The sequence below is a fragment of the Vidua macroura genome, chromosome 6, assembly GCF_024509145.1.
Source record: "Vidua macroura isolate BioBank_ID:100142 chromosome 6, ASM2450914v1, whole genome shotgun sequence".
Lineage (NCBI taxonomy): Eukaryota > Metazoa > Chordata > Aves > Passeriformes > Viduidae > Vidua > Vidua macroura.
In genome coordinates, this window is record NC_071576.1 from 53,033,813 (window position 1) to 53,610,528 (window position 576,716).

The window sequence follows — 576,716 nt, forward strand, 5'->3', positions numbered from 1 at the left end:
CAGCTACAGAGCCAAGTTTACAAAAATACTTTGTGTTTTACTGGTCTAGCTGTTTGGAGTGAGGTCGAATTTGAATAAGTGTGATTCTGGAAGACGGGAAGGAGCAGGCTGATTAAGGCAGTCAGGACTAGGGAACAAAAGCTATCTGCATATAAAGAAAATGTTCAAATTTCAGTTTGTCCATTTTAATAACCCATTTGAAAGGTGTGTGCTTCTCCTATTAATTTCCTACAAATTCCAGTATTTGCTGTGGAGGACCATGATGTTGGGGTCAGCTCAGCTACATTGCTGAAGTAGAAAGCTTATAAAAAAATAATATAGTTAATGAAGAAATTCCACTAGCCACACTACAGAATGTTAGAAGTATGGATTACCTCTATTGCAGTTGCTAGAATTATCATAGCAATCCATTGTTGCAGGTAAACCCATATATAATCTGTGCATTTACAGCCCACAGCTGCACAGTACTTCCTTATCTTGCAAGGTCATATCACAACAATGTGGGGTGCAAGCTTTCATAATGAGAAGAGCCAAAAAGTTTGGGAACTTTTTTTCCCCTTTCTTGTGTTTTTCTATACCAACTTAAGGATCAGATGAGCTTCCCATAAGTTGGATATGAGGTAACTGTGACATAATATTTATTATAAAACAATGGCTATGCTGAGCAGTTGAAATTTCTTACCAGCATTTCTTGTTGCATTGATTTTTTTTCTGCTGGTACCTCGAAGGGTATCAGCTATTTCAACTGCTTTCATTTGGTTTGGTCATCTCATTAATAACTAGTTTCTTCAAATGCCAGTCAAAATCTGGAGAAAAACCAAGTTTCTCTGTGATGTGTTTCTTCACAGATAAATTTAAAATGCACAGTCTATTCTCTAAACTCCTGTAATGAAGGGACAATGTGAAAAGTCCAGAAGGTTATTTAGAAGCATGTTTCTGGAATTTCAGATATGCTTTGGATGCTAATTTCTCAGGGTGCAGCAACTCTTTTGAGAACTTAATATTCAACATAGCCAGCATAACAGTTTGTTTTATGATTCTTCATGGAGCACATCCGAAGGGAAAAAAAGGTCCAAATTCTTGACTGACTGAACACTTACCAGAAGCCCCTGGAAATTACATTAGAATTTTATTTTACATTTCACTTAGTCTAAGTTAATTGAACTCTGTTTCAAAGTAGGTGGGCAAGGAGAACTTATCCAGATTTCCATATGCTGCTCCAGAAAACAAATGCCAGCATTTGTGAGCTTAAGCAAGAAATTACCTATAGACAACTGATGGCACTGTCTACCTCAGATTTATTTTTATCATATGACCAGAACCATAACTTACACAGCCTCTTAAAAGCTACTAGAGTGATCTAAAACTGTTCTCTGAAAATGTTCGGTTGACAGAGTTCACTGCTATAGCTCCAGGTAACATACAGTATTTGAAGACATAGTGATAAGTGGTAAAAAAAATTGAATAGGACATTCTTGAAAAACAATAAAGTAATAAAGAATCACCCAAAAGTATTGTTTTTAGGTTATACCTATGTGTCACTTACACATCTATACTCTGCTTATGCTAGAGCTGTGGCTGTAAAAATCCCATTGATCTTCATGGTACAAATTCTAAATAGTTACAGGGTTTTTATACATACATAGATATAGATATATAAAAATAGATATATCATTTTTAATAGTGATTACATGCTTTCCCTTATAAAAATGTCTATTTCCCTTATAAAAATGTCTATGTCATAAAACCTAACCTTAATCAATTGAATTTCAGAGTAGCTAGCAAAAGAACTTTCTGGATGGTTAGCACTGATTTGTTTAATACATACTGGAAAAATGCAGACATTCCAAGGGTTGAAACCAAGGTAGTACCATGACGGTTCTGTTAGTTTAAATTAACGGCCAGACATCTCACAGTGTGATCTGTGGCAAAATAACCGATGGATTGATGCAGGACTCTATTTATAAAGACTTAAAGGACAGTAATATAATTAAAGCATTGCATCTCCTAAGAAAAGGATTTTTAGTCAGGCAGTAAAGCCCAGGAAAACCAAAAGGCTAAAAGTTAAGAGAGAGAATGCTGAGAATGTTATGTTATTCTGTTTATATTTTAAATGTTGAGGATAACTAAAAAGGAAGCAGTTTATAAAGAGTTCTATATTTTTTCATCACTAGGAAAGAGTAAAATCAAGACTGGATATATTTCTGAAAGAAAATGTCTTGCCCACATCCAAGCATGAAGCTGGAACTAGTGCATGAACATCAGCTAGTGTGAAATAGGTTAGAGTACACAGTTAAAATGGGCTTTTCTAGACTTAAAAGGCTGTAATCTGTGAAAGAGAAGCATTGCCATACCTAGCTGCAAACTCAGTAAATCAATTCCCTTTGTACTCTTTATATAGTAACCAACAGTTCTGGCTTCAGTCTCACATTAAATTATTTTTGTGACAATTCTTTTATGTTGGAGTAAGTTAAATGGTGAAAGTCTGTGTTTGAAGAGGATACTCAAAATGTATGTTTTAAAAAAAAAGTAGCCTTGTGGGTTTTGACTTTTTATGTTTGATTTGCAGTGGGAATCCAGCTTTTTATTATAGTTGGTACTAAACCAGTGATTTTCTTGTAAGCTGAGCTGAATTTCATTACATCAAAAATTGAAATTTCATATTTGAACTGCAAAGTTATTATTTTTAATGATGCAAGAAGTACAATGAACACAGGATGTCTTTCAGATCTTGGGTATTCTGTATGCTAGAGATGACATTTTGAAATTTTTTTAGCAAGCCCATTGGGTTTGATGTAGAGTCACTGGGGGACACCAAAACACAGAGCCCTATGAAGTAATTTCTGACACAGTGCTTTTCTTAGTTGAAACACACTTTAAAGCTAATACTTGGCTTCCTTGTGCTGTTGAAGTACCACTGCTGTTCAAGTGATGCTAAGATGTTTACTGTCAGAACAATAGTCAAAGGCAAAAAGCTGCCAGTGTCTCCAGTGTGTGCTTAGATGTTCTTTAGCCTTGGCAGTGCTGAGCAGCTCAGTGTCTTCCTCATCCCAAAGCCTCTCTGGGATCACAAAAAAGGCACTTCAGTACCCACCTCAGCCACAGAAAACGCTTGATGGAATCCACTGGAAAAGCTCTGCTGAAAGCATGCCTGGAAGGCACAGGGGTAAGAGGGTTCCTCCTGCATGTAGGAGACACAGTTTGATTCCCCTTTGACAAAGAGGATTGTAGCCCTTATCTCTATCCAAGCAAGAGAATGCCCTCCCTCTTGGTACACAGGATGTTCTGGTTTTCAGTTTCAGATGGCTCTTCATACCTGTTGCTGACTGGGAGTCTCTCTTTCTTTACTTATCGAGTCATACAAGGCAATTGCTCTTCCTGGATTTAAGAAAAAGAAAGAAAGCTCACATGAATGTATGTCCTTATGTCCTAAAGCTGTTTTATGTCCAGCATTCATTAACAGCAAGAACAGGGCTGCTGGGCATCCTTGCACAGCTGCTCAGGTATGCTGTGCATTACCACACTGAGCTCAAGCCCCTAATTTTGAAGTTCTCACTGTTTCTGTGCGTGGTGTAAGGAGGACTAAATACTTTATTCTTTGCTGTGGCTTCCAGTTACTGTAATGGCAATCCTAGCAGATGAACCCTGCTGTGAACCTGGTCCTGTAACCCGTGTGTGCTTTCATCTGATCATCTGTTGCAGGTTGGAGAAATTCACAGTGAACCATTTGGGAGTAAATATCATAAGATACACATTATAAACCCAGCAGACCATAGCAATTGCATATAAAACATTATAGCATATCATTAAAACATTTACAACTAATTAGTTTAAAGCAATAGAATACCATAATTATCATCCACTAAATAATTAGTATTAATTACTTAGAGGATTAATTAGTTTACTTCTGAAGCACTTTGATGATGGAAAGCAAAGAATAACTGCCACATACCATGACCTGTGTTCCCTTACAACTGAATATAACATATTGTATAAAATGTGTCTTTATGTTTATACAAAATTGTATTTCCTTAGGCCAGTATGTGGCAGCATTATTGACTGGATCTGACAGGATTTTGTTGCTATGAAACGCATTCAGACAAGTGGTCCTTTCTCCAATCTAAATGAGTGATTGCAGCTCTCCTACAGGGAGATCTAAGACTTGGAGGAGAATGCAATTAAGATTCATCATGCATAGGGAGGGAAATTCTTCCCTGTACATTGATCTGAAATATATTTTTATATGCATACTAGCATTAAGAATCTAATTAATACATACTGAAAGCAAAATTTGCCCCTGAAAAAATTAGCTGTAACTAGTTCAAAGGTGCTGTTCAGGAATCCCTGTTGTTCTTGTGCCTCAAAAAGCCCCACATTAAAGTTCCTGATTTTGTAAAGTACCAAATACCAAGATCTTCTAATGATCTTAGTGGGAGCAGTGGCTGTTTTTCAAACCTCTGAATCCAACATCCTTTGCATAGACTCTGAATTTATCTAGTACGAAACAGAAATCTCTGTGTGTGAGAGATCTATTAGCTCATCAGTGCTTCTTAACAGGTATGCAAGACTGTGCAGAACTAAAATAATAGTTTATTTATAGGGTTTTTTGTATTCCATAGAGACTTCTGAATGTTAGATATCTGTAAAGGTTTGTATGTTGGTCTCTAATCTAAATGCTGTAATTTTCTAAAAACTGAAAATAATCTGAATTGTCCCTTCCACAAATGGAAAAAAAAAATCTAGTAATTAAACCTCATTGTACATGATGGCAAATCTACTGCATGAATATGAATGGATGATTAATGGAGTTATAAATCTCAAAACCCAAGAAATTATAAGGAAAATCATGTGATAAATCCCTAACCTTACAGCAGTGGCAGACATTTATATCTAGATATTGCAACAGTCTTGATCAGTTCATTGTCAAGAGACAAAAGCCAACTGCACTATAGTCTTAGACACGAAGAGTCAGCAAATGACCTTCAGCTCCTTTAAATATTTTTAGAGCAATTATGTTAATACTTGTTCTTAAGCACCAAAAGCCTTTATGAGTTTCATTTATCCTTTCTAGAATTATGTCAAAGTGCACCAGAAGTATATTAACTACAGACAAGTGATGAGCTATTCATCAGGATCTTAAACCTTAGTGAAGAAGAGGTTTAATAAGCTGAATGTGATGTTGGTATTTTAATACCTACAATCCTTAAACATTTCTTTCAATTTCCTTCAGTTTTGGGGTGAAAGAGGTTAAAAGAAGAAGGGCTCTGTGTTGGCATAGAATGTTTCTGAGTTATATAGCAGTTCCAATTGTATTTATTTTTTCAAGTGAAAGCATACTACTCATTCAGTGGGAGTTCCAGTTTTACTGATAGACTTCCTATAACTCTGAGGAATTAATTAAAAAATGTTTGTAACCTTTTGAAATTCCACATGTTCTACCATCTATGAGGACTAAGCCATAAATGTATCCCTTGCTCATTCCTAGTTTCAAGAAAGATTGGTTATTTATTCTAGAAGTTTATGAAGACCATAGACTTAGATGGTGATAGATAGGGCCAGGAGTTGGACTCGATGATCCTGATGGCTCCCTTCCAACTCAGCACATTCTCTGATTCTATGATAACATAGTTATCAAAAAATACATACTGAATATCTGTCTAGAGAGTATGTGAGCAGTTACAGTCTAAGTTCAATATAGTTAAACCATCTACCACACACTTTTAAAATAATTAATACTTCTGGGTTGAAAGGGACTTTTAAGGCTGAGCTAGTTCCAACCCACCTGCAATGAGCAGGGGCATCTTCACCTAGATGCTCAAATTAGCTGAACTCTCATTTTGTTTGCAGTTTTCTCCTCAGCAGAAGCGTTTGCAGTGCCTTTGTTTGAACCAGATGTCAGAAGCAGAGCTGGTTGTGAAAAATAGGCAATTCTGCTACATTTTCCCAGATCGGCCCAGCTTGGCAATAGTTTCCTTCACCTTCTATCTAAAGAGACTCAGGTCTGGAAATCTTGGTCTCCCAGGTGAGGAGAAGTAGAAAAAAAAATTCCTACCAGCAACTTGTTCTGAGATCTTCCTCACTGGCCTATAACTCTGCAATCCTCGCAGTTAGACTTTGGGAATTCCCACTCTGACCAGAGGATTTGGTACTCTCTTGTTAATCTTTCTTCCTACCACCCCTCCCCTATTCTGATTTGAACCTGGAAGCTGCTAGGTTATTTTTAAAGAGCAGCAGGTCTCCACTTTAAATGGCAAAGACACCCTAGGTGGAGAGGTCACAGCTGAAAGTCCTTACACATCTATTATAGATTCTCACACGTGGCTTTTGGAGCATTTTCCATTTTCTTTCAAATGATAGACACCGGTCAAGTTCTGCCTCTATTCCAAAGGCAGCAGCATTTACAGAATTAGGCTTTCTATAATTAACATGTGGCAGCAGTTTCTATAGTGAGATCCAGAACTGAATAGGGCTGAAGATGAATACATGCCAACTTTTTCAGAAGAGCTGTTTCTGGCAAGGATTTATTTGCTGTAGTGGAAAAGAAAGTTGGACCAGGTTCTGCCTCTGGTGTGACAATCCCCTGAGTAAAATAAATATGTCTTCAAGACTCTCAGTTTGATGTTATCAACAAGACTTTAATTGGCTTTTATAACAGGTCGTAAAGAAGGAAACTACTTCTCATATTAGCAAGTTTCCTGCTATCTGAAGCAATACAGGTGTTTCAGGGAGGGTGATAACAAACCTGGTGGACAAAGATTTTTTGGAGACTGCCTGCAGCTTCTGCTGAGGAGGCAAAGATAGTGTACATCATATCTCTGAGTCACACAACTGCTGAATGTAAATCAGCATTACTACCTCATTCTTCAGCATGATGTCTTTAATTGTGAAGCTGGAAGATTAATTTACAGTCTGGAATACAGCCCAATTTTCAGGAAAAGCATTTGTATTAAATGAGCAATGCACCACTGAAAAAGTGAGTATGCGTAATCCATGAATCTTTTTTTGAGCCAAGAAAAAAAGCAAATGCTTTAGCCATGGATAGCAACGAATTTTATTCCTTAGCCTCCTGGATACATTGAGATCATGATGTTATTTAAGTGTTACATCATTGTATTTGATGTCAAGTTCATTGATATTAATTTTTGTTGACTCAACAAACAAAAAGGGCAGTGTTTTAAATATTAAGCTATGTTAAGAGCTGGACAGTATTATTTTATTTCTTGCCTTGAGCCTTGCAAGCATAGAAGTTTTCATCTTATTCACTTAAATGTTATTAAAATGTTTCTTTTCCTTTTGTGAATCCCCAACAGGACAAAGTCAAGATAGATCAACAATTACACATCTTTTCTTTTGAGAATTAGTTGCAGTAATCCTTCTGTCCAGTCCTGTTCATAACTACATCTCCTGAATACAGTTCTTACTGTGATAAAAAAACACATAAAAATAATAGCTGTGTCCACATATGCTAACCATGATGATGGAAATAGGAAATATAAGTAATAAAACCAAGGAAAATATTTTCCTTTTTTTCGTCCATTTTAGAAAGCAGAACAAATATCAGGAGTCACCTGAAAGGCTCTTTCATATCAGTGTTTCCTTAGTCAGCCAAGCCTATATTGTATGCTAAGGTTGTTGTTTCAGGAGATCTGGAATATAAACAAACAGCAGCTGAAGAGCAGTAGCTGTTCATGAGACGACCCTTCCAGTTATCTGCTGGATATCTAGATGGTAGTGTGGTGTGACATCATTTCCTTGGCACATTAGCATAGCAGTATTTTAACATATGTTCTTCACTTTTAGGCATTCCACAGATAGGAAAGTTCCCGACCACAGTTTGGAAGATATTTCTTAGTATTAGAATATCTTAGGAAGATATTTCAGAAATGCTTTCATTATTCTAAATAAATGGCACCAAACGAAGATGGCACTTGGGTTGCCACCTTCAGGTTGTCATTTAAATGGGTGGAGGATTTTAACAGTGAGGATAACATGATCCTAATGTGTGGTAGGCAGGACAACATCTGTCTTTTTTTCCCTGATGCTTTCCCAATGCTGTAAGCTCAGCGGTTTTGTGGTGTTGTTCATGATGTCCATGAAACTTACAGAAAAAGGGGTTCCAAAAAGTTTTAACTTCCAGCTTAAGCAAATATATGAATTGACTCGCTTCTTCAAGTTGACTCAGATTTTTCCACTTTTTGGGCACCAGAAAATGGGAAATGGGCTTTATAAGTATTTGCAAGGAGTCAGTAATAGATATTTGACACTGCTGAATAATTGTTCAAAGCCTTTTACTGTTACTTTTGCAATGGAGGTAAATCGTACAAGTCACACTGCATTGCTGCCTAGGGAATTCTAGGTTCATCTCAGAGAAAAACAACTTTTCAAACATTAATGTATGTTTGGATTTTGACATTAGACTGCTTATAAGAAGAAAAAAGCACAAAAAGAATTGGCAATCTGGATTACTTTCTATTTTGTGTTACATTTTTCTTGATTACTTTTTGCTTTAGACACTAAATACACAAATAATTTTCCCAATAGCATCTGTGTTTTCTCTTTCTTAGGCCCTTGAAGGCTGCTGCATCAGAGAAAGCTCAAGTTCTCTCAGCATTCCAATCTCAGAACATGAGGAAAGCAAATTGGTTTGAATTGCTATCTGGTGAGGCCCAGACCTGCACTTCCACTTAAGCATAGACATTCCTTGTGTTTCCATCCAACTAATACTGCTGCAGTCATATCAGACATATTAAATGACATCAGAAATAAGGAAAGTTTGGAAAAAAGGAATTCAAGAGACTTGTTCCCTGTTCAGTGATGTTCATACAGGAAAAAAAAATAGTTTGTAGCACACTGTATCAGTCAATATGCAGCACTGGCTTTTTCTGCAAAGACCACAGCATTAGACATGTCAGACTATGTACTGACACCTATCACTATTTCTCAAGTGCTTTCATTAGTTTTAGAATAATTAGCTGATACTGTAGCATTATAGTGACTCTTTTTGCACTCTGTTTTTTTGTACAAAGTTAATACTTATTTTCCTTTACAAGTTCAGGATTTTATAGATCAGTGGTCTGCTCTAATCAATCCTTACCACATTTTCTCACGTCTTTCTTTCAGTTACACCTCAGTCATATTTTGCACTCTACTTCCTCTCAGTTCCCCTTTGCTATTCAGTCCTCTTAGCTGTAAAAATTCCTCTTGTGCTAACATTCTTCAGTGTTTTCATGAATTGAGAAAGAACACTGGAATGTGACAAACTCTAAAACAATTTATTTTTAACTTGTTAAAAATACTGTTATTTGCTTCAGTTTTGCCTTCCATGTCTGCAGTCACCCTCTCTGAAATTTCTTCAATCACTACATAAACAAGGCCCATTTACTACGTTATCAAAAATCTGAAATCATACAGGCCCCATTTAATTATTTTCTGAATATTTCCCTAAATTTAGGTATCCTGAATAACAGCTAACATGAGCTTCATTGTATAAGCTTTTTTTGCAGCCTTCTGGCTTGCAGTGTATTCCTGATAAGTATTCCTGATAAGTGTTTTTTTAATCTCCTTCATCTATGCACATACTGTGTGTCTTGTCGTTTCCAGACTGTGGATGTTTGTTCTGTTTGACTTGCTCCAAAAAAGTGTTTTATGGGATTTTTAGTTTACTGGAATATGTAGGGATTAATAATTTTTATGATATAAAGATACTTTTCTGTGTGCCCTCAAAAAAATATATATTTTATCTGTAGTTGTCTGTTAGGTATATTCTTATGTAGCTATATATGAAACCACTAAAATGATGTTCTAGATTACCTTGTTGCTGCAACTGCAAAGAGAGCTACCTGACAAAGTTTAAGAGAATGGATCCTTCACTATTCTTAACCCTAAAATAATATTAATAATTTCTATAATAATGTGAGTGATGTCCCTATGAGTTGGGCCTATATGCCTTGCAAGTAATTCCAGCCAGTGACAATCCTACCAAATGAAATCATGAGGAGTCCTCATTCATATTCTTCTAGGAATGAGTCAGATGTCTGGCCTTTCCTCCAATTGCTTTTCCTAAACTTTCATAGAAAAAAGATAATGTATATACAGCAAGCCAAACAATTATCACCAGATAATCCTGTTTCTTCAAGGTTCCATATTTTTGTTTGAAATTTTCATTAGAAATGTATCAGATTTTTTCATGATTATGATTAAACTATCTCCAAGTTTTGGACATGGCCACTGTGTATTTTTAGTAGTACAACTATTCTACAGAATAAGATTTTATTACTTGGATATTAATAGAATTGTACTTAGAAACAAAAGAAACATTAGAGATAATATGTCTCCAATGCACAGAAGTGGGACTAACCTTTTCAAATTATTTTACTATTTACTGTAACAAAATAAATTATAATAGCCTTTGACAATTACAGTGGATTTCCTAAATTTCTAAGAATTCTGCTATCATTTGATATAAAAACCCTTTTGTTCCATTGCAAGATGTAAATGCAGTTTCCACAGGGTCACTGGGAGATACTATGGGCTGCCAGGGGAGGACAAGACCTGCTATAGCCAGCTAGGAAATTTTATTGTTCCCGTGCTGTAAGGGTAGCATAAACTCTGATACACAACAATGACTGCACAAAACTTTTGAGGAAAATAGTTAGCTAAAGCCCTGTATGCAAAGCAAAGCTGTGAAGTCTGTCTGCTGCCTGAGATTCACTTGTTTGAAACCAGCTTTACTTTTGCCCTTTCAGACTTGGTATAGTGTGTGGTACACATAGGTGTAGACTTAAATTAATCTGGGCTCTAAGGTGTCATCCTCACTGCTAGGGAAACTACCTCAAATCATCTATAAGATCAAAGTGTGTTTCCTAGCAGAGGTGGCTTAAAGCAAGTAGCAATGTCTCAAAAAATGCTCAGCCAGCACCCAAGGCCATTTTACAGTCTGCAGTTCAGGTGTGACTACCCTGATTTGGGTAGTAAAGCAGTTCATCTGCTGGACCTGAGCCAGAGCCAGAATGAAAACCCTCATCTCTTTCCCTAAACCAGACCAGACACAGCCTGGATGTATTCACCTGACACCAAATGGTGAATATGTTGTTTTAAAAAGCTGAGAAGGTATGAGGGGCACACACAAGCAAGATTTTTATCTTTGCACTCTGTAAATACTTCCAGCTTAAATGCATGTTCTTGAGTGTTTGCATACTCTCTGGATTTGCAATTTTACCTCGATAAAATCTATCACTTAGAACTGACAAACATTTGTTCTGCTTTGCATCATCCATAAACTCCATTGACATATTATAACTGTCCTCCACTGTAGCTGGTACAATTTTACATGCCATAAGTCAGCGTGGAACTTGTCTTGATGTCTGTCTACAGGCATAATATTTCCTACCTGATTGTCACCTACAGTACAATTGTTTAGTTCAGGGCCTCTCAAGATTTACATCTGTTAGGCACACAAACATGGATACTGTGTAGTGGAAGGTATATTAGCTGCATGATGTATATGAATCCTCTCCCCAAACCATTCAGAAAAGCACTGGTTTCTGACTATTATTATATTCTTATATATTATTCAGGTCATATGCTAATAAATAATGGTAAATAATTTCTGATTGTACCAATAAAATTAGAGTAATAGAAAGAATATGATTTCTAGTAGTGATTTGTTTTTTAAAAATATATTTATTTTGTGCTGATTAGTATATATCATCCAGAATATTTTTATTTCCATGATGTATCTCTGCCATTCTGTTGCTTACTTTTTGAATTTTAGCTAATCTGCCCCACATTTATCTGTTTTTTTCCAGTTCTACCAGCTTATATCTAGCAAATGAAAAAGTGGACCAAGGATAACTTGTGAAACTGTGAAAAAATCTCATATTTATATTTAAGGAAAATTAATTCCCGTGTCCCATTTGGAATCTTTGCAAAAAAACAAAAAAAGAAACTACAAGAAACCAAAACCCCTGCGTGTTTGACTGAAGTACTTTAGCTGTCAGGTGTGCATCTTGTAGGTCCATTCATAGTAATGTTAAATGGAAATCATCCTTTAATCATGTGAATGGCTAGATCCAGATTCTCTGTACTCTTTATCCATGAAGATCTCCACAAAGCTGACATGTTGGGAACACCTATGGGTGAATCACTGGGTCAACACACACTTTTCATGATGTTTTCTCTTGAGTGTTGCAAGCAGGTTATAGGAACACAGTTGTTTGCAGTTATGTTTTCTATTGCTGCAATTGTCAAAACCACCAATAAAAAAGTTTTAACATTGCCTGCCATTGAGTAGCACTACATGATATTTCAAAAAGCTTTCTGTAGAGCCTGCTTAGGATACAGAAACAATTCTTTTTTGTTTGACAGTTATGGATTTGTAACAAGACTACCACTTTTTTACAGTTTATGCAAGTAAGTTTTCTAAATTCATATTGAAAAGAGCAAGGGAATGTATTATGTGGGCAAACTAGACTTTATCTTATGGCTGTTGCTGGCGTGAAATATTTTCAGTAAATCACAGTCTTTGTGCTGTCCTTGGATCTTCTGCAGTCTCAGCTGCCACAGCTCTATAATGTACATTGATTTCTATTTGGTATTCAGAAAGAGAGAAAGCTGTTTAATCGTTTGGCTTCTGACTTGCTAAAAAAAACCTGTCTTCTTTAATAAGTTTATTTTAGATAAAACTACAGTCTCTGCCACAATTTGACATACTTTCTTAAGTTTTTTAAAGTAACAAATGATGCCGAAGATGAGACAACATCACTGTAATTTCTTCTTACCAAGTGGATGCCTTTGTGATTTGCAGAGTTTAACACTCAGAGAATGAAAGCTATTTAATCATTCTCCATATGAATTGTAAATAAAGTTTTACAATTGTCCCACATCGAGGGAAATGAAAGGGAAGAAAAGGACAGAGACTTCTTCTCATTGTAAGGAAACCATTTCTAATAGTGCCATGTCTATACCCAAATGAACATCTTTTATATCACTAACAGTTTTCCACCCATCACATCTCATTGATATTCTGCTTCATTAAAGTCTCATGATAGAAAAGTTATTAATATGCAGTGGCAGTTTTATATCAGATTGGGGAAAAAAAAACCTCAACCCGCGTCTAATAATATAATTACTGATGTTGTATGATGGGAAATCACTAATGTGATTAGAAGTGCCTGGCAGATTATAGAAAGAGATTTGATAAAGTCCACCTGGGTTTGGAGAAGTCAATTCATTCAAGTCTTGGCTACTGTGGGGAAAAGGGAATGGAGGAAGCAGCAGGGTTGGACTGCAATCAGAAGAGCATAAATCAGTGTCTTTTAATGGGTCTAAAGCTGGCTTGCTCTTTGTAATCAGACTGTTCTGTGCATTAAAGATGTTGCTCAAGTTTAGCACTTGGTTCCCGTGTGATTTGACACAGGCAGGCAGCCAGAACAACCACAAACCCATGGCTGAAATGCAAAGAGTAAATTTATTTCATTACCTTGCTAACTGAAGGATCCTGAAGCAACACCTGGGCAGGGAATGTTGCTGTGGGAATGGCAAGTGGGAATGTTGGCATCACCAAGCTCAGTCCAATCCTGACAGGCAGCAGGGCTGCTGTTTGCACCCATTTATCAGGGGCCCATGCTGTGATCTCCCCTGAGCTTTTTATGATCTCCAAGCTTTGGTTTCTTTTCCAAACCAACGAGCTCAAGTATGTCTGTGAAAGCACGTCCAGGTCTCTCCAAACACCTGTTATCTCTATGCTGAGATTCTACTTCTCAAAAGAGAGGATAAACAGCAGTCTTAATATATGGGGTTTGATATATAATTAAAGCTGCTGTTGTCTTTGAAAATCAAAAAACCTATCCAATGTAACTGGGTTTTTGAAAGCAAAATTTAGCCTTTCTCTTTATAGGGGTCTGTGAGCGCTTTTTCCTCTCCACCTTGCTGTAAGTATCCAGTACTGCATTGACATGACCTTGTAACTGTAGACTTTGGATTAGTTGTGGAATAGCTCCCAGTTTTGTAATTATTTGCATATAGAATACAGAAAGAAGAGTATTATACAAATAAATCGTCTACAGCAGTGTTTTAGTCATCTGTTTAAGAAATAACTTGCCTTTAATAGAACACTTTCCTCTGCAGAAAATGAATGTGCTACTCCACTTAAGCCCTGTTTGCACTTCTTATCTACAAAGAAGGTGTCATACATCTGATCAAAGAACCCTCCTTTGCTTCAGAATTTTGAAATCTAAAAAATATAATGTGTATTATGTTCCTTTATTTAAACATTTGCTTCACCTCATTGGTCTGGTTGCAATTGCGGAAGGTAAGCAAAAATCACTAGATTTTTTTTTAACCCAGTCTCATCGTTTACTATCACATAACTGTTGTTAAATTCCAAATTATCATTGAATCACGGAATGCTTTGGGTTCGAGGGGACCTTTAAGACCATCTAATTCCAAATTCCCTGCCATGGGGAGGGACACCTTCCACTAGATCAGGTTTCTCAGGGCCCATCCAACCTGGCCTTGAACACTTCCAGGCATGGAGCATCCACAGCTTTTCTGGGTAACCTGTGTCAGTGCCTCACAGTAAATAATTTCTTCCTAGTATCTGATATAGTTCAACACTCTTTTAGTTTGAAGCCAACCCCCTGTGTTCTATCACTCAATGCTGTTGTAAAAAGTCCCTCTCCAGCTTCTTAGAGCCCCTTTAGGTACTCAAAGGTGCTGTCAGGTCTCTGCGGATGAGGACATCTCTGCTTGTGTTTTCCTTCTGCTGATGCTGATTTCACTGTGACTTGATCTCCGGTAAGTGATTCTTTGCCCTTAGAGGTCAGAGAGTCTTTGAGCTTTAAAGTTATTCTGCTTTCTTCTCTAATGTTCCATTTTCATCTTACCTCTCTCAGCTTGGTGGCTAGAGAAGGAAATGCCCTTTCACAGTTGGAAAACAATTCACATGAGCAAGCAAGGGACCAAACTTGAAAGTGAAAAGAATAGTTTGCATTCAAATCCTGGAGGCCCCAAAGCTTATTTCCTCCCAAACCAGAAAAAGTTAAAAGGAATAGAGTCTTTAGGTAAACATCTGTTCTCCTGAGAAAGCGTGTTGACGAATGATTCCTAAAATGTGATTTTGCAAATATAATGCAGAAATACAACATGACTATGTAAAGCAATTGTTTTGCTAAGAATTGGTATTTATACCACTGTGAGAGATATGTAATAACTGTGGTTCATCTCCACACCTAGAGACAAACTTTATGCACTGCAGATTAGGGGACAAGGAAGAACAATGGTGGTTCAGACAAACTTTAAAAATTTCTTAATCCTTTGGATGTCTTCAGCCTGTGGGAACTATGTCAAATCCCCTGAGTACAGCATTTTGAACTGCATGACAGATTGTAAAGCCATGAAAAGGTTTTTTATCCATGCAATAAAACCTGAGGATTAATTCCTTTCCTGTTTCCTGCATGAGCATGTATTATGGAATTAATACCATCAGAGACAGATACCTGTTTCCTTTCATCCTGCTGCCAGGCAGCCCTTCAAAGAGCCTGGCTCTGTCTTCTTGAGGACCTCTTCACAGGTATTCAAAAGCTGCTGTTCAGTCCTCCAGAAGCTGGCTCTTCTCCAGGCTTCTCTAAGTCCTGAATGGCAGCGCTGCCCCTGCTGCCATTGACAGCCTCAGCTGTTCCCTCATTTGTAGTCATCTGCTGATTTTCTGAGCTCCATAAGCTCTTCCTCATCATTGGAGGAGGTGAGTGATCACTGATGAAGATAATAAACAGGAGAGGTCACAGTACAGTTCCTAAGGCACCCCTTTGACACACAGACCCCTGCCAGGTGGAGAATGACCATTAACTGCTACTCTCTGAACCCCACCATCCAACCAGATTTTTTACTCACCTGTTGAGACAGACTATACAGACCATAATGTTCTAACTGGGATACAAGTGTGTAGTGGGAGACAGTGTCAAAACTCTTCCTAAAGCCAAGGTAGGTGACATCCACATCCACATCTCTCCCCCACATCTGTCCACAGATCAAGATATTTTACCATAGAGGGTAGCCAGCTGTTTAGGCATGATTTACCAATGATAAATCCATGCTGACTTGTCCCTGATCGTGTCTTTCTCTTGATGAGCCCAGAACTGTACTTCAAAAGGCTTGCTCCATGACACCCTGCCAGTGTTCAACACCATCCAGTAAGAAATTCTTCATTACAAGCAAAAATGAGTCATATGCTTAAAAGATCTAGGCATCATGTAATGTGTTTTATAGCATTTTACAGAAAATATATCTTTTATCCTTTGCTTTTTTTGATACTTCAATAATGCAGGTGCTTCATCTATGATATTTTCTGGTCCAATAGCAGTAATGAAAGGTAGGTAATTGAAGCTGGTATAATATGCCACTTGTCACTATAAAAGCTTTACAATTTTCATGTCTGGGAATCTCATATATGGGCTCTCATACCAAACAAGCAGATGCCTTCCTGCTGGAGATAGGGTCAGAGTTTGCATTGCAATCCTGAGGGTGGATATGGGTGCCCTACTTAGTGCCATCTGGCTTCTGAATGGTATTTACCTAGGTTCTCTTTTTTATTGATATTTTCCAGACAGCAAATATAATTGAAAGTTCTGTGCCTGTGACTCCAAGATACTATGGGTGAATGTCAGTCTGATTCAGAAATTCTCTGTGCCTCGCTGCTTTACAATTTTTGAAGTACAAGAAAGTTCTGTGGTCTTTGGGGCATGTAATTTCATCCTCCACTTTTTTTTTAAATTAATTTCTGCCATTGGAAGGCAAAGCAGTTATTTTCTTATTGTCTTTCCCAATAAGTATTAAAACACTGTTTCTGCCATTAAGGCTGTGACCAAGAACCCCTAAAAGTCCAAATAATAAAATGTAATTTTCTTCCTTGTGATAAGTCAACAGAGGGTAAATCCAGATGGTAATTTAGCAAGTTCCAGGTATGCTGTAAGTTACAGTGGCCAGAATAGTTCCTTGATGCAAGTTTCATGGCAAGTTCCTTCACTGCAGCCTCGTCTTCCAAGTATGATCATTTTTTCCCATATGGGAGATAGAGAGCTCTAGCATATGGATTTCCTAGCGTTTTCCTTTGTCCAAAGGGCAGCCATGAGTCACCACAAGGCTCCATAAAGAATGCAGCCTTCAGTGCCTTCAGTGGCAGAGATTTAGTCTTTGGTATTTGCTTTTGCACTAATACTGATGGTGAATGAGTGGTCTAAAATGTACTTCTAAAGCAAGGCAGTCAGGGTCAATGCTTTTTTTACTAAACTGTATATAGATATTTGTGCCTTTTTCTATCTATATGCTGTCTAAAATGAGGTGAGGAAAGATGCTGGATGTGGGTACTTTGGCAGTTTTTCTTTGTGGAGATAAACACTTTATAGAGCTATTACTAACTCAGTTGCCTGTTTTTTTTCATGTAAGTTAAAAATAAAACCCGTGTTTCTCAGATTTACATGTTTTCTGTAGAATATAATCTACTGGTATGTCCTTCCAGGATACTTAAAATACACCACTTTTACCTCTTACAATGGCCTAAATTAATGTTTGCCATATATCCCTTACAGATATTAATTGGTTTTACTCCAAGGATGAATTTGGCTGCTCAGTACCGAAACAAGCCAGTTCTTCATCTGAATGGATATGCTTCCTTGAATGCTGGCCAATGCCTGATGGCTGAAAGGCAAATGAAACTTTCCCTGATAAAACAGTTCAGCGGTATCATAGGTTGACAGGGAAAAAATAATGTATTTTCCTATGCCCATTTGAGTTACTGATGATTTTTTCAGATGCAATATAGAAGCATAAATTGTCAAAGCAAAATACAAGCTGAGAATACTGATTCTATGTTAAGTCTTTTCTGAGAGGACTGGGAGGAATTGGAGGCACCAATCATGGAGTCAATTGTGAGAGGCAGCCACTTGGCCAGGCCCATATATATCAGTTGGACTTGGGGTAAAAAGACTTGAGAAGCCAAAGTACAGCCTTTGAAGACCTCTAGGACTTGCTGAGTATAATCTGCATAGGAAAGTAATTTTGTTTATGTGTGTCAAACTCAGGAAACCACTGTTGTACCCTCTCAAAACAAAACCACCTCCAAACTGTGGATGTGCTGCAATCCAGCTAGAAAGAGGTGAGATTGTGATTCTTGAATTCTAGCTCTAACCCCAGTCTCAACACTAACCACAGCTGTAGCTTGATACTGGCACTGGCCACTGTCGATGTCATTCCTCCTAACTCTGTAAGCATGTAGCAGCTAACCAAAGTTTTTCTTTTAAGATCTGCTCAGTTTTCCAAACCTTAATCCTGACCACGATTACAACTCAATGCAATTCTCTGAGGAAGAAGGAAAAGCCAGGCATTATTGTAATCCCTAAAAATTTATATTTTGAAGAACCCAAACATAAACTTAACTCTTGAGTGTTTATGTTTATATAATTCATTATACCCACAGGAAACAATAACATTAGGAATTGATTACTGCTGATATCACCCTCTTCATAGCTGTGTGGACTAAGTTGATTCCATTCATGTACAGAACTTCTGACATTTTACTTTTTAAAATTCTAATTGTTATCCCGACCTCAATTTTAACCTGAAATATCACCAGACTGTAATTTTTAGGTTAAAATAGAAAATAAGATATTGGAGCCTTTTGACTTCAGTAGTCTAACTCAGCTGAGTTTTCAGGATCCATCTGTAAATTAGTTTGACTTTCAGCTTCCACTGTCCATAACATATCCACTATTCATTATTTTAACTGCAGACAGGGAACCAATGTTTAGACAAAAATAGATGATTCAACACCTAGAGAAAAAAAAATTGAAATTTATTAACACCAGACCTCTTCCTAATTTATTGACTGTGCATAGGACAAAATGTTTATCTTTTCCAAACTCCTTCACACATCTTCCATATCACACTTTACCCTTCACCCTTACCAAACTGAAATTCCAATATTAAAATGGCCAGGAAAGTACAGGGGGAAAACAATTGAATCTATTAACATCATCCACTTTCCTTATTTTGTGGCACATGTAGATAAGCTAAGCATTATCTCAGCTACTGAGATAAACCAAACCCTGGCAAATTCTAACCCCAATAATATGCTGCTAGTATGCCTTTATGCAAGAGAAAACACAACTCAATTAATTTGCCAGTACATGGGAGTTTTGGTATAGAATAAAAGTATTACTTTATTGGTTTTGTGAGTTTTAATGTCTAGCTTCTGACTGGTTATATGATCATTACTGGATTGATTCCAAGCAAGGACCATCCTAAGACAAAAGAGATTCTATACTTGATTTTCTGGATCATATATGCCTGAGGATGGAACACCTTTGTTCTAGGGAGTGTAACTCCTTGCCATACTCCAGTGGCTTCCCTGAGGATATATTCACACTGACCAAACCACAGGATGAGCTCAGGACCATGCCTCAGGTATCTTCTTCATGTATAGAATTTTTCTGTTCAGAATTATGATGCAATCAAAGGCACATCACACATGTAGATAATAATATTTTTCTATAATATGGGACTAATGACTGTTTCTCATACAAAAATTATTCAAGAATACTCCTCTTTCCAGACCAGTGACAAAACTGGATTTTCAGCAAAACAAAAAACATGCGAGTTCTCAGGTGGGGAGCTACTGAGTACCTGAGTTCCCAACTGATTCCAGTCCTGCCTTCTGTCTAGTCCCAGCCTATGCTAACAACCTGCCCTTCCATTTCAGCAGGAATTCAAATAGGTGAGCTGAAATCACTGCCAGGCAACCATTGGACGCAGCACTGGATGGAGCTCATCAGCCCGCTATATATAGAAACAAGCTCTAGGAGAGTTATTTTGTTCCTGTGGTGTGTTAGTTCTGCCTAGGGCTGCTGATGTAAGGTGAATCAGTCTGTTTGAATAGTTTGCCTGTAAGCATCATGCAGTAATAGTCTCAAAGTGCATTGTTACCATACCCTTGCGTGCTTAAGGAAATTTCCGTGGTGTTTTGAGTGCTATGAACATGGAGGTGTATGGACGAAAGGATTTCTTCAGGCTCCCTGGTTTCCCAATATGTTTTTGGTGGCAACTGGTTTGCGGAAAGGACAAGAAACAAGTATGATGTTCTGTGGAAGAAGCCACGTAAGAAACGTTTATTAGTTCTGTTGGACTCTGAATATATTTCTGTTATTATTCTGTTTTACTTAGTAATTGGACAGATCACGTCTGAAAATTAAAAATGGGAGTTATAATTACTCTAGGTGAGGCTGTAGCACGTTTCTTCTACCCTTGGTATAGAGAGAAGTCAATACCATGCTATTTAATGGTGGCTGAAGAATGTTTGTACTCCTAAAATATTTGAGACTAGGAAGATACTAACAATAGTGATTTGATAAAGGACAGAAATCCTGCCCTTTATCTCTATCAGTGCTGACTTACATGTGTTTGTTATTTGCACCATACCACTGCGTGTGTAGCTCTTAAGACCCTCTTAGGCATCCAAATGCAGTCTGTATCTCAAACAGCCTAAAAATTCACTGATGGGATGAATTCTTTTGGAGAATATTTTTCTTGTATTTTTCTCTTATTAGGTTGCTATCTCAAGTGAACAAACTACTTGATTTATAACACCGTTGTTTAAGAAGTTCTCTTTCATAGCTGAAGATTCATGTCATTGCTACTTTGCAGCAAATTCAAAAAATTCTCTGGTTCAAACTGCAGTTTGACTATTTCTGCTGTGTTGAGCCTATTATCAGACCCTTAATGAGGCACAGAACAAATTTGGATGAAAATGACGAAATTTGGATGAAATGGCCCTCCATCAGGGCAGACTACAAAGATCCTCCTCTTTGAGGTATTGGCCCTTTTGATGCATAAAATGCATGAAAATTTGCTTGAAAAGTGCAAGTTGATTAGTAAAAGAAAATTCACAGTAATTGTAGTGAAATGAAAAAAGAAAACAAGGCAAAAGCATTGGAAAGAATATGTTTAATTGCATGTAATTACTTGATGTGTGTTTCAATCAGGGAAAAAAGGAGAAAGGAACATGCTAAATAGTGTTGGTGTGGCAATTATTCTGTGACGGTTTTCTCAAATGATTGAACTTTGTGTATTATTTTAAAAAAAGATACAGCAACAACAAAAAAAACCAAACAAACAAACAAAAAAAACAAAAACAAAAAAAAAAAAAACAAACAACAACCAGGAAAAACACACATACTTTTTTATGTCATAAGAACTTCTTTGCTGTATCAGTCAAAATGCCCTGCCAAGTCTTTCATCTCTTTGATTTTGCATATGTAGACAAAATGAACTTTCTTTCCTGGTAATGCTGTGTCAACATGTTATTTAGGATAAAAGTTTAATAATTTTAACTATCAGGGTGTAAGTAAAACATTGTGTGTGTTGTATGATAGCGTAAGCACTTCGAGATTGAGCTTCTCAGTTGAACAATTTTTTGACATATCAAGTTTGCTGACAAACAAATTTGAACAAGTTGCAATCTGGCTAAATAAAAATACAGCAGAAGGAGAAATAGAAGTCCAATAGAGCTGGGGCAAGGTTCCTAGCACTAATTAAAATGGTTTTGTCTCTAAACAAGTAATTAGACTATGCTAAATAACTAATAAATTTATTATCACCTCCCATCTGTGAGTTTTAATCTATATTCTGTATAGAATAGTCTCAGGGCAGTTTCAGGGCAGTCAGGGCCAGGCCTTGTCCCTCTATGGGAACAGGCTGACATTGTCCTCCTGCTCACAGAGCTTGAGGAGCACTGGGAGCATTCCAGCTTGGACAAGGGGAGCAGGGACAAGTGCTGAAGCTCTGCACGTCTGTCCTGGTTGTCCTGGGCAGCAGCGCTGCAGCACTGCAGCCTGCAGCTAGCACTTGAGACTCCAGAATATATTTCATTGCCGTAGCTGAAATAGTCTGATTTTAGGAAAAGGAAAAATATTACCTAAATTTTTTTCACTGGTGATATATGATATTTTTTTTTCAGTTGCTGTAATTTTTTTCTAGGGAAGCCTTATCTCATCTGAGTATGATACAGAGATCCAGTAGTTAAATCTGGTCTTGTGAAGCATGTGCTGTGCATGTGAGTTTTGAGAATGAACCTCTTTTTTTCCCTCCAGCCTATGAGCAGATTCAGATCTGGAAGAAAATTGAGAATAACAAAACTGCCACAGTGTCATGAAGTATCTTCTTCTTCTCTAAAAGGATGAAATATCTCAGAGTGATACAACTCAAAAAGAGTTGGTTGCTGTGCATGGGAGCTGTATGGACAAGTATGTCAATGTCATACATATTTCACATGGTACCTGTGTGGGTTTTTCCTGTAGCATGATGTGTGTAGCTCACACATACTTCAGAGTGCCACTGTGACCACCTGCTGCCGCAGGTCCCCTGTTTGGCTGTGGTTAAACAGCTGAGAGTGGGTCACAAGTGAGGGGCTGCAGCAGCATTCTGTAACCCTGAGGAAGAACACGCTCGCTGATGGATCCTGCACTGTCGGGCTGTGTTCCTTCCCTCCTGTGGCAGGGTAGGCTTCATGTGGGGCTTTCAGTGTAACAATTCCATGTAAAACCCATTCATCAGCCTTCAGCAATAACTACAAATTTGAAGTGGACACTAGCCAAGGTGATTTTTCACCCTCTAGTCCTGAAATTTTCATTAAAATTGGTCTATTTGCACTGTTATGGACAAAGGGTTGACTTCAGAAACTGAGCCAAATTCCTCAAACTATGCTAGTGAAATTGCCTTTTGCCTGAGGTAACAGGCTCAAGCTTCAAGATTCTATTAAAATAATACACATGTAAGAGTTAAATTTCAATTTTGCTAAATTACTGCATCTTCACAAGGCTGATTAGGAGCAGATCAAATCCGCTTCCTGCCACGGCATTCAAAATTATCACTGCAAAAAACACTACATGAAATTTGACAAATTTTTTCAGTGTGAAAGCTCAGGTTTTTCTTACCTTTGTTTAAACATGTGGAAGGAATAGTTGTTTTCCTTTTAATCAAGAGTCTTATTGATAATCCACCAAAAAGTGGGACATCAGCTCTGCTGGCTAAATAAATGAATGAGTCATTATCAGAGATTGATTGTTAACTTAGCTATCTAATGGTATACAGGAATTAAACTATGTTTTAAAATTTGCTAGATCATATTTTCTTCTTACATATCACTACTGTTAAAAACGATTATTTACATTTATCTTTTAATATATAACAGTGTCAAGATTACAAAGATTTAAGAGATCAGCCATTCCCACATTAGAACATCTTCTGATAATGCCTCATCTTCACTGTGGAGGCTTCCAATAAGGAAAGGACAAATGTGGGAGTCTGGGACTTTCCTTCTGAGAATTTGAAAATCATGAAAGAAAACCAGATAGGGACAAAGAAAACTGATACTATCCTTCTGAGAACAGAATTGAACTCATAAATGAACTTAGGACTGGTCCTCAGCATCTTTTAGTAATCTGTCAGTGCACCTATGACTGAGACTGGCAGTGATTGCTGTGCTGGGCAAGAAAATTAGAAGTGAATTCTAAATGGCAAATATTGAGGAACCAGTCCAAGACTTTTTAACATGTGAATACAGGATTAATTTCCCTTCTCTACCAGAATAGGTTATTTGACTACAATACTTATTAGAATTTTCCTAGGTACAGAAATATAACTTCATTTCAATGTGAAGGATTAGTCAAGGTCTAGCTGTGTTTTGCTTGGAAAAAAATTCTCCCTGCTATACCTGCACCAGAACAGTTTTTTTTTTTTTTTATTGGTGGAATTCTCTTCTGCAGATGTGGTGATTTTTGGGGGGCTGCTTTCGGTCCTAATCTGGATTATTTCTTCTGTTTTGGCGATAAGCTTTCACAGATAGGCAGGTAACTGGTAATATTCTCCCAGTCTAATAGGTTCCTAGAAAGTTGGAGTAGTAAGAAGAAATAGGCATAGCGAGCTTCAGTTCTGGAAAAAAAAAAAAAAAGAAAAAAAAAAAAGTGCTGCATCTTTGTAGCCTTTTTTATTTCACTGTGATGGAACACCACTCAGCTGCATAGGGAAATATTCTCTAGTTCAGACTGTAATTGAGTAGAATCTGACTTATTTGGGGCTGAACACAAAAGTGAGGATAAATCAAGGCATTAACAAGACCAAGAGAACAGACTACTTTCCAAATCCCAGAGTGCCAGTGCTGGAAAGTTTATTGCAATGGAATTTCCAGCCAGAATTTACTGGCTTTAGTTATTTTGGATACATTTCAGATCAGCAGTGTCTGCTTGGCATGCTGTCTACTCCTGTTGCAGCATTTAGTTTTATGACAGTGTTCTATGTAAGAAACAAGATGGCCTATATCAGGACACCTTGGCAGCTTTATTTTAGCTGTAGCATTTTCAAGAAGTTCCACAACTGTTACTCCTTATAACTGTGGGTCAATGTCTTTGCTTAAAATGGTTGAAAAGGATGTGCAAACTAAAGGCCTGTTTCCCACAGGCTGCAGGTGTCAGTTCAGCTGCTCGTCAGTCTTAGTATGTGTAGTGTTACAAACACCGAGCCCTGGGGAAGGAATACTATTAGCTGGAAGTTCAGCAATTATAGTTTACCATGAGACATGGAATGGTTTCTTTGTGGGGGTTATCTTAGCAAGGTGCTCACTAGGGGATCCATATGCTTCTACTCATGTGCTTCCAAGGATGACATTTGCTAGCAGGGCCAAAAAACCCACAGGGAAACTGCATGTGAGCACAATTTTGGAAAAGGCAGCATAACCCATTATAATTGCATTTCCTCCTGTCTGTAATCAGGAGAACTCATCTGATAGGGTGTTTTTTTCCCAATATTTTGGGAAAGTAGACTCTAAATCCTGCTTCCTCCGTATCTGCACTAGGGTTCATCCAGCACTGAGTACTTAGCACAGAGCTATGGTGAAACTTCTGATCTCTTGCCTTCCCACTTCCTCCCCATTTCCCTGATCCATGAAAGTGTTTAGCTATGACAGTACTTCTATTCACTTCATGTCCTAAGTAAGTGTTGGTTGCACAGTGGTAGTGCTGGAACTGTTGATGGTGCTTAGATGGTTATTAGATGACCTCTGACATTCATCAACTAACCGAGAAATTGGAGACCATGAATTTCCCATATGTCCTGAAATCACTTTCAGAAACTGCTGCACAGTCTTCCACACAATCCATTACTTAAAGTCAGAGATGAAAATTTAGGGAGTGGGGACTGACTTCCAGCTGAGGTAATTTTACAAGGCTACTGCTAGGGAAGAAGCAAGAGTTCAACCCCCTGACTGGATTGAAAGCAGCCTTACTGTGAGCAGCTACTGAACCTGGAGAGAACATCTAAGTGCTTGTTAGGCTGCTGAAAGGTGGATCTGACAGCTGCTCCTTGTGTGCATAAAAACATAGAAAGCACACAGTCCTGAGAAACGGATAGTTGAATATTAATTGGTTCTAAGTGACTTCTAGTGCCAAAAATGCTCAATATGGGATGATGCTGGGTATATAATTGGCAGGAGAGAATTAATTGGATATTGTGAATGAGGAAGGACTATGGTGTTCAATAATTATTTTAGCTTTTTTTTTTTTTTTTTTGGTTTTCTGATAATTTTTCTACTTTGGGTTAATTATGTGTTAGTGATAACACCTAAACATTTTTTCAAGTCCGAAACTAGTACTGTGGTTATCTGTTGCAAAAGTTCTGAGTCTCTTACCAGGTTAATTTTAACATATATCCTCACCCTTGTTCTTTTATCCCTAGGAGGAGCTGGTGGTTCTACTAAGAAAAATCAAAATCAATCTCATGCTATGTTCTTCATTTTATTGTATTTTTTTACCTGATATATGAAGTTTCTTTTTTGTTTCCTTTGGTCCTTCAGTGGCATAAGGGAGAAAAATTTTTAAAAATAAATAAATCTGGGCTGAGCCTTTAATGCCTGTCCTTCTTCTGTGGGACTCACTTGCTTTCATACATATTTTTACAATCTTTTCATGAAGAATAACTGAAGTCATAAAATGTGTCCCTTCTCCTAAGATTCTCATCACTGAGGAATTATATTAAAGTAATGAGGCAGAAATTAGCTGGAATTCTAGAGTTATAAAGGGGAAATTGCAAAAATGAGAAGGTGTTCTCTAAGCACAAGTATCTCAATACAGTGTTCATATAATAGCAATAAAATATGATCTAGTGATGATCAATCTGCAGAAGAAAATGTTTTTTGGATGTATTTCCCATTTCCTTACTGTGAGAGAGGAAATGGCAAGAAATTCATCGCTGTCATCACAAAATGATCCTTTCTGTTTATGATAGCTCTGCTTTGTATTACTAAAAATTAAAATCGGTTCACTGAAAAAGCCTGCTATGAGCTAGTCACAGCTCACTCATCTCTAAAATAGCACTATTATGTACCTGAATCTGTGAATGTGTGTGGGAATGTGTGTGGGAAGGTGAGGGGGAGGGTAAAGGAGTTCAGTGAGAATATCTGCATCATGGCTGCTCCATCTTCCTATTTTACCATGGAATAATATAAGAGAGTGTTCCTTGCTCTTTCCTTTTCCATGCAAATGACTCAGATAATCACAGAGATCTCAAACACAGCATCAAAGCATAGTCTTCATAACAACTGGCTCTGTGGATACTTAAAATGCGTGAGCTAGCTCTGTCTTTTTACAGAGGAAGCAGAGAGGAGATGTTTACCCAGCCATTCTTGCTCTTTTTCCTATTCTATTTCTGAAAAAAACGAGCTTGATGAATAGCTCAAAAATCAGCTACTAAAATTTCTGTTTTGCAAACTGAATGGTCATATTTCTACCTCCCTTGTGTTTGCCTTGCTGCATGTTGCATTGTTTTAATGCCCATTAAAATAGGTTTCAACATTAATACTTATTAATACTACATTTTATTATGTGAATGTTTTCTGGAAGTAAGTATGAACCTTCCATTATAAAAGAAAAACATAACTGTGATTTATCTGCCCAATTGCAGTTATCCAAGAAGGAAGGGTGTACATCTAAGCACCAGAACAAAATGGGAAATATCAAAGTTGAAGACAACTTCAAATATTGTCCTTGTGAGAACATCAGAATTACACTTTCCTGCATCTGTTACCATACATAAACTGTATATGTTCTGTGATTATAGCTCTGGTTCTCAGATGTGCACCTACCCCTATGGCAAGATGTGACTGTGGCTGTTGCTGTGCTGTCTGGTTTTCCTTGGTATTAGACACAGATGCTTGGGGAGGGAGAGATACTCAGTGAAGTTTACAGATATCTTGATCAGGATGATTAAAATATGGTGCCCCTGCATCTGCAGGGTACCTAAAGAATGAACTATATTATCAATTTTCACAACTACAAGGCAATTTCTTTTCTATTCTTGCATGTTATGAATCAGACAAGAGTCTCATTGTGATCTCATTAAACTAGAGCTATACATACTAAATAAAGAAGTTCAGTAATTTGCATATACATGGAGATGGAGAATTTAATAATTCTTGGGTTTTTAATTGACTGAAGAGCTGTTGGAATGAGAAATTAATAAGAGGAGTGAAAGGAGTTAAACTACCTATTTCTGTTCCTGCTTTTCCTGTAAAATATGTGGCTAAACTAGAATGTCTGAGTTAGAGTAAAGTTACAAATCTGTGTGCCCACCTAGTAAGTTTAACAAAAACTCTGCAGACCATTTCCAAAAAGCTTATAATGAGTTTTACTGGTAAAAGGATGAATGTGTTTGGAACAGAGCTGCATTTCTGAATCTATTCAAATACTCCACATTTTATTTTGTACTTCCAAATTATTTTGTTCAAATATGGTATTGCAGCATGAGTACTAGTTTCACAACTGTATTATTTTGAACTTATTTTGTTTCTTTTGCTCACATTGAATTCTGGTTTATATTGTACACACTCACCTGTGCCTGTACCCCAATAGAAAATACATGTACGTGTAGATAAGTATTTATATACAAATAGGCACAAAATATACTTATAGGCTTTGGAAAATATTGCAATTGCTTTAATCTGCATCAGTCTACATGAATCTTAATGTACAAAGGCAGTATGTGAATCTACAGCAGATGCAGATTCTTCCCCACTGCTAAAAACTTATGTTTGAAGTAAACATGCCTTAATCTTGCTTTGAACAGAATCTAACTGTGATTATTTATGGAAATGGATCACATCCTCGAGATAACTAATTTTTGCAGCTTCATGGGGAACCACGTTTTCAGACTTCACAATCCTAATGTTAGCTTGGTTTGTTTCTGTGTAAGGATGTCTGACTTCCTTCATTACACAGTAAAATAATAATAAATATATAGTAAAATACACAGGTTCATTACACAGTAAAATAAGTATTCTAGCAATAGTAATATTCTAGCAATCATCAGTGGACAGAAAATTCCCTTGGAAAGCAGCAAAACACTGCAGAGGGCACTTAAAAATAAATGCAGGCCTGAAGCAGCTTGTAGCAGTAGTGGTATTTGTATCTTTAAAAATACCAGTGGTAGTTGAAGGACATAAGCACACAGTCTGTAGGTAGAAATAGTACAGCTTTGTAAGATTTTATTTTATGTGAATAAGCATAATTGCAAAATACATTTGCCTAAGCATGTATAGATTATTTTAAGACTAAAATAATTTCTGAATGTAAAAAATAAAGTGACAGTTCTATTACATTGACTGACATTTCATTATTTGAATGCCTAATGTGCATTTTGCTTTTGGATAATTAGTTGTCAGTTTGCAAAAGCAATTACATTTTAAAGGTTACCAGTGCTTTTCCAAAGGATAACTTAGACTTTTTATCTGGTGGCTGAATTGGTGTTCAGATCTAAGTACAGACTTGCACAAAATGCATTTTTTCCAGAGGGATATGTATGGCACACAATGGTAACACATGGGCAGGATTCATGTGTCTCAAAAATAAAAAAATAAAATAAGGATTTATAATAAAGTTAGCACACCCTGCCATGCCAAGTAGTTCATCTGATTCACCCCATGCTACCTGAACATACTGTTTCTTGCATACCTGCAGAATTTCCCTCTGTTCTGTATGGACTGAATTGTTTTGCTTATGGTCTTGCACAGTAGTTTCTCTCATAAGGCTGGAATGGTTCCCCCCATTCCCACCAACCCTGCCAATTCCATAAATTATTCCTTTTTGCTGTGCTCTGTTCTTAGGGAAGGTTATTCTTTACCCTTCAGTACAGGTTTATACATTCAGCTGAAAGATGTAAGCATAAATGAGGGAACTAAAAGCTAGCAGTAGCTAACAATGTGCATTTTTGCTTTATAGGACACCTTGTAAGTATAGCTGCCATGGGGTATGTGAGCCAAATAAACACATAGCAGAGCTGGAGACCCAGTTATAAGTGTAGGAAACTTCCTGGGAATTTTTTGTTCATAATAGACTTGAAAAGGCATAAAGGTGAAACAGCACCACAAGTTTTGAGCAGAAGTGCTTTCCTGTTATATGCAGAAGTAACTACACCTTGATTTCTACCAGAGGAAGGCTTGGTGTGCTGCTGGAGGAGTGCTTAGGGTTCAGACATGCACAGCCACCAAGCATGGAAAAAGATGCCAAGGCAGACTGGCAGAACAGGCAAATGCAGCTTTCAATCCAGCCTCTGACCCAGGTGTGTGCAGGAACTCTCTTCCACATCAGGCAATTTTTTCCTGAGATTTCAGAAGTGATTCTGTACCACAGTGGGATAAACCTAAAGGTTTTTCAAAGCTTTCTTTGAGAAACAAGATGGAAAGAATATCCAGTGGTAAAGACATTCATTCACCTGTGATGTCAGGTCTCAAAGTGACATTCAAATTGGACTTGAATTTGGCTTTTTTGATACACTAATGTTTTGGGGTTTTTGTTCTGGAGATTTTCCATTTGCTGCAAATTGATATTCCCTGAGAGAGCCATGTGAGATTGATAACAGCACTTACAGAAGTCTGATACAAACATACAAATCTTGCAATCTTCCAGGTTTAGAAGATTTTGGGACTGTCCTAATAATTGTATGGATTTTAAAGTACTTCAAAAAGGCATTGGTTAAATATGAAGGGTACTTATCAAACTCTTTTTGCTTATCATCGAGGTGGAGTTGGAGCCAGTAGCTTTTAAACATCCTGTGGTGCCTCAGACCAGAAGAGGGAAGTTTGCCAACTTAAGGTTGTTTGGATGATGATGAATAAACTCCCTGGCAGTGCTGAGGCAGAGCTGATGATGGCTGTCACGTTACTAGGCAAAGAGCAGTGACATTCGTAGTGTCCAGATTTGTTTGGACTTCCTGTTTCTTCCTCACTGGAAAGGTGACAGCATTAACACTATGTACACATTTGGCTTAGTGTTGAAGGTGAATAGCTGTTGTGTTGCTCCTAGGTTGTGCTTAGAAACATGTTCCCTAAGGACCTGGTTATGCAGTTGAATCTTTCTGGGCAGATCTCTGAGCTTCCTGCAGAAGTGCCTGAAATCTTAAATGTAACTTCATGCTTAGATTTTGTTGCAGGCTTTTCCTCTCCTCCTGTTTCCATATGACATCTATATGGAAATATAGGAAAGCAGGCAAACATTCAAACTTTTCTTAATTCCTATTTATACTGCCTCTGCAAATGATTATCTTAGCTATATTCCCACTTTATAAATGGCTTATGTAGTTGGGTTAAACAGATTCACACACAACATTTGTTGGTCAATTACCTCTTAAATTATGTACATTTCTGTAATTAGAAAATGTAAGTTTGCTTATGCACATACAGCTTTTTTTTCTAAATCTGCACTTAATATACCTGGAATTATAAGTTTTATTTGTACACAGAAGCTAAATTGAAAAGAGTTTTCCTATTAAAAGGCTATGATTCTGTAATCAGCAAGACAGCTTTATTTCTGTCTATGTGAGGTATTCAGTGAATTATGGACTGAAGAGTCAATGGACACACAGTTAAGAGACAGGAAAATCTTGAAAGCCAAATGTGTTCACTCAGCCAACAAAGAAATCTCTATGTTTATTAAAAGAGCAAAGATGAATGTTATAATGTTAATATTATCCTAAGGCTCAGTTACTTGTCAATTTACTACAGTTCCAGTAAAATGTTGAACTGTCAGGAAAAGGGATTCTTACACGACACCATAAAATACCCACAACATGAAATCTCATTTTACAAAAATAATTGACCTTTGCCATGAAAACATTAACTAAAGATATAAATATTTTTGCATTCGTTTTCCCAACAAGACAAGGTGAAAATTAATCTGACAACAATGTGCATAATGTGTGTGTGATTGCTGTCACGGCCGTGATCTTCTCTTTGGAGATGTCCTTGAAAAATACACAAGGTGGAGTTGTGAGTTCTCAGGTTGCCCAGAAGCTGATGTTTCTCTGTTAACACTGATGTGTTCACACTGATTTTCATCAAATAGCTTAGTGTTGTATTCTTATTGAGAGCAGCACTGAAACAAATGAAAAAGTGATCTCTACTGTGAACAACATTTACAAATGTGCTTAACCACATTCACATTTGAATATTTTGCCCCAGATTAACATTCAGACGCAAATCATGGCCAATTGTGCTTTTACTTCTTAAACTTTTTTTTTTTTTCCATAATTTCCTTTTATAACTATAATTGAGTTGGAAACTTCAATATCTAAACCAGTTGTTAGAAGCACACTTTTATCAAGTATTTTAAGGGTATTTTAAGTGTCATGCAAGAAATCTTTTTCCTGACAATTCAACATTCTTACTGGAATTGTAGTAACTCATTGTGTGGTTTCATTATCCCACTATCCTTCCTCTCCAGTATATCAAGTTTTAGGGAGAGAAAAGAGAAAATTCAGTGAATTACTCTTAGCAGTCAATCTCTACTAAAGTGCAAATTAAAATCTATTTCATTGAAGTGCTGTAGGCAAGTGTTGTGTCTCTAAATCTTAACTTTTTAAGCCAGTTAATAGCCCTGCTAGAGGGGATGTGAGACAAGACCTAATGGTCTAACTCAAGCTGATTGGTGATGTCAAGACTGGAGGCAGCCTGGACTGTGGGGATCACTGGTGGGGTTTGCAGTCCTAAGTGACATGGGCCAGGCAAAGAATAAAGTCAGAACCTTGAATTTTAAGAAAGGAAACTTAAGAAAGGAAACTTCCAGCTGTCCAAGGAATTAGTCAGTAGGACTCCCTGAGGAGCTGCCCTCAGCATAATAATACAGGCTGGAGGGTGGAGGGATTCAGAGAGGCCCTGCTGAGAAAGACTTGGGGGTACTGGTGGATGACAAGCTGGACATGACATGGCAACATGTGCTCGCAGCACAGAATGCCAAGAGCATTTTGAGCTGTATAAAAGAAATGTGACCAGCAGATCCAGGGAGGTGATTCACCCTTTCTCTCCCACTCTTCCATCCGCTCCAAGCCGCACCTCAGATCATCCTGCTTCTGGGGTTTGGTGCCAAGTCTGGCCTTGTAGCCCCCAGCAAAAACATGGATCTGTTGGAGCAAGTCCAGAGCAGACCAGATTCTCTGAGGGCTGCAGCACCTGTGTAATGGCAACAGGCTGAAAGAGCTGAGTTTCTTCAGCCTGGAGAAGGGTCTGGGAGACTTTAGAGGTGCTTCTGGTACCTAAAGGGATCTTACAGGGAAGATGGGTCCAAACTGTTTAGCAAGACGTGTTGAAATGGGACAAGGGGTGTTGTGGTGCGCTTTCCATTTAATGGTTTGTTCTGTTTCCCCTATTCATTGTTGGTCTAACCTCAAATTGTATCTTCCCACATATCTGTCTAGTCCTAACCCTGCCCCTTGTTCTTGAATGTCCCCTGTTCCTCCTCCCACCAGCTGTCAATCCTACCTTATACCAAACCCTTGTTCTAGAAAGTTCTCTGCCCCTCCAAGTCCCATTGGATTGTTTAAACAGTTCCTCTCCCTTGTGTTTCTCATTGGCTGAAGTATTTTAAACCCCACCTGTTACTCCTCCCCATCCCTTTCCCTGTTGGTTAAAGAATTGTACCCTCCCCTGAGACCTGCCCTCTATATAAATCCCTGCACACCCGAGTTCTTTGTCCTCTCTCCCTGGACTTTCCATGGAATACAGCTTTCCTTGGAACCCATGCGGAAGACCTCCTCTGTCGCTACTGGACACGAAATGAGTACACAGAAGCTTAGTAAGTTCAAAAGAGAAAAAAGAGAGAGTTTTATTCAAACATCTGGTATTTATAGAGTTCCACAGGTGACCGTGGATTGGAGGATGGAATTGCCACCTCTCCAACCATACTGGTCAAACCAACAATCCATCAATTCTCTCCTCCCACAAAGAAGAATGCAAAACAATCATTATTTACATGAACAGTACGTGACAACTCCAGTAGAGATATGTAAACGTTATCAGAAGGCTAAAGAAGTTTTATGAGAACTTTAAAACTTTCAAAAGAACTACAGAAGAAAACTTAACACTTTTAAAAATCAGGGCAACACTGCTCCTCATCCTTGTCTCCACCATGTGCCTGATCACCAGCTTGTGCTGTAGACCATCTGCTCCAAGCTGCACCTCAGATCATCCTGCTTCTGGGGTTTGGTGCTGTGGGGAGCTAGTGGGATTCTGGCACTGTATCAAAGGGGTAATGGTTTTAAACTAGGAGGGTAGAGTTAGACTATCTACAAGGAAGAAATTTGCTCCAGTGAGATTTGTGAAGCACTGGTACAACTTGCCCAGAGAGCAATACCCCAACCCTGGAAACATTATAGGCCAAGTTGGACACAGCTCTAAGCAGCAAATGAGCTGAAGATGTCTCTGCTCACTGCAGAGGGGTTGCTCTAGATGATCCTTAAAGGTCCTTTCCAACTCCAAATATTCTGTGATTCTGTGAAATTACAATATCCTGACAGATATTTCATTAAAACTAATACCTGAGTCCCTTAAATTTTATTACATTTTTCCCTGGAGAAACGTGCTTAACTCACAAGGCGTTGTCAGTGTGTTTAATATGGATCTGAAATGCTTTTAAATAAGTGGAAAGTATTGGATTGACTTTATTTTTCTCCCTCCTTTGGATTTCCCACTGACTTCCTTGCTGTGGGAAGTTTTTCCTTCAAAGTAGGTGATCTGGTCATTCCACCAAGGAAGGCTATGTATTTCCCTTGTGGGATGGAAGACTGTAATGCTAAATCTGCCCTTCCATTTACTCCTACCCTCCTGACAGGGTCTCCCATACCCCTTTCTGCTGGAAGGCTATGTCATCTATTGACACCAAAAGTTATGAAACTTACTCTGATCTCTTGTTGAATTTTATATTTATTTTAGTTCTGTACCTATTTACATTTGTATTGATAGAAATATGTTTAAGTAAGTAAAGATATTATTTCTCAGCCTCAATTTTCATTGACTAATCAGATAATTTTTTTTAGCTTCTGCGCTAAAGTAGGTTTTCAATTGCCATCAACATCTAAAAAGGCCCTTGTACTTGTTTCAGTTCAGTTTATCTATTTGTAAAACAATACCCTTAAGTGTAATCTCATCATTGCTTGAGCTGTAATAATGTTTCCAAGTCTATTATAAAATATCTTTACTGTAGGAATACCAGTGATGTAAAATAGGTAGGACATGATTTTCTAAATGGACATTACATTATGTTCAGTCTTTATAACCACTTCTGCATTTCTTGGTAATTTTTTGTTATTTAACAGTCATTCTCCTCCTTTGTTATTTGATTGATGTGTTCTGAGCTTATAAAAATTTTGGAGTGTTTGCTCAGATCTTGCACACTGCGTGTTTGAACTTAATTTCTATTTCAGGGTTTTGCAGCATGAAATATTTATTTTCTTGAAGAGTGGAACTACCTATTAGCTGCTTATTGCCTGCATATTATTTTGGGACATTTGTACTTTTTGTTTCAAGGATTGGGAAGGAAAATTTAGTTTTAGAACGGTCTTCAGTTGCAGCCAGATATTCCTCTTTCAGTTCTACCCACTGTATTTCCTCATGTTTATTTTTAGGTCTAATCCATATCATGTCTAACCTTGTGTGACACCGTAAAATAATGATCTGGGGAACCATATGCTGAGTCTGACCTCAGCATAATGCAAGGACTTAAAAGAGATCTTGAAGGAAGAGATAATGAAGGCCGTTACAGGCTTGGTATAATTGCTGTGGGTGAAGGATATGCACCAGACAAGTTGTAATTAAAGAAACAGAGATAAAGAAAAAAAGGATAGAAAATGAACTAAGGATTTGCCAAGGATAGATTGTGTCTGAATAATCAAACTTTCAGTGTGCCAACTGATTTTCTAAGAAATGCAGTAGATTAAATCTATCTAGGCTTCAAAAGTTTTTATGAATCCTCTGTCTAGAAAATCAATAGTCATATTTGGAGTCTGCTGCCATGAAATCCCTACAGCAATAAGGTTAGTGTTGCAGTGTGCAGCTACACAAACGGAGCAAAAAGGCTTTGTGAATTTAAGATGTGCGGGGACTGCTGGGATCCTGGACGGTTTGGATGGGTGGCGATGAAGGATCTCTGAAGCCAGGTCTTTAGAACATGTGGTTTATTAGAAGGGGTGAAGGGCCCTGCTTGGAGTTGCTAGCCGCAGCTCATGGCAGGCCCAGGGAGAGCGGGGGGAGAGAGAGAGAGAGAGGGTCCCAGGTGAGCGTCCCAAGAGGAAGGTCCAAGAGAGCGTCCGGTCCCTTGGCCACACCTTATCAGGGGGCTTCAAGGTGTGCTGGGACAGGACTTGGGCCAATGGGGTTACAGATACCTGATACTTCAGGGGAGGGTTACAGGTATGGGATGAACCATACATTGGGGGGTGATACAGAACATTCCATTTGACCTTTGGATCTATCAGAAGGGGGGATTGCTTTCAGCTTGGCTGTATTATTGTTTTCGAGATGCTCAGTAATTAAGGTTTGGTATTTCAAACCTTGTTTTCATCTCAATACCTGTATTTTCTGACTCTTTTGCCAGGCCATCATATTTATAGGGCTTTGCTATTTCATCTTCCCCAACAGAGATGGGAATTTCTGTTTCCTAAACCTAAAGCTGGAGTTTCTATTCTGTATTTTTACGTGTATTCGTCCTTCCCCCTGGAGTTATTCCCATTGGATTTTACCTATAATGTATTCACACTGGGCATTGTTCTATTGGTTTCACCTTATCTCTTATTTTCCCCTATAAAACCTTTGTCTGGACCCCAGATCGGGGTCACTTGTATGTACGGTGATCGGGCAAATACAACCTACTTTGGACTGCACAACAAGTGTCCAATCTCTTGAGTCTCTTTATCCCGGTCTTGATCGCGCTCTCTGAACAGCTCTGTCCGTATCAAACGAACCCACAAAGGTGTTTGTTGCCTCTCTCTCTCCGGCTGCTCCCGGAAGCACCTGGCCAGGGCCCCGGGAAAGCGGAACGGGCGAAAACAAGGAAGTTGGAGAGAGAAAAGAACGAAAAGCAACAAGTGGCGCCCAACGTAGGGCTTTGATGCGGCAGCTGTTTTTAAAGAGTGACAGATAGCGCTCTGGTTTGAGGCTTTTCCAGACGCTGATTTCCACCGCTGTCACCGCGAGAGACACAGCCCCTGACGCCGCCACCATAGAGCCGTCAGTGCCAGAGTCCGCCAGGCAGAAAAAGCCTTTTAGACCACGGCGAGTCCGAGGGGGATTCCGCTCCCTCCGCTCAGTCCTGCAGCACTATCGCCGCTGAGAAACTCTTCTGGCTCCTGCCGGGTTCCGGGTTTCCAGTGGAGCGAAGACGCAGCTTCTGCACACCCCAGAAGACGACTTCAGATCGGGAACTGCTGTTGTTTTTTGTTTTCTAAGGGTTGACGGATCGGTAAGATTCTATACTAACGCGGGGGGGCCCCGGTTAGTGGATCTGGGTGGAGGTACCCCCGTTCCCGCGGAGGGAAAGGGCACGTGAGCGCGCTGCGTGCACGGTGCCGCCGTCGGGTTTTAGACTTTCTTAGGTTTTTTTTCTTTGTTTTTTCAGCAGCAGGCAGGTGAGGCTTGCTGGTGGGCAACATGGGTGGGGAGTTGTCCAAAGAGCAGAAAGAGATTTATTACCAAGTAAATATAACCCTGACAGAGTCAGGAGAAAGTTTTTCTAAAAGTTTTGTGAAAAAGTCTATAAAGTGGTTAATTTTAAAGTTTCCAAACGTCTCAGCTCAGGATGTGAAGCAGAAAGTTTTTTAGAAGGGGGTTGGCACAGTTTTAACAGAAGGCACCAAGAAGGGGGATCCTTCAGTGAAAAAGGGTTTCATAAGGATATTTTTGTTAGTTTATGACATTGTTAAAGAGGGTGCAGACAGTAGGGAAACGCGGGAAACTGAAAAGAGTCCCTCTGCTTTAGTTCCCCTGTCTCCCCGACCCCCACGGTCTGAAAATGCTAATCGCTCTGTTGAAAACTTCTGTTCCTAACACTTCTTCTGATTCTTTTCAGAGTTGTGTCTGTTCCCAAAATTGCTGTCCTCCTTCTAACCCCTTCCCTCACCCACCACAGGACAAACCGCGACAAGATGGCGGCGGCCGCGTGGCGGGGGTCTTTGTCTCATCACAAGATGGACAAAGAAGCGCGGCAGGAACTCCTCCTTCCCAGCTACCCCCCCCACACCAGTCCCTGACCCTCCTTCCCTTTGTCCTGACCCCTCCTCCTCCTCTCTTGTGGCAGACGAAACCCCTCCCAAGTGCTATTGCAGGCCTCCACCCACAGCACCGCCCCTCCAGGTGGTTCCTTCAGCTCCACCCCTCGAGGTTCCATCACCCGATCCTGCCCCGCTCCACACGGCATCACCCACCTCAGCCACACCCACACAAACCTCCACCCCCAAGCCTCCGGACCCTGCCCCCTCTCCTCCTGTTTCCCAAGGCCCGGCCTCTGGTTCCCATGGTGACGGGAAAGGCGGGGAAGCCGAAGCTGGGAAACAGAAAGCAGGCAGAGATTCAAACTCCTTGTTTCTCGCGCCAGTGTTGTACAACGCGAGAGGGCAAAACCCCAGATGGGAACCACTTTCATACGAAAGCATAAAGGAACTCTGCAAAACAAAACGTGAATTTGGACAAAAAAGCAAATTTTTTAAGAGCATGTTAAAAGCAGCTTTTAATTCTAACACCTTAGTTCCCACTGATTTAAGACGCTTGTTCAGTTGCTTGCTCCCTCCATCAGAATACAGAATGTGGGAAAGAACTTGGAAAAGGTTTGCAGGAGACCTTCTTCCAGGAATTTTGCAGAGTCCCGATTATGCAACAGATATAGAGGATGATGAGATCACCCTCGAACATCTTGTGGGTGAGGGAGATTGGAACCAAGACCAAAAACAAGCAGTAGGGATTCCAAAACCAGTGTTAGATCTCACAAAAGATGCAGCAGAACGGGCATTTCTTAGTATGCCCTCAAAAGAACCTATAATACCTTATATCGCTCTCAAGCAATCTGTTTCAGAGCCATTCATGGATTTTGTTGATCGAGTGAGAGACACGGTCGAGAAAAAGGTGGAAGGGCAAGTAGCACGAGATGAAATCATGTTTGAAATTGTCACCCCAAATGCAAATTATGCCTGTCAGCGAGTCATCATGGCTCTTCCAGCGTCACCTGCACCTACGCTGGATCGGCTCATCAAGGAGTGCACAAGAAAAGCCACACTGATGGCAGAGGACTTGGTGGAAAGTCCTCAGGAAAAAGTGGTTGCACCAACATCAGCAACCCCAGAAACTCCAACATCGAGTTCTCCTCCTCCCAAACGCAGGTGTTATTACTGCAATGAGGAAGGCCATTTCATCAGCCAGTGCCTCTTTCGGGGGACAGCGCCTCTTCAGGGGGGGAGAGGGGGGGAGAATTCTCCAACCAGCAAAAAAACTAATTGGGGAGCACAGATCCACCCCGCGTGATGATACAAATGGGGTGGGTCAGGGGGTTGTTGGAGACCCCACAGATGACGCAGTTGCGTCAAACAGGAAACGCTGCAAGGGAGGAAGAGAACCCTAATTCCTGTTTTTCCTTTATACTGGCAGAATTTTTATAGTTAGTTTACCCTGTTGTATGGTTTCATTTTTCTTTCAGACTAGCAGGATGTCAATTTCTACGTTCCTGCTCCTCATTTGGCTCCAGAAAAGCAGGAGAATGAGGACTGGTTCAAGGGCATGTTTAAGGGCTGGGATCTTTCTGGGTGGGTGTTGTCCCTTCTAAAGGACATTTGTTATTTTGTAGTTGCAATCTTTTTAGTTTTGCTATCATTTGGGATTTTTAAGCGGATCATTTTTAGCATTGCTTCCTCCAAGTTTGCAGCCTCCGCACCTGTTGTAGTTGCTGCTGCCACCACGGGAGGAGAATGGTGGGAAGATGGAAAACAGAACAACACTGCAGTTTGATAGCCGCAGTTTCTCCTTCCCCCAAAGCTCCGTTCATTTTATTAAACAAAAAAGAGGGAGATGTTGCAGTGTGCAGCTACGCAAACGGAGCTAAAAGGCTTTGTGAATTTGAGATGGGAGTTTCTGTTTCCTAAACCTAAAGCTGGAGTTTCTATTCTGTATTTTTACGTGTATTCATCCTTCCCCCTGGAGTTATTCCCATTGGATTTTACCTATAATGTATTCACACTGGGCATTGTTCTATTGGTTTCACCTTATCTCTTATTTTCCCCTATATAACCTGTAACTCAACCCCTGATCATTGTCACTTGTATGTGTGGCGTTCGAGCAAATACCACCTACTTTGGACTGCACAACAAGTGTCCAATCTCTTGAGTCTCTTTATCCCGGTCTTGATCGCGCTCTCTAAACAGCTCTGTCCGTATCAAACGAACCCACAAAGGTGTTTGTTGCCTCTCTCTCTCCGGCTGCTCCCGGAAGCGCCTGGCCAGGGCCCCGGGAAAGCGGAACAGGCGAAAACAAGGAAGTCGGAGAGAGAAAAGAACGAAAAGCAACAGGTTAGAGCTACTCTCTGCTCCTACCTGGCTTCAGAGTGGTGGAAGAAGAAAATTATTCCAATTTTTTGGCTCCTTCTTCCAGAGAGGAAGGTTATTTCACTTGTCGCTGCCACTTGGGGTGTATATAGCACCCAAAATCATTTACTTCTGCTTATGAGTGCACTTTCTCTGTACTGGGGAGCCTACTGTGAGCATTTTTGGGGTAATAAATATATCAGATAATTTGAAGAAGTAACTAAGTAGTTTCTTGTTGCAAGGCATACTCACAGCAGGATCTTTGTACTGGAAAACAACCCAACCAGCTGCTGCACACCCATGCACTCGTCACAGTCTTTTCTTATTTGTGTTAGTCCTCTTTGCTTCCCTCAACAGAAGAATTGTGTAGCCAATGTCCCAAGTCCACCTTCGCTGATGAATCTCATTTTAGAAGTTCATATTAGTGAATCATAATCAAAATTGACTGAGAAAGAACTGCAGGAAGCTATGTAGTCTTTACTCAGCTGCTCTTGGCACTGTAGTTCTCCTGTATGGTTTTTCAAAGCTTCTAGTAGTGGAATCCATCTCCTTCCCTATTAAATATTTAAATTTTTATCTATATTTATGGCTAGGAAAATTTTATTTTAACATGTCATCCAAGTGTGCTCATAGATTCTTGTTCATTAATTTTTGGCCTTGTCCAGATGAATATATATAACAGTTTATTCCTTTCCTCTTTGTGGCAACCTTTTAATAGTTGCAACTGTCTCCTCAATTGTCTGTAGTCTAGACTAGATTGAGAGGTTTTCCTGTTTTTCACTATGTGTATTTCATCTCTTCTAGAATTTTGATTATTTCTGGTACTCTTCCCATGGATTTTCTTAAATAATGTCACAAATTTAAGGTGAGATGTCCCATTCTTGACCCAGGACCTCAACTGTGACCTTATTTGGATTATGTAAAGTAGAAGAGTTACTTTGACTTTATTTATTTCTAATACTACTTTTTGTGCATGTCAGAAGAATTATGCATTTTTCAAGCACAATACTGAAAATAAGTAAATAAAATACAACTTGCTTATGATAGGACTTTTTCCCAAGCTTTCACAGAAATTTGCAAATACCATACTAGAAAAAATGGCTAACATGAAACTGTGTATCTCAAATCCTTCAGATTTACCATAGACCCCAAACCCTGCTGACAAATGCTATTTACAGAGTTCCAGCAATTTATTACTGAAATGTTATCCCTAACGTAAACATAGAGAGATATAATGTAGTGTCAGGCCTCACTAGACTAAAGTAAGATTATCTGGTTCAACAATTCCCTACCTGCCATTTCCTTGATCAGTGTTGCTATCAATAATTCTGTTTACTGGCATTAAAATGCAAAAAGGATTTCCACAAGAAATCATAGCAATATAGCATAACTTCCCACTAGCAAATACAATTAAGTAATTTTATGAAAATAAAATAAGCCAATACGGAAGGTGTGGTGGGTAAGTGAAATACGGAGCCTTACAGGTCCTAATTAAATATTTGTGCTGTGATACCTTCCTGTTCAGCAATACATGTTCCTGTTGTGATGGCTGAAGATGTCAAAGTTCTGTTCATGGACCATTTATAAATAGAAACAGAGGAAAAGGAATAAACTTAAGAAAAGTCAGTTTGATTTTTTGGGTGTGTGTGGTTTTTTTTGGTTTTTGTTTTTGGTTTTGTTTTGTTTTGTTTTTGAGAAATTGCATGAGAGGCTTTGAAAATCTTGTACTTTTTTCCAGAAGTCAAAAGCAATAATTTATCTAGGGGAAATTGTAATTTTTGTTTGTATTGTCAGGCGCCATACTGGCCTAAGTCCATTTCTCCCAATCCAAGTTATACTATAACAAATTCTGTATTTTACTAGCTACAAAATTATTGAAGCTTAGAATGTCTTCCTTCCTGTTTTATCCTTTCACAAATTCTCAACGAACTGTCAGGTGCATAGCAGCTTGTATGGCTCTCTGCTTCTTTTGTTGGCAATCCCCATCTTTGCTCTGAGAAGCAGTATTAGCTTTCCAAGAGAAGCCAGTACAAGCAGTTAAGTCAAGGACTGTCAAGTGCAGTGTGACAGATGAGTTTCTTCTCATGATTTTTCCCCTGGGAGCTGGAGTGAATAAAGTTTGAGCAAAAAGAAGGCAGACTGGAGTACCTGGGTCTGCAGCATGCAGACATCTCCCTCAAGAACTCATTTCTTAAGTTCTTGGGGCTTTAAAATTTTATTGTCCTTGCAGAAACAATGCTGCTAATGTGGAAGAACTTAGCAGAGTTGCTTCTAAATGGCATCTAGGTACACCAAAATGTCTGAGTCATTCTTGTGACCTTTCCAAAACGTTCCCCACCTGCAGATTTCCCATTTAAGCAGGCAGAACCCTTGACACAGAGGATTTTCCAGGACCATTTAACTCTGGTGCCTCTGCCCCACCATAATTCCCTGGAACATTAAGTGGCACTAGAGACACAAGTTCTTTACAGAGGAGAAAACAATAATTTTTAGCCTCATCCTCTGAGATTAACTGCAATACACAGAGACTATCTGACTTCCACGAGCTCACTATGTTACAAATGATCAGGGAATGATGTCAGGTAGTTCTTGGGCTGTTGAAATAATGAGACTACGTTAAATAACGCAGTACATCAAACCACACTTCAATAACTGAAATAAGAACGAGCCTTTTAAACAGTGCTTCAGTGTGAATCAGGCATATATATATATATATATATATAAAAATATAAAATATATCTATAATAAATATATATACTATATACTATATACTATATAATATATACTATATAATATATGTATATATTTTATATATATATGAAAAATTTCACATGAAGCTTCCTTAGCATATATTAATGACTAAAGCATCTCTGTCTCTTAGAAGCAGGCATTTATTTTTACTTCTTACTGATATTCTTTGTATACTTTTCTTACTTCAAGAGCATTGATTTAAAGGGTCTCCCTTGCCAGTTATGCACCTGTTCTCTTCAGGAAGGCTGTGTGAGAAATAGAGTTGCCTTCTTGCTAAAAATATCCATCCCAGGGGTGCACAGAGGTTGTGCCAACACTGCCCATGGAGCCTCTGCACTGCAAAACCAGGCTTGCACAGTACTTGTATCAGGTAGCTATGGCATCACTGAGTTCCATTTTGCAACTAGGCTTTTAGTCATCTTCCAACAAGGCCAAATACAATCTGTCTGAGAGGAAGCCTACTAAGTAAAATCTATTCTGTAATAAGGTTGTACCAGAATATGACAGGTGCAGTTTTACAAGGTACTGAGCCCACTCCTGCCATAGTCTGTGGCTTTATCTTCCCACTGTAATATACATTGAATATATAGATGTATTTATTAGCATTACACAGAAGAGCTGGGCTCCACTGAAATGCAGTTTCAAGCTCAGCTCACTTTTGATGAATGGGTTTTGTTTGTGAATAATTGTATTTATGATCCCAAGTCCTTAATAAACACTGCATCTTCATTCATGACATCTTAACCTTTCATGAGATTGCATCTTAATGTGATTCTTCAACTTTGTCCCTTATTTTGTTTTATTATGTCTGCAGGATTGTTTGTGTAATGGAAATTAAACAAAGGTGGTGAGCAAGTTTCAGATAGTCCTTTGCTACCCAGCCTACAAGTTTGGAGGTAGCTTGAAATACATGATATCTTATTATATTTTTAGTTCAGTTCTTCTGGCTGAGCTAAGGTAAATCCTTAAAATGAAAAAAAAAAAAAAAATGCAGAAAGTTACTACCAGACAAACAGAGCAATATAACCTTAGAAATTAGAATTTGTTTCTGAGTTCACTTTTTAGCAGTTACAAGAATTTCTCCTACAGAAAAAGCATTTATTCTGTGTTACTTTAATAACTTGCAAGACCCTCTGCAGGGATTTCATATACTCACTTTATATTTGAATTCTCAAAACTTGCTGTATAGTAATATGCTCATATTCTTCTCCCAAACTAGATTGAGTAAATAAAACTTAAGACTTATTTCTTCTATATATCTTCAGCAAAACATAATGCTGACAGTCTTGCTTGTTTTGTCTGTATTAATGCAATCTTCCTCCCTGGGTAATGCTGATGAATAAATCACTAAATGTGTAATACCTCTATTTACTCTGAATGGCAACGTTTCAGTCCAGACAGAAAATGACTATTCATGGTTTTTATTTGGTTTTTTTTCCCCCTTCTCCTACTGTCTGAAAATAAATTAATTGCATTGTGTGTATCCATTATAGAAATATGTAAAATTAAACCTCACAATAAAGTAGTGGTGTTTTTTTAGTCTTCATGTGAAGGTATTTAACTTCTAGTTAGCAAGTAAATTGCTTTTCTCGCTTTTGTTGCATGGTGCCAGAACTGTAATAATTTTGTGAAAACAAGGCCTTTAATTACCACACCTTTTTGATGACAGGTTATTAATGTCCAGAAAATTATTGAGAGATTTTATAAGAAATTCAATAGAATAGAAAGTTTGATCATCTCTAAAAAGTGAATGAAATTGATTCCAAATCTGATAGAACTGTCATAGGCAAAAAGTTATTAACTTGATTTTTATAGCCTTTGCTGGTCCTTACTGTACTAGTGACAAATGTATCTGGCTTACCAAGTACTATTCTACAGGAATACAAAGAGGGAAAGAAGGTTGGTTTGATACTGCTTCCAAGTCTATTGAATTTATAGCAGTTCAAGTGAATTCAGTGAGTGCTGAGCAACTCATTGTCTTGTAAATCTGTGCAGGTTTCTATTGAGTATGGCTGGTTTAATTCCTTACAATGAAGAACCATAATTGTTAATTTTAAAATAAGAATACTGAACAGTACATGATGCCAAATATTAAATTAATAACAATGCTAATGAATTTTCCTCTTCTTTTCTCTGGGTATGAGTTGGCCAGAGAGAGATATGGCAATGTAAGGTTTATGGTTGTACTCAATGATCTTCAAGGTCTTTTCCAACCTAGATGAGGAATCTATGATTCTATGGTTTCATTCTATGAAATTGCTGTTCACAATATTTTAATAATTCTTGAATTGTATGGAAATGGTCTTTTATGAATATTTGCTCCTCATTTTTAGTTTGTGTTCTAGGAATAAATTCTGATCACAGACTTGTATTAGATTTTGTAAACAACTAAGTTTGCAATGTTTAATTTCCGTGATCATAAACATCAGTTCTGTAATGCACTAAAATACCCCCCAAATTGCTGATTTTTTTGTAAGCAACAAGAAATACTATTCTTGCTTTTTCAGAAGGACCGTTATGGTTTAATAGTATCTGTAAGAAAGTTTAAGATCATTTTCTCTCTGTCTTTTGCTTGTCATTTAGTTTTCATTTATAGTAAAAAGACCAAAAAGGGAGAACAGTTGCAATTTGTAGTAAGTAAATTGTCCGTGTTAAAATTCTGGCCTGTGTTGAGTAAACTAATTTATCCTTACAATGTATCTATGCTTTTTTTCTTGCCATTGGTTCTAGTAAAACTTTTCATCCAGGAATTTTAGAGGATTTCTTTAAGGGAACTGGCAGGAAAGCAATGGCAGAACAAATGGCCATTATATTTGTAGAGTGTGTTGCTATACAAATGTAAAACAATACAAAACAAGGACATGTAACTCCACTAAGTGAAGATGCTGGAAGAACCTCATCTGAAAACATAGCAAAACCCCAAAACTTTCATTAAGCATGATATTTGTTGCCTGTGTTACCTGCCTCATGTTACTTCCTATCTTCTGGGAGCATATAGGGAGCATAAGTGAGCTGGCATTATTCAAAATCCCATGCCATTTCTGGACTGGGAAAAGAGCTAGATGAACTTGTGCTTACAGTGATAGGAACTTGCTCATAATGATGGTTGACCGTAAGCAGGTGGGGCTTCTTCGTGTTTTTTCTTAGCTTCAAAGCACTGATTCTTCCTTTGCTTTCAGGCTGTTTTTCAACAGAAGTCAGAATTATCAAAAGTTTCAGTCTGGTGAAAAGTTGTGAGACAAGTTGCTATGCCAGTGGTATATATACAGAGGAAATTAAGTTTTAGGGACCTGGGAACAGAACTGACTATTACAGGAGAGAAGAGTCTAATGGGTTGCAGAAAGGGACCCACTAGATACTTTGATAGACTGACTAGGATTCCTGCTACATGAAAAATTTACAAGCATTGTCTTCCAGGACTAGAGAAAAATTGGGCAAACTTTAATGAAATGCTGAAATAAGCCAAGGGTGATTGATATCCAGAGACTACAACTAAACCTTCTCCTTGCAAAAGCATCTCAGATTTCCCTTGAAAGGACAGAAGAGGGTGGCTAAGAACTGAAATCTGGATTATTTACTGCCAATGACTTCCCTAATTTATCTTCACTGTGAGTTTTATTCATGCCCCAATGTTCTAGGAGATTGGTAGACCTCCTAGAAAAGAGACTGCTGGTACCTGATGACTGAAGCAGTTAGAATGATGTTGAACTGATGAGTCCAGTAAAAATAAATTCTGACAAGATGGGTATAAATAAAAGCAAGTGCATTCTTGCAGTTCATTCACAAATTGCAGGTTATTTGCAGATAGTCATGCTTGTAAGACTGATGACTCCAGAATTACTGATAACAGTAAAGCCAATATTCTGAAACCAGCCATGTTGATTTTCTTTATTCCTCCTCACACTTGTAAGATAGTTTTGAACACCTGATAGGTTGGAGAGTCACTTTTAGCAGGGGAACATGGCAGAGAAGGAGAAGTATATTAAATACCTTTCACTGAAACTGAACCTGCTTGCAGGAATGTAATGAACACCTTAATGATGAATTCCTTTCATATAAACCAGGAAATCCCCCTCTCTCCAACTCATAACTTCCTAAGCAGTATGCAGAGATTCCTGTGCTTCTGTCATGCCTATGGATTTTGGGGTCAGGCCAGCACAGAGGCATCTCAGGGAATGCAGCAGAACTTCACACAGTATTTCTGTTGACATCTGCTGGAGAAGGACAAGCATTATCTACTCTAAGGTTTCTTTTAAAGACTTTTCTCACTGTGTATCTTGGTCAGGATCAGAAAAAGAAAAGGGATCTTTTAGAGTCACTTGTAGTGTAGTGTTCTGGAGTTGACCTCTGCCTTCCAACTGTCTGAATTTCCATTTCTGAATAACTTCTTACTGCTCTTCATTTTGCCATGCTGCTTCTGAAGTATTTGATCTGCTCCTGGAATTGAAATTGGGTGTCCTGGATCTCTGTGCCAAAATAACTTCATAATAGTATGTATTATTTCTTTTCCATTTAAAATGGGCTCCTTGGAATTTCATGCATTTATAAGGCTTTCTGACTTCTTTTTGACCACTTGGTAACATACAAGACTCAAAAGTGAGGTTAGCAGTGCATAGATAATATGGAGTAGGCAAATGATGACTGATGATGACTAAGCAAAACACTGGTTAGTGTAGCACAAAATGACTGAAAAGTGTAGGGAACAGAGAGGAAAGGTAAATAAGTTAGTGGTTTTATGTGAAGGGTAAATGATCTCTGAGAGTGCCATGGAAAGGCTTGTTGTGCTTCACTGGAATAATTCAATACAGCAAAATTTCACATACTGGTCCTTTATGAGCGTACGACAATACTTACGACAATAGCATTCATCTTACTGGAAAGAGCACTGACTGATCCAAGTAGGACTGTTCACATAAGCAAGATTTATCCACCAATTGTCTTCTTTCCTTGAATAGTAATATTGTACAGTCTTAAGCCTGAGTAAATGTCAGCTGATGATACTTTTGTGGCTCCTTTAGGTAAATATTTCATGCTGTATTCTAATACATTCTCTTTCTTTTCTTGGAGGTTGCAGATGGTTTTGTATTTTGCTTTTTTGCTGCTGATAGCTCCTGTGTTCTCTTTTTAAAATTATGTTCAAAGAAAATAGTAATTCATTAAGAAAATTACCTGTAGAAGCAGACTTTGATGGCAATAGCTGTAAAAAAGTTACATTCACAGGAAGAAACATTTTGCAAGCTGACGGACTATTTCAATAAAGCTCACATAGCCTCTCAGTGAGGGAAATGGATAGGGTTTGTTTTTTCCTGTCTTTGCAGTGCTGAAGCATTTAGACTACCTAATTTGGACCTTTATTAATTAAGAATAGCTTTATATCATTAATGATTATATGCATGTTTAAGTGCTGTTTTCTCTTATGAAACTATTGGCCACCTTTAATTGATACAGGGACAGCAGAGAGCACTTTGCTGACATTTGACTAATCCACACAGAGCTGTGCTGGTGTTCCAGGTAAACTACATCTTTAAGGCTATAGAATTTGTATTCAGACGTATTAGCACTTGGTGCTAATATGTTCCACTTAACAATTGATGCCCCAGTTTTGATCTCTGGCATCTATGTTATAGGGGTTTGGAAGGCAGGATTGCTCTTCTCTTTAATAATAGTCCATGGGATTTAGTACTAAAATAATTTTTTTTCTTCACTGAATTAGCAGCAATTAAGTGCAGATTTTTGATGATGGCAACCAGCTGACTCAAAAAGGTATTTGTTTGATTTGTAGCTAACTGTTGATTGGTCTGTGATCAAGTTTTGGTATTTTATCTCAGGCACAGAGATATTTTAAAGGAATACATAGTATAAATAGAATCATGAGTTTATTTGACAAATTTTTGTCAAATATTTTGCCACCAATTGCTTCGGTGTTGCTGGGCTAAGAAGTTGAGAGAGAAATGTACAAGTAACTCCACTAGCTTAGTCTTCCTCATGAAACTTTAAACTTTCTTAATTGTGACCAGTCTCTTGGGTTTTCTACTTCTTTCCCCTTGTTGAAGACTAATAGAAAAATCCAGACTTCTGTTCTTTCCATTTTTCCTCAAAGGTATCAGTGAAATTAAGTAGAACCACTGCCACAACTCTTTTTAATGGGTTGTGGACCTCATCCCATAGACTCACCTTCCTGAGTAATTCTATGCTATGCCATCATTGGTGTTTTACACTACCAGTTTCTTATTAACATCCAATTTAAGAGTTAGCCACACTTGGAAAACTTATCCTTTTCTCTGCAACGTAATTATACATAAAGTACTTAGTGCAGAAGAGAACTTTTTTTTTTTTCCATCTGGAGCAGAGGTGCTGAGAGTGCTAGAGTGTTGCTTGTAGGGCTTTATGCTTATAAAGCAAATCCAAAGTATTCTGGTTTAATTAAAAATAAGCAACCCAATGCTTAATTTAACATTGTGTTTTCAATTAAATTAATTGTTGTCTTTGGCTTCCAGATTTATGTCCTTACTAATCATGACTAAGCCAAATTTCATTAGCTGAACGCTAGTGTCTTCAATTAATTTTAGGCTTTTGTAGCTTTGCATAGTGGTATTTTAAAGCTACACTATTTGAAAAAAACCCAGGGAATTTAAATTTTAAGGTCCTCAGATTTGTGGACCCCCTTTCAAATGTGATGTAAACATTTGATCTAAAACAAGGACTTGTGTGTATGAAACGTGAAGTTACTAGCCACAAACAAAAGAAATTAATTTATGATGTTATTTAGTTCACTTATCAATTGTACAAGTTTTAATCTTCTGCAACCTGAGCAGTATCATTAACTGTTAGAGTAGTGATGGTTGCTGCTCACCATCCCTCTTGAGATAGGAAAAAGCTGTGCTCTTACTACCTCCTGTGCTTTCCCTTCCTGTTAAACTTTCCCCTTCTAGATAGTTACGGTAAAATGCAACAGAAACTGTGCTACTCTCTGTTGAATACCTTTGTTGCTGGTTTCCTGGGCTTTTGAACTGGCAAAGGCCAGCTGTGTCCTCTCAGAAGTTCAGTGGTTGGCAGACAGATGGGCCTTGATGCTGGAAGGCTCATTTGCCACACACCCCTTCTTGCCTGTTCCTAACATAGCTTGGAAACAAGGTCTGCAAACTCTGCTCTCCTATTACACCTCTACAAAAACAAAAAGCACAGAAAATTGAGTAGAACAAATTAATTTGTTATCTGGAACACAGGGCAAGTCTATACTAATATTTAGTTTAAACAGGAGGTCACCCTTGAGGTTTCCATGCCAGGTACTGCAGCAGTTTCCATTGCAGATATTGGCTTTGGCGCAAAGCCATCCACACTGTGACAGCCTGGCAAGGCCAGCCTGTGCAAACATAAAGCAATTGCTGCTCTCCTCCTGAGCCACTCTGTAGGACTGGAAGATGGAAGTGGGACATTGCAATCCTTCTGTACCAATCCTGTGTGAGAGATCTACAATGTAAGCATGATTCAGAGGAAAGAAGCTGTTTCAAAAATTGACCTGCTGTCTAATAATTAAATAGTTTTACAGCCTTGAGAGGCCAGTGCCTTAGGGTAAAACTTGGGGATTTATAGTATTACAGGAAGGCAGATAGGAGCTGAATAATGTTTCCTAATGAAGCTTAAAATCAACATAGTCAATGGTGATTCTTCCTTACCAGTATCAAATCTCATTATTAGCTCCTTCTTTCCATGTTGTCTAGTTTTGCCTCCATATCCAGACATATGGAAGATATAGTTGGCTATGGTTCTTCTGGAACAGAGTAGCATTAAAATAAAAAGGTAGATTTTACTCAAAAAACCCCTTCCCTGATTATTGTGTTCATCTAAACCATTTCAGTGAAAACTAATGGTGTGCAAATTCCACAGAAAGTATTTAGGAGATCAGAAGAATAATCAATAAATTTTAATTAAATTTAATTTGGTGGAGCTTTTGTCCATATGCTTTGAATGACCAGATCCATGATCATCAGTGTAATAACTGATGCTTATGACATAAAGGTCAGTGGATTTTGATTGCTGTAATTGTCCTTTCATTATTCAAGAATCTTAGAATCTTCCCTTCTCTTAAATTCTTTTCACTAATTTTAACCTGGACTGTCGCACTATGACACGAAATAACTCACGCACTCACTCTAGATCTAAAAGAAGAAAAAGAATAAAAGGAGGGAACTTTATTTCTGACCTTGCAATATACAGAATTATAAAAGTGACAGTGGATTGGAGGGTGAAATTGCTACCTCTCTAACCACACTGGTCAAACCAACAGTCCATCAATTCTCTCCTCCCACAAAGAAGAATATAAACAATTATTATTTACATGAACATTGTGTGAGAACTCCAGTAGAAATATGTAAACATCAGAATGCATAGAAAACTTTTAAAAGAACTTTAAAACTCTCAAAATAACAGGGCGACACTGGACTAATGCTGTAAGGTACTTAACTTCATTAATTAAAGATACAATCCAATCACAATGCTTAAGGATGATGCTGCCTATGACATTCCTTATTCTAAAGAACCAGACCAAGTTTTTTAACCAACTGCTCTCTAAATTCTGTGGCAAATTACTGGGTACTGAGCTGTAACAGAGTAGAAGACATAGACCTTACCTGCGTATCTGGACAGTAGCAATGCATAAAAAGCCATATCGCGAAGGGAGCTTGCTTGTTAGAAGTAAAACTGTTGCCTAAGTAGGGTAGATTATATTTTGCCCTATTATTTCTTTGTAATCCTCTTGAATTACATGTCACTCAACTCCTAAAATAATTTTCTTTATCTGAGTTCATACTTCTGCCTCCAAATTATTTCACTGGCTTCTTTTGGGTTAGTCCTACTTATGATGGTAGATTTACTGCCAGGTTCAATTCCTTATCCTTCTGTGTGAAGGCCCAGAACAGCTTGATCAGTTTTCACCTTGAACCTTTTTCATCCTTTATTCCTTTGCCATGTATACCTTATATCTGGAAGTGATTTGCTGTCTTATTGCACCAGTCTCTTGACATTCATCTTATTTAATCTCCTCAAGATTCAGTTCTGCCAACTGCCCCAAAATGGACCCAGGTGTAATCTTCTATTCAGGTTACTGACAGTAATGTGATCTCATTTCATGTTTTTACAGATCCAAGCACAATTAGGTTTCAGTCTTGACTGGTACCTTTGGACACCACAGAACACGTAACACACAGTAAGTGAGAGGATGGATATTTCTTCTTTTCTTCCTCAATAACTCTTCCACTTCTGTTACAGTGGGATCATAAACTAATGAGAAACACTAGATTACAAAATCCAAAATTGATTTTTTTCCAACTGAAAAGGGATGCTGGTTTTATCAAAGCTCCATAAATTACCTTTAAATCCCAGTACTCTTTATAAGAGAGCATGAGTGGCCCACTACACTGCCTATGTGTACAGCAGCATACAATACAAAATATCTATGACCTCACTCCACAGGGCTAAAAATGAATGTTGCATCACAGGATGTTATTAGAGAATGAATTGAAAATATTTTGCACTGTAGCATATCTTTACTTACCAAAGTAAATTTGTTGGCAAACAAGACTTCATGTTGCTGCAAAATATAATAGATCTTTTTGCAAAATTAAGAGCTTGACATCTCTTTTGTGTGTGTGTGTGCATTTGGTTTTTTGTTGGTTTTTTGGGGGGTCGTGGGGGTTTTTGGGTTTTGTGTGTGTGTGTTGATTTTGTTTGGGTTTTTTTGCGGGATGGAGTGGTGGTGTATGGTTTGGATTTTTTTGCTAAACCCTTTCAGTTCTCAAACTTTCTCAGAAAGTCCTTTAGTCTTTCTAAGGTTCTTAAAATTTCTTGTCTTTAGTTGCTTTTCTTTTTTTTTTTTTTTTTTTTAAAGTTCCATCTCCTTGCCATAATAGCCTTTTGGGATGATTGCTCTGCTTGCAGATATAAGCCATCTATTGTCTGTGGTCTGAGTTATTTACAAGGGGGACTACTGACTCCTTATCAGGGTTGAGTTTGCTAATAAAAGCTATATGAGAAAAGTAACTGCCATGCATCTTTCAATAGGTAAGCTGTTCTCTGTTGATTGATGCATCTCTATCAGTAACTTCTGAAACGCTGGAACTCTGTAAGGCTCTTCAAACAGCTCACAAATCAGCCTTGCAGTTTTTAATGCTTCCTCTTTTCCCCACAAATGAGAACATACCCATAATCTTTCTCTAAAATTTTTGTAAAGTCATATTTGCATGCAGGCTAGTATGAGATTGTTTTCAGTATAAGGTAAATTTACTCTTCTGTGAAGCTGTGTTGAGGAAATGGTGTAATTTAAAATTGTTGGAAGAATAGGCTTTCAGAAAGGAGTGAACGCTTAAAAACAGTATGTGCATATAACATAGACAAATTGATGCACACTGGTATGTGTAACGAGCTCTGTAGTTGTTCTTGGGCTGCCAAATCAGGATTTCATGATGCTTTGGAATATAATGCATGAAAGTCAGGAGTTGTGGGGTTTTTCCTACTGAAATTTTTGTGGGGTTTTTTTGTGTTTTTTGTTTGTTTGTTTGTTTGTTTGTTTGTTTTTAGGGGGGATGGATTGGTTTGTTTGTTTGTTTGTTTGTTTATGGCAGGCCATATAATCAGATGTCACGATAGGACACGAGAAAGCACGACACAAGCTGCTGCTGTTGTCTAGGTAAAAAGGCTCATTTATTTTTTCTGACTCCAGCATTTATAGTTTTCCAAAGGTGACAGTGATTGGAGGGTGAAAGCGCCACCTCTCCAACGACAAGGGACAAACTACCAGTCCATCAAATTTCTCTGCCTCTATGAAGGAATGCAAAAACAGTAAGTTATTTACATAAAGTGTGTGAGAAAGTTTGTTACAAGACTGTAAACTCAGAAGGCTTTAGAAAATCTTAAAAAATCAGGGCGACGATCAGTTAACCAAGTGATGTAATAAGTTTTAATATATCCTTAAAATAATGATCTCACCTGAGCTGGAGTTAGTGCTGCTAAGGGAAATTGCTGGTTATCATCGCTATGTGAAGAAACAGAAGCTGTTGGAAAGTACCTACCTCCTAAAAGCAAAAAGATAAAAATACCCATTAAGCTCATCAGAGTACCACTCAGAAGCTCTAGTTTAAGGGAGTTAGAAATTATGTCCTTGTGACATAGCAGAAAAAGAAGAGAGAGTGCCATTTTGGAGGGGATATAGGGAGGCACGAAAGATGTCATCTGCTCTATCAGCACTTGTCCACAGATGTTGTGGGGCTTAGAGATGCTGTTTATGGAAACATGCTGGTGTGAACCAGATTTCAGGTACCTGACAGATGTCTAGGGTTCTCTTGAAACCATGTGCATTTCCTAAAGAAGGAAGTCTGCCAAGGTATGAGGCCATTTCAGTTGACTGTTGGCATGTCTGATGTCAAGGGGTGATTTAAACAACAGAAATATGAGTGCCTACACTATTCATACAGGTTGTGGGGTTGAAGGGATGTCAGTTTGAGGTTTTTTGTTCTTGGTAGGGTGGTTTATATCTCTTCCAAAGTTTCCATTTATTTTCTGGAGATATAGAGACAGTGCTAAATAATAGTGTTTACTGCTATTAAAAGAGCACAGTAAGACATTTCTATACAATTTTGTGATTTCTGTATGTCAGGCATGAACCCTTTTGCATATTCTAAAAATGCGGTTATTTTGGAGGTTTTGTTCACCATTGCTTGAAAACATGGAAGTTGAAAGATCTGGAGACTGAAATTCTCTCTCTCTATGAAATCAGTAAGGTCATTGTCAGCAGTGCTCGTTTCGCTCATGTTCTTCTGCTAATACACCTTAATCTGTCTGGGGGGACCTGAGCTAATCACAGCTTTTCTGCCAGCACGGCTTTGGGTTGCTGCTATTGCTCTCCTGGTTTCCTGATTTGGACACTCTCTTGCTATAATAAAGTCATTAAAAAGACAATACTCATTAAGTTTCTTCATAAATATTTATTACTGTAGACCTAGAGATATCATTGTGAAGCTAATCCATGTCTTGGTTTGTGTTGCAAGGTGCGGGGGACAGGAGACATGTTGAGTTACTGGATTCAGCAGCTTTAGGGCTTCTCTGTTTTATACTGTCATTTCACACCTCAACCTGTTGAGAGCATGCAGAATCTTTATTTGCTCTGCTGCTGATTTGCCCTCATCCTGAAGGTGAAGGATTTAGATCTAGGAGGAGTTATCAAGAGGGCTGCTCATGTCATGTGATTTTTCACTGAAATATATGTTACCCTGTCATGGTTTAACACTGGCCAAATGCCAGGCACCCACGAAGGCCACTCACTTGCCCTCCCCTGCTACAGCTGGGCAGAGGAGAGCCAAATGAAAGAAGGGCTCATGAGTAGAGATAAGGAGCAGGAGAAAACACTCCAAGGGCAAAATAGGCTCATCTTAAGAGACACAGAGTGAATTTATTATTAACAAAACCAGAGCAGGATAATGAGAAGTAAAATGAGCCCTTAAAACCACCATTTTTTTCCCCCCAGCCCCTCCCTCCTTCCCACTGACAGAGCAGGGAGACAGGGCATGGGGGTTTTTTGGTCAATTCATCACCAAGATTTTCTTCCACTGCTCAGGGAGAGGAGTCCTTTCCCTGTGAGGCCGTGGGGTCCCTCCCACGGGAGACAGTTCTCAATGAACTTCTCCAGCGTGGTTCCACTCTCATGAGCAGCAGGCCTGCTGCACCTGCTGCAACCTGAATTCCCCCCACAGGTACACTCCCAAAACTGCTGTGACATGGGTCACTCTTCCACGGAGTGCAGTCCTCCAAGGACAGGCTGCTCCAGCCTGGAAGCAGGGCCCCTCTCTTCACCGGGTCTCCACTGGATCACAGCCTCCTCCAGGCATCCACCAGCTCTGGACTGGGTACCTCCCTTGGGCTGTGGGTGGATCTCTGCATCCCCCTGGATCCCCATGGGCTGCATGGGCACAGCTGCTTCACCATGGTCATCACCACAGTCTGCAGAGGAATCTTTGTTCTTCTTCTGTTGCATAGTTTTATATACGTTATCTTTCAGTATTGAAGTGAGACAGTACCATATTTAATAAGCCTAAACTTAGTCCCTGATATTTAAGGAATCATGTCGGGGCTGATTATTTCCATGTGCAGCATCAGTAGCAAGTTAACCTCACAAGGAATAGGATAAATCTGTGTATGCTAAAGTACCTGCTTGTGCCTTTGTTTTACTGCTGGGAATCAGGAATCAGGAATCTTTACTATTGGGTCTAACAGTGACTCTGGGTCCTAATAATTCAGCATTTCAGCTCTAGATCACCAATAGTAGTGCCCTTTCTAGACAGTGTGCTGGGACAGTTTCTACCCTGAGTCATCTTCATCTGCAGCTGGATGAAATATAGCTTAACTTCAAACAAGAGAGAGGCTGATTTACAGCAGGCAGAAGTGTCGCTATATATTTCATATATATTTGCAACACTGAGGTTTTCATAACTAAATGCCTGTCTTTTTCCAGGGGTTCTTGAATGTGCAGAGTCTACAAAAACTCAGATCATACAAATTGCAGTACCAGAGAAAATTGTTCCAGCTGCCTGCTCATTCATTCATTCATTCATTCATTCATTCATTCATTCATTCATCTTAGTCATACAAAACACACAAAGAAGACTGTTTAGGTGCCATAAGTATCCTTATTTTTCAAGGCTATATCCTGCCTGGTCTTTGACAGAGGTTTTTTGACAGTTGCTTGCACTGTCCATAATTTTTTTTTTTACAGAAACCAGTAATTCCTGGTTTCTCTTCTGGGCCTTTGTGGGAATGTGTGTGCTTCACTGCCCCTGGAAGAGTGGCCACCTCCCAGTGCATGTCAGTTTTTCTCCTTTAAGTCATTACAAGGATATCTCTTCAAGGAATTATGTGGACACCTGAAAAAAAAAAAAAAAAAAAGAGAGAATATTCTCTGGTACATGTTGTAGCTACAGTCTGCCTCAACTTTGTGCTACAGCTAGATTAGAAACTGAAAAAATGATAGGGAAAAAATGAGAGAAAAGAGGAACAAAAAGATAATTAATACAAGCCAGAACCAGTGCAGAAGTAAACCTAAAAGAAAAAAAAAAAAAAAAAAGAAAACAGTTTTGAGAAAAAGCAAAAGAAAAGGAGAAAATACCTGTAACAACAGATTTAGACCGGCAGGGAATCTGAATCATTTAATTAAAGAAACAAGCTGGTTTTATACAGTTCTTCAAGGCACAGTGTTTCCTTACATGGTAATTCTCACGACGTGACCTATCCCACATTGCCATGTCAGCCACACGTGCTCTAAATGTCCTTCCATGGGGTGATCACGCGCTGTTCACCTGTCTGTCAGCTCCTGGCAGGCTCCTCTCGTATATGGGTAAAGTTTTATAAAAGAAAGGCCTTGTAAAATCAGGCCTTGTTACTTTGGCTAAGCTAACAGCTAATCTGGTAAGTTCCCGTGAGAAAAGAGTTATAAGAATGAGAATCAGTTTGCATAAGAATCTATTCTTGTGAGAGGACGGCTCACTCTTCTGGAGTGGAAAATTCTACCCATGTGAAACATTCACTTTCCAGGAGAGAAAAATGTAAACATTTCTAGAAAGGGAAAAATTTGATGGACATGTGCACTAGCCATTACCAGCCAATGAACTGAGTTTCAACAAATTGCTGACCAATTAGATTTAAACACGGTGCCTTCTGATAATGATATAAATAATGATAATGAGCTATGTGAATAAAGATGCAGCTGTTCTGCATGAAGAAACAAGTGTCTTGTCCATCTCTATTGTGACATCCTCTCCCACAGGGCTCTGCTGCGTGACGCCTCCTCCCCCCAAGGTCATGCAGAGACAAGCTGCCATGTGCTGCCGTGTGCCACTACTTTGTGCTGCCATGTGCTTCTTGTGCTGCCATGTGTTGTTCTGTGCTGCCATGTGCTTCTGTAGGCATGTCCCACAGCCCGTGGCTCAACTCCATCCCATCTCTTCCCACAGATATGTGTCAGAAAGAAGGGACACGCAAGACTTGTATATCTGTCACTTTAGTAGCTGAATTTCCCATAAACTTCCACTGAGATCCGATTAGCTCTGCAGGGAGCAATATAAGTGGGAAAGCATTCGATGTAACTGAACTTGTGATAAATCCTCCTGCAGCCAAGCATTAGTCAGACATATACTGATCTAATAACAAGTCATGATTACAGTTTAATCCTGACTCGTACGTTCAGAATTATGGACAAAATTGATCATTTAGTGTTGACTTGTACAATTCCCCAAGGTAACAGTATGGGATTCTCTTTTACCAAAGGAATTATTCAATTTGAGGCTGAAGCCATATAACTGCACACTTTTGACACAGCTGGGATCATTAATATTGTCAGAGAGGTGTATGTGAACAACTTCTAAACCGGGTACTAGTCACATGCCATGTAGTAAATTCCTTAGCACCTTACTTAACATTCTAAAATCTAGGACACCAAGTTTTAAAACTTAGCTGGTTTTCTGATTTTCAGTTTGGAAGAATCCTTTTTGCCTCACCTTTCCAGATGTGATAGGCATTGCACAAAGGCTTCATTCCTCTGGTGCCTGAAAGTGGAAATGCAATAGAAGAACATCTCTGATGTTTTTCATGATGTTGGGTGTGATGAATTAGAGAAAGTAATAATTTATATGTGTGGTTGTTATTACACATTAAAATATATGCTGCTGGTCATTAGAGATAAGATTGTTTCTTTTCCTGTGGTATCTAGACTGCATCTCTGTGATTCATTGTGGTTAGGATCTGTCATTTTTCATGGGTCAGCAAAACAAAAAATTAGGGAGCCTGTTTTCTTGAAAATTGAGATTTAATTGCCCAGTTGTCTCTCACATCAAATATTTTTTTGAATCAAAATTAAGTTTTCTTATAAAGCTCTTGCTTTTCATTTCTTTTAGCCAAAAACTTAGCACCCTTTGAAAAATGTAGGATAAATTATTTCTTCTTGAGTGTCTTCGCATACATTTAAGCTTTAAGATTTAACTGAATTTATTTTGTACTGTAAACAAACACTATTGTTGAATACATCTGTGCATACCTGTTTGATTTGTACAAGGGCCACATGCAGTTTATATGCTAAGATCATAAAGACACTTAGCATTAAACTTATTAGTAGAAAGAAACCTGACACTGACATCTGTTTGGTGGAATTACAGAAGGTCATACTTGCTTAGTACCTGTGTAGGTAGTGATCTATCTTAAATGGTTTATAACTAGGATTACTACAGATACATATTTCTTTTTCCAAAGCTTAATGTGTTTTTTTTTGTCATCACCATGACTCTTAAGTAATTTTCGTCATGTATCAATATATGTAATGCCAAATCATATATTCCTAGTGAGTATCCAGCCTGGCCTTGAACACTTCCAGGGATGAGGCATCCACAACTTCTCTGGACAACCTGTTCTAGTGTCTCATCACCCTCAGAGTAATGAATTTCTTCCTAATTCCTAATATGTAAATTAAACCTACTGTCTTTTAGTCTGAATCCATTCCCCCTTGTCACTACCCTTATAAAGAGTCTCTCTTCATCTTTCTTGAAGGCTCCCTTCAAGTTCTAGAAGGCCACAATGAGGTCACCCCAAAGCCTCTTCTCCAGGCTGAACAAACCCAAAACCCAATTCTCTCAGCCTTTCCTTGTAGGAGAGGTGCTTCATCCTTCTGATCGTTGTGGTGGCCTCCTCTGGACTCACTCCAACAGGCCCTTGTTATTCCTGTGCTGGAACCCCAGAGCTGGCTGTAGCACTCAAGGTACGCTTGCAGTTCCTCAGAGAGTATGGGTTGTAATGAGGTGGATGTCTGACTTAATTTTTAAATGTATTGACTGGGGCAAAAAAAATCATGAAATCTATCTTCAGCTAATAATTCCCATTAGTTTCAGAAGAAAAAGCACCAACATGGAGAAGTGGTTAGGGGATTTGCTGATAGATGCAGTAGGTAGTTCTCTTTGCAGCTCTGTGTTGGGTCAAGAAAGAAATGCTAGCGAGTTTTTTGGGGAAAGAAACTAGAAATTATGAATCCAAGGGGTACAAGATGAGTGAGAAAGAGGAATCTGATTTGGTGTGGGCACTGAAAGTGCAGACAGAAAAACCTTGAACAGTCTGTCAGTTAGAGTTCAGCACTTGGTTATTGTTATATAAAGGCAATAAAAATATCTTACCAACTCATTCCTGCAAAAGTACAGACAGCCTGTAAATCTGATCAGTCTTGCAAGAACCTCTTGTATGATCCTAGAAAAGAGCTTATTAGAGCTTGGTGCACATTACTGGCCAGGTTGGGGGAGAGGAGGTCCAGCCACAGTGGTGCAGTAAGTATCTTGTAAAATAACCAAAGGAGACATGAGGGCCTGAGGTCACCCATCTGGATGACCCAGCTACCTGGAAGAGGGATATCTGGCTCATACAATCATGCCATCTTCATCCTGGATGTGCCACATCTCCATAACCCCAGGAGGTTGACTGATTTCTTTGCTCCTACTTGGCACCTGGGAGATAACTGGCATGCACACAATGAATGTGACCTGTGGGATCCAGACCAGTTGAGAAATCAGCTGAACTCCTTTTTCAGGTCACTCTGTCAGCAGAATGACACTGGCTTTAGAAAAGTAAATCTTAACTTAAAATTGTGTAACTGCAAATTGAATTGCACCCACTGCTGTGATGAGTGTAGGTGGTTTTTTTCCATACAGGCATAAAAATTGATATTTATCTCTAATGGTAAGTGTACAGGCTATCACAATATTTATTTTATTTCCAAGTGTGGTGGCTTTTCTCCTGTCACCTGAGGTAGTCCATTTTCTGCATAAACAGACTATCACTCCAGATTCTGTACTTTTGTGTTAGTCAGCAAAGTTTTTTTTAAGATGTGCATGACAACAATTGTGTTGCTACAAATGTGAGTACATAGACAGCATGAGGCAATTTTTTAAGGTATACATTTATCTTAAAATCTCTTTGGTGAATACAAACAAAGCAAAAGATCCTTGAGCCTCCCTCGTATTGAGGTGATCTGTATGTTGCATCCTTTGAGACATTTGTCACTGTCTGGTGAAATGACCCTGTATATCAAAGAAAATATTTATTTTCAGACATTTTTTCACTGCCATAGTTTTGAAAGATGGCAAAAAATTGAAGTGCTGAGAATCATAACATGTTAGTCTAACTGTTGAGCAAAATTATTTCATTTATTCTAGTGTGAAGTAACCAGGATTCTGATTTTGTGTGATGATTTACACTCAGCTGTAATGTGGCTTGTTACAAAATTGCTCTAATAAGAGTTGCAAATATCTATCAAGGAGAAGAGAGTAATTAGAAATAATTAAAAAAAAAAACCCTGTGTATATGTATGTAGATCCTAGAGTGCAAATAACCTGCACCTGGACAACCTCTCCTGAGTGTTCCACCAAGTTCAGGGGCCCAATTAAATGGTAGAAGATGCTATCATATTTCTGGGAAGCCAGCTGTTCTGTAGCATTACTCAAGGGAACCCATTTAGGGGTGAAGGTATTATAAACATTACTCCAGCAGTGGGCTTCTAGTGATAAAATTTTTCCTTTAGTAGCCAAGGGTAATCTTCCTTTCAAATGAAAACTCCTGATGTCAGACGTTTCTTTTAGCAACAAGATAAATTAAAATTATGTGGGTTTTGTCTGAACTTTATCCTTCTGATAAACCAGTGGTTTATCCTATAGTTTTTTGAGCAGCTTTTTAAGGAATGTTTTAATAGGATACAATTTTGTTATTTTCTTATGTATTTTAGGAATTTAGGAATCATTTTATGTAATCAAGGTTTTCTTTTTTTTCAGTGAATGAAGCAAATAGTAAAAGAGAATGGATATGCTCCTATTAATTTTCTGTTAATTTCCAGGAAAACAGCTATCATAGGAAGAGTTTGACTTGTCATCTGGAGCAAGTTGCCTTGCTATGTATTCCTATCTATAGATAAAGCATAAAGAAATGATAATAATTTAGATAAGGCATGTAACTTTTAGACAGCTAAAGCTTAGCCTGACTTCTAATTGTTGCTTTAAAAGAGTCATTCTTGTTGTTCAAAATCCTTGATTTCTTTCAATTGCGTGTGATAGAAATCTATTTAAATCAACCTCTTTTCATGTTCTTGTTTTAGCAGCTGAAGAGCTGCTATTTGTCAATCCCTTTCACTAGCAGTGTCAGTATAAATTCTTTTATGCCTGTATTGATGGTGTCAGATGGTAGCTGTCAGACTCATGGGTTTGGGGGTGCTAAAACTTCATGTGGGAACCATAGGAAGTGGGAGATTTTCAGGGAAGAGAAATTCACCAAGGGTTTCTATGTGTGTGCAGAGATGATATTTTGATCTGGAAATAGTGAACGTACTTGAAGTACAGTGCAATTTCCTTGTTTTAAAGTCCTTCCCTAGCATCATCTTTTGGCATTTGCATCCTGGGATACAGGATCTTTTTTATGTAACACTGGGGCACATTCATGTGTTTCAAGAAATCGGGCCTTTTCGAACATCAAAACAGCTCTAGACATGACTATTGGTCCAGTAAGGACAAAAATTGAAGGCCTGGAATTTTTACCTGAGAAAACTGATTCCCAGGAGATTTGGGGAGACCAATTCTTGACAGATTCATGGGGAAATAAATGTTTGCTCCTTTTGCATGGGCTGCTAGCCCCACAAGCCATCTGTTGATAAACTGCTTCTGAGGAATGCTCTTCATAATTCTCTCTCCTGCAACCTAGGTATATTCCTTTTCCAAAGGGCTGACCTCACTGGGGGCTTTGTGGAAAGCATAGGACAGTGTAGGAAATGCCTGGTAGGTAATAAGCTTGTTCCCCCTTTGCTTGGAATCGTAGATCAAAGGCTTCTGTAATTTTCACAGGCAGAAATACTTTGCTAGTACAGAGATCCATCTAATTAAATTAAGTAGGTGCTTCACAGTGTGCACATACTCCTACAGATGTCCCCCTGAATCCAGCATGCAGGCATGTTTAGAGGCTGGAATTATATATAGAGGAGCATTTGTCTTTCTTGTTTAGAGATGCTGAACACTTTAATGGACCTCTGTGTTTTTTAGACTCCTTTTTGAAACATTGTGGAAAAAACCCTAGTGCATATTGTTGAAATGACAGAATTTCAAAACTGTTTTTGTTCTATGTGCATGCACTTCACAAGGATAAAATAGAAACAAGTTTAACAAATATGACTTTATATATCAGCTATGAAAATTAATGTGTTTAAATGCTCTGGGTGACTTAATAGACAAATATAAGGAGTTCCTAAATGCATCAATTTCCTTTCAAAATCCTTGCTGTTATAATTGTATTACTAAAAGTAATGCCCACATCCCTGCTATGGATTTAAAATATCCATAGTGCCTACTTAGAGGTTATTAATGCACTTATCTTTTAAGTTTCTGATTTTTCTAGCTCTCACCAGTTCAGATGGGCTTTCATTACCTCCATGGAGCAAGACTGTTCAGGTCAGGTGTTTTGGGTGATCTGGTTTTGTGTGCTGTACACAAAGTAAAGGTAGAGGCAAGGTATTCATGTGCCTCTCAGAGAGAGGTCAACAACAGTGAAAAAGCAGAGGAACATATGAAAAGAATGTATGCTGCTCTCAGCCTGCCACCATCACCTCATTTGAAATTGTTGCTATGAAGGACACCTTTAGTAGCGTTTTTGTGAACAATTTTCTTCTTAAAGGGATTCCTTAGGTGCCTTAATTGAAAAATATTTTTAAAAAGACAGATAAGTGCATGGAGATCTGTTACTCGATATCAAATACGCTGGATAAACAATGATGAGGTGTACTCAAAACTAATCTTAGAATTGGTAGCTAAGATACCTTGAACATCCAACAGTAGTGCTCACTGCAGATAAAACACGGTGATGCCTGGTACTGGTGATTTTTAAGGCCGTTTGTGAAGTTATGTACTTTTGCTCATACAACAGTTGTCATAGGTGTCTTTTAGCTAAAGAGTTCCTTTCATCATCTTGGTCATCATCAAAGAGGGAGTTGAATTTGGGAGGGGAGGTTTTCAAAGACGAAAGTACTGTCAGCTGACGCACACTATTCCAGTATTACATATTTCTTGTCTTGTCCACAACAGAGAACATTCATCGTAAACCTCAACCCTTTCCTGGCAGCCAGTTTCCCTGGTAACAAAGCCAATGATTCACTGAGTGAGACCAGGGTAACTATGGAGCCATACTACTGACTTAATTTGAGGCTAAATTCTGATGTACCTGGTAATAGAACTGGTGTTAGTAGCATTACATGATCTCTTGCTGGAATCTTTTTTCATCTCAGATAGCTAATCCATGACCAGTGAGCCAAATAAAGCCCCACCCCACACTATGCCTCCTCCTGGGTTCAGGCCCCTGGCTGTCTTCTCTGTCAAGTGATTAAAATGCAAGGCATATCCCCTGATATGAAAAGATTTGTCTGTGTTCCTGAATCATTGCCATGTTGCCCCAGGATAAGGCTTTTTAGCATGTCTGAAAGAGGGTGTGTGTCTCTTCTGCTAACTAGGACATGTTAGATGAAGATTTCTCTCAGAAGTACCTTAATTCCCCTCAATATTTTTTTTCTGGAGAGCCAATCCCCTTATAATCCTATTGAAATTAGAGTTATATTAAACGAAAGTTAAATTAAGGCATATCTTAACAAAGTTTCAGTGAGGATTACAGCACCAAAATTTGAGAGACCAACAAATCATGTCCTCCTGCCATGTTATCACCTGGATGCTTACCCAGGCTGCAGGCATGCCTTGCAGCTGCCCTTGCCATATGTCCATAGAATGCCTTTATTGAATTCTCTATCCCTTACAGGGATCCCTTAGATGGTAGTCTTTCATTTCTTACCCTCCATTCTCTCAGCTCTGAATTAGAGGAACATTGGTTCAGCTCTTCTTTTTATGATTCTTTGCTTGCTTTTTCACCTGCTTTTTGTAGCACTGCAATACTATTTAGCTTCATGTCATCCATGGCTGAATTGAAGTTGCTCTCTTCAATCCAGGTTGCTCAAGAGGGAATAGCCAAATAATAAAGCAGCACACGATCTGTGTTTAGCAGTTGAGTTTGTTTCACTTGTAATCTCTAGCTGCTTTTTCATGATGCTGCTAACAAACATCAGCACTAATTGAGCATTATTTCTTGTGGGGTTTTGGTAGGCCAACTATTTGGAGTTTATAGTACTATTTAAGTCAACTTTTTTTGTACAAATGTTCAAGTTCTATCTTGACTCAACACTGCACTCAATAAAAGCCAAAATTAGAAATACTTGTAATTAAAACATCATCATTGTCATCTAAATTGCTGCCCATCTGAATCAGGCTGAAGTGCACAATGTGTTGCTATGCAGAGATAGAGTTTCAGACTCTGCAAGTTCAAACATTTCTACGTACTTCTGTATCAGATGCACTCATTTGGTTGCTTAACGTTTGCTTCTCCACACTGTAACAGCTGGAGACTTGCTTTGCTTTAAAGAACATAAAATAATTGGGAAAAGTATCTGAAGTTGACACACACACATGAAATTCTGCCATGCTCTCAAGGCACCAAGCCAGCACCAGAATGGCTGCCACGGCATCTCAATGCCCTGACTCTTCCCCTGCTTGCCAAAATTAGGCTTGCATGAGTGCCAACAACTGGTGTAAGCCATACTGTACTTTGGATCTGTGCCTTGTCACCACCTGGAAGAAAGACTATAAATTAAAGCCTGGAGCTGAAAGGCATTTGCTTTCGTGAGCTGTAGGGAACATAACATTTCTGTTTGTGTCTGCTGCTCTGAGTATTTCACATTCAATAATAAACTGAGAGGACTGCATGTATCTAAATCTAAACTAACTACTTAATGATGGAACTTTTTATAACTTAGTCAACAGCAGCTAGCAGTCAAACCTAATGGCAGCAGATGGACTTCATGGTGTCTATTCCAAACCCTTTGCTACTCTGTTAGTCCCTCCAAATTCCACTCTTGTTGCAATCTCTTTGTTTTAAAAAAGCACAGTTGCCTTCTTTCTCCTAATATTTGCTCAGCTGCTTTACCCAGAGGGTTGTATTGCAAGGGATTGCAAAGGCTTAGTCTGCAGCTGGACCACTGAGTCCTCACTGCCTTTGTTGTCCCTCCAGCATACTGGCTCTTGAAGCAAACATCCAGCTTCTCACCTGTATTTTCAAATTAGATGAAGGATTTTCTCAGCACTGCTTTTCTTTTTTGGGAGGTTTCTCATTTGTCCTCTGTAGTTGCATCTACATTGCCAACTGCCCTAGAATGCCAAGTCCCCTCATCATGGCCTGGTATCTTCCCTTTCTCTGAGTTGTGTCCTTTACAACAGAGTAGGTAATAATAGAAAACAGGCCCTGACATGCTATCATTTACCCTGCCTGCAAGTATGAAACATGGACTCTACAGCTTCTCTTACTTCACTGTTCATTTTTGGGCTTGGTTTGGGGATTTTTGGTCAGTGAGGTTTCTTTCTTTTTCTTGATCACTCAATGGCTAGAATTTTTGTATGCTAGCTTGCTGTGTCTCTGTCCATGGGTTAGTTGTCTGTCCATTGGCAGCAGCATTCAGGAATAGTTGGCACTTGCAGCTCCCTGAGCATGACAGTCACTCAGCTGCTGGCTCTGAGCTGCTGTTCTAGCCCTGCCTCTGGCCACAATGCTGCCTGCTGTGCTTAGGGCTCTTTTTCAGCTACTCATTTGTGAATCTATTTCATAGGCTGGGGTCCCTGTTCACCCATGGTTTTGGTGTCTACTAGCAATGACTTCCGTAATGGGCTGTGTCATGCTACCATAGTTTTCCTGCATCTTGCAATGTGCCTTTGTAGTTCCACTCATGCAGCAGGTTTACTCCAGCTCCCAAGGAGGAAGGTTCACGTGTCATGAAGATTGGTTGCTTATGTTTTTGGGATAATGTACTGAAGTCCCTCCAGGAGGCTGGGCAGGAGGTTTTCCTGGCTGTCAGACTTTGGGTTGTCCTTAGTACCAACCCTGAGTTGAGACTACCCCCGGTACTTTGTGGGTGAATAAGGGAAGATACCAGTGAGAGCCTCTCACACTTGTTCTCACCATTTGAATTCTGCTGTTGGCTTACTGCCTGAACCCAGTCTGGTGGTTGTCCTGGATCTTACAAATGGGATTCAGGGTTTTTCTATTACATTTGTTGTCCAGTTCTAATTCAGGTGGCCTGCATGGCTCCTTATCTCAGTGCCTTATGACATTTGTTGACAAGACAGTGTTAGTAACAAACGCAAATCATGTGACATCAGACAGCAATATATGAACTTGAATGCTTATTTCCCATGTTAAAAAATAGACTAATATAATGTAGTTTCTGTCAAACTATCCTCTGAGCTTTTTGGAAGCATTCTGGGCATGAAGAAGCTGTATATAATCTGCTGTTCCTTCCATGTGCCAGGAGAAATCAGACATTATTCCAGAATATCCAGAATAAAGTCTTGAAGTCCAATATTAGACCGCAGCTGTGAACATTTTGCTGTGGCACCCTGAAAAATAGAGTATGCCCCTTATAATCTTAGTGTGCCTCAGGGATAAGAGTAGTGCAAATGGAATCATCAAACCAAAAGACATATGCTCCCAAGACTCTTCTTATTCCCTGGGGAAGCTCCTCTCCCTCAAAACCAGCTAATGAGAAGTTAACTCTCAAGTAGGTCACTTCAGTTACTGCCATACCGTGGACAGCTCCAAACTAGATCAGATACAGGGTGAAAGATTTCATTTGTTTAGTAATTCATTTTACGAGGCTCTGCAGCAAATGAGTACATTAAAATTGGTTTTATAAAATAAAAAAAATGCACAGTATTTTGCTGATTTTGCTAAAATAAATCAAAGCATAACAAAATTCAGATAGGATTAAGCATGAAAAGCATGATAAGCCATTTTAAAATAATTTGGTACAACACAGAAAAAAAATAAGGCAGATTATTTCTCTTGTTCTTGCAATTAATAGAACCACTTCTGTGAGTCTCAGACTTGAAACATTTCTAGAGTATCAGATATAAGCAAATGGATGGGAATGCTTTACTGGCATTTGCAAGTAGATGTTGTGCTCTCCTCATTTACAGAATCTTCTCAGATGTTGTACTTCAAGCCCTCTCTGGATATTTGATTCTGTGAACAGCTGCTGAACATTCAGATTGATTGCTTTTCCTTCACATACTACTGAAGAGTTCATTTATTCCGCTGCAGTCTGGTGGGATTTATATTTGAGTACTATCCTGAGCCTGTGTTCCAGCCCAAAGCTCTTCAAAGTGCATCCACGCTGCTCAGACATGGCCCTGTGCTCAACAGCAGACCTTAGGAGACCTCGGGGGTCCAGCAGAGGCATATGCTGAGAGCACTGAATGAATATCTTTGGAGTGCAGAGAGTCTGGACAGGTCTGTTCCAGTCTGGTAGCAGCATTGGATGGTCAGTGTTGGGCTCCTTCATCCATCAGCATAGCACACAGATGGTAAAGCACTCAAATGTAAGGTGTTCTTCTGCCAACAGAGGGGGAAAGCCAGGCACAACCAAGGATGTTGCTGTCCTTTATTATTCAATCTGAGTACTAATACTCAATGACAGGCCCTGCTGAGCCTCTGGATGCAGACTAAATATTGATGCCTTAAAGACCTAGAAATAAAGCAACACATTTTGGAGACCATATTCGTATAGGATGTAATCTAAAGGCTGGTCTTTATTGGAGGCCACCAAGGGGCAGATATGGAAAGTGACCACCCCCTTGTGGGGTGAATACAGTTTTATAAGTTTAGCAAATTAGCATAATTGACAAAAATCCCCAATTACAGACATAAGTGGTGAGGTAATTCCCCCTTTTGGCTCCACCTCTTACTGTAGCCTCCATTTAGGTAGGAACTAAACTTTGTTTGTGAAAGGTGTCTCAAAGAGCTAGTTTCAACCTTGGCTCCCAGGAAGAACCAAGATAGGTTAGAGGCCCTGGATGCCCTGGCTTGGAGCCTCTGGATTGTGCTTTGTCTTTCTACCTATCAGGGTAGGGAGAAGTACGGGGGCTAGCTAGGAGCTATATAACTACATAGCAATAGACCTATGAATATATATGAAGGAAATAGAAAAGCAAAAATCATTCTGGCATCAATATGATTGTTGGGGCAGCAAGCTCAGCAGCTCACGTTTGTAGACAACACGTGCCTTCACTACCCCCTCAGAGACAGCACCCAACAGGCACGTTCCTAAGTTCCTGAGTTCACCAGGCCCAGATCTTCATGGAATCTTGGTATGGTTTGAGTTGGAAGATCATCTTGTTCCATGTCCCTGGCATAGACAGGGACATGTTATACTAGACCAGGTTGCTCAGTGCCCTGTCCCAGCTGATCTTGAGCATTTCCAGAGACAGAGCATTCACAGCTTCTCTGGGCATGTGTCTTCCCATTGCTTCAGTAGTTGCTGTCTTCACTGTGGTTCAATAATTTAAAAACTGGGAAACGGTACTCACTACTTTCCCAAGATCTTCATGCCAGAATGATGATTTCTTTTAAAAGTAACTCTAAAATAATTAATCACAATTTTCTTTTCCTTTTCCATTTATTTTTCCTTAGTTTTAAAGTTAATGATGCAACATTTAAGATAAGGGGTGTTAGGCAATATCCACTAAAGAACTTCTTCAGCCCCATCCAGCTGGTGCTTGGTTGTAAAAAGCAATGCTGCATTTCATTTAATTTTAGAGCTGAACAGAAGCCCCTGTAACTGTCCTAGGGACTGGGTCAACTGACTTGTATGTCTAGAGCAGTCATGGAAAGGTACCAGTCTAGATATAAAACTGTATAAAAAATGAGGCAGCTGCAATAATTACATAGCACTTCCCTTTTCTTATGACAAAGTCTCACTTTAGATGAAGGAAGAAACTGGATTTTCTACCAAGATGAGTGGAAGTGCAGTAAGACCTCGGTGCCAGTACTGCCCAACTGCAGGAAGGGCTGGGCTCAGCTGTCCTGGCTGGTGTTGGAGATCCCTGCTCAGGAGAGGAGCGTGCTTTGGGCTTTGCATCAGTGCCTGCCTGACCAGAAAGAGGCCACTTCTTGGGGATGACTGCCCCCTCCATCAAGGAAAAGGTCCATGAGGTTGGAGCTTCTCTGGTGGTATAGATGGAGGTCCCAGGAGTGTGGGCTGTAGGCTGTAAAAATGATTCTACAAACCCAGTAAAAACTGGGAATGCCTCTGTGAATTTTATTTTGTCAGTCTAAATTTCAGTTAGTTCTAAATTACTGATTATTCATCAGTCTAGTTCTAAATTACAACAGATTAAAGATGACTCAGAGATCCTAGGCCCACACAATTTCACATTGTGACTTTTTTTTATTATTACTTTATTTGAAAGAATAAGGAAATGTATTTGAAGCTGCAAAAATTTTATTATTCTTAATTTTTTCATGATTCAGTTATATTAAAAATATACCAGATCAGTGGAAATATTTGAAGACAGATCTACTCTCTTCCCAACACCTTCCAGCTAGTCATTCCTTCGCATCATTTGTAAAAAAAAAATTAGAATCAAATCAAGACAATCATTAGAAAATTTCTTTCATTTCCTTTTGGGAAGCCATAAAGCCTATTTTTTTTTTATTTAGGCAAAATGTATTTTTTCTTAAATAATTGTGTTAAAAAGCACAGGTTTCTGTGGTTATTTTAACTGTTGAGCTGCTTTGGTACGTGATGAGGCTTTTAGGCTTAGCCATCAGTTTTGCCACACTGGTGAAGTACTTCTGGCAGCTACACTTTTGAAGTCCTTCCTACACTTTTTCCTGTGTTAATTCACAGGAAGCCTTTTTCAAATTCTCAAATTAGCGAGAATGTTTGCTAACCAGATAAAAAATTTGGAAATTAATTTTATGTTACATAAAATGTGATAAAAAATGTAAATCAATAAAATGTAATTGTGGCTGGCCGGGTTATACTTTAAAAGCTAACTAATCAGTATCGAATAGAAGCAGCAATTTTTAATGCATTCAATATTATTGCAGAGGCTCTCAGGCAGGGCACATTAATTTTCACATTAGAGATGGGCTGTTGGAGAAAATATAACATTTTAAACATAGCAATGCTTTCTTTCAGGGAAGGAAAAGTTCACAATTTTTACTTGACACAATGTTAGGATACTTTGAATATTGCTTTTTCTGCCAGCATATTTTAATAGAGGGAAACTTAAGGATATAATTTTTGGGTTTGTTATGAAATTTGGAAAGTTGTAATGAGCTGTTGTGTAGACTTCTGCAGACTGGAATACTGAAATTAATGGATGTAATTTAAACACAAAAACCTGTTCAAGCATGGGAGTGGGAGACTGGTTTTTAATTTCAGCAGAGGGACAGAATGTAGTATATATGGCAAAAGGGAAAGCCAGTTGTAGTGATGACTCAGCTTGGCTCCACAACAGCAGATGCTGGATATATATTGTGCAGATGCTCATCATCTCCCTGGATATATATTGTGCAGATGCTAGCCAGGACTTCTCTGTCCAGGCTGGTCCTGTGCACCCTGGGGCTTTGAGATTTAAAGGGATGCTCTTATCACCTGTTTGTGGAACTCTCCTGCTCATACCCACATATAGTCAACTTTTCTTTTGTCTAAAGCTGTCTTCCTTTACTAAATTGGCATATCTTAAGGTGGATATTGTAGAAAGGCTTTCAGCATCTCTTCCAAGTTTATCTCTTGCAAAATGTCCTTATGTCCTGCATTTTACTGTGAGCCCCCAGTGCCTTTGTTTGGCCATTCATTTAAATGCCTGATTCAGAGTGTGTTGCTGTTACTTACCTCTTTTTGCATCTTTTGTACTTAAACTCCAAACTCTTCTACTGCAGTTTCGCTGATACTGGCAGCAACTTCAATTCTGCTCTTTTAATTGCTTCATTTTTTGACTGTCAGCATATCAATTTGTTCTCAGATGTAGGTGTGTAAGTGCACAGAGAAAAATAATCTAAAACATACTTCCAAATTCATGGAAGTCTTTTCTCTGCAAACAACCAACTTTACTGACAGTTCTTTCTGAAGATTTTTAGTTATTAGTTCCACTTCAGTAGCATCAATGGATCTAAAGGCACTCCAAATGTATCATATACTAAATAAATACAAAGACATATTTTTCTCCCCAAAATAGATAATGTAAAGGCATTCTCCATAAAGAAATAAGGTAGCACTAGGTTGTTGTCCTGGTGGGTTTTTCCTGCGTACTTCCAGTAAGGTGAAATGTGCCTTTTCTTGTTAGAATGTTGTGTGAAATGATCTCCCCACATGCATAATTAGGCACACATAACATGCAGAAGAAAGCTCAGAAGCTGATGTTGATGCCAGTTTCAAAATCCTCATCCAGCTATTTGAGATAGGAATAAGCAATGGTTCTACATTTCCCTACTTTTTCATGTCTGGTTCTGAAAATATCTGAAAATATCTAATTGTAAGTCTTGGAATCATAGAATCCTGGAATGATTTGAGTTGAAGGGACCATTAAGATCATCTGGTTCCAACCTCACTGCCATGTGCAGTAGTTCCTTTGTCTAGACCAGGTTGCTGAATTCCCCATCTGGCCTGGCTTTGAACACTGCCAGGGATGGTGTAGAAGGCTGAGCAGTAAGGAGTTAATGCATTGCTATGCCTCAAACTCCCATGATCATTCAAGCAGTCAAGCTAGAGCAGGACATGCCTGGAAAGCTGGGGGCTGTATGAAAGTAGAGCAGCACCTCTCTGGAGCAAATTTTCCTGTTCAGGTCTATGATGACCACTCAGCTCTGCAGTCTCAAGAAGCAGGGGCAACAGCAGTCATATTCCCAGGGGGAGCTATGGACCAACCAAGGACCCCAAAGTACCCCACAGCCCTTTTCAGAAACTCCATCAGAACACTACACATGTCCCATAGCATTGTATCAGACACGAAAAATCCCTGGGGGAAGACCTAGGCATTCCCAATGCCAACTTGAATGTATACAACTCGATGAACTTTTTGTTTTGTGGACCCCCACTCGCAACAGATAAGGACTGTGACCATCACTCTGACCACAGACGTCAAAATTGCAACCATCAGGTCTTGTTGCCAGATCCACAGATATCTTTCCTCTCTGCTATTTACTATCCATTATCATTTCCTTCACTTTCTTTTCCTTATGTATTTTCTTCAGGAATTTTCATACTTCTATAAAAAATAACCAAAATGGCCACATACATTCTTTCCACTGCAATTACAAAGTTTTAAAATAAAACTTATTCATATATATGCTGGTCATTCAGTGTTCTTTCACTCTAATTCACCCCAAGGGATTTATTAACAGGAACCTTAGTTACCCTGTCTTAGATGTGGGTTGTAACAGATGAGGCATCCACAGCTTCTCTGGGCAGCCTGTTTCAGTGTCTCACCGCCCTCACAATAAAGAATTTCTTCTGTATATCTAACCTAAATTTCCTGTCTTTCAGTTTGAAAATGTCTTACTGGTTTTATGATAACCTCCAAAATTCTACTATTACCCTTTATTAACAAGAGAGAAAATTCTACTATTATTTCTCTGGTATAATTGCTCTTCCCAATGAAGCCTGAATAAAGCCTGAATTCTGCATAATGTTGATACATTGGCTCATTTAGAAAAGCATTGTTAGCAGCTGATTGCTTATATAATCTTCTTGGCAATTTTTTACATTTAGGTTGTCCTTATTTTGTTACAAGAAAAGAACACAGAGGTTTTTACTTCGATTGGGTCCATTAATTTTCTGAAGTCATTTGGACAGCAAGGTATTTAATCAATCTCCTATGTGATTACAATGAGACACTATTTCTAAAGAACCTAAATTGAGTGCTTTTATTCTAAGGCTTAAGGCATTCATTAGAAACAGGCCACGTTATCCGTGAAAGATTAATACCTGTATGAACAAGGAGTAATGTAATCAGGAATGGTAGTCTTACAGCATCATAAAAATGGGGCTAACTAAAAATCATTGTAAAAGAGATGCGGAGTTTTAAACAAACCTGAATCGCTGGTTCTTTTATCATTAACAACAAATTAAAACTAATTACTTTCTAATGACAACACTGTCTGATGTTCAAATCATACTTTGTAGTGATTATCAACGCAGGTGTGGAGCAATGGGAATGCTCAACTAACATGCATGAAAGACATGAATGATTAGAATTAGTTCTGTATGTTGAGCTAATTTTCTTTCAGGTTTTTGATTCTGTATGGAAGCAGGAGGGCTCACACATCCCATTCTCCCCAAGGATGTTCTGTTCAGACAAGCACACTGGTGATTTGGAGGCACACAGCATTTCTGCCAAGTAATCTGAGGATGTATTCAAGCTGGATATGCTTCTCTGAAATACTAGGAATAATGATAGAGAAGGTGAAGAGCAACTCCGAAATTTCAGATGCCCATTGAGCTTCCTTATGTTAAATTTTCTGATATTATGTTAGAGAATCAAGAAGCCTTTGAAACAGCCAAAGAAGAAAAAAATTCAAATCAAAACTTTGATTACAGTTTGCTGCAGTCTCTTTCTAATCAGTGGGCTTTTGATTTTGCTCTATATAATATGCAGAGTATTTATATTTGCTGAATGTTTATTTTTCTGTTTTTTCTGTATGAGTGCTGAATGCTCTTGCTGTCATACACAGATATAGTGGAACTCAATTCTCAATCATATTGGTTAGTGATCACATCAGGGTTTTTTTTCAATGATGTTTTCTTTTTCACTGAGACCAAAAAATGGTCAACTTTGCTGGTCAAGCAGGATCTTCTTGACTCCTAAATATAAGTGGGGAAAAGAGCTCCTAGGGAGAAAAATATTCCAAAGAAAATATTTTTTAAAAGCCACTTTACTGAACTGATCATTAAATATAACAAAATTATATCTGTAGAAATCATCTTAAAGAAATATCAAATAGAATTTTATAAACTTAGTGGTCTGTGAAATTTCCTAATGCTGAATATTTTATGAGGTTGAAACTGATATGTGGTAAGCTGAAAGGAGAGAAGTGTGTCAGTGTGTCGTTGCACTTGCAGGTGGGAACTTCAGCATGGATTTCAGTTCAGTGTCGGAGGAACCCTGCTCCAGGACAGAATGCATCTCTGATTACATGATCACCAATATAAGGTATTTTATTTCAACTACAGCAAATGGATGTAATAATGAGTGTGTCTATTTTCTCCTGGCTTCTTCTAAGCATGAAGGTAAAGAGTTCATCCTTCCTATGGTGGCTTGCTAAGGTTTTCTTGACATTCTCCATTTCCTGATTTTTCTTGCCTGATTTAATTTAAACTGAAGTGTTTTATTTGTAAACCCACACATTACGAACATCTTACTAAACAGACTACAAAAGTGCATTTTCTCCAGTGTTACCTGCAAATATTTCTCATTTATTTTTAGAATGCCAAAAATCTTTTGATTTTAGATTTGCACAGATTCTAGCATAAGAGAACTGTGCTATGTGACTTGGGTTCCTAGATATTTTCTCAAGATCCACACTCTTCTCATAGATACTACTAAGAGATCATCTGACTTTTTTTGTGAGCCAGCTCTCACTTTAGATCAAACTGTGTTTGTGGTGGTCATGCAATGCCAAAGATCAAAGCTGAATAGAGGCTTAGTTCCTGCCAGGACCTCTCCAAGTAAGGTACCAGGAAGATGCCTTAGTGTAGGACCTCCTCTCACCTCAGTACAGGGGATGTGTTGGGAGTTAGTTTTGTTGGCTAAACTGTACTGTGCTCCATTGGTCCTCCAACATCGTCTCTGCAAACATGACTGGATTGTGAAGCAATTATGTATTAAGTAATTAAAACTACCATCCATTTTAATGAAAGTTCTAAAACTTCTCATATAATTGATGGGAATCTTGTCCAGAAGATAACTTTTGTGTCCACTGGAAAAGAAGATAATTCCCAGATTTGAAAATTAAGTACCCGACTTACTGCTTCCTCTTCCTGCTTCAGCACTGCTTCTCTACTCCCACAAACAAGTAATCAAATCCTAAAAGGCTTGAAAATAAATTCTGTGCTTTTAAACAAATGTAAGTTGAAATGTAGCAAAGCATTTTCAGATCCTTCCCTCTGGAATATTATAAGAAGCACAATGACATCATTTTCTTGAAAAAGTTATCAGTGGAACAGGAATTTTCATAAACAAATGAAAGTAACTGGCTTGAATGTCAGAATATAACTGCAAATTTTGATCAGGAAATCAGTTTCTTCTTTGTATTCATATGAAATGTATGAAAAGTAGAAAGCTGCTCAAAACCAGTTGCTAATACAAAAACACTGATAGGCAAATTAGTCTTATATGTGTAGCACTGAGCTGTGAGACATTGAGATGCACCGTTCTGTCATGGGTTTAGAAATGCCACCTGGGTTGGAACCTGCATTCACATTGACTCTTCAGCAGAGTTGCACTGAAAAGCTTTTATTTATTGGTGTTATTAATATGCTATCTTCCAGTCTTCCTTGTCTGACTGAGGAGATCCACCTATCTCCAACCCACAAGTACTGATTTAATCATGCTGTATTTAATCATGGTATGTTAGAAACACAGAACACAAACCTGAGTGAATCGTGAAACCCCCAGAGGTGTGAAATGCTGCAGAGGATGGTGGAGTTAGTAGCAAACTATCCCTATCCTGCTGTTCCTCCAAGAAGATGCCATTGTGCTTGCAGGATCAACCACGTGGGTGAAGATTTCATGTCCATATTGTGAAAAAGCCTACTGGGATGTCTTACCTCCCGTGAAGCCAATCACTAATATGAGTAGTGCTAAATAGGTGTTAATAAAGGTGATTATGTACCTTGAGCTATTGGTTTTAATTTCATTTATTTCAAAAATAAATAAAAATTTAGAGAACTAACAAAACCATGTAAAATATTTTCTAGTGAGAAGATGGCTGTTGAAGATGAAAATAAAATTATGAAGGTTTCCTGTAACTTTTGGTTTTCTGTGAAGAACAAAAAAAAAAAATGAGTTCATTGAAATTTCCCCTACTTCTGTATACTAAAAATCCGTAAAAATTTGGATTTACTTGGGGTTTCATTTGATGTTTTGTGAGATAAATATATCTGAATATTAAGGTAGTGTATTGAAAGACAAGTGAAGCGTGCTACTGCTCTACTACCAGCAAGGGACCATCATTACAATTTAATCAATTTTCAATACATTGTACAAAAGTTTAACTTTTCTCTTCATAATTTTGTTTAAATTAACATTAAGGGAATAGTCTCCCTTTTAAACAACACAATAAGCAGATAATGTAGTATTTCAATTTCTTTAAAAAATAGTGGCAAAGTAACCTTGCCGTGTTGCTGTAAACACACATCCCATTAGTTGTAATATATTTATGTATTTAAAACTGCTAATAGCTTACAATGTGATCGTTATGGGTAATGCTCTTGAACAGTACCCATCTGATGTTTCATTACCTTTTCCATAAACTGCAGCAACCACTCAACTGGATATCAGCCCCCATACACAGAAGTACATGAATGAAATTAGAATTTACATTTTCTCTTATTTTTTTCTCAAGGTTCTTGCTTTTCTAACTCATCCATTCTGCATTCATTAGAACTGTAGCAGAGTTTAAACAGCCTGTAAGTAGCCCTTATCTGCATGGAGTCTGAATGGCTGAGTAATCTAACTGGACAGTTAAGGATTTTCTGTCTAAGGTGACTGATGTTAATTTTAATAATCCTAGACTTTTTCCCCTTAACATTTCACAGAGTCACTAGCAGATTTCAGTCTTTTTTTACCTTGATTAGGAATAATTTTGTATGCCTGCTGATCCTTATGGTAAGGAGTTGCCTTGCTTGAAAAAAAATGTGATGATGGTAGTGTAAATGTAGAGGGATGATTTCACACAAGGATGTTTACTTTTGATAGCATATCTTCAGTACTGTATTTTTTGTGTCTCCGTTGATAAAAAGTGTTCTTCAAGTTCCCAAAAAATAAAAACAGGAAAATAAAAAAAACAAAACAACAAACACAAACCAACAAATAACTTAGTATAGTTTATTTGCCAGATTAATTTGGAAGCTTTTATGGACTGCTCACTGCTGTGAAACACAAAATCCAGAACCAACATATTCTTAAGTATTAAGAATACATTAATTTTACATTAATTTGTGCATTAATTTCTAGTCACTTTGAGTTTCAATTCATCTGCCTAAGGAAAGGTACTTTCATTTTCTTCAGCCTAACTAACACACAAAAGTACATCTGACAGCATTAATTTGTTATAAGGTTCATTGATATTCCTTGGATTCTTTGTAGGATGACATTCACTTTTTTAGATTCTAGAAACTGGCCCAGGTTTCATCCCAACACTCTTAGACTTTAGAATAATTAAGGTAAATATTTGTACTTTGTTTCCTTGCAGGCAATAGTACGTGTCTCTCTTAGGACAGTGCAGTTCATCCCACTTCTGCAGTCACAGGATTCACAATAGAATTAACTGTGGATTTCTTAAAGGCAATTTCTCACTTGCCTCTCTCTCTTTTTTTTTTTCTTTTTTTTTTTTTTTTTTTTTAATATAGGTACATGCTTACAATTGAAAGAGAGTTTATAGAAAAATGGCATATCCCAAAAAGTAGATGCCTTCAGAGTAATTATTTGTTCCTGAACCATATGTGGCCTGTTCATTCAGACTTTGATATTTTCCTGTTTGTACAAGTTACTGCTAGATCTATATTAACCAATCAACCTTCAAATAGAGAAACAGCTGATTTTGGAAGACCAAATTTTGTTGTAGATTGGCTCATGGATCAAAATTGGTAGTTGAATTTAGATTGTAGTCTTCTATAATATTTATTCATGTTTTTAGAATGTACTCAGCAGAACTCTAGGCCCTGAGTGTGTAAACTTACAGAGTTAACTTGATGTAACACATGGAAAGAAAAATCAAGTAGAAATTGTCATATCCACACAGAATAAGTTTTTCCCCGAGTTCAACCCTATATATATATTTAGAGATCTGACCTGCACATAAAAATTGCCAGCTTTGATCCTGTAATACATTATCATTTATGTCATGGAGTTCTAAGAGTTTGTGCTTAACAGTATGTTAAGTGATGTTACTTCTTATAATTAATTTTATGTTTTTCTTTGGTTGGTTTTAAGCCTGAAATTATGTTTTTATGGAGACATCCTTGTTAGTTATACAGCAGTCATGAACAAGAGGTATACATGACCCAGTTGTAGAATTGTGGGATTTAGCAGCAGTAAGGGTCACAAGCATTAGCAGCAAAAACTTCTGTACACCATGTTTTAACCTTGACATTCAAAGCATGCAAATGACAGTGATGTGTCATACACTTTTCTTCAGACTTCTATCTCTTCCACAACTAGGGCTGAAATTACACTTTTCTTGGGTATCAATTTGTTCTGCTACAAATGGAACTAATTTGATTGCAATTTTTATTTACTTTGTAGAAGGTGGTTGCACTTCCTAATCATAGATAGTAAAAACTCATTGACTGAGAATGAGATTTTGGCTAAGGAATTAGCTAAGAATCTGCTTTATTCTATCACTGAGAAAGAACATGGTTTTGGTGTCTCTCACACCTGTAAGTGTATTTTTCTAAGTCCTCATTTCTCTCTAATTATATCTTGTTTGTGGGGTAAATTGTCTAAGCTTCATTGGAAGGGAAATCATTGTCTTTTTATCCTCCCTGTGGGGAATTCATTCCACTTGTTTACTGATATGTGTGGCAGACTGAATAAAATGATTCCTAATTAGCATATATGAAATAATCATTGGTCTATCTGGAGTCATAATTAATGCATTAGGAAGAATTTACTGAGTGTCAAGGAGAAAGACATTAGCATAAATGAGCTTATTTTAGATGGGCTGCAATTGAGACACTACTTTCCCGTAAGAATGTTTACCAAAATTAAGCAATAATAACATATCAATTTACTAAGAACCATTAGTGTGTATGGTCTGAGCTATTAACTTCAGCCCTGCTTTGAGCTCTTTGATAGCTGAAAGAAGTTGTTGGCATCCCATAAAGACACAGTAGCACCAAGACTGTGGGGATGAAGAGTGGAGAGGGTCCGTAGAGACACACAGAAGCTTTCTGCAATATGCTTATGGACCTTGAAAAAAGCAGATGCTGTGGAATCTTACCACACTGCTGTTAATGCTGGGGCTGTATTGATTAAAACATGTCCCTCCTGAGAACATAACCTGTAGACAACAGTGAAATAAAAATTATCCTTACACAAAGGTGCTTAAATAACTCTAATTTCTGTATCAATGCTCTGTGGCAAACTGCAATAGAAACTTCAATTTTTTTCATACCTTTTCTCCCCAGTCAGTCACCAGGCATCTGTTTGCCTGAGAGTAGATTTGGATTTTTAGAGGACTCTGTACATTGAAGAATGCATGCTCTACCCAGGGAAGAGGTAAGATTCAGGAGAATTAAAAATAGGTTATATCTCCTAGCAATTAAGTTATAGGACATATATCTAATATATTTTAGCATAGTCATCCTTATACTCAATCTTAGAATGATTAAGTATATCAAAAAGATGTGACTACAAATAGACCCTGATAATGGGTCCATAAACAATTGAGTCTGGCCTAATTTCAAGCATGAGGAACTGACTGAAACTGGTTAAACCTGCCCTGTCTGACTCCAGGGAGAGTCACCTTAGTCAAACTAGTGTTAAGTTAGTAGAAGTGGATTCCAGTGTTGCACTCACTTCAAGAAATGGTAATCCATTGCAGAATGATAAAATTACAACAACCCAACAAGTTGGTATAAAATCTTTCAAGAACAGTCTTAATCCCTCATTAATTCACATGGGGAAAACAACAGGCTGGTTGATATCTCCTTCCTTGTCCCCAGTTTCTTTATCTCTTTTCTTTTGTTTTTCCTGTGAAACAAATTCTGTTTCCTGCTTTAAATCTTTGCAGCAAATTTTGCTTCAAATTCTTTTCTGTTGACTTATAAATAAAACACCACATTACCAGCATATTGACAAGGCTACTGATGGTGACAAACCACAAAACATACTTACCATGTATGTGTGTGTGTCTATATAAAGCATAGTCTTTTTACAGCTCAGTTAGAATAGATAAGTTTTCGCTGGTCATAATATAGATGCCTCATTAAGTGATATGCCAGATGACTGCTAACATGGGAAGTGCCTCTTTAGGTTGATGAAGTCTGTGTTGTTACCATCAGAACACCCAGTCTATTGATTCATTATGGTACCGACTTCAGACAATGAATTGAAAAGAAGAAAAAAACAAGGCAGTCTTGATAATGCACTGTGGTTCAGATGAAAGCAGCCATTCAGATTATTGAACAAATCAGTACAGAGTGCAAGAAAAACCAATAGGTAGGGAAATTGTCAGAATCACAGTACTGGTAAAGAAAACCTATTTATGCTAACTTGCTGCTGCCTTTACTGCCTTCACAGACATAATATATTTAGAAATAAAAGCCTTCCATGACCTTTTTCTAATCAAGTTGTGAGTTTTTGTACTGGGGAAAAGTGATTGTGATATTCCATTTTGTTTGTGCCCCTTGAGGAGGAGATACCATATCCACCAGCGCATCAGAGTCTCCATTTCCAGAATCGCATTGCAAGCCATTGTTACAAGTACTGTTAAAAAACACCACTGACAGTGCTGACATTTTGGCCCAGTGATAAATGTTGGAGCAAAATAAGACTATTTCCTTTGGAAAGGTCAAAGCCAAGGGAATAAATTAGTATAGCTCCTGTGTATGGAATAAAGGTGGGGAGTTGGAATAAAGATTTGTCTTTTTTTCCTTTTTGTCCTTCTGAATAAGAAGATTATAGTTTTGTGCTTCCACAAAGTAAACTAAAAAGGAAGCATGGAAGGAAATCCTCAGGCTTTATATCCTTTCTGTCACTGTAAATGTAATGTTTCAGTCACAGAAACACCATGGGCTATATTTCTTCATATCAGTGGGTCTTAGTCCTCTGCTGCAGCAAGGCCAACACACTTGCTCATTTTCAGCATCTACTCAAGCTGCTTCTTTAAGATATCTTTAAGAGATTAATGTATATAGAAGAAGGATTAGAGAGTCTTAACTACCAAAAATCTAGTGGCTCTCAAAAGAGATTAACTTGTCCTTCTACTCCCTTGTCCTCTTCTCATCTTGGCCAAACATCTCTTTTCTGTTGTTCTCGCTTCTGATGGAAGCTACTAAAAAGGTTGGAATTACTCCTCTGGTTTTGCTCACTTGGAATTTTTGTAAGCTGTAAATAACTCTCAAGTTATGAAGTTTTAGGCTCAGTCTTCCTGGTAGATTGATACAACTGAGCTCCAGGTACTTGGAATGGGAATCAAGATGTGCTTTTGTACATTTCTGTTTCACACTTTCTTTGTAATTATTTCTTTCAAACACTGCAGTTGTTGGGCATTTTCTTAATATTTCCTTCGTTTAATGTGTTCTGAAGCATTATTCTGAGAATCTTTGACATTGCTATCAGAAGCCAGGATGACAGGTGTGGAGAATTATCCTCAGAAAATGTAAGACTTGCACAAAAATCTTAAGTATTTTACTCCAAGTTGTGAAGATGTCATGCCTCGCTAGTGGGAGACTGTTAGGGATTCTCTATGTGAGATTTTCCTGTTCCAAGAGAAGCTTTAATAGATCTTGACATTGTTGTTCTGCATTCAGAATGAAGCCCTTGTCCTCCCTGCACCATTTCTGTGATGACTAGCAGGAGAGTAGCCCTCCTTTCAGTGGCAAGAACATTGCTTTGGTAATTCTGTTCACTCTTCATCTCTGCTCTCTCCTTGCCTCAGTTGATCAGATGTCACACAAAGGGCAGCAAACCTTTTTTCAGAAGAGAACTAGGTCAGGATTTTATTTAGTCTGTGCATGAAAAAGGTCCAGAATGAAGGATTCTTGGTGATGTGAGTAAGGAAGCAGCCATATAGGCAGCCACAAACCTTTCTCTATCAGACACAGAAAAAGTAAATTCCTTTTCAAATAGTGGCTGAATTTACTACTGACATTTAGTTAACTCCAAGGAGTTGGACCTGTTTGCAGCTTTTTGCCCTGGTGGTGGCATCTGTCTTAGAGATGTCTGTACTTCTGCTAATCTGACTGCAAACCCCAGCATTCTGATTTGATTTCACATTTGCTATGTAATTGCAACTTAAGAATGAAAATGCTTTTATAATATAATTCATAAAGCAGCTTATGGTCTTGCATAATCAAAATGGTAAAACAGAAACAGCCCACTGCACTTTGAAATGCGTGCTAAGCTAATGAAAAATTATAGCATCATAGAATGCTAAGGGGTTGGAATGGACCTTAAAAATCATCTAATCCCAACCCCTCCCTGAATGAGGGGAAGCAGAGTGGCAGCCTGTTCCAATGTGTCACCACCCTCACAGTACACTATTTCTTCCTAATACCTGGCTGAATCTTCCCTCTTTCCTTTTATACTCCTTGCCCTGTCACTGCAGTTCCTGGTGAAGGATCCCTCTCTGGTTTCCCAGCAGGCCCCTTCGGGTACTGGATCATTGCTCTGAGGTCCTCATGAAACCTTCTCTTTTCCAGGCAGAACAACCACAACTTTCATCAGGGAGCGTAACTTCTAGGAGACTATGGAAACTTTGAAATGCTTTGTAACAGTGCAACCCAAATTACTCTGGACAGTGCATAAAATTAGCAGTAATTAATACATGTGGCTTGTATAATCATAAATTATGTGTCATCATAAATGGCATATTAGATCTGGCAAAAAGCATTTCAATTCTTAAGCAAAATCTATTGGTTCTTCATGTACTGGGTCCCTGATTCAAAAGCACTTTTAGTTTAATGCATAGGATCCTGCACTTCCAGGCTATTTTTTAAAATAAATTCCACACTGATTGGACCAAGAGACCTGATTTTTAATGGAGACCTAACCATATATGCAAGGTGTTGTGAGAAAATTTGCACAATTGATCAGAGCTTCCTCCAGCCCATCAAATTCACTTCAGTCCATCTAGAAAGAGTAGATCCAAAAGCTTTTCTGCTCTGAATGATTGTCCAGCCAGAAAAGGATTAATTTTTGCAGTAACCAGGAAGGGGCATGGCTAGGATCCAGTTATTCTATACCACTTCACATCATTTAGAGGATATCTTCAATTACACAATTACACAATTACCTGTGTAATTAATCACTTAAAGTCATTATTTTTTCTACCCATGATGTGAAACTTGACAGACTGGGGCATCAACTTCATCAAGCTCCAGTGTATCCAGAATCCAAGACCTGTTGTTTCTTAGTCTGGTCTTCCTGAAATGCTGTGTGCCATTCTGCCCCCTCCCCTTCCCAACAGGATGCCTCACAGGACGTCCTGTGGCTTTACACATCACTCTGAGGTTAACCAATGCTAGGAAAGGCAGCTATCCACGGTCTGCCACTGCCTCAAGGCTCTCTGTGAGGTTCTCCAGCCCACTCAGAGACTACCAATAATATATTCATATCTGTGGGTTGTTCCCAATCCAGTTTTTACTGGCAGGCAGCTGCTTTAGCCTTTTTGGAGACATGAAGATCCACAGCAGCTGTATTATTAAATCCCGACTAGTGTGATTCTGAACAAACAGTTTTTTGTGTTTTTTTTTAATAGAGCGCATTTTCATGGAAATGGGAGGGTTTGTTCTATGGAAAACAAAGAAGTGGTGTATTCCTCTTCTTCACTTCCCCCCCCCCCCCCCCCGCCACAATGTGTTGTGACAATTAATAAAAATTATCATTCTTCTGTCCCCTCCCACTTAATGGACTGTCATTCTTAAGCATATGAGGAATATGAACTTGCAGCATAAATGAGTGGATACTGCCAATAAAAATCCTGCCCTGCTTTCAGTGGCTGTGCATGTGTCACCTCCCCCCATCGTTAATTTTCAAGCACTGAGATTGCAGTAATTTCTGCTTGTAAGTGGCATGTTGATATGTTTATTACTCTGCAGTGGAGTTCAGAACTATTTGTCATCTCTTTTTGCAGTGCTCATCACCACCTCAATATATACAGACAAGCAAAGCTGCTCTAAGACCTGAGGAAGTTGATGCCTAGAGAAACAAACATTCTCTGTTAATAATTCTTTAAGCAGCAACAGTATTTCAGACTTTAATAGGAAAGTTTTGTGGATTTCAAACTAAGCATTTTTACAGATTATTGTGTTCCAAACACTGATTGCTGATTATGTTTTAATTGTTGTCTTTGGGAAATAGTACAGTTGCATTCCTGACTACCTGAGAGCTTTGTGTTCTCATAAATATGATGAAGAAGATACTAATCTTAAAAAACAATGCAGTGGGGCACTGTAACCCTTCACTGGTTTCCTGCCTATTTGATGCATCATCCATGTTCATTTCCCAGTATCAGCCACTTCTGAGCCAACGTGGGCTCCGTGCGGGCCCCAAGTGCACAGGACTTTGCAATTGCTGCAATTGCTGTCTGCTAGAGGCTTTTTGTGGCAGAGATCTCACTCCTGGCATTGGCAGAAGAGCCAGACCTGGCTCCATTGACAAAATATGGCAACTGGTTGATACACAGATGCCTCTTAGTCCATGCTGCTGTAGGATGTGGACTCCTCTTTCATTCTGCATTAGCCCACTGAAAATTTGCCTTAAAACTTGGATTCAGAAAGATGCTTAACCTTGATTTGTCCTTCAGTCAAAACTGCTGTCTGGAGAAGCAGGGACCCTCTAAATCAGAGCCCCTCTGGTAAGGAGAGTCTCTGTGGATGGCAGCATGAGGTCCACGCTGCTGGCAGCTGTGGCAGCCCCTTGGCTCTGCCACTGGAGCAGAAAAGTGCAGGCTGATCCCAGGCACCCATCTGGATGGCTGTCAGGCAGCTTGTGGAGCACGCTGTGCCCATGAGCAGACCTTGAGCTATTGCTGCTTGCAGCCATTGACTTCCAAGGTGTTAAATTGCTCTGCCTTGTTAATGGTCAATGTGGAAAGAACTAAGGTCTGACGCTGAGAAATCTGAACAGGCATCTACGCAGCACGTCACATTTTAGACAAAACTTCAGGCTGTGTCTTTCATTGGGGTTTTATTGGAGTTGGAATTGCTAGTAAAAAAAAAATCACAGGATGGGAAGTGAAGTAAGGCACTGGAGTTGGAGCACCATTCTTACAAATTAATTTTATGGCTAGATGTTTGAACAGAACTGATCTGAAAAGTGCCAGAAAATTCACAGATTGTTGATAGCAACTTGGGCTTAGGATCCTTCCTGAACGACCCTTCCTGGGTAAATTGCATGGAACTGATTTTACTGCTCCAGAAAGCCACAGGGAAGAGGCAGGACTGCCAGGACTTGAAGCAGAATTTTGCAGGGGCCCAGGTGATATGAACCTCAGGGCTGTGCCAATAAAGCCATACCAACATAATGACACTCTGCAGTACTGTACACCTCTAGTGACTAGCTCCGGGCCTGATGGTTTTAACAGGATTAAATTGTTTTGGTGTTAACTGATGGGATGGGACTCTTTAAAAGCAGTGTATCCCATCTCAATGCTGGTGGAAGTTTAAGGTTTCCTGGTACAATAGAAAATATTAAGAGTTTATAATTTTCAGCTATTATGATTACACATTCCCATTTGACGATTCACACAAATGGAAAATCATTGCATCCTGTTATAAAAAGCTAAAAAGCCCCCCAAAATAAGAGGTAACTATATTTGGGTAATTTTTAAAGCCATATTAAGTAATTTACAAACATATATGGACATTTAGAATACATACATGAGCGTCCATAGGGGAGCCAGGAGGATGGTGAAGGGTCTGAAGGAGAAGCTTTATGAGGAAAGGCTGAGGTCACTGGGTCTGTTCTTTCTTTGTAAAGAAATTACCCATCTAAACTGAGCAGACATAAATGTTATCTAATTCAAATCCAAATTTAAGAAGTTAGAAACTTTCCTCCATTTGTATTTTGTGTATGAATTTTCTGTATGAATTTGTGTATTTTGTAGTTTAAAATGAACTATTGTTATGTTGGCCTCTTACTTATCCTTCTTATAGAATTAATATGTAGTCATCCACAATGAAAACATTACTCATATCCTTCTGTAGTTTGAAAAGAATGGAAAGGATCCTTCCATTTCTTTCTTATTTTCAGAAGGTTGTCTAAATCTGAGGAGTGAGAGCAAGAGGATGAGTGTCACTTCTTGCTTTTGTCACTTCTTCAGAAGCTTGCTCCATTTTGTGCCTTAGTTTTACCATTATGAGGATATTCAGTGATTCTGTACTTTCTACTGCACATAGTTTATTAATATTAATTATCAACTTGTGATTCTTAAGTAGAAGGTTGTATTCAAATTAAAAAATATTACTTCTTTACAATTATTATTTCCATGCCAAAACTCTACAAAGAAGCTTTGGAAAGCCACACACAATGTTATTGGCCTAGCTTTAGTTAGTACTGCATGTAACTGTACAGAAAAAATGTATTTCTTGTTCTTCCTACTACAGAACTTGTGATAAATATTTCAAATGGCAATGGTGTAATTATCTTTGATTAGTAACTGTGCTAACTTTAAAAAAAAAAAAGGTAAAGCAGATGTTGATTACCAAGCACTAATGTAGTGCTTTCATGCACAGCTATAATTCTGCTCATGAATATACATTAATCTTATGCATCAGTTGTTATCATTATCTACAATCTTAAGACACTAACCAATACTGTTTCATTCTGGAAATGTTTATAAAATGTAAAGGCAGTACAGCAGTGAGCACAGTGCAGGATAATTCTGGATTATGTAAAATCCTGCACTGCCTTTTGAGCTTTGCTAGTCAAAATATTTTTCTTTTTTTGTCAAAATCAAAATGTTCTGAAATAAACTCTTACAGAGAAGGTAGTAACCAGAATAACATTAGAGAGAGATGAGAGTGCAAAAAAAAAAAAAGTGGAAAGAAGCTAGAAACAACAGAGCTAAGAAATTATGTATGATGGGGAAACCAAGTGGTGCTGTCACATGAAAAGGGGATATTTCCTCAAGCCCTCAGTGTTTGATTAGTCTGTCAGCACCAAGGAAAGCTGAGACCCCTGTACCCAAACAATCTGTCAACATCCCATTGTGGGCACCCTTTACTGAGCAGTTCTGCTGGATTCAGAGGGCAGTTTGAGTGACTTGTGCAGGGTCACACACCAACAGAGACACCTCCTCCTGTGTCTCCACACCTTTCTGTGACTGTGTTACCTGCTGCCAACAACTGCCAGCGCCCTTGGAAGACTCATCCTAACAGTTTGTGGTAACATTATTAATAAAATTGTGGCAGGTTAAGGTTCAAGGATTGCCTGGGATAGTACCTGACTGCAAAAACATATTCAAAGCAATAATTCGAAGTTAGCCTGAGACAATCATTCAGCACATGCAGAGTACAGTTCTTATCCAAGGCATCCCTACTGGGGAGAAGACAGTCACCTGTTGACTGATCCCAGAAATTACAATGGAGTCTTCCCTGACCTCTCCTCATTCTTTACTCACTTTTATACTATTTCTTTACATTTAGATGGAGCTTGAGTGACTTTGGCCACCCATTGTGCTCTGTGAGGGGTGGTTGTGCCTTGGAGGTAGTATTGCCTCGGAGGTAAGCTTGGGATGGAGATATGTGTCAGTATTACACCTGAGGAGAGGGATTTCACTGTGGTTGCTGGCTCAACAGCAAGACATGCTCTTTTATGGCCCTTGGTTTTCAGTTGCTGTGCTGTTTATCAGCTAAAAGTACCACTGAGTTTCTTTCTCTGCAGTGGTTTTGGCAGAGCCTGGCTTTGGTGTCTCCACTCTGATCTATCCTCCCTTTAGTCCCCTTTAGATTTTACTGTGTGGGGGAAGTCGAGCATGCTGACTGCATTCCATCCAGGGAGTAACAGCCACATTCCCCCTTATATTTTCCATACTGTTATAATTGTGTCTATAACTTTCCACTTCTCTTTCATTATAACCACAGTCTTTTCCCCACAGCTGCAGCCCCATATAGTGCCTGAATACTTAACAGGAAAAAAAAACCTCCTAGAGTAGTCTAAAGAGGGAAAGAGAAAGTGACTTTTCGGTAAAAAGGTGTGAAAATAAAGCGCCTGGGTTAGGATTTAAATAATGTTATATCATTTAGATATATCATGATGTATCATTTATATCATGATATCTCCTTGTTATCAGCATCTGAACGAATTGTCTACTTTTGTAGACAATTCTAAAAAAAGAAAAAGCTACTTAAGGAGCACAATTAATTTCTCCTTGGAGTGAATATGTAAATACCAGCAGAGTACTGTGCTACAGAAATGCTCATTTCTCTCTACTGGCTTTCATGTGAGCTTACTTGGCTAGCAAAAATGTGAATGGCGAAAAGTGGGGACATCCAAAATATAATGAATCTCATTATTGGGGTCCTCCCCAGCTCCAACACTATCACTGTAGTTGTTGTAAAGTTTAAAAATAGCAATGGAAATCTTCAATTAAAATCAGTAGGTCTCACTTGTCACCTTGAGTGACAACAGGTTCTTGATAGCTTCTGCTCTGCTGCACTTTCTCAGTTTTCTCCTGCATCCCGACTCAGCACCGTGCAGACATCGGATGTGCTGCTCCCTCCTGCTCATTTCCAGATCAGCTCTAATTGTTGCATCCCGTGTGTTGGGGGCTGCCAAGGAACATGAATGCTGCAGAGCTCATAAACCCAGAAGACCCTGGAGCCACAGTAGCCCCCCATGGAGCATTTGCTTCTTTGGTTGCTTTTCGGATTCATCTCAATTTTGTGGTCTTTCAAAGAGCACAGGTCTTTATTCTGTACTAGGCCATTGATTGAACCTGCCAGATCCCTCTAATAATTTGTTAAATATCAGTTTTCTTATGCAATTTTTAGGATAATCTGTATGGGGGATTTCTTTTTCCTCTTTTTTTTTTTTTTTTTCCTTTTCTTTTCTTTTTTCTCCTTCAAATAGTCACAGAAGGTAAGAACAAGAACTCACTGAAAACCAGTTGGGAAGAGTACAGTCAGCAGATTAAGGCCTGTTCTGAGTTTTCATTTTCCTCTTTCATTATTCTGATTGCTCTTTGGCAGAGCAAGGCACACATGTGGGTATTTCTAACCCAAATTTTTTTCAACAGCCGTGCAGCAGACTTTAAGATGGCAATTGATTGTAGCACTGTACAACTTAAACATGTCTGTGAACTGCAGGAGCTGTGCGATTACTCCCCTGGGTTTAGAAAACCAGATCTCAAAGTTTCTTACATACATTCTGTGCTTTCCTGCAGAGCTGAACCTCACAAAATGCTCTCAAAATGCAGTGAGGATGCTTGTAGTGCTCAGCATTGTGGTGGGAACAGAGGCACTGGAGTCCTCTGTCCTCCAAAGAACAGTGCAGGAAGGTGTTTACATTTCACAGTATATTGCTTCACCACACAATTCAGTCCCATCAAGTTGTTATATACAAAATAATTATCATTTCCATCACTCTGAAGGAGTAAATCCAAATGCCTAATCTCATCATATGGGTTCTTGTATCTATCAAATAGAAGTGCAAAATGTCATGTTTTTGCTTCTCCAAAAGGCACTGTAAGTAATTCTTACTGAAAGCAGAGGGAGGAGGAAATACAGTTTCAAAGCAAATTCTGCTGGCTATTTTTTCTGACAGGGCAGGTTCAAAGGTAATCACAAGAAAAGCAGTGTGATTTTCTCTACTGGCAAGATTTGGTGTCATGGTTTTAAATGGACTCAGTGTTTTGCCCTTGCAAAAAGGGCAGAAAGCAAAAGGAAAGGAAAAAAATTGTTTTGTACTTGTCTTTGAAAAAGACTAGACCAAGAAAATAATGAAGAACTGATAGAATTGGAAAACACAGTGGCTCAGGATTGCTGGCTGTGCATATTTAATCTGTCAAGATAAGGCCAGGAAACAGTTTCAATAATTTCACATCTATTTGGTAAATCTAAATGCAGTAGTAACCCTCCTATTTTAACTGCATATGAGATGTATTTCGGGTCTTATTCACAATTCTGGTTTCACAGCTCAGGACTGTCACTACTAAAAGATTGAACAAATGTACAAGAATTATCAATTCCTAAGAATAAAAGCTCACAATGATAACCCAAGCCAGCAGGTCTTTAGGATGCTTAAGCTGGCCTAGCACACTAGGGTTTTTTTGAACTAAGTAAAATTACCTCTTTTTTCCCAGGTGACATCCAGGACACAGCTTTTCAAGGTCAAAAAGGTGCTAAAACTCATCCAGCCATTCTCTTTTTTAAAACATTCTAGGAGAGGGGAGGGAACAAAGGTAAGCTGTTGCCTTTGTGATATTCTCAGTTTGTTAAACTAGATTCGCCATTGTATCTGGTCCCCTTTTTAGACTTCTTTATTCTCCCTAGGCTTCCAATTTAAGTCAGTGACTGAAGGCAGCAAAATGCTGGTTTCAGAGCACTGACAAGAGAGCTTAGTTCAGTAAACTTGTCATTTAAAATTGTCCTATGCTCCCTAACTTGGGGCTTGATTATCATCCTGTGGGATGGAGAGGTTTTCTCAAATTCACTGCATTGTACATGCAAGAAGAATGAGGTTCAAGTGCTTTGTTGGAGTAACTCTTTCTGGGAATGTACTCTTTATCTGGTTCATATGGACAGTGTATTTCCTCTGCCTGCAAAATAGAGTTGTATCCATGAAGCTAATTTGATTTCTAACTATCTTGCAAAACCAAGCAGTACTTTTCTTCCTCTTTCTCATTAACTGAACTTGATATATAATTGTTGATATTTTCTACATGGTGGCTGCATGCCCATAATGATGGGGTTATGACACTAGCTCAGCTAGATTTAATGTAATATTTCACAGTCAGTGGCTTTCACTTTTTCATCAGGAACACAGTGGAAAAAAAAAAAGAAATGTTCACCCGTTTGGCACAATAAAACCTGATGTGCACATTGCAGTCACTGGCAGAGAGCACTGCAAAGCCTGACCTTCTGTAGGTACAGAGAAACTGTACCTTTAGACTCAAGAAAATGGCATACATTTGCTCCATTGTGTGGGACAGGTTTATCCCCTGGGGCTCCACAGGAACACCTGCTTTTTTCTAGGCCAGAACCAGATCAGAATTATGTGTCCTCTGGTATGCAGAATCAGAGAGTCAGGTTGGATAAGACATTGAAGATCATCAAGTCCAACCATTAACCCACCACCACCAATGTTCAGCTAAACCATGTCCCCAGGTGTCACATCCATGCATTGTTGAACACTTCCAGGGTTGGTGATTCCATTACTTCCTTGGGCACCCTGTTACAGTACCTAATCCCTCTTCCAGTGAGGAATGGTTTTCTAATAACCAATCAAAACCTTTCTTGGCACAACTTGAGGTCATTTCTTCTCATCCTACCACTTGTTCCTTGGAAGAAGAAGGCTGATTCCCACCAGTTTCTAACCTCCTGTCAGGGAATTGGAAGGAGAGAGAAAACCCCCCTGAGCCTCCATTTCTCCAGGATGACTTCCCCCACCTCCCTCAGCCTCTCCTTGTGTGTTCCACCCCCTTCCCCACCTCTGTTGCCCTTCTCTGGACCTTCTCCAGCACCTAATCCAACACTTGGGCTGTCAAGTTTTCTCATATAACAGTTTGTGCAAAAAAAAGGGATAAAAATATAAAAGCAAAGGCTGCATTTTAAAATGTATCAGTTAATACTATGTTTAGTATTAGACCAAGAGTATACTTATGAATGCAATTTGACTTGTAACATTTAACAAAGCCTGGTTAATGAGTCAGAGGCAAAATTCATAACATAATTGTACTTGCAAAACAAATGTGCTATTATTTGCTGTTCATTTAGAGCAACCCTTCCTGAATAAACAAGTAGAATATTTACACATTCAAGTGTCTATGTCTAATTGTGTTTGTGCATGTAGTTACATATTGCAATTACTGTTCATTGATGCTATGCATGCATTTTTTGAAATTTAACTTCATAAATTTATATCTAGCTTTATTCCCTCACAGATATATCTGAGGCTTCTGTGTGTATATATATATTTATTTTATTTTTTCTCAAACAATTGCTTTTAACTAAAAGTGTCACAGCCAGATCCACCAGTTATGTACTGGTTTCTCTTCTAGAAAGGATCATATGGTGAATGACTAAAGCAGGAGAAAATTCCGACTGTCCATTGCACAAGGAAGCAAAGTAAAGGATATTTACATGGAAAATGAGAAAGAGGCTGAACCTTAAACTTTGAGGTAGGTTTTAGTAGTAGCTGGGATTTTTCCTTGTATAATAGCATTAAATTCTGATCTTGAAATGACCCTGAGTCCTACTACACAAAACTATATGCTCGACCTTTCATGAGGGAGCTTAAAAAAAGCACCATTTTCCCCTTTAAAAGTTAGGTCTTTTATGACTGCCCCATAATGGAGTTGTAATCAGTACTAACCTAATCCTCATCCTAAAAATTGGCCTCCCCACCCCCCCACAAGTGAATAACATTGGATTTTGATTTTAAAATGCAGACGACTTTAGAATTACAGTTAAGGACTGTATAGAATTGTATCTGGAGTACAAAATATGAAATAAGAATTAAAATACAATCTGATAAGGCATAGTAAGGCACAGCACTCTTTAAAATGGCCTTAGAATACCTTAAAATGTTGAAAATATGCTTTAATTCCACTGCTTTAAAAAGTAATCAAGTCCATAAATCACAGGTAAAGGCGGGGATAACTGATTTGAAATCTGAAAGACTGCAAAGTGACTAGCAACCAGAACAAGATGTGGAAATCGTAACTAAAAAAAGAGCTATTAAAATGTGAAAAGTGCAGACTCTGGACAAGCCAAAAGAAAAAAAAAAGTCGTCGCAGATGAAAATGGTATCACCAAAAATCTTCAAGCTTATTTTCTCTTCTTATGTAAGACTATAATAATAGATATAAGTATCCAAGAAATGCTAGTGTTTGTGGACTCTTTGAAAAGCTATCAGTCCTTGGTGGCAGATCTACAAGAATAAAAATCTGAATTTCTGTTCACATTGTTTGTATGGTTAAAGAAAGAAAAATTCAAGGGAAAAGAGTTAATTTCTTGACATTTAGCACTTCCCCTTTTGTGAGTGAAAATCCTTAATTTGGGCTTGGAAATTTTCATTCAGACATATTTTGCTCCTGGAAGACCTTTTTTTTTTTTTTTTTTTCCTGAACATGGGCATGCCAGCGGGGCTATTTGGATTTCTATGTGAAAATTCCTCAATCTCTTTCCAGAATCAAGTTGTAAAGAATAGTGAGAAAGAGAATTGGTAGAGCTAGTTAGGGGAAGAGTTTCTGTGAGCTGCTTTGTGGTTCTAGGGTGAAACCAGCTAACATTACAAAATTACTGAATAAAACAATAGCAAGGAACTTCTTTGATCCCTTTCCCTCAGGATATGTGCAATCTAGACTACTACAACCACATACATTCACTGTTCTAAAGTATCAGCACCAAAATATTGGGGTAGATGTTATAGTATTTATCTAAACATATGACATATGAAATAAATTTCAGAAATGCATGTCACTACACAGGATTCTAAATCACTTTACAGAATAATTTTAAATTAGTCTAGAAATACAGAGGAAGCCTGCTGGTGCATGGGACACCACCTTATCAGCATTCAGCAACACACAGATCCCAATTGCTAGAGAAACCACCCTTTAGGTTCTTTTACAGAGGGCTGAAGACTGGGTATCTCAGAGGAAGTCAGGAAGGAAAACGGTGGAGGACACTGTGATGGGGAAATGGTAGCTCAGGGACAGACAGACAGACATACTTGCTGTGTTAGCCCCTGATGGGTCCTTTTGGTGTCCACAGGCGAAGGAAACTGAAGCACTGCAGCAACTACTGCTGGTAACTGTGCCTGCAGAATAATTTTCTAACCACAGAATGCACAAAGCTTAACTTTTTTTTTTTAAATTTAAATAACTGAATCCAAAATATTGATTCCCAAAAACCTTCCCAGTGATTAGTTAAGCCTGCAGATACCTACTTGTCCACTAACTAGGATACCTCAGTAGTTGTCCACTGAGCCAACACAGAAGTCTTTTCTTAGTGAGCAGCATGGTGTTTAATCTCCAGTAGGATTCAGAAATCAGATTTTTCATTTCCCATGATACCTGCAAAGACTGTTCAAATGAATACACTTAAAACAGAAAGCCAAGTGAGATTTTGTGCTGAGGACAGGGGAAAGGAAGAAGAAACGTGTTGTGCATTTCCCTTATTTTTTACTTAGAACCTGGTGTTTATAGGTTCCACCCAGAGGATAAGAAACTGAGCTTTAAATCCTCCTATTGTTTGTTTAAAGCAGGAGTTTTGTTTCTAGGAGCATGCGCTTCTACAGTCTGAGATAAACTTCTTACTATTTCTGCTATCAAAGCCTTCCTGCAGCCCTTTCCTTCTTAGGAGGTGAAACTTAAGCCCATCTCTTTAGGATTCCCTGCCAAGAGTTTAGATAATTGAGACTGCAAGCATCTCTGGAATAATACAATTTCATCACTTGTATCGAGAAGATTATGGTGAGGATAATAGCAGGGCACTTAGGGTTAGGTGTGGTGAAGCTGTGCCTAGCTCTCTTACGTGGATCAACTCACTGAGATGATTGCTTTGGTCCTCCCTGGTTAAAAATCCAACTGGTGTCTCAAAAGCTTTTAGTTGTACAACAGTAGGAAATAGAGAAGAATATCTCCAATATAAATTAGAGGCTGGAGAGGAAATACAAAATAAACCTGCTTAGGCCATGGTGGTGAGCACAACTTAAGTTTTGTATCTTGATGATTGTGAAAACTGGGGTGTCTTCAGCATGTCATGTCCTCTAAAAAGAGAGAATGGTCACAGTAGCCTAAGACGTGATTTTCTTCTGTTTAAGACAGAGAATGCAGTCAGCTCTGGCATGGCCCACTTCTGCTTAGCTCTGGGTTTGGATTGTCCTCAGAGAACAGCAGGACCATAAGGACACATCCCAGTCTTTTCTTGTCTGTAATCTGTAATGCTGGCAAGGCAGTGAATTCTGCAGCCTAGATATGAAGGCTGCCTAGGAAAGAGAGCAATTGCAATGGCAGGGTTTTGTGATAGACATTCTGCTGGAAATGTCTCTGGGCTGCAAGACACACTAAAATCCACTAATGGAAAATCACAGGTTTCTGGTTACCAGCATCACTGCCTGACTACAAGCTAGAGTCCTACAGATGAGACACTTTGTCTCTAACTACCCATCACCTCATTGTCTCAGAGAGAAGTCTTTGGGCAAAGAAATAGACAGAAATAATAAGAGATTTCATTGCTCTGGTCTTAATATGTCAAGAAAATAAGATTGTCGAGGATGTTTAAACAGAAGAGTTTCTGTTGCTGAAATATTGTCTGGGCAAATGGCATCATTAGCAACTAATTAACAATGGAATATTGACAGTTCAGTAAGTGGAAGTACTGTGTGACCCATACCTATAATTTTGTAAGGCTGCCTTTGGCAAGCAGAGTCAGCTAGAAGTTAATACTATGCATGGGCAATGAAAAGAAAATAAAATTACAAACAGGGAAATCCTATTGTGTTTCTTTATGACAGCTCATTTTCTGTATTTAAAGAAGAGCTCCTTTAGAAAAGAAACTGTATCAATGTGCATAGATGTTGATTCTGCTATACAACAGTTTTCTTGTTATAAAAGGGCCAAGATCTACTTGGACTGGTGTTTTGAAGTTCATTCTTTTAGCAGTCATAATCTCGGAAAGGAGATGAACATTATGTCGAATCTCAGCATAGTAAGACACTTCACATTTCCCTTTTTACATTTTGTAATAGAAAAGGTGAAGTACCCCCTTTGATACTTTTGCATTATACTTTTTTCCTCACTAGTGGAGGAAAAATCATATATTTTATGATCTAGCAGACACATGTGTAGAGAGAGCCAGGAACATAAGGGGGTATGTGGAAAGGGACTGGTGCTCTCAAAGATTGTTTAAACACTTTGTACTTTATCTGGTCTTCATCAATCCCACCATATTACAATCTAAAATCTTCATAATCTTCTCAAAGTATTTGCAGTATCAGAAAAGGAAATTTTTCCCACTTTGTGTCTACATTCTCCACCAGAAAACAGATGGATGGCTTGCACTATGCACGGTACTATGCAGAATGTACCCAAGCTGAAACTGTGAACAATGCTTGCTTGCAATTATAATGGTAAGGTGGAACAGATGGTGACAACCAAGTTGAAAGCGAACAGTCCATTGAAATTACCTAAATTGTCAAGCTATTCCTGTATAGAAAACAGTGTATGCACCATTCAAACAAATTGAAAGTAGCCTTCACATTACTGAATCATTAGGAATTGCCTTATATTGGGAGTTATGCTGGCCTGACAGGGTTCTACAGAGTATAAGATGTTTCATTTTGGTAGCTATGAATGCTCCAAAGCCAGGGAAAATGTCTCACAAGTTAATAAAAATCTATAACCATTCTACTCTCTGACTCATCTTGTTGTAGAGAAACTTCTGGGCAGATATCTAATGAGATTAACAGGATTAACAAAAATTTCATGTCTTCAGTTTTAAGCCCAAGGACAGACTGTTTTTATCAATAGTCTCCAGATCTTTGAGACAAGGCAGCAAACCAGATCAAAATAGGTTCCACCAAAAATATTGTTTTCCACTTTTGTTAACGTAATGTGTTTACACTCAGCATTTTTAAAACAGGTCTTGAATGGCTTTTTATAGGCATGCTGTGCAGAATGAGAATAGGCTGCTGGATTTTTGTGTGACAGATTAAGCTTTCAGCACCTCTGTGCAATACTGTAGAAGCATGGCACAGGAGGCACTGATGGCTGCACACCTCTGTGTAAGGGATGTGGACTCTCCTATTCACAGCAATAATGGTAATTGCCAGACCAATGTGCATGACAAAAACCTGAAATTCGTTGAGCAGAGGTAACTGAGAGAGTCCCTAAAGATCTTAAAGAGAGGCTGCAGTTTAAATCCTACCCAGGAAAGTAAGGAGGGCTTTGAGGTAGAAGGAGTTACTGGGACGTAACTTGCTGCTGATGTACTAAAGCATCTGTTTTTGTGATTAACTTCCACATGCATGCCCTTTTCCTGTGAGAAAGTTGATGAATGCAAAGTAGTTTATTTCTTTTCCATGCAATTCTGGTCAGGGATATGAACATTTAAATTTTTTTGTATCCCACAGTAGTTATTTCTGTGCCTGTGCAATTTCTGTCTTGGAGTCTTCTCCTGAACACTGTTCGGTGTATCCGTGGCTCCCATCTCTCCTCAGAAATGAGACAGGAGTAGAGGAGCCAGCCAGCATTACCCCTCCACCCACATGGCACGATACTTACCTGATCTTTTGATATCCCTTTCTTACCTGGTCAGGAGCAGAGATTGGAACCAAGTGGTCCAATACTAAAAACGAATGTCCCAGCCGTGACATTACACATGATCTTGAGCAGAGGTCCTTTTGAGCATCTCCTTTAGAAATTACTCTATTGAGTATTAAACCAGGTAGCCACTGGAAGCTCAGGACAAATTCCAGAGCCAGTGAAATAATTTCTGTTTTCACCTGCAGATTGTTTGTGAACAGATGAAAAATCTCAGATATTTATTTAATCCTTCTTTTACTAGGAATTGTACATCTCTTTCTTGCATGTGGAACTGAGAATTTATAAGGTGAAAAGAAGAGATGAGTTGGAGATTGCTCTTTTAGAGCTTTTCTTTCCTATTTCTAAGGGAGTGCTGAGTATGTGCAAAAATACACTAAGGTTTTAATTAAGGTGGAAAACTCGTAAATTACTGATTAAAAGGGATGAACAAGTATGTTGGCATATTCAGCTGTTTTCTAATCACAGATAATTAATCCTTCATAAATGGCTAGCAAAGTCTAACATTACTCTGTAAATAATGTATAGCACATTCTTAAGGAACTGTAAGGACATATATAAATATTACATGCTGTATTCATTTAGCCAATTAAATTGCATTTAGCAGTGGTCAAAAGCTGAAATGCAGCATTTTACATATAATGAATCTATTATTCCTCTTGGCTCTTTTGACTCCAAGTTAAATGAAAGCAGGAGCAAGCCTCAGTTAAGTCAGCTGTTTAGTACTTCGTGCTTAGAAAAGAATGAAATTCCTTCCACTGTTGACATTCATAGTTGTCTGTCTAGTCAGTGCCATGAAGATTACCTGTTAACAACCCTTGTCTGAGCCTAAGCAGTTATAAAGAAAAACATTCCTATATTTTGCATATATGTTTGTGTGTGCATGGGGGTGTGTGTAAATAAAATTATCTTCAGTCATTTTTATAATCTTGAATTTGAAAATGACTGTGTTGCTCAACAGATAAGGCAAAATACTCATAAAATTCCCATGCAAAGGTGTTGATAAGGCTACCTCTCAGGAATAAGCATACCTCTTTGACCACTGGATTTAATAAACATAGGGAAAACAGTAGTTTGCTAACCTGTAGCATATTCTAAGACTCCATAAAGAAAAGGAAGCTTAACTCATCATCATAATTGCTGCTTCCTGGCATTAAAAAGTACTGTGAAATGTAACACTAAGGCTTGTTATGGGACTTACTTCATTTAGAAGAAAACCCTACTGATGAGTGTGATTTGTTGTAAATGCCTTTTTGTCATTTTAAGAGCTCTTCTATAGATATTTCAGACATGGTTCCCCTGAAAAACTCACCAAGCTGTGTTTTTTAAAGAAAGGCAAGAACTAGAAACAAGACATGCTTTCAGGCATCTTTGTGTTTTGGTGCTATTACACTCTGTGTAACAGTAGGGGAAGATTTTTAACGTGAGAACAGAGAACATGAAATAAAAATGGAAATTAAATAAAAACAAGATTGTATCTATTTAATAAATGCAAAGCTTGGGTCCCTTCAATCCCAGGAGCCAAAGAAAGGACAGAGAAAGGCAAGTCCTTCAATTATTCATAGATATAATTCGGCAGCAAGCAATTATTGCCTTTGGTTATAAGGATTCAGTTGGCATTGAGCAATTAAACCAGATGTCTTTTTCAAAAAGAAAGTATATAACTTTGACAAGACATTAGCACCTACCCCCCCAGTTATCCCTTATTGGATCCAAGCTGTCATCCAGGAGAACATTTGTACTAGAGTTGTGATCAGATAAAATATAGTGAGTTATAGTTGTGTTTATGTGGAATGTGGGTCCTTATACAGATAAATCTCTGCTATGGTCTAATCATTATTTCATTTCAATAAGGTTCAACAAGGAATCATTTTAGGAGAAAATTCCTTTTGTGCCTATTGTGGAGGTCTTATTCGATTTTCCTTTCTCTTGCAAACTGGATAAATGTAAAGAGGCCAATGATTCTGACTTCTTAGAAGATAGTCTAAGTATCTTTAAATTGCCACTAAGAGTATTCCATAAACACACGAAGGCAGAGGAAAACAAACAAAACAATCTCTCTGCTTACTGAGAGTGATAACAAAAGAAATTAGGTTCAGTTAGGCATTTAAATTCTCCAGTATGTTTCTTTCCAATGTGTTTGCAGGAGGCTTGCATTTCTTCATATCTTGGAGTAGCTTATCTACTCTTATCTAAGCTTTTGTTTTCACCCTCAGTTTTCTCTATATCCAGTTTTAGTGTGCTTTAACACTCCTTTTCAATAAAAATGTAAAACACTGGATTAATGCATTAAATGAAGTGTTCAGCTTCTATGTACTCCTGTCTGTTGGGAGTTACAACTTTATTGGGACTGCAAAATTAAATAGAAATCTTAATTATTAATTTTAATTTTTCACAAAATCAACCTTCCTTCTTCTAAAACCAGCTCTGCAAAGTCCAGCAAGGCAAGTCTGCCATGGCATACAAGCAAGATGCTCCCAAAGACAGGACTCATTTAAGACTGTGGTGGTAACAGACATCACACACTTTTAATGTTGAGCTTACATGTTAAGTTATTGCTTTGTAGAATAAGTGAATACACCTCCCAGAACCAAAAGGCTTGCATATTTTCGGGTATTTAAGGCTTACATGTCTAATCCAAAACCATAAGATTATGAACAATGCTGAAGAGTGTATTTATGAACCTGTTGAAAAATCAGTCTCGGCTTGACAGTTAGATCATTTGGCACAATGATTTTTCTTTAGATCCTGATTAGCACCACAAGGAACACAGTATCAGGCAGCCATAGCAGATATCCAAGCAACTTCAGAGCATCTGATGGTTTGTGTCATGCTGAGCGAAATGGAAAATTGTTACTGCGAAGCTGGAGATATATAATTCTGTCTAGAGTGTTTAGAGTGACTAATGAAAGGGATGACAGGTCACAAGTAGCTTCTACTGCTGGTTAAATGACACCCAAAATAGGCCAGATATGTCAGAGGGATGTTATACCTGGTTCTAATGTAATCCTTGAGGACTTTTTCATGGAAGTTTAATTAATACCTCTGGTAAACACGGGGCCTGGCAAAGGTCATTTGAAATATCTACTTCTGTGAGCAACTATATTGCAAGGGATGCACATTCAATACATTTTTGCCTGAACTATTTCAGAAAAATATCATTTGGGCTTTGGGGATAGACTGCTGCCTCATTAAGGTTAGTGAAACAGGAAGAGTTGGTTCTCCTGGACACCAAAGCAAAACAATGCACATTTTTATCCTTTGGTCCAAAGTAGCAGATCTTTAAACTATAAGTTGAACCTACAGTATTAACAAGGATCTTCCTGAAATTTGATTAGTAAACCCTTACTAAAATACTCCAACAAACCAACCAAGAAATTAAGACCAGTTCAATAAACAAGATCAAAACTTATTCAGAGTGATAAAAATCTACAAATGTAATTGAGAAAAGTGTTGGGTTGCAAGAGATGGTGCTATGGTAATAAACACTTAAGGATCCCAAGTAATTTCTGACTGTGACACTTGGGTGACTCACAGCAGCTGTAATTGAATGGTTATGACCTGGCTCCCTAAGAAAAGGTGGAGTTAATGTCTGGAGTCCCACTTCTCAGAGAAAATTCATCTACTAGATTGACAAATTCAAATCAGGGAATACAATAGCATGGCAATAGTGTAGACCTGCCCTGGAAGTCTATATGCCCAGATAGTCAAGTAATCAAACACAACAGCCTTCTATCTCAAAGCACTTTTTATTACCTTGGGAGAATGAGCCCAAAGATTTGTTCATCCTGTGCAGAACATCCTCTCTTGTAACAGCTTGTTTCTACTCTATTCTCTGGCACCACAAAGGTTAGAAAGATTTTTTGTAAATTTAATTTAATTTAATTTTCCTTTTGGAGCATATCCTTTCAAGAAATAACTGAGCATTCAAGAGAGCAACACTTTGCATTTGAAATATAACTCTGGATGGGGAAAAAAGCAACAAATTAAATCCTCCTCTTCTCTAGCAGAGAATACAGCTTTGTCTTAGTGAACATCTTTTATCATTCAGATATGCTGTTGCAGCACTCAGCCATGCCAAATATTTATTCAAAGGGAATTCCTTTTGATTTTCCTTTTATTCTGTACCTCATAAAATGTTCCAGTACAGTAATCATCATCTAAATGATTATTCAGATGGATTGTGCCACCATTATCTTAATTGTACATCCAACCTTGCTGCAATCCTTGCAACCACATTGCTTATTTCAAAAGTCCATTTTTAGTGTTGCATGGAAATAAAAAGCTTTAACCTTGGGATAGAAACAGCAAAGGAAAAATCTTACATTAAATATTTAAATGGTATTTAAAAGAGTGAAGAGCAGGGGGAGGAGCAAATGATTTTGTTACTAGGAACCACCTTCAATCAATTTTAATGCTGAATGAACAAATACTGTAAGATGCTGATAGATATGTGTATTACCAAGCTAAAGGTTTAGAATCTTTTATTTGAGATCTTTCCTAAATTGTGTAGGAAAGGATATTTCTATTATATACGTATCTTTTATATTTATTTGGTATATATTAGGTATTACTTGGGTATTTATTTATTGGGCATTGCTGATGGTTTTAAATGTATATTTATAAAAGGATCATCTATTAAAATTATATATTGCTTCTAAAAACATAATAGTTGTGAGTTAACAGCATATATTGAAAAATCCCTCTGCAAGAATAGAAAATTAGTATGGAGCAAAGGAAAAATACAGGCAAAGACTGGACAACCTGAAGAACTTTGGAACCAGTGGGACTAACTGATTACAAAAATATGACTGCTGTAACTGTATCATATGAGATTAGGTATGCTATTTCTCATAGAATCACAATGCACCAACACTATAACATTCTTCTAAACATTGCCCTTTATGTGCTTCCAGTTTATAGAGTGCCTTTGTGGAGGAGCACAAGGGATGTAACAGCAGGGTGGGGTTTTCCTTCCCTGATAACAAACAAGCAGTTTGTGGAACTTTTCCTTCTTGCTCCTCTGGAGTGAGGCTCTGATGTTTTCTCCGGCATGCACAGCCACACCATCCTAGCAGGACTGCAAGAACGAAACTGGGAGATAGTGCACCTTTCCTGGGGGAGTGTAAGGGATCTGTGACAGAGGTACAGCACCAGGCCATGTCACTCATACTGGTGAAGGCACCCAGAAACAGGAGTGTGCATCCTCCCACCAAGCTGAATGGCACCTCAGGAAGCAAAGATCAGGGAATCTCTGAAGCTGTTTACTGTCACTACAGATGATGGTTTACTCTTGAAAAAGGAATGTTTGTAGAGTAGAAGAAATCACCTTTGCATCCCACTCAGATCACAGGCTGGATGAGACTGAGTTTGGTATTTTAATGAATGTTATCTGTTTTCAAGATGGTTGCAGAGTTCAGAGCAATACTTTGCTTACCTCATTCTGTTTCTCTTACACAGTTTGTTTCAGTGATTTAGCTGGTTGGAAGACAGAGATGCGAGAAGGAAAACTGTGGTGATGACAGAGTGAATAAGACCTACAGATCCCAGAAATTTTCCCAGGAAAAAAAAATAAAAAGAGAAATACTAAATTAGTGATGTATCCATTTCTTCTGAATGTTAAGCAACTCAAGACAGTAGTTTCAACTGAGGATTGCAGGGAAATACCATCACCTGAACCCAGGTAAGCTGCACCTCAAAACCATCAGATTTTGGCTGCAATATATGCACAGAGTTCACTGGCACATTTATGACCAACTGCCTTGTTCTGCCTTGGTGCTAATTCCAGTGCCTGGGACCTGTTAACGCTGGTGATGCACGTGCACAGCTCTTGGGCACACTGTGGTGTGTGCCGGCAGATGTGACAGATAAAGAAAACAAAAAGGAGAATTAAAAAAAGAGAGGGGGAAACACCTCTGCTTTCCCAGGATCTGCTGATGGACTGTGTGTCTCCTTCTGTCCTGACAGGTTGTCAGAAAGTCCACCTCCACCCATATTGGAGCAGACCTTTGGCTATTTATATTTATATATGTACATATATGCATCACTAATATCTCTGTCACTTCTGTCTCCATACACAGTAACACTCTGCAAGTTAGTGCATTTTTTACCTGAATTTGAATTCTGTAATCCTGAATCTCCTTTCCCATTCCTTGAATGAACCATCAGATTTGTGCAAGCTCTCATTGAACTCAGCCAGACCTACAGTACTGGACTGGTAAAATGCACTGTTTGTAAATCTGTGATCGTGCAAATCATTACTGAAATCCGTCAGGCTGACAGTGCCAAATTGACTACAATCAGAAATTAAGTGTAGCCACACCCAGCCCCCCTGATTACTAAGGAGCAGCTGGGACACAAGAGGGTTTATTTCCTGCCGAACTTCCATACCTTAATGCAGCAGAAAAATCAGTGAAAAACAGTGCAGAGTGCATTGTGCACCCCAGCCCCAGAGGAAACTATTAATCCACAGGTGATTTGCTCTTCATTAGAGGAAGATTCCCTCTGCAATGATGTGGTCTCATTTCTTCACCCTAACTTCTACTTCTCTTTTCATACAACTCCACAGAAAACTCTGACTTTAAAGAAGGCAACATCTCTGCATAACATTTTGTCATTTTCTCTAATTTTCTGTCTTTTCTAATCACTGCCAATGCTGTCTTCTTCTCAGTTGCTCTATTTTTTTATCTAAGCCTACACAAGCTTTTTTTATGGTAGTGTTCTGTTCATTTCCCCATTATTTCTTAGCTAAAACTTTCCAATTATTTTCTCTTTAGTTAAAAGACTTCACTTCTTCAAATTCACCCTGGGCAACTTCATTATTTTGCTTTCCAGCTATCTATCCAGTCTCAATTATGGGACCAATTTTTGCTGTGTTACTGAAGCAATGATAGTCCAGTTCTCTAACAGAGTGAGAACAGCATTTGCCTCACAAATTTTTTTTTTTAATTGCTCATGGATTTCAATCTACTTTGTGAGATTCATTTCTATTTTAAACACAATGAAGTAGAAATGTGATGAACTTCCAAATGAGTGGAGGCCATAAATACAGACATCATTGCCCCTCTGTTGACTTTGACCTCATTTTGCTGGCAACTAGAGCTACCCACTATAAAAAGGATTCAAAACAAATGGCTGATTTTTGTAGATAAATGTGACTAATTAGCAATATTTTGGAGGCACTTGACACCACTGAATCAGAGAAGTGACCTTGATATCAGAATATTGTACCTCATTACACTGAGAAGGATATGAGAATGAACACCTATTTTATAAATTCTTATTTCTTATATTATTTTGTTATCTTTAAAATGTATAAGTTGCCATTAGAAACATACTTTAACCAAAATAACAGCTTTGGATATTTTGGAGATACTTGACCTGGAAACAATATTTGCGTGTAATAATTGACTAATTAATTAAACCTAACGTTCAGGCCTAATTTCCTTGAAACTTCAAGAATTCTTTTAATCTGAACTGTCACTTTTCAGATTTCCCATGTGGTTTTCATTGTGAGGCGCTGTGCTGCAGTGGGATGAATGATGCTGATTCATGTTCCTTGGCCTGTGTGATGCATTCCAATCAATTTCTTATTCTTTCTGTAGGAGCCATTTATGGCAGTCAACAAAGGAGAGCAGAGGGAGATCATTGGGGAAGGGAAAACTGGGAGAGATCCAGCCTGTGTTTCCTTGAGTTCTGAAGCCTTCCTGTGAAAAAGGAGGCAGAGTCATGTCAGTCATGGGAGGATGTGACTTCCCACATGCCCACACATAGAGGTGCTTTCTGAACTACCGTGGGGGTCATACAGTTGGAAGTCTATATTAAATCAATGTTCAAAACATTACTCTTTTTATTATTATTCTTTAGATTTTCAGAGATTTCCTAAGAATGCTGCCAAAACCTAAAACAAGGACTGTATGTTTTTTCATATAATACTTGGGGTGGTTTATCTTTTGAAAGTTATATCACCAATTCCACAAATACTATATTATAAATGCTATAGCATGATAGCATGAAGTTTCCACAGGTGATTGTTTTCAGTTTGTCTGAGATCCTTTTTAGAACAAATGGCATGCAGAAGATACATTATCCCATGGCAAAAGGGAAAACAAGTTATAGGAAATGAACTGCATTTTGGTCTCTGTGACACTGTTGTGGTGAAAAATGGGTGACACTCCAGAAGTGTGGCCCTCAGCTTTCCTGATGGCCCCAGCAACACTGCCAGCTCCTGTTCCTCTGTCAGGAATCTCACAGCCTGCTTTGAATGTGCAAGAACCTCATCTGCTGTCAATAAATCCAGAAAGGGCCCCTTTATTTCAAGCTGTTAGAGGTTTGGATTTCTACAGAAAACATAAATAGCTCTATTGTCCTTCAGTAGTCCATCCTGTGGAGATTTGTTTCAGATAATTAGGGTGAGGGAAGTGAGGCATTGGCACAGGTTGCCCAGGGAAACTGTGGATGTTCTATCCATCGCTGGAAGTGTTCAAGGCCAGGCTGGATGGGACTTGGTGGAACTTGGTCTAATGGAAGGTGTCCCTGCCCATGGCAGGGGGTTGGAAAGAGATGAGCTTTAAGGTGCCTTCCAACTTCCAAAATATTCTATGATTCTATGATAATTAGAAAACATCAAGCAGTCTGTTAATTAAATTCCAGCAGTATATGGCCCAGCCTTACCTGTCTCATACCCTGTTTCCTCTGGAGCAGCTCTCTGCAAAATGGTTCATTGCATGAATCCACAACATTTCAGTATTGTTAATAGGGACAGGCTTCTTTTCCCTCCTCCTTACCCCATCTTACATTCAGTGTCTTGCAGGGTGTTTTGTAGCTTTATGAAATAAATGCCTTGCTGGCATGTTTCATAGTAACATCTAAGTATAGGTTTTGTGCTTCCTACAAGCCACCACTATTAATTTACATCAGGAAATGAATCTGTTTCATATATATACAATAAGAGAAAGTCATTGCTCAAAGTCACTGCATCCTGAGTAGTCATAAGAACTACCTAACAGAGAGCTCTCGGGGAAATAAGGAATTTGTTGTAAGTTTTCTTTTCCTTTTGATTCTAGTGTCTAATGAAAGAATGGTAAATTTTCATTATGTGTAGAAACTGGTGATAGAATCAGACATCCTTGACAAATTATGTTTAGTCAGAACATTGTGCTGTTTTAAATGTGAGAGGCATACAAACAGAAGCTCTCTGCTCATGGCTGCAATGCATTACTGCAGCCAGACCATCAACCCAAGAAGTGGTTCTTCATTCCCTTCTGAGGTGCTTAAGAAGATATAAATATATGTATTTATACATATTTTTCAGTGTTCAGAGTCTTATGAACATATTGAAGCTTTCCAAAAGTCTTTCTGTTGCTGATTACTTTACTGTGCTACTTTTGTGTCTCTTTCATTGCAAACCAGTCTCAAGAAGGTTTAGCTCAGAATCCACCCAAGTTGCTCTCTTATTATTCTAAATGGAGATAACTAGCTCACACTAAAATTATCTTTCACTGAGAAACTTGGAATAATTTAGGAGAGAGTTGAAGACTGTGTCCTTACTCATATCTGGAGGAGTTTGTATTTGAATATTGCCAATTAAAGGTGCCCTTAGAAATAGCTGAAAGAGGAACAACTTCTCAGGCTTGTGTTGCTTTCTAATTATATCTTGCTCAGAACTCAAAGTCCCACAGCACCCAGCACTAACAGAAGTTAGAAATGGCATGCACTTCTTAGAGGACTTTCACCAAACAATTTTTCTTGTTTGCACTGAATTCTAGTGATTCCATAAATTTGACTATTCCATCAATGCTTCCAGCATTTTGTGTAAACTTACACTGGTATTTTTGTCAGAAAGCTTTTCTGCTCCAAAACCAATGCTTCACTGCTTTTTAATACCATTCAGCTGTTTCTAATCATCTCTCTTTAATTGTATTTTTAGCTGTCTGAGCTCTCTTTTAGGCCTTTTACTTAGTCACACTCATTCTGTTATTATTAAGTAATTCCTGGCTCCCAGTAAGTTTTGCTGCTCTTTGAATAAACACAAAAGGTTCAACAGTAGCTTTATTGATGTAGGAATGGTAGAGAAGAAGAACCAGCTATTTTTGTGTTGGAGATACCATTAATTTTCCTGAATTTTCTGAATATATAAATATTGTATAAAGTATAATTATTAATTATATTATTAATCAATTATATTATATTAACATCATATATAATTAATATACTATATATTAATATTATATAATTAATTATATTGTTAATTATATTATTGATGAATTATTAATTGTATAATATTATATATGTTATATTTATATAAATATATAAATATATTTTCTGAATAATAGAAATTTTACTGAATTTTCCTTATATCAAAACGTTCTTGTTATATGTGAAGGGTATCCCACATCCCTAAGAAAATTCCTCTGAAGTCATATCCAGGCAGGAGAGGAGATGGGAGTTTGTGTTGCTGGAGTTGTCATGACCAATTCTCATCCTCTGGGATCTTTTACCAGACATTAGAGCCTAGGGCAGCCTTTGAGATGCTCTCAGAGCTCTCAGAGCAAAGGAAGGAACCTGCTGGATCCACTCTCCTGCACATCTTTCTGTTCCAGCAGCTGGTACTTGCTTAATAGGAGAAAAATATGCTTTGAATACTCCCACTTCAGTCAGTGAATACATTTAAATGGAGGAGAATTCCACTCTGCTTCTTCAGCGAATATTCCCTTCACATGTCTGAGTAGCTACAACTTCCCTACAAGTGACCCATTGAATTTGCTTATCCATGTATCTTCCACCACTGTTATTTCCTTTGGCTCGGCAATGTTATGGCATTTTATTTGAGGAACTTGTTTTAGGCCTCAGCTCCTGCAGATTGAAATATCAACACAGACACAGGCCAGAGTCCCAAAGGAGTACCTAGGATTACCAAAACATTAAATTTCTGTAAGAAATTTCAGTTCTATAACCAGAGTATATGGGTCACATCTTCTCCTTGGCTCTCTCTATTGCATAAACACAAACCAGTAGGGAACATTGTATTTTTAAGGTGATTTTTTGTTTTCTCATTTAATTTGCAGCATACATGGTATCTGTGCAGACAGGGAAACAAGCAGTGCTAAGCCCCAGCAGGAAAGGGACTGCTTTATTGTGTGGTGTTGGTCAGTCAGTGGGACAATTCAAAATTACATTTATTCGTGGATGCTTGCTCTTCAACCCACAGGGAACTACAGTATTTCAGGTATTTGCACCCAGCACAAACTCCTCACACATACAAATTTCATCTGGCTGGAGGCTTTGATGTGAAGGCAGCATAACTGCATGGATTTTACAGCAGCATTCCAGGCTGACAGGCAGGTTGCTGAGAGCTGAACATAACTTCTGATCTCCTGCTGACCAGATAGGTGTTCAGTCTCAGTTCCATTGCCTCTTCCTTTCACAAGTGCGTGGTTCTCCTGGGTATTTTATTACCGAGTTCTAGAAAGAAAGAAAGAAAAAAAAAAACATGCCAGAGAAAAGCAGAACACTTATAATTGAAGAATAAATAATAAAGTTGCTGGAGGCTAAAAAAACCATGGAAGTTATTAACTATGGTGGTAATGTCTATTTAAAATGGTAATGAAAAGCAGTCTTCTCTGAAAGAAAACTATTAAATATAGGCTCAAATAACATTTTCAATCTGATCAACACCACTGCTATTACCTAACTTGCCCAGAGTTTACCTGAGGACCTGGTATTTTGCACTCTGGCAGACTCAAAGGTCATGGACACGCTCTGATGCTCTGCTCTGACCATTGGTTTTGACAGAGTCACACCAGAATAAATTTTTTCTGAAAGGATGAGCAAAGCTGTTAAACACAGAGTGGGGACTGAAACTGGGAGTTGATGGTGTTCTATAAAATGGTTCTGTACTGGTTGCAGTAGGTTCAGTACTTGTTTTAACACTGTTAGAAGGGAGCAGGTCTTTTGCCCTGGATTTTGTTGCAGGGCAACACCAAGTATAGGTTTATTCATCCTCTAAGAGGCATCAAAGAAGTGCAGTGCCACTATTTGTTGTCTTTAGTGTGGTTTTGCCTCTAATTTTACACACATGGTTCGTGTGGGATGGTGCCTTGTCCCATTCCTGTCCTGTGCTGCCCCAGTTCTTTGCTGTGTGGGACAATCCTGGGGGTTTGCTGGAGCTTATGGTCTCCTTCACGTTTTTCAACAGGTTAAAGCCAAGTGGAAACGTCCTTATATGTGTATTAGTACCTGGACTGAAGTTGGGTCATCTTGGCCTTCTGCATTTCGTTGTCTTCATGCTCTGAGTAAGTCCAGCAGGATGTAGGCTACAAAAAAGAAAGGAGGAGAAAGGTGTAAAGAGAGCTCTTTTGGCATTTGAAACAGCACATCTGAACTTTGCATTGTCTGATTTTCTCCCTCTAACCCAGTCTCCATCCTCTCTTGGAATAATTTGGATTATGGTCTTTTTTCCCCATCCAATCCCCTCAGTGTTTTGGTTTTTAGTTTTTTTCTGCATTTTTTTGTTTGTTTGCTTTGGTGTTTTTTTTTTACTTGATTTTTTTTCCTTATGAAAGCTGGGACAATTTACCTCAAATACTTGAAGCAAAGATGAATCCAGTTTTTAAGAACTCACAGGGGTCTGTTTTTAAGAAACTCGGGGGGCTCGTGTTTGCACAGGGCAGAAAGTCCCCAAGCAGATGTTGCTGCTCCTCCAGAAATGTGCATGGATATTGAGAAGTGTAGCTCTTTGTAGCTTCCTCCCAAACGGCAACTGCTAAGTAAGGTGCCCTTAACTGTAGTCTTTTAGTAGCCAAAACCATAAAGTGGAAAATGGGCAGCTGAAGGGTCTCAGTGACCTCCAAGAGGCCCAGAGAAGGACAGCACTGTGGTGAGAGGTGATGGATGACATCAGAGTCCTGCTGGGGCCAAGACTCTGCTAAAACTTCATGTGATGTAAAGAGATGGAAGACACCTTCCACCAACTTCATAACAGTTTCCTAAGGAAAAGCAGCTGCCTCTTGCCCTTCCCTCCTAAAATAAAACAGGGCTGCTTCCTGTTTTGCATTGTTGACATCACATTTTAAATGGTGCTGTCTGTTGGGGGAAGTAGAGGGGGAGATGCACGGGGGTCACCATTCTTACTCTTCACGTGCTCCTCTCAGAGGGTACTGCCTGCAAGCTGCACTCAGGGCAAGTATGTCATGTAAATCTTCTAGTGGGTTCCTCCCACTCCAACTCCTTCCAAATGAAACTGGATCCGGAGAGCCTCTGAAAGCAGCTGGGATGTTACAGTTCAGCAGAAACTGACCTTGGGCCACCCCAAGGGATATAACTGGTACCTCTGTACCCTCAAATGATCCCAAGGAGCCAAGTGGAGGATGATAAATTATAGTAGGGCCTAATTTTTGAGCCCCATGGGAGCCCAAAGGTCTTTTTGGGTATCAAGATGATCTCAGCAGATGTCCTGAAGCACATTTGGTCCCCAAGTAACTTCAAGAGACACTGTGGGCTCACAGGGACATCTCAGGGGACTTCTGAGAAAGAAATACAGCACAGGATGGGCCTGAGCTGATCTGCAGAGTTCGATTTGGTGCATGGACATCTGGAACTGACCTCTAGGAGCTAATATGGTAACCCCAAAACAACATGCACAGCATGTGTGTCTGGGGGCAAAAGAAGTCAACAGTTAGGACATGGGCATCATCTGTGGTTGCTAATGAGCACAGAGAGTTGCTTGAGATCACCAATTAATAGATGGAGTTACTAGAGGTCACCTTTACTCCAAAATTTTGGCTCATGGTCAACCAAAGTCACTAATTATCACACAGAGTTACCCCTGTACCCAAAATTTCAGCTTGGGGTCATCTGAGATCACCAATTATCACATAGGGTTACTAGACGTGAGCTGTATCCCAAAATTTTGGCTCATGGTCACCTGAGATCACTAATATCACATAAAGTTATTAGAGAGAAATATTATGCCAAAATTTCAGCTTGTGGTCATCTGAGACCAACCAGTCACTGGCTCTTTGGGGTATCAGTTGAGGTCACCAAATTAACAGACATTTAAATTAATTTATAACAACAAGAGTCTCTGCTGAGCGTTGTTCAAAGACATAAAGGAGAATTACTGCTGGGGACAGTGTCAAACACATAAAACCACAAAACTTATTTTATACCATGGTTATTAATTTCAAAAATTGCAGACATGTTCACTATCTCTCCAGCTGCTCCCATCCATCACTTCCATTAGGCCATCCCTTCCAGTCATCCAACACTATCTTAACAGTGTATTTTCAACTGCAGTATGATGTGAAAGCAAATGCCTGATTTTTTACTACAAAAATAAGGGCAGGAAAAACAGATAGGAATTAATACTTATAATCTTAGGGAGAATTATTTTTCCCAGCCATCTACCTCCTTAACCATGCTCTGTTTAACAAAATGTGCTCCCTAAACTTCATTGCCTACTGTGCACTAAGAACACAAGACACTATACAGGTGTCATAGGTGCTGTGTTTTAAGCAGGGGAAAACATGGCAGATATCTGCCATCTATGCAATACTACATACAGAGCTCTTCTCTGTAGCACAGAATTCAAACCGCATTTTTCAACCATAAAAAAGAAAGCCAAACCTTGCTGTGTTCAGACTTTCTTGTCTTTAGCCAGGGTTTAGCAGATACATTGGAGATGATTCCATTTCAGTGAAACTGTGCAGAGATGCAGCACAAACAGGAGCCCTCTTCACTGCCTCAAGGCAGAAGTGGATGCAACAATGAGAATAATGGTCTGTCTGGAAGGACAAAATTGTTTGATCAGATCAAAAACATTTTTCAGGAGAAAACTCAGAAACCAGGGAACAAAAATAAAAATTCCTTTTTTAATCATCCAAAATGTGCTGAGTTCAGCTTGGACTTTAAAAGGAACAAGTAAGTTGCTAACACTGCAACCAAGACTAGGTATGATTCACGCTAGGTACGATTCTTCACACCTTCAGTTAACCACAGCATGTTCATTTGTGTCAGCTGAGACACAGACGGGCCTCCAGCCTACAAACTGCAAATCCCATAAGGAGCTGCTGCTTAAACTAGTTTAGTGCTGAATTAATTAATTGTCGATGGTAAATAACGACTGAAGTAATGCAGTGATTTATGTAACATTTAAAGTTACACCTGCACTCATATTGGGAGGTCGGAGTGTACACCAATTCAGTGATTCTGGATTTGTATCTTTGGCATCCTCAGTCATGAGGATAACCTGACTCTTTCCATGATGACATACTCTACTTGCCAACCCACAGCCCTTCCAGTGAAATCCTGCTGCACAGTAGCAAAATTTGACACGCCAGCGAGAACACAGCTGCTCACAGAAACAAGGTTTAATGCTCATCCAATACATGGATTCTACCTTCCACTTGCCCTCTATTTCATTCACAGCTCCCTTCTTTTTGCACTGTTCTCCAGCTTCTTTCCTTGGAAACCAAGCCCCTCCACTTCCTCTTCTGCTTTGGGCCAGCAAATTCCTGCAGTGGGAACAGGGGCCTAGATATGAAAAAAAATTCCCCCCAAAGGAGGGAGTTATCTCCTGGTGCTGTGCTAACGAAGGGCTGTGGCTGATAGAATTGTAATGCTTAAATAAAAGCAGAAAAGACATGGAACCATGTGCCATGGGGAACTGGGTTGCTTTATAGAAATAAAAGAAGGGATGAATAGGTGAGACAGTCTCTCATCACTAGACATGACTTCACCTATAGACCCTCCTCCTCCCTCCCAGCAATGACACTGGCTTTCTTTCATAGCATTTCATGCATTTCAAAGGGCCAATAGCATAAAAGGATTCCAAAAATAGGTTACAGCCTGAAACCAAAAAGCAGCTGTTTCATTAGCAACAAGAGAAGCAGAAGGGGAAAGAATTGTAGGACAGAGCTCCCTAAGTGTGCCAAATGACTTGCATTTCATGTATTTTATGCTATCTAACAGAGATTCTTCTAGAATCAGGACACATTTCAGATGTACAGGAACTGATATAGCTGGAACGTGCTGTGTGTGCTCCTTTCTCCTTACACCAAGAAGGATTACTGAGAATCAGAGTCTTGGGACATGACTATCAGCACTCCCTTTTATAGGACATCCTACAGGATCATCTTGCACTGGAACAGGAAGCTTGCATCACAGCTTCCTGGGTTCTGAGTAACAGCTGGACACATACTCTGAACTTGTGCTTACAAAGTATCACTGTCACAAGGTAGATCCTCTGCCTCCTACACATCCCTGGACTTCTCCCATAGAGAAGAAATCCTATCCATGAAGATCAACATTTGCCCTTTATCCAAAGCCTCTGCAATTCATCACAGGCAAAGTTCATCATCTGTCTCGGAATGGCAGCCTGGAATCAAAATGCAAATGGTGAGCAGAACGAAGAGTGATTCAGTGTCCTCAGACTAGCCAGGATTCACTGTGTTAGGTGGCAAGAGAGGATACAGAAACTCATCCTATGTGTGTAAGTACACAGATATTCCAGTTTAGAACAGGTACAGGATTCAGACTGAGTTTAGAGATGGCAGATCTCAGAGCTCATTACATCATTAGACAGCTGGTATGCATATTCAGGTCAGAACTGAGATGAAAATAAATATCCAGCAGATTTGTACACCACTGACACTATATGATGTGAAAAGGGATGAAAAAAGTAGAAGATAAATCCTTCTGATTAAAAAGCAAGGCCAGAAGAGAGATGTACCAATATTCAAGCTACAAGCAAGGCTTGGAAATGAGAAATTCAATCCTAGTTCTATTAGACAGCTGAATTGATCACAAATGCCTCATTTCTCAGTCTTCATATAACCCACCCCTAGGGCCAACTCACCCTGAGACTGTCATAGCAGAGACCCCCCTGTAAGAGCACTCAGTGGTGGGACAGCTGATCTTCCCAGAATTTTGCCAGGCAGGGTGTGGGCAGCCAGCAGCCACTGATGGCTTGTGTCCTGTGGTGTCCTCAAGGAGTGCAGTTCCTCGAGTAGCCAGAGGCTCAGAGATGTGCCACACATGAGTTCTGTTCCCATGGAAAACATCATGAGACCACATCAGCTGTGGGAAAACGGTGTGGGAGACAAAGCAGTCTCTCATCATTCTTGTACTTCATCCCTACTGACATGCTTTGCTGCCTGCACCTGGTCCCTGCACATGGACCCCCACTGGGGAATTCCTGCTCCTTTCATCAGCTTAGGAATGCTCAGCAGGACCCAGCCTTCCCTATTGCTGCCTCTCCAGCCCCACAGCAAGCTCTGGGTACGACGTGGGAGGCAGAGGTGTGTGGGTCACACGCAGGGATCTGTTATTCCAGGTCCCACAGCAGTGACTACTGAGGTGCAGCGGACATTCCTGCATCTGTGCAAGGGAGCTTAGTTTCAGCAAAAGGTAAGGAAAGTCAGCAGCCTCAGAGGAGTTACAGAGAATTACCAGGTCTAGCTGCATCAAGAGCGGTCCAGACAGACAGCCATAAGGAAAAGGAGGGTTGGGATAGGGCAAGGGAGGGGAAGGAATTTGTCAATAAAACAGCAGATAATTGAGAGGGAAAGCAACTGAAACTCCTTTTCTTTTTCCAGATAAATGGAGCTTGTTACAGATGGAGACCATACTGCTCCTAGACAAGGACCAATGATACTTTTGACAGTACAAAATGACCACAGCCAATTCAAGTGTTCAGCTGCCAAAGTCATACCTGAAAATATGCTGCTCTCTGGGCAAAGAAAGCAGAAGTGCTTTCTGCACTGCCTCTCTCACTGTTTGCCTCAGTTTTAGCCTTGGAAGACACCCAGTGCTTTAAAGACCGAGGCAGATGGGGTAGAACTAATCCAAATAAATCAATTAAGAGGTCCACATCTGAGCTACTTGGATTAGACTCCCTCCTGAATTGTTAATGGACATCATACAATTCATCATGCACTAAAATAGAGAGCTAAAATAGGACAGGTGACTCATGCCTAAAAATAGATAATCACTTCCACTAAGTAATAAGGGAAGCCTGGAGTGCCCAGTTCAGCTGCAAATGTATATGCATCACAGGTGTCTGAGGTGGAGAGAAGTGAATCCCATCCCAGGTTATTGTCAGTAGCAGGAATGACTCCTTTTCCAACAGTGCCTGCAGATCCACTGGGACAAACACTTTTGTGCTTTGCTGCCTTTCTCTGGCTGCCTCCCCCTACTTGAGCGCAAAGCCCAGGAACATGACAGTCAAGGCTGAGAATCACAGCACAGCTCCTTCCTCTTTTAAGGTACGTTTGAGCTGTGTGCCCCTCCTGGAGATCAGAGATACTAAAACACAGCTTTCAGCCCTGGCTCCACACCTACAGCACTGCAGAAGAGCTAAGTGCCATGTGTCAGGTGAGTGGCCACGGAACACAGTGCTCCTGTTGCTCCTGCCAGCCCCCTCCTGCCATAATCAAGGGTCAGTCCCTCAGTCAGCTCCCAGGACTAACACTTCATTGTGATCCTGTGAGGCAGGGGAGAGAAGCTGTGGGAATAGAGATGGTTGCCTTCTGATTATCTTCAAGGCGAAGAGAGAGGGTCCCAGTGTATCAGGCCAGGTGGTTTAAGGACAAAACTGCCTGGTGGTGACCAGGAGGGATCTTTACTGGCAGGAAAGTCACCTTTGGGGCTGAGAAGAAAATTGTGCTCTTGTAAAGAAATATAACAGAGAAGAAAAGACTTAACCTTGCTGGGCCTGAAAAAGTCATTGGGAAGACTTGCATGAATTTGAAAGCTTCATTTACCCATGTCACCATGTCACCTCCAGAGAGGCCGCGATGGGGAACCGAGCTGCCAGAAAAGAACGGGAAAATGGTTTGGACTGCACAGCCTAATCCAAAAACCATTCCTGACTTCTGTGTCAATTCCAAAATCAGCAGGGCTTCTTTACATCAAATCTTCCCACATCCCTCTAATATCACAGCATTTTTCTCATGATCACTGCTCCTCCATGACCACGTTGGTACCCAAGATCTGTTTTCACTGTGGGATATAATGACTCCCCTGGTTAAGACACAGTGAGTGCTACTGAAAAAGCCCTTGGTTCATTGTTAGGTTTGCCCAGCCAAAATCCTTTCCTTCAGGGAGGAGATGCATAATAGTCTCACTGTGTATAAAGATTTTTATCTGGAGTTACTATGAAAAATTAGCTTTCCTCCTCAGCATGCCTGGACAACTAGTTGTCAGAAAACATGTATGGCTACTGTGTGTCCTCTCTGCCCATGTTTCCCAGCCTCTGGACCCTCCTATCACCCAAGATAACCAATCTTTTACTGACATTGTCCCAGAGCAGTGCTGCACTCATCCTAGTGAATCCTGATGCTGGCCAGCAACCCTCTGCTAGCATGCAGAGGGAACAATTGTTTAAACTCACTGTTTATGCATCCAAAGGACCAGTGGGCATGATCCCAGATCCACTTTTAAGTATCTGTACAGATACAGAATATAAAGGATTTAGTCAAAGATATTCTGGAGTCAGCAATAACTTAACATTGCAAAAATGTAAGCCTTTTGGGTGACTATCCCAATGAGTGCTGTGCAGATTCTTGGTAATTAGTCCTACAAACACCATCATTAAACTTTAAACTAATATTAAGAAAATGTGCAACTGAGCGTGCTAATAATAACACCAGCCAGTTTGTTATACTGAATGTCTCCATAAAGATATTCTTTATAACACCTTTGGCACAACTGGGACCTTGCATAATTAAATCTGATTTCACTTTCTTACAACTCTAAGCATAACTGGAGATTTCTAATTAGTTGCAATTATTCTTTTAGAAATGTGTTTCTATTTAGTATAATCTTGTATTCTTCTAGCCAAATGCCATATGTATTTATTATTATTATGATCTCCTACTGACAGCTTTTTAACTGAGACACTTTGACCGAGATAAAGAACTATATGCCTCCCAACCACAATTCTTTGTGTGGCATCTGCTTTGGGTGGTAAAATAATTTACTAAGTGAAAAATAGCAGTTTATGGAGATAAGATGATTTTCCATTCTACTATTTTAAGTAGAGATAAAAATGCAGGCTGATTATCTTCTAAATCTAACATTTCCACACCCTACCCCACCAAAAGCTGCTAATAAAGTGTCCTCTTTAATGAGGCTTCCTCACCTAATTGTGTTTCCCTTCTGCCTGAAACAGCAGACAAGTAGGCTACAGTTTTCTCTCAATGTCTACAATGCCTGCCTAGCCGGCATGTCCAGGAGCACTGCTCATGCCACTCAGAGGGAGATGCAGGTCCAGAAACACCCATGCCCAAGAAGCCCACCCCATTACCAATAAAATATGTTCCAGCAAAGAGACAGTCCCTACTGCTCTCTGTCGTTGCAAGACAACCCACACTCGTGTGCTACCTGTGCTCTGAAGCCATGAGGTGCCAATTACAAGAGCAATTAAGCAAATAAATGCCTGTTTTCTGCACAGTTGTTCCCCAAGCTGGAAAAGCCCAGATGTGTTCTCTGACAGAGTTCATTCAAGCAAGAGGGAGAGGTTGAATTACCAGCTAAAATGGAAACAGACAAAAAGTGATAAATTGGAGAACAAACCACCGGAACTTATTTACTTCTTGAGAAATTAATGAACCCCATGAGCTCATAGGTTGCAAAGCAAATTAAATAAAATCTGGGGAATTACAGCAAGTGGAATTGACTTTATGCTTGTCTTCCCTCTAATTCACTTCAGGTAGCAGTCTAGTGAAACGCAGAAGGGAAATGGCAAGAGAAATCTATATCAAAATGAAAACAAGATTAAGTGAAGGAGCTGGAGCAGGTCAAGGAATAGTGTATAACTTTAAACATTATATAAGTTATTTTGTCATACTTACTATTTCCTTACTTTAAATTCACAGATGTAGACCACAGTACACTTTAGGAGCTGATTCTATCACACAAAAGAAAAGATCGACCAGCAAGTAACAAGTAAATAAAGTTAGAAAAGCATTTGTACTTATCACATATAGTGCAGGGTCTCAATGCTTTCTAGGTCAGTGCTGTATCTGACTTAGTTTGCAGTTTTCTCATCACCAAGCATTCAGAAATTCTATATATAACACATATATCATGTTACTAAAATAAATAATGAATTCATTTTACTTACTTGCAAATTTTGATGCGTACAGATTGTTTATTCTCCATGTTTTCTACATTCCTGTTTCTGGACAGAAGCTTTAGATATTTACGTTGAGGGTGGGGGAGAAAGGAGCTAAAGTTTGAGGTTACAGTGTTTCAAGAATTATACCAAGTCCTTTCCTCCAGCATTTTTAGGTTAACGATAAAATTGTGGCAACTGGCAAAAATTTGAATATTAAAAACTAAATAGTTTTTTGTAGGCTAAAAGTCTCAAATTCAGTCTCTTTTCTCCAGAAATATACCTGACAAAATTGGTTTAAACAATAGAAATAGTTAAAATATTGAAATTTTGTGTCCACCATTATACTACTGGATGCTCATATCTGAAAGACAACCTGTATTAAAATCTGTAAAAATTTAATTTATAAAATAAACAAAATAAAATTTTTATTTATAAAGCTATTTTGATAATACAAATGACTTGGTTATGGAATCTAGCAAAATCCAGCTCACACAATTTTAATATGCCAACATCACTTATGATAGATTAAACAAGAGGTTTCACTTTTGGCATATAAAGCTGTCTGTTCTTGGTCACTGACACTAACCCTCTGCCATAAAGCAGTAATGAGCTTTATGGTTTCATTAAAGTATTACTTTTCCTTTTGTGTATTAAGGATGGTTTCTTATGCTGTTCTCTTTATCTGTTTGTATTTGGCACAACTATTTCATTATTGATGTAAAGCAGCAATTCAAAATTCAATTATTAATTTTCATGTAAATCTTTCTTGTCTAAATAATTGATGGGAAAGATGAGCAGAGGCATTTGGAGCCAGCAGTTGTTATTCCTTCTGCCTCTTCACATCTCTACAGTAGTAGCTGCTGTCAACCCCCCAGAAAACACACCTTTTGGGGGAGATGGCTTGAAATCTCCAGCCTTGTACCAGTCCAGATGGGGAGTTATCTGAATACAAATCTCTGCTCTGTCCTCCAAAAGCTGTACCTTCATCCTGCCTTGCATATGGTTAAGTACCTGATTTTGCATAAACTCCTCAATCTTCTGCATCACGAGGAGGCTGCAGAGCTGCAGATAGCTGATCCTGCAGAAGCCTCATTTGTCCAAATGCTTATCAAAACATGCTCAAATTTAGGAAAAAGGCTAGGCAGCAAAATGCTACTGCCTTACAGCATAAATTGTGCTTGACAGTTGGAACTGAGTTGTGCTCTGCTCCTTTGCAAGGATATTGATCTGCTGGATTCATAGATGTTACTTCAGGTTATCCCAAACTACTCCCATAGCACCATCTCCGTCTTTATCCAAACTAAAAATGCACCATCTCCATCTTCATCCAAACTCTCCCAACCCTGCTCTTCATTATTCAGTAATTCCTATTTACATAGATGGCCCAAGCCTGTAATTAAATCCCTGGGAGTCCCTTAAACGCCAAGGGAGAAGCTATCTAGATGTACCCGGACATCTCCTGGGAGAAACACCAAGTCTTTTCCATGGTTTTAATACAGCTTGCATTATGTGATTTTCACAGCAATTAATATATTAAATAAATCATAGAATGACCTCCTTTCATAATACTTAGGTTTTAAAATTCATTACAATCTAAAGAAAATACTCTGGAGTAGAGAACAGGTTATTCTGAGAAAGAAATGTCAGCGGCTTCCCCCGACTCTGCCCTGCTAACATTTCAATATATAAGTATTCTCTTTAAAAGTTAAATACAATTGTAAACGGTAAGAGGGAATAAATGTTATAAAGATAGAAATCTCTATTGCCATTTATGTGATAAGTTAAAAAAAGCAACTCTCTTTGCATGCTTGGGGGTATTTTTCCCTCAGAAGTCACTTTTTAATCTGATTTAAATCCAATTAAGTCTGAACATCTAAAATGAAGAACAAGTCTTTGAATTTATGTATAACTGATTTAACTAATCATGGCTTTACTGCAGAGCTACTAAGCAAACAAACTATGAAAAATAAATGTGAAATTAGATCCAAATCACAGACAGCCTTGATTTTGTTTCTAAAATAAATAAATAATCATCCTGCACAAATCATGGGCTTCATTTCTACCAGCCACTCAAAGCTGCAGTTGTTAGATTTAAAAAATAATGTTGAAAAATTATTTTTTAGTTAAAAGAAAATGACTGCTTTTTTTTTTTAACCTCACATTTTGGACAGAAAGCGCTTGTGTTCCTTGCGAAACCTTCCTCCAGACAAACTGAGGACACCGAAGCAACTGGGGAAGTCCAACTGATTTAACAGCTCTGTCTTGATTTTGGACACGTAGGAAACACAACCCTTTCCTCCTCCTCCATCAGCTCCTTCCTCACCTGCCAGCTGATGCTGGATGCTAAGCCTCAGGCTGCCTTCTCCAGGTAATTAGTCCAGGTATCCCATGCTTTACTCTGACTTCCTTGTAAATCAAGCAGCTTTGGTAACCCACTGATATTTCAGAAGCGTGTCTGAGTCCTGGAAATCTCAGTTCCTACCACATCTTATCTGCAAGCTGAAGCAAAATTGTGTTACTGTCATTGTACTGTAGCACGGTGCATGTTACAGAATTCATAATTGTATAACTACAGGGAAAAGGAGTAACTTTAAAGCTCCCTGTCATACAATATCTTCCTTTAAAGTTGCTTCATATGTGAAAGCCCCTGTTTCATCAATGAGATGCCTCTGGAATACTGCCAGAGAGCGTGTGGCTCAGTGCCTGATAAGGCAGCTTTCTCGCCGTGGATCACAGGCTAAATAGCTGCAGGCAGAACTCCTCCCAGACAGATTAGTACAAATTAATGTGTGCATCCAGCAATCTTGCTGGCATTTTTCCTTCCCCTCTCACATACATCCTCCCAACCGTTGGAACTGGGCTCACAGAGATTGCATCTAAAAAAGCTCTACGCAGAACAGCTCATTTCTGAAATACCTATCAGCTGTCTATCATAGCTCAGATCCAGCTGCAAATGCTGTTTGCAACAGCTCAGAAACCCTGCAGCTATTCAGCCTGGGCAGTAAGAGCAAAGATGACAAGCCCAAAATGACAGCTCTTAACTCATTGCCTAATTCCTTTCCATGAAATAAAGCTTTTCCTCCTTCCCTTGTGAACTATGTAACAGATTGCAAAGTTTTCAGAGAGCAAAAAGCGGGAAATCTCACATATGTGCCTTGGAGATATGTCTTAGGTGTTCATATGAGGAAACTCACTCAGACTATTCTGTGCATCCAGCAGTAGTTCCTGCTGTCATTTGTCTGTGCTTTTTCTCAAGGTTTAAGTGAAAGGATTGCTCAGCTATAGGTCATCTTCCATTTTTATACTTGTTTTGATAATCCAGATTTTATCATAGGTTAAAAGAAAAACTCCAATCATTTTTAAGCCACTTGAGGATTCTCCCATTCATTCCACAACATATAAATGTTCCAATTTCTCATCTTCTTTGCAGTCTCTTCCTAATAACCCTTAGCGCTGAAGAGGATTAAGCAACAGATGATTTTGCAAATCATATGACACTTGCCAAGCATTAACTGAATGCCATTAAAGGTCCAAGCACCTCAGTTGGACCTGCAGGTATTTCTCTTCCTGCACAAACAGCACTGAAGAGCTCACAGGAAACAGCAGAAATGCAAGAGATTGCTATGCAAACAAACTCAAGGTTAGATCCCAGTGTTTTGTCAGGGTTGGTTTTTAGTTCTGCACCTCTCCATGCCAGGAATCAGCCAGCCATAAGAAATTGGTTTCCTAAATCACCATGGTGCACTGTAAGCTGCCCCAGTATTGCCCTTTTACCTGGTATCTTTAGATATATTACAGTCCACTTAGCCAAGGTGTCATGAGAGAACACATTTCTGTCCTTTCTTTTAAGAGTGATATATTAGCTGATTTTTTCCCCCCTAAAAATTCACAACCAGAAAAATTGAAAGAAAAACATACCATCAAGAGATTTGAACTATTTCCTCTCTGCTGTGGAAAAGGGTGAATTAGTTAAAAGGCAATAAAAAGTGATGGATTTGTGGGAGAGAAAAATTAGCTATATTTTAAAGTACTTTTGATTTATTTATTAAAAGTCAAGATGTGCTTCAAAAGAAATCCCAGTACACTTCCAAAAAACTGCATGGCTTAAAAAAGAATCATCTGCATGGCACTTAAGAAATGAATCAACACTTTTTTTTCAAATTTGCATTGGGATTTATCAGTGTTGTACCAGTACTAGGGAAGGTTTTGCTGCAGCATTCTAATTAGTACAGATCTTATCTAAGTTTGAGCACTCTAAATTCACAACAATGGATGAGATGTGTTTATGTACATTTTACAGTATTTAGAATAGAGTAGTTTTTCCCTCCTCTGCCTATACTGCAGTCCCTGTAGGAAATGCAAAGAAAATAGGGTGGACATTGCTGATGGCAATGCACCAGTGAGGTGGCATTCATTATCTTCTCCTGCATAATTAGATTTAGGTGTGTCACCTTTTAAAATATAGCATAAGCAGTTGATTAACTTCTATTTCCTACTTATAAGCCCATAAACAGACTAAAGGAAAACAGATGGAGGAGGGAGGGGTGCTGAGTCAGTGAGGCAAGGAAGGAGGAAGGCACAATTTAAGAATTGCTTGAGGCTGCAATCGATTAGGAAAACAAGGTATGGAAGCTCATACACACACAAATACACTCCTGTTATTCAAGGCTCAGCACATCCCCCAGAGGACAGTTTAATGGCCACTATCCACCTTGACCAGATGAAGTCCCTTCTCTTAATCCCCATTCCTCCTGAACTTGAATCCACTGCTATTTAAGTTTGCCATGAAATATTTTACTTCCTTTGCCATGCTATTAGCTAATCAGCAAGCATATTATATCCTAATAACTTGTATGTGTTTCCTTTGGCACAGGAGCAGAGGACAGTTAACTCTGTCTTCCTGAACTAGCTGTAAACCCTGGTCCTCATTCTGGATTAATATAAAGAAAAAACATATCCTTTCTTCTTTAGCAACCCCAGGTTTTTTTCTCTCCTTCCCACTATCTACTCAATGCCTCATTAACCTTCACAATGCCTGTACCAGGCAGAACAAGCCATTTACCTCTCAGACACAGGAACCACATCTGGGGATGCCCTGTGGGGGCTCCCCAGGCTGGGGCAGAGGGGAAGCTGGGCACAGGCACTGCCAGGCCAGTTCTCTGGCTCTGGAACTGCACCACTCACCAGACCACTGGCTCCATGGAGCACACTGCAGCCTCCAGGAATGGCCACTGGGGCAACACCGTGCAACAACTCCAGGCTGCATCAGCATCTGGCAAGTTTAAAAGTCTAACCTGCAAAACAGGCAATGATCAAAAACTGAATTAAATTGACAGGGAAAAACCTATTAGAGCTCCCATGGCTGCCACACTCTGGGTGCATAAATCATGGCAGGTGAGTGTCACTGACCTGTAAGAAGTCTGTTTTCTTCAAAGAACTACAGCTTAAGTGAAAACCACCTTGTCAAGATATAATGGCCTCCCTTTCCCCAGCCTGAACTGAGGAAAGTTATTAAAAACTACTAGAATATAAAAGGCAAAATATTTATTGCATGGTTACTTATACATGCTACATAGTCACCTTGAGTTATAATATTGCTCCTGCTTTTAGCTGCATTTTTAATCTTCTAGAATTTTCTTCAAGCCAAAAGAAAAAAATGAAGAAGATACTATTTCATTGTATGCTCAGTGACTGCTAAAAATCCTGTGATTTTGAGTTCTGCTAACATAGAATATATTCAGTGTTTTGCTATTATGTATTAAAAGCATTAAAAGTAAATGGTAAAGCAACAGGGCTCTGATTACCTCTGGTATTAGGAGAATTGTGAACTTTTGGAGATTTTGACAGAGATAGAAATTATAAATATCAGCAAATATTCTTCAGTGCTTCACCGATGCTCCCCCTGAGCAATTTGTTTACTGCTTCAGGATATTAGACAGCCATATATTTTACTTTTCCTGGTAGTAGCCAATTTGCAGGAAAGCAAGTAATATAAAAATAGCTATTTACTCAGTAACAAGCAGCACGTACATTATCACTCGACACTGATGCTGTTAGAGGATAGCAAATTGATAATCAGTTCTTATTCTGTAACTTTGTAAACCATCTGCTTCTATCATTGCAAAACATGTTCAGCTGCAGCAAAGCCTTTACTGCCATACTAACAAACAATTTGCTTTATAATGTCTAAAGATAATGTCATATCAAAAGCTTTCTAATCGCCTCACCATTTAAATAAGTGGAATGGTTGGGTTATACAGAGATTCTGCAGAGAGGGATAAATTGTAACTCCCTGTTACACCCTTGCCAGAAGAGAATTTTGTTTACCTTTCAAACCCAGAGTTTGTGATTATATGGTCTATTATGTTATTAGATCCTACATGGCAATTCCATTACCATTTATCACAAAACCGGAGCAGGCTCAAGATGGGTAGCTGACAGCAGTGTGCTCCAACCTCACCCCAAAGAGCTTCTGCTCTGCTCAGCTCTCTCCAGAGGTGAGTAGTCAGTTCACCTGTGTGCCTCAATTCATGCACCCAGGATTCCCTGTAGAGGCCCTCAAAGGTGTCTTCAGTCAACATCTAGAGACCTCAGCATTCTTTTAAGGTACAGTTTCATTAAATATCTAACATCCGAGAACAACTTGGGAAGAACTGTACCGTCATTGTACAGTCCCATGCATTCCATCAAATGTTCAAGAAACATTCTGCTTTCATGGGGATGAAAGTGGGGATATGGGGTGAGAAAGGCAAGCAGTTCACAAAGCTCCAAGCCTCCAATAATCGCTTTTAAGCTGCCACTAGAGTCATTGGTTTCCTCAATGAGTTGGGTGCTCATTAGAAAGAAATGGGCATGGTAGACTTGGGATCCTAGTTCTGCTCTGTTTTACCCACAGCCCTTTGCTTCTAAAATAAATCTTGTCTTTACAGCTCCAGCCAAGAAATGCCATGCTGCTGGCTGGCTGCTCTTCCTTCCCGGGCCCCTGCCCTGGCACAGCCCCACTCTCACAGGGCAGTCACAGCTCCAAGACCCACGTTCCTGCTCTTGGGACATTTTCCCAGTGGCCAGGGTCAGGCTCTTTTCTAAATAAAATCAAAAGGTGGAAGTAGTTTCCAACCTTGTATGTCCGCATTCCAAAGACAAATTTTAAAAAATCTAATTGTATTTTAGTATATTGACTCCTTTGGACTCATTTTCTTTGCTTCCTTGGCTTAGGAGCCTTTCCTATAAATCACTTCCTCATTTAGTGTCACCAGCTTCATAAATTCATTTGTCTTTGCTAAAAGCATCATCGCCTGTGTTGATATCACCTGGCTCTTCCATCCATGTGTTTCTCTTGCATGCTCCTCTTCTAATTTAACTGCCCGATGACATCATATTTTCAACATTAAGTAATATTAGTTTTATTTGCTTGATTTCAGCTCCACTTTTCTCTCATGCAGAAAGCCAAAGGAATGCTTATAACCTAGATAACTCAGTGATGTTCCATTACATACTTGATAATGGCTTTCCAGTTCCTGAACTGCTACCTCTTCTTTGTATTTGGTGCCAGCCTGAGATTAATAAACCATTTATTTTTCCTATAGGCAGTACTCTCACATCATAAAAAAATGCAGAAATCTCATTCTGAAGTTCCTGCTTACTTGGCATAATGCTTTATTTTCCTTATAAATATATAAATATTTTCCTTTATTTTCCTTATATGGTTCTCGCTCTTCCATTTGCAAGCTTTGACTTAATGATTTCTTTTGCCTTGATTACCAAACATCACCCCACATACATATAAAATTTCATTAACCAGGATCTTTTTTACAATTCTCAAATTGTAAAAGCCGCAGTTTTTGACCACCTCTGAACTGAGAGGCTTCATTGAAGCTTCTAACCCTCTCCTTATTTTTAAGCTGTCACAAATCATTTTGTTTTAAAGTACAATCTGATAATCACACAGGCCAGTCACACATCACAAATTTTTCAATTTACTGTTTTCCTGATCAGTTTATTTCACTTTGATTACACTTGTTGAAAGATAAATTTTGGATAGGATGTATTTTCTGCATAAAAATGTGTCTGCATGCACTGTTACGATAACCATGGTGCAGTTAGACCCCACCATGACTTCATGACACGAGTGCTAGATGAGTAGTTTTTCTGCATTAGAGCTAGTGCTATAAATTTGGCACTGCTCCTACACTACGGCATTCCCATTATGAACTAAAATCACTAAATGTACACACTTTTGTATTTTTTTGCTCAGTGCTGAAGACTTAATGTGTCTCTCTTTAGGGTCTCTTCCTTATATTCTGGGTGCTGGGGCCAGGGTCCTCACAGGTTCTTTTTTTCCTGCTTACAGTTAGGCACCAGGGTTGGCTTGCACCAGGTTTATGCCACCTTTTGGCATAAATTCAGGGCAAAAACACTGACAGGAAAGTAGGTCAGTACAAGCACCACTGCTTTCCAAACACAGACTGATCTTCAGCATTGCCTGCCTCCCAAAAGCATGTCAAACTCCCATACACGGAGTTAGGTATCTCTAGCCCATTATTTTCAATGAAGGTGAAGATACACACTGAGCTTGGCCTGGACCAGAAATATCAATGTTTTAGACCAGCAATGGACCCTTCTTAAGTGGCCCAAACACTGCCTGCCTGGGAGGCAACTGGGCTCCCCCAGTTCAGCTCACCCCTGGAACCCAGGCTCTCCTCAGCTATTCTGCTGACATGAAGAGAGAGGCACACACCAAAGAAATCCTCAGAGAAATCATAGAAAGGCTTGAAAGCTCGGGTTGAAAGGGACCAGGGATGCCCCCTACTTGGCTAGGTTGCTCAAAGCCCCATCTAGCCTGGCCCTAAACACTTTCAGGGATGGGGCAGCCACAGTTTGTCTGTGCAAGCTGTTCCAGTGCCTTGCTACCCACTGAATAAAGAATTTCATGCTAACATCTAATATAAATCTCTGTTCTTTTAATTTAAAACCATGCCCCTTGCCCTGTCATGATCTCCCTGTGCCATGACACATACACCAGCTATCCCCTCACAATGCTGGGCCTACCTGCTGGGGCATCTGCCCACAGCACTGGCAGGGTAGTGGTGCCTCACGTTTTAGCTTTTATGTTTTTCAGATTCTGTGCTGCTTTAGTGTGTAGCTCTGAGCTTCATATCAGGGGATGGAGAGCTCTCTTCACAGAGTAGGCAGACAAAACAATTCCTTCTCTAGCTTGGGACAAACAACAAGCGATACAAGTTTCAGGCCCAAGAGCATCAATAACATGGACTGAAGGGAGAAAACAAGAAAGATGGGACTTCATAACCTAAAGCTATAACTGGACAATTAACTCCAATATGCTAATGGACGAGAACTTATAGAAGTGTGAGACCTTGTGACCAGTCATCGACCATTTTGGGTTCACCTTGGGAGCCTGGCTGGGCTCTTGTGCTGCCCAAGGTGTATCCATTGAGGCCTTTTAACAAATACATACTTTATTCTTTAACTCTGTCTAACCTCTGTTCTAGGTCAGCCTTCTCAAGGCATCAGTTCAGTCTTACTGACAACAATAATCTAAGTTCAGCACTGACAATCCTGAATCACTGAAAAATGTACATATTCGAACACACACATTTTCCTTAGCTCTTAATTTTAGCACAGATAGAGTATCATTTTTGAACATGTAGGACTGACGTTTCTCATTGCTATCCTTGCACTGGATCAACTCATCTGAAATAAACGACATCCACCTATTTTCACTTGAAATAGTATTATCCACACTAGAAAAGCTCCTCTGTAAATAGTATCTCAAACATTGACAATTGACTTAGAATGAAATGGCTACTCAGAGGTGAAAAAGTCATCTGGGATAATTTCTTTTTCCCCCAGTTGTAGAGGATATATATGTGCACATCATAATCCCATCTATCTTATAAGAATGCTTTAATTCAGGAAGAGAAATAGCTTTGAACTTTCATGCTGAGCAATACTTAGACATAGGAAACTTTCAGCTTAATTCCTCTGAAGTCCACAGGCATACAGAACTGCAGCCAGCATTTGTGATTTACACCATCCTCCACATCCCAAAACACTTCCTGGTGATGCCTGAGGCTTTGCTAAGGATGGATGTGAGACTGCTCTTAGGCTCATCTGTCCTCCCTTCTACCAGGCTGTCAACTTATCTTCAGATACAAGTGCGTTCTTGGTTTACAAAATGAATTTTTGGATACTGCTGAGCCATTTCTGAGAACTCCAGCAAAAAGGACATGGAACAGACCATTCTCAGGGACAGTCTGGAGTCACTCTTTCAAATACAGTTCCCTTGTTCCCTGAGACAGTAAATGCTTAAGCAAGATACCATTAAAAAAAGGATGCCTGCATGGTAGGTAACTGGTTTGGTCTGCCTTCCTTTAATAATAAAAAACAGGTTTTTTGAGACTGAGGCCCAGATGATGCATTAATTCTAGCAATGGGTACTATAAAACAAAGTGACATTTAAATGAAAAAAGACAGTTACAGTTCCAAATTTCCTTTTACGAGAGGCATAAAAACAAATATTTCCTCTGCTTAGTCCTCACGTTATCTGCTCAGTCCCTGTTCAGGTTGTAAGATTGCAGTGATGGGACAGCCTGAGAGATCAGCAAAATAATCAAGGGAAGTAGAGAATAAACTGTAAAGAAGGGAACAATCACTTTTTGTTGTAAGTAGAATTAAAATACTTCTAAATTCAAAAGACAATTGAGTACTCCCTGTTGACATTACTAATTGGCCCACTGAGAAAAGAACTGCTTTGCTATACACTTACTTATCATCCAGCCCTGGGAAGCTCATCCTTAACCACTACTGTCCAAAACACTAAGAAAAGCAGGTAATTCCTGACATTTTTAAGACACCAGCAGAAGACACCTCCCAAACAGATTTTTCCTGATTTTAGTTGGGAAGATGTAGAGGAATCAAGCTTGTTGCTGTGCTCTGCTTCACCCATGAAGAAGGACGGACACACAATTGCTGCCACAGTGCTGCTCCCAGCAAGCACCACATCCCACCCTGAGCACATCCCACCATGGCACCCCCTCCTCCCACCACCCCTCTGCAGGCAGTGGGAGCTCATGGGTTGAGTCTCAGCAGCCCAGACTCTCCAAAGGCTTCCAATGCTGTAACAGTAGAAAAAGAGAAAAATACAGCAAAAGTGCATTGCCCAGACCACAGAAGAGTTATTTCCTTCTGATTTAGAGAAAGTGCTGGTAGCAGTTTCTAGTATTATTTTTGTATGAAAAGCTGCACAAAAGGTGACTTCATTTAGCAGTTCTCAAAGCTGTCTTCTACACTGCAAATCATAAAATAATTTGTGTGGCTAATGTGTGTACTAATCAACTAACTATTTAATAAAAATATGAGTAAATGGACAAAACTGTGTTCAGGTTGAAAAAACACCTGTCCAGCTGCACAGGTACTTTAAAAATACATATTTGGTTTTCTCTAACCCTTACCTTAACAGCTAAGTTTATCATTAAAATTAGTGCTTACCTGAACATATTTTGGTGATTCTCTGATTCTAATTTCATAGACATTAAGTAAGGATTTCCTATTTTGAGTCTAGAGGCACAACAGTAGCAAAACACATTCTATTACCTGGATGAATCTCTTGCATAATACTCAGGTAGGAAAACAAATCTGCATATTTAATACTGCCAAAGGGAACCAGAACCAGTGCAAAGAAGGACTGGATTACATCAAGTACGTTTCCAATTCTTGCTCGAGGAAAAGTAGATTTAATCAAACAGCAATCAATCAACTGCATTATTAGAAGACAGGATTTTTCAGCTATGGTTTAAATTAGTGAAAAGACCTTGGTCTCTGCATTGTGTTGAGTGATGGCGCGATCTGCTGCAGAACCTCTAAGCCTTCCCTCTCTAAAGTGGATCTACATGAATAACCACCAGGCACTCAATAATAAAGAGCTTTGGGATAGGTAAATGTGTAGGGATAACATGAGGAGTCATTTGAAAGAAATTACAGAAGAGAGAAGGACAACCAAACCCCACCATCAGTGGGGTTGTGTATCTACTGTAGAAGTGGCCAGCCCTGCTGAACCAGTGGCTGTAACCACAGCACCACCTGAACACCAGTGCCCTGGGCAGGTCACCCTGGACCCTTTCCCAAAGAGGTTTTTCCCCACGAGGATAGAGGCATATACAAGAAAGAAGCCTGGATCAGTCCAGATCCTGTGGCAGGTACTTCTGTCTCAAAGAGAACACAGTAAGGCTTACTTCCCCAAACCACTCAATTTCAATCAAAACACTTAAACAAAACAATCTCATGTACAAATTTAGGAAATAAAAAATTCAAGTGTAAGGCACTGCTGAAGCAAAGATTTGGCTCCCAGAGAAATCCACCCATCAGAATTCAGTGCACCCCTCATACTGCACAGTTGAAGTAGCAGTAAAAAAAACTTAAATGACAGATATGTGGTTTGGGGAATTTTATTTTAGGTTCTTTGTTTGTTTGCTTGTCTTTTCTTTTTTTCACTGGGCATGATTTATGGCATCATGTATCCATATACAGTCAACCTCCTGATGATAGTTTCATTAAAAAATCACTGAATTTGACCCTTTTTATCAGCTTATTGATACACATCCTTCTCACATACACCTAAACCTATGCAAGGGGAACTATCCACTGGCAGCTAGCAGCAAAAACTAATCCTGTTAGCACCTGCAAGTAATTTGCAGATTACATGCAATACCAGCAGCTCAGTAACACCTCTGAGATCAATGACAGCTGAGTCAGAATTATTGCTGACTTCTACCAGTAACTTCTACCTGAGAACAATTGGCTATGAAGCATTCAGACACCCCAGACTGGATCTTTTAAATTTCTTTTTATTTTTTAAATTTATACTACCATGAATCTTCCTTACACCAATTTAAATTTCAATGAGCTCCAAAGATGTACCTTAAGAAGAAGAGGAGCTTGTTGGCAGGCACATTTTTCCACTGGCAGAATATATTCCTCAAACAATTATGTCTTATCACAACACTCACTTAAAATTTTACATCAAACTGTATCATGGGGCCTTTTTAAAAACCCCTCATTAATGATGATTAAGTAAGTACCATTAGATATGAGACATTCCCATATTGCTCGTAGGAGTTATGAATTAATTCTGCTAAAATCTACTCTACCATTTGTGTAATCACTCCTGACATTTTACCTTTTGTTTTGTAAAACATTATTGTCTGTCACAGGAAAAAAAAAAAGATATTTTGGTTGTCATTGCAATCTGATTGAAAAGATGTTATTAATTAAATCTTGTACACAGTTATACCTGAAAACTCACTGACAGCTCTTGGGGGAAGATATATTACTGGAAGACAGTTGTTATTTAGGTCTCTGAGACAACACAAAGGCACTAATAAATCCCACACATATTCCTGTGAGTTAGGCTGATATTATTCAGCATTTGTGGAGAATAATTCAGCTTTGGCCTTTCCTAGTAACCAGCATGGCTCAGAGTTGTCCATGACTCTATGGACCACTATAAAGGAATATTTGCACTTTGCTCACTTTGCAAACTCAGGAGATGAGTTTGCAAACACACAGAAGCAGAGCTGAGAACTCACTGTCCTCACCAGACATAACACCAGGTTCTGATTTAGAGAACCTAGCCTGAGGTTTCTACCAAAAGGGGGTATATTATATTATTATCAGAGCTGGAATTTTCATTTTCTGTTTGTCACTCATTGACTTTTTTTTTTGTCATCAGAAGGGTTACAGAGGAAATACTCTTTCACAGGATAAATAAACAGAAACAGCTACAAAATTCCAGTTGTCTATAGCCAGAGTTTTGACCAAGTCCCTTAATTAGCAGCAAGTTTCCTTTCACAGAAGTTAGTTCTAGTCCTCCTCAAGTTAATACTACACTACAAATATACTCTACGTATATAAAATATATACATTCTCCTGAGCTGAGACAGTGTCAATCTCATAAACAAAGAGGAGATTTTTCTCAAATTATTATAATAAACATTGTTTTTTTCAGCATTTTAATGTTAATGCCCATATCTTTACAGGGAACAGGGAATTTCATCAAGAAAGAAGTTTTGAAAGTTCTTACTTACCTTGGTCACATAGGACACAGGGAATTAAGTTTTTCCTCCATAATGTGCTCTTTGAGCTGGGGTTGGGGCTTCTGAGTACTCTGAAGGTACATGTGATGTGACTAGTGATCAAATTGCTTCATGAGGAAAAGTTCATCACAGTCAGCGCAACTGCTTAAAATGCAACATAAACAGGTCTGTGTCAATATTTTGACTTTGTGTAAACAATTCAAGCTGCATTACTCTGGAGATAATAACATGTAATGCTGTATAAAATGCTCTGAAAGGGTTTTACTGAATTAATTTGCATTTGAGCTCTGGGAGAAAATTGGTCTGCAGTGGAAAAGTGTGAACTTCTGTGGTCCTGTTAAATATGATCCTAACAAGATCTGGAGCTTCCAGAAGCATCCTGGGAAAGGGCTTCACTACTAGAAGGTAAAAGGGAAAAGAATCATTTTCAGAGACTGCACTGCCTTTAATCCATTTACAGAGCTTCAGAAATTCAATATGACAGACTGGAATATATGATTCTGCCTGAGTATAAATGACGTATTTCTTACCACTCTGATGCTACACCTCTGGGCAAACACTTTTTCTCCTTTTTTGCAACAACATGAGCTCAAGCTGGAATGGACATTGATCGGTGTTTTAGAATCCTGCTAATAAAACTAAGGGAAAGCAATATGTATATAGGAGTTTATTTAGATGCCCACAAATTTTAAATCATTCCCCTTCATATCTCAGCCCACTGGGTGTCTTATCCAACTGAATTACCATTGGGTTTTACAATGTGATATACAAAATGAGCTGACATTATGATTTACAAACATCCTTTGAGTTTCATATAAAACACAACTCTTTCCCTTATTATACAATCATCAGGGCAATGCAAATAGAGTCAATACATTATTAGCTGAAAATGATGGGGTCTTTTAAGAAAATAAATTTAACTTTACCACACAAAGCTGTTAACTAAAACAAAACCTGGTTAAAAATTAGAATAAAGTTATCTGAATGACTGAAAGTAATTTTATATTCTTTGCCACTGTCCCTTTATAAATGTAATAGTACTTCATTTAACAACTAATATTTTCACTGTATAGTCACACTTCTTTCTTATTGATCAGTTTCACATTTTCTTCATGAAACTATGAAAAACTCACAAATGTAGACTTTTCAAATTGTAGCCACTATAGTTATTTCTGCAATCTTTTCCATATATTCAGTGTGTTTAATTAAATAAACAAAAAGAAAAAAATCACTAGACAAATGAGCAGAACAAAACACAACAGCACATTAAAAATGTGACATTTAAGCTGTAGATGCATCGCCACAGAAACATATCCTTGTTCTAATGCCACAAACTTTCTAGCCTCTTGAAAAAAACCAGACATTAGCTGGAGAGAATCTAGGCTCTAACCTCCATATAGGGCTAAGAGTCTTGATTTAAATTCCTGTCTAAACTTAGGTCCTCAACAACACAGTAAATTTAAGTATTTTTGAATGTTATAAAATATGAAAAGATAAAATCTGTTTCTGAGCTGTTGGTGATGGAAGTTACCAAGCATTAAGGTCTCCTGTTGCTGGAACAGGTGCCTCTGCACTTTGTCACTATGGCAGCAGGAACTGAGGATGACAGACATCATTATTACCGTAAACACAAAAGAGGAAAAATTCTGAACTCATCAATGATGTTACAAATGCAAGCAAATTCTAACCTACTCAAACTATATAATCTTAAGGGTCTCTGACTGTTTTAGCACTGTATAATCCAGAGGAATTATACTCAACACAATGCTGATAATGACTGGTGATTCCTTCTTGAATATGTGTTGAATTGGCAGTGGGATGGGGTTTTAGTTCCATTTCTCACTATAGAAGTCTTGTTGCTGCTCTGCATGTTTGAAGAAGAAAGTGCTTATTCTGCCATTTCATTCAGTTCATGGCATTCAATTTTATAGCTTAAGACAGACTTATTTTGATTCCTTTCATTCTGTCCATACCTTTAAATGCTTTAAAATGTTGGACAGCTGTGAAATATAAGTATTATGCAATCTGACTGTACATACATACATGTTTTCATAAATACATCTAACATGGACCTTGGAACCAAGTATGTGATATCATGGGACAAAATCACAACAGGCTGTCTTATTTGTAAAATCTAGATTCAAAATAAGAAGAGCTGAATTCTATCCATGTTGTCAATACACAAATTAAAACAAAAAATACAGCATTAGTTTACCCATGAAATGATTTAAACATATTTGCAAATTTCTTGACAGGAAAGGTGTGTAATTTACAACACTGAAAACTTGTAGCAACCATTAATTTCTATGCGCTGTACTGGAAGTCACCCGGACAAGGCTAGCAAGGATGAGCATAGTGACAGCTCCCAAAGGCAACTCCCAAATATCTTCCTCGTTCGGAGACTTTGGTAATTGTCTGTTGTATAAAATGCCAATGCACACGGCTTCCTTCAGGTGTTAACTCCAGCAGTTTTCCTCCCTTGGCACAGTCCAGTCTGCCCAGGTCAGTTATTGTTGAGACACTCTAAATCCACCGAGCAGCAGACATTCCCATTCTGCACGGACAAACAAGCAGAACAGGTCACAGGGAGCAAAGGGCTGGTGGCATGCAGACATAGGTGCATCCCTGACACATCTACCACCTAAAAACACCTGCCCCTAGCACCCAGGGTGTTGGCATTGCTCCCAACAGTGGCTCTTTGAGGAGGCCAACTTTGGCAAATAGCACTGAATTGGCTTGAACTACCACAGGAACTTGAAACCTGGGTGTGGTCCCCATAATAAAATACAGCACAGCAATGGCAAACAGATGACTGGATTTTTCTCTCATGCAGGAAGTTAATGGAGAGAATTTTTATGTGATCCACACAGGGAAGCTTTCTGCTTGTCTAAAATTAGAAGACAGGTCAGGTTCTTGGCTCATGGCAGATATGGAGGGGATGAGGGCAACATAAACACCATACAGCTTTAGAATTTAATCCATTGTTAAGTATCTTTTTCTAACATACAGTCATTTTTAACACTATCTTATGTAATAAAAAAGTACAGCAACTACTAAAAGCCCAAATGAGCTTTTTTTTTTACTTTTATTTTTTTAATCCATCACAAATCTACAGGAAAAAAAACCTCAAAAGAATGGCAGAAATGCTACCTTCAATAATTTAAAGCCCTGCGGCAATAGCTTTCTCTCCTAGAGTGAACAGAAGAACATTTTATATAACCCAAACCAACATTTTCATAATTTTGATATTAGCACAGTGGGGTCATCACTACACAAAGCAAGGGAAACAGACTGCACTCCTGCATGAGAGCCATTGGATTAAATACATCTTGATGAGATCAGGGAACAGAAACTGTGACATTCCCTTCCCGTCACTACTGTGGGAGTGCCTTTATCTCGGAGCTGCAATGCCTTTTAACTTGTGTACTTGCTGGTGAAACTTTTATAGTAGTGTTTTTAGTTCAGCTTACCAGCTCTGTAATACACATTTTCATGAACATCCACACTAGGTAATTATTGAAATGTTACTCTTGACTCATCCTGAGAATGCCTGAAGGGCACTTCAAGGGAATGTCTGAAAGTTGTGCTAGGATAGTAACGTATCTGCTCAACATTTTCAACAAGGAAAGAATCGTTTTGCTTATACTCTGCCAGACAGAAAACACATGGGTTTTCTGTTGGCTCTCAGGTCTCATTTACTTCCCCAAGATCTTAAGGTGAGCTACCAGGGGAAGAAAAGGTCCCCAATTTTATCGGGTACATTCCATGACCATTCCACCTGGCCCATCGTACCTTGCATTTGCAGGTTGTACAAGGAGATCCCACCATTGTCCATACAGCACCACTAAGCCTTGTGATTCCAAAGCCATCTGGACAGGTTTTCCTGATATCATAGGTGATGTTGTCAGCCAGACAGGGGTCACTGACACAGTGAGGGCAGCACTCTCCTTCTGAGATGGCTGTGTACTCGCAGTTCAGGGTTGGGCACTGAAGAGGCCAACAGTCCACCTCTCCTTCCTATAAATATTGAAGCAAGTGTCATTGTACTTGCCATTTATGAACCAACAAGAAAATTTTTACCCTTTTCAATGAGAAAGCATTGTTTTGCCAAAATTGCAATAAACTGAATGGTTCAGACCTCAGTTTGATCACACAAAACCATGTTTGAATATTGAGCTGAAGTTTCCTAAATGTAGCAGATTATCATTTGGTTGATTCCTGACTAAACAACAACACTCATCATTGTAGCAGGAGAACTTGAGTTCTTTGGGGTTTTTGAAGGCAGGGTTAAATACTGGGTACTAATATTTTCTACAAGCTCAAATTTTTGCTGTGATTGCCTTGCAGACTCATGCACTCTTTCTACTCCTGGTCACATAAAGATCTCTGCAGGATCACAGCAAGCGTTTAAACAGAAAATTAACACTGCAGATAGATGTAGGTTAGTACATTGGAGAAGCACTGAACATTGACCTAAGCAGCAATCGCCAATATCAACTTTATTGTCAGCTCCTAAAGGAATCGTTAGAGCAATACCATTTGTGTTCCACTGACTCATTTTATTCCATCATTTATTTATTTTTAATTTTCTTACTATTTTTATTTGAAAAAAACTTGAAACGGTTTAGTAGATAGAGACAGAGAGAAGACAAAAACATCAGGTCACTTCTGCACAGTATTTCTCTGTGTGTCTAAATTTAACTTGCAAAGGTCTTCAGTAACTTGCTCTATACTGCTCTGTGAACACTTCAGGTGCTGAGAACATCACACACTGCACAGAACCTTACATGCAATACTGATTTAGGACATCACTGTCTTACAGCTTTGGATGTTATCCCAATCATAAAATTAGGCAAGAAACTGCAAGCCACAACCTCAATATTTACTCCGTGCATTATGGATAATTGCCTCATGACAGTAACTCAGCTTTGAATGCAATTTCCTTCCTGATTCTCAGACACCTCTTGATTAGTAACATATATAAAGACTGTGTTATGCAGACAGCTATAAATGGAAAACTGATAATTTAAATGAACTTCATCAATGCAATAATTAGCATATCTATGGAAAACCTAAAGCTTTGAGGGAATAATCTATAGTGTCTAATAAGAAAATAAGTGATTGTTATTCTGTATGTTTTTCTAGTAATTTCAGTCTTCTTTATCCTTATTTGGTTAATTTTTTCTAATTTATACAGTGGCACTGGCACTCCATGTTTTCAGATTTGCAGAATTCAAATAAATAAATAAATAAATAAATAAATAAATAAATCAATCCTTTTGACAAGACAGGCCCACCAGATGTAATTAAAAACTGAAACTTCTCACACTAACTCCATCACATGCGTAAAAGGTTTGAAAAAGTCATAAAATATCAGACAATCTCATAAAAGTTCTCAAAAGTAGGCTAATGCTAAAATTAATATAGTGTCGAGGTTTCCAAGCTTTTGCCAAGCTTTCAATTTTTCTCATTAGACCTGCTTATTCAGCAGTAAGGTGAAAATTGATGGTGTAGCTTTCAGTTCTCTGGGGCTCTCTAAGTGCTTTTTCATCACCCCCCCGTCTGAAAAGCGGGTGAAGAAAGAGCCATGAGCCTGCCTCCAGGTCTGTTTTGCTAAAAGTCATAATCCTTATTATTCTTACTCCTATCCAAAGTGCTTTGCTCATACCAGGCAACGGCACTGCTGGCAGCTGTAGGTCCAGTTGTCCCCGCTGCGGTAGAGCTTGTGCCCCGTCTGGTCGAGGCACTGGCTGGTGACACGAGTGTCGCACTCCGGGCAGCAGAAGAGGTCGGCACTGGGGTTCCTGCAGTCACAGGCTGTTCTCCGGCAGAAAATCCTCCCGTCCTGTGAGCACACATTGCCCTGACATCAACCACAAACTGCCAGACAGCAACCCAGGTAAGGGCACGGGGGGTGTACAGCAAAGGGCACATCTTTGGCTTATCAGGAAATATTAATTTCTTAGTGTATTCCATGCCAATAAGGACTGGATCTCGCCTGTCATAATACAACAAATACCAGTACTATCCCAGTTTCTGTCGGTGCATGGATCCAATTCTGTCTGAATCTGACAACACTGTTTTCCTGTCTTCAGCCAACTGAATTTAAAAGCAGTCAGTATCTCAGTGAAATACAGTGAAGCAATTTCATATCTCATTGGTTACATCAAAAACTCTTCAAGCAGTTGCCACTCTAATACATATAATATTTATTTAGCACTATTTTGACTGAATGTACCACTGTGAGGAAAATAAGTTGAATAAAGGTGATCCCTTTAACTTAATCAGGGCAAAATATAGCACAATCACAGTAGCACTAATTGTTCTTTATTCTGACCTCTCTATCTGTCCCACATCTGGACCTACATTACACTAGCTTAAAGATAAAATAACTTATCATTCATTGTAATTCAGTGCATGTATTACAGAGGGCCTGGATAAAGCTGTATTCTGCTTTGACTCACAACTATACAATTCCTAAAGCAACTCCATTCATTTCATTGCAGTTTTTCCTAAACTCACGGGAATTTTGTTCTGAGTCTATTATCTGATGTAAGGAAGAAAATTTCATTGCCACCAAATGTAAGAACACCTTTCAATGCAATGGAATTTACCTCCTCTGATCCTTGAAAAAAATTTATTTCTAATAGGAGTGAGTGCAGCCCAGGATATCTTTTCCACAGGCAGACAAAACAGCCATAAGCACAGGAAAGGATCACAGAATGGTTTGAGTTAGAAGCGACACTAAAGCTCATCTCGTTCTAACCTCCCCTGCCACGGGCAGAGACACCTTCTACTAGACCAGGCTGCTCACCTTGTAGCATGGGGGCTGACTGCTTTTGATCTGATGTAGAGGAACCGAACCAGGGTTTGGTTCCTGTTTTAAAGCAAAGCCAGTCTTGTCCACAATGCAACATGTACAAAATCAGCATCAGGGAATCACAATGCCATGTCAGTTCAGCGTCACTGCTGCATTTCATCATGGTTTTGAACGGATTAGAATATTCCTTGCTATTGTAAAAATAATTATCATTATTTCTTATGCCTAACAAGCAAAGCTGAATACAACACAAAATTGTGAGAAAGTAGAAAACATACCAGGTTAACAAGGGTCTGAACAGCTTTTATATATGCAACTGCAGGGCATATATTACTCTACAAGCTTTGTTCAGCATTGTATCAAACTAAGATAAGTATTCAGTACTAGTGGCTAGATTGCCACTTTAGCTGTGGGAGGAGGGTTAATCTTTATCTCCTTGCTCAGTAGTCTGAGTAAATCACAAGGAAAAATGGCAGTAGCCCATTTCCTTAGCCATGTGTTTGGCCAGGTCCAGTTGCACATCAAAAGCCAGCTTAGCCCAGCAGTTCTGTCAGGATGACCAGCACCAATCCAGGGAACCTTGACCGTGGCATTCTCTCTCCTCTTCTGTGCTGATTAATAATGCCTAACAACAGCACATCTGCTTAAATGCAATTCAGTTTCTAAGCTTTCAAGATCAGTTTTCAAAATTCCCCTTTTGGCTGGCGACACTGCTGGTAATTCTGTGTATCCCTGAGCATGTTCTACGTTGCCTTTACTCTCCATATTTCAGAACATTGAAGAAAAACTGATGATTTTGCCAGAAAATTTTTTGTAATCATAATACACTGCTACTCTGTTTAGTCTCTAAGCACCTGTGTTTTGTGCACAACCTCATTAACTCTGTACATTTCAAAAAACATTTTTATCCCTATACTGCAGTGGCACAAAGCCTCATAAGCTACACTATCTCATGTGCATCTTTGCAGTTCAGCAGTAGCCCTGAGAAATACATAGAAAATTGAGAAATATATATAGAAAATCTTATTTTCTTTAGGAGAGTAATAACATATAGCATCTTATTACTACCTCTTCCTTCCCACCTTACTCACTGAATCAGTCCTACATTCTTCAAAAGCATCAGAGGTATGCCCATAAAATTGTTCTTATCAAAGAAAAAACTGACACAGAAGAGAATAGCTGTTAAGGCTGGTCCAAGTTTTCACAGAGCCTCAAAGCCAGTTCGGAAAGGAATCAGACCCTGCAAAAACCAAACCAGCAAATGGTTCTCACCCTCAGGAACACACATCAACTTGGCAGCTCCCCCTGCTCAGTGCTGTGTATGTCCCAGGCCTTTTTAATACAGGCAAGGGAGGGCTGCCTCAACCAGGAGGCAGACTTGAAAGCCCAGACATAGCCTGCCCAGACTGCACAGCCAGGCTTTGCTTTTTTCATGAGAGCACAATAGCTTCCCACTCCAAATCCTACCAGCCTTAAATGTGATGCTCTATTAAATACACAATAGTTCAGAAAGATACCTATACAAGACATGTCAAATGTACTAAAGGAACAATGTTAATTTATAATTTTGAGAATTTATGATTTTGTAAACTTGATGTACATTTAGATGAACAAGAATGGTTTGAAGACACTGGGTCCAGCGAAACACTAAAACAGCCTCTGCTTCAATAATGACACTTTGCTTCATTATATAAATGAAGCAATATAATTTCCCTTATCCCATAGTATTCTTCTTCACAAATAGCTTTGCAGTTCATTAAGTAAGGTTAATGTATTTAATTTCCTTTGTATCAGATTGTAAGTTAAAATATTTTAAAGATGGTAACTATGTGGTTCAGCCAATGCACAGAATATATCCACCTGTTCTTTGCCAGAGTAACAATAGCAAAAGAAAAGCCAATTTTATTTCAAAACTGAAATGCTGATTTGCCTCCTGGATAAAACAAGTAAGTTGGATCATTGCGAAGTTTGAGTAAGTAGTATGAAGAATGGTTTAATTACATTCTGCTCTTTTCCTCACTGCAAACTGAGCAGGCTGCAAAAGATCAAGCAGAGGCAGTTTTCCATGCAACTGCATGAAAGGGAGAGGTTTGTATAGTCTGGTATAATGGAAGCTATCAGGATGTATAAAAATGTATTTCATTAAACACTGAGTGAAGACTTTACATTCTGCCCGTGATGTGATATATAAGGAGCTCTTCCTGTCCTTAATCTGTAGACAAGAATTCGCTCTTGAAACAGGCAGCTACTGGAATGAAATTAAATGCAAATGTTAATTCACAGAGGGAAAAAGTGAAGTGAGGAAGACACATAGTAAGAGTCATAACAACAGTGTCAGGCTCAGTTTAAACTATGTACTAGTTAATCATTTCTGTACTTTCATACACTAGTAAGAACATTTAACATAAGATAGACATGCAGTGAGAAATGGTAAATAACACAAATTGCAAGCAATCTAAAATGTGAATACTAATAGTTATAATTCTGCAAAGGCAGACCAGATGTCTTCACATATATTAAACTGCTTAGTTTACTGACTGGAAATCCTTTCATAAGCTTGCCAGCTCCCCAAGATTACCATAAAAGCTTGATATATATTCAGTAAAGTTGTACACTTCAGTTTCTGAAAGGAGGGGTTTTAGGGAGCTTGAGGCTACTTGAAGTAAAAAATATAGCAACTCACAAGAACATATTCCCTACTGAGCCCAAACCAGCAGTGTACTTTTTAGGTTGTATTCACTCTGAAGTCTTAATCTTCCCTTCTGCTACACCACTGCAAAACAGAAAGGATGAGGCTTTCAGCTTCTTGCAACTTCAAAACACCTCCTTCCCATGGTTCCCCTCTGCTTTTCTGGCTCCCAAGCATTGAGGTATGGAGACTGATAGGCCAATTCCCATGCTCCATTTTCAGCTTCTCACAGAGGCCAAAACCTAATTTTACCTGTACTCACATATGGGCCTAAAGTGCTTTGCTGTGCCTTTGGACAGCTTTACCATCCTATGAACAAATCAGGTCAAAGTGACCATAAAAGACCAAACAATTCTCAGATGAGGGTGTTTCTAAAATTCTTCTGATTTCAAAGAGACCATTCCTCTGTTAACTAGCAAAAAATCAAGAAAGCAGAGCCAAATGTTCTTCTAACTTGGTTACGATATGAAGAAACAATTTTTAAAACAGGTAATGTCCAGGGAAAAAAAAAAAAACAAACCAACAACAAAAAACCTCCACCCTGATGTAAATGTTAGCTCTTTAAGGTACCTCAACTGGTATCAGACTTGGCTTATCCAAACAAGCAGAGAGAGCTGCACTGTGCAAGTGGGAGACTTGCCAACACAGCCAAGGAAAAAGCTTCTTCACTTTGAGGAAATGAAGTGCCTGCTGCTGGGTCTTCTGACCTTTGACTCATGCTCCCACCTTTCTTCTCACCCAGTAAATTCAAATGTATTCCAGGCAAAGGGAAACACAGCCAACAGGAAGTGGGCTGACTACAGTGCTGAGAAATGCATATTCACACAAAAGAGAAATTAAAATCAGTTTTCAGCATTTCCAGTAAGCATGCTGGAACCTACACATTGTGTTAAAGGGTAATGCAAGACTCTCTTTAAGGCACACTCTGAAATGGTCTGGCCCACAGGGTGACATAGTAAAAGCTCAGCAGGGCTGGCCATTATTCAGTTAAGTGTGTGGTTGTGCAAATCAAGAAAATAAATGCCTTCCCAGAAGAATATCCTCATTCTAGCTTCAGTGTCCACAGCACAGCTTACCTTTTGCCTTGGGCTTAGGCTAATATTTCTGCCAACAACAGTAGCACTGCAATATTGGGTTTCTGACATGAGCCCAGAGAATTAAAGGACTCCTGAACCCCAGGCCAGCTGGATCTCACCTTGCAGGAACAAACGGAGCATCTGTCCTCTCTCAGGGTCCACACCTGCCCGTTCCGCTTGAAGCCACCTTCATGGGGACAGTCTCCAGTGCAAGATGGCCCAGATGGACACAGGCAGTCAAACCCTCCTGCCAGGTTCACGCAGGCTGAATCATTCCAACAGGTGTGGATCTTTAAGGCACACTCATCGATATCTGCAAAACAGCAGATTTATAAAAGTTTTGGGCACATTTTTCATGGGGTAAGTTTTATTTCTGAATTAAGAAATTATTGCTTATTCTGCCTTGTTGGTGGATGAGGGTGCATTCCTTTTTATATCTTCCATATTTACTTGGTAGACTTAAAGCACTGATGGTTTTTAGGTTATTCTTCAGCATTTAGTTTGATTCCACAAAGAATTTTTAAATGATCTCCATCAGGCTGAATTGTAAATGCTGAGTCTGAGGTACCTTAGTGGAACCATATATCAGTGACAAATTTGAACCTTCAGATAAAGGTGCATATTCATTTCCCAGTGACTGGAAACTAGCAAGCAGAGCGACTTTCTGTTAACTAGACCAGTCTCTGTTCTGGGTTTTACATCAAAATAGAAGTGCATTATTCTTTGTAATTTCCTAGCACAAGCAACATTCTCCATACTAAAAGCAGTCAGTTGCATTCTTTTCCCATTGCTGGAAGGTGTAAGTGAATTGGAAAGAAAAAAAGAAAAAAAAAAAAGAACTCAGAGGCACCTTACAGACAAAAAAAAAAAAAAGGCTTAAAGATATGCAGTATGATTTAGCAATGACACAAAGACTAGGTGACAAGAGAAAATCATTATACACCAGAGAATCCCAATAAATTTGCTCTTGGAGGGTAAAATATAATTATGCAATATGAATTTATCTAGGGAGTTCATGCAGTGTTCTTTTTCTTGCAATGAAAGCTATTAGATTTTTAAGCACATTGTTGAAAATTGGTGTTTCTTTCAGACAATAACTTTGACTTTGTTGAACAATATATTGACAAATTGTCCAGATGAAATACCAGTAAACTGGTGGGTCTCTTTTGTTCCAACACAAACAATGAACACTGTAATCAACAGTGGAAGGAAGGGTGAAAAATAAAATCCTTTAGAAGTATGTGATGGTTTCTGTCATGATAGTTCCAGAATAGCATTAGATAAATTCAGAAATTACAATGAAGAACCACTATATTTACAATTTGAAATTACCTTATTGCTAGGGTGAAATTTTAACTGTTCAGTATTACCCAACAGTACTTCTAACTTCTCTCTACAAAGTCAAAAGAACTTACAAACAAAAGTTACCTAAAGTCTAATTTAGGTAGGATGCGATGTCCAGTGGCCTTACTTTTAGGACAAGTGCCACAGGTTCAGAATTCATCACCTCAAAATGTCCTGTCTTTAAAAGACTAAGAATTCTCTCATTCTGCTGAAGGAAACTCTTTACAACAATCATATCACTAAATTCACTCTGGTCTGGGTAGTACAATTCCTGATTTCAATTCACAAATACTCCAGGAACAAGTGGAAATGTGGTCATGCCCTTGGATTTGATTAAATGTGAAAATCAGTCTGCACAACTGAGTCAAAGCTTTGGGCTGCCAGAAAATGACTGTTCCTCATTGTGCTTATAGATCCAAAGGGAAGCTGGAGGCAATTTCACTGCCTTCACAGAGCTTCATTCCTGGCCTAACCTGTGGGCCAGTCCTTTGCAAGAAATGTTCCCAGTGGCCTGACAGCATGATTCAATTGCTCATCACTCAGACTTGCCTAAAAATGGTGCATTTTGCTGTCCTGAAAGTCTTAATTGCCAGAAAAGAACATTGTTGCTCTAGTGCACAACTTAGCCAGAACTAAGTACTTGAAATATTCGTTACTGGTGGTGAAAAAGATGCAGCACTAAGAGAAATTAGAACTTGTATTTCATTGTTTAACAAGTGCCAGAGTACTGCAGGAAGTAAAAAGCATGAAGACTGACATAAAGAGAACTATGAATGAACTGGTATCAAATGAATTATATTCAAACAGCTACTGTAAAACTTAAAACATTCTCAAAGATATCCCATTTTCCTTTCAATAGATTTTGACTTGTATTTTTTGTTGAAAACAAAGGTATAAATGAAGTATTCACTTTGCCTTTCAACAAGCATCATCAAGATTATCTTCCCTACCACATTAAGAGCTCCTTGACTATAATCTGTATAGGATGTAGTAGAATAACAGTGCAGATTAGAAGAGTAGCTTTCACAGTTCAAAACGAAAAGGATTTCACAGATGAATATAAAGCCATATTGCCTACAGAGTTGCATTTAATTGCTTTACTTATGACACTGAAATCTAATTCTGTTTCCATGTAATTTAAGAGATTTATGGAAAGCCAGATGTTAGCAATTATAGAAACTAACATTATTCAAGTTTTCAGTAGTAAAGACCTGTTCACACAAAGCCAACTTAATCTCTTATGTGTATGCAGAAGGGAAGAACCCCCTATTTATGTACCTCTGCTGCTGTTCTCCATTTAGCACACATAAAAAGGATGTCCCTATTAAGAGCAGCCCAAACTGGTAAATGGGTGATTCTTGATGAAGAATCGAGCAAAGCATGAACATAAATTCCTAAATGCTACGCGCTTTTTGGTTCTTAATGCAAATAATAGTTTATTATTCTTTTATGGCATTTATTATTTAAAAGCTTTAGTCATTAATCAGATATAAAAGTTTTGGACACTGCACTCATTTTCAGTGGAACTTTTAACAGAACTCGCTTTTTGAGAATATCCCGTTGGCAGTTTTTTTGTCATCATTGATTGCATTTTCTGAAGTCAGAACAAATACACAATGTTCCTAGTAAATTGAGGGAAAAAATTTACAAGCATAACATGTTTTTCTACCTGTTACTCCTTCAGCCTTAAACCAGACTGAGGGCATGGGGAAGGAAGAAGACCCCAGCCAAATGCTCCCACATTGTTAGCGCTCGGTTAGGTGCAGAACATATTTTATTTTAATGAAGATCAAAAGGCCATATCAGTGTGAGATCAGCATGTAGATGGCCATGCAAAGCATGACAGAAAGTACTTGTATTTAGTGTGAAATTTCTCTTTAACAACTGGAATCAATGTGTCAACTTAGGTATTGAAATGTTAGCCTAGTTCAGTTGTCCAAAGCAATAATTTAGTGAATGTGAAAACTATGACAAGACTTTTGTATTTAGCTTATTTTTGTAGCATTCAAATCCTTGCTTAGCTGAAATTCTCCACATCCCATCAGGTTTCATTTGCTTTCCCACAACTGTTCTCAGAAGATGCAGGCCCAAAACTGGAACATTTACAGATGGGCAAGGCAAAACTGCAGACAAATCTCATTTCCAATTATACCAACACAAGGTAGGAAGGAGATAAAATATTAATTTATAAATCAAGCAACTTTGAAGAACACTGGAAATAGCAAGGAGACTCCTTATTCTTTCCCTATATATAGAGGACAAGAACAAAACATCTGTCTTTATGTTTGGAGGGATTAATTTTTTCATGTATCCTGTCAACCTATGGAAATAATCTGATTTTCATACTTGAACTAGGATTTTGCAATTTTATTCATTATACTGACATTCTCTGTGGCAAAAACTACTAATTAACCCCAATAAAAGTGGCAGAGCTTTCCTTCCCCTCCCCAGACAGTTCCTTTTCAAGGAGAAGTGAGGCTATAATGGAAACACCCATATTGAACAGAAATTTGCTTGTACTGCAAAGCTTTACGCAATTTTCTATCAACAACACAGCAGCAGCAAAGGGATTGCTGCCAAGACCCTCACACAACTGATCAAGATCTTCACTCTCCAAACTCTCCAGTCAGTGCTTCTATAAACAAATGCATGGCCACAAGTACCCGACCATATGCATTTTAGCAATCAGTCACATTTTGTGGATGAAAAAAGAAAGAAAACAAAACCACCTGAGGTGCTCATTTTCAATATACTCTCAAAGTACATGGATAGCTCAGTAATGTGGGCAGACAAGAAAACAGAATCAAAATGGAAGCAAATAATCCCCTGAGATGCAATTTCCTTTTCCATCCTTTTTGGCTGTAATGAGAACTAATTTGCCTCAGATATTATGAGAGGTCCCACAGCCACTGCATTTGAATCAGGTAGAAGACAAGCATGACTGTACATATCAACACAAGTTCATTAACTTGGTTTCACTGAAATTTTAAATCAATCCCTAGCTACTTCATTTCTTAGTTTTCAAGCCTATCCGGGTTTTAATTCTAAGACTTTTCCATAGCACCTTAATAAATGCATGCAAGCAAGCCATGCAGTGTGGTGCTCTGTATCATCATGATAAGCTGTTGCAGAACAAAGAATCCTACTAATGTGCTAATTTTAACTGTTATGGTACATTAAACCATTACAGTATATTGTTAACATGAAAAATATAAGCTGGGCTCCCAAACCAATGTATGTACAAGTTAACTAAACACTGTTTTGACAAATCATTTTTCACAGACAACTTGTCACTTAATGATTTTTTGCCTTCTTTCTAGATCAAAGTTATTTGGAGTTGTCCTTGAAAAAATATCACCAAATAGATTCATTTTTTAGCCAGAAAATATTTTATGATAGTACTTTTATTCTATAGAGCCATAATGGTCTATTAAAGAACAGTGCATAACAAATTAGATTCTGAAGAAAGAATTTACTTAAGCTTTCTAAAAATATAGAAATTACTAAACACAATTACCTTGAAGATATGTAACACACTTTTCTGTCAGAATACAAAAATTAGAATTTACTAGATGGAAAGTAAGTAAGATAACCTTTATTTTACAGGATAAAATCCACTGACACCAACTCTGATACTGTGAGCTTTAAGAAATTCTATAAGCAGAACAGAAGAAATCTGTAAAATAGCATGTTCTAGTTGGTCTTGGATACTCTGTACCACATGCAAACCTTTCTGCTTACATAGCATTTCCCTACCAACAGATAGGAAAGTAATTCTCAGGCATATGGGAAGATTTTCGAAGGATGGGTCTTTTCCTTTTTGTGTAACACAGAAAAGGGGAAAAATAAACAAAATCTAACCTCCTTTGCTTTTACTTTCTAATCTAGGTAAGAGACACCACTGCAGCACACCATGCAATAGATGAGAGCTTCAGGAACAGATTTAAAATCCATTCAGATTTGACCTGCAAGCACTGCTGCAGCCAGCTTTTGTGGGGAACTAATACCTGTGGAGTTTTCTTTCATGAGCTCTTGAGTCCTACCTTTTCCCAGGTCTCATTTCCCCAAACCAGCAACTCTAATCCTGCAGTGAGGTCTAGCTACACTACCTTTCAGGCTGAAATAAATGGTGAATCCTGTGGGAATTTGGGGGGAGGAGGATCCATGTTAAGCTTCCCTACAACATTTGTAGCGGTTCTTAAAGAAAAAAAAATAAACAAAACCTGACAGGCACTGCTGCCTTGGTGGTTGCTCCTTCTGTGCATGCAAGTCCCAGTGTAGGGACCAAGAAGCACAAATAATTATGAAAAAAATAGAATCAGTAAATCTGCACTCCACTGAACAGTACTTTACAGACTGGAAGCATCTCACTTAGAGATGGAGATTGAAAAGTAAAATTTGCTTTGGGTTTTTGTTTTTTTTAATCAGTAGATAGTCACAAATACTGTATCACATGACAGCTCATCGTTCTCTATGAAGTTTTATTGTTTCTTTACCTCAGATTGCAGCAAAGCTCCTATTACAAAATTAAAAAAAAACCCAACCAAACAACACAGCAGCTGTAGCCTACAGGTTTTAATTACCAGGCAAACTTTGGAAGCAACTTTGTACAGCAATTGTCTTTTGTCTGCAAGCAGTATTCTTAATAACACATTGTGAAAGACCGGGGGCTCATAAAAACACTACTGTGGGAAATCAAATTACATTCTCTTAATTTGAGCCCACTCACCATCACTATATGAAGCTGACATCCCTGATAAAAGCGGTCTTTGTTTGATATTTTGAGCAATAAAAGAATTTTCCCAATCTTGAAGGGGCCTGGCTAAGCCACACATCCTTATTATCCAAGCTCTGGTGCAATATTATGACCTTCCTTGCCACATCTGCTGATTTACATAATTGTCCCTCACCAGGTGACAAATTTCACTCTTTTCTCTTTGTCAATGAGAATTTAGCTTTTAGAAGCAGTGAGGTATCACACTTCCCAAATAGATGCTATTTTTCTTAATGTTTTGCAAGCACTGCAGAGACAGTGCAAGCAATGACTCAGCTCCATAACACCTACCTAAAAATGGAGGGAAAAGGGGTTAACCAATGTGTACATAAATGTATCCAACAAAAGCAGCTGGCTGCCTGGGCTTTGGGCAATCTGTCAGAGATGAGTACTCCCTCCCACTGTCTTGTGATCTTCTTTTCTTTATTAGTAGTAGTAATATTTATTGTTATTATTTTGTAGGAAAGGGTTTAATCTTATTTTACATATGTTTTTAGTCTGTTTATTGTTCTCCAAGTTTGTCTTTCAGGGAGGAAGAAGAAATGTTTCAAAACACACTGAAAGACTATGGCTCATACCCACCTCATGTACACAAATTCAGTATATAAAAGACCAGGAAAAAATACTGTTGCTAAGCACATGAACCCTCTTTTATCTGAAACAGAGTAAAAGACACTCCTTCTGACTCTGAATGTTCCACCATGCAAACAAGTTCTGTAATGTGACATATTAGCTAGAAGGTGCAGTGTTCTCTCTCTGTTGTTGTACCCAATTCTTGGTTGCATTTTGAAATAAACATCATAGTTTGAAATATGGGTTAGCAGAATCTTCCAATCCAATTTTTAATTATTTTATTTCATTATACTGGTGAAGCAAACAGGTTTATTTCTCTTCCTCACTGGTACCCTGCAGCAGATGGTTCAGAGAAGCTATTTCATTCAAATAACCCCACTAATTTCACATTCTGTTTACAACTTGCATATGGCAAGAGGAGCACCTCACCTCACAGACTTCCAGCATGCTGTGCTGGTCAAAATGAGGGCAGTGTGTTTTCATGAAATCTTATTCCTCCAGTCTCCATCAGAATACAGAATATTTGGGGCTTCTTTTTGCAGCGCCCAACCCTTCAACAGTGATTCAGTGCAAGCAATACTGACCTTCCCAGAGCTGAGCCTACCTGGGGGTCATCCAGGGTCTTGCCTACGTGTCTATCTTCTCCTGACATCAGCCTGGCTCTTGATCTTCTGCTTCCCAAATCAGCTACAGGAGGTAGGAGGGATGGGGCTCCCCATGTGAGTGGTACAAGTCAGCACCAGAAATGGTAGAAATGCCTCTTATCCCCAGTTGCCTCAGGACTATCTGAAGGTTATGTCATGTTGCTTTGACTTCTCACAAAAAAGGTATTTTCAACATTGCTCCATTCATCACTCATTTTACAACATTCAAATAAACCAGAGGAGTACTCTTAACATTGAAGAATTCATTTAGAAATACATGACTTTCATCTATTTTACCTATGGAATCATGAAATGCTGTAAAATGTGCCATTTTTTACACAGACACCCCCTGAAGAAGTTCACTGCTGTGATTTTATTGAGTTCCCCATCAGCTTAGGACAATGTGTAAAAAGCTAACTTAGCTGGACAATCTACAAAATATTGCTTTGAAAATCATTATCATTCCCCTGCATTTTTAAATTATGACCCTACCTTATCACAAGGTCTTCTAATAGCCAGAATTCATAAAAGATGGGAATGTTTTTCCTAAGTAAATTTATATATTTTTGTTACAAATTTTTATTTTAATTATAGATTTTAAATAATAGAAAACAGCCTTTGAAGTTATGGACATGATAAATGAAATTTACAGCATTAAAAAAAAACTCAACAAAATAACAAAAACAAAAACAAAAACAAAAACAAAAACAAAAACAAAAACAAAAAAAAAACACAAAAGGAGGAGAAGAGCTTTTATAGAAAATCATATAACTGACTAGAGATGAAGTAAGTGAAATGCCAGAGAAAGGACATAATAACACTAGGAGCAAGTTGATCTGTACCTCACAGAAGTTAAAACTGGATCCCTTCTAAAGAGTTTTAAACTCACCTGATAAAATACCACATAAAAATTATGTATAAGACAAATAACTGAAAAGATGGAAAAACTGTAAGGCAGGGGAAAGGCAGAATTAGCATCTTCACCATGGTTTTATTGCTGCTTGCTTGCTGTAGTGGCACCCAGAGCCCTACAGCCAGTGAGGGCACACAGACTGCAGGAACCAGCATTAACTCCTCATGGAGCCTCATCCTTTGTCCTCCCATAGCAACAACTGACAAACTCCTTTGCACTCATTAAAAATCCCTCTCTGCTCATGCTCTTGGGACCTTATTCTGCAAATATGGTGCATAGAGAATTTGATGTTATTTGCATAATTCTAAAAAATTAATGATGAAGATGCTGAAAAATGGAAAACAGATGCTGAAAAAAGCAAACCAAAGCAACACAGACATACCACAGATATGTTGCTCTATCACTCTGCTGAAACCTTGAATTGGAAAACCACCTCTTCCCCTTTTGTGGGCAATTATGCTCCCCAGCAAGCCCACTTTCACTTCAACCCTTATCAGAGCAAGGTTTCACAGCTACTTGCTCTGATAATGGGAGCAGTGCAGTGGGTCACGCTTTGGATGCCCCTCCTGTGGGAAGCCCTCAGGACCTGGGGCCAGCACCCTGCATGGCTTGGGGTGTTGACAGACAGACAGACACCCTCGGTGCACCCCATTCTGGCCTGAGACATTGCTCAGGAACTCCCCAGTCACTTGGGAACACCATGCACAAGGATGGAAAAAAAAAAGGCTCTGCTGATCATTGCTTACCAACACAGGACTCCCCGGAAGGAGAGTAGCTTCCATTGTCATGGAAACCGCTTCTGCACTCACAGTGGTACCACCCTGGGAGGTTAACACAGCGTGAATGGTTGTGACACTCAATGATCCCCTCTGCACACTCATCAATATCTGCCTCAGAGAAAAACACAAGCCAGCCAGGAAATTAATTTCCTTTGACACCAATACTGTAGGTTTGATTTTTTTTTTTTTTTAATCTTATTGGTTTGGAGTTTTTTTTAAGATTTCTTTTAATAGATGGATCAAGGTTTATTACAGTTCCAAACAACAGACATTTAAAACATGACTCATAGAACAACAATAAAAAATAACAATAATACATCATGTAATCTATTACAGACAAGACATTCTTTTACACCATGATTTGCTGAAAATGCAAAGCAAACATGCAGATTTTTTGTTCCTTGTTAGGTTTTTTGTGGTTTGGATTTTTTGTTTGCTTTTTTAACTCAGAAATTACATTTGTCTGTGCATTTAAAGCGTTGCAGAACAGGTTGTCCACTGAAAAGGCAGTTTCAGCAACATTCCTGCTTTACAAACTGCCTGTGCCAGGACACCTTGGAAAGAAAAGGCATTTTCTTCAGGATTTGTGTTGCCAGCATTCAGCTGCAATATTGGCAGCTATCTGGAATTGAAGGTGTTCAGAACATTTCACAAACACTGGTTAATCTCTTTTGTTTATATGATCAAAATAAATACCCAGTACAAGTGTAACTGCGTGTGACAAACAGAAAAAGCAGTCCATGTTTCAGCTGCAATAAAACGTTTAGCTGGAAAAGAGTGAGGCAAATGGCAGCAAGTCTGTAGCAATGGAAAGATACAGCATGATGAATACCCTGCTGAGGTTCAATAAATGTGCTGGTTTTAGAAAGGGGTTTCTCAAATTTCTGTAACATGTTTAATAGAGACTTCGTAATTGCCAGTAACCTTGGCTAATCATGGCTGGCACCTGGCTGCTTCTCCCCTTTGAGCATTTTTCAGCACATTTTGTAGGGTTGTAATTAAAATTAGCAAATTAATTATATGCTAACCTTGTGGTAATTTAAGAAGTCATTATATTTTCATTCCTCTATTCAGCTCAAGCTTTTTTTTTTTTTTTTTTTTAATTTTGGACAGTTTTCAGCTGGGTAACTTATCAATTAAAAGAAGGCTCAAATTATTCCCAAATAATTCCCACTTTCACCCACTGAGAATTTTTTTCTTGGCACACTTAAAATGTGCATAAAACTGTGCATACAAAACCAAAAAATCTGGGTGAAAATAGGTTTGGAAACAACATTTAGCTCCACAAGCATCAAGGACAAGTGTCTCATGATCCTGATGCAAGACTGATGCAAGGTGATTAACTAACCACAGAATGTAGCTTTTATCTCAATTTCCAAAATACATACACCAATATGGTTTCATGGACTGCACTGGAGTCATGTTGATGTACGTGGAAATTGATTTGAATGAAGTATCCTTCAACACAATCCCATTGTCTTACATCTTACAAGCAATACCATAGAGAAGTTTGATTTTTCCTCATTTCAGTAACAATACTTATTCTTGTTGAAATATAGCTGAAAAAACCTAAAAAACGCTGTTTTCCAAGATTCGTGTTCACCCTCACTCAAGCATGAACCAAGTTATCTACATAACAGGATCATAAATGCTATTTCTTTCTAGCTTTATTCAGCTCCCATCTAACAATAAAGTCAATTTTTAAATGCTTTACGATCTGTCGCTGCTGTCACCTTTTCTGTACTTTGTACTTTGTGGAAGTTAATTTTAGTGTTAAAACACTGCACGAATGTAGCTGTCCATCAACGGTGAGTGCTGCTTGCAAACTCAGACACTTTCAATTCATTACAGCAAATGGAATTTATAACCATGATCTTTTCACATGTCATGGCTGATGAAACAGGTTTAATCCTATTTGGAAAGTGAATGACTTTGCTACTGCAGGTCAATTGCAAATGAATCCTTCTTCTTACTTTCCTTTCTTTCCCAGTGTTGGATTGGAGAATGTTTCTGTTTAAAGACTGCTTTCTTGTGTCAGTCCTGTACTGGACTTCAATCTGTTCAATTTTACATTTTTAATTTAAAAAATTAACAGAGATTTCCTAAAGTTCATTTCTAAGCTTAAGCCCATTCAAGAGTATATGATTTAGGTTCATGGCAAAGGACACTAACTGACTAGCAGTCTACTTTTCAGAAAGCCTGTCTGCCAGGGTACCAAAACTAAGCAGAAGACTTCAACAGAAGAAGAGCCGTTAGGTTATGCCTGTACATGATGTCAAAAAGTAAAATAATACACAGAACTCCTTCAAGACTAGATGACTTTACTGTGGCAGTACCATACTTGTTACAGCTTTTGCTCCCTGATGCGTAGGGAGATGCTAACCAATTTCTTCAACCAGCAGAGCTAGGTAAAAAAGACTTGCTTTCAGTTTTACAGGTTCTTCCTTTACTTCCTCAATCTCCTTAAACCACTGGAGCTATGCCAGCATTGTCCTACACATGCTGGGGGCAGTGGGCAAAGGACAAGAGAAGCTATGTAGGCTTTTTGGGAAAATATGCCACGTCACACACCACTGGTGTGGAAGCAGCTAGTAAAAAACTCTTCAAGCTCTACTTCCCACCACTACCTCTCCCCTTTAGGTTAAGCTCAGCATTCCTCCTTGTTCCCCAGCCCAGCCTTCTCCTGCATGCAGGTGCTGGATACAGGCTGGGAGGATGGTGCAGGAAGGAGAATGGGGAATCAATTCTCCCTCTGCTTCTGCAGCAGGTTAGGATTCCTTTGGGAGCACATCAGCAGCAGCGCCATGTGATATGATGTGCATGAAGAGCCGTATCAACAAGGAAAACCCTTAACAGCATCTCTGCTTATCTAACACATTACTGTTTCTTGAAATGGTGCACATGAACACTAAAAGGGTTGGAAATCCCATTATGAGCTCTACAAGCTTCTCCTATGATCCTGTATGATCCTACAAGCTTCTCCTATGATCCTGTGTGTTGTTTGTAGCATGTGTATAAACACAGGTCTGCAGGAATAGGAAAATCTTGTGGATGTTTTAGAAACTGAGATTTATGATGCTCAGAATACCAAGAGGGAAAAGCAAATAACAGCTTCATAAAATGGTGTGTCATACACCATGACATTATTTAGTTCAGTTAATAGACCATTTCCAGCAGGACATCCTATGTCTTTTCAAAACACTTTTTTTGAGCATTTCTTCTGCACAGAGAAATTTTGATATAGATAAGAGCCAATTCAGGGAATAAGAATCAATTCACTTCTCTTCATCACTGCTTTTCCATCTTTAGATTCTAGCACCATATTTGCATATTTGCCTCAGGATAGAAGTCTTTCTATCCAAGTCTGGTTTGGGGTTTTGCTATAGAATTTGAGTTAGATATACACACTATTTTTGTGTGTGCAGATGCTTACCAAAATGTGCTATATGTACTTTCTTTTTAAAGTTCTGTTAAGCTGAAATGGAAGTGTAAAGTTTTGACCTGTGAGTGAAAACAGTGTAGAAATTCTAATCTTTTTTCAAAGGAGCACATTAAAACCTAATCAGAAATTCTGTCACTTCACACAGGCCAGAAGAAATAATTGGTGGGCATCTTTTGGCTGTGTTGCCGTGCTGCAGGTGTTGCTTGCCCTCGATGCTCCTGGCAGCAGGATGGGCAGTTTTGTATGGGCTTTCTGCAGGTCTGTGTTAGTATTTAGATAGTCTAAAATAAAGTGCTTGTGAGAAACTGCCCATTTAATGTTTCCTTGGGAAGTGGAAAGTTTCATAATCTTAATTTTCCTCTGCAGTCTCTGGCTAAGTATCTGTGCTACCTTTGCATTAAGGGTGGTATTTTTCTTTTCTTGCTCTAAGACACGGCTGCTCTTACTACCATGACATTGTTTTGTAGTTTTTTTCATTCAAGCCTTGCTATAACATCCATGTAAAAGGAGATCTCATACAAACCATCCTGTTGCCTGCTTTTACCCTACTCAGTCATTTGACTGCCTTTAGTAGAAAACTGTTAATGGATGTGCAACACTCCACTATAGTGGCTTTGCAAATGCCCATAAATAGCACATTTATGTATTGGAGAATAAAGGCACCACTTGGTTTCATAAAAGCTCTTGCAAGATATTAATCCTGTCCTTTAAGGACAGGTCTGTAATTTTTACTTTTAGCAGCTTCTTGCATTATTCATACAGGTATTTATGCAGACAAGATAAATAGGATAATTTATCTCAAAATAAAACACAATGGCTTCAGAACCCTGTGAAAAAGTAAAATTAAATTAATTCAATCTTTTCTAATGTCCTACCATGTTTAAGTCACTGTGTGATAATACTAAAAGGAAACCTGTGCAGTGTCATGTAACAGCTAGCAGTCTACAGTTTCAATGAGACAGAAGAGTTTTATTGTAGAAGTGTCTATTCATCAAGCCATTACTGCATTCTTTTTCATGCAAAAAAAATATACATTCCTTTTCTTTAGTTTCCACTGACTAGGAGACCAATAAGCAGGAAAAGCGTGTACTAACAAGAAAGGATCACAGAGGTCTCAAGCTCCCTGAATTAAAATTGTATCTTGAAAGCTGACTCCATTGCTTCCAGAGCATTTCAGCTTTGTTTTCCACATCATAGTATTTTTCTTCAACATAAAAACACCAGAAAAATGCACCCAGACAACTGAGGCATTCGTTATATTTAAAATACAGCCTCTTCTCATCTCCTACTCCAGCCTAAGCCTCACTTCCACAAGACAGAGATAGCAAGAAAGGGACGGCACTGACAGCACTATGCATACAGTGTCCCTGCTGCAAAAGGATTCATTCCACTATTTCAAATAAACCCTGAAAGCAAAGACAACTACTTTGGATGAGAACAGATGAAAAAATCTCTTTCTCTCTAAAAAACTCCAGCAAACCCTCCCATCTGCCTACCACTTCAGTTTTACATAAACTTTTATAAAGACTGAATTTTATCCTTTATTATTAACCCTTAGATTTTTTTAGATCATTAAATCTCTATATTAGCTTTGACAGTTCACTACAAGAGGGGCCTGCCTTTATTTTTAAACATATGCAATACAAAACAGAAATACAGTGCCAGCAGGCACCCTTAAAGTCTGCTAGATTTTCCCAGTCGAAACAGGAGAGGCTAAAACACTCTGACCTTGTCCCAGGTTTGCAACCTAGCGTGCCTGGAATACCAAGGATACAGCTGGTACTGCAATTCAGCTGTTAAACAAATGGTAACTTAGAGAACACAGATAACTCTGTAATTAAGTTACATTTGAATAATGACTGGTGGCTGTTGCTCAGCCTCATGGGGCCACTTCATTCTTAAGACAACAGAGATACTGAAAACAGGGAAGGACAGGAAAGACATCTGTCTGAGAACTATCTGCTGGCATTTTTAATAATCAAGTTTTAGTTTCACAGTTTTAGGTATCTCAGGTGATAAAGACTGCCCCCATCTCTGCCTGAAGCCAGCAGCAAGCTTTGGAATAACTGCTTAGGAAATTTTTCCTTGACATTTAGCCTCCTTTTTAATTATGTTCATTTTAACTCATTCGGAGACTCGGGGCAAACAATTAACACCAAATAACATATTCCTCTCTCTTCAGTAGTCATGGCTGTTTTCACAGACTGATTTTAATTGCTTTATATTTATATTGGCCTTTGCAATTCCTTCTCAGGCAGGAAAAGTTTTGCCTGTATAAATGGTACAGGCTTTGGTCCATTTTTCTATTTTTAGGATACAGTGGTAAACCATAAAATTTTTAATTTGTTAAGATAATGAATGAAACTCACAGTCATGAATAATCAAACCACACAAACAGTTTAATAGTACTATATGGCTTTCAGGGATGAAATGTGTGCTCACCATCCTTTATAATTAAAGAACAGCTGTAATATGCTTTATTGTATAATTTTGGACTGGTATAAAGATTTTTAATCATTTGACACTCACATGCAAATTCAGAATGATGAGCTCACCAAGAATAAATGGAATTAAACCAATATCAGCATAATAAGACAGACTAGTTGTACCAGCATTTTAAAAGATTAATTCTTTTAATATATAACACCTAATTTATTGAAATTAATTTTAGTACTTTATATACTTATACACAGTCCAAGATGATGTCTTTATTATTTTAGTGCATCTCTCTCTCATACCCTCATATTCATTGATTACCATGCTAAATATGCAGCACACTTGGAGTATGCAACTGAAAGATCCTGGCTCATTCAAATAAATCTCACTTCACAGGACTGGAGTTGAAAAGAATTTTTTTTTCTCATATCTAAAGATTATTGGGTGATGTGGGACATAAGAACTGGAACAAGACCATTCAGTAGAAAGCCTGGCAGGGTAAAGAACTGTTTCATATTTAGTATGGTATTTGAGTTTTCATTACAAACAGGATTTTAATTATCACTCCACAAGCCAGAAAAAGACTGTCTTCACAATTAGTGGGTTAAGTTTCAACCTGAGGCAGAGACTTTCTGTCAAATTTGAGGCTGATGGTCAATTTGTCTTTCAAACTACATCATCTTGAAAACAGCAGGGCTACTAGCCCAGAATTTAATGTATTCCAGCTCTTGGAACCATAGTGCCAGTCAAGCACAATGTAGCTGTTTGAAGATGGGCATGGGGAACACACAGGTCAAAATAACCTGTTTGCCAACTCCAGCCATTACTGAACTAATGACACTGAACTTGAGGACAGAAGTTCAGCTCCTTGCCTACTAACACCTTGTACCCGCTGGCAGTATCCACAGTTCTCCAGGAACATCCTTGCTCTTTTTGACATTATGCTGTTCCTAAACATACGGAAGCACCTTGTCAGGACTCCAAATTCAGTGTTTTTCTACCTCTTGAGGAACAGTGTGTAGTCTTCATGCTACAGGTACTCATGCAAATCAATCTGGAAGCATTTCTGCAGAGAAACTGAACCACAGACCACTAGTAAATCAACAACCACCATGACTTAATTTCTGTAATATATATTAATATATATTTATTGGTAGAGAGATATAATGTGCAATTAACAGGTGAGATAAATAAGGCAGAGAGAGATACAAATACCTTTCCAAAGTTGTCCAAAGCCAAACTGTGAGAAACTTCTCAATTTTATAATTCCATTCCACTCTCCTGCCATTTAGGTCACCATTCTCTATTCCCTATAAAAATATTCTCAAGCAAGGCCAACCTTTGCTACCTTCCTGATTCATGAACGCGAGCTTTTTTTTTTTTTTTTTTTTTTTTTTTAAGTATCTTCATCCACGACTGCTAATTCAATTAAATTGTGATCCTGGAGTTGTACCTGCATATATAATATATAAGCAACTATTCAGAGTATTAGATATGCATACTAGAATAAAATGACAACCAAGATCAATAGGAGAGGATTGTTATGTCAATGAACTTTAAACGATGGAGCCCTCAGCACAGAGAGGTATTCTTCTACACAGCCAGGGTTATACACATTTTTTTAAAGAAAGTTCAAACCCATTCCTAAAGCAAACTACTTTCACACACACAGCTGCTTTAAGCCTATTGAAAGCATAACTGCTGTAAATTCAGATTCATTGAATTTACAATGACTGGTAAGTTTTTTTGCACTAAAAACTTACTACAGATTGCACAATTAAGTTTCAGAAAATCTGCATGGCAAAATACATTAAGTATCTCATAAAAAGACTAATATATCAATGAGAATAAAAAGTACTTTCGGCAAGCGATTTGGCATCCTGCAATTAAAGAGTTGTGCATTCTTTGCCAAGATTACAAAATTTAAGAACAAACACCTAAAGGGGACAGATGTTAAGACAAAATAGCTGATGGGTGCCAACCAGCTGGAACACAGCTTGGCACAAAAGGAACTGGGAGTCCTGGTGGGCACCAAGGTGAACATGAACCAGAAAGATGACTCTGCTGTGAAGAAGGTGAATGGTGCCTTCAGCTGCATTAAGTACTGCCAGCAGGGTGAGGGAGGTGATCCTTCCCACTGCTCAGCTGGTGAAACCACACCTGAAGTGCTGGACCCATTTCTGACCTCCCCAGTACAAGAGAGAGATGGAACAGCAGTGGAGAGACCAAGCTTGGGACACGAGGATGAGTGAGGGCTGGGGCATCACTCACAGGAGGAAAGGCTGAGAGGGCTGGGGCTGTTTAGGCTGGAGAGGAGAAGGCTCAGTGGGGATCCTATAGACACATATAAATACCCAAAGGGAAGGTGCCAAGAGGATGGAGCCAGGCTCTTCTGAGCAGTGACCAGTGACAGGACCAGGGCCCATGGGCACAAAGTGAAACAGCAGGAACATCATCCATCTGAACACCAGGAAACACTCTTGCAGTGTGAGGCTGCCCAGGGAAGCTGTGGAGTCTCCTTCCTTGGAGATACACAAAAGCCATCTGGATGTGGTCCTGGGCAACTGGCTCCAGGTGGCCGTAACTGAGCAGTGGGGTTGGACAAGGCAACTTCCAGAGGTCCCTTCCAACCTCAGCCATTCTGTCAGTCTCTGATTCTGCCTCAGAAGGAATGCTCACTTGAATGAAAACTGATGAACTAGACAGGCTGCAGGCTGCAGATTGTTTCATCAGAACTACCAAAGAAACCTCTTATAGAAGAGGACACTGACAGCACTCTCCACTCAACTTACCAACTGTCTGCAATCCAGTGCACTGCACAAAAGGAATCATTCAGGTGACACTGGCTCTATGTACAAACCCTTCATGGATGAGCCTCAGCATTATTACCCAGTGCCATCAGACTTCATGCACAATTTCTAGGTACAATGCATAAGCAATATATCACTCCATCAAGCAGTTGAAATGCTAAGTTTCAACATCAGTGATAGAAATAGCCTATTATCTTATCTAGAACATCCCATGGCAGAGAAAAGATATTCCCTTCCATAAATTCTTTGGTGATTTGCCTCAACCAATTTTAGAACAACTCACATGATGAGTCCTCCCCAACTTCATTGAGAAGATTATATTGCAGCCCAATAGTGAACAGTGTTAGGAAGTTCTTTTGATTAGTTTGAGCCCTTCTATAAATGAGTATTTCAAAACAGCACTTGTAAAAAAAATTCACTGCTAACAGGAGGCAGCAGCTGATGAGAAAATAATAAAGAGCACATTTATATAATAATATAATAATTATATTATTATATTATAAATTATTATATTGTAGTATTATTTACATATTATTATATAATATTATAATATTATAAATAATATAAAAATAATAAAGAACACACTGTGGCTGGGGTGGCTAAATGTCAGTCATTCTCCTTAAAATTCCCATCTATACCATTGTGCCAAAGGGCACACGAAGCAAATCCAAATTACAGGTTTAGACTATAATAGTGTGCACACCCTATAGTACCCTTGAGAATTTAATACTAATGAGAAATAGTCTCAATTAGTTTTTTAAAATCTTGAACTGATTAACAGCTTCAGAAAAGCATTTTCATTCATACAGTAATAAATTCTCCCAAGGAAGCAAATCCCCAAACAATCAGTATAAAATGAGCTCTTGAAATCATAAGCAGAATAATGTAAAGCTCTCTGCATCCTTAATTAGGGATGAAAATGGTTCAGGAAGGGCTGATCAATAAAGTGCAAATGATAAAAATGCATACTTTTGGAGAATGTGTGAACACAGTTTCATAAAAAAATGAAATCTGTGGTGGGTCTTCCACACAGCACACTGAATTGCAACTGCTCTCATCAAAGGAAGATCCCCAGCCACTTTGGAATATGTATATTTATTTCTGATAGTAAGAAGGGTGCACAAAAAGTCCCTATAATGATACCAAATAACAGAAGCCTGGAAGAGCTGCTTAAGAGAAATCAAGACTCTTGCAGCACTTTGCCTATCTCCTTGTGTTCATCAGGCAAGTAAAAGACATTCTCTATTTTGGTCTGCTTGAACTTTCTCCAGCCCCACCACCTTCCACCTGTTACCCACCACCCCCTCCAGCAGTGCAGTTAATTTACCCACGTTCCCAGCCCTGTCACACCATGTGCACAGTCACAAAAAGCACTTTGGTGTCGTGATTTCCGTGCACAGCCCAGGAAGTTTGAGAAACACAAAAAAAAGTGTGTTTTCCCAGTTAAACCTGGACATTTCACTTCACTACATAATCAGAGTCAACATGTTGCAAAAAATCTACAAAATTTTACTAAACCAACACAACATATCCACTAGCACCTTCAGAATGAAGGTGAGAATTCATCCCAGATGCTCAACTGTCCTCCACATCCTCAGGAGTCAATGAGCTGATACAGACTTTAAAATACCCACTGCTTAATGTCTTCTGTTTTCTTCAGCACCTCGAATCAGAATTTGTTCCAGTGTTAAACTTATTTGTTCTATATAATACATTTAAAAATTATAATCATTTATATGTACTTTCAATCAAGCTAGAAAGATTTCCCCCGAGAAGACTCAAAATTCCAAAAGTCTTAAAACCGTTCATAAAGTGAACTTCCTATTTCACATGCACTTCTAAACCTAATTAAGGAGAGCAAAGTATATCAGTGTCTGTAAAAGCACAATGTTGCATCCAATGTTTCTTCCAGATGAAAAACTCAGTCATTACTGTTACCTTTCTTTTTAAATAGTGTAATGAATATTTCCAAATAAATAAAAAGTGCCTTCTTCCCTAGTATAAAATGTGCTTTTTGAAAGCATATGCTTTCTCTTTCAATGTTAATTACAGATTGAATTTTTAACTTGACTAAACCATTAGTTGTGACTTTGATCAGACCTCAGTTCCCCCAGCCTGGGTGCTGTTTCAGACATCAATAATTCTAATTAAACCAACTCTGAGATAGGACTACATCATTTCTCTATGCAATTGAAAATGTGCAACTGAAATAAGTAGAAAATCTTAAAAGGAAAGCCAGTGGACTCATATAATAATAATAATAACAATAATAACAATAATAACAATAACATTATTGTTATTATACATTGAACTTCTATATAGTCCTTCATCCTTGGATGTCAAAATACTTCTTAATAGCATAATACTTTGTTATGAAAAGAAAAATATAAAAAGCCTCTGTTTATTTGCTTATCTGAAAGGAGTTTAATTATTCATGATGAAGATACAGTCACTGCTTGCTGCATGAGTAAGACCTCCACACATTAGAATCACACATTTATCCAAATTGATTTTGTGCCCTTCATTTCATTAAATTAACAAAGTTTAATTTTACCTAAGTTGAATTCAATTGTTTTCATTAGCATTTCCAAAGGAAGGAGTTCTTCATAGTAGATGGTTTTACAATTTAAAGACTACAATATAATTTACTCTCTTCAAATGCACTAACCTATAGAACAATTGTCCTCAAAAAATGTATCTGCAAAAGCTGGAATGTAAGATTTTACTGGACCAGGAGGATCACCTTGAACTTTGTAGGCTCTACATGGTCTCAGTACTAGTGCTTGTGGGCTTGGGGTGCCTGGGAAGACTTGGTGAATCTGGCTAGATGAGTAAATTTGGGATTAGAAGCAACAGCTACTTGGGGTCTAACACTGGTGCTACTACCATCACTGTGTTTGATCTTCAAAATTTTCTCTGCATTTCTGTTTATCTGCAAGCAAATATTTTTGATACTACAAAAACATTTAGTAGATCTTCATATACACTTCAGATAGTATGTAGATGAAAGAATGAATATACAAAATGACATCATTTCACAAAGAGATTTCATAGATGGATATAAGTATACGTACGGTCTGTGGTTCGAGCTTCATTATCAGTGAAATGAGGTTGATCTGCAGCATAGGGAATACCAAAACAAAAAGAAATCCCAGCTGTCCTATGCATATTTCTGCATTTAGGAACAAGAGTAATTTTGAGGGGAGGGAAAAAAAGTCAGTGTAAACAGAGCACTTATCCCATCCCTTTAGATTTCTTTCCTTAATTGCTCTGGATTTGCATCTTTCTTCAGAGACTGTGGTCTCCATCCTGCATATTAGATCCAGATCAGAGACTGGGTGAGGTGAGCTACTCCAGACAGTGTGACAACTGCGACTCATGTCATGAACAAGGACAACAGCAGTGGTGGCTTAGCCTGAACATCAGAGGTCATAAGCATGAAAAGGGCTGTAGAGGAAACTGTTCCACAGTAGAAAATATGACCTCAGCTAACAAATAGAAACAGACAGTGGAAATTACTCTTAGGACCACATGAAACCACCTAATGTGTCTCAGTCTGTATGATTTAAATCACTTGAGAGTCAGTAAAAAAGATGCTTACTGCCTGACAGTGACTTAGGACAATGATGGCTCTAAAACAAATGAGCACTAAGTACCAGTAAAGCATGTGGCATGCAACTGGCAAGGAACTTGGGACCACCAAAGCAGAATATAAAATATCTGGCTTTCCAAAACAATGTTTTCACAGATTGTGAAACACAGCAGAGAAAAGGCAAAATGACAGATGTGCATTTTATTTGGTTCTTAACATGCGCCAACTTAGAAATCATATAGACTGTCACCCAAATTTATGAAATATAGTAAAAGAAGATGCCTTCTGAACTTATCCTTCAGTTATCTAACCCCAAAATTCACCAGTCTTTTAGATGCAGATCTTATTTTCTCTAATATCTAGTCAAAATATCGATTTTGTATTTTGCTTTAAGATAGGGTCATTTATTATACCCCTATGGATATTTCTTAGTAAATCTACATTATTTTCCAGTAACTGAAAATTTGGTCTCTCACGGATTTTCAGTTTTAGGAATAATTTTAGTTCAAATCACACCATCAGTTAAGAGTTGGGTTGCTTTCAGGCTATAATTCATCTAACACCTCCTTCAGATGCTTCCTTAGAAGAAGCATCAGGCATTAGAAACACCCATTTCCCTCCACTCACTGTAACAAGAGGTTTAGCTGACTACCTCAAGGCAGACATCCATGATCCCTCTCATTAGAACAAGGTAAGAACAACTCTATTTCAGCTGGCAAAGCATGAATCTACATGAGAAAGACTCAGTGAACTGTGCTGAAGGGGTCTGCAAATGTAAATTACGTGTCAGAATCTCAGACTAATTCAGACTGGCTGGGGTGTCAGAGGTCTCTGGACCAAGCTGCAGTATCCAGCAGGGCCCATAGTGAGGGCAAACCAGAGCTGCTCAGCTCAGAGCTGGAGGCGTGGAAAACCACCCCATTCCAGTTTAGATGTGTCCCCTGGAGATGTCACGCCCTCCTTGGCTGATGCACTTCTGCAGGAGCAGCAGTAACAAGTGCACAGAGCACACCAGCTGTGAGGAACAGCTCCAGACACCCATGGGAGGCCACTTCTCAGAAAGCTGAACATAAATTTGAAGGGCTCATCTTCAGGGCATGTAGACAAGTAAGCTACTGGGGCTGTTTTGGCCTCTTTAATGGTCCAGTGGGAAACCTTGGATGGAGGAAAGAGTTTAAAAACGATGAAAACAGGGTTTCTAACAGTGCTAGAAGGGAGATATATTTTACAGTAAACCTGCTTTTTCTTTTATCCATTTTTATATCTTCCTGCTTTCTTCCTTCCTTTTTATTTTCTGATATAGAACAAAAAGTTCATGTGACAATATAAAGAAAAGGTAACACAAGGAAAAGTATTCCATACACTAAGTAACACAAACTGCCATTTTACAGACCATGCTTTGAGCTTTGTCCTAGGCTGGCTCTTTTTTGGTTGCTTTGACTATTCCAGAAAAGTACTCCTACTCTTTCAAAGTCAAACAACCCACACATGCTCTACTGGCAAAACCTTGATCAAGTTTCTTGCCTTCTTGCACCTGCCAGTGATCATTCACCACCCCCTTTGAATTATTTTTTTTTCCACTAACACCTATGTAACAGAGTTTTTGGCCTAAGCACACATGGAACATTCCTCCATTTCCAAGATGAGACTAGAATCTTCTGAACTACTTTAAGAGTTTTCTATTTTATAATCTTTTTCATCAAAGTTTAAATTTTTACCTTCATTTATATTGCTTTTAGTCAAAGGCATCTCTTCTAGCCCTGTTAGAATACCAAAAATATAAAACGAGAACTGGGTTTCCTAGGAAGAACTGAATATATATGTCTTTATTTTTCAAGTTCACTATTATGCTTAAAAAATATTAAGAAAATAAAATTGCTTCCTCCATTAAAGGCCATCAAAATAATACACAGTGTACGAAGAAATCCCTTTTCCAATCCCTGCCTGCCCTGGAGCAATCTACAGCAGCTATTTCATGACACATAGTTATGCAGGCAAGGACAAAGAGAAGTGCCCTTGACCACAAACATTAGACTTACTTTAAGGATCAGAATTTTCCAGAGGGAAGTTTTTCAAGAACCTAACCCTGGCTGTGTCAATACCAGAGACCATATTGTTGTGAAAACCAGCTCAGCTTCTGATTTCAAATTGCTGTGCATTCACCTTGACATAACAATTGTAAAGGTATCATTTTCCCTAATACAATTCCCATCCTGATGTGGAGAAATAGGATCACATTTGAGCTCCATAGACTGCAGTTTCAGAAAGGAGATGCAATCCCCTAGACTGCTACCTTGCAAACATCTCATGTCAGAAAAAAATAAATAAAAAAATACAAAAAAAGTCAGGATAGAAAACTTAGTTCTGAATGAACATTCCATATTTTTTTTTTTTTTTTTTTTCCCTTCATCAAAGCATGTCCTGTCTGTTGCAAACCTGCAGTTTGGCACTTGGATCAAAGCATCTCCTGGCTCTGTTGTGTTGAAGCTGAAGTGTCAAATGGTTCCACTGTAACACTACTAAGAAATGCTTTGATATACTTACATATACCTGTGTGTGTGTGTGTGTGTATGTAAAGCACTTTAGTAATTACTTAATAACCTGTAATATTTTAAAAATAGTTTACCTAACTATAATTTCTCATTATGATATTCCACTGAAGTTACCCCAACCACTGCATGACTGTTACTGACCTCCTATCAGGCAAGATGGAAACAAACTCTGAAGTAACCCTTTGAAATGCAGACATTTCCTGTGGAGGGGTATTTGGTGTGTCCATCAGAGAATGCTGTGCAGGGGAACAATGACAGGGCTAAAGAATATCACTCAGGTGCCTTCTGATTAAACTAGAGTTGAGGGACAATGCTCATCCTGAGTCAAATATCAAGAAGACAAGAAATGGCGCATTGAGAAGAGATGGCCTGGAGCCTGCGATGAGATGTCCATCAGAACAAGTCCACAGAACTATCTCCTACCCCTGGTAAATTGTGTCTCCACAGGTTAACATCAAATCATACCTGATCTCAGTCCAAAACAAGTACTTCCAAAAGATGACTAAAAAACAGGGATCCCCAATTCCCTCCCTGGATAGCAGAGACCTGGCTCTGCTCCCCAGCACCAAGAGCAGCTCCTGCATTTGTAAGGGAACAGAGCGCATCCCTCCCAGAGCACCGACTTCTTCCCAGCCCCTCCCAGCTCCAGGGGGCAATTAGCCTTCCCATCAGGACTCTACAACAGGGCATGTTCAACTACACTGGGATGTGTAGAAATGGAAATCAAAACACTCACCTGAACATGTGTCAGCCTTGGATCTCTGGGGAGAACAATTTCTAAATATGTTGTACCAAGTTTGTGTGGCCAGGATTTGGTAGTGATGGAGCTACGGGGGTGGCTTCTGTGAGAAGCTGCCAGAAGCTTCCCCCATGTCCAGCAGAGCCAATCCCTGGAGACTCCAAGATGGATGTGGCTGAATTCTGCTCTGATTTTATTAGCAATAAAATCAATTAATTTCTCTAATTCAAGCTTGTTGTACCTCTGCTGTTATTTGGTGAGTGATCGCTCCCCATCTTTATCTCAACTCATGAACCCTTCATTACATTATCTATCCCCTGTCCAGCTGTGGAGGGAAGCAAGAAAGAGGCTTTGACTCTGAGGAGCTCCACTGGTCAGAGCAGGTGCTCGTAACACCACAGTTGTGGGTTCAACCCCCAGGTGAACCATTCACTTAAGAGCTGCACAGTATTGAACCTTGTGGGTCCCTTCCAACTCAGAATGTTCTGTGACCTGGTGGGTGCATGGCATCCAGGCAGGGTCAACCCAGTACAGACAAATCTCTTTGCAATCTCACATTTTTCACTGTAAAAAAAGATTAGAAAGTCATTTTCAGGCTTCAGATTAACAGTCTTGAAAATTTTATTAAAAATAAATCGAAAATCATAATACTGATATTGATAATACTATTGATAATAATTCTCCTAATTTTTTAGTTCTGCTTCATAGTTCCAACATATGACTAGAAGTGAGGGAGAGCATAGTACATTCTTGCTTTAGCTCTACAGAGGACCCCCTCTGAAGCTGCTGAGAAACAAAGATCAAGTTGACAGTTTTTCCTTCTAACTTGAAACATTTTTTACCATTTCCAAGAAAACTGAATAGACTTTCAGATCAAATTAATCAGTTGGATTTCTCAGATAGACATTATTGTTCTCATTATTCAACACCTTCTTATTTGTCTGCACTACCCTTTTTAGCAAAACACCATATTATTTTTCTTCTGATTTTAAATATCCCCTTTGGTCCTACAGCTCATAAAATTCTGCTTCTTGAACAGCATAATGCTATTACTTTATCTTTATTTCTGCATAGCTGATCTCTAAAGCTTGTGGTATCCATTGATTTATAATTGCTTACCATTTACTATATTGATAGTTAGAGACAATTTACTGATATACATTAGCATGAGGACAGAAAAACAGTTGTCTATTTCAATAACTTATTGCAAGTATATCTGAAGAATGTCAGAAAATAACTGATCTATATTCTGAAGCACTGGTTGTCAAATGCTGCTTCTGCTTACATTAAAAGAATTGATAAATCATATATCTCATCATTACCTTTTGAAAATTTATTTTATGATGATTTTAAACCTTCATGTTTTCTTTTTTTTAATATTACTTCTTAACACAGTATGCAGTCTTTGTGCAGACATAAAGGATTTTAATTAATTTTGGTTTCTTAAGATAATTTGGGCTGTTGCTACTTGTTACAGTTTCTCCAATTTGCACTATAATTTCATGGCTCAACACTCATATATGTGCTAGTACCACTGTTAAGCCATGAAAAGCCAACACGAGAAGAAAGAAATATATACCAACAGCAATACCGAAGATGAAATTTTAATATTCATATTCCTAAAGAATTTCTAGAAGTATTTTCAGATTCACAGGACACAATACTTCAAAACATACCAAAACCTATCTTGTGACACATAAACATTTTCTCTAAAAGTAAATTCCAACTTCTTAACTGCATCAAGAATTTGTCATTCACCCAGCAAGTTATAGGTACTTGCCGTAATATACATTTCACAGACACAGAAAAATGAGCCTGGAGTGATGAGGGAAGCACCTTCAGTCACTTAAGTTAGTGGCCTAGTCAGTACTAAAATCTATATTCCATGGATTTATTTCCTGACAGTAGACATGAAATTACACCACTGCAGCAACACTTTGTAAATATGACAGTTTGGATCACGCTTAATAATTAATATACAACTTGAAACTCTATTAAGTATCCTGAACAAAATTTGTTATCCAGAAAAGACTGAGCAATTTCACAGAGAGAAAAGAGAGTACCTTTCATTCCTGTTATTTGGTACTAAATTAAATGCCTTGTCTTTTCTAAATATAAGTAGCTTCCTATTTGCATTATAATTATACTGTGAAACTTTCTGTGGATAATGAAGTAAGTTCAGGGAGCAGCATTTTGGCCCTTTAATCTCTTGGGAAGCAAAAAGGTGGCCAGAAAGAAAAAAGAGAAAATGAGAACAAACGGTGAGGTTACAAAAAGCATGTGCAAAATGATGATAACAGTTCAGACCAGCCCCAAAGAGCTGATAAAGATTTATTTCCATGTATTAGTACTTCTAATAAATAACAAATTTCAGCTCTGAAATGAACCTACTTGTAAAACTTTTTTTGAAGACTGTTCCATGCCTCACTGCTTCAGCTCCAACAGCCACAAGTTATTCCATCCACACAGAAAGGACAATACTTCAGGGTAACTAGGAACACCCTCTTTTTCCAGCCCACTGGATTTTGTCAACTTTTTTAAAATGAGAAAAAAGCAAAAAAGGAAAGCATTCTGGTGCTCGAGTCCCACAGTAGCTGTGCCACTGATCTGCTGGTAATGATGGACATATTATCTGAATTTATATCCTGCAAAGACTATTTGGGAATGGGGATGTGGAGAGGAGCATCACTTTCAGTCCTCAGGCAGGATGTGAGAGACAGGGAGAGATGAGCAGTGAGAGACAGGGAGGTGTAGCCATCCCTGGATTAAACAGTTATTGCTACTGGAGGCCAAGAGAGACATGCCACCACCCTCCTAGGAATCTGTGCCCATGGTTATCACCCTGGGCAAACCAGTCTTTATTGGTTTCTGCAGAGTAGAACACCAACATCAGCAGACCTTAAAAGGGACCTTCCCTCACACCCTGCTCTGGGAGGAGGGGAGATGTGCCACACCTCAAGCACAAGGAGTCATCCTAAATCAAAAATTTGAGATTAAGAATATTAGTAGCCACTCTGTAAGAGACGTACAACCACAAACAGAAATGCTCTGCCTAATGTCTCTGACCAAAAGCAGCAGCTACAGCTGGGTCAAGCACGTGTTTCAAGGAGCCCAGCTCCAGGGCAGGATTATTGGAGCACTCCAGTTAGTTGGGTCTCAATAAAGCTTATTTCATAGAGTTTTAGTTACAATGGCTTTGGCATGAAGCGCAGGGCTGGGCATCCCTGATGAAGTAGATAAACTGGATACATACAGAAGCAGAACTTATGGCCTCTAGGACATTCTACATGTGAAAACAGGAGCATTCACAGACATACAATTATAGCATTTAATGAGGGGCTACACAGTAGGACATCTACAATCTTCACAGCCCCATTACAAGTGACTAAATTGCTTTGGAGATCCATGCTTTTCCAACGATGCCATCTCAGTATACTCACCAATAAAAACAGAGTAATAATACCCTTAAAGTTCATGGAAGCTTACTGATTTAAAAAAAAGAACTGGGGAAGGTAATTCCTTTAAACATTTGTCTTAGAGCTCATCTGGTATTTTTATCAAAGACACAAAAAAGGAGGCACAGCTTTGGTTGGTTAGACTGGTACAACTTTGGAAAGCACTGCCAATGCCAGGAAATACTGGAATTTCATTCTGAAAGAAAGGAAAAGTCTTGCCTAATAGAAACCGAACAAAAAGTAATGATATAATGTGCTTTGTGATTCTGCTCAAGAGCCTAGCAATAATAAGTATTTCTACTAAAAGTAGGGAAATTATCAGTGAGAAATTAGTGGGGAGGATGAAGACCATGTTAATCAGTCAGAGGACCATAGAATAAGGAAGATTAGCTTTGTAGAAAAAGGCAAAAGCTATCTAGAATTTATCAACAGAAGCATTTGTAACAACAACATAAAGCTATTAATGCCATGAAACAAGCCACAGTGATGCTTATCTCAATACAATTCTTTTTCAGCTCTGCTCAAGAATAAAAAAAAAAAAAAGGCAAGTGAAGAGAGGCACTAAGACATACAACAATCTGTTTTATGAAATGTACTGTTCCTCACTTATTTTGCCTGGCACATTCAAAGCCAAGAGGAGATATTATCCCTTTATGTAAACTCATTAGGACAAGTAATAAAAAGGGTTGTTTTCTTTTTTTTCATTTCAGAGGAAAAATGACAAGTGGCCAATGACAATTGGAAAAATGACAAGAACACCAATACAAGTGAATATTAACTGTCAGGAGTAAGTCTTGAATAGAAATCAGTGGAGGACACCTAGCCATAAGAAAGCAATGTCTGAAATATAATTTTAAACTGAGGAGCAAGATAGTAACTATTTATTTTTAAAGAAATAGCAATTTTTAGGACAGATCTGACAAATCCATAAAGAGGACTATGTGACACAGTCTCCCATGGTAAGTGGGAACTAAATTAGATCATCTGAAAGCTCCTTATGCAGGTATAAAGTGCTAGAGACTTTATTATTTAATTAATGATATATGTTAATATACAATAAAATACCAAAGGAGACAACATTGTTTATTTTTCAAGATATGAGATACCACATGGCAAACTCTGAGCCATTTTTCCCTTTCCTGTCTAAACAGAACTTGCCTGATTTCCATTGTAATTTTATTCTTTGTTATCAAATCCTGGCCATCACGTACCAAGAACCCTTGCTTCTTCCCAGACCAGCCAAGCAGCGCTCTGATACAAAACATGGGCTTCCTTCAGACAGCAGGACTGAGGAAAGGAAAAGTAATGATGATTCAACACATATTTTTCAAAAATGTTTGTTGCAAATGCAACTTCTGCAATGTTGCTGGAAACCAGCCAGATCTAGCTGGATATAAACCTCATCTCCGCCAAGGAACTACCTTCTCCTTCACATAAGACCCAATAGATCCTAAGAGCTAATTTAAAAACATTACAATTTCTTGTTCAAATGTGCAATTAAGAAGAGAAATGAAGATTGAGATTAGCAATGGCAGAAGATCTCTAAACTTTATATTACACAATTAACATTTTAAATAGAGTGGGTCAAAATAACAAGGCTTTTTAGTTTGCAACATTGGAAAGTGAAACAACCATGCTTCAGGTCAAATAATGCTTCCTTTATTTTTTAGCATTATTTTAATGTTTTCAAGGGTTTGTAAAAGCTGTTTCACATTGAAAATGGGAAACATTTGCAGAGGTTTCCAATGCTGCTCCCATGCTTACAAACAGATACAAAATCACACCGGACTCTTACATCTGGAATCGCCATACAGGAACTCTTGGTGTGTTGTCAATTACTCTCTCTATGTGTGCAGGCAGATTTATTCTCCTGGAAACAACTCATTTAATCAACCTCTGACTACTGAAATTAATGAAAGTTCAGGGCTCAGGGTTACAAATGATCATTTCACAATGCTCATTAAGAGGACTGCTGAGCAGCAGTGTCATACAGAAATATTCTGATTTATTTAGCAGAAAGTGGGTAACTAATGCAGGCCAATTTTCAAGAAATTAGTAGAGATGAAATAGAGTTGAGTCATTATGCTCAAGGCTGTTCTACCTTGAACATTTTTGCTGGCCCAGCTCCTCTTCCCTGACCATCCATGCCAGGAGAACTAAGCAGCAGAGTAAGACCTGGAGCAGATCACAGCCTGAGTGTGATTCCATACCAGAATGAAATCAAAGCCATCATCACCTTGGAAGGAAGGGACAAAAGCACTGTGTATCCTCTCCTGATGTTCACATTCCTGAGGGTCTTACCTACTGTATTATGTCCACCAAAGAGCAGGTAACAAGGTTAATGGCAACGTGGATCAACTCAAGATCCAGAGGAGAGGACAGCAAAATAGATGAGAGGTCTAGAAAACACGGATTCAAGGCAACAGTGGGAGGGAAAATAATATATAGGTGAATATAAACTGAAGATACTAAAATAGGTCTTAATTCTGAAGAGAACTGAAGTAGTATGCTAAATTATAGCAAAATAGATTTAAGATATTAAGTCTCAAGTTCCTATTCTGTCCCTGACTTCAGCAAACTCAGGGAGTGAGAAAATTCTAATTTCCTTACACATCTCTTATTATTTTAGTGCTCTGGTAAATGGAGCTATCTGGGGAAGAAGAAAAAGCAATAGAAATTCCTGAATTCAGATCTTGGCATTGAAGAAAGGAAGAGCCAAATGCCCCAGATACTGTGTTTAAAATTGTTTCTGGCCCACTGGGAGATACATTTTTATATCCTACTATGAATTTAAGCACAGTTTGATACTTGTAAAATCCTTCCTAATCCTCTTCCTGGCAATAACTCAGTGGCCTACCACAGCCAGTTTGGCAGGATTCTTTTCTATTTCAGCTTTTTACCTTGGTTTTCCCAAGGTGTCTCACAGATCACAAAGCGTCTGGAATTTTGCTGAAGAACCATTCCATTAAAGAGTTTTACCTCAGAGAACTGGAGTTTGCCAGCTCCCTAGAATCAGGATCTCAAAAATTTCCTGAGCAGAGGATGACACTTTGTTCAGCCAGGTTCACAGATGAAGCATTAATTGTGTCAATGAGAAACCTCAATAGAAGAAAGAAAAAAATTAAGTCACAGATTCCAAGAAGATGTACTCAACTGCAATTCATTACTGCCAACTAACTCAACAAAGTTACACTATGGTAAAACCAGTTTGAGGCAAAGAATTTGATCTTATTCTGATCAAAGGCAGCAATATATTTGATCCCATTTTAAGGCAGTTCTCTACATTTTTTATTTGGTAAATAGAAATTTTAAGGGTATTAAATGCCAAATGCCACAAACCATACATACATAGAATGGAATATATAAATTACATCACAAGATATTGAAGGATATCTCCATGACATTTTCACTGAAGAAACTCACAGCACTGTTATTGTCTAGAAAGCTGTCTGTTAACTCCTAGGTAACGTCTGATTCATAATTAAAATAACACTTGCATATTCCATTTGCATTTTTAATGAATTTCCAAAACTATTTTGGACATTAGCTAGCAAGGTGATATTGTGGAGGAAAGAAACACAAGCTCTTGTACATGAGTAGCAATGAGTGAGAAGAATCAGACGAGAGTGAACTTTAACAACAAACCTGGCCAACACAGAGGCAGTGTGGAAAAAGGTAAAGAAGAAATCCATCCCCCATACTACCACCTATATTTCTCAACTGCTAGAAAGACACTTGGTTTTTGGAGTACAGCAATCCGGTAAAGGTGGTGTTAAGCATGAGTTTATGCCCGTTCTCATCACCACTCCTACGAAGAACATTTGAGAGTTGAAGTTGTTCAGCCTAGAGAGGAAAAACCTCCAGGAGGATCTCATTGTGGCTTTTCAATAATTGCAGGGGGCCTACAAGAAAGAGGGGATAAGCCTGTTGTGATAAGACAAGGAGTAATAGTTTTAAAATAAAAAGGATCAATTTAGATTAGGTAAAGGGATAAAGTTTTTTATACTGAGGATGGCAAAACACTAGAAGAGGTTTCCCAGAGAGGTGGTGGATTGTGGGAAGGGTTCCTGCTCTCCCTTGGGAGGCAGCAACAGTTTAGAAAAGGTTGCCAATCAACTGCTGCCCTCCACCCCAGAAGAGCTGTCCATCAATGCTTGGTACTCTCCCCAGTTACAGAAAGTTCAGTTATTCTGTTACCCCCATTGGCCCCTGTTAGAATACCACTCCTCCTCTGTACCCCGATTAGTTCTCTGTATGTCACCCCACTCTGTCTCCCCCCCTTTACCCGTTGCCTATTGGCTGTTTTGTACCCTAACCACTCCTACTCCTTTGCCCTTAATACCCAGCCCCGCCTTCCCTCGGGGCTCCTGGGGCTGGCTCCCTTCCAGAGAGCTTGTGTCCCTCGTCTTCCCCCTCCTGTTCCTGCGACTCTCCTACACTAAAGCCTCTAGGAATACAGCTACTCCGGAGCCCTCTCATCAGTACAGTGGAGCTATCTGGGTTCCCGCCACATCCTCCCCGCGGACCGGTCAGCCGAGGCTTTTCCCCCGGACAGTCTGGGCACCCGGGTGAAGCCCGGAGGACTTGTAATTTAATACAGTGGATGCCCCATCCCTGGGAACATTCAAGATCAGATGGGACAAGGACCTGAGCAACCTGATCTAGTTGAAGAAGTCCCTGCTCATTGCAGGGGTTTTGGACTAGATGAGCTTTGAAGACCTCTTCCAGCCCAAACCATTCTATGGTTTCCCAGTGAAAGCAACTCAAGCCTTACTATGCCTGCCAAGCAATCCTAGGCTGGCTGAAAAAGATGCCTTTTTTGAGAGGAGGTTTAGGAAACGCTTCTTGCTGCTTCTCTGTTATTATATGTCTCTTCTAAGAGGAGACAGGAGGGGAATTCAAAATTCTTCCTCCTCCCTCCTACCTCAGAGAGGCACCAGATGCCTCGCTTGGCTGCAGAATGCCACTGCCTCTCCACAGGGGAATGGTGGGGAGCACCAGTCCTGCTGTGGTTCTTGGCTTGGCTGAAATGGAGCCCCAGCTATGCTCATGAGAGGGGAAAAGGAGGAGTTCTCACACCTCCCCAGAACAGCTCCAAGAGCAGCACATCCACAGAGTGGCTCTCTGCAGAGCAAAGAAGCCAAACCTTTTGAGGTGTCACCTTCCAGCTGGGCTGGCCGTAAAAGAGACAGAGAGAAAATTCAGTGTGAGACAAGCCTGAAGCATAACCGGCTATTGGGGCTGCTCCTATAAAAGAAGAAACACTGTTATGATCGAACCATCAAAACGTCTGGTTACAACTTGGCAGTGGTTTGTATATGAGCAGGTGATACCTTAAAAACCAATATATTTTCTTCTTTTATTATGGAGGTAAAAAAAGTAGAACTATGTATTTTGGACTTGTTGTATTAGTGAAAGAAAAAGGGGCTCTCAGGCAGAAATGGACCCTGAAAACCAAAGGGTTTTAACAGAAGTGTCAGTCACAGTCTGTAATTACTTCCACTCCAAATTATGACACAGATGTTGACTGAGATTTTTAAAGCAACATATGCAGCAATACCAGGTGGCTAATCTGCAGATTACTAGGACCAAGAAAATTCATTCAGGAACTCAGGATGTTGCCATCATTCATGCCTCTTCCTGTTCATGAAGTGAACTGAACATATTGTAAATGAGGCTCTTGCTTAAGCCTTATTTTAATCACTTCTAAATTGGATACGGTTCTCTCTTCACCTTGTCCTTTTACAGTATTACCTAGCCTCCTAAAAATCATCATAAATCACCTGTGAAGGTCATGCATTAGAGTGCTTTCAGAAGTAAGACTCATAAACCTTGTCAAAACGTACACGCTGTGGGGTGGTGTTTTGAATTGGAATATAACCATTGCCTTTTAATCACAAGACATTTTCTAAGAAACTGTTTTATGTGAAAGAACAGTGCTCACATATGAATTAACAGCTGAATTTCTATCATACCTGTCTATGTTGATTTTGTCAACAGAACTACATTTTCCTTCAGCCTATGGCTGAATGATCCTAAATGACAGTAAAAAAAAAGCCCTGATTTTCCCCAGAGATCTGCCAAGATCAAAGGACTGGGAAGGTCAGCTTTCATGAATGTTTCCATGGGCAACTGGTCATACCAGAACTGGATGTAGGGAACCTTGTGGAGATACTGATTTTTAACAGCAGTAATGATAGAACTGCATTCTCCTGTAAAGAAGTAGCACTTCTGACCTTGCTCACCTTTGACATCTAAAATGTGTCAACACATTGTTCAATGCAGACAGCTTTGAAATACTCACAAAATCAGAACTGACACAATTTCTTGTAATTAATGAAAATATTGTGAAACATTCCAAGCCTCAGACCAGGTCATAACTGTAGAACATTAGCTTTGTGACACCATACCTGTGGTCACAAAGCTTACATTCCACAAGTATGACCTGGTCAGAAAGCAGCTCTGCCCTTTCCCTACTGCATGCTCAGGACTGAATATCTGTCCAGCTCACCCAGAGACTCCCAGCCAGCTCACACACTGAGCCTGAATGGCACTTTGAAACAGAAATGGGGCAAGCAGGGGAATGAAACTGCGTTTAGTCAGTGGCTGAGCATTCTGCACAGAGTGCACAAAATTCTGTTGAAATTCTGTATGATTTTCAATCTAAAAATACTCAGATAACATGTAAAGAGTGACAAAATGTACTGCCAAATCTCTACTATTATTAACACACTTAATATCCTACCATTAAGCTAAACTGCCTGTGTTGACCATGGTTCTCTAAGGAAGTATTTGTATTTTTCCAGCACAGGAGTAGATGAGGTTGGAACCCAAGCTATCTGTCCACACTGAGCAGCAACTCTTATCTTTCCTTCAGATGTGTGGGTCAGATAGAAAGAAGATACAGAATGCAGAACTGCCCACCTCAGGAAAGGCAGCACATTCTTTACCATTTCTTTAGCTCTTCTGGTGCTCAAGTGGTTTGTTTAGGGCTTCACTGGACACAAAAACTACCCCCCCACCCAAAAAAAAAAAATGGTGTTTAAGAGAAAAGGTTAAATCACCCTGTGTGTTCTGGCTGAGAGAACTACACATAAAAGAAATCCATTCATACCTGCCATGAACAAGAACAACAGTATTAACTGAAGAATAACATTTAAGCAGCCAAAATATTTAACTCAAGGCACTGGGAGAAATTATCTGATATTCAGAGGATTACATATGTCTTTTGATTAGCACAGCCAGTACTCTGTTTCATATCCTTGACTAGAAAGACCAAATCAGCATAATCTTATAGTATACATATAAAAACCTGTAAGGTTTTTTTATAAAAAAGAGATGCAAGTTTTGGCTTTCTGTAAATCTGAGATCATTCTCCTCCCTCAAAAAAAAAAAAAAATGTATTTAACTAACAATGATAGAGTAATCTGACATGGCAAAATACAGCCTTCTTTTCTTTGAAGGAATGGATTTCACCTAGAATGGTTATCAACAAGGAAAGCAGTTCCTGAAACTCAAGACCTACAGATCAACTTGATATGGCCATTTTTCTTCTCTGTTATACCATCTCAGACCAGATAAGGAAAAAACAAGAGAGAACATGGGGCAGTCAGGGAAACACACAATAATCTTCAGCAGAGAATCAAAACAAGCGTTGAGCAAACTAACTCTGGGTTTCATTTTCTTATAAAAGAAATGCATTTGTTTCCCAGGGTGCTTGAGCAGCAGGACATCTATGAGTAACCAAAATAATGTGCACCTCAAGCCCAAAAGTGCCATTATTTATTTTAGTCACAGAGTGTAAGAAGCTGTCTTCACAAAGCAGCTTCTTTCCACCCTTCCCCAGACTACTTGCTGCATTTTAAGAACAGACACACAAACCCATTTGGAGGATCACATCTAATTAGTTTTTGTTGAATTGCATGCAGCATTCCCTGAGCATTATGTGGATTTGACACACTCTAAGACTCTAGTTCAGCTGTCTGTTAAAAGTTAAAAATATTTAAGGTCTTGCTCCCTTTTTTTCCTTTCCATATTGATTCTGTAAGATAAGACAAATGCCAAAGAAAACCACTGTTTAGCTACAGAGATGAACAACAACATTCAAGGGCAGAGTGGGTGGGTAAGAGAATGAAAAATAACTCAAATGCTCTGGCTCACCAAGAATGAAGCACAAATAAAATCGAGCAAAAAGGCCAGTAAGAGTTATCATCACAAGGTTCTTCATGCAGCCCCAAGCAAGCTCCACTACAGTTGAAAGCAGTCAATCAGAGTGCTTTAAAACTCATTAGGATCCTCGTTTTATCAGTCACACACCAACACATTCGATCTTTTTTCCTAAACCTGGAGAAAGCATCTGTTTTCTTTCCTCCCTGGGCAAATCCGTCTTTCTGCACCAAGACAACAGCCCACAGAAAAGTGAGCCACAATGAAGACCGTGCTGTCGTCAGCTCCAGGAAAAGCCATGGCCTAGCTCTAGCTCTACCAACAGATTCCTTTCAATAAAGTCAACAATTTCAAACATCAGCTGAGAAATTCACAATTTTCAGTTGCACAAACACCACTCTCACACGGCAGCTGACTGCCATCGGATTTATGAGATCCTCAATTTCCAGGTATGTCCATAAAATCTACCACAAAGTTTGCAGTACAAAGAAAAAGGGATAGAGGTTAAGAGACCTCTCTTGACCAAGCAAATTGCATAGTCTCATTTCAATTGTGGGACCATTTTTCATCTATACTCACAGAGGAAAGTAGGAAGAGGTAGAAAAGAACAATTATAGTTTAAGCTTGTATCAAAGGGTTTTATAAAATGCATTTTTGTTTGTTTGCCTGTTTTTGTGGATTGAAAGAAAAACAAGAAAAAAACAGTATTTCAGAGGAGTAGCTGCCATCATATTCATGGAGGTGCATGATCTTGTTTCAAAGAATTGGGACAGTGAGAACAGTTCCAGACTTACTGTTCTTATTCAGACTTCCAGCAGTGAAACCACTGATACATTTCCTACAGTTTCTTCCTCACAGCATCCTGTTATAAGTTAAGAACAGACAGAAACATCTATCTCTCACACAATAAAAGAGGGGTTAGAAAGCAGGAAGTGTTTTTGGAGAAGTATGCCCCACAGTTTTGATTTCAAGAAAACGGTTGAGCATTCTCACTGGTATTCTGTAGGTGGAGGCTCTTTTGTTTAGATCTCTGTTATTTCTCACTCACACATAAAACCCAGAACAGACTGTAACTGACCTCAATGAACATAAGGGGTGACATTAAACATGTCTGAAATTTATTGACTCCTCAGGGTTAATCATCCACCTGTTATATCAGGGTAATTGAACAACCAACAAAGACTCTTCTCTACCAATATGGTGGAAAGAAGAGGTCACAAGACTATCACAGGAGTTTTCTTTTGGAGAGAAGTTAAAAATCTTTACATTTGAAACCCAAAAGTTTGCTCCACCCTCTCTCTGCAGCCTGGTTATTTAAAATCCTTCCTCTTTTGAGCAGAGAGATTTATTCAAGCCTTGCTTCAGACAGCTTGCACTGAGCAATGCATAGGCAAGAGACAGCTGCTTTTTGTCCTCAGTGGACAAAAACAATGAGTACAAAATGTGGCATGAAAGAGTGTCAGAGAAGTCTGATGGCTCAGGTGACAAGAACCGTGTGCAGGATGTCTACCTGCCACTTGTGCACATTATATTTAGTCCTAACCATTTTCACAGGTTCACTGCAGTCAGAAACCTCAGATCTACTCAAAACAGCAAAACAAAGGTCTCCAAAATACTGAAGAATAAAGAAAATTAATCCAAGCATCTGCCTGTACTCCCTGAAAAGAGAGATGTGAAACAAAGGTGGTTTTTTTTTCTCATAAAAATATGCAGTCAAAAGACTACATCATTTTCTGTGAAAAATTATATTCTTTTTAGAAGCCTTGGAAGTCAATTATACATTGTATCTGAATATTAGAATCAATATATAGTATTTGAAAGCATGACTAAGTAATAATAGATGTCAAGAGCAAATTATGTTGAGTAAGAAAATCTGCCAAAATAGCTTGAAGTCAAAGAAAAGGCTAATCAGAGGAAATGCATGCCTTTTAATTGTCAAACATGAACATTCCCTGCAGAAGTATCGCCAGTACAAATTGCTCTCCTGGTTTCATGCAAAAAGGAATATGGGCAGTATAATATGAGGGTGTAAAAGGTTATACAAAGATAGACACACACAAACTGCCTTTGCTTCTGACATACTTCCATGCCATTAAATTCTTGCCAGCTTCATTATTTATATACTTCTGATGCAAGCAGATTTCAGCAATGAAGACACCAAACAGGAAGGTTAGTTGCAGGCTGGAGCTATATGTGTCTCTCAGAGGAACCTATGAGAATCACATTCAGTAAAATAAATTGCATTACAGTGTAAACAAAATTTAACCCAGGTGAAATGAATAAAGCAGAAAATGACTAAATTAAATGAAGATGGCAGAGTGGAAATGTTTTCTGTGAAGACATAGATCCATAATATATTCATAGCCAGAGGCATTAGGACAGTTTCACACCAGTGGATTTTTTTTTATTTTTAAAGCCCTTTGCTAAAACAAAGAATCACATCTACTCCTTGATTTTTATTAATAAGTTGAGGTTTATATTGAATTTTAAATTACAGTAAGAAGTCCAACATAGGTGTTGTTTTTTAAAAATCTCAAATTATTTCCTTAGTATTATTCACCTGATAATTCTTACCGCTGCAATACATTTACAACATGACGCCAGATTTGCAGTACATAAATTTAAAAAACCTCACATCTAAATGCTGTGATGCTGTCAGAGAAAATTAACAATGAAATAAAGAGCTTGATCTATGAAGCATCACAAGAATAGAACTAGCTATGCTACATTATCTACCCATGACCCACATCCATCTAACCAGAGGCAAAAGGAAAAAAAATTAAAAATTCAAGAGCATCTCAATTATTTTCACCACTTGGTTACTATTCCTTAAGCATTAGACACCCTCCTCAGCTCCAAAGAAAAGGAATTCATGCAATCATCAAAAGGGATTTTATACTCTAATTATCCACATCTCTGTAAAATAATAAATCATGGAAAGAAGATAAAATATGTAACTAGAAACTATTTTGCACCATATCAGCACACTGTCTTCTTCCAGAGCTGACTCTACTCCTTCAGAGGTGCAATTAGAGAAATAACATTTTGGGAAAATGCCACAGGTCTTGTAAAAATCATGACACAAACACTGCACCTAATGGTGCTGCCCCCTGCAACAATGCACTAAGAGCGACCAGATGAAAAATACCACAAGTCCCCTTTTCCTCACTTACTTTTACTTGATGCTGCAGCCCTTCCATCCTCTGCCAGGCATCCTCTCCCACCTAAGCCACTCTAAATGTACACACATGCACAAGAGTGTGCCTACCACAGATCAAAAAACATAATTAGAATAATGAAAATACTATTTTTGTTCCACTTCTTCACTGCTATATAAGACTCTTTCCCCATGGGGGCTACTCAGAGTCATCTGCATAATTCTACAGATCTAGAATATGTTGTTCCAGCACAGATATCCATTATTATAAAACACAAGAAAAATACATCAAAAATGCAGAACTATTTAGGCTGTTTTCTTTGTTACTGTTTTTTTTTTCTTACTTATCTCCATAGAGCAAGTGTACACAAAAATCACAAATTGTGGTTCAGAACCAGTAATGTACAATTTAGACACAGACATCCCTGTTTTCTGAAAACAAGCAATGACCTACACCCCACAGTACACATATAATGCTATGTCAGTCCTAAAAGCATATTTTAGCAGTATTTACAGTTACGCTGAATTTAGATTAGATTATCTCACTTTCAAATTAATTTCTGGAAGTAACAGAATGCTCACAACAACACTGAGTATTTTTGAGAGGGAAGTAGAAGAAAAGTAAATGAGAATTCATTAATACTGTGATTATCTGCCAACATTTACAAGCAATTTTGGCACTCCTTCCTGGGGCGTTCTTAAAAGATATGACTTCAGGCACATATAAGCTGTGGTACACATGTATTACATATCCACAAAATATATAGGTGCAACTAAATAGGTGCCTGTGATTTCCTTTCTATAAGTAGGAGGAACCATATTCAGCCAAGTCAGCCCTTAATAACAGCAATCATTTCATCTTTACAGTATAAACTCATCTTTTAAGGAGGCTTTACCTTGGCTTTTAATAACCCAAAGGAATAAAATCATCTGTCTGGCTGTCTTAAGACAGCTGTGTCTTTGGAGATGACTTTGCCAAATTCTCTGGATCTTTACCAATAGAAAGGAACCCAAGACTTGTGATGAGTTTACACCAGGTTCATCCCTTGCCTTACAATGCCAATTATTGACCTTAATAAACAACTATAATATCAACTCTTTTTATATGATGAATACTTTAACAGTTGTTTCCAACTAGGAAACAATCTCCATGGCCACAAATTGCCATTGTCCATCATATTAGTGCTATTTTATACAGCACACAAAAAAAGATTCTGTTTTAAATTACTAACATGACAATTAAGATCGATTGTTATGGTTGACCTGCTCAAAACTGGAATCTGTTAGAGTTTGTTTGAATGATATAATTTTCAATGTATTTTTTCTTGCTTATCCTCCCTAAACTGGATTATAAACAAAGTATATAATCATATCTGATGCAATGCACTTTATAAAACACAATCTACAGTAACTCCTCAATCAACTTGCACGATTGTCAAGGGGTTTTTGGTTTTCCCCTGCTTCTATGCTGGAAAAACAAACTAATACCATGTACATTCAAAGACGATATACTTTCCTACACAACCTAGAGAAAAGATGCCCTGTGCTAAGTAAGTTTTGCTGCCTTACTTGTGGCAGCATTCCCAGAAAGTACATTCACATCATATGCCAATATGATATACACACAGAGAAAGGCTGGAATGACACCCTCCATTCTTAAGTTCTGTTTCTGTGCTTCCATTCCTCAAATTTTCTGCATGTGCATTATCTGATACGTCAGAATGCCAACCTTATATGGCTTTTGTTCTATCCACCTTAAACATTCTATAACACTGTACACTCATACAAAGGTTTTTTTTCCTGTGAAGATTAAAATTCATCCAGCCAAAACTTTCAGAGCCACAAAAATAAGATATTCATATCCTTCTAGTTCCCACCAGGGTTTATTAATCCACTAGAGCAATCTGGAACTTGAGGATTGAACAACACCTTCATCCTGTGTCCAGAAATTTAGAATAATCTACTGCTCTTGGAAAAAGCCAGCTATAACTCTTGAGTGTTATACAGTTTTGGGGTTTTTTTTTAATAGACAAACTACAACCTTATAATATATCCCAATATTTATAAAGCTTGATGCTCACAACATCAGATAAGTGACTCATATATTCTGAACCAAATGTTACTTTCAAAATGTTTTTTGAATACATATTACCACTTAATATTCCTTTCATTAATTGCACTTTTTGGATTAATTTTCCCGGGCTAGCATTTCATTGAGCTGTACTTTACATCATTATTAGACAATTGAAAGCCACATGACTACTCGTAGTGGAAGATAACTTACTATGGTAAAGACTGACAAAGTCTTTTATCACTCTGTCAGATAAATCAGGTTCTCACAAAATCCCTCTTCCTCAAATTTAATAGGTCAAGGTTTTCAGCCTGTTTCAGTACAACTAACAGTATAAATGAAAAGCTTATGAAAACCAGAAAGCCTATAGGTCTTTACAGGTTGATAAAATACTTTGATTTTTACCTTTTGCTTCTGATATGGTCAGTCCTTCACATTAGGTATAATTTTTTAAATTGATATTCAAAAGTAAGACATTCTAATAGTGAAAAGTAAAACATTTAGGGAGTTACTCCGTGGTTTGGTTGGACCCTTTTCTTCATGACTCTAAAAAAGCTATCTTTCCTTCAGTGGAAAACAGAAATTGGTTGTTGCACATACAGGCAGTTATTTTTAGCTTTGACTGACAAAATTCTTCCCTCCTTTTACTTCTCAATTTGGCTTAGAAAAAATGTCTATGCCCTTTAAGTCTGGCACTTAATACACAGAAGTGTAAAGAAGAGTAGAACATGAAATCTAGAAATGTGAATACACTGTATAGAAGTTTCTTTAACTAGATTGAATTTAGCATTAATGAAAAATTACATTAAATGCAATGAGGTGACATGTCTTCCATTTTTCCACAAGTTAACAGAGTAGCAATGCCAACTATATCACATTTCTTGCTTTGGATGCTCCTTCTCCCTGGAAGAATTTCCTCCAATGAAGCTATTTCAATTTATTTTTACAGTGAATCAGTTCACTGTTGAAGCTATACTGCAAATGGACTAAGTGACCAATTTAATTTTGTGGATTGTACCAAGAAGATATAATAATGGATTTAACACAGCGGTTAATTTATTTAACACACACTAAGGCAACTTTTAGCACAACTAGGACAACCTACAACTGTAACAAAGAAATGTGTCTTTTTATAGTGGCTGGACGAGGGAGTGGTGGACTACCTCCTTCTGTAATGTTGTATTTAACTCTTTTCACATTTGCAAACTATATATATCACGGAGAGGATCTGAAAAAATCTCCTACAGTCAATTCAGTGAGACAGACATTAGAGATAGAGAAATTCTGCTCAGTATTAATTAGATTCTGCATCCTCAGTGACCCACCATCATCCATCTACACATTCAACCTTCTTTCATCTTATTCAGTAATGTATACACCTAATAAAACCTGCTGAGAAAAGATAAGGGGAGGAGGGATTGAAAAAAAAAAAATCAAATCTCTCTTCAAAAAGAAACCTATGACTCAAGCCATCTCAAAAGGGAGGCTTTAGGAATAGCCAGGCATTATCACACCATATCTGACTCCCTAACCTGCAAATGATTAATGGCATCACTGAGGGAGTTGTTACTGCTATCAGCACACACACCTCAAATAGCATCAGCTGTGACCTCTATCGAAGTTGGAGATTTCTCTATAGAAGAACAAGATTTCAGATGGGAAAATGGAAGAAAACTTCTGAGGGATAAATAAAATCTTTACTTTCTCCACACAGTTAATGGAAAGAATTGAAAAACTCTGTGTTGGATATTCCAAGGGTGAAAACCAAAACAATAAAAGGTGGGGGAAAGAAAGGTGGGGGAAAGAAAGGTGGGAGAAAGAAAGGCTTTTCTAGAAAATTGAAGTCCCATCTCAAAAAGCAGCTTCCATTCACTTTAGAATTCAAACCTGCCAGGGTTGTAACAGACAAAAACCAAAAATCTCTTGAAATACACAGAGATTTTCCCCCCATTTTTAATTCATTTTGGACTGACTGATAGGCTTTCCAGAGCTGTGGCTGGCACAAGAAGTGGACAGGACAGGTGTCCTGGGAGAATGAGTGTCAAGGAAAAAGGCCCCTGCCCGGTCACACTACTGTAATGGAAGATTAATCTTTCTCTAACATCAGAATCAAAACCAAGCACAAGGTAATGAAATTTATAGATGGCACAAAACTGGGAGTTACAATGTCAGAATGCACCAGGAGCGTTTAGTAAATATTTTTATTGTCTCTCTCTGTGTAATTTCACTCTTCATCTGGATGCCACACATGCACCAAAGCCTCTCTGTCTCTTCCCTTCTTAGCTGAACAGGGGAGAGAAAATATAGCAGAAGTTCATGAGTTGAGATAAGGACAGAAGAGATCACTTACCAAATACTGTCATGGGCAAAACAGGCGAGAATTAGAGATATTAATTGAATTTATCAATAAAAGGATCAGAGCAGGATAGTGAAAAGTAAAATAAACCTTAAAACCACCTTCTGTCCATCCCTCCTTTCTTCCCAGGCTCTACCTCCTCCCCCTCAGCAGCACAGGGAGATGGGGAATGGAAGCTATGGCCAGATCATCACAGGTTTTTTCTGTTGCTGGAAGAAGCCTGCCCCCGCTGCAGTGTGAGGTACCTCCCATGGGAGATAGTTCTCCATGAATTTCTCCAATGTGGGTCACTCTACCACAGCGTGCAGTCCTTCCAGGTACACCCTGCTCCAACATGGGTCCCCCAGGGTCACAAATCCTACCAGGACTACCAGCATGGGCTCCCCTCTCCATGGGTCTGCAGGTCCCTGCCAGGTCCCTGCTCCAGCATGGGCTTCCCACAGGTTCACAGCCTCCTTTGAGCATCCCCCTGCTCTGGTGTGGGCTCCTCCATGGGCTGCAGGTGGATCTGTGCATCCCTGTGCCCTCCATGGGCTGCAGGGACACAGCTGCCTCACCAGGGGCTCCAGGGGAATCTCAGCTCCAGTGCCTGGAGCAGCTCCTGCCCCTCCTTCAGCCCTGACCTGGCTGTCTGCAGGGCTGTTCCCCTCACATGTTCTCAGCCTGCTCTTCTCTGACTGCAACTACTTCTGCACAATACCTTTTCCTCCTTCTTAAATCTGTTATCAGAGGCATTACTCCCATCACTGGTTGGCTGGGCCTTGGCCAGCAGCAGGTCCATTCTGGAAGTGGCTGGCCTTGGCTCTGCTGGACATGGGAGAAGCTTCTGGCAGCTTCTCACAAAAGCCAGCCCTGTGGCCTTGACAACTGCCAAAACCTGGCCCCTCAAACCCAATATAACTACTAAACTCACTTTCTGCAGGGGCTGACACAGCTCACAGGACAGTCTTTACCCAATCTATGGCAATGAGAAAACAAGCAAACCAACCAACACCAGAGAAAACACTAGGTCTCCTTCTAGGAAACCTAATCACAAACAATTGACAGAGACCAATTTTTCCTTACATAACCACTACTGATAGCTAAACATCTCTCCCACACTGCAGTACCACCTGTGCTCCAAAACATCTAATGAAAAAGTAGAAGATCTTCATAAAACATTGGAATTCAATCCTCATAAGTAGTCATGTAAGCAAGTAAAATAAACATACTGGCCATACATTGACTTGTGTGATAAACAGTGTTAATACTTTGGTAAAACTCAAGAGAAGAACCAACCTTCTCCTCACGACTACAAAGCAATTTCACTTCTGAGCCTGAAAACTTCTATTGGTTTTCAAGGTCAGTGACTCAAATGCAAAAGAAAGTACAGACTCATGCTGGCAACTTGTTGAAACACTGTCTTGAAAATGAGAAAAATCTATTTAATCTCTCTTGAACTGAGTGTGTCTACATCCCAAGTTGGCAATGAACAGGCAGGCTATTATAAAGAAGCTGGGGGGCTGCAACACATGCAGGAGTGATACATGGGATTCTGATCAGAGTGTGAGTGCCCTCCCAGTTTTCTCAGCTCTAAAAGCATCTCTGCCTACCAGCTTTGCAACAAGATGATGTGGGAGGGCTGCAAGAACCAGTAAATGGCCCTGCTGAACTGTGCTGTCCAGTTCAGAGATACCACTGCTTCCAAGACAGTCCAGTGAGAATGGTGGATGAGCTCACCTTCGCACATCCACACACCTGTACTCCACCTAAGAGTCATTCGCATTTAAAACTATGGAATTACCATCAAAAGCTGTAGGGATCCATAAGCTATCACAGAAATATGGCCATCTATGATATTAAGACATGGGTGCCACTCCACGTTTGCCAGACAGCTATTTCAACTGGTAATTTCTCTGACATTGCTAAAGAAGGCAGAATTCAATTACACGAGCTGAAAAAGGATACAGGTTCAACTGGATCTTTGATGACCAGCAGTGTTTAGGGCTTTCATTCCATGTCTCATTCAAAAGATACATGAGTACCATTCTGAAGATGAGATTGCCAACAGAGAATATCTCTTCAGAAAAAAAATCAACCAAGAAAGGTAATTTCACTCTTTCACATATAAACTTTACCATTCTGTTTGTCTCTGAAATGACTCATCTACTTAGTAGATACTACATGCTGAAAGAAATAATTCAGATGTTGCACATCTTAAGCAGTAGGAAACTCCAGCTATTGAACTGCCTGAATTGCTAAATCAGAAGTTCCTTTTTAAAAGTAAAAAAATTATTGATGCATTTAGGAAGAACTCTATTTCTGCAAATGTGAAGGACTGAATGATTTTTATCATAACATCATAAAAAGATTGAAAATAACTTTGACATACAGCTCCTGCAGGTTCAGTGTGGCTGTTATTTTAAAGTTGCTTCAATCATAATGGAACTAGCAAAGGAAATATTCAATCAGAACCATATGAGTTTCCTTTTATGCTTCATACCTACCCCACCTTAAGCACAGTATTATTTTAACATCTTGCATATTCCTTCTCTGGGGACTACAGGCATGGGGAAAAAAGCCTATCAAAAGCAACAGGAAACTGCAGAGTGAGTTAGTGAGCACTAAACCTGGAACGGGCTTTAATGCCACACTGACAGATTAGTAAGCTTCTTCCAAACACAACAGGTATTACTCTATTGATTTTACTTATTTTTAATATGATACCAGGTATGGTATGTTGGATTATCCAGAAAAAGTCTACTGTGAAGGGAAGTCTTTGGGTACATTAGGTACTTTCTGCAGAAAACTGACACATTGCTAGCAAAGGAACAACAGATTATAAAAATGTTTCACTTGATACAGAAAAAGCCTGGGAGGGGAAAAGAAAGTTTCTAAGGTTCCGTATCAGCAAAACTTCCTATTTCATTTCTTCTCTGCACATACATGTGAGTACAATCCTAAGAATAAACTTGTTTTCTTGACTCCACATGCTGCATGTAATTTAGCAGATTCTGCAAAGAGTCACCTCCTTTAGTTGTGGCTTCTTCACTGCAGTGTAGTATTGTACAATTCATGAGATCTTCCTGGAGTAGACTGTTGAAAACCATGGGTTTTACTCTTGCAAAAACAGATACTCTGACAGATTGAAATTCAACACAATTGTGGATGTTACAGAGGTTATGTCAGTAAAGAGGGGATGGCACTTCCTTCAGCAAGGCTTTAACTCACATTTTCACCCTGACTCCTTAAAGCAAAATAATTGGATTAGTTATCCTCATTGAACATAAGCTACAATCTACAGAAGTCACCTAAGAAAGTGATTTATCCCATTTTATTCACCTTCCAAGGATTACATGAATGGGGACATGATCTCTTTCTCCAAATGTTAGCCCAATGCTTTTGCGGTGATGAATTCTGATCAACATGGGAAAAGCTCTCGCCCAAGAGTCGCCCAGCTGTGTGTTCTCCCTTCCTCCTGCCCCTTCCACTTTTACACTATGTTTACAGGAGCTCGGAAAGAGTAGAAAAGAGAAATGAGCTCCACAGCAAATTCCTGGAAGAAAAATCCATCTAAGGCCAGGAGGCTCATGTGGCTCCTTCCTGCAAAGCTGAACCTATAGGGAGCATGGGGTGGGAAAGGCGGCCATCAGGACACAGAGCTGGACACTGATCCTTCCTGGATTTCCCTGGAACTGCTGTCCCAGGCAAGGATGGTGCTGAATATCCTCCTGGATATGTCCCAGGAAGGTCCCTGTTCCCTGGTGTGGGATGGGAGGGGTAGAGGTGGCCGTCTCACACTCATCCCGCTCATTCCCCCCTGTCCTGGCCTTGCCCCCGGGGTGTTGACCCCCTTTTTAGAGTGTCAAGCCCTGTTCTCACGGGGAGAGACCTTGGTAGCAACCATGTGCATATTAAAACTTTGTTAGGGGCAGGGAGCACTGGTGAGGGAGGGGCTGCTCCTGGTGTCCTGAAAGTCGGCCCTTGCTGAGTGCCAGGGGCTTCCTGCCTGCTGGGCTGGGGGAACACCCTCTCTCAGCTCAGCCCCACAAATTCCCACTGCCGCTTCAAGACAGCATATGCTAGAGACACATCTCCTGCTGCTGTCCCTAGGCAAGGGGGCTTGTGGCTCATGCCAGAGCCTTCTTCCTCCCTGGGGAGCCTCCTCCCACTAAGGGAGAAGCCCCCCACAGCCCAGGACTCTCCAGCTGAGTCCCCCTAGAGCCAGGCCGCCGTCTGAGCCCCACCTGCCCTGGGCCAAGCTGGGATTGGCAGCCGTCTTGGCCACAGCGACCACAAATAAATGGAACCTCAAAGTTCTGACGAGAGGAAAAGGGCCAGCAAAGCCTCAGCTCGGAGCACGAGGAGAGCAGACTTCAGGCTGCTCGGGGAACTGCTAAGCAAGGTCCCCGAGGAAAATGTTTTTGAAGGTACTGGGCTCCATCAGTGCTGGTCGCTTTGGAAACATCACCTCCTAAGGCCACAGGAGCAGGCGATGCCCAAATGTGGGAAGCCAAGCAGGCGAGGCAGAAGGCTGGCTTGCCTGGACAGGCATCTTCTCTGGGCAAGAGGATGCAAAAGGAAGCTGTGTGCCCCGTAGAATCCAGGTCAGGAGAAGAATACACAGATGCTTCTAGCCACCGTGGGGAGAAATTTGGTGTGGCGAAAGCTGGTGTGGTGGAGCTGAAGGTGGCCAGAAATGTGGGGCACAATAAAAAGAGGGGTTTTAAATACATTAATGGAAAAAAAAAAAACATTGTAGAAATAACATTGTCCCCTTCCAGGATGTGGATGGTCACCTCGCAAACAAGGACAGAGACGCGGCAAAGCTGTTTAAGGTGCATTCTTTGGTTTAAGGTGCCTCTGTCTTCAACGCTCATCCCTCCCTTCCCAGTGGAAAACACTGCACTGGCGTACCAAGGGACACTGCAAAGTCCTTGAAGAGGGCAAGCCCTGCTCAGCAGAAACCAAACCACCCCTGTTTGATGCACAGCATTCCCATCCAAACCCAACACATGCCAGCTCTTGGGAAGAAAGAAAGCGAATCCCAGTCCAAGCCAGAGCAGTGGGAGCACAATGAGCGCTCCTTGGCGAATCCCGATTTATTTAGAGCAGAGGCGCAGCAGAAGTCAGTGAGCTGCTAACAAGAAACTCTTGGTGCCCTCGACAGCCAGTTCAGGAGAGCTCCCCAGAGACAGAGGAACTTCAGCTCCCTTTGTCTCTGGAGGATCTTCTCAGGCACAGAGTACGGGTGTTTCCAGCTGGTAACGCTGAAACGTCCTGGGAGCCGTGGGCTTGACGCTGCTGGCAGCAGCACTCTTCCTGACGTGCCGCTGGCTCCAGGGAAGGATTCCTTGCAACAGGCTGAGCTCCCATTCTTCCTTCCCTGGCCATGTCCACCTTCAGCCATTTGCCGGTTCTGCTGATCCCTGAGGCGGGCTGGGCTGTGATGCCACAAAGGGGCTGAGCGCTGGCGTCAGGCAGGGCTGTGACGTCCCAGGGCTGTGCTGGCCGCAGCACTGTGACATCACCGGGCCGGCGCTATATAAGACGGACCAGCGCCCGCAGCTGCCAGTGCAGTTGCGATGGGACGTGCCGGAGTCATGGGTGACGGTGACATCCTGATGACTGCGCTTGTCCTGCTGCTGGCCGCTGTGGCTGTCTGGTGGGCCTTTGGCCACCGGCAACCATGGAGCCGGCAGACACGGAGAGCAAAGAGGAGCAAGCGCCCCAGGGTGCGGCCCAGAGGCTCACGGAGGACGCGAGGAGCCCTTGCGGCTCCCAGGTTCCCCAGGCCTCGGGCGACTCCTCGCAAGCGGCCACGTGCTCCCGCGAGCCCCCTGGGCAGCCCCTGCAGCTGCGGCCCCTGCGTGGCAGTGGCCCAGGAGCTGCAGGAACTGATGCTGCTGCTCTGGGATGGCAAGGGGACGTGTGTGCCGCTCTACTCTGGGATGTGGCAGGCGTTGTGGAAAGAACTGGAGGAGCTGCTGCAGCGAGGCCACCTGCCCTGCTGTGGCTTGTCCAGCTCCTGCAGAAGCCTCCATCCCTTCAAGAGGCTGCTCCCAGCAAGATTCTCCATCCCTGGGAGAGCCTCAAGGCCTGCAAGGATGGCACAGCAGGGGGGAGCCGCCATCCATGCAGGAACCTCAGGCTGTCAGAGCCCCTGCATCCTGCCAGGAGCCTCTGCAATCTCTGACAGCCTCCACCCCTCGCAGAGGCTCAGTGAGACCTGTCAGCCTGCAGAAGGTGCAGAGCCCGCAGACAGGTCTCCCAGCTCCCTTGGACTCGCGGACTTCAACAACACGGGCCCAATCCTGACCATTGACGTGGCAGGGGAAAGCCCAGAAGTCCAAATGGGAGCCCAGCCCGATGCAGGGGAGCCGTCTCAGGAGCAGCTGGCGGAGCAGCAAGCGTCCTGGAGCCGGCAGTGGTCATCCCACAGCGGCCAGGACGCTGTGCCGGTTGTGCCAGCTGGCGACAGCCCGAGCCTGGTGGTGGAGACCAGCCTCCAGACACCAAGGAGGTTCCTCCATCTCCAGGAAGCTGCCCCAAGAGAGCCCTCGACTGCCAGGAAGGGCTTTCTAATAGCAGGTGAGATCTCCTGAGGAGCTGTCTGAGGCACCCCCGGGGCTCTCCAGGGGCACGGCCAGGCCAGGCCAGGGCCCCTGAGAGCAGCCTAGTCGCTGGCTGTTTCCAGTGCCTCTGATGGCACGGCTTGAAAAAGGCCCGTCTGCTTTGCAGCTGCTCCTGGGACGCCCCTGTGTGAAGCCTCGGGCTGTAGCCCTGGCCCTCGTCAAGAGGAGAGTCCAGCCCACGACGCCGGGGACGACGACGGTGCCGCCCTGCCCCGCTGCACTGGAGCTCCTGCAGCCGCCTGTGCGCGTGGCCCTGGCCCAGCTCTGCCGCTCGCCGGCCCGTTGGCCGCCGGGCGGCGGCCACTGCCCGGCGCGCAGCAGGAAGCAGGTGAGAGCAAGGTGGCCCAAGGTGGCCCGGCCCGCTTCACTGGCGGGCGCTTGCGATGGGTTCCTGGGCGCAAGGCTGATGGCTCGCTCTTGGCCGCAGGGCAAAAGAAGCAGCTGCAGGAGCTGTACCAGCTGGGCCCGCAGCTGGGCAGCGGTGGCTTCGGCACCGTTTTCTCGGGCATCCGCCTCTCCGATGGGAGCCCGGTGAGTGGCCGCGACGGCCGGGCATGGGAGGAGGGGCAGCGGTGGGGAGGGGCAAGGCTGGAGTTCAGCCCTGCTCTCTCGATGGCTTGCAGGTGGCCATCAAACGTGTGGCCCGGGAGAGCGTCCTGCAGTGGGTCGAGCTGGTGAGGGAGCGGGGCCAGCGGGACAGAGCGGTGCGGGGCGGGCAGGGAGAGTCCCGGGGCGCCGATTGGGAGTGGGAGGCGGCGGATGGCGGGGGCAGCGTGGGAGCCGCGGCATCGCGGGCCTGGGCATGCCAAACGCCAGCGGTGGGGCCGGGCAGGGGGCACCCCCAAGTGTCCCCTGGGAGGGAGGAAACCCAAGCACCAGGGAGGCTGCGCAAGGGGGCACTGGGGCATCCCAGGCAGGGCGCGGCGCAGCCTCAGGGCAGCACCAGGCCTGCTGGGGGCACTGATTTCCTCCTCCTCACAGCCCGACGGCACCCGCGTGCCCATGGAGATCGTGCTTATGGAGAAGGTGGGCTCTGACTGCCACAACATCATCCAGCTCCTCGACTGGTTTGAGCTGCCTGACAGCTTTGTGCTGGTGATGGAGCGTCCGGAGGCATCGCAGGATCTCCTGCAGTTCCTGCAGGAGCACGAGTTCCTGTGCGAGGAGATGGCGCGCTGGCTTTTCTACCAGGTGCTGGAGGCCGTGCGGCACTGCACCGCCTGCGGCGTCCTGCACCGGGACATCAAGCCAGAGAACCTCCTCGTGGTCCCGGAGAGTGGCGACCTGAAGCTCATCGACTTCGGTTGCGGCACCTTCCTCCAGGAGCAGGTCTTCACGCGGTTTGCCGGTGAGCCCATGGCCTGGGCCCTGCTCCCGGTGCCAGGCACTGCACGGCCCCGTTCCCTCCTGGGCTGCGGCCTTCAGCCGGCTGCCCTTTGGCACGGGGCAGATGCCGTGCCCCAGGAGCCGGCTGCCGGCCCTGCCGACAGAGGGGGGCGGCAAAAGCCAGCTCCCAGCCCCTGGGCTCAGCAGGCCCACAAGGGCCTGGGCTGCTCCGCTGGCCTTCTTTGCCTTGCAGAATAGTTTCTTGCCTTTGGCCAGCTGGCTGGGGGACGCGGGGTGGCCTCGGGGGGGAAGCTGTGGCCGCGGGTGCAGCCCCTGCCTCAGCCAGGTGGCTGGCGCCAGGCTCTGAAAGGCTGCAGCCTGCGCCTGGACAGCGCCGCCTGTCTCCCCTAGGAACGCACGCGTACAGCCCGCCCGAGTGGATCTGCCTTGGCTGCTACCACGGCCATGGGGCGACCGTCTGGTCCCTGGGCGTACTGCTGTACGTCATGGTCTGCGGGAGCCTCCCCTTCAGGGACGACCATGACATCGTGCTGGGGCAGCTCTTCTTCTGGCAGCAGGTCTCTCCAGGTTGGTACCCGGCCTCAAGAAGGCAGGCTTTGGCAGATGACGGCGCGCAGCCCGGCGTGGCCCTCGCGCAGCTCCGCGGGACGTCGTTCTGCCCTCAAGGGCCGGCCGCAGGAGGGGGCCCGTGCCGAGGGGGTCAGCGCGGCACGGGCGGCCGAAGGAGGCGGTCGTGCCCTGCCGTGCCGCTCTCCCGCGCAGGGCAGAGTCGGTCGGGAGGCCGGCGCAGCCCTGAGCACACGCGGCGCGGCCCGGGCCCTGCAGGCGATGGGGGCAGCTGGGCAGGAGACTTCTGCCAGTGACCGGCGCTTTCTGGCTTCTCTCCCCAGAGTGCCAACATCTGATCCAGTGGTGTTTGGCCAAGCACCCTGAGGACAGGCCAGAGCTGGAGGAGATCTTGCGCCACCCTTGGGTGCAGGGCAGGCGTTTTTGATGCCTTGCCGGAGCCTCTGCAGCACCCGCTTTCCGAGTCCCACGCAGGACTGAGGACCCCACCAATAAAACAACAAACCCAATGCGCTGTGTCAAGTCTGGTCCTTGTCAGCAACTTCAGCTAAAGAAACCTCTTGGGAAAAGGGGACATCGGAGTGCTGCCTTCAGCCTTGGTCAAGCTTTCCATGCCTTTCCTCCAGGGTGGTACTTCTGTGTCTTCAAGCACAGGCTGTAGTGCGGGTAGGAGGCGCTTTACCAAGCCAAGAAATGCAACCAAGGCAAGAAACAACAGCTGCCCTTTCAAAGTGGCAGGGCTTCGTGGTGTCTCCTGAAGTGACACACGGGCCCGTGTGTGCATTCCAAGGCTCGGCGGGTTTCAGGGACAGAGACGTCTCCTCTCCAAAGCCCTGAGAAGAATCAGAAGCAGCAGAACGTCATTTCAAGTTGAGCCCCGATGAGCTCTTCCTCTTTCTTTCCCTTCCCTTGGCAGCAGGCCAATGCACACCAGGCCTCGTGGCTCATGCCAGAGCCTTCTTCCTCCCTGGGGAGCCGCCTCCCACTAAGGGAGGAGCCCCCCACAGCCCAGGACTCTCCAGCTGAGCCCCCCTAGAGCCAGGCCGCTGTCTGAGCCCCACCTGCCCTGGGCCAAGCTGGGATTGGCGGCCGTCTTGGCCACAGCGACCACAAATAAATGGAGCCTCAAAGCTCTGACGAGAGGAAAAGGGCCAGCAAAGCCTCAGCTCGGAGCACGAGGAGAGCAGACTTCAGGCTGCTCGGGGAACTGCTAAGCAAGGTCCCCGAGGAAAATGTTTCTGAATGTACTGGGTTCCATCAGTGCTGGTCGCTTTGGAAACATCACCTCCGAAGGGCACAGGAGCAGGCGATGCCCAAATGTCAGAAGCCAAGCAGGCGAGGCAGAAGGCTGGCTTGCCTGGACAGGCATCTTCTCTGGGCAAGAGGATGCAAAAGGAAGCTGTGTGCCCCGTAGAATCCAGGTCAGGAGAAGAATACACAGATGCTTCTAGCCACCGTGGGGAGAAATTTGGTGTGGCGAAAGCTGGTGTGGTGGAGCTGAAGGTGGCCAGAAATGTGGGGCACAATAAAAAGAGGGGTTTTAAATACATTAATGGAAAAAAAAAAAAACATTGTAGAAATAACATTGTCCCCTTCCAGGATGTGGATGGTCACCTCGCAAACAAGGACAGAGACGCGGCAAAGCTGTTTAAGGTGCATTCTTTGGTTTAAGGTGCCTCTGTCTTCAACGCTCATCCCTCCCTTCCCAGTGGAAAACACTGCACTGGCGTACCAAGGGACACTGCAAAGTCCTTGAAGAGGGCAAGCCCTGCTCAGCAGAAACCAAACCACCCCTGTTTGATGCACAGCATTCCCATCCAAACCCAACACATGCCAGCTCTTGGGAAGAAAGAAAGCGAATCCCAGTCCAAGCCAGAGCAGTGGGAGCACAATGAGCGCTCCTTGGCGAATCCCGATTTATTTAGAGCAGAGGCGCAGCAGAAGTCAGTGAGCTGCTAACAAGAAACTCTTGGTGCCCTCGACAGCCAGTTCAGGAGAGCTCCCCAGAAACAGAGGAACTTCAGCTCCCTTTGTCTCTGGAGGATCTTCTCAGGCACAGAGTACGGGTGTTTCCAGCTGGTAACGCTGAAACGTCCTGGGAGCCGTGGGCTTGACGCTGCTGGCAGCAGCATTCTTCCTGACGTGCTGCTGGCTCCAGGGAAGGATTCCTTGCAACAGGCTGAGCTCCCATTCTTCCTTCCCTGGCCATGTCCACCTTCAGCCATTTGCCGGTTCTGCTGATCCCTGAGGCGGGCTGGGCTGTGATGCCACAAAGGGGCTGAGCGCTGGCGTCAGGCAGGGCTGTGACGTCCCAGGGCTGTGCTGGCCGCAGCACTGTGACATCACCGGGCCGGCGCTATATAAGACGGACCAGCGCCCGCAGCTGCCAGTGCAGTTGCGATGGGACGTGCCGGAGCCATGGGTGACGGTGACATCCTGATGACTGCGCTTGTCCTGCTGCTGGCCGCTGTGGCTGTCTGGTGGGCCTTTGGCCACCGGCAACCATGGAGCCGGCAGACACGGAGAGCAAAGAGGAGCAAGCGCCCCAGGGTGCGGCCCAGAGGCTCACGGAGGACGCGAGGAGCCCTTGCGGCTCCCAGGTTCCCCAGGCCTCGGGCGACTCCTCGCAAGCGGCCACGTGCTCCCGCGAGCCCCCTGGGCAGCCCCTGCAGCTGCGGCCCCTGCGTGGCAGTGGCCCAGGAGCTGCAGGAACTGATGCTGCTGCTCTGGGATGGCAAGGGGACGTGTGTGCCGCTCTACTCTGGGATGTGGCAGGCGTTGTGGAAAGAACTGGAGGAGCTGCTGCAGCGAGGCCACCTGCCCTGCTGTGGCTTGTCCAGCTCCTGCAGAAGCCTCCATCCCTTCAAGAGGCTGCTCCCAGCAAGATTCTCCATCCCTGGGAGAGCCTCAAGGCCTGCAAGGATGGCACAGCAGGGGGGAGCCGCCATCCATGCAGGAACCTCAGGCTGTCAGAGCCCCTGCATCCTGCCAGGAGCCTCTGCAATCTCTGACAGCCTCCACCCCTCGCAGAGGCTCAGTGAGACCTGTCAGCCTGCAGAAGGTGCAGAGCCCGCAGACAGGTCTCCCAGCTCCCTTGGACTCGCGGACTTCAACAACACGGGCCCAATCCTGACCATTGACGTGGCAGGGGAAAGCCCAGAAGTCCAAATGGGAGCCCAGCCCGATGCAGGGGAGCCGTCTCAGGAGCAGCTGGCGGAGCAGCAAGCGTCCTGGAGCCGGCAGTGGTCATCCCACAGCGGCCAGGACGCTGTGCCGGTTGTGCCAGCTGGCGACAGCCCGAGCCTGGTGGTGGAGACCAGCCTCCAGACACCAAGGAGGTTCCTCCATCTCCAGGAAGCTGCCCCAAGAGAGCCCTCGACTGCCAGGAAGGGCTTTCTAATAGCAGGTGAGATCTCCTGAGGAGCTGTCTGAGGCACCCCCGGGGCTCTCCAGGGGCACGGCCAGGCCAGGCCAGGGCCCCTGAGAGCAGCCTAGTCGCTGGCTGTTTCCAGTGCCTCTGATGGCACGGCTTGAAAAAGGCCCGTCTGCTTTGCAGCTGCTCCTGGGACGCCCCTGTGTGAAGCCTCGGGCTGTAGCCCCGGCCCTCGTCAAGAGGAGAGTCCAGCCCACGACGCCGGGGACGACGACGGTGCCGCCCTGCCCCGCTGCACTGGAGCTCCTGCAGCCGCCTGTGCGCGTGGCCCTGGCCCAGCTCTGCCGCTCGCCGGCCCGTTGGCCGCCGGGCGGCGGCCACTGCCCGGCGCGCAGCAGGAAGCAGGTGAGAGCAAGGTGGCCCAAGGTGGCCCGGCCCGCTTCACTGGCGGGCGCTTGCGATGGGTTCCTGGGCGCAAGGCTGATGGCTCGCTCTTGGCCGCAGGGCAAAAGAAGCAGCTGCAGGAGCTGTACCAGCTGGGCCCGCAGCTGGGCAGCGGTGGCTTCGGCACCGTTTTCTCGGGCATCCGCCTCTCCGATGGGAGCCCGGTGAGTGGCCGCGACGGCCGGGCATGGGAGGAGGGGCAGCGGTGGGGAGGGGCAAGGCTGGAGTTCAGCCCTGCTCTCTCGATGGCTTGCAGGTGGCCATCAAACGTGTGGCCCGGGAGAGCGTCCTGCAGTGGGTCGAGCTGGTGAGGGAGCGGGGCCAGCGGGACAGAGCGGTGTGGGGCGGGCAGGGAGAGTCCCGGGGCGCCGATTGGGAGTGGGAGGCGGCGGATGGCGGGGGCAGCGTGGGAGCCGCGGCATCGCGGGCCTGGGCATGCCAAACGCCAGCGGTGGGGCCGGGCAGGGGGCACCCCCAAGCGTCCCCTGGGAGGGAGGAAACCCAAGCACCAGGGAGGCTGCGCAAGGGGGCACTGGGGCATCCCAGGCAGGGCGCGGCGCAGCCTCAGGGCAGCACCAGGCCTGCTGGGGGCACTGATTTCCTCCTCCTCACAGCCCGACGGCACCCGCGTGCCCATGGAGATCGTGCTTATGGAGAAGGTGGGCTCTGACTGCCACAACATCATCCAGCTCCTCGACTGGTTTGAGCTGCCTGACAGCTTTGTGCTGGTGATGGAGCGTCCGGAGGCATCGCAGGATCTCCTGCAGTTCCTGCAGGAGCACGAGTTCCTGTGCGAGGAGATGGCGCGCTGGCTTTTCTACCAGGTGCTGGAGGCCGTGCGGCACTGCACCGCCTGCGGTGTCCTGCACCGGGACATCAAGCCAGAGAACCTCCTCGTGGTCCCGGAGAGTGGCGACCTGAAGCTCATCGACTTCGGTTGCGGCACCTTCCTCCAGGAGCAGGTCTTCACGCGGTTTGCCGGTGAGCCCATGGCCTGGGCCCTGCTCCCGGTGCCAGGCACTGCACGGCCCCGTTCCCTCCTGGGCTGCGGCCTTCAGCCGGCTGCCCTTTGGCACGGGGCAGATGCCGTGCCCCAGGAGCCGGCTGCCGGCCCTGCCGACAGAGGGGGGCGGCAAAAGCCAGCTCCCGGCCCCTGGGCTCAGCAGGCCCACAAGGGCCTGGGCTGCTCCGCTGGCCGTCTTTGCCTTGCAGAATGGTTTCTTGCCTTTGGCCAGCTGGCTGGGGGACGCGGGGTGGCCTCGGGGGGGAAGCTGTGGCTGCGGGTGCAGCCCCTGCCTCAGCCAGGAGGCTGGCGCCAGGCTCTGGAAGGCTGCAGCCTGCGCCTGGACAGCGCCGCCTGTCTCCCTTAGGAACGCACGCGTACAGCCCGCCCGAGTGGATCTGCCTTGGCTGCTACCACGGCCATGGGGCGACCGTCTGGTCCCTGGGCGTACTGCTGTACGTCATGGTCTGCGGGAGCCTCCCCTTCAGGGACGACCATGACATCGTGCTGGGGCAGCTCTTCTTCTGGCAGCAGGTCTCTCCAGGTTGGTACCCGGCCTCAAGAAGGCGGGCTTTGGCAGATGACGGCGCGCAGCCCGGCGTGGCCCTCGCGCAGCTCCGCGGGACGTCGTTCTGCCCTCAAGGGCCGGCCGCAGGAGGGGGCCCGTGCCGAGGGGGTCAGCGCGGCACGGGCGGCCGAAGGAGGCGGTCGTGCCCTGCCGTGCCGCTCTCCCGCGCAGGGCAGAGTCGGTCGGGAGGCCGGCGCAGCCCTGAGCACACGCGGCGCGGCCCGGGCCCTGCAGGCGATGGGGGCAGCTGGGCAGGAGACTTCTGCCAGTGACCGGCGCTTTCTGGCTTCTCTCCCCAGAGTGCCAACATCTGATCCAGTGGTGTTTGGCCAAGCACCCTGAGGACAGGCCAGAGCTGGAGGAGATCTTGCGCCACCCTTGGGTGCAGGGCAGGCGTTTTTGATGCCTTGCCGGAGCCTCTGCAGCACCCGCTTTCCGAGTCCCACGCAGGACTGAGGACCCCACCAATAAAACAACAAACCCAATGCGCTGTGTCAAGTCTGGTCCTTGTCAGCAACTTCAGCTAAAGAAACCTCTTGGGAAAAGGGGACATCGGAGTGCTGCCTTCAGCCTTGGTCAAGCTTTCCATGCCTTTCCTCCAGGGTGGTACTTCTGTGTCTTCAAGCACAGGCTGTAGTGCGGGTAGGAGGCGCTTTACCAAGCCAAGAAATGCAACCAAGGCAAGAAACAACAGCTGCCCTTTCAAAGTGGCAGGGCTTCGTGGTGTCTCCTGAAGTGACACACGGGCCCGTGTGTGCATTCCAAGGCTCGGCGGGTTTCAGGGATAGAGACATCTCCTCTCCAAAGCTCTGAGAAGAATCAGAAGCAGCAGAACGTCATTTCAAGTTGAGCCCCAATGAGCTCTTCCTCTTTCTTTCCCTCCCTTTGGCAGCAGGCCAATGCACACCAGGCCTCGTGGCTCATGCCAGAGCCTTCTTCCTCCCTGGGGAGCCTCCTCCCACTAAGGGAGGAGCCCCCCACAGCCCAGGACTCTCCGGCTGAGCCCCCCTAGAGCCAGGCCGCTGTCTGAGCCCCACCTGCCCTGGGCCAAGCTGGGATTGGCGGCCGTCTTGGCCACAGCGACCACAAATAAATGGAGCCTCAAAGCTCTGACGAGAGGAAAAGGGCCAGCAAAGCCTCAGCTCGCAGCACGAGGAGAGCAGACTTCAGGCTGCTTGGGGAACTGCTAAGCAAGGTCCCCGAGGAAAATGTTTTTGAAGGTACTGGGCTCCATCAGTGCTGGTCGCTTTGGAAACATCACCTCCGAATGGCACAGGAGCAGGCGATGCCCAAATGTCAGAAGCCAAGCAGGCGAGGCAGAAGGCTGGCTTGCCTGGACAGGCATCTTCTCTGGGCAAGAGGATGCAAAAGGAAGCTGTGTGCCCCGTAGAATCCAGGTCAGGAGAAGAATACACAGATGCTTCTAGCCACCGTGGGGAGAAATTTGGTGTGGCGAAAGCTGGTGTGGTGGAGCTGAAGGTGGCCAGAAATGTGGGGCACAATAAAAAGAGGGGTTTTAAATACATTAATGGAAAAAAAAAAACATTGTAGAAATAACATTGTCCCCTTCCAGGATGTGGATGGTCACCTCACAAACAAGGACAGAGATGTGGCAAAGCTGTTTAAGGTGCATTCTTTGCCTCAGTCTTCAACGACAACCCTCCCTTCCCTCTGAAAAACATGAATTATCTCATTGGACCCTCCAGAAGCCAGAGGTGGGCAAGCCCTGCGCAGTAACATCCAAACCATCTGTGTGCTATCCACCACATTCCCATCCTAAATCAAAACACAGCTCTGTGCCAGTCACTGAGAAGAAAATTGATCCTATGCCATTGAAAACCAGTACATCAGCCAGTTCTTCACCCAGCACATCCTGTCCCTGCTTATCTCACACCTGGACACCTGCTCCAGATGTATTCTGTGAGGGACAGGATCAAAACTCTACTTAAGATCCTGAAATAGAACCTGCATTGACTTCCCACCATCCATGAGATGGGTGACCTTATGGCAGCAGAATAATCCATCAGTTAGACAGGAATTTCCCTTGGTTATCTCATGCTGCCCATGAGACCTGGCTGCATGGCTGACACTGGCACTGTCCTTCCATCACTTCCCAGTAGTGCCAAGTATGACCTTCCCCATCATTTTTCCTGCTATCCAGATTAGGTTATCAGGGCTGGAGTTTCCTGGAAAGTCCAAGCCCTTCCTGTCAAGTCAGATTCAGCTAGAGAGCATTGAGTCAGCATGCACCTCCTTGTCTTTCAGGACCTTGGGCAGATGATTTAGGGGCTTCCTGTTGCGACATATTGAAATGCATCCCATCCAACACCACAGCCTCATAGATATTGTCCTGGTCCAAGTTGTCCCAAGCAATTCCAAATGGAGGATTCTCCCATTGGACATCCTTCAGCACCCAGAGAAGGTGGTGGTAGTTGGCAGAGCCAGGGTCTGTGGGACAAAGACACTGGGAACAGCTAGAAGCAGAGAGGATGCTCAGAGAGCCAAATTCCCACAGGATTCTGCCACTCCAAGTGGGCCAAGGCATGCTTGGCATGGCTTTGGGCATCAGGGTCCTGCTCCCCTGGTGAGCTGCACAGCCACGGAGGGCTGAGCTGAGTGTCACAGAAATACTGTGGGCAGGACACGGGATCCCAATGACCTCCCATCCCCAGTGCCAGCTTGCTGGTTACATTTATTTCATTCACTTAAAGCATTCTTGTACTGTAATTTTTTCAGGGAAAAAAATCTTATATTTAAAAAAATGCAGGAAAACTGACTTTTTGTCAGAATTAAACACACAATAAGCTGTACAACATCAGCATGATTTTTCTCATGTGGTTTTCTCCACTCCCTTCACTTGTCAGAGTATTTCTCAAAAAGAAATTGGCTTCTTATGCTTGTTTTGATGAATGAGGCACATTTTCCCTCACTACATCCTGATTAACCTCAATGAGATCACTCATTAAGTATCTTATCATTCACTATTTTGAACTTCAGCAGAAACATGGCTCCACACAGTAAAATTCTCAGTTGTACACATTTTCTTAAGAGACTGAATTCTCTACTCAGTTTGAACAGGATCTTTCTCCTAGATTAGCTAGTTAAATTAAGGAGTTGAAAATGTCATATTCATCATCAGCAGCTTAGTTACACAGATTGTTCCACACAAAAACCCCACTCTAGATGCTCTTTTATTTCACTAGAGCCATTTATTATTCATTTCACTGAATTCAGTTGCACCAGATCCTAAGGCTTCCGTTGAGGTGAAATTCCCACTGAAGCCAAAATGATTCCTGTGTTAAAAATTTTAAGTACCTCTCTATGCCTGCTTGAGTTTTATTGAGTCTGGAGTTTTATTTCTAGGTTATCAGCAAATTTAAATATTCATGGTTGATTCTCCAGTCCAGAGCTGGCTATTAATAAGAAAAAGTAAGGTGGCAAAGAGCTTCTGAAACTCAGTAATGTTCCCTAAATACTGCCTGTAGCTGGAGAGCTTGAGGTATTTTTTATTCCGTTTTTATCTGGTCTACTACCTAATTCTGGTACTTCTCTGTAGAATTACATAGTCTGGTTTTCCACTAATGTAGGCATCTGCCTGGAAAAAAAGTTTTAAAAAAACAAAGGGGTCATAATGTCCTGGCAAAATAAGCTATAAATTATCATTACTGCATTGCACTCAAAAGCAGACTTGCTGGGTTTTGTTTTTTTAATCACAGTAAAATGAGATGTCATTTGTAGTTAATTCACCGTGAAGTTGGTATTTTAAAGGAACTCTCTTTTCTGTACGGCTCACATCACAAGGAAAGCTTCATATATAGAAACTTCTTAGTTGCAGAACGGAAATTTCATTAACATATGAATATTTCTGTTTGCTCAAATAGAAGAATTTGCCCAGAATTGTGAACACTTCATAGTTCTGTTTTCTTTAAGTAGATTCAGTGGTGATTCTGCCACTTGAAACAAATTTAAACCCCACTGCTTGAGTCCTCAGAATCCAAGAGGAACCTGAAGCAGATATGGCTGCACACAGAACATGTGAGAGATGTTCCTCGTGATAAACTGAACAGATGCTAAATTAGGGACTGAGAACTCTTATGAAAGGACTAAAGCAGCACAACCTCTAACAGGGAACCAATTCCAATGCCTCAGTCTCAGCAAGGCTTTTGTACAAAATTTGGCCAGATAAGCTCTCAGCTGCAGGAAGTTCAGCAGGAACATAGGGCTTTTATATTTAGAGTTCAGAGTTTGCTGCTCCTAATCTAAACATGATGATCCTCCTGTAGTACTTAATTAGAATTTATGGTTGAATAAATGTTGCGGTTTGTGTTTATTTCATTAAGTTATTGTTAAATGGTTCATTCAGTTATTCCCCCCACATTTTTCCCAAGTTTTTTCCCTAAGTTGTACCCTCCCTTAAAGCTGTCCCTCAAGCTATTCCCCTCCCTTTGTTCTAGTCCCTCTTTCCCTGCCTGTCAAGGCAACCCTGCCCCTTTTTCCTGAATGTTCCCTGCCACTCACCCCCTGGGCCAATCCCTGATTGAAACACCCACTTGGAAATCCCCTAATCCACAACACCCCATTGGCCTATGTGACCTTTCCCTCTCCTCCCCCCATCCTGATCGGTCCCACAGTGTTTATGTAATCCCCTTGCTCCACCCTTGAAATTCTCCTATTGGTTGATTTTCTGTATCCACCTCCTGTTTTGTAGCTGTATTTAACCCCTTGCCCTGAGTTGCTTGAGGCTTTTCTGCCTTACTCCTTCACAGGGAATAAACTTTTTCCAAGGAACCTCAAGATAAAGAGCCTTCTCCTTTGGCTGGTCCCTGGTGTGGCTGTAACAGCATGTACTGTAGATCTTGCAGCTCTTCAGGTTCGGCTGTGGGCAACCCACAGTCCCCAGCTGCTCCCCACTCCTGTCGTGGCTATTGAAGTGTATAGAGCTAGTCCGGGTTCCAGTGGGCTTCAGCAAATAAACATCCAACACTGTGTAGCATCGGCCAAAATGAACAAAGGAAACAGGAACAAACAAACCTCCCATTCCCCAGTGATTTCCAGGCGCTAAGTACATGGCAGAGAGGTCCTAGCATTTTTTTGCCTGTTTAGCTAGGATAGCCTATATTCCTCACAGCATGCTCTTGTCTCATCTAGGACAGATGGGCACTTCTTCACTAACCTGGGTGTCTGCAAAGCTGTTGTTCTCACATTCTCATGCCTTTCTCCAGCTGCAACTGCTGTTGTTCAGTAACATTTGGTCTTTCTTAAATACATTATCCCAGAAGCAATACCAATGTTGCTGATGGGTTTGGGCTTGGCCTTGGCCAGTGTTGGGTCTGTCTTGGACAGGCAAAAGCTTTTGTCAGCTTCTCCAGAGAAGCCTCCCTGCTCTCCCTGCCCTACCAAAACTTTGCCACACAGACCCAATACATATGACCACAAATCATACAAATAATAAAACATGTTAGAACAATTTGTTACTTGTCAAGGTATCATCTCAGGTAACATAAAACATTAATACAGCTAACATTACTTTAACTGGAAACAAAGAAAAATGTACAGACCCAAAGACCTGCACATAACAAATAAACTATACGGGTAAGTAAAAACATTACATAAAAAACCCAACAAACCACCACCACCCCAAACCCAGTCAGTCAGCTTAGTGATTTTTTCCTGGCTTTTAAAATCAAACTATTGCATATATATGTATAAGGCAGAGTAAACACTGATGAGTTGTCTCCTCATGTGAGGGTCAGTTGGGTGATGAATAGTGTTCTTGGTCCAGGAGATTGACACTGAGATAAAACAACTCTTTCTTCCACTGACAGCTACTTGTTGATTTGCAGACAGATGTCCCCTTGATCCTCAGAGATGGCCTTACTCAGATTTTTCTAGTAAATACTCTTTGATCTATTCCCTGGTATCTTTACAAATGACAGCTTTGTTTTTTCCATCACATTAAGATATCACCCTTGCCATTTTGCAATAAGCACTGCTGGGGCAAATGCTGCAAACAGCTTGCCAGCAAATGGAGCAGGACAACCTCAGCCACCTGGAACATCTGCTATCTCTGGGTCTGTCACACCCTCAGGAGTGACATATCAACCACAGCCACTGTTCTCTGTAATAAGCTAAGCATCACTTGTTTCACCCCTCTTGTCTCACTCTATCCTGGCTTTGCCTCACCTTGAAATTAGAGGCTTTAGAAAGAATCTCATGCAAAGCCTTGTGCCCACAGCTGCACAGCTGGTTTGTTTCCCAAAATAAACCTCATTTCTTATTTTACAAAAGATCATAGATAGAGATAGGCAGGAAGTTTTGACATTTAGCGGACCGTACTCATGGAAAAATATCTGCTTTGCTTTGGATTTTATTTGCTCATTTTTTAAACCAGGCTCTTTGACTGAAATGTCTTTGATAGATACACACCTAAAGAATAATCCAGCTTAAGAATCAAAGAAATGGCACATATAAGTACTATTCACACATTTTTTTCTAACCATAGGGTCCACAGGAATAGAGACTATAGAGGGTTTTATCCAAAAGACTGCCGGAGACAGTATATTCCAGAAGAAGCAATTTAAGAGACAAGAACAAAAGACATTATGCAGCTTCTTAGACAACAACCGCACATACTGCCAACTATGATGAAATGAATCAGCTAAAGACCTCCTCATTCCCATGATGTAGCATAACATACTGAAGATGTAAGCACAGCAACATTTCATTACACACCTGTGAAATCAGTGAGGCGCTGAAGAATCCGTATATAACTACTGCAACACAAGTCTTGATTTACTTAGTCATTGGCAATATAATTAATAGAATTCAAAGCACATTTCTCAGCCATGGTACATACTGAAATATTATCTCTCGTCCCAATATTAGACAATTCTTTGCAGGCCCAACCCAAAACAACATAAAAAATAACTCTAGTAATTATCACATCCTGACACTCTGCTACCATATCTTACCTTTGTTTCTGTTTATAATCAGCAGGTAATTCTTTGATATGTCTCTTATCATTCTATATGATGTGAGAGCATATTTTTCAGTGCTTTATAAAGACTAAATACACATGTACTGCTATCACAGCTATATCCAGCTCCATGAGCTCCAGACCACACAAAGCCCTTCTAATGTACCAGAAACATATTCCCATTTATTGTGTACCACTTCAGACAGCAGCCATCACAAGACAGGGGAGAAAAGCTATGGTGCACTTGTGTTTAATCTGTTTTGGAGGCAATGCTCTCCCATTGCCAAAAGCCCTCCTGCAGCCCCTGGAAAAATACTGCACTTTCCTTTCCGTGCCCCTAGTTGGGAGCCCACTGCTTCAAACCCTTCTGCAGTTTCCAGCTCATCAGCCAAAATTATAATTTGTACAGACAGACACCATAAATAATTCCCCCCACTGGTCAGATCACAGAGTGTTCAGATGCATTTCTTAGACCCATGCACAGGACTCCAGTACATGCAGGCAGGTGTTCAAGGAATGCCTACAATTTTCAGGCATTCAGTCATCTGTTTACTGCTACCTTTAACATCATAGGTCGTCCTATCTTATCCTCACCACTTCATCAGTAGCAGTAATGACTAACACTCCACAAATACAGAATAACTGTGAACCTGTCCACAAAACCAGCATTAAAACTCCACTGACCTGTTGCCCATCCACAAACAGAAAAAAAAAGCAGCTGAATGAATGATACAGAGTTTTTTTTTTTTGTGTTAAAGGTTGCAAAAAGATGAGATGGATGCAAAATTGGGGCACCTGAGTTCATGCTGCCAGCAACTCTCACAGAGTACTATATTTGCACTTCTCTCTGAACATCAAAATGTCTCTCTGAAGCCTTTAACAGGGATTCCTGCCAAGGATGCACCTGGGTTCAAGTCCACAGTGTTACATACAGTTACAGATGCCTATCTCCAGCTCAGCCATCATGCTGGAATCATAGAGCAATATCACTAAAAATTCCAACTGCAAAGGTTTCCAACACAAGTATCACAACTGTGTTAAATATAATCAAATGGTAATGATCACAGAGATCATAGATTTCAGCCCTGGTAGAAAAACACAAAGTAAACAAAAAAAGAAGATATCTGAAAATAAAATCAGATCATAAATATTACAAAAATTTAGTCAGAAGCATCAAGCACATACTTAAAGAAACAGCATTATGAAGAATGGATGGAGAAAGGAATTACTTTACAGTATCTGTGAATATCAATTTGCTGTTCACCTTCAAAAAGGAAAGATAGCCCCACAACTGTTATGATGATTTCTCATGTTAACCAAAGCGAATGGCAAGAGGTAATTCTTCTTAGCAGCATGTTGAATTATGTATCTGTACATAAGCCTTAAATGTGTATTTTAATTTCACCTGAGTAAATTACTGGTATAAATCCTACCCTTCTCAAATATCTCTGCATTTTTAATTAACTTAATATCATAATTTCAACCAGGCAGTCAGAAACTGTGAGTAACATATGATTCATATTCAGAAGTAAACACACCTGCTTTTCAACAACATTTCTAATTACTGGCTCATTTTACCCTTTACGTGGCATTGAAGCCAATTTGGGTCATACCATTTTTAGCTGGTGACGAGTCCTTTCAGCTCACAAATGTATAAGACATGGCTGTGTTGTCAGATTGAAGGACATTCTCAAATGCACTGTGGCAAATTTAATATATGACCAAAATACATCACTTTACTTCTGATATGCCTCACTTCACTATGAGCTTCCACCAGACAAGGTTTTGCCAAGAACATTTAGGCTTTGACTTGAATTGCTGCAATTCAAACACTTTATTGTCTTAGGTCTGTGTCATAATGATTGAGGGAGTGGTGCCATATACTAAATAAAACAAAGTGCTTATTTCTAACGTTATAGGTAACAGGAGAACAAACAAACATGGGGTTAGAATACTTGGGTGTCCTTTAAAACTGCAGCAAACTGCAGTGAGACAATGAAGAAAGCCTTTACTGAACTGCCTCCTGCTCCTGAAAGCACCGCATCTGTTAGGAGAAATCAGTGAAGCAAAAGGAACCCTGCTTCAAAGGTAGTTCCATCACCTCTCTACTCTGAGCATTTAGTCTGGCCAGGACATGCACCTTCAGAAGGCTGAAGCTGTTCTCACAGATCTGATGTGCACTTAGCCACTGAAATATGCATATGATGTAAGATGTATCTGCCGAAGCTTTCAAACCCTCCAACACAACTAAAATGTGACAAATTCTCATACACAAACCCCTGTTCATTCTCAAACCAGCCTATATGTCAGATTTCTCAAAGTGAACATCATTATCTTGATTTGTAGCATACTAGTAAACTCTATACATCTTCAGAGAAAAAAATAAACTGCCTTCTGGTTCAAGTTGTATAGATTTTATTCACAGAAACTATCGCCTTCTGACATCTACCTCTAAATTGCTTGATATAATGAGAGTACCATACCTGCCAGGCTTCCTTCGGTTGGTGTACTAACTCATATTGTAGATCAAAACAATACAAAAGCCTTGAAAAACATAGGAGTCAAAAATGGTTATGTCCTCCATTTATCAATTTTAAACCATCACTTCAATATTTAGAGAATCTGTGCTCTAGATATGAAGGTCCCTTTACAGCTCTAAAAAAAAGAATGTTCTAAGACCCTTGGGTCAAAGAATCACAGGCAGAGGAGCTGAAACCTGGCCTGAAGTCTGGGTAAGCAGGGCACCTTTGGGCAACACTGGCAGTACCTATAGTCACACACACAGAACACATCTCCAGTATCCTGCATTTCTCTGAATGTACTGATGCTTCTGAGTAACAGATGTTTTAGGAAGGAATGAGCAAATTATACATGGGTTACTTGCAGGAAGGATTAGCAGCAGGGGAGCCACGGCAGGCAGGCTCTGAGGTAGGAATGCCTTGCATTACTTCCCCATGATACTGCCTGTACTTACTGCTGAATGGCAGGAGACTTTGGAGGTTTTTTCCTATTTAAAACAAGGCTACAGGCAAAAATAATTAAGTACTCAGACTTATTTTAGATGAGATCAAAGTATTAATGTCCTAGTCCATTCTTAAATAATCATAAACAATGCTGACAAGCAGAAACTATGGCCTTTTAATATACACTGATTGACTACATCCACAGAAGTATTTAGCAGTTTTCAGAAGCTATTTGAAGCAGATTTATTGACAGCTGGGCTTAAGTGACTTTAACAAACACACAAATTACTGCACAATCTCTGCGTTAAAAGTGGTTCCACTAATTTAACTGCAACAGTTATTTTTCTGTTTTCATTTATTTCTTCCTTAAAAAATCCACCAATTATAATGTCATCCATACTACAACATACAACCTGCATTAACAATCAACTTCATATCCAAAAATAAATACATGTGTAAACAGTTATTAACAAACGTGCAGTGCAAAAAAAACTCCCATTGAGTTAGTTAAGTAATATATAACCTCAATAAATATAAACCGAAATAAAATCCCAAATCTACTAAATAAAGAAAATAATAAGAGTCCTATATGGAGTTTGGTAAGATCCCTTTCTCCTCATTTTAGGTAGACAAGGAACCAGCTCTTTGTGAAACAAACTGAAAGGTATAACTATGAGGCTGTCAGAAGCAGATTTTGAAAAAGAAAAATCTGGGAATAGGAAAAATCAAATCATGACTAGTGAGATGTCTTTGAATAGGCTGTGATTCTGTAAAAACTGTGACTTAGAAACAAATCAAATACTAATAATTCAATAACTTGAAGTGAAAAGCAATCATCTGAATTCTGGTCTAATTTGCACAACAAATTTAGTAGAAGCAGAAGGAAACCTTGAGCTTGCACCACAGGAAATTGGTGGAGCAAACATTTTTCATTTGATGTCCCTTCTAATTAACTAAAAGTGCATGCTGGAAGTAAAAGCAGATACATCCCTGATAAAATTCAACATGGAAAGTTTCAGACAAGACAAACTTTCAGTGCAGAAAAGGCAGAAATGAAACAGTCGTATCTTCACTGGAGAGAAAACATCAAGCAGAATGAAAGAATAGAAAGGAATTACTTCTTCCACATACCATACTTCTCATTACCAAAGAAGGTGTTTCTCAGTAAAGCTTTACCTTTCTCACAATGACTTCCAGTGAATCCAGAAGGGCAGAGACACTTGTTAGGAGCTACACAAGTTCCACCATATCTGCACCCTTCTTCACAGAATGCTGCAAAATAAAAGGAGTATGTGGGTAATACTTATTTTTTTAAAATATACATTTGAAGGATAATAAGAAAAATATCTAAATTCTAAGCAATTAACAGAACTTAGCATGTTCCAGTCAGTCCACCTGCAAACACAAAGAGAAGCAACTCACTAAAATGACAAGAGGAAAAGTGTCAGATTACACCGTAGGCAAACCACCTCACCAATAAAAAATTAGTAACCATCTGGAAAAAGAAGAGAGGAAAAAATACATCATATGGTTTTAATGGGGCTGATCATCTTTCCGTTGTATTGAATATGCATATGACAATTATAATGCTCTGCTAATCCACAGGCAGGTTGGATGGTGTTAAATACTGTGTTCCTCACTTCTATCAAACACTTCTCCAAAATGTCTGTAAACTCGTAATATTTTGCATTTTAAATTTTTATTGTAAAGGGTGAAGTATGTTTTGTGGAATTAAGAACTTAAATACGGTGAGGATCATGACTGAAATGTGAGAAGGGCTCAATCCCAATATAAATGTCTCTACTGAGATATGATTTTTGATGGAGCAATACTGAAGTTCTCCAGAAGTGTATGTGCCAGGTAACTAGGATTTCAAACAGCTGATGAATCTCATCTTTTACTGCCAGCACTGTGTGATGTTCCTCTTGCTCACAGCCAGTTTGGCAGAAAGTCCACTGAGTGTGCAAGACGTCTGCTCACTGTTTAAAGTTACTCCTTTTTAGTTGTTTTTGGGGGGAGGGGAGGGGAGGAGAGGGGGCATCAGGACACTTCCCTACTTTTACTGGTAACCTGAGTAGGACCCTTGCTACAGCTAAGAGCAGGCCCTAGCCCTGACACACTCCCTCCCCCTTAACATTCATTGAACTTCACAAGTGACTGAGTGGGTTTGACTGCACTTATGAGAGAAATTACAATTAATATTTAAACAGCAGCCCTCTGCATCTAAGCTAATAACAGATTTGCAAAGTGTTTCCTGCAAGCTAAAATCACAGATGGAGTGTTGGCAAAGAGATGTTACAAATGCTATGAAAAGGCTTAAAGTGCTAGATAACAGAAATAAATGTTTAAGATTTATTTTCCACTACACTAAAAAGAAAAATAAAGTGAATAGAGTTCTAGGCATTAAAAAGAACCTTTTGCAATTGTTAACCACTTAGAGGCAAAAAAACCACATCATTGTATCTCATGACGGAGCTGATAGACACATCTGCCTCACTGTAAATATATAATTCATAGCATCCATATATACGGTTTTATGGAGGAGAAGAATGCTAAAGTGTTTTAGACAAGATCACAGTAGAATATTATAAGTGCCCCTGGAGCAAGGCAGTGGTGTGGAGAAAGCACAGTCACACTTCCTCCCCATCAATGCACACACTCCATATGGGAATCTTCTAAAATACATCTATTTTGAAACCAGCCAATTTCTGAATGAGAAGAAGAGAAATATGGTGTAAGAGTAGTTTGGAGGTTTTTTTGCATATAAATATTTGTAAAAAAGTATAATGGTGCAGAAAGCTGAAAGTACTGGTAAGAAATACAACTCGAAGTATACAAAAACCATGATGAGACGCAAAAAATTCCTTCCAGAGCTATTGAAAGCATGTTTGCTCATCTCTAGTCTCAGCATTCTCAGAGAAGGTGCAAGTTAAATTCTACATCTACATATTTTCTGATTTGAAATAGTGAGTAAACAGAGACTTGTGAAGTAGTAATACATTTCTGCACAACATCAAAAGAAGCAGAATCAGTGGCAGAGCAGATATAAAGGAAAAATAAAAAAATATATTGGCAAGAAGAGTGTCTAGCTCATCCTTAACATATCACATATTACACTGGGAAAGAACCACATGGGGTTCTTGAAAGAATTCATAAAGGGGAAAAAAAGATGATATTCATTGTCTATAAAAATCATGCATGTCCACTGAAAGTTATTAGTGCTGATAGGGACAGGTAGGTAAGAAGGTTTCAGTGGCAGCTCTCATGCACTTTCTTTGCCACCATAATGGATAGGACCAACTTAGTACTGTGAAATATCTGCTTCTTACAGTAAATCCTGTTAGGAGGTCAGCAGAGTGAGGTGGCATTTTCTTCTGTTCTCTTAAAAAGATTTCTAGCAGGGAAAGATTATGTGACAGGGCAGGTCATGTAAAAGGCTCTCCTTAGAACTTGTATGTTATGTCAGTACAGCAGCCGGACTGACATCCACAGGCACAGCCAGGTGTGCTATTCACGTGTGGGAGAAAGGCTGATGTCTGTCATGGGCCAAAACTCTATCTTTCTATTCCTTCCTACAACTATACCTCCTATATGTGTATTCAAATGTGCTAGCACTTACTTGTCAAGTAATTAGAAATGTCTATCCCTTATATCTCCCATTCTTAGCAACTTACAGGAAAAAAAACAAAAAAAAAAAAAAAAAAAAAAAAAAACAAAAAAAAAAAAAAATATTTGCTCTGGGACACCCTAAGGAACTTCTTCACTACAGGCTGCTGTGAGAAAGGACTTTGTACTGCCCAGGAATTACCCAGGCACCAGCTTGTTATACAGATGTTGGAGGATGAAGCTGAGGAAGAAGCTGAGAAATGGCTGCAAAAGGAAAGAATACAGCTCTCAGTTTTTGTAAATGCTGAAACATCCTTTGCAACACAGACTAACTGTGCTTGTCTTTGTCACTCAGGCTTTGCTGGATTTATGGGGTGTAGTTCATCCTTACATTTTTATGCAAGAGGAGAAAACCCCAAGGAAGAGTGCCAGCACTATCGTGCTGTTTCCCAGGTGGTTCTTGTACAAACCATCTCATTCTTGCATTGTAGAGGCTTGCAGGAAACAGAGTGTCAAACCCACAAATCTCAGAACACAGTTAAAAAGTCAGACTGAAGGCTACTGTCCTTAACTGCTAAAAAAGAGCTCACAGTACTGTATGCAGTACTGATAACACTACTCTGAATAATAAAAATGCTCAGTACCTCTAATAATAGGTTTCAATTACATTTCAATATACAGCTCCAGTGGCTAGCAATTTTACCAAACTTCATTTATCTGAACTCTTTTCTCTAATAGTCCTGCCTCTGGCTGCAGCCTTTTAACTCATTTTCTCAAAATTAATTCATTTCCAATAATGAGATTTTTTCCTTTACAGCATTAGCAGAAGAAATGAAGTAAAATCCTTACATCCCATCTGTACCTGTGCCTTATGGACAAGAGGACCCAACAGGGAGCTTATTCAGCAACTGAGTAGGAAACCAACTGGAGTGCCCATGCTCTCCTGAAAATACTTGCTTTTGGGCTTATGCTTTGTTATATGACATAAGGTCTCTGGGATATAGATTTCCACTGTGGTTTGGACCCCTCAAAATCAGAAGTCAATCTGAGGGTGGTAGAATTACCAGTACTACAGAACCAACAGTTATAAATGTTGATGGCAGACTCCCTCCTACTCAAAGTTGACACATGAAAGACAAATCATGGCTGGATAAAATATTGATAATGTATTCCCGTAAGTAGATCCTGTCTCTGAAATAATTTGCAAGCTGACAATCTTGATAAAGAGGAGAGGGGTTACTGAATTTACCATAAAGATTTTATCACGAAAATTAAGTGAAGATGCCATTAGGGTAAAGTCTACAGAAGTAAACTTCTATTGTTTAGAGGCTTATTCAGTATTCTGTATGTAAAAGAAACAGTCTGTTGATTTCAGGAGGCTTCTGCCAAAGTCAACAGATCTCTCCAATGCCAACAGATTTCTTCCTCCAAAATAAAAGCCTTTATTATATGAAGATCTTTCCTAAATAGACATAATTTCTCTGCAGAGGGGGAATTTTATTTCTGATGTACATCCTCAGACATGCACAAGCTGCACTATTCTGGTTTTTGTATGGCAGCACAGTACACTACCTCACTGGGCTACCACAGGAAAGCAGATACTGCAGCATGGAACCTCTCACTTTCAAGTGTCCAGTACATACTACAAAACATGTATGCTTGAATATATAAAATTGTTTTAGTAAAAGAAAATAAATAAATAAAACCAAATAATTACCCTACAAATTTAAAGGAATGCTACTTGACTCTGAAGATATACAAATTATCATTTCCCAAATAAACAATATGTATTATTTTTTGATCTACTAAATGCCTGTGAACTTAAAAAACGGATATTCAGGAAAGGCAAGGAAGGGGTCAGGCACAGACTGCCTGGGTAAGCAAAAATACGCAGTGTTAGAAGAGAGACAGGCTAGTGTAACTATACAAGGAATTTGATAATCAGTTGATGGAAGGACCACAGTTTCATTAGCTGATTGGATTTACTCAGACAAGTACACACAGGGGTGCAGTTGGTAACAATCCAACTATGTAAGCCGAATACCAGAATAATCAAATGATACCAGTTGCTCAGGTAGGTTTAGAAGACAGCTGGGAAAGTGAAGAGAAAGCACACAACTGAAATAAGGGAGCAGCTGGGGCTCTGCTCTTTTTCTCTGTACTCAAGTGTGACACTATCATCCATAAAAGTACAAAACTCTTTTTGGTTCAGTGAACTACATCCATTGGACACAGGGTGTGACTTATTTCATTCACAGTCTGTCAAATGCCACTGGAGACCTTTTACAGCTGGCTAGAGTCAGAGAAGGACAAATCTGGCAGGAATGGATTTTGGCCAAAAGAATGGTCCTGGAAAATTTTCTTCCAATGTGTTGAAGCATGAAAGGGAGTGTGGGTCAGTATGGCAGTCAGGATGCAAACACATCCAAGAGTGGAAGACAAACTCTCAGCTGGGCAGCTCTCACTTTCGTGATGGGCTTGCAACCCAATTTATGCTTTGGATTTTATGTGCAGTCTGTAGGAGGGTTATTCAGCTTGGGAAGAGCCTATAAATTTCAGATTTTCTATCAGCTGATCATAAAGCTATTATTCCCGAATTATTTTTCTAGAAATTTCACATACAAAAGAAACTTTGCAAATGTAATTAGCATAATTGCTGCCTAATGTAGTCAAAATTCCGAATCCTGGCAGTACAAAATGTGTTAAGTGTATGAGAGCTAACTTTGAATAAATTAATTCAGAATTTAACTTAGGAGATGAGGGTTTTTCAAAGTGCTCAGAAAAGCATGAAGGAATTCCTTCAAATTCGGCAGGCAACACACAGTGAAAGACAGAAAAAAGGGCAAAATAGAAAATTCCCTAGCAGGATTATGAAGAATAAAAAATGCATTAGGAAGAAATTATGTCAAATATAGCAGGCATGCACACATACTGTGTGTTAGTTTGTATGTCTGTGTATACATTTGCATGCTGCATAATATTTATTGAAGTGATGACCTAATAGTTTAGAGTTTGTCAGTAGGCTATTTCAGCTGATAAAGCAGTGAATCTTTGCAAGTTCCCAGTGCTCTGTCACACAGTACTTGCACAATTAAGATTTAGGTGAATTTGGAAGGCTCTGAACTTTCTTTACTGTTGCATGATGCTAAATTCTCTTGTTGCTTGGTGTTTTGCTTGACTGATATGTAATCAAGCTGTGGCCATTTGTAGGCAAGCAGCAGGCCATTCATCTGGATGCTTTCAGTGTGGGCTCAAGTGCTCTTTAGCTGGAAATGCTGAATTATTTTGAAAAATGAAACCTAAACTCCTGAAAATTAGTACAATGAATCACAGTGATAAATACTAATAATTTCCTTTGTATTACTCCACTAATGGAGCTTACTTTTGAATGTGCAAGTCACCCACCCTAATTAATATATTTTCACCTAAGATCTTTTCCAATCAATAAACAAGCTATATTTAATTAAATTAATTCAGAAAGCATATTGAATAGACAGAATCTGTCCCTTCTGCTCTCTTGGTAAAATGGCATATATGAAACCCTTATTAATGTCAACCTTATTTTATGGCTTTGAAGACAGATATGTGACAATTTTGAAAAATTATTTGAAAAAGATCAATAGAAGCAGTAAGGGAAAAAAAGCAATATAATAAAAATTGTCCTGTGATATATTATGCTTTTGAAAGCATCTCTCACATCCCCAGATAACTGTGCTAAATGAATATTCTTGTTGCCATTTTACTGCTCTGTTTCCTCAAGGCTAGACTCTTCAATATTTTTAGTGCACCATTTTAAGCCAACTGCAGCTGTCTCTCTAGTAACCTAATAATAAGCATGACAAAATAGGGCAGAATACTTCTTCCACAAACCAACCCAACATCATCTTTCAAAATTCAAGTCAACAGTTTAAACTGCAAAATCAAACTGAAATTTACTTTGAGAAATTACATGACACATGGTACTACTGCAGTTTTTCTTTGCATCACATGAATGTGCTTATTATACTTGCTGTTTGTTTTAACAAATGGGTATAGAATAGTTCATATTTACAAACATAAGTTTCTTTAGAAATCAGTAATGCTTAAACAATTCTAAGTTAAGGATAAAGAAGCATGTTCCAGAAGCACAACAGAAGCATTTGCTCTTGCTTGATCTATTACCACAACTTTGTAAAGACCTTACTTCAAATTTCATTGAACTCACTGAAAAAAAATCCTGAATTCAATAAGAGCACATGCAATCCGAGCTCTGCTTGGCCGTAGTACAGTATATGGAATATTCAGGCAACATTAAAATAATTTTCCAGCAACATACATATTACAGATTTCTCATCCCAGTCTTCCAATCCATACAAGCTCACTCTGTAGACACATTCAGCAGAAGAACAGCTGGATTACCCCTAATGTAACGGGTATACACTTTTAATTCACTCTCCTTGCCTTGCCCTGCAGCACTAACAGGCATCCTCGCCAATAAAACACAAGCCTGGTTACCAATGAGAAACATTCTGTCTCAGTGTGAGAGATTTACTCTATATTGCTAAATAAAAAAATCTATCTAAGCACCCTCAAATAACTGTGTGTTATGAAAAACACTGGAATGTTCAATAAGGTATAACAAAAATGCCTACAATGTTAATAAAACATTGTATTGAGGTAATTCTCTATATGAGAAACACTATCTTTTGAAATTGTAGAGAAACTTTAAGAAAGCATTTTCAGTCATGGCTGGAAGTGAGGATGTTGACTGTGTGCAATCATAGCCCCTAAAGTCTCAAATTCAGCAATATTTTTTTAAGGTTGCTCGTACCTTATTGCAAACATAATTGAATCTGAAAAAAAATCCCTTGTTTTGATAGCTGCATAAAATATGCAATAGCAAACTAAGGAATTATTGATAACATTTAACTATCTGAAGGTGACATTACTGGGAAGAATTAGACTAAAATGGGAAATTAAAGGGCATTGGGACTTTCAGGTCTGGATCAGGCATGTGTAAAGACAAGTAATTTACAAATAATTTACAAAGACACTAAGAGACCTTGAGGTGTTTCTTTTTAAACAAGCACACTAAAATTCAGGTATTCTCTCTCATTGTCTTTGTATTATACTTATGCTGCAAGTAACAGCTACAGTGGTGTCTCTGAAAACATTTTCTAATGGGCTTTTTCATCACCTTTCAAATCTCACTCATTCTGCCAAGACACTCCACTCAAAAAAATTTTCCTTTTTCAAAACTGGATCACATTGTATTGACCAACGCCAGAAGGACAGGAATTGTCAGTCCCAGAGATCAGAGTCCTCTGTTTACACAACAGGAAGGACTTCAGTAGGTGAAACTTTCAGAGCCCCCCCCCAATACCCTCCAGCCCTCACTCCTTATCAGGAGAGATGCCATGTTAGATACAGACATTTCCCCATCAAGGAACAGAATTAACAGTTAATCTCAATTTACAGAATCTACCTTACCTTGCAGTCTCTAACAGATAGAGGTCTAAATTCACTAAAGATGCTGCCAAGAAGGCAATCAAGAGATGAAAAGCCCTGGATCCCATAAGCAATGCCCTAGGGCATTCCATCTCAGTTCAGATCAAGTTTATATAAAGGAAAAAAAGAATACAAAGAAAACAATGAGGAGGGGTTGGAGAGGTGGAGGAAGAGAGATTCAAACGCTGCTAAAACATATCACACTAAATAATGAATTCTCTCATATAGGTTTGGATAAGTTTTGCACTCCTACACCTCTTCTGACTTTTGCAGTTGATGGATCAAAAAGAGAATGCAAAAAACCATTAACTGGAGACAATCTCAGTTCCTATCTGCACTTCAAGTTATAAACGTTTTCAGTAGCTAAAGTATTACCACAATAGCAGATTCTTCTCAAAAAAATACAAAAGTATACTTCTAGCAATTATTTTAATTTTCCCAGTGGCAAAAGACATGTTCATCTCAATACCAGGATTCACCTAATACAGTCTTACCAAATTAGTTTTATCCATTAGAAAAGAGACCAGACTTTGATATTTTGTCTTCTCAAAGACACCAGATTTTTTCAATACTGAAAAAAGAAGCCCTGAGAAGTGATATTGTTCTCCCTGTTCCAGAGAAATCTGTCTAAAAGCAGAGATTGCTTTTGCTCAAGCTAGTGTGACAGCAGGTGTTATACACATCACCATCAGCTTTATAATCATCATAATACGTTGCTTTTAAATAAATCCTTTCATCTCAAGCCTTTATACATTATGAACAATTAAACCTTACAAGCCCCCAGTGAGGAAGATGCATTAAGAGCCTGAACCTGCCAGGCACTTCTACAGAACAGTGTTAACTACAGAAATATAATTTAATAAAGAATGCATTTAACAAGTAAGAGCAGAAAAGCAAATATAATATTTGTGTGTATAATCTTTGAATGAGCCAAGAGCATTTCAGAAACCCAAGGGACCACCCTCTCTGCTAGTGTCAATTAGTAATCTACACCAATTTACACAGAGTCTAAGAATTTACCCTCTAAATTTTTGGAGCTACAAGACTCCAAGGAGTACATCACTGTCAGTGCTTATGAGACCATAATGGTGACTTGTGTCTTTGCATGCACATGTAATCATGCAAATATTTCAGCTGGTATCTAGAAAACATGCATAACATTGACTTGATTTTGCCACCTATTCCCTGTGTCCATTTGTATTTTCCGTAGAGAACTGAGTAGTAACACATCAGGGAACAGCAAACCAGCATTGGAAAATGATACACAGATCCTTGCATGCTTTTTTAGAGAGCAGTGACAACTTGGTCACCAATCTGACTTCAATGATTCTGCATGAGTGCATTCTCTATTTTGCCATACAGGCTTCAGCACAATGTCTTGTACTTCAAAAAACTGAAGTTATGAGAAATCCCTACAGCTAGCTCAAGCATGCTTTTAGACTCGATATAGTGGGAGAAATTTCTTCACTAAAAGGGTTGTCAAGCATTGCAACAGGCTGCCCAGGGCAGTGGTGCAGTCACCATCCCTGGAGGTATTGAAAGGACATGTGGATGTGGCATTTGGGGACATGGTTTAGTGATGGGATGGTTGGTGAAGGGTTAACACTTGGACTCAAGGACCTTTTAAGTCTTTTCCAACTTTAACAATTTTATGATTCTATCAGAGGTGCTGGAACTTTCCAAAGTGCAGTACTCAAAGCTTGGGGTGTCTGGCCAAAATTTTCTTTCCCAACACATGCGAAACACTCCAGCTAGTGTTTGTTTCCCTCCCAAACTGATAACGGCACTTCAGGAGCACCAGAGGACAGATGCTGCCTAGATTTTTTTAGTACTTTGGAATCATTTAGGATGATATAGTTCAACATAAATTTGAAATACCTTTCTTAGGCATTAGTCTGCTAACAGTACACAGTTTGGTCTCAATGTAGAAAAAATAAAGCACCATAAAAGACAGCTGTAATCCTTCCATAAAGTACAGTGTGCGTTCCTAATGGAATATAATTTCAAAACAGATTTCCAGTTCTACCTTCTTAGGGTATCTCATTAGTATGTTTAGTTTGCAAAAACAGACTATAGGAATACTTCCTATCTATCTTGGCAATGCAACATTTAATTTTATGGTGCATAAAATGCATTTCTCTTAACAGATGTAGCCATTCCCTGATATCATGACTAAACTGCTTCATATCCATAAATGCTGTGTGGGGAACTAGCGAAGCTATGGCATTTATCTTTGTTGTTGTGGCACACACTTCTACTTGGTCCTAACATCCTGCTCCCCTGAATAACAACAAATTTAGTTTTGAATGCTCTTAAGAGATTTGATCACATGCATGTCATATATATATATTTATACATACATTTTTTGTTTATGCACACAAAGTGTCCCAGCTATGCATTCTAAATTCTGTAAATTTACAAGACTGTTTACAGAGAATAAATTACTAAAATAAATAAATAAACTTTAAAAGTGCAATAGCAAGAAATTTTCCACAAAATGAAATTCAGCCTTTAGCTTGTCAGAGGTTAGCCCTCTTCCCAAATCAAGGTTAAACATCCCATTTAATCATTTCCTGTAAAAAAAAATAAATTTTGCTTTGCATTTTAAAATTTTAGGATGGAGAAACATAATTGCAATATTCCTGAATTGATTCAGAGAAAATCATGTGCATATGTTCCACAGCTGAGAAGAATGACTGTGAGGACCCACCAGAGCCACACAGCAGTCGTACCATTGCACAGATCCTGCAGACAACCTACAAACAATACGGTCCAAGAAGTGATCTGGAAGAGAAAGGGACAGTTATATGACCTGATTTGTGGAAATTCTTCCCTATGTAAGTTATGATAGGAAATAAGGCAAGACTCGTTTGATTGTTAGCTTTTTCCAGTTGCCTGCTGTGACTGGCCTTGGCAAAGGAGAGTGAGGTATATTCAGGTGTTTCTGAATATTTGTATATGCATGTTTCTGTTCTCAATATCCTCATACTGAGACTTTCTGCAATCTGGTCACAGCAGCTATGGCAGATGATGAGCACCTGGCTTTATAAAGCACAAACAATTTTAACACCCCAGTCCTGCCCTCCAATGCAGCTTACTTACTGAATCTGTGGGTGGTTTTACTAACTCTTCTAAAAATAGCTTCGAAAAACATATTACTTGAATCTGCAAGTATCCTCTTAAAAGAACAAGCAAATGAGCTCCACAAAGTGCAAGTTCTTTGAAATAAGTCACAAATCATAGGAGTGACTTCTGTGAGAATTAGCTTTTCTGAAATACTTGGGTTCAAGCATAAACAGACAGCTACAGAGGAAATATCTGAATGCCAAATTAAAATTATTAAAGGATTGATGCAAAGGCATCTCAAATATTTCAGCACCATGAGCAACCAGGATCTGCACTAGAAAGGAAACTGCTTCAGGCCGTGTTTATCTATCAAACTATGGTAAATGAGATGTACTTTGTGGTGCGATGGCGCATTGTTTTGATACTCTTGTTCATATGAAAATGTCACTCATCAGGTATAAGAAATAAATCAATGCCATGTCATGATTCAATAAAATGATCAGAAACAAAATACACTGTAGTATATTCTCTCATGCAGTACCTAGTCTTCATGTGCCTTACTAGAAATCAGCGTATGCTCAGCATAATTCTACATGACAGTTTGTTTAACACCAAAGCATGCCACTCAAGCCAAGAATGAGATATATATATATGTGTGTAGTGTGGAGATACATACATCAGATACAACAATTTTGCTTATTTTGAAAACATTAGTATTTATTTCAAAGATATTCAACTGACCTGCTGGAAAGCAGATCTGTGGGAAGGACCTGAGCATCCCGATGGACAACAAACTCTCCAAGAGCCAGCAGTGCCCTGTGGCCAAGGACCCCAATTGCCAGCAGGTCAAAGTTGGTGATCCTGCCCCTCTACTCAGCCCTGGTGAGCAGCCCTGGTGAGGCACATCTGGAGTGCTGTGTCCTGTTCTGGGCTCCTCAGCACAGGAGAGATACAGAGCTCCTGGAGTGGTTCCAGTGGACAGTAACAAAGTTGATGAAGGGATGGAGCATCTCCCTTAGAAGGAAAGGCTGAGGGAGCCGGGCCTGTTCAGCCTCCAGAAGAGATGACTGAGAGGGGAACCCATCAGTGTCTGCCAGTATCTGCAGGGAGGTGTCAGAGGATGGACCAGGCTCCATCTGCTCGGTGGTGCCAGGCAATGAGATGACAGGCAACAGGCAGAAATGGATGCACAGGAAGTTCCACCTGAATATGAGGAAGAACTTTACTGTTTATTGTATATTGGAGACTATATATTGGAAAAGGTTGCCCAGAGAGAGGGTGTGGAGTCTCCCTCAGTGGAGATATTCAAGTGCTGCCTGGTTGTAATCCTGGGCCATGTGCTCTGGGGATGACCCTGCTTGAGCAGGGAGGTTGGAACAGATAACCCACTGTGGTCCCTTTCAATCTTGTCCATTCTGTGATTGTTTCCAAATTACATAAGTATGAAATTGAAAATATGCCTAATTAAACCAGGTAGGAAATAAAAGCAAAGCACCACAAGTACTTCCTTACTGTATTGTTTCACTAATACAAATTCCAGCAGACTAAAGGAACTTTTCAAATATCTTCCTCTCCATTCCAGTGAAAAAAAAAAAACACTCCTGAGATCTTAAACGTTAAGTGTTCTCACACAAGTGGCTACGTACAGAAGTAATTTCTGTTTAAAGACATTTTTAAGTATTATTTGACTTTAAAAAAAAGTATATGCTTTCACTGACCAGCACCAAGTGGTCATTGCTAATGTACACTGACAAAACAAGTCAAATTGTGGGGAAACGTTCTCTCTGAACAGCTCTGTGAAACTTTATGCACGCTACTGTTATATTGTTGCTGTTTTCTTCCTTTTTTTTCCCAAAAAAATCTCCCAGTAAAATTACCAGGTATGTTCTACACTATGAATAATAGTGCATAGTAAAAAGAAAATAAATATCTTATAGTGTACATAATCTGTCATTAATAGCAAACAAAACTACTGCTCCTGGATAGCACTGGAATAGTATTTCCTGTTGCTGTATAAACAGAGAACTTGAAATAAAAATATATATTGGACAGAAAGCAAACTTCTAGTTAAAATTACTATCACTCTTGTGCAGTGCAGCTGACATGTGAACATTTCAGGAACTGACATTTTATTATCAGACCAGAAATCTGATAATTCCACAGCCACCAAATGGGCTTGAAGAAAGTAATGGGCAGCAGCACCAAACCTGTACAGAGAGAAATCTCCTGCACAGGAGTGCACAGCCTGACAGGCTTGTACTTCTGAAAGGTAATTTAGAGTCTGAAGTCATCTATTTAACCACGAAATAGTTAGAGTCAGCAACAGGGAAAGACTCCTCAGACTGCCCTGCCTGTAGTGTACTGCCACAGACTATTACATTACATCCATCTAAAATAAACCTTTTAAACTGTGGTCTATATGGCACATTAGCCAGCACAGTAATTCTCAAGCTCCAGGGGCTTGGCAGAATATCAAAAACTATAGGGCAAGATAAAGACAGTGCATTTTTAGAGTGGAGTGTCAGATACAAGTAATACTGGGATGTTGCTATTGCCATGAAAAAGCTCTGCTTTCTCAGGGTCCACAACCCCATTTACTCAATTGACCAGTATCAGGGTATTTAAATACACATTTAAGACATTAAGAAGCTGAATGAAGATACTTAAGAAAGAATTGATTTTTGTTGTTTCCAAAAGACACATAAAGGAATAAGATATTTCTATATCTGCTAAATACTCAAGGGAATTCAGCCTAGGTAATTCACATATTTGCTATTGTATTTTGTTATTGTTGAATAAATGAACAAATCCAGCATCACAATACCAATGACTTAGTTCTACCTCTACTGTGCCACTGAGGAGATACTTCAGTGAAATGGGAATGTTTCTCAGAGCTGTGTATGACATTTGGTGAAGCAAATGAGATTACAAGATTTGCCATTTGCAAACTTGTAAGAAATCTGAGCCAAACTAAAAATGCTGTGACAGACCAGGAGCAAGACAAATAAACAAGGTATCCCCTGGGAACAATAAACAGTCAAAACACTGAGGTAAAATGATACTGTTCACTCATGAAAAAGCAAAACCTCACAGGGAAATAACAAAACATAACAGCCCCCCAAATAATTTTAACACAAAGACAAATAGAGTTAGTTTCTCCAAGCTGAAACATCTTAATCTATTCTTTAGCGTATAAAATTAATGTATTGAACCTTGCTGCTTCAGTAACACGTATGTGCCAAATAAGTCTGTAGCAAGCATTGCTTTACATTGATAACTACAATTTGGTGCTGCCACCATGTTTAAACAGAGGGCAGGAACAGTTGATAATGTGACCTAAAACAATACTAAATATACCAGTTGTATTAGAAGAATGTTGCAATAAAGTTCATGTTTTACATTTGCTTATATAGCAAATACTTCCCTAAAAAAAACCAACCCAACCCCACCTGCACCAATAACAACAAAAAACCAGGCCAAACACCGAGGGCACAGAGATCCAATGAAGCATAAATCTAACATATGAGCACCTTGATCATGTGCTGAGTAAGATCATGCAGGTCAGGTTCAGAGAGGTTGCTTTCTCTACTGTCCTAACCCCTGGGTGTTCGAGTCTCCAAGAAAAAAATGTAAAGATGCTTAGTGATATAAGGAAAGCTGAATGTGATCTCAACTGGTTTCTAACAGCACTGCCATCACATCAAGAAGTCTCTCTAGGTCCTTGCAGTATTGAAGAGGGTTTATGGTGGGTTTTTTTGGTTTTGTTTTTTTTTTTTTTCCTGAAGAGAGGCTCTACCTCTATTGCTATTAACTTGTGGGTAACAATCTTCATGACAATATCCATACTGAGGGGGAAGAAATACTGAAGCCAAGATGTTAGTAGAAGAAACAGTTTGAAAAGTCTCCAGAGTGAGAAAATAAGTCCACAGGACAGCTACCCAACATACAGTTTTTGTTTCCACTTAGCCAGCCTCTGAGATTTGCCATTTGCAATAATCAGAGTCTTTGGAGGAACTCCACTTTCTTTAATACACTGAAAATCCATCCTGTTGTTTTACTTGTTTTAAATAGGAAGAGGCAAATAGTGCATCATCCAGTGTCCTAATTGTAGTGCAAACTAAATTAAGGGGGTTGGAAATGCTGGAAAAATTAAACACAGCATTAATAAAGCTGAAAATAAGATCTGAATAACCTAAGGCTATTTCTGATATTTCTTTACTTCTCTTTAAATAGATGTCTTCCTGTAGACTGTTATCAGCTCAGCAGGAGCCTTTCCAGAGAGGCATTTTTCTCATTCTGTGCTTTTTAAGTTAGGTTTTTATGAAATTCAGCCTGTCTGTAAAAGCTGCTGCCAATTCATATTAAAACCGTAACTGCAGCTAAGTAATGATAATATGAGAGCATGTGAGCTGCAAATTCAATCCAAGCCTTTATCTCAAATACAAAATCTGCTAGCTTATCTTGCAGATAGGGAGTTACAGCACACAAAAGCAAGAACACATCTAAACGAACAGAAAGAAATCAATCCTCATTAGAAGGATTCTCCTCTATATAAATGGATTTTGGAATTCCTTGGCTGGCAGCAAGGCACTGATTCCACCTTCCTTCTCTGTTGCTGAAAAGGGTCCATCATCACTGGAAGGTGTGGAAATGGGTGGGGTTGAAGAGAGCGCTGCTTGGTAAGCACGCACTAAATGAGATGAGAGAGGATAAAGCACCCCAGATCCAAAGGACAAGTGGCCAAGGGACCTCTGAATAACATCTCTTGATCTATTTCTGAAGAGTGCCAGAGTGAAGGAATTCCAGCTGGGCTTCAAGAGGAGGGACAATTACCAGCAGGAAACTTGGAGCTTTGCTCAAATGCCATACGAGAGAAGGGACAGATGCATTTTATATTTCTCTTCCAAAGGTTCCAGGGAAAAAAAACACAAAAGAAAGTAAAAAGGAGCAGAGAAAGAAGAAAGCAAATGTAACAAAACACTTGGGATATGTGAAAGTGTGGAAGAAGTGAGAAAGTGAAAAAACACACAGAAAAATGACAGCAACCCTAGATGTAAATCTCATTGACAACCAATCACCTGAAAAGGGGAATACTGTTGGCTGCACAGGAATTCTGGCCGCATCTTTTAATATTTAAATTTTAAAAATCAAAAGAGAAGTGCCTGCTGACTTCCAAAGACAGAAGAATCACATACAGGGAAGTGCTAGCTTTCAACACCTAAAACTAAAGAAATTAAAAGAAAAAGCTGTTATCATTGGAAAAGGCACCAAAGTGACTGTGTCATTACACATACGATGGACAGAAGAGTCTGAAAACAGATTCTGATGACTAAAAGGTAAGCTTAACAAATATAACATGGTCCTGATTCAGTTTAAGAATTATAATTCTTAACTGTACAGATTGTGAAAGGACTAATGTAAATTTAAGAGTAAACATACTGTCCCGCTACTTCTAACAGAAATTGATCATTCACTCCAGTGATTACAGCTCTTCAAGATATTTTGTTGCCAAATTGTCACATGTACATGAACTCCATGAACCATCAGTGCAAAGGCACTTCAAGTAATTGAAAAAGAACATTCTGCAGGTCGGGTGAAAATAAAGTGTATCAGCTCAAAGGACTGAAACCCCAATGACTGCTCTCCCGCATAAGCATCTGAGTTGGCAGATCAGTCTAAAGCATAATGCTTTTAACTCCAGAAGGCTATTACATGCTGTTGTCTTCCCCTTTTATGCCACTGGCACATCCCCAACATAGTTACAGTAATGTTTAGTTACAGCTTGGCCTTTTGCACAGTTAATGATGGCCACAGATGTAAGGGGTGGCAGTTTGAGTGGTACAGCTCTGCAATAAAGCTAACATCATATATTTTTAATATTCATCAGAGCTTTTCTCCAAAGTCTGCTGCAGCTTTGACAAGTACATGTATCCTCAACAGGCATTTAATGTCTAATATAAGTCAGAATTGAGACACGAACACCAAGATGTTTAAGTTGAAAGGAGAAAGGCTAAATATTATCTACAGAAATCTACAATCCAGCTCATTCTCTCCTAGAAGAATTTGGGGGGGGGGGGGAATCTTAAGCCATTAGACAAGAATTATTACAAGTAAGAAAATAAGGCTTGTACATAATTCTGCTTGTTAAGGACTTTTAAGGTCACACCTAGACCAGCCTGCCTGCCTGCCTCAGCACATACCACACACTTGGCCAGTAACCAGGGGCCACCTTGCACATAAAAAGCCACATGAATAAGAGGGCACAGAACATACCTTTGACTGCTCAGGGATTGTCTTAGCATGAAAGGACATAGGCCTCAGAAGAACTAAACTGACAAATAAACAGCAGCAAATTCTTAGTCCCTAACACACTGAAACAAACAAAAACTCCCAACTCTCACAGTAAAATGAACTTTAGTGAAACTGAACAAAATGCTCAGTGAGATTAAAGCAAAGTGGTATGGATGTAGGCTGGTATGCTGCTATAAACTTTTAAAAGTAGGAAAGGAGTAACAAACCACAGTTCAGCTAGTTTTAACCAGTCTGCTCACAACCTCTTCTACTACTTCCACTCTGACCTTATTTCAATAGTTAAGGCTTTCTAATAGGAGCTTTCCTAATTTAAAGAAAATTTTCCTTTCTTCCAGGACACAGTTGCTGCCCAAACTAGTCAATCATACTGTCAGCAGAAGAATGAACTAAAAGCCTGGCAGCAGCAGTGATCCCAGTCCTGGAGGAGATAGGAGCTGAAGAGAGGCTGAAAGGGCATCTCCAAGACATTCATTAACTAAAGAAGTTCCAACAAATTCAGCACACATCATCTTATCAGCGTTTCCATTGAGGTTACCAGCTGCTGTGAAAATGAAAGAAGTCACTGGGAAGTAGCCAGTGCACAGATGAAATACTTCAGTTCCTCTCCATGACCAGAATACCCAGGACAAGCATCATCTCCCTCGCAGAAGTATTGACCAAGATGATCAATAAGGTTATTTAAAAGGGGCTTCAAAAATTGATTTTTTCAAAAGGTCCTTCTAATTTGCTTCTCTGATGTCTCTCAGGGAGCTACATTTTCTTTACCAAGGTGGTAGAGAAATTACACAGAAAGACAGTCAGTCAAATGGATATAAATTTCCATCTTACTGTCATGGAATATAAGTGGAATAAACAAGGGCATAATCACTAAGTCTCTATTATTTTTTGAAAGGTGCCCTTACTGAACAAGTGTCTGAAGAACTTTTACATTTTGCATTCATGGTTTGTCTCACCTTGGCTAGGCTAGAATCTTTTGAGAAGATGACACCTGGAAATACAAGAAGCTATCAGTGTGTAGATAACCCTCAGGATTTGCTGTTTCCCACACAACTTCCAAGAAGCCCACTTTCCAGACACAAGAGGAAGAGTCCAAGGGTTAATATTACAAATCATGGAACTTGTAAATGCTGCAACAACAAAAACACAATTAACCTGTAGAAACTATTCCTATCATAAAACACTCCTAGTAATACTGCAAAAAGGGTTCTTGTCATCTTCTCAAGTCCAGACCTGAAACTTAACTTAGGCTTTTCCTCATGCTCCAAGAAGAAAATGCAGGGAGGTTCCCAACTGTGACTGCTTTGCAGGGTCAGGTCAAGGTTGGGTCGGGGTTGGGATTGGACAGGAGAGGAGGAATTTCGATGCCATTTGGCCAATTCCCTGTCACTCCTGCCTCAGCCCTGCTTTTTCTGCTGCTTGCCAGCCCATCTGCTTGAGAGCACTACGCACTCAAGCGCTTGTATTCCTTCTGCCCAGGTCCATGCTGGAGCTGCCATGACATTGTGGGAAGCAGAAAGGAAAATCTTTCTCTAAGATACATACTGTATGTGCATGCTTTGAGCTCTGGAAGAGAAACTGTATTTAGAACGGTGATTGGAATTATACTAACAGATATGGCTTATCCAGTCTCTTAAATAGCAAAAATGCATTTTTCTGAACATTGACTATATTTTTTCCCCAAAAGATGATGGAATCCTGTTTGTTAACCCAACTGCAGCTGCTGCACTGTTGGCTTTTAGAATTTCTGTACAACAATTCTGAAATCTCTTTTTCTTGTCACTCTGCCGCAGCAACATTCCATTTAGCAGATATTCACTTTATAGTCTCTTTTGCAAGAGACATTCATTTACATCTATTTTACATGAACTAAATTTGGCATGACTGCAGCAGACCAGATGCTTAAATGATACAAGAGCTGGCTGCGGTGCTCATCTTTATTTACTGCTCTGGCTTGAGCTGTATAGATTTCTGAACATTTGTATATATGCTGGTGAGATTGGAAGTTTTTTCACATTCATTTAATTTTTCGTCATTCAGGTCAGGTCACTGACTTTGATTTTGGTTTTAGATTCTCTTTATATAGTTCAAAATAAACTTCATGGTGAAGTATAAATTTATTGCATACATTAAATTGGTATTTCAGATACAAACAAGAAGGGTATAGGGGGTTTGTTTGGTGAGTTTTTAAGCTTTTCTCAGACAGACCACTTGTCCTCATTTCTCTCTTTCAAGGCTGGTGCATATGATGCTATGTATAAAAGCTGGACTTTATCAGTAGATAAGTGAGGCTTTTCTTATTGAGAGCTTTAGTTCAATGAAGGAGTACAATAAGCATTTTCTCATAATCTTTTCTCCTTGCTTTTTCATTTATCCACTTGGATACTGAGATCCATGTGCCGATCCTGTAGCACAGACACACAAACAGTAACAGCACAAAGTAGCATCTCAAACCACAACTACCGTCACAGTGATCACATCTGAGTTAACACGTAGAGCACACCCTGAGACAGAATTCTGTTATGTATGTCCTTGTGCTCCCTCATCCACACATTTATTTGTGCCATGAAACCAAACCTCTGTATCTCTGAACTTCTAACTTCTGCCTGAAATAAGATATTAATGTTCTTATCTCTTCATTTACTGCTTACCCTAAATAGTTTCACTCTCATTTTTGACTCAGTACATTAACTGCTAGGTTAGATTTCTTAATCAATAATCCAAGTATTAAATGCACATAGAGTTCTTCTGATTTTGATCCTTTTCATTGAAATGCTAACTGTGTCTTTATTATGCCTTTAAACACCCTGAAATAGAACAGCTTACCTAAAAAGCACTTTCTTTTGTACCTCCTCCTTAGTAAAAGACCTTGACCTAGTAAATACATCATAACTTATCAGTGTCAGAAAACTCTTCCCTGTGTTTTGGAATCACGGTCATGGTCTGACAGATTCTTGGCACTGTCTTGGTCTGGCCAATCAATCACTTCAACCCCTGATTTGTCATCAAGTAGTAAATATGACATGCCACAGAGTCATGGAGAACTTGTATGTGCGAGGGTGGATCGAGTCACAGTGCCTATGGACAGGAACAGATCATTCCCACTCCCAAACCACCCCAGCTCCTGCCACCAGGCAAGGACACCTGCCAGAAGTACATCAGCAAAGCTGGTTTTGTTCCTCCCTGATGCCAGAGGACATGGTGGTGCCTCTGAGAAGCTGCTTGGTGCCAAATGTCAGCAGGTAACACACCTCGTGCAGATGATGCCCCACTCCCCTTCCAGGGGCACACAGATGTAGTAAAGCACTACAACCTTACCTAGAAACATCTTTCAGTAACACCATGGAGACCTTTAATGCTGATCCCCCTCCTTCCATTCATACACAGACAACTCACATCAAGTTTTGCTCAGAAGTGCAGCATAGGAAATCACCAAATCCTTGCAGCCCATCTCAGCACTTTGCATTCTCTAGGCTCTTCCCCTCTGAGACTTCTGTATTAAATAACTGTATGTGGAATCATTCATTAAAAAATTCTGGCATGATTACATTTTAAATGCTCAGGAATCTTCTTACTTTCAAGCTCCAATATTCTTTAAAATTTTGTATCATTTGCTCTTGTAACTACAGTGTCCTTTAACCACTTTTCTTCTTCTCCCTTGATGTTTATCTCTCACTGGATTTGTACTAGGTACAAATAAATCTTCACAAGCTTTATACTGCTAATGCTAAAAAAAAGCCACTCTCTTTAATCCATTTTTATCAGATAGATTCTGCATTTCTGCACACACCCTCACAGTCATCACTGAACATGTTCCTCATCTTTCTGGAACAAACATGACAGAACTTCATACAGTATCTTCAACGAGATCTTAGATTAATTTTTTGTACAATATTAAAGCTTCTTTGCCTCTAGTAAAAGTACCTCACTTTTCACTGAGCTGGTTCACAGTAGGAGCTCACTCCCACCTAAAGCAATAGACCAACACCACCTCACTTTCTATGCTACTTCAAAATGAGAAGCCCCAGCTTCCCTGTAATCAGAAATTCCCTGTAATCAGCTTCTAAGACTTCTTAGGCTATTACAGTATTTAAAGTCAATGATTATATTCATCCACAAGACCATATAAGTCTTCCTAGAGGAGAATTCAGGGTGGAAGTCCTCCCAAACCCCCCATAATACATAAATTGTTAAGATTATTGAGGCCTTTTTGGTATTTTGAATGGGGATCTACCATGCTACCCACTAGCTTTCACACTGAGTTCTCAGTACTACCCTCTAATTGAGTAACAACACCTTGCAACACACCCAGATCTATCGTGACTAATTCACCACAAAGGCTTCTGCTGAATTCCAAAACTTGAACGAGGTCCACAGTGGTTTTGGCCCAGTGAAACCTGCTGGGAACCAACCAGGCTGCTGCAATATAAGCTGGAGCAAGTATGAGCATACTGAGCAAGTATGTTTTACCAATGCCAAGTTCCCAAGTTCTTATTCAGGGCAGCCACAAACATATCTCGAAGTCAAGGCAACACACTTTTATGTTGCAAGTTCCTGCCTCAGTTCAGGAGCAACTCAATGCTCTCTGTACTTCTTTATTTTAGCAGAAGTTGCAATAATAAGGCAGCCTATGGAGTACAAATTTTCCTTCCTACAGCATCATTTGTTGACAGAGATTCCTTTTTAATATTATTGTCATGCTGCCGATAGACAACAGAAGTCTATGGATCCTTTTCAATTCCATACAGAGTTTACCAACAACAAAAAGTGCTGCTGTCTGTCAAAAATCTATCTTTCTAATTCATGGGTATTAGCATGCAGTAATAACTAAGTCAATTTCAAGGCAAAAATATCTACATAGGGAAAGTGAATACATTCTCTATTATTTGGAATTTATAATCTACCATAAACACAGCTACTAACACGTAAAACCATGATAATGAGTGACAAAGCAAAACAGGTATTGCAAAAACAGGAGAAAAAAAGGGGTAGTTCAACTTCAAAGTTCCAGATGAGGAGAAGGGTGATGTACTCAACAATGTTTTTGCCTCATGCTTCAATGGCACCCTCTGTTCCCACATCTTTCAAGTGGATGGACAGTAGGATGGAGACTGCGGGAGTAAAGTGCTCCCCATTCTAAGTAAAAATCAGGTTCATGAGCACCTGAGGAACCTGAATGTACAGAAGTCAGTGCGACCCAGTGAGCTGCCTCCAGAGTCCTGAGAGAATGGGCTGATGTAGCTGCCAAGCTACTCTCCATAATAGTTGAAAAGTCATGGAGTCAGGTGAAGTCCCAGGTGACTGGAAAAGGGGAAACACCATATGTGTCTTCAAAAAGAGCAGAAAGAAGGATCCTAGGAAGTACCGATCTGCCAGCCTCACCTCTATGCTGGGAAGATCATGAAACAGATCTTCCTTAAAGCTGTGCTAAGGCACATATGGTACAGGGATGTGATTTGGGACAGCCAGCACAGCTTCACCAAGCACCAGACCTGTCTGACCAATCCAGTGGCCTTCTGTGGTGGGATGACTACGTTAGTACACAAGAGAAGGGCTGCAGATGCCATTTATCCAGACTTTTGCACAGCCTTTGACAGAGTCCCCCACAACATCCTAGAGACTAAAACTAGAGAGAGATGGATTTGATGGATGGACTGCCAGATGGATAAGAAAGTAGTTGTACGGTAATATCCAGAGGATTTTGGTCAATGGCTCAGAGACCCTATGGACATCAGTGACAAGTGGTGTCCCTCAGGGACATTTAAAATCTTCATTAATAACACAAACGAAGGGTTTGAATGCACCCTCAGCAAGTTTGCAGAGGACACCAAGCTGTGGTCACAGTGACACGCTTGAGGGATGGGGTGCTATCCAGAGGGACCTGGATAAGCTCAAGAAGTGGGCCCATGGGAATCCCATGAGGTTTAACAAGAACAAGTGCAGGTGCTGCACCTACCTGGGTCAGGTTAGCCCTTAGTATCAATCCAGGCTGGGGATGAACAGATCCAGAACAGCTCTGAGAAGGATTGGGGGGTACTGGTGGGTGAGAGGCTGGACAGGAGCCAGAAATGTGTAATAGCAGCCCAGAAAGCCACCTGTGTCCTGGGCTGCATCCAAAGCACCATGGGCAGTGGGAGAGGGAGGAGATTCTGTCCCTCTGCTGTGGTGAGACCCCACCTGCAGTGCTGCATCCAGTTTTTGGGTCCCAGCACAGGAAGGACATGGAGCTGTTGGAGTGAGTCCAGAGGAGGCCACCAAGGTAATGCAGCACCTCTCCTGTGAGGAAAAAGCCAAGAGAATTTGGATTGGCCAGTCTGGAAAAGAGAAGAGGGTGACCCAACTGTGGCCTCCAGTACCTGAAGGGAGCCTGCAAGAAAGATGGAGAGATACTTTTCACAAGAGCATGGAGAGACAGGACAAGTGGGAACAGCTTCAATTTAGATTAGATATTAGGAAGAAATTTTTTACTGTGAGGAGAGTGAGGCACTGGAACAAGTTGCCCAGAGAAGTTGTGGATGCTCCATCCCTGGAGGCGTGCAAGGCCAGGCTGGATGAAGCTCAGAGAAACCTGGGATAGTGAAAGGTGCTCCTGCCCATGGCAGGGGTTGGAGATAGATGATCTTTTAAGGTCCCTTCCAACCCAATCCATTCTGTGGTTCTACGAACAGACTGAGCAGTACCTCTCATCAAGAGGGAAAAAACCCCAACATAAAAACCCACAATAATATAAAATTGACACATTCCTGCATTAAAAGTCTGGCTAGATCTATCTTTATGTTGATTGCACTAATTAACTCACTAACAACATCTTCAGATAAGGTACTTCTTTATCTTCACCTGACTTTCTAAAATGAAAGAGATAGAGCACAGTCTGTAAACATGTCCAAAATTCAGAGGCTACAAATGAGAACCATTTCTCCAGCAATATGATACTATTACAAGAAAGCTTTGAGTTATGGACATTATCAAGGACAAAGTTTTAACCTTGCTGAAACCCACTGAAACCATTGTAGGATTCAATGATCGAGTTTTTAAAAAAGCAACATCTTTTGTACTACAGTGGGTGGTGCTGTCATAACTACGTGTAAGCTTTTCTACCGATTTTTGTGCATGAAACATAATTATTTTATGTAAGGCAAGAATAAAATATTCTCTACTTTCAACTGCCAGATATACACAACACAAAGATATTCTGCACTGGTAAAGATGACAAGAATGAATCTGAAACAAAGCCCAGATCCATGAAGAATCTTTTAACAATTGCAAGCCTCTCATTAAAATGCTTATTCTAGGTCAAATTTCAGTGATCTGCAAGACCTTACTCTTTAGGTGATTGCTGCAACAGGAAGATGTAGAAACCACTGGAACTTATGAACGTGTAACTGCCATAAATTCAGCTGAGTTTCTGACCTTTTTTTCCCCACAAACTCCTGGACTGCTATTTGCTGTACTGTGATATTCAACTGCAATTTAAAACAGGACAACACAGGAAGCAATAAGGTCCTAAAGTTACGGTATATATTACTATCACTAAAATTCGGGTTTTATAAATATTGGCTCTACTTGTTTTTCAGCAGTCATCTCCAAAACAATACCTGCACTTCCAAACAACCACCTTTTGTTTCTATGCGTCTGTCCTGCTCTCCAGAGATGCACAGACTGCCGCTGTCCAAGCCAAACCCAAAGAGAGACCCTGAACAGAACAAAACTCCTCATTTAATTCCATACTCCCAGGAGGACCTTATTGTTGTTCTCTGGCCTTTATTCTCTTCCCACATGTCCCTGTAACAAACAGACTTTTAATCCAACACAAGTTTTATCAGCATCTAGCCTCCGTGAAACTAGTGTTCCATATTGCAATTAAGAATGGCATTTCATGACCCCAGGGAGGGGACAATATGAAAACAACAGCAAAGAGATCTCTGAAGCACACCATGGTGTTAGGGCTTATCAGTTTCCCCCAGTTGTGCATGGCTGTCTTCCATGTGTTTAACACAACTGAAGAAAGCCCCTCGCAAACCTACAGGCACATCAGCCATTCCTCATCACCTCCTGATAGCTTGTATTTGCTCTCCTCCACACTTCAGTTTCCTGCCCAACTCCACCAGCTATATTAATGCAGCTAAAATGCTTACATATCACCTCATGCTCTGTTTCTGGATATCTTTTTCTGAATAAAAGATGTATTATACCACCTTCATGTAACTGAAAATCCTGACCTATCCCAAACATAGACCTTCTACCACTTGAAGGTCAGAAACAGAAAAAAAAACAAGCTGAATTTGGTTTATGTGAGGAGTTACTGCATTTCTGCCATTTTCATCCAGACTCCAAGGAGGAATAAACATGATCTCTCACAACATAAAACAAAAGCATTACTTGAGAGGGAAAATCTGCCAAGATACAAAACAAACCCCAGGGAGATCTATCCCAGTGGTCTGAGCGCCACAGATAAGTGAGTAGAGCTGTCAAAACAGAGGGAATTGATGAAATGGTCTGCATTTATCACCACAATCAGCCAGGCTGGAATGGTAAACTCCTTTCAGGAGAGATTAAAATGCAAGAATGAATGCTGAGACTGATCACTTAAATTCACACTGCAGTGTGTGTTATCTTTATTACTGTATTTTCTCATCAAGAGTAATTAGAGTAACCTAAATAGCACTTTCATCAATCTAAGTGTGTATTTCCCCGTATTATTTCTTCATTTTCACTTTTATTTTGTGCACTTTATGTCACCTGCTTTATCTCACACAGCATCTTACTCTGTAACACTGTTATCATGCTGTAAAAGTCTATCAGAGGAATAATTTCATCCATATATATAGGTCCCTGAAGCTCACCAGTGCTGAAGAGCAACTGGAATTTCCCCAGGACACTCAGGGATAACATGGGTATGATTCCAAATGTTCTCCATATTGGATCTTCAATGTTCATGTTTGACATCAAAGATGGGACAATCAACAGCATGGTGTGACTCCATGACAGCTCAGAATTAGGATAAATTGCTACATATTGGGTCACACAGATATTAGCTGGAGTCCTGCCAAGAAGCCTAGCTTTGTACACTGTTAAAATTCATTTCAATTCTTACAGGTCAGGTATTTAAGCTCACCTTTCTTCCAGCTTCCTCAGCTTCTACCACCAGTTTGTTTGGTTTTGCTTTTTTCTTAATATGGTGCTATATAGACAATGTAGTTATTTCTTGCTCTTGGTCTTCCCAGTCTGTAAAACTTAAAAGCTTTCTACTTACATTCATGCATTTTAATTAAAAGAAAAATGTAAAATATTACACTTAGACTTCCAGACATAATTAAACCTAATACACTGTTCCAGATCAGAAACTCTAATTAAGTTTCAGTATTTCCTATTGCTAATAATCACCCGGTCAGCAAATACCACTGACAAATTCCTCTCCCCTCTTGCCTTTCTGCCCACAAGGCATTGCTACCCCAGTACTTAATTGGAAATTAAACATTTTCTCACTGTACAAGCTGGCCACACTTGTACTCCTATTTAAAGTTCACAATTAGAGATGCTTCTAATGTTGAAAAAGAAATAATCAGCATAAGAGAAAAATTATATTTCTTGAATGTGTAAAATTGACATTCTGTGACCAGTTTTTGTAGCAAAGAACTCTGGAATATATGTTTCCAAGCAGAATATTTACAAGTTTCTTGTCTGGAAAGAGGGTGAAGAACCAAAGATGAAAATGCATGAGATAGACAAAGGTTCGTGTATATTGGAAGACAAAGACACTAATACTAGAACAGGTTGCAAAAATAAAGCAATCCATATACTCCAGTATTCCTTGGCCCAGTAAAAAACTTAGAAAAAATAACAGTGGCAATAAGTGACCATATTTCATATGTCTGCAGCTAGTCATTGAAGCTTCACCTCCTGGAGTTTACAGCCTGCCCCTTGCCAAGGGAACAGCACTTTCCCTTCTTACAGTCAGTGTTACACTATATATAAACCAAGTTGAGGACTTCTGCCTTTAGGACTGTCAACATAGACTTTGTTCACACTAGATCAATCAGCAAAGAAAAAAAAAAAATTTAAATAATTGTCTGTGGTGGTATCCTGAATTCAAAATTGGAAGCATTTTTCCTGATAAATTCTAATCTAAGAGACACTAAAGGGACATTTCTTCCTAACAGTTTAGTATTTAACCATTCATTTAATTTCACAGCATGTGTTTTTTCAAAAATCAATAAACCAAATACATGGAGGTATCCTTCTACCCAAGCAGCTGAAAAGCCTGCCTAACCCTCAGCATCGGATGACAGCAAAAGAAATGCTGTCCTGGTGGCAAAGTAACATTTCATGTTGCCAGCTGGGAGACCTGGGAGAAAAAGTGACCTTAATATGCTTCTTCCAAAAAAAAAATGCACTAAAACAGTTAATATACTTCTATTCTGCGTCAGAGTAAACCCAAAGCCCTTGCTCTACAACTCAGTTAACTGGCTGTTCTATCAACCAATATAAAGGACACTTCAGGACAGTCCACAGGTCCTGCCCGTTCAGCAGCAGCTCCTGAGCAATGATGGCAACAATTTGGAAGTCAGAAAGAAATTAAAGAAAAAAGAAAAAAAATTTTGGATTGTCTGTAACAATTTTTTTTTCTAACTCCAAAGTTAAAACTCCAAAGTCTAAAACTCCAAAGGCTTGAGCCTGTTCACTGGCTCTATCATTAAAATCAGGAAGGAAAAGATGAGACAAGAAGGGAGACAGACAATTGCGTTGCATTATTTCCTTGAGCTGCTCTCTCGCCTGCTTCTCACCAGCCCTCATGCCGTGGCGATGGCTGCAGGCAGTAACAGGAGTTAGCAACACTCTTGCTCCTATGTCCTTATTAACTGGTATTCCAAGATACTGACAATGATCTGTACAAAATATAGCCCCGATGCCTCTGCGTACGGAAATGCACTCCACGTGTGGAGGCACTGAGAGCACACAGCTCTGACCCGACCAATCCCATCGACTCAGTGAGCGCAGAGTGCAGCGCAGGGGAGACTCCTGACTCTGCCTGAACTTGCTCCACTCTCCCTTCTCTGTATATTTATCAAGTCAATATTGATCACACTATGTAAGAACATACAGGGACCAAACAGCTCAGCAGTGTGCCATGCCAGGGCAAAACTCACACAACCCAGATGGGAAAGGAGTAACAGGGAAAAGAGGGATGAACACAAAGGCAATACATCCATGTGGCTGCATTCACAGACCAGATAAGTTCAGTATCACTGATCCTTGAGAAGGCTGATGTAGAACAGAGGCTAGACAGAGTTAAAGAATAAAGTAGGTATTTACTAAAAGGCCTCAATGGATCTGCCTTTGGCAGTACAAGAGCCCAGCCAGGGCTACACCCAAGATGAACCAAAATGGTCACAAAATGGACGAGCGGTCACAAGGTCCCACACTTTTATAAGATCTGATCCATTAGCATATTGGTGTTAATTGTCCAGTTATAGCTTTAGGTTATGAAGTCCCATCCTTCTTGTTTTTCTCTCTTCAGCCCACACTGTTTATGCTCTTGAGCCTGAAATTTGGTTTAGTTGTCCCTGGTCCCAAGCTAGGAAAGGAATTGTTTTGTCTAGCTACTCTGTGAAGAGAACTTACCATCCCTTAATACGAAGCTCAGAACTACACACTAAAGCAGTACAGAATCTTAAAAATATAAAAGCTAAAACCTAAGGCATCATCATCCTCACTGCAACCACATATGGTTGGACTCAATGGTCTTAAGGGCATTTTCCAACCTAAATGATTCTACAAATGATTCCTAACCTATGATTCTACAAAAACCACCACAAAAGCTGTGTTTTGAAAAATTTGCCAAACACAGAAATCCCACAGAATATGTTATCAATGTATCATATCTATACAAGCATAGGAAATGTCTCAGTGAAAAATTAAAAGAAAACATTAATAAATGCTTCTTTTAGTGTTGTTTAAATGCAGAACTGCAGAATGATATAAAAAAATATAATCCACATCTGCTGAGCATAAGATTTGAACCTTCCAAATGCCTGCACTGACTTTGGGCTTGGGAAAAAAAATCCCATTAAGGTTTGTGTTGGTTCAAACTTACAAGATCTGTTTGTCTTCATGTCATTTTATACCCAGTATTCACTTCCCTGCATCCTTGAAATAAGGCAATAAAACCAAAAGAGATTTCATGTCAGCTACGCAACATCACGAGTGAAATGCAAATAACCCTGCTAACAGAAGATATTTTTATTTGATCTATCACCAATATAATTATCATACATTCATGACAAAGTCTCACCTGACTTACTGGAAGAGAGTTCACATTATTATAGTTTAATGAGAAATACCTAACATGACTGAATAAAGTTGATGATCTAACCTGACTTTCATGAAAAGGCAGGTAGGCTGGGTTCAACAATAATTCTGGCAATTACATTGGCACCTTAATTGCATAAAAATAATAGCAGAAACATGACAGAAAGTGTTATATTGACTGCAGGTTACCAAATGCAAAGAAATGAATCTTCAAGATATCACCCTTTGCTTTAAGTAGCAAAGAGCAAACAGCAAGATATGACACTGAAGGCAGTGATGCCTTTTTTTCCTTCTTAGATCATAGCGAGGCCCTGGTACAGGCTGCCTACAGAAGCTGTGGCTGCCCCATCCCTGGAAGTGTTCAAGGCCAGGTTGGATGGGGCCTGGAGCAACCTGGGATAGTGGAAGGAGTCCCTGCCCATGGCTAGGGGGTGGAATGGGATGATTCTTAGGGACGCTTCTAACCCAAAACATTCTCTGGTTGTGTCTTTGGTGAGTGAAAGTGGAATTCAAGTATCATTGCATGAAAGTTTCCACTTTCCTCCTTTCTAATAAGACCTCACACTTTTCTGACATTTCCACATCTACAACCATTGATGGCTACACACACTAAAAAGGCCACGTTAAAGCCTCTGAATGTGCATACAACAGTCCCCATGAACAAATGTCACTATCCACAAAAATGTGAACAATTGCTTGCACAAGCACCAAGCTCAGCATCCTCCATCCACTCCATGTTTATAAACTAGCGTGTTTCCAGCTGTACGATTAAAATAACTTCCCTTAAATTTTCATGCTCCTACAGTCTGTAGATGAGAGAAGTGCTTAAGTGGCACAGCTAAGTGCAGATAAATATTGCTTTTGCTGTATGTTGAAGCTGCTAAGACAAAGCCCATGGATGCAACCCATAACACTCCAGAGCAAGCAGTCCTGCAGAGCATTTCAGCACTGCAGCGTGCTCCAAGCAAACAGTGGGAAGCGTCAAAAGAGTACATACATTCTTTAGTGGCATGAATAAATTTTTGATGAAGATGCTTTTTCTCAGGATACCTGCAAAATTTCATGAGAAGTAACAGGCTAAGTTCTTGTAGCAGTTGTGACATATCATCTGTCAAATGTAATTCTTGAGGCAAGAGGAGACTGTCCTCATGTATTACCTCATTAGCATGCTCCTAGCATGCCTATCTAGAAGAGATGGAGCCTGAATGGACCTGTCTGGTATGACCTTGGAGACAATTTATGAGGTTTATCAGGGTCATGGGGTCAGAAGGACATTAAGGTTTAAATAACAGTCAAGTAACTATATCCAGATGAAAATACCACATTTGCTAATGTTAAGTTTAGTTACATTCTACAGTGCAGTTTATTTGCACTCAAGGCCAGCATATTTCTCACCAACTGCTGGAACACAGCAATATAAAAGACTTTGAAGCACATACAAAAAATGCAGTTCAGACCTTAGAAACACATCATAGAAGTACCTGAAATCGTATTTCAAGATATGTATCATATTTCTGTTTAATGTGCAATCTTCAGTTTCAAGTACAAGGCACAAAGAAATACTGCTTACAAATTTCTAACATCTACCTTTATCAGTGACATGTAATTACCCTCTTTTTCATGCAACAAATTTCACGCATTAGGTGTACCTTACACTGTCACGAGGTGTAACTCTCACCAATAGACAACCAGACCAATAGGAACACTGGCAGAAGTAATACACAAAGGAAAACAATGGAGTGAAAATAAAATAAATTTTAAAAAATGCCTCAAATGTCATGCCTGCATGCCTCAAATGTCATGTGGACAGAATTTCAGTAACTACATCTAAAAATTATATTCCATCACTTTAGTAAAGGTTTAGGAATGGTATTCCCCAATGAATGTTTCCACTGAAACACTTGAAATCACATGCTGCTCACTCACTCTCCCCTTCATCAGTGGCAGGATGGAGAAGAGGACTGGAGGCACAAAAGGTGAAGATCATGGATTGAGATAAGAAAAATTTACTGGGAACAGCTATGAGACAAGAAAATGAACAGTAGCAACAACAATATTAATAGAAGAGTACAAGAGTACAAGAGACAAACAATTCATACTCGAGTGCTCACCTCCATGGAAAACCCAACTGCAATATCCCACTATGCAACCCAGAAGGGACCCCTTCCCCCATTCCCAGAAAACGATGTGAGCTGGTATGAAATAACCTTCATGTCCTAGCCAAGCCCCCTCCTGGCCACTGTAAAAATTAACCCCATCCTGGCTAGAATCAGGATATTAACCAGCTCTTACTCTGTACCATCTATGTCATGCCCATATCCTACATCTTCTAATTAGATAGAGATATATATATACACACAAAAGAATGGGTATAATTTCTATAGTTAATAGCCACCCCTCCAAGATGTCTGTTGAGTTCATTTAATCCATCACTCCGGGCTCTACCCACCCTAGATGTCTCCCAGGACAGGAGGGCTGCCATGCTGCTGGCTGGCTGCTGCACCAGGAGCTCAGATTGGTGTATGTGGAGCAGTCCATACTCACTGCCCATGGCAGCTATGGCATACAGTGACAGTGTCATGCAGCAACCAATATTATATATACATTTCAACAGTACAGATTGTTCTTACCCAAAAATCAAATCCTCTTGCAGGACTAGTGGTTACAGCGAGTGGCCACAAGATGGTACGTACATTGCCTGTTTGCTACTCCAGCTGCGTGCAGGTGCTTATTTGATTCTTTTACCTGATGAACACTTAATGCAAGGGGCACAAATACTGAGTGGATGAAACCTTAACATCTGAGCTATTTCTGAATTTCAGGGCTTTTAGAGCAGTAGAACTATAAATAAATAATGGAGCACTAAAAATCACTTGGCAATAACCATTAGCAATTACTTATAGATTCCCACTCATTTTTATTTTGGCTTCAACTACTTCTCTGTGATGTCACTGAAAATTAGTTTCTAAATCTTCTTCTAAGCCCACTCTATTTGCCAAGGATTCAAAGACAAGCAATAGGTGGATGTGGCTACTCAGTTCTCTCTTCAGAAATTATGAATTCAACCTGCCCTTGATACCCACAGTGAAAGATGAATGCTTGTTGTCTGTGTTTATTCTGTGTATGATATAAACACAGCAAAGCATATTCAGCATGAAACGGAAAAACTCAGTGCCTAATTACATAAGTAGTCTCATTGGAGTCAATCACTTACTTTTAGTTAGACACATACCTTGCTCAGTCAGGTGTAAAATTACCACATTAACAATTGTCTCACTTGCCTCTCTCCGAAGGCTAAGGGAACACTGTGCTGTGCATGCAGGACTGATTTGATTGCCTCCATCTTTTATTGAGAAATAACATGTGTCATGGCAATATCAGACAACTATTGTTTCCTTTGTTCTGTTCAGAGGGAGGAATAATGGGTGTCAGGAAAAAGTACAACCATGTGTCTTGGTAATAAAAGTGGCATATTAATGAGCATCGGCAAACCGTTACAATCAGTGCAGGGGAATGGATACTGCCTACTTAAACTCTGCAAGTGTTCCAGCAGCTTCACACCCAGCTGCCATTTTTTTCCATCCCAGGGCTTTCCACTAATAGCAGCTCCTTCACAAAGCCATCAGACACTGTGAAATCATAAGCTCAAGGGAATGGGTGGAGACTTTTTCATAGTACAAGTGACTGTTGAGAACAGTTATTCAGTCTGTTCATCAGTGGCAACAAATGCATCCCATAATCTATACCCTCAAGGCTGCAACATAATTAAAAGACTACAGAGGAAGACAGGTAAGATGGACGTGCACAAAGGTATGGATGTGTACTGTTTTACATTTTTGAAAGACAGAAGGTAAGTTTCTGAATTTTACATAAGTTTAAAATTTCAAACCCTGCTTGATGTGCCAGTGTATAATAAAGTCATATACATAAATAGTTTTAAAATTTAGCTTCAAAAATCCAGATTGACAATTTCCCTCCTTATGGTCACAACCAAAGAAAAGAGGGGTGGAGGGGGGCTAGAAAAACTGCAAGCACCATCAAGATGACACACTAAGTTGTGTGAGTATTTATTGACAGGATAACAACACAGGTCACACAGCTCTGGCCCTCCAGGAATACTTACATAAAATCTCTTAGGTTTTATGACATACAAATTGCTCATTTTTACTCTTGGATGATTGAATTTAAATTATGTTGAAAAGCAGGACACCTTCAATTCCCACTTTGGTTTACTTTAACTTCTAATTCCCTCTCCACATCATGTGTTTCGAGCTATTTTAATTCACATTATTCTTGTAATTTGTGTACTGAATTCACCTAGTAATTCATTTTGATGATACAAATCTTCAAAGCATAATTTGTTGGTTTTTTTTAGTAGGTTCCAGAATAGATTGTTTTTCATTGCAACATTTCTTTCAGGTACCATTCTGAGTATAGAGCTTAAACGTGCTGTTAGTCTTGTACTTAGCATATGCTCACTTACCATAGCCACATTCATTATTTTTATTGTTGAACACTTTAGGTAAGAGCTCCATACACACACAGGGGTGCCTCAACTTTTCAGCATGTTGCAGAGGCTAAAACACCAGCACCACTGTGAAACAACTGAACTGGAGAATCTTTCCAGATAAAAAGATGCAAATTGTCCCATCAAACATCCTGCACAGCTTCCAGATTTGCCATTCCCAGTGTTCAAAAAATAAATGCAATCTCCAAAACTAGCAAGTCAACTAATGTAACTCACACAAAGTGAGCCATACCTGCATATACGGCAATCTAAGCATTATTACTATAAAATACCATTTTCAGTAATGTGGTCAAGTAAACAGTTTGTAGTAAGTTTCTTCTCTGGTATCTACCAGAAACAGCACTGTAGAAAAAATATCCATGTATTCCTCAATATAAGTAACAGGTAGTTGGGATTTTTTTTTTTTGTTTTTTTACTGGCCCAGGACCCCCACCTTGGCACAAGAAATTTGAAGTATATGCTTTTTCCTATATCTGTGAAAAAAACTCAATTTGTAAATGTTTAATCACACACTGTTAATCTTACAGCATTCATCATTTTTCAAAATGGTGCTTGAGCCAGGAGAGGACAAATAAAGAGCAGAAAGATCCAGCTGGGGAACAGAGGGAATGGGAAGACAACGAGGTCTGCAGGAGCAGCAGAAAGGAAAGTCAAGTGTAATACACTCACCTGGGAACCTGGGACCGAGCCCCATTTCCCCACATCCTCCACCAATGTCAAAACCACAGAGTAATATCTTACTCCTCAAGTCATGGGAAAATGTGAGGGCGAGAGCCACAGGCCTGAACACCTGAACAACTGCTCAAACTAAATCACTGCACTACACCAGCGAGCTCATGCAAGGGCAGACAAAGTGTATGTTCACTCCACTGCTAGCATTTGATAAAAACAGTTTATACTGGTTTCTAAAGGACCTGCTTATATCTTAAATTCAGTACAAATACTGGGACAGTAATGAACAGAAATAGGGTCACACAAGGAACAATAAAAACAATAAACACAGAACACATCCTTTCAGGACTTTGTCTCCTTCACTGATTTACGTGTCTATACTGTGCACTGAATGAGGCAGAGGGATCAAAAATCTCACAACACCTGCGATTTTATTAGCATGGACAGTATGCACGTGACTGAACACGGAATAGGTTACCTAAATTTTACATATTCACAAGTGCTTGATTTTGGAATCTTTCTGCTTGATTCCTTAGGTATTTTAAAAATTATTTTGATAGTTTCCATGGAGAAATCACAGCCCAGTGGTTTAAGACCAGACTTGTCAGACTGGGAACAGAGTCTGAATCCTGGATCAGGTACCAATCATGGATGTCGCATTTGACAAATCACTTAATGGCTTTACTTTGATGTATTGCAGTGGGGGAAATTATTAGGAAGAGGAGGCTGAAAAGAGTTTTCTGGACGGTGTCTATTCAACTGCTATGGCAAAGAATAGCCCCTCCAAAACCTTTGTAGAAATAGAACACACATAAATATTATCCTCACCCAAAAGAGATTGCTCTAATAATAATTCCATCAAGAAAAATATAAAATTCAATCAACCGCGTTATTTCAGAATGCCCATTAGCCCAAAACTAACATCAAGGAGAAGAACAGGAAAAGGATCTGGTGAATAAAAATTACTCATCACCCTTCTCAAACCAAATATGGCTATTCTTCATACACACAGCAGTTTTTCTGTCTACCATCCTCACCACCCTGTGATCAAGGACTCTCCAGATTAATTATGTGCTGTGTGAAAAGCTATTTTCTTTGGCACTAAGGTGTCAGCACAGTGTTACCAAAAACTGTTGCCACAACCAACAACTGCAAGACCCTTATTTTACATTTGAGTAAGATATTTATATTCAGTTTTCAAAATTGTTTGGTCATGTTCTATAGGGAGTAGAAATAGTTGCATGTCATTTGGCCTCTCCTTGTTTTTTAATGTGCTTATTCCATAAACATGAATCCTGACATGGTTGCACATATGGTTGTAACTGATTTCACAAGAGAGGAAACTCTGCACTGCTATTGCATTGTGCTCCAGTTGCTGCTCTGAGCCAAGCCCACGCTGCAATTGGTTTTGTGCAATGATGTATTTCAAGATGCTCTTAATGAACTGATTTTTCTCAGCCACCATCAAAAAATACGTACTTTGTTCCAAATAACTGTATGTCAAGCTCGCAGGGCAGGCCAGGAGAGTCACAGATACAAACAGAGAGGGTTTCACTCATAAGGATTACAAGTTTAGGGCAGTCAGTACTGCTGACCAAACCACTGTCCATGGCAACTACTGCTCTCCTGTCAAAAAAGCAGTAGAGTACAAAGAATGAGTTCTTTCAATAAAGGATGTGTTTGAAGGCTAATGATTGATAATTTTAGATTTCAACACTTGCGGTAGATAGGGACAGGCGAACGGAAAATCTCGGGATGTGACGGAAAGCAAGACCCTTCCCCCCTCATCCTGCTATAGATGATCAATCACCCCTGAAGCATGCAGCCCCTCCTAACTCCAGTAGTTTTCCACTCCTTACTAACCCTAGCCAGACCCACCATCCCCCTTTGACGTAGTAAAGCCCCCTTGACTATTTAACCTCACAAGATGAGATAATAAACGCCATTTGACCATCCACCACATTGGTGTCTGTGCATGTCAGTGGACTGAGTGACCCGGGCGAGGCCGGGTCGCCGTGCTGTGTCTTGATACCAGGTCGCCCGCCTTCTCAGCAGAAGGCGACAAACACTACAGAAAGAAAAAGAAAAGTATGAGGTTGTGTAACACAAATGAACCATTCCAGTAGCATTAGAAAGCTGCATCTTGACTTCAGGAGGCTCCAAGTTGTGCCCCTCAATGTTTTGGTGACAGCAGCTTGGGAGGAGATATATCTGCTGCAAACAGGAGTTATTGACTAAGATGATCTCAAACACAGTGTAGAAAATGAGTACAATGTATGGAGCAATGTCGCAGGGACATTCTTCTTTCTTTCAGGATTTTTCATAGAGCAACACAGAGGAAAGAAAGAGAAAACAATTTCTATTTCTGCTCCTTGTTTTTCTCATGTGGAATGTGTTTGGAGAACTGTTTACCTGGGGTGATTGCTTGATTGGATTCTGGTGAGGATTGTTTGAGCCTGATGGCCAATCAAGTCCACCTGTGTCTGGACTCTCGAGAAGAGGGTCACAAGTTGTGCTAACTACCATATCTAACTCATTCACAAGTAAGTTTGTAGTTTTAGTATCTTCTTTAAATAGTATATTAATGTATTATAGTATAGTTATAACAAAGAAATCATTCAGCCTTCTGAGCTGGAGTCAGACATCATCATTTCTTCCCACCGGGTTCACCTGCTTTTACAATAGAGCAGAAATTAATTCTCAATTAACACCTTCACATTTTTGCTTTTATTAACTATGCTCTTAAAAGAGAAGGCAATGGATAGTGAAATAGTCTCATGCTTCTACACAGCCCAGTTTTACTGGCCAGGAGATTGTGGGAAACATATCTGTTGACTTGTCATCACCTGGCAATTCTTTTGTGCATGCTGCACAGGACCGTGACCCCAGAGTGAACAGGTGAGCTGAAAGCAATGAATGAAAACCAAAGCAATAGCAGACAATAAGCAACTGAGTCACCAAGAGACTCTCCACTTTAGTATGTAAACCTAGGAACCCTCATAAGCACTTGTGACTAGGTCTGCTGAGCTCTTTGCAGTTACTCATACAGACAGAAAAACCTGTCAGATTAAGTTTTAAAATATTATACATAACTATAGCTTTTCCTTCCTTTTATACAGATACAACAGTTCTCTGGACTGGACCACTTCTCCAGCAAGCACAAATCACTGCTACATTCCTTTTAAATTAGTTATAAATCTACAGCAGTGAGAAAATCTGTGACAGCAAAGAGATCAGGATCTGGATTCTGACAAGTTACGTGAATCATGGGTTTTAAATGAGCTATTTCTATATCTGATGTGCATTCTAAATCACCTTGAACAATCTCATGCAGAGAACAGGCTCTGAACACCAGGAAGCACTGTGCCCTTAGAGAGGCTGTAAAAGAGGGCTGCACATTGCTGGGTGTGCAGAGCTTGGCTCTCAGTACAATGCAGTGGGTTGAGAGGCACCCACCCACCACAGCTGCTCTGCCACTGCCTCTCTGGACAGAGGAGAGAAAATAGAACCAGGGGCTCATGGGTTGAGATCAGGACTGAGAGAGAGAGATCACCCCCTGAATACCTTCACGGGCAAAACAGATTCAAGCTGCAGATATTAACTGAATTTATTACTAACAAAATCAAAGGATAACAAGAAACGAAATAAACCTTAATAAATCTTTCCCCCCATCGTCACTCCTTCCCAGGCTTTAGCTCCTCCTCCCCAGCAGCATAAACAGATGGGGAGTAGCCCCCTCAGTTCCAAGACCTACTCACACAAATCCAACAGATACAAAAATAATTACATCTGAATTTCAACACCTCACACAACTTAATCTATGCAATGAAGCTAAGAACAACACCAGAATGAGTTTAAAAAGTACGTGGCAAATTTACAAAGTGAGTTCATATAATTCAAAATCCAAACAAAAACACAGCAATTACAATGGCTGTACCACATTTGATAAATATCTAATCATGAACAAAAATACAAAGATTCTTATATTAAAATTTCAAATTCTCATTTTCATTAGTACAATGGATTTAGGACTACAGAAAATTTAGTGGCTTCAATAATGCTGTCTTGAGTCTGTGTCTAGCCATGCTAGTTTTAGAATGAAAAAAAATTATCATAATTCTAATTGCACTGCTGTACAAATACCTACTGGTTTAAAATTATTAAAAAAAATTATATGTAGAATGCCTCACGCAAAAATTGTGACTATCCCAATGTCTTACACTTGCCATGGCATTTTCATCGTGTGCCATGTGACACTAAAATGCAGGTGAATGCACTTGCCTGCTTTTACAGTGATTTATTCACTGTATATTAGCTATAATAAAAATATACAAAGCTCAAGACTGTGAAGAATGAAGATAAACATCTCAGCATGAGTCAAAACTCACATATTCTTTCATGAGACTGTTGAATATTACACCAGAACAGCAATTAAAGCCATAATAAGACACACCAACCATTGGAAGCCTTATAGCCACAAAAAATTCCAAGGCTATGGGAAAGTCATGTTTTTTTCTTTCCATCTTGGCCTACATTTTATTCATAACACACCCCAATGCTTCATAAAGGCTTTCAACTCCACTTTCAACAGATACACCTGCATGCAAAAAACATAAACCTAATAGGCAGTAGGACTGGTCTGATATGCTTTAGTATCAAGATATCAGCACGTCTCACTGTCTCCCATTGCTGCTGACATTTAATCTACCTTAGCTTTGCTGATGTCAGTGTAAAAGGGACACAAAAAAGCGGACTCAGTACAGAAATAACGAAAGAGAATGATTTTTTTCTTCTTCTTTAGCTCTTACTAAAAGTACTCAAGTATTTTTCCTATCAGGAGAAATTCTATAACAGATAAAAATTATTTTATCTTTAATCATCTGTTTACTACATCATTACTATACTGCCTACACTTTGGAAGATACACAACTTCTATCATGGACACATCCTTCAGATTATTAAATATATTTCAGACTAAGAAATATAAAAATACCTGCTTTGAAACAAAGAAAACAGCAGTGCAAGACAGCTCTCAAAGTGCCATTGGCTAAAGCAATATGTCCACCCAATTATAATTTGTGATTAAAACAATGTAAAAGAGGCCAACTCATTGACTGACATCAAACAGAAGCAATTGTTAAGCCTGAGATGTACTCTTGTTGCCAGGAAACATTTTATGTGTATTATGAATAAAGACTTCCTATGATTATCCCCACTGCCATATAAAAAATAAGAGTAATTATTCAAAATCTGCTTGCTTTTTATATACAGGTCCAAATACTTTATTCCTGAAGTGACCAGTAAGTCCACCAGTAACAACCTCACTTCTAAATACACATCCCAAAGCAAAAATACATAAGGACCCACAGTGCAATTAAGAAACCAAATTCCAGATTACACCAGAATTGAGTCACTTATAAGGAAATAAAAGCTCTAGTCTTTAAGAAACCAAATTCCAGATTACACCAGAATTGAGTCACTTATAAGGAAATAAAAGCTCTAGTCTTTAAGACTCCACCATATATTGAGTTTTAATCCCTTAAGTGTTTCCTGTGAAATGTTGCAGAAAAATGTAACAGGGGAAAAAAAATCATAGTCTATGCTCTGGCAGAGTAAGCTATTATACAGCCTAAATATTAATTAGAATAAACACTGGTTTGATTTTTATTTCACAATACCTGATGTTTTTCTGCCCAAGCATCAGTCCTATTGCATACATTTGCTTTATGGTGTATGATTGTAACTAAATCCATCTCATTTAATCATTCCAATAAATCTGCACCTCAGTAGAAACCACTAAATGAGATGTTAATAGCACACTAAATATACCTGTCAGACAGATTGTACATGCAAAATATGAAAGTACAGTGAACAGTATTTGCACTTGATTAAGTGCTAGACTTCTGTTCATTCTCCACGACAAATCTACATGAGAAAGAGTAGCAAACACACCTCGTCCATGTTTCTGAACAACTGCTCCTGTTTAGCATCTGAATATGTTCAAGGCCACTTCTATCTTTCTGATACTGTATAAGGATGTCTGTGGGTAGAATTTATGCTTTAAAACAAACATTTCCAACAAAATACCAGGAGTTACAGCAAGGCTTGTATACTAACTACATCTAAATCTCCTTGTACAAAAGAAAACAGCTAATTGCAACAAAACCTGGATGGCAACTTGCACATTGTTCCTGGTAAAATATGATGGGTGGGGGCTTATTTAAGGTATTTCATCCCAAATGCTATCAATTACTTTAAGAAACCTTATGATGTGCTGTAGAGCACAAGTTCTACAATAAACTCTGCTAAGCTGTAGGACTGTACATTCCACAGCAAGTGTTCTCTGCCTCCCCTCTCACTGAGGCAGAGGAGACTGTGGAGCACAAAGTCTTTTATTTTTAAACAAATGGCACACATTACTTCAACATGTCACTTCCACAGCATGAGGTGCAAGGCTGCCAAGCAGAACTGGAACTTATCAGGACAAAAAGCAGAGAAGGACATTTTCCCCTGATATATTTTCCAGCCTCCCAGATTCAAGCCCTGTCAAGATTACACACAGAAACACTACAACATAATACAGACCAAGAGCCTCTAAGGTCCAGAAATGGTATTTATATCTGTATTCACTACCCCTGGTTCTTCAGCTGAAGCCATGACAGTGAGTTTTACTCATTTCATAGATGACAGTGTTTTATGTTCATACACACAATCGTGTCTATGGATGATGAGTTATTCATAAACCTTGTTGTCCCAGGAAACCAAAACTGTCCTAGGAAACTGAAACTTCTTTCCTCTAACTGCTGCCACTAAGCATTGACTCCCACGAGATCCAGCCTGACAGGCACACTTCAAAATACCATGCTGTACCAAGTAGCCACCACTTGCCTACCACAACTCTCTTTAACTAAAGCACTCAGTTGCTAAACCAATTTATATCACCTTTCCCTTCTACTTGAAGTGCAGCCTTAATGCTGCACTACTACATCCTATCCTGAAGTTTAGTGAAACTGCTCCAATTGTCTTTATTCTACCCCTACCTATGAATTCTAAAATTCATTTAGAGAATTCCAGTAAAAGGGCATGACATGTCTTCCACTACCCACCTATAACATTTTCTATGTCCCAAATCACTCTTACTTCTTTTTATTTTTTCCAAAGTTTCCTTCATAGAAAAAAGTTATTTAACAAATTTGTAGAATCAGAATCTCTCTCTAGTCAAGTAGGTATACCTCTGTCCTCTGCTTTTGATGCTGTAATTTCTTCCAGAATGGATCTCTGGTTTACTTACCATTTTCTGAAGAAATCCTAATATATAATCTACCTGATTCTGGGTCCATTGTTCTGTCCAGTTTACTGATGGTGATGGCACAGCATTGTCCTGCCTTATCATTTTAGCTCACCTCAGCTTCATTCTGCTCTCATCTATTACCCAAATTTCAGTGTCTGCCTGAGATGCTCAAGTTTGCTTCTTAAAGTGAAATTGAGAGTATCCACAGGAAATCTTATTTGTCTCTAGTTTATTGTCTCACTGTCTACATATAAATAACTATGTGTTTGTAGAGTTTTTATTGCATTCATCTCCACTTCTCTTTCCATTTTTGGTGTCACTAAAACTATGGCAGTATATCTTTTAATGCTGAAGTGCCTTCAAGTCTTGGTCTGTGCCCTTTCTGCACCACCCTCCTCCGTGACTGTTTCCACATCTTTGACACAGTTTGGTTTTTAATTAATCAGCCCAGTGTACTACATTTACAGTAATGCAATTCCTTATGCACAAGATCCTTTGCTAGTCAAGATGTGCGACTGTCTGATTATACAGGTTTGGGGTTTTTTAAATATTCTATTTCCTCTTCAATATTTGGGTTGGTTTTTTTTTTTTTTTTTTCATAAATCCCCAGCAATCACTATATTCATGTCCATCTTATTTCTGTTCCTTTTTATTTCTCTGTGCTTTTCACAAAAATTACAAACAACACAAATTCCTGCCAGAGTAATTGAGTTGTATTTGCCAGTAGTCCAAAATGCAATTTAATTCAACTAAATATGTTTTCTTTTCTAAAACAAATATAACAGTATCCTGGTTTTTTTATAAAGACTATCAGTGTGTTATTCACTAAATCCAAAGAGGATCATTACTCTGATTTTACATTTTATAACTACTGCTAAAATAGATTGTTGAAATGGAATGCAGAATCATGCACAAAGCCAATCCTTTTCTCTCATCATAAAACCATCATTTTTCCATTTATGGTTTTGCCGAACAATATTAGTAAGATTTCCTACTGAACCACAGAGATGCATTATTTCAGTAGTAGTTGAAACCACTGCTTTGTGTCTGTACACATCTCTAACATGTAAACATTTATAAAACACTTGCAGATGTCTCAAGGAGAATAGAAACATTTACCTTATCTTCAGATGGTATTACAGCAAAAATATCACCTTGACTTTTATCTATGTTTTTCCAGTCTGTATTGCCTGAAGATAAAGCCCTAAAATACTACAAGCCAACAGCAGTTTATAGCTGTCCTGACATGCTCACACCTCTTTCCTTGTGCCAGCATTTTTGCAAAGAAACACTGTGGCAGGTAAGTGATGACATATCGCTGTTGAACTTAGTAAAAAAGAGGCAGAAGTGGTGTTTCTGCTATCATGGGCAAAATGGGAACATTTCTTCAATTAGCATCCAAACTTCTGAAAACCTCATGTAACCACAGAACCACAGGCTCAGAAAATCAAACCAGTACTTTATATTGTGTGTTTTATAATTTACTAAAATGCAGATGATTTTAATAGTAGCTTGTTAGCAGTAATGACTATTCCATGCAGTGCTGGATTATTCTTGTCCTTAGTGACTTCAATAATTATTAAACTGCAAACCCCTTTCTATAATTTCCAGTCATCTTTCCAATTTATGCTTCCTAGTCAGAATATAAGAACACATTTCCCTGTATTTCTATGCATACCTATCTCAAAAAGGCAACTACAACTACACTTACATGCGCAATTCAAGGTATACTAAACATATATATATACAATATGTAATATTTCTATACACAAAAATATATATTCTAGTAGCTCAAGTTTCAATAGAACTTTGAGAGTAAAAACATTATCACATTTCTCTAGTGCCATTTCATTACTACAACATTACTAGGTTAATAAATATGCAGTAGGAGTTTTACTTCGAGTTTTTGGCACATTAAAGGTATGCAAATGAAGAAAACCAGTGTGAAAACATAGATTTTATTAACTAATCCAAACATCCCAATTTCAAAGAAATATAATTAATGAAATAATAATAATAAGAAGAAAATATTACAGTAAGGCTGTTCAGTACTCAGGCTTCTCGGAAACTCAAGTCGTCTGTGCTGCAATTCATATTTACTGTAATCAAAGACTGCAGTGAGTTTCTCCCTGGTATCACTTGTTGATCTTCAATACAAACAGGCCGAGGTTTAACTTGCCCAACACTTCCAGTACATTTTTCTAGTCTTTATTCAATCCTTAACTAACCATTTTACTTTTAAGTGCAGGGATGCTCTGGCATTGGTGGAAAGTAGCCAGATAAAAGTCATATCAAAACCAATCTGATGGTTGCTAATTCAGCAGCTGACAGGACAATCTTGGTGGAGGACTTCAGCTTGAAACAAGAATGGCATCAAAGCTCATTGTCCTTTAAGGAATTGTTTGGCCAATTTACAAGAGTCTGAAAAATCAATATTCAGCCTGTTGTGCCTGAAATTGTACAGAATGTTTTATTCAGTACATTCCTCAAATTCAATTGTTGTCATTAAAAAAAAAAAAAAAAAACACACCTAAAATTTAGATTTCTATTACTGTAATTCTGTTCAGGAAGCATGAAAACCCAGAAAAGACAAAAACCAGCTTTTTCTGAGACAAACATAATTCATCAATGCATGAGCTACAACTCAGTAGTACTTCAAGACAGAGCCTTCACTAATCCAACCCTCCTTTGTCCTTACATGAGATATTTGCTTCTCTTTCTCTACCAAAAGAAAAACATGAAACCAATCCTAAATAAATGACATGCCATAAATGAATGCTTCACAGAAAGCAGAGTTGGCTATCATAATTTCTTGTTTACAAAACTCAGAAATCTTCAAAATACACATTTAAAGATTTATATGTTTAAAAAAAGTCATGATTCTGATGCAACTAGTCAAATAACAACTACCTGTTGCTAGCATAAAATATAATTATCCTAATTTAAAACACATCCCATTAAAACTTAAAAGCCAAAGGTGACAGCACATAGCATCCACATTTTATAAAACATGAACACCACTCAAAAGCTGAGTTATACTAGCTCAAATGACAGTATTCAGTGCAACCAATATAATGTTCTTTTCTCCTCCCATTCCAAAAATATTTCCTTCTTCCTAAGAAGTCATACACAAATCAATTCCCATAATTTGCCAGAAGATATCTCAAAGCAAACCACTGCAAAATCCAGCCATCATAAGTTACCAGAATGCAGCTGACTGTCAGCAAATATTAATAAAGCCTGACAAGTTTATGGTGTCTCTACAATAACAGGCTTACCTCGGCAGATGGTCCCGTTGCCCACGTAGCCGGGTTTGCAGGTGCAGCTGTGTCCCCTGATGGTGTTAGTGCAGATTGCATTCTCATCACAGTTGTGCTGCCCACTGCCACACTCATCATGCTCTAAGTGGGGAGGGGAAAAAAGGAAAAAAAAAAAGAAAATTACAAGATGCAGTGACCTTTGCAGTGAACTGACGTGGCATTTGAAAACCAAGTGGGAGAACCAGGATGCTGCAATGGCTGAGTGCTTGGCACGGAAGTCAGCTATGGGCTTGCTCCTGTTCAGAAACCCAAAATGTGCATGGCAACAGTAGATTATTTAGGTTTAAAAACAGAAGAAAAAGAATGGGTGAGGAGGCAAAGTAGGGCTTTGACAAAAAACTATGAAGAAGATTATCAGGGAAAAATATCTGCTGTGAAGATTAACCTTTACATCACTGTCCATCACCAGCAGCAATGATCATAAATACAAGCTAAGTAACACAAGAGGGGCCCTACCAGCCCGCCCTTTAACTACACAGCTCAGTCGTCACAACTGCTTGCTCTCATTCAGGTTGAACTGACTCTTTCTCTAACAGCACATAGTAACATTTCACATTTTTAGAGCACCAATCATACCACTGAGCCTCAAAGAGGCTCCCACCAGACAAACAGGCCATATTTTGCTTTCATCCAGCAAGTCCAGCTGCTACCTGGAGCCAAATTTGCTACAGCTCCTGCACTTCACTCTCCTGCTACCTTTTTGTTCTTGTAAAGCACCAGTTAGAGGTGATGAGCTACCTGACCCCAAAGCTTTCTGCTTCTCCCTGCAATTACAAGGAACTTCCCTCATACAGGATTGCGCAAAGAAGGCCTGAATATTTTACACTTTTGCACTGGTGCCTTTACAATTTTCTTCAGTGGACTCAAAAGCATGCAATGAATTTTCTTAAAACCACACAACAGATAATTGACATTAAAAAAAAATCAGAATCTGGAACCCTTCTTTGTAGCCTTCATTTATGCAGCTGCAATCATCAGGCTGATATCCATATGCTGAAAGGTAAAAGCTATGCTTTCCTGGAATTAGGATTTGCTTAAGCTTTTTACCAGTGCATCAGTGTGTTCAAAGGACTACAGACAAGTCTAGCCTTCTATAGATCACAGAGAGGCAGTGCCCCTAAAACACGAGCAAAATACTTGTTTTTGCAGACTAAACAAAGCCCTTTGGAAGAGTCTCTCCAGTGAGAACAGCAGCATCACAGGCTTTGACAGGCTGCAATTAACCTCTGCAATGCTCTCACTCTGCCACAGTACAGAACAACAGCCAATTTAAAGATAATTCAAGACATGTAAGATTTGAATGGTGAATTCTAAGGAATCCACTAAACCAAATACTTCTGGAACATTGTTGATAATTATTTGCAGAACATATATCCAACATGTTTTCCATTTTTCAAATACATTTGACAGCAAAATGATATGGATTGCAACTATTTTCTCTTAAATAGCATCAAAGCAATATATCAGCCTCTCACTCTTTGCTTTTAGCAAGAAACACACAAACTCTCATAAGTGCCTGGCTCCAGCTGATAAACTCATGCCTGAATTTATACTTGTTAGTTTATGTTGCTCCCTAGCTCTGCTTAGTAATTCACTGCAGCTTCTTGCCAGTTTTCAGAGGCCTTACATATTCAGAATGCCAGAGCTCTTGAAGGGCTGCCTGTTCTCTCCTTCATCTTTAAGGAAACTGTACCACAGTTTGATTCTTTGCTGCTTTGGTCTCATGGTACTCAGGCTGCTGGGTCAGACGCAAAAAGGATCAAGCAATCCCTCCAAGGAGGCTCTCTACAGCAGCTGAAGCTGAATTATGCTTTCTTTTAAAAGAGACACCCTCTCCATAATCTCTCCCTCCTCCTCCTACTCCTAACTGTCACAAGCTTTCCCGTGTTAGTATTCAAACTATAATGAGAATGCCTTTGCAACAGGCCCATGTGTGTACACAAGAACATTCTTACTCCAACAACTGCCAAAATTAGTCTATTACCTTCTCAGCACTTGAAGTATAAATAAAGATTTCACAGTGGTACCAGATGTGTTTTTCCAAAATGCACAGGAGAGGATAAGTCTGCTGGGTTGTTCTAGGACTCTGACAATATAAATCATTATTTAGCATTTCTGCAGATACACAGATGCTGGAAATATCAAAAGATTTAGCACTGACAGAGCAGCTATCCCACAGTAATATTTTGTAAACAGAGGTCAGTTTTATCAAAGCTGATGTAATTTAAAGAGTCAGCAACAAATCTGAACATGGGATCTTGCCCTTCATGAAACACCCTGACAGTGCTAGCACAAGGAGGACTAAGGGAACTCCATCTGCATGAGGAATCCCAAGATTTCTTAGCAGCAATATGGCTACAACGATGGGAACTTCAAGTAAAGTTTTCCCTGGTGTAGAGATGTCTATAGCTGATGTTGCTACAGGCCTAATAAGAATGAGAAAGCATTGATTTCCTGCCAAGGTACAAAACTCTTTTCATCCAGATGAAAAATCCTTAAGAATGTCTCAGTAGTAAGTTTTCCTGGGTTTTATGTGCCCTCACAGGAGCTCATCCTTTGGAACACTTGCGTGTTCACAATGGGAAGGGAGCAGGGAAACGCTCATGCTCTGTTTAAACTCAAATAAGATTGTGACTAATTTGCAAAGAATATCGCTTTCATACACACATTGCTTTCCAAAAATCCCCATTCGAGCACATCAGACAGAGCCTGCTTTTGCTTTAATGTTATGGTAAATACTGACTAGACACCAAGCAAAACTGGCAGAGAAGGACCCCGCACAGCAAGAGAAAGGAGTCACAGACAGCATCATTCCAAAGCACCAAAGAGGGCAGAGGCAAGACAAAAAGCCCAGGTCTGTCTTATTTTGACTATTTCCCTTGTAGCTGGAAATGAGAAGCACAAGAAAGGGACTCTAGCAAAGAAAACAAAAGTAACTTTTAGTTTCTTATACACACATATATGTAAACAAATGAGCTGCCATGCTCAGGAATGAAACTGTCACTATTAAGTCTGACTGAAGTCATCCATCTCTCTGACTTCTATTTGCTATATAATATACACAAAATGAGTTCATGATCAAAGATGAAAAAATGAAAAGAATAGGCTTACTGAAAAGGACAGAATTCCTTGACCCAACTCTCATTCACCTGGATTATTAATGTTTATTTCATGATCAGCTACCACTGATGAACAGCTACAACAGCAGCACCATTCTTTTCTTACAGGCAAGTTAATTTGTTTATGAAATCTCTGTGAACTGCCTTCAACATCAGCATTTCTGTTACTCAGGATTGTTGTGCATCTATTTCATGCTTTATGGCAAAGCCACAAGATCAGTTAGTTTATTGAGCATTTTTTCCCCATCTCTAAAAACCAAGGCTATTACAAGATGCTGCTTTTTCCCTAGCATTTATCATTCTTCTGAAATTCACAAATACTGAAGATTTTATAGAAAATTAAAGGATTTCCATCTTCTATTGCAAAAAAAAAAGAGGGAAGACTCAAATGTCCATTGCTCATTTCTTTTGTATTTTATTTATTCTTCCTGTAAGTAGAGATGGGGGATGGAAGGATACATCATCTCTGATGCTTCAACTCTCCTAGCCCTATTTCCTACCCACCAAGCTACTGCTAAGACCAGAAAAATACACTTTTAAACTTAATATTTTCTTTCTGGACAAAAACTGCCTAAAATTTTCAAAAGCTTTCATGAACTTTTCCAAAATGTTAGAGAGGATCTTCTGTGAATTTTCTCAGTTCAACACCTAGCTCAGGCTATCTTGTAAAGAAATAACTATGAAGTTCATTTTTTCTTCAGCCTTCACCTGAGAATGGCCATCTGCCTCCAAAAGCATTTGTAAGAAATTGATCATCATTTTACAAAAACACACATCCATCACCTGTGTTGTATGATTCTATACATCACCTCAGAAGTCCACACCAACAGTATCACAGGTCTAATGTTGATATGTGGGTAGTTTTACACCAACACATGCACAGCTGTAGAAAACAAGTATTATAGTTACCTCTACTTTGTTGTTCAGAAGCAGCCTAATCAAAGATTATCTTGACAGTGACAGAATTCATTTCAATACTACATGGCCTTAGAGAGATAACAATCACATAAAAAGTGAAGTTAATTCACCAGAAAATAGTTTCAAGTAGCTGGTTAGGGATTGCACATCCTGTTCTAAGAAGCCCCAACGCATCCCACAGGCAGCAGAAAACGCCCCTGCACCAAAACACAGCCTGGTCTGAGCACGCTGATACCAGAGCACACCCAGAAGCTCCCCAGGCTCAGCACAGTGGGCAAACAACCCCTTCCCATGGAAGACACAAGGACATGGAATGAGTAAGAAATTGTTGAAGACCAGGCTGCCAAGACAGCCGTGACCACTCTGCATCCCCCTGTGTGTGCTTGAGGAGATGGACCCCAACCAGGCACAGAGCCCAGCACAGCAACAGCTGCCATGCACAGGTGTAAAACCAACAAAGGAGAGACACCTGAGGCACAAGGAGAGCAGGAACACAAGTGCCAACAGAAGAACTGCTGTGAAAGGTCAAGGCTCTCTACCAGCTGTACCAGCTCCACCTTCAGCAGCAGCAGACCATTCAACCATGCCACGTTTCAGCTGTGAAACCACTTGTTTAAATTTTAACTAAACTTTCAGCTGTCTTCAAAACACAAGTGTCTATTTAAGGCTAAGGAAGATAACCCAGACCAGGCTGTAGCAGCTCCTGCACACCTCAAATGAGTTATCATTCCAGCTGCTGATTTGTGATCACTTCAGTTGAAGTATAAATGGAAATATTCAAACAAGGACAAAAAAAAGTCAGCAACCTTCATGTACATATATTTCTGTCAAATCTTTTTTTACCACAACTTTTCCAGACTAATCTTTGTGAAGGAACCTCAAAAATACTTTTGTTTTGTGGTACTTAAAAAATACCTTCTGTTGTGGGCTAAACTGAACTGGAAGACTGCAGAAGGAAAAGCACTGGGGGCAGAAGGAAAAATGCCAGACAAAGATTTTGCTTGCCTGAGGTAAAACATTCTGCATAAAGCCACCTACATGACACTGCAAAACTGTTTGTAAGTAAAAACAACCACAAAAAAATAATTCTGAACATACGCAAGGTACAAAAAAGGTTTTGTCATGTATTTATGAAAGCAAATGGAAACATATCTAAACATACATATAAACATTTACAATAAAATGCAAATTTTCTCCCTTCATATGTACATGAAATGCAGTGTTTGTGAAAAGCTCTAGGCAGCTCTGACAATTAACATCAGAAGCATCAGTGAAAAAAATAACATAGTTCTATACTTTTGAAGTTTTGGGTATTATAAGTATCCACATTCTTACAAAAGAGATAAGAGATTTATTTTTCAATAAAATAATTTTCTATTCATTATCTAAGAGGAATATGGCCTTTGCTTATATTCTGTTTGTATCTTTTTTAACACATTTTCCAGAACTACCACAGAATTTATAAGATGCCTCCTTTCCCATGCTGAAAGACATAACACTGTTAGCACTTACTAGATGTGTATGGGCTATGAAGGCAGGATCTAGACAACTTTAGCTTTCTCTCGCTTTTTTTTTTTTTTTTTTTTCCTGTGCATGCTTGGAATAACTCAAGAATTTGTATTGTTTGTGCTTTATCTAAAATGCCTAATTGAAAATTAGAACCCTGTGTTCTAGCAATAACCACACAGTGAAGCTAAGAACCTTTTGGTCAAGAGTCATAAAATCAGGACAGCTTTCCTTTGTGCAAAAACACATAAAGGATTTAAAACCTATAATTTCTAAAAGGTACACTTAACACAGGATTTATTTTTAAGCAGGAATGCTGAAATTTTTATCTTCATTTTCTTAAAATAGAGATGCTCTTCAAAAAAAGACAGCACTGGGATGGAATTACAGGAGACATTCTATTGTAGGGTCTTTCACTATAGCTACTTTCACTTTTTATTACGAGAAAAGGCCCCAATTTAAACTTGCTTACAAGATAGAAACAGTTTTCTTATTGTAAGGATTCTCTTTTATTACTTCCTCAAAGCCTTCATACTTTAATAATAAAACATTCATCTTTGGAATACACTGTGCAAAGATTCTGACTATCCATTTATTCATATTTTCATAACATTGAAAAGAAATCTAAGTTGTTCTCTAAATTGTTAAGATAACAGCCAGCTTGTGGGGTGCAAAACCACAAACGAAGCAAACATTTCTATGACCAAGAGACTCAAGAGAGACAACTCCAGAACAGCAAGGTCATTGAATGCCACCATTTTTTATTAATACAGATACCATTTGTCTAGAGTACATGTAGGCTAATGTAAAATTAATTATCTGGCAGTCATTAAGCAATGGTCTCTGAAAACTCAGAAAGGAGAAAGCCATCTCTCAAAATACTTCCAAAAAGCCACAACCCTTTGTTGCAGGTCATTAGAATTCTATGTAATAACTAAGGCTTTAAAAATGATAGATTAAAAAAAAATTAATTTAGGCAGAATTGTGGACTTAGTGGAATTAGGATTTCAGCTTATAAGCTTATAAGAAGTTGTGATGAAACAAAAGGAATAGCTTTTAAACAGATTGAATAAAAGGAAGCTTTATTCTGAACACACAGGAAGAATCTCCCACAGAAAACCAAGGCAATTAGAAACAAGATGCATACATCAAACAAGAAATTACATTGCAGATAGATGGTAAGCTGGTGAATGATAATAGCTAATTGTGAATTCAGAAAACTCTGGGTAAAAAAACACAATTAAATGTGTTTTTCTACTCATGAGAATCAGAGAAATAAATTAATTTTATCTATACCCATTCCCAACTTCAGCATCCAAGCTCACCCTGCCCATTTCCACAAGAAAACAGGAAGAAGGAACAGAGTGCAGAACAGAAAAGCCCACTGTTTCCTTCTGCAACTCTATCCCTATGAGCACTTAAACATCCAAAATGTTGGCAGAAGTACCCCATTTGCCATTCTTTTAATAAGAAACTAAGATGCCTTTGTATTTTATGACACAACAAACACCTTCGGGTGTTAAACATGAAATTATTTAGACTACATTCTAAAAAGGTAGACACATGCTACTCTTGGGTAATTAGGAGGAAATAGTGGGATTTAATTTGAATATAGAATTCCAAATGTGCCCGCAGTTGCCTCTTGGAATCAAACTCCTTCTACAACCTGAAGGAGTTCTGCTCTACCACATCCCTTCTTGCACTCAAGTTCTCCATGTGATCCTCTCAGTTTGTGAGATGGGCAGGCCAGAGGCACACACAGGATTCAAGACTCCAGAACATCATGAATTTATACAACAGTATAATAATATTGATCAACTGGTTCTCAATGCCTTTCCCAAAGGATCTCACTATTCTGCTCAGCTTTGACCACAGCTGAGCAGTGAGCTGACATTTTCAGCATCTCTTCTCTGAATGGTAATGGCTAATTTAGAGCATTTGTGTATGTACCTATCTTTTTTTCCCCCCCAAGGGAAAGGTACTTTATACCCTGATCCTCTGTTCTGCCTCACTACCTTATAAAAACAACTGCCAATAGTACCTATTTGAATTTCCATGAGATGAGTTCACTGAGCAGTGAAGAAATTCTAAATTGTTGTAATAAAAAAGTTTATTTTTGACTAAATCAAGATGAATAACAGGTAGCCTTGCTGACAGTAATACTGCATTTGTTTTCTGGAAGAGGAGAAGAAAAAAATCATTGATCTTTTGCTAGCACACTATAAGATATCTGCACATATACCTTAAATGCCTATATAACTTCTTGTAAGGAAGTGAGAAGAGAGACATTTGGTTTTACTGTTTTCTGAACACAATCATAAAAAAGAAAACAAGAAATCAAAGTAAGAAGTGGAAAAGCTGAAGAAGTGAAATCTTGAAAAATTAAGACACATTTCACCCCAATCAGAAGCTCACCAGGATTAAAGAAAAAAAAGCATTGAACAAAGTAGATCAAATGTCTGAAAATGCAAGAATCACTGGAAGTGTACATGGTTGTTTTATCTTTATACTTAAATATTATTTCCCTAGTCTTTTAAGTGCATTTAAATTGAGTAGACAAGTCAAAATAGTAAAGAATATTAAAATTATCAAAAGCAGCTAGTAGTTTATTAATGTGAAGAGTCACAGTATAAAGAGTAATCTTTTACATTGAATTTTCATGCCCTACATAATAGCAAAATATTAGTAATATTGATATACACAGAAATTTCAAAACAACCCCTTATCAGCGGCTGATAATAAAACAGCGATCTACATGACATACTCAGCTGGGTACTCTGCTGCAGTTTTGTGGACTTATTTTTGAAAGCCAGATTATTCATGTCATTAGCAATGCGCATCTTGAATTCTCAAACTTGCCAGCAAACTTTGAGCACAATTGTGGAGACAGGCATTGGATGCAATTCAGACAGGATCTACACAAAACATTCATTACAAAGAGTTTGAAGATCTGCTTATTGCATATGAGATGCAAACAAAAAACTCCATAAGGAAGAAACCACACTTCATTGTCAAAAAAAAAAAAATCTTGTGTTAGCTTTTTGATGGCAAAGTCCTCCCATCAAAGCAATGAGCTCTTCTGCAAGTACAATTTTGCACTGAACAAAGAGCTGGCATATGCAGCCACTCAGAGCCTGCAGGAGTGAGGCTGAACTCCACAAACACCAGATGACTTTTCAGATCTAAAATTTAGTAAGGATTGCACATTGACTGCCTTACAGACCCTGAGTAATCCCTAAATTAAATGGTAATAGAGTGCATAGGAGCTTCATTCCTGGTCCTACAAGCTCAGAATTAATCTCTCAAATTCTTCCACAGGTTGAAGGAAGTATACAACCTATTGCTCCAATATAAAACCATTTTTAAGACTAAGGGATATCAATTATTATGACAAAGCCTCAGAGGAACAGGAAATTATTCACAAAATCAACAAAAATGTGATGATACTGTACACATGGGGAATGTGTTGAAAAGCAAATAGATGAGTCCTCATCTGCAAGAACAAAAACACCTTAAAACTGTTTCTCCTTACCAGATTTATATATCAGAATAACCAGTTTAAGCAGTTACTTCTAGAGATATGCAGTAACCTATTGTGCATGTCTGTCTCTTATTCACTTATTTATTTACTTAAGGAATCCCAAAGAAATTCCAGATTTCATAAAAGACACAGTATGGCCTTGAAGTGCAATGGTCAGTCAGAGCACATGTCCATGTGCTGGGATTGTGTTCTGAGCTCTACCTCACACAAGTCATCCTGACTGAATTATAAAGCAGAACAGTGTTTTTTAATTGGAACATGCTAAGCAGTATCATCATCTTGATTATTACTAGGGGATGTTAAATTTCTAATACAATCCCTTGCTTTTTCATCAACTAGTTAAGCATCAAGGCACTGGACTTTTATGAGGCACCTTGATTGCATATATTGATTTGTGTATTTATAAACCACTAGTTATTCCAAATTTCTCTATGTAGTTGTTGCTTTTCTTGACATAGTTACAAAGTAGGTAATTTCATATAGAAAGCAAATAAAGCCTTGAATTACATGTGGTGTACCACGCCGAGAAAAAGCAGCTCGGCAGCTCCAACTAGACTGCAGCATGGCATTAATATTGATAGAGACAAGAACAACACACCAGTTCTGTGAAGTTCTCAATTTCTCTAAATCATAGGGCATTCACTTAGGAAAATAACAAAATCACATGTGATGACAGTATCTGAAGTACCTGAGACACTGTCTAGCAAGTGCCACTGCCTAATTTACAGCTTTCAGGAGAGATGCTTGTTAACATTAAATCTTAAGATACCGTTTTATTTTGCTTCATTGTTGTAAAAAGCTGAATATGTTCCAAGCACCTGCACTGGGTCAGGAAGAAAGCCCTCAAGCAATATGCTTCATTTTATTTATATAGCAATATAACAGGACAGGCTGCTTTTTATCCATAAAATTGTGAAAGCTGCATACTTCTATCAAGTTGATACCAGAATCTCATCTTTCAGGTGTTTTCAGTTCAACAATACCTGAAAGCTGTACTCTGCAGAAATCTCAAAATCAGTAATACAGAAAGAATGTCATATACCTTTGGATGCAATTTTTAGCCAACATTTCATCACGGCTTCATGAACTCATATGGCTGATGAAAGTTCTGTAAAGCTTCAGTTTCCAGCACTCCACGATGCTTTAACTACCGTATGAAAAGGAATTTCAAAAAGCAACACATACCCCATTTCAAACAAGTACAAACTCCCCTTAGTGCTATTGCAATACAGTAAGGTGGAATTGTTTCTAAATGAACTTTCATGTGAGACAGATGTGTCAATCTGCTGACACAAGAACACATAAAATCACATGTAGGGCTCTGTAGCAGAGTTCAAGCATAATGAGGACAGGACGTGTATTAGTTCTCTGCACCCATCAGAGATGCAAAGCAAAGGCTTTAGGAGTGCTGGACTGTGTGTAACAGGTAATATGAAGGTCAAAAACACTTAGCATTCTTCTCCTGATCTTCTGGTCATGAAGTTAGACATAATTAAGCCATTAGGTTTTCCTTTATGTTTTATGTACTACCTTTTAAATAAGCAAATGCTGCCAATTTTAAGCTTTTAATCAAGCAAAGACAGAATCTTGCTTCTTACTGAAAGCAAACAGGAAATGTCAAACCATACAATCATTTAGGCTGGAAAAGACCCCTAAGATCAGTGAGTCCAACCATCAACCCAGCACTGCCAAACCCACCAATGAACCATAACCCCAGGTGCCACATCTCCCCATCTTTTAAATACCTTCAGGAGGGTGACTCAACTACTTCCCTGGATAAACATCATCATATTGCAGGAAAATACATCAATCTGACCAAAAACAAAACAAAACAAAACAACCTTGGTTGTAACTACTGCAAGAAAGCCAGTGAGTGCTGACTGACATTCTCAAAAATGGATGTTGAAAAAATCAATTTTAGGTATTTAGGTATCTAAATTACTAAATGATTTCTTCTCTCGGAGTGCTGAAAATCTAACTTCCTCTGATGGATTTAACTAGGATAAATGGGTTCTCAGCACTTCAAAATTTTAAAAACAGAAAAAATCAAAACAAGTAAGGTTAGTTCTTTATGTCACTCCTGGGTACAAATCTTCAGTTAACTCCTTTAGCCTCACAAAAATACTACAGAGCTTTAACATGGAATGAAGTAATCAAATTACTTTACCCCTCCAGATGTGCAAATTCAGCATCATATATACTCTCCACTCACAGAATTAATTTTTATTTCAAAGCAGAAATAGAAACTAGTGCATTTCATAGGATATCTATTTTTTCCTTGGAGTTATTCTAGCACAATAGTGATCACAATAGGCCCATACTTGTCATATGAGATCTGACAAGATCACAACCTGAGCTCCTTTGGCTGCAACTCTACCCTCTTACATCAGCAAAACAGTGCACAGTTTGAAGATCCCGCTGCTAAGACAAAAGATGGATCAAACAGAATTTATATACCATACATTGTACAGGCTTGCACAACTAACTTACCAAAGGATAATCACAGCAGAACAAAAAAGGGGAATTCAAATATAGGATTTTACAAGGGAACTGATGATGAGGCAAGAAAGGAGTATTTTCCCCAAGAAACTTAGAATATAATTTTGGGGATAAAGAGGCAGTAAGTTGAAGTACCTAAAACCATCAAACACCACCGAAAGCATTGCAGAAATATGCTGGAGGTTCAGAGCAGGAGCCCCCAGAGCATGAAGTCCCAATTACTTCCAGGCTCCCTTCTCTGTGTTACTGACTCAGAAATCTCTCTGCTAGGATAGGACAGGTGAGAAAGTGGGGCTAAATGATCACAAAGGAAGATTAAACTTCAGGAGGAGGGTTAGAATGTTTCTCCAAAAAATGTGACCTAAATCAAACAAGAGAAAATATGAGAAATGAGACTCAAGTAAGGGTGAACTTGGAAAGAACAATTTTCATGTTCACAAGGAACAACCTCCACACAAAACACATGTACCTATGCACACCACGGAGTAATGTACTGCTTATAATTTAATTCCAGCATGTGTTGCAGCAAAGAAAAGCAGCATTACATACAGCATTCCAGTTCAGAAAAGGGAGTAATGATTCTGTCAGCTAAACTGAGCACAGGTCTTCCTGTAGAACATGCTCAAAGCAGAAGGCACAATCTAAGGGTGAGAACATCTGGCACAAGCTGAATTCCACCCCTCTCTCTCATTAACTGACTGTATGATGGAGATACTTTCGTGAAGAAATGGTCAGAAAGGTGTTATGTCACTGAAAAGCTCTAATATAATGAAATGGTTCACCAACAGACAAGAAGGAAAAAGAGAATGGATTTGGAATATTTGAACCATTTGAAACAAAATCTAAGGGAATCTAAGGGAAACCAGACATTTTTTACTGTTGGGTGACAGGTAAATATTTTGACATGCTGGAGCACTGCTGACATTTCAGGGCTAGCTTGCATGTACAAGTACTATAAAATAATCAAGTTGCTGATAACCACAAACAAGGAATGGCTGAAACAAATCTGATAAAAGCCCATTAGGAAAATGATAGATGTAAACTTACTGTCACAGGTTAAGCATCAGAAAGACAATCACTGAAAAATTATTTGGAGGAAGGTGTCAGGAGGTACATGCCCAGACATTACTCTTCACAGAATTTCAAGAAATGAAAAGATCAAACTAATTAAACACAGAATCACAGAGCATGCTGTGTTGGAAGGGATCCACAAGGATCATCAAAGTCCAACTCCTGGCCCTGCACAGCACCGTTCACAAGAGTCACATCATGTGCTTGAGAGTGTTGTCCTAATGCTTCCTGAACTCTCCCAGGCTTGGTGCTCTGACCACTTCTCTGGGTAGCCTGTTCCACTGCCCAACCACCCCAACCAAGGGGGAAGAACCTTTTTTGAACATCCAACCTAAACCTCCCCTGACACAACTTCAGGCCATTCCCTCAGGTCCTGTCATTCGTCACCAGAGAGAAAAACAAAGGCATACGTTACACATTAAATAACATTCCTGCTCTAGATACTGTCCCTAATCCCTGCAAAGGCATTTTGTGCCTTCACTATATCCTAGCAGAACACCCCTGTTCAGAGAAGAAAAGGCGAGGTTCCTTGGTCCTCTCCCTGCTCCTGTCCCACAGTTAGAGGAAGGGAGGAAAGTGATATAAGTATGGCTTGCACATAATTTTGATAAAGACTGTAATTTCAGTCCTTTTAACATCTTCCATTTAGGGGCTCAAACCTAATTACAATCATTAACAATCAGTGTCTCGTGTGTCACTTCTTTGACAGATGACAAATGTCTACAAGTAACAGCAAATACTGTCACAGTAAAAGAAGAAATTGTCTTTCCATCAGATCCCTGAGCTCTGCTGCACAAGTGCTGAAATCAGCACTAAATTAGCATTAGAATAATTGAGTAACTTTGCCCATAGAGGACCATGGAGCTTTTAGTTTCAACTGTTCCTCAGAAAACCTGAACACAGAGAGAGCCTACAGCATCACGGTGATAAATTCCCTGGAGGAAATCTCCTACCATAAGCTCCGATGCATACAGATGGGATGGATGTCAGCTAGGAGCCTCCATCTAATTTCCATCTTGCAGCAACAGAAGCAGGATCCTTATGCACAAGCACTCCAATGCCACAGAAGGAGATCATTCAATTAATATGTTAAAAATTAATAGCAATTTGAGTAGTTAAATATTAATAGTTTAATTTGGAAGGAGAAAAAAGGATTTCTTCTGATACTAATTCGACCCTGCATCCTAGGTGACAGCATGAAAAAGATGCCAGGTGAATAAAATTAGTGTAAAAAAACAATTGCCTGCAACCACAAATTGAATTTCAATGGGATACCTCATGCTGCTGCAACCCAAGGAAGTCAGCTTGTGAGGCACACCTCGCTGGATTCACATGCAGTTCAGAAAATCAAGAGGATAGAAATGCATTTCAAATATTTATTAAGAGGCAAGATAAGGTCAACCAGGATCTTAATCTTAGAGCTGAAAAATTATACATATGCAGTACAGTTTCTTTTAACTCTCCTGTAATAAGAAAAAAGTAATCTATTTCAGCCAGAAAAAGCTTTTCTAATTGATAGGGCATCCTAAAGAGTATTCACACTGGGAAAGACGAACAACATGTCACCAAGTCTTGTCACCAGTGACCATACCAACACTGGCAAAACTGCTGCATTTTCCAAGAGCTTTTGGAAAGCAGCCACACAGAACAGAAAAAAACGTCAGTGCAGTTAAGCCTGTAAGAGGCCTGAATTACAATGCAAAGTTCCTATCCCTACCCATAACTGAAATTGTTCCAAATTCCAGCAAGGACTGCGTGGGCCTTCAGAAACAACCCAGCACAGCTGAGGGGAATGGGGGAATACAAGGGGAAAATAAGCTTTGGGAGATCCCTCCTCTTCTTTTCACCAAAAAAACTGTGAAAACTGTGAATTGAGCCCCTAGATAACTATGGCGTAATACAAAAAAAAAAAAAAAAAAAAAAAAAGTGAAAATGAAGAGACACAGAGAAAATGTGTCTCATGGAGTGTGTTTAATATAGACAGGTGACACCTTGAGACAAGCCTGTAGCAGCCTGTAGTGAAGAGCCAGCCAAACAAGGCATCTTCTAGACATGAATGTTTCCCTAAAACTTTACTAGCCCCTATGGAAAAGGGGCACATTTGGAGTGGGTGAAGCAATCACTGGCTCCAGACTCACATCTTTTGTTTCTAACATAAAGAACCCGTCTTCTGTTTCTAACATAAAGAACAGTGACTATCGTAGCTTGTGATCCTATTTCTCATTCTTTTTCTGAACAATTAATGGGGAAGGTTCATATTTTAGGCTTATTGTCTTTGAAATACTTACTTGGCATTATTACAGCCTGTGACGTTGTGTCGCAAAGTTTTCAAAACCCTTTGAAAGGGAAACCTTTATTATTCTGTGATGCTCACTGAGTGCCATTTCTTGCCTGAGAAGGCACAATGTAGGTTGCAGTATAAAAATAACAATTATTATTGGGGTTTTTTTATTTTATTTTGTATCAAGAGATGGTCGTTAAGTACAGCAGGATTATCTCCTCATCTTGGACAGGCCTTTCTCATTTTCTGTGTAGGCTGGAACAGATCACCACATGTTACATCAGTGCTGGTATGATAACCAATGGGCCAGGCACAGAAATACAACAGGGGTTAAAAAATTGTGAACAGCAATAATGGAAATAAAACAAACCAAACCAGAAAAGGTGGGGGAGGGGCTACATGTACATGTACAGAGGAAGAAAACTTGTAACTCAGATTTCTATCGGTTGTACACAGAAAGAGAAGGCAGCAGGAGAATAAGATATGAACTAGTTTCACTTGGTAAAGGTACAGGAGGACAAAGACATGGAACGTAATACAATAGCATGCTAATAGCTTTAGATTCTCTGGGAAAAGGAAACAAACAAAAAAACTCACTAAGGAGAAACAAATGTAATTCAGTTCTGGAAAATAAATAAGAGCTAATATTGGGGCTCAGAAAGAATGAACTCTACAGAAAATTCATCGAGATTATCTAGAACATAATATTTAACAGGTTTTTTTCTGTAAAGCTAGGAAGTGTATGCTTCATATGTTAAATAAAAACATTTTAAAAAGCAAGAATGCAACACTACAAGCAAAACTGTATTTTTTACCAAGTTTCTCATATTCTTTCCATATTATAAGAGATGAGATAGCTTTTAAATGGTGGGGGAGAACCAGGAGCATTATGGTCTGCACCAGATCACAAATACCAAGAAACTACAGGAAAAAAATGGCTATGCCATAATTATACAACATCTGAAATTGATATTTCACAAAGTCTAAACTTTCCTGCCCTCACACTGCAGTAACATGGTTTAAGGATTACAATGCTTATGGACAGGAAAAAAAAAAAAAAAAAGAGAACCTCATAAGCATTTACCAAAGAAAAAACCACTTGCAGTAACAGCTTGTGTGCTATCTGTGCCCTACTGTAAAACCAAGGTAACTGATTCACAATAATACTAAGATACTCAACTTGTTCTTGAAGTATCTTGAAGGATGCAAATGCAAACATCTAATTATTAGTGGTGGTGCTGGTCAATACTCTCCAACTGTTACTCTCCTTTAACTGAAGGTAGTTTGGATTAGGTATTAGGCACAAATCCTTCTCTGTGAGGGAGGTGAGGCCCTGCACAGGTTGCCCAGAGAAGCTGTGGCTGGCCCATCCCTGGAAGTGTCCAAGGCCAGGTTGAACAACATGGGATAGTGGAAGGTGTCCCTGCCCATGGCAGGGAGGGTGGAATGAGATGATCTTTAAGGCCCTTTCCAACTTAAACTATTCTAACATTCCTTGCTGCATCTACCAGATTGGTTTAAATCACAGCAAGTTCAGCTAATCTGATTAGATTAAATATTTCATAATAACCTGACTGCCTTTCCAGAGACAACCTCATTTTTATCATCTCTAAAGCAATCACATTTTTATATTAAGCTTAAAATGTAAGGACATTGCAAATAATGTATTGTGGTCATTTGAAATTATACCAACAAATAGCACTTGAGGGATTTAAACAGATAGCAGCAATTTTCCTCCTCTTTGTAGAGCATGGAAGTAATAAAAATTATTATTTCTTCAAGATCACTACAATATTCGTGTATCTACTTAAGTCTCTTCCTTGGAAGGTCCCATTTGTTTTCTTTAGAATTGAATAAAAATATTTTAAAGATTATGATTATTCAGTATTTACGAGAAAATTAATTGCAGCTATGACAAAGGTATGTAAAATGAGTAACAGAATGTAGAATACTCTTACCCAGTATTAATAAAAATGCTCTCTTGCTTTGTGAGATTAAAGGGGAAAAAAATCAGGGTGGACAGATAGAAACAGTAATTTTACACAATAAGTCTAACTGATAAAATACTTTAGGCACTATTGAATTTAAGTCAAATAATATTCAAAATAGTAGTCCCTTAATGAACATAAATAGCACAAATCATCTTGTCAGCTACAATTTAATTATGAAATTATTGATTCTTATGGTTCAAGGCACAAAATCATCATTAGATGGAACCAAGGAAAGAGATTCCTTCAATGATATATTATAGTTGCAGGGAGGCCTGTATTTTCTCTGAAACAACCAACTCTGCTGACAGAAAATAAATACAAGGTCAACTGCAGGTCAAGATGCCAGGTTCTAATAAAAAGGCACTTAATTTTATCTGAAGGAAAAAAACCATGGACTTTTCTATCTGAAGAGATCTTGGGCAGGAGGGTATCCAGGATTGCTGTCTACAACAGTGGGCCTGTCAACTTACACCACTTTAATTATTTGTTCTTCATGAGTTCAGCTGATAAAAGACCACATTTACACTTGGTTTGGTTGGGGGATGGAGGAAGAATGGGAAGCTGGCCTTCCTGCCTTCACCTGAGCCCAGCTGAGGCAGTTCATGCAGGAGTGCAGGATGACTCAAAGTCGTTCCAGCAGGTGTCACACAGGAGGAGACCGAGCTTGCACTCCGTCCTATCGCTCCTGCTGAAAGGGCAGTGTGGCTACCCAGGAACCACGGACATACAGTCATCACTGAAGGCAAAAGGATGGATACCCTTCAGCTACTGCATTTTAAGTTTTCTTTATCAGGAAGACTTCAGCAAAAGGATGCTCAGAGGGCTGAGGCACCTCCCCTGTGAAGACAGGCTGAGCAAACTGGGGCTGTTCAGTCTGGAGAAGAAAAGGCCCTGGGGAGATCTTGACTCCCTTCCAGTACCTAAAGGGGCTACAAGAGAGCTGGAGAGGGACTTTGGACTAGGACATGGAGTGACACGACACAGAATGACTTCAAACTGAAAGAGGATGGGTTCAGATTAGGTGCCAGTAAGAAATTCTTTCCTGTGAGGGAGGTGAGGCACTGGAACAGGTTGTCCAGGTAAGTTGTGGATGCCCCATCTCTGGAAGTGTTTCAATTTCAGCAGCAGCAACAAGAAAAAATGTCAAGGAACCTACATTATCAGATGCCATGTACAGTTTACTTGATCTTGGAAAAGTTACAAACCTCAGATCCAGGGAGAGAAGAGCCACCCGGACTGTGGATTTTGAACTTTCTCTGAGGAATAGAAGAAATCTAGTTTCCTAAGCGTGGAGTGAATCAATCAAAAGATTTTTGTAAGTGATTTAACATGCCAGCCAGAGAAACAGGGAATGTGGTTTACATACATTTAACAACCCTCATATGAACATCAGAGGGTTTGTGGGACTCTTAAAAGTACGCAGGGTGAAGTAAAAAGTGTACTGAGCAGGCACTACTAGCACATTCAAAAAAAAGTAACTTTATATGTTGTGCTAGAATGGGACTACCCTTGGAATGTCTTTGCTTTATTGCAAAGCCATTTTTGTGGCCCAATTATAATAGAGGATGTGGTCCAGAATTGGATAAATACCAAGGAATCTGACACCAAGTCTCCAAAGATCAGAGGATTCCTCTGCCCCTCTGGGGAGTGTGTGTGCCTAAATATGTGCATTCCATATTTACTGTTTGAAGAAGAATTTGCTGTGTCAGATGTTCCACAGAACACCACTTTTAACATTTGTGCTATTTTGAAAGCAAAAGGCCAGCAACAAACCAGCCAAAAAACAGCATAAAGGACAATAGTTGGTAGATAGTTCAGCATTATGAAAAATTCTATTCATTAAACTTTGTGAAATAGAACCCTCTGTTATGACAAGCACAAAGCAGACTACATCAGATCACTAGGATCATGAAAATCATGGAAAATTTTCTTCTTCATAAATAAATAGGAAAAATGTATTTTTCCCTTAGAGGCCATTAAGCTGTCTCTCCATTGACATCCTTATCCTTTGCTTGGCAGCCCTGTTTTTTGGCCCCTTCTGCAAAGCCTTCCCCAAAACACCTGATTATCTCAGTCTAGCAGCATGAACTGTATTTTGTAAAAATGAACTTTATTTGTAAACTCTGAAAAGGGGAAAAGAAAAAAAAACTAAGCACACAGAAATTGCAATAGACTATTCTAATGGGAACACAATTAGCAAGACTCTGTCATTCATTTGCCCAGCTCTGTCCCACTTCTCTGACAATGAAGAATGAGAGCTATTTCTTTGAGAGTTATAAAAATCCCCAGTTTGAGCAATTATTACATGCAACCATGTAACTAAATAGGAAGTTTCACACTGAGAGGCAAAAAAGCCTACAGTAGAAAGGATGAAAATATTAACTACAAAGTGATAGATCAAAGCACCTCTCCTTCCCCCCATCCCTGTACTATTCCCAAAGGCTGTATTTCTTAAGGACCAAGCAAGTCTGCTTGCCAGTGTCAGATCCTCTACACCCTTTAAAATTATTTCACAAATATGTCAGGAAGGCAACACTACCAGATTCATGGTTGTTGACTAATGTTTGCAAACACAGAAATAAGTTTAGGAATCTAGGATAACTAGTTATCAGATACACTGACATTCATCTGCAGTATTACCCACACCGTATCTCAATATTCTTGCTCACAGACAGAACATAAAGGTCCTCCAAAACCAGAATTAGGCTATCCATAAAGAGACAAATCACACTTCACACCTTTAGAGCCACTGGCACTCTTCCTCATCCCTTTAATGTACATATTTCTCCTGAAAAAGCATTTTTTAAACTTATCTGTGAACATGCAGAACCAGAAAAGCAAGAGCTGGATGATCCACAATGCATTTCAAAACAGTGCTCACACCAAACCCCAGCCACTTCAAACAAATTAGAGGTGCCTATCATTGAACCAGGGTCTTTTCAGTATCTCACATTGCTCAGGTGATCCTTTGATCACCTGTATACAGTAATAGACAGTCAAGAATCAATAGTTGTTAATAAAATATTTGCTTTCTCCCAATCGATATGCACACAACTATGAAATATTCAGCACAGGTATAAAAATAAGATCATAGCAAAATGAGAAGTGTTAATATATTGTTTCATGGTGTATAATGTGCAGATGTAGATTAAAAAAAGGAAAAAACACAAGACATGCTAAAGCCTTTGTCACACATATTTCTCACTGTCAGAAAAGCCCATCAGATAGAAGAACCACGAACTTCATGGAAAATTTTCTGTTCAGCTTAACAAGCTTTATGAAATTCCTTTGTTTCATAAGTAAAAGCCTTACTCTGGAAATCATAAATCCAAGCAGCAAACACAAAGATACAACAGCAGAGCAGCAAAGTGCTGCACATTTCACAGATATGCCACTCCTAACTCACTAGGCTGTTTTCATCCACCATGACACACTGCCTTTCAGGAGATACAGACCTGTCAAATCCAAATAAATATACTGCAAGTTCTTGGCCTTTCTACAGGTCCAGTGATTGCATCCCAGATCATTTCCACCATTCCTTCAATTGAAGTCATAGGACTCCTATGACCCAATGTGAATGGGCTCCTCTCCCTGTGAATGGGATTTCTTTGGGAGAAATGAATACGTATGTGCCACACCCTGCACAGTCTTGGTCACACAGGAGACACACACTGAAAGATACACACAGGCATATTGGGAGAGCATTTGAGCATTTTCTCCTGATGTTTTCCAGCAGCCATGTGCTCATTGTTACTCAGATCAGACAAGCCACAGAATCTAATCGAGCACCAAGAGCAAACACTATAGATATTCTGTACTTGGCAATTAGTCATCTGACAGCTCTTCTTTGTATGGCTGAATGATGTTTGGACAGAAAAAAGAGGACACAGCAGGGCAAATAGAGAACTCCTATCCAGCATGGCCAGCACTGGGCCTGGCTCCACCAGCCTTTCGAAGCAGACATTAACACAGCCTGGGACTCTGAGAATCAGTATGGGAGGTTTAAGCCACATTTATCCATCTGACTTGCCAACTTCACACACATTGCACCTCCTCTTACCTGGGACCATTCTTGAGAGCACCTTCCATGACACGCATGAACAATCTTGCAGTTCAATGTGAAAAATACTTCTGCAAAGACACTGAAAGTCTAGGGGCAAAGACCCAGAATCTTTTCAAAAGAAGATGTGAAGTTAAGAAGAAGAGTTAGAGTATTGCTGTACTGCTCAACCCCAAAACTAAAAATAGGCTTTTAGGTTTCAGATGAAAAGATTACCTCATGAAAAGGTATTTCAAATATTAAAATGGAGTGCAAATAGAAAGGTCAAAGTGTTCTCTGTGTTCACTGAGAATAAGACAAGAGGTGACAGGTTTAAATTGTGGAAAGAGAGATTTAAGGGAGCCATTAAGGAAACCTTTCTAAACAGCTGAGTAAGGGGGACACACACAAAAAGGGGATTAAAGTGTTTCCCTCACTGAAATTGTGTTTTTTAAGAACAGATAAGACAGAGGATGTTTTAGAGTCCATGGATCCTGCCTTGAGGAATGGTGAGCCTGATGCCCTTCTCTGTGATTCAGTTACTTCCTTGATTTAGTAGGAGAGTTCAATTCTGTGTCTGAAGAACAAAGACTTTTTTACAAATGGTGTCTAGAAACAGAATAGAGATTGGAAATTTTTTTACATGTTTGGACAAAGGAGATGACAAACCCTGGCAGTTATATCTCCAAAAAGATCAGAACTTGATTGAGTGAACTCTTTCCCAAAAGCAAGTTGCACTCCTTAAGGCATTCAACCTTACTGTGGGAGCAGATGACTAAAACATGAGAGCTTCTTGCTTCCAGCCACTGGCATTGATCCTGCAGCTGCTACATGTTTGTGAGATAGCACATTCCCAATAAGAAATTAGCATGGTGGCTCTCTTTCTATCCCTCACCTCACTGAGAGTTTGTAGGAATTGCCACATCTAGGAATCTAGAGTTCTTATGCCATAAAATTGGATTTAGTCCTATTCTATCAAGGAGAAATCCTGGAGTAAGAGAACTCAGGACAAATGCTGACCAGGAGACATGGCTTCTCCTTGATGTCTCTTTAGACAGACAGCTTCATTCATTAATCCTGACTGAGTATTAAATCAATAATATTATTTTTTTATCCTTAATGCTTAAGTTTATGTATAAACATGAACATACATAAGCAAAACAATTTAAAATACTGCATTTTTATGACAGTTTATATACCAGCACAAAAGGCTGCAGCTAAGAAATAATGTAAAAATGCTAATTATGCCTAAGTCAAGAAATACAACCATCAGCATGATTTGCGGTCAGCTGTTTAATTAATTTTAGTATTAATAAAGTAACAGAAAATCAATGTGTCAAAAAGACTTGAAAGGATTACCAACTAATCTGGAAAAATTAGCAACACTTCCAAGCCTAGAGCATAGGAAAGCACGAAGATGTTTAATTAAACTATTTACCAGTGAGGAATTTAAATCACTGTAAATATTGCATTTTTAGTACTTTTTTCCCTCAGATTGAAAGCACTTAGGAGCAAATAATATTCCATTTTCTAGCGCCATTTTTTTAAAGGAAAGAATGTAAAAAATGTTGCAGTCAAATACAGTAAGCCCGTAAAATGAAGGTAAAGTCAGGAACAAAAAATGTAACGTGGCATTTAAAATTAGAGGACTGGGGAATAATTCAACTCCAAAGCAACAAAAGATGTTACAAAACTGTATGGAAAAAGGAAGGAAAAGATTTATAACATAAAGGCCACATGGTTACTTAGGGCTCATGCACATTGTGCTTCAATGAACTGCTATTGTTTCTTGTGAAAATGTCAATATCTGTAAAAATAAACCTCACTGTTCATTGAATTCTTGCTGCTCTAAGTCTGTGTTTTTCCCATATGTAATTTATCTGATTCTTTACTAGACTCCCCAATGCTTGTCACAGTCTTTGCATGAATTTGGGCAAAATACTCAAACTCTCTGTGCCTCAGCTTCCCTTTTCCAAAAGAGCAATTAAATAATTATCAGGCTTCAAGGTATGCATTGAGAAGCTAGATTATCTGTGTTAGTACAGCATTCTCTGACAATACAGAAGAATCAGCCTGTTTAGTATTGTTAAAAACAGAGCTTCCCTATGGCAACAGTGCACCAGTTATCTCTCTGTGGGACTTATCTAAAGGCAAAATGAATGCCATTGAAAGCTTTCTCCCACGTTAATGGGGTTTGAGTCAAAACCTCTGTGACTGTCAGTCAGCTGATGTGGAGTTGCTCAGGTTCTGTTTTGCTGGATTGATTTAATACACTTCCAGTCTTCTGTTGACTTGTCCTGCAGAGCAGAGAAATGCTCTCTGATGCAGGCAATGCCCACCAGCACACAGATTACCTCCTGCTGAACTTGGCCAACAGCCCTCCAAGGGACCTGAAACAAATGCTTCTGCATTTCAAGGCACCTCAGATTAAATCATATTTCCCTTCACAGTTCTGGGAACAGAGCTGCTATTGACTGTAGGTCAAACAAAGGAGTCCTACTTAAGACCAGGAGCTAAGTCCTACCTTGCCTTAGAGCACTTGACATTAAAGGACTCCGTTGAGTAGAAATCAGCGTAAAAATATCTTGTGTCAGCTGAGTTAACACAAGCAAAGTATCACCCATTCAGGTTGTCTTACAACCAATTTCCAAGTGCACCTGAAAATGCCTGGGTATTGTCCTGAAGACGTGCAGTGAGAAGGCACGCACACAGATCACAATGAGGCTCCCAGAAAGATCATGGTGTGTCTTCAGTGTGTAGTGACAGAGTGGATTCCAAAGAAGGGAACCATATATTGGTTCCAAGCAGAATCAGGGGTTCCAGATCCACCTGAGGTCCGCAGCCCCAGTCAAACCTATTGTGTTAAATATCTGATACCTAATCTATACACAGTGACATTATTATGACCCCAACCCAATTGATATTTTCATCATTTTTCTAGGCAAGTTTGGCAAGTTTGCTGATGACACCAAGCTGAGTGGTACCTGCCAGAGGGAAGGGATGCCATTCTGGAGGACCCTTGACAGCCTTGAGAGGTGTGCACCTTCAGAACTTCATGATGCTCAACAAGGCCAAGTCCTGCACCCAGGCCAGGGCAATCCCAAATGCATTCTCTCTGGGCAGAGAATGGATTGAGAGCAGCCTTCAGTAGGAGGATTTGGGTGTGCTGGTGGAGAAGCTCAACATGACCCACCATTGTGCACCTGCAGCCTAGAAAGCCAACCACATGCTGGGCTGCATCAAAAGCAGTGTGACGAGGAGGTCGAGGGAGGTGACTGTCCCTTTACTCTGCTCTTGTGAGACCCCACCAGGAGCACTGTGTACAGCTCTGGGGCCCCCAACATAAGAAGGACATGGACCTGTTGAAGAGTCCAGAGGGGCTCCCAGAGATGCTCAGAGGCTGCAGAACATCCCCTATGAAGACAGGCTGAGAGATTTCAGGTTGTTCAACCTGGAGAAGAAAAGGCTCCAGGAAGACCTTCCAGCACTTTCCAGCACCTAAAGAGGGCCTGTAAGAACTGGAAAGAGACTTTTTACAGGGAGACATAGTGACAGAACAAGGGGCAATAGATTAGAATTGAAAGAGGGAAGGTTTAGATTAGACATTAGGAAGAAACTCTTTACTGCAAGGATGATGGGGCCCTAGCACAAGCTGCCCAGAAAAGCTGTGGCTGTTCCATCCCTGGGAGTGTTCGAGAGCAGGTTAGATGTGGCTGTGAGCAATCTGCTCTAGTGAAAGGTGTCCCTGCCCATGGCAGGAGGAGGTGGAACTAGATGATCTTTAAGATCCTTTAGAACCCAAACCATTCTATGATGCTATAAAAAATTATGTAGTTATTAGGCAAGTGTATTGGATTTGTGAGGCCAGATTTTGGTAGCAGGGGAGCTACAGGGGTGGCTCTTGTGAGAAGTTGCCAGAAGCTTCCCCCATATCCACCAGAGCCAAGGCCAGACAGCCCCAGGATGGACCTGCTGCTGGCCAATGAAAAATGATAGTAATGCCTCTTAGATTTAAGAAGAAAAAAAAAAGTTATTGCTCAGATGTAATTGCAGCCAGAGAAGAGCAGGGTGAGAATATGGGAGAGGAACAATCCTGTAGACACCCTGGTCAGGGCTGAAGGAAGGGTAGGAGTTGCTCCAGGTCTTGGAGCAGACTGCAAACTGCAGTGCAGCCCAGGGTGAGGCAGCTGTGCCCCTAGAGCCCATGGAGAGCCTCAGGGGTGCAGCCTATGGAGGAGCTCACACCAAAGCAGCTGGATGGCTGACAGGAGGCTGGGAACCCATGGGAGGTCCATGCTGGAGCAGAATTCCAGCAAGGATCTGCTGAGCTGTGGAAAGAGGAGCTCACACTGGAGCAGGTTTCCTGATAGGACTTGCGGCCCTGTGAGGAACTCACACAGGAGCAGCCTGTCCTTGAAAGACTGCACCCCATGGAACAGTGACCCACATTGCAACACTCTGTGGAGAAGCCTTGCCTGTGGGATGCACTCACGCTGGAGAAGTTTATGGAGAGCTGTCTCCCATGGGAGGGACCCCATGCTGGAGCAGGGGAAGGACTCCTCTCCCTGTGCAATGTCACAGTGATCAGCTGACCATAACCCCCACTTCCACCTCCCTGCACCACTGGTGGGAGGAGCTCCAGAAGGAAGGAGGGATGGGAAGGAAGTGGTTTTAAGGTCTGGTTTTGCTTCTCATTTTCCTGCTCCAATTCTGTTAGTAATGAATTCAGTTAATGTCTCTAATTTGAGTCTGTTTTGCCCATGACAGTATTTGGTGAGTGTCTTAGGTTACAAGATGTGGCTGGGGGTGTGTATTCTATTGCCATCTGTTAGATGTGGGGCCATTACCTTCTGTTAATTGGGCCACCTGTTAAAAACAGGCGGGACAGTTTTCTTTTTCTCTTCCACAACCAATCCTCCCTCCAGAAAATATCTTCTGTTAATGGGCCACTGAGTGTCACTGCATGACTGATAAAATTCCATCATCCCACTGGGAGATGCTCCACCCAGGGGGAGGAGCCAAGCATTCCTACCTGGATAGAATCTGAGACTCAGAACACCTCAGTCAACCTTTTCCCACTGGATTCCCAGAGGAGCAGCTTTCTTCTCCACTGGATTCCCAGAGGAAGACCAGACCCATCTACACCACCACTAGAACTTCAGAAGAAAACTCAACCCTTCTACAGGATCACTGCTTCAACAAAACCACACCTGTCACTGCAGGAGGACTGCAGCCACCACTGAATGGGACTGCTGCCACCATCCTGACCCACAGGGTGTCAGATTGTATTCTGACTCTCAGTGTTGTTTTGTATTACTGCATTTTTATTTTATTTTTACTTTTTCCCTGATAAAGAACTGTCATTTCTACTCCTATACCTTTGCCTGAGAGCCCCTTAATTTCAGAATTATAATAATTTGGAAGGAGTGGGTTTACATTCTCCATTTCAAGGGAAGCTCCTGCTTTCCTTAGCAGACACCTGTCTTTTCAAACCAAGACAGTGAGTGATCTCTCCTGGTCTTTATCTCAACTAATGAATCTCTGTTATATTTTCTCTGTTGCAGAGGGAAATGATAGAGAGGCTTTGGTGGGTACCAGGAATCCAGACAGGGTCGCCCCACTACAGCAAGATCCTAATGATATCCTTTAGAACAGCAAGATCTAAAGAGAGCTCTTGCACAAAACAAACTTGAAAACCATTCCACCACAGACCTGTCTTCACTGCCTGCTGCCCCAGACTGGTGTTTTCAGCAAGCAGACAAATGGATCACTTCACCAACCCCAGTCCATCACAAGAACAGATGTAACGTTTGTTTACTGACCTCCCTGAACATCCAAGACCCAGCGTAGCACCTTGAAAGTGCAAGTGCCACACCAAAAATAACAATGTTGCTTTCTGGAATGCTAATTTAGTTCACCAAGAAGAAATAGTGCAAAAGAAGGTCGCTAGATTAGATTTCAGAAAATAGCACTATCTTTCAAAGAGTGACCATATTATCAATTGCCTACCTGAAGGCTTTTATTCAGGTCTTTTACAAACACACACATTGATTCTGGATGTGAGGCCACTAACCCGCCCTTTGAGATTACCACTTCACTCTAGTGAAACTTGCTGCGTTATTAGTATTATTATGGGGTCAACTACACCACCTTGAACCTGGTAAAGCCCAGCAACAAAAATACAAAGGCATCAATTTTAGTAATAGCAAACAATTTGAACATTTGTTCTAACCAAAGCAGGCATTTTCTGTAGTTGAGCTGCCTTTCACAGATAGGGGAGGGGAAGAAGGGAAGAGCAGGAGAAAGGGTTTCTGAATTTTTCCCTTGAAAACGAGATTTTTCAGAACTCTTACATTCTTCTATGCTTTAAGCAGAACTTTTCTAATAATGTGTTGGAGGAAGGGCTTGTTCTGAAAAGTGCAGTACATTCAAAACTGAATGCTGCCCCAGAAACCACACAGGATGGAAGTGACGGGACTTATGGGACAACCAGTCAAAATCATTAGCTTTTCTTACTTCCTCTTCTCTACCCATACTGTAAATCAAATTAGAATATAAACTCAAGACTAAGATTAATATTCTAAGACTTCTTCTAAGTAATATATTTCTATTTTAAGACTTCTAAGTAATATATTTCTACCTAACATCTGTTTTTTCACAGAATTAGAATACTGAACTATGTGTTTTGAAAATAATTCCAATTTCTGTGGTAGATAAAGTCTTGCTTTTTGCAAGTAACACACAAATATTTTAGTGACTCATTGCTTTGAGAAACCAAAGGTTAAAGAAATTCTGGGAACTTCATTGCAGCAAATGAGGACTGAAAGAGAGTTAAAGCACAATCCACTACTGAAGCATCATGCAGACCAGCAAAATATGGAGGTGGATTATTTTCACAGAGAAAAACATCTGCCAGCATTCTTTGAATGACTGCAGGATTTGAGGAAGGTTTTGGTGTTCCATGCAGACACAAGGAGAAAATTGCAAACTTAGTTATTATTTTTAAAATGGCTATCATAGCTGTTAAAGGCCAGGAATCTTTTTTTTGTGATCATTGTGATTGTCTTTGTAGAAAATGCCAACATTATGCAAAGAGAGATGAAACCTACCCCCATTATTTTCTCTTCCTAGCAGCATGATATATGTGGTCATTACAGGTAACTTACAGCTTAATAAGATGAAAAAGCATTAGCATACTTGATTGAATGGCAGTGAGATACAGGAACTATATATTCTAGTTTCAAACTACAGAAAATCATATACATGGATTTTTAACATCATACCAGAGAACAGATGAAGCCTATCAAAAATAAAAGTATTATATTCTTATTGCGTAATTTATAAGGCTTTAAAAAGCATAAAATTAAATAATGCACTTCTGAAGCAAACTGCTATGTTAGAAGAAAGCAACCCAAGAGAACTTATTTTTCAACAAGCAACCAGGGCAAAAACATGTGAGAATCAATCAAATGCTTTAAATCAGTAGATTCCAGCAAATGAGAACATCTGGAGCAGCAAATCTTGCTGCCAGTTTCAGAATGGACAAGACTGTGATTTACTAGAGAACAGATAAACAACCTGTCAGTGCCACATGAAGAGACTGAAAAGCAGGTTCCTATTCCAGGGTAACTTTTCTTAATAAAACCATCTTCCACTCAACAAGTTAATTAACATTCAGTGCACAAAGCCCTAGGAATAGGTTAAGCAGAAAACCACTAATGTGCCTTTCTTGGTGAACACAGGTTCAAGTTATTACTAGGTTGATCAGTCTGTCTCATCATCCCAGGTCCTTTGCTTACGCGAGACTGAACACTGATTATTTATTCAAGTAATCGCTACTTGATTTTAAGTCATAGGCGAGAGTTTAATATAACTGTAGACTTCATCCAGAATAATGTTTTAGTCACTCTGTCCATATGACTGCATTTTCTATGCAATCAGCACACCTTCCAACACAGCAGCTTCTTATTGATAACCACAGAAGTTCCTACTTCACAGTTGGAAACTATTATCCAAAAAATTGTTTAGGGAAAAAAACTTTCAGCAATGTCAAACCTGTACAAATTAGTTTAATTTCACTAAGATCCAGTGTTTTAAAGAAAATACTGGAAGCAGCATACTTAAAATTCAGCAATATCCAAATGAATTTTATTTTGCTCCATTCAAATTGACATAGCATTTCAGCAGTCACTTCATATCCTTTTATAAAGATAAATCCCCCTCAATATCAAATTGAAACATTTCATTCAGCTTAAAAATTGTTTCTGATTTACACCTTCCACATGCAAATTTACACCTTCCACATACTTTCTACCTTTTGAAAGCTACAAGAGCTGGGGGATCAGCCACCAAACATGTGCCTGCCCAGCAACACACAGAATCTGCTCAACTGCAAATGACTTTATGCCTTGATGAACTAGACTCAGGCTTCCCAAAACAAGATATCTCCTGCTCTATGGAAAAACTCTGCTTTAGGGTCAGCAGTGTACAAAATACATGCAATGCCATGCATGTGCCTTAAGCATTTACATCTGAAACTTCATCTTTATCCTGAACCCCTCAGAGCCTTACCCCATACACACACAATTTCAATCAAAACACCAGCCCATCTCAGGCTTTCAGATTTGTCTCCAAATACATGGTTCAATAACAAGAAAATTTCTCATCTATTTGGTTTGAACAAACAGTAACAAAATTTTAAAGTTTAAAACCTGAGCAATAGCTACAGTCTGTGGTGCCTGCTAAACATTTGTTGTCAGTATAAGGGGAAGTTACTTAAGTATATGCTGCCTGATTTTTTTATTATTGCTTTTTTTTAATCATTGCCATTACTGCTAAAAGTCTGTTTAAGCATAATGCAAAATACAAAGACAGGATTAGTACTCCTATTGCACAGTATTTATCTTAACTACATTTAATATTATAACAAACATTTATTTCTAAATACAACAGGCAATGAACCAAGTTTCTCCTGATCTATGTAATGCACTTGCTCTGCTTTTTAACAATGATGTCAAAAATGAAGTGTTTTTTGCAAGACAATAAACCTGCAAGAAATAGTTGTCTCTCTCATTCCATTATTTGTTCTTTTACCTGCTCTGGATTCTTTGTCTGCATGCACTTTAAGTGAATGTTCCCTCATTACTGTCAAGCAACTTGTCTTACTACTTCACACTTTCTCAGTGTATCACAAATGCCTTTCTTTCTATACTCTTTGCAGGCCTAATGATAGTGCCTTGCTGGGAAGAAAGGCACATTAGGAAATTAGGAGAGCATATATGGAAAGGAAAGAATCAGATTATCAAAATCACTCTCCCCATCACTGTGAAGGTTGGTACCTCACACAGCACAGAATTTAAGGTTTGAATCTGTCACGTCACATTGTAAAAGATCAAGAAAAACTGAAAAGAAACAGATTACACAGAAATAATGATTCTTTGGGCAAAATAAAAATCAGCTTCCCGACAGCTATTTAGTATCAGCATCTCTCAAGAGGTGGGCAGGACTTTCCTACAGTCTAATAAAGTATATAAAATTAGCTAAAAGACATGCTGTCATCATAAAAGTCAACATTTCCTATGACCTTCCCTAAGGATAACATGCATTAGTTATTCCAGGCTGAAAATTATTCTCATATTGAATATTCCTGTGCCATCTTTCCACTTCAGAGAACAGCTCACCCAACACCATTCTAAACATGTGTCAAGCTGATTTATATCTATTTCAATAAACCTACCTAATATTTTCCTCCTTTGCATGACAGGTGTACCATCAAAATAATCCCAAAATCAGACTTTCTGGAGTGTTGCCAGTGAAAGATGTTATCCAGCTAGATAGAGTTCAGATAAGCAGTTCAGCAGCTTCTCATATTTTTCTGAGACTCCCATAAAAGGTCTCTTAAAAACCCCTAAATGGAAATGGGGCCCCACCTCCTCCCCACTATGAATTTTTAGAGCTCATTTTGCAGATAGATATCTTTAAAAATACCAACTAGATTAATTGTATAATGCTATCCACTTGCTGTCTTTTCTAAACAACATGTTATAGTTCTTGAGACATTAATTCTCAGCATTAACAATTTCCAAACCACCTAACAACAACTGGATTTAAGAACTTTATACATTTCAGTTTTCCTTTTGCATGTTGTCTCAGCTCTGTCCAGAAAGCTTCTCCTCCTGGCTAACTTCTCATGTTTCAATCCACTGACCACAGCTGATGAAGTCTTATTTCTTCTCACAACACATGTGATCTCAGCCCCTGCACCTTGCACAGAAGGCAGATGTGCGACATGAAGGGACTGTGTCTTGGCTGGCAAGAGCCCTCAGTAGCCTTCTTTAGCCACCTTCCAAGCTAATCCCAAAAGGCCCATACAGGAGAAAGGCACTTCCTACCACATTTATCTACCCTACCTGTGCCTAAATTTCATCCTGGCAAAGGGCCAGCTGCTGAGTGGCACTTGGGACTAGACAGAAGGGTGGTAATACACACAAGACAAGTGTGGCAGTGCCACTGCTGTACCTGAGAGCTCACCTGTGCAGGAGAAGTCATCCACACGCACGTATCCCGCGACACAGTCGCAGCGGTAGGACCCAGGCAGGTTAACACAGACGGTGTTGGCGTGGCAATAGTGCATCTTGGCAGCACACTCATCAATGTCTGCAAGGAAGAACCACCCAGGGAAGTTACAGTCAGACTTAGTGAAATGAATAACATGACATTACAGAAAACAAATTCCATTTACAACCACAAAGGCAATCTGTTTAAACACTAGTACTAAAAAACAAGGCAAATTCAGTAAAAAATATTCCTTAAAATAGAGCTAAAACTCCTGTAGCATAGCAATGTAGAACCACTGTTCTTCACGAAACACCATTTCTTTTTTTAATTCTGGAAAAGTAACACATACATTTGGGGGTTTTTTGCTATGTTAAAAACCAAAAACTGATGCAGTTTTCAAACACATAAAATAGCGTCAAAGTACGCAATACTAAAAATCCTAACTCTTAAAGGCACAGTAACTCCATACAGCCTGGGTGCAGTTGCAGCACTGGTCAGATGTGCCATGCAAGGTTTGCCAGATCAGTGCAGGAGCAGATCCCACTGCCCAGTTGAACAGTGAGTTCTCCACAACTCCAGACTCACCAAGTGCTCTGGAAATGCCCTGGCCCTGGACACACGGTTCTGCTGCAGGAGTTACTGGCCAGTGCTCTCTGCCACCTCCACATGTCACACAAGGAGAAGACTGAACCAGTCACCTAAGCCCATTTTATGGTTTGCATCACATCAAAGCAAAAAAAAAAAACATTATTAAGGAGCAGCAAAAGCTTGACCTCATGTCTCTGCTTAAACAATCTCTATTGCTGCTGCAAATCAAAAATCCAAAACTGTTTTCACAATAGTAACTCAAACCTGTAATTTACTTGCCTGTTTAAATATCTCAAAGCTCTGTCATATTGTAATCTGTAAAATCTTCTCCCTTCCTTTTTTACAAAACCAGGTATTATACTGAAGAACTTTCTTTATTTTTTTCTCAGCAGGATAGATTTTCTGCTTAGCGGTGCAGATTTTACATGAAGTAATTCATGGTTTTCAAAATATTAATTCTAGTGTTACATATGTCCAACACAAAGAAAGATGAATCAGAGACATTTTTCCCCCCTACTCCTTTCTTTTTGTTATTGATTGCTCACACTCTGGAAAGGTATCAATTGACAGCACAGCTGAAGAACCTCCTCAGCTCTTCGAGTGGCAATGAGTTTGGTCACCCCACAGTGCAGCCTCCTGTCACACCCCTCTGCACAGCCATCTACAGTGTCCCTTCTCCCTCCACACAGTGCTTATGGAAACACAGCACCAAAACATCAGCATTTAGCGCCAGAATGGGGGGGGGGGGGGGGGGGAGAGTTTAATTGTGCACATGCTGAGTTCTTGGGTACCTAAAATCAGGTATCTTGTTTAACCTTCCTAAACTGAAGCAGCTGCAGTTGAGATACACCCCAATTTTCCAGGCTCTGGAAATGAAACACATGCCAGCTACACTCACACTTTCTACATTACAGACATCTGTCCAGCAGGAGCTACCAGCTAAATCTCTTTGTGCTGGCCAGAAAACAGCTGGCAGCTGGCAGCGATTTCTGACTGCTGCCAACTTGGGATGAATTAGAAATGATGGCCTGGAGGCAAAATACTTTGTATACCACTGCAAATACCTTGAACTATCTCATTCTTGCATTTCTGTTGTTTCAGTTGCAGTGCCACTTGATGAAATGAATTTTAAAAAGTTAGGAGCATCAATATATGAAAGATAAAAGCCAGGAAAAATCCTCCCACATGTCTTGTTATCACACCACTGAGTTCATGAGCCACTTGGGAAACTCTCAGGTGTTGACGTGTGTTCACACTGATCTGCTTGCAGACTATTTTTAATAGCCTTTTGGAGCGTAGCTTTGAGGAGTTTTGCTCTTGCATATCTAATAATTTTCTAGCATAAAAGGAAAAGGAATGAAAAGATGTCTGCAAAGAAAGCAAGAATGTCAAAACGGCAACCAATTCACCTGAAAATTAACCTTATACACTACCCTTCATCTCCTGCTCCCTCACTACACTTCTCTTTATTCCCTCAAGGGGAAGTGAGAGGATTAAAAGTCTCAAAGGTGAAGGAATTTGAACTTAGATTCATTGCAAGAACAGCCCAGGTTGCTGCAACAAAAAATATGAGAATACCCAGAGATAAAAAGAAAATTCACTACCTATACGAAAATACTGCCATGAGAGAATATCTCAAAAGGAGACTAAGGACTTCAAGTGATGACTTGACTATAAATAGAAGAATTGAGAAAAACTGGCACTGGGTTGCTGCAGAAGTTCCAGAACCCAGGAAGAAAAAGCCTGAGCCTAACAAAGGAAGCAGAAGTAAAAAAAAAAAAAAACAACAAAAAAATCTGTCTCTTCAAAGTTTGTTCTTTTATTTTCCATAAACCCTTTCAGCATTTCAGATTTTCTTTTACCTTTGCAGTATTAGCCTTCCACTAATACATGCATTTTCTTTAGAGAGAACAATATTGAGAGGTCAAAACTGGCAGCAGAATTTTCTTATTAAAGCCTGTAGAGCAACACTAAATCTGTTGCTCTGGACCACCATGCTACAAATACTTGTAAAAGGTTAGATATTCATCACAAAAAGCTTTGGGTTTTTACATAATACTGTTAGAGTAAAACCCATAAAGCACACAGTGGTATATATCAGCTCAGCTGTAATGGAGCTCAAATTGTGATTCATGTGTATGGATTGCTTGTCGCATTTGAAATATTAAAGCTCATCTTCTAGTGGTCTTTGGAGGTGACAAAAATACATGATTTATGCTTCTCTCTAGGCTGGTGAAGTAGTTTGTTTTTCTTTTAAAAAGGTATACTTATGGTCTTTAAAATGAGACTTGACACAGAATAATTATCACGCACATATCAGCAGCTTCCATCTACATCAGCTCACACTTTGCACCAACAGAGACATCTGGGCTCCAGCTTTCAGCAAGGTCTGGTGTGTTAAAGGGTGTGTTGGCTTTGGAAGGGACTGGTACCCCAACTGGGTTCCAGTGTCTCCTAAGCAGCCAGTGAAAGAGGGTTCATTATCAGTGCAGAGCTCTCCTGACAGCATTACTCACACACCCTATAGCTAATTAGCTATCTCCATGACTCTACGTCAATAAAGAGAGTATGTGAACTCATGGGCAATAATAAAAGATAATACCTGTCATTAGTTGTGCCAGTGCACTCAGCAATGCTGTGAGTAAAACACAAGGAAAGTATCTCAGCGGAGCTGCCTGCTTAGCACCTGACAGGATCACCTCATACCAACCAACGAAACCAGGTGGGAGGGGAAGACAATAAAATAGTGTTCAACCATGGCCAAGGAAAGAGGTTTTCTCATCTGCAAATGTACTTTAGAAACTGTCCAAACCACTTAATTCTCTTTATGCTTGATTTAGAATCCTATTACTAAATATCTGTAATGTTTAAAGATGACAAGACACCAGATCTCAACTAGAGCATCTCTTTACTGTTTGTCCTCCCCAATAAGTCACATCGAACCAAAATAATTTCAGCTGTAAAGAAGGCACAATACCTATGAATGGCAATGGGAGTTTTGCCCATTCAGCCCAAGGTGAAATGGACCTATTGTTTTTTAAACTGTTAGCCTGTAATAACTACAAGGGAACAATTTTGAAACAAAGCACTCTCTGCCTCTGGAATTGTACACCACTCTTTCCATGCACTTAACAATAATCCCTTTACACATTAGTATTTTCATCACCTGTTGTTTGGGGCTTTGTTTACAGTTTAACTACTGAAAGACAGTAACATACAAATCAAAACAAAATAAAGCAAACTGTGAAGTGTTCCAGAGCCATAATAGATTATGTATTTTTATCATAATCAATTACTCTATTTGCATCTCCCAGTTACTCACTTTCCAGTTGGGGACTATGCCAAACTAAATTAGAATTTTTGGGAACTCTGTAGGGAAGCAAAGGCAGAAAATCAAAAACGGGGGAAAAAAAACCCCAGCTTTGCAGAAAGCTTTGATGTCTAATTCATGATTATTAATATGGGGGATGATTCCCCTCCCCTCTTTTTATTCAAGCCAGTACTATGCATTGACTTGAACAGTATTAGACCCTGGTCTACATGATTAGGATTTTTAAAAACGTGAAATCAAACAGTGTTACTATTTAAGTAATGTCAAATCTTAAAGTACGTTCACAAGCTGATGGAAACATATCAATGAAGTGTCCAAAACAGCAGAGAACAGCAGTAGTGGAGCACGAGACAGGTCCTAAAATTTCAGCCACCTTATGCTTATGCTAAAATGAACACATGTCATTTTCACTTCACTGACTTAGCTGCTCCTTGTCCATTATATTTTCTTGCTCTCCAAATTCTCCCTGATTCTGCCCTCCCCTCTGCTCTTATCTCCTTTCCACTGTCAAACTCACTTGACTTCAGCTCCACTTGCCTTTCTATATTTCCTTTGCACCCTCCCATTGCCTGTCTTCTTTCTCATACATCTCATGCATCTAACATACGCCACACCTGGTTTTTACCTCTACCACAGGCCTGGTTTCTCAAATTGTGCACCAGAACCCCCAGGGAGCTATAAAGCACTAGACACAGCAGTCAGCAGCTCCCCATGAATGGGCAGCAGCTCAGCATCTCCCAATTGCCTGAGTAAGAAGAGACTGGCAGCAAATGTTTAGGCTAGCCTTAAAACAGTTTACCAACAAGTGTTTACCAGTAGCAATTCATCTCCTCCAAGGCAGGGAAGCAGTACAACTCTGCTTGGGGATGGAGCTACTGCCCATTCAGAGGGAGGAAAAGAGCCCAAAACAAGAGCAGATAAGCCAAAGAAAAATGTCCCTTTCCACAAGGCTGAGAAATACTACCTTAATGTCATTAAGTAAGTAACTAGCGAAAAATGCCTTCATAAATTAGGGCTGGTGTAGCATCACCTGGGAATCCAAAGGCAATAAAATAACTATCAATATAATAATATCAGGAAGTTTTATCACTATGACTTTTAGAGCATCATTAAAATGGTGCAGCCTCTTCCTCTGCACCCAGCATAGAAGTGCTTTACACTGATATACCCCCTTTATGATTATCAATATTCCAAAAGTGCTGTCTATTTAACTGCTGCTCTAGAGACAGAAACTGTACAATTATCAGGTTAAACAACTAAACAAATACTTTAAAGCACACATTCACATGTAAATCACACTTGAACAGTCATACTTTCCAGTGCAGACCAGCTCCAAACAAATATAGCATTCCTGAGAAGGACAAAAATAAAAATTCAAGGGAAGGTTCCCGGTCTTTATTTCAACAGTATTAAGCTTCAATGCTTTCACCATTCACACTCAAGGAAGCAACTGATTATTCTCAAAAGGAGATCACAACATTTTGCTACCTGTTTCTCAGTCACAGTAGTAAACTGCCCAGGAATGTGGTAGTTTCCTAAAATCTGTCCTAATGAAATATTGCCTAGGTACAATACAATTCCATCCTTGTTATTGCTTACAATAATACAAAAGCCATCAGCCTCTTTACTTAATGTTATGGTTTTTGCTGAAAAAAAAAATTAAAAAATAATTTATTTCCATAGCCTAAATCTGCAATGATCTGACCAATTCCCTGACTCTCTGGAGTCAAAGAATTTCATCTATACTCTTTTTTGGTCATCATTCCTCAAAACAACACAATCCTATTTTGAAAGGCAGCACTCAGCCCTTTAAAAATCTTGCTGTTCAGACCATCTAGTGTCCCTCTCAGCAAGAAGTTTTTTCCTTTTATTATGATACTAAATTCTGCTTCTCTCTAAGGAAAATTGAAAATTTGCAGTTCCACTCTCCTTTGTGCTTTCCATCATTACACTGGCAAATTATGTGCACTGGTTTGGTGGGATGGTCCCAAAGAACCTTGAGATCTCTTAGGATAAAACCAGTTTATTTAAATTAAAGCTCTCCTAAAAGATCATTTCAATCAGTTCAAAAGCTGCCATTGACATGTTAACGTCAAAGAAAATATAAGTAATGCGGTGTTGTTTTTAACATAAAGGAACTTTTTTCTTAACCCTAAGTGCATTCATTTGATAAATACATTAATAGAAAATGCTCACAGACTTAGTACTTTTTTTTTTAATATTTGCAGCTATAACTCTTAGGGATGGTTGATTACTTATTCATAAGGTATCTCTGACAGTTGCAAATAAGTTATTTTAAAAAATATGCAGCCAGAATTCACATATGATAACACAGCTTAAGAGAATGCAGATTAAAAATAATCACAGAAAGCAGAATGAAACATTTGGGGAAACAGGTTTTGGCTAACAGCAGCAGCTCAGTCATTTGCTCCAACATGCCAAAGCAACTAGGAAAAACAAGTCAAAATTCTGCTTGTACTGCTGTAGCAGCTGCTGTGATGTTTAGAACTAACTGAAGTTTAAAAAGACTGCTTTATCTGGGATTACTCAAGCCTTTTAATTTTTTCCTTCTAATTACTCTTTGAAACTATACTGATATTTCTATTTAGAATGCACAGCAGCAGAACAGGCTACTAAGGAGTGTGCCTGAGTGGGTGTAAGGATTTTTCTTTAAAGACACTGCTGAATTTGCAGTGGCTTATGAGAGGCTCAGTGGCTTATGAGAGGCCATGTAACAAGCCAGCAGGATTCAGGACTTTTACCCAAGTCAGTACCACCTTCCCTGCTCTCCAGCTACTCCCTGCCCCCTGGACTTCATCAAGGCAGATCAATGCCTTTGAGGACATTCTGCTGTAAGGGATTCTTGGATTCTGAGGAACATTCATTACATCCTCTCATGGACATTATGGCAGAAGGTTCTTTGACACCTCCAGGTATTTTAACATACTCAGGAATACCAGAAGCTACTTGAAGAATTTTGTATTTCAGGGAAATGACCTGGTGTTCTACAGAAAGGGAAAAAAAAAAAAAAAAAAAGACAATGATGACTACTGCTTCTTGAACTGTATTAAGTGCTCTGAAAAGAGCAAGATGTAATGACAGGTAGCCTGGGAGAAATACCAAGAAACTGCTTCATTCTGAGGCTTCAAACTGACAGAGGGTGGGTTTAGATTAGACATTGGGAAGAAATTCTTTCATGTTAGGGTGGTGAGGCAAGAGCAGCATACCCAGAGGAGTCATGGTTCCCCATCCCTGGAAGTGTTCTAGTGGAAGGTGTCCTTTCCCGTGGCAAGGGGGTTGGAAATGGGTGTTCTTCAAGCTTCCAACTCACACCATTCTGTGACTCTATGCAACTTCTGCTCAGACCACTTGAACTAAAGTGGAGGTAATCCCATATAAACTGGTGCTGGCCCTACAGGAGCTGTTGGGTGTCAGAACTTTAGGGGAGCAAGCTGACAAGAGGAGAAGCTGTTTGTTCTTTGTAGAGTGGTACCCAGGAGATTTCAGGGGTCACAGAGCTATGGCTGTATCCCCTGAGAACAGCACTACATCATAAACCAGCAGAGATCTGTGCTCTCTCTATCCACAGTCAGAGCCACAGTCCTGGCAATATTGCCAAGGACTCTGCAGCAGGTAACAGCTAAATTCAGTGAAAGGTAAGAGAGAAGTTCAGAAAAGGAATGCCATTCAAATATAATGCATTCTGAAAGCTTCTCTTATAAAAATATTGAATTAGAAATAAACCTATGTAGCTGTCTCATAACGATGTTAGGGTTTTTTTCATACATATTTTATCTTAAAAACAGCTCCAAAATTGCTGTTCTTTTTATTATTTTTATGAAAGATGTTGTGTTCAATATTTCACATTATAAATGCTTTCATCTATCAGCCATACTTTTTCAAAGTTAGTAAATAATCATACTTGGACACGTTATCTTTTCCAGAAGAGAAGTTTACTTAAGGCTTCTCTCCAAGTGTTAATTTAGGAATAAATAAACATTTCTACAGCTGTGATAAGTAAAATGTTGGTGTTCCTAAGGTTCATCCTTGTAGATATAATAAATGCTTGCATAGGTATTGCAACATGTAGTCAATAAAGAAAATATTGCTTAAATTCACCATAATAATCATGTTTGGCAGTGCAACAGAACTTGAACAGTACAGAAAACATAAAAAACCACTGGCTTTCCCTGTCCTCCCTCAGGTAGGGTGTATATTTTTTCCAGAAAGCAGGAGATGTTTTGGGAATGTCCTAGCTGCTGAGGAGAAGATAGTGGGGAGAAAAGGCTTATCACACAAGGTGTTTGTGGACCAGTTCCTTCCACCAAAGATGGTTTGATAAGCCAAACAGTAAATTGTGAGCTATCCTGTCACCGTCTGCCAGCACGGCACGTCTCCAGGCAACCTTGAGGTTTGGAATCGGTAAACACATTGATTTGACACTTCTCCATCACTCCCATGCTGAAACCCGGAGCAACGACAAGGGTCTGATGTGAGCATGTTCCCTCACAAACCCAAGCAGACCAACAAGTATGTAAATATCTGTGAAGCCCATTCCCTTACAGAAGTGGTGCTCACCAGTGCAGCACAATTTGCTTCCCTGGGACACATAGGGACCTAATTGCTTTCCCCTGGCTAGAACTCAGGATAGAAACCTCACCAAATTACCACAGGGAAAGAAGTGGGCAGAGTTATATATAATAAATCTAACTGGACTACTCTCCCTTAGTACCACTCTTTCACCCATTTTTCATCTTCAAAGGCTCTTAAAGCACAAGAATTCATTCTAAATCTACCTCATGCTTAGCTGTAAGAGTTACCATTACATAAGTCTACTACAAATAAAAGGTTGTGCTGCTACTGCTCACAAATGTATTACTGCCCATTAGAAAACAAAGCAAAATAATCACCTCATTCTCAGGGAAATAGCTCTGTTCCCTAGAATGACTCCTTCTACTTTACTACATAAATGTATTCCTGAAGCCAGGCTCCTGAAGCTTTGGCTTTGATTTCACTTTTGAAAGAAACTCCTGCATCTCAGCAAGCACTGGTGAAATAAATTCTGCTATCCAAAAAGGAATGCAAGATTTCTATAACAGATTCACCGCCTTATTTATTGTTATTTTTTAATCTTTCCAAACACTCTGAGAGATACCAGTGGATGCTTACCCAGAGGGAGGGTGGAAGGGAAGAGATGAGGGAAATGCTGGGTTTTTTTCTAATCTTCCATTTACCTGTATTAGCCAAGCAGTACAATATATTGAAATAACTCTAACCATTTTCATTCAGCTCATTTTCATACCTTGCCTTTTCAACCCACTCTATCTGATTTTACTAATGGCTGGGGTTGAACAATGGATTATTATATCAAAATGAGCAATTCTTTCTTCATGCCATTATACTGAGAATAATTATATTAAATATCTCATTCCATCAGCATGTGTCTTATGCCACCATCCACCATTTTTCTTTCACTCTCTATTTTTTGCCCAATACACTCACCCAGTTTTTCTCCTGTATACATCCTGCCATACTGACTGGCTTACTCTTTCAAATCCACACAGATGCTATCTTCAAATGATAAATTGTAGAAGGCTGCCCATGTAATTGATCTAGCATCCCTGTGCCCACAGCAGCATTTTACTGTGGCATTTTGAAGGATGCTGTAGCTCTCTGAAAAAATTAAACGCTTATGAAAACTGTATGGGGCTTTTTTGGGGTAGTGTCTTTATCATGTTTGAAAAAAATCTACAGCCCCTGGACAACTACTAGTCTAGTATTTTATAATGACTTTAAGTATGTATTGTTATAATAAATGAGACAGATAATATGTTATTAGCAAAAATCATATCAAATTAATACTCCACAATTTTGCACTGAAGTAATTTTTTCACTCAGGACTATTTGTGCAGCACACAGGCTACAGAACAATATTGTCCCATGCTGCCAAACACCAACTGTGCCCTATCTTCTCTATTTATGGCCTTCATTTTCCTAACTATTCTCTTAACATCTTTTCAGCAATTCATTATTCAGCTGTTTCCACCACATCTTGTTCCCCTATCCAGCTCTGCTGAAAAATCCATGAGGAAGCACTGAAGTGGCAGACTCATCACCATTGCTGAGTTGGCAGCAATGCCTCCTCATTGCCACATAATTCAAACCAGGTGGTTCCACATGATAGTGGATTTACTGATTTTATTTTCATGCGTCCAGATTATTCCCTGTTAATCAGGTTCCACAGAGGATAAAGACAAATATCATATTCAGACAAGGAAATTATGGATCATTGCAAAACAGTTCCTTTCCAAGTATCCTTCAGAGCCATGCTAAACACGCTTTGTGTTCCACATCCTTGCTATGCAATCTAGTCTTATTGTTTGTGCCTTCTTAAATTTAATTTCATCTATAATGTAAAAATAAACAATGAAACATCAGCAGAATAAGAACACCTAACTTTAGATATTATTAATATTTTTCCCTATAAACACAATCTTAATTGACATAACTGAAAAGTGCAAGATGCATCTCTCATCAGCACATATGATAATCAGGTGTGATTTATAGCACTAGTTACTAAAGAAGGCATTTCTGGTTTGGAGATTCCAACAGTACTGCTTTCCTTAGGCATAACCTAAGGTGAAACAATTAAGAGGAACAGTAAGAGGGCCTGGGGGGAATCCAACAGCTGATCATAAAAATATTTTTTACCTGCAAGTCTTGCCTCAACACTTAAGATAAATTTTATTTTAATTGCTTTGCTTTTGGCTGTGAAATTGAACTGGTGATGTAATGCTTTCCCCTTTGATAACATAGTCACATGTTCAGCTGCAGTTAAAAAAAAGAAGAAATTTGAACACTCACGTCCTTAATATTTCATTTTTAGTAACTCTTCATCTAAATTACTACATAGCCCATCATCATAGGGTGTTTTACAATATATGTTTTAGATACATTTCCTTTATCAGTGTCAGCTACTTAGGAATACATTCACAGATTCCCTTGAGTTCCACCAAGGCAAGTGGCCAGAGCACAAAGAAAGGCTGGAGCAGAGAGGTGCAGAGCCAGTCCTTCCCAGCCATGAAAGCTAACTGTGTGGGATGTGCAGCTTGCTCGATGCTTTATTGGGAGACCTTGAATGGGCACGTGCCCTCCTGCCAAGAGCCCTGCTGCAAACAAGCTTCCTGAGCTTTCCAGAAGCAGGGTTTTAATTTGTAGAACACTGCACACCTCTGGGAGTAGAGGTTGGGAACAGAGGCAGCATTATGTTGCTAATTGTGATAGTGAATTACTATTTTATTGCCAGCATCATTACATAAATTTCAGAGCATGTTATCAGCAATAAGACCCAATTCCAGCATGGCCACAGCTGGCTTTTACCAGTTCTTCCAAAACCCAGCAAAATTGTTGTAAAATTGTCCTGTAAAATACAGGACTGCACAGCAGGACAGTGGCAAAGACATACTTTAACACAGGTTACAGTAATCCTTGTGAAACTTAGCAGAAAGCCCAAAAATGGGCTTTGAACCAACCTACTGAATAGTCTCTGTGTGTGTATGTATGTACTTATTTGTACACTGCAGAGGAAGGTGAATCAACAAAGATCTCACCCTGAATGAAGAGAAAGAAAAGGAGGGTCGAATGAGCATTACTGATTCCAATTGCTGTGTTCTGACTCAAATTTTTATGCTAGATTAAACTTTATTGAATAGCAAAATAGTGACTCTTATATTGCTGTTGATGAAATCTTCATGTATTTTTCTCTGCAGAGAACCATTATGAAAACCATGTGAGATTCCATTATCAATATAAAGATGGAAACTTCTATAGGTATCTAATGCATTTTTGCCATCTTGATTAAGAAGCAAATTCTGGCCTGATTTCATTGGTCATTCTACATTAGTTGTAAATAAATAATAATAAAAAAAATAAAGACAGCAAAAATAGACAAGCTGTGGATAGAAAGTCAATACCAAAAATCAATGCAAAATACTCCTCATCTCAATGGTTTCCAATGCTTTCACCTCCCTCCACATATATTTCAAGCTATTGTTCACTTTTTAGTAACAGCAGTGTAACCTCATCACATTGTGGCACACAGCACGTGGTCACTCACAGAGTAAAGCCAGACAGGATGCTATGAAAACACACTCCCACTGCTAGAGACTTTGAAAAACATGAAATGATAATTGTCAAAGCAAACCTATTCTGCACAGAATTCATGAGATTATATAAAAATGACCATACTTTGAAGAGTCTCTGAGATTTTTCCTGCACCAAAGTTCTCATTTTTGTAAATGAAAAAGGTTCTGAGAATACAAATCTCTCATCAATGCAAATCAATGTCTATACCAGCATAAAATGGGAAATATTAATTTGTAGCTGCCAAGTACAGAAGACAGCTAGCAGGCACTGGAGGGACCTGGTCCCCCTACACACCCAGTTGCTGCAGAGTACTACATGAAGCTTAAATCCCAGACAAAAATGTGTTTAAAAAAAGTAATTAACACTTCTTACTTTAGTACCTTAAGGTACACTGTTCCACCAACCTGTGCTCTGTGAGTGTGTCCCTATCCCAAATATCCTTTGCTTTCCTGCACAGCAGCAGCAAAATAATCACCTCCAGAAAGGCAGTGACCTTGAAAACCTCCACTTTACCCGCAAGAGGAATAACAGCACTTCTAGGATTGCTGCAAACAGAAGTGAAGGGAGAAGCCACTGCCTGTATTTCCCTCCTTATGATGTCTGCCCTTTGATGGAGAGCAAAGGTAGCGCCTCAAAAAGGTTGAGAGTAACAATGCTGACAAAATAAAAGACATTTCTTTAATGTTGGGAAAATAAGAGATGAAATTGAGCTTAAGAGGGAAGTAAGGGCCTAGATGTTAACATACACATACATGTTAGAGAGTAACATGGACAGGCTAGAGCTCCTGTTGATGGGCTGTAACACAAGACTGAGATGACTGTAAAACTGAAAGGAGAAAAGCACAAAATATTACATTTCCACAACAGTCAAAACCCTTGTATCACAATCCAAAGGTGGTCATCCTTCTCAAAACAAACAGAAGCAGCCCCCAAGTTCAGTGGAGCCAAGGCCTGCCAGCTCCAGGACAGACCCATCACTGACCAAAGCTGAGCCCATCACCAGCACCAGCAGCACCTCTGTGAGAGTGTACTTAAGAAAGGGTAAAAGTCCTTGCACAAGAGCAGCTGGCAGAGAGGACTGAGAACATGGGAACTGCTTCTGGCATCTTATCACAGAGTCCACCCCCTGCCACCAAAACCTTGCCATGCAAACTCAGTACAGTAAAATGAGGGTTTCTTTTCTGTAGAAAGGCATGCACTACACATGACAATGGCATAAATTCTGAAATTCTTTCTATACTTTCTCAGCAGAAGGAGCTGTTCTGTTTGTTTTGAGAAGGATGACCACCTTTGGATTGTGATACAAAGGTTTTGACTGTTGTGGAAATTTAATATTTTGTGCTTTTCTCCTTTCAGTTTTACAGTCATCTCAGCCTTGTGTTACAACCTCCTTTCCTCCTTCCCATGGAGGAGACTCACATCAGAACATGTGGATATGCCCTGAAGGAAGCTGTGACCTCATGGACAGCCAACAACGAGGCAGGCTCCTGCTGGGACCTGTCCCCCTATGGAAAGGAACCCACACTGGAGCAAGTTTGGTGGCAGGACTTGTGACCCCAGAGAAGGGACCCACACTGAAGCAGCTCACAAGGAACTGCAGCCCATGGAAGGACCCACATTGGAACAGTTCACAAAGGACTTTCTCCTGCAGAAAGGGCCCCATGCTGGAGCAGGGGAGGAGTGTGAGGAGAAAAAAAAAGCAGAAACAAGGTGTTATAAACTGACCATAACTCCCATTCCACATCCTCTATTGCTTGGGGCAAGGAGGTAGAAGAATCAGGAGCAAAGTTCAGACTGGGAAGGGGGAGGATGGGGAGATTTAAATTGGTTCTTATTTTTTATTATCCTACTCTGATTTGATTGGCAGTAAAATAAATTTATTTCCTCAAGTCAAGTCTGTTTTGCCTATGATGTTAATTGCTGAGTGATATCTCCCTGTGCTTATCTTGACCCATGAGCCTTTTGTTATATTTTCTCTCCTGTGTTGTTGAGGAAGGGAGTGATAAAGCAGTTTGGCAGTCACCTGGAAGGTAGCCAAGGTCAACCCACTTAATTTACTTATTGTACACTAAGAATTTTATTTCCTTTAGCATAAAAAAAAAAGTAAGTAATTTTATCACCACATTTGTTATGTCTTATGTATTAAAGAATGCAGAATCAGAGACACATTTATTATGGTAAAGCAAAATCAAGATTTTTTCAAGTTTCCACTCCACTTAAGCCCTTAAGAATGGTGCTAGTTACTGTCATTTAACAGCTGATAGGTGCAATTTTAATTAGTTATGCATTGTTTTTCATTAAGTTGAGCGAGGTACTGAAACCTTTTGAGTCATAAACCCATCATTTAACACAACCACTAACTTTTTGAGTCAATTCACTTGACATTCTATGAAATCAAAGGATAGGAGCGACTTCTATCTAGACTGCATTCGTGTTTCTGGGTATAATAAATGTCAAGAAAGAATTAGTAATTCACAATAACAAGACTTGTACACAGAGCACATGCTGCTTTCTCATGAAGCATTGATATTCAAGAATTAAAAAGAATTTTTTAAAAAGTCATCCACCTTCTTCCAATAAAGATCAGCTTCTCATCCTCCTGTAGTGTTCTCAGAAACCCAAATAACAAAGAAGTGAAATATTCTACTGACACAATAGACTGACCTGCTTAGCAAAGCTGAATATGTGTGTATATATATATATTTTCTCTTTAACAATTTTCTCATTAACAATCAGTTTCTATTTACCTTCCAGTTTTTCACAGATCTTAACAACTCTGTTCTGTGGTTCCTCCCTCTTATTACCTTGACAGTCCTAAAACACCTCTTTTGTCTAGTCCACAACCCTGAATGCACAAAAAGCTCCTCTTTGTTCATGCACAGATCTGAAGACACGTTCAGTCCATCCATTCAACCAACCTCTACTTATCTAACTTCTGTTCTTGCTTCATAAATCAGTTTCTACAAGCTGTTCATCATTTTTAGAGTGCTTTCTGAATAGCTTTCTATTTATTAATTTTACATTTTCTAACCCAATGTGTCACATGCTCTGAGCTCTGCTTCTGAATCATCATAAAGATTTTTGAAGGGTAAAATCATATGCTGCTTTGACCTTGTTAAACTATCCCAGAACTGTTAAAACAGTTTTAGAGAAAGCATGAAGGAAAAAAACTATACAGGAATAGTGAAATCACTGTCATTGAGTTACTTTTAGGTCTACATAGGGCCATAAAGACTTCCCAAACAAAAGAAGACAGGTATAAATTTCTTATAAATACAATTACATAGCATACAATGGGCACTGATCCTAGGTTGCACAAATCTTCATGATGTTTTCCAATAGGTACTAGATTATTTTATTTTGATAAATCCCCCATAAATGTGCTATAACTTAAATTAAAAGGAAGACACATCATCATGGATGATGGGTACAGGATATTTTCCTTGGTTTAAGGACAAAACCCAGCTCACGAGGTTCACTAGAACCCCTGCACACCAGATTTTCAGCTGATAAAAACCCAATTATTTGACATCCATACTGTTTCAAATACTGGTATTCATGCACGTATCCATATATAAAAATTCAAAATAAATAAAAACAGCCCCTAGTTCCCCCAGGCAGATCCAGGAGGGGCTGTGTTCCCTGAGCATGCTGTGTTTATCCTGTTTATTCAGGAATCAGTAAAAAAAGACAGGCACTAAGACAAGGCAGATAAAAATTCCAAAGCATCCAACTTCATTCAGTCACAGGCAGTTCTTAAGATTTGACTGCTAAATACCAAAAGCTTATCCAGGGTATCATTATCCATATGCTAAAATCTGTATTTGGTTCTATGTTAGGAAATTAGTGTGTTATAGTATCACATATTAAAACATCTGATTAACCATGTTATTGATGTAATAACAAAATATTTTAATAATAATTCAAATATCTAATAACATGAACAGCTTGTTTCCGAGGTGACCAAAGTGAATCATATTTCTTACCAAATTTCCCTTAGGTATAGCCAGCTTATTACTACTTTGAAAAAATATTTTTTTCTTCTACTGACAGCATCTCTCACTAGCTGTTCTCTGCTGTCAGTGTTGCAATTCATCAATGTTGCTTTTAATCTGCCATTTTATCTGGTGTCTGTGTAAATAAATACTGATCGTTGATGTCTTACAACCCACCCAAAAGGCCCAGACATCTTGAAGACATAAAGGAATTGATGGTTTGACAATAGCTATTGATGCAAGCTGATGTACAATATGAAGAAATATGTATTTTGGCTTGAAAGAATAGTCTCTCTGACTGCTAGATTTCTGAATTAACCATACACCACAGAAGACATTTCTTAACTCAAAAGCACTTTTGGACAGATATAATTATCTTAGTTTCAGCAGGGGTAATTGTAAGCAGTTTTGTGTCTGAAAGTAAAAAGAAGAGTAGAGCAAAGAAATGAAGCCTGCCATGACAAGGGCCACATGTAACTGCAGAACAAAGCAATGATGTTCTTTGGAAAGAGACAGGCTCTTCAGCATGGCATCTTCTATCCAGTTGGACTGGAACATCCATCCAACTGGAGATGTTAGGTCAGCATTGTACCTGAACAACTATCCCCTGAAGTGTATTAGACCCACAAAGGCAAGCCAAGATGTGCACAGTCTGGTGTTTGTTATCTTATACTATTAAATATAAAATCATCTTATTGCATCATTAGAGAGAAAAGCTGCACAATTAAAAACTATTTGATTCACTGCTATGAGCCTCCTGTTTGCCCTAACCAGCAAAGACACAGCAAAAAACAAAGAAACAAAAGACAAAGTGTAATAACAAACCCAGCCAGCATTCCCACCATAAATAAATAAAGCCCTGACAATCTGACTGCCCTTGCAGTAATGTAATTCACACGAGCAGAGCCCTCCCAGACATGGATCTGACAGGGTGCCTAGACGGCAAAACGTGGTGACCAGCTGAATCCCAGCTTGGCTGGGATGTTCTGTCCAGCCTGAAAGAAGAGGAGGAGCATAGCCATAGCTGCCCTTTCTCCTTTCTCACCTCATCAACCACATCCTTAATTCCTTCAGCACTGGGGCCATGATGGCAGGAGGCTGCAGACCTTCAGATTCCTTTGGAAACCACCAGGAATAGCCCAACAAAACATGGTGTCTCAGACAACTGAGGAGAAAATTAGGCTAACCCCTTCCAAATTTGAGAGAGAGAAAAGGCAACCTACACATAGAATCAAAGAGGTGCTTGGGAAATCAGTCTGTAAGTCTCCTCTGATGTCTGACAAGAGCCTAAACTATCCCCACGGACTGTAAAAGCACTTCTGAACATCAGTCAGTGCCCTGCCCACGTGTCTCAACCCTAGAGCTCAAAGAGATACCCTACCTGCAATGTCTCATAGGAAGTGACAACTTCTGAAAGCACATCAACAAATGGTTTTTACACTGTGAAATTATTTCACATGCAATGACCAGTCCTTTGGTAAAGTGTATTTGCCTCAGTGTTCAGATGCCATTTTCACCATCAGCCTCTGAAAGAAAACACTGTGCTCATTTATAGAAAAAGAGGGAGGTCAAGACTAAAAGCTTCCACATTGTCCAGTCCTTCACACTCATGCACTGCCATTATTGCTTTTTCTCAGTGGCAAAGACAGACGGGGGAATTTCTCTCCTCATAGCTGGCAAGTTCTCAAATTCTTAAGCTGACAGAAATTTGTATTTAGAATACAGACTTAATCTTGGATCTTAATCTTTTTAAATAAATGCCACTATACACATATGACAGCAGTCAGGGAGCAGCAATATCCTGCTTTATTTCTCCACTTGTATATTTCCATAGCTTTTCCTCAGAGGTTGTAAGGTTCACAGTCTACTGCAGCATGTGGTGCTATAGCTGTGGCACGAAAGTGTGAAAATATCATTATACTACACTAATCACTTCTTACCTGTTAGTTATGCCAAAAGTGCCCATGAAAAAGAAAAGATAAAAGATGTAGAGGCTAAATACAGGCACAATGAAAAAGTATTTATTCCCTGCTAAGCTTATATCCCCCAGTTTGTACTGTTATCAACAGTGAGATTGTCAGTCATTTTCAGACTCCTAAATATTTCAGAGAGCTTTCCAAAGACTACAGATATAACTTGGGAGTTTCTCTCTAAGGAATGAAAGTAGACAAATTTGGTACAAGAAAAGCAGGAGATCGGGAATGCAGAACAGGCAGCTTTTCAGAGAGGTCACAGAACTTGACTTGCCCACAAATCAAAAAAAGCAAGTACTAGAAATCAAAAAATGCAGTACTAGAAATCATTCATTGGGTTTGTGGGAGGTGTTTGGCAGAGCTTGATGACTTGTTTTTTTTGGTTTTTTGTTTTTTTTTTAATAAACAAATCACATGACAAAAATACAGTTTTGACTTACCAGAAAGTATTTATTAATTTACAACAAATTAAGAAAGCAGAACTGAGTTAATATGAATAAATTCTTTTTGAAGAGTGTGGTATTTCTGAAATAGCACTTTTCAGCCTTGCATTGCAAGGGAACAAGGACCACATACAGAAGATGATGTGGAGAGGTCTGAACATGGTCTCTGCCATCAGAAGACCATCCCAATCAGAATTTGGAGAAGCATAAATAGAGGCAACATCAAAATCCTGTTTGAGGGGTGTGTTTCCTCTCTTGGGATTTTTTTGTTTGCTTTACAGCACTCCCCAAACATTTGTAACTCTTCATCCCACTTCTGTCTATTTCATAACATCTTAATACTTGTTAATTACTCTATAAACAGCTGAAACACTGGCTACTGTTTCTGAAGAATTTCTTTAAATGTAGTAGCTTCAGGTACATTTTCTCATTTTCTGATACCTTTCTCAGAGATACTAATTCCAATGCAAATATGTGGAACCCCAACAGGTTTTCTACAACTAAACAAACACAACTCAAATTCTAAAAAAAAAAAAAAAAAAAAAAAATTATAACCACCACTTCTACAAGTGGAGATTGGCCTTCTCATGACACCAAATTACAGCCTTTTAGAGTACATGTTATTCAGGTGACCTTTTAGTTATTGTTTCTCTCCCAGGAGCAGATTTTTTTTTGAGCCCACAGACTCACCCAACATTCCAGTCTCTCTGATACCCAACCTACACATTACATAGCTTGCAACATCAGTGAGCTTTTACTAAATTTGACAATAATTGCTCCTAGAGACAAACTCTTAGGAATATTGAATCATCCCTTTCTTCCCCTCACCCTGAGCCTATCTTCACAGGTAATCTTGCCCCTATATTCTTCTCCCTCTTATCCAATCTATAGTTAAGAGTGTTTCTTAAAAATGTAAGACATTCCCTAAAGCTAATGCTGAAAATGTGACTGTTTAAATTACCTTGAGCAGGCCAAATGCAGGGCACTTGGGCAATTTCTATGATCAGGTATTTCTCTAGAAATTTATTATGTATTTCATTTTGGAATATATTTTAACCTGTAGAGTTTGTCACTAACTCAGTCTTCAAAACAAGTCATATGCAGAATAACTGCAGCAAACTTATGCACAAAAACCTTTGTACATATACTCGTATGATACACAACCTCAGGCAGAAAAATCAGAATTTATTAGGAACGCTTCAAAAAATATCAGCAGAAAAAATCAGAATTTCTAAGGAAGACTTTAAAAAATATATGAATTAAACAGGGACACCAGTATGCAATGAGAGAAAGAGCTGTCCTGGTTCTGGAAATGAGCTCTCTTAGGCAATTAACTTTAAAGGCTAATAAGAATCAACGGGTTTTTTTCTTTTTGCCACACTTGTGTAACAGCAACTGATTTTCAAACTGTGACTTCAGTAGGGTTTGGCATGTTTTACAATGGGAAACAAAATTATACATCATAGGCATGGAGTTGTTACACCCTGGCTAGCCATGGCCTTCCGCAGAAGAAACAGAATTGCAACAAGTCAAATAATCTGATTGTAGATACAATCATTACACAGAAAGATGCCATTATAAATTTTTTTCTACTTTTGCAGTGCATCAAATAAGTCTGTATATCATTTCTCCTCACCTATCTCATTTTTTATGTGTTTCAGCACTAGAAAGCATGCCCACTATATATGTGATATTTCTCTTTAAAACTACAGGTAGTTCAGCCAAAGAGGTTCTTTTGCATGTCCAAAATTTAAAAACTCATAATCTCGTTACTAAAAATTATTTTAAAGTTAATTAAGGTGCAATAAAATTTGATTAACTACCATTATAAATCTGAAACTAAAATGAAGACATGTCTAAATCAAATAAAATGCCTTATTAAAAGTTATAACATTAGGTAGTCATCAATCTCCAGAAATAAAGAGTAGAAAACAGAAAGCTATATAATGTATACGAAGCCTGGAGTAATTAATGAAGTAAATGTATATGTATAATGTATATGAAGCCTGTCATCATATGCTATTGACTGGGAGTAAATCAAAAGACAAAAACAGACTGAAAACATCGTCTTTTTTTATAGTGATTTTTCTAATGTCAGTGTGCAATTTTTTAACCCATGCTGTAAATTCTTCAGGCTTGTTCTTTACCTCCAATCACAGCTGAGCCTCACTGGAGACAACATCAGGGTGAAGAATTTAAAAGCAACAATGACCCGACAGAAAATCTAGTTAAATTAAGAAATAATCAAATGGTTGTGACCAACTTATCTTTTGACAAGTTGATATATAACTATATATATTAAAAAAAGCCTACGAAGAAGGTCTAGGATTCAACAGAGCCAACTCTGAGTGCATAAGAAAGTTAACACAACTGATAATCCTACACTGAGCTCAAGAAAATAGAGATATAACTTCAACAAAAGGTTGAAACTGTTTGGAATGAAATTAAAAAAGAACATCAAGGATAAGAAGCACTTCAAAGAAGATATCAGGAGTAAGCAAAAAACTTACAAGGACAGAAAAAGAGAGATTGATTAACAAGCTAAGGCAGGTGTCCTAAATGAGTCACACAATAAAAATAGCACCTCAGCTCAATCTTTCAATGGAAAACAGACTGAAAGGCTGTAGTGAAAGGCTCATTTCACCTAAGCAGAAGAGGGGGATTAAATTACAGAGAAGAACTAGTTAAGGACTTATTCTCATATAGATTAAATGAAAAGTTAACTGTGTACCCCCAAACCTGGATAAATGTTCCATTTTCTCAAAAGAATAATGCCACAAGGACAAGAACATTTGCAGCATGCTAAAAGAGCCAGAAGAAAAAAATACAAATTCACTGGCAAGTTTTTAATGAAATTTATAACCCAATGGGAACTAAAGTTTTCCCCATATACCAGTTAGTTTCATAAACCTTTACTCAAAAACTTTGTTCTTTGGGCATCCCTGATCATCAGTGCTAAAGCAAAAATAACACTGGGGAATACTAACTATAGATACACTCCAAGAAAGGAGAAGTGATTAACACACATTCATGTGATTTTGACACTGACTACAGCAGACTTTGGAAGAGGCAGTAATCGAGGGCATGGAGGTAGGCTTGAAGTAGCATAAAAAGAAATATATTCTCATTACTAATAGATCACCTGAGAGACATGATGAGTTTCTTAGTAAGACAGATGACTACTTAGACAAGGGCAATATAGTGCAACGAATACATCTATGTTTGATTTAAGCATCTGGCAGTGTTCTCTAAGAAATCTTTATTTAAAAGGCAGACAATGAGGAGCAATATAAGAATACATCATAATATGGATAGAAAACTATGGGAGACATGGAGTCTAGGGGAGGCACTACAAGAGTATGTAGTGAAAAAAAAAAGCAGTTCTAAAGATGGAGAAATATTACTAAGTATTTCTCAGGAACCAGCCTTGGGATGGATCCTGCTTAATGCATTCATTAGCAACCTTGATACAAGGACTGGATTATGAAATGCAAAGATGATATAATTATGAGCATGGAAGAGGACAAGATCATCACACAGAAAGAATGAGATGACCTTGTGAGGGAGAAAACTGAATAGGATGAAGTTTTAAAGTAAAAAGTACATCATGACAAGACAAGCTAATGAGGATTTCTGCTTGAAACTGGAGGTTCATCAGATTTCAGAAATGGAGAAGAAGAAAGCTGGTGGATAGAATGATTAAGAGGCACCTATTTGTTATTAACCAGCTGTAAAAAGGTCTAATTAATTTCTGGGAATATCATACATTTTCAGTCAACACAGAGGACTACTTGGACCTCATCTGAAATAGTGGGGTGATTCCTGATCACCTGTTTTCAAAAGAAAACTGTAAGTATGCCCAGAAAAGGGTTTCTGAGGAGATTACAAGAATGGGAAAATAACTTTCATGACAAGAAGCAAAGAAACCTTGGTCCTTCCAGCCTAGTTAAGCAAAAATTGAGAATACATTTAAGTATATTGGGTTATTGTTATACATAACCTTGCTATGCTTCGCTTCTTCTCATGGCTAGTTCTAAATATGGACAGCATGCAAAGGAATCCAAGAGCTATTGGAAGCTGGGGCAGAGAAAGCTTTGGGCAGGACCCAGCAGTGCTGACAATCCCATCACTGAAGGCACAGTCAGAACCCAGCTGTGACTCCCCAGCCCAGGTGTCCATGGCCAGCACTGAAACTGTGAAGTGCACACCTGCAGGCTGTGTGTGAAGCTGCCTCCGAGCAGGAGCAAGGCAGGAGAGAGCACCAACTATGCAAGGAACAAACAATCATTCACACATATGGTAACAATAAGCCTCTCACAGCAGCTCAAGAGTTACTGAGCACAAAATGGGAACCCATTCTATGATTTTTAGTGATATACATTCCTCCAAGCAACAGCTTGGATTATGTGATGCAACAGAACCCTTTCACACAGAAATATATCCCCATGGCAGCTGATATTTGTCTGAATAACCTGTTCAGCCATCAAGTGTCACCTTTTTGGCTAATGGTTTATATCAAAGAAAAGAACACACCTCATAATGTACATAACCAACTGTGTAATGCTGCTCAGCAGGGAAATATCTCTCCTGTAACGCTGCAGTGATTACCTTATGCCTTGAAGCATGAGAGCTGATGATCTTTATCTTACCTTTCATAACTACAAATGCTACTATTGGTCATAAAATTATCCAAGCACTTCAAAAATTCAGCCACAATATTTGATTTGATGACCCTCTGCACTGGGGACTAGCACAACCTCACTAGGTGCTCAATGTCTGACAAGTCATTTGTTTTAAAATACACCTTTATTTTCACACTGCAGAACAGGATTAGAATAACCTTCTGAATAAGTTTCACTAGAGCATTCATAAAAAAAAAAAAAAAAAACCTGTGAGTAGCTAAAGTAAACCTTGCTTAAGTGCTTGACTGTGACTTTTCCTTATGCTATATGTCATAATAAATCCTCTCATGCAATAGATGCCAACACCTTCCCACCCAGAGCAGGTGGACTAGAAATGTGGAGGATGTGCAGAGACAATGGCTTGTCTGGCTTTTCACAGGAGCCAGCACAACCATCCCAATTTGCTGCAAGTGTGTCACCACTTCCCTGCTGCTTGCAGAACCCTGCAACACAGGAACAAGGTCTCAGGGGGAGAGAGAGGTCCTTGGGCCACGACACCTCTTGTGATAATCCTGAGTTTGAGCAGCACTTCTCCTTCAGACAAGTGCCAAAAGGTACAGTTTAGCCTTAAGTCCTTTAATTTGTATTCCATTTTATCAGATGCTTAGGTGTCAAGAATACCAATATATTCATTGTCAAAAGGCATCCTCACATCTTTTCCTTTACTTATTAAGTCACAGCACTACCCAAGACGCTTGTCTGAAGAAAAATCTTTTAAAATAAAACCAAACTGAAAAAAAAACACCCACAACTCTCTTTGGGCTGCTCAGAAGATTAAAAAAAAAAACAAACCCAAAAAAAAACCCCAAGAAACCCAACCCAACAGAATCAGTTACTAAAGAGCGAGTGGCCTACTTGTCCTCCTACCCATCCTCTCTCCACACACAAGCGCTCAGGCATACAAGATTGTTATGCTTTATGTCTGAGAACCTGATAAGGAAAAAAGGACAGATTCCAAACAGAATTAAAGCAGATATTCTCAATAAGCAAAGCACATTTTTGAAAATTAATTTCTGAGTAAAATTATGTAAGCAAAGCCAGCTAGGCTCAATCACACTTGCATATCAGTTACCAAAACAGCTTCTAAAAGGAGGTTCAAAGAAGATAGGAGGTTTATTTTTGATATTTTTTTTTAAGTGTCACTAGCTCAAAAAAATATTTATTAAAAAGTAATGACATTTCAGGGGACATAAAATGAGATTTTATCCCAAAAATCTAACCATTCTGTGCAGAGTGTTCTACAAAATGAGCATCTGGCAAAAAGATCAAAAAGACACCATTTCTTTGCCAGTAGTAACATATTTAAGAGGTTGCTTGCTAGCAAACTGCCATGGCAACCACAGTAGCACCTGGAGTACAGTGTTCTCCTGAGAAAAAGCATGTCTTCCCTTGAGAAACAAAGTAATTTTGCAACAGTGCAACAGAAAAGTAATTTTTAAACCAGTTAAGTAGCTCCAGTGACTGTAGAGTCACTGAACTCCAGAATCAGGCCTTCAATAACTATTTCTTTACCCCAAAACACCTATATTAAACATCTATATTAAAAATAGTAGCTCTGAATACATCACAGCAAAATGCACGCTTTAGACTTACATCAATCACTCTCCACTTCTATACCTAATTTCACGTAGAATGGCACAACTGAGGGACAACCCAACGTTTTTTGGAAAAAGTCAATAACAATGAATATCACTTCAGTGTCAAAAGCAGAGTAAAATGGGTCACGATGAAATGGTCAAGCCCCTCTTCCAGCCAAGACCCTGAGCCTTGTAGTCCCTAAAAAAGGAGCCAGGACTGGTCATGCGCCTCCCTTCCTAGCTGCAAATGTAGCCTAAATTGAAAAATATAAGCTAGACTTCTTTCTGCAATTTAGAAATTTTATACCCAGAAATAGCCTAATCCAATCTAATTACCAAGGGACAGAGGAAAGAAAAGAAAAAGGAAAATATCAGCTATAGATCTCTCTGCATGTAAGAACATTTTTATGCTATGAAAAAATAAAAACACTGGAATGAGAGTTTTTGATGTCAAGTTGACCAATAGTGCACTTGCCTTAGCTCCAATCTTTTCTACAGAAGACTGCACATAGTGATTAAGTCAACTTTTGAGAAAAAGCAATTCTAAACTCATGTTATTCTGAAAAAATAATTTTATATAATGCATTATTTTTGAGTGCACCCTATCTCAACTATCATTTTAGAAGACTTGCATTATTGCATTTTTAGATACCACCAGTGGCAGGGGAGGAGGGGAGAGGGTTGAAACACATCACTCTAAGAAATTTTCCCTCCCCTTGCTTTTCTGGCTTTCCTTCTGTTCTGCTTTCTCAAGGGTATGGGAGAAAAAAGATACACAGATCATCTCAACCAATAAAAGGGAAAATAGTGAAGATAAGCAACACTGCTGACAATGGCAGACACCTTATTTTTCTGGTATCAAAAAAGCTTCCAGTGCTTTTAACTTGCAATTTATAAATGTCACACACTGACATTCAGCTTTTGTGTTTCCAGCAGACTCACTTATTGTCATGCTAATACTTTATTAAGATTTTTTTTTCTTTACCCCCTCTTTCACCTAAACTTTAAAACCTTGCCTGGAATCACTGTGCAGACTTATGCCCTTGGCAACAAAGACAAACTGGGACCCAAGAGATGAACCATTCCTAGCAATGCCCACCTCACACCTCCTTTTAGATGAAGTTATTGCTGGTATGTTTTGAAAAGGTAAAACAATAATTTGCCTACTATGCATTCAGGAATACCTTTCACTTACAATGGTTAAAATATTTCTTAGCCTTTTTTCCTTCCCTTGGTCTTCATTTAAAACCACAGTTTTACATTCTATTAGACACCTGCAGGTACCATACATGAAAGAAGATTATTAATATATTCAACTAATGTGTTGACTAATTCTCTTACTAGTGTCAAAAACCTATGATTAAATATTTTCCTTCAACCATATTACAGTATGCAATTCTTGAATCAAGCAGTCAAAATTTAATTTATAAATGGAAAAAGCTTAAGCCACACAAGATGGAGAACATTGAAAAAACCTATTTATATGAACTGCTTTTCATGTAGGCAGAACAAACACTATTTTTCTCACATGTAGTCCAACTTCTGTTTAAGTTGCAAGTGTCCTATTTGTCTCACACATTATTAGATGTGTCTGACATCTACAATAAAAAACAATTCCTTGTATAGAAGATAGAAAGGTGTTTGTTTTTTTTTTTTATTTTCTTTATTTTAACAGTGTAGTGATTTGGTTTGCTCCAAATGCAAGCCAACTGCCACAAGGATTTTCTCCAGGACTGACAGCCATGACCAACAGCCCAAACCAGTCAGGCCTCGATATGAACAAGGATCTTTAGTCATCTTCACCAATATCTGCAATCAATTTGCTTTAATTCCTTTTTCACACAATACTTTACATTCCAAACTGCACCCAGGTGTGAACTTGTTTAATCTAAAATGCTAAATTGCTAAATCTAAAATGCTATTTGGTGACAAATACAACATAGTTCAACAATGAATGAAAGAACAGAAGGGAAGTAAACTAAGCTTCTTTATAGAATGAAAATGGCCCCATTTCTCTCTGCACCACTATTAAAAGAGGTTTTATAGCAAAAGCTAAGCAGCCGGTAAGAGTTGCAAGCTGTTTAGAGTTTCATGTATAAAAGAGTTTTCTAATGGCAGAAGCTCAGGAAGTCATGATCCCACAAAGCTCAAAATTTTGATGATAGTATCTTCATTCAATTGGAATGGCTTCAAAGCATTTCACTGTCACAAAGTGCAAAGGCACTGACTGGTGAAGCACTTCATGTTTTCAATTGAAGCACCTCAGTACTTCCAGCTGACTCAGTGGGACTGCTCCCAAGACTAAAAGCTGAACTGAGGCTGCTTCTCTGGCTGGGACACGGGAGTCAGGCACTGAAGCCATGATTCGGTTACACGGGCAGAGAATCCTCCTCCACAACACCCAAAGGATGCAGTGATCAGCAGGAACATTGACACAGCCACGGACAGTCAACACCAAGTATATTCTGGGCTGAGAATGAGCAGTATTGGGAAGCCCTAGTGCAGTAGTTACTTTGTTCACTGTGGCATGAGGGAGCTTTTAGCCCTTTTCCTTTTTCATTTGTTGATGAAGAGACCCCGAGTTATTTCAAGATGCTAACAGAGCAACTAACAATCTAAAGCTATTTTGTGATATACATTGTGTTCTAAAAGGACTTCTGGGCTGTGTGTGAAGCATGTATTTGTTTTACTAATCAAATTTAATATTATTAAGCACTGTCTACAGGGTTTATCCTGACTAATATTATTCAGTGCTTTTACCTGGATGATGAAAGGAACATGCAGAAAAAAATTGCTAACAGACAAAACAGTGCTAACCTGGCAGGAACTATGAAAATGTTGGTGTACATAAGAATCTGAAGGTGTTCTGACAAATTTGAGACACAATTCTTCAAAAACAGAATGCAATTTGAAAAGGGCAAGGTTAGACACCTACACAGAAATAATAAACTGCACTGATACTAAGTGGGAGCAACAAATGAAATTGATAAATCAGTTGCTTTTCCAGAAAACAGCTTACAAAACAAAACCAAAACACCCAATATCTCAAATACAAGGGTTAAAAAATTACTATTTCATCCTGCTTTGCAGCAGCCTTTTTAATAATTTGAAGATGATTATGGTGCATCCTCCTCTTCAAATGCCTAACACCACCAGCTCTGTGAATGAAGATTATGTTAGCTCAACGTCTGCTTATTCCTTGGACTTTTTCCAGCAAATCCAAATCTGTCCAGATCTGAAGGAAATACTTGAAGTGATGTGTTGCAATGCAGAGGGGAGCAAAAAAAATTATTATGTTTGGTACTTCTTTCGCAATGGAGCTTGCCTAATTTTGAAAAAATAAGATAGTGACTCATTGAACCCTCAGATATAACAGCGATCCTCTTGAACACTCTTTTATTTTCTTTTTTGAACCATCCTATTAAATTAGGATTGAGACTGCAGCATAGGTTAAGTATTACAAAAGGTCTTCTCATGGTAAAAGCACCGAAGCACTGGAATAGCTTTCCACATGGAAGCTGTACAGTTTCCATCTCTGAGTGGGGGTTTAAGACAATGTTAGGCAACTATCTCTTAGGAATAATTTTGTTAAGCTAATCTATTGCTGAGCAAGCAAAATGTACTATACTGATCTCTCAGATCAGTTTTCTACCTTTCAGCACTGGCTTTTTGCATAAAAGTATTTTTTAGAGATACAAAAATATAGGAACGAAATGACAAGTGAAACAGGTTAATATTATTTCTCATTTGTCACAGCTATATGGCTGTGCCATTGCATCTAAGCATTCTAATCCTAAACAGGGAAAAATCATACTCATAACCAGCTCTTGAAATCTTGTACATCTCATGAAAATTTAACCCAAACATACCAAAGGAAAAGCAAATGGAGAAGTAACAGCACTGACCTGAAAAAACAGTGCTTTTATGTAACATTACATATTCACTAACAGTTTTTTTCCCACTTAACACAGAATTCTGTCTTTAAATTCTCCTTGAAGAAGGTCCACAAAAGGTCTTTTGAGGTAATAATTGCAGGAAATCATGGGTAACTGATTCAGTTCCTCAGGACCTGACTCCAGTGTCTCAGAACCTACCTTCAACACCAAGAGATTTTTGATGCGTGGGTGGAACATCTACTGGTATTTCCACAAAGCTCAGATCTCATTATGGAGGTGAGGCCACACAAGTAGTGGAGGGTTTGCTAATTTGTGAGAAAAGGTACAAAATCTTAGGTACTAGTGATGGTTCTGCCTAGACATCATTGTAATGGATAAAACACAGCACAAACAAGAATTCCAGGCTGCAAAATCGTCCCCAGTATTCTATCACACATGATCCACAAAGAAACTGGAAGGAGTTCTAAAGGACCTTGGACCTCTGTAGGTAGTAACAAACAACACTTCTAAATCTGGCTCTTGAAACTTTCCAGTAAGAGCATCGTGTTCCCAAAAGGAATAAAAGAATTCAAACAACCAAGCTTATATGGCTCTGAGCCAAACAATTTTCAATTTTACTTTTGGAACCTTTTTTAGGTTAGTATATCAAGTCAGTAAATGAAGCATGAGCCATAAACCAGCTGAATATTATAGTTGACTGATGAGTATTTTTTTCTTTCTAACATAGCACCACATTCCAGTGTCTTCTATTTCAACATGATGTTTCTACTTTCTTTTCTTTGCTGGTTCTGATATCACCAACCGGAATACTCATCCACCCATAAATGCAGGTAATTAAAACACTGTCTTTTCAGACAATAAATTCCAGGACACAGAGAGATATAAATTTCTTGTTTTCTGTCACTGGTTTTAACACTTTTTTTTCTCACTGGCAATCACTGGTACGTTTTATGAGCTGTATGACCAAAGATTGAGGACAAAAGTGTGTAGAACACAGGGCATTTCCTTAACTTTTGTACTAAGAAAGCAACTGAACTTTGTACTTATTTCCTATTACCATCTTCTTTCATTAATATGAGAAAAGATGACAAGTTACAAGGTCTCAAGGATTTTACTACAGGCTTTAGAAGTTAAACTAGCAAACATGAACAATCTTTCATCGGTCATCACTCATTTATCTGAGTCTTTCATCACTCACATATAAACTGGAGGACTCCCCCTTGTTCTTAAAATGGATCCAAGTGTTACATAAAATTCTACAAGAAATTATGATGTAATTTTATCGGGATCTTACATTGTGCACCTAATTTAAGATGTTAAATTAGGACTAGTCTCAAGTGCATTCATCTCTCATATGAAAAAAATAGTTTGTGCATCAGCTTATAACATAAATACAAATATAAATCACATCTAGTGAATGTATTGATAGGTACATTTATGAAATCTTACTGCTGGATTGTTCAGATAACACCTCAGCAAAGGCTTGGCTCACTTCATCTTGGTTCCCCCACCTTTAAGGATATAGACACTCACTCACTCCCCTAAGCTAGTACCCACATTTTGTTCTTTCTTCTGAATGGGCAAGAATGACACACTGTGCTATCTTCGAATAATTATTGAAAGTTTACACCTTGTGGTATTAAGAAGGATGACTCATCTCATATGCACACAGTTTTTCCAAATCTTAAAATTTAGTCAACTAACACAGCTGTAGACATAAAAGGTAGGGTCCAAACAGCAATTTTAGAGGACACAACTTCCATATAACTTTTACTAGCTTCCTAAAATATAAAGGTGTCTGGTTCCTCAACCAAAATCTATAACCCTGAGGTAGATGTCAAGGACCATGTGTAAGAGCAGGACAATCCACAGCATGGGATTCACATAAGTGAGCCTGCTGAGCAGAAACCTGCCCATGTTAGCTGACAAAAAAATGCAATAGCAAGAGTTTAGCTCAAATCCCACCTCTCCTCCAGGTTTAGAGGTCTTGCTCTATTTGACAGGGAGACACTTACCTCCACCTCACATTTTCCTGAGAACACAGGCACAAAGGGCCAAAGCATGTAGGCTACTAATTCCTGCTTAAGCCCTTAAAACACCCACTAAAGTCAGGAGAATCTCAGGATTTAAATTGGAGATTAAGAGCTGAAGCATCTTTAGGGATTGATCCTCTCTTTCAAAAGGAAACAACCTTCAATTTTTTTTTTTTTTGCTGGTTCCACTAGACAGCAGAGAAAGAAACACAAGCTTCTTCCCTTTGTGCAACAGTGAACCATTAAATGTGTCCTGACACACTAAGCACCCAAATCATTCCTCCACTTTACAGGATTCACACTGCCATTTCCCTGGCCACCATCCCAACAATCAGAGCAAACTCATCTGCAGGTGAAGTATGGAGCATCTCGAGTTTGCTCAGAAAAGGGAGTGAGATTTTCCTTGTAAGGCCAATGGTCAAGATACCTGCCAAGGCACACAAAGAACTAACAGCTGGTCTCTAACAATGTTAGAGGACTGTGTATTTTCTTTACAATGTAAAGAAATGTATTGCTTTCATACCTTGCTGAAACACTTTTGTACACAAGAAATACTTAACTATTTTGTCCTCTTCCTACAGTATATTCTTACTCAACTACACTGCAACTTTTACAGGATACAAGTTTTGTCCTAAGAGGGCTGTGAGCTCCTTCATCCCCTCAAGAAACAAAAACAGTGACTGCTTAGCTGAAGATCCTAAAAACACTTTTGCAGAAGTTTGGGGGTTTTTAAAAAATCCAGATCCACATGTTTCAAAACACTGGAATAACACACTGGTGATGAGGGGAAGGAACATAAAACATAACTGAGAATTACTTAATTCCAACTGCACCATCAGGAAGCTGTCATTAGACATGTGCTCTAATTATTTTAATAATAATTCCTTATATAACACATTCCCACTTTAAAAAAAGTTTTCTGACCTCAGAAGCAGTCTGTCATGACTTGTAAGTTCAAACCAACATTCAGTGACCCAGGCTGTCACCTGAGATGTGACAATTACTGTTATTTAAAGTGCCATAATAAATTTCAGGTAACTCGATTCAAGTCTGCCTTATTGACTTATAAGAGTCATGTTCATGGAGCATTCCCTTAATTTTTTGTCACTGCTTAATGTCTGCAGTGGCCATTTATACCCTTAAGTATAGTTTCCTTTTGCAAACAGCAGAGATGGGATTTTCATCTGTTGTTTGTGAGCACTGCTCCTACCCCTATGGCAATGGACAAGTCTGTGGATCATTACTGCTTTGTGAAGTTGACTCCTGGTACCCTGGGAAACACATTCCTGGGATCCAGCACGTGGGGAACTGTGGCAACCCAACAATGCTGCACCCCAGCAATCAGCTGCTGCTTCTGTGGGCCCACTCTGAGCTCTGCTTCCACTGCAAGTGGAATTTAAGGAGACCACAGGGAGACCAGGAAACCTTTTCAGTAACTTTGCACAATAAGACATTACAAAAATGTCAATGCACAGATAAAGGAAAATAATTATAAAAGGTTCAGGAAAGTATCCATATTCTGTGTAAACCACTTTTAAATAGCTCTTCATCTCTCACACCACATCAACCCAGAGGCAGCAAGGCAAGCACAAGTTGAAATCTGAATATTTAACTATTCACTTCTAGTTCTAGTGCCAGTAACTGAAACTGCTATACTAAGCTTCAGAAAAAACATATGCTGATCACAGGATGCAGCAAAGTGCTCAGAAATCTCAGCGAAAATCAAGAAGCCTATTGAAAAAGTAAAAAGTGATGGAGAGTCTACACAGCTAACCTCTCCAAACAAGTAACAAGAATCAACCCCACAGTGAGAGCCTGGAATTTACATCAAATTTGATGAGACATTTAGGAAAAAAAAGGACTGGCACCTTTTGAAAGGAAAGCTAGTGTTTACAATAAATGAGAATTTAGTAAGCCATACATGAGTTACCAGGCTTTGTTCAAATAATGCAGCCTCTTAGTACAACAAGACACCAGAAAGGAACAAACAAAAAAATCCAAATATGTGATGTATCAGTACATGCCACACAGTTCAAGTGCACTTACTGCCTCCTCAATGCACAGTTCAGCTAGCACAGTTTTGCTAGAACTCCTATTGTATGCTTTTCATGCAAAAAATTAATTACTTCTATCTGTCAGGCATCATAAACTCCACTGCACTAAAATGAGGTTTTGTTTGTTTGTTCCTCTGATATTTTAATTATTGCAACATGATTACAACAGACTAAACAACAGCCTAAAGGTACAGATGTAGCTAACATCTAAAATACACTCGTGTATAAATAAGTATGAGCGCACACACAGCTATGGACGATGCTTCTTTCCAAAAACAAGTAACTCACATAATCAAAGCTTAGAACACTTTTGTGGTACCTTCCTGTTATTAACATCCTCCAAAATTGCTCCTAATCACAACAAAGTGGCTTCCAGGTAATGAATAAACATCACTCATTCTTTTATGGGGGTAAAAGTGATGAGGGAAACACAGGAAACTTGGTGAGAGGTACTTGCAGTCATCCAATGGAAATGCACAACAGAAACTGTGAAGAACAATAACTGATCATACTCTATCACTTATCCTCATCCTTACATCTCACTACTCACATGTCATTCAAGCCAATGGCTAAATATTAACCATAGAATCATTTAAACAGGGAAAAAACCTTTAAAATCACCGAGTCCAACTGCTGTCTTAGACAACCAATACATAGAGAAATAGTAACCTCAGGCTGACAAGCTCTTGCCTTCCATCAATGCATATGTGGATTTAGAAGGTTTGGGGGGTGGGGGGGGGAAAGGTTGATCAGCTATTTAAAGGACTCTAAAATCTCAATATTTTCCACTTCAGAAAGAATTTTGGTATCCAAATATGAACAGACCAATTATCAAAATGGGTAGGATTATAAAGTTGCAATTTAAAGATGGAGAGTTTTAAAAAGAAGTAATGCATCATCTTATTCTGTAAGGAACGGGTTTGATTTCCAAGAGTTATGACCACTGAAAAATCTTGTCCAAAAATATAATACAGTAATTCTCAGTAATGAAGAGATCCACCTATTGCAGTAGAGTTAGACTAGATCCAAACTTATTTTACTACTTGTATTATTATTGCTACTAATGTTGCGGTGTCCTGTGGTATTACACACAACTGTCAAGCCACAACCTATGGGGGAGGGTCTGGGAAAGGAGCAGGAAGAATTGCTGTCTGCACAAGAGAGTGGTGAGAATACCTGGAGTTTTGCCTACTGGCTGGCTGATGAGCCACCCTCCCTTTACAGGTGGTGCCTGTAAATGGAGGGTGGTAAAAGATGTAATCCTTTCACAGGATTAGTGAAAATAGAGTAAGCTGACAAAATTCCTTCCTGCCCTCGAGCAGGAATATCAAAGAACAGCAAACAGCATCTGATGCTGCTGCACTTACAACATTCCAAACTCAGACTGCCCCCTGTATCTCCAATCAGTTTACCTGATGATGCAGTCTTTCACTCTACAGGACAAAATTCCTCCTACTGCAATGTATGTATTTTTCAAGAAATAACAGTGCCAGCTTTCATGCTAGTTGTAGGATACTTATTCTTATGTCACAATGAGATAATTTCAGTATCATCTCTTTAGGTAACATTCTTTTCCAAGATTGAAACCAAGAAATTGTACTAATAAACCAAAATTTTTCTTCCCAATTTTTTTTCCAACTTATTAATTTGAAAAGAGAATAGACAGCTCATGTTCCCTCTATCCTTAAACCAGATTGAGGATATAAGGCCCCTGTTCCAACTCTCCAGTCTCAGAAGGATGATTTCAGTCTCCTTTTTCTTTTGAAGGGTAAGGAGTTATCACATGCAACAGGAACTCATACAATTTCAAATAAAGAAAATAATTTACTACAAAATCAGTTGGTTTTCCCTCAAGATTTCTGATTTTCTTGTAGTTTCTAATTTTGGCACTTTCTGGCTGTCTCAGGTTTTCTGAGCTTCACCAGTTCTTGAGAATTCTATATGCCTACAGATTCCAGAGGGGTCAGAGTAAGGCTGTGAAGAAAATAAGGGAGAATTTACCTGGTTTAGTAGTAATACTGAAGGAAGAGTTCTCAAGCCAGTCAGTTGAGATTTAATTAAAATACAGGAGAAACTACCAGGGAATGATTTATATTCAAAGGGGATTATGGCTAACACTAAACTGTTTACAAAATCAATGGGAATCCAGCACAAAACAGATATAGCTCAGGGGAATACACATTGATTAGATTCCTGTGTCCAAGATGCAGTCCTCTTTTCCATGTTCCTCATTAATTCATTTCGAGATTTATGTGAATTGCAAAATAGATGTTCCAAGCTGTACCGAGCTCCAGTTATTTATACTGTATTAAATAAGGAAAAAAAAAAAAAAAAACCTCTTATTCATTTGAAATTAAAATTCATTTGTCTCCAAACATTTAATGAGAGAGGATGGTTCAGCTCATGTCCAAATTCATCATCTGCTGCACGTTATGGAATATCCAATAATGCCAATACTAACCAAGAAACAACTGGTACAATCAGTTAGCTCTCAGACTGAGCTGACAATTTCCTGGTGTATCCAAAACACAAACCTAGGTACTCCTGACAACTGAAACAGTGTTTGGTAAAAGCTCTACATCCTCACAATATTCAATGTTCTGTAGCCTTTTATGTAAAATTAGCAAGGTTCTAAAAGGCCCTTGGTGCACTACAGCTCCAATTTTGTCAAGCCTCAGCTGCCCACCAGCCACAAGGCAGGTCATGTTTCAGCCAAATTTGATATTGTCTGTACAGAAAAGTCATCAGATGATAACCACACACAGTGGTGGTGTCAGGCTCTGAATAGATTTTCATAGAAAAGAGCAACTGAAAATTGTGCCTTACATTCTTCCACAAACTGGATGCACTTCAGATTGCCACTGACCTTTCCAACAGCGCTGATTGAGCTAACTAGACTGAAAGTTGGAAAGCAAATAAAGTCACCGAAGGGGCACTGGGTTAAAAATATCTCCAGAACAGAGCAGAAGGCCTGACCTTCAAAGGTTAATGTCACTTGTGCCCAAGTAAATGGAGGAAATGTTTCATGACCAAAACAGTGGTTCTTAAACAGACATTACATAATTCCAGCAAACAAAGTGCTTAACAAAAAAAAAAAAAAAAACCTCACATGCATGAACTGGTGTCTTAAGAGATTGAACCAATTGGTAACATAGATTCCAATTTTCAACAATGATCATCTTCCCACAGGCTTGCCTGGTTTTCCATTTTGTCAGTTAAGCGACAATAGTCCATGTAAGTACTGCAAAATTCCTCTTGCCTCAGAAAGTCACAGTGGAAAACAATGCCCATATTCTAGCCTTAAGGAAGAGCTTTGTGGAGAAAAACTAATCAGAACCATTCCTACTCCTGGAGGCAGGAATGCATCAGCAATAAACTCAGGCTGCCATGGCATCCTCATGTATGCCAGCTAACAACTCGGACCTGTCACTGGGGAGCACTGAATCAACCCTGCACAAAACTGTTTCACTGCCTTATGGATGGGGGACTCAAAAGCTAGGAAACAAAACCCTCAGTGATCTTCTCCTGAGGGAACAGAAAAAGTGGGAATGGCAACAGCTACTCCTTGAACACCCGCCATGATGGCAGGTCTAAGTTCCTGACCTCCTCCCTGGGAAGCAGAAGCACCAGCAGGCACTGAGTCCTGGCAGCAGCACTGGGCAAGCAGAGTGGCCAACCTGCCCCAGGAAACCACCCCAGAGCCAGCCCCAAGGCACACAGGGATTGCTCAGTGCAAACTCTTTGCAAGTGGGATGTTCTCTGTTTTCGCAGAACACAGCAAGTCTTTGAGCTAACACTAACTCACATTCAAATAAGATGTTACTGTGTATTCCTATAATTATCTCAGCACTAATAGCTACCAAGATGTACAGACACAGCCTCTGGTGAAAGCTTGAAGGGAAAATATGAGTCATAAAAATCAGGGAAACAAAATAATAAAACGAAAAAGAGAAGTAAACAATCCTAAAAGACGAGAGACAAAAAGGACTTTGCATTTTTGCATTGTCAATTTTATCGCAATTATTTTCAAGCACTTTCTTAAGCCTGTAAGTGGAGAGAAAATAATATTTTACTATTAAACACAATGATCCCTACAGGGACATGTTATATGCCTCATGCATAGAAGGCATATACAGCTTCAACAAGTGAGTTCAGGACAAGATATAAACAACACAAGATACAAACACTGCAAACATCTTCAAGAAAAGCAATTTAAAAAATTACATTACTATAATGCAATTAGTCAGAAAATATCCATAGCAGGAAGGAAAACTAAGATTCTAATTTAGAAATTAAAATTTTAAAGAAAGTGATAAGGAGAGATACTGAAAAATTTTCTCCTCAACACCCAAAGAGTATTTTGAAATTTACCCTTTAGACATGATGAACAGATACACCAACTGGAAAAATGAGAAGTTATCTTTTTTGGAAAATAACCACTGAATACTAAAACTATTATAAGAGCCAGCAAATCAACAGGAAACTAACATCAATATAAGAATTAACTTTGTAGATGCTGTACATACATTTGTACTGATTTCAATTATTTAAATCAAAGTCTCACTAACGTTTTTTAGAACTCTTTTTACCAGCCTCCAAAAAGATACAGGTACACAGGAGCAGATCATTAAATAGGGGTAGATGTATTAGAAAAATACATTTTTGAGTTATTTTTTTAGAGGCAGCTACCTACTTAAATGAAATTGATTTGTCTGTCAAAAATCTTACAGACTAAGAGGAATTCTCTTTCTAAAAATTAAATATGTACATGAATATTTTATAGACTGTCTGCCCTCACCTGTCAACAACATTTAGAAAATAAAACTGGGAAAAAACCCAACAACTTATTTCTTGCTATGTAAGCAATTTTATTACTTTTCTACATTTACTTTGGCTGATTTTGTGGTATCATTGTGCTATTCCTTGTATAATCCTGCATCCAGTAAACTTCACAATACCCTGGCAAAACAACAAAGGATGCTGCTACCACTATTATCCCAGTTTCCAGGCAGTAAACCAAACCAGACAAACTTGCCCAGATACACAGCACTAAACACAGAGATCTTACACACAACTGGGCCCAGCTTCCTCTTCTCACTAGAATGATGCAAGCGGAAAAAAGCAGCCTCATTTTTAGTTTCAATTAAAACACATCTCCTCATGCAACACAATAAATAATATGTCGTTGTTTTGCTTAAATAAATCAGTAAATGTGTTTCCATAATTGAACTGCATTGAAAAAAAAAAACCCAAGTAAATGAATTTTTATTTGAAAATAAAACTTGATACAAATACATAAAAGCAAAATGTCTATAGATATTAAATTTGTTGGCTAAAATTGTCTAAATATACTAAAATTGTTATATGCTAGTGTAGCTCTGCTACATCTGGATAATGTCAAAAGCTCAATTAATAAATTCTTATATATAATAATTAATAATTCTTAATAAATTCAGAATAGACTGAACTTAATACAGACATAGCCTGTACCATCAGCATACAACTCAGTTCCAAATTATCTGAACAGAAGCCGTAAGGAGAAATGCTGGTCAAAGATAAAAAATATGCATGCTGAAATAGCAAAAAAAAAGCATAGAGAGCAAACCAAATAGCAAAGCCTGAGGTTAGTAATAATGTCTTTTCCAATAATTTCTTAACTTCTGTGCTTTGTTTTTCACATGCACATTAACTTTGGATACCCAGAATCAAATCAGTAAGTCCCTTACTAAATCTTGCAGGGAAAAATGTGTCAGTATAAACTGACATTTGCCATGGGTTTAGAGACTCTTGTACTTTTAGAACCAATTTTGTTTACCTTCTACTGGAAACACAATGCATTCACATAAGGGAAAAGACAATAGCTAATGTTTACTGGAGCAGCCTCCAGCTATGCTATCACCAAGGGCAAAACATAGTTGCTACTAAAAATAATTTTACAAAATATTTTTATATTAAGCCAAATTAGATCTTCCATTTGGTTTTGCTGTATTGCTTGTTGAGGTTTTTTTCTACTGAAGGATAAAATCCTAATTTCCTTCAGTAGTTTTAAAAATAAAAAATCCGTAACAATTGTGGGGAGAAAGGAGTGATTGTTTGGTTTATGGCCCTTTTTGGTTTTCTTCTGCAACTAACTTTAGGTAGAGTAAATCCTTTAAGGTTAATCATACAACAGGTCAACACAGAATATCTGCTAGATGTCCTTTTCTGGATGCAGCAAAGCTGCTGCATTTTGACTTCTATTACTGTACGTCTCCTGGCTCCCCAAAGCCCCCACCTTTCATTTTCACCTTCTCTGTAAAGGTGTCACTCTCCTCATCTGTTACCTTCTCCCAGGACAGGTGCTGTGGCTTCACAGCCAGGCAAAGTGCCACAGTGTCCCCAGGGTCACTGCCCACTGGCTCAGCATCTCCTCAGGAAGCACCAGAGCCTCAGACACACTTGTACCCAAGCAGCTGAAATTGCTTAAAAGCTTTTTTAAAAAAAACTTCTTTGAGACACCATGGCAATGAGAACAGCTCCCGAGGAGTTTAATGCTGTTTTTTTCCCAAGATTCCTAACATCTATACACAAACCTGAACAAAGTGATTTTCTACACTCATTTCACTGCATCTGTTACCTCTGGTCTCTACATTCTCCAGCCTTAGATCAGTGCTCTACATCCTTCACGTGGGTTTCTCCAGCAAATCAGGTTTTTTTCTTATATTCCCAAAATTGAGGAGGGTGGGGGGTGTTCTTTTTAGTCTGTAAGAGATCCTGCTGTAGGACAAGTGCATTTGTTTCCCTCTTCTGACCCACCCATGCCAACATTTAGGCAGCCTCAAAACCAGATCTGTTGCTCTACTATTGCCAGCACAGACTTTGAAGCAAGCAGATGACATAATTTACAACATGCAATTTTACACAGCCAGAATCAAGCCAAATCCAACATGTTATCTCTAAACTGCCTGTGAGAACTTCCATTTGGAAAAGGGAATCCATGCCCCCAGATCATTCTTTAAGAGTAACAGAGAGACAGATTGAGCACCAAATCCACACATCAAGTTTGTTCAAAGTAGCTGAAAAAAATTTTAAGCGCCAACATTTAAAACACATTCTCTTTTTCTCATTTCAAAACATTAAACAATGCAAAATAATTGCCTTCTTTGCAAACCCAAGCGCTGCCAAAGGTAACCACAGAGACTCAACAGCATATAAAATGACCTTCCAGTGCTCTAGATGCAGGTCAAGATGATAGAATAAAAAAAAAAAAAGAACAGGTTGGAAGTTAACTGAAGGTTTTCTATGCCAACTCACTTTTGAACTTCACAGGCCCTTGAGAGAGGTGCAGCTGTCAGACCCCAGGGTGACTAAGGCTAACAACTACAGGCTGTTGTATTGCAATGGGAAAACTCCATTCCCCATATCTACATAAATATACATGGATGTACATGACTTTTTTAACTATTCCAGTTATGCTCCAGACTTTTAAAAAGGTAGAACTTTAACCTTTAGGTTTTAAGAGCTAAGCACACAATTTTTAGCAACTTGTATAAAAATACTGCTAAGTGGCTTCCATCCAGGTCCAAGCAAAACCTCCTCATTATATACAAACATTTCTCAGTATTCTTCAGTCCAGCTCAAACACAAGCGAACTTCTGATCATCACTGGAAGAACAATGCTGATTTTTTTTCTTTCCTTTGCTACCAAACATTTGATGCAAGCACTTGTCTGGTTTAAACCACCAGAATTCCACCACAAATTCCTTCAAATGTTTCCCTTTTTCATTGATGCCAGCAGGAATGTGACATGAGCTATACTGTATCATAATTTGGTAAAAAAAAAAGGATTTTGGAAATATCAGGATCAGTACAAGGGCTTAATGAGTAAAGACCAGCAAAAGCTCTTTCTGCTGACAGGGTGGAGGACATACCCTCCCACACTGATTGCATGGATTTCTCCCTCTTGCACTACTGGAACAGCTATGGGGTAAAGGTGCAGCAGGATGCTCTGCCTGGAGTAGGGGTAGAACAACTGGAACAGTTGTTTACAGAACTGTTTACAGAGCTGTCTGTGGCAGAAGGAGGAGGGGCCTCTTGCTGCTTTTGGTGTTGAATAACACTGAAACCAGCCTGACTCATCAACTCCAGAGTTCAACCTCCTGATAGGGAGGTGAAGATGTGGCAGACCTGGTAAAGTACCTGATAAAGGAACCAACAATGACACCACTGAAAACTGGGGACGCTGGGCTGGCACAGCTGGCCAGGACACACATGACTGATGGTCACTTTATACTATAAAAGCCCAATCCCAGGCTTTAATGACAAGGTCTTCTAACACATCCCCCCTTGGAGTGTGTGCAGAGTCCTCCTTGAGTGGGGACATCCTGCAGGGTGAGCAAAGGAGATGTGGCCACCGTCGTTGGCATGGTATATATAACATCAATCTCTACTGAATAATTGTTTTTAATATAACTTCAACATAATTCCTTTGATATTGCTTCAAAAATAGCAATATCATTATTATACTATACTAGTGAATTATACTATACTAGTAGTCACAGCTGCTTTTACTGTGTAGTAAATATAATTCTGATTAACATCTTTTAGTCTTTTAGCACTATCATTATAAATAATTTATTTTTATATAAATATATCTGGTTTGCCTTCCTTAACCCTGTGGAACAAAGATATATTAAGGTTCAATTACACCTACCAAATCCTTTGGACTTAAACCTCTAGCCAAGCCTGGTGCTAAGCCTGGATCTAGCTGCACCCAGTCTCCTCTCTGAGAAGGAGTTTAGAAAGCAAGGGGGCCCTTTCTGCACCTCCTCACTAAACAGGAGCCATTCTCTGATAAACCTTGTCTGAAGCTCTCTGCACACAATGAAGGGCCATTACAGTGAAAAAGATAATTATACTGACACTGAAGGAACATGCAGTAGCATTTTTTTTCTCTACTGGTCAGCTTTTAAGTCAGATTCTACTATGATTAGTAGCCAACAATATGGCACTGGATTTTTATTAACGCATCTATCAAATTATATCCTGTACAATTCAGGAGAGTGCAACTCTAACATCTCAGAACATTTATAGATTTGGGGACACAAGATCCCCAATCTCTTCATGTGAACAAAAATTTCAACATCTTCAGAGCAGGATTTTCACTGCCATCCTGAAGGGGTGAGGATTTTTTTTTTTCCTTTAATAGCAATGATTACAATTTGTTCAAATGTGAGTTACTAACACAAGAACTGACAGTTGCAAGCCTGAATTCCTTGGGAGCCATAATTATTTATGACACTTTATTACAACAACACCAAAACATATGGTTACCTTATTAGAAATTAGAATTTATTTTCATATAAATCTCAGCATGACATTACACCAAAAGAACTAAAGTTACTCCAGGGGATGGCAAGTAATTCCACTTTCCAGGTTTCTGTAGCTGGAATATGATTTTAAACTAATTAACTTGTAAATATAAAAGCAGCTTTGATAACAGAAATATTCTATCCAGCACCATATAAGGCACATACATCACCTTCCAAAAAACTCTTGAATCTTCTTAGGATAAAAATTTTAGTATTTTCCTTGAAATCTTTCTATCCACTGGCAAGAATATAATCTCTGCCTTGAATTTGCCACCATCCAATGAACTTGAGAGGCAAAGGGTCTATTTTGGTTTTAATTTAGTCTCCTCCACTAGCAGCTCATAGCACAAGGAATTTGCAGTCTCACTTATTCGAGTCCATATAACCACAAAGGCAGGACAACAACTGACAAGTGCTTGCCTTTGGATTATGTTATAAAAGATGATTTTGAGTTCATGTGATGGTTAAGGGTATAATTTTAAATAAAGTCTCTCTCTATGGAAACAGTAGGCAGGACAAACATATTATTTGTATTATACCACCAGGAGAAATTACTTTCACTGATAAATATGATAATTTACATAGTAGAAGTTTAAATTTGACACTGTTAGGTAATTGAAATCTTAAAAAGTAGGGTAACAAGTGTCTTTCAAAGAAAACTTTTTAAAAAGCAACCTGGCATCAAGTTACATGTTTATAAAAGGCATGCGGAGGGGTGGTTTGGGGGTTTTGGCATTGAAGGGGTGGTTTTGGGTTTTGCTATGAAAACCCCCATGAGGACTTTGTTCCAACTGAACCGCTGCCATTAATGTTGTCTTTGAGACAGAGATGATGATTTGACTGTAATATTTTCAGATTCTTCTCCTGCCCTCCCCTTTTCTATGGATTCTGCATAGAGAAAAAAAAAATCAGTGCATTTACCATCAATATTTGTCCCAACTCCTGAACTTCATGAAATCACCTTAAATGTGTACAGTTCTGTATGCGTATCTGTATCCTCACACCTCTGCACAGAATGTAAGTTTATCACAGCACACAGAACAACATCTACAGGAAGCAGACATCTTGTGATGCAGGTTTTCTGAGAGTAAAGCAAGCAGAAGGATTATCATTAAAAGCTGACCCAGAAGTCAATTCAATGGACCCCATCCAAAACCACAGCTATACATCACTGCCACACAGAAGGTTTATATGGTACCACATAATGTTAATGTCACCTCCCAAGCCACAGTGCAGTGAAATTAGAACAGCTGCAGTGAAATCACTACAGAGGATGTGGGGAAAACTCAACAAAATTCACCTTATTTTACAGAGCAAGAAAAACACCAGCTGTGAAAACTCAGTGGATTACTGGCCGACTTCTACTCTGAGGGCCATATGCAGGACTGGGTTTATTCTTTTTCAGTTCAAATGGCTTGAGAAAAGTTCTGCACACTGAACAGTTATTTATGTGCAGAATGCGATGAGTCAAAGGATTAAATATTAGAGGTAAGCTTTATGAAGCTCTCTCATCTTCAAAACTGTAACAGAAGCCCCCTTTTATGATTAAAGGTTTTTTGTTCCACTATGTTTTGCAACAGAAGTAAACTTTTTTTTTTTCTCACTAAAGCATGCTGATTATTATGTCTTTGCATTTGGAACTAAATCATTAATCTAAAAAGGTTAATTTTTCCTGATTTCTGCAATAATGGGGAAAAAACCCCATCTTCTTCTGTGTGTTGTCATTTTTTTCCTAAGTGACTTTCAGAAAAGAAACATTTTCTGACAAAACCTACACTAATGTACCTTCAGAACAGATATTTTCAATATATTTACGTATCTATCTTTCTGTAAAGGATTTCCTGACTACATGTGGTATCAAGTTCAAAGGAAAAGAAAGTAAAAGCAATAAAGGCCACTGTAAGTGTCTGGAATGTACTTGAAAATTACAAGGAAATTAAATATGGTTTTATTTTTACAATAGCTAGCAACAAAGTCCTGAGATTTCAAGCACACCAGGCAGACATTCTGCCAGGCCCCCATGCTGCATGCTTGGATCCATGCTCAGTGGAAAATGAACACTCAGTTTTCTCCCTAAGCTTTCATTCGTCTTTATTTCATCTTCCCAAAATCTGCCAAGCCCAGTAAAATTATCATAACTCTTCCTTAGAGCACAAAGTAGGCAGATTTTCTGAATTTGGCTAGCATTTCAGAGCTTATGTGACGTTTTTTTGAAATGAGCAATAATTTGTTAACAACAGATTAAATAACACTTTTGGAGCACAGAAGGGAAAGAGCAACTGAGTCATGTTCCTTCTGAAAGTCACATGTGCTTCTGGAGCATTCCATCAAGTTCACAAATTGCATACATTTTCAAAAGTGTTAAGATTTCATTCATCACTCTTTAGGCTGATGTAACAGCACAAAGATGAGGAGGGTCAGGTCATACAAGATTCATCCTAGAGAGCATAATTAGGTACAGAGGGAAAGAATACAATATAGTCATAAAATGAGAATATTCATCTTGCAGGTCCACTTTAGTGAATGGATCTTTTCTTATATGACACCTGTTACCACAGACCATTCTCTGATGACATTGGCTGAGCACATGCTGTGTAACATGACAAGACACCTTATAGTATGCCAATGTACCCCTTCTATGAGATGCTTCTTGGGGGCATAAAGGACGGCTAAGGTTAATACTGATTTTTTTGTTCCATGCACTCTTGTCAGTGAGAAGAAGCATGCATTTGTCCTGTGCTATCTATCCCACTTCAGGTTTTAGCAGTACTCACAATGGATCAGATCTCAACAGCACCAAAGTAAAAATCACCTTTGTACCAACATAACTTTGCAGGTAGAAAGGGGCTGTAAATGTTTCAAGCAAAGAAGGTAATAAAGAATGAGGAGATTAAATGTGGCAGAGAAATACTATTCTTTTCCCCTTCACTGTGAAATATACAGCAGAAATTCTTCTCAAAAGAGATGGCCCTTTGCCTGTTATCTAAAAAGCAAGCATCAGCATGCTAGCTAGCAACAACCCTGGCTTCCAGCTGATGAGGCTTGATTTTCCTTTGTCATCTCTGAACTTCAGACTCCCACGTGCTGACCCTTTCCTGTCTCTTAGTTCGTAGTACTGTCCTATTATTTGCAAATTAGTCACAGACTGCAGAGTTTTTCAGCTCTGAAGAAGTACATGGAAGTATAAGTATTTGCAGGTCTGCTGAACACATCACACAACACATCTGGAACAATCAGCATCAGACAGACTCAAACAGATTCCCGATTTTGGTCCTGGTTCTGCCACAAACTGCTGCCCACGTGGCACTAACACACATGCAACTTCCTGTGCTCAGCACAGGTATCCATCTGTCCTGTCCTGAGAAGCCAGAGCTGCAAGAGTGTACACACTGCTGCAGCTGCAATGTTTGAGTCCTGCAGGCCTTGGACTTGGCTAGCTCACCTGCATGAGTCCCAGGATTTATCCATGCCTATGTGACAAAGGGACACTGGTTCAACACTTGTGCCTAAGTATCCACAGCTATAGGTAAACCTCAGACCACACGATTAATAGAAATGTTTCTACACATCTCTTAACAAAAGACCAATGCTGTAATTATGTCTTATATGCAAGACAAGCAGTCAAATGTCAGAAAAACAGAAAAAGCCCAACTTTTCTGTTTTTAAGTAAAATATATTGCTTTTATATAACACAGAGAATCTCCACTTATCTCCTTCATTCATCACAAGCTTCATTTACTTGTTTGCTTTCAGAAACTGTCTTCCCTCAATACATCTGTTATTTCAGAAATGGAATGCATATAGTGAGTGGTTATCTTATACATACATCTTGACATAAGAAGCTTCTAAGTACTTGAAAAGTAGTTGCTGAGAATGAATAGTGAAAGCCTCTCAGGTTTTTATTATTTATTTTACAAATTTGTTGATGCCAATTCTCCGATAAAAGTTAGAATCTTTTTAAATTCTTTTTTTCACTGTATTGCTAATGTGACTATGCAAAGTTAAAATAGAGACAAATGCTTATCAAAAAGCTGAGCAGACTCAAACACAATACTTCAGAGATCTTACAAAATGAAAATGATGCTGAACTCCAGCAGGATAAAACTGCGAGTAAGAACAAGCAGAAATAACAGTGAAATCCTATGTAAGGTAAAATAATACTATACATCACAATTCACATGCACAACTACTTCAAGTACACTGGAAGAGATGAGAAATCTGGAAAGCTCCGAGTTAATGCTCTGGAGCACTCTAAGCTAAGGTTCCACTTACCAGCACGTATCATGAGTTTGAAATAATTTAAACTTCCATCCCAAAGGAAACAGTAATCTTACATATATAGAGTTTAAAGGCTTAGCAAAGTCAAAGACAAATTCAGAGCTACAGCTGAGCATGAGATCATCCTTGCTTCCACATGTGTTTTGTATGTTTAGTATTTGTTGCTCAGGTGTTTTGAGTATTTAATCCTTACACACAAATACAAAACAGTAAAAGAAAATCCATATTATTTCAACCTCCTGCTAAACTGTACCTACAGACATGTGCCTTTGCTCTCATTTGTTTAAATCACAGCTTCACCATGCATTTGAGACTATTGTACAGCCAACTATGAAATGATTCTATTTAGCAGATTAAACATGTAGATGAGAGGAATGAGGTTAGAGAGGCATAAAAAGAAATTCTGCAGAAAGCTATTCTGAGGAGTAGAAGGAAGCACTTCACAGGGCTGAAAGAAGTCATCTCTTGGCTAATCAATTTGTCAGTCTGTAGCTCCCTTGCTCAAGAGCCTCTTTCCTGTGTTACCTCCAGAGAACTACACTCTTTCTAGCAAATATATAATTTCATAAAATGCAGAAAGCAACACTCTCCTCTATCCCACAGTCTCTGGCAGCAAAAGCAGCTGCTTGTTCTGCTGTCTTATGTTTCACTCACACACACAGAAGTCAGGGATTTAATTTGCCCTTCCAAAAATGTATGCAACACAGACCCAGGTATGTTGCAATTCCTGCTAAGTTATTTTAAAAAGCTCTTTTTTCCACCATCATTACCACTAATGTACTGCCAGTATCACCAAAATCACTTGGGTCAGGATGTTTAAATTTTTTCCACAGAAGAAAAAAGGGACAGTCTAGGTAAATAGAAATACTAAGCACTGTAATTATTTAAAACAGCAAAAAAGAACCCAGCTAATACTGGCTTATGTATCATAGCTGATAACAGCCTGTCCTCTGATGTCCAAGAAGTCCTTGTAGTACATAAAAAGGAGTTGTTCAGTTTTTTGTAAAAAAAAGTTTCTCTCTATACACTCTGCTGCCTACCTTTAAGAACACATGTGGGAACTGTTTTTCCCGTCATTGAAAGCGAATATAACGGACCATTCAAATTAATGTTTGTAGAGAAATTACTAAATACCATAAGACTTAAAGCTGCAGTTTACTGAACATATTTATAAACTGCTATTTCAAGCCATCCTGTTCACTTGTATACACTAAAAAGCCCTTTTATGAATGCAAGATCATTTAAGTACAATCCACACTTCTTTTTTTATTCTTTCGTCCTTAGTCTTCAGTATTTCAATTCTTAAGCTATATTTTAACAGCTTGTCAAAAATGCCATCCCCTTCCATCACCAGAACTATTACAAAAATAATCTAGGGAAATATTTTTTACAGAGCAGTTCAAAAACTTCCTGTGATGGTCAAAAAATAAAATATTGCAGCCTGACATACAAGAGTATTAAAAAAACCCAACCCACAATGCAAAGGCAGGAAGGAATGTGGTACACATTGAATCATCAATTTATTTTTTAAGAAGTACATCACAGCTATGAATAACAAGCTCTAGAAAACACTAAGAAACAAAAAGGAGAGCAATTCCCCACTGCATTCATTCCTGTGATGGCATAACACATGAACAGAACTACCTCTGCTACAATCTTCTCGGAAATAGGTCTCTTATGTATCACAGCAAAACCATTTCAGTAAAGTACCTGTCCCACAGAAGTACTTCAGGAAGGACTACAGGTCATCATTTTTATATCTGAGCCACAGTACTCCTTCACACTTACTGTTCTCACAAATGCCTGCACAATTCCCACTTCCTACATTAATGCATCTTATAAAGACACTGTTCTCTAAAGAACATTTTAGAAGGTAGATGCTGTTGTCTGAAAAAAAGTGCTTTAAAATTTGTCATGATAGCATGACCATGGTGTGCAAAGACACAACTGCAACAATGGAATACGCCCACAGACAGGGTGGCCCAGCACCACTTGTAGCCTTCAACTCCTATTTATGAACACAAAAAGGGTCCCTGTGATATTCACACCATGAAACTGAACTTTGCAATGAAATTCACTCATATACCATTTATTTCATACTATGTTTTTGAGTAAGTTGTTCAGGGAATGGGTCGTCGAATATTTTGTTTACCTTCACAATATGCGGAGTCTCCTTGGACAGAGAGATAACCATTCTTGCATTCACAAGTAGCTTTTGTGTTCCAGTTTTTGCACTCTGAGTTTTCACCACACCTGTGCCCCTCCGCACAGAAGTTATGGCCTAAAATACAAGGAACATGGAACAGGCTTTAAAAACATGTTTAGTTCAGATTTTCAGGTATTTACATTGACTGCATCACTCAAAAACTTACACATTTTACATTCCAAATTCTCTCTATAAAAGTAGTTGGTGCACACAGACTTTTTGGATTTCTCCATCAATTCATTCTCAGAAAAAAACATTTTCTTTGAAAATATATCTGTATGATTAGTTTTTTTCAGGAAAAAAGACAATTCCAAAGCAGGAAGCAATGACAATTCTTTACTGTTCTACTGAACCAATGTAGCATTAAGTGCCTGATTGTCAGGAAGTGCAATGCTAATAAAATAACTTACATCAAAAGGACAATGAAGGGTAATATAAGAAAAAAAGCCCTCAAAATTCTCTTATTATACTTTTAGTAGACCAAAATGAGACACTGCACAAAACTGTAGCAGTAGTCAAAGCAACCTCATACACTGCCTTGTAATTCTGTCATCAAAAACCAGCTCAATTGTTTCTACAGTTTATAATTATTCCATGCATCATGTTCTATCGAGGACAATTTTTATTAATCTCTCCTTTTTCCTTCACACAAATTCTCAGTAGTTTCTTTGTGAACAGTTTCTTTTATTCCGTACAGTCATTTCTAGAAATAGGATGAATTTCCCCACCTCCTTCTATACAGCTACAAGTGGCTGAAATTCTTTCTTTCTGATTTTCAGTATTTCTCAGAGACATGTCAACATCTTTCTCTGCTTAAGTCTAAAGTGTAAGTAATTGTAACTTCATCTCTAAAGGCACTCCACCAGAGTTAAGAAATAACTTAGAGAATTTGACAATAGGATTTTTTTTCCTCCCTCCACTGATGTATGTTTTATGGATTTTCTCTATTAATATCCAAGAGACCATTTCTATTTGTCTGAGATATATAAGCAGTCATTTTGGTAAATCCTATTTTGTATCCATTTTCTGTCCTGGAAGGAGGAAAAGCAGAAACCCACACATACCATCATCTATTGATATTCCAGCTTGTGCTTGTCTGAATACCAGAACAGTTTCTGCCAGTTCTGCCCAGTCATAAAGGAGCAAATTAAAAGTTCTCATTCATTGATCATAAACTTCCTAACACCCCCTAAAAACAGCTAAGAAAAACACAACCTGGACTTCTAACATTTAAATGCCAGATACAGGTCTCTATTTGTATCTCTTGCTTTGATATCATATTTTAATGCATTTTTACACACACACTTTAGTTGTCTACTAATTTAGCACTCAGGTTGTGCCAGCTTAGTGCACTCCAGACTTATGTGTCTGGTCATCTACTGTTGAGTTCTGAGGTAATTTTTTAAAAATGTTAATGCTTGTTAAGTGTCAACATCCAATTCTACACTTAAACTTCAAATTCATTTTCTTAACAGCCAAGGTATCTTCCTTGTGCTCAGCTGGCTCCTTCTTTCATTGTAATCCAGCTTGAGAAAAAGAACCAATTCCCTTAATGAAAACTTCAGTTATCCCTTCTGGTCTTTACTTATTTCACAGTCTGGTAAAAACAACTCAAGTATTCCAGATCCAGCCTTGTCAAGCTGAGGTACATTTTAGACTGGTAAAACGGGGTGCCAATACACTTCCTTTAGCCATTTATTGCAATCATAGTATTTGACTTCTCATTTTTGCCTTTATAATTGAAACTGAACACTGGAACCCATCTCCTCAAACTTACCCATTCAGCATCTGATTTATGCTCCCCACACAGATTTACTATTCTACTGGCATTCCAGATAACATCCAAGAGACAATAAGTTTTATAATATTTTCTTTGTTACTGTTTCCCCTAAGACTATGACATCCTAGTCTGTTTCCTGCTTCTTTAGAATAATAATTCTCCTTTGAGCTCATACACAGTATGAGCTTGATTTGATTATTATTGGGTCAGAACCTCTGTAACATAGCAGTGTATTGAGCTAGGCAGTATGAAAAGATCACATGGATTGTTACTCTGTCTCAGGGTATTTGGTTTATATTTAGTTCTATTTCCTTCTCATCCAAACCTGTAAAAAACATTTCATCTTTCTCAGCATGTTTTAATTACAAGAGTGCTGGTACAACTTTCTGCAACAAAAATTCTATGTTTTCAGGCTCTTTTTATCCCAGTGAGTCAACATTTTACCTTATGATCAGCTCATGACAAATTTAAGACAATTAGCCAAGTTGATGGCTTCTCAGAGTTAACTCTAATCACAAGTCCCAGGTCCCAGATCAACCACTCTAACAGCACTTTTTCCCAAGCACAAGCCAGTGATTAATTTTCACATCACAGCCCTGTGAATCCTTCATTGTTTATTTGCCACCTCTGGAACCTATCTGTAGATATGATGGCTACCCTACCTATCCATTTTTTGGCACTAGAGCTGTCACCTGTTTTTAAAAAAATCTCTGGAAAAATCTGCATTGCTTTTGTTTCCTTTATCAACTCGAATATGAGCAGTCTCCATCTAGAATCACGTTTTCAAGCTTGAAAGCTATTAAAAGAGCATCACATTTTAAAAAATCTAAATAATTCTTTTAATATATATTTTATATTTAAATAATAGTTTTCATAATTTTAATAATTAATTTCAATAATTAATTTTTAAAATTAAGTTTTAAAAGTAACTCCAGTTCTGTAACTTGAGAAAATAAAGGCTCTAAAGGACATTCCATTTTTCTCCTGTCATTAGGAATACACAATCACAGAACATCCACTACACCTCTACACTGTCTTGGCACTTATTATTATAAAAGACCTGTGAAACACTGTTTCCTATCTGTTAAAACTGCTGTCTAGAAGTGACTCCACTTCACTTTCCAATAGCATTTCAGCAAACTTGTTCAATACCTCTGTAAGTGGACAGCGGAAGCCATTCCTGCTAAGAGTACATATGGCGCTACAACATTTTATGTTACCAAGCTTTTACAAAACAACTGTAATTTAAGGTTAGCCAGCAGGAAAAAAATGTATTTGAGAGAACAGAAGAGCAAAGGTTCACTGTGCCGCTGTCAGAAAAAGTACACCATTGCTTGGATCAGAGGTTTTTCCAGAGATACTTTTTTTTTTTTCAGTAAAAATGCAAAATTAGCACAAAAAGAGCCAAAAGATGCATATCAAGGAAGTGTGGTTCTTGTATTTCTTAGACATTGATCCAAATTCTCCCCAGCACGAGTTTTAGAACCAAATATCTGATTTTTATTAATTCTTTGGTGTGAAATGGCTCATAGGATTCCTTAAAAATACCTACAGAGATGCCAAAACCACTTGCTGATACTGCAATGGGATCCCTAAATCTCACATGGGTGGGAGAGAGCAGAGGGCATGCATCTCCATTGCTCAGCCAAAATAACAATTCATTCAGAATATTCAGCAAAGTCGTATCTGAGACAGTCAGCTCCTCTCTAAATATAAGAATGGCTTAAAATAGAATCATCACAGCAAGCAGGCAATTGGAGACGACTTAACAAAACCACAGAAAATCTTAAACAGTTCTGATAATCTTAACTAATTTCAGGCCAGTACAGATGACACGGCAAGTATGAATTAAAATTACAGATTAACGCATTCAGAACAGATGCCAGAAACCATCTTCCCTGTGCATACACACACAATCATAAATGTGCACAACAGCCCTCCAAAGTCATTCAAAACACAATTATATGCTACCAGGGGAAATAAATATTGAAGAGTGTGTTTAGATTTTTGATGGGCCTGGTGACCTCTCTTCGTTCCCCAAACATTTCTGATAACATTACTCTCTTCCTACATCAAGGCTGCTGAAATTTTTGCTCCATCTTTTCCTTAAGAAATACAAGTTTCTTTCTACTCCTTCATTCTGACTATAGAATGACCATTAATAAATGTACTAAGACAATTAGGAAAAGAACCAGACACATCCTAGCAGCCATAAAACTATCACTTCTGCAGCATCAGGAACTGCACAACTGGATAAGCCTTAGTGGCCCCAAGTCAGATATCTCAAATTAAAAATTTATTCCATTTTGGGACACCTGAACATTGCTCTCATTTTTCCAAGCAATGTCTTCCAATTCGTGGTTCCCAGAACCTGCTTTTGCAGAGCAGCACACTAAGCTGTTCCCTGCTGTCATCCAGTTTTTTACATACCTAACTTATTTGGTAATTGTGCTTAATTACTGATTGTAAAATGCAAGAACTCATTCAAGACTACAGCTACAATCAATACATTTTAGACCCATATCTCTTCCTACTTTGTTTATGGTCAACACTGATGTGCCTCTCCTTGTTTCCTTGTAACTTCTGTACGGTTTTCTACATTTCTTACAATAGCCTTAGCTGTTCACATCAAAAACTGTAAAACCCTTGTTCTCTTGCTCTTCAAGGTATCCTCCATTTCACTATTTTATATTAAGAAATCTCTAAATGTGAAAAAAAAAAACCCTGTCATAATGCTTTTCTGTTAAAACACCATCAATGTTCAAAAATCCAAGGTAGTTTCAATCTCAAAATCTTTTCTACTTTTCCAAGTTAGGACTTAACCCCACAGTTACAAAATAAATATGTAAGGTAAATCTGAAGGTGAAGTCATGGAAGAGTGTTAAAATTTGCCTTACCAATTATGTCTTTCCATGATCTCAATCAGTTTTTAATGAGTCATGTGCAAAGCAGCACTTTGAACAGCAGCTTTTACACCCCCAGAGACTGTGGTCACAGAACTCAGTGGTCTGACATAAAACAGCAACTTCATACATTCTGTCAAGCTGCTCTATGAATGCAGAGCTTATTACACGTTGCTTATCTGTGTGCAATAGAATAATGGTAACTAGACAGGCTAACAAGCTTAAAAAAATTTCTTCTTTTTCAGATACAAAGCTCTTCTAAATCCTAAGTAGTGCTACAACTATGTTTAGAAATAAATTAATTCATATTTATCATCTGACATTAAATCTTAATAAATCTAAAACCTTGAAATAACTCCTACCTCACAGCAATAAATGGGAAAAATTCCATTTCTGAAGAGCCAAATCGCAGTTTCACAGCCAGGCAGGAAGAGATGAGAAACATGCACAACTGAAGAGCCTTCTCGCCCTCTAACTGGAAAACTAAAAACCTTCCCAAAACAAAACAAAGCAGCACAAAGAAAGGTGGCAGAAGCCCCAATTATAGAATTAAATTTTAGAATTAAATGCTGCTCCCTGCTGTAAAATGTCCGCTTCACCTCATCAAGAAGATTCTCCCTTTCCTCCTAACGAGTGTCAGCAGGCAATCTAAATCCATCAATCCCACCATACTACAGGACAGCAAATAATTATTTTCTCTAGAAACAAAACCACTCTCACTATTTCATTATTTCATCACACTCTTTCTTTTAAGAAGAGCTCATCTGAAGTTGCTAAGGCTGTTAAGGCTATTTTTACGTATTTAAAATTGTGAGCATAACAACATAAAAATTCTCTCATGAACTTTTGAATTATTTGAATCACTCATGCAAAAGAGAAAAAAAAATCCACTCTTTCAAAATTATACACTGTCTTTGGCAAGGAGAAAAACAGCTAAAGGGAACAATAAAACACTTTCATGACACTATTTTTTGTATTAGTTTTGTCCCTGGGCTATAAAAAAATGTAGCAGGCATGCTGTAAGAAAAATGATTGATTCTCAAAAGTAGCAAAAAATGTATTTTGTGACACGATTCTTTGTGAAACTTGAAAATTAACTAAATTTTCTGTAAGTCTAAAAGACAGTTTAATAACACCACATTGTCCTGCTGGAAAGTATAAAGTGGCCACATAGTTTAAGCAGACATTTATATTAAAGCACGGAGATAAAAGGAAAAACTGGATATACTCTACGTAACAGCCAAGGACAGATCCCATATACAGATGTGGTGAGGTCCATTTATGCATTCAGTACATGAAATCACAAAAATAAACTGTCATTTTAAAGCAGAGCTCTTCCATACTACTCTCACCTTGCTGTACACCTCACACAACCACTTCCCTGAAATCTAGAAATTGCTTCTTAGCAGTATACTATTACCTTCTGCTATACTATAAACTCATGGGGCAAGCCTGAAGAAGAGCAGGCATTATTTGCTGTCCTTATTTTTCCTACCATTTACAAACAATAATGACTATCTAGGAAACCCACCAGCTCTGTACACAACAGTATTCAACTCTTCTTTGCTGACTCATAATTTCCGTCTCCATAAACACCACAGATTTATGTTTTACCCTGCATAACCTATGGCACTCATCTATTATTGTGGTAAGTACTACAGAGATTGCTGTGGAGGGTACAGTCTCATACCACAGCATCATGAAGACTTTGTATTTCTGTGTTTTTCTTTCCTTCTGCTGATCCCCTCATATTTATCCTTTCATTAAATGGAAATTCCTTTGCTGCAGCTAGAAAAGCACAAGATGCAAACCTGTCACCCTTGCCCAATTCAGCAAATATATTCTATAATTCTACAGAACTTGAAATTCAGTAGAAGTCTTCTGTTTCTACAACTACAAATACTAAAAACACACATACTGCTATAAAGCCCAGAACCTGGCAGTCACTAACACACACTGATAAACTTAACACAGAAATAATATTCTTATTTAACATTGCTAGTAAATGCTTGTTAAATATCCTGTTGAATAACTTAAGGCTTAGCTAAGGACTAATGCAACAAATTAACTGCATCATCATACATACAATGTGAAATTTGCATATGATGTGCAAATGATCCGTGTGGCCTTACAACAAATAATTTTGCTTATTCAGGACAGCAGTTATTACAATATGTCTTCCTTATTACTTTGGCTTGGAGAAAAACAAGCTGAATATAGTCTCTGAAAGAAGTCAGTTTTGCAAACAAGAGAAGCAATCTATCCTTTCCCAGTAAAGGATATGCTGGCACAGGACAGGATCAGAAACTGTGGCCTGCTTGCCATAACAGAGAGCACCTGTTTACTTGATAAAACCCATACCAAATAAGGAATTCTTAATAAATATCCATTTTTAACAACAGCACACGATAAAATTATATACTACTACTTTGGGGTGCATGCAACCAAAGCGAAGTGTCAAGCAGCATATATTCTACTTCAAGATATAAAAAGAAACTTATGAGTGCTAATTTGAATTTATGCCTTTGTAAAGTTGACAAAATTAATCATATCTTTAGGCATCATTTTCAAAAGAATTTTAAAAAGCCATGATGAAATACAAAAAGAGGAGGTACTGGTTTAGCAGTCAGCTAAAGCAGAACTTAAAGTTTAATGTGTCAAATTGAAAGCATTATGTGCCAGAATTCCTGGGAAGGGAAAAACAATTTCTTCCCTTGCTTCTAGAGATCATCACATAAATATACATATTCATCTTATATTATAAATAATGAAGGCAGTTTGGGAATGAGTATCTAAAAAAAGGACCTATCACTAACAATAATATGGAAGTGAATAATTATGGAACTTATCTTCCATCAACTTTGAAGCTTTCATATTTCTAATCCTATTCATAATGAATACATTCTTTTTCAGTACTGCACTACATCAAACTGGGCCATCTGTTAAGAAGTATCATTAAGACATTGAGCCCTCTGAGGGACAGAGAAGCAACATTTACTGCTTGCTTAAATAGTTGCAGATGTTTCTAGAAACTACTAAAAAAATTAATGTGTATATTCTTAGACCATGACCCAACAGGGAGAGTCTCAAACATGCTAGTCCCTGCAACCACATGCATGTGTTTTTAAGTTCAAGGCCTAAGTAAATATTTAACCATGCATATTTACTAATTAAAATTTACTGGCAGAGGGAGAAGTTCGGAGCCCCTTCATTGCCATCTGCAATGGCACTGGAGGAATTTATACGCAGGCAAGACAAATGTTTCAGATATTCCAGCAGACCTCAGTAACCATCTAAGCCTGCAAATGTCTAATGCTCATTTGGCACACCTCTTGCTTGAATTTCTGAGGTGCATCACTAAAGGCTGACATGTGAGTCCTGAGAGACCAGGCTCCCCTTAAGCACAACTGAGACTCAGCACCAAGGGAGAGATGAGGAACAGAGATACAATACATAGGGAATGATTATTCACCCAGCAATTCACTGATTAGAACACGTTTTAAAAAGAAAGCTTGTTCAAGTCTTGACCTTGTGATACCTGCACATTCCTAATTTAAGGGGATTTCCTCAATTAAGATTTTAGTTATTGCCTGTTCAGTGTGGTCCAGCCTACAGTCAGGACTTACAGGGCTGAAAGGAAGAGGAACTTGCATCTAAATATCTTTTGGAAGGAGGAAAAATGAGGTTCTGGGCTCTAGAATTAATTTTTTAATTTTTGTTTTGCAGTGGTACTATTTCATTGTCCAGCTTAATTAATAAATTAGTCCTGAGAGTGCTCAGATCCAAATCAGCCTACTAAGAGCCATCAAACTAGAATCTTAATGCTATTTTTGAGATTTTAAAATAGAGGCCTTGAAAAAACACTTTCAAAACCCTGCAGTTGCAGGTTTAAGCAACAAAATATATTTCTTTTTCAAATAAAACATCCTTTTAATAGGAATGTTTAGGAGTTAATGGTTCCTTTCTCCTTCAGCTCTTCCTTTTCTTCCTCCTCCTGCCTAATTCAGTGCAATTACAGCTTTATATCTGGTAAGTCTTCTAACCAAAGGAGTATCACAGTCTGGTTTTAGAACCATACTTATAGAGGTACTTAATATCTCATTAAAAAGGAATTGCTCCTTTCAATGTATTCCCCTCTTGAACCGACAACTTATATTCCTTACAAGCTGGCTTACCTCTACAAACACTGCAACACTGGTTCTCTGGAAGAACATGATCTTTTTCTGAGCAGTTCAGTGGTGGACAGGTCTCTGTCACTTTTACTAAAACTCCATTCTGAAAATAAACAACATTTTAAAAAAATACATTGGTGAAAATACAGGCAGTAGCAAGGATCACATACTTTTCCATCCACAGCACTAGTAATCTCCAGTAACAACCCTGGTAAATTAGCAAGAAGTAAGTTAAATTTATTTGCTCCACCATAACATCAAGTCTAGAATAATCTACTGTGCATTTCTCTGCCCAGCTTGAAAAAAAAAATTAAAAGACAGGTACTTCAAGTTCAAAATTCTAAGCTAGTTTTACCAAATATGTAGTCTCAAAGTATAGTTGTCTTCTTTCCAAGTATTTGAAGGAATTTAAGAATTTCATTCCAGCTTAAAGATAGTCTTCCTGCTTTCTGCAAATCTGAGCTTTATTCTTCTTATTTCACAGTCCACATACTTCACTGATAAGTTATGCAACTCCAATTTACATAGCAAGACCAGTATTTTCAAGTGTTGTGTTGTTCTGTCATGTCCAATGACAAGAGTCTGTTCTTTAGAATTACTGATCACTTTATTTCCGAAGTTAGATCCTTCAGAGAAGAAAGCTCATCTTGAGAGATCCCTACAGAAACTGCTGTGTAAAAATCAAGCTAAAGACATTGCTATGATTTTGATTTCTAGATTTAGAATAAGATTGTGGTAGGAGGTCTAGATGCTGGTAGAACTTTCTGTAATCATAGACATAGAGACTTCATGGGGAGATTTTTCCACCAAATTTTACTCCATCTTCTCCAATCCAGCAGATCAGCCGCACTACATTTCCAGACCAAACAGCTCTCCAGTGCTTTAGTTCATTGTTTCTTAAAATCTTGTCCCAAAATAACTTCCTCTTACCTTATCCCCCCCTCCAGCCTTCTTCATACCATGATTTACTTGTTCAGCACCCCTTCTGCAGCTATGCCATCACTGAAAACTAGCAAGTGGAGCAAAAATTAACAACTAGGATTTTTGCTCAGTAGGAACTACAGTAACTACCCCACAAGACTGTCCACACCTGAGTAATCTCATTTTCCAAGCTATGAAACTCCACTAAGAAAGCAGGCAGCCTGCTGTGTTGCCAAAACACCTTTTTAACATCAGTCTAGTCCTCACTCCTCCCAGAAAAATTTTTATGACATCTCAGATGGCAGAGCAAAAATGTGGAATAAGAATTTCTGCTTTCCTCAAATAAAGAAATTTCATTTTCCAGCTATCATGTTTGCAGAGACAAGTATAATATATGATCCAAACATATCTAGGGCTAGGAAAGCAGAGGAAAAACCAATATCAAAAAATAGACAAAACCTCATTAAAGTGATCATTTTCATAATCTGAAGGACCGGATACATGACTTTGAACAGAGAATATTGAAATTACCTATGAGTCCACCCTGCATGAAGAACCATCCAGTGCAGAAGCTTGCTCTCATAGCTACACAACACTGTGCCACACCACACCAAAGCACAGGCTCACACAGGTAAAAAACTTTGCTGGTCATCAGCCTTTACACTTCACCTCACCACACCAACTCAGCTCTGCCCCTCCAGGCTCCAGAAGGAGATCTCACAGCCTCGAGCTGCCCTGCACACTTAGGAAATGCCTGCTGAGTCTACAAGGCACAAATGATGTGGCCAAGGTGCCCAGCAGCTTGCAGGACTTACAGCCGACACAGGGAATGCAAATCTGACCATTCTGTAATCGCTGCCCGTCACTGCCCCTGACATTACACTCTTCAGGCTAAGCAGGGCCAATTGCCTTTACTACAAGTTGCACAAGTTGCTGTCATGAATAATGCTAAAAAAAACCCCACAGGCATCTGCTTTTCTCATTTTTTGTAAGAAAAAGCAGATCCCTACAGCAGCACAGAGGGCACACATCATCAGAGCAAGTGGCCACAAGAACAGTGAAGTTAACGGAGGCGTTAGGTCTCCTCCTGATCTCACTTCCACAAGGGAAAGGGAAGAATCCCTCACGGTTCTCTGTGCAGTTGCAGGATCAAAAGTGATAGAAGTACCAGACACTGAGCCATCACTTACTATCACGTTATCAAACAACCAGCTAGAAAAGCTCTGGCTGTAACTCATTGCCTATTTAAGCTCAGACAGGACAATTACAGCACAAAGAATAAAGTATGTCAGCATACCAACAAAAAGTGTTGACTGACAATAAATCTGGCCAGAAAAATATGGCAAGAAATGGTATGAAAGTCAAATAAGTGTCAGGATGAGTCAAAAGCTAAAGACAAATTTATTCCAAGGTTACTGCTTCTTTAGTGACTCACAAGGAGATTAAACAACACAAATTGAGAATTCCATTAATTTAGCAACAGTAAGATTTTATTTCCTTAAGTCTTCTATTTTCTGCAGAATTTGCATCTTGGGAAAACAAATTAAACTTATTTGTAATTACGTTTTAAAACAATTAAAACATTTCCATGTTGAGTATTCTTTGGGTTAAAATCAATTTGTTATAAACTAGTATAGATCCAATTATAAGAATTATCATAATCAGATTTCAGATTTTATCCACTGAGATAAGTAAGAAGAGTTCACACTTCAGAATTATTGCTTCAGGCAGTCTTCGAAAAATTATTCCTTTTTATATTCAATTCACATATGTAGCCATCATAGAATGTGAATAGAAGTAGATGTCAAAAAGACATTTTTTCTGGAATAAATATATCAAGCTTTAGTTGTGACATACAATCCACAAAGAATGAGATCTGGAGTCAAAAATTTACAAGATGATAATTAAATTTCTTGTAATTATCAAGTAAGTACATAAAAAAAGGATTGGCTGTAAGCCTAATCAGTGAGATGCATTGAAAATCTGAACAACAAACAGCTCATCTCACATGATCAGCTTTGAGAATTATTTGCAACATTTAAGATAAGGCTATTTTGGTGGGGGGTTTTTTCCTGTCTGAATTTATCTCTGCCCTAATTCTGGACAAGACAGGGTTGATCTCTGCAGTAGCCAGGAGGGGCATGGCCAGGACAGGATGTTATTCTACACCACCTCACTCTGAGGTGGGGTTGGTGGGGTCAAGCGGGAGCAGTTGGGTTTTGCTGCTCCCTGTGAATTGATCACCTCTTCCTGTACCGTTTGTCATTACTATTATTGCTGTGGCTGTTTATTTTCTTATGTCCTTGCTGATTCCAGTAAACTGTTCTTATCTCAACCCATGACCTTTCCCTTCTGTGCCTCCAGTTCTCCTCTCCATCCCACCCGGGAAAGTGAGAGACATGGTTTCAGTGAGAGCACGTCATCCAGGAGTATCACTCCTAAGCCACAACAAGCTGGTATTGATCAGTCTCTTAGGACACAGTTTCAAACAGCAGCCTTAATTGTCACTCTGAAGAAGCACATTGTTCCTTATCTTTACAAAAACTTTTTAGTCAACCTTCCTGAAAGCTGCGGCCCCTGTCCGTCTTGTATGGCACACTGTGACTGCCTGCTCCCAGCATTAATGAAGAGGCATTTATTTTTGTACCCTTTGCTGTCAAGCATGTCATCTGTTTATGAACAGGCATCATGTCATTCACAGGCAGCTGATCAACTGCAAATTCCCACTCCAAGAAAAGTTATAAAAATCTTTCCATTGACATTCAATGGCCCACATCACCATACAAGTAAAACCCCCCCCAAAAAAACCCTAAACAAACCAACAAACAAAAAAAACAAACACTTACAGAATGCAGAAAAGTGCAGTTATCAAGAGCTCATATACTCTTGTATTTTCTGGCCTTCTCACCACAAGAGAGAGATGGAAAAGCTAGGAGAGATCAGCCATGCACCATGAGGATAAATAATAGACTGGAGCATCTCACAGGAGGAAAGGCTGGAGAGGAGAAGGCTCAGAGGGGATCCTACAGACACATATAAATACCCAGAGGGAAGGTGCCAAGAGGATGGAGCCAGGCTCTTCTGAGCAGTGCCCAGTGACAGGACCAGAGCCCACGGGCACAAAGTGAAACAGCAGGAACATCATCCATCTGAACAGCAGGAAACACTCTTGCAGTGTGAGGCTGCCCAGGGAAGCTGTGGAGTCTCCTTCCTTGGAGATACACAAAAGCCATCTGGATGTGGTCCTGGGCAACTGGCTCCAGGAAATCCTGCTCAAGCAGTATAGTTAGACAAGATGACCTCCAGAGGTCCCTTCCAATCTGAACTGTTCCGTGATTGTTAGAAATACCTGTGTGCTCATTTTGTCATTGTAGATTCATCTAAAGAGGGTTTGTGGGTATGATTCCAGCTGGGAATGTTGTTCATGAATAACGTCTGTGCTTATGGTTAAAAGGATGTGCATCATAAATATTTTTAGTCTGGATTACTTTTGAAAAATTTAAATAAAGGTCTCTCAGCCTGATAAAGAAAATCTTTGATCTAGCTGGATCCATCAGTAGTAGTATTATTTTTAAGATGGAAAAATCAATACAAGTTAAAAGCCTCTTAAGTTTGGATCAGTACCTATGCAAAGAAAACGGAAAATAGAAATAGAAAATAGAAATCGAAATGTGAAATTTCAAATTAATCTTTTTGACGTTACTCCACTTACAAATATATCCTCCTTTACAGACACTAAGATTTTTAAGTCATCTTTATCAACACTATAACATGGACAGTAGATGTGTACCCTCCACTGTATTCCTTCATGGATCAGCAGCTTTTGAAACTTGATGTCAGTTTTTCAAGTCTGAAAAATTAAACCATATTAAATTTTGTATGGTCCTCCCCTATTACAAAGTCCCTCCTTTTCATACAACACCCTGTCCACATGGGACAGAAAACAGCCACAGTTTGACTCATCCTCATTGAAAAATGACACAGCCACAGTTTGACTTATCCTAACTGAGGCAGTAGACAAGTAGGTCAGACTTAGGAGGTAATGCTGAAGACATATTGAATGAACCTCCTGCACAGACACACCAGCCTACAGAAACAGATGCAAGCACCCTCTTAAAAACTCTCCCCAGGCCAGTGAGGTTTAATGTTTTGTTGAAGCACAGTTGTGGACAGAACTTCCATTTGTTGGGGTTTTCCTGAAGGAATGCATCAAAAAAACTTTTTATGGTGTAACATTCACAGATGCCATTTTGAATATTTACCAATACTGTCAATTAAGATGCAAATACCAACTGCAATGTTACTGTAATTAACATTGCCATATCATTTTCCTTTTAACAATAAGCAAAATACAAAAGCTGTTTTCATTCTTTTACTCATTCCTAATGACAGATATTTGATAGTTGGTATTTGCTTTTAATCTTCCTGAATTATCATACTCCTAATGATGAATATAACACTCTTATTTATAGCACAGTGAAGTTCCACAGATGTAATTCAGATCACCCTCTCTGGTTTCACTTTAACGTGAAAAAACTCCTGTTCTCATTTTATAAATGTACTTCCACTCTCAAATAAACATTCTATGTCATATTATAAATAACAGGCATTTTAGTCTGCCTTCCAAGGCAACAACCTTGCCCACGTATTTGTATATGCAGTGCTGAGCACCCCATACAGCTCAACAGTAACAATAGCAAAGTAATTCTGTATAACAAGTTGTTTTCACAACATTTGTAACCAGCTATTGTCCATTGCCATTAGTGAACATAAAATTGCTACTCCATACACTGAGCTCCAAGCACAACAACCAGATCACTGTAATCTTTTCCAATGCACATTCACCAACACTCCCTGAACTGATCTAACACAGCCTCCATTCACCTGTGCTCTTAAATACTTGTTATCATAGTCCAAATGTCATGAATTTGCCAAAAAAGAATCCAGTCCACTCCAGTATCCTGTAATTTACCTCAATTATTAGAAGAGTTATATATAGTTCGAACAATACTAGGAAAAATATAGAGTAACTCACATAATATAACAAGAAAGTTGCTTCAAATTTTAGCAATTTGGCTGAAGTAAGTAATTTGCTCAAGAGGCTGTTACTTTTTTCTAAAGCTCATGAAAGCAGAGATAAGAGAAAACATTCTTCCAAATAATTTTGCCTGTATTTTTCTTATCCTGCAAGGGTCATATTCCTGCCTTGTTTTCGTATTTGTGGCTTTCAATGACTTCAAGGTCACCTTTTTCAAGACAACAGATGTCACATTTGCATGAAGGAAGCCTAAAGAAATTCACTAACTTTTCACTGTCACTTCTGAACACCACAGATACATTGAAAAACAGGAAAGGTTTATACAACTGAAACTTACTCGACATTCCCTGCAGCTCTTGGTTAATACTCGTTGACCTTCTGCTAGCACTTTGCCTCCATAGATACACTTTGCTGTAATTCGAGAGGAGGAAGGAGATTAAAAATTAATCAAATCAGTATTTAAGCAGCAAATAAATGCAAGGTATAACAAAGAAGTAAAACCAGTATTCACATACACTAAAAAAATATCAATACATTAAAAACACGATTCATTTTGCTTTCATTAGAAGTCAGTCAGTCATTTTATCAGTCATATAATTACAAACACAGTAACAAACAATAAATTCATTTTAAGAGAAAGTAGCCTCTTTACCCAAACTAAAGAGAGGGAATTGGAGCATAAAGACTATGTCCTGGACTAAATAACCCCACTCAATAGAAAATATTTTCACTACCAACATTGTGTAGTTACAGTATTTGTGTTACTAGAGGTCCTCATGACTCACTTCAAGAACTGGAGACATTTATTAGCATCCAGTTCATTACAAGAATAATGTAAGCACAGATTTCAATTAAGCCTTCACATTTTTTGTGGGCACAAAGGTGAACTCTTCAACTTACTGGAGGACTGCACAAACAGATTGAATGCAGTGAATGACTACTGAATCAACAAACTGCAAAAATCTGTTTCAGGAAAATATTCTTCAGGCACACATGAAATATGTAGGATTTTCCCAGGAAACTGAGAACTCCTACTGCAAAACTCTTGTATGAAGTTTTGACCCTTCTGCCAAAGATAAGTGGCTCCACAAATGAACCAACAGACTGGAACACGTGATCATTCCTCACTCACTTCACGGCAAAGTCACCTAGCTTGGGACTACTGCCACCAGGAAGAAAGCAACGGGCATCAGGGCCACAGCAGCAAACAGCTTGGTCAATTATGACCAGAATTATTACAGTCCCCATGCAACTACATGTCTAAATTCCAATTCCAGAGAAGGACAGTAAATCCATCAATTAAAGAGAGCAGCTGGACTGTTACAATCTCACACAAATCAAGTATCCACTATAAAAGCGCCCTACATTACAAACTAGATCGATGTTAAACACTGATAAAATAACTTTCTGCTGTGGCATTTCAGCTCTTTCTGTACTTGGCCACTAAAAGTCTGACCTGTGACCCTGAAAGGAAAGCTAAAACTCTATCTATCACACTCTATCTAGGACTGTTTTACCTGAATTTCCCTCCTTAGTGCCCAGGTAAAGGAAGCACTCACAGGTGTGTCCCCATTACAGGTGATGCCAATAGCTCCACAGCAGCAACTGTCACAGTCAGATTGATTCACAAATTTTAAGCAGAAGAGACTGCTAGATCAATCTTCATGAACCTTCAGACATAAATTTGCTTCTAATGACTCTTTGTGAAAATGCTCGTTTCTTAAAAAAAAAAGTGATTTACTATTTTCAGGCTAACACAGTTTTCATCATCACTAAAGTATTTAAAAAGAGGTGTCTTCCTTTTGGCATCTTAGCTTTCTTTGTTTTTCAAAAGCTGACCTAGTTTTTATGCCTGCCTTGTTGTGATCTCACTTCTGAAGAAAACTTCAGATGAGGAAGCTTTGTTTAAATTAGGAATCCCAGTAACTATTTTTAGGAGAATTTGAAATAGAGACATTCCTTCTTTCTTTCTGTTTTCCTGACATGACTGCTTCTAACAAAAGAATGGACACACTGGAAATCAAGTTAATGTATGATTCAGAAAAATTATATTTAAAATTATAGTCTTTTCTCAAATATTATTTTAAATGCTAACACAAGGTGGCAGGGATCAAAACTGAACTGCCTAAACCCCTTAACATATCAGACATTAGAGCTTTGCTCATTAACCCTTAGCTAAGATGGGAAAGCGTTCAATAACTCAGCCATTCAATAATCCCTAGAGACAGCAAATTACAACTGATAGTTCTATCAGAGCTAAATAGAAAAAGCACAGAGAAAATAACACCTGCAGTGCAGCTCTTTGGAAAACCTCTGCAATTACTACTATCTACCTAGAGGTGACTGACTGTGGTCCTAGCACATCATTTTGTCAAGGAGCTGGCATTTACAATCAATTTCAATCAACTTCCATACGTCTCTTCCCATTGACTGACATGCTGAGTTCTTGTCAGAATAACGAGTCAAGTTTGTGCCAATCACTGACAAAAGGCAAGTTTGATTGTTCACCTTCCCATTACAAACAACAGGAACAGTTTACTCATGGGGGTATACACTGAATCTACAATTTCGTGCCTTACAATTTCTTTGAGTCAGATTTTGACTCTTGTGCGTACATCCAGTTTCATGAAAGAACTTCCTAGACTTTCAATGTTACAAATATTTTGAGACAAATAATACAGGCCAGCATGGCCACTTTATCACCCAAGTACTCTGTTCATGAACATCTTTTAGTATGCAGAATATTCATGCTGACATACAGCCGAGAGAAATGAGATTACATGAGAAACAAGAGCAAGTGCAAGATCACAGCTAAAGGATATTTGTGCAAGGAACTAATGAATTCAATGACTGAAGAAGGGTGACAGAATGCTAAAAAAGTCTTATTATTTTCCTAATAAATCCTAAAATAATTCAACATCCCTGTCCTAATAAATTATTGAAAAGCTCATGCATGAAGTTTACACATCTTCCAGAACAGATCAGGGGAAAGAGAATTTGTGCTTCTTAAGGTACAACTGGCATTAGTATACAGCTAAAATTTTCATACATAAATTGTCTTTGTTCCTTGTACTACTATTAAAATAACAAATATTGAATATTCCTTCCGTGAATGTTACTTAACATCTTTCATTCCCAGTAAAAGGAACTGAAAGCTGATAATAACACCAATCACAAAATGTACTTAGCTTTTCTTTCTTCTCATTAATTTATTTGGAAATTAATTACAGCAAACTACGGCTCCACACAGTGATACTAAGCCAGGGTCTGATATACTGTCATGTTTATTTTAAAGAACAGTATTTTAACTTGAAATAAAAGATAGGCGAAAAGATAACAGCTTGGTTAGCTACTCATCACAAAAGAAAGTTCACACCATAGACTTGATGCTCCTCAACATCAAGAGGAGATACCAACTGGAGCCAAGTCAGTCTTCCCAACCCCCAACAGGATGAATAATTTTACACTAACTATAGGTAAAAATAGAACCTCAGAAATTTGCAATGCTTGTTCATTTCTCAGCAATTATTTATTTTCTTCCTAAACCATGTTTGCCACTATGACTCATGTTACCTGAACTACCAGGATCTCTGAAAATCATTACAAAACGTGCCTGCTGGCAGGACAAGGTTAACCCTGCTGAAATAGAAGGCAAAACAGCGAGGTCTGTGTGATGTACTCACCCTTGCACACTTTGCAGCACTGACTGTCCACGTGCACAGGGAGAGCATCAGGAGGACACTCCAGAGGGGGACAGGACATCCTCCGGCATTCCACAACTCCGCTCTGAGCAAAGGGGTTTAGGACAAAATTCAACTACTGCTGCTGCAATGAGTATTTTATACAAAACACTAAGAACTATTTAAGTAAATGAAAACACCATTCTGGATTACAAACCTATCTTTTAGTAACAGATTTAATCCCATCCAACTACAAAATTAATCAAAGTGCAGCTGAAGGTGTACTGCCTTCAGTATTTTGATACATATTACTGGTTTTTCCCCCAAACCCAGAGCAAAATACGTTAACTGGAAAACACAAGTCAAGAACATAAGCCCTACTTTCTGTATGCTGTCCCTATCATCACTGAGTTTTTAACAATCAGGCTTCTATTTTCCTGAGCAAACAAAGGCTCTCTTCAGATATTTATCAAATAATTTCAAAGATACAAGTTTTGCATACTAATCCTCTTTCTGTCCCTTGTATTTTTCAGTCTGATAAATGCTGAAAACGAATCTGCAAGTTGTTACCATGCAAGATGCAACTAAGCATCTATGAATACTATTAAGATAAAGCCTCCTTTTTGAAAAAGCTACTGCAGTGAAAACAATTCCAAACCAAACACAGACAATGCCACTCCTTCACCCCAAGACCACAAAGTCCTCACAGCTATAATTAGAACAAATAAGAAAGCATTGCCAAGGGAAGGCAGATTTTATGTATGAAGCGTACAAATAAGGAATGTCAAAATTTTATTTATTTTACCATTTTCCTCTCTATTGTCCGTGCTGCCACTAGACACATACTAAAAACACAGTAATTCTCAGAGTGAACATTATGTATTCAAAGGCCATTTTCACATTTTCAGTAGATCCTAGCTTTCAAACTCTTCAGAAATGCTTACTTTGCATGTGCAATTCCTGCAGTGATCATCTTCAACCCATGAGTCTTTGTCTCTGTAGATCAATCCATTTACTTGACAAGTCTTCTCACAATGGCAGTCTTCCAATTGACTCAGTCTTGTTTCTGCATAATTTAACTATAAATGAAATTAACTTGATGAGATTTCTGCAATTCAAACACATGATTTAAAAAATCAAAAACCAGTACACTTATTTCTAGCAAAACCAACTTTGACCACAACCTTCAAAATACTGAACCAGAAAATCAGGTAAAAACTAACCCTATTCCTCAGATTTTGATGGAGTTAGTACATGGTCATCCCATCTATGTTCAGTGGAGAAACCATGCTCCTGGAGAAAACCCTGGGCTTGTGGCTAGCTCTGAACACTCCTTGTTGTTACAACAGAAACAGAAGCTTAATATTTAGCAGTAAGTACATGCATTCCTTCCCTGCCCCTACAAATAACTGGCCTCTGTTCAATTTTTTTTTTTTCTGGCAAAATAAATACCAGAAATTAAAAAAAAAAAAAAAAATCAAAACTTATGGGAAAATTTTCATGAAAGTATCCCTGTCTGTATAAATCCATTATGTAAATAAACCAGATTGCTTAGTCCATAAATGAAGTCAAGTGCTTGATTTTTCTTGACTTTAATCAAAGCCAAGCTTGATCCTTTTTGACTTCCAGCAAGGAAAGACTCAGTAGAAATTTCTGTGCTGGAAGTCTTCATGTAACAAACACATCTGAATACAAAGCACACCCTAGTGGAGGCTCATAATTTACCAAAAGAAGTTATATTCCACTCAAAGAAGTGCAGGAGATGCCCAGACTGATTTCAGTAGCTTGTTAAAGCCACATGAATTATTTTAGCCACTACTCTTAGAGGAACTAACAGTACTCTAGCCCAGCAGTGGGGAATGCTGCAATGTAACACAACCCTTTTCTCCTGCAGCAAATTAACATTTTAGCCAGACTGTAACACCCTGACATACAGTGTGTCTCTATTTAAGGACACAAAATTAAACTGAACAAATCTACTGGAGAGATTCAGAAATTAATTCAAATTATGACAAAAATAAATTAAGTTTTAAAACCTAGGATTTATTAGTCTTTAAAAGCTATGTCTTCATAAAACACAGGTAGGAAGAGGATGTAAGGGTGGTTAGCTTGCTACAAGTCATGATAAAATGCTACTTTCATAGCACTCCATGACAATCTGCCATAGCCAGGGCTCTGCTGGACCACTCACATAGGCCCTGTGTCCCACCCTGAGCCCGCCAGACTCAGGAGAGGCACAGCACAAGCAGGAGGGAGCCTCCCTTTCCTGCTTTCATTCTGCATAACTTGCACAGCTACTAAAATTATTGGAGCCTGAAACCAGTAGCTGGATGTTTCCTTCCCAGCTCTGAGTCTCCATAATTTTAATTTCTATAAACTGCACATACACATTCATTGCAAACACTTGCTCCTCTATTCAATGCTGTGATACAGCTGTAACCAAACATAGATTGAGAGAGGAGCTGAAATCTGGATACAGTGGAGTCTAAAAGCAACACCAGACACCAAGACACTTTTTCAAAACATCTTGCTCATGCTCTGCATCTCTTGGTGCAGGATCAGGAGCTAGGGATGCTTGCTGCTGTACATTAGCCAGCCATTCTCTGACCACATGCCAGGCCAAACAGGATCTCTGCAGGCAGCTGCACAGCCCTTCAAACCTTGACATGCATCATCCCCACAAAATATACCTGTGTCTACATTAGTAACTCTTGTGTCTAGGACTTAAAAGGCAGATACAAACCTTAATACTTCTCTCCAGACCCCCTATTTCTAACTTGCATTTTTCTACCAAGTTTATTTCCTTTCCTGTTGCATGCATTTTGCCTGGACAATAGGAAACGACTGCAACAAAACAGTCAGTGGACTGCTGTAACAGAAAAGGAATTTGCAATGAAGGATTATGCCAGCACCACTTTATGAAAGTGCAGAGTCTTTGCAGTACAAATACTGTGTTATTTGCTTCCCCTCATAAAGTACTAGCAAGCAAAAATATAATTAACATCAGAGAAAGCAAGTTACTCAGTACACTGCATAATTGGAACTTGCTCATACCACCAGCAGGGCTCAAAATAATTGCCTCTCTTTCATAGCACAAGCAGAAAACTGAACTAAAAGCTTCACATTTTTCATTTGGATCCAGCCTGTCCAAAGTATGTCAGCTGAGTAAGAGGATTGGATTGCCAGCATAACACATGCACTCTCCAAAAAACAGTTTCCCCTTTCCTATTGGGAAGGGAAAGAGCATTTGAAGCCAGTGCATTAAAAAGTATCTTTTTTTTTTTTACACAAGCAGCACTGCTATGCAAATCCTGTTTTGGAAATTCCTACAGTAACTACACTGAGAGTAAGGGCATCTACAGGTTGGTTGTATCTGCACTTAAATCTAAGTAATTAACATGTAAGTGCTATTTCAAAAGAGACAATTAACTACCCTCTACCAGAAGGTTCATCAACAGTAACCTCAAAAAGTGTTCAGATTCTCCTTTTAACACAGATTAGGGGTTTGGTCACCTCTAAAACAGTTTTCTATCCCAAAACTTCAGCACAGCCTTGCTGAAGGGCCTTGGCTTAACACCAAGGCTGCCTGTGTATTGTAGGAGCAGAACCTAAAGAAAACTTCAAACATTTCAAACAAACAAAAAAAATCCCCAACACCATAGATTCCCATTCACCCTATTCCTGATCCAAAGCTGGGGGGGGAAAGAAGAAAGAAAAGAACCCCAAACCCAAGCACACAGCACATCACCTGGAGCTGAGTTAACTTTTACACTGATAAAAACCATTGATCAAAGGTGCTATTAAGGTCAGCACAGTCAGCAGGTTCACAGGCATTTTCATTTTGGGACCTCATTTCAATTCCCAGGAAGGAGACTACACCAGTCCTGAAGACTTCACAGGACTTCCCACAAGAAAACAGCCCCTCTCTGACAGCATCACATGGTGAGGAAATTGTTGAGGGATTTCACTCTTTTGTTTCTGCATTTATCCCTCAACATGAAAAGGGAAATCAAGCTAAGGCTTCTTACAAAAAATCAGACTCTGGGTATTTTTTCACTACCTTAGAAATAATAAAGCAGACAACAGAAACATTATTGAGCTTAAGGAACAACCATGGAGCTATATCCATAAGACTACTGCAGACAGCAAGAAAAAAATTGGCTCTACTATGAAAATTTAGAATAATTTTCATGGTATAGGAAATGGCATATTGAATAAATACCCTCATCTTTGTCTTATGGAAGGAAAGGAAGGAAATGGGCAACTGAAAAAAAGCTTAGGTACCTACTTTTGCAGTCATTTTTGCCAGGAGTTCTTGCAAATCCATGATTCCTTGCACCAGACTTAAGAAATCACTGCAGGTTGGGCATGCTCAATAGAGAAAGATTAAAAAGAAACAGAAAAGAAGGAAAAACACAATAACCCATAAATAAACAACAATCTATCATATGAGATTTATCTGAACATAAAATGCAATCTGTTTATACAGAATTGTTGCCTTCTGGAAGTCAGCACATGCAAAAATAACAAGCCTGAAAGTATTATTTTTAAAGCAAAGAAACAATCTGTATGAAAAATCTAAAATAGAGACAATAAAAAGATTGCTACTTACTGCGATTCAGATTAGGACACTGTGTTATATATCCATTAGGTATAAAGATGATTTTCACATCTTGAATAACACCCTTTGCAAAAGAAGAGAAAACTGGTAATACAGATTACAAACATTCACTTCAATCTGTACAAGCTCTTTCACAAGTCATTTCTTCAGTGGATACAAAAAAAATTACCAGCTTACTCTACTTGTAAGGAAAATATCTGAAGGTGAACAAAATATAACTCCTCCTATCTCTCTGTGTGTTTGGAATATTACAATGATAATACTGCTTTCTCTTTTGTAATCACCAAATATAAGCTGCTTAAACGTCTTTAAATAGGGTGAGACTGGTGAAAACAATAGTGAAATAATATCCATTGCTCAAGCTGATGACACACTTTTGCAAAAGACAAAAAGAAAACACAGCAAAACTCCTTATTTTTTTAGCCAAATAAGACTGTGAAATCAAACACTAAAAAGACAAGTACCTAGTGCCAGATATAAGTTTACGCTTCAATTGCTTGGTTTCATTAAGCCTCCTAATATCTCAACAGGCAGTTTGGGTAATTGTGCCATCAGCCAAAACTCAACCCTCTCTCCAGCCCAGGCAGACAGAGAGACACCCTGTGCAGGACTGGCAGAAGGTCAGTGCAGGTTGTTTGGGGCTCCTGAACCAAACCAGGCATGACAGTGGGGAGGCAGGATCTAAAGGTCAGTGCCCACTGCACCCTGTCAGTCCCTGCCCGGCAACCACAGGAAGCAGCAGATGCTCAGTGTCCCTGCACACCTGGGCCCTAAAGGACCCCAGACACTTCAGACAGTCCAGAAAATGCCAAAGCTTATGTTTGTTCTCTTAAGCTCAGGATGAAGCATTTGCTGCATCTGTGACTGTGCAATGTACTTAACTTCACAGGATCCACTGGCTTTAATAATGTCATGGCCACTAAGGGAGAAGAGCAAGGGAAATCAAGGGACCTCTACTGCTGATATTTGCACTTCCCCTCACTGTTAATCACATGCTGTGACACAGCTCTACCTCCTCACAGATAGAAAAATTTCTTTAAACTGAAAACAAATTTGTCATGGCACCAGTTATTATCTAATTAAATAACTGATTTGCCAGACTGCGCTTTAATTTTCAGTTAAATTGCAATAGGGTGAATTTTGCAGACCAAGGACATCATCACTTGCTCACGTGCCACCCATAAACAGAAGCCTCAGATAGTCCTTAAAGCCCAGCAAGGCAAGTAACATTTACATGCTCATCTGTTAAAAGAGCAGAATGTAATCAGCAAGCACTGTTTCCTGCTTACTGTCTCATGATCAAATATTAACTGAAAATATTAACAGAGATAATCAGATCACCCTGTCTTTCTTGCAGATGTATATACATATATTAACCTTTTCACCTATGAGAATAATGAAACCATAAGTAATAAGTAATACTGTCACTGGAAATGGAACATCCTGAAAGCCATTTTGCATACTTTCCGTCAGCAGTCATCAGTGAGAAATTAGGCGAGGCATAAAAATATACTTCAACACTTAAGCCTCTGCAGTGAAAAGCTCAACCAACAGTAAATGAGATTACAAAGTACCACCACACCATATTGCCTAGCTAACAAGACACCATTCAGAGAGAATGGTGAATTTTTTCTTCAGCTTTTTTTTTTTGCTTTTTTTTTCTTTAGGTGCATCTTCAAATGTGTTTGTTGCACCAGAGTCACATTCCTCAACTGTCTTTCAGAGAGATTTGCATTTAGACATAGCCCGAAGAAGAAACACAACTATTTTATGTGTCTTAATTTCTGTCTACATGAAAGCATATAACTATGTAATAACATGAATATGAACTTCAGTTCACTAACATAGATGACTTCTAGGTCTATAAAACATCTGAAAATTAATTATTATGATCAAACATAGAAGTAAACTTTCCAAGGGCAGAAATTTTGCTGATGTATTTTTTTAATAGAAAGACTTCATTGTAGGCAAACACTTATTACAGCCATAATTATTGTAACACTTATGAAAAAACTCTGGTTATTCCTGCTTCAGCATTAAGTCTAGCCTGCCAAGAGCTTGGATTTGTCAGTGGTCAAAATCTTTCCAGTCTTTCCCTTCCCAAGCAGACATGACCTTTATGTTATCAATAAAAACATTTGGCTAATGACAATCAAAGCTTCAGCTCAGCATCAGGACTTGGCTAGTTTGAAAAGCCTTCATCTGGTGCAGGCAGATTACCAGCTACATGATGAAATTCAGGTTCTGCAGCACTAAAAATCAAGCCCATCCCATGAGGACATAACGCAAAAAGCCCAGTTAATTGCACTTCTCAGCTATCTACTACATAGAACAGTCCTCCCACATTCTGTGAAAAGGCTCATACATTCCATGTGCTCCCCACTTCTGCATTTTCATTTCCTCCACTGCCTTTCATCCTCTTTAAAACCTCCTTCTCCCACAGAGATAATATGATCCACACAGCTGTGCAAGTTGCACTGGCCAGGGCTGGGAAAGGCTCTACATGGTGGCACCAGCAGACATGTCTGAAACTCCTATGCCCTGGCAAAGCCATGCCAATAGCCCAGATTCCCACTCCATAAGCACCCTGCTGCCCCTCTCAGGGCAGCCTTGCCAGGCACCTGAACACCTGCCCACAGCACCACACTGAGTTTCACCTTAGTCCATACAACTCTGATTCCAAAATTATTACAGAGTCATATGACTACATAAATGATATACATGATACTGTGCAATAAAAACACAAATATGCTTCTCAAGCACCTAATATACAATCCCCAGACACAAGCAGGATCAATAGAGCCTGTTCTAGTAATTATGGAAACTACTCTCTTGCAACATAAACCACCTTCTCACCAAGGCATTAATAAGCTCATTTCTGCACTAGCTCTTTGGAGGGACCCTTAGGGGGAAGGGTTCTCCTCAGCAATAAAACAAATTTTGCATATAATTCTGATCCTGAGAGCAATCAGATCCATCCTAGAGAGTGTTCCATAGATATCTGGCATCAATCTTTTTCTCCTTTCAGCTGCATTTTCTTAAACTTCCTAACCTGATGATAATGGTTATCTCATCAGCCCTTAGCCCTGAAACAAACCCTGAGTTTGTGTGGCTGTCCTGGCTCTGTCCAGCACAGGGTTAATTTTTGCAGTAGCCAGGAGAGAGCATGGCTGGGACATGGGAATTATTCTACAGCACTCACACCACTGCAGGAGGCAGGGGAAGGGACTCTCTTCCATGGAGGAAGAGCTCCTTATGGTCAAGAAAAATATGGAGGCGGGAACCATCCAGTACCATCTATTATCAGGAACATATAAATAATTTATTCTCCTATATCTTTTGTTAGTAATATTGTTGCCGTTAATGTTCATTTTCTTATCTCATTGCTCTTTCCACTAAATTAATCTTATCTACACCCACCATCTTCACCTTTTGTGCCTCTAATTCTGAACTCCATTCCACCACAGTGGGAAAGGAAAGGAGAAGTGAGAGAGAGCTAGGTGTGATTTGAGAGAGTCTTGGTGGGGGGTACTGAACTGTGGAGCACCATTCATAAACCACAGCCACCTTAATTTTCTATACCACTAATGTCCCACCCAGATCCTACACCTTCCAGTTACATAATATATAAATATACACAATCACAAGTATCATTTCCATAGTCAGTAGCCATCCCTCCAAGATGTCTGTTGAGTTCATTTAATCCATCACTGCAGGCTCTACCCACCCTAGATGTCTCCCAGGACAGGAGGGCTGCCGTGCTGCTGGCTGGCTGCTGCACCAGGAGCTCAGATTGGTGTATGTGGAGCAGTCCATACTCACTGCCCACGGCAGCTATGGCATACAGTGACAGTGTCATGCAGCAACCAATATTATATATACATTTCAACAGTACAGATTGTTCTTACCCAAAAATCAAATCCCCTTGTGGTACACAGTGTGTTCCCCTGTCTCTCTGCATTACTCACCACGTGGACCCAGGTCCTTGAGCAAAAACAATTCCATGGAAAGGTTTGCCTTTGCTTCAGTTGCTCCACTCTGGAGCCCCCACCAGCATTCTTCTTGCAAGTACTGTCACTTTATCAGAGTCCTGTAGTTGTTCAGGGGTGAACTCCCAAAACACTGGAGCAGAGAATTTCTCTAAATAGCAGCCCATTTTCTCCCACGTTCCATGAAACTCATGATTATTCCCCCTCAGGGCAGATCTCTGAATGACCCTCCTAGAAATCTCTGTCCTGACTCTAAACATGGTACTGTAGACCATACTGAGAAAACATAGCAGACATAGCAACAAGAAAATGCTTTCCTTAACATCCAAACAAAATTCAAAATTCTCAGAAGCTGTTTTAACAGGCCTGGAGGAGGAAAGGGGGGTGAAAAGCTGTGGAAAATCATCCCCCCACCCTTTACCCCTTTACCCCACAGACTAGATATGTTTATTAATGGACTCCCTACAGAAGAACCCGAGGTAAGGGTAGAACAACACTGAACACACATCCGAAATAACCCTCATTGCCCTTGATGTTATCAAGCCGTAAGCAGATATCATACAGATCAGCAACAAAGCAATCCTGATCCCTCTCCCCCACCAAAGAAGACCCTTGTGAGGGGCACATTAGGGAACAGACACAGGGTTAGGCACCACATCCCCATGAACAAGCCAGACAACACTGTGGCCAGTGCTCCACACCTAAAACCACAGATGCTTAAAGAAATTAAGTTATCCCCCTGCTCTGACTCTTGTTATTCCCACCCTTCCTGCCACACATTAGCCACCAATTAAGGCTGTCTTGGTTTAGGAATGGTACTCCCCAGATCAGTATCCCCATCAAGACTCTCCCAAACACCAGGCTATTCTCTCTCCATCCCCCTTCCTCTACCCCTCCCCGCTATGGCAGGATGGAGTTGAGAACTGGAGGCACAAAAGGTGAATATCATGGGTATAGGTAGGCACAATTTACTGGAAAGAGTGGTGAGGTAAGAAAATTAACAGTATCAATATCAATAACAAAAGGTACAAAAAAAAAATGTATTCATGCAACAAGCTTGCTTTTCCTTACACACATTTTCATGGCTCCAACTCACATACAAAAATGCTAATTCTTTTTTAATGCTCTTATTTCCCTGCAGATCTCTGTTTACATTAAGGAAAATATATCTATTTTTTAATATGCTAAAACAGTGAAACAAATTGCTCTGAAAAAGAAAGGGAAATCCTGCTGAGCATATAAATATATGGAAAGAAATGTGTACTCTTTACAAACTGGCAAAATCCCAAGTTTTTGCAATGAGGAACATAAAAAAAGTAAGACTTCTGAAACTCTCAAGCAGGATTAAAAAAACCACAACCAATTATATATTTTTGCCCTGAAGAAAGTCAGTAAAATATTCAAGCACGCATAAAGCAAAGTAAAGCACTTGTCAGCTTTCATTATGATCAATAAAAATGGTCAGCTCATTAGCATATCATTAGCTACCCTGCTGTTTCCAAAGTGTTAACACGTAGAAATATTAATTTACAAACATATAATATCCCAGAGTTCTGAGGCTCTGACTGCCTGCATAAAATAAGAATTTAAGATGGGCGACTCCAATATAACTTCTTCCTTTTCCTATGTAGCCATAAACATATGTTTACCATCTGTGGAATAGTGGGAAGCTGCTGAGGTAAAAAACCAACAGCTGTAGAATAAAATAATACTATCAATTTCACTTCACAGTGACAGCTCAGCTGCTGGAGGATGAAATGCACTGTAGGTTCAGAGCAGCCCTCAGACTATCATTTAAGTCAAAAGTTGGCTTTTACCTCTGTTTCACAATTAAAATTGCTAGCTCCTATGCTGAAAGAAGTTCAGCATAATTGTCCTAGCTTGTTGGAAATCTGGGGACTTTGAGGAGACATCCTCAGGAAAGAGGCAAATTGTAAAATTGTCTTAGGAACTGACAGCTTCACATGGAAAGCGAGTGGGTGGTAAATCACCTTGGCAACAAATCCATGCCCAGATTGAGGATAGGCAGATTGGCCTCTTGCAGCTCTATGGACTCCTTTCACAGATAAACAGTCCTACTGTGCCTTGTTATCCAAAACTGGAATAAGTATCAGAAACTTCTGCCTTGTAAACAAGCTGTTTACAAACTGTCCACAGTTCCTACCAAATTTAATGCATATCAGGTCTCATGAGTCTAAGACAATTGACTTGAAGTACCTTGTTGACTATTATTAATTTCCTTCCTCACGTGCCATTTCATATCTGCTTACCTTAAAGAAACCATGTTTCCTGTTTCTCTGTCCAAGCCATAAATTGGTTTCAGGTGTCAAATTCGTTTCTGGGGGATCAATGACACGTTCATAAATCCTGTAGAGGGAAGACATTGCATTTACTTGAATTTTCTCTTTCCTCTGAAAACTTCCTTGACAAAATCAGGTAACAATAAAAGATGGAAAGCAGAACCAAAAATAAAACCCCTAAAAATTTCATTAAACACAGTATTTATCACTGATTGTGGTGAAGAAAGTATATTACAACTTTAAAATTAAAAAATTAAAATCACAAATATATGAAGACTCCATAAAATTGAAACTCTACTTGTGCACCTGTGCAGCACTAGACTAAAGAAATAACAGTACCAGAATACACCACAGTAGATGCAAAAAAATAAAATAGGATCATCTTAGTCCAGGGTTGTCTTTCAAAACCTACCCTAGAGAAAAAGTGCAATCACACACAAGATCCAATCAAATCCAACAACCCCTTGAGGCTTTCAGACTGGTTAGAATTTTGAACAGGCTTCGCAAAAGAACTTTATGCCAATCCACTCCCTTTTTTTCCCCCTCTACATCTGTGTCATTCATCCTTGCACATGGATCTTTCCCCCCTTGTTATTGGATTTCCTAAGGCTGGGTGCTCACGTGCGGTGCCTCTACTGCACACCCACCAAGCAGACACCTTGTGTCTGCCACTAGCACAGGTCTGGCACAGAATGGGATCTCTTTATGTATGCCTGGTATCTAACAGTGACAGCAAAGTAATATGATGTCCATAAGCAACCTTTATGTACTGCATAAACTTGGCACATGACTGCAGCAATCTGCATACCAAATTTCTAAAATTAACTCATTAAAAAATTGCTGTAACACAATTTTTAAATTAACAAAGTATTTGGAGTTCTCAAAAGGTTTTGATGGGGGTTTTGTTTGTTTATTTTTAGAAAAGCTGTCATGAAGTTTCCATAACAACTTTTCCAGGAACACAGACTGCTACAATGATATCATCGTTTCAGGACATGAAAAATTCAAGGCCAGAGTTACTGACCCTGGGTTCTCATATTGCTATGTCACATCAGAGGGAGCCATGAACTTCCTTCTTCATAACAAAAAATAGCATGCTTAAAAAGAATTATGGAGGAGATGATGAAATCTATTTCTATTACTGTCCAGTTTACAGGGAGTATGCATTGCTATGTAATCACAGCAGTGTGACAGGCAAGAGAAGAGACTCTGAGTCTGCCAAGACCCCTAGCTTAAAGAGGTGAAATTATCTGTGATCAAATTATTTTTCTTTCTTTAAAGCTATGGCTTTAAAACAAATACGAAAAACAAACACCAAAGAAAAATGGAAGTCGATCAACTGAACTTATGTTCACAATTACACTCCACGTGTTTCTGCCAGAGGCTCACTAAGTGTAATCAGTGATTTTTCACGCTGCAAGTTGCCATGGGTATTGGGTTTGTATTGCAAGGCTTAGGCAGCAGGGGACTACAAGGGTGGCTTCTGTGAGAAGCTGCTAGAAACATCCCCCATGTCCAGCAGAACCAGTGCCAGCTGGTTCCAGGATGGATCAGGCACTGCCCAAGGCTGAGTCCATCACTGATGGTGGCAGCACCTTTGGAATAACCCTTTGAGAAGGGGGAAAAGTTAATGAAGAACAGCAATTCCATGTAGGGAGAGGATTGAGAACACGTGAGAGGAGCAGCTCTGCAGACACCCAGGTCAGTGCAGAAGGAGGGGGAGAAGATGCTCCAGCACAGGAGCAGAGATTCCATGGGGAAGCAGGTGTTCCCTTGGAGGTCCATTCCCCATCCCCCTCTGTGCCATCTGTGGGGACAAGGCAGAGGAACATCAGGAGTGAAATAAGTACAGGAAGAAGAAAAGGGTGGGCGGAAGGTACTTGGTTTCACTTCTCATTACCTTACTCTGATTTAACTTAACAAATTAAACTAATTTCCCCAAGTAGTCTGTTTTGCCCTCAGCAGTACTGGGTGAGTGATCTCTCCCTGTCCATATCTAGACCCACAAGCCTTTCATTATCTTCTTTTCTCCCTTGTCCAGTTGAGGAAGGGAGTGATGGCGTGACTTTGTTGGGCACCTAGTGTCCAGCCAGTGTCAAATCCATCATATTATACTCTTGGAAAATTCATTTATTTGCAGAGGCCTAGAATAACATCCCAGTATTAAAGAACTTCTAGAAAGATCTATAAAGTTATGCCAAAGTACAGTTGGTACAGATACAAAAGTATCCCACCCACTTTTGCTTATCAAAAAAAGGAGTAAACATTTGTCAAGATGAAATAGAAGCAATATATAACAAAACCAAAGTCTAACACTTTGGTTTTTTTAAGAAACAATAAGAAAAATCTCAAACCTAAGAACAAAATAGTTATATGAAAATTACAGCTTAAGAATGTGACTACACAAGTCAGAAGACTTGTTGTAATATTCATAATTTCATTGCTAAAGTTTATTATAATTATCATCAGCCCTAACTCATCACATTTCATGCGCATGATGCATTCAGAGCTCTAGGAAATTTCTATCTCTACTATTTAATGAGGTCTATCTATAAAATTACCATGTTGAGCTGTTTTACCTGTCCAAACAGCAGAACAAGCTGATATTCTTCTAAAGCAGGTTTTGAGAATTAGAGGATTTTTGCATGCACTGTCTCTATCAATAATTTAAAGTATAAGTAGAGGCCTTCTGTCATACCTCATGCAAAATTGAACTGCACAAATGCAAAACTGCAGCAAAATACTGAACAAGAAACAAAGAATGACATGGTCCTTGAGCATGAACTCCTTGAGAGCATGTGTACTGAACTGCTCTATCATATTAGGAATTCATATTTGTATATATAGCGTAGCTTTATTTATGATTTTGGTAAATAATGCCCTCACTGGAAAATTCCTCATCTCCTGAAAAGGCTAATCGATATTCAATAAAGAAATTCATTTCTCCTATCATATAAAATCCCAGTGCTGACCAGGTTTAAAAACATTACTTATTGAAGAATATTTGATTTTTATTCACCTCCCCTAATTAAAGTTGATAAAAGAACTCTACAATATCTATCTGCAATAGCATATTAAAAAAATCAAAACCAGACACTGTTGTATGACAGTTCAACAACAGCAAGTTAGGAAGACAAATCAGAGACAGGCTAATGAGGCTTATCTTGTCTTTTCTGATGATTTAACACTCTTTCAACCTATGTGGACAGGGCTGTAGTCACCTTCTTTCCAGTCTCTTCACAAAGGGCCATCCTTATGACACAAAAGCTCAAGATTCCCCATATTCCTCTACTGTTCTACTCTAATTCAAATAATATTTCTGAAGCAGGCATTTACCTTAAATTAAGGGTCCATTAAGGTTAGTTTGTGCCTTTTTCCACAGAGGTTGACAAGGTTTGTTTTCCTTAGATCTGCCTAAGAAGTAACAGGCTTAGGACTCAAGAGAGGACATGAGATGACATGTAAATCTGTCCTTGATTATCTTTTTATGACAAAAGACGTTTTGGTTGACACCATCTGATTTACAAACTGTGTCAATTTACTTTATTATTGTATACTGTTAAACATCATCAGAAAAAAAAAACCCTGGCAAGTATACACACAACATATTGCTATTCCTGTAAGCTCCTCTATACTCTTGGGAAATGAAAAGGTGGAAAAGCACATCAGTTTAAAAAAATTAAAACAAAACTAAGAAAGCCCAAACAAACAAAATATCCACATTAAGCTTCCACATCACTCACTTTCCCCTACTTGCCTTTCTGGGCTGAGGTGCGCCATCTTCTATGGCTTTATACCCGTGTGACCAATATTCTGTATTTGGCATATGAATAGCTAAGTTATACACTTCAGCTTATGAAGTGCTGGTCTAGAGCTCCTTGGAGACCAGTTTCCAGCACATTTGGCTTTGATACCAACACAGAGAAATGCACAATACACTTCACAAGAAAAGGCATGCTCAGAAAGAAGACTCGGGGGAACTGTGGTCACTAAAACTGCTGCAGACTGAATAGCCCCTCCAACATGAGGAGACCCAGGTCTCTAGGTTAATGGAGGCTCTACTACATACTTCAGGCTTCCAGATTTATGATTGCTGCATTCACTTTTCAAGAGAAAGCTTGATTTGCCCCCACTTTACGCCAACATATTTCAAAGAAGTTAAACTATAAAACCAGGGTAATAGAACCAATCCTACTGTCTTGAAATGCTCATGCTCAGAATACATTCAGTAACCACTGATTCATTTAGCAAAATACAGTGAGAAATACATCTGTTAATCAACAAATACCCATTATATTCTTGTGTTTTGTATCCATATCTCTACTCTGTCTGCACACTTTGATTCATTAAGTATTCTTGTGCAATCAACAGAATCCCCTCTCCCAAGGACACATTTCAAACAGGTGACTCTGCCATAATGAAGACAATATGCAGAAAATAGAGAATCTATAAAATAATCAGCAGATTCCTGAAAGGAGACATTTCTAAAATATTTGCATTCTAATACACACACACATCTTGCTCTGCATAGAGGAAGAACTTCTCTAGAAATCAAGCTCTCTTGGACAAGGAGACAGCTCCCTTCCATGTACTCAATATCAATTATTTTTATCATCTTCATAATGTGTAAATATACAATGGTATAATGGTATATATCTAATATAGAATGGTAGAACAAGAAAATACCCTCATTCTATACATGTGCAGACTGAAACACAGACAGATTAACCAACATCACAAAGACAGTGTCTCTGCCCAAGATCTAAGCCTTTAGATTGAGCATGACTAAGGCTTAATTGCCTCTCATACTGGGTCACACTCCCTCTAGAAAAAAACATGACATGAATTGTCTCTTGCAGTGAAGATGAATTCTGACACATAACTTTTATAAGCAGAAGTTAACACTTTATTTCCACTTTTGTGGAGATGCAGCTCTAGGTCATAAATACAGTATTTGCCATGCCAGATGCATTTTTGAAACTGCTGAAATATTTAGCAGAACATGAAAATAAACTTTGAAAATAAATTAAATGTCTGCTCACATTAGGATACATCAGCCAACATGGACTGATCAGGAGATGCCACTGCCTAAAATTCTGAACCATAAAATAGATGGCAACTCAACAGTCACTACAAAGCAGCGCACCAAATCATGATATTTTCAAATTCTTCCGTGTCTAAAATATGAGTAGGTTACTAAAACAGGAACATTCCTTCTTCTACTTGCAGGCTGGGTATGAAAACCCTGAGATTAGCTCAGTTGGTTAGAGCATGGTGCTAAACAACAGCAAAATTGAGGTTTTGGTCCTCACATGGGCCTTTCACTTAAGCACTGGACTCTGGTCCTTGTGGGCCCTTTCCAACTCAGAACATTCTCTGAAATTTGTGAACATGCACAGCCCTGAACTGCATTAATCAGGTTTGAAACAGAGATTTAGACTGTGAGGGTATAAAAGCCCAGGGGTTCCTTTGTTTGGGGTCCCTCCTCAGAGTGAAGCTCTAAATTTCCATATAGAGAACAGGTGTTGAATTCATCATACCCAATTTTAAATGTCTCAAAAGTTCATACCTACAGTGGAGCTAGTTCTCTAGATTCATTTAATGAAGAGACATAAGTGTTTCTAGGGTGTGATTCATCTTACAGTAAATTATTCACTCTCTAAAGGCCCCTCCAACAGCTGCACAGGAGCCCTTCCTGACATCAGGGTGAATCATCAAAACAGATTTTTGCAATTCAAAGCCTGATGCTCAAAAATTACACTCTCCTGCAACCATTCATTACCCTGTATACATCCATCTGGATCTTCAGATCCTTTAAATATACTGAAGGGTATAGAAAAGTTCTGTTCATGGCAGTCTTTGAAACAGTGCTCTCAACTTCTGTAAAGAAAGTCAGAGAAGGAATTTTCCACGTTTTGCATCAATCTTTTCCCTAATCAAATTTGCAGAGGTGTTGACCACCTTTGACCCTTGCTATCATCTCCAGCTGAGCCTGTAAAAACACAGTACACCCCTGAAATAGCAAATGAGGCCTCCCAACACAGCCTATTGTATAAAAATAACCAGCTGCTTCAAAAAGTTTGTCCAACATATTCTCTGAACCCACCTGCATAGAGAAACTGATTGCTTATATCAGTTCCTAGCTTTAAGATACAGTATTGGCACTTGTCTTTATATCTATACTTCCAAAGAGATCAAGAATTTATTTTAAAAATAAATACTAAGATATCTTTACTTATTTCTCTTTCAACACATTTTCTATATGCTTCCCAATGAAAATGTGTTAATACCAATGTGATTGGATTTTCTTGATAGTATTTACAGATAGGATGCATTACTTGACATGCATTCAGTTCTGGAGCAACTTCAACTGAATTATTCAGTTTCCAGTGTTTTGTTTCAGAAAAACAAACTTCCTGAGGGAAATTTTGATTTCTTTTTTGGTGCTATCTCCTCTGCCATAGTATAGGAGTTCACAATTATTTAACAGAGGAAAGCAATTTAGATTAAAATCTTGGGGTATGAGGGAAGCCTTTTCTTATGAAATGTTGAATATACAATAGTAACTGCCAACCATTTAATCAAGTTATTTTTCAGCTTTGGGAGAAAAAAAAATAGGTGTCCAGTAATAGCATATGTCAGGTAAAACACTCAAGAGTGCATGCTCAGTTTACATTCTCTTCAAGGTCTGTCACCCAAATGATTTCATTGATTTTCCTGTATAATCACAGAGACAAAGTTAATGTACTCTATTTTTCACTTTAATTATTCCAAATACAAATCTAAATTTAAAAATAAAAATCCATCTAAATAAAATTCTGTTTTCAAAAAAATCTTTTTTTTTTTCATTCAAGAAAAATTCAAAGTAACTAACAAACAGGAGGAAACTACACAAATGTAAGTGAAGATGGTCACAAGAGCATGTTTCACCATCAGGGGGTGAAACATGACCAACGTTTTTGGGGGTTTACTCTCCACACATCAATTGTGTAAGGGTAAATTCACAGAGATATTATCTGCCTGTGCGGGACTTTTGTTACAAAACATATTACACTCCTCAGTTTCCTACGAACTTATCCATTAATTTTATCAGAATTTCTTAAGCACTAAACTAAAACAAATCATTATTATTGACCCAAAGTAGAGGACTGGACCCATTATTTGACACAGCAGTGACCCCACGAAGAGCAGAAATACATCTGTCAGAGTTGCTTCTGTGGCAGCTTTCATCTGGAGAACCTGAGGTAGATTCCAACACCTTTACAAACAAGGTCAATATTATGAACTTTACTTGCAAATGACAAAGCAGATACAAATGGTTCCTGACAACAACATTGTAAAGAGTGTCTAAGCCCTAAAAGCCTGCCTACAAGGCTGCAATGTTTACCCATCTTCATATAACAAAAACGGCACTTCTGAAAGTGTAAAAAAAAACGGAAAATAAGCTGAGTCAGACTCTAAGCAGAAATAGAAATTTGGCCATTTGTTTAGGATTGTCAAGAGTTATAAAAAAATATATATATATTCCAAACTATGAGGTCAACTGTATCTTACATGTGATGGATCCAGAGCAGGGCTTTTAGTGTCAAGACAGCTGGTTTGATATCCAAATAGTTATCAGATTTCTCAGTTTAGGCAACTTCTGCTTTTGGCTAGGACAGAGCTCATTTTCTTCAAAGCAGCTGGTATGGTGCCACATGCTGGATTTGTGACCAGAAGAGTGTGGGCATCACACCTGTGTTTTAGCTGATGGTCAGCAGTGCTTGCACAGTGCCAGGGCCTCTCCTGCTCCTCACACTGCCCCATCAGCGAGGGGCTGAGGGCACACGAGAGCCTGGGAGGGGACACAGCCAGGACAGCAGAGCCCAGCTGACCCGAGGGATACCCCATGCCACATCACATCACACTTAGCAACACAAGCTGGGGGAAAACAGAAATGGGATGGGGATGTCTGGAATTACAGCATTTGTCTTCCCCGGTAACCATGGTGTGAAACAAAGCCCTGCTTCTTTCAGGAAAACAGCTAAACACCTGACAGCTGATGGGAGATGTGAATTAATTCTTCATTTTCCTTTGCTTTACCTGTTAAACTGTCTTTATTTCAACACACTTCTGTCCCCCCCTGCACTTTCATCCTTCCGAAACCCTTCCCCATCCCACTGTAGAGGTAGCAGCTATGTGGTGCTCAGCTGCCTAACAGCACTAAACCACACAGCAACCTTTTTCTTTTAGGTAAAGCTGAGCTCAATAGCGTGTGGCTCGTGGCCCTGGCATTGCACCTAAAACTTGTACATAATCTACAGGTAGCAGGAGCACACAAGAACACTTGTCACAGGTTTTGGTGAACATGATAATTTTTGCTATTCTCAGCAAAACTTAAGGTGGTGTCTAGGTCAAAAGAATTCTTCCTCTGAAGTGCTGAGCTGAATATCATCTACATATACAGACTTTTCTTACAAAAATCAATGTGCTCAGCTTCTATGGATTAATGTGAATTCAGGACTTTAAACATCTCCATACAGAGCTGAGAGCTACATAGCTCAAATGCCACTTTTCAAACAAATATCTGACTCTCCAAAGGCATTTTAGCATCTCTTTATCACTTGTGAGCAACTATCACTATCTGGCTACCAGAGCATAAACCACAAAGCAGTAGGGTTTTTATGATGCACACAAGTATCCACTACAGTCAAGGAGACAAATACACTTACAAATGAGGACAGTACTAAAACTCAGAGGGTCCCTGAAAGGCACCCTTTAACCTCAGCAAGCTTTGAAGGTCAGGTTCTAAACCAGAACACTGAATAAAGCAAACCGTTAACAAGAAAGCTAAAAACACAGCACCTTCATTTGTTACTATACCAAGTATTATACCAAAGGCCCATCTCAGATCAACCAAATGTTCAGAGTACATCCCAGATGTAAGCTATCATCAAACCAAGTCTGAGCAATTAAAAGCAGATTCCAGAAATAAGGGGAAGAAACTAATTCAATGGGTTCTTTCAAGATCCAAAAAGAAGATAAGCTCCTCTCCCAAATTAAAGAAACTCTTAAAGCAAGATACATCTGAGATAAAAAAACTGAATTAGAATATCTATGAAATAAGTAGTAGCCAATTAAGCCTATCTTACAATCAGAAAGAAAAAGAGGAACAATATGCATCAAAATGTGCACACATATGGTCTTGCAGCAAAATGAACCCCAAAATAAAATGCTATCCGAACAAAGAGGTAAAAGCATGATTAAGTGGCTAATGCCATCTCTATTTTGTAATGAATTTTTTTTTTTTTAAATCTAAGATTGCTTTTGGGGTTTGTCACAAGGCATTTATTGAGTAAGAACTGGCAGTTCTGAAACTCTGCTTCTATTCCATCTACCTGCCACAGAGAGATGTGCTGGTCCCTGGCCCAAGACCTGCAGCACATGGATCTTCACTCTGGCAGTTACAGAACCTGAGGCATAAGCTTTTACAGCTTTGAAACAGCTCCTCTTCACAAAATATATCCAGCCTTTGTCTTTCCTTTTGTTTTCCCTTTGTCTCAGGCCCCTCTCAAACCCAAAGTTGATTTATCTAGTACAGTAAGATAGGTGCAATTGTGAAAAGAGCTAGGCTTTTGATTTCAACTCTTTCTGCACTGCTACAAAAGCTAAATTTAAAATTCAGTCAGCCACAAGAAACCTTTTTACTAAACAGCTTCTTCCCCCCTTCCAAAACCACATCTGCTGAGAAGTTAATTGCTTTGCAGGGTATCTTGTCACAGGATCATCTCATCAAGGGGTTCATGTCATCACTGGAGGATTTGTATGTAATCATAAAATAACCTCATCCATATTCCAGAGCCAATTTGCTGCAGTGATGGAAGGCAACTGGAGGCTGAGGATGGCAGGCTTTGCCTTTGCTACCATGCTCATGTCAGGGCCCTGCCCCTGGTGCTGTCTCAGCATTGTGCAAAGGCACTCAGCTCTCCCTGGAGCTGCCACTCCTCCTCCCCATTAGCCACTGTCTCTGTAACACCAATTCCACAGCCTCATTCCCTGTTCCTCAGTTCTTCCTGCAGGTTCATCCAATAACCCACATCTCCCTTTTCCCACGGTATTTCCCAACTGTCCGGTTTAGTCTTGGTTGTCTGAAAGATAACATTGCAGTCCCTTCACAAATAACTAATTGGCCATGACTGGGGAAGTGTATGAAACAGACAGTAAACATAGAACAAGCCATTATATTGGTTCTAAAATTAAATTTAGATGGAAACTGCCAGCAGAGAGGCAGAAAAGCACTCTGCAGGGACAGCACATTTCTCACAACATCTGACACACTGGGGAGGTGAAAGCATGGTTCTGCTCAAGTCAATGAGAGTTCTCACTGCAGACTGCACTGGGTTGTTCCCCAGGGATACTGCACGGCACATCTTTCAGACAAGTTTAAGGTAAGTAGCTGGTGTGACAGAGAAAAATTCAGCTTGGGCTGAAAAAGTCCAAGTTACCTTAGTTGGCGCAGTGGTAGTTATTTGCTTTCACTATTGATGTGCTGAAGAGGATGCCACTAAAACTGCAGCCCAATTAAGTAATTCAGTTTCCACTGATTCTTTCATTTACTGCCTGGTCTCAGATACAAGGACAAGTTACAAGACTGGCAATTGCATGTTACCTTACTCCTGTGCCAAGGATCAAATGACTAACTTCCTCCTTACTGCTTCTTCGATGTATCCTTCTATTGGTAAGACAGATCACAACAAGGATTCTTCATATCATTAAAATATTTAAAGTGGAAGCAGATGCTAATATCTGAATATTTTTCCTATAAAAAAAAAACCCACACCACCAAGATCTACACCAACCAGCTCACTAAACACTTATCTGTGCAGAAATGGAGTATTCCTCAACTCACAGAAGCATCTCACCTTCTGAAGCATGAGACTGGACTGCCTTTGCCGTTGGCACGTTGGCCAAGCAGCTCACACCCACAGCACTGAACCAGGACCTCTGCTGTCCCCATGCTCAGCACTGAGCCTCCCTGACCCCTCTACATGCTTCAGGGCCAGCCAAACACCACAGAGGCCTGGCTGGTCCTGTTCACACACCACTGCTGCAGCAAGACCTGTGCCACTGCCCCAGAGCCTCCCTCGGTGTTTCTAAGCCTTGACACCTCTGATCTGTGAGCAGCCCAAATGCCTCCAGCTCCTCGCACCCAAGGAACAAATGCGACTGATTCTGCACCACTGCCCTTAAGACTGCTGTCAGTTTTCTGTCACTAAATCATGAAATAATGAGAACTGTCGGGTTTTGGGGTATTAAGAAACAAAATCAAGCAGTCTCTACCTCCCTGCAGCCAACTTGAGAATTTTGTAAAGACTGGATTCCTAAAATAATTACCTTCCAGGTAACAGTGCTAAACTGCCAAAGAAAGACACCTCAAATATTAAACCACTTCATAAAATTCTGGGCTGGTTTCACAGCTCTCAGCAGTCTCAGCCCAGTTTGCTCAATCACCCTCTCAAGTCCCACCACACTCAGGAGGTTTTAGATCTTTTGGAAAGGCTCTGTCCTATTTGCTACATGAAGACTCAGGTCTCAAGTCTGCTGTTGAATAGTTCAGAGGGGCTCTCACCTGCTCTTTGGCAAAGATCTAATGTTTTTACAAAAGTATTTAACTAGAATTATGCTATCATTTTCTCGATTCAGCTCCAATATTATCCTATGTGACTTGTAGTTCTAAACTCCAGAGGTAAGCTAACCACTTCAAATGGAAGAGTTCATTTATTTCTTAGATCTCAGTTAATCTGCCTGGCTGGAGCAAGATAATTGTTTTTACAATCTGAAAGGAAAAGACCCAAAACACTTGCTTTATCTGGCTGACTCTTAAATTACTGTGATCACCTCTCTGTCCATATGACCTCCACATCAACAAATAAAGGAAAATAGAATCAAGTAACAGGAGACTTCTTCTGAAAAAAACTCATAGAAAAATATCCAAATACATTTCAAACTGTGCAAGCTAAATTTTCAGAGATTGCTGTTGTAACTAACCACACCAATTTAAAGACTTATTGCTTTTAACATTAAAAATGTCTACATGCATATTGGACCAGTATACAAATATTTGAGAATTTGATAATACACCTAGTCACACACTTTTGGAAATTACTAAACCGTCTGAGGGCTTGCCAGTCTTAATCATTCCCTTAAGATCATTCCCTCTGCCGTTATCCATCCTCTCTGACACACTCAGAGCATAAAAATACAAGGAATGCAAGATGGCAACAGTAAAGATTAACACAACATTCCTGTCCTGTTGAAGCCATCAACCTGTCTACGAACATTTACAATTCACCAGAAACCACCACAAGTCCCCAGTTCTGACTGGGGGGAGGGGGTCCAAAACCACTGTTGACTCTATATTCAGCAGTAGTTCGGCTTTACAGGTACCAAACTCCAGCTCCACGAGTCCCTAAAACTCTGCCTCAAGCTCCTATGGAAGACCCTTGATCAAACTCCTGGAGAATGACTTCTGCTCCTCTTCTGACATCAGCAGCAGCTGGATCAGCTCCCAGAAGGAGCCCAAAGCAGATGCAGATTCCATGCTGAGTAGGGGCTTGTGAGGCCTCATTGCTGAAGCTCAGTGCCCAGGTACCTGTACAAGTGATTTCTGCCTTCTGAGGGTAGCCAAAGGGTCTAAGACAGGAAGGCACAGATATGGGTTGTTACCTTTTTTTTTTCTCCAGTACTTTTTCAACATTTTCATAAATACTCATTCATTCTCATAATTCTCTCAATGCAGTACACAAAGGAGTTCAAATTATTTTTTTGGGATTAAAAAAATAAATTTTCATTGTAATTGGGGACTGGATTAAAACATATCATTCAGTCTTTGGTCACACACACCCATACTACCATTCTGCTGATGCATTAGCTATTCAGTGAAAAACCCTAGCTATTTAAAGGCTTCTTTAAAAAGAAAATAATGCTGACTGTATCCTCCACATTTCCTTGCAGTTAACTGCAGTAACTGTAATGAGAGAGACTGATGGCAGCTGATGTGGTATGCCAGCTGGAGATCTCCCTCATGCTAAACATTTTACAGCCTTTCTGCCCAACAAAAGGGAAAACTAGTAGGTGACAATTAACTTCCAGTCCACAATACCACAGTTCTGAAGTTGGGTGCACCCATGATGCACAATTACACCACTCTACCCAAGTAACCATTTCTCTGACAGCTTTTGCTACAGCTTGGAAAGCAGAGAAGCAATCTGGGTCACAAACTCATACTCAAATAGTGAGACTAAATTACCTAGCTGCATAGCACTGTCACCACACCATTTTCCCTCTCAAGAGAAAGTGTTTACAGTAACTAAAGCAGCAAATCCCTCTTTTAAATACATCCCTTAACCTTCTTTAAATTTATTACACTTTAATTAAAGTCACAGAACTTTGTTTAGAGCAATTGAAAACCACAGGTTGGCAGCCAGAATATCTAATTTATAAGAACTCTGACATCTTGGATTCCCATATTTGGAGGATGTTACTTTAATTTATTTATTTTTCCAATTAAGATGTTCTCACTGCTCATGCATTTTTTATTCCCTAATGCGCTGTTCTAACATAAAAGAAGCAGACAACATGTTTTTTCAGTTGGAGACTACTTCCAAGCCTGCTCCAGTTTTATAATCTATTCTCTTATGCTCTTACCAACCCCCTCCATCAAACAGCTCAGAGTATCCATCTACAGGCTGTATTCACAGCAAAAGGCACTCCGGCACAGATTTTCAGTGGAAAACCATTAATTTTTTCATAAAAGCACTTTTCTCTCCCTTCTATGCCCACAGAGTTCAAGTAAAGGAAGATGGATACTGTCTGAATAGGTGAGTACCTTTGTAGCCATATGGCTGAAGATAAATAAAACATAAATAAATAAATAAATAAAGCACCTTTCAGGCTTACCCCTCCAGATTAATCAGCTACACTGAGAACAACTTGGAATTTCTATTTTGCAAACAGATTTTCAATAAATACATTTTGATACAGTACCTGCCACCTCCTAAACTGTAGGCTCCATGCTATTCCCTCACTCTTCTCAACACCATTAAATGCAACATATTTCTGTGCTGTTACTGTCATAGGGCACAAGCATCCCAGTGGACAGCCAGGTGCCATGGGAAACAATACAGACTCTACAGCTGAAACTAATTCCCAGAAAGGACAAACATCAGATCTTGTAGGACTTGCCAGCCTCGATTAGTACTACTGATTATTTAAGGACAACGATGCAGTTGCTCTAGCTGAATCTAAACCAGAAAATCCCTGACAACCCCTTTTTGCCTAGAGCAGGGAGGCAGAGATCCTACCAAAAGCAGGAAAGCTAATTTCCGTGTCACTCTGAGCACAGGTTTTACTTGTGCATCAGTAGTACATTTATAATTAATGCTGTCTTTTCATTTTTCTAAGCCTTCAGAACCTTACTAGAATGTTAAAAGCATGTTAGCGAGGGCACCCATGGCTTCTCACGTCAGTTTTCTGAAACACATCCCTGGCTAGAGGTTACTGTCTAGCACGAGAGCTCTTCAAGTCAGTGAGGAGAGTCCAGTGACATTCAACAGGTTTCCAGTCCAGACTTCAAGGTATCTTTTTTCTGTCCCATGAAGGTGGGCTGAGAAATTTGGGGCTGTTCAGCCTTGGGAAAGCTCCTTGCTCAGATGACCTTCTAGCACCCTCCAGTACCTAAAGGGGCCACAAGAGAACTGGAGAGGGACTTTGGACAAGGAGACAAAGTGATAGAGCAAGGGGAAACAGCTTCAAATCAAAGTGAAGTGGGTTTAGATTAGATAAATAGGAAGAAATTCTTCCCTGTGAGGGTGGTGAGGCCCTGGCACAGACTGCCCAGAGAAGCTGTAGCTGCCCCATCCCTGGAAGTGTTCAAGGCCAGGTTGGACAGGGCTTGGAGCAATCTGGGATAGTGGAAGGAGTCCCTGCCCACGGCAGGGGATTGGAACAAGATAATTTTTAAAGGTCCTTCCAACCCAAATCATTCTATGATTCCTGAGTCAGAAGCTCCAAGCTCTAACATCAAACTCAGCTACAATTCCCACTCCATGTTCTTGAAGGAACAGTAAAAGCAGCCAGCAAGATGCAGCAGGAGCTGATTTCAAAAGGCCCTGTACTTGGGCAAACAAATCTCCTTTGATACATATGCTTCCCCCTCCATATGACATCTCATTAGAACAGACACAATTACACTGCTTTAAAAGTAATGCTTTAAAGCACTACAGGTCTTTGCTATTTCCCAAGTATTTTTCTCTAGCCTACCCAGGCCTGAAAAACAAAGCTGACTTTGAATTGAATCCAAAAGATAATCAAGTACAAATGTCAAAGCAATTTTACAAATCAGAGTAATGTGGGTGATTGGGCTGGGAAGAGAAAATGTAGATTTGACTATCTATTTACAAATTAAAAGCTTCTTCTCCAATGCTTTCTGATCAACTGCAGTTCTTGGAGGCCAGAGTATCACAGTATGAATCCTGTAGCAAAACTAGGTTGTGACTGGATATTTTTCCCAATGCAAACACTTGCAATGCACTCTCAGGTACAGATTAACTTTAGTAACACTGCATTCACAAATTGTTTGCTCACAATAGCCTTCCAAATATGTAACACATTACCACAGTCCTAAACAAAAGAATAATGCATTTATGCAAATTCAGGCATGTCTGTAAGGAAGCCATGCTGCCAGCCCCTAAAGAAATACAGTAGAAATTCAAGGCATTAATTTTGGCAATTTTTTTTCTTTTCCCTTTTTGTTTTGCTGGCAAACACAGAAAACAAAAAGCTGAGAACTTTAACTACATAGGTACACTAATTTAGGAAGCTAAATTCTTGTTCTGATGACACCAAACCTCTGCAGGAGGTGGGACAGGTGAATATACTGACTGCACTCATATCCTGTTTCCTCTTGTTCATTCAAGTCTGCAGAAGCATCACCTCTCATTGGACATCCTGAACTCTGCCGAGAGCCAGACACCACACCAGCCTAAAATAGTGACATTTACATGTAAATCCACAGCTCTTCACACTGGACTCTGCTCACACTTTCAGCTGCAGCTTCCCTAACACTAACATGAAGAAGGCTTAGGGTTTTCAGTAGTGCTCAGAAGTACTCCTCATTGACTTGCTCTTCATTTTCAAAGCTTCGACATTTATTGCACTGTCATAAGAAAATGCTATGATAAACAAGATGTTGACTCATTTTCTGAGTGTAAAGATATAAAGGGTTAAAATTCTATCAAAGTAACACCAACATTCACAAAATTCTCTAATTAACTGAACAGTGGTGCTATAGCTGACTCAGGAACTTAGACTTCCTTTATTTTTTCCCATCTCATTTAAACTTCTACTATGATCTGTCCTCAAGTCATGCTTTCAGAAGTATTTCCATTACTCTTCCACAGGAGCTGTCATAAAACACCACAATACACAGCCAAATACAGACATCTCGGTACAGATTTATGCTGGAAGCAACCTTAGGGTGTACCACCTTAAGGGACATGGTTAGATGGATCGGCCCTGTTTAGGGCTACCTGACAGAGATGGCTGGACATATTTGTCACCACATATGACAGCATAGCTCATTCCATAATTGTATTTATCTATTTCTGCTTGTTACTGTAAAGAAAATCAGGTCTCAACTATGTCTCTGTGCAGTTCTCCTGTCCCAGGAAAGAATTCTGCACCAGACAGTCATTTTGTGTTGTCTTCATTTTAAATGCTGTACAAAAAAGCAGCCAGCTAAACAATCTGCTAAAAAGGGTCTTCTCAAAACATATTTGCAACATAAAAAAAAAAAAAAAAAAAAAAAAAAATCAAACTAGATAACAAAGAACCTGTCTCAAAACCCAGTATGTCATTAAACAAAGAAAAAAGCATTCTGTTGAAAACAAAGAAGTAGTATAACAGATAAATAATGGGAACATAAATAAATCAAATTACTGAAATGAAGAGAATCTTTGCAAACTGTAGATGTCATGCCTCAATTAACTTAAAATTACTCTCAGCATTTAATTGCTTCTAAGGTCCAAATAAGGTCCAATAAGCAACATTCCTTCAGATTAGATTTTTCAGAAGTTAATGGAGTTGCAGAAAATGGCTGTAACATTCCCCTCAAAACAATATCTCATAATTACTTGGGTCAAAATTCAAACTTTTTCAAATGTTCCTTTAACTCCTATAACACTCATATAGCTTTATTCTGCCTGTCTGAACAAAATGAAGACTTCCAAAAAAATATCTGCTATCATCACCCAATCCATTTAAGTGCCACGATCCCAAAATGCATATGTTGATCCTCTCACTGAGCATGAAAGATATTTTTTCCATTCATTTCAGTGCAATAAGATACAAAAGTAATGGTTTGTTTTCCTCATTCATAAAGACTATTATGAAAGTCCCAATTTCAAGCTCTCTGAATTTCTTCCTCATCAGCTGCTAAGTCTGAAGTCTGCAATACATTGTGAGATCAAGTCCAAAGGCAAGAGAGATTCTAGGTTTGCTGATTTTCATTCCCTGAAATCCTGGCAATATGCCATCTCACAGCCTTCACAACTTCTAATGGAAAAGACAGAATACCCTTCAGAAAAGAAAAAAACACTGGTTCCAGTCATGCAAAAAGAAGCTTCCAGGTTTCTCAGAAGTTTCCAAATGGGGCAGCACATGGAAAAATAAGTAAAAACTACACTGTCTGATTACGCAAAATAAAATTAAAGTGTCTCTGATGCATCTATCGATTCTTCAGGTTCTCAGGTATGTTGAGTGAAGCAGCTCACAACAGAACAGACTGCACGCCCATCCATCACACTTAAATGCAATCACTGGCAAGCATAACTGCTCAGCTACTGTCTAAACTACAGAAATGCATTTAATACTCCCCCATCAGCAATCAACCTTTTCCACATTTGTTCATAATCACAATGAATTGTTCCATGTTAATACTTTGTTTTCCTTTTCTTATCCCATGGCAGTTTAGCATGCTTCTTGAATGAGATATTTATAGGGAAAAAAAATCTCCTTTTCCAATTTTATTTCCATAACTAGAGAATATTTTTGAAAGAAATACAGATTACAGAACATGTTTGCTTACCTGTTGCAGTCCACATGGAGCAGAAGATGGGATGCACTAAGTGACACAGCAATCCTGTGCCACTGTCCATCTGCCAGGCGGTAGGGGAACACCTCTGTTCTCGTCTTCCCATTAAACCTGTAGTGATACCTGATCTCATCCCGCAGGCCGCTGCTCTCCAGTTCAAAATAGCTGCATTGAAAACATGAAGATTCAGTTCCACATGTGGACATACTGTCTGAAAGAGACTGTCACTTTCTTCTTAACTGGTAAGTCTTCTATAAACAAACACCACAATCTAAAGAGGTTACTCAGCATGGATTAGCTACTAATTAAGTTTTTTTTAAAGAAGCAGAGAGACAAGGCTATACATTCAGAGAGCAGTACACAACCAGCAATACTAATTACATGAAAACAGCTCAAAGTACCACCTGTTAGCCGAGGAAACTGAAGTCCTCTTTTCACCCATAAAAAACTACAAGACACCAAGCCTTACTCTTTTCACCAAAATATTTTGTATGATTGCAGGCTTTGTAAGAAATTGAAAAATAAAGAACAGTACATATATCACAACCACAAGCAAATAAAAAGCCATTAAGGTAAGAAACCACCAGGTAATCATTAAATTTGTATTTACTACTTGCAAATCCAGTTAAAAAAACACAGCTGTTTATTTTTAGGACACCCCTACATACAATTGTGCTTAACTCATTTTCTGACTTTTATTGTTACTGCCATGATTGTTCAGCTTTACAAGGAAAGGACAAAACCTCCTGGCTGGATTAGGTGTCTCCACATGTGGCATAAACCATCCAACAATCAAAACCTTCATAAAGCTGTCAGACGCACAGGAGAGCTAATGAAGTGGGCCCATTAACTGGTCTCACAGGGGTGTGGGGGGAGCCAGTTCTTTCTCTAGGATGAATTTAGCCCTCCCAGGGCATACTGACAGTATAAATAGTGAAGCCTTCTCTTGGACCTCACCAAGCATTTGCATTGTATCGAATCTTTTTCCTGCTAAAATGAAGCTGTGTATATAGAAACAGGTGATGAACACCTCCCTTCATAGTAGAAATAGCTCTACAAGACAGTAAAGATGTTAGATTGTCCAGATAGTCCTTTGCCCCACTACCCCACACTACCTCCACAGTGTTTTCTTTTTCCCTATTGGCCAACACTAATTTAACATGGCATTTGAGAGATAGGTGCTGATGTGGGGTAGGGTGGGAAAAATTACAGTAATGAAATCCACTTCCAAAAAATAAATGCAACACAAACCAATAAATATTGGAGTGCCAATTTTCATTTTCCAATAGGCCTTTTACACTGCTTGGCAATACACAGGCCCTAATAGCCCGTGTGCACAAGCATAACATAGGGGCTGTGCACCTCTTCAAGATTAGATCTTATCAATGAAGCTGAGGGTTTCCAACATAACTGGAAAACAGAGTTCCTTGGGAGGAAACTTAGGTGATAAAACACTAGCTGGAAACATGTGCAAGACATCACAACAGGCTGGGAAGGGGAACACAAAGACAGTCTTCACCAGATGTGAAATTCAAGCCCTCCTCCATCCTGCCAGCTCCTTGTCATCGTATTTTTCATGCAACATAAAAGCATTATTGGGTCACATGAATCAAAGACTCAAGCGACAAAGTAAAACATGCAAGGAGGTAAAGGTAAAACCAAAGCTGAATAAAAACACAACAGAATACATGTAGTACAGAGTGGGAAAAAAGGCTGGTGTTGTGAAGGAACTGGCACAAGGAGAGCAGAGAAAGAGGGATTTTCTAAATAGTAGAGCAGAATGTTGATTAACTAAACTACAGGCAACACACATTAAAATACCTAAATTACATTCACACGAAATATGGGGAAGATATTATTTCAATGCTCAGTAACAATATAGTCAATAACAAAGATACTGCTGCTGGTTTTCCCAAGCCAGAAAAGCACTAGGACAAGTACTGTCAGTGATGTCATACTTAAACATTTTGTAATTTCCATCTGCTCTCACAGCACAAAAGGAAGCAAGACAGAAAACTGAAAAAAAAAAAATACGGAGAAGTACATAACATTCACATACAAAGAATTTGTATGTATATACATATAGATATATGGTTGATCATAGAGGCTTAAGAGTCCAAAAAAAAGACAATCTCCTGTTGCAGGAAGCAAATTGCTTCCTGAGGTTATTCTTCATAATCTCTAATAGCCACAGAGCTGATCACTCACCACACAATGATTTCTTTGTTAATGTAAAGGCAACAGTGCAGCCCTGGAAAGGTCATTCAGATATTGCACTTAATCACATCTGTGCCCTATTATTTGTACAGCATAGGGAATTGCAAAGCTTCTCACCTGACAAGCTTTAGTGTCAATAGTTACCTCAGGACTGAGAACAGCTTGTTGCTTAGGCATCGAGCTTGTTACCAATCTCCTGACTAATTTATATAGTACAGAACAGATTACTTAAAATTTCAGGTAATAGCTAGTGCTAACATTTTTATATATGTGCATGCAATGCAGTAAGTGCCACGGGACTGTATTAAACACCATGTTTTAGCTCTTCAGTGGCAGGAAAAGGAAGGTGACAGCAGACAAATTCTGCACCTATTTTTCACCTCCCTTCAACAAGTGCAAATCACAAACAGTTACACTCAGAGAGACATCAGTGAACACCAGTCAACAAAATCCCAACAGCAGAAACTACCTGGGTTACCTCAACACATCTCTCTCTCTTGTATTTAAAAAACAAAAGGCAATGTAAACCAACACTCTTGTGTTGATTTTTTTTGAGATGCAGAAATTCACACTGAGACCTTGATTACACAAACACTTCACAACGTTCTTGGTTCAGAAGTTGTCTTTTCTCTACCAGAATATAAGTCACATGCAAACTGCTTTCTCTTTTCTTTCTTCCTTCCATTAGACTCTAGGGGAAAGAAGCCTCTTCCAAAGCAACAACACAAAGGCCATTCACTCTTGGAAATAAGTGTACCCACTCTGTTTCAGAGTTCTAATCTGTAAATTGGGGAATGGAAGACACATGAGGGGAAAAACAAACTCAGGCAAGTAATCATCAGCCAGTGAGAAAATAATTAGTAAACCCAGAGGAAATAAATGGATTTTTTTTTTTTAATCGCTATCTCATCTTCAACTTCAAATGCCATTATACAATTTTTTATCCATCATAAAACAACAGGTAAAAATGGGGAGGGGAAAAATTAATAGAAGGTACCCTACAAGAGACAGGAAAACTGACTGATCTCTAACAGGTGTTTTGAAGGTACTTTCCAGTATTTTGACAGGAACTACAAGGAAACAGAGGACTGGAATGAATCAGCATTCTTGAAAAGATTGTAACATCTGGGGCCATCTGAATGTATGTATCATGATTCAGTGTGAACTTTCAATGCTGCCATGAAATCCATACCAAAAGCCCAAGAAAGATCCCTGAGTATTGTGACAATATCTGAATCTCCATCACATCTGCATGCAGCCTGTGTCAGCCTGTCCTACAGTTAGGGCCCTGCTACCCTCCTCCAGATCTGTTTCACGGAAGAAAGGTGTGAGACAGTAATCTCCTTGTCAACTTTTTAGCACTGAGTGATGGTTTCTTGTTTTATTTGTTATTTCTCAGCAACAATTTATACTTCCATATATTTTAAATAAGGCATGATCAGAAGTTAACATGTATTTTGACAGATTAATTTTTCAGAACACATGTATTAAGAAAGCTTGATTTTTATGGAACAGCAATACAATTTGGCCTTGGCTGAAATTCTCCCACTAGTAGAATTTCCCTGTTTGCTAAGTATGTAAATTACTGCTGCCTTCTTTCGTACAATTATAGAATTCAAATGCTTTTTATAGGTCTATCTGCAGTCTCTCATTCAAACCCCAATGTATAAGAGAAAAACATCACTAAATTCAGACTGATTTTATGCACATCAAAAAAAGCTGGGATATTTCAAGGTCATACAATGTGCTTTCCAGAAGGACAGTATTATTCCACAGCTGATTCAAGATATTTTACAATTCTTTCTGAAAGTTTTTGCAACTGCTACATACCTCATGCAAAAATATTGTTTGGAGACGATAAAGCTTGACACAGGTACGTTTAATGACTTTTTTTATTCCCCCTTTCTTTTAGTCACCACCATACTGACTAAACCGTACATTTGACTACTCATTTCACTTCCAGATCAAGAGAGAAAGGTTCCTAAAAGTATACTTTCAGTTGGAAACACCTGCTGTGGATGTAATGACCAAAAATTACTGGAAAAGTCCCCATCAATGTTAAATAAGAACACGGACAACACCTGAAGCAGAAAAGACAAAGTATTTCTATAAGGTGAGTTGGCTTAATCCACCATCTGCATTAAAGAAACATATTCACCTATTCATCATCTCAACCCACAGAAGAGATCTTATCCTGCAGCAAACACCACAACGTTTCATTCAAAGATTTTACTGCTGTTAGATTATGCAAGTGGCCAAAGGAAGGACAGCCCACAGATTATGGTTCCCAAGACAGGGCCCCAACAAGAACTGTGGAATTGGTGTCCTCCAGAACATCCTTAGGGTGCACAGCACTTTATTTCCTGATCTTCACCAACCCAATACCTATCACCAAACACTAAAATATCCCACAATGAAGACAGCAGCACAATTGAGTAAGCAGATTAAATGCTCCTGTAAGAGCTCTAGGAACTAAAGCAGAACTACTTTTTGCATTCAATTCTGGCAACCTTCCTCCTTATCACATTCAAATATAAATAAAGCAGAGTTATCATTCTGACTTTACAACTTCCATCATCCTTGATCAAGTGCCAAATGAAGCCCCACAGCCTCTTTCAAGGAGCAGCACCAGCGCTTATTGCAGATGCTCTTACAACTACTGAACAGATGTCCCAGGGCAAAGCAGCAGGCACAGATGGCATCCCTGCAAATATGTACAAACTTGGGGTTGCCATCTAGTCAAAACACTGTGCATCTGCTTAACATTGTATGGGAGAAGGTCACAAAACCACAGGAGTTCAAGGATGGAAGCCCCATCCACCTTGCACATGCCGCAGCAACACTATGATGTCGGGCCTCCCAAATGCTGGGGGAAAAAAAATCACTGGCGTAAAAATGAGACTGTTACTGCACAGAAACTTCTGGAATATATCTGTGAGTCTGGCCAAGGCACAGTTTTTAATTTTTTTCAATAACAATGCAAATTCAGGAAAAGTCCAGAAATCAGTCATTTTGATGTCATCAGCTATAAATTGTAAATTCTGCAAGCTTCTGAAAAAATCAGTATATTTGGACTTGTTTGTGCACATAGCTTTTTCATTTCACAATAGCATTGTGCTATTTCATGATAAAAATGGCTTCAGGCAAGACTGTGCTTTAGCATCTTTGTAGAAACACTTCTTGATGTATTTAGAGACAGGCAAAAAATCTGCATCCATTATCACAGAGATCTCAGGATTTTCCATCTACAGGGATTCTGTGATGAATCACAAGCCATTAATCCTTCGGCCTTTTGCTATTCCTTACCACCAAGTGAGTCTGTGTGCATAGTAAGACACACTGTGTTGGGTGTGCCAAGTGGCTCAGCCTGGACAGCGACATCAAAGCAGCTGAGATCTTGTTTTAGCAGTCCTCAGTGCAAAGCAAATCAGGCCAGGAGTGGGCGCTGGGCACTGTGCTGCAGATAAGCTGGCAGGCATCTGCCCAAGGCACTGCCCCTGTCAGCAATGAAGCCATGGGGAGAAAAAGCAGTGCCTCTGAAAGAAAAGATGCATCTCTTCAAATGAAAGGAAACACTCACTTTGCAGTTGTCACCACAGCTCTGTGTGGATGCAAAACCAGAACAAGTTACACCTGTCAAGGCAAATATTTCAGTGGCTTCCAGGGGCGCTGTTCCTGTACCCTAGTTACTATAAAGTGACAGGAAAAGATCCCAAGCTCTGAAGCATTAAGCATTGTGAAGCACTGGATTTTGAAGAAATGCTCTTAACATGCTCAAGCACTCCTCCACTGCACATGCATCTTGAGGAACACGTTTGGTGCAGTGAGAGTCTCATGTGCTGCAACTGTCACTGTGGCCCTGGATGGTAAGAGAGGGAAACTTCCTTAACATCCATAATTACAAACCATTCAAAGCTACTTTTTACAGCTGGTTTAAATAAAGACAGACCCAGAGGCTGCACAGCAAAACCATACATGGCAGATCGTTGCTTATGCAGCATTAAAGACTCACTGCTGTGGCAGAGATTACACACTGATATCACCAAAGTCAGACTGACATCAGGCAGCACAAAAGATGTCACGAATGGAAGCATTACCTGTGGCAATGAAATTTGTTGCTAAAATGTGCTAAATTTGTTGCAAAAATCAGATTAACTTTCCACAAAGGGAAACAAAAAAGCCAAATCCCATATATTGCATCACCTACTCTATTCCAAAAGTATTCCTTCTATGCAAGCAAATCCAATATAGCCAAAATGTAATACTAAACACTTTCAAACCTCCAATGTAAAAGCCTGAAAGTGCAACATCACCATGCTACTGGCTACCTAAATAAGGTTCTTCCAAACATTTATATCCTTTCATTTCAAGCAAAAGGAACTAAACCCAGTCAATTAAATGACTTTTTTTTTCTATTCAGAGGACAACAGTAATTGTGTTCTACCAGCTTAGCTTGAAACATTTAACAGTAAACACTCCCACACTGACACCTTCTATTAGTACTGAATATTTATTAACATTTTGTCTTCTGTTCTACCCATCTTATACATGGCAGCTGGGCATGCAAGCTGCAAAGCATAAAGCATTTATGATGTGTTTGTATACCTGCAACTAGGCAGAGGTCATCCTAATACAAATTTACTTTCCTCTTTGATCATATAAAGAAAAAAGTAACCTCAACATCTGCCTGCCAGGCAAAAGACAGCTGGAGTCAGAGCTGGTACAAAGCAGCTACATATTTCCATGGCATGTGTTGTAAGGATTGACCTTCACCATTTTTGTTTTCATTTTATTTGTCTAAAAACCTACCTTCACCATGACTGCAACCAGCCTACTATCTGAAAAAAAAAGCCTGGTTTCTCTCCTAGTCCTAATAAACCAAGTAGGAAGTACCACACTGCACCTAAAAATAGAACAGCGTGTTAGCAGGCTTCAGCGCTAGCACAGCCAGCAGGACAGAAAAGAGTCTGGCTGGAGTAAGCTGAAGTTATGACTCCTTAAATCTGTCTCAAAAAAACCCCAGCAAACCCACACAAAAACAACAAAAGAACATACACTAAACACTGTCTTAACTTTACTGAGAAGTAACCTGACAAAAAAAAAATCTTCACTCCTTTACATATCACCACTCCAATACCAAGTCACCATGTACACTCACATCCTGCAGCCATCGTTACAGGGCTCGTCATCCTCAGCCCTTGGCCAAAGGTTTGTTTCCACAGTGCAATTCACAAAGCATTGCTATCTGAGGACTTCCTGAATGGGGGCTGGCTACTTTCTAAGGCTAACCTGGGACTCTGAGCTGGCATTAACCCAGGGATCTCTGTGGGTATGCAGAAGCCTAGAGCTGCCAGTGTGACCAGACAGACTCCAGCAAAGTTGTAACGAAAGCAGAGCCCCAGTCCAGTCCCTCCCTGCCTCATGCTCATCATCACAGCAACAGCTCAGCTCAGGGGATCTCCAAATTTACGGTCTCTAAATGCCAGATTTTAATAAAACAAGAGGATAACAGCTTTTTAAACTAATGAGGTCTGCCACCTGAGTAAAACTGCTCAGCTGACAAGTATTTGAAAACAAATTACCCTAATTGCAGTGTCCTTAGAAGAAAGGTTCTTCCCTCTAATCTCTCAAATTCAGCAGCTTTTCAGTGATTTCTTACATTATGACAAAATCTACATGTTGCAAAACATGGAATATGCCAAAATCATCTTAGGTCTGGACTGGTCAGTATTCTTGAGACACTTTAAGCTGGCTTATTAAGACTTTTCTAATCAGCAAGAAAGGACACTTAATCAGTGGAACAATTACTATCCCTTAGTGAAGGCCAGCCTAATAAACTATAAGGATGTAGTAAATCACTGTGTCCTTGTATGCCTATTTATTCATTGCCAACTTGGCAGAAAACTCAAGGTCCATGCATCCCTTAGCTGAACTATCTCCATCATAACATAAAAAAATCACACCCAGAGGTCAAAAAGCCACCTGTCCAGGTGAAGACCCTTCCCTCGGGCACGCACAGAAGTTAGCTGAGATTACAAAACTTGCATGGAAACTACTAACCAGTAGTAACTACTAACCAGTACCAGGGCTGTACTTGGAAAGTTACCAACTCTGGACCTCTGTGTACAAATAACGGTGTGGGGAGTCCTGTTGGTGTGCTTGGTTTGTGTGAAAACACCAAGCGCCCAGGCTTGTGCAGATCTGAAATAAATAACTGATGTCTCTCTCAAGTGTGTAATTATTGACTTGTTGCACACTGGGTAACAGACAACAAACACATTTCTCCTGGATTCTCCAGAGAAAAAAAAAAAAAGGAAAATCTTTTCCTTTGCCCTCTCTCAAGGTCCAGTCCATGTCTGCTCCGTCCGTATGTCCTCAGTCCCAGGCAGCCTCCACCTTCCCTGCCCCACTGCCATGAGCTCTGGCAGCTTTCCACAGCCAGCAACCATCAGGTCAGGCACTGCACCCCCTCCCTTTCTGGAAACATTGCCTGGAGCAAACAGAGCACACAGACATCACTACAAAACTGCAAATAAAACCCAAAAATCCAGACACGTCACCAGACTACTGTCAACCACACAAATGAACATTAATAACATGTTGCAGACATCTAACTGTCTTATTAACTAGGGGAGTTAACATTCCAAACAAGCAGCCTAAATTCAGCAGTCAGTTTTCAGAAAGTTGCATTTAGAGTAAGTTTGAGACATTCTGGTTCTTTGCCTGTATCAGAGGGTCATAAAACAATCAAACAGAATAACTCAGCATGTTGGAGCAGACTCCTGGGGGACCCACACATCCTGCTCCTGGCTGACCATAACATTTCTGCACTGTCCAAATTCAGGTTTAAAGAGTTTCAAACTGTCAGCCATTCTCCTCCAATTGCCAATGTGGTCCAATGTTTCAACAGCTGGTTATGAGCAGCATGTTAATGCTTCAGAGACACAACAATTGTCAGTCTAGTGTACATAAAACACCTGCTCTCAGCAGGAAGCCACAGGATGGAAGGTAACTCCTCCAGTAGTAACTCCTCTCTCACAATGCTTGAATCAGTGGAAGATTTATATAACAGTTCTTCTTCACTTTACCCTTTTGCGTACTTTAACCCCAAGACCAGAAGCAGGTGAGCACAATTCTATTTGCATTTGCATCTCTAAAGACCTTTTGAAAAGGAAAAAAACATGTAAATGCCTCACATATTTCACATCAACTCATTCAGAGGGGTGGAAGTAAGGCTCAATCTTCCGCTATTCTCTTTACAGCTCTCCAGTATACCAATTCAATATATCAATATTCATAAAGATGTGCCCTTTACCCTAAAAGAAAAAAGTTAATAGATACATCTGCAGAGTTTTTCCTTGCCTTTCTGAATCCTGGGCATCTTGGAATCCAATATGCATACACCCATCTTGCAGAGAATAATCTAAAAACATAGCAGGGAGTAAATCTAATTTTTCAGGTTTACTACTAGGGTCAGAAGTCACTTGCAGAGGCTTCTTTTCATCAGCTAGGTTTCAGTGAATAATTTAACTAGCTTATTACTCCTTTGTGGTTTTAATTAAACATATAATGGCCTGGTAGCCTTCCAGCTGTTATTTGTGAACATACAGCTTTCTATCTGCTCCTCAACAGCCTCAGGAGGCATTCACGGTGTCACCTGGGGGAAGTATCCAACAATGGACTGGAGTCTCATGCCTATTTTACCTCCCCACCCAAAACTGACCTGCAAGGAGTAAAAGTCTCACTATGAGCCTGACACATTTATCAGAATCCTCCTGAATATTTATATCAACACAGCTTGCTGCTACATAGTGAAGGGGCAGATTTTGGACTCAGTAAATCTGTTTCACTATAGCAGTACAATCAGCTTACAGGTTTCCAGATATTTGGCATGGCATCAAGTTTCTAAAGTTCAGGTCCTAGACACAGGTTAAAAGCATATTAAAAAAAAAAAAAAAAAAAAAAAAAAAAAAAAAAGGAAAAATTTAGGAAAAAAGTCTTTAATGCTTTCTGTAAGAAATTCTTGGAAACAATCATCTTATGACTCAGTCCTTTGTTCTATCATGGTGAGATATCTGATTATGAAACACACTTCAGAAAGGATGACATATGGGTACCTGAACATCCTTGACATATTTCTCCAGATGCTAATCTTGGCCAGTGGTGGAGAAGAACCATCAACATATCTCAAACCCAGAGATTAAACAGCTGAAAGGCAATGCTGACTCCATCTAATTTATGTTCTTGGGCTCTGGACCATGCAAGGCCAAAGCAGCTAAGGAGCAGGCAGACACAGCTTCAGGTGAAACTGTATTAAATCACTGTTGAAATGAGGAATTCATTGTGGGTGGCATTTTAAATATCTTGATGGCCTTTTCTAAGTGTTCTGGTGGTCTAAAGAGTCGAAGTTTGTGAGCAAAATAGCTCGCAAAGCTCATCTAGGAAGAACTGGCTAGCATAATTCGCTGATCAAGAAAACAGTTTCCAACTTCTGCGTCCCCAAGTAACATGTCTGTCCATCCTATATTATTTTTTTATTATCTCCAATTTAGGAAAGAAAACAGTCTTCAGATTTACCACTATATTCCACATAACTATACACACAGACTGCGCAAACAATCAGACTCTCCAATTAGAATTTCTCTGCATTAATTAAGATTTCGATTTTCCAAGATTTACTTTAATACATTTGAAGCATGAAAACAAAGCCTTTATCATCATTAAACTAATTCAACAAAATGTTAACAGAGATACATTGTTATCATTGTCCTGTCCATCAAATGATGATATAAATTAACAGCAAATCTCTAATTGCTATGAAATATCCATTTAAAATAACAAAATACTATATCTAAATTACTGACTTCAAGAAAAATTGCATTAATCGTATTTTACTATCTTCAGTTTAAGAGCTCCATTCTATTGGAAAATAAAAACCTGCTAAAACTTACTAGAGAAATGAAATTTAAACCAGGCATTCTATGCCTTACTACCTTAGGACAATCATCTCCACTTCATCAAAAAGCAGAATATATACACACACCTTTTCATTGCTTGGAATAACACCTATTTCTCACCTATTAAATCTGTGACAACAAAAAAAGACATTCCCATAGAGATATGAACTCTGGTATCCACAGCTAACAGCTTCTTTTGTCACTTGCTGCTGACCTCCTATATGTTCTGAAGGCTTGAACTTTTAATTTAGCCACTTTTGGTATGCTGGTACGTTAAAAAAAAGAAAGCCTTTAACTATAATATCTCCTATTTTGCACAAACAGAAGAAAATGAGAAGAGTTCTTGGGTTTTCCATAGTCAAAAACTAAGGAACAGTTTTTAAGGTTAAGGAACAATTGTATCCTTACACTTGTTCCCACACATCTTGCTCCCGATGAAATAAAGATACTCTTTATTGTCCTCTTTGCAGTGTCTGTTTTCACAGACACGGGGAAAATTGAAAAAGATTGACCAAAAAAATTGATGTCATCAAGAACAGAACCATGATAATTATCAGACACTTAGAAGGAGCAACAGCTAATAAAAGGCTTGCCCTGTGACATGTGTCTGCACCCATTTCAGTTCCCATGCAAACCTATAGAGTGAGTGGAGCTGTTAGAGAAACATCAAAAATTATCAACCTGAAAGTTCTGCTATTACACTGATCTAATGTAAGCATGGTCCTCTTCAGTAGTGCCCCAAGTCTTTGTTCTCTACTTCTCATCCATGTTAAAAAATACTTTCTCCATTGTCATCTAATTTATTAATTTCTGTCATCACAGATCTGGGGGTCTGAAAGCAGGATCCTTAGCAAGGTCTGAGCAGCAACCTGACAAACAAACAACGGCTTTAAGGGATACATAGAGAGTCCAAAAAAGAAGGATAGCCACAGTGAGCCACCTGAAGTAACAGCAGTCAAGAGCAACACCAGACATGCCTGTTCTGACTCCTGCATGGAATTACAAGAGACTGAAACTTCCTGTTACTACACAGAGCTACAAAGGTTCAATTAGACTAGCAGGCAATCCTTCAACTCTATGTATTTTTAAGCAGATGTCATCATTTTAAATATTATAGATAACCTCAGTGCCAGAGAGGACAACAGCAGTGTATTTTGTTCAACCAAGATTACTCCTGCAGAGCACATCTCCCTACAAGCCTCTGCCTGTCAAGATAGAAGATTCAAGGAGCTGCATTCAGTAGATGCCATATCTAAAAATCCATGTGCCTTGCACTGTATAATCACCACTGCCTGTCTAGTTTGACCTTGGATTTTGCTATGTGACAGCATTTTTCTGTTCAATGGCTGTCCTCAATGTCCTCTTTCACAAATAAATAATAAACAAACCCTTAACATGGCAAACTGATCCTATTAACCATGACTTCAAATGGCCTGAAAAAGCTTGGAGAAATTGAAAAGTAATGTGAAAGGAATGATAGAGTAAGAGAAGGAAAACAGGAAAAGATAAAGGGAGGGATCCCTCTCGAATGTAAAACAATACTATTCTAGACTGAGACAGTGGCCTGAAAATGCAAAAACGAATAAAGTAACAGACTGATAAGAAAGTAGAGGTGACAGAAAAGTATAGCAAAGTCCTCCCCTTAACTAGGGAACCTCGTCTGGACATCTCTGCTGTTGCACTAGCAAAAGGCATCACTGACAATTTGGTCATGATGAAGTCACTGCCTTCTCCTTCACACACTTTCTCAACAAAAAGGGAAGAAATTGGGCTAACAATTGAGTATCATGTACATGATTAAGACAAATACCAGTAGGACTTTTTTAATAGAATGCTGCAGAATAACTGGTATTAGATTTGAAATGGGAGCAACCAAAGAATGTCCCATTACTTGTATTACAACAGAAAAGACCAGCTCTAGTCTTTTATGTGTCAGACTAGACACAAAGGTCCTTCAAGACCTAAGAAATTACCAAAAAAGCATTCACAAAGTTACAAATAGGAGACTGTTTTATACAACGCACAACTTTGAAACATCAAAACCTCATTGGAATTGTATTATGAACCATAATACAAATTACACCTTTTTTTGTAACAAACTGATGTCTGCCACTAAAACAGATAATCAAAGAGACCTCTTTTTCCTCCTATATTGACAATCAGAAACAAAAAAAAAAAAAAAGGGGGAGAGGAACAGAGGGGAAGAGACATACATGAAATAGAAATATAATGTATTTATTTTGGGAAGAAAAGGTACACAGTATTACATGCAAGCACAAGTAACTTAATTCCTTAATAGATTAGTTACTGAATCTCACAGAAGATGTATTCTTTTAAAATGTTATAAAACATAGTGTAGCAAGAAAAGTGCAAGTTTAACTTTTATGAAAAAGCAAACTCCAAAGCACATACAATAAACTAGTCAGGAAAATTGCATTACAAGGTTTGTAACTTCCAAAGTGCATTTCATCTATACTACATTGGCTTTAATCTTTCTGTTTAAGTTATTTTACAGATCGGGATACATAAATAATTAATTCCTCCTATAACAAAAAAAAAAAAAACACACCACAAAAAAAAAAAACCTAGAAAAAAGTAGCAAATTGCAAACTATGAAGTAAGGCTCTAACTCGCGTGTTTAATTTTACATCTACCATTTCAACACATTGTCGAAACAGTACACTGAGCACTCAGTATCTTTTATGTTGCTGCTGCAAGAGAGAGAAACAAGTTGCTCTTACCTGTGCTCCAACTCTCGGATGGACAATATAACTCCAGAAGTTAATGCCTTTTGTTGCAGAGTGGCCAGAAACGTGAACTCACTTCTATTCTGGAAGAGCTCAATTAACTTCTCAGTCACATGGGGTGCTGCATGGATTTCTCTTTCTGTATCTAAGAATTTTATTTTTAAAAGGAAAAAAAAAGGTTAAAAACAGTCTAATAAAAATGCTAAGCCAGAAAAATTCAGATTACATTTTTCATTTTCACATCAATATTTTTCATTTTTGAGAGTCATCTGCCATGGTCCACCACTGCATTTTTTCAATGAAAAAACCCAAATGCCATCTCTGTCAGCATGCCCACTTGTCACTTTGACAAGTCCACAACTGGTCAGCTACTGATTTTGTGATTGATTTTTTGATGGGATGCTGAGCCATTTGTGTCTGCTGTGAGCAGATTAAGTTGCTGTAAATAAGGTGTGCTGCAGTCAGATAAACAAGCTCCTAAATTCTGAGAGATCTCAGGCATCGCCTCTCCCAACACAATTCACCAAGCTCCAGTTTCAGTTTTCACCACTGACTCTGTTACCACCTCTCCCTCGTACATCACAGGAAACCTGTCCTAGCGCAGTGTAAGGCAGAGATGTATTATAGCTAATAATGCTATATGGCTGTGCTCCTGCCTGAGAAATAAATACAACACGCTTGCACTCCACGGCTGTTTCAGGGATTTCTCAGTTTAAACAAGCAAAGTATGACAGCTCATACAATATTTATTAAACTACAGCCTGACCAGGCAGATGCAGAAACATTCCAGCCTCGCTAATCCTGATGACGTCCGAGCAGCATCATACGTTCTCACAGCTGATCTTCTAAGATTCAAATGCATCAAATGAAATGATGAAATGATTCAAATGCATCCCACCACATTCATTTAACTCATCCTTTTATTCACTGTACATCATCATTACAAAAGACAATCAGCAACAAAGCAGAGAAATCATGGCATTTCACCTTCCTACCCATTGCCATGTCTCTCATGCTGGACCTTTGTCACACTTTTGCAAGACCTGAGCCACTTGCAGTTCCTGGATGTTATAACCAATTAGAAACCCCAGTGTGCTTGCTTTCCAAAGGTTTTACTGTGAAGCCAAAAATGCTGGCACAAATTGTCAGCTGGTAGAAAACCAGAGAAACTCCACTGAATGTTGAGAATCCAGCCCAGCATGCATGATGTAACACACAAAGGAGTGATGAAAAATACAATTCAGAATTTCACTGCAGAAGGAAAAAAAAAAAAATCTCCAACACTATAAAAAGGCCCCATTGTGTCATTAAATGACGCTTTGCAGACAGAGAGGAGAGAGACTGGCTTGGAAAACAACCTAAAACTTCAAACACACAACTACTGAGGGTATGCCATGGACTGAAACCAAACTCCAAGGAAAAAGTATTCAAGCATGTTTGGTAATTGGGTGTCTCCATTTGTCCTGTGCAGCTTAAAGCCCTCCAAAGAAGCTTACACACCCAGAGTGGCAACATGCTTGCACTCTGAAAGGCTCACCAGTAAAAAAGCACTGCAGTTAGACATACAAAATCACTAGTCATAATTTAAAAATCTTTGCCAGGGGCTTGAATTCCCCTGATAAATAAATATAGTGCCCACTTTACAGTAACAAACTATTTGTCTGCTCAGTGCCAGTTTTACCAGAGCAGAGGATAAAGTTTCCAAGAGCAGAAACCATCTCCACTGCCATTGTATAGTGGAATAGAAGAAAAAACAATCCAGCACAGAAGATGAGATTTTATCTTTATCTATTAGCTTTTTGTATCTGTATCATTATCTTCACCTAGCAGGTGTTATTACTGGTCATAAATATCATGTAGTTTCTTTTTAAAAAGCTGATGCAAGAGATACAAAACTATGTCTCCCACAGACCCATAAATTCACCAATATCCAGTTTGCTATCTACAGAAACAGACAACCCACTGGTAGCACGTTCCAGGGCACAAGTAAGACTCAGAAGTAAAATGTCCAAGACCTGACAGATTAAGATGATTATCATTTTTTGAAGGTTAAAAACCTTCATATCTTACTTTTTTTCCCTTAAAGGTGTTACAGTTACCAGAAATAAAATGTGACTTAACAAAGCTTTCAAAAATTCTTTCACATGAAAGCACAGGCAGTGCTGTCAATGGAACATATATGCTTAAACTTCAGTCAAGCCTTGCAAAGTACAACAATTTCTCATTAGAGGAAGGCCCACATCCCACCACCTATCCATCAAATTTTATACAAAAATATAGGGCTCCTTGCTCAGAATCATCCATGGTTCATCAGTGCACTGGCTGTTTCAGTTAGCAACATACTTTGAAATATTTTGCTATTCTCTACCACCTCTTCATAGAAAAAGTATTCAAAACCACATGAAACACTCATTTTCGCTCTCTGTTGATTAAAATAAGTAAGATCCAAAGTTCTGAAATTCCAGAGTGTAGGGTCAAAACTACTGGGTAACAAATAGTATTTACAGACTGCTTTGCAACACTGTGCTCGTGTAATTGGTACAAAGGAAGTTATATAACCAGGCTTTTAGAAAATTAACACACTTCTAAGTACAGTGCTATGGATTTGGGAAACAAGTCCAGCCATTAGCAGCACCTTGGGACATCCCTACTGCAAGCCAGGTGAAAAATCTACTTGCTGATGCAAAAATGTCTCTAGACATTTTTGCAACTGGAACTCCAGTGCTGGGAAGGAGGGGTTTTGAGGCCAACACTGCATGGCCCAGCTCCCGTCCCCATGGCACAGCCCCCCACAGCAGCACCTGCCCTCACACACAGCATCCCTGGGAACGCCAGGTTTGTGTTTTGCTTGACTTCTACAGAAAATACCATACAAATGAGCTGGGAATACAATCCATTTAGAATAAGAGCCTTCTATTTTCAGGTAGATTTTCACACTTCAAAATAAAAAAAAAAATAGAAAAAAAAATTGAGAATACATACACCCCTCACCACAGGTGCCTGAAAGGCAAAATACTTTTTATGCACTCTATAAAAATAACTGTCTGCTTGTAATGAAATGTCACATTTCCTACATAATATAGAACAATATAGGTTTATACAGCAATCTTTAGTGAAACATCGCTTCATGCTTGAATGATAATGCAATCTCAGCAAAATAAATAAACAAACACAGATACGACTTTCATATGCCCTTCTATGTGACTATATTTTCTTAATTTGAAATAGTGACTGTCTGAAGGGTTTTTTAAAACACACCAGAGTGTTTCTAAAATTAATCAAGGAAAGAAAGCAAGCACACTCAGTTATTTGCAAGTCCAAGAGACAGAAATCATCTCAGAGCATCAAGTAAAGGCAACTTTCTACCTTCAGCAGATCAAAAGCACAAGACACACCTATGTCAGAGAGAGCATATGTGTTGCTTGATTTTAATTCTTAAGCTGTGGGTCCAAGGAAGAAGTGCCAAACACAAACCAAAGGTCCAGTTTGCCAGAACAGATAACAATAACCATTTAGGTACTGCCATCCCTGCTCCCTGGCACCATCTCCCTCACTGCCAGGGATGCCACCTTGCCTTATCCTGGATGCCTTGCTCCCTGAGAGCCCATTCAGCCCCCAGCCAGCACAGCCCTACCAAGCCAAAAAGAGCTGCAAGAGGAAGCAGCACCCAGGGTTGCCCTGACACAGGGGCTCAGCACCCACAGCACCCTGCCCAGCTGCAGCAAGCTCCTACACCCTGAGCCACACAAAGAAATTTTACCCACAACTGGAACTACTCACAACGCTCACTATTAGCACCTTCAAAATAAGTCTCAAATTTAGGTGTGTTTTCACTTCCCCATAAAACCAAATGAATGGTGATGCTGCTCTGGGGCCAACGATGTTGGGCCAAGCTTTACCTCACACATACAAACCGTTCAGATATTTCAGTGCACACTAATCCTAAATGCCAAATGGAATTAGGTACAATAACTCAGGATCAGCATCAGTCCTTACTCCACCCAATTTAGACTCTCAAGTCACATCTTTGTGTGTTGATTCAATGCTCTATGCATCACCCGCTCTAGCAACTAAAAATTAAAACCTCAGGCTTCTGCCATTTGTAACCCTGAACACATTAGAAGCCCCAGTTAAGAGAAATTCAGGAGTTGGCATCAGCTCCATTAATAACAGTGTAATAAAATCACCACCACAGAGAAGCAGAAAAAATGAGTTAGAGAAGGAAAAGGACAATGCTACGAAAGAAAGCAAAGGTCTCGCCAAGCCTCCTTTGACAGTGACAACAATCCACAGCACAAAGGGAAATACATGACCATTTGAGATGAAATTTTAAGTGATGAGAAATGTGCACCAGTTGTTAAAAGCCATATCCCAATTCACCTGGGGAATAATTTTTCTTTAATAGATGCTTCCATTAGAGGAAAAATACTAAAATTCAGTTCTGAATCAACTCATTTTCTAAAGCAATAGGTACATTTTATCATTCACTAGCTTGCCTGAATACCTTTTACTTCCCTTGGCAGAGAACATACTGCAGAACACATTGCTTTATTGGTAACTTCAATCATTTTAAAGCTATTTGCTTCAACATGCTTTCAGTAGAACCATTGAACAGTCACTCTGGACAAGCAAGTAGAAATTAATCCTGCAAAAGCAGAGAACCCAGATTTAAGCTATAGCAATTAAAGAATTGAATATTACAGTTTTTTGGCTTTTACCTTGCTATGGGCAAAATCCAGTAAAACTGAAAACTGTATTTATATAAACAAAACAAACAGAAAATCACCCCAGTGCCCCACTTTTCCTTAAGTCACCTTAAGCTTTACAAAAATGAAACCAAGATTAGAAGGATGATCCAAAACTAGCAACTCTCAGTGTAGGCAGTTCCTAACAGTTACTGAGGATGAAAACACACAACAGCATCACAGAAACATTCTTGTTCACTGAAGCAGGTGCTTCACCAAAGGCTCTGAGTCAAGTGGGATGCAGTGCACTGACCCCCTTCCTGCACACTGGTCTCCCAAAACATCTTTTAAAGAACTGGTAAAAATAATTTACAAAAACCAAAGCCACAAAAAAAGCCACAAACACCAACAATGCAAAACACTAGTGATAAATGCCCATTCCTACTTGCTTCCACCCTTCTGAAAGCACTCTTCAGTTCACACAAGTCACAAACAGATGCAAAAATCCCCAGAAGGATGATAACACTAATTATGGGGATCTTCTCCAAAAAGAATCATTTCACTGCCAAGCAGAGAAATGCTTCAGGTACTTGTCCCTGCCTACCTACCAAGGGCAAAATGTAGATGTCAGCAGATACCACTAATTTTTTGTTTTGAGCTATGGGGATAAATTCACATAAATTTCTCTTTATATGCTAAGAAAATAGAAGACTTCACAACATGTTCTTGTGTCAGGAAAAGGCCCAGAACCACATCCATCCCTCAGAGCACTTTGGGAGCTCAGTTCAGCCATGAGCACTAAGGCTTCAGACAGCCCACACCATGCTGCAGAGACCCACATGCCTGTACTGCTTCCACCCAGGTTCAGTAAGCTGGGGGTACTGTCAATGGAAAATAAATGTAGATTTATGTTAAGGTGCTAAGCTGGCACTTTGCAGCTCTCTGGGGCTGCTGCACTTGAACAGTGGGGTCTAGAATCAGCTGTTCTACCTGCCAGCAACCCAAAGACAGGGGTCAGAATACCTCCCCCTTCTCTGAAAAACTATGCTACCAGGGAGGACCAAAGAGGGTATGATGTATTCTCATAAGCATCTCTCTGCTTCTGAGTATTCTCACCAGCATGAAAAGACACTGTAAATGTTTTTGCCTTGCTAGCTCCTCTCAGAGTCAGTAATAAACAGTAGGAAATCATGTTCAACAGCACAGCTTTCTAAATTATGATTATTCATTGTAAATCACTTTTTACATGTTGCTTCAAATAGTGTTTCTCAAGAATAAGATCCGTCTGCAGTGAAATGCTTGGTGATTTTAATATGCAAGCCTCCTACAGAGATGATGTCTCATTTTAATTATTGTTTCGGTTTAATGGGTTTTCATTAAATTAGAGGATGGAGCAATTACCAGGGTGAACAGCTAATGTCACAAAGGTAAGTTCCCATGACTATACAGCAAAAGCAGTTCCGCTAGAGAAGGTGGAAAAATAGTGTAATTCAATGTAAACTCTGCTTTTGCATCATGCAAAACTACCCCTGGCTATACATGCTCATTTATTGAAGTCATTTTTATATACATGTTTGTAAACTAGTTTACAAATGGGTCTCTCCTAACAAAATTCATCTAGCGTTTAAAATTATATATACATATAAATAAAAATCCTTTCAGGAAGCCACTGTAAACCCAGCCCTAAAACTCCAGATGCCAAAGGCAGGAGAATTTTGAGTCACTGAAGAAATCAGAGAATACTTACCAAACCATAGTTTCTCCTCAACTACTAATTTAGCTGATTTAGTGGCTTAGTATCAGACTCTTCACTTCGTGAAAATTGCCTTCACTTGAGCACCAGCTAGAGTGACCACACTCATGCTAATTAAGTAGATGTCAGAGAGTTCTTAAGTCCTTTGTTTGCTTTATCAGCGTTTCAAACTGAACCAGTTTGTAGCAGTTGAGTACTCTGGAAGGAACAGAGCAGCAGATACTGCACAAGACCTGGAAATGAACACATGCCAAGAGTGTAGGCAGCCACCGGTGCTTCTCCAGCCCCAGCCAGCCAAAGGTGCCTGACGTGGCTGAGTAATCACAGTGGCAGGAAGATGCAGCAAAGCCTGTATAGAAAAAATTCGTGTAGGTCTCCTCCCTCCAGGGCTTCCTCCTTGTCTTTTTCACCCACAGGGGCAGAATGAGCAAGGCAAGCACTGTAGTCAGCTCTCCAGCTGCACAAGGAGAAGCAGCAACGACTGACACTGTCATCAACCCAACTGGCTGGCGTGGACCAAAATCAGACACCTGCAGTCAGCCAAGGGCCTTTGGAGCAGGTTTCCTGCTGTCAACAACAGATACCACTTTGCTGAGGCTACAGTTCACCTGTTACTCAAGACAGCTACTTGAACTTGAAATTTCAAGTATTTTAAGCAGCTGCTGAGCTCGTCTTCTCAAGTAGGCTCCCTTCTTTCCTCAAGGGATTCATGCTGAAATCAAGACTGTTTACAAATGGTTGATCCCTTAAATTAAACACTTCGTTGAAATGCTCCAGTAGTTCACTATCACTAAAAGCACATAATCTGCTCTTAAATCATGTGAGTTAATCAAATTACATGTGTTGTCAGTTAATTAGTTCAGGAGTCACTGATTGTATCAACTTTTCCAGTGTTTACCTACATTAGATAAGGTTATCACGTTGCTGTGCCTATAAAGACTGCTTTTTGACAATTTGGAAAATAACATTTTAACAGAAAGAACATGGACTTACACCAGCAACACTGTGAACAGAGCCAGTGGCAACACTGGGAAAATTCAGTAATTGTCAAGAACCATTCTCAGTGTGCTATCCATTTTGCAGGGGGAATACTGACCACTCCAGGGACCTATTTCAAGAATATATTAAATACTAATGTCACACACAAATAATGAGCCACTCAAAAATATGGCTTCATGCAAAAGGAAGCTAAATAATTTTTTCCTCCCCTTCTACAAAGCATTTTCAAATATGCTTGAAGTCACACAAAAATATTAGAGATTACTTTTAAAAAATGATAATATATACCAAAACTTGAAAAAATGATACATTCTGCATTTGTTTAAAGGGAACTTAAGGTGGTACCAGAACGTGAGGAGCCCCTAGAACCAAAAATCAGACACAGAAGACAAGCTTTGCAAATAACTAATAATTGTAGGGTTGGTCTTATTTCCTCCCACTATACCTCCAAGTGTGTTTGTAATCCAGAAATAAAATATAAGGTTAATAGAAGAGAGAGACTGATCCATTCATATTTTTGAGAAGTATGTAATAAATCTGATTTCTCATTTAGCACTCTTCTTTCTTCCAGGTAATAATAAATACTGCTCATAATTTATGGCAACAATATTAAAAAAAAACCCACAAGTACTTCTGAAGTGCTTTATGATTCCTAAGTTTACTATGAATTTAACAGATGCAGTCAACAAATAACACATTTCAACAAAATTTTAAGATCCAGATTCCACAAGAGCAGGAAACAAGAAGAATGCTAAACTACTCTGACTTTGTTGAAAATCCCAGTCTAACTTCAGTGAAGTCATACAGAAATTAGAATTTGCCTCCCTGGTGAAAACCTGCACTCTTAAATGTGTAAATCAAAATACTACTTGAAATAATTCTTTAAAAGGGAAGTTTCAGCTAGGCAGAAATCTGACTTGGTTTCTTCACTGTGGAGAGAGGCTTCTATGCCTAGTGCAGCTAACAGACCTGGGTACACATACATACATGTTTTAATTTCATTTTATCACATGAATAATCCAACTAAAGACAATGAAATTATCCTTGAAGTTTGAAGCAAGCATATGCTGAAGTGCTCTCTTGGTTCAAAAACTCTCAAAGACTCGACAGCCTAAATCGTTTTTTAATTACTTTTAAAGCATAGGTCATGTATTGCTGAAATGTTACAATTTCAGGGTTTTTTATACTCTATAAATGATTTATATAAGCATTAAACAACACGTGTTTCAGGAACTAATTTGCCCTTTTGTTTTCTTTCCCTGAGGAAAAAAAATCACTTCCATGTTATTGCTAAAGCAAATTAAATCCTGGGTGTCTGTTTTATTTATTAACTGCATGATAATAACATGAAGCATAATACATTTGTGAGAGCCCTTCTCTACTGAAGTGTAATTTCTGAATATAAACATAAAGAGGCTGACAGCAATATTCTAGATGTCTTTGTTTCTTGGAACATACATAGGCACACATTTATATTTTCTCCCAAAAAAAACATATAAACGCTATTGGTGAAATGTTTCACAACACCCACAACAAAGACCCATAAATAACTAACATACTTAGTCATTCTCCATGAGTTTTACATGATTTGAGAGATTTAATAATTTCTTTTAAAAAGTCACAATAATAACTGTTTTATCTTTTTACACCATAATTATGATTTGGACCATTGCTTTTCTTATTTCACCCAAGCATACCACAACTCATGAATAAAATATGACAACTTTGATAGCATCCATTGCTGTGGGTTCATCCGTAACAGGAAACGTGATTGGGGTACTAAGAGCTCCCTTTTTCTCCACAAGCTTTTGTTTCTGAAAATAAGCTTTTATTTAAATAGAACTGCCTTGTGTCCCTCCTCTTCTGCATTTCTTGCCATTAGCAGTAACACCAGCAATAAGTTTACTTTTATTTTTAATGATTACATTTTGAAGCAATTAGGATGGCACAAAGCAAGGTGGGCAGAATAACCTGTCTCCAGGCATTCACAAGACATCAAAAACCATTAAAAGCAATGCCAGTATCAGAGAACGAAAAGCTGAAGCAGAGGACATGACTTAAATATGAGAGAAATGCCATTATAAAAGCAAGACTCTTTTTTTTCTGGCTCCATAATTAGTTACAATGAAGGAAACCTAAATTTCTTCCACCATTTCCCAAACAAGATCACTGTAACTAATACTGCAGGGTCCTCCTACCACAGCTTGTCAGTACATTCCCTGAAAAGGAAGGCTTGGGATAAATGCAATACATGAGGTTTCCAAATCATCAGCATTTACCAAATCATTCTGCAAATATCATGTTTTAAGGCTGTGCCACTTCGCTTTCCAAACAGCATGATGAGCATCTGTGGAGACCTCCACAGAGCACGAAAAATCATGACATATACACACACAAATCCCACTCCCCTCCCACACATCTTGGCTTTATTTTCCCCAGTCCCCAGGAAGAGGCTTTAAAATTTCAGAATTATTATTCACAATGAGCTGAAGTACAGAGAGAGAAACAGAGGCAGATATGAATGCCATCTGTAGACAGTCCATCTTAGAAAGAACAAGTATTTAAACTCCAAGATCCAGTTTTTATATGTGTTTCACTCTCAGAAGATCTTTATGTTATGTATATCTTTATGTTACATTCCAGTTCACAAAAAGTTTTTAAAAAATGAAAATAAAGGCGTAAAAGAAGGGGACTACACAATAGAAAACTAAGCTTTACAACACAAATTTACCTCCTTTGGAAGTGTCTGTTCCCACAGATGCCAAACAGAAACCTCACAGCTTCAGAGGGAGGAGTCACCTGTATGTGCAAGGGAAGCCAGATTCTAAAACAGCCCCTGCAGCTGCAGTGATCCTGTACAATTTTTCCTATTTACAGTACAGGGGACCCACAGCAAGCTCCAATGTAATTTAAGAAATGTTACCACAAAGGAGGGAGGATGGGGGACAGAAAAGCTGTAATGAGAGACTTTTAGTAAGCAAAACCAATTCTGAGCTACAGTACTCACTGCTCTAAAACAGTGATTCACGGATCCCTGTCATCAGAATTACAGGACCAACTATTTTAGCAGATATGCAGCCTACAACTAAGGATATCATCCCATGTTGGAGTGGGCATCAGGTACCAAAACCAATTTTTGCCCATTCTCTTAAAAAAAATAAAAACCTAATGCACTCCGTGTCTTTGAATAGGCCACAAAAGGCAAGACAATCACATGATATAGCACCATAAAACCAGCACAGTATGACATGAATACTTCATGCCATTTATGTGGTGAAAATGAAAAAATAAAAGAAAAAAATGTCCCCCCTTGTGTGTCATTTATACACCCACACCATAGGTTGGGTTGTTCTAGAATTTGGCATAGAAGAAGTAGGTTGAGGTCTCAAGTAGCATCTAATCTTTATTCTTGACAGATAATTCAAGACAGCAGGATTTTTCACCACAGGAAATGGTTCCTTCATTAGGCCTGGTTGTATATGCCTTTGTGTACTTCTTAAGGTATAAAACCTTAAAAAGAAAACTCGTGAAAGTAATTTCAAATAACACCACTTCCTTTTAGGCAGCAGATGTAGCTGTGTTTAGAAGTAATTTAATCAAGTAGGCCAAATGTAAATATTTTGCTCAGTTATTAACAAGTTTCTACTAAAATTGGTTTAAAATTTAAGATATCACCACCCTTGGGGTCAAAATACACAATAATAGGCCTCTTTGTTTCATTGCCAACAGTAAGAACCCAATTCTTGAGTAGTGCTTTTCCCATCCTCTGCATTTCATACAGTTTTAGCTCAGCAGTGCCCTACTAATGTTCCAGTTCTGCCCTCTTTTAATGCAGCATCTGTCCAGCAACCCAGAGCTGCAATATGAGGTGCAGGGGCTTGGGCAGGATTCTTTACTCAGGACCACTCAGGGACTTGCCCCAAGGCAGCACTACTCAGGTGTCAACTCTGCTTCACCCCAACTTCCCACAGCTCTGAGAAGCACCTGGGCCCATCTGACAAGATGCTATAGAATATTCTTACTCCACTCTAATACTTCTTTACTAAATAAGGAGCTAATTACAGTATGGTACGGCTTAAGAGTATCCATTTGCCAAAATCTTTGCATGAAAAACACAGTTTTGATTGTATTCTTATTTTGATGAAGATACAAGACACTCAAACCATTAGTCCTGCTTTTATCTGAGTTACTTTCACTGTAAGGACCAGACGCTCACATGGTCTGGAACACCCTTACTAGCAATATCAGAAACTAATTTCTGCATCCCTGTCTCAGCCCATTAAAGAGCAAAGAACTTTTCTTCCTTTTCTGCTTATCTTCATGACAGGACTTTGTCAACAAGTTGCCAGAAGCATTCAAGGCTTTTAGCACACTATAGAAGTACTTATCCCACTTCCCCTCTGTACTTCCCATCGTGGCAAATGAAAATAGATAAGCAGCACGATTATTGTCTCCCAGGAAAGCAAAAATAACTGTCAAGGACAGAGGCAATGTGTGCTCAGAACTCTGTCTTAATCATGACAGACATTATGGGAAATCCAAAAAATGTCAAGTAACAGAAGGCAGCATGACAGCATTCAGGATGGGGGGGGAAAAAAAAAGTAAAAGTAGAAATTGGTCACTTGTTTAATGTGACTTAGGTTTCTATTTTAGTCTACACTTACATGGAAGCAGGGGGCAGGGGTGTTTGAAACAAGAGAATACTGAAGGACAAACTCTGAAATTATTTATAAGCTATACCTTCACATATGTTGGATAAATTTTACACCTAGGCAAGTTTCTAACATAATTCAAACATAAAACAAGAAACAGCCAAGACGGATATATAAGAGTATTTTAAAAACTACCTCTGGGAACTAACAAAGTTAATAGTAGTTTATGTATCTTCAAAGCCTCAAAGCATTGTTTAATAATTATGTCTCAAGTGATCTTTAATTTCCTTCATTGAAAATGATTCATCTTACTCAACCCTTCCTTCCTAGCTCATTGAATTCAATTCCAGATTATGTCTGTTCTGAAAATGGTTTTTGCAATGGAAAAAAGCCTCACTTAGACTAACCATTAAATGGAAAGAAAAAAATCGTATTGTGTATACAAAACAAAATATTAGCTATATTAAAAGATTAGCTATATTAAAAAATATAGATACATAATTTATAAGTTAGGCAGATATTTGAATTAAAGTATCACAGGAAATCCTTGCTCAACCCTCTGGGGATGAATATTCCAAAAACTTTTAATTACAGTGATCACAGGTCACAGTCAGTGCACAAAGGAAAGAACAAAGAGTAAAAACTATTTAACAAACAAGGATCTTAAGTTTTGCTTTATTTTTATTGTTCAAGACTCACCTTGAACAGTAAATCCACCAAATTCAAATTCTTCTCTGAAGGCAGAACACACCAAGCTAATTACTCCAGCACAGTATTTGAGCCTTCTACAAATATTAGTGAATTGTCTACACCACTGTTGTTAGAGGAATGGGCAGTTTTACAGCAAAAGTAAGGTTCTAATTCACTAATACAAACCCCCACATTATCCAAGCTGCATCCTCCAAAAACAGTTGTTAAATAGAAGTACACATCACGGGTACTTTACAGCAACACCAAATCTAAACTTTCTGCGCTTTTCCTGATTATGCTGCCTGTACCATAAGCACACCTTCACCTAATCCTACTCTCCTGGCCCAAGTCTTTGTGTTTGCCATCCAGCCACAGCCCCGTGCCTCTCTCTCCAGGCTGCTTCTCCAGCTGCTGTGCACAGCTCCCCTTACTACAACCCCTGCACCTCTCTCCCCCGTCCTCAAGTTAAAGTCTTTGTATTGTCCTTGTCACAATTTGTCATCACCTGCTCCCTTCGCGGCCTCCAGCTCCTCTACACAGCTCTCCTCTCCCCAGGCCCATCTGAGGCCATTTCCTGGCTCTGCCTGTCAGAGCTCACCTCATCCAGCTGCTTCCACCTGTGTGCCCAGCACCAGCCCATGTCCTGCTGGCTCTCAGGGAAGCCTGCTCATCCCAACCACATCCTTGTCACTTGCACACTCGGTCCTTGGCGCTACACTTCCAGCTGAGTCCCCCTCATTCCCAGCTTCTACAGAGGGAAGGTGTGAAAAGCAGGGAAGGAAGGGGTAAAAGCAGGACAAGCACTCAAGACCCCAAGAAGAGATCAAGGCCTGCTGATGGACACAAGCCCAGAAACCATCTCCATCAGGGAAGTCACACTTTCCTCCATCCTTCTGGGTGCAATCAGTCCAGCTGTTGGCATCCTATTTAAATTTTTATTTTAGCAATGCTTCACAGAGCAGCTCTGACAAAGGGCTAACACCTCTGTCAACACTCTAGGATGGTGGGCAGCTGCCACAGCTCCTAAGGACCAGGCTGGAGCTGGGAAAAACAGGGGAACATCTCAAGGGATGAGTGTGGAGCACCAGTGAGGATCCCACTCTCCAAGGGATGGGCTGGGCCCTATTTCTCACAACTCCCCAAGCCTCCATCATAGGGATGGACAGACACTGGCAGAAGAGGTGTCCATGGCTGCCTTCAGAGCCAGCCCTGAAAGCAGATGAGCTTTGAGTAAAGTACCAATTCTGCCATGCCCAGGTGAGAGGGGGATTCTCAGAAGGGATACCTCAGTGGAAAGCCAAAGAGGAACAGCCAAAATGAAGCACAGAATGCTACCACACCTGAATGTTACCACATGATAGGGGCAAGAGGCTGACCCACACCTCACATGTCAAGGTGTTTTTACTGACACATACAAAGGTTTTATCTGATGGCAGCTGCCTCTCCCTCATGAACTCATGACCCTTGTTGGAAAGGAATGTCTGGTTGTTTTTTTTTTTTTTCACCAGGGATTGCCCACCATCACTTGGAGCCTAGGACAGGCAACATGGGGTAAAACCCCAAATTTACCCACTCCTATAGAAACCAGAGCAAGCCTACACAGTGTGGCACATCAATGGTAAAATACCTCACTCTGACCTTTAAAAAATAAAATAAAAGCTCACAGGTTCAAGGAGCTTGCAGAGTTTCCACAAAGATAAACCTCTGGTGAGCCTCAGGACACCTCTGTGAGGGGACATACTGCTGGTTCTGGCCAGCCCCACCTCAGAGAACAGCCCAACAGCACCTCAGGCAAAGTGTATTTTAAAAGGCAAAAAAAAAAATCTCGTCCAGCTGGAGGGGGGCAGCTGTGAAGGCACAAAACCAAGTGATGGTGGGCAATACCTGGTGAAAAAAAAAATAAAAATAAAAACAGACATTCCTTTCCAACAGTGCAAGGGTCATCAGCTGCATTGTCAACTGTCCCAAAGCACTTGAAGGAGGGGGCTGCCAGCAGCCTCGGGTGCGCCCAGAGGCTCTGCCCCAGAAACCCTGGCGTTCCCACCAGATGGGATATTCGGATACACTACCATGGAAAAGGTACTAGAGCTACTCTCTCCCGTGACAGCTGAAGGTAGAACTAAGATTTCCAGCCACCATGTTGTGCCTTCCTAATTTTTCTGCTGCTGTAATATTTCTACTCTGTAAAAACAATACTGCTGCTACTTAATATTTGCTATAAACGTACCAGGAGAGATCCCACAAAAAGCAATGATTCTTGTCTCATTATCTCATGTAAAGAGGGACTGACGCCTGAATTCCAAAATTAAAGTTTATCTCTCCTACTCACTGCAGACCTCCCACCACCTGCCCCAGGAAGAGCAATGACATGTTTCCTCCCTGAGCTGTTATCTGCTCCCTCTCATCCAGCCCCTGGCTATTTTCTGAGCTCTGCAGCTCACACACATTGCACATCATGCTGGCATAACAGAGTTTAATACTTGAAGTGGACTAAAACCTTGGCCATAGCACCCAGGTCACTGAGACTGAGGGTGAGAAGTTCAGCACAGATGGACGAAGGCAGCAGCCATCACCTGGCCTTGGAATTCAGTGAGCACAGCTCAGTGCTGAGCTGCTGCCCCTGAACACAAGAAGCATATCCTGAAGACTGCCCTACCAGAGGCAGAGGTATTTTATTCCTGATAAAAAGGGTGTGTGCCAACTCCTGATTACAAGATCAATTTAGGCAGTTGTTCTTATCCATCAGCCTCAAAACATGGCAAAGCTGGCAAGCATTCAAAGCTCTTTCAGTTCGGCACTGCAAAACCTGACTTCTTGGACTGAGATTCCTGGAGTGGAATCTGGAAACACTTCTACTCTCTAAGTGAGGAATTAGTCTAAAAAAGCCAGGATTTGTAAAACACTGAAGGAAAACACCAACAGAGAGGACTGCACTTCTTCTGAAAGCTCAAGAGTCTTCTGGGAGGCACCTCTACCAGCCTTGGAAGTGCAGCTTTGATCTCTCTTTTGGCCTGAAGCAGGGCAGTCCTTTTGTTTCAGGAACTCAACAAGTTTCACTCTTTTTCTCACAAAAACATTGCCTTTCTCTACACTTTACGGTACTTGTTATTCTTTCACCTTTCCCGTTGGAGCCACAACTGTACAGAAAAGAACTCAGCAGTCTACAGTACAAAGTGGGAATAAGGAGCATGACTGAACTCTGTGTTGCAGAAGCTCCAGGCCAGGTGTTTCTCTTAAATCCAGAGGCTGTTTAGTAGAAGTCAAGAAACAGTCAGGAACAAAGCACTGGAGATCTCCAGACTTTGAACAGTACTTGGAGGTTTCTTTTGCTGAGTGTGAAATATAGTATATGTAGTAAAAAGACCATTCCTAATTTAAAGGCTAGGTTGAAAAATAGTGCCAGATTGCTAGTAAAGGAAACAGCAAAGCCTTAATAAGCTTTCAGGGGTGGGGGGGGGAATTGTTTTGTAAGTAAAGGCTTTAAGTCTCTGTTAACTCCAAAGAGATGTTGCAGGAAGAATTAAAAAGAAATAGGCATAGCTGACAGGTTGTAAAAGGAATAAAATTTTACTTCCACAACACAAACTGAGCATGGAACAAAAGTTAGACTGGTTAAAGTAATCACATAATTTAACAGCTAGGCTAAAACCTGGTCTCAGTCTACCTAGAAACAGGATGACCAGTTAATATCCTTTTGCCTTATTGATCATCAAAGCTTTCCTCTGCCACTGAATTCAAGATCCTGATAAGTCGAAGTCAGGACAAGCCCTACTTCCCTGCTATCTGAAACAGAGAATAGGACTGAGCCCCAGCAAAGGAGCTCAAGGTTTCTTAATGTACTATTTACATTAACTGTATTATCTACAGTTTACATTATAATCCTTTTCTGATCCTGTTCATTTTTCATGCCTGTAAGATACCAGTTGGAGATGTCTTGCATTCAATGTAAGGCATGTTATCATTAGGTGAAAAGTTCATTATTTCAGTATATTTCAGTATATTTCATTTCAGTATATTCCAGTATATTTCTTTGAGATTTTCCACCCACCCCCATAACCGTTTCTTTGAATTCATTGCCCTCCTGGCTGGAGGCGAGAAGATGTGGGTCAGACATCAGGGGCTTGGGTGCCCCATTCCCCAAAAGCACCCATCAAGAATCTCCACTCACCCTCCTTTGCCCTTTCATGCTAGAGCAAATCATCTGCCCACAAAGACATCTTCTCCCATGTTTGTGTGTAAAAGTTAATAAAAGATAAATAATTAAGACACCAGAATGTTATAGATCTTAAGAATCAGACTGATTGCAGAATTGCAATTATGAGTCATATATCTACATTTCCTCTAATGCACACTGTCAGCACTTAAAATGCTCGTTTTTTTATTTCTTCATTCCCCTTTCACAGAGAATGCAACTGAAAAATTCAAATAATGAAACTGATCAATCAAAAATCCAGCTGAAATACTCTAACAATCGAAGTCCATGCCCAGCAGGACAACTCAGATGACTACACTTAATTATAGGTTTCTATGCTTTTCTGAATTAGGAACAGATTTGCTCGCCCAAAGGCAACCCACATCTCTCAATTGCCACTTTGGTTCTACCACGCTGTCACACAATTTGCAACAGAACTGAATTTGTTTCTTAGCCTATAAATCTGTTTCACACAGAAATCTGAGGTTTGGCTGTTCATACCAATATTATTAAAAAATCAGAATACTCTACCAGCTTTACTGGGATGGTCTCAGACTGAAATCACAAACTCTTCAAAGAAAACTCTTTCTGCATTTTCTCTAGGATAAATTAAATCATGACATCACTCCCCAGAAACTCTGTAACAAACAGTGTGTCATTTACAGTAAGAGAGCTATCACTGATGAAAAGTCAAATTAAAAATAATATTTTCCTTTTTTTTTGTTCATATAACCCCCCTTTTCATTTCCTCTTTTTGCCTCTAAAGGCAAGTGAAAAAATGCTCAAAACTTATAGAGCTTTCTCTTTCAAGTAGTTTAATTCACAGAAAAATAATTGCTTAGGAGAATTACGTATTTTCCTGGACTTACCCTGGACACAAAACTGTCCAGCTTGGGGAAAATTACCATTTCTCTACCTCCAAGATGTAAACTTGCTGGAACACACGAAAGAACACTCTCAGTCTGAACAGCTCCAGTATAGCCATTTTAGAAAATTCATCTCACAAGAAAATGTTCCACAAGGAGCTTTTATATAAGCTCAGAGCCCCAATACATGCTGTCAAAGGTGGCAGGCAAAACTGTCACTGTGAAAACCACATGCCAAAGAACATACAAACTCTTTTTTCCTAAGCTAGGGAATCCTCAGCCGTGAAAGCCTGCTAGGGAAGAGGTCTTCTAATGTGGCTCTATGTGCAGCAATCATCCTGCCAGAGGAAACAGGTCCTGCCTGCCCAGAGGCTCCAAGGCCACACTGGGGCAGTGGAGCACAGCGAGGCACAGCACACCTGACCTGCTCACACGTGCTAAGGACTAACCAGAGCAGAGCTGTGCTGAAAGGACCACACCTTCTAGGCTGGAATAGCTTCTCCAAGAGGATGCAGAAATTTTGAAACCAAATGCTAACTTCCAGGCTCTTCTCTCCTCTGGGAGTGTCATGTGGGACCAGGGGGTTTTCTGTGGATCTCTGTGGAAGAAAGTGTTACTTCTATCTTAGACATAGCAGTTTACTATACACTCTAAGTTCGATACTGGTTTTACTGGATGGCAAGATAAAAATCAAAATTGAGTATCTCCTGGTTCCAGCCAAAGGACATGGCCCACAGCCCAACTGTAGCTGTAAAGTAAGTCACCTCTACTAGTAAAAGGGAATCCATACAGCTGCCAACACACTGCTGACATTTAGCAAATAACAGATAGGAACAAGAAGGGAAGAAGACAACAGGGCAGCTTTAGACTTCCATCCCAGCTGACAGCAAAGGCCTTCAGTCTTCTCATGACCCAAGGGCTGATGAGCTTTACTGAAGAGAGTAATTTTCCTGAGCCACCTTCCAGGAAGTTTTACACTAGAGGCGATACTCAAGAAGAGGGCTATTCCTGTGTGCATTAGCAAAAAGCATTTCTGTTCTGCGAATTAAAAAATGCTTTATGTACCTAACTACAGTCTTCATATTATTTATTAATTTCATACTGTGAATGTTTGTTTATTGCTTCCCATGAGCATCTATCTTTCAGCTTATCCATTCATACGGATTTTGTAAGTTCCACTTTTTTACACCAGTCCTAAGTTCCCAAACTACAGATGGATGACTCCAAAGAGAAAAGAACAAAATATCCAAAACATCTTCACCATTAACCTTTCAAAGCTACTTTCAGTATCAGTGGTCTCAATCCAAGCCCTGACAAACACATCTCAGACTTCTTCCCTACAGTTCTGACCACCAGTCTTTGAAAACCCACCACAACTCACATTGCAACTCATCTGTGTGGAATAGCAATTGGAATTATTAACATATTTAGGCCACTGCAGTCTTTAGAGGAATGACTATAATATTATTTGTCCATAAGACACAACCATGGACTCAGGGTATCAAGAGAAAAAAAACCTGATATCTTTAAATGAAAAGAATCAATGCTGCTCTTCTGGATACTAATTTGGGAATCAGTGAAAATTAAGCTACTTGTTGCATCATAAAAGACAGTAAACAAATCCTGGGGTGGTCTCCAGAAGCAGCTCTGCTCTCACTCCTAAAATGGCCTTGGCCAGATAAAGAATGAACTGAGATTACAGACCCACTTTCCTTATTATTTACAGTAAAGTCAGCTAGCACCACAGATCCACAACTGAAGCTAAATCAGATCATAATCATTTGCCTCTAAAAACAGCTACAGAAGATAGATAAGAAAAAGGGAGAAACTAATATGCACACTTCAACATTGACTAAAGCACAGTAAAGAAAAAACATAGGAAGCCTCCACAATAAAAATGTTTCCAATAGTGCTTTAATTCACATGTTAATCTCAAGTCATATAAATGTCTTTCCTGCCTAATTAGCATATTGTAGCAACTCGGTGCTTCCATCCCATGGGACACTGTCCCTTAATCTAGACCTTACTTAAATACATTGTAAACTACATCCAAAATTTCACTCAGTAAAAATACAAAAAAAACCCAACATCATTTTCAAACACTTCACAAACTTTATGTTAGAACACTTAATGAAGAGGGAAGAAAGCCACAAAGTGACTTAACTTGCCATTGATCCTCAGCATGGGCACTTAAATACAAAACTGTTCTATTTGGCCCCTTTAGCAGTTTTCACAAAGTTGATGAAAGTTCACATTACCAATCAGTGTTAACACATTAAATGCCTTCTCATAGTTACACACCTTTAGCTATGTGTCTCTCTCCATGTATACGATCACAGAGAAAAAAAACCTCAAGTCCATCCATTGGAACCACTCTGACATATTTAGTGAGAAATAAATACTGGGGAGTATTGAAAACATACCCAAAATTCCCTTGCAACTACCTGACAGCACACACACAAAAAAATAGCATCTGTGTTTCAAGAACTAATTCCAAGAAACAGAAATAAAAGAAAGCAATAGCTAAGTAAGACCACCATTAACAGAAACAACTTAAGCATCAAAGCTCTCCCGAGCTCATGCAGACAGAAGCAAGATAAGAAAATTGAGGATGTTTCTCTCACCTTGGAATAAAAATGCTTTGCTGGCATTGTGTAGTCCTGACACTTGTGTTACCCCTAGGGTTGTATTCACCAGATCCAGCTCTGTGATGATATCAATTTGTAAGTCAGGATCCATTCCAAATCCTACAGCTGTTAGAGGCAGAGAGAGTTAGATCAATTTTTATTTTAAATCAGGTAATGGAAAGAATAGAGAAGAATATCTAGCACAGACATTTCTAGTACCTTCCCAGTCACACACACACTGTACACAGTAATTACTTATAAGACAGTAACTGTGCTGCAGGAAAGAGAAGATATTCTATTCCAAGTCTTTCAATTAAGCTATTTCCGTCCCAGAGATTTTACTGTGCACGTGTTAAAACATTCTAAAACTGATACATTTATCCAGTATCTTCAAAAGATTAAAGAGTAATAAATAAAGAAAAGCATAACCATGACAGAGATTTGCAGCAATCCTCTCTTGGCCACACTATTTCCAGGGAGATGTAAGGACTGAAAACATCTCTCACATTTCCTGCCTGGCTGTGACTAACTGACCAGGCCCACAGCTCATCACCTAAACGTAATCCATTTTCCCAACTGGACCAAAGGAGCATGGAGAAGATACGGCAGCAGGGCAAAGAACACCCTCCTGTACACTAGGAGCCTTGGGTGACTCACCAAGGTATTTGATGCTTCTTTTGAAGCATACCTTTGCTGTTGCCAAGGCCCACATTCACTCACTCCAAGCAGCTGCAGCACCTCTGGGCTGCCAGAGCACCTACTGGAAAAGCAGAAACCTAAACCTGAAATTCATAAAAGGCTTATGCCCAGGAAAAGCCTGGGTACTCTTCAATCTGGCAGGAACCTGATGGGATTGGCATAAAAGACACAGACTCCAAGAGTTTGAAAATGCTGTGTTGAAGAGTGCAGGGCAACTTGATGGTTAGCACACCAAATTTATCAAACATACCTCATTTTTTCTAGGGATGGGAAGAGAGCAGCCTAACCTCAGTGTTTCTCTCAACACAGCAGTAAGAATGACATGAAATCTGTGCCTGAGACACAGGTCAAATATCTCGTGTGGAATCCAAACACTTTCCTAATTACATTTTTCACTAACATCATTAGTAACAGGCTCCAAGAATGAAATCCTGACACAGCTGAAGTCAATGCTAAAAGTCCCATTGACTTCTATGGAGCAAGGACATTACCTGTAAAGCACGTCCAGATTGATTTCCTCTAAGTAGACTTCACATTCAGGTCTAAATTGATTGATTTGTTATTCCAGGACTATACTTCTGGATCATTTAAGCAGCAAGTACTCTAGTTTGATTCTTTGAAAGGCTCTGAGAAATTACTGAGGTGTACAGAATGAACAAGTTATATATACTAGTCATAAATCTTCTGTACTCCAGAACTTTCTCTTTTCCTCAAGGAGGAAAAGTTGATGGAATAACATGTTGTACTAACAGAGGATTCTACTCCACAAGGGACAGAGCATTAAAAAATACTGAAAATACAGCTTTAGGAGGTCTCTAGCAACCTTACTCTACAAGGAAAGTTAAGATCTAGAGGCATCTGATGGAACTGAAGCTCCAAGAGTGCTGACATATCCACACACACAGTGCTTACACAAGGATATGGGGATAAACACCTTTTTGTAGAAAATTGGAACTGGGAGAATATTAGAAAACCCAGATAAGCTTCTCCAAAGGTAAAAACTTCCCAGATAATCAGCAACATCATCACGCTTTTTGTACAAACTTTAACTTCCACCATAGGCACTCAGGCACTGAATGACCACAACTGACACTGTCCACACTGGTGGACTAAAACCACCTTCCCCTCCTCGAATAAAGGCCAGCACCAAAAGAAGAAAGGACTTGTTATTCTTCTATCGTTTTCATTCAGCAGAAAAGCAGCACAATGTAAATTGTGTGAACTTACCTATGAGCAAAGACAAGTGTTTGCCATCCCTGTGAAAAACTGAGTATGCTGTCCCACATTAGAAAGGGGTTACATCTATTCAGATCAGCAAGAATCTACTAATATGAAGGGAGGTCAAGTAAGTACTAAAACTTGCTCAAGAGAAAGGACAGACTGTGTTCAGCAAGACAAATCTCAAACCCATTAAAGTAAGTGAAAGTTCTGTCACAGCCATCAACAGGGTGGGGACAGAAACCACAGCGAGCAAGTATAGGCACTCCCATAAATCACAGTAGCTCCACTGCTCTATTAAAGCTGTTTATTCCACCCTGAATACCCAAGGCTCAACAAGTATACATCACTGTAGCTCCACAGGCTTCGATTTATGCCAACAAAGGATCTTGTATGACAGCTTCAGTGTGTTCTCTTCCAGCTTTTAAAATAGTTTGGAAAGCAGAGACCGTTTCTTGTGTGACAGTAACTATTTAGCAAGAGCCTACACTCCTTTAAATACCTAGTCATTTGCCTAAGCTGGGCCTTCAAACGGCAGCAGGCACTCAAATGCCGAGTTAATAATTAATAAACAACAAATCAGCAACTTCAGTATGATAACCAAGTCTCCTTTTCCCCTGTGGCCTCCCCCAGTCTATCAGAAAGATACCACATGCGTATCAGCCACGCTTGTGTCTAGTATTTTATGCTGTCTCTCTCCAGTGGAACAAGTAGCTGGAAATGCCATCTCTTTCTGAAGTAAAAATTAAGCATCAAGCAGTCTGCTCTCACTGGAGAGCTGTGCAATGCTTGGGTCCGATTCTGGATGATGTTGCTTTCAATTCCTATTTAAAGTAATTGGGCCATTCCCCTTAAATCAGTGGCTTACACAAGCAACAGTCCAAATGCTTCAGGCAGGTGGGCGGGAGTAGAAATCATCTCAGGACTTGGTGGATTCAGCCCAATGTGAACTGAAGGCACTACAGTAGATTAGAGGATTAAGCCATATAATTATGAATGATGTCACTAGGAAATCCCTAAAAGAAATTAATTCTGCCTTACAGCTCTGACAGCTTTTATTCTCTGGTTCTGCCTTTATCACTTACACCCAAGCACCAGCAAACATGCCATGCTCCATCTAGCTAATGTGCAGCCATGCAACATATGCAGCACATTTATAATCTCCTCAGCATGTGCAACATGCTGTTTGGGGATGGAAAAACTTTTACTTAAAGCACACGCAATACAATCAAGCCATTTGCACATATGCACGTGAAACCAATAAAATGGTAAAGAAGAAGCTCTGGAAGAGGCATTTTGCTCTCTCCTCTCACAACTTCGATGGCAATTGTTGCACACAGACAACTTTCAGAGTAGTGGAGTTTTGGGTCCTGTTGACCATTTAAAATCTGTATGCACTATCAGGGGTAACAAGACTATGAAAGGGACAGGTGGTATTTTCTTCAAACTATTTTTATGCCGCATCTCTCTGCAGATTTTGATGAGGCTATAATTACTATAAGAATTTAATTATAAAACATTAATTCCTTTGCACTTTTGACAATTGTGCCGGGTGGTTTCCCTGAGAACAGCTACAAGCACCACGGAGAAACGTGCCCCTCAGCAGCTCCAGCCGAGGAGGAGCGCTACTCGGGGACCAAGAACAAAGCCTTCGCAAGGAACAAGAAGCGATACCTGGGTCGCGCAAGGCTGGAGAGATAGCGGAGCCGGCACGGCACCGGCTGGAATAACGTGCCGGCAGTCGCATCACGCCCATACCGCCGCGCCCCCCGCCCGGTACCGCGGACAGCACCGCGCACCGCCCAGACACGGCCCCGGCCGCCCCCCGCGCACCGCCCGCCCGGACCCGCGCCGGCCGCCGTTGCTGCGCTCCCCGTCCCCGCGGGGCGCAGCCCGCACGCCGCTCTCGCAAAACTTTCCCACGCCTGCCCCCGGCCCCTGCGGAGCGGCCGCCCCGCCGGGAACAAGCCCGGCTGCGCCCCCGCGGAGCCCCGCGCCCGCCCCGCTCGGCGCAGCGGGGGATGCCCGGCCCCGCCGCGGCGGCGGCCGGCACGGCCGGGGCGGCTCCCGCTGCCACCGCCTCCCTGCAAAGTTTCCGCCCGCCGCCGGCGCGCCCCGGGCGGCGGCCCCGGCCCTCGCTCCCCGGAGAGGAGGCCGGGGCGGACCCCACCCCTTCTACGGACTCCGGCCCCGCGGCCCCGGCCCGGCCCGGCCCGGCCCTCACCTGCCCCGGCGGCGGCCGCACACGCCCAGAGGAGCAGGAGGAGACCCATCGGCGCGGCGCGGGCGGCGGCGCCCGCTCGCTCCCTCCCCGGCCGCCGGCAGCTGCTGCGGAGCCGCACCGAGCCCAGCGGAGCCGAGCGCAGCCTCGATGCGCGGAGCGGCTCCGGCAGGAGGCGGCGGCGGCTCCGCCCGCTGCCCAGGCGCGGCCCCGACGCCCCCGCAGCGGGGGCTCCCCCGCCCGCCCCCCGCCGTGACGCGCGGCCCCCCCGGGCCTCGCCAGCGCCGCCGCCCGGTCACGGCCGCGCTCCGAGCGGAGCGGCCCCGGGCGGGAAGCCCCGCACTGCGCACCGGCCCCGCTCCCGCAACGGGAACCCCCCGAGCGAGAGAGGCCCGCCGCCCGCTGCGGCACGTCCGGGCGGGTGCGAGGTGCGCGGCGGCTCCGGAGCACCTGCCGCTTCTTCCCGTGCCTAAGAATCAACCCTCATTAACTATTTACTCTTAGTAATAATTTATGCCACGTATGAATAAACAAAAAGAAGTTCTGAGGTATGATGCAGAAACCTGGGCCGTTCCTCGGCTTCTTGCATGTCCTTGCTCAACTCCCTTAACTGCGCATTAAGCCTCTAACGTGTAAAAGGGAGGTAAAGTATTTAAAGATACTCATGAGCCATGTGAGAATCCTCTCGGATAGTTGTTCTAAAACCTGTCTTCAAGTATTTCTTTGCTCCAGCCTTTTAATTTGGCTTGGTGCTTGGCAAGGAGCACATTACCACATGCCTCTGTTACATGCAATACTCTCCCCTGCAGAACACCTGATTTAATTTCGAAGGACAGTTTACTGGCCCCAGATGATGTTCCCACCCTACCGAACAGGAGCAGAGTGAGATTTCCAGTTGATCTACAGTTGCAAGCCCCAGGATCATCCTCTCTTCTGCTTCCCCTCATCGTGATTTTGTGCTGCACAGTGCAAATTCCAGCCATCTTCAATGCTAAATAATAAGCTGTACATTTGGACAAAGTTAGGATGACACCATAAAAATCACGCCCATCTTAGGGGTGCAGTTGGATTCATACACATTTACATTGGCAAGAGCAAACAGTCTGACTTGGTTGCCTAATTACTTAATTAGTGAGATGTCTGGAAACAGCTGTTCCTGGCTGCCAGCAAGGTAATGCACTCCAGGAAACCTCTGGGGTGGCCACTCAGAAAGCACATCAGTAATTTATCTCCAGTGTATCGAAACAACTTTTTTTCTCCAAATGTAACTTTGCTTCTTCCCTTTGGCTAGGGTGCTTCGCTGTCAGCCACTGGGCAAGAGGAGGGGTACACACATGGTATACAAGAGTGTGTGGCTATGCACAGATATTCTATATAACCATAGCAACAGGAGAAAGAGGCAATGGTACCTCAGCATGTGAAGACACACCCCTCTATTCCATCTGGTGACATCAGGGTTCTGCATAGCAGTTACTATCTGATTTTAGAGATTTCGTTTTGGGGAACAGGTCTGTATATCCAATTCCTGTTAGCTTAGATCTGTTTGTGCTTATCTGGTAGTAAAACCAGTTTCTATCTAGACACCAAACTGAATCTAACACAAGTTTTCCATTTTCCACTTGATGCAGAACCTTAAGTGGATAAACAATTTAAACTGGTCAGAGATAGATTCTCAAACTGATCTGTTTAACCTAAGCCTGGATTAAATGCTGTTTATAAAAAAATTACTGTAGGTACATGCAAAAATTTGCACCATGCTACCAGCTGTAAAGCACGGTTTCAAACACATCTTGAGCAATTTCATGGAAAAGAATATTCTAACCATTACACAAGCAGCTTGGTAAAAAGTGCTCTGAAAAAAGCTGGTCCCACAGTTGTAGCTCTTCCTATAGTCCAGCTCAATGCCCAAATGATCACACATTTGGAGAGCACATATGGAGCTGTTCATATGGAGAAAGGATAGGGCAAATGGATGGAAAACAAAAAATCCCCTTCTTGCAGACAACACTACTCTTACACCTCCCCTAATGGCAACAAATCAACCCTTTATCACCAGAAAATCTGACTTTTTTATATGTTCTTATGGGAAGTATAAATAGCTGAAAAGCCTGACTTCCAAGTAAGAATTAAAAGTGTGTTCCTGAGTACTCCTACAATAAATAAAAAAAAAAAAACAAACAAAAAAAAAAAAAAAAAAAAAAAAAAAAAAAAAAAAAAAAAAAAACCTGAAGGTACTTTTGCAAGAGTGAGCATTTGTCCTGGAAACTGAGCTGGATTTCAGCTCAGATAATATTCCTGTGAAAATTGTTCTTGCACTTTTCACTGGTCATTGAATGCATCTTGGTTTTGACCTAAATTATTGTGAAGTTGCTAACTGTGTGGTGTTAAACTGTTAGTCCTGCCAGCCACAGAGCTTGTGACATTTTGTGGTTTGAGGAAGGATTTTTGAGTAGGCCCAATGTCTCTCTGAACAGTTGTAGGGCTGCCTGCATGCCACAGCTAAAATGCAATTAAAAGCGCTGCTACTGCAAGGGTGTCTGAGTATGTGTGGACTCAGTTGCCACAAATGCTGGGAAACAGCAGTGCTTCTACCTGGGGGGGAAAAAAAAAAAAGAAAAGAAAAGAAAAACGAAGCCCACCACTTGTAGCTCGTGGGGTAGAAAACCTCCTCGATTCACAAATTAGGCTCGAGTCCCTGGAAAGCCTGGCTCCACGGTGACACTTGCGATGCATACGAGCAGAGTTTGCTTTGCCGCCAGTAGAGGGCAAGAATTAGCAGCAACACCTACACCTGAGTACTGTGAAGGAGAATAGGTGGAAAGGAAGGGGGATTACTGTATGCCATGCTTGCCTTACCCACTGACAAATACTTGTAAAGGACTATATAATCAGTTCAGCAGGCTAAAAGTACCCACTTTAGGGTTTACAATTAAATAAGTAACTAACAAATCCATCAGAGTGAAGCCTTAAGAAGAAAAATCATTTCTCTACTTCTGTACCCAGTCATGGAGCAATACTTACAGCTCCTTTTTTTTATTATTTTTAATTCCCAAACACATAGTTAGCTAATGTTTGAAGACTGAGAATCTAAACTAAACTTTACAACTGATTAATCCCTTGGTATAAGATGTGCCCTTCAACCTCCTTGCTGACCGTAGGAATTTCAGCACCAAAAGAGTAAAATTATTTCAGACTAAACACATTTGTAAGCAGTGTAGTAGAACATGTGCCTGTCTTCCAGCTGTTAAGTAACATGCATTGGTTTAAATTGTGGCCATAGTCAGTCCATACAACCAAGTTAAAAGGACATGGATTTTTATCTGTTCCCATGTGTTTAAAGATTTGATGCAGTAGATGCCTAATGGTTGCCTAATGGTTGCAAATGACTGTCTCTTACTCCCAAAATCAATGTGTTGTATCATTGACTTACACCTGGTGACTCTGCGAGTTTGACACATTCTGCATGCCTCAGTTTTTCCTCCTGAAAAGGGCATTAATGGCACTCAGCTTTCTCTCAGGACTCTCACGATGCTCGCTGGTAACTTCACACTTCCCCAAAATGAAATCCGCCTGCACAGGTAATGTGCAAAGAATGACAGTAGTCTTCCATCACCAAGTCCTACCACCTCCTTTACCCACACATGCACATTTCAGAGAAACAGGAGCTTAAAGGCAGAACAAAGTGAAACATCCTGCCACTCAGCTACAGAGCAGTCTTCAGGTTCAGACCCTCGCCTGAAAGGAATCATGCTCTTGGCACAAGTATCTCTTGTGATACCACTTTTGATGACACATCGGGACATCGTTCTTCAGCTACTGTATTTGGGGAAAGTTTCTCAAAAGCTCATGTCTGCCAACAGTGAAACAGGTTGGACCAGTACCATTTCCATAGCAGTCTGGGAAGGGAAAAACCTGCTTTCCAAATCAGTGTTGTGGCACATGGCCTTACCACATGGCAGAAATTCAAACACAAGGTATAATACCACTAGAAGCTGTTCCTTACACTTTCCTTCTTCATTTGCTCCTCCTTTCAGCCTCCCTTTTTCATCTCCAGCAGATACGAACCTCTCTTGTTTCTAACAGTTTAACAACCTTTAGGATAATTGAATTGATAGGATAAGAAGGATTTAAACAAATCCAGTTCGTCCTCTGTTAAGCAATCAATTGTTCCACAAGGTACAGAACACTCAATAGTTAAGAAACCAGCCATTTAAATGATACTTGTTTCTGCAGCTGTGCAACATCCCCGTTTCCCAGGAGGGCTGTTTCCAGCTGCTGCTCAATGTTTCTAACAATCAAATGGATCAATTATGAAGACACCTTAAGTCTGTGTGTTAAGTAAGAATGATATTTGTGGTGTTTATTGGGTGGGGAAGGAGGTGGTGGGAAAAGAGACATTTCATTCACCAGGGAAGTTGATGTCATTTCTGTTTTAAACACTGGACATTTATTTAGAGTCTTTAGAGCCCATACATTATTGAATAATTTTAATTTACCACATTCAAATATATTAAGCAAATATATAATACAATAAATTGCATTTATACACATAAATACAAAATTGAGGTAGGGCCTCAAGAATAATGATTTCTGAAATTAACAACATACAGCAACATAATATGTACTACATGAGATACATATGATGCATTCTTTGTAACAATATATCTTTTGCACATACAGCTAATGAAGAAATTGTAATGATCTGGTTAGGGTACAAATCTTTATCCATAGGCAGCAGTACCCCATAGAATGCCTGTAAATATATATATATATATTTATATATGACATTACGCAAGTAATTAAGATTTAACCCATCAGCGATGGGTCCGTAATAAAGTGCCATAGGACACAGGGAGCAAATTCTCAGCTGGTGTAAATTGTCACAGCTCCAGACAAAGCTGTGACAATTTTTACCAGCCAAGTATCTACCTTACAAGGTAATACTACATAATATAAAGGACAGGTAACAACATGTTTTAGTCAATTTTCCTAACAATGGAAGATAGCTATAAGGCAAATGGTTACCTGAAGATGTATTTAAATGTTATGGGCAAATAAAATATTGCAAGCATTAAGATCCAACCTAGTTCTCACATTATAATAAATCCCTCAGGAAAACCTTCTCTCTTTGGTGATAGGCTGCCTGAGGGTGACAAAGGCAGAAATCCCAATACCTCTCCCCTCCTGCCTCAAGTCACCCACCTGAGCCCCTCAGGAATATCAAGCTCTGACCATTTTCAGGTACTTTATGTGCACACCACCTAACTGCAAACCAAGAAACAAGTGTCTCTTACAACAGCAGAACAGAGAAGCTTTCTGGAATGCCTCTGATCAAAAAGCCCTGCTGTCTGCAGCCCACAGTCCCTACAAGTCTGTCCTTGATTGCAAGAAGTGGAGCTGCAGAACAAGAAACCAACAGAAGACCAATGACTGCTATACATAAACATTGCTTTAACACAGGTAAAAAGAAATCATATTATCCAAATAACTGTACACAATAAACCAGAGGTATTTAAAATCAATCAGGTGTTGGAATTTGATGGTAAGAGATAGTTACACAGTGTATCAGAAGCAATGATCTTCAGTGTGGAGGCACGTCTAATGTGGTCATTGGAGCAGAAATGAATCAAAAGACTACTTGGACTCAACTGAAACATCATATAAAGACAATCCAAGTCTTTCTCAATTAAAGGTCATTTTGTTAAACCCTTCTTTTGGAAACAAAGTGCTGCCTTGTCTAGCTGAAACACGGGTTTTGAACATTGCATATTTAAAAACACTGGGAAGACCCCAAAGAATTTGAAGATGGCAAGTATTTGCATTAGGTATAATCTTTAATGCATACAATAATGCATCTCAGCTCATCCATAAATTCAATTTAATTTCAAAGAAAAAATATGCATCATAGTTTCACCAAATTTAAACATTTTTTTACTCACAAGATAGATAGATTTGAAAGTACATACATCACATTTTTACTAATATGGCTTTTTCCCCTCCTTTTTTTTTTCTTTTAAAGATCTTTACTGTTATGCTATTAGTTACTAAATTTATTTTTAGAAAATTATCAAAGTACATGCAAACTTTCCTTAGAACATGGTAAATGAAGTGCATTCCCAAACTTCAAGGTAACTTCTCATTTAAAGAAGACACTGCTGGTTAATTTAATCTCAACTTTCAGATTTGGACAGTAAAATAATTTAGAAAAAGTCTCATGTGACCAAAATAAAACTCTGTCTTTCACATATAGTGAAAACTTCACATCTTCTGTGATTTTTGTATGCATTTCTCCCCTTTTCCAAAGGTTTTTGCAAGCCTAGCAATGGGGTCAAAGCTGAAGACAAAGATCAGCTAGCAAAAAAATCACAAACATCTGTTTACAGAGTTTCAAATTCAAGCCTAATCCTGTGCTAATGACTTAGCAGGCACAGGAACAACATCTAAATTAAAAGCAAGCAGATTAATTACTTAAATCATAGAAAGCAATTCATTTGCAATTTCATATGCAGTCTGGTTTGGTAATCCAAGCCAAAAGATATCATATCCCAGCAGAATTCCTTCAAATGATATCTCTTTCATAACTCAGGTAGGCAGTAACTGACATCCTCACACCGAGAGAACTCTGTGGCAATGTGCAATCCCAGTTCCAAGGCATGCCTTGAGACAAGCCAGTAAGTGAAAGGATTCAGTACCCTCAAACCATTTGACTGTGTTTTCTCTTTTTCAAAGAGGACCAAACCTACAGATATATGTTGTTGTTTTTAAATTGACAGTAGTAGCAAAGACAAATTGGCTTGGACTCCAAAAATCAAACCACAATGTGAGGGAATATTGGTTAAGAGAGACCCAGAATTATTTATTCCAACAGAAACACATAATTCCCAAGAGAGATGCTGACTTAGGTTCCTTTCTGCACCCAGGGAAGGTCCCTCAGCCCTACCCAGACATGGGAACCAAATTTCCAGCTCATCCTTATGGACCTTCATGAGGCCAAACAGAGCACAACTTCTCAAACCTGCCTCTGCCAGGAAAATAAAAGCCAGAAGTAAAAATAGCAAGTCTTTTATTAGAATAGCAGGCAAAGCTGAAGCAAGGGGAACAGCTTTAAGGCAGAGAAGCTCACAGGAGGGTCCTGTCCTGCTGCTGTGTGAGACAGGGACCAACAAGAGCCCATGGAGCAGAGATCCAGGGGTCAGTGTAAAATATTGTGGAACCTGCTCTCCCTGCCCTGCATGACAACCCCTGATAGTGCTTCACATGTTCTGTGTGAGGATTAAAGATCTCCAGCAGTGCCTAGAACTGGCAACACTAATTGCCCCGTGAAAGAGGAAGTTCAGCAAAATTATCAATATATTTCATATACATATATATATACACACACACAGAGAAAAGGAGTTAACAATTTGTGGAAGTGTTACTTTAAGGTTTAGTTTTTTGTTTACTTCAACAGGATGAAAACAACACACCTACTGATCTACAGACACACATGAACTGAGGATTTACCTGAGACCCTGTAATATGAAGACAGACAGACAAAAAAAGGGGATAGAAACAGTCCCCTGGAAGGAAAGAACATTTGCAGGCTACTACAGCAGTGTCTGTGGGGAGGAAAAAACTGGCTAAACTACTAAGCTCATTATTTCTACATTGATTGGTAAGATATTTATAGGGACATAAAACATCACTAGCACACACTACATGAACACTGATCACCATTAAAAAATATCATATATGTATAGGATATAACAAGATAATAAAGGTTAAGTTTTGCCAATTATTGAAGATATATTTTTCTCCCTCATTCTAGTGCATTTACAGTAAGTTGGGCTAATTTTCTATTTAGGTAAATAAATGTACTCTTTAAAAGCTCTATTTTTTACTCTGTCCAATAGGTAACAAAACTATTTAAGTCTAATATTCATATGACTGTATATATCTGATTTCTAAAATGTAATGATTTAGGATGCCCTACTGCTATGCAATGCTATGATGGCCCTCTCCTAAATTGTCCTTTCACCCCAAACCTTGCATTTTCTATATGTAATGTTGCATCTGTGGAGATGACTGCAGTGGTTAATTTTTGTGGATTTGGGTATTTTTTTTTAAATGAAAATATTTTAATGAAAAAAATACCCTATGCATGTTTCAGAGAGAATACTGCTTTGAAGAATTTACGTGCTATATATATAATATATAGACAAGTGGGGTCCTGCTATTTCCCCGTTGGTTGAAAGAGAAGAATACACCATCTAAAGGTTATAGGTTATATAAAGGTGCTTATAGGCAAAAGAACGGGGAGTCACAAGGTTGAACAGCACATCCAATAACTGTTTTCAGGTAGTAACTAGACTACACTTACCACTGTAAGAATACAAAGTTAGGCACAAATTATATGATGGCTTTTTGAGGAGATACTGTAAACAAAAGCAGAGAAACAAGGAAAAATATATTCAGAGTATTAGAGCGAGGTGAGTAAAACCACAGGTGCACTTGGCATGGAGCAAGTTGTCAGATACTTTGTATAACTGAGGCATTCCTAATTGAAATAATAGATATCAAATTATCAAAAGAAACATATGACAGGACTTCATACAGTGATGCCCATACAGCTCATTCTGACACCATTTTCAAACTGCTTGTAAGCTTAAATGCAGTTTAGTCTCTCAGTTGATAATTTTTAAAAACTTTGTTCTTATTTTTCTGCAAATGGATTATCGTTGTTTCTGTTGTCACCCCATATATTGCTTCCTGGTGTGCTGTTTCAAGGGTCTCCACTTGTTCAAATAACATAACAATCCCTTCAAGTTAGTATAAATCATACAGGAAGTGTGCAGACATGATGGGTCAAGGTTGGCTGTCAGTGTACAAGAAGCAACCCCATTGCTACAGGAGCCTTATGCTGGAATTATAACAGGACTACAGGAGATCCCATTCTTTGCTCACTTCCATCATATTTGAGGGATGAACTTTCCTTGGAACACGCTGGTAGCAAAATCCTCGTCCCATCACAGCCACCTGTTACAAAGGGTGCTTGTGGGAAGTGGGTCAAACTGCACACCTTGTTTCCTCTAAAGATTTTTCGGTTTGGTTTTGTTTATTCCTACATCACCTGACAACACCTGGTTATGTCACCTGTCACACACAGGGCTTTTGCTGTGGCACCAGGTACAGAACATGTCACAGGCATCACCTACACCTGGAAGTGGTCTAGTTAGGCCTCCCTTATGGCATGCAACAATAAGTCCTGCTTTCCTAAGCAGCCATTTTCAGGCACTGCAGAAAAGAAAAGAAGAAGTGGTGGGTAAAAAAAAAAAAAGGAAAAAAAATCAGAAAAGGTTGACAGTGTTATTGCCACCCTTTTGTAATATTGATTAGCATTGAGTCCCCAATTCCATATCCTTCACTGGCAGTTTAAGTCCCAGGGAGGAGGTTCCCAGTGGATCAATCATGTTCCTGTACCGTTCGCCGCGGTGCTTGGCCAGGAACGGGCCCCAGTCAGGCTGTGGGGAGCACACCAGCTTGAGCCGCTGCCATGGGGGAGAGAAAAGAGAGTCTCACTTGGTGTCATGGAGCAGAATCACAATGCAGAGGAAGTGAGGATAGGCTCATTTAAGGTTATTGATGAAAGCCTGGCAATGCTCTACTGCTCAGTGTTTGTTTTGCACAAAGTTTTCAAGATTAATAGGGGATCAAGTGCCCAGGTTTTAATTATACATTCTCCCCCACAACATGTGAGGGGAGCTCAGAACCACTGCTACAGACTGTGAGGCTCTCTTACTGAAGGACATGTGCACAATTACTTAGCCCAATAGTCTAAGCAGTGGGTAAGTGCATTAGAATAATTGGATTTATAGTTAGCATATTTCCCCAAAGTATACAAATTACCAAAAAGTAGTATATCACTATGAGAGATTTTAATTTTGAGATGACAAAATGTTGTTTCTATCTGCAAGAAAAAAGAAAGAGGAGAATGTCAACCTGGCAAACAACAAAAATGTTCTGATCTTTCCACTGAGTTCTTTATTGAATATATAATGTGATTGGTGCATTCACAGATAAAAAGGAAAGAAAACATATTTTTGATGACTTGAGAGGGAACAATTATATGTTTATTACCTAATAAAGTGAATCAGACCTCTATATCTGTTATTTTAGTCTCTGCTTAATTACTAGTTTGCAACTTTTGCCTCCCAAATTAACCATAATAATTTTATGCAGCAGACTCAATATTGAGGAAATACCAGACTACAGCTGAAATATCTTGAGCAAAAGCCCTTTCAAAATAGATCCAACTCTTGGATGTTTCTTTGGGTGCACACCTGGAAACACAGGGAAGCACCCTATTCTTGTGGCAATTTGTGTGCCAGTTTTAGGCGAGAAGTTTTGAAGCAGAACCATTTGTGTCAGTGAGAGAAGCTTATGAGACAAGGAAGAAGTAAATCTAATTCCACATTAGGTCGTTTCCAGTAGGGGCAGTTGTCTCCTGACCAGGCACTGCAGTCTGCTCTACACAAGAGATGAATGATCCTTTAGACAAGTGGCCTCATTGTCTGCTGCTTGGATGCTCTCCCTAGGGTGTCCCACCACTGTGAAAATTCCTCTCCTACAAAATTCCTTTGCTTTATGGGTAGCAGAGAAGCATAGTCTCTTCCCTTAGGCATGTGTAGTGTGACATATTGAGAGACCAAAAAGATTATACTATTTTAGTACATTTTCTCTCCTTTTCATTTTTTGAAGCAAGAAACAGCCCCGGTGGGATTGCAGGGAAGCTGAACTGTAAAAGCAGCTACAGAAAGGGGAGCGAGTGTCTGGTCCTTCTCCCAAGGTGGGAGCAGCACAAGCAGCAGGCAGTGATGAGAAGGCAGAACTGGGAAAGCCTCAGAGACCTAAAATAAGAACACTGAGCTTCTCCAGAAAACAGGGGCAAAGCAATGAAGGGATGAAATGCTGACATGGCTCATCCTGCCAGGGACTGAAGAGCCAGCAGGATGGGAACAGCCAGGGAGAGGGAGGTGACAGGCAGGGACAGGACTCAGAGATGGAGAAAAATAGGTGACCACCACATTTCTGAAGCAGCGGGGAAAAGTGTCAGGAATCCAATTAGCAAAATAAACAAAAGAACCTTAAATTAAAAATAAATTGTCACTTGGAATTATTGTAAGCCCAGGTGCCAGAAAGGATTGGCTGATTCAAGAAGAATAAAGAGATGAAAGGTGAAAGCAAAGATTGCCAGCTGGGTTTTATAACGAGTAGCTTGAGATGAATGAAAAGCCTTCCTGCTCTACATCTCATTCCTGGACTTCAGCGAGTGGCACAACCTGGGTGACTCCAGTACCCAACTTTGCACACAGGCAGCTCCTGATTGACCTCTCCTAGTGCTGATTGCCAGGCTCCCTGGCATGACACACCAGGAGCTGAGGCTTCCTGTGGCTATGTGCTGTTTTTGCAAAAAGGTCAACGAATCTAGAACAACTTTTTTCCAATAAAGCCATACAAAACCTCATGAAATTTATCTAGATCTTATAAAACAAACCACTCCACAATTTAGGACCATGTTTTTTTGAAAAAACTAGGAATACAAAGTCAACAATTTAAATCAACTGAGCATCTCTTTGCAACACAATAACTGGTTTACCAGAAAGTAATCTGAGCAGTATTAGGCATTCAATATCACAAAAATCAATGTAAAATGAAAGATACGGTTTCCTATGGTCATACTTTTAAACAGCAAAAAGACAGAAGAATTACCTCAATAAATTTTCCTGGGGCTAGATGCATTTTTATCACAAACATAACTGGGATCCAGATGACTGAGCAGGCCAGCATCAGCCACCCGAGCACCATGGACCAGCCTGGGTAGTGGTAAGCTCCGTAAGTCATGGGTTCCCACTGGTAAAAACTGAAGCAGAGAATAAACTGGGAACAAGAAAGGAAAACAAATACGTTTGAGTAAGCAAAACAAGTCTGCTATGCCACAAATGCTGGGTATCCACACACAGAGTTGGTGTATATGGAATACAGATAAAAGCACATACACCTAAGGCAGGGTGCTGCCACAAGCTCTAATAAATGGGTCAGAGCCTGAATCTAATGTGTTGCAAGGAAATCTTGCAAAATCCTGCAAAAATCACTGTATTTGTGCCAGAATAATTGAAATTAGAATCTTGCCCCTAGAGTAACATGCTTTATTACATGGTCTATTGGGAGTTTTACCTAATGTGATTATGGTAAGTTCTCCATTGCACTTACTGTATGAACAGCAATACATCTGCTTACATTTGTGCATAATTCAGTAACTTTTGGAAAATGCCAGTGCTTGCAATAATTGCACACAGAAGATTTATAAAAGTATAACTAGGTGAAGGCACATATAAAAATGATCAGCTTTAGTTCCAGAGATGTGGAGTCTAATGAAAGTCTAATATTAGGCTGTTCAAATGTATCAAATATTAGCTTTACAGAGGCAATAATAGAAAATAATTCATTGCTTGGTTTTGCTTTGTGTGTTTCCATTGCATAAAAATTGAATTATGACTGATCAGTGTCAATTTATTTCTCACTGTAGGTTCACTAAATATTGCATTTGGAGGGAACAACAACAGAACATGCAAGTTTAGAGTAAACATAGTCAACTCAATTTTGTTTTCCTTAACAAACAATATAATTTCCTATTTCCTGGTTGTGATTATGGACAGGAGCTACAAGCACAAGTCTGATTAAAGGATCTGAGCAATTTGCAGAAAAGCCTTACAATTTCCTTCAAAAGTGTGAAACAGGGTCTTAAGGCAGCATCTTTAAAAGAACCACTGGAAAAAAACAAAGAGCTAAAAAAATCCCATGTGCACATGCCTTCATCTTTAAAAAGATCCCCAAGAGAAGATAAATAACATTGATGTAATCCTAACACTATAAACTGGAGTATGTCTTCAAACTTTTTAAAAGTGATCTGCAAATTATAGGCATACATTGTCACAATCAAATAACAGGTGATTAAGACAGAGCTACCTGGTTTTCGCATAGAGCAATACTGTAGTGCAGTAAAGACAGCAGGTAAACAAAATCTATGCAAGAAAAGCAGACTACCTTCATTTTACTCATTGGAGAAATCATTCTCACTGTAGAAAATTTCTTCACAACTCAGGATTTTGTTGAGCTCACCAAAACTCACTGGTCCCTTCACATAGGCATTTTCGTGTCTGTGGAAACTAAACCTTCTCCAGCTTTCAGAAAAAAATGTCCTCATTCCTGAATTAAAAATACTGAAAACTAACTTCAGCCAATGTCTTCTTCTTCCCCCTCTAGGAAGAAAAAGATTTGCCAAGCTTACACTGCGCTAAAGAACAGCACACACGGGAACTGCCCAGCACGTGAGCTGAAATACAACTTCTCTGGAAGGAGCAAAGGACTAAAGAGTCACTGCTTTGCTTCTTCTCCTGCCAGCTGGCCTCATACTGTTCCAAAATATCTGTCTTTTCAGAAATTCCAGAAACTTTTCTTATCTTGTACCTGAACAGCTAAGAATACTCACCCGGAGAAGCTGTGGCTGCCCCATCCCTGAAAGTTGGGCCAGGTTGGATGGGGTCCTGAACAACCTGGGATAGTGGAAGGTGTCCCTGCCCATGGGAGGGGGGTGGAGTGAGATGAGCTTTAAAGGTCCCTTCCAACCCCAATCATTCTGTGATTGTGTGACTTGTAGGAACTATTTAGTACTGGTGTGAAATGATGATATTTAAAACTCTACATGGATATAGAATCTTGCTGCACCTGGGGTTCAGGCTTGAAAACCTCCAAGTGGATGTACGCACGCTCAAACAGAATATACTGGTGAAAGAAGACTCTGTTGTTTTGCGCTGATTTATCAAGCTGAAATCTTTTGAAATGGCTGAAATAATTATTTCATCCCTGTGTCCAAAAAAAAAAAAAAGGATATGTGATTGTAGACTGTATCTGCACATAGGTTAAAATGTAAGGGAAGCACTGTGTTAGAAACCTAGATGGCAACTGTAGATACAGTTATTGGATTTGGTCCCCTGGACTTGCAAAAACTCTCATAATAAGGGTGAAATTGAGAACGTGACTTTTTTTTATGAAACATGAAGCAAATGCTAACTGAATTTGAAGGAATGTGTTGGGGAGGAAATAAAAATGAAAGGAAAATAGGAAGAATAACAAAAATAGACCGAACTCGCTCTGGTTTTAGATTTCAGGGCTCCTTTCCGGGCGCCTTTCGGGGCCGCAGCCGCTGTCCCGCAGCGCCACCTCCCGGGCCCGGGGACTCGGGGGCGGGACAGTCCCGCTCCTCTCTTCTTTTTCCACTCGTGGTTCCACCTCAGCCTTTCCAAAGCATCCCTCTTACACCAGCTTCTGTGTCAATAAAATGGTTTTTTTCCCTAGCTCAGTCTGAGAGCGCACAGGAGGATCTTGTCTTTTCTTTTCCCGGTGCATACATAAATATCACACACACACAAAAATATATATACATTTATATACAATAATCTGTAATGCTGCAGTGCAGTGGTGTGCCATAGCAGCATTTTGCATGGCCAGGAAAAGGTCACCATTTTCCAGGTGGACTCACCATGCCTCTCCACTAAAACCACCATTGCTTACACTGTTTCTACTACATACACATGGCAAGAACACATGTGCTGTCATCCAAGTTCAAGCTTCTAACACCCAGAAACATCATGAATAATGAATAATGAACAAACAATAACAAAATTCTTTGCAGAAGATGTTAATTTTTTTTTCCTTACTGTTAAAATAGTTGGGGTCACAAATGCCCAACAGACTCTCCAGAATTTACTTGGCTGGAATCCAATCATCATTTCTATATCTTCACAAAATCTTTGCAATCCTGTAAACAGCAAATGGAAGAACAGTTAGGTGTGAAAGAAACCAGCTGCAGTCTGCAACAGAGCTCTGGTGCCCTCCGTTGTGTCTAACAATGAAAACAAACTCCAAATTTTTGTTTGAAAGCTTCCTTGGAGGATCTAACTACACAGTAAAAAATGTGACTGATAAGGTGGAAACCATTCCAACAAAATATTTCCTTCTTAAGAATAAAAGCAATTGAGCTTTTACATTGAGATGAGGTGTTTAGTATGTTTTGTGTTAAAGCATTACTAATATGTACTAGGTAGCTGCAATTATTTGTCTGTTTGCTTCATTCCCCTGTGAAGATCAGCCTTATTAATATTGGTATACCTGCTTCAGCACAGGCAATATTTCAGCTTCTCTATATCTGCTACATGACTGGATTACAGCTGTACCCCTCAGCACTGATATTTAAAATTCCTAGAGAGCAGCTGTAAATATTCTGAATTATATTCAATGTTGTCTGAACAAAAAGATCAGCTGATCTGTTAGTTCTTCATAAGGTTACTTGAGTTAACAAAACATGCAAGATTGGAAAATGGTATTTCAGCCACTCTGCAGCTTCTTGCTGGCCATGCCATGTGACAGCAAAAGGTGTGCTGGTCAGCTGCTATTCCCTGGTGGTTAATAGTATGTTAGTTATTAGCAATTTCATTATTAGTAATTTATCCAAAAGTTTTAAAAATACCCCTAAAATTGATTCCAGCTTTCCCAGTTGTAATAAGAGAGAGGTCAGAGCTCATCTGTGACATAAATGTTAAAAATTTGGGCCAATTTTATTTAAATTTTGCAAAGCGTTATTCTGCAGCATTTTGTTTAACTTTCATGATGTGGGGAAAGCTTAAATACTGGAGAAAAGGCGCTGAGTAAGGGAAGAAATGCTTGTAACAAACGTAACTACTTTATTTCTTACTGTATACAGTCAGCTGCTGCAGCTGCTGAGTGTAAGAAGGGATAATCCCAGGCTTGATCCACCTAGTTTGAAAGTCTTTTTGTTGATATCAAGGAGAAATAAATCTATCCACCTGACTGTTCTAAGAATTAAGAAGGTAAAACACTAGCATTGGTTCATCATCCAGTGCCTTCTGATGCAGAAGAAAGCAGCAGGGCTGGGTGATATTTGGCAGCCCTTCAGGGCCAGCTCAGGGGGTGAGCACACATTAACCCAGCTCAGGCACACAGCACGTGAGAGAAAAGCTAAAGAACCGTGTTATGATAAGGAAAAGAGAAGAAAAATACAGACATTAAACAGGAAAATGGTACTGCAAGGACTGTATTTAGGGAAGGGGAAAAAATTAAAATCTGCAGTGGATGTAATCTCAGAAAACTGAGCCAAGGTAACTCAGAGGTCTCTTTTTTCCTTCTGTAATTTCTTTCCTTCTTTTTCTGTTTTACTGACTACCGTAAGTTTTCTTCTTCAGAAAGCCTCTTTTGTGTAAAATACATGTAATTTTTGTGACCAATGGAATCGCTGTACTTCAGCACTGGTCTGACTAATTGGGTCCTTCTCTACTTTGCAATAGCAGTTTGTCTGTCTGGACAAAATGTAACCTCCAAGGTCTTCGTGTGATGGACCTGAAAGGAGATTATTGCTGCAATTGAAAGATTTATCCCTGTGTTTTATTTAGCTGTGCAGCACCTGCAGTGAGTGTGAGGGAGGTGCTCACACAGCAACCATCCCTGTGCTGTGCTGGGAATAAAGCTGGTCTTTAACTGCAGCAGCACAGGGTACAGGCTGATGGGTATTTCCACAAAGTTTAAATCTCATTTAAAGTGTCTACTTCAGCCACACTTGCTGCTGCAAAGAAGGGATACCTAATTGGATAATGACCAGGGGTTTCTGCCTCCAAAATTCATGCTAGATTCATGAAAACCTGCACAGATTTGCTTGAAACTCCAATTTAAAAAAATTAAAAAAAAGAAATTCCTTTTAGGAATGGTCAGTGGATATTCACAGTGTAGGGCACTCTTATATATTAGCAATTCAGGAATCAAATGTATATAACAGATAGAGGGATTACACATTACTTATTTCTTTCCAGTGGAAGTTCCACAGAAAAAATGCAAAGGATATTGTAGTTAACAGAACACCAATTTTTTTCCCAGATCCTAGTAAATCTGGTCTCCCTCGCAGATCAGTCAGGCCTGCTAAATAAATAAACAACACATGCTATTCCACATCTGATTTTTCTGTCTCTAAAGTAGAATGATGTATTCATAAGTGCTGACATATAAAATCCATTTAAAAAGAGACTACAAACCTAGCCAGACAACTAATTCAGTATTCTGCTACGGGTAAAATGTTCAAAATGACTGAAGTTTTCTACAAATACACAGCAGCAGTTTCCACTCACTCTGACAACAAACCTTCCCAAAAACAAACTGTCAAAAACCAGTTCTGGATGGAGCACAGACAAAGTTTCTATCATGTATTTTCAGTTTCCAGCAGTGTTTCACTCAAATACAGGGATTTTTGTCGTTGGCTTCATGCTACAAAATGCAACAGTGGGGATTATGCTGTTGATTAAATTAATATCCCCACCTCTAAGCTATTCTTTACTAATCATTCATCATAATCTTAACAATTGGAGACTAAATATCTAAACCAGCATGTGAAATAAAAAGGTGCATTTGATTGGATTATGAAGCACTGACTCTACTGAAAAATAAGTGATTACAAGGAAATCACCACATGTGTCTCTTTTTAATTTAAAAATCTCAGCAAGCAGAACATGTAACAAGAACCAAAGACAAATTTATTTCATCATAAAAGCACCTGCCACTGTTGTGCCAACCTGCTTGCCATGAAGAGTACAAGTGCACAGAGAAAGGTGTCAGTGGAGTGTAAAACAGCAGTTGTCAGAGCTTGAAAATATATTATGCCAATTTTAAGCACTGCTTGAAGGGATATAACCCAAGCAGCAGCTTTGTTTGTTTTTACCACACACAAATCACAAATGCACATGATGTACTTCTGTGCCCAGTCCTTACAAAAGTAGCTTTGGCGCATTAGTCAATCAATGATTTTAATGTAAGTCTTTCCTTTTTATTTAAATGAAAGGAAGCTCCTTAGTCTAACAAAGGGTTAATTCCTTTGAAATAGATTGCAGCCAAGGTTTTACCAAAATCTGTTGATGAACAATCAGTTGTAGAGAAAGCATAAAAATAATAATTGGTAATTTGTCAAACCTCTTCCACATCTGATTACACTGAAGTAATAACTCACTAAAAAAAACCTTCTCCTCTATTCAGGCCCTTCTTTTGCAGAGCTATTTTTATTTCTGCATTATTTTATGTTTTTCATAAATGATAATGTTTTAAGGGATACTGGAATTGCTGGGCAAAGCAAACACTGGCCAGAGCAGGCTTTTCTTCTAAACCTAATAAAATGTCATTCCATAAAGGCTGGTTTGCAATGCTTCTGCCACACAGTGTTCAGAGGAGGAACAGAGCCAGTTCTTGCTCCCTATTTACCTTCATCCTTATTTAAAATCATGCAGAGCAAAGAAATTTTACAGATTTAAGTAGGTTTTAAAATATTAAAAATATTTTAAATACAGAATTTTTCTCTTTCACACTAATAGCAATGGCTTTAAAGGGGGCAATATTTGGCACAGACCAGGTGATGCTGTCGATGCTGGTGGCCATGAAGAGTGAAAATATCTGTCACAGCGTGGTTCAGGCATGCTGTCAGCAAAGTGGGGAGGAGAAGGAAGGCAAAAAAATCCCCAGCAAACATTCAAAATCTTTTTAAGCCTTCTCACTCATCACTGCCTATGAAATTGTATTGATTTTAGAGAAGCTGGGTTTCATTTCACCTCTAAACCAACTCTAACTGAATTACTTACATTGGAGGGACATAAAGTGAAGAATTTTCTTCAACCAAAACATGACTGGCCTAAATCAACTATTCTCTCTGTATTTTGAGTATTTCCATAATATTCTGTAACATTTCCTCACCAGGTCATGTCTGGCTTAGCCACCAATCTCTCAGGCATACTCACTGAACTGGATGTCAGTGGAGGTTAAAATACACTGCTGAATTTCCATGAAATCAGAGAAAACAAGGAAGGGCTGATTCCCTGTCCCGTCATAACATTTATTTCTCAAGCAAGAGCACCAAATTCTACATGATGTGATACCTGTAATATATTTTAAATTTGCCATGATTTGAAACCTGTAGTATATTTCAAAGCACTTATGTTACAGAGTGGACTCCACAACACAGGCAGATACAAGTATTCCATGAAACGGGCCAGAACCCAAAGGCAGTGGCTACACAAGCAGCTTCAGCAGAACATCTTGGATTTTTTTTTGTTTGTTTGTTTGTTGTTTTTTATTTTTTTGCCTTGCTGATTAAACTATATAATTCATTCCTGTCCACAGCAATAGCAGAAACAGCCTTCCATTCCAGGCATAAATTAATTATTTATGGTATGTGGGAAGATCCTCACATTTCCAAAAATCAGTCTCCTGAAAACACTGGGCAAGTTTGGGAGCACATCAGCAGCTGGTATCAATTGTTGTAACTACAGCAGCTTTGTGGTAATTGCACTGTTTCATACTAACTGAGGGTCTTCTTCACAATTTAATGGACATCAACATGGATCAATATCACTGGTGTGGCCACTGTGGATAATTAATCATCCTGAGTAGCTGCATTGTCTTGAGTCCACGTTATGGACAAATAGGAAGAAAGGAAGTTGGATGTGTACATGGGGGAAAAGCCTTCAGAAGTTGTTAAATGCTGTGTTGGGTTTGCAGGGACAGGTTTTGGTAGAAGTGGGCTACAGGGGTGGTTTCTATGAGAAACTGTAAAAGTTTCTCCTGTGTCTGAGGAGTCCCTGGAGTCAGAGGCAGTCCCTGGAGGCTCCAGGGCAGACCCACCACAGGCCAAAAAGGAGCCAATCAGGAATGGTAGCAACATCACTGATAACAGATTTTAAAAGGACAAAAAACGTTATTGCACAGGTGTTTTTTCAGCAGAGAAGAGCAGGCTGAGAACATATGAGGGGAACAGCCCTGCAGACAGCCAGGTCAGGGCTGAAGGAGGGGCAGGAGCTGCTCCAGGCACTGGAGCTGAGATTCCCCTGGAGCCCCTGGTGAGGCAGCTGTGTCCCTGCAGCCCATGGAGGGCACAGGGATGCACAGATCCACCTGCAGCCCATGGAGGAGCCCACACCAGAGCAGGGGGATGCTCAAAGGAGGCTGTGGGAAGCCCATGCTGGAGCAGGGACCCGGCAGGGACCTGCAGACCCATGGAGAGGGGAGTCCATGCTGGGACTATCCATCCTGGTAGGACTTGTGACCCTGTGAGGGACCCACACTGAAGCAGGCTGTCCTTGAAGCACTGCACCCCTTGGAAGAGTGGCCCACATTACAGACATTCATGGACAACTGTTGCTCATGAAATGGACTCAGAGAGGTTCATGGAGAACTGTCCTGTGGGAATAACCCTATCCTGGGACAGGGGAAGAACTCCTCTCCTGAGCAGCAGCAGGAAAAACCTGTGATGAACTGACCATAACTCCCATTCCCCATCTCCCTGCACTCCTGTGGGGATGAGATAGAGCTGGGAAGGAGGGAGGGGTGGGGGTAAGGTGTTCTTAGGATTTATTTTTATCTCATTATCCTGCTCTCTTTTTCTTAGCAATAAATGCAGTTAATATCCCCAAACTGAGTCTGTTTTGCCCATGACAGTATTGGTTGAACAATCTGTCCCAGTCCTTATCTCAACCCATGAACATTTGTTATATTTTCTCTCCCCTATCCAGTTGCAGAAGGCAGGGATAGAGCAACTCTGGTGAGTGCCTGGCATTCAGCTAGGGTCACCCTAAAAGATACTGGCTCAGGAAGTCTCTGTCCCTAAAACCTTTGAAGCACAAAAGCACCCCTGGAAAAGTGTCAGCAAATGTCTGGTCTATTCTCATACTCTTATCTTTGAGCTGTTGGTGGAAAATTACTTGAGACTGTATGAAAGTCTTTTGAATACATGCATTTAAAGGTATCCTGAAGTCCTGTCATGCTTCTGTCCAAACTAAAAGTGTTTTGGGGCTTTTATTACAGAGAAAAATTACCCCTTTCCTTAAGAATTTCACTTTATCATTTTCTAAAATGTTGCTTTGACATAGGCTGTTCAATAACAACGATTTTTCTTACCATAGATATAGGAAACGCCAACAAGCTCAAAGATGGCAATAATGACAAGAGAGTAAGAGGCTGCATAAGTGTCCACAAGCTGCAACATATACATTCCACCCTAAGGAAAGAAAGATAAAAGGTTACTCATGGCATTGAGGCAGGCAGATCGGGGAGGAACAGGAGCCAAGGCAGCATCCACACATCATCTGGACACAGGCTCATGCTGTGCTATAGCCTCTTCCTTCTGGCTGAATGAATATCAAATCCAACAAGAAAAAAGCAGAGGGTACACCTGATTCTGCTAGCTAGGACAGCTTGGGAAGACTTTGAATTCAGTCCTTTAAGATTAAGGACTGAGCTGTGATCAGACCTTCCACCTGCAGTGTCTCAAACCACATAATACTATGACAAAAGCAAAATCACCATTGGAAGCAGAACTTCCATTATAATGAGTCCGGTTCATCTGTTTGGAAAGGATTTAAGATCCTGTCTCCATGATGGAGTTAAGCAGCATAATTCAAGTGAATAAAGGACTGAATCCTTCCTGGGCTTTAGAACAGCAAAGTTGGGCTAGTAGGTGATGAGGTAAGGGGGAAGACAAGAAAGAAAAAAGGGGTGAAAGGATGGAGAGAATATTAAGATTTTGTCCATCTCATCTTGAAATTATATATAATGCTGAAGGTATTAGTGAAGAAGACGCTGAAGTTTATCAGTAGTAGATGGGAATTCCAGTTTGCCAAGACCATCACTATATGTCTAATCTCAGAGGAAAGGCACTCAAAACAGGTGTGCATATTTATATAACATTCAAAATTGGGGCGTTTTTTCCCTTTATTCATAGAATGGGTTGGGTTGGAAGAAACCTTAAGGGTTATTTCATTCCAACCCCCCCGCCATGGGCAAGGACACCTCCCACTATCCCACGTTGCTCCAAGCCCTGTTCAGCCTGGCCTTGGACACTTAGGGATGGGGCAGCCACAGCTTCTCTGGTCACCCTGTGCTAGGGCCTCACCATCCTCACAGGGAAGAATTTCTTCTTAATGTCTAATCTAACCCTACCCTCTGTCAGTGTGGGTTGAATACTTACTTTCTATTACTATTTTGGAGATGTTTGGCTAGAGAAAATTTTAAAGGCCTGATTCTCAGAAAGATTTGAACAGCAAAGTCTTTTAAGAATATCTCAGAGCATCCATTTTTCTTTTTTTTTTAATATTAAATAAGGTTTTCAGACACAGCATGTGCCACTTGGGGCAGAATTCAGCTAAACATTTTGCAGCTTGTGCAGGAGGGAAGCAGCCACCAGAGGGGGACTGGGGACAGGCAGTGATGCTCAAAGCCAGTGTGATTACCTGAGTGATCATAGGAAATCCCATGATGAAGAAGGACACGCAGCACCCCAGAGTGAACAGTGCCTTGTGCGTACGTAAGTACTTGGGGAATTCATCTGACACAGAGGTCACGATAGTCTCGATGGTGGCGAACTGAAAAACAACCAAAAGTGTTCATTTCAGTGCACACAAAGTGGTCTAACTGGATATAAAGCATTATAATAGAGTATTTTGAGTCCTAGGTTTTAAATGCTCAGGTGGCAGCACCAAAGCTCTGCCAAAATTATTTCAACATTGATGGCCTTACTTCATTCCTCTTTTTTCACGAGTCACTGCTCACATGGGAAATGGCAATAAATTGCATGGTCCTCCAAACAAATAAATAGGAATATCAAAAGGAAAAGAATGGGACACAAAAGCAGTTTACCATCGTGTCTAATCCAAGAGTTAGAAGCATCAAAAAGAATATTATAGCCCAGAAGGGAGAGAGGGGCAGCCTAGTTAAGGCTTCTGGGTAAACCACAAAAGCAATCCCAGGACCTAGAAATAAGAAAAATAAAAGTTATTCAAATAGATTCAATCTTTCCTATTTACAGAAAGGCTTAAACATTACAGAGTTTAGCCTTACCTAATTAATTTCTATTTACCCTGTAAATTTCAAATCACTTACTCCAGTTTTTCAAGCAGAATGCATATTCAACCAATATACAAAGACACTGATCCAAATTTTTTAAAAATTAGCAAAAATTGCACACTGCAGCAATGTTTCTGTCCTGCTCTGTGATCAAATTCCTGCCACTTCCCTGCAAATTAGCAACCCATGGCAAACATCCACACCTCAGTGCTACAACATGAATGGAAACGCAAATACTGTCCTTCAACTCATTGCCACATTGTCAAATGAGGAGAGAATATAAAGCATGCCCAGACCTGATACCAGACAGAAGGTAATAATTACTGTGATTCTTAAAAAATCCACAAGAAAACCCAAAATAATGCAGAGCACAAGAAATTAAGGAGATGGAATCTTTTAAAGCCTAAATCAAGAATTTTACATCCTTGTTTGTTTGTTTGGGGTTTTTTGTTTTGTTTTTGTTTTCTATACTGGGCTTTCCTTTCTATTGATAATAAAGAAAAAGTATTTTTGTAAGTGCTTAGATCTGCCTGGGAGCAAAGACTGCAGGGCTGTGGTGGCAGCATTACAGCAGGTGGCACTTCCTCTCTATTTGTCCCAGCTGAAGGGACGCCCACTTCAAGCACTCCGAGAGATGTTTCCTGCCAGGTGAGACACAAATGCCATGAGCCAAGTTGTCCTCATGCCAAGAGAATGGGCTCCCCACTCGCTCTGCCCCGGACATTTCTACTTTAGGTCATTGTACCCCAGTTCCTCCAGCTGCACGTGCCGCTTGTGTTCAAGAGAGAACTGCTGCTTGATCCTCTACTGAGAAAAATAGTTTCAGCAGCATAAAAATCATCTCCTTGGGCAACTTGTGCAGTGCTTGGGGTTCCTTCTGAACAAAAGGCAAATACAAGAGTTAAAACCCAGTAAAAAAAAAAAACCAAAACAAACTCTGTACATGACTCAGTAAGTGCTGCTTCCTTTAAAATGTGCTGCAAAAAAATTACTTTTTGCATGTAGAACCTCTGTTGTATTACAAATACCTCTTTTATCTCTTGATTAAAGATTTCTTCATGACTACTGGAGATAAGGGCTCTGTTTAAACTCACTGCCTGCATACAGAAGTTTAATTAAGTCTCAGAATAATGAGTTCCTATTAATCACACCTTTAGGAAAAGTTAAATTATAGAATATGAACATGTCTCCATGTCAGCCCCTCATAGCTCTCCTAAATAACACATCCAACCACAGGAAATAGCCACAGGGAGGCAAGCTCCCATTCCTTCCATCTTCCAAGATTTGGTGGGTATGAACTCTTTATAAAAGTGTATTAAAGCCAGGAAAACTCCAAGTACTTTATATGTCTTAAAAAGTAAAATTACCTTGAACTTTCATTTTAAGATAAAACATTTTTCAACTACACTATGTTCTTAATCAGAGAGTAGAACAAAAAGATGTTGTGCTGTCTTTCCCTCCATGTTTTATTTGTTCATCAGATAAATTCGTTTTTCCTGAAAAGAAAATTCTAAATGAAAAAAAACCATACTGTGTTTTTCAGATTAGTATTTTAGGAGGAAAAAAAAATAAGGAAAAAAATTTTAAACCCCTTTTCATTAACATTTTCATTCAAGGTTTTGAAAACTTAAAGGGAGATTATGCTCGTCATCACTTTGCCTTTTTTCTCCTTCACTGCAAAAAGAAATACAACTTTAGAATTTAAAAAAATAATAATCAGGCAATGGCAAGGGCTGTTCTTGTAATGAGTTCTTGAGTTGGCTTTTTAACTACTGTTATGAAATGCACTACCTCAGTCCACAATTACAATTAATCTTCACTCTCTTCCTATTGCAAATTCATCTTCTGTTACTTCACTAAATTTTTTTCCCCCCTGTCATGGAAAGCAGCAAAGCCTCACCCTCATGAAACAATTTTACATTATCTGAACAGGTTCTTACAAATGCCCTCACAGCTGTTCCCACATCCCCTGGAACAGCTGGGAACAGAGAGCTCCAGCCTGGGACTAGCTGCTCACTCCAAGACCACCAAGCACTCAGCAGAAAAGGGTTTTTGACTGCCTGTGCTGAATATTTCACCATCTCCAGAGAGGTTTACCAGCTGAGCCAGGTGTTCCCTCCACCATGCCTGGTAGTGACATCTCATCCCACCTCTCTGCATCTCTTTGGAGCTTCCTCTGCAGCTCCACTAAAGCACAGCTCCTTTAGCTCTAACTCCTCACAAATAATTTTGGTGAGTGCAGTGTGGTTTAGATTTTGGGGATGCTTTTTGTTCCAGAATGGAGGTAAAGTCTAAAATAAAAATATTAATGTAAACATTACTCCTAAAAACTCCTACAACCCCCTGACAGGAGGGTGCAGCCAGGCTCTGCTCCCAGGAAACAAGGGACAGGACAAGAGGACATAGTTCAAGCTGTGCCAGGGGAGGATCAGGCTCGAAATCAGGAAGAATATTTTCACTGAAAGGGTCGTTAAACACTGGAATGGGCTGCCCAGGGAGGTGGTGGAGTCCTCATCTCTGGAGTTGTTCTAGCAATGACTGGCACTTAGAGATACAGTTTAGTTGGCATAGTGGTACTCAGCTCTACCAATTAAGACCTTTCAGATCCCCGCTAATGACCATCTCTCTTCACTAACCAAGATGTTCAAATCAGTTCTTCAGAAATGCTTTACCTCTCTGTGGAGGCATCTCCTTGCTCCTCACAGTTCAGAAGCACAATCCACCCCTCGCACCAGATTTCTCCCACCCTCCTCTCATCCAAAATTTACACCATCAGAGATAACTTTTACTTTGAAGAGAATTTGACAATGAGAAGGCCAATAATCCCTTAGACTACATGAAGGGACCATCCCACCCTACCCTCCATCAGTCATTTACACAGAGGCTTAAAATGAGTCTCAACTTCCTTCCTTCTCTTACCAAACAAGCTATTAAGAGGCTTTAACTAAAATCTTCACTTCCCAGGCTACCTTCTCCTGTGCAGAAATGCCTCCATGTGGCTTAGTAATCCACACCAGTTTGAAGCCATCATTCCCACCTCCAATATCAAAATTGGAGTGATCATGTATCAAATATTTGTGATCATTTAATAACAGAGCTGGAAGTGCCACAGGGTGCCTGCCTAAGTAATGAAATGCCAGTGAGCCCTACCTTGGTCTGCCACAGCTTCAATATTCACTTTGAGTTCGTTTGCCATGAAACCAATAACTGAGAAGATTACAAAGCCTGCAAATATACTTGTGGCACTGTTGGTACACGTGACAATCAATGTGTCCCTGCAAAGAAAGCACAAGAAGCCTGTTGGGATACACACAAGGAAGGTTGTGTATATGTATTTCAGGAGTTTCTCATCAGCACACACATCTTGTGGGGATGCTGGTGAAGGCACACTTTTACACTCATCAGGTTCATTTGATGCTGATCAGAGAGCACAGAAGTCTCCACAGCAGCACCAGGAATCAGCTCTGCAAGCTTCCATCACCCATGTGCTGTGTAGGAACCACAGGCCATGCAGGAGGGCAAGCACATCTGCTCTTGGCCTCTCTGAAGAAGAGAGACAGCCATGGAGACTTGATTTGTAACATATTTTTTAACTCTTTGCCTCACAAGGACATCTGCTCTCCATATTAGGTATGGACTAACCACTGCTGTCCAGGTGAGGTAGTTTTTGCCTTGTCCTTCTTGTATTTATACACAAAATTCCAGGGTTAAGCTTGCAGAGCTTGCTCAGTCACCTTCCTATCTGTAGAGGAAGGATTCCTTGGTATGTTTTTCTATGGTTGTTATTATCAAAGGAATGTCAAGAAACCTATAGCTGAACATCTTACTATGCTGGATATGTCAAGACTTGACAGCAAACCAGCCCTCATGAGCCCCATCCATAGTTATTACATTCTTGATAGGATTTTTTAAACAATATGCATGTCCAGAGAACTTCTCCATAAACAGTAGTCTTCAGAAAAACAAATTGCTCACTTTAAATGTTTAGGGGGTTTATGTTGGCTAGAATTGTTTATTCCTACTGCTTTTTTTTTTTTTTTTTTTTTTTTTTTTTGTCAGGAAGAGAATTAAATACAACTTGAAAAGCTGTCAAAGAGCCTCACTGAGCTGGCAAATTTCTAGAATGTCTAACAGAGCATGTCTTAACAGGAATGATTTTGTTAATTCTCTGGGTCTACAGGAAAAAAAAATGACAGTGTGCTGTTTGGAATCATCATGTGTTAACCTTCTTCCAAAACCTAGATAGGTTTGAAATATTTCAGGTATTCATTATGAAGTCAATTTATGAAAATTTACTGTAGTTATAGATCTTGGACTATGTTTAAAATTAATGTGTAACTGAAAATTACAATCGATGTATTAAAATGTAATGAATATAGAAATTGAAAGAGAAAATAGTCACGCTTCATTTCAATATTCAAGGTTGTGTTGTAAAATTTAAAATATTGGGAGTAACTAAGCTTTTCTAATTGTTTCTACTTCGGTCTCGCATATCCCTCCCTAACACAGGTAAAGCATGTATTTGGTATTAGAACCAAATATTTTTATAATTCATTACCATGTATTCCCTTCAAAATTTTCATTAAGATCTTCCAAACTTCACAAAAGGTTGTTAAATTAGTGCAGAAAGGTAGCATGATTCTCCCTTATATTCTGATTGTAATTATTCATTAAAAAAAAAAAAAGGCTCAGGAATAGCATTTTCAAAAATAGGACCCAAAGGATTGCTGGGTGGGAGTTACTGTGTATGCAACTGTTAGCTTTCATCCATATTTTGGGATAATTTCATTAAATTACTTTTGAGCACTAGTAAATTTTTTAAAAGTCCTTTTAAATATTCTCATCCACATTTCTTTTTTAAGTTAAGTATTTTGTATTCTGTACTTAGAAGCCATAGGAGATGGCAGTGGAAATCCCAAAGAGTGTTTGCTTTAAAGTCTTGATTGGAGAAAGTTTTTGAGCATCCTCTTGGGGGAATCGCTGTGCATGCTGCTGGCTGTCCTGAATCAGCACCTCTGGCATTGCAAGAACTGGCAAAGGCTTACTTCAGACTGACTTTAAAAACTGTAAAATAGCAGGGAAGCATTCCACCAATGCCACTTGCTTTTGTGTTTTCCATCTGCAGAAATTTTAGCAGGCAGGATTTTGCATTAAAAATTATACACTATGACTTTTTCACATGTAAAAATAGCTCTCAAATACGTGATTTTAGATTTCATAGCATGAAATAACTTTTTGCATGTAAAACCACAGTAAGAGTAATTGGAAAAAGAAAGAACATTTAGGAGATGTAAGAATCACATAAATGGAAGTTGTAGTTAAAGTCCTACATGTTTCACAATGCAACCTTCAGCCCACTCTACCCATGGGCTGTCCTTCAGCAGAGCTGCCAAGTGATTCTGTTTCACTCCTCACAGCTCTTGACACATCCCAGGTTGCCCTTCAACCTCAACCTCCTAATTTTGAAAGTGGGGAGCCTGCAGGAACTTTAATAAGCCTAAATTATCATCTTGAGAGCAATAGATTATGGCCTGGGGAGAGGGAAAAATACACAAAACCAAAAATGGTTAAATGTAAATGAAACACACACACACAAAATAGGAAAGAAAGGAAACAGAAGAGAGGAAAAGAGAAAAAATACAAGACAGGAAAACAGGACAAAAGGACAGCAGGGAAAAAAAAAGACAAGGGAGAAAAAGATAAGGGATGGGGTCTTGCAAACCAGATTTCTGGAAGATGAAGGATAACTGGTTTTTGACAAACCTGTTTAATAACACAGATGTATTTCACTCTTACACACCTGTAGCAGTTATTATGGAATTTGTTGTATGAAGAGAGGGTAATTAGACCTCCCCATGCTGCAGATAAGGAGAAGAAAATCTGAGTGGCAGCATCCTTCCAAACCTAAGTAGGAAAGAAAACAGCAGCATTTTCAGGAAAGAGTGTTAGACCAATGGATGTCAATAGAATATTTAAAAGCAAAATCCTGCCACTAAATACATCAGGCTCATTTGATAGGGAGCACTGTTCTTGTTGAGTCCATATAAAAGGACAATATAAACCTTGCTGTATATGGAAGACACAGATATAAAAACTATATTGTTTGATACATATCAGTTCAAATACATTCAGAAACAAAAAATACAAGAGGGAAAACCTGCATCAGATACTGATGTTCTCTTTGCCAGTGACCCTAAATAATACTTTACCCATGTAAGATGAAGAACAAGTTTCCACAGATGACAACACTACCTCTGAACATGGAAAATGCTTGCAGCAGACCCCAAGAGATCTGTGATTTATTCACCCTGGCAGCTCTGAGTGCAATAGCAAACCCACCATAGCATCAATCAGCTTCTCCCACTTGGGTGTGATGAAGTACCAGATCCCATCTCCAGCTCCAGGTAGAGTTACTCCTCTTATGAGAAGGATGATGAGAACCACATAGGGGAATGTAGCTGTGAAGTACACAACCTACACAGGGCAGAGAAAAGGTCACTGAAAGGGTTGATTTGGGTAAGATGAGAGGAGGGGAAATGAAAGTGCCACTATTGCCAGAAGAAGGCAATTACTCAGTCTCAGAGACAGCAGTCAGGGGATAAACTAAGAAAACAACAGGGTTATTTCCCTGGAAATCTGAAATTTTGCAGCTCTTCTTGCTGCTTGGAACAAGAATAACATCAATAACAGCGTTAAGAGCTGGAATTCTACACAAAGAAGGGAAGAAGGTTCCTCTCTCCATCTGGAGAGGAACAATAGGAATTTAAAGCTAAAGGAAAATCTCACTTTTGATCATTGCCCAGAGTGGACTATCATAGTTCATTGGAAATGAAGTGAGAAGTGCTATTCAGTAACACATTTCTGTAGTTTTCTTCTATATTTTTCTGTTTTAACTAAAAAAAAAAAGCCTAAAGAATTTTTATTACTGCTTGTACCTCTTAGTAATTACATATCACCATGATGATAGCTATGGTCCAAATTCAAAAAAAGGAAAGTCTGAAATTAGCTAGACAGACCTAATCATCATGATGTCTAAATACACAACAACGGCTGTGTGTTTAATGTTTTAATAATTATCTAGAACACAGCTCTCTCTGTGTTCAAATAAAATGGTTGGATTATGACCAGTTAAGCTTTACATTCAACACAAAATAATTCCAAGTATTTTTCACATCAACATCTGGTCCTAAACAAAACAGAATCATATCATAACATATGATGGAATTGTATCATAGAATTGTTTGGGTTGGAAGGAATTGTATCATAGAATTGTTTGGGCTGAAAGATCATCTCATTCCAACACAGAATGACCCCTGCCTAGACCCACCCTAGACCAGAATGATCCAAACCCAGCCCAACCTGGCCTTGAACATTTCCCGGGATGGGGCAGCCACAGCTTCTCTGGGCAACCCATGCCAGGACTTCACCACATTTACAGTGGAGACTTTCTTCCTAGTATCTAATCTAAACCCTCCCTATGTGAGTTTGAAGCCTTTTTTCCTTGTCCTGTCACTCCATGTCCTTGTCCCAATCCCTCTCCAGCTTTCCTGTGTCCCCTTTAGGTGGTGGAAGTTCTCCTGGGACCTTTCTCTTCTCCTGGCTGAACAACCCCAGCTCCCTCAGCCTGTCTCCATAGCAGAGGCACTCCAGCCCTCTGAGCACCTTTGTGGCCTTCTCTGGGCTCATTCCAAGAGATCCTTCTTGTGTTGTGTGCTCCAGAGCTGGACACAGGACTCCAGGCAGCTCCTGGAGGAGCTGAGGGGGAGAATCGGCTCCCTCAGCCTGTGGTCTGAGCTGAAGTGACTTTTGAAACTGCTTTTCAAACTTTTCTTGTTGTTTCAAGAGGTGTTTCAACAAGTTGCCTTGATCAATTTCTGTACAGTCAAGATACTGAGCTAATCTCTACATAATCACAGGATTTCTATCTCTAATACCAAGGAATCAATATTTTTCTCTCTGACATCAGTGTCAGTATTTTTCTTGGCCACAAAGAGTCACTTAGAGAAATATCCTTTGCCACATCCAAACCCACATTATTATCCAGTCTCTTGCCTTTCATAAAATATTTTTTCCTATCACACTAGGGTAAGGGGGAAAAAAATCTCAACTTTCCCCTGGCACTCTGAGTCCCTGGATTTTCTGTTAATTGCCAAGACCTCCCAAGAGATGAAGGTAGCTTCTAGAAGCAAAGGGATGGCTTTGATTTGGAACTCTGTGACCAGCTCTAGAAAATCCATGTCTCCATTTCCACCATCTTTATCCCAGGAAATACCTAGTTATGTTGCTCACACACACTGAGCTTTTTTAAAGTTCAGTTCTGATTTTAAAACATTCTACTTAACATCTTAAATTACACCCCAATTTCTCAGATTCCACTGAAACGTGAGATGATTGCAGAATTTTTATGAACACCACACAGAATAGGGAAGGCTGGAAAGTACCATTTGTGCCGTCCCACTGCTGAGTGCAGCTGAAGAGTTCATTTTAAATTTATTGAAGATTAGAGAAAAAATGTCAAACAAAAATAGTTTATGTTTTAACTAGAAAGGAAAACACAGAGAGGAAAAAGGCATTTCAATTAATTCTTAGTCATTTACTGAAAATATTTTCAGTAATTCATCCCTTAAACGAGAGTGTGAGTCCCTAAAAACCAGCACCCTGCTTTCTGGTGAGCGTACAATCACAAATATTGTTCTTACTTTTCCTGATGACTTGATTCCTTTAGCAAGGGAGGCATAAACAATCACCCAAGCTAGGAAAAGAGATAATGCCAAGGGCCATCTAATCTCACCAGGATATTCAATCCCTGCTGAAATCTTCAATACAAAGTACCTAAGGAAAAAATAAAAGAAATTAGAAAACTTTGGGGAAAAAAATAATGAAAGCAACCACAGGCAGCAATTCAGTGCAAATTCCTTTTTTGTTTTCTTCAGTGTCCTCAGCAGTTTCTCTAGATGGTTCCAGTGATTCTCACCATGTATTATTTTATTTATCTGCATTGCAGTAGTAGACAAAACTGCCAGGCATGGACCAACACCCCAGCTGTGCTAAGCACCACAGGAACAGAAAACAAGTAATCCAGTGTTTGAATTCAGCTTTCATCATTCCTAAGCACAAAAAATGAGCATCGTTTGCTGCCCTTCACTACTGTATTTCTGGTTTTCCAAGCCATGTTGTTGCCTGTTCCAGTGGATTTTACAGAAAGATCAACATAATTTTTCTAAACAAAGAAAGATCTTACTTGAAGTATTCTTCACTCCCACTGACAAATGTTTTGTTTCCTTCCCTGGTGAAGTTAACCATGGTTAGATTTGGATAGGCACTCATACAGAAAGTAGAGTTCTTGATTTGTATTTTTGGGTGGTCGCCAATAATGCAGGAATCTAGGAAGAAATGGAGGGGGAACAGAAAAATAAAGTGTACAGATTTTTTTGTTGTCGTTGTAAAATGACAAGAATGCATTAGATCACACCTAATTACTTGAACTTTTGTTCAGTTGCCGACACCTTTTCCAAAAGGTCGTTTTTCCGTTTTCATGTAATTGTGTATTTGGGACCGTTTGCAGAAACGGGTTTTGTTTTTTTCGTTAAAGAGAATCTTCTCTAAAGACAAATAATTTATCTTTACAGACACTCCAGGCTGCCAGCTGTGGTATTTTGTTGCCTACACAGAGTTTTCCTCCGGGGAAAAAAAAAAAAATCGGCATTTTATAAGCATTTAAATTGACAAATCTAATTTATGCTTGGTAAGGAAAAATTTAAATAAAAGTAGAGGGAAATGCTCATGGGATACAGATCACTTCAAAGTGGTTTGGGAAGAGACCGTTCCCCAGTGCTGGGAGCCTCTCCCGGCCGCGGTCATCCGCAGTCTCCTCTGGCATCTCCCAGGGGCGCAGCTGAGCTGCAGAAAGCCCTGGAAAAACACCACGGCCACAAATTTTAAAATAAAAACAAATACATAAATAAAAGAAGAGTATAAGCGTGTCCCAACTTACCTAGCAAAAGTTTGTTTTTATCTTTACAGTCTGGCGTGTTCCAGGGGTTGTTACAGGAAGCCCAGGGGAGCACGGGCACAAAGGAGGCGAAAAGGTAGAAAAGCGTGTAGCACAGAATAATATTGTAATAAATGGCTATCAGCACCGAGATGATCAGCATGGCGATGCCGCAGCCTGCGGACAGACAGGGGGACAGGAGGAAAAGCCATTAATGCCGGCGGCGGGGGCGGCGGGGTCCGGCGGCTGCCAAGCATCGGCTTCCTCTGGCCCAGGGACAGCGACAGGGACGGGGCCACCCCGCTGCGGGAGGGAGGTGGCCCCGCAGGGCCGAGCCCGCGGAGCCCCCGTGGCATGCGGCGGAGGGGGCGCAGGGGGCGGCTGAAGCCATGCGAGAGCCGGAGCGCAGGTCATGCTCCCCAAAACCGCCTGCTCCGCTCACCTTGCAGGGCGGGGATGGCTTTCCAGACCGACACGGGGCCCTGACTAGCAAACTGCCCCAGTGAGACTTCCAGGAAGAAAATGGGGATCCCAGCTAGAGCCAACATCATCAAATAGGGGATGAGAAACGCACCTTGGGGGGCGGTGGGAGAGAAGAGAGAGCAACCTGAATCACCCCGTGATACTGGGGACAACTTAGTCAAGACATTTTTCTATTAAAATTTTTCGGTTTGTTATCGATTCCCGGCGCCGCCAGCCTGGACGGGGCAGGAGGAAGTGGTGGAGGGGGGAGGGGGGAAGATGGGTGTCGGCTTTCTATATTTCCAGCGTTTTCTAAAGACAGTAAATACTCATTATTGCTAAATGAGTATTTAACACCTCCCACTTAGAAGTTTCTAAGTGTAAAATGAAAAGAAAAAAAAAAAAAAAAAAAGCTCACAATTTAAAAATAGTTATTTAAAATTGCCTCTTCCCTCACAGAAAACGGCTCTTACGGGCTTTACATAACTGTTTTCGATTATCACAGTACCACCACTACCCTCAGCTGAGAGCCCTTTCGAAGAGGGAACGGGTTTACAGCTGTAAGGGTTTAATCCAGTAACATCCACGGGTTCTCCGTTTCAGTAAGAGCCTCTGACGCCTGCAAATAAACTTCTTCTTCTTCCCCTTGCAAACCATAAACGGCATAGCCCCTCTTCCAACTTCTCCTCTCCTCTATTCAGCTGATCGACATTCACTCTAATTTCAAACGATTGTTTTTCAATCGGATCATGGAGATATTTAAAACAATTCCCCCAAACCTCACGAAATAACGGGATGTCTCGACTCGGGATCAAACGTCCTCTTGTCGCTACCCCGACTCTAAAGTCCCTCCTCTTTCCCCATCCCACCGACTGCGGATTCAGAATTGCGGACTGTGTGTAACCGAGGCGAGGGGGGTTCCGGAGCCCTGCCCCTGTGATCAACACGCCTCTTTATTTTCCTCCCTCCCCAGCACCAATTGCAGGTGCTTTTAAGGAAAGCGCTACCTTTTAAGGAAATCTCGTCAGGGCTTTCCTGCTTGCAGAGGCGACAATCAAAAAAAAAAAAAAAAAAAAAACAAAAACAAAAAAAAAAAAAACCCACCACAAACCCCAGCAAAACAAAACAAACAAACAAAAAAAAAACCAAAACAAAAGCCACGAAAAAACCAAACAAACACCCAGGCAAATGTTTCACCAAGTGCCAAGTGTGTCTGATGGTCTGAAAATGCCCCCGCACCTCGGCTCAGCCCGGGGCTTGCTGCCCGGCAATAGGAAGCCGCTGAACCCGCTTCCCTCGTGTTTCTCCCCGCCAAAAAGGCCGGGACTGGCTCAGACCCGTACGGTACTGCAGGTAGAGAGACAGGAAAAAGCCATCATACCTCCCCCATTCTTAAAGGCCAGGTACGGGAACCTCCAGACATTGCCCAGCCCCACTGCATAACCCACCATGGAGAGGATGAAATCCAGCTTGCTAGACCAGTTCCCTCGGGCTTTATTTTCATCCCCCACATCGTCTTCCTAAAAGGGAGGGAAAAAAAGGAGGGGAGGGGGAAGAGAGAGAGATGGGAAACCAGCCACTTAAGCAAACAAGCACGGCGGTGCTGCCGGCTTCACCGGAGGGAGACCCTGCGAGCAGCGGCCGGGCCGGGGGACTCTCCCGGCCCCTCTCCCCTGCCGCCGCCGCTGCCAGGCCTCTGCTTTATAAAAAAAGTACACGAAAGAGTGGTTTAAAGCATGGCCCTCCACTGAGCGCTCGGGGTGGGTCGCCTGGTTCCTGGAGAGAGGTCCCACGGCCTCCCCTGGGGGTGGAAGCCCTCGGCGGCCTCTGGAGGGTCAGTTACGACGACCGGTTCTCAGCACAGGCAGAAGTGAAAATCGCTTTTAGCGCACCAGCACCACCCGCTTCCAGGGTAAATGAGGATGGGCAGGAGGAGAGGGACAGCGTAGGGAGCGGAGAGCGGCACCTCCTCGGCCTCGCACCACCCGCGGCATCCCCTCCCGGGGACCTCTTATGGGATTGGGCTGATTTATTTCGCCCTATTTTTGGTTACAGGGTCCGAGGCACGCAGTCCCCGGGGGTTTGGGCAGGCGGATGCGCCTGAGGAGGGGAAGGGCAAGGCACCCTTCACGTGTGACGCTGGGGACAGAACCAGACCTCATGCTAAGGCATGTAAGGATGTGCGCGCCCGCGCACGGCGGGTCAGAGCTGCGGTGCACCTACAGGTACGACTCAGGAGCCAGCTGGAATTACACAGGATGCTCGTTTGTACCGCTATTACATCATTAACACTCCCCAACAGTACGGCACTGGATCTAAGATCCTCTCTCCCCTTCTTCCTTCCCTTCTCCCTTTGGCACAGGCCCATTCCCGACTCATCTGCACCTGATTTTAGAACTTCCACCCCAAATTGGTGCTGAGTGGCAAAAGCCTCCCACGAGCTGAAGCGGGGGAAGGAAAACCTGTAAGGAGACAACTCACCCCCTCCACTCTGCCAGGAAGAACAGAAGTGTTGCCATCTGTGCCCAGCACCACTGTGCTCTGGCTCAAGGTCACCCAGGCGCCCTTGGCGTTGTTTTGCTCCAGTGTGCTCTTACCAAGGCTCAGAGTAGCGTCCCCGTCTGTGCTTTGCAAAGCGGGAATTTTGCAATGAGGGATCGCAGCTTGCCCGGCAATCCCTGCCCCGGGGCTCGGCTTGGAGGGGAAGGTTTCCACAGATTCCCTCCGAAGGGTGGAGTTGGCTTGCACCGGGGTGCTGCTGAGCTTGCAGATCCCGACTTTGGTCCTCTCAAACTCATTTGGTTTCGCTTCTTCGGAGGGAAGGGTTTTGCTGTCGTTCGAGAGTGACCGGGGAAGCCTGGCGGTGGCGGCAGGGGCTTGCGGAGGGGTGTTTTGCGGCTCATTTTCGGGGCCGGTTCTTACAACTCCCGCACCTTCATTGGCTCCGGGAGCCACCGCTTCAGGATTGTTCACAAGCTGCTTGCTCATATCCCTTTGACTGGCGTAATCCTAAAATGAGAACGTCACATATTTTACCAAAAGGAGAAGAAGAGGGGAAAAAAAAGTGTTGGCACTGCAGAGATTATACGCATTTTTGTCCTCGTGCAGGAAACGCATGCGCCAGAAAATCGGGATACAGGAGTGTTGCAGAATTTCGAGGAGCCACGGCTCGCCTGCTTGCCCTCCCATTCAACGTTAATACTCTGGGGAAAAAAGAGTACGGTGCACAAAAAAAAAAAAAAAAAAAAAAAAAAAAAAAAAACCACAAAAGACAACAAAAAACATCCCAACCCCCCCAAAAAAAACCCCAAACAACAAACCTCAAACAAAAAACAACACCAGCATCTGCAAACCCGTAATTCAAGTTTAAATAAATGTTTCTACAGCACTGCGCCTCCAGACCTCGTTAGATTTCACATCACGACTGTAGGATACTCCCTTCCCTATCACCAGTGTAGAAAGATTCTTTAATTTTACGCCCCATTTCCTTTCTGTCATTCAACAATGCACATCGGCTTTTTTTTTTTTAATATATATGAGCAGGAGGCAAGCTGCCCTGTAGGCAACCGGGGATGTTAAAAAACAAGTGAAATAGTGCTGGTGAACATTTCTGAGCTGGCTGCTACACTTCAAAGCCCGTCAGCAAGAGTGTGAAATGCGAAAAACCCCCAAAACATAACCGCACCGCTAGAGTGGGATTAACGCCACTAACTGTAGCTTTCCCCTATTCCTTTTCTTATGTTTCCGATTCACATAATGCTAAATATTTTATTTAAGCTTCCCTATCATTAAATAGATTACTGACGACACTTCCACACTCACCTCTACCTTTCCCTCCAGTTTAAAACTACAACTTAAAATGCATCTTCATTTTATCTTCATTAAGCAACATGCAGGTGAACCCTACCTTTTCCATCAGTTTAATGTTAGCTTTACAAAATACCCTTTCTTTTTTTTCGGAGTGTCTCACAAAACTCCCTCTCACCATTTCCGCCACAAGTTTTCTCTCCATCGTTATCCCACTCTCCCGGCACCAGGGGTAAAGTCTGCAGGGACTTGGTTACTAAAATGAGTGCTTTTTGGGGAACCACCGTTTTCCCCGTGCTCGCCCCCTCCCCCGCACCATCCCTACCCCGTCCGCGGGAGGCTCCGCGCTGGCTCCGCCGGCAGCACCGCGGACAGCTCCCCCTCCGCCACCGCTCCGCGCCTCCAGCCCTCGTCGGCATCGAAGAGAAGAAATCAAGCACTTACCATGTCTTAAATAGCCACAGATCGAGCCGATAGAGGTGAAAGGAGCAGTACAGGCAATTGTCAGACTGGATTTTGCCCAGTTCAGAGCAAAGCTTTCTATACTTCCTTGGGAAAGACTAGGTTTGCGTCAGTGCATAGCAAGGTGCCCTTCGTGTGACATTTTCTTGATAATAAGAGCTTGATAAATCATTACCCTTGGTTTCAGATTTTAAAGGGACACCAAGGAGCCGGAGCGCTGGCTGGCTGTCACTCACGCGGCAGTGCCATTGCGTGTTCCCTGTGACTCATATGGGGGCTGATTACTAAACCAAAGCCAGCCGGAGCACGGCAGAACTTTCTTCTGGTAATTAGAGCGAACATGTGAGAAACACGTACTACTGCATCCAAGGCAAGAGAGAAATGGGGACAAACCTTTCATTTCTACTCATCTTCCTCCTCCCTCTTATTGTAGTGCAATCCAGCTCCCTTTTTTAAATCTGCATTTCTGCAGTTCACAGATCAGATGTTATACTAGCTTGTTTATATACGTTATCAATTTATATATCCATTTACATGGATATAAAAAATATAGAAACTATCAGTTTTGTGTCTAACCACATACCTATACACGGAGTGAGAAATTCACTGCGTATAAAGTATACAAATACATTTATATTGTGTCTTTCTTGATGTCGTTGCACGAAATTACATTGTATCGTTTATTTTTACTGTGCCTCATGGGGGAAACTCCAATTAAACTTAAACGATACACGCAAGAAAACAAGCTTCTCTTTCATCAAAACTGTCCGAAGAGCAGTTAAGTGGGAGCAAAGATGACGGCAACAGCCTGAAGTTGCTGATGTTCTTCCCTCACCCATCAAAGCATTTATGTTTGATTATTGGGGAGAAATTATTCGTCATTAAAAGTCAGGTGTTGACTGACAATCGTTTTTGCAACGAAGTGTTTCACATCTAATCACCTCTTGTAGGTGTGATTTGCTACTTGAGGGGCTTTCTCAAAGATTTGTTGAGCATAAGATAATTTTGTTCACGCTGACAAAAAAAAAAAAAAAAAGATGAAAAGCGCATTGGCGAATAGGGATGCTCCCTACGCAACCTTCCCAGTTATTTCAGCGTCAGCGACGCTGTTCATCCGCATAGACCCTGCTGGTGTCAGCTTCTCCGGAGGGTATTTCACACTGTAGCGTAAGCAGAGTGGAGCGTGCGCCTATGCAGGGGAGGGGAGGAGAGGAGAGGAGAGGAGAGGAGAGGAGGGGGCTGAACTCGCCAGCACCACACGGGTTTCTTCTGCGTCCTTGCCTTTACGGGTTACGAACGTTTATTTCGGCGGACGAAGTAAATAAAAAATTCGCAGTGGCCCAGCCAGCGCTGCAGAGCCGCTGGCTGCGCGGTGCCCCCGGGAGCGGCCACCTCCGGCAGGGACAGGGCAGCTTTGTTCCTGCGCCGGCGGCTGAGCTGCGGCCCCAGCTTCCCCCTCACAGCTCGGCACTGCGGCGGCAGCTGAAACTCACTCGCCACAATTATTGACAGCCCCACGGAAGCCGAGGAGCTGGGGGCCAGCAAAGCAGAACGGCGAAAATCGCTTTTCGCCGAAAAGATCAGTCAGCCTCGCGGCTGAAAAATGCTTTTGGCTCCCAGCAGAGCTCCAGAGCGCGTTCGCAGCACAGCTCGTTAACTTGTGATGTTGCTTCGCACATCTTCGAGCACGAGAGTTACCTATACCATAGGTATATAATTGCTGTATGCACATACCGGTATCTTTACACACAGTCTCTAGATTGTTGCACATTCCTGTCTTTGAAATCACTTTTCTGCCTCTGTTCTGTCATGCAGAACAGCAGCCGGGTCTCGGGGGAAGTGTCCCTACCCATGGCAGGAGCGGAGCTGGATGAACTTTAAGAACCCTTCCAAGCCAAACCATTCTGATTCCATGTACTCTCCGCGGGTCTATTGCGGAATCGAGGGGCGCTCACAGAAGCTGGTTTTAGGAGGGAGGGGGAGAAGCTGGTGGTGTTTTGCAGCGTTTCCTTCTCGAGGCATCCTCCAGCCGCAGAGTGATGTGGTCGTTAGCTTAGCCGTGCTGACCTCCAGTTACATTAATGCCTCTAAAGGCACGGGCCGAATTAAAAGAGACAAGACAGTAGTCCAAGAGATACTTTGGTCGGGAAGACCCCTAAACGTCTTCTAGAGTCATTAGGTTGACTTATTTTGTTTTTCCAAAAATCGGAAATCTCACTCTTCACGTTATTTTCCAAGTTATATTTTTGCTCTTTCCATCAGCATTGAAACGTGAAATCGAAGTTTCACCCCTGGAAAAAGGGAGTCGATCTCATTTACTTTCTGAAAAGTCAAGAGCACCTCTCCTTCCCCCATACCCCAGGGAAAGCTCTGAGAGGGCCACGGCCCTAGGCTGTCGCTGAGCCCCGGGGCCAGGGGTCCATTCTTGGTCAAGAGGGGGACCCACGGAGCAACACGGCTCGGTTTTCAAACATTTTCCTTTGTCCTACCCGTCCGTGGCCGGCCCTCGGGGCCGCACAGCCCAGCTCCCTACCGCCCTGCCTTCGCACACGAGATTTGGGATGGAAACACCTGCTTTGGTCCAAACTCCGAGTTTGGATTTACGGTTCTTTCCAAAACCAAACCAAATCCCTCCAGTGTGGGGGTTTAGCGCCCCATCTAGCAGCCGTCAGGTTCATTCAAATTATTTTTCTGAGCCCCTTGTCACCGTCGCTCCCGAACGCCTGTCCCGCAGGCGAACCACCCTCGCAGCCCACATCGGGTACCAAGGGTTAAGGGGTAGCCCATATCGAACAATGCCCACCCCTCCCTTCCTCCCTCCCTGCCTCGGGGCTCTGGGGAAGTCACCCACCCTCGACGCGAGACTCCTCTGCCTGGAGGGATCCCTGTTTTCTTCCCAAAGGGAAAAGATGGGAGGGAGGGCGGCTGCTCCAGGGCGAGGGTCGCGGTCTTTCCAACAGAAGGGAAGACATCGCTTCTCTTCCCCGAAGGAGCCCCTGGGGACCCCTGCGAGCGGTGCCCCCCCCCCCCCCTCCCCCGGCAGGGAAAGGGCTGTCCGCAAACCGGCCCCCTCCGCGGCCCGTGGAGCGGGCGACAGAGTCTTAATTACTTTGTCAAAGATGAAAAATAGCAATTGATTTATTTTTCTCTCTTCGCTGGCCATCTTTCCTCTTCCCCTGCTCCTTCTTTGCAGATAAGCAAAGACACGAAGGAAGGCGGCGGAGCTGAACCCCCGGGCGAGGGTCTGGGGCTGTATCCGATGCCCGGCCCCGCGGGCTCGAAAGGTGCTGCTGCCTCTCTCCCCCCCGTTCCCTCATCACAGGCATTTTCCTGGCTTTATGCCGCATTCGTGCCGTGCCTCAGTGGAAAAAAAGCCAAGTCACGACAGGAGCAAGCGATGACACCTCTCCACAAACACCCCAAACACGCCTACGGGCACCCATGCAGTTTTAATCCCTGCGCTAAAATCCCCCGTCCTGGCTTCTTTATGACGGAGTTAAGCATTGCAGCTATTGATCTTAAATCTTTCTCGTCCCTTCCCGATGGAAAGTTTGCCTAAAAGGGATGGAGGAGCCGCCGCAAGAACCTGCACACTCTTCCCCGCTGGTTTCTTCCACGACCCCAACCCGCAGCCTTTACGACCTCCGCAAGTGCCACCCTCTGAAGTCACAGCCTGTCCCGGGAAGCAATTCCCACAGCACATTAATCCACGCACCTCGCGGGAGGGGAGGTTCCCTTCTTCCCTCTTCTCCTCGGACTCTTTTTTTTTTGTTGTTGTTGTTGTTGTTGTTTTTGTGGCAGGGATATCTTGGCAAATCCAGGTAAAAGCCCTTTGGCTGAAGTTTTCCGTAGGGACAGCCACTTAGACTCTTTTGTCCCTTAAACCTAAAAGGCAAATACAATAGCGAGGGTGAGGAGGAATGTGAGGACCCCGGGGAATGCCTTGAACATCCACTTCAGACTGGGATTGAACAGCCTAAGGCAATTAGATCAGAGGTGTTAAACGATAGCTGTGAAATGCACTGATTCCACCCGGACCAAGGACCTTGTGGATCTGCCCTGCAGTCAAATGTGGTTTTCACGTGATCGTGCCCCTTCCATGGGGAGAGGACGCTGAATTCAGACAAGTCCTCAGCAAGTGCGAAGGGTTCTCGCTGCAGTTCAGGAGTCCAAGAAATGGGCAGGTCTCCGTCGGTTTTCTGGGGTGGCACAGCTCTCCCCGGTGAATAAACCTGCCCCCACCCAGGGCTTGGGGATCTTACAGAGAAATTACAGTTTTGGGTAACAGGGAGAAGTTAATGTGTGTGTAAAAAGGGTTATGCCTTTTCTCATAACCAAAAATGGTCTTAAACCATTGTGATACAGCAATTCATGTTTGTAAAGCCAAGAACTCAGCTGAGTTACACACACAGCAGCAAAAGTAGGTGTCAATAAGCCAGACCTTGCCAAGGGACACTTCACCTTCAATTTCTTGTATTTCCCTTTTAATTCTATCTATATGCAAAAAAATGTACAGCCTTAATTCCAATGAACAATTTTCCCATGCAAAGAGCACGGCTCCTTTCTTAAGGCAAAGATTCGCCTCACCAGACTGCAATATTCTGCCTCTCTCAGTTAATTATATTCAAATAATAAAGAGACTGTAAAAATCTTTCAAGTGATAATTACCTGTTATTTTCATCCTGTGAAATGCCTCAGGCTCATCCCGTTATTTATTAGCTCTCTTGTACACTTTCCAATTGCTTTAACTGACATAACTCGCTGGATGACCCTTAGATTTCCAGATAATTATCAAAGTCTGGTATCCTTATTGTAAAAGGAGTCAGTTCCCTGAGAGGTTTAACTTCTTCTCTGGAGACCACTGTAAATAACAGAATTAAAAGAATGGAGGATCAGGTGGGGAGAAAGCAGAAGCATCTGGAGGAAATTTCTGCACCACTGGCCAGGCATTTATGCTCCTAACAGCTATTTCCCCCAGACATACATGTTTCTTCATTTGTCTGGACATTTGCCTTAATCACAGGGTGTAATCTCAATATAGGACATAATAACCACAGCTTTGAAATTTCACTTTGCAATAGAACAGGACATTAAAAAAAAAAAAAGCATATATTTATGGAAAAAAAAATGAGAAGTAGATGCTATTTAGAGCTGTAAATAGGTTTGCATGATTTACCTGTAAGCAATCAAGTCAAGGATATTTTTCTCTTGTGCCACAGTGAACTCCAGACTTAGCTTAGCCCAGCCACTGAACTTAACATGTCCCCCTCTTCAGGTAAAAATGCACCTGTCCTAACATTGCTAACAAAATAAAAATAATTTTTTTGACCTAGTGGTGCTTAGAAATGGATTAAGAGCAGTAGTTTCTTCCAGCTGTACAAATACACAGTAACTTGTGTCAGGACAGGGAACAGACAGAGAAGAGTCCTTGAATCCATGCTGGGTCCATGCAGGGAGAGCTGCAGAAGCAGCACACCCAGGAATGCTGTGCAGAACAAGCCAAGTGCTTCTGGATGTCACCAACCTGGTCACTTCATCTCAGTCTCAGCAAAAACCTGACAGGGGGCAGGGACAGGGGCTGTGGCAGCCATGGGACAGAGAGGCTGGAGCAGCAGCAGGTCCTGGCTCAGAGTGGCAGCAGACTCAATGCCAGATGGAGCAGGACAGGGAAACAGGGACAAGGAACTGAACATGGGGGCACATTCAATTACAGCATATTCACAGAGAAGGTTCACCTGCAGAAAAGTGTCCAAACCATCTGCAGAGGTGGGTTTGCTTGGCACACTGACTCAGTGTTGAGCCATCAAGCATCAACTCAGCTGAATTTCAATATGAATAGAGACTAACACTCTACACAACACTGCCTGAAAAGAGCAATTCTTCAAACTGTGCTATCTCAGTCGCTTATATAATGTAAAAATGCCACATTAAGGTTTGAACTCCTGATGACAAATTTGGAAAGAAAATATAACAAATATCACAAAATGAGAGAAAGTTGATTTTCCAAGCAGGTGTCCTGCGAGGACACCACAAGTACACACCCCACAGACCAGATTCTAGCAGATAGCCAGTCCATTTTAACACCTTTCACTCTCTGCCTTATCCACTTCTGACTGTTGAATCAAAAGGAAAAATCACAGCATGAACCTCTGTGAGGCTGTGTGAACTTTCTCCAGGGTCAGCAACATTGACTACAAGGTCCCATTCATAGAAAAAAAAACCATAGTAAACATACTAATGTACCTACTTTGGTGCTTCACAAGGCAAGTCATGGCAGCCATTTGGATTCTGATTGGAAAAAAAAAAAAAAACAAAAAAAACAAAAAAAAACCACAAAAACAAAACAAAACAAAAAAAAAAAAAAAAAAAAAAAAAAACAAAAAAAAAACCAAAAAAACCCAAAAAAAAACCAAAAAACAAACAAACAAAAAAAACCCCAAACCACCAAACCTTAAACATTTTCCGTGGTCTCTCATGGGAAATTTGAACTTTGTTTAGACATGGATTCTTCACATTAAATTTGTTTCCTCTTCCATTGTGAAAGGGGAAATCCCCCAACACAGTGAAGTGGGTATGGTGATTGTCATACAGTGATAACAAAACTGTGATCCCTCTGTCAGCAGGGAAAAATCCCACCCTTCATGTTGCAGAGTGCCAGTTGAAGAAACCCATCTGTCCAGGGTTGATAACCCAGTATAGGGATGTAAGGCTAAATCAGTGAGTGGTTTGTAGGACATTCATAGGCAGTGAGCTTTTCAGGTCATAAGTTAAATCTAATTTAAATCTATTTTGGCTGAAGAATAAATTTTAAGGACAAACTTTCAGCTACAGCTTCTCTCACTGGGCTACTTATTTGGAGGACATTAGTAATGACTCCCCTTTCTGAATCAAAGTGGTCCAGTATACTTGGAACAGCTCTGTGGGAACATTGGTGGAAACATTTCCAACCCTTCTCAGCAGAGTCCCAGTGTAAATCCAGAGAGAGATCCTACCCTGGGGTCTGAGCCTTAGCTATGAACCTGCTGGGAATGCCAGCACTGTGCAGCTGGGAGCATCTCTGTAGTTGAGGAACAGGAGACAGGGATGCATTACACTAGCACTTTTCAGCTCCATTACACTGTCAGATGGCTCAGAGGGGCTGTGGCATAGCAGCAGAGGATCTGGCTTACAGCTATACATGTGGCTCTTACTCACAGCCCCCTCAGCTGTTTGTCAGAGCTCCACAATTCCACAGTGTCTGCACCTCACTGAGCACAAAACCAGCTCTGTGACCCCTCAGTGCTGATCTGGTCATGCTGAACTAGACCTGACTTGCAGCATCCCTTCAACTTCAGTTCTGGAGAGACAACTCCAACATTATTCATAATAGAAAAACTTAAATATCCTCAGATGATCTGTGCATTCCACTTAGGGTGTTTGGTTTCAATCACAGATATTGAATCATTTAAAAATTGAAAAAGTAAGTAAGCCTCTACCAGTTTATATACTGAAATCAGGTTTAAGCATTCTGTTGAGCATAAATTTCCAATTAGAATGACACTGGTCTCCCAAGGTATGAGATTAATTGTTTAAATGATCATTATGTTAATTCCTATGCTTAATTTTCTGAAATTCTGCCTAGCTTCAACAATGAGTCCCAAAAATACTTAATGCCTTGGACATATGAAAAATTCAAGGTGATCCACTATCTAAGATAATGGAAAATTGAACTCTGACTTCAGTGTCAAGATCATTTTCTTATCAGGGTTCTCAGCTCACTCCTACTCTTCTCAGTGAGATGGTAAGAGATGAAAAAAAAAGTTCACCAGAGGTACTTGAGTCGTTAGCTTCTCCCAAGTACCTTTTTCATTTAATCTTTCTTTACCCTTTCCGAATAATGCCCCACTTATCTGAGACACTCAAAAGATGTTTTCTCATCACATTGTAAAGAATTTAACAAAATACAGCTAAACACCATCACTATTCTTTTGCAATTAAAGAAGCAGACAAACAGGCCCAGCTCAGGCAGGCAGTGATGAACTGGAAAAAGGAGTAATCTATCCAGGATGATGTGAGACTGGAGCTTAGCTCTGCCACAAGCGCCAGGTGACCTCGGACACATCACTTCAACTGGGAATTTGAATGAGCATGGGCAGCAGCCTCCATCCTGTCTGCTCCTGCTCAGCAATATCTCCTGTGAGATCAGGTCTGATTCCAAGGACTCCATCCAATTTCATATCCCCTTGTGTGACCTCTCAGTAGCCCCCAATAGTCTGAGATAAAATAGCATTTATGTAACTAATTCCAAAACCTGTTAGACGTCTTCATTTTAGGCAAAAGCATGAGGATGCGGTTATGCTGGCAGCCAGGAGGAGGTTTCACATGGTTAGGGAACTGAACCAAGAGAAAGGGTAACAGCAGAGACACAGACCCAGACCAGCAGGGAATCTGAATCATTTATTCAAAGAAACAAGCTGGTTTTATACAGTTCTTCAAGGCACAGTGTTTCCTTACATGGTAATTCTCACAACGCGACCTATCCCACATTGCCATGTCAGCCACACGTGCTCTAAATGTCCTTCCATGGGGTGATCATGCGCTGTTCACCTGTCTGTCAGCTCCTGGCAGGCTCTCTCTGCAGGGCTCTGATGTGTGACACCTCCTGTCCCAAAGGCCAGGCAGGGACAAGCTGCTCTGTGCTGCCCTGTGCTGCCATGTGCTGCCATGTGCTTCTTCAGGCACGTCCCACAGCCCACAGCTCAATTCTATCCCATCTCTTCCCAAAATTCCCTCTTTTTTATTTTATACAAACAAGAATCACGAAACAAAACACTTCCAGCATTAGAACATGTCTGGCCCACCACCTGAACCAAACAAGCTCTATTCATCTTGTTCCCTCAGGTTCCCCATGAGCTGATGATGAAGCCAGAGTAACCAAGGCTGGTTGGATCCCTCCTGCAGGTATTCATAGGCAGTGAACTTTTCAGGTCATAAGTTAAATCTAATTTATAAGTTAAATCTAATTTAAATCTATTTCGGCTGAAGAATAAATTTTAAGGACAAACTTTCAGCTACAGCTTCTCTCACTTGGCTACCTATCTGTGGAAACACAAGTAGATTTTTGACCCCAGGTTAAGTGAGCTTGTGATTTAAAAAAATACCAGTGGACAGTGGTTAGGTCATTCTGAATAGGAGTCTAAAAATGAGGAACATATAAGGCTTTTGTGGGGGTATATCTATCCCACCACTCTCACTTTTTTTAACAACTGTAACATGAATATATTTCAACCTATTAAATTCAGGACAGTGTTTAATGTAACATGCACTTTTCTTACTATGAACAGTAAAACAATACATCTAATAAAACAACAAGCACTACTGAGCAAAAATCAGCACGGTAATATCTTCAGCTGCCTAAATACTTCACCATCACCTAGAGTCTGCCACTGCTGGGGAGCCCCATTTCACAGTGAGGTCTTGGAGAATATTTTCTGGACAAGGTTTTCAAGTTTACTTCAAAAGGGGGTCCAGCTTTTTTAAGACCAAATCAGCAAGTCAAAATGACTTGTTTACACTTTCAGTGCAGAAACACCTGGGTCTGATGGCATACTTTCCTAACCAGCCAGGACCAGGGCTTGGCCAGGGCCCAAGTCTTAACTGTGAGGGTTTCCCTAAAATACCTATAAGCAAACATTTATGAATATAACCAAAGGAATGCATATAAGTAACATTAAATAATTATTTTACAACTAAATCCCTTTATAAAAACTTTATGTATTAATACTATCTGGATCCAGACATATACTACAATCACACAGCTAACCTTAAATTTCTCTAATAAATAGTCATTTAGTGGAAATACAAAGTTAGTTTTTAACAAAGCCAAAAAATGACTTAACAATACTTAAATTTGCCAATTTTCCTTCACAGAAGGTATATAAATCCAGGCCTGGGACATTACAATTATATTAACTCCCTAAGTGGTTTCAAAAGATAACAAGCCCTTTTAAAAAAAGGTGGAAACACTGACACAAGAGATATCTGTGCAAAACCAAAGAGACATCCAGAAAGCAAGATTTCTCCATTCCAAACACCCCAAAACAGGCACTCAAAGTTTCATGGATTTGTATTAATTTTTATGGTTGGTTTTTTTTTTCTAAGTCATGTGTAAACTTTCATGTCTCTTGCTCTTCCCTACCCAAAAATAACAGCTTCAGCCTACTCCTTACTTCCTTAATGTTCAGCTTCTCCAGGTCTCTGCTTATATTTATTTATCCACACTCCCCATTCCATCTTTTCTTGAAATATGACCCAAGACACTTACACATCACTACCTACAAACACAAAATAAAATACAACTTCTAAAACATTTAAAGACTTTTAAGTGGGGTTAGAATCAAACAGTGCTAGGTTAGATGCCTACACTCCTTAGAAATTTTAAAAAGCCATCTTAATTGCAAACAAAGCTTTACAATGGAACTTGAAATAATATAAAGGAGTTCTCCCTCTAATTTATTATTTTAGATATCTGTCTTTTAAAAATACACGTAATAACATGAACCAGAAAACTCACTGTATATTTTTAGTTTGAACTTAGCAGATTTATAAGCAAATCAGTTTACTGGGGCTCGGGGAGATGGTAGCGCTATCCATTGCAAATATCAATTTGCATATTATTTAAACACACTAAAATATAAGTCAAAACTCACATATTTGAAGCATAATTCTCATATTTCATCAATATGATTGTCGTTGTTATTGCATTCTTCATTTTAATATAGCTATACCATATGAGGCTTATTTTTTCTGTATGATTTTATTCTGAAGTTAGAAAAATCTTGCTTGGTGATGTGTGTTTGACAGGCACCATTGGCTTGGTGTGCAATACAGTGATTGACTTCCTCTTGCATGTACCTCTGCTTATGTGTTCTCCATTTCAGTTGCTGTAAAAGCAAAAGAATCTCGTAATTTTTGAAAGACAATCCAAAATAGTCACAAATAGAAATTCTTCCACAGAATACTTTTTGAAGTAGTTGTGATACTTTAACCCAAACTTCCAGTTATTTCCATGGGAGATATTCCTAACATTTTAGTAAATGTTTCAACTAAAAAGAATAATTTAATACACAAGTCCCTTGACAAGGAATCATACAGGGGTTGTGATTCCATACAGCCCACCTTGGACAGTTTCTAAGGAAATAAGATACGGCATCAAATTCTCCTTTGTTGGAGCATTTAGGCATTTAGGACTTTGCTGAAACTTGGCATCTGAGCATCTCCAGCTGCCCTTGTTGCAGAACTGTAACTTTTTAAATTACAGCTACCAGTATGGTGGTTCATTGAGGGACTCTATGAAGAATTCTATTAGGCATTTTTATTTCCCTTCTCCTTTTCTTACTCTCTCTTTATTTAAAGTGTTTTGAGACTAACCCCTCAGTTCTCTTCAAATTGATTCAAAAATCTGAGAGAAGTCTGCTGTTCAGGCTGTTGTAATACCTGCATTGTGACAATAACATCTCTCTAACAATCATAAGAACATCCCCCTTTAATTGCAACGGGGCAGATGGATGGAAGAAACCTTTAGTGAGATGATATCCTTTGAAGAGACTTTCTGACAGTGGAAATATTGGCTTTTCCATTCTGCCACTTCATCATGGGTGTAGGGCCCAGTCAGGTGAGACGAGGGGGGTTGAGCTGCCTTCTCCCCACTCTGGTCCCCAGCAAGGGAATGGCCATGGGGATGACAATCCAGAGGGTTAAACCCCAGACAAGTTATGCCTGCCCAGATATCTGCAATATAACCACCTGGACCAACCAATTACTTCAATGTCAGCACACTCATCTCTCCTGTGTCAGAGGAGATTTTTCACTGCTTTACAGGAATTGTTACAAAACTGACAACACAGAGATATCTTAGATCTAGAGGATGGCTCCTGCCTTTTTCTATCCAATTTGCTCATCTTCAAGCAACACATCATTATTCAACTTTGAGCAATAACATTTAGACAGACAAATTAAATTGATTTTGATGTCTGGAGACTTTAGCCTGGAGAATTTAATGGAACTTGGCCATATGTTCCTTTCTCCAACTTTCTGCTGGGATTGACAATTATTAGTGGTTACTCTTCAGGCAGAGGGGAAACAAGGCAGCTTTGTCTGCAGCAGGCAGAGGAACAAATTCCAGGTACCACCCAGCACTGGGAAAAAGCAAAGAACCTCCAAGAAAGTGAAGAAGCATACAAACACACACTTCAACTTTGAGATGATCACAATTTGGGAGCAGGTGTGAAATACAGGGAAAGAAACAAAAGCAACAAAAAAAAAACGAGAATCAGACTGGAAATCGATGTACTCTCCAAGGACATGCAGTAATAAGGTATGCTAAACAGAACTGTTTCTTCTGCAGAGATGATCTGAAATCTACCAGCAGCTGATATTAGCTGTCAGAGTCAGCAGTGTTCAAACAGGGCTGATCCAGAATCTCTAATTATTTTTTTTTTTTAGGCTATCAAGGCCACCACAACCTGCTTCAAAACTCCAATCTAGATACAGCAGACAGGGGGACTTGAACATATGACTTCCCCTTGGACAGTCCCAGGCAGAAAAGAGGGCATGTGCATGCTCAGTATTTACTTTTGGTGTGATTATCACTGAACATACAAGTATAGAAAGCTCGCGTGTGAAGCCAGAATGGTATTAAAACCCATGGCAACATGGTATTAACCCTGTGGTTTATTTATCTCTCTCAAATCCCACACCATCAGAGGGAAGCAAGGTAGAGCAAACCGTAGTCCCTGGAATGTACTGCAGAAAGATGAAATGTCACCTGCACCATCTCTCCCCTGAAAAAATCCTCCCCCCATCCATGCGTCACCCCCTGCAAAAATCCTCCAGGTGACAGCTCATCTCTCTCCCTTCTATTTCCATGCTACTGAGCATGAGAAATAGCTTCACAGTATGAGCTGCAACAGGCTGCAGGGTATGAGGAGGAAAGAGAAATATGACCTGCAGAGGTGTCTGTGAAGCACAGGAAAATGTAATAGGATCTGGTGTTTTCTTAAACCACACTCTGCTCTAGGTTGAGGGAATTACTTTACCAAGTTGCAGGTAGGTATTTTACTGTATTTTATTAACTTTTTCTGTCACCTACACTCTTGTTATCAGCGAGGATTATGCATTCCTCTCCTTCATTCAGCTTCATCTCTACAGAAATTGTAAATTACACTTGGCTAACCCCATCTAAGTTTTTATTCCTTATGGAAGACAGGTAGAGGTGAGGCACTCTGGAAAGAGACTCTGTATTTAAAATATTTTATGCAAAAAAGCACATGATAGATCTACCCAGTGCCTCAGCCTCTCTGGTTCTCCACCACACCATCTTTCCAAAGAGACTGGTGAAGTGTTGCTGAGTGCATAACACACGTCAAACAAATCAAAGTTTGATGGTTGATCACTTCCCCTCCTCCCCAAGTAACAAAAGCTGTACATATCAAACAGTGAATGCAGATGGGGAAGGAGATTTGAAAATAAGTATTTGTCCTCTTCCAAAGGATCAGTACACTTCAGTGTTTTAAAAATATAGCCAGCAACACCAGAATATGCTGAAGAGCAAATTGATTGGCAATGACCTTCTGAAAACAAGGTTTATTGGTAATATAACTGGGCATTCTGACCAATGGGAATATCTCCATTTTGCTCTCAGTGCTCTAACATGAGGTACAAGCACAGGAATTTATTAAAAACATTCAAGCACCGAGTGGTTGAAGAGGAGCAATGACAGAACTCAGGAAAAGCAACCATGTCCAGGCATATCAAAGAGTGAAACTTTTGAAATCCCTTCTAAGTTCTTTGAAAGTCTTTTCTCAACTCTGTAGACTGTCATGAAAATTTCTTGGTGGGAATAAATCCATGTGAGCAGAGAAATGGTGGGACTGGGGTAACAGCTCAGCCTTTTCTTGCTTATTCCACTGACTGAAGCAAAGTTTTCAGATGGCAACTACAAAAGCAGACTAGAGGACCACAGAATCATAGGATTGTTTGGTGTGGAGGGGACTTTAAGCTGATCTTGTTCCTACCCCTCTGCCAGGGACACCTTCCACTATCCCAGGTTGCTCCAAGCCCCATCCAGCCTGGCCTTGGACACTTCCAGGGATGGGGCATCCTCAGCTTCTCTGGGCAGCCTGTGCCAGATGATGTTATAATATTGATTTTATGGAGGTTTTCCTGCTGACAGCTCTCTTACCCACTTCCTTCAATAATGTCTCAATTACTTTAAAAGTAATTAACTGTCACATGGATGAATAAATCAGGCATGAAACATCTGACTCAGAAAAATAGTTCAGTGTGAAAACCACAAAATTCCATTAAGGGCTCAGCCAGAACCCTAACTCCATGGTGTATTCCTTAGGCAGATGTTGCATTTAGGTTTTAACTTCAGAACTGACCAAAACAATGGATTAAAAGGCATGAAGGATGGAGTATTTACTCCTGCCCTCATATCACATCATCTACTTGTGGGGCTTCTTTTAATATAGGAAGATGAGAAAAAGCATGACATCTTTTCATATTAAAACACAGATCAACCTGTTCTGAAGAATGACATTCAGGAAGTCTGTTTTAGAGGAAACAATCTTATCTTTCATTTAAGGCACTACAAAGGAGGTTGCCTTCATGTTTTTGAGGAACTTACATTCTGAGAGGCAAACTTCTGTAAAAATATAAATCTCAGTTTCATCAGAGCAATTAAAAAAACTTAATTAAAAAGAAGAAAATTAAAATCCCTAGTCACTTCAGAGAATTTTGATCAGAGCCAAATAGCTTGACAATTAAAGAAGGAGCTTGTCACACCTCAATATCCTCTGTTTTTGACAACATTAAATGGCCTTGGTTAACCAAAGACCCTCTCCTTCCATTTTCCTCAGCTGGCAGGCAGTGTGTTCCCTGCTGTGGTTTGCTGTCATTTGCAAAGGACATTGGTTTGTTCCAGGTGAGACGTTAGAAAAATTGGGGATACGTGTCCCCACTAGGCTGCTCAGTCCAGGTCATTGTCACCTGGCACCCTAAAGGAGGTCAAAAGTCACTGCAAACCAATATTAACAGCACTATTTCTACCTCTGGGGACATCACATATCATCTATTATTCTCTAAGCCAAATCCATTTTGGGGTCTCCACAAACACAAGGGCTGTGACTGTTCTAAAGGTACAACATTCCCAAAATTAACATCAGTGCATGTATTAGTATGAGGCAAGAAACTTAACTCCGCACTGCTTTTTCTCCTCAGTACAAGGCTTTGTATTAATTCCCAAGCAAGCAAGCAGTACAGCAGCACAGTTTAACATCTGAGTCACAGAGAAGGCCCCCTCTTCATATCCAATTTTCCAGTCGAGTAGCCTTTGTTCCAAGAATGTCCAGTGCTGTGACAGGAGTCAATACTATTAAGAAATTCCCCCTTTTCAGAGCTCCTCTCTTTGCATAACCCATCAGAAGGTTAAATCAAAATTCAGTTCTACTTACTGAATTCTACTTATATTTCAGGCTTAATTACCTAAACCATCGTTACCCAAAGTGGATCAACACTCCTTCAAGGGAGCTCCTCGTGCTTCCCAGGACCTTTGATCTCCTGGTGTGTCTCCCTACCAGGTCACTTTTCCTCCTGCCACCCTAGAGCTCCTTCTTTCATCCACGCAGTCTGCAACACTCAGGGAAATAGAAGCAAAAGCTAAAATTCTTAGCAAGATTGACTTTATAATGAAAAGTACTGCAAACAGAGAGTGATGGCTCTTAAGAGTGAAGCCAATATATATTAGTTTGGACAATACTGGATTAATGTCCTAGATTGCAAGGCAAGATGTATTCAACTGCCACCTGTTAGAGGTGTGGCAGTTATCTTCTCTTAATTGGGCAGTTTTCTTTATCTCTTCCACAAACCAATTCCCCCCCAGGGAGACATCTGCTGTTAATGGCCTACTGAACGTCACTGCATGACTGATAAAAGTTGCAGCATCCCATTGTGAGATGCTCTGCCCAGAGGGAGGAGCGAAGCATTCCTACCTGGATATAATCTTGAGTTGTTGTGAAACCTTTTCCAAGAGGAACAGCTGGGTTTTTGCACTGGATCTGCAAAGGAAGACTACATCCTTCTACGTGATCACTGCTCCAACAGAACCACATCTGCGACTCCAGGAGGACTGCAACCATTCCAATTTGGACTGCTACCAACACGCTGGCCAAAGGGTTGTCAGGTAGTATTCTGACTCTGTCAGTGGTTTTTCTTTTGTATTATTGCATGTATTTTGTTTTCTTTTTTCCCTTTTCCTAATAAACTGTATTTCTGACTTGGAGTCTCACTGGTTTTACTTTCAAACCAGAGCAATGAATGATGTAAATTTTACAGATTTTTGTTTATTTGTTGGTTTTTAATTCTAGTCCATGAATACCGCTTGCTCAAGTGGTAAGCCAATTAAGCCGGGTGCAGTGATCCCAAGAGGAGCACACTTGGCACAGATTATATTCCAGCAGCACTGGCATTATATCCACTAGACAGGTTTTCACCAGTGGTGATTTCCCAGATGTGGGTATCCTCTAAGCACTTGAATCACTCACACTTTGTTCCTCACTGCACATCACTCTGGGGTGCAGATGTGATCTCTCAGTTAATGCCAGCCACTTTGGAAAAATCCACTCCTTCTTCTGTATAGGAAGGGATCATGTATCAAAATGCCAGAAAGGTAAGAATAAAAACCCTGAAAAAATGGGTATCCTGTTTCACCTGTTTTTCCTTGGAAGAAAACAAAATAATTTGAAAAGCCTCTCAAATCACCATGTGAAGGGAGATTATTTTAGCATCTGCCAGTTGAATCCAAGGAGAGTAATTTTATTTGGGTAGTAGTTCTTACTTGTGAAAGGCTAACTTCAGCCAGTTTGCTTTCCAGGGGACATATTTGCTCTCACTCTATTTGCACTGATGTTTTGAGTAGTACCCAAGTGGAAAATAGAAATAACATGTTGAGTAAGCATTATTCCTCTTTAATTTGTTATCACTGTCATTAAGAGTCTTTTATTTTACTTTGGTTAATTGTTAGAGGAACAGCAAGAGAAATGTTATAAATCCAGAAATTGATTGTTTCATGGTAGAATTTTTCCACGGGATGAATGAGGTCTTTTCATTTACCATGGAGGAGTTTAGAGAGCTCTGGAACCTGAAGGCATCAGTAATTCAAAGAAACCCAGTGACACCCTTGCCATTCAGAAAAGAATAGAAATGAAGTTTGTTTCTATTTTGATATATGGGAATTAGCAAAGCAGGTAAAAATTCTGAGCCAATTGGATGGCACCAGGGAACAGATATTTAGATATTACATTCAGGTGCTTTTAAAATATTCTATTAATAATTCCTGTATGCATGGTAACTCACCAGTAGGAAGGCTTCTCCTTCTCTTTTTGCTGCTCAACAATATAATTAAATCAGTATTTACCAATACTACTTTTCCCTGTGAAGTTAATTATCAACCTATGAATTTAATGTAAGGTCAAAAATGGTATCAAACAGTATGTGTTAAATGTTATAACTAAACTGGGAGGACTGAACCATTTTCAGGTTTTTGTCCAGTTGTATAAAAGCAATTAAAACTGCATGTTTTCTACACCTATTTAACCACATAAGTCCTTCTGCATATTTGTCTGCAGTGCTCGTAACATTAAAAGCCAGATTTTCTCTCTAATTTCCCTTTCCATGTAATAAGGTATTTGTCTTTTAATTAGATGTCACTACTTCACCAGCTTCAACATCTGTCAATGCCTGGATAAAAAAAATAACATAAAATGTCTTTGCCATTCCTTTCAAGGTTTGTGTATTCAGATATATATACCCATGACGTTATTTTTGGTTGTCTTTGAAAACTCCTAAATGCTGTTACTATGCAGTAGCAAATTGTACTTCTAAACCTGGTTTCTAAAAATAAAATCATCACTTTAGTCTTCACACAAGCCTTTACTTTCAACCCTTGATCTTCCAACTCCCCCTCCTACCTCTTCCAGCCAGCTGTAGCCGGGCTGTGTCATTCCACAAATCTCGGGGAAGACACACTTCTATAATTTTTCCTTCAGATAATTTCAACCAGGGACAGAAAATGCTAAGAGTCATTACTCCTGGGAACTTCAGGCACTATTAAACAGAGAGCAGAGAAACATCCTTGAAATAAAACTCTTCAAACATCGCTAGCAGCCTACATTTTTAGTTAGAAGCTATATCTCCCAAACCAGCTCTCTGAATCCTCTGTAGAGCTTTATTTGAAATCGAGGCTTTGCTATTCTCTGGATCACAGAAGCTGGATCTGTCTCATTACAGCACACCCGACATGACAGAATTTAGAAGGTCAAACTAAGGTGTACACACAAAAATCCTATTAAGAGGACCCCAGCATGGTGCTCACTGAAGAGTCATTCAGTAACCAAGGACCAGAAGCTTCCAAGTTTGTCAGTCTTGCTTAGCTGCTCTCTGGTGGGTAGAAGCAGCAAGATAATTTTACAGCTTAGCAAAACATACAAAAGCACTGCAGAAGACAAGATTACAAAAACCCCAAGAACTAACATACCATTAACATCTAAATAAGAAGTAGAGCTGTGAGCATCCATGTAATTTTCAGGTGGGTTATTTATCTTCAAGTACACAGACTTTGGGTACAAATTTGCAAGTAGAAGGCAGGCCAACCTTCAGGTTTTACCTGAATATTAAAAGAACTTTTATGACTCATGGTCCATCTTAGCTCCTCTGACTTTGGGCTAAGTATAAAGCAAATTGCTTCAGCATGAATAGAGATTGAGAACTACTGGTAAAGAACACTCCTTGAGAAAAAGGTTAACTATGGGATTAAACATTAAAAACTTCTGTCCATGCAATGTTCTTCAGAAGTGCTGGACTTCATAACAAAGTATAGCAAAAACATATTTTCCAAATAAAACCACCCTGAATGCCCCAAACCCATTCCCAAATACAAACTTACATGACACTGCTAATACCTACCATGCAGGTTTCTTGGTTTTGCAAATGAAGACACTTTGCCATTGAATCTGTAGTTGCCACCTGCAGTTTGGGTCAGGCAAATTTTACCCTCTTGGAAAACAGATATGCCTTTACCTCCATGTATTAATCTGCCCTTTGCCGAGTGAAAGTTTTACAAAATGAATTTATAAAGTGAATTAAGGGTCCTAAATTTTCTGATGTCAAAGAAAAGGCTTTGTTTATGCATGAAACTATACATTAAGGAAGGTATTATAATCCCATCTTGTATTTCTTCGCATATCTGATAACTGAGCTGAAATTACCAACAGTATTTATTTTTTCTTTATTATCCTCCTAGATATGCGTCACAGACCCAATCAGATTTTTTAATGTGCTTTGGCAGTTCTCCATTAGCAGCAACAACTTATTCATACTTTTCAAGGCCTGTGACAACCCTTTGTCTGTATCTGTCTTATTGCATCTGCATCCCCTTTCTGCTGTGCCTGCAAATCAAGCGTGCTCCGAGCAGCACTGGTTGCTGAAGCAAAGATTAGATTTGTACAGGGGTTGTTGCACCTCCCAAGAATCAGCTGCACATTCAACATTTCAAATGAAAGGATAAGGAAGAAGAGGAGCACCATATGATGGGAAAGATCTGGTCATCAGAAATAGGAGAATGCTGTCAGGGCACGTTAGAAGTTCAAACAAAATGAAAACCAACAAAAAACCCCAGAGCAGGAAAAACCCAAAGGCCAGAGACAAGAGATGCTCGGGAAAAGAGCCAGCAGCAAATAGCTCAAGTGGATCAAATCAGGCAAGAATCATGAGGTGAAGAATGAGCAGTGGAGAGCAGCAGCCACCAGCGGGGTTTGCTTCTGCATCTGTCCACAGCAGCACCAGAGAAGGGGAGGGAAGAACAGAAGAAAACAGAGCTGTAAGAGAGGCAGGTAAATAAATGCCTCATTTGAATTTCAAAGTTACAGAGATCTAACCCATAGGATATATAATTTTGATACTGCTTAGTTGAGAAAAAAAAAAAGATTTTGTCACATAAGATGTAGTTGCTAAAGAAATAAATTCTGTGAGGTAAATTTAGACGAGCTGGTGTAACAGGCAAATGCTGTCAGATGATAAGTGAAATTTAGGCTCTCTACATCTTACTTTTTTCTTTCTGTTCTCAGTACAGGAGCACACACTGAAGTAATAAATTTAGGTCTGAAATTGTGACTACCCCAATTGTTAAAAAATACTTGATACACCTGATACACTTGATAAAAAATTTGATACACCAAGGACTGATGAACAAGTTGTTCCTACCACCTGGAGAAATGTTTCCATGAACTATGCAGAATACCAGCCATTTCCACATTATTTTATTTATTTACTTATTTGTTTTTAATTCAGCTACAGATTATTTGCATCTTTGGCCACATTGACCATGTGCTGTAGAATAAAGGATCACATTTGTATGAAGGATTATTATCTCTCACTGGACAAATCGAAGGCCATTTCTACTCCAAATAGTTACTTTCCACTTTTCTGTGTGAATCATTAGAATCACTTTAAGTGAGTATTTATTGATCCTGTTTCCTACAATATTTAATTCTTAGATTTACAATTAGGAAATGTAAATAACTCATTGTGCTGTCAGATGAATCTTTTATTATTCAACTGCTAGACTGAAAAAAGCCCCCTATAATTGATGGGTTATTTCCACAGGATGCTGTGAGACAGTTACCATTAGATCAATATCCACTTGTATATTTGAAATTCTTTGAAAATCCAGTGCCTTTATTAAATGACCTCCTCAGGCTTTACATTAATGAAAATATTTTCAGAATATTTTCCTTCTGGCTAGATGATACCAAATCCTCAGTTCTTGGCAGAGTTGATTTTTTTGGGGGGGGGGGGTTATTTATTTATTTATTTATTTTAAAATAGCATTTACACATTTTCAACTTCTTTTAACTTTTAGCCCTGCAACCCAAAGCTACACAAACTCTCTACTGGGCTTTGGACTGCTGTCGCTCTGCATTCTTTTTCTTCTCTTCTTGCCTTCTACAGCAACATTTACACAAACACAGAATCTGCAGGAGTATAAAAAATTCAGATTGGAGGGGCCTTGAACAAGACTAAAATAGATATGTCACCAAGCTAGACAAGTGTTAGCAGCTCACCGAGACTCACACATGTTTATCACTGTAGAGCATTCCCATTTCTCAGATACTACTGGGAAATAAAACTTGCATCTTTGACTTTTTCTGTGTGCACAATTGTCTCATTTTTTAATGAAGTTTTTTTACAGTAAAAAGCCTATTCTGAAAATAGGTAGAATTTAAGAACTGTGTGAAGTCTCATTTGCATAAACTGAGGGATCTAAAATCATTACCTGAGCATTCCTTTTATGTGAGCTGAGCTCCTGAACATCCATATGCTAATCAGGACATTTAAGGAGCCTAAAGGGAATTAAAATGAATATCTACATGCACACACCCCTCCCTTGAACAGTCAACCCTTGAGTGTCCAGTGTTTCTGTAAGAAGCCAAACCAAACCCACCCTTCCAGCAACTGCTTATTGTTTGTTGTGTTTTTCCTAAAGCTGCTAAGGATACACACTTCCCTCCACCTATGCCCCAACAGGTTAGTAGAGAAAAAACTGTAGGCATAAATAAATGAGCCATCACAGGCTAGACAGAATTTCCAATTACACAGAACACAAGGAAAGCAGCAACTGCATTATATATCACACTGGGTTCATTTATTTAGACAAATGTAACTGAAATGTGTACAACTTTTAAACTGCAGAAGTGTAGTAAAAATACTTTGTTGCCACAATCTTGCAGTTGGAATTCAAAAATTATTCCCATTGGGATTTTCCAGCTACTGCTGAGGTGCACTGACACATGACTAAGCTGCTTCTTTCACAAAAAAATACTATACAAGGATTTTGCCAGTGGAAGAATAAAACATTATTGAGAGATCATATTTATTGTTCCTTACAGCAAGACTTCAGGCCCATTTTTTCTCACCTAGCAAGTCTCAGGTAACCCAAACCAATCTTTCTTGCGTTCCTTACACCACGTGAAGCGGCAGGATCTGATTTAGTCATAAATCTCAGCTCTAGGTAATTTTTCCATATTCTTGTGTGTGCGCGCACACACACATAAACCCAAGAGTTTACCATTTTTGGATATTCCAGAACAGTTATCAACAGTCAAATGCAGCATTTGAATTAAGCCCCTCTCAGACATGCACAGAGCTTCACTGAAGGCTGTACGTCTGCTGGGTGTCCTTCACTGAGAGGGTGATGAAGAGGGACCGCGGATCCTTTCTGTTTTTGCGGACTTTGATCTTTCCTCTCAGGGCTTCTCCTGAAAAAACAAGAAGGAATTTCTCTGGTTACAGTATTGAATGTGAAGCTGTTCCAAATTAATCAGAATTTTAAAAGTCTACAGAAGTTTAAGTTTTCAAAGCTCTTGACAACAAACCTAAGTCAAACTTAACTGCAGTTAAACCTGGAGAGGTGCTAAGTTGTGTTTGATGCTTCACTTCTCAGAGGTCCACCCAAATTAGTGATATGCCAAATATTTCACTTGAGGCTGGGGAAAACCACTGTAACCCTTGGATATATTCACCATCTTGGACTAAAACCATGAAGTCACTAAAGCATATTCCCTCCCTGCTGTATGGGTTATGTGCTCTGTATTTGCACTGCATTTCATTTAAATGCTGATCGGGTATTTTTTAATCTGACAGGAAACTGTCACATAAATCTCTGTGGCATTTCAAGTATATATATTATTAATTGCAGGTTTTGTTTTACAAAGTGTCAGTGTCATAACAGTTGATAGGTATGTCCTTCAGTTACACCCAGAGCAAATGCTTTTACACAGATGGAAAAAAACTAATCTCAATTTCTCTTCAGTCCTTACTAAGACCTTTCATTTAAGGAACATTTGTAAATTAGGAATATGCAACCCAAAAAATATAAACACACACATTTGTAAATGTGTACATTTAGGAAGTCCACTGCTGAGCCACCTCATCCCACCATTTTAAACCTGGAAGAGCTACATCCTCACAGAGGATTCTGCTGAGCACATTAGAGCAGGCCATGATCCCAATCTACAGCAGGAAGTTCCCTGCTACTCTTCCATCAGACCAACCTTGCCTCATTCACCTTCATCAGTCACATGAGCAACATCCACTGCTGCTGCTTTTCTATCTCACTGGATCCAAGGTATTTTCCAGCTGCTCATTACTCACCGTGATTTTAAAAGCCATGTTAATATCCTGTTAAAAAGCTTTCTTATTGCAAAAAAGAAAACAAATAGCAATTTCAAAACTAAGCTGGTTTCAAATTCAGGAAGCATTTTGGAGGTCTCCATTTGGCACAATTCTCAGTTGCATCCACAAACAGTAAACTGACAGAAAGTCCAAGTTATAAATTATAAATGCAGGACATTTTGTTAAAGGTTGCAGTACAAATATCAAAGAAGGCTTGTCTACAAGAATAACTGTAGTAACCAAGGATCAGAAGAAAAAAAATTGAGTTGTTTTTCATCATGTAACAATTAGCTGGAGATTCTGCTACAACTCCTGTGCAGCTTTGGTTTAGGAATCAAAAGACTGACATAACACAATGCAACTTGCAGAGAATTGTGAAAACAGTTTCACAGATTATTTAAACAGAGACAGGTTTGCTGGAGAGAAGGACAAGATAAAGAAAAAAAGGCATTATAGTCTCACTCCAGCTAGGAAATTTAACTTGATTTGAATACACAGATTTTCAAAACTGCTACAAAATTACCTATTTGATTTATTTTAACATCCTGTGATTACAATTCAGTAAGACTAAAATTCCATTATTTCAATTAATCCACACTTCAATCTTCCCATTTAAAACATTAATACAAAACAATAAAAATGAAGCAAAAACTTAAATATAATTTCATAAATAGCTGTCTTCAGAGAACAGAACCTTTAGATTCTATTTGTAAAGACAGTTAATGAAACAAAGCAATCCATTCATTTCCCCCAGCTATTCCTTATGCTGCAGCCACATTAAATGTGCTTTTCTGAGCAGCCTTTTCCGAGGGCTGAAGCAAACAACAGCAGTAACTGAAAGGCAATTCTGAACAATTAATCAATGTCATGTAGATAGAAAATGACGGATGTTTTCCCCCATTCTCTGTCCTAGGAACTGCCTGGAGGAAGCTGTCTCTGGGACTCAGCTGCATCACCTTGCTCTTATCACGTTCAGCTGAATGCAAGTAAACCACACAGTGCCACTGCAGTTTGATTAGGACAAAACTGAATCCATTACCATCCCCTCCCTGCATTTTTATTATCCCCCAGGGAGGCTTGAAATTTTCCCCGAAATGGAAAAAGCAGAAGAATTCAGGAGAAATGCTGTGTAAGCTTGGCTAGTACAGGAAAAAAGACATCCCTGTGTCCATCCTGACTCTCTGTCACATAATGCATGTCCGGTTGCAGGCTCTGCAGTACCTGTGCTCTGGACACTTGAACCAGTTTGTTTTGATTCTGACTTTTACCACCAGTAAAACTGTAAGCAATTGCATCTGTCATTTATGTCTGTGCCATACAATCATACAAGGGGCCAGCCTGCAGTCTGTGAGCCACGGTATCTCTCAGTGCAGAGATCAAGAGTGTTCAGGCCCAATAAATCATGGTTTTTCAGTCTATAAAAGATTTGATCAAAACCAAAGATTCTACCCAGTCCCCTGCATGCATATCCATAACATCCACTCAAAGCTTGGAATGACCCATGGCAATGAGCTTGTAATGTGAAGAACTACGCTGCTTTTCAATACAACTTGGTGTCTCCTCCCTCTTTGATCCCAAAAAAGACTCAAAAGAGTTACCAAAGGCAACCAGCAATCAAGGTCTTTCAGGTTTCCTTCTTTTCTTTCCCTGGAAGAGTTTTATGAAGCTAATAGTGGGACAAGTAAGAACACAGGACTCAAACCATTATTTATTCTGAACACCATTAAAATTTAAGAATCTTATGAAAGAGCTTACTGGAATTGTTTCAGAGAGCTGCTAGAAAACTGCAGTGGACTTTGGGCTAAACATACTTAAACTACTGCACTCTGGTGAAAAGCACCTTTACAAATCCCCTACACCGTAAAGAACCACTGGCGGGGTTTGTGCCTTCCCAGTCACAAACCAGCACAATTTGATATCACTCTACACAGCAAGGTTGTCCTTGCTGGAAGCTAACAATTTAAATAACTGCACCACTATCTAATGCAACACTGACTTCGAGCATGCAACAGGAAAAACAGGAAGTATCAAAAGCATTACTATGGGTAGAAAATAGTTTCCATATATTACCTATCTTCTGACAATGGAAAACAGGGAAAGACTAAAACAGTGTGTGGTGGGACCAAGAGCATTTCCCTTAAACTCAGGAACTTATCCTTAATCTTCCAATTCATCCTCTTAAACTGCAGGCGCCTGCAGCTGTGCACAGACTGTCTCTGGCCACTTCTACTGAATCTCCAACCCAGTATGGTCCAACAAGCAGTTTCTGTTCTGAGCAGCAGCCACTGCCTTTTGGTATCATCCATCTGACCTGTAATACCCTTCTTCTGGGCTGGCTACTCTAATCAACTGTTTGCCAACTCCTTCTGTTGCATCACTGTCCACCCTCTGCTGAAACTATCCTGAGGGTCTGTCCTCTCCATGCATGCTCTGAGTATATTCTCTGAGGATTTTTTATACCAAATTGACACTTTTCAACTGCTCAAGACAACCCAGGAACGAGGCTGCTGCAAAGAAGTCTGCACTAACAGCTGAGCGAGGCAAGCCAGGCTTGTGTGGCTGCTTAAGGTAACGTGTGTGCACTACAGAGATTCACAGATAGCTCAGGCACCACAAAGAGCTGCCACAGGGAATGATGAAAGCCAGGCCCTTCACAATGTAGTGGCCAAAGTCACTCACCTAGAACTAGCTTAATTCACCACTTTTTGTAGTGGAGATTCTAAACTGTATAGCCTTGTCCCAACCTTTCTCTCAGCAGTGTGACAAAATTCTGAGAAAACCAGACTGTTGTTGCTGTTTGAACCATATTCCCTTGCAGCTAAAGAACTTGAAAAGGGAGGCACCCAGAATGGCACATCTGTGTCATCAGTCCATCCAAGTTTTCCTGTCTAATATGGATTTCTATTATCTTTCAATGAGACAGAACGGCCATGAGAAGAGATTCTCTCAATTTAGTGCCCTGAAACACACACCTAAAACTGCTCCTGAAAAGTTAGCATGATCATTTTAAAATGGAGATTTTGATAAATACAACATAAGACTTGTCAGACTTAGTGCAACCTCAAAATTTAGGTTTTAACATTTACTAGATTTAAAAAGCCATCATCATTTTTGGAGGAGCCACTTGTAAATAAACGAGACAGATTTCTATAGACACCATGTTGCAGCTGTAGACAGGCAAAACAGACACTAAAATCTTAATTAGGAGCCAAATTATCCAACTGGGATGCACAATATTGAAGTATTTCAGTATAGGATCAAAACATTCAGACAGATTAATCGTGCTAGTGTTGTTTTCCTACTTTTAATAGTGCTGTCTAAGTAGACAAATCAACATTCTTTCAGTTTGTAAATTTACAAACAGCTTTCCAATTACACAGACTAGGGAGCTAAAGATAATCAAGGATTTTACAGGAGCTTAGTCATGTGAGTTTTGCTCCAGCTTTGCTGTGCTAGCCCCTTTAACACCATAGAAAAACAAATCAAGGTTTTATTTTCACTGCAAGGCAATATCAAGAGCACACAATGTTGACAATAGGCTGTTTTATTGCTAATAGAATTTGCCTGCATACAGAGCTGGGTTTTAACTTAATGCATTGTTACTGAAAAGATTATGTGGGCCTTTTAAATTAATTTTTGTAAGCATTTGATTTATTTAGTAAATTCTTGAGACAACCAAATGAGAATGATGTAATTTTTTGTTTGTTTAGCAGGAGTATTTCAACAACAACAAAAGGAAGAGACATTTTTGGACCATTAAGGAGAAAAAGATACTGCTTTGGCATCTCAATTTCAATCTTCAAAATAAAGACACGTTCAAGCTATTAAAAGGGCTCTAAGAGAAGGTTTGTACTCTGTAGGGAGTCTACAATACATCACTGTTTTGTCTGAGAAAACCCAGGATATATTGCTTCTTTCTCCAGTTTCTTTAATTTTAATTGCTTGCTAAACAGTTAAAGCATATCCAGCATGCTGATGCTATTTTGTTTTACTTGACTGAAAATCAGTTTCAAGACTCTTGTCACAGTCCATGAGGAAGAAAACTGGTTTTTCAGAACACATGAGTAGTAAGAGGCTATCCCCCGCTCACACATTATATCTAAATGAAGTGAACAGAAATTGGCCATTAAATATATCAATTTGCATATATCCATTATATACAAAGCCACCTACCACAGGTATCAAGCTGAAACTCAGCGGCAAAAAATCAGTATTAATTAGGTGTAGATTTTATTGCCTCACTGTCCAGGCCTTTGGTCCCAGAATTAACCTCTCCTACTTCATCCCAGAGATGTACAAACATTGTACATGGAGTGCAGGCTGCAGCAGGACCAGCTAAGGAGGCAGGATGAGATCTAAGACCCATCCTTTGGCTTGCAACTGCTTGATTCTGCTATCATTAGAATAGATCAAAACATTCAGTCCTTTTTATGGCTGAGAAAATAGATCTATTTTTACAAATACCCTGGCATCAAACAGAGAAAATTAGCTAGTTCACACTGCAGAACAAAACAATTTTGCCATGGCATAAAGGAGCATTTTCCAGTTAAATACCCAGCAGGTTTGAATATCCGAAAGCTCAACCTCTTTTACAGAGCAAAATCAAATACAATCAGTGCTTTATAACCACACCAGACATGGCCCCAAAAGCTATAAAGCATCTGATAAGGGACTTTTAGTTAGCCTTATTATTTTACTCAGAACTAAAAATCTGAGGGAACCATTTTTCTTCACTGGGGTAAAACAGCCACTGCCTGTCTGAAAGATGCTTTCAAAACAAGAAAACATTTAAAATGTGTTTTCCACTAGCAAATTCTTCTTTCACAACCTATTAAAAAGCTATAAGCAAATGCCATCATGGTAACACTGGTCAGATAATATTTTAAGACTCAAATAGTATTATTTCTGTTTACTTTCCAACATTTACTAGAAAAAAGAAGAGTTTATCTTGACTAATTGCATTCTGGCCTGTGTCAGCAGTAGTGTGGCCAGCAGGACCAGGGCAGTGACTGTCCCCCTGTTCTGGGCACTGCTGAAGCCCCACCTTGAATTGCGGGGGCAGTTTTTGGCCCCTCACTACAAGAAAGACTTAGAGGTGCTGGAGTGTGTCCAGAGAAGGGAATTGAGCTGGGGCAGGCTCTGGAGCACAAGTCTGATGAGAAGTGGCTGAGGGAGCTTGGGGGGGGGGCCAACCTAAAGAAAAGAAGGCTCAGGGCTCTCTACAGACTTCTGGCTCTCTACAGCTCCCTGCAAGGAGCTTATAGCCAGGTGGGAGTTGGTCTTCTCCCAGGTAATGAGCAACAGGACAAGAGGAAACAGCTTCAAGTTGCACCAGAGGAGGTTTAGATTGGACATTAGGAAAAACTTCCTCATGGAAAGGGTTGTAAAGTACTGGGTTAATGACTTGACTCAATGATCCTAAAGGTCTTTTCCAACCTTAATGATTCTATGAATATATTTAGTCAAAAGTGCATCTTTGACCGTTTCTCCGATTCTTTGAATGTTTCTCCGATTGCCATAATGTATTTCTGAATATAAGAATTTATACAGAGGCCTGATGAATACCAGTAAACACAGGGGTGGATGGAAAGGCTTCAAATGATGCAAATATGTTTAATCTAATACAGTTACTTTTGCCTCCAGTTCACTTGCATTGAGGAAAGCCCTTCTGAAGACAAGGCTTCCATAAAAGCTCAGTACACTCAGAGTGGAGCTCAGCTCAACATGCCAGGCTGAATGAGAAGTGGTAACAAGAAGTGCTAATTCATTAACAAGTGGGACAAGAGAAACAGCTGGAAGTGCACATTGAAATAGACTGCAAAATGAGCTTGAACTGTTTGTTTAGTCAAGAAAATTGCAAGACTGAAGAAACAAAAAAAATTGGCAAACCACAAGTTATCAAGATGAATATTCAAGTCAGTATTTAGACAAAGAGAAGAATATAAAAAAGGAAGATAGGGAAATCTGTATTTAAAACAACACGTCTTGAGGAGAAAGATTTTTGGAACAATGAAGGAGAAGGATCAAAGTCAAGAGCTCAAGAGAGGGAATGTTTTTTCCAGAAAAATCATGTAAATTAACATACATTCCTATATAAGTATCAGGAAGCATCTTCTCCTTAATGAGCTTTTGTCAACAATGACCAACAAATATCCCACAGAAATTAAAACTGGGATTACAAAAGGAAAGGAAATTACATCAGGAGTTTCTCTCAATCTTCTTGAACACAAAAGCCAAAAGGCAGACAATCCTAGATTTAAGTGGTAATTTCATGTAAGATATAAAACCAGAGAGAATGGGCAAAAGGATGGAAAGGGGAACTCAAATAATTACAAAGAGAAGGAGACAGGCAGAAAGAAAAACATAGCTGTAACAAGATTTGTTATGGGAATAATGTTAAGAAATATGAGCTAATAAAAAGGAAGGAAAGAGTTACAGCACAAGTGATCTTGAAGGTCAAGTTGGTTGTGTTCATACAACCAGAGCACATTGTTTCTGCAGCTGCATTCAGAAAGTCACCACACCTAGACCAGAACTCTAGGCTGGGGCACACCTCCCAGTAATTTCACACAGTTGAAAAATGTCAAATGATCTCTGTAATATGAAATAATGTGCATATTTTAATAAATGTCATTGCACTTTTTAAAAATTCACTCTATGACATTGAGATTTAATGAGTAGCAGCAAGGAGATCTTAGTCAGCCTTGTCTAGAAAGAGAATCTGAAGAGAACACAAGCCAAGTACGCATGTACCAAAGCATAGGTGTACCCCAAGAAGTGACAGGACTTAAGAAAGTGCAAATAAAAACTGTTTAAGAATAAAAAGTCAAAGCATGAAAGACAGAAGTGATTTGTCAGATATCACAAACCTTAGTGCCTCTAGGAAAGAAGCTCCTGGTAAAAAGTTGCCATGCCTGGTAGCTGGAAGGGGCAACTGTAAAAGCAGTTCAATTGAGTGCAGAAGCATCCACACAACTTTTTCTATGCTTTCCCCCCACTATGCCTGATCTATTTACAAACTGTTCCAGTCAGGGCCACACATTAACCATGAGTTTATCAAGTGACCAGCAGAAATGAGCCCCATTCTGAAGCTCCTCTTTGGTCCTGCTAGTCTGTAAAGAAAAGGGGCTCTCAAAGACAACTGATACATCACTGGGTGAGAGTTCAACAGTGGGGAGTAAATATCTGGTGGCCAAATGGACACAAATAAAATAACAGCATAAAAATGTAACTGTTTCATTTCCTTGGATTGTGAGTCTGTGAGAGTCTGAAAGAAAGTTCTACAGAAGTAAGAGGTTAAGACCTGTTGACCTGTTGCATGTCCATCCTCTTGCATGACAATTCTATGTGGGTCATGGATATACTTGTGTCTGTAAAGCAAGGAGTATTTGACTACTTGTACAAAATGTGCTTTCAAGACTTCAAGAATAGAACTAATTAAGCCACTAACAAGCATCACTTTATAGTCTTCAAAACCTCACCTCAACAGTTTATCATCTGAAATTTGCTTAACCCTGATGACAACGAAAACCCTTCTACTTGCATCAAATTCCAGGTGAAACTTACTACAGTACTTAACCATTTCATAAAAATTTACAGTGTATCAAGCAAACCTATTCAATACTTCAAGTTCATGGCTGTGAGTTCTTTAAAACTGTTTTCATTTTACAGAGTAACCCCACTGTGGCAGATACAACCTATGCATATATTCATGATCCCTTTAAATACAGGACAGTTCAGGAGGGCTACAAGGAAATCTGCGCAATCACTTGACAAATTTGATACTTCAGAATATTAGTAATGTCAAAATTAAGAGAATGTCAATAGGAGTGTTCTGGTTCTTACATTTTTCTGTATCAGAAATGCTTTGATACAGAACTTTTCTCACCAAAATTCCTGTATGCAGCTATACAAGTGTAAGATATATGCCCACTCACAAGATACTTATGCATACATTTATGTGTAATTTTAAACCAGAATTTTGTACACAGATACTTCCCTGGTTTGATGAGACAAAAAAAAAATCCTTCAACAATAGCTGAAAGATTTATTTACTAATTCTTTTTGACATTTATGTAATTTTTGAAGTATTTTATATCTAGATTTAATGGTAACAGCATTGTAACACAACCACTGTTGCACCCCAACTGAATTTAAATATACCTGCTTCTACAGGAATTGGCTTCTCCAGGAGAAAAATCGTCTGTTTCCAGTGCGTTTTGGTACACTGGGGACCAGTTGAAAACATGACCTGCAATGGGAGAGTTCAAGAGTTTGATTAAAAATAATCTTTTTCATATCACGCCACATCAATCAATTACCAAACAAATGCATACCAAGTCTTTGCTACAGCCAAATAGACTCACTGCCAAACACCTTGACACAAAATAAAATCCTCATCTCTCAAAGACATTTTTAAAATGCTCACCCCAAATACTCACCTTGTTCTGGCAGTTCTTCTCAAAAAATACATCAAAGTAACCAGCAATTGCCTATAAAAAAGAGGTGAAAATGTAAATATGATAAAGGAATAACAGTGACACTCAAGAAAAATTCTGTGATTCATATATGCATTTACTGGAATTTCTACTTCTTTTCAGGTGTTTACCAAGAGGAACAAGCTTATATTTACACTGTCAAGTATGCTAGAAATCCTAGGTAAAAAAAAAAAGCTGCCATTATACCTTTGCTCTACTTAAGAATATTCAGCCCACTGTAACTGCATTTTATTACACATCAGATTTTAGTATGCATTTCCAAAACAACTCACACACCTTAACTGCAACCAAAATCATATATGAGAAAACAGCCTTTCAGATGTGCAAACCCACAAGCACAAAACTCAGTCCTTGTCCTGTCCATGACCCTCAGTAAACACACACCAAGTATCCCTCCCACAAAAGATTCTGCATAATTTGTTCATTCACTGTGTGGCTGAACAGAATTTCCACAGAAGCTCCTCTGACTCTGAACCGAGTCAGAGTACAACCAGGCAGAGAATCCTTTTCTTCCTCTACTACACACACAGATAAGGAAAAACATTCACAAATGCTTCCTGCTGGCCCTTCCAGCAGCTAACAGATTCTAACAGTAACTCTCCATATGATTCCTTCTGTGTCCCTCTTGCCATCCCACTCCTAACCTCAAGAGCCTCTCTCTTCAGTGTCTAATTCATTAGTGGGACTTTTCTTCCAGTTTGAATAGGAGAAAAAATCATAGACTACTTTGGGTTGGAAGGGGTCTAAAAGATCATCTTGTTCCAACCCCTGTGCTATGGGCAGGGACAACTTCCACCAAGCCAGGTTGCTCCAACCCCATCCAACCTCACCCTGAACACTTCCTGAGCTGAGGCAGCTACAGCTTCTCTGGACAACCTGTGCCAGTTCCACACCACCCTCACAGGGAAGAATTTCTTCCTAATACTAATAGATATAAAATGTTCACACACAAAACACTATATTGACACTATCAGTCACTCAGTCTTTTAAAGCTGGACTGCTTTCTTGACAAGAAAATGACTTGTAAGAGTCCCAGAAACCCAAATAAACAACTGGAAGATGCTAATAAAACATCCACTTCAGTTTTACCTGTGAAATCCTGTCCATGCTCACCTTTATTTGCTTCCTCTTGTCCTGTAAAAAGGCTAAAGTACATCAGACCCTGGCACCAAGGCAATTGAGCTTTTCTATCACATCAGCCTGAAATAACCCAAAAAGAGTTTTTGAGTAACCACAGTGAGCTAAAGTTACTCATCTGGGTAACTTTATGGAGAGTCCCTCTCCATCTCTCCCACAGGAGGAAGGGACTGTCCCACATCAGCTACATCCAAAGAAAGTATGTACCAGTGCAATGATGGCAAACCTGTTCCATGAGAACTCACTGCAAACAACCCACTGTAACCTCTCTCTTACTGCACCAGGGTTCTTCTCCTAGTCCAGGACCAGGAAACTGGTTGTTCTGAAAACCTAAAAATGACGGTTTCTGTAGCACACCCTTCATATAGATTCACACAAGACAGTGATGGAAAAAAAAAAGTAAAACATGTTTACAAAGTTAGGGTATAGGGTTTTATCACTGTGAAATATATAATATGAATAAGTCATTCTGGTATTTTTCCTCTCTAGTCTAAATCCAAAACAGATGTTGCGAACACAATGAATTGCATTAAACCAGTAAAACTATGCTAAAGTACCTGCTTTTCAACAAAGGGTACTCCAGACAAGCCTGGCAAGTTCCAAATTACAATGTGGCTAAAGAGTCAAAATACAAAACAAATCGACACTGAGAGCCCTTCATGACAAATGGACATCAGACAGTGGAAACAGTGACTCCTCCAGGCCTTTAGTAAAGTCCTATCATTCAATCTGAGAATCCCATTCCTAAGTGAATTAAAGCCTTGTCTCTAATATGCCTTTTGAGTAAAGACTGAGAAGGTTTTGACAAAGTTCTATTGACCCATCAGACTACTTTTATTGATGCACAATTGTTTCTGGACATTAGTCAGAGATCTACCAAGTCATATAAAATATTTTTCAACCATCAGCTCAATACTGCTGGTATACTTACAAATAAGAATTAGGACATGATTACTGCAGGAAAACAAGGTTGTGACAACAAAAATACATTGAGGAGAAAAGATATCTGGCTTCCAGAGAAAATGAGACAATCAAGCTACATCTTGGATCAAAAAGCCAAGAGCTCCAGGAAGACAGACCTAGCTAAGGTGGATGCAAATATCCATACACGTGGTAAAAAGAGGTGACAGAAACACCCTACATGCTACCCTGAGAAAAGGCTCCAGAGAACTGTTTTTTGGAGTCAAGTTCAGGCTGAAAAGAAACTCAGTTACAAGCAAAGAAAGTGTTCCCTGCTGCCTCTCCTGTGTTAAGGGAAACAGAATTTGTACCTTTTGTAAATTATTAAATAAATAACTATGTTATTCTTTACAGTATCAGTGGTTTCCCTATCTGAAACAACCTGAAACACTGACTTTGAATAGCTAATAGTGTAGTAATAATAATTATTACGCATCACAAAGATCACCTTAATCAGAGCTCCAGGGATTACAGAGAACAAGAGCTCTACATTGATCCATTAATTTCTTCTTGTTATGTTCTAAAATGGATAGGTGTTCTTCAATATTGAACACTGAAGTAACTGTTGAGCCAAAAGAAACCAAAAATAGAAAAAAAATTATTGCTCAAGTTCCTGTGGATATGCTCCTGTGAAAAGCTCTGGGAATTCCTCAAAATTCTGTCAGTTAAAATTGGGCAGTGGAGGCACCCCAGAACTGAAACACCCACTCTGGTGAGTTGTGTCAAGAGACAACCCCAGCCCTGTTTAGCTGAACAGAAATGACATTTTTTAAGTTAAATACATTGAGGGGAGAGCTTGAATGATATTATTTTGAAAACTATCTGTAAGAGCACATATTGCAATTGAGAAATCTAATGAGTATCTTTCATTAATTACTTTCAAAATGTTTTTGAGCCAACTAAAAGAACCAACCACACACACACTTGGATTGATGATTTCCTTTCTGAAATTGGTTACAACTATATAATTTATTTTTACCAACAGTGTGTTTAATCTCCATCTCTCATATTTTAAACCTTTGGGAAAATAAGAAATCTAATACCAAACCCAGAAGTTACTGACCACCTGCAAAATTTGTCTAATATTTCCTATGACAGCTATTCTACAAGCCAATTACAGCTGAGGAAATACAAAAAACAAAAAAGCACTGAATTGATATACCCCACTTTAATGCACATAGCCTGTGACTTACAGTTTAAAAATAAGAAACTGAAAATGTTTAAAGCTGCTGTTCAACAGAAACAGTTATTTGCAAATATCCAGGGAACAATATCCATCTCAACTCTATGCCAAAGCCTCCCAGTAACATCCAGCCTTCTTTTCCTCTCCCTGATGTCATATGGAAGATTTTGTTTGATAGATTGCATGTGTTGCCCTGCTAGTAACATCACCATGAAAGGCACTCAATTTATCCAAATTAGACATTATTTTCATGAAGTAAGTTCAGTTTTATTTCTGAACACACACCCTATAGGAAGTATTAAATTCACCAGCTGTTCTCAAGAAACGGATTGTTTTGTATGGTCCTCCACAGTTTGTGTACATTCATATATGCTCATTCAAACACAAGGTTATGCTTAAAATTTTAATTATATTGTCAGTGTTCTGAGATCTTTCTGCTTTTGAGCTGGTTTGTCATCTTTTGTCTGCTCCAAGCCAAAGGGATCTCAAGCCAGCTACAAAGATACCTACAGACTCCTTACAAAGAGCACACCAAGCCTTCCTAAAACCCACCAGGTGATTCTGCAGAATGACACAAGAAAGACTTGGAGGTACTGCAGAGGCTTCACAGAAAGGAATGGAGCTGGGGCAGGGTCTGGAGCACAAATCTGATGAGGATGAGCTGAGGGGGCTGGGGGGGTTTAGTTGGGAAAAAAGGAGGCTCAGAGGGGACATTCTCACTCTCTACAACTCCCTAAAAAGAGGCCTTGAGAAAATGGCCTCAAGTGGCACCAAGGGAGTTTAGACTGGATATTAGGAAAATGTCTTCACTGAAAGGGCTGTCAGGTATTGGACAGACTGACCAGGAACATGGTGGAGTCACCATCCCTGGAGTGATTTAAGTCATATGAATGTGGCACCTGGGGACATGGTTTAGTACTGGACTTAGAAGTGCTGGGTTAGAGGTTGGACTCAATGATCTTGAAGCTCTTTTCCAATCTAAAGAATTTTATGTATGCCTCCAGAAAGGTACTGAAGGATACAAAGGCACAACACAGTTCTAAATATTTGTCCTCTCAGTGTTTTGCAAAAAGCTTGATATAAACCATTAGAATTTCTGCTTTTACATGAAGCAGTGGGAGTCACAGAATATTCTGGGTTGCAAGGAACACAAGGATCATTAAGCTCATGGCCCATATGGGATTAATGCCTCAACCTTGGCATTATGAGCACCATGCTCTGACCAACTGAACCATTGAAAGAACTCTGCAAAACTAAAATCTCTGACAGCATCATACAGGTCTGTTTCAACACACTCCAAAAACCCCAAAACCAAAACAACCACCACCACTCTCAAGCTGTATTAGTGTAAGCACTGTATCACTTCAGAAACTGGTGTGTTTGGGCAAAGGAAAAATAAGGTAGAAATAAAGTACACACACATGATGCTTTCTTCAATTTTATCTACAATTACTAGTCCTGTGTATTTAAAACAAGATCTCACAAATCTTAAAAATTGACACAAAACAAAGTTGAAATACTTGATAACAAAAAACTACCTGTAATATTGTAGGTTTCTTCACTATCTTCTTTTAAAGAATTTATACCTTCCCTTCTTTCTTTTTGTAACTTGGTGGTGTTTATGTTGAAATGCACAATTATGTATCTTTTATTTTTAAGTGCATTTCAGAGAAATACTTCTGTAAAAGTGAAGTTCAAAATATTTTCCTTTTATTTGACTTTTGAACAGTATCCCAAATTGCAGCAGCTATAATAATCACAAGCATCTATTAAATATGAAATATTACAAAGAAAGAGATTTCCAATGTCTACAACTTGAAGTAAGATTTGGTCCTCCCCTCTTGTTGTGCAATTTATCACATGCAGCAAAATATAAGAAAAAAAAAATCACAAGTGGCATACTAGAAGCAATCACAGACACATGCATATTGAAATGAAATACAGGGCTGGCCAGATTTTCATTAAACATCTTTTTTACAAGTCAAACTAAACATCATTTTTACAAGTCAAACTGAAGAAAAGGAACAAGCAAGTAACTTCCCCATAAATTCTAAATTATGATTTACAACTACTGCCTTGGATTCTTTTTCTTCTTGCTTTTTTTTTTTTTTTTTTTTTTAAGCATAATGATAGCTGTTATTTCTCCTACAATTTCTCCCATCTTTTTGCAACACCTTTGACAGCTCATTTACAACTTCACCAATCAGTAAGAATTTAAACTTTCTTTGGAAAAATCTTTCAAGTGCCAGTCTCCTGAATACCATGAAGGAGGAAAACAAAAAAAATTACTTCTAAACTGGTAATAAATAATTACAAGTCCAGCCTGACACATGCTTGAGCCTCAAAGGACAGTAAATATTAGGAAATGCTACCAAAATATTATTTTTCCTGTTCTCAAATAAGTTGCCAGGAAAAAAGGTAAGCTATAAGGACAAAAACTCAAACCCCAAAACAAAGCCAATATATTTACCCAGGGAACTAAGGTGGCCAAATAAGGAATGAAAGAAACATTAAGGATTAGATATACATTCATAGATATACATTACTGAGACTGCAGAGCAACATCCTATAAAGGTCAACAAAGAGTTCACTCAACTAAGAATAAAATACTCCTGAAATTAAAATAGCAGCCACAAACTCCTATCCGATTTTGTCAACCCCACATTTTGATGAAGAGTTCATGTAGCTTAAGGTCTTCATTCATTACTGAGGGTTTCTAAGGTGTCCATGCAAACATCTGAAAAACCTGTAATTTAAGCAGGTCCTCCCAGTAAGATTCACTTGTGTTCAAACTGTTTTTCTTCCCCGTCAGCTAAATGATTTCAAGACTATCCTTCTCCCCATTTATTCATGTAACATGTACCAAATATAATAAAACCACAAACAGCTTTAACATACAACAAATGAGTACACATTAATTATACTCTTCCGCTCAGAGCCTTTAGCTCTGAAATGCAAAGAAAAGTCTAAATTTTAATTCAAATACATCTGAATACTAAGGCTTTTTTCCTAAAGAAAATGGCTGTCTCTACATGCAGCATTTAAACAGGACAAAACAAATGAGACTGCTCCTTTCCTTATGAGAGCTCAAAGGCAGCCTTACCAATTCACTTAGGAACAAGGAAATTAAAAATTATCATCATCACTATCACCTACAGTGAGTAATTTATCATTCTTACTCTTCACTAGTATCATGTTCCAACAGTGAGTGGCTACAACAAATACAATTAGACAGCTGGCCACAGAAGTGGGAGATAATGTGCTTTTGATGGAGTTTATCCAAGCATGGAGATGGAATGTTTGTCATCCATGCAGCAGAGTTGCTGCATTTTTATCACAGGGAAAAGAAACCTCTGGCAATTAAAACCCAGAATTTTATGGTTTAAAGATTAATAATCTGGATGTCACTGCAGAGGAGGCTACAGATAAGTAAACAGATGAGAAGGATAAAACCTGCTTTGTAACATGGTAGAGCAGTATTTCCTCTACTCAGAAATCAAGCATTCAAGGTGGATTTAACTGTGGTACCCAAACCAGATTTCCAACTTCTAGCTTAAAAAAATTAGTTTCTCACCTAAGGTTGGAGCCAAAGATTCATATGGTAATGCTTCTTGTTGGCTCCCAAGTGGAAGATCTGATATTAAGAAATGAAACTGCCGAACACTTAAGAAAATTTTAACAAGCAAAGATTTTTTTTCCTTAGTCAGAATTATTTTCTGTAGTCAACTCAACTTCCTTTTTCCTCCTGAAGGTTTTAATACATCAGTCACGTCCTCTAGTTCATTATCCTTCTTTCACCCCCTTCCTCCCTCCCACTTTTTATACACATACCCTGCTCTTTGACAAAATCTCATGGGAGCAATGAAGAGATACTGCCATTTTCCTCTCAGGGGATATTGTTATTCAGCTAGGAAAGATCAACCTTTATGGACTCACAGGGGAAAAGCTTGCAAACAAAAAGGAAAGTTTGTCAATTGATTTCTACACTGAGGGTAATCACCATTATATTTTATCTCAAAAGCTCACACAGTGATCAACTTAGAATACAATTAATGGAGTATTTTTCTAGCAGCATCTACTAACTGATATTAGCCAGATGTCTCATTAAAATCAACAGTGACAAACTCTAGCTCTTTATTAGGAAAATGCACTTCTGCAGGCTAATCAATGTGGGGTTTTTTTGCTATTATCTTTGTAGGATCGAAATCAAGTCAACTTGCAATAAAAGTACTTTGGGACAATTTCATATAATGATTCCATGCAACCGTTTCACACTTTGAAAATCTTCAATCTTTGAAAGCTAAAAAGCTAAAATAATTATATATAAAATTAATGCTAGAAAATGCTTCTTTACGGCAAAGCATGTGAGGAACAAAGACAAAATTAACAGAAGCAATATATTCTCAGAAAAAAACATTAACTACCCCACCACCCTGTCTCAGAATGTCTAAAAGAATAACCAGCACATAAAATATCACATTTAAAACGTTTCTTTTTGCTCAATCATTTTTTATTTCTTATATGTATTAGAATTTTTTTGGGAAGACTTATTTAATTCCTTGAACATCTGGAAGAAAAAAAAAACTATTTAGAGCCTTAATAATTTTTTAAGGCTGTGACTCAATGTATTACAGGAGCATCTGCAATACACTCAAGATGCACCTACAGTAAGACATGAGACTCATCTCTTATGAGCATGACTCTGCTAGGGGTTTTTTTTGGTCACATAGAAGTATGAGAGTAGTTTCAAATAGATGGAAAGACAAACAAATCAGATGTGTCAATGCTATGCTCTTAGTTTTGTGAACTGCATAGCTTTTCTATTTTACACAAGCTCATCATGATGGCTGGGCATTTATGTCCTTAGTACATCCATCCAAACCCAGAAAACTGCTGAGGAAAATCTAAGGACAGGTTTTAGAGGAATTTAACATTGTTTTACGTGGGCAGACAGTGACAGGGAAAGGGGGAATGGTTTTAAACTAAAAGAGGAGAGATTTGGAGTTGGTATTAGGAGAAATTCTTACTGCGACGATAGCGAGGCCCTGGCACAGGTTCCCCAGAGAAGCTGGGGATGCCCCACCCCTGCAAGTGTTCAAGGCCAGGCTGGGTGGTGCTTGGAGCAATCTGATCCAAGGTGTGGGACCCCTTGGGCACTGCAGGGGGTTGGAACTAGGTGATCTTTAGGATCCCTTTCCAAGTCAAAGCATTCTATGGCTTTGCCACAGAACCATGAAGTGCAGCCTCTCCTGCCTGAGGGATCCTGGGGGTCTTCCAAGCCATGACCAAAGCAAGTGTGGTAATGAGTTGCTAAAAAACTGCAGTTATGGTTCTGACTCCTGTCAGCTTTTCCAGCATCCTGTCCTGTTAGCAAAGACAGACAAACAGGCTGATAGGAGGAAGCAGCAGACCCTGATAAGGCTGTAATTTCTAGAGATGCCAGCTAAGAGTTTAGCTCTTCAACCATTACATTGCACACTCCAACCAGAGGAGCCCACAGCCCTTTTCTCTTACTACTTGCTAAATTACTTCCCATCAGTGCAAAGCTTCTGCAAAATCAAGTTCAGCAACAGCAGCCGTGCACTCCATGCTGCCCACACACTTCAGTGCAGGAATGTCTGCCTCACACTGCTCTGGGAGGAAGCATGGAAACCCACCCACATAGCCAGGGACACTGCAAACCACAAGCTGCTCTACAAGAGGATCCCCAGAACAAATAACAGAACTATATGCCCCTACATTTTTCAGTTGCCTGGTTTCTAAGGACAGATTATTCAACAGTCCTAGTTCTGATGGTAACACTGCTGTGCTATCAGCAATGTTGATGCATCAGGAATAAGACAACCAAATCTGGTTCCACACTTCCATGGCTGAGGAAAGGCTGCTTTGAAATGAAATACAAGCATATAAAGATGGATTTCCAATTTGCTATTTTTGTATTTTTGTATTTTTTGTATTTTTTATTTTTTGTAAATAAAGCAAAGATTTTTAAAAATGTTCATGTTTGAAAAAAACCCTGAAAAATCCTAAGAGACAAGTACCAAACCCTAGAATTTTGGGGAATGCAGGTAACTTTCTCTTTTTTGTGCAGAAAATGAAAAGCCAGTAGAACAACAAAACATATGCAAACAAGAAAAACATCAAATATTATTTTCAAAGGACAAATTGCAATCTTAAAGCATTTCCTCAAAAATTTCAACATAAATAATGGACTTTTATTGTTCATTTACTGCAAGGTTAGGCAGCCTGATATGATGGATGAACTGTCAACCTTCAACTAAACTTCTACAATCCATCATAGGAACTGTGGAAATTTCACTCAAAGTGTCAATAAACCTAAATGATTAAGTGCAAAATACTTTACAGCATTCTGATAATTTTTTAGAACCTGCATTCACTGAGAAATTTCAGAAACACTGCTCTTGTCCCACTTCCCTCCCCTTTTTCTTGGAAGTCACAAAATGCAGGTATACATCTTGATTTATATACCAATGATGCCACAGAATCACAGAACAGAAATGAAGTTTTTGTAAGAGCTTAGTGCTGGGGAAAACAATGTTTATAAAATAAGCTATTTTATTTTACCCAAACATCAGAAAGATGACTAAATTTTGTAAAGATTCCGGTTTAATCAGTTATTCAAATGTAGCCAAATTAAGAAAATTAAACCAGGGCTGCAGTGGAGCTTGATCTCAAATCAAACCTGACTCTGCCCTGAGGCAACTAGATTTATCCTATGATACCTTGAAACAGGAGGGGTTCCATTTGTATGCAGTATAAAATACACAGACTTCCATTTAATAAACCCAAAAATGTTACTGTGTATTGACCTAATTTGGTGATAACTGACAAGTAAATATGAAGTATTTGTACACACCTACTAATTAAAAATGATAATGATTTAAACTATATACATGGGAAAATTTCACTTTTTGACACTAACAAACTCTTATGCAGACTGCTACTCTGCAAAAACGTTGGCAAATGCAGCAGCATGACCTAACATCCAAACCAGGAATTATATTGCCTGATGCAGACGTGCAAGATTTTTCCTAAGCACCTTGTATCATACAGAAACATATTCTTTGTGTCCATGTCAGAGGAAGCATTCAGCTCTTCTTTCTATACTCATGCAAAATCCCAATAAAGCAGCTGCAGCAGAATTATCTCAATATATCAGAAGTAAGCTAAAAATTACCCCTTTACACTTGATTTTGTGATGTGATTTAAGCATGAAACTCCCAGAAGTTTCACAATACTCCAGAGGGCAAAAATGTAAGCTTTTACTACTGATTTCAGAGCATAATGCTCTTTTGTCAAATTTGATGATGGTATTTTAATAAATTGTCAGAAAGCACTTAGAATTTGTATTGCATATAAATGCAAATTAGTGACATTACTGTAAAAATTAAGCCATCCTGCCTTTGCTTATCATGTAGTGTTTGAAAGCTCAATGCATTACTTTGGCAAGCTAACATTAGACTTTGTTGTATTTCAGAAAATGGGCTAGAGAATAAAACAGAAAGATCCCAGTGATAAGGCTCCTTACCCTTCCCTTTCCTCACCTACCTGCATTACCCCATAACACCATTACTGCAGTTTTACATCCATCTCTCATTATAGAAAAGGCTCATCTGACACCTCTGTACTGCAGAAAGGAATGTTTTAATGCAAGGACTGATGATAAATGAAGGATAATTAATGGATTGTCTCTTAGTCCAATGCAATACCGACCATGTATGAAGAAACTGAAATTGTCTTACTGTACACTGTGTGCTCATTGTAATGCTCAGCGTGAAATCTGAAGAGAATTCCAAGTCTGGAGTGGATGCAGTATTGCAGTCGATATGCTGTCAAAAAGGGTAATAAAATTCTGTCAGTAATGGTGAGGAATGTCAATTAAGATCTCCCTTTAGACAAAGGTTGTTCAGTTTTCTCATTATGAGAGAACTTTTCTAAGGCAATGCTATTTCAGCTTTCCAAAATTGGGAAGAGCCTAAAAAACATTTGACAAAACACCTGAAACTCCTCTTCCTCCCATGCCCAAATAAACAGACACTTTGACTAGTAGTGGTATGGAACTACACATAGAGAGGCTCATTCTGTTCAGGAAAGTTGCTTCTTGATGGCAGCTGCCCCTTGTTGAGAGTAAGCAGCTTTCACATGCATCTTGACCTGTTCTACCCCTTGTTCATGTAGTCACATGGTAAACTACAGCATCAAACAGGTATGGGTTAAAACCAGGAGATTTTGATTTGCCAGACTGACTTTGTATCCATCTCAGAATAAATGAGGTTGAAAAAGACCTTTAGAGAATCCCCTTTGCAGTCTTTCACTGGACTTACTCCAGGACAGTCATCTCACTCCTGCCCTGGGGAGCTTGAGATTGGACAGGGCACTCCAGAATTCACCTCCCTGGTGTACAGCCAACTCCCTGGGGTGCAAGAGAAGATGCATCTCTCTTGAGCTGCTGGTGATAAGTCTCCTTCCTAATGCAGCCTAGGAGGCTGCTGGCTGCCTCTGCCACAAGGGTGTGTTTTACTGGCTCATGGTCAACTTGGTGTCAACCAGAACCCCCAAATTCATCTCTGCAAAGCTGCTTTCCACCCAGGAGGTCCCCAGCCTCTGTGGGTACATGGGGTTATTCTTCCCTCCTCTCTGCAGGATTTCTGCATCCAGCTCTGAGGCCCTCAGCACAAGAGGGACATGGAGCTGTCAGAGTGAGTCCAGAGGAGGCCACCAAGATAATGCAGCACCTTTCCTGTCAGGAAGGGCTGAGATAATTGGGATTGGTCAGCCTGGATAAGAGAAGGCTTTGGGGGTGACCTAACTGTGGCCCTCCAGCAACTGAACAGAGCCTGCAAGAAAGACGGAGAGAGACTTTTCACAAGAGCATGGAGTGGCAAGGGGGAATGGATTCAAACTAGAAAAGGTTAGATTTAGATTTGGTATTAGGAAGAAATTCTTTACTGTAGGGTGGTGAAGCCCTGGCACATGCTGTCCAGGGAAGCTGTGGCTGCCCCATCTCTGGAATTGTTCCAAGGCCAGCTTGGAGGGAGGTCTGAGCAACCTAGGATAGTGGAAGGTATCCCTGCCCACAGCAGGGAGCTGGATGATCTTTAACCCAAAGCCTTCTATGAATTTTCATGCTGCCTTGTCTTTCTTTAGGGAATGTTTTGCTTCCTGAAAAGTTATACTATGAACTATACAGAACAAGCAGCAACTGATGTCAGCAAACACACTGAAGTACCTTCTGTAATAATCATAATGATGAATGGGAACATTTTTAAACTTTCCCTACAAAATATAATCCATTTGTTCTGTGGGATAGCTATTGATTAAAATAATTTACCTATAATGCCACTGTTCCACTCATTAATTTTACTACTTTGTACTGTAACTCCAGCAAACAAGCACATGCATTGATTTTAAGTTATTTTAAAAATCGTGACGGCTAAATGAGAACAAATGAACATAAAGCCATTCAGTCCAACACTTATGCTACATGCTGCACGATGACAAAATTTGATAAGCCATCTGAGCTGGACAGTGACTGCTCATGTCAGCATGGATTAGAAAGGGATATGCATGCACTGTTACCAGTAGAGCATTGCTAAAGTAAATTTGGCTTTGGATAGAAGAAATCATAGAACAGACCAGTCTAAATATGGGAAAATTACCTTACTAAAAGCTCAAAGATGGTAAAATAGCAATTAATATAAACCTTCCAGTCTTAGCAGCAAGAACCTTACTGCACTTTTATAATTTTGAAGATGCCAAAGTTTGTGTGTGCCATGTGAATTTTTGCCCCTCCTCCATAAACCAAGAAAAATTCTCATCTGCCTTCTCAGCATTAAGTAATATGGTACCTTAATGACACTGGCTGTAGATATCAGTGTGTTTGAATCCAGCACCTCCACAACAGCTTCTGGAATGACAGCTTTCTTCATACAAGACATATCAAAGCCGTACACATCTTCCCAGAAAAGCAGCTTGTCCACGCGTTTATTCATATCCCCAACAGCTACCAGACTGATGGTGCACAAGTCAGGATAAACTGTAACAACAGAAACAGAGTAGTGAAATTTTATTTTACACACATAGAGGACTTTTTTACTCCTTTGTCTAAAAGTGATAATCTCAAAAGAATAAAAAAAGAACTTTTTTTAGCTCTTGGACAAGGCACTTTTTCTGCTACTTTACTTTCTAGGATCCCATTTGTCCACAGAAGAAACTACACACAAAAACTGAATTTTCACACACTAGTCTGGTACTTCCTATTCATAACAAATTATCTTTATAGTTGAATCCCACTACCAGGAAATTACTGGAAACTTGATGTCTGGAGAAAATAATTTGGAACTGCCTATTCTGGCTTCTATGCAGAGGCTAACCTATAATATATTCCATAATAGTAGACAGATACCCAAACAGAAGTTCAGGCAAGCGCTTTGTAATAACAGGAAATCTCTGTGAAAAGACCTTATTTTCAGAAAAAAGCATACATTCTTACTCAAGAGTTTTATTCCTGCTTGCTGTCAGCTCTGGCTGATTCTTACCTTGCAAACTAAAAAATTATTTTTAGGTAGTGGAAATAACCACTTTTCTGTCTGCATCTGAAGAGTTGGAAATGGCCCAACAGACAGAAGAGAACCTCATCGATTCCCTCCCTCCCTCTTTCAGGATAAAGCTATCATTTTACACTATTTTCATATTTGTGCTTTTCCTTCTCCCAAAAACATCTTCAGAACAAGTAAATATTTACAGCTTTTACAAATAGTAGTGGAAGACTGACATTTGCCTTTTTAACAGCTGCTGACAAAGTCAGTCAATCTCTTGGCAATCTTGCCCGACACGAAAACCCACAAAGAACAGCTGCTATGTACATGGCTGTCTATAACCCTAACAAATAGTAAAAGAAGCTCAATTTATATTAAGCTAGGTTTCTTTTCACAAAGGAATTCCCATGTTTTGTTCTTCAGAGTTTTAAAGCCTTTAAAGTCATATACATTGAATTCTTGACCTGATTTCAGAAAAAAATGCCAACTAAAACACCCTATTTAATTTAATTTTATTTTATATTAATACATGAAAGGGGCAGTGTTAATACAACTGAAGCCAAGTTTCTCTCTTCCTCCCCAGAATCTGGTGAACTGTAAAATTAATTTTGTCTTCAGCTCTGCTTAAAATTATAGTTTATCAAAATGAATAAGTCATTGGTATAGCATGGTAGGTCACAAAAGCAGTATTTTCCACCTTGCAAAACACTGAAGGTAGAGGCAGCAAATTGAAATGAGACCTTTCATATAGTAAGAACAGTTTTAGGCCAAAGGAAATATTCTTATAAATAGTGATTGTAAAGAATAACCTTCTCGAAAGAAGTTTTTTATTGTTCTATGAAGACATTAAAGTACTGACAATGACATTTTTCTCACTTGCTGACTATTTAAAGCAGAATAAATAAATATCAGCAAGCTGAAATTGGAAACCCATTGGTAAACTATCATCACCCTGACTTTGCAGCTGAAGAAATCGGAGCAGAGGGTGTCTCCAGGAACAGCCCACAACTCACTCAGCAGTACAAAGACAGTTTGATAAGAATCCTAACAGGAAGATGGTTAAACTGTTCTGTCCAAAACAAATCATTTGGTTCCAGCACACCTGACAGCTGTCACACAAGCACAAAACATCCCCATCTGTGGTAGTGAGAGTATCTGCAGGTAGTTTCTGGAGGCATCACTGAGTGAAGACTGTTTCCGCAAGCTTCCCCATGGCTGTTTAACAGTGTGTATGTACAACACTTGGCTTTGCCTCACAGCATTCACACCTTCAACAGCAACCACTGATGGTCCAAAAATTAAAAGACAGTGTGATACAAACAACAAAAGCAAGGGGTAAGAGCCTTTAAGGGATGATTTTTTTAGGGGAATGGGTTTCATAGGATGCAATGGTATGGTGAGAAGAGAGATGAAAAGACTGGCAGTCCTTGGTTACAGAACACACAGGAGCATTGTAGTGCCACTGGAAATGAAAATTAAACCCACAACAATAGGTGATCAACTATGTTACAAACTTCCTTCCTCTGACTAGCACAAATTTCTGGGACATTCTGTAAACCAAAGAGAAATTTAATCACCTCTATCAACCATAAAATATTTGAACTGGATCATAATCAATTTTTATTAAATCTTTGTTCTCACAGCAAATCCTTAAATCAGCAGTAGAACTCATGATAGATTATACAGTGTGCTTAAGAAAAAGGGAAAATGTAAACACAAAATGCTCCAATTTAATCTGCATTTTCACTGTTAATAGCAGCAAAAGTAGGCAACGTCTATTCAGACTTCACAAAAAGAAATCTATGTTCCACCAACAGGGCTCAGGCAGAAGACTACAGAGTTTCATTAATTTACAGACCCACCCATGCCCTATACACTGTACCGAGATTTGACTGAAAATGTAAGCAATGCTATCTGAATCATCTAAACACTGGAGTTTTGTACATATTTAAAAGCACCTGCAAAAAATTGCATTTGCCATTTCCCCATTACCCTTGATTTCCCTGGAAATCCTCTGCTCTTTCTGTAACACTTTCCTATGCAATCCTGACAGACTTGTCTTTTTTTTTTTTCCCATTAAGCCTATAATTCAGTAATTATTCCTTCTCACAGGTGAAATGAGCAAAATGCTGATTGGACAAGAGCACACACTCCTCCGAGCTCTCCCAGATTCATCACTTTGACCATCTGTGTCCTTCTCGACTCGGTGCCCACAAGCCATCCGTCACCAGAACAGCTCACGTGGTGGGGAGAACATGATGGGAAATCCTTCAGCCCTCAGCAATGCCTCACAAACTTCAGGATGCTGAAGGGGAAGACAGCAATCCTCCAGATACACAGCAATAACTCCATGTGAATACCATCATCATTTTGAGTGAAGGAGCATTATGTTTTGGATCAATTATGTTTTGGATGAATTATGTTTCAAATGACACCTTCCTTACCTTTGTCACACCTTGACAATGTGAACTGGACTCAAGTGTGTGAAAAAAATCTATACTTGAGAAACAGTTCTAAAGAACAAAGAGATGGGCCCTGGGCAGCAAAAATGTTATGTTCCCAAACAAAGCTATTCTATACTGTACACATTACCCTAGACAGTTTGGCACAATCCACCCCAGCATGCCAATAGGCTGAACTGAAGTAATGACGATATGACTGACTGAACACGTATCTGGAAATCTGGATTCTATTCCCGGCTCAGTCACTGAAAGATCTGGTCAAACTGCAGCTGCTGCTATTGCTTTTTTCAGCTTTCAAATATTCTCTGTAATAATGATCTTGGGCTCAATAGTACCAAGTGCCTTTAGACATAATTAAGCAGATTGAGGAGTTTCTCTGGTAAGGCTTCACCTCAGAGTGAACTCTTAGTTCTGGCTTATCTGGATTTGGATGGGCAATTCAGCTGTGCTGCAGAAGAGTCTGTGCTGCTGAGCAGCCTTCTCATGGACCCAGGGCACAACCTTTCACCTGCTGGATAAGCTGGCAGAGGAACAGCAACTGCAAGCACCTTAATGAAACTGCTGACAGAACTGAAAATCCCATCGGTGCCTATACAACACTGTGTGCTTTAGCAAGAATCAAAGAAGGGCCCAAGACCATTGTCAGACCCCAAAGGATGAGTGTACTGCAGAACCAGGACATCCCACCTCTCAAAGGAATTGCTGGGAGTTACAAACCAAGAGCAAGCCTACCAACAATACAGTTTAAACAGAGGTCAGAAATTTCTGGCCCTTTTCAGAAGGCTTTGGAAGTAGTAGCTAAACATAAAATGTTTCCTTACGATTTTAGGGAATGTCTCTGGATTTAATTGTATTCCAGTGTAAAATTATCACCACATATCTACACAGAGTACCCACCTATGTTCCTGATGTGGCTGGACTATTCTACATTCCTGAAAACTCTTATTCTGTCACATTGCTCAAGTGGCTACTAAATATTCTAAAACATCTCTTGCTTGTATATTCAGCTTTGTGAACAACTGCATAAACCCCATTTTTCCTGCGGCACTCAGTAGTATACAAAAGCTCACTGCAACCAGAGGGAAGCACTGCAGCAAGCACTGTGACACAGTCATTAATCCAATCATTAGGTCAGTGTAGTGAAACTGTGTGCATGGTTAGCACAAAAGAGGAAAAAAACTCCAGACTGATGACTACAATTGAAAAGGTCAATATGAAATACAATACTGACAAAGGAATTAAGCATATGCAGAACTCATGCACAAAACTGCATCACATGGGAATAAATACTTACAGGCATTTAAACACTGCTTAAGATGACATTATCTAAGCTACTTAAATGGGTAAAAGAACTCCAAAGCAAGCACTTTTTTGTTTTGTCACAACCCTACCCTCAAGCAATAAAAATAAAGAGCATATTACCACCAGAATAAATATGCTGAACTGAAACAGTGTAATTCCATTTGTTATTTCATATGTTTGAAACTATGTCCTCCCCACACAACTTCCCTCCCTCAGGAAAACACCCTATCCACTTTTCCTCTAATCCACAATAGCAATACTCAAACAGCATCACATCTTACAGGATAAAACTTACTTTCCTCTGTTCATAGCTATGCAGAAACTTGGATTTCGGTGGGGGGGAAACAAATGCCCACATATGTGGGAAGAAATAGGGAGGAAAAATTTAGTCTATACTTAAGAATAAATAGCCCCCTCTATTCTTAAAAACACCATTAACTTGAGACCTTGGTACCCCATCTAATGTTCTCCTATTGCCCATACAGTAAATTAATGCCTTGAAGCTCCTACTAATGGAAGCATTTTTCACCGAGACTGGCAACTTTCTCATCCATGCATAGCTTATTCTAAAGCTCTGAGTTCATTTAGCTTATCCCCAGAGCTAAATTTATTAAAAGAACTGAGCACCAACCTGAGCCTCCCTCTGCCAGGTACTTGTCCTTTGCATAGATGACAGAATCCAGCATTGACTCGAAGAGAAGGAAATAACCCTGTTTGCAGAAAAGGGAAAGAATTTAGAAATCATTGTGTTTCTTATACTTAGTCATTCTACAGAGAGGCTTTATCAACACAGTTTAAGAACATTATAAGCCCATTCACCCAGAGAGTTTTTCAACAGCAGCACTGTCACTTCAAAACTTGTTATATGAAGTATCATCTTTAATTTCCCAAACTGCAAGTATGTAGCACACAGAGAAAATAAATACACCATCTACACCAACAATTACCAACAAGAGTCCTACAACATCAAAAGACATTGAATTCAACTCAAAGCAAGTGAAAAGCTGCATGTATTGATTTTTTAGTAATAACTGTGAGGTTCCAAGAAAAATAGAAATAAAAAAGCCCTTCCCCTTCAGATCTGCAAGTAACACTAAAACTATTGTCAGAGAAAGGCCAAATGGAATGCATCTTTGCTTCCTCATATTTGCAACCTCGTGGTGCCCTGTATCAACCCTGGGCAGTGCTCACTAAGAGAGGTGGAAATAAATCATGTACCAAACATTGGTTCTCTGGGTGTTCTACATCATTTAGCAGCACCCAGACTTGCAAAATTTCTAGGACAAAAATGGTAACAACTAGATTTCCACAGGGCTTTTTTGCGTTGGAATTAATTTTATGGCATAGGATGCTGCTATTGGTGTTTAGGATAATTTATTGTAAATTTCAATGAGTCATTTGCTGAAACAGGGAAACATTCCTTATTTGAATATTTGAGATATTAAAAACTCAAATAGAAGTATCAAATAAAATTTGCATTTTATAGAGAATATCCCCTTTCCCAGCTGATTCTAAACAAACTGCACATTTATGAGACATACAGCCCTTTGTTTTCCCATTGATATACTGATTTTATACCATTCCCGTCCTCCCTGTTTGAGCATCGTTACTCAATATCGTAACATATTTCATCTACATCCTCACAACACCAAATCAGTTAAAACAAACACCAACAAAGATTTTGAATTTTCATTTACTTAAATGAAAATTTCATTTTCATTCTACTTAAAACACAGCTTAGCCACATGGCTTGATTTAGTCAGCAAGAATAAAATGGTCAACCGAAGTCCAGATTTTGGACCTGCAGTCCTACAAGCCCAATTAGCAGTAATTTACCAAAGAAAAGCTAGGAAGTTGCAGCAGGGAAGTTTCAGATTGGATATTAGGAAAAATTTATTCACTGAAATGGTTATCAAACACTGCAACAGGCTTGCCGAGGGCAGCCCTGGAGGGATCTAAAAGTCATGTGGATGTGACACCTGGGGACACAATTTAGTGCTGGACTTTGAAGTGCTGAATTGGACTCAATGATCTTAAAAAATGCTTAAACTTTAGAATTGCTTATAAGTGCCATTTTCTGCAGCCTTCAGAGAAAAAAAAAAAAACAAACCAAAAAAAAACCCCCAAAAACAAAACTGAAAACCCCAGAAACTTGAAGCATGACATATTTGTATTCAAAGACAACAGTGTGAAAATAATGGCCACGTCATTTTCTCAATCTGTTTCTTCTGGTAATAGTGGTTCACTGAAAACTTTTCTTCCCAATCTTGCCTATTCTTCTACTTTACTGCCCAACTTCTGTACCTTCCTTAGAATAAGTCCCAGAAGGAAGATTACTACTTTGTGAGCAGTGGGGTTGTTAGTAAGCTTTGCTGAACAGCTGAAAAGGCCTGGAGCTCCAGTTGCATCAGGCAGGAATAATTTGATGCCCACAGCAAGTCAAAAGCACAGAATGGAACCACAGCTTTCTTTTTTATACAGTTGTGGCTTAAAAACAGAATATGTTTAGCTCACAAAAAGTATTTTTAGATGCCTTTAACTGAAAATTAGTTGTTTTCACACTACTTAAAGGTAACCTCTAGGACATATTGAAGACAAGTCACTAGCAAGAGTCAGTAATTCACAAAGTGACATCTTTATGGATTAGCTCTTCAGTTCCTTCTTTGTGCCCACTAACTATGCCTGCCAACCTGTGCAAGGAGTATAGCTGGAAAACATTCTCTCAGGAGAAATACAGAGAAATTCTCACCATTCTTTCCCTGACCTTTCCACTCTGGCATTGCTGGTTCTCGCACTACTCACAGTTCTCTCTCCCCCCCACTTATTGTAAGATTCCTCTAAGTTACATAAACCATCAATGGTACTGAATCAAGTAATTTACTGCTTGCACCGAAACATTTTGCTCAGTGTGCTGTGATCATCTGTAGTGTAAGTTAGAATGCTATTTCACAGCCTGCTGCCCCACCTGTAGGGGAGCCTTTTGGAAAGAGAATTACACCTGACATTTTTCCCTGGGATGCTGTGGGGAACTCTTGTTTCACCCCCAAAAATGGTCAAGGGTTTATTTTTTCTTAAGCATGTAGTGACATCCTCAAAATCAATCACTGCAAAGAGATCTCTGATACAAATCTGTGAGCTGCATATTATTAGTACAGTCTTGATAGTGGCTAAACTATGACACATAGAAGGTGACATTCTCTGTTAAAGACAATCTGAATGCACAGAACACCTAAATTTTATGTTGTCCCATTACACGTTTGCTACTAAAAAGCTGGCCTTTTCCTTCTCAGAAGGAACATAAAACTCCTTATTTTTTGTATTTGAGAAGCTGAAACAAAATGTTCTCCAGCTAACAAAAAAGCCCCATATAAACAGATCTGGACAGGAACAGAAATACACAGCACTGTCAGTAACTCTGTTCAAGCACACACCTGCCCTGCCTCATGTCTGCCCAAGGAGACACCCACTGAATCCATTAGGAATGTGAATATTGCTACATTTCTTATGTATCCTTTGTATTCTGTGGTCCTAACACAATTATAAAAGGCTCCTAGATATTTGATGGCTTAATAGTCTGCATTGTTAATTTTTTCCCTATTATTCAAATATACTACAGCACTGTTGTATTCATTTTCATTTTAATGCAAAGCTACAAAAAACATTTTACCAACTGATCAAAATGTAAGTATTCAAGTTCTTTTAGCTTTAGTGTTTCAGTATTTATATGGTAATCTTTGTAGAGAAAAAGAGTTTAAATTCTTTAAAAGCATCAAAAAGTAGATTAGCATGTTTACAACAGCAAGAATTAGCAGAATTGTTGGTATAGCTGAAAAAACCTGTGTAAAGACAGAATTTGGAAGCATTGTTTAACTACTTGAATAAGCATTGTATTTCCCCTACACTTGCTATCAAAGATGCCTTTTATTATTTTCTATAACATTACTGAACCTGGCCTGATTCTCAGATTCAGTAAGGCCCAATACTGACCATTTAATGAGATGAAAAACAGCTATCAAATCACTGGCCCAGAGAGTCAACTTTATATTTTTTAATCCCCAGTGGTATAAAAAAAAGTGCATTATTGTCTTAAACTGAAGATTTCAACTACAAGATTTCCACTGGCCTTCACAGTAAAGCAAGTTACAGAAGGTATGCAACACAGATAGGACAATAGATTCTGTTCTCTAACACAAAATTTAATCTGGCATTAACAAATGCACAAAACTGATGTGGCCCACTCTATATGGGCCACATATAAACTCTATGTCATGAAAAAATATATTTTATTTGACAAAATTCCCTGTAAACCTGCAGCACACTTAAATGACAAGCAGCAGCTACACATAAACACTTTAGGATGCTCTGCTGCAGCACCATCTCCCACATGCTAAGTTTGCCTTCATGCTGATCTCTCATGTGCATTTTAATTTTAAAAAAAGAAGTAATTCATTACTGACAGAGCAAGCTCCTAAATTTCAGCATCACAGCTTGACTTTTTCATTATGTTCTTTCCTTAAACCAATAAAAATAAGAACACCAAAAGGGAAGATATGAAGAGCAGAAATGTGATCCCCATTACAAGTGTTGACAAAAAAAAATCATGCAAGGAAATAACTGTGTATCTTTCACAGAAACAGGGGAAAGGAGGAAGGAGAGAGAAGATAGTTTCTGCTGTTTCAGACATGCTTACTTCCTTTTCTTTTCCCTACATCTTGAATGCCTCCATTCACAGCCCATCCTCATGTAATTTCAACATTATTTTTTAAAAAAGAGAAAGAAATACAAAGAAAGAGAAGAAAAAAGGAGAACAGAAAATATTAGCTATCTGACCAAAGACATGATTAAAAGACAAGTACTGGGTTGTAGCCTAAGTGTATTTTAATCTGACAATCCATCTCTTCCCCGGTTTTATCTTGTATAACTCTGCTGCATATTCAGTACCATAAAGCACTGCATAAAAATCCCAGTTTATGAGTACATGTTATAAATTAACACTGTATTTGAGACAACCATCTCAGGCAATTGTCTCTCAGTAGAGCTCCTTTACAAACAAGACTTGCAGCTATTCTCAAGTGAATGAAACTAGCAACCATTAGCTTTATAGTTTTAGCTAGAGAAAGGAAGGAAAAAACAATATTGATGGCAAGAAAAATCTGCACACAGATGCAGCTGTGCAAGAACATTCCAGAAAAGCATTGCATACATTTAGTTTCTTTCTGCACTCATCTTTTCAATAAGCAGCCTATGAAGTTTATAATTACCCTACCTAAATATGGGAGCAATAATTCAGTCACTTTTTTATGGTCATATATTCCTGCCCAGGAATACATATAAGCCTACACGCTGAATAAGAAGTAAGGGATTTATCTGTAGGTGACTTATGATACAAGCAGACAAGTAACAAAATATGAGAGCCTGGTACTAGTATACAAATCTTTAGTTACACAAATTAAGGTTTTTAAAAGGTTTAACATATCAGAGCTCTAGGCAGGCAGGATGATGTACCAGATGCCTGCAGCCCCGATACAAACCAACAAACACTCCTGGACATGGAAACCTCCACAAAAACAAGGTCAGCAGTGGTATTTTATATAAAATCCGCCCATTCTTACATCCAAAAAACCTTTTTCCAAGAACTGACAGACTTTGTCCTTAGAGAATCTGTTTGGTTATTAGCACAGACTCTTTCTCAAGGCAATGTGGTTCACTGGGTGAAGTGGCCCTTCAGCCCATCTGCTCTCCCTTGTGCTTTTGGCTCACAGCACACAGGAAGTCTATTGTGTCAGGTTGCAGACTTCACTGAAGTTTTGCTAAAAACATTGTCCAGCTGTCTCTGGAGTGAAAGTCTGAACAGCTTTATCTGAGCCACTGGAAGTCCAAGAGGCCCTCAATCTTCAGCAACCTGCCTTTTGGACAAGAGAACAGCTCACACCTCCCACTGCCTTCCTCTGCATTTTACACACTGGGTTGAATTGAACACAATCACAGAAATGCCCTGGTCTGATGCTGACATTGTCAAACACACAAACTTCAGATGCCACAAGCTGAACTTAGAACACTAGAAACAAGTTCACTGCTAGTTTCTTTCACGGGTTTAAATAAAACCACTGAAGATATGGCTGCTCTTCATTTGGCCTCTAAACCTGCAACATGAAAAAACCATACCCAGAGGAATTTAAATTGGGAAAGTATTATTTTGGAAGATGGTAAGTATGCATTTGAAATACAAATTTCTACATAGACATACATGCACTCACACACACCTGCCCACTGTGTAATATCTAAGATGCTCCTCCCATTTTTCCATAATTTAAGGGAACAAATTTATAAATGAAAGAGAAGGAAGAAGAGCAAGCAGTTTGTGGCAGTCATAGGTCACTTCTGCAATTAAGTAAATGATCATCAGAAATCATCACACTGAGATGCTCATAATGCAGTGCTGAACCTTTTACAAGACAGTGCTCTATGTGACAGCTTTTTCAGAAAGCCTAATCTACAAACAGTCCTGGGAGAATGCAGTATTTTTCCTCTCTCTTGCCTCATACTTGTTTTTAATTTTCTGATGTTCCAGACACAGTTCTTACCAAAAAAAAAAAAAAAAAAGTGTACTGGTTTTAAGCAGCATTCTGTACCAAACAAAACAAAGCTATGGCTCCACCAAAGGTTTGATATTCACTAAATAAATCTAAAAGCAGTTTGTTTTCTAAACTGAAACTGCAACTTTTCATATTTTTGTTGCAAAGAAAAACATGAGAATTTTCCTGCCAGTCCATACAGATTCTCTGCACAGAGGCAAAATCTGACATATACTGAATTCTTTTTCACTCTCATGCTCACATTAAGAACTGATTTCACATTGTATGATGTAGGGAAGGAAATGAAAAAGCAAATTCACACAAGAAAGCCAGACAAAGAAGAATCTTCATCTGCATTAGACAACATAATGTTCCTTTCTGGACAGTGTTGGAATATTGTGTACACTGTCCAGCTATCAATCTTACTTCCACAGCATTGTCCTCTTTATCTCTGTCATGCAGCAACATATAAAAATCCTAATATTCCTAAATACTTAGAATATCTAGTTAACTGAAGTGCACATGGCTATGTAATTTTGACATTAAAAAAACCCCGTAAATTAGCACACAAAAGAAAAATATCCAACATTCAATACTTCATTTCTTACAAGAGCTGATCTTGAAATCCTTTAATTCATCTTAGAGGGACTGATTTACAACATGACTTCAGCTCACCTGTCCAGGTTCCCTTTAAAACCAAATCTTGGGCTCCAGAAGGAGAAATGTGATTTTGGGAACATTAATTTTGGTGCACATACTAGGCAGCTGATCAGAAGTTTCTCTGAAAAAACTATAATTACATTTCTAGTGAAGCCACCATACTGTCAGAAATCACCAACCATAACGTGCTATTTTTAAATCACTGGTTTAAGCCAATGGCTTAAACTATCCTTGAAACTAGTGACCTCAACACTAAATTAAACTCATGCTTCAAATAATGTACATCACAGCAGTGGAGGAAAAACTGCAGATTTCTAGTTCACTGACATATGTAATATTAAACAAATATATATAAAAAAGGCAAACCAATTTCTTTTCATCTTTCCCTGAAAAACAGGTACATACATATGGATCCACAGTGAGTGACCTCCCCACCAAAGGCCATTGTATAGAACAGAACAGCCACAGTTTGTTAAATAAAGAAACAAACCCCACCAAAAAAACAAACAAACAACAACAAAAAAAAAAAACACCAAAAAAAAACACAACAAAAAAAAAAACAAAAACAAGTAACATTGAATATAAGCTTTCATTCCTGATCTTAAATTTCAGACAGAAAGGAATTTTTAAGTCCCAGCAGCTGGAAGCAACATGAAGAAAACCTGTGCTTTGAAGTGCTTTTTGAAGGCCTGTGATATGAGGATACTGAATAGCAGAATTTCACAAAAAAACAGTTCAAAGAGATGTTTCCTACCACATTTTTGATAGGGAACAGGCATTCCTATGTCACTAAGAAACTCAGGCTGGCAGTGGGTTTTGTAACACAAATTTTTTTATTAGGATTAATGGCAGGTAGCAAGGACAGGTGTGTAACAGTTACCAGCCACCACACAAAAAAGGTAACAGGCCAACAGCTGAAATCCAATGGATTCCAGGAGATGGCTCATTTAGACACTGCTGTCCATCACACTTCTTTTGTACTTTTGAATCAGTGTTTTTACTGTCATGCTGAAACCCAGCAATGAAAAGCAATGCTGTTTTCAAGTTCTCCCAGTATTTGCAGATTTCCAGAAGCAGCACCTCCCCTCCTTATCACCTTTCCTGCACAGTCTGAAGAGTCCTTAGCTGAATTTGCAGACTTGAAGGTATTTTACCCATCAGAATGAGCTGGCTTAATGACTAATACAATATTTCTCCATTACTTTCACCTGAGCAGCCACAACAGTACAACTGAGTGCTTTATATATTTCCAAACCAACTTCGTAACAGAAACTTGTTGCACTTAGAGAAGCTTGATTTGAAAGAGCTTGAACAGGAGGGACCAGGAATTGTGTCCAAGTACCACATAATCAGGATTGCCATCCCATCTCTGACATTGTCAAAGGCACCGCTGGAACCATGATAGATGCTTTGGTTAAAAAAAACAAGTTTTCAAATTAAATAAAACACATCTTTTTCCTGAAAATAGCTTGAAAAGAATAGCCATCCACCTTACCATCCACTCAGATATAATTATGTCCACTTTTTCCAAAGGCAGATCAACTTCCTCAATTCTTCCTTTGACTAACGTAATAATCTTTTCAAGTTTATTTAATCTGCAAGTCAAAACATAAACAAATTAGTTTCTATTTCCAATTTATGCTGTCAAGAGAGATATACTGACATCTATATTTCGCATTCTTCCTCTCACAAACTTTTTGGTTTAACTAATCAAGAAGCACTAGAATGTACTATCCCTCAGTTTTATTTCAGAGGGAACATTTCCAAGTAGCTAAAAATTGCAGCCGATTCAGTGCCAGGAGAAGATGGCAGGCAGTACATCTGTATACCTCCAACGTGCCGTGCATGCAAATAGGCAAGCTTCAGAAACCAGAAAAACAGAGGAGACAATTTAAAACTGCTGGTCCTCTTTATTTAGAACTTGCTTGTCTCCATTTCTCCTCCTCTGACCTCCACAGCAATCAGAGCCTACTCACCACACCAGGATAGCAATGGAAATTAACTTCCTTACAAAGCTGTTTTGCATGACTTGGTTTTTTATTTAACCAAACCAGCTGCAAAGTCACTGAGAACAGAGCTTCCCTCTAAATCAGTACTACAGTTACTGCACAGTTAAGGCACCCTCCCCACTGTGATTTGGGCAAAAGCACCTGCATTGTTCAGTACCTGCAGTGATCAGGGATTAGCTCACATGCACGTCATAATATAACCATCCTGCGTAATGAGGGAGGGACTAGGACAGGACTACAGGTTTTGAAACAAGAACTGCATGATAGTGAAATTAGTAAGTGTGTAAATGCCTGAAATGTACTGCTTTTCTTCTTGGCAAACCATATTGGTCTTTCTTGCACTTATCTTTATTACCACGGCTGCTCTTACAGAGGGGCAGAAAAGTATTCTCACCACAGAAATTTATCTTCCCACCGCAGTTCTTATCTCTGCCCCTTCCCTCCCTCTCCTGATATCTTACTCTTACATTCTGTCTGGCTTTCAATGCAGACCAGTAATGACATTAAAAATTCAATCTAAGGGACAATGGAAGAATGATCAGTATGAAGGCAGGGAAAGGATAAGGTCAAAGGGCTCCTTGAACACTTGGGCTGTTGCAAAGACAAATTAAACCCTCTACACATGACAGTCTTCTGTTAGAGAATAGCATTTCATTACTATTATCGTATTTAATGCTCTAAACAGAAGTAAAATCAGAAGTTCAAAGTGAGGAATGTTAAAGAGCTACCACCCACAACAATAATTTAAGAAGGACTAAAAGAGATCTAAAGATAACTTCCTAAATGACCACATCCAAGACCATGATTTAAAACAACAGAAAGGAAAAGGATTCATTCACTACACACTTGTTTTCAATTATAATGTTTTAAAAAACCCAAACCAACCAATGTAGTTTACACACTGTAGGAAAAACTGAGATGTTATTTAGGAAGTCTACTTCAACCTTCTATTCTAGTTTAACAGTGATGAATGACAAAAATTTTACAGGGACTATTCACAGCAAGAAAAAGAAAAGGCAATAATTTAGTTTAAAGTAAGTTTATTTTTAAGACTACTCAGGCTATGTATTCTGGTTCACTTACAAACATGGGTTGCACTGTTTCTAGTAATTAGCATGCTAGAAATTAACCTGAATTCTGGGAAGGACAAAAGCATAGAGCACACACTTGAATCACAGGTGGAAGCGTGCCCCAACAGTCATTTTTTAAGCTACAGAATTGTTTAGTGTTCCAATAAATATCTGTTATTCCACTGCAACTTTGTCAGCTTTATTCCTTTAGGAAAAGTAGCTTTAAACAGACAAATATAAATTGTTTTGATGTGAACTGCACACTTTAATGTGAATTGCATCTTTTATAGCAGAAAATACTTATAAATGTGCAGCCTTACTGATGACTTGCTGCATACTTCAAGTGGCAATTCATCACTCTTAAGAGTTTAAGAGTTTTGATTCACTGCTTTTCTTAGAAGCCTGCCCTTCTTCTCCCCAAAGAATAATACATATTGATTGTTACTTTTACTCTCCCCTTAGTATAAATAACACTCAAAGGACTTTGTGCACTTGTTGAAAGTTATAACAGCCCTAAATTTGTAATCTAGTACATTAGATATAAAACACTATTTCACATTTGTAACCATTCTGAAGATGTCCGGAACTCAGGGGAAAAATTCTCTTTAAGGAATGAGTTCTTGTGCCAGAAAAGTATTTTAGTCAAACATGCACTTAAGGCTTAACAGGGTGCTTTTCCCAAGCAGATATTTGAGTAATTTTACAGCATCCAAGTGTGCAGTGCAGCACCACCAATGTGTGAGTGGCACCTAACAAATTCTGCACAGACAATATTACTTCTGTGCCACTTGAGCTTGCAGAAAAAAAAAACTGTCACTCCCAAATTCTTCACTATCTACCTGGATTTTATTTTCACAGTTGCTCTTACAAAATCAACCTAAATGAAAAAACATACAGGCTTCAGCTATCAACAGTGCACATGGACACACTCCTCCTACTTCATCCTAGGAAATCCTTTGTAAGTCTTCAGATGTCATTGCTTGATTTTTACATATGCTCAGCCTCCTAAATATTGTCCATAGGCAAATTAGTGACATGTGGAGTGGATAAATGAATGAGGAGATGGGTCTAGACCATAATATTCAAGAGCTGAGAGGAGGAGTACAAATCCTAACTGGTAGCCAGGTACCAGAGGTGTACCTCAGGGCTCAGTGCTAGTCTGATACTAATGAATACCTTTAGAGACCTAGCTGGACAAGATGCACCCTCAGCACTGCTGAATTAGGGGAGAGCAGATGACAGGGTAGGCCTTTTATTTTCTGTAACACAGACAAATTATAGAAATTATTTTAAATTCCTATAAAAAACCAGAAAACTAACAACCACAACTTCTCCTACCTAATGATGTCCATGGCCTGATAGATGATTTCAGATTGGTCAACTCCAATCACCTTCTTGGCACCCGCTTTGGCAGCAAACATGGAGAGTATTCCAGTTCCACAGCCAACATCCAAAACCACCTGAAAGGAATAAATGAAAGTAAAACAATCTTATTTTCCTTGCTATGATTTTTCTACACTTCTTTCTACATCAGTGAGATACCATATTCCAACAGAAGGCATAAAGTCTTACTGTCACATGCAGAGATACCCAAGTCAAATTGCAGTTATAACTCCACCTTTTCGAGGCAGACAGTGAAGCCCACTAATTCCAGCTGCAGATTAACCCAGTCACATGGGAAACAACAGCAAGCAATTATGTGGGAAACACCTAAAATGTTACGTGAAGAGGAAAAAAAGGAAATTATAGACTGAGCAATTTCAACCACTGAATCACTAATAACTGAACTGAGAAAACATATTCTAGCTGCAGTTTTTAATTAAAAGTCTGTTAAGATAGTTTATTTAGGAATCCTCTGCCAGACATAGTCACACTGCCTCAAAACAGCTATGGCTCAAGATGACTAAATTTTAAAATGGTCACTGGCACAGTTTTAACACCTGGAAATATTTTCTGTTTACCACTATTTATAATCAAAATAGAGTGAAAAAAAATCCAGTTAAGATGGAATCCCTAGAGTTTTCATGAAACAGTGAATTTCACCACTACACCTGGAAAAAGTATACCATAAGATCCATGGAAATGCCTGGGTTTTTGTATATCACATATCAGCTACTACAGGAAGACTGAAAAGTTAAAAAATGTGAAGCAACTAAGAAAAGAGTACCAAATTTATGACTAAGTGGAGTTGACCTGCCAGCAGTTCTAAGCTTCACAGATATTTTACCAAGTAGCACTTCTCAATCCTTGCTATTGTAACAATGTATTTCTTGTAACTGCTGGAAATTCTCAACAGCTAAAAACCTAATGAATGCGTCACAGTAGATTTTTAAACTGAGTTCCAGGCTTGATGTTTTCACAGAATCACTGGCGCTGAAAGGCATTTCTGGAGATGCTGAAGGTATATTTTACTGTACTGGCCAGGTCATCAATGATCTTATTATTGGACTCATATCTGATATAGCTGAGTTTTACTAATGGTGTTAAAAAACTCACAGCACTAAATCCAAAAATGTTCTGAAGTCTGAAAATCAAAACAAGTTTTCTAAACGCTATGTAAAGCCACTCGTATCAGGTACAGCATTTAAGCATGAACAGAACTGTAAAGAAAGAACTTACTTTCCCATTCATAAGACCTAAAAATGAAAGTACAATTTACAATACACATAAGTTAACAAGAACACTGAGTCAGAATTACCAGTCATAGCAAGAATTTATTAGAAAGGAAAGCTGATTTCAGTCTCTTCTCCTTACAGCACAAAGTGCCGTAAAACCTACCCTCACAGCCTTCATTACATTAAACAGTTTTCCAAAGAAGGCATCAAATCCCTCACTAATCAATCCCATATTTGAGAACTATAATCCTATTTTACAAAATATTTCAAAAAATACAAAAAATAAGGCAATAATGCATCCTGCTGCTGATACACTTTCCAGCTTATCAGCTACTGGTCACTCTTGCTTTGGCACAAGAAAACCTTGCATTTCACCTGACAAAGAGCAGCAAATACTGGAATGCTCTGTATCTCAGGTCTGCCTGCCTTCCTTGTGTACAGTTCTATACATTCTGAGGATGGACACAGAACAACGATCCTGAAGCCAGCACGAACAAAACCAGCTGTTCGTCCTTTGCTTGTTCTCTCAGCAGCATAAGGGAGCTGCTGCTGTGGTGGTCTGGGAAGCAGTGATTGAAGCACTGACTGCCACCTGTCTCTGCAGAGCCAGGTGGAAAAATCCTGGAAACAGACTAAAAACCATCAGCATTATGACCTTTTACAGAAGCTTGCGTAGAGGGAAGGGGAGTTGTGGATAGAGTTACTTGTTCCACCTGCAAATCTTTTGCAGCTATGTTTCAAAAGGAGTCAACTCTACAACTCGGAAGTTAAGTGAGAGCATGTTATGGCTACAGAAATCCCTAAACTGAATCTGTTGGAGACAGGAATAGAAAATAGAAATCAATATTCTTGCAGCTGCTGAAATCTCACACCCTCCAACATCACCTAACATTTCACCTAGGGTAGTTAACAAAATCACTGAGCCATGACAGCTGGAAGTCACAGCCAAAAATAAACCACTGAGAAAGAATCATCTTGATGTACAGTTGCATGAAAGAGAGCAATCACCACAAATTGGAAAAAAATCAAAACAGACACCACTTTGGACAGCTGCCCTGGTCACTTAAAAATCCAGATGGAACTCATCTAGCCTTAGGTAGGGGATGGGATGGAAAAGAGGCACTGGAGGAAAAATACAGAAGCTGGAATATGTGTGAGGAAAGGAAGACAAGCAGAGTGATCACCAATTAGCCTAAGGACAAGGATCTACAGCCCACACATTCTTGCAGCGATCACATATGGCCTCTCACCAAAGACCTGGAGCAGGTGGACCGGTGATTTCACTACACCACAACACACTACAGCTTCACATCCTCCTCTGCAGTCTAAGCAAAACTGATATCCTACTTTCAGTGATATCCTCCTTTAAACTCAGAAAAACAGGAGGCCAGAGACTTTCACCAATTAAATTCATTTCATCAATGAACAACAGTAGGACAACAGTTTAAAAGCTTATTTTATTCCCTGAATATGGCACTGATGCTTGCCTCAGATTTCAGTCTTACAACATAAACTAAGCATGGCAACAGTACTTTACTAAATTATTTTTCCACCCAAAAATACTCTCATTGTAAAATGGGCCACACTTCCTTTTACTGAGTACAGCCACCTTCACTCCTCTTGCCAGGTAATCTGAATTGTCCCATTCTCATCTCAAACACATTTGACAGGTTGCAAACAAAGGCAGCAAGCAGGGTTTGTTCAAGTTTTAATAATTTATTTTGAAAGCTAAGATAGAACAAACAAAATGGCTGAATAAAATATGAATAATAAACAAACCTAGATACCCTGTTAACATCTATCACCATGCAATCACACCTCTTTAGTGTCCTAAAGGTTAGTGAATATAAAAATTCAGCTCTTCGAACAAGCTCCTCCCAAACTACCTCACAATTGCCCATTCAGAAAAAACCAAAAAGCTTCAGTATGCATTTTCCAGGGAGAAATATCATAAGGGAGTTCTAGGAAATGCACTATCAGACTTCTTATCAATTTTTAATTGTTATCAAATTTAAGGGAAAACAGCCTTTGGAATTTTCACTCATTAGTATGGTCCTGAGAGCATTATACAATACATTAAGTTAATCAAAGTGTCCTACACAGCTCCTTCAGCAGAAGGATGTCACTTCAAAGTCAGGTTTCTGCAGAAAACTTCATTTATTCTCCATAACAATGTACCAAGAGAAAGCCACATCACTTGGCCAGACACACAAGTCAAGCAGGACACTAGTCACATGGGTCGGGGATACTGGGAACTCAAAGCAATTGAGATTCTGTCTTTCTGTTCAACCTCAACACACCATGATGGGTTTGGATACATCATGAATTTGAGGTAACCTTGATCAAAAAACTGCTGCAGAAACCACGTTCAGAAATTGGTTTGTAGATGTTGTGATACTTGAGCTTTTCTTCAGAGAAGTTGAATGCTTTTATAACAGTGTAAGCACACACACTGCCTAAGCTGTTTCCTGAGCATGGGTATCTACTCCTGGAACTGAAGCAACATTGACTCTAGCAGTTACTCCATGTTTTGTTTCAAATGTTCCCAGTGTGTCCATACAGCACAGGAGACACATTATCAATCATGAAAAAATATGTTCCACAAGGCCTCACGTTTTGTGTAACTTCAGACCAAACCTGCGAAAACCTGCAGTTATCAATTTTAGGGGCATCTGTGAAACTAAATTTCCCTCAGGAAAGTTTTCTTTCCTTTACTGATACTTCTGCTTTGTTAGATGAGCTGCCCACCTATGCAGACACCTGGCAGCATAATTCTACAACACTTTTGCTTGTTCTCTCACTATAATTGAAGAGTTTAGAAATGTTTAGTAGAAACAGGCTTGTGGCATGAATTAAGGCAAAAAAGGGAAAAAAACTATTTACTATTTTTTTTCTGCTATGGTTGCCAATTGAAAACTAAGGTAAGACATACAAGGAATAGGCATTATCAAACACTGAAATACTTTCTGTCAGGACAGAACTGTATCTCTATCATCTCTCCTACAAAGAAAGGCTCAAAGGACTGTTCAGCCTGGAAAAGAGAAGGCTTTGGGACGACCTAATTCTTGATTTCCAGTACCTGAAAAGAGCCTAAAAGAAAGATGAGGAGAGACTCTCTACAAGGGCGTGGAGTGACAGAACAAGGGGGAATGGATTTAAATGAAAGAGAGTAGGCTGAGATAGGATACAAGGAAAAAATTCTTCCCTGTGAGGGTGGTGAGGCCCCAGCACAGGTTGCCTAGAGAAGGTGTGAATGCCCCATCCCTGAAAAAAACCATTCAAGGCCAGGTTGGATGCGGCTTTGAGCAACCTGGTCTAGTGGAAGGTGTCCCTGCCCAGGGCAGAAGGATTGGAACTGCATTATCCTGCAGGTCCCTTCCAACCCAAACCATCCTATGGTTCTATAAGCCCAAAACACAACAAACTCATTAGAAATAGCCAGCAGAAATACAAAAGATAAGAGGATTATTACTGTACAGGGGTCACAACCACTGTAAGATCCTATCAGTGAAATCCCTCCTCACTGCAAATGAAGTACTAGCTCACAGTTGCAAGCCCTTTAATAATAACCACCCAGTCTGGAGACACAAAACAGCACTAATTCAAAAAAATCAGTTCCACATGAATTCTTTCCCAGCTCTAATTACACAGGGCTTCCAGGACGTTTTTACTCTATTGGGCATACATAGAAATTCACTTAATCCTGGTAAAGAGCCCTCAGAGAGATTCCACCTAATATCCTCGACAAGAGAGGCTCAACTTCACCCGGCCAAGATAATTAATGAGTTCCCCGCCACAGCACACAGCACAATGACAATAGAGATCACCACTGCTCTTATCAGCACACTGCACCCTCCAGCAGCTCAACAGCTCTCCACCACCTAATAAAGCCGGACCGCATTAGATCAAATCCTGGCACTGCAACTCTCCATTCCCAGAACTAGAGAGTAGCTAATCTGCAGGTTTTCTACCATTTGAGACAAAATAAACCACAGAAATTACTGGATCATCTGAGCAGTTGTACCCACCTTGTCCTTGAAGATATGTGGGTTTTGATAGATGAAGTCACGATAGCTCTCCGTACGGACTTTATCCTAGCAGTCAAAGAACAAAGAGCGTTCACTTTTCTACTTAGGTACAGCATAAAATTCAAAAATGCTGAACAATTTGCTTTTCAACTTGGCCTACAGATGCTTTGTACATACTGTACTTACATGGGCACTGCAATCATGACACTTCTGTGTGATAAAATTGCAGAATTTACTGCAGAAAATGAAGACAGTTACCTCAGCTGGAGGAAAAATAAGGAACTATTTTATGGTTTCTTGATTCTGCCTTTTCTTTTGAATGTTTCAAAAATCTTAATACCTGTTCATCACTAACTAGGAACAGCAGTAACAGAGTGACAATATTACATCAACTTAAACAGAAACCAACTTAAATAGAAAATTGTGAAAATTTGAATCATAAGCTCATAAAATGTTTTGCATCATTTGGTTCTCTGATACACCTGTGACATGGAGATTTCTGTAAAAAAAGTTACGCATCAAATTAACTTGGTTTTATTTCTGAACAAGCTGCAGATTTGCAATCCTGATGACAAGCTAGTAGTTAAAGCTATATAGCCCATTTGATGAAAGTCCAACACAGTAAATAAGTTTGATTGAAATGCAACAGGGCCAGAGAAGCTGGAATATTTTCAAGCCTAGAACAAAACATATATAGTATCTTAGTATAAAAAAGCCCGCAGCATAGCTCAGTTTATCAGCAAGGTAATCTATTAAAACATTGATTCTCTTTAACATGCATCAGCAGGTACACAAATTGACAGCCAAGTATAGGTTTTGGAGTTGCTGTAGCAGTTCAAGTGTTACAGACAAATAAAAAATCAGCAATTTTTTGTCTAGTGCAAAAAATGCTGAAGTGTAAAATCCCAGTACTTTAATCAAATCTAAGGGATTTTTCTATTGCAGCAAGTTAAGAATTTCTAGAAACAGAGAAACAAATTTTCTACAGTGAGAAAGAACAAAGTCTATTTTAATAAAAGAACAAGATCAAAACCAGTGATGGGAACATTTTTATGACAATAAAAATTCTGGAGACAAAAAATTATTTTGAGGCTTGAAAATCCTAAAATCCAGCTCTCTGTGTAAAAGTACTATCACACACACAACCCAAAGAAGCAGCTGGGGTTTATTTTAGAAAATTCTGCTTTAAAATCCTACAAAATTAACATTAATAACAGAGCCATGACCCTTTAAAACCATATTGGTTTGCTATGATGTTCAGAGCAACTATTTTTAGTACTTCACCTCTACTGCAGTATATAATAAGATTTGCTGGGAGGACCAAAAAAGTTTAAAAATAAATAATCAATTGAGAAAGCAGCCAGCTGGAAAGATTTTAGCCTTGCATCCTGCCCCTCACATGGCTTCAGCACTGCTCCAACTCAAAGCAGTTGTAGTCACAGCCAAGCACTTTGGCTCTCTATTCACCAATCCCCTTCTCCCACTTAACTTTTCCATGTAATGCTTTCCTGGTTTAAGTAAAATGGTAAAAAAAAATTATTAAGATGACAGCCAAGAAATTCTCAAGTAAAAAGTTAGAGCAAGGGAAACACAGTGACTCGGCAAGTGTGAAGTAACAATATTCTTGCTCCATCTCTGAAGTATTTGCTGAAAAAAAAACCCCAAACTGAAACTTTGTCTTACCACTACCAGGCTTAAGGACAAAAAAGGTTTCAAGACAGAACAGTTTCAGAAATGGGCTTACAATTCAGACAGCAAGACTGCTTTCTTAAAAATATTCATGTAGTAAGCCACTATATTTATGTAAATAAGGTAAACAGGAAAAAAAAATCAAAGTGAATGCCTAGCATAAAGAAAAAATTTCAATGTGCACACAATAAAAGTAATCCTTCTATGTTTTGGAAAGTCAAAAGTCCTCTTAAAAGCATTCTGACAAACATACCTTTAAATCAGTAAAATACATTTTTGTACCAATTTCCTTGTGCAGAGATGCAGATTTACTGTAAGCTTTATTTGCCAACAAAAAGGCTTCCTCATCCTATAGCCTACATTATCTCAAATGACAGCTTTATACAGCTGCAAAACCAAACACCTATCATTTTTATTTATCTACAAGTTACATTTCAGTTGTATTTCTACAGATGATACATTTCAGAAAACATTCTTCTGCTTCTGCTGGTATCTCTGTGTTTCTGTAAAATCTCCTCCCCTTAATAATAACCTCACAGCCACACTACTCTTAACACATATTCATGTGTATTTCTGCACTGGGGCCACTAAATGATTTACAAAGCTGAAAGCTTTATATGCCAGCTGCAGGCACGAAGTCACTTCACAACTCTGTATTCTGCCTCGACTTTAGACAGGAATTTTTATTTATTTATGCCTTAAAATGATAAAACTGCTTATAACTCTCACAACTATGACATTTTCTCTGAAAGGAAGCATTAAGACATTTTAATTTACAGGTTAATTTTAAGCTGTTGGGCTTTGTGCTTGTTTTTTCTTATTTTAAAGTAAAAGGGCATACATAGGTTTGCCTTTGAGAAGTTTTAAGGATATTTTTTTTTAATCTTTAGCATATGAAAGGAACTGCTCTAGCATGTTCATGAACGTGACAGTTCAATGTCATGTTATCAATACAGTGAACCGTGCACAAGTAACATTTTCTGTTTACCCAGTGCAAGAGAAAACCACAATATTTGAGAAACAAAATTCAATTATAAGGAAAATGTAAAACTAAAGAAAAATGTTCACCATCTGTACTATGTTTTATCCTTCATGTTTTAAACACGCAGGAAAAAGCTGCTTTTGGCAAGGTAGGGCTGTGACACAGGTATTGTACTATCAAGCATAACTGTAAATGATTTTCTGTTCCTAATGCTTCCCGTAAACGGAACTTAAACAAAGGAAATAAAACTGAAAAATGATCTCTTAGCCTAACTACCACCAGAAAACCTCTCCTGCACAGAAAGAGTTAAAAATGCAGCTGCTCTGCAGTATATTTATGGGCACACAGCCCACTTCATTCCATCTCTCCTCTTTAGTCCTACGAGGAGGATGATGCAGTGGCGATGACTTTCTGACCTTTAGCATCTCCTCGTGTATCCCATAATGCCCATAGGAGCTGAAGTAAACGCCATCCTCGTCCTCCTGAAGGTCTGCAATGGCGCTGGATGATGAGCTGCTCCTGACATCTGTGTTCATCACAAAATCCTGAGCAAATTGTCTGTAATCAATTTGAAATATACCCTTGAGATGTGTTTATGGGACCATGAAAAGGAGGCTGGGCAGGGAGGAGAAAGGGCTTGGGAGAAGGAAGGAAGGAATCCAGGCTGCCCAGGGGCTGGGCAACAACGGGAGCAGCTTTAGGTGTGCACATCCTCCCTCTGCAGGCTCCTCGGGGCTGCTGCAGCGCTGGGACTCCCTCCAGCACCCTCCGGCAAGCCCAGCTTTCTGCTTACAGCAAGCAACTATCAGCAGTGAAATACTGGAGGATAGTTTCTATTTTTAAGGCAGAATTATCTATTTTGCACTTGCTGGTGTAAAAGCCAGCACTGCAGCATCAAGGTGTTTCAGGCTGCGTAAGGCAGATACAGACTCAATACAAAGAGCACAAGAACTGCAGCCCACACAACACTGGGTGATTACTGGAAGGGAGAAGGAAGCATTTTAAAACTGAGGCATTTGGGTGAAAAGAAAAAAGAGCTTAAAATTCAATTTATTACTTGAATTTTATGCTGCTTATTTTCCCTCCTCCTTGGTCTTGCATTCTTTCAACACATAAAGAATGGCTGAGAGAATTGGGATTGCTCCGCCTAGAGAAAAGAAGCCTCCAGAGTGAACCCACTGTGCCCCTTAGCTCCTAAAAGAGCTACAAGAAATATGGACAGGGACTTTGGACAAGGACAAATGGCTTTTAAACTCAAAGACTGTAGGTTTAGACTGAATGTTAGGATGAAATTTTTTACTGTGAGGGCAGTGAGGCCCTGGCACAGGTTGCCCAGAGAAGCTGTGGATGCCCCATCCCTGGAAGTGTCCAAGGCCAGGCTCGATGGGGCTCTGTGCGACCTGGGAGGTGTTCCTGCGCATGGCAGGGTGTTTGGAACTGGATGAGCTTTAAGGTCTCCTCCAACTCAACCATTCTGTGATTCCACGTTCTCATTTCTCAAAGCAGGTTTGAAGACAAAATACACAAATCAAGGGGTTTATAATGAAAACCCCTAACAAGCAGATCATACTACACCCACAATGAAGTGAAAAAGCAAACACACTTCAGCCAGACAATATTCCTCCAAGGTCTACAGTCCAACAGCAACAAAAGCTGCATCCTAGACCACTCCAAAGTCTCTGACACTCACCTTTAACAGCAATCATACTTTCTTAAATGGGAACTTCACATATAGAAACTGTAGGGAACAATCTCATTACCAATACCCTCCTTATAGAGCAACAAAACAAAAATACTATTTCACTCCTGACATTTCAAATATTTCCCTGCTCAGTTAGTTTGGATGGGGAAGAGAATATAGTAAGGGATTTTGTACTGAAATTTTGTCAGTTTCAGAAACTTCCTATGTTTGTTTACACAGAAATGGTCTTGATCTTATTTTTAATATTGCTCTTCACCACAGTACTTTGCATTTTCTTTACTTTTACACAAATATCTACATGATACAATTTTAAACTTTCATAAAATGGATTCTATGACATACAATTAAGTATAATTAGCATTGTGTGAGATTTAAATTATTTAATTCAAAATTATTTAAGCCAATAGTTCCTCTAAGGTATGCATGCAACAGAAGTGCCAAAGAAATTCCAAGGACAGAGCTGTCCTGCTGGCTTCTTAATCAAGAAAAAAGATAAATAAAAACAAAAGCAATCACCTCTAAAGAGGTGACAGATTAAATATCTCAGCATAGACAAGCTGTGCTCTTAAATCTCTAAGTTACATCTAATGCTACAGGTGATCTGATTTATAGAAATGTTACTGTCGTTATTTCACAGAGGTTTGCCTGAAAGGGAGCAGTTGATATTCTGTGGAATAACCTCCAGCACAAACCACTGAACTACAGCATTTAGACTACTGCAATGCATCTGTCCATAATTTAAAACTGTGCTGCTTCATCAGATTTACATCTGGCTATTTTTACTGCCAGCCAACCCCTGCTGAATTGAAGAGGTTGCATTGAGAAAGAAAAATTAAAGGCTCCCTCTTACAATAGCAGATAACTTGATATACTAACTTCAAAACAAAAAAATCTATAAGCCTCACTGAAGTTTAAAGAGCTCAACAGAAATTGCTACTGATAACCTGCAAGGGTTTTTTTGTTTTAAATGAAAATGAATAGAACATAAAGAAGGCAAAAAGAGACACAGAAAATACCCCAAGTTTTTGAAGCACAATGACAATGACAAATTTCTTTCATTCTTGCTGTTTATGATCAATTAAAGCAAAATGGATACAGAGATAGCAGAAAAGCACTGTGTGCTATAAAGTACAATTTACAAAATTCAAACTCACCTGAAGACAAAACTGATCCTTGTTGACATAAATAATTGTTCACAGCTGAGAGGATTTGAATACATTAATATATTTTGTTGTACTTAGCTACCTGTAGCTCCAAGTGTGTACTGTCAAAATGTACAACAAACACTCAAATGTATTTTACAACACAAGGGATTTTGCTGATTAACTTCTCACACAGAGAACATCAATTATTTTTCCAAGTCTCTTAAATATAATTTCAGTTCCTCAGTGCCCAGTCAGTGTGATCTCGAAATATCATGCTTGTAGGGGATTTAAATGAAGCTTATATTTCTGTCTTATCCATGTTATCTGTCTGATCTCTGTGTTATCCATGAGCATCATCAATCGATATGCAGACCTCAAGATTCAGAAGTAGCTACAGGGATGTCCTGACTGTATATTCTTACTACCCTTATCTGACACCAAAAACAAAAGTAGCCGAAAAAAAGCTGACTTATTAATTTCACTGAGAGTTTTGCCAAACTGTAAATGAACTCTACTAACAACTACTGTTTGAAGCCAACTCTGAACATCTCTGGAGTCCTGTATTTAATTTGCCAGTCTCTCTCTTCTCCAGTGTGTGTATCCTCAGTGTTTAAATTCCTATCTAAAGAACTAACAGAAAGGTGTCTCAAAAACAAAGAGTAGTCTGAAGGAAAATACCTGCTTCTGGAGTGATGTGCTTGCTTAGCTCTCCTAAGCATACTTTGTTCTTTCAATCTGTGCAGGGTTTTGTGCAGTTCTTACTAACCATCTACAAGACATTTACTAACCATCTACAACAGACAAGTCAAACCTACAGTCCCACCCCAAGGTTTATTTCATAGTTACATTCTATTACTTCCTTCAATTTCTTTTTGTCTTTGAACATGAACATCTCATCTAAAATACATCAAATAAAAACAGCCCAAAACTTCAGTTCAGACACTCACTTCATTTTCTGAAGATCATCTTGTGCTCTAGCCAAGGCTGCTTCTGCAGCTCTGGCTCTCCATTCTGCATGTTTTAATTGTTCAACGAGCACCGTGGTATCACTTAAACCATTAGAAGGCAAAACTTTTACAGGTTCACAAAGATCTTCTATGTCTAATAAAACAGAGAGGAAAAAGGATACTTACCAACCACATTTACAATCTGTTCACAGCACATCATAAACACTTCATGCTATTTCTGTCTCTGGATGCTTTGTACAAGCTAGTTGTTTTACAAAAGGCATGACTGAATTTGACAGGGCTAACTACAAACACAAGCCCAGGCAGAAGAAGCAAATATGCTAGAAGCAAGGTCTAAGTTAAGACAAATAAATCCAGAATTTGGACCTCCTTAAATACCAGTGTTTGATTATTTCTAGAAGAGACATTTTGTTTAGATATAATTAAATTAGATACAATTAGTACATGGACTTTCTCAGATACATAAATCGAATAACAGTGACAATGCTTCACATGTCATGAACTCTGTCAACACTACATTTACCCCACAAAGCAGGAGTCATACCAAAGCAGTTATTTACCAAACTGAAGCAGGAGATCATCTTCCAGTTCTGGTTTCAAATATTCCTCTCCTTCCCAAGGCAGTGGGCTGCTGAGAGAACTCAAATAGGCTCCAGTTGGTTTCTACACAGGAGAAGGTGTACACTAAGTTTCTTTGAAAACACCAGCCCTACAATTTCATTCAAGAAAACAAGGCGAAGATGTGTTCTTTCACACAGTAAAATATGCAGAGTATTATTGAAGGAGCTTTATAGCAAAGGCTGGGAAAGCCCAAGCAACTCCAGGATCAAGGAATTCTGTGCAAGCAGTAATGCACAGCACATTGACAGATATTGAAGGATACCTGCAGGATTGCACTGCTCTCAGGAACCAAGTTCACTCAGGTGTTTGGCTAATCAATAAATCCAAGATATTAATCCTGTCAGGTGTTCTTACATGAACAGTGCTGTAGGAACAGAATTCAGAAACACTGTACTGTCTCTCCTGTTTGCATCCAGTTAATACTTGGTTAAGAAAACAGAAGTCAGTTTTGGACTTCAGTATTTGCCTTTCTGTGTTTACTCTATACAGTTATGCATTAAATAACTACTTGGGGATTTAAGATTTGAAGACTGAAGTAAAAACTACTTAGTAAGGTAAGATGGTATTGAGTTTTAACCTAAACTTTTAGGGAATAATGAAGGAACAAAGTCACAAGACACACAAAATAATGAAGGCCTATCTTAAAACTAGATTCCCATTAGCTTTCCTGACTCAAGCATCATTTTAGCAGAGTTTTAAGTCCTGTAACTTAAGGGATCATCTATTCTCCTTACTAAGTAGGGGCCTGGCCAGCTCACACCCTCAGGAAAGGCTTTTACAACAACACATGCAAGGACTGAGAAACTTCAGTTCCTGAGAATTGAACCCATTTCTGAAGTGAGACAGCAGAGTCAAAGGCCAAAAAAACCAAATAAAACAAGATGATACTACACAGCATGCAGGCTTTATGCAAATCTCAACATCCCCTTCTGAAAACAAATGTTCACATTAATTAAATATATTTACAACTAGAACAGCCTCATATCTAGATAAACAGATCAACAGCTACTTTAATTCCCATGATTTTTTTTCTAAAACTTCAATACAAAATCTCACGCAATTATTAGAAATGGGCAAACTGAAAGCACAGCACTATTCTCCAGAGTCAGAACACAGAAGTCGTATGTGGCACACCTACCTTTAATCTGACAAAGTTTATTAGTTTAATGTATCCATAAAAATCGAGTCCTGAGTGGGGGAAAAAAAAAAGGGAGAGCATTTGTATTACAGAAAAGACCACATGTTTTACAGTTATGTGAATACTAATTACCTGTTCAATCGGTAATTGTTTCAAACTTCCCCTTGGGTGTACATCACTATCTAGAGCACTCTTCCTATCTTAAGTTTGACATCTACGTTTTTCTTCTCTTTAGGACTAACCCAGGAAATCCTCACCCTCAGGGCAAATACATTTGCCACAAATTAAGAATGGAACACATCCAAATGGGAACTGTGGACAGGGATTTCATTCATTTGGCAAGCAAGTACATCAGGACAGCCATTCTTATCTCCTACCAGCTACCTCACTGACATTTTTAGGCTGCTGTGCTCCTGTGTTCATATTCTTAGCTTTCTCCTTAAAAGAATGTAAACTGATGCTACTCATCAAGAATACCTACCAATAGATTTAAAATTGCCACCTTGGCAAAAGTAATACTAGTTTAACTGTGTTCTCTCCCCAGGAACAGCAAAGATAAACCCAAAATACTTTTTGTTGGATTTTAGACAGAAAACAGACCAGCCTAGATCTTACAATATATAATGATAGCTTCAAGTGAGAGCCAACCTTAAACTTGACTAAAAGGAATTTAACAGACATGGGAGGGGGTTAAGCCTTCCTGTGATCATCTGAAGGACACAAGCCACAGGGCTCTGCTAAATACTGAGCCCAGAAACAGCATCACTGGTCAGGCAAGCGCTCCTAGCAGATCAGATCAATCATGCAGCGTCTGGTTCAGGTCAATCAAGGAGGCAGTGAGGAATCAGCACAAGCCAGCAAAGATCAATCTCACTTTTGTCACTGGTTTGAGAGCTTTACTGGTAGAAAAAGCACGCAGGAAACAGCCAGCATAAAGAACGTGTATAAGCTTTTTTCTACAATAGCTCATCTTATTCAGTCTTGGAAGCTTCAGCTGCAAACCAGGAGATCAGTTACAAACAAATTAATATTTGCAATTTATGTTAAATGAGATACTCATACACAAAAGGAAACAACACATCATGAAAAAAACTTACTGTGTTTCTGGATCACATCACTAACATCAAACTGATGCTCTGTTTTGCAGTGGGAGAACACAGCTTCAGCAGAACTAAACAACCTGTAAATAACAAACCATTAAATATGCAATATCGACATATTAAGTTCTAACTTATGAGTGCTATATGCTCTGTTCTGACTTACTGGGCAATTCAGAACACATTTCCTACCAGGCACTTGCTCACATGCTTCACAAAGCTTTTACCTTGTTTGTCAAACATTTTGAAACAAAAGCCAATGAACACAAAAAATTTGTTTGACAAAACCACAGATCCTGTTAACTTCCAAACACTGAGAGCAAAGCCTGCGTTAAACCTGAGATCTAAAAACCACACCAACACAAGGTGGGTGGGGCAGTTTGATCGGCTCCATCGAAATAAAAACTCTCACCTCGATACTGGCGATCGGGAAAAGATGAAAAAGGAGAAGAACCTCCATGCTGCTTCAGCACGAGGGAAGCGGATTACCACGTTATTCCCTCCTTCAGTCTGAATCTAACACACCCTTGGCTCCACAGAGGCCGTGTATGCGATCAACAAGCTACAGAGCGAGGCTACAGAGCGAGGCTACAGAGCGAGGCTACAGAGCAGGGATTCCCGATCTCCCTCTCGCCGGCCGAGCCCGGGCGCTCGCAGCGCAGCGCAGCGCGCTCCTCACGGGGCCGCGCGGGCCCCGTCCCCCCACCTGTCGCAGAAGAGGCAGCGGGTCTGCTGGGCCACGGCAGCGCCGCCGTCCTCCTCCTCCTCCTCCTCTTCGTCCCAGGCGCCCTCGCCGTCGGACAGCTCGGGCATCTCCTCCTCAGGATCCATGTCCCGCCACGGCCCCGCGCGCGCCGCTTCCGGCGGCGGGGAGGGAGCGGGGCCGCGCGCGCCCCCTGGCGCAGCCTCCAGCCGCTGCCGTTGCCGGGCTGGGGGGCCGGGCCGGCGCCATCTTGCGGGAGAGAGGGGCAGAGGGGCAGCGGGACAGCGGGATCGTCCCTCGGCATCGCCCCGCACGGGAGGGCGTTCCATGTTCCAGCGCGGAGCAGGAATCCCGACGTCCGCGCTTGGCAAGCGCCCGGCTTTTGGTGTCTCGCAAACGGCGCGGCTGCCATGGGAGGATTAGAGGGAACAGCACGCCCTTTTAAATGTCGGCTTTTAAATAAGGTTTAGCGACTGACAGAACCGGAGAGTCACAGAAGCAATGAGGTTGGAAAATCCTCTGAGCTCATCGAGTCTGACCTGTGACCAAACACCACCTTGTCAACCAGACTGCCCACAAAACTCGGATTCATTACCCGGTGTGCAACAAGCCAATAAGAGAGATGTCGATTATTTATTTCAGAGTTGCACAAGCCTGGGTGGTATTCCACAAATAAAGCACACAAACGATCATAACTTTTATTTATATGTTATACACTATTTACACATTTCAGCAAAGGAATTAGTGTCCATGGGCTACAAGTTACATAGTTCTCTTATTAATTAGTATTCTCTTATTAATTAATATTAATCGTCTTCTATTGGTTAAAGATTCTCCTCCTTATGTTGTTAGGCTGTGTGCTCAGTCTTTGAGTTGGTGGTTTCTTGGGTAGGTGTGAGTCCATGATCTTCCCCCTCTGGACTCACCAACTACCCAGCTGGAACTGCTTGCAGCACAGTTGCTGAATTGTCTTTATTAGTTTCTTCTTTATTTCTCTCTCTGCTCTGAGGGGTTCTGACACCCAGAGAAACGCTGCCTTTAACCTTCGCCCATGGAGAGGACTTCCAAGACTTCAAGATAGACTAGAGTCTACAAAAGTGTGAAATCAATAATAGAGAGTAGTATGGTATGTCACTTGGGTGAGAAATTTAGGTTTTGGGATTTTTAGTATGGTGTACATAGGAAGCAAGATGAAGGAATTTGGGTGTAGTCCCTCTCTTCTTCTTCATCTACTCCATTTTCTGCAGTGTTGGTGGCACATAGTGATTGGTCAAGGAAAGCACAGTGCAGAGGTTACGTGGACAGGCAAGGGATGAGTTATTGGTAGATAAGTAGAAATAATGTACATTTTAAGAATTATTTGGATAAAACCACTTTAAAAGACCTTGAAACTGTACATTTCGGGGCCATTTTGCGGTGCTTTTCCAGTGTGGTGAGCCTGTAGTGGACAGCATGCGAAACTTTAGATAATAATAAACAAGAAGGTGAAGACTGAAAAGGTCCCATGTGTCTCCTTCTTCCTGGCACAGAACTGTTACAGGAGGTTTTCCCCCGATTTGGGGAGCCCCCAGAAGGGCCCAAGGTAAAACAAACATTGATAGGGGTTCTGCCATATGTCCTCATAAATTCTGCATTCTTTGTGTCAACTATCAGGGGTACATCCTTCTTCCCAAGCTTTAACCTCCCCCCAGGTCTGAGATCACTGAAGCATTTCCAAGCCCTAAACCTTAGCAAGGTAATTCTACCATCAATTAATTTGATTTCTAACACCTGGAGATCCCTTAGAGCTTGTTAGTGGTTCTCCCACCAATAAGATCTCCCTTCTTGTTGGTTAGGCTTGAAAGTATGCAAATATCAAACATTATAGCACATCCTTTCTTAAGGAAATTTAACATATTCCACATTTTGCAACAAGACCATGGCACTAAGTGCTACATTCAGTCTTTCCTTAAACACCTCTAGGGAGAGTGACTCCACCACCTCCCTGGACAACCCATTCCAATGTCTAATCACCCTTTCTATGAAGAAATTCTTCCTAATGTCCATTATAACTAATATCCTTTAATGATACTTCATTAAAATGCAAAAGCTAAAGAGTGGTTAAAAAACTATATAGAAAACCAAAGCTTGAAGCTTATCACTTGAAGACCACAGTTAGCACCTGATGTTCCAGTTGGGTTACTGAAGCTCCTTCATTTTCTCTGTATTTTGTACCTGACAGAAAAACACATCTCTTCAGAAATAAACAGTGCTGGTTCCCATGGTTCTCCTAAGCAAGATGTGTTAGGGGAAAAGTCGAAGCTGGAATTTTTACAATTTGTACCCTCGAAGTGTCTGAGTTCATATCTGTGCTACTACAAATATTTCCAAAGATAAGGAAATTACTATTTTGCCTGGAACCTGACTACCTTATATAATGGCAGGAGCAGAGGTAAGCTCTGCATCCTGCTAGAACCTGCTCTGAGTCAGGTGTTTGTGCAGTGTTTATTCCCTAACAGAACATACTTAAGAAATCTGCTATATCTCATTGCTGCTATTAGTCAGCTGTGCCTCCCTAGGCATCACACATTTTTAAATGACTGTGGCAAGCACATTTCTCTCTCTCTCAAGGATTTTTTATTGAGGTGCACAGAGAGAAATGAAAGAGAAAACAATTACTATTTCTGCTCCTTGTTTTTCTCTTGTGGAATGTGTTTGGAGAATTGTTTACCCAGAGTGAGCGCTTGGTTGGATCATGGTGGATTGTTTAGGCCTGATGGCCGATCGGATCCACCTGTGTCTGGGCTCTGGAGAACAGGGTCACGAGTTGTGAGTTAGTGAGATATGATAGTTAGAGAAAGTAGCATCTAGTATTTAGTATCCTCTTTTATATAGCATATTAATGTATTATAATATAATTATAATAGAGAAATCATTCAGCCTTCTGAAATGGAGTTAGACATCATCATTCTTCCCATTGGGTTCACTGACATCTACAACAAATGACATCTTGTACTTTTGGATCAAATTGGTTATCTGTGAGTAAGTTAAAAAGTTAGTGAAGTTTGCAGGCCTCTGCATTGGCACTTTGGTTCAGGAGATCAAACATATCTTTAAAAGCTGATTTGCCAAACTTCCCCACTTAACTATGCTTTGGTGCTCGGCTTGGTCACACCACACATCTAATGGGTTCCTTTTCCAAATGAAACTACCTGGCTGCTCCAGAGCTGCCATCACAGGAACAAACTACAGCTGCTAGCCTGAAGTGAAAATCTCAAAGGTACCAGGTACTGGATTTTCAGCACCACATGTTTTGCTATACTTGTGCCACACTGCTCACCATGTCAGACATGGTGATAGTTTCCTCCCATTCCATCTTGTTTTTCATAAGAAGCTAATCTACATTAAGTAAGTTTGCTGACCACACTAAACTGGGAGGAGCTGTCAACTCCCTTGAGGGCAGAGAAGCCCTGCAGAGAGACCTGGAGAAATCAGAGAAGTGGGCAATCACCAACTGCCTGGAGTTTAACAAGGCAAAGCACCAGTTTCTGCACTGGGGATTGGGCAGGCCTAGTTGTGTGTACAGACTGGGGAACGAGAGGCTGGAGAGCAGCACTGCAGGAAGGGACTTGGAGGTCCTGGTTAAGGGCAAGCTGAATATGGGTCAGCAATGCCCTGCAGCCAGGAGGGCCAGCCCTGATGCCTGGGGGCATCAGGCACAGCGTCACCAGCTCTGCTCTGAGCTGGAGTGGCCTCACCTCAAGTGCTGGGGCAGTTTTGGGTGCCACAATGTGAGGAAGACATTAAGCTGTTAGAGAGTGTCCAGAGGAAGGCCATGAGAATGGTGAGGGGTCTGGAGGGGAAGCCATGTGAGGAGCAGCTGAGATTACTTGTTCATCCTGTTCACTGTGAACTTGTTCACTGATCACTTGTTCACTGATCCCTTGTTCACTGTTCAGCCTGGATGAGACTGAGGGGAGACCTCACTACAGTGAAAACTTCCTTGTGAGGGGACAGGACTCAAGGAAAAAGCAATAAACTGAGTCAGGGGAGGTTTAGGTTGGATGTCAGGAAAAGGTTCTTCACCCAAAGGGTGGCTGGGCACTGGAACACAGCACCAAGCCTGGCAGAGTTCAGGAAGGATTTGGACAGCACTGTCAGACACATGGTGTGACTCTTGGGTTGATCTGCCCAGGACCAGAAGTTGGACTGGATCCTGATAGATCCCTTCCAATTCAGAATTCTATGATTCTATGAAATTTATTTTACAAAGGCTGAGTCTGCAAGAGCGCTCAGTATGTATCTCTCAATGTAAAGGAAGGTACCAAGTGTTTGTTAATGCATTATAATCGTTGCTCAACAGAGTGACAGTCAGCATTATCATCATCTTTGCAGTTTTTGTAGAGGGGTGTAACCAAGGGTCTGATTGTCATCTCATTTTTAGAATGCAAATTCAGTAGTGTTTGCTGAGTATAAAAGCAAAGAGATTTGAATTGAATGGTAACAAATTAAAAAGAAAAAAAAGGAATGGGATACAGATTTCAAGAAAGAAACATGAAAGTCTGATTTTACTTGTCTGGATTACAATTCCTGATCTTTCAGCTGTACTTGTATATCTGTCCATATACCTTAATTTTCCCTTTCACCCTCCTACCTCTCAAAGCTAATGAAGACTTTTAAGTATGGTACTAATTAAACAGATTAGGCTTGCTTAGTTACAGGCAAATCCAGAGGGACATGAAAAACCTAAATTTGGAAACTGGTTTTAGATAAGACCAGAATGCCAAATTTGATGAAGGGTCTAAGACCTACTAAGTCAGACTCCTTCACAAATTTTGTCCTGTACTTTAAAAAAATCCTATATCCATTCAGATTTCTACAAGTATGAGAAGATACCACCAATTTTGCAAACACTACTTAGTGGTGTGAACTAAGTGCTTCTCATGGAATTTTTTTTCTACATAGCAATTCAGTATGACTCAATGAATTAGAATTAGTGCAAAATGCTGGCAAAGTGCTGCATTCCTTTAGTGTACAGAGGAAATCTAGCCAAGTTAGATGCTTCTTATGCCCTCTAAGTAGGATCCAATCCCCTGAAAGAAACAGAAGTGATGCAGAATGATAAAATGCAGTTTGCCTCTACTCTTGCCCAAGCAGTTAGGAGCAGAAATAGATTTAACAGGCACTGCTCTGTCAGCAGTACTCAGGCTGATAGCAGCAAAAGCAGAAACAGCAGCTTCTTTGTGTTTTACTGAAATTCTCCTCTACCCCCTCCCGCCCCCAAGGGGCAAGGGGTCACTGATTGCATCGTCTTTGCTCCATTGTACACCCTCAGCTATTGTTGAGTCCCCTCAGAGAGCACAGGCTGAATGTGCTGCACAGCCTTGTAACCGAGCCTTCTTTTTTATTGTTGTGTGAATTAAGATTCTCAATAAATGTAAAGAACCTGTTTGTTTGGGTCACTGTATGTAATGTGTAGGGTGAGGACTGCATGAAATCTGCAGCAGAAATATATAACTTACACTGGTACCTATTGAAATATGATCATCTTTGTTACAATCTCCTAATCCTTGTAAAGGGATTTGCATGGTACAGGAAGATTTACAATGTAATGGATTACTATTTCATAATCTGGGCCAAGGGGAAGAAACCTGAAATATTTGCTGGGGTTTTTTACTGCATTTCAAACTTTTTTCCAGTTCTGGAAACACAGCACTGGGGAGATTGTTGGAGGGTGTTCACACACAAAATATGGTATCAACATATCACTTGTGGGCTTTGTTTCATCTGGATTTCCAAGCATGTGTAACTTTATTCTCTACCTGCATCACTTTTTTGTGGCTCCCATGCTTGTCATGATTCAAAACCAAAGAAATATGCTAATAGAAAATGTGTAGGGGAAAAAAAGTATTTTTAACAATCTATTATTAAATGGCTATGACTTTACCCTGTGTAAAATATATTAGAAAATAAAGAGAGAGCAGATTTTTAAAAATTCATATTAACAAACCAAATTACTTCTTAGTTATTTAGTCAGAGTTGTATTTTTTACATTTTAACCACTCAAGGTCACCAACAGAGCAGACAACAGCTCACAACCATGAAACTCAAAACTAAAGACAATTTTTCAAAAGCATTTTCTATCCAGAAAGTCAAAACTGTCCAAAATTTTGCTTTACACTCCTTGGATACTAAAGGTGGCCTGCTACATGTAAGTGCCAAGAATGACACTCCCAAAAGCAAATACACTTATATTCAGTCCTCCAACTCCAGTTTGTTGCATTTTTATTGATTCAATGATGGAAATGCTCTGTAGCCAGGTAGAACAAATAGTGGCTTTTTCATTGAGCCTTTAAGATGTGTAGAGATGAACAGGTTCTCACAACACTGTCACTTCCCCACATCACAGAGCAATGAAAAGCACAGTTCCAGAGGCCTTAGGTGCAATAGAACGAAGTGCAGAAACCTCACCTTTTGCAGAATGGTATCCCTGCAAGTAAAACATCAGTAATGACAGTGAGCTCTTAACCCTTTATTGCCTTCACAGCCAAAGGATGAATTTAGAATCTGTTAAAATAATAAAAGCTTGGAAAGAGTTAAATGAAGTATAAATCAGAAAATGTGAGTGTCAGTTTGTATGCAGAGGGAATGAACTGTAGTCAAAAGGTATTTTTTATTCTTATCATAAAGAATAGTTAGTAGTATTAAAAGCAGAATTGCTATTCTGAATTTAAATGCTCAGTCAGTTTAAAAGTTTCATAAAATGATGACCATATTTCCCTTAGTATACTAACTGACTGAGGCATTTTTTCTCTGGGCAAAGCCCATCACACTGTTTGTAGGGCTCACCCTCAAACCAGGGTTAGCTTATGATTGAGAGAGAAGGTAAGTCTAGATCTGGAGCTGAAGTGGGGCTGGAAAGGGCTGCCAAAGGAAAGTATGGCTGCAAAACAAAACTTTTATCTGGACAGGGGCAGGTTTTAGGTTGTTGGGTTTTTGGTTTTGTTTTTTTTTGGGGGGAGTGGGTGGCAGGGAAGGGGTATTATTTACTAGGGGGATTTGGGTTTGTTGTTGTTATTGCTTAGTTTTTAACAAAAATTCACCCTGGAACTAGGGTTATGGTTATATTACAAAGTGTGGGACTCAGTATGTTATACACACACATTTATACCTCTACAGAAGTACCTCCATAAAATGTGCATTGTGGAGCAGCTTCAGGAAAATGGGATCGTTTCAGATGCTACAGGTCACTGGAATCCAACTGAGATCTCTCCAAACAGGTATTGCTACAAAAATAATGAGATACTTAAAAAATCACTGGTCTTTAGGGTTACATTGACTGTTTCTGTCCAAAGGGTAAATGCAGATAAAAGAATTCATAAGCACGTTGAGGATAAACCATTGTTCACAGAGATAGCAGCTGTCAGCATCTCCAACTTTTCTGTCTCATAATACTTGTGATTCTGCGGGGAAAATGTCTGTTTTCTACAGGGAAAAAATACCTTAACTTAGAGTAAATGATTGTGCAGAAAAACTACAAAAAAAATCCTATCCCAGTTTGAAATAAAATGAAGCATTTACCTTAGATCACATCTTTACCATGAAAATACATGATCTTTATTCATCCACAGTAAGAAAACAAGCAAAGACAGGTGCCATTCTGATAAGCTTTCAGGTCAAACTAGCAGAACTGTGAGGGCTGTGCATTGAAAACAACCCCCCAAAAGTAACTATTTGGTCCTTAACTTTTTTTTTTATAGTATTTGCAAGATGCTTAGTATCACAAGAATGGATGTCAGGCATTTAGCAAGCTTTGGAGGGAAATAAGTAGATGAGTTACCTGGGGAAAAAAAAAAAAAACCTTCTTGTGCAGGGATGAGCATCTGCAAGGTTATGTCCACCAGAGCTGACCAAAGAGTGGAATCTTGAAATGTGCAACAAAAAAGAAAGGATCAAATTGTTTCAGCTGGAAATTTAGAAATCCTAAATGAAAGGAGCATTAGGATATGTGAGATAGCTATGTAAGGAACCAGGTGCTTAGTGCCTGCATTTCCAAGGGCTTAATAAGAACAGAAATGAAATGCAAGCAGAGGAAGACTATGAAATTTTTGTAGATTATGGGAGAATAGGGACTACCAGAAGCCAGTTATACTTCTTAGGTCTATTACACATGCAGTGAAAATTATTTACCTGAGTGTGCACTAGATCACAGCTGATCCCATTACCTCCATTTTGACAGATGTAACAAAAATACAAATATTTATTTGTTCAGCTTCACTTTCCCTAAGTTATGATTGCCTCAGAAGAATGAGGAACAACACTGATGATCATGGGCAGCAAAAACCAGTTAGAAGTCAGAAAAAGAAGCAATCAGAAAGTAGACTCGGGCATAATACTACATCAGTTTACCCTGCTTTTCTCACAAAAATTATTTTTAATTTTGCAACAAAGATGGAAGGAGGTGTTTATTCATCACATTGCATTTTTCAAAAAAAAATTTTGTGGTTAACTGGGATGAATTCAGTTTATTACTTCCAGCAAAGGATTTTACTTTCATTTGTGTCTAGAAAACCAGAGTTACTTTTCTATGATTATGACAACACACAGATTTGGAATATTTCAAGAGTTCGGGATCCTGAAAGATTTATTGCAACAGTTCAGTTAAATCTTTGTAGAGGAACTATAAACACAGTATTTTTTTTTTCATGTTATTACTATTGAAAAGACAGTTACTATCTCTTGCTGTAAACTTCTAGTGAAAATTTTACAGGAGAAAATATAAGGCAGCTTGGGAAAATTATTTTCTCAGAGACAATCTGGATACCTCAAAGATTTTTACACCCAGAGGTGTAAAGAATGTAGGAAAGAGGAAAAAGAATTTCTTACCCAGCACAAAAAAATGTAAATAAACAATAGCAAAATGTAAATGTGCAATCAAAGCATTTTTAGAGCAGGTAAACTAAAATATTATGAGTCTAACAAGAAATCACTAGGTAGAGTTGGGCTAGTGTTTCCATTTCTGTGCCAGGTTGTTTCATGTTCTCTCTGTCTAGATTTTTGTTGACAAATTTTAACCTCATTTTCAGTTCATTTCACTGAAAAAAACCTTCCTAACATAAAAATGAAAATATCCTTCAGTGAAACTGCAAATTTTCCTGATAAATATTAATTCCTGCTTCTTTAAAAGGTGCTTATTTGAGGTATTATGAGTAGTAGCTGTGTGTTAAATCTCCCATTCTTTGTACCAGCTTCTTTAAAAAAAAAAAAATAAACCAGCCAATGAAAAGTGCCTAGACTGACGCTGTCTCCCTTGGTTAATCCAAGGCCAGCAGCGGGATAATTTGATTTAACTGAGACCCTAATTTATTTAGCTTTAGTTCTGGATCAACCTCTTCTTAATAGAGTGCTGTCGTCTCCAATTGTTTGATGAAAATTTAAGTGACATAAATACCATGGGACTTTTTCAATCTGATTAGTCAGCTAACTTGCATCAATACTACCCCAGCCATCAGGCGCTGGCGTCCTTCCTTTCACCAGCCTCACTAACAACTGACAAGTTCTCCTTGAAGACTGGGCACCCACGCTGCCACTCAGACCCCCACACTTAACCCATCATCCGTCCTCAATGGGTCGTGTTTGACAAGGTGCCCACACCTTTTTCCATTGCTGTTCATCAGACAAAGCTAAATATTGTTTTATTAGCAATCAATAGCCTGTTAATCCCAAACGATTTCACAAATCCACTGGGCTCTCAAGCTGATTAAAAACGTTTGGGTTGTTTTTTTGGTTTTTTGTTTTGTTTTGTTTTGTTTTTTTAAAGCTGTTAAATTTCAGATCTCTCCTCCCAACCCTCACAATCTGATATGGCACACTGTAGCTGGTAAGCAAAGCCACAAAAGCGAAAGAGGTCTGTTGTTTTAATGTTGCCTTTAAGTAGACATTTGCAAATGTTTCACAGTTTAAACATGAGCAAGCCTATGCCACCAAACCCTCGGCACATTTACTGGCTCCTCCACTTTCAATCCATCAGTTTGAAACTTAAGAATACAAGAGCTCCTGAGCCTTCCCTTTTCTTTTTACAGCATTATGGTAAAATCTTGCTTAGTCTGTGGGCTGGGGCACTAAGGAGTGAGAGAAGTAAGCTGCTTTGATTTACAATATATAAAATGCTAACAAAGCAGCTGTTGCACTGTTGAACCATGTTGAATTCACCTCCAAGCCACAGACTTGTGGGGCTGGGATGTTACTTGTGTTTGCATGGTGGCTCACAGACAGATCTTCTGTGAGGCACAAGGGGTGCAGCATTACAAACACAGTTCCTCTTGGATTTGCTCATCCTCACTGCTTGCCTGCCTGCCTGCCTTTGCCCTGGAGATGTTGGTATGACAGCTGGTAATACAATGGCACTTTACTCAGGTGGTGCAGGATAATTCAGGGTTAAGGCAGACAGGCAGTGTTGATAGGCACACACTGAGCCTCTGAAGCACCCAGGGACACAATGCTGACTCGGTGAGCTGGCTTTGCAAGTCTGGGTTTTACTGATCTTACCACTACTGAATTGTTCCTGTAGATGTTCTCCCTCTGTGACAACAAGGAAGGAAGAGCTGTGGGCAAGCTGATGCCTCAGATATGTTGAACATACCCTGCCTGAAACAAGTCTTGAAATAGGTGGTCTTGACTCTTCAGTACAAGGCAATTAACTCTAGGAAAATTTCTTGTTGACACTGAAGGAGTTAACTAAAAGTAAAAAAATGAACTAACTCACATTTTATGCTCTTTGTGCAGGGACTTAACATACCCAAGCTGTGTTTTAAGTAGAAGGGGAAAAGTTATTTCAGTTGAAAAAATCCTCTGGGAAGTCTATTGAAACAAAACATAGATTTTCTAAGTATCAGCCTTGAGAACAGGGTCCTAGCTCTGAAACAGACTGCAGATGTAAAGTCTCAGAGGCAACATTTCAGATCAGTGACTTCCAAAAGTCAGCGCAATTACTGTGAGCGTATCTACTTGGAGAGTAATGTTAAAATAGCTCTAAATTTGGCTGTTCAGCAATTGTTTCAAATGATTCTTCCATATAAGCTCAGGTCTTTTACAGGCTCTTCTCAAACTCTTCTTTCAGCAGCTTCTTTTGTCAGAACACATACCTATCCTATCAAAAATATTCATCAAAACAGTGGAACATATTAACAAAAACCCCCCAAAACAGCTACTCATAATTTTCAAAAGAGGTTGACCTATTAAATCTCAGACATTTTAAATGGAACATATAACTTTCTGCCAACCTAAATAAAGCAGCAACTGTGTATTACTCTCTCTTTGGCTAATGTGCATGACCCTGTTGCATCTGCCAGTGGTAAAACAAAGGCACAAATGTTGAAGAATATTCTTCAATTTTGTATTTTTAACAATAAGAACTAATAGGAAACAATTCTAAAATCAATACTCACTCAATTAAGTGCTGTGGATTGCAATTCCTCTCCAAATCCTTTATTTCTGAGGCTGGTGATGATAACTTTAGAAAATGATTGTTGATTGAAGATCTGTACAACCCTACTGCTCTCAAATTCTAGGATAATGCAACACATATTTTGTTTCAGGCTGGCTGTTCTGCACAGCAACTATCATGTAATTATTTTTATTTTGACATTTTAATTATATCTGCAGATGTACTGTGCAATAGCCTGTGCTGTTTGAAGCAGAGAAAGAGTTTACTCCTTGTTCATAGAATTATTTTTGTGTAATAACAGGAGAAAAATGCCATTGATTCCTAATCTTCACCTAGGCATTCTGTAAAGATTAATTGAACATCTGAAAACACATAGGGAATGAAACCTGAAACCTTTTCTTTGACAGCACAGTGGGAAACACACTGTCATCATAAAGAGGAGGTAAGGACTGGAAATCAGGAAGAGCTCTTGTTCTGTGGGCTCTGGGTATGTCCTGATGGCAGCAATCTCTGCAAGCCAGCTCAGACATGGAATGGAGTCCATCCAGGTCACTGTGAAACTCCACACTTTTATTTACCATGGACAGACAGCTTTTCTGTTCTTGCTCAGAATACTTGTCTTGAAAGTTCCTTAATGTTTTGCTTTTAATGCACTGCTTTTTATAGGAAAAACTAGTAAATTAATGAAGTTACTCAGGAAAGCAGAAGATACTCTTTTTCTGTCTAATCTACGTTAGTGCAAGGTTACAACTGTTTGTCAAGACTGCAGTGGCTTCATGTATCAAAGCATTTTGTTTTGTGTTGGAGCAGCACTAGAGGTTTGAAGTGATCCCATTTCTGATTTGTCATTTGGATCTGCAGACCCCTGTTGGTGGATGCACACTGGGTTCTTTTCAGAAGAGGGTAAGCCAGAGTCTTCCTCCAAGTGCACACCAGATTTGCTCTGCAGCTGAACTGAGGGTCTGAACTGCTTGTTTAGACTGCTTCAAACCACAAGTGTGGTGCAGATAGTGAGTCCAGGGCACCAGACTAAAACTGATCTCAGTTATAAACCCCTTGATTTTAGAATCATAGAATGGTTTGTGTTAGAAGGGATCTCCAAAAATCATCTAGTCAAACCTGTCTGTAATGAGCAGGAACATCTTCCACTAGACCAGGTTGCTCAGGGCCCCATCCAACCTGGCCTTGATGTTTCCAGGGATGGGGCATCTACAGCCTCTCCAGGCAACTTGTCTCAGTGTTCACCACCCCCATCACAAAATATTTCTTCCTTTTACCTAGTCTCAATCTGCCCTCTTTTAATTTAAAACCATCACACTTTGTCCTATCACTACAGGCCCCAGTTAAAAAGCCTGTTCCCATCTTTCTTATAGATATTTCTTTAAATATAGAAAGACTGAACTTATCATGCTGTAGATGTAAGAATTTTAGCATGTCTTGCTTCTGTTTATTGATCTGCTTCTAAGAAATCTTGTAAACATAATATTTTTTGCTGTCACATTGAGCGAGCTGTTGTTCCAGAGTTCTTCCCCACAGGAATAATCCCTGTGAATCATTACAAATGGTCACAATTTAGAGCAATTCCTCTAAAGTTTCACTTGGTGGTACGAGTCACCTGTCTCTGCAGACTGAGATTTGTGATGCTTATGCATTTTTACAAAACTGAGGTCACCCAACTTGTTTACAGGATTTGGCAGCCAAATCCTACAGCTGAAAGCTGAGGCAGATGATCAAGCAGCTGTTGTCCAAGTTACATGAGCAGCAAGGAGATTTCCTGCTTTGCTCAAGTTCTCCAGACCACTGGTTCATTTCTCTGGCAACATTGAGAGCATGCTGGAGACAACAGTTATGCAGTTTTGCTATTAATTGATCAGGCATGGGTTTGGGTAGTAATTACTTAGTTTCTTTAATGACCATATTTACATGCTGAAATTCTGTCTTCTGAACTTCAAAGCCCCAGAACCGTCAGAGTAGCTGGAGACTAGAAATCTAGATCCGGGGTAGAATTTGAGCCAACAGCTAATTTCCAAACTAATTCATCTGGATAAACAGTAGTTCAATAAAATTTAGATTGAGTCTCAGCGGTTTATTTTGACTTCCAGCTTCCATGTTCAGAAATACCTGGCAATAAATGATTCCTCTATCAATATTATTTTCACTTTTATTCCCCAGAAGAAATCTGTGACTGCAAAACATGAAAGAGTCTGTCTTCAAAAAACTTCAAAAAATGTCAATTGCCACTTTTACGTTACCATTACAGTAAAGCTGATGCAACCCTACTGAACTTGGCTACGTTATCCCAAATCTGTCCTCCCCAGGAGCTGTCCTGATTATCTCTAATCAGCCACAGTGGATAAAGTTGTGTTTGGTCTCCTGTTTCCTGCTTTCCTTGCCTGCATATTTATTTATGTTCTGTTTGGTACAGGTGTCACTCCTTGCCCTTGAAGAACCAACTCATTTTGAAGAGACATTACCAAAATACAGCAGTGTAACAGAGGAAGGAAGGCTTTACCCAGTATGTGGTGTAAGGTCCTTAAATGAGAAAATGTGTAACCCTTCAGGGAACCTCTGATTTTTATAACCCCTGATTTGTATAAAGCACCCTCTAACAAGCAACATCTTTCACAGAATCACAGAATGCTTTGGGTTGGAAGGGACCTTAACATTCATTCCAATCCCCTCTGCCATGGGCAGGGATACCTTTCTCTAGGCCAGATTGCTCAAAGTCCTAAGACAACCTGGCATTGGACACTTCCAGGGATGTGGCAGCCACAGCTTCTCTGGGCAACCTGTGCCAGTGTAACTTTCTATGTATTTGGACAGATTTTCCCATTCTGCCTAATTGCTCTTGCAGGCTGCTCTGGTTCCTTTTAAGCACACTGACTCATTTCAAAATGAGCTGTTCTTCTTATTCTTAGGCTTTCATGAGAAGATTGCTCTAGAGCCTGTTTTCCTAATGCTCAGGAACCATTTCATTTCTAGCATAGCTGTTGGATGGAGTTGCCATGCTGGTGTGGAGCTGGGGACCAGGACCATTCACATGTGTCACCTCTCCAGGAGTCTGCAAGCTCCCTCTGCTGCAAGCAGGATGAGGGAGGGGAAGGGAAATGGTTTTAAAGAAAAAGGGATACAAGGAGAACATTTTTTATGATGAGGGTAGTAAAACACTGGAACAGGTTGCCCAGAAACATCCCTGGAAACACTCAAGACCAGGTTGGATGGGGCTTGGAGCAACCTGGTGTAGTGAAAAGGGTTGGACTAGCTGATGTCCCGAAGGTCCCTTCCAGCACAAACCATTCTGTGATTCTGTAAGGGGCTGCTGGAACACCCCCACCCAGCCAGCCCACCCGGCCATGACCTAGGGACACACTGTGCCACCCAGCAGTGCATATGCCAGGCTCCGGGCTGTCCCCTGTAGCTGTGCTTGACACAGCCAGTGCTGCTGGAGTGCCTTGGCTCAACCCTGTGGGCTGTGGTTGCCAGCCCCAGCAGCTCATGGCTGCATGCACATCTTTGTGTTGTACATCCTGGCTGTGTCAAGAGCCCTTCTGTGGATGTTCTCAGTTCAGTCAGAGAGAAAAGAGAGAGAATTCTCCCAGGCCTAGCCTGGGAAAGTTGGGAGAAGGAATGAAAACAATTATTATCTCTCTTTCTGTTCATGTTGTTTATAGATATGCTCTATCACAGTGCACAGTGTGCTATACATAATGCACCAATGGTGTGAAAGTTTTTCACTTTGAGGCCAATCATATTTCACCTTAGTGATCCTCGTTATAAAAGAGGAACGCTACATCCTGCTAATAAAGATTCTTCTTTTGCCTTCTGAACCGTGTGAGTATTTTCATCCATCCCTCCCTCAACAGCATGACCCTTCTTTTCTGCTTTCCAGAAATTTATGAGTTGCCTAACCCAGCACGTGGGGAGATGATAGGAAATAAGTGGGCAACCTCCATTTGTGTTAGGAGCTTTTTAGTGCTGGATGCATTGTCAGTGATGGCTTTGGAATCTGATCAGTTACAAGATTGTCTCTTCAGAACTGCTGAAGTCTTTGCACAAGACTTCACTGCAGCCTGAACTGGCTGCCTGTAAAAGCAGAGCATCCTGCAAAACTTCCATAATGTTTAGGCAAGTAATGTATAGTTGGAAAAAACACTCCAAATTCTTTGGGCTGTCCACTTTTTCTGTATGTTCTTGGTGAACCTGAGAGCAAAATCTGCTCTGATTAGCCAAAATAAGTTCGGTTCTGTGCTCTTCTAAGTAGGCGGGCACAGGAATAATTGTGTTCCTTTTGTTTCTCCTTCACGGCATTTAAACGAGGCGCTTCTGTCACGGGGATGTGTCACAAAACTTCTCCCTTTTCCGCTGTGAACGCAGGAGGGCAGTGCAGTTCCAGTTTGGATTCAAACATCTCTGGAGCATCAGATGGTCTTAAGCAAAGCTCGGCCCAAGTCCATATAAAGCCTCCAGTTCCAGTTAAAGGAGTTTCTAATCTTTTCTTCATTAGTACACTTGGCGACCCACCAGTAGCTCGACTTTTAAACATAAATTCTCTTCCCTATTTACATGAGCAGCAAATCTGTACTGCCAAAGAAAGGATGTGGGGCGAAGGGGTGTGGGGGGGGGGGGGGAAGTTAAAGAAGGGGGGAAGGAGGAGAAAAGGTGGGAAGAAAGGAGGAGAAGGGAAAGAAGGGGAGGAGAAGGAGGGGAGGAAAAAGGGGGAGTTTGAGATGGGGTTTAAGATTAAAATAGAATAAACGAAGCTGCTGTTGCATTTATCTGTACCACACATAAACAAGCTGCTGGACTCAAAGACATCAAAAATGTCAAGTCAGCTACACTCTAAGAATAGCTCAGAAATTGTACTTGCAGTATAAACAGTAGCTGCATGGTTTGAAAACATGTGAAATAGGTAAATGATATCTAAAAGAAATTACCTGCTAACTCTGGCTGATTTGGTCAGATTCCTTCTGATCAGTCACAGCCTCTTCATTCGAATTTCCTGTGTGAAATGGATTTCCACTGCCACATTCTGTTTCGTTCACTGTATTCATTTCACAGTGGTTCTTCCAACCAGATTCCCTAGTGCAAAGGCATTTTGCCAAGTAAATGACTAACACCACCAAAACAAATTAATCACTGAAATAAACTAGTAGTTTGGTGCAGTAAAGAGTGCCCTGTTTTGTGCAATAATTTGGTTTTTTACACACTTATTTTCCCCCCACAACACATTGAAGCAAAGTCAGCTCTTTGGAACAGAAGTCTGTAATTAGCAAGATGCTGACTTTAACCAGACTCTTACCTTGTGCAGAACATCAGGTGTGGATCATCACAAACCACAGGGCTAAGAACCACTGAGAACATGCAGCCACATGATGTTTTATCAGCAGGACCGCATTCCATGCACAGCACACAAGATCACACAGAATCTTCTGCGGTCACATTGACAGAGAAGATTTGATGCTGGAATAGTTCTTAACTGGGAAATACCAATTCTGTAAGTCATCCATTTGTGGCATTTCCTAGCCTTTTTCTCTTTGATCCTTTTGGTAGGTGATTTTGTTCCTTGGAGTTATAAAGAAATTGTAGAAATCATTGACTACATCTGCAGCCATTAGTTTATGCTGTTATTTTATGAACATTTCTAGTTAACATTTTAGGGAGAGTAAAAAAATAGTACAAGACTTACTTGTACTATCTAAGGAAATATCACCTTTACAAACACCTTGTAAATAATAATAGGAATAATAATAATAATAATAATAATAATAATAATAATAATAAAAAATAATGATAGTTGCTTCTGACAAGAGAGGAGGTACCCAGCTTCTCTTTGTGGTTTCACATTCCTACTGCACTAACACATTCCCATATGAATGCAAACCTAATTCTTCTGAAAACTAAATCTGCAAAGAATGGATCAGCCAGGTTGGTGTCAGTGCTGTTTCAACAGCCTAGTAAAGAAGAGAGATGGGATGGTGCTGCTTAGGGCAGGGAGGGAGGGAGGGAGGTGGGGAGAGGACTGCTCTTATGAGCAACACCTTCGATTTGGAGTGGTGTAAACCTGAGGCCATAACCTGAGACTAACTTCCATCGAGTTCAAGGGAGTCATAGCACTCTGAGAGCCTTTCACTAGGGCTCTTTTCTCAAAAAGTCCTTCAAAAAAAGCTAAATCCATTTTACAAAAACAAGTTGAAAATATTGAGGTGATAACTCACTGTATATACGTTCTTCTGAAAGGATTCCTTTCCAATAAATGTGTATGTGACATAAAAAAGGAAAAAAAGGCTAAAAATCAAGTGGTAAAAGAAAAAAATCACAGCAAAATCAGTAGCCTCAGGGGAAAAAAAAAAGAAAAGATAAGTGAAATTGAGAAGATTGACTTCAAAAAGAGATACATTAAGAAACAACTAAAAACATTTAACAAGCCAATACTTTGGAACTCAGTTGCACTGATATAAAAATATAAAACAGCTTCCTCTGCCTTTCCTTTTGTAACAGGCTTGTCATGGGCAAAACTGACAAAATAATCAAAGCAGTCACTGGAAAATAATAAATCAATTTTAGAATGAAAGGACTCCCAGAATATAAGTAGTTTGAAAGACTGACATTCTTCAGTGAGATGCTAGAAATTTTAATCTACATTCCTATTAATATTCATGTTATTCACCATTGCAATGTATGTTGATAATTAATATTATCTGTGTAGTCACTTACATAGCATTGCAATAAATAAGTTCTAACCTATAAAACCTATAATTGGCTTTGAACTTGGATTAGAACCATCTTGTCAAAGTGAAAAATTGTACAAGAGCTTATACACAGGGAAAAGCATTCACTAAACCATTTGAAATTCAGTTACAGCAGAACTGTATTTTTTCAACAAATTAGGTTTTCTATTTCCTCAGAGAAAAATAACGAGGTCTGAATTTTTCTTTGTTTTGGTTTGGGTTATTTTTGTTTTGTGGGTTTCTTGTTTATTTGTTTTTGGTTTTGTTTGTTTTTTTCCCAGATAGCAAGCATAAAACTAAAGAAAATGTTATCAAGTTCACAGAGAATTTTCATTAACATTGGTTTCAGCTGCAGTTCTCTACTAAGGGATTTTCTATTCCTCTGTGGTGAAAATATGATGTTTTCGCTGTACTGGCTTAGTTTTGGAAAACATTTGAAAACTGGATTTTAGGCTGGATCATCCTTTTGAGGTACCTACATTTATTATGACTATTTTTGTTATAGAAAACTCCACCTATTCATGGATTCAAATAGCAGAAATCTTCATATGTATGCAATGAGCAACCAGTTGTTGCAAATAATTGTTTCCAAGAGGGTTATTGAATGGTATAAAGCATTCAGAATTTAGATTAGTACTAAACTATAGGAAAGTATTTGATCTTTTACAGAGAGCAGCTGAACCAAACTACACAAAAGCATCTGAAAAGTACTATGTACTTTTGGTTGGGATTTTCTTGCTCATTCTGTTACAGTAATAATAACATTTTTAATTCATAATCAAATTTGGAGAATGAGCTGTTCCTTTTTTTTTTTTTTTCTGTGAGAAGAAATGTTAAATCTAATGTTTCTCTCTATTTTACTGGCCTAATTCTGATTTCATTTGCAATCTCTGTGAAATCCTTTCTGATACACAAGAACACATCAGAAAAAATCAAACTTGCCTTTTTATAAAAAAAGCAGTCTTAGAAGGAGATTATTCAAAATGACAGGATTGTATATTTCTTTTAGTATTTCAGGCAGAGCATTCCTGAAGTATCTTCAGGAAGATGGTTGGACAACTGGGAAGATTAGCAAATCATAAATGTCAAGAATATTAAAATAATGAAATCATTGCATGGCAGAAAAACTGTTTTGAAAACTAAGATTCTATGTGCATCTCCTGCGCAGCCATAGGACATGGCTGAGATAAAGGGATGACTGTCCAGAAATATGCCTCCAAATCCTATAATCCATTTCTCCATCATTATTTCCAGCCACCAGAATGAAGAACAAACAAACAAAGCAATCTGACCTTGGTAGAAAAGATAAAGTGAACTGCAAACAAATCTGGAATTCCATCTCCCTGATCAACATGCTCCAAATGCCCCCAGCAGCCCGTGCTGAGAGGAGCAGAGACGAGAGCTCAGCCAGCGAGCTCTGCGAAAACACCCTTGGGACCACAAAACCCCTCAGCAGTGGGATGAAAGAAAGTGCCATATCCATTTCATTTCCATTCATCATCAAGTTTAAGAAAGTTTCATTGCCCATAAATACTGTGATCATAAGCAGCTGCACATGATATCATTTAGAGCCTGGTTGCATAACCCGTATTTCCCCCGAGCTTTGTCCCTAAGCTGCTGTCTGACAGGCATCAGCCAGACCCAACTTGTTGTTTTAAAAAAGCCTCTGCAACGTTTTTACATTTAGCAGCTGAACCAAACTTCACAAAAGCAGCTAAAAAGAATTGGTAAAAGGTTAGGATAGATTGACTGTTTCTAAATTGGAATACTAATGATGATCTTTAATGAAGCCTGACAGTACAATCTGTTTCTTATTGTTCCCTAAGTGCTGGATACTGATCATATTCACTGGCTTTAGGTGACGGGGACAGACAGGGACAAATGGGCCCCACTGGTGAGCAGGACTGTGCACAGCTGATCTTTCAACAAGGATTAAATTAATTAAAATGATTCTCCCATCAGAAGAATCAATCTTTTGATTTGTTATCATCGTAGTGGTTATTAATTTTGAATGATGTCTAATTGGTGCCACTACTGTTTGGGTCAGCTGGCTTAGTAATCTTCTTAGAAAGCAGTAAAGAATACATAATTTTAGTAGCTGTGTCAGGGAGCAGGGAGCTGAATGAAGAAAAAAAATCCCTGACTTGATTTAATACCTCTCATAATTTGTAAGAACAATGGAAAAAGTAGGCAAAATACCTGCCAGACCCAACTGGTGAAAACTGACTTTGCTTTATTAACTTCACTTCTTTAATAAAAAAATTAAGGCATTTTCTCATAAGGATAGTCTTAAATAAATGTTTTATTATGGCATTGTTAATAAGCACAATTGGAAATACTTCATTCTCAGTGCAAAGACAAAATGATGAGGGCTGGAAAGGGCTCAGAGGAAAGCCCAGACTGATGGAGCAGGTCATCACCAGACTGCAGAGGCAGAACTTGCACAGGTTGGGTGGTATCTGGCCCAGCCATTTCAGGATTTGGCCCTAGCTCCACATCTCCCTTTTCTTCTCACAAGTCTTTTGATGCCAATGTCCAAAGGAGTAGGATCTGGTCTCTTACTCAAATTTCTAAGGTATTTAAGCCCTTTAAAACACCAGTGTGAATTTAGAAGAGGTCATGGAAGCACCTGTAGATCAAATAAAATTTCCAATCTGCCTAGTTTTGATATTTAGGCTGGCTGTGTTACCTTCACAGCTATAATAATGCCTAAACCATCCCTGCAAAGTGGATGTGGGGCTACTTCTTGTGTGTTGTTCAAATTGAAGTGACAGAGTAAGAGAAAGGCCACTTTCTGTGCCTTAGAACAGACATGTCAGTGCGATGAGGACAAAACTGCCCCTGACAGAGCTGGGATAGCACAGACCACATCTTCCTGTTCACTCTTGAAACATAAATATATGGCTGCATAGGTAATCTGAAAGAGGGATAAATCCTGAATCTTGGATATTCACACAATTAAAACCCCAGAAATTTCTCCTGAAGGAAGTGATATCCAAGTCTCACTCAGATGAAAACAGGGACATAATTCTTGGTTTTTGTTATTTGTCTTCTACACATAGGAAACTGTTTCCGCCTTACTTATCCATGACAATAAATACACAAAATCAAGGAGTGGTTCATCTGGGAAGGCATCCATTCCATCAGTGGAATAAGTGTTTAGATGATTCACACCCATATAAACTTACACATTTGGGGCCTGAATGTGTTACCTCCCTCTTCCCTGCAGCTGGCAGTGGGAGATATCACTCCCTTTGCAAATCCACCATTTCAACATCCCCTTCTCCTGATACACTCTTGCTGTTTCATTGGAAAAGGAAATATGTTGCATGACAAATAAAAGTGGTCCAATCCTGCTTTTTCATGGAGTGAGTTCTTCTCCTCTAAGAAGTCATCACAATTGCTGTAATTCAAGTGCTTTAGCTAAAACCTCAGTTAAGGTGGAATAGTAGCACTTGAGCAAAAATTATTCCCACACGTTAGCTCTTTGGAGTTAACAGCAAAACCATCAACCCAGGAGCATTCATCCACTACAACAGATGAAAAACAGGTCTTTTACAATCTTACCTACATTTTGTAAGAAATTCTGGTTAACCCAATCTTGCCAGGCTTTACTACCAACCTCAATTCCCACGAAATTATCTTCATGATTCAACTGGTAAAAAGAGATTTTAAAACTCTGTTTCTAATTCCTCATCCTACAGATGGTTGTTCTTTAGAAATCATTCTACAGAAAAGCAAGATAAATCTCAACCAAATTACAAGTCATTATAACAATAAATAAAAAGTTTTTACATGATAGAGTGCAAATTGTCATTCAAGTCTGGGGAGCTGGACCTGGGTCCTACTTCATAGGTAAAAAACATTTGTATTTGTTAGAGGAAGGTTCTTTTCTTTTCTCCACATGCATTCCCCCTACTTATTCTGTTTGGTTAGGCTGGGCACACTCATCTTATTCAGCACAATGAATAACTGTTTAGACAAGGAGTTAAGGTACAGATCATAAAATCCAACTATTGTTCCTGGTCTCAGCACTGATTTGAGATAGATTTATCCATCTATGACTTTGGATAGATTACATTTCTGCTTTGTCCTTTTTGTTTGTTTGTTTGTTTGTTTGAATATCCTGTTCTGCAAAGTATTTTCAAGCAAATTAAGCAAAACATCATTTCATGTGCTCCCATGAATACATTCTTTTAACCAATCACTCTAGTTTTTTGTTATTATTCTTTTCAAAATGCATTTTGAGATTGGATGGAACCAACGGCTACTGACTGATATCCAGTGAGACAATACCAGCTCCTATACGTCATCTCTAAGACAGTATCCTAATAACTTTTTTTCATATTGCAGTCAGAAGAGATAAAGAGGTTGAAAAAATCTTATTGGAATGTGCATTGAGAAATTTATTTCCACAATGAGAAGAGTCTGAGATTTAAAGAAAAATATATTTTGAAAACTATACAAGGCTATCATTGTTTGCTTAGTCTTTGAATCATACTTGAAACTCAAGTCTTCTTATATTCTTTTTAGAGAAACAGCTGTTTTGACTGGGGTTTCAGAAATCTTCTGAATATGAATGTGTGTGTTAAAGTGAGCACACTGAAGAACCCATTTCTAAATTCAGCTCTTCAAAGTATATGTGTTGCATTGCTATCCAGTATTTCTTTCTCCAAAATGTATTTAAATATAACACTTCCTATTCTTCCTTACAAGCATGATGCCTTTGATTTAAACATCACAATTGCCCTGTGGCTAAAAGCTATTTTGCACACCATGAGGCTGTAGCACAGATCTGCCATGGAAAAGCCACACTGCGGCAGTGGCAGAGCAGCTGTTTAATGTCCTGAATCAAACCAGTGTTTTAGTGCAAGGTGGAATGAACATCTTCCCTCTCATGACAGCTGTGGAATCCAATAATGACATTTTTGTAAACTTAGTTCTAAAAGTATATTCACTTTTACACACACACAAAGTTTTAGTCCTGAGAGCTGTACTGGTCCTTTAGGGCTGTGGAAGTGCCTTCTTTTCTTCCCTAAGCTCCATTCAAAACCACTGTGGACTTTTTCATATCCAACAAAGGAAACAGCTGTGTTTTCCATAACAGCCAACCTCTCAATATCCCAAAAGATCCAGGTACAAAACCCCAAAAATTAGAGAAGAAACCCTGCAACCCAGATAAAAAAAGAAATTCAACAGCTGTACTCATTGCTTAGACAATTAGAACGACTCTGGCCACCTACATTATAAACTCTTCTTCAAAAGAGGACCATATAACTTTGAGATTTTTTTATTATTTCAGGTTTCCACCAAGTAAACTTTAATCCCTAGTGAGATGTTACTCGGAACATTGCAAGATCAGAAACCTCCAACAGCTTTTCCCTTTGATTCAGACCTGACTGCAAAATTACCACTTGCTTTACAAGCTCTTAAAAAAAAGAAGTGAGATCTTGAGGGGCATAACTACATCAAAGGAAAGCAACATGGGAAGAGAAAACTCGTGTATACATCAAAAACAGAGCTTAAATAGAGCCAAGCTTAAGTATTTGTGGAGAATGCTCTCATCTCTTTCTGGTGACCACGATTTCCACACAACCTATTTGGATATGTCAGATTTTTCTTAAGAGAACTCGGCTTCTAGTGGTGGATTTTAGTTTATGTGGTGACAGGCTTTCTGAAATTCCCTGTCTCCACACTCTTTTTGTTCCCCTAAATACTTTCCCTGCTGGAAAATGCACTGATTCCAAACAGCCATAATAGCTAAGTCCTCTAGCAAATGTCTTAAGTACCTGATTTTGAATAACACCTTGTCCAAGGAATTGATCAGTTGTTAACCTTTAACCTTGTGTACTGCCATGCAGGAGGAATCCGCTTAAAATTCTCATTGTGAAGACACACAAGGAGTAGCATTAAGGCAGTTTGACCTCAGGATCTTCTGAAGGTAACTTTTGGACTTAATTTTCTCACATCTTTTTGCATTTGCAAATAACTCCTTAAACAATAATTTTAACAAACTTACTTCTCATGGTGTATTTTTTCCCATTTTGTGATCCCATTTCAGCAGTGAGGGAACTGAGAATTCTTTCCAGAAAAAGTTGCAAACAATTTAGGATTCAGAAGTGCCTAAGAAAGAAGCTGTATTTACTTTCCCTGGGATGGGGTACATAAGCTGATTTTCACAACTGATCTTTCTGATAATAGAGTTATCCCAAGGGACCAGAAATCATCCAATGGGAAAAGTGAAAAGCTTGGTACAGACCTGCCTTATGCATGCTACTGGAAAGAAAACTCTATATTCCAGCCAGATGCCATAAAAATGTTATGTAATAGAAAATGACCATCTAGAACAAATATCTACAATATAACTTGCACCCACATATGGAAACTTGCTTGAAAAAGAAGCCAGAACATTGCAAGAAGCCAAGTCACAGTGGGGTGGATGCAAATGTAGAAGGTCCCAGAGCAGGGGCACTGCTTCACAGTCTGTCACCTGCTTATGGGCCACACCCTGAGACACAATTCAGGACAAAACTCAGTTACTCAGGCTAAATTCATAATCTGGATCTCCAAAGTTATCTTGAGTAGGCATCTCCTCTTGTCTGAAATATTTTACTCTGTTAGTAAGCAGAACACAGGATTTCTTATAGAATTCTTTGCTGAGGGCCCCACAACATTCTTAAAGATAGTTCTGGAAGGCTGGGAAAATTATATTCTGTTTAGCATGGTGAAAGACTGTCTTCAAAGTAAAGGAGGGCAAAAATGGGTTCACTTTTCTATGAATTCATTTGTTTCCATGAAGTAAAATTTAAAAATTACTTGCATGTAGATAGATCCCAGATTAGATTACTCTACTAGATTCAATTTCTCGCAGCTGTAGATATATCCCAGCACCTGGAACTCAAGCTGAAACTCTCAACGAGTCTGATGCATGAAATGTTCTGTTTACAAGGTCAGTTTGTGTTTGGTTTAATTATTATTTAGTCTGCATATATGGGAAATAAATGTTTTACAGTGAGTTCCTCAAAACAGGTGTATGATTCATCAAACTCCCAACTTCTATTGGCAAAAATATTAAGTAAAACATCAGGCTGAAAAACTTATTTTCTGGAAATCTAGAAGAGGATGCTCTTCAAACTAAAACTGTTATGAATCCTGGCAATATCATTGTGTCATTTCCATTTTAGAGCCGAAGAAGTGGATTTCAAAGAGAATTTCAATAAAGCAGGTTTAAGTGGAATGCTTGAAGTTGCAGTATCACTGATCTGTTGATTACAATCTGTGTGGAAGTCAAGGACACTTAGCATTTGAAGAATTAATTTCCAAGAGACAAATGAACAGTACCTGGGAAATTAAACAGGTGTTAGGGGCTGATAGTTCCTGGATAGAAGTGAAGGCAGATACTCTTTTCTCTTCCAGCCTCCAAGATTTACCCTTCTGGAATCAAGACTGGCAGCTGCCTAAGTGCACTGCTGACAGCACATCACCCAACAGTGATGTGGATTCTGTCATCCAGTGGAAACCAGTATGAGTGGATTCTTAATTCAATTAAATTTTCATTTAACATTAATTGTCACTGTTTCATGCCTCAGCATGTGTTCATTCCCATATCCCATGTGTTTCTCTCCACTGGAGCATAGGCACTTTTTCAAACACACATTCATTTTTGAACACTGCATTGTTATATTTTCTTGACCAATGAAGGTGCTACCTTTTTCTCAGATGCAGTATGCACTCTCTTCAAGGTGTCAGAGGTAATCATCTGTGTGTTAAAGAAGAAAAGCAAGAGATAAAAAAGAAAGACACTGAAAATTTATTGTGTAACTACACTCTTAGAACCAATTCTTTTGCTCCCACTCATGGCAGCTACTACCAGTGCTGTTAACTAATCAAACTTTGATGTTTTAACACTGTTTCTGATATGGTCTGTCCAAGTGCAAGTAGGCTTTTTTCCTACCATGTCTTTTTACTTAGGTATGATGCATTTCATAAATGTAATATCCCTCACCTTCTCAGCTCTCAACTAAAACAGAGCTATCAGCATTGGGAGGTGCTGCTGATAACTGAAATAGTAAAAGAAATTTTTTTTTTCTGTTGTTCTAAAGAATTTCTGAATCTTTCTGAGGATTTATGTTCATTGTGAACATTCAGGGATTCTGGCTTCTGGGATTTTGAATAGGTCCAGACTTGCTAAACTTCCCTCACCTTCTCAGTATCTGAAGCAACAACATGCTTATCCTTATGACAAAGCATAAGGATAAATAGAAATGAACCTTTTATTATCTATAAATAGCACAACAACATTCCATCAGCAGGACTCCACTGGGCCTAATCAATACAATCCACATTCTCCTGATCATATCCTCCAGGTTATTTTAGAGGCAGGCAAAGAGCAGGGTGACAGAATGATAAATAAACTAGAAATACATGCTCCATTATGTCTGGCTTTTCTCCACCCATTACTCAGTGCTTTTTAGCTCATACAAGAGATCTTGTGTGTCACAGGTAAATTCATTCCACACAGGACCAGGTTATCCCAAGCCAAAGGTTGATAGGACAGTGGCCACAGAACATCTCAGGCTACAGTTTGCAGACCAGGAGAATGAGGCAATCTTAGTACAGGTGATGAATGAGCAGATGAGCCAGCCTCACTTATCTAGATCCCTTAGATTTAAGAGGTTGATCATTGATCTGAATTTTCAAATTTTGGACCCCTATTTGCTTTTCAAACACCTGAAAGTGAAAGGCACAAGAAAAGTTCAGCACAGAACTTTGCCCTAAAGATACACATTTAATTAGGGTCAGTCAGAGCAAACATAGAACAATGGCTACGTGGGCATTAAACCTAAGAGGCTTTGCTTATTGACATTTGTGGACTCACTTTTGAATACTTTGCCCTTTAAACCTTTGTTTGAAACTCCCAATGTAGAAGATGACAATTCCAGCTTAATCGATTTAAAGATGAAATCAAACCTTTGAACTCATTAAAAGCTACCTGTGCCCCTGAATTTCTAGCTTTTACTAGAAGAGCTCAATACTTTGATGAGGTCCTTCAATTTTAAATAGTATTTAAATGAAGAATAGTACAGCTGGAGGTATTACTATTGTAATGAAAAGAAACCCCCACAACATCACAACTTTTTTGGTAAAATTCTCAAGTGGGTCTTAAACAGAGATTTACTTTAAAATACAATCTTTCTTCTGCTGACTGGATGAGATAAAATCTAATTCATTGGGCATCTTCTAATCAATTTTGGCACTTGTCAGATTATGTCCTTATGGATTTCTATGTTCTGTGTCCCTTCTAGGCAGAAGAAGCTATGCTTCTATACATCATTCTCCATAAAGTGGAGATCTTTGAAATAACTCGCTAGTCCTATCTTAGTTTCCACCAAAGTCCTTTTGGGAAAAAATGAAAATTGCTGTAGGCTTGGCACTTTTGTTTGTGTGTATGGAATATTTGCTGTTTACATAAAGAGTATATTTTAGGAGATTTTAGACAAACATATAGCAGGGGTATCAGTTAACAAAGTGTTGGCATCATGTGCTCTGGTCTGTGAACACTTTACTGATTCTCCACTCTACTTTTCTCCACTGATCTGGTGAGTAAATGCCCGGCAATGCAGGATTGTTTGCACAGTGAAGGAACTTTTTAAAGAAATATCACTGAATAAGAAAAATTAAACAGCAGAAAGATGTACTGGACCACTGAAATGGCCAAAACTCCAGAGAAATGGCTCATCCCCAGACTCAGTGTATTTTGTTCTCACTGCATATTTCTGGGCTGCATGTTCTTTCATGGAAGAGAGAGTTGGCTGGTTGTGACCAAGGGAAAATATAGGTTAATCATACTTCTGTGCTTTACATTTTATTCAGAAGCATGTGAGAAGTTCATATAAATGTTAAGTAACTGTCAATTAAACTTCCCCTTTGCCCTCCGGTGGCAATTTCCCAGGCAGCTGGGGTGGAGGGGGAAATCCCCATGTCAGTCTTGGGTCGTTGTCTATGGCTAAAGACCAAACCAACCGGATTTATTAACTTCATATTGAGCAGCAAGGGGTTTGCCTGGACCCACCACAGCCCTAATAGATGTCCTACTGGGCCACAAATACCAGTACAAATGGCAGGGCTGCCAGCACAATCCCAGCGTGAATGGGCCTAAATTAGGCAGTGCCTAATAACCAGTTTACTAACACCTGTATTAGTACTGCATCGCTGTGAGGAACACTGCTGTCAGACAAGGCATAATCCCATAAGCTTGTCATTTGCATATCCCTCATTAGCTGATTAAGACCTGAAGGAGGCAGGTTTTGCAGCCGGTGGGTCCATTCCGACACTGTGGCTGCCTGGGTGGCTCGATAATGAAGTAACGGCGCTGAATGTGAGGTTTATATGTATGGAAGGGATTAAGAGTGTTAAAGTTTGTGTGAACCGATGTTGCCATATTCTCTCTACTGGATCACAGTAATTGGATGGGAGGAGCAAGAGTGGATCCATTAGTTTTGTCTGTTTGCCCAGGAGCTGGGTGCTAGAGATTCAATTTTGCTTCCTTTTGCTCCCCTGCTTTTGTGAAGCTTGGTGCTTTGTCTAGGCAAGCCCTTAGCACCTCTGTACACTGCCCACACTAAGGCGATTCGGCCACAAAGGAGAAACCTCAGAGACAGCCAGCATAAAATGCAGCCTAGACTCAAGTGCTACTTGAGGGCAGCACAATCCTGCCCAGCCCAGTCCTGGGAGAGAAAGTAAGAGATAATTGAAATCTATAAACACTTCTGGAGCCTTTTTATTATTTTATTAGTTCTCCACATTTGGGCTTAGCAAGTCCCATCATCAAAGAAGCCGTGAGCTCCTTACAAGTAAACTGAATGGCTTGAAATTTCACTGACTTAAGAAGCAATTGTTGGGATTATTTGCTGGTCTTGCATAATTCTAATGCAAAAAAAAATCAATTTCCTACATTATTTGTACAGCTGGAGTAATCACTTTGTGTGACTGATGATGTAAAAAAAAAAAAAAAAAAATTTGCAAGCCTGTCTCTCCCATAGTGCCAATAATGCACCTTCAGCCACAACAGGAAGAAAACACACTAAATAGTTCTAGGAAGCCTGGTGCCAGTGATAGGCTTGGCAGGGTGTTAAGGCACAAGTAACATGGAATAGACATCATTAACAGACATTATTTAGATGGGTGGAACAATTCAGACATTTAACATTGCCACATCATTTACACAATGGTTTGGAGGATGCTTTCTTTCGTTCAGAATAGCTAAAACTTTGAAAAATTACTATAAGAATGAAGCTGTGGGGCACAAGGAAGATGGGGCTATTCAAAATAGTAAAAACAATAACCCACAGGCAGCATATCCTTTCCCTTTTTAAAAAGTATTTTCATCTCCAAAACATAACACCATCATTCTGTTAATTACACTTCCCTGAAATTTGATCGTTTGTTTTATACCACTCTTTTATTTTATGTTTTTATCCCAAACAATGGTAGTTGTTTTTTGGAATAAAAGAAACTAGAAATTCCTTTAGTTAGAGTTGTGTGAAAACTGAAAATATTCTGGTATTTATGGCTAAACTTTAGAACCAATAAATGCATGGTAGCAATACAGCATTAAGGATAATGTGTGATCTGTCCTTGTGTTACTCCAGGATTTTCTCACTGCAATAGTTTAAAAAGCATGGAATTATAATGACACAGAACCTATTTATTAGGTAGCGATTCAATCTGTGTTACTGATTCCATGTAAATCAGTGTATACTGGAATGATTCTGTGATCATTTATTGCCTGAAGTTCATAAAGCAAGAACACCCTTCTGTATCTTTAAGTGGATGTAAAGGACAATGTTTAAATTCTAGACAGACCAACATTTCCTCCTCAATTCCATCCATCCCTGTATTACTCAGGCTTGTGAGCTGACCAGATGAGGCAGCCCAAAGCAGCTTTGCAGCTTCTTTCCTTCAGGTCATCAGAAGACATGGACAGACACAAACCACATCCCTGACTGCACAGGATAGGTTCTCTGGAAGGTGACAAAAACTGGGGATGCACTGACTCTTTTACCTTTGGCTGACAGTATAACACAGAAACTGCAGAGCCTCCTGTTCCCAGAGCCAAGCTGAACCTTTGGATTCAAACACTCCTGAACTGGATGGTGTGAGATGGTTCTGACAGCTGGATATTAAAGGAGTCCAAGGAGTTGAGTTTCTGCCCTCATTGACCTCCATTGCCACCAGTGGGTGACAAGCACATCATTTACAATTTTCCTTCTTAAACAAGGACTCCTGATCTGTCCATTTCTCATTTAAAACAGTGTTGATAGCAGCCAAGAGACCAAATAAAAATCTACAAAAATCATGGTCCTATTTTTCCACCACTAAAAAAAAATTACTGAAGAAGTATCCTCATCTAGGTATCCTATAAGGTGTCTAGAGTGCCCCATTCCACCCTGTTTTAAGAAACAAGCAATTCCCCATGCCTTTACGTACTTCTCATTTGTGGCAGCCACTCATCCCTGCCAAGAGTTCAGACTATGATTGTCCTTGTGGTCATTTCAAGAAGCTACAGAAGGTACTACCAGCTTGTGCAAGCAACCACTTTCCTCTCCTGGTGACAAAGCCCTGAATTTCCTCTATTCTTTCCCTCCTTCCTGCAGGAGCTGAGCCCTCTGTAGCAGCTCTGACAACACCAGTTTGGTTTGCAGGGTAATGCTACTTGGAACACCTGACCTAAGCTCTTGGCTATGAGAAATCAGATCCTCTGTGTATGATTAATGAAACTACAATGGTTGTTAACCCACTGCTGAAAGGACAGCACAGGTTTGTCTAACTATCATTTCCAGACTCTCAGGTTCAACCAGGACAAGTGACAAAGAGGAATGAAGCTGTTCTGAGGGGAGCTGTGGGTGTTTCTACAGCTCCTTATGTGCTCTGTCTTAGCTGGTGAAATCAGCTCAAATCTCAGTTTCAGAAGGGAAGGAGGCAGCAGAAGTTCCCAAGTTACCTCTCATTCCCCCCAAGAAAAGAGTGCTTTTAATTTGGATTTTTTTCATGCCGGGGTTTATAACATAGACCAAACAAATGGATTTGCTGCCAGGAAAGAATGGACACTGAAAATGTGAAAAATACTTTGTGAGTCAGTTGGGCTATGAATGCAATGCTGGAAGGTTAGATCCATCATGTGTCTGCTGCAAAATGAGAAGAGGAACAAAACAAAGTTTCCTTTGACAGGCAGATTCTGTGGTTCAAGTTAGCCCTTCCAGACAGATGTTCCTATATTGAAGTAGGAAATTATTTAGGAAATCATAGAATTCCTTTGGGGCTTTTATCTAAAAATAACCATCTTATTTCTCCATAAAAGAGCAAGCACACAGATATGTTTTCACCACTGACTGCAAATTACTGTCTAAATAGCTTCATACAAGAGAAGTGATGTAAACAAGCCAGTCAGTACATAGGTTGTTAATATGTTATATTGGATTGGACAAAAAAGAGAGAGTATGAAATAACCACCTGTGTTTTTAGCAAGTGTTTCTACCAAATCCCACCTGGTATTATTTATCTCTCAGTGGTGTATGGCAACTTCCTCAGTTCATGCAGAACATCAAACATCGGGTACCACTAGGTTCCCTTTCTTCTGGTTGGAACATAGGATCTTTTAAGGTTCCTTCCAAGCTGGGTTGTTGTTTGTGAGGAAGTAGAAAGAATTTAATCAGCAGGCTGTGAGAGATAGAGAGAGATAAATACAAAAGTGCTTGACAACTTCAGAAACAAACTAAGGAACAGAACATTTTTTGTAGATGACAGAGGGGTCTTGTAGTACTCTCACTGGAGGAAATCCCTCAGGCCCTGCTATGGATGTGCCTTTCCAGAAAATAAAAACTGAAATGCAGAACACACAGTTAATGGAATTTGAGAAAATAAACCACTTAATTAAATTACTTTGGGGAAAACAAAGGTGGTTTTGTGCCCCAGGAATTCAGTGCTTCTTCAATTCAACATGTCTTAGTTAAGAATTACAATGTCTTTGAGTAGATGATGATGATGACTGCTGTTGTTGTTGTTGATCACACACTTTATTAATGGGATGCATCTTACTATTAAGCTGACTCTCTGTGGAGAAAGACCAACAGTTTTCTAAAATGACTGTACTGAGCTGTGGGAGAAGGCTGCCAAATGAATCATGCTCTGGCTGCACTGTGGTAAATTCCAGAGCACATAATAATGCTCCCAGTTGTTTGTTTGAATCATCTTATGGTGCTGCACGCACATTTAGCTGATGTACCAACATTAATGCATCATGCTGTTCTTGGGTTTATAAAATATCTCATAAAAATAAACAGCTTTATTGCCAGGCTCACCATGAATGATAATCCCATAGATAAAAACCATTAATCAGAGAATGTATCAAGATAATTACCAAAGAAGGGATCTGTTTTATGGAGTTTGTGGGTATGTGGTTAGACTAAGTTCTTTTTGCACAAAGAAGACAGCAGTTGCCTGCTGCTGAAATCCCTCTGTGTCCACAAGGATCAGATGCTAGTAAAACTATAGTGTTCAGCCAGCCCATGCTCATCCCAGCTCTATCCATGTAATGCCTGCACTGAACCTTTCATTTAGCACTGTCACTTTCATTTAGCACATATGCAGACATCTCAACATCACTGCTGGGAACCAAAAACATCTTCATTGCATGCTTATGCTTAACAAGGTGCAATTCATAAACCAGGAAAAGGGCCTGACTCTCCCAGAGCTGTCATCTCTTTGTCGATTCTGTTGCTGGTGAATAATGAGAGAATGAAGTACAGAACGAGGGCAGTGAGTTTTCTCCTCACTTCAAACCTTTGTATATGAAGACCAAACTCACTTTTAAAGTGGAAACATTTTGCACAAAGATATCTGCTAATAATTTTGATTTCTGCCATCTTTGACTATTTTATTTTGCTTCTAGTCAGCATCACCATCCCATGTCCAACCCTACCATGACATGGGGGGTTAACAACACTGCAGGAAGCTGTTCTTTCCCTCAGGCATACTCTGTTTCATACCTTCTCCCTCTACCAGCAACCTCCCAGAAAAAAATTACAAATACAAGAGGGGAAATACTATTACAAAATCCAACCTAGGCTATTCTCCAAAGCACAGCTGAGCCCTGGGATTCTGGGAAGTCAAGAAACACCTTGAAAGAAAGCTCCACTGTCTCATGTAGGAGGAAATAAAAAAAATATCTGTACATTGGTCCAGAAACACTCTCAGTTGTTGGAGTAATTGCTAACATTTGTCCAGCTTTCCATATTGCATATAACTAGGTATCCTTAAAGAGCCTGTGGCTCACATCCAAAATAGGCAGAAAGCTCATTACCCAGCTTATCTACATTTTCCATCTTTATATTGGAATTCTCATGATCAGTAAAGCAGTGTACAGGGAAAAAGAAGGATCCTCCTAATGAGAGCCTTTAAGCAGTAAGGTCTCACTGGAACCTGTGTCACATGAGGTGGCCTTTGGAGAAAGGCGGTGACAGCACTACCTGGAGCACAGGAAACTTCCCAGTTTGGGCTAACCTGTAAATTTGGACTCACCTGCACTGCCACAGACTTGTGGGGGTGCTTGTGAATCACAGAAACATTTGGGTTGGAAAAGCCCTCTAAGATCATTGAGTCCAACTATTAACCCACCGCTGCCAAGCTCACCATGAAACCATGTCCCCAGGTCCAACTCATTTTTTGGACACTTTCAAAGATGGTACTCCACCACTTCCCTGGACAGCCTGTGTACCAGGGCTTGACAATCCTTTCAGTAAGGAGATGTTTCCTAACATCCAAAGTAAACCTCCCCTGGTGCAACTTGTGGCCCTTTCCTCTTGTCCTGTCACTTACCACCTGGGTCTTGCTGTGGCCTGAAATGCTGAGACTGTTTGTAGAGGACACCTCCATCTTCCCAATGAAGGGAACCACCTGGCCCCAACAGTTGTCTCCATGCAGCTGTGCTGGCCTCTCTCCCCTCAGGAAATGCATTCCTGTTGCCCAAGTGCCACAGCTGCACAGCATCAGCTGTGGGGGATACTCAGTGAGAAACATTTCAGCTGCAAAACAAAAAATCTAAGTGTCACTTCAGGATGACACTTGAGAGAACAGCTGAGGCTCAGCTGCACTTACAAGCCATCAGCTCAAAGGCTGAATAATTCTCTGAATTGACTTTATCTCCCTGTCCCTTTTGCCTACCTAACCGTGTCTTGTAGGGGTCTGCATTTTATTCTACCAGTGAAAAGGAATAGACTTCAACATACCTTTATAATATGGAAATAGATTTTGTGCCCCATTGTACCACGACAATTCAGTTTCCACATCCTGGGACATTTTGGTGAGTGACACCTGAAAAATTCCCAGCCTATTACTATTTATTCTACACCACCATTGTTTCAGCATTACATAACAGGTATACAAATAAAATGGAAAGGATGGGAGCTATATGGGCCATGGGACTATGTACTAGGAAAACCTGGCAGTTATCTATTTAAACAGAATTACAATGTCTGTAATCATAGTGGGACAACAATGAGCAGAAAGGAAAGGTTGATCACCTTAATGGACTGGGGTTTATTCTTTGGGTTCTGGACCATAATATGAGAGCTGAGAGTGCAAAAAGGTCCAGTCCAGTGAACACCTTGCTTGCTGATTCTCAGGACATTGGACTACATGATTGTTGTACGTCCCTACTAAATGCATGACTATTCTATGATCAGTAGTACCTAAAGTGCAATTTCCTGAATAAGTGGGTGAGGAAGCACAAGAACAAAGCACCTTGGTCAAGATATAAACCAACAACACCTTCTCTGTGCCTGTTCTTGCTCCAGATCCCCCTGGCTAAACACAGAGTAGTTGCTCCCTTGAGTGCTGCTAGCACAGTGTAGTTGCAGCACAGTAAGAAACACCATCACTTACATGGCAGTAATGAGTGCAATTGTAACCCTGAGTCTTTCACAGAGAAAATTATCTCCTTTTTTGGTCATTAGAGAAGAACCAGAGACATGCTCATATTAAAAACCAACTCTCATTTGGGCTGTGCATGATTATTTATGCATCTTTTGTAGCAGTCAACAGGTCAATTGTCATGGGAAGTGATTGCAAGTTGATTTTTAGATCTTCTTGAAGAGAAGGGGTTAAGTTTGAACCTGAAATCAAGATCTTTGCTGTACTGAAAGGACAGAACAAAAGGTTGGTCCTGACTGTCATAGCTGAATAAAATAAATCCACATTTTTGGATCACTTAACTGTCAATCAACTGTCAAATACAGTTACTGATTCTCTATCAGAACTTCATTGCTCCTTACTGTTCTTTCCCAGCTGTCACAAACGTGGGAGGTGCAAAGAGGTCGCTGACTTAGCCCTGGACACAGCCCCCTTTCTCTTCCCCTTCCTCACCCTCCAGCCAAGTACCAAAAAGCATTACTGACTCTGGAAGAGGCTTATATTGGGGAGCCTGTGTGTGCCCACAGACACACTTGCATTATTTAATACACGTTCACCCCTTGTTCTGTCTGCTCTGTCCCCACCATTTACTGCTAAAAAGGTCCCTTATCTTTATTGATCACTTAATTTATCTTTTCTTAGCTCCCCTTGCTCCGTCTGGTGCAGTGTGTCCAAGGTATTGAGCTTAAACATCCGTCTGTTCATACTGTCATGACTGGTTTGCCTCTGAAAGAATAGGGGGAGCAGGTGGTGTGACTAAGTAGAGCCCTGACAGAATAGGGGCACCATGGCTGTGTCCTGTCCCAACCTGCCAGCAATTCCCCACCCTCCCAACTGTTCCACATTAAAGCAGTCAACTGTGGCTTTACAGTCCAAGTTTTACACAACTGTTTTACAAACCAGGAAGAATTTCTTTTGTCAAAAATCTTTTGTTAGGCAGCGCAGAACGGGGAGGGGAGCAGGGTAGAGGGAGTGGAGAAAGCTGGTTCTGAGAGCAAGCGCATTTTAATGTGTGTGGATAGATACTATGGGATGTGCCAAGCTGCTGAGGGAGCCAGCTCTGTATTTCTGTGCTGCCTTTAAGATCTCAGCAGACCTTTCAAAGTCACTAGTCTTCCAGTCCCTTTCCTTTTCTCCTGTTCATGCTACTACTTTCGTTTGTTAGACCAAACAAGACTGAAATCCAAATAAAATCAGCTCTTACACATTTTTTTTCTCAATAAGAACAGAATATCCATTTTTCACTGTTGCAAAATTACTAGAAGTCCATCTAACTGGATAGAAACCCCAAAGAAAAGTCCAGACAATGCTTCAACTACTTTCCAGTTTCCTACTATGGGCACTGTGCTGCTTCTGATCCCATACAGCGTGTTTCTTCACAGGATTTGTGTATTTCCACCCAGACATACAACAGAACTTACATGAGAGGTATCTCTGACGAAAGATACTCTGAAATGTTTGGTCCATAGGAGATGGAGCAGGAATGCACAAAATGCAACCCAAGAACAGCAGGTGTTTGTTACAGCTGTGAAACTGTTCTGGTGTCACCACTAGAGTGCTACAAATAGTTGCAAATAAAAGATGAACCTATCAAATTCGTCTTGTTTGTTTGTTTTTTCTCTTCCCCCTCCCTGTGAGAATTTGCAACCATGTAATTCACAATTTTTTGAAAGCCAAACACAAGATTTGGGTGTTTTCCACATTTTTAAGTGAAAATTACAAGCTTATGAATATTCACATTTTGCCCTGCAAGCTTTTCCCACAAGCTAAAATGTATTGAAAGTTCTGTTTCAGGCAAAATTGCAAACCAAGAGACAGAGACGCTTTTCTTTTTTGAAAATATTGCAGTCAATTGCTCAAATCTTATAACTGCAAAGGCAAAAAGGAAAAAAAAAGATACAGAAGTTGTCTTTTTTTCCCTTCAGAGACTCCTGTCTTTCTGCCCTTCCCCTTCCCATCAGACAGCAGTGGACACAAAAGCTGAGACCCTGCTCCTATAGGAGTCAATGGTCAAATTTCTGAGGCTTGAATTTAACCCAATCTGCTGGATCCTGCAGCAGCAGCAAAAATCATAGACTTCTAGTTAGAGAGGGAAGTTACTAGAATGTTGGGAAAGTTACCAGATTCTTGGGAAAGTACTGAGAAAAAATCCTAGTAAAAGCACTGTTTTCTGTTAGGAGCCTGAGCCTCTCAAATATGTATGTGGTAGACTATTCAGTCCAATTGATATGAAGCATACAGTTCAGATTCATGGGGGTTTTTAGCTTTCTAATCAAACACAAACCATAGAAATATTCCGGAAAATATTTAAAAAAAGAGAGAAAGAATGTATTCAGAGAAAATCAGACTGACTTTTGCCCACAGCCCCTTCAGGAGCCTGGTGTGTGTGTCACTAAATCCTTCACTTTCAGAAAGTCCCTGAAGGGCTTCTATAAAAAGCTGTAAAGGCACCAGGACAGACAATGACATGGGTGCTGTCTGATTTTTTATTGCAGTCTCTCGTATTACTGCATTTCCACTATGCATAAAAAGAACATGTATATGAATTCAGCATCAGGAGTGTCTTTTCTGCCAGACCAGTGTCCTAATTGTGAGGTTCTTCAAGTCTCACTTTTCATTTTCTATCTCATAGAATATTTATTTAATACATAGTGAAGCACCACATACAAGAAGCAAGGGAGGTTCACCTCACCCTCTCACCATGGTGCTTGGGGTGGTCACCTTGCAGAAGGAAGACAAAGTTGTTTTTTTTTTTTACCAGATTGAGAAGAATAACAAAACTAGCACTCCAGAAATATGAACAAATACACTTCTACTAAAATATTGGATAAAAAGAGATCATTATCACTTATTTTCAGCCCAATTTTTTTCTGAAATGCAGACAGATTTTCAAATTTTTTTTTGACAACCAAGATTATTTTACAGTCAAACTGGTAGACAGTGGTACATCTCCAGTTGTTTATTCAGACCTGGAAGTGATCATCAAGAAGATGGAGATCAGCATCACTAAGAATGAAATATTCTCAGTGTCCTGCCTAAAAATTTACACCACAAATGCAGTAGAAAACAGAGCTTGATATTTTAGTATTGTAGGTAAAGAGAGAAAGAAGGTACCTACAGAGATCTATATAGAGTCTTTGTTACTCAAAAAGGTGTACCTAGATATTTTCTCAATAATTGATTAAATCTGTGTTAAGGCTGGAGGGAAAGAAAACATCTTACATCCCTGCTCATTTCAAAAGTATTTTGCAATTAAATATCTACTTCAGAAGAACTCTGTCACAAATACTGCATGGCCTGTAAA

The 576,716-nt window shown here is 39.7% G+C and overlaps 5 protein-coding genes and 3 long non-coding RNA genes across 10 annotated transcripts; 3 read left to right on the forward strand and 5 right to left on the reverse strand.

The window, feature by feature from the left end:
- Positions 1 to 67,806: 67,806 nt before the first annotated feature.
- Positions 67,807 to 115,821, forward strand: LOC128809554 (uncharacterized). The gene is made up of 4 exons (XR_008437769.1): positions 67,807 to 68,171; positions 69,559 to 69,798; positions 110,225 to 110,321; positions 115,623 to 115,821. It is a non-coding gene; the product is annotated as an uncharacterized LOC128809554 (long non-coding RNA).
- Positions 108,396 to 119,120, reverse strand: LOC128809548 (uncharacterized). Its single transcript, XR_008437761.1, has 5 exons — positions 118,881 to 119,120; positions 113,426 to 113,540; positions 112,654 to 112,811; positions 110,266 to 110,342; positions 108,396 to 109,491 (listed from the first exon to the last, which is right to left on the reverse strand). It is a non-coding gene; the product is annotated as an uncharacterized LOC128809548 (long non-coding RNA).
- Positions 119,121 to 133,906: 14,786 nt separating this feature from the next.
- NELL1 (neural EGFL like 1) lies at positions 133,907 to 424,384 on the reverse strand. 2 transcript variants are annotated; one of them, XM_053981605.1, is made up of 20 exons: positions 424,222 to 424,384; positions 420,078 to 420,206; positions 399,611 to 399,761; positions 385,690 to 385,860; positions 367,536 to 367,632; positions 361,268 to 361,340; positions 360,944 to 361,026; positions 357,600 to 357,734; positions 356,659 to 356,761; positions 353,313 to 353,386; positions 347,020 to 347,119; positions 338,108 to 338,236; positions 289,584 to 289,709; positions 258,047 to 258,169; positions 212,677 to 212,772; positions 152,837 to 152,977; positions 143,962 to 144,155; positions 138,926 to 139,102; positions 137,050 to 137,274; positions 133,907 to 135,811 (listed from the first exon to the last, which is right to left on the reverse strand). In XM_053981605.1, the coding sequence occupies exons 1-20, from the start codon at positions 424,268 to 424,270 to the stop codon at positions 135,761 to 135,763; spliced, it is 2,427 nt and encodes an 808-aa protein (XP_053837580.1). In that variant the 5' UTR covers positions 424,271 to 424,384; the 3' UTR covers positions 133,907 to 135,760. The 2 variants fall into 2 exon arrangements, with proteins under 2 accessions (XP_053837580.1, XP_053837578.1); XM_053981603.1 differs by lacking the exon at positions 152,837 to 152,977 and having other exon boundaries at positions 424,222 to 424,369.
- LOC128809553 (uncharacterized) lies at positions 172,795 to 178,222 on the reverse strand. The gene is made up of 4 exons (XR_008437767.1): positions 178,141 to 178,222; positions 177,042 to 177,142; positions 174,875 to 174,994; positions 172,795 to 173,182 (listed from the first exon to the last, which is right to left on the reverse strand). It is a non-coding gene; the product is annotated as an uncharacterized LOC128809553 (long non-coding RNA).
- Positions 193,730 to 196,682, forward strand: LOC128809545 (serine/threonine-protein kinase pim-1-like). Of its 2 annotated transcripts, XM_053981606.1 has the most exons (7): positions 193,730 to 194,215; positions 194,366 to 194,587; positions 194,687 to 194,790; positions 194,883 to 194,933; positions 195,241 to 195,607; positions 195,997 to 196,173; positions 196,497 to 196,682. In XM_053981606.1, the coding sequence occupies exons 1-7, from the start codon at positions 193,732 to 193,734 to the stop codon at positions 196,598 to 196,600; spliced, it is 1,509 nt and encodes a 502-aa protein (XP_053837581.1). In that variant the 5' UTR covers positions 193,730 to 193,731; the 3' UTR covers positions 196,601 to 196,682. The 2 variants fall into 2 exon arrangements, with proteins under 2 accessions (XP_053837581.1, XP_053837582.1); XM_053981607.1 differs by lacking the exon at positions 194,883 to 194,933.
- Positions 199,094 to 202,046, forward strand: LOC128809546 (serine/threonine-protein kinase pim-1-like). The gene is made up of 7 exons (XM_053981608.1): positions 199,094 to 199,579; positions 199,730 to 199,951; positions 200,051 to 200,154; positions 200,247 to 200,297; positions 200,605 to 200,971; positions 201,361 to 201,537; positions 201,861 to 202,046. The coding sequence occupies exons 1-7, from the start codon at positions 199,096 to 199,098 to the stop codon at positions 201,962 to 201,964; spliced, it is 1,509 nt and encodes a 502-aa protein (XP_053837583.1). The 5' UTR covers positions 199,094 to 199,095; the 3' UTR covers positions 201,965 to 202,046.
- A 9,205-nt stretch (positions 424,385 to 433,589) lies between the features above and the next one.
- On the reverse strand, positions 433,590 to 461,663 carry SLC6A5 (solute carrier family 6 member 5). The gene is made up of 16 exons (XM_053980718.1): positions 461,637 to 461,663; positions 460,133 to 460,660; positions 459,033 to 459,171; positions 457,632 to 457,763; positions 457,193 to 457,366; positions 456,440 to 456,581; positions 455,898 to 456,030; positions 453,538 to 453,672; positions 452,999 to 453,102; positions 450,349 to 450,473; positions 446,992 to 447,104; positions 446,586 to 446,717; positions 445,255 to 445,354; positions 438,975 to 439,075; positions 435,967 to 436,134; positions 433,590 to 433,745 (listed from the first exon to the last, which is right to left on the reverse strand). The coding sequence occupies exons 1-16, from the start codon at positions 461,661 to 461,663 to the stop codon at positions 433,590 to 433,592; spliced, it is 2,409 nt and encodes an 802-aa protein (XP_053836693.1).
- A 21,970-nt stretch (positions 461,664 to 483,633) lies between these two features.
- PRMT3 (protein arginine methyltransferase 3) lies at positions 483,634 to 539,686 on the reverse strand. The gene is made up of 15 exons (XM_053981132.1): positions 538,295 to 539,686; positions 537,589 to 537,671; positions 536,492 to 536,541; positions 535,293 to 535,395; positions 534,712 to 534,865; positions 531,334 to 531,475; positions 528,247 to 528,312; positions 522,942 to 523,063; positions 520,020 to 520,119; positions 511,921 to 511,999; positions 506,836 to 507,023; positions 504,730 to 504,816; positions 493,630 to 493,680; positions 493,352 to 493,439; positions 483,634 to 484,272 (listed from the first exon to the last, which is right to left on the reverse strand). The coding sequence occupies exons 1-15, from the start codon at positions 538,618 to 538,620 to the stop codon at positions 484,163 to 484,165; spliced, it is 1,749 nt and encodes a 582-aa protein (XP_053837107.1). The 5' UTR covers positions 538,621 to 539,686; the 3' UTR covers positions 483,634 to 484,162.
- Positions 539,687 to 576,716: the final 37,030 nt, after the last annotated feature.

Excerpts from the sequence above, each read along its gene's own strand:
- LOC128809545 (XM_053981606.1), top strand. The coding sequence starts at position 193,732 with ATGGCACAGCAGGGGGGAGCCGCCATCCATGCAGGAACCTCAGGCTGT. Across the intron at positions 194,791-194,882 it reads GCCTCTCCGATGGGAGCCCG|GTGGCCATCAAACGTGTGGC; the intron begins GTGAGTGGCCGC and ends GATGGCTTGCAG. Across the intron at positions 195,608-195,996 it reads GGTCTTCACGCGGTTTGCCG|GAACGCACGCGTACAGCCCG; the intron begins GTGAGCCCATGG and ends TGTCTCCCCTAG.
- LOC128809546 (XM_053981608.1), top strand. The coding sequence starts at position 199,096 with ATGGCACAGCAGGGGGGAGCCGCCATCCATGCAGGAACCTCAGGCTGT. Across the intron at positions 199,580-199,729 it reads GAAGGGCTTTCTAATAGCAG|CTGCTCCTGGGACGCCCCTG; the intron begins GTGAGATCTCCT and ends TCTGCTTTGCAG. Across the intron at positions 200,298-200,604 it reads TCCTGCAGTGGGTCGAGCTG|CCCGACGGCACCCGCGTGCC; the intron begins GTGAGGGAGCGG and ends TCCTCCTCACAG.
- NELL1 (XM_053981605.1), bottom strand. The coding sequence starts at position 424,270 with ATGGGTCTCCTCCTGCTCCTCTGGGCGTGTGCGGCCGCCGCCGGGGCA. Across the intron at positions 399,762-420,077 it reads CAAAGCATTTTTATTCCAAG|ATACAGAAAGAGAAATCCAT; the intron begins GTGAGAGAAACA and ends TAAAATTCTTAG. Across the intron at positions 361,341-367,535 it reads GGAAACATGGTTTCTTTAAG|GGTGTTATTCAAGATGTGAA; the intron begins GTAAGCAGATAT and ends TCTTTTGCAAAG.
- SLC6A5 (XM_053980718.1), bottom strand. The coding sequence starts at position 461,663 with ATGGAGAGAAAACTTGTGGCGGAAATG. Across the intron at positions 453,103-453,537 it reads AGAAGCTGATTGATGCTATG|GTTTGGAAGGATGCTGCCAC; the intron begins GTGGGTTTGCTA and ends TTTCCTACTTAG. Across the intron at positions 445,355-446,585 it reads GATTTCCTATGATCACTCAG|GGTGGAATGTATATGTTGCA; the intron begins GTAATCACACTG and ends TTCTTTCCTTAG.
- PRMT3 (XM_053981132.1), bottom strand. The coding sequence starts at position 538,620 with ATGGAACGCCCTCCCGTGCGGGGCGATGCCGAGGGACGATCCCGCTGT. Across the intron at positions 512,000-520,019 it reads TAATTATATCTGAGTGGATG|GGTTATTTCCTTCTCTTCGA; the intron begins GTAAGGTGGATG and ends TTCTGCAAACAG. Across the intron at positions 493,440-493,629 it reads AGAAGAACTGCCAGAACAAG|GTCATGTTTTCAACTGGTCC; the intron begins GTGAGTATTTGG and ends CTCCCATTGCAG.